At 37.9% G+C, this 576,716-nt stretch overlaps 1 protein-coding gene across 1 annotated transcript; it reads right to left on the reverse strand.

Moving 5' to 3' along the window:
* Positions 1-1,392: 1,392 nt before the first annotated feature.
* DIAPH3 (diaphanous related formin 3) lies at positions 1,393-483,417 on the reverse strand. Its single transcript, XM_028105625.2, has 27 exons — positions 483,144-483,417; positions 438,085-438,252; positions 415,028-415,132; positions 374,764-374,894; positions 351,533-351,607; positions 351,377-351,446; positions 346,941-347,077; positions 344,811-344,916; positions 328,877-328,987; positions 328,474-328,592; positions 327,160-327,276; positions 322,244-322,362; positions 319,290-319,354; positions 313,325-313,429; positions 309,591-309,899; positions 308,748-308,862; positions 272,064-272,159; positions 264,440-264,534; positions 260,334-260,435; positions 225,187-225,426; positions 209,967-210,096; positions 192,078-192,202; positions 184,110-184,274; positions 164,259-164,394; positions 130,086-130,181; positions 129,539-129,598; positions 1,393-1,707 (listed from the first exon to the last, which is right to left on the reverse strand). The coding sequence occupies exons 1-27, from the start codon at positions 483,318-483,320 to the stop codon at positions 1,445-1,447; spliced, it is 3,537 nt and encodes a 1,178-aa protein (XP_027961426.1). The 5' UTR covers positions 483,321-483,417; the 3' UTR covers positions 1,393-1,444.
* Positions 483,418-576,716: the final 93,299 nt, after the last annotated feature.

Here is a 576,716-nt window from a genome sequence, read left to right on the forward strand (position 1 = left end):
TTAGCTTTCCTTCTTGCCGTTAGGGTCCTGTCTTCTAAAATGTGTCAACGTCCTTCACCTTTCTTGATTTTGAAGATTTACTCTCAGGAAAATATGCATCTTGCCCTCCAGTTGCAATCCCTATTTCAGCAATACAAAGGAGAACAATTTCTTCCTACACAGGCTGTGGATAGCATCATTCCCCAATGTCTATAAACAGGGCCTGGTTCATAGTTCTAATTAATTAACTTTATTAACTTGGAGCTGAAAGGAGGTGGCAACTTAAACAAGGAAATAAAAAGCAGTGGACCTCGTCAGACTGGTTCCACATAACTGAAGGTATATGGATAATAACTGCTTTTTAACTGAAGGTAAAAGAGCAGTCATTTACTTATTGCATGTAATAAAGCAAAAAAGCTCAGATGGACGGCACAGCACAGTCTAGTTACAGCTTATCTACAGAATATGCTAACTACAAAAAAAATCCCCAATTTTTTTTTCACTTAGTGCAAGTAGCAAGTTTATTTTCTTTAGTGTAGGATTAAGAGTTAATGTGATGCCCCAAATGAGGTAAAATTGCAACATTTGCATAGGAAAACCTTCCTTGACACACTTTAGATCTTTGTTAAACTTATTGTCAGATCAAAGAAACTGCAATTTCAGGTTTGTTCACAGAAAAAAAAAAACTGTTACTTGGGAAGTTTCAAAATGGCAATTCGATCCCAGAGTCACCATTACCAAGGGAAAAACGCTCTCTCGGTTGAGAGTTTCGGCAGCACTGTAATACCTTATACATCCACTTGATACAAAAACAGGTGCATTTTGCAAAGAGTGCATACATTCCAGTACATCATTTTTGGAAATGTGCTCAACAGCCTTATAGTCTCCTACAGGGTCTAATGAACACGAATTCAACAATGATAACAATGAGCTTACATGCGTTTCCTCACGGCTCTCTTAGATTCAATTTTATGTTCCCGATGCTACATTGATAGCATGAAGATCCCAGTGAAGGAGAAACCTGGGCCAATATAAACAACATGCATGGAATATGTATGTATATAGATCAAGAGTTGACACTGATGATTTGATTTTCATTAATGCTGAAAACAGGACGGTAAGAATTAGTGACTTAGAAAAGTGGTATTTTCTTCAGGACACATTGCTGAACACATGGCCACCTACCTGTTTTCTAAAGCATTATGTATAATTTAACCACCAAATATAGAACACATGAATACCAGGAGACAAGAAAAGCATTACAACCCATTACAATCTTGAATAAGCCAAGACCTCAAGTACATAGAAAAAGCACTGCAATCATGTTATTTAGCTTTATTTTTCTAACATATATCATAATTTAAACTATATAAAGTCACCTATATAAAAAGCAATTTTTTTTTTCAAGTGGTATAGCTTGGAGCATGGCTTTATATTTGGCTTAATCATTTTTTACCAGCTTAATTTATAAAGCTCGTAATCTTGCCAGCAGGGCTTCAACTTCGGGAACAGATTCGTTTTTAGAAACAGAGCCAAGAAGTTCCATTTCCTTTTTTCTGTTGCTTTCTACATTACAGGCTTCCTTCTTCTCAACTGCCTTGATCCTCCCCGTAGACGTATGAGTGTCTAGATTATAATTAAGCTCCTTGGCGACTGGAGTCCTCGTTGAGTTGCAATTGATATTGTAGTGTGAACGTGACCCTTCTGTCAACTGCACTTTCTGATTTTCTACAGTAAGGAAGAGAGAAACAGAAAATTTATCACTGTGATAAGCAAGGACTGTGCACATTATGAAACATTAATTTAAAATAATTATTCTCAAACAACTCCTCTTAGATAAATTAAAATATTCAGAGAAGGGTAAATTGGAAATAAATACACATTGTTTAAGAATAAACTAAAATATAAATAGACAACCCTTTCCTTAGCATGCATGCTGATTTCCTGGTCTCTGCTCAAATGCTCTAAGCAGAGAGGTCTTCTAGGACCATCCAGCAGAAAGGGCACCGCCCCCTTCCATCACACATTTACCCTTCTTCATAGAACTCCTAGCCACCAGTCACGTCATATACCTGTTTACTTGAACACTGTATCTTTACTAGAATGTCAGTTCCATGACAGCAGGGGGTGCTGTTCTAAATACCGCTTTAACGTCAGTGCCTAAAATGGCCCTAGGGCAAAGCGGTGCTCAATATGCACTGGGTAAGGAAATCCTCTGCATACTCTAGGACCCAAGATATGCATTAGTTGGAATAATAATGAGACTTTTTTTTCTAAAATGAAAACAGAACAAAAAGCAAACCTTCTACTAGGTCTTTAAAAACTCAATGATTTCCTTCAAAAGAAATATAGCATTTGGCAAATTAAACCTTCCTAGCAAATCAAAATTATGTCCTACTCTGTCACATATACACACATATATTCAGACATGTATTCATATGCACACATATATTCTTTTATTGGTAAGTGACACTGAGCTGGCATGGAAGGCTAGAAGGCGAGAGTCGCAATAGCTAACGCGACCAATGGCTCTAGCTGATTGACTTTTGCAGGGAACGCTAGATTTTCTTTTAATTAACTGGCCTATCGCACAACCTTATGAGTTATTAGACCTCAAACTGTTAAAAAACAGACACCCTCAATATTCATGTAACCTTGAATGGGGCTTGAAAATGGCTTCAACAAACTTGCCATGACATTTAGTTTTTTGGTTATTCGCTGAGAGATGTTCCATTATCCCAATAGTAATGACTCTTGAGCACAAGCAGTCACTCATGACAGTGTGTTTTATGTGAATGCTGAAAATTCCAACCGAAAACAGCTTGTACATTAAAAGGTGGCTGCTGAAGATATTTACTGCACTGTCATTTCCTGACCAGGGGCTGCCAGTGATGGATGAGTATTTTACACACTTTCTTGGACAATCTCAACAAATTTTAGAAGTATGATCACCTTTTTAGCTGTTAGAAGAAAATAGTTTTCTTATCACCTCCTCTATCAGGTGGGCAATTGTTACTCAGAAATCAAAATCTAACAGCACTGATTTTCTTAGAGCTGTTTATGCTTTATAATTTATAATGTACATATTGTGTTTGCAGTAAAGAGGACAGAGGTCATAGTATTCCTGCAGTTCCCATGACTGCACAAATTTATTATTTTTTTATAGTATCCACCCTCCCACCCCCAGAATGAGAACTGCATTTGTAGCTAAGTGGAAATCTTTGGTCAGCTTACTGCTCTTTTCCCCCAGATGTTCCTATCTTTTCTCGTCTTTTGCTTTCTTGTAAACGACTCCATCATGATGACATCGCCAATGAAGTCACTGGTACTCTGCTGCTGGGCAACTCTAGCTCCAGTTGTGACGGAAAAGAAGACAGTAAGTTGGCTAAAATATGGGCGTATAATAAACACAAAGTATTGCATACCTTCTCTGGCTATAAAATGGATCAAGCCCAATTCCATATGTGGCAAAATGAAAAAAAAAAAAAAGGGTGGGATTTTGAGGATTGAAATCCACACTTCTGCTTGGCTTTAATAAGTTAACCATGTGTGTCACAGGTTCTAATAATCAACGTCAAAGAGTAGTTGTGAGAATTAATGCAAATGATGTGGGTGACACCAGCTTCAAGATACTTGATTTCCCCTTCTAGAAAAGTTTTTTTTTTTTAAAGATTTTATTTATTTGAGAGAGAGATGCAGACTCCCTGCAGAGCAAGGAGCCCAACGCAGGTCTCAATCCCAGGACCCGGAGATCATGACCTGAGCCGACGGGAGACGCTTAACTGACTGAGCCACCCAGGCGCCCCTCTATAAAAGCTTCTTAAGGGATGCATCTACCACCCAAGGCTGACCCTTCTGACTTTCTGGTGGCTGTACCGGTGAGGCCTGAAATATCATTTTATTAACAGCTTGCATTTATATAGCACCTTTATTTATAAAACGTTTGTTGCACTTTAAACATTACCACCCTCATTTTATAGATTGAGAAGTAAAAGCAAAAGGAGGTTAAGTCATTTGGTTAGACTTAGTTACTGAGTAAATCAGTGGCAGAAGCCAAATGCTGTCTCTAGAGATACTAAGGCTGTCTTAAACAAATTCGAAAAGCTTTTTGCCAAGGAAAAGTGCTAAGTAATTCAAAGCTAAGTTTCATAATAATCATATCCTGTACTTATACCTCAAAATGCTTTCTGTCACATTTAATTCGCTCAATAACTTTGTATAGCAGATCGCAGACCCATGTAAACTACCCCGGTACAGTACATCCAAGGTCATACATGTGCTCCTTTTCTTTCTGGGTCTTACTGAAATTGTGACAATGAATTTCAAGTATGACCTTACTACTATTGCAGTTCCCTCATCCATTCATTCTTCCATTCTCCGAGACAAATATTTCACACCACCTCCTTTCTTATCAAATGTCCAACGTGTTCTCCTTCGCTGTCATTTAACTCATTCAGGGAAACAATCAGAACTCCCATAAGCTTCCACCCGCCCCCAATATCTATCTACTTACTGCATATAGACTCCTTCCCTCCTTAGGGTCTTCTGTACTCCCCTCTGAGGAGCCTTCACCGTGAGCACCACATACTACTGTCATTTGTCTATTCAAGGACATCCTTCTGGCAGCTGTGTCCTTTCTCTATAGGAAAGGTTTCCTTCTTCATGTGATTACTTCCCTCAGCATACGAGTAAGTTGTAATAACCCCAGTCTTTAGAGAAAATATGTATTTGACTCCACATCCTCCATTTACTCCCTCAATTGTCAACTGCCTTTACAGCAAAACATCTCAGAAGAATTGCCCATTCTTACTCTCTCGGTTCCTCTCTTCCTATTTTTCTCTTGAACCCACTCCAATCATGCTTTTGACCCTTTACTCTTCTGAAACAGCTCTTGTCAAGGTCACTAATAAACTGTGTGTTGCTAACAGCAAGTACTCTATATCCACTTGGATATTTTAGTCCTCCTTTACTCAACCTATGCCAGATCAAAGGATGAAATGCCTAGCAGAGCCTGGGCTTTTCTTTAACCGTTTGCTCTTTGAACTTCTTTGGAGGCTTAGGTGCATACCACTGGGTGGGTCAAAGCAGGCAAGAGCATTTCTACCCCCCCTCCTTTTTAAGGAAATTCCAAATAATATTTTGTTCCTATAGCACACCCACAGATAAGAGAAAAACCAAGCTAGCATTTAACTCCTCTGTGGTTTCAGGTGGAGGATCTTTTATGAGCAGCGACAGACAAGATGACACAAAATGGAAAGCGGCCATTCCTGAAACCACCTGCACCAGGACTTCTTTAAGACTGAGCTTCAAGCTCTTAGATAACAACTCTTCACTCCATCCCTCACATTTATCTCTTCGCATTTCAATAGTCTCCAGGTGGGAGACTATTGCAGTTTCTTTCTCTTTGCTTTGTTCCCAGTCATGGGAGCCCCAAACTGTGGAACCGAGGATATCTCATCTGAAATTGCAAAGCTGATAAAGTTGAGATGGAGGAGTCTCCTATCCCACTGCCACTAGCCACAATGTTTACAGGTAGAAGGAAGCTCCCAGGTGAACGTTCACTTTTATTATAATGTTGGTTCAAAGCCAGGTGATTTTGCCATTACTATTATTTTAAACGTTGGCTATTGGTGGCTTCATGTGGGCTGAACTATAGATAAAAATTCCACACAAAAATATGCACTTGGTTTCTAAATGGTTCACTTCAAACATCGGGGGATGGCACAATGCTTTAAATTGGAGAGAACCCTCTATAGGTGCTCAGAGGCATAAAATAATGTGAAGCTAGTGGGCTCATTGCCTTTCCCCAAGAAATTAGATGGTTCCAAATACAAGATGACACACTTGGACTCTTTCTATGAAAGATAAGGCTGGGGTATCAAAAAAAAAATTTCTATATCCTGTCAATTCAAATCCCTACCACTATACATTTTTAAATGGAAACTAAAAATATTAAGACAAAGCAGAATGGTTGCTTAACTCTCCAAAGTGAGGAGGCTTGTGCTATTATTTTATGAATCAAATCTAGGGCTTTACAAGATGCTACAATTGATGTCTGTGAAGGGAAGTATGATATATCTAGGACTACGGCCAATACCAGGGGCCACTGTGATATGGTACAGATGGCAAGGACCAGCTGCTATTCTTAGTAGTAGGTCAGTAAGGGAATCTAATCCACACATCTTGTTTCTACGTTTCTGTGGAAATAAACTGTGAGGATACACGCTATTTTCCTTTAAGACAAAAAAAAAACACAAAACACAAAAAACAAAAAACAACCAAAACCCCCCAAAAAACCCTATTTCAATTTAATTCTTCATATGATTCTCATTCTAAGAATTGATTCTGGAGTCCCACCATGGCTTCTTTCCCCGCCCCCCCCCAAAACTGAATGAAAAGTTGAAACCTGTTGAAAAGCTGAATGGCTCTTAAATACAGAGAACCCCCTGGACTTAAACATGAGAATAAAAGCCTTAAACTAGACTTAGGGCTGGATCCCACATGACCTTTGGCAGACTATAGATGTGGATGACAAAGCTAAACAAAACAAACCCAAAACAAAAAACACCCACCATCCTGAGCTGATTTTTTCCCTTGTTTCCCCCTGAGTAACACAAAAGACATGGGAAACTAGGGAGGTTGCTGACAAGAGAGTAAACAAATATACGCGACTGGGCCTCCAAATGAGGAAATCTTTCAGCCAACCGTTGTTATACTTCTTAGGCTGAGGCCCTGGCTGATGGCCCTTGGGGAAAACCCTCTCAGCCGCAGGAAATCTCAGTTACGGTTTAGAAAGAGGTATTATTCCCTTTAAGTCAGTATTGATCTCCCATCACATTGTGGTTCTAATGGGCACTGGCTCCTTAGAAGTGCCAACTCTCAGATGAAATATAAAATTGAGCTCCTGCCTTTTGTGGTCACTGGTGAGCCTGTGGCAGCTTTGACAGGAGGAAGAACACAAAACTCTGGTGTCCTAAATTGACTGCCTCTGTTCGGTCTTCCAGAAGTTTGGTCTCTCTTCCCCATTCTTTACGTTTTGCTCTTAACTATTACTTTGACCTACTAAGTAGCTGTTTGTTTCACCCCAGAAATGGCTTTACTTTGGTGTGAGAAAAAAATAACCCATAAATATAATTTTTAAAGCACTACTGGGTGTACAGGATAGTAAAGTGTGTGACAAATATATGTTTTTAATCTATGCAATAACTGAAGTTAGTGTGGCCGCCAGCAGCCGATCTCCCTGTGGTTTTCCTTACTGTTGATTTACTGATGCTATAAATAATTGTCTTCCCTTAGTTTCATTTTGCTGTTCATTTTACCTTTTGTATTGAAAATGTGTAAAAATGACAAAAAGAGCAAAAGGGCATTTTGTATATAGTCAGAATCTTTTGGGAGTGCCAAGAGACTTCCTGAAACCCATTACATAAATACAAGAAACAACAAAACAATTACTCCAATTCAAAAAAGACAAAGAGAATGATAAAGGATATCTCTGAATAGAGGAGATACCTGACACTTGTTAGAGAAACATGTACAGAATGGGGTCACTTGTGCTGGGCCCCATGTCACCAAGCCAAGACTTTATACCTAACATAACTGCAGTTTCAGCCTCACCCAGGAATGTAACTAAAGGTTACCAATCAATCTGGAATTACCTGGCCAGCATGGTGAGGTAATCTGCCCAATAGAACCTTTCAGTCTCCTTTCAAAGGACGGTGACCTTGCCTGAAATACACCCTTTCCTCACCTCCCCCCCTTTTAGCCTATAAAAGTCTTCCATTTCTTACAGCTCCTTGAAGCTCCTTACTGTGCGCTAGATAGGATGCTGCCTGATTCATAGACTTCTGAATAAAGCCAGCTTGATCTTCACATTTACTCAGTTGAATTTTGTTTTCTAATAGATTTGGCGGCAGCAGTGGGATCTAAAGTGAACTTTTGGGAGCTTTGGAAACAACCAGAAACACAGAAGTGGTACCCATGAATGTTTTTGAGTTTTTCCTTGCCATGTCTGAGGGCTGTGAGTTCCTCTTGGTTCTGACTTCAGCTCTTGCATTGAGCTTCTAATCTAATTGGCTTTCTAGTCAGTTCGACATTGGGAGCAGCTGATAGTTTGGGCCACAATTCTTGTTTAATTGGTGGAAACACCTGGCCGTTGATTCTGTCCCCAAATCCACATGGGAACTGTTAGTGGGAGTTTGCAGTTCCCCAGTTACGTGGAGCCCCCAGTCCCCATTTGTTGAGGTCTGCTGCTTTAGTACTTCCCCCAGTCCAAGGTTCCTTGGTGGGAACTGGTAGTGGGCCACACAGGGCCTTTTCTTGTCTGGGCTGCAGCAACATCTTCTGGTTACTGCTGGTATATTAAGGTACACAGGTTTGTCTGTCTGGTTTTGTGTAGATAAAGGCTATTGCTAAAGGAATCTGTGAAGCAGCTGCAAAGTTGGCAGGCAAAGGTCTAGCATTTAAAAGCTGTTACAGCTCTTGCGACCTAACCCTTGTTAGGATAAGTTGGTCACAGGACAGGTCAGATTGACCCTAGGTCACCGGTCAACCTCAATTTCTGTGCAGTGAGGTATATGGCAAATACCACAGAACCCCCAAACCAAAAGGCACATCCCTTTTAAGTATTAGTTTGACTCCAAGAATCCAAAGGCTTATCTTTAAAAAAAAAAAATTTAAAAATGAGACCCTTAAATTCAAAAAGTTGAGTGTACCACCTTCCAGCATACCTGTTTATTTAATGTCTAAGAACTAAGGTTACAGAACATATAAGTATCTAAAAAATGGCAAAATCTTACTAAAGACAACCAAGATTGTTCATTTAAAAAGTGCACTCAAAAGCAAGAGTTCCTGAATTAAACAGAATGGGGTGCCTTCTGAAAGGCTTCAAGATTCCAAATGGTTCCATTAAAAAATTTGCAGCAAAAGGCTCATGAAAAATTAGACACAAGAGGTACCTAAAACAAAGGATGATAAAACTGATAGGACTCCTACTGTTCTCCTCTACCTTCTGTTACCTGAGTACTCACATTCTAACTGTCTGAACTGCCTTTCAACTCTGAAGAGACTATTAAACAGTTACCTTTACAATAAAACCACCAAAAGTTGTGGGTGATCCTTTTCAGGTATCAATCACTCCTTGATCAAAAATTGAAATAAGTGCCACAATTATGGAAATTCCCTAAAGGGAGGAGCCCCAAGAGTGTTCTGAAGAATTTAGTCATTATTGGGGCCTTATCAGCTTTTACAAATGATGGTGGGACCTGGTGAAGCCCAAGAATGGATGTGGGAAGCAAAATGGCAAAACACCCAGGATGATTTTTGAGATACTTGATTTTCAACATGGTCCCCTCAGGGGCCAATAAAAGCTCACAAAATAGCAACAATAGCAACAATAAACTAATCTTTTACAAGCCATTCCTAGGATTTTTCCCTGCCTGCAGGGATTGGTTTGTTATTCAAACACACAAAAGATAAATCTATCTTCCTACAGCATTCCAGGTTCCATACAATAAACATCACCCAACCTGCTCTTACTGCCCGAGTAGTTAATGCATTATCTCCTGAGTCGACTGAAAAAAGGCAGAACATAGAATGGGAGATCACCAGTGTGTCTGAACTTGCATCCATAGCTGAACACTGTGTAAGGTCTTTGGAACACAACCACAAACAAAAGTCTACCAAGTGAGTGACCTTACAGCTACAACAGATCCAAGGTCACACACCTGAGATAACCCTTAGCTGCCTATATCACACCCTCTAGGCATCCACCATTAGAATGATGGCCCAGGGCGCCTGGGTGGCTCGGTTGGTTAAGTGACTGCCTTCGGCTCAGGTCATGATCCTGGAGTCACGGGATCGAGTCCCACATCGGGCTCCCTGCTCGGCGGGGAGTCTGCTTCTCCCTCTGACCCTCTTCCCTCTCATGCTCTCTATCTCTCATTCTCTCTCTCTCAAATAAATAAATAAATAAATAAATAAATAAATAAATAAATAAATAAAATCTTAAAAAAAAAAAAAAGAATGATGGCCCAAGGGTCAATGTTTCATTTGTAATCAACTGGGCCACTGGAAAAAGAAGGATACTGAAAGGTCCTGTGGAAATTCTTAACATCAACTTGAATGAAGTAGCTCTTTGGTCAGAGGCTGATAATTGGAGTCTGACGGGAATATTTTTAAGGCCTTCTCCCCTTAGCTAAAATAGAACTATGTAACAAGAAGGCAAGAAAAACTTTCTAGCACCTTCATAAAAGGATTTATGAGTGGATCAGCCTACGATGTCATTTAAGTTGCAACCCAACCCCTTGAGGAATTAAAAGCAACTGTCCTTACCTTATGAATCTTTACAAAACCAGAGAAGTAGCTCCAGAAAAAAATTTAAAGCCCACCTATTCTTTCTACCAATCCCCAGACCTCCTCTATTTATCTTGAAACGCTTGTAAATCTTGTAAAAATTTTGGCCCTAGGAAACAAAAGTCAGGCACTTTTGTTTGTCAGGCACAGAGGAACTTGCATTTTTTTCCCTGTGCCTTTGAGATGTAAATGTTCTACTTGATCCCTCCAGGAATTCTTACCTAGGTCATCTCTTTCAAATACCAACTTCAGGAATAAGAATGGCTACAGATGGTGGATGTAGGAAGACCCTGAACTCCCCTCTTCCATGAGCACATCTAATCTACACCTCTTTATAGAACAATTCCTCCTGAAGAACTGAGGGCTGACTGAACAGCTTTCTGCGCAACCAAACTGCCCAGATACAGAATGAGAGAGAGGGATGGACACAAAGAGACCTGTGCAGGTTCATCCGCTCTGGGGCACAGGAAAACCAACCAACCAACCAACCAACCACAGTTTAAAATGGCAACTAGAATATAAAGGACCCAGCCGTAGAGCCCTGCTACATGGCAGCAGAGCTGCTGGAACTCTCTCCAGGTCAGACGGGCTGGCAAGTGCCACTGTTTATGTTCTTCCTCCTCCACCTTGATAGTGTAGAGGACAGCAGGGTTCAGGCTCACTAACCAGACTGCCCACCTTAGGGAGCCCTGGGCACCTAGCCCATACCAGCCCCAGATGGCATGGTTTAAAAGAGCAACTAGAATATAAAGGATCTAACCCTAGAACTTAGCCAAACAGCAGGAGACCTCTCTAGGACAAAAGGGCTGTGAAGCAGCACAATTTTCATTTCCCCTCCACCTTGATAGTGTGGACAGGAGCAGGGTTCAGGCACCCTAGCCGGCCTACCACCTCAGTGAACCCTGGGTCCTACAGCCCACACTAGCCCCAGCCATCCCACCAAGGCAACCCAATATGGCACATACTGGGAAACCCCTAATCAGTGCTCACCACAGCTTCAGCCCTCTCGCCAAGATGACACGGGTACAAAACATCCTGAAACACTCCAGGCCCATTCTCTGATTCCAGACAATTTGCCTCGGCACCTTCAGCATAGAGCACCTTGGGAAGTCCTGGCCTGAGTGATGAGGGAGTAGAAGGCTGGCTGAGGACAAAGCACAAGCCACGACACCCTGCAACCTCCCCCCGACCTCCCACTCCTGGGCAGGACCTGTGTGACATCTTTCCAGGAATCTCCCAACAATCTTAATGCTAATATCTTGCTAGAAGGGTAAACAACCTTAACTTGCCAATGGCAAGACCTCTGGTATCTTGTAAGTCAGTCCTCTTTAGCATATGACAGTTCTTTTGAAACCTCCCTTTTCCTTACTTTCCCCAACTCCAGAGTATATAATCACCACTCCTCAAGACCACAGTGCAGCAGCTCTTTCTGCCTACAGTCCTACAGGAGCATAAAGCCTATGCTTTAATAAACCACCATTTTGCACCAAACACATCTTAAGAATTCTTTCTTGGTTGTCAGCTCTGGACCTCACCCCACCAAACCTCACTTATACTCCAAAACCACATCGTGTGCACTCCTGGGCTCCAGCTGCCACCTGGGAAGAATGCACCCCTTGGCCCTCACATGCCTCAACTTTACCCACCCTACCAGGGTGCACCCTGCAGGGAGGGCCCTGGGACACCCCGGTTTGCACCCACTTCAGCTTCAGCTGTCCTGCCAGGGCACCCTCTGTGGAGAGAGCCCCGAGACTGCACTTCAGTTATGGTTATCCCACCAGGGCAGCCCTAGCACAGAGGGCCCTGGGAACCACAGCCCATGACAGCCCAAGCTCCAGCCAACCAAAGTTACCAGATGACCACACACAAGATCATTTCTTCAAGTTTAGAAGTAGCTGTTCTGCCTAATTCATAGAAATAAACACAGAAAGTCAAGCAAAATGAGGAGACAGGCATACGCTCCAAACAAAGGCCAAGACAAAATGTAAGAAAACGTAAATAAAATGAAAATAAGCAATCTACCTGATAAAAAATTCAAAGAATAATTCATAAAGATTATTTATGATATTTTGATAATCATATTTATGATTATCTCACCAGATTTGAGAAAAAGAGGAATGAATTCAGAGAAAACTTCAACAAAGTGGTGGAATTCATAAAAAAGAACCAATCAGAGATGGAGCATACAATAAATGAAATAAAGAATACAAAGGAAGGAATCAACAATGGATTGGAGGATGTGGAAGAACAGCAATCCTTACAACAGGGTAATGGAAAGCACCCAAGCTGAACAGCAAAAACAAAAAATTTTCAAAAATGATGATTTAAAAAAAGGAAAGGTTAAGAGATCTCTTGGACAAGATCAAGTAAACAAATGCATTATAGAGGGGTCCTAGGAGGTGAAGAGAAAAAGGGGCAGAAAATTATTTGAAGAAATAATAGCTGAAAAGTTCCCTAGCATAGGGAAGGAAACAGACATCCATGTTCAGGAATCAGAGTTCCAAACAAGATGAACCCAAGGGGGTCCACACTACAACACAAAATTAAACTGTCAAAGCTTAAAGATTGAGAATTTTCAAAGAAGCAAGAGAGAAGCAACTAGTTATGTACAAGGAAACCCCATAAAACTATCAGCTGATTTTTCAGCAGAAATTTTGCAGGCCAGAAGAGAGCGGCATAATATATACCAAGTGCTGAAAGGAAAAAAACCTATATCCAAGAATATCTGTGTGGCAAAGTTATCATTCAGAATGAAGAAGAGAGTTTCCCAGAAAAATGTTAAAGGAGGTAATCAACACAAAAGTCGCCTTACAAAAAATGTTAAAAGGACTTCTTTAACTATAAAACCAAAGGTCATAATTAGAAGAAAATTATGAAGGGAAAAAAATTTCATGAGTAAAAGCAAACATACAGAAAAGGTAGTGAAGCAGTTACTTATAAAGCTAGCATAAAGATTCAAAGACAAAGGCAATAAAACCAATTATATGTAAACAACTAGTAAAAGGAACTTGCAGAGTAAAGATGTAAAACATGACAACATACACATAAAACAGGAAGTAAAAATGAAGTTATTATAGAATGTGTTCAAACTTAAGTGACCATCAACTTAATGTAGACTGCTATACACTTAGGATGTTATATATGAACCTTACGGTAACCACAAACCAAAAACCTGTAATAGATACACAAAAAAATGAAAAGGAATCCAAGCATAATATTATAGAAAGTCATCAATCACAAGGAAAGAGAGTAAGAAAAAAAGAGAAGTACAAAACAACCAGAAAATAACAAAATAGCATTAAGTCTATACCTACCAAATTACTTGTATATGGTCTAAGTGTTCCAATAAAAATACATAGCATGGTGGAGTGGAAAATACCAAGACCCATTTATGTACTGTCTACAAGAGACTCACTTCAGGCCTGAAGACATATTTAGACAAAGTGAGGTGATGGAAAAAGATATTTCATGCAAATGGATGCAGTTGGGGAAAAAAAAAAAAGCTAGGGTAGTAATACTTGTATCAGAAAAAATAGACTTTAAAACAAAGACTGCAATGAGACAAAAAAAAAAAGGATTTACATAATGACAAAGAGATCCATCCAACAAGAGGATATAACAATTGCTTAACTATCTATGCATCCAATACTGGAGCATCTAAATATATAAAGCAAATATTAACAGACATAAAGGGAGGGATTGACAGTGGCATAATAATACTAGAAGACTTTAACACCCCACTGCTATCAATGGATAGATCATCCAGGGAGAGACTCAGTGCACATGGAACGTTCTCCAGGACAGATCACATGTTAGGTCACAAAACAAGTCTCAATAAATTCAAGAAGATTGAAATCCTATTAAGCATCTTTTCCAACCACAATGGTATGAAATAGCAATCAATTAGAAGGAAAAAAAAATAACTGGGAAAAAATGACAGGCTAAACAATATACTACTAAACAACCTAAGAGTCAATGAAGAAATCAAAGAGAAAATAAAAATACATGGAGACCAATAAAAATAAAAACACAATGCTTCGAAATCTTTAAGACACAGCAAAAACGGTTCTAGGAGGGAAATATATACAGGCCTACCTCAAGAAATAAGAAAAAGCTCAAATAAACTACCTAACCTTGCACCTAAGAAAAAGAATAAACATTGCAGAAAAAGCCTTTAACAACATTCAACATCTGTTCATGATATAAATTTTCAACAAAGTGGGCTTAGAGTAAACATACCTTAAAATAATAAAGACAATATATGACCAATACACAGCTAACATCATACTCAATGGTGAGAAACAGAGCTTTTCTTCTAAGATCAGGAATAAGATAGGATGTCTTCTCTCACTACTTTTATTGGTGGAAATAAAAGTCCTAGCAATCAGACAAGAAAAAGAAATAAAAGGATCCAAACTGGTAAGGAAAAAGTAAATTTGTTTCTATTTGTAGATGATATGATACTATACATAGAAAACTCCAAAGACTCCAACCAAAAACTATTAGGATAAGTCCACTAAAGTTGCAGAATACAGACTTAATATACCGAAATCTATTGTTTGTATACACTAATAATAAAGTAGCAAAAGATAAATTAAGAAAATTCCACTTACAACTGCACCAAAAATAAAATACATAGGAATAAACTTAACCAAGGAGGTGAAAGACCTATACGCTGAATACTAAAAAACACTGATGAAAGAAACTGAGGATGGAGTGCCTGGGTGGCTCATTCGGTTAAGCGTCTAGCTTCGGTTTCAGCATAGGTCATGATCTCAGGGTCTTGAGATTGAAACCTGCATTGGGCTCCCCGCTCAGCGAGGAGTCTGCTCTTCCCCTACCACACTCTGTCCCTGCTCATGCACACTCACTCTCTCTAAAATAAATAAATATATCTTAAAAAAAGCAAGAAGCAAGCAAGCGAGCAATTGAAGATGACACAAATGGGAAGACATACCATGCTCATGGATTGGAAGAATTATGGTTAAGATGTCCATATTTCCTAAAGCAGCCTATTCAGTGTAATCCCTATCAAAATGCCAATAGCATTTCTCACAGAACTAGAGCAAATCATCATAAAATTTGTATAGTTCCACCAAAGACCCCATATAGTCAAAGCAATCTTAAGAAGAACAAAGTTAGAGGTATCACAATCCTAGATTTCAAGATATACTACAAAGCTATAATAATCAAGATAGTATGACACTGGCACAGAAATAGGCACATAGATCAATGGAACAGAATAGAAAGCCCAGAAATAAACCCATGCATATATGGTAAGTTAATCCATGACAAAAGAGGCAAGAATATATGGTGGGGAAAAGACAGTCTCTTCAGTAAATAGTGTTGAGAAAACTGGACAGCTACGTGCAAAAGAACGAAACTGGACCACTTTCTTACATTATACACAAAAATAAACTAAGAATAAATTAAAGACCAAAAATGTGACCATAACCACTCCCAGAAAAAAACATGGGCAATAATCCCTTGGACATCAGCCTTAGCAACATTTATCTAAGTATGTCTCCTCAGGCAAGGGAAACAAAGCAAACATAAAGTACTGGGACTAAACCAAAATAAAAAGCTTTTGCACAGCAAAGGAAACCATCAACAAAATGGTAAGGCAACCTACTGAATGGGTGAAGATACTTACAAATGATATATCCAATGAGAGGTTAATATCCAAAACATACAGAACTTAACACCAAAAAACCCCAAATAGTCTGATTAAAAAATCGGTAGAGGATCTGAATAGACATTTTTCAAAAGATGGCCAACAGACATATTCAACATCACTAATTATCAAGGACATGCAAATCAAAACCACACTGACATATCACTTCATACCAAAAACAAGAAATAACAAGTACTGGCAAAGATGTGCACTGTTGGTGAGAATATAAATTGGTATAGCCACTGTGGAAAACAATATGGAGTTTCTTCAAAAAATAAAAAATAGAAATACCATACAATCCAGTAATTTCATTAAGGGGGCTTTAGCCAAAGAAAACAAAAATACTAATTCAAAAAGATCTGTGCATCCCTATATGTTTATTGCAGCATTATGTGCAATGGCCAAGATAGGGAAGCAACTTAAGTGTCCACTGACAGAAGAATAAAGACGGTGTGGTTTATATGTGTAACAGAATATCACTCAGCCGTAAAAAAGAAAAGAGATCTTGACATTTGAAACAACACAGATGGACCTGGAGGGTATTATGCTAAGTGAAACGAGTCAGAGAAAGACAAATATAATTTGATTTTACTAATATGTAGAATCTAGACAACAAATGAATGAATACACAACAACAAAAAAGCATTAACAGACCCATAAATACAGAGAACAAACAGTAGCCAGAGGGGATGGGGTAGGGAGATGGGCAAAATGGGTTAAGGGAAGTGGAAGGAACAGGCTTCCAGTTACGGAAGGAAGAGGTCACAGGGATAAAAGGTATAGCATAGGGAATATATAGTTAATGGTATTAGAATAGTGTTGTATAGTGAGAGATGGTAACTTATGATGAGCACAGCATAACCTATAGAGTTGTCAAATCACAGTTGAACAGCTGAAACTAATGTCAGATTGTATGTCAACTATCCTTCAATAAAAATAAAATACCAACTCCAAGGAGGTAATTACCAGGAAAAAAAACAAAAACAAAAGGAGACAGGGTTATTTTAAAACTTAGGCAAATGAAAAACCTTGCACCTTTCCCACTAATATTATTAAAAGGCTTTTGCCATCTAAGCAGGTGACCACAAATTATTCTATCTGCCAGAAACGTAATTTGGATTCAGCATCTTTTGTTAACTAATGATTATAAATGGAAGGTACATGGTCTCTGTGTCTGTCTTTATGTTTCTCTCTCTCTATATATGCTGTAGAGATGTATTTTCTACCTCTGGATAGTGTTACTAAAAGTAATTTGTAAAAAAGCTCTATGTAATTGGCTTGAAGAGAATTAAGCACTCATATGCATTAAGGACTCCTAAAACCCTCAGAAATATAATAGAAACTAACCCAAATGCTTTTTTAAAAATTTAATTTTATTTATTTATTTATTTATTAGAGAGAGAGTGAGCAAGAGAGAGCACAAGCCAGGGGAGGGGCAGAGAGAGAGGGAGAAGCAGACTCCCCGCTGAGCAGGGAGCCCAATGTGGGACTTGATCCCAGGACCCTGGGATCATGACCCGAGCCAAAGGCAGATGCTTAACCAACTGAGCTATCCAGGCACCCTAACCCAAATGCTTTTTAAGTTCATGTGATCTGAGATGGTAATTTCTGGTAAATAGAAGCTAGTTGAAATTTGTTGGATTGATTAAAATAGATATGTCTTCAGAATCATAAGCATTAAAATTAATGTAGACGTGTAACTTTATTCTACTTGAGTTTATTAGTCAAATTGGGTCACGTTATCTCTGTTACAAGATTTGTTAGCAAGAAAGAGCAAGAGATGATAGTTGAGTTTGTCTCATGAAATTTTTGTGGGTAATTTAAACATAATTATTGAGAACAGTGAATTAAATAGATGTAAGGGGGCAAAAAAGGTTTTAAGTCAACTTTTTAAATAGTGTCCCCAAATCTTTTTGGTAGCCTGAAACCTTAAAGTTTTGCTAAGTTAATTTAAATGATGGATAGGCATTAAATATCGACATTATTTCCAAAGATTAAATACTGAAACAATTACTGAATTTTTACCCACTTTTGGCTTCCTTTTACAGAGGAACTAAAGATATTTGGGTATTAGTAAACATGTTTTGTGCCACACTGAAGAAAGCACACTGAAGAAAGCATATGTTTCTACAAATTAAAAAATTATTTATAATTTGTCAAGCCACAGAATGCTCATGTGAAAGACAGTTCACAATTGCTTACTTCTTTATTTTCACTAAAAATTACAGTTTTTAGTGTTAAAAATACCAATATATGTAATTAAAGCTGCTAGAAATAATAAAGGAAGCATCTCCATATGTAAGAAAAGTAGGATGTGTGTTTTCAGTAAAAGAAGGTCTGAAAAATGGAAATGTGTTTTTTCAAATTACAAAAAAGTAATTTTGTCCTAAAGTGAGACTGGTTATTTCAGAATGGGAAAGAGTAAAAAAAATTGGACAAAATTGTAGAAGATTTGAATCTTGGGGAAGGAATTTTATGGTAGTCAAGATGGCTAAGATTTGAATAAGTTAAGTTAAATAAAAAAGATGAGGTTTAATATCAAAAGTACACTGGTACAAAATTACAACTGGCTTTCTCTCTGTTAAAAAGATGAAGTTTTTCTGGACTTTGGGTCTGCTTTTGGTAACAGATTGTGAAAGTTTCTTTACCTTTTAAGTAATCTGCATTGGAAGCAAAGACTTTGTATCTTAAGAAAAAAATTTACTGTGTTTCATGTTAAACTTTATCTTTGGGTCTTTGATTACTTAAGAAAAACTGAGTCTTCTAGGGGCGCCTGGGTGGCTCAGTTGGTTAAGCGACTGCCTTCGGCTCAGGTCATGATCCTGGAGTCCCGGGATTGAGTCCCACATCGGGCTCCCTGCTCAGCAGGGAGTCTGCTTCTCCCTCTGACCCTCTTCCCTCTCGTGCTCTCTATCTCTCATTCTCTCTCTCTCAAATAAATAAATAAAATCTTTAAAAAAAAAAGAAAGAAAAACTAAATCTTCTAAATTCGTTAAGTCTTACTAAGTTCCTATGTCCTGCCACAATACTAGCATAATTCCGCTTATCATTTTAAAATGTGTGTCACAGAAATAACCACATTTCCTTGTCAATTTCATTATAATCAACTCTCATCACATCTTTAACAATGGGAATTTTAAAAGTATTTTGTCATTTGCAGACAGTTATTGTTTTACTTCGATGCTTTTGCAAAAGTGTTCCTGCAAAAGTGCATCATCTTCAAAGAGATTCATATAAAGCATTTTGACAAGTACAGGTTTCTGATACCTTTAAGATCATAAAAATTGAGCTAAGAATTTCCAGAACTAATAGAAAAACCAGATTCAAGTAGAACAAGTAATTAATACACAGGACTGAATGAACTAAGGAAGATGATTATAATTTTTTATGATACTTTGTTTGAAACTGCTGGTTCTTTAATGTTTTGCTTTTTCAAATTTAAGGAAATCTTTTAAGTGACCTATGACTTCCAGCAATTTATTAAAGTATACCTTTTTAAAAAGATTTTATTTATTTATTTATTTATTTGAGAAAGTGTGCGCATGCTTGCGTGAGCGGGCAAGCACATGAACGGGGGTGGGGCAGAGGGGGAGGGAGAGAGAGAATCTCTCAGGCAGACTGTGCTGAGCGCAAGCTGGACTTGAGGCTCAATCTCAGGACCCTGAGATCACGACCTGAGCCAAAATCAAGGGTCAGACACTTAATCGACTGCACCACCTAGGCATGCCTAAAGTATACCTTTCTAAATGAAGATTGAACATTTACTTTTTCTTGGATTCAAACAGAATTTGGAAACTCTTGAATATTTTTTACATGGCAATATAACTGGTTATTTGCATAAATTCAATAAGAATCTGTTCTCCTCATAACAGGACACAACTGGAAACACTGGCTATACCTCCAAGGCTTTGACTGGAACACCATATTTAAGAGAAATGTGTATAGACTGAGATATGACCAGACAGCTTTAGGAAATGCCTGGAAAGATGAACGTGGTAGGTATCTTGCCTTGAGGGTTACCAGCAGCCTTACCAGGTGAATAAGGATGGTCACTGCCTGGCACACCCAGGAACCTTAGGATATTTTCAGGGAACTTGAGAAGAGAGGAATTCAAAGTACAGATTTTATAGGTAAAATCTAATAGCTTTTAAGAGGTCAATCTGAGATTCATTATGAAAAGTTCCATCAAAGCAGTCTTAAAAAAAAAAAAAAGTGTATATGGCTGATGACTATTCTTGCTCCACTTATGTAAATAATCAGGCCAAGTCTAATGCAAACAAGTCAGTTTTACTGTGATTACCTTTGCTTAAAAAAAATGGGGGTAATTGTAGAGAAAAAAATTATGTTTGTACCTTTGTAGATATTCAACTCTAATCCTGTTGTCTTTGAGGTTTTGTTCTATACCTATAAACTAGACAAGATCCTGAATTCTAGTTTCCTCAAATATCTGGCTATGATTAATGTTTCCAATTTTCTCTCACCCTTCTGATGTGGAATAATTAAGAACAAAGACTGTCCTTGAATCTCCTTAGGAAGGATTATACCAGATTTCCCTCACAACCTAGATGGCAGCCGAACTTCAGGGACTTGAACTTCAGATACCCATCTCACAGCTAAGGCAGGCTCCACATGACATGTAGTCCTGTGCAGATGCTGGAGACCTCTAAATCAAATTGATGAGGAAGAGCAGTAGCTCACATGGAGGTTGACTGCTTCCACCACAGATGCCAGATCAATACTTCTTACTTTAACAGAAAACAGTCTTCTTTTCTTTCTTTCCTTTACCCTGGCAATGGCCTTGAAAGATAACTCTATCACCCACATCTCCCTCGCCATTGCTAAGGAGGAGTAACTTTTCAGACTGCTAGATTTGTCCTCAAAAACTCCAATCTGTCTATGATACTAAAATACACTAACAGTGCCACCTTAGCAGAAATGGTTTGTGCCCTAACAGAATTTATATTTGTTGTGGTCCTTATTCTTCTAGGCCTAGGAATGGCTAGGTGGCTGACACATACTCGGCAATGCCTCTGAGGTTATTGAACCATCTCCTAACTGTTTCATAAACAGAGTAAGACACCTCATTGCTCAACTTCCCTGAATTTACAATGTCAAGTTAGAAAAGATCTACCAGGAGGATCTCATGACTCAGAATTTGCTTGCTTGGACAGGTCTCCTACTTCCCTGGTTAGGAGTGTATTCAAATGAGGCTATGATCTGGAACTTCTTAATTTCTTGATAAGTAGTGCAGAATCTGCTGCTAAAGCAATAAAGTCCAAGACTCTCTGGTTAAAGTTGATCTTGATTATGGGATAGCTCTTGATTATCTTCAAAGAACGAGGTATCTGTGCTATGGCCACCACCTGCTGCACCTTGATTAACATTTTCTGGGGAAGTTGACACTCAGTTACATAAGATCACTGAGCAAGCCATGTGGCTTAAAATGGTGACTCCCTCAATGGACTCTTTGACTCATTTGATTTTGACTGGTTTGGGTCTTGGGGACCATGGCTCCCAAGTACACTCCAGACACTGGGAATTATCCTACTTACAGTAATTACTGTAATCTCCCTGGAGTGCTCTATTCTCAAAAGCTTTAAATGTATGTTCCCAGCTCCTAACCACCAAGTGAATGATACACCTAAGACTGGAATGTCAGAAAAGGAACAAAGATGATGACCGACTTAAAAATTGTGAATCTGAAGTTGCGGCCTGTGACTATCACAGAGATTAAGCAAGACCTATCATGGCCTGTGAATACCACACAGAGGATCAACAAAAGCTGTAAGAACTACAGAGAGTTAGCAGAGAGTGGTACTAATGCCTTAAATTCTGGTTGCATTGATGCAGGGCCATCGAGCACAAGGGTCAAGAAAGAATTTTTGAGATGTTTTATGGGGCAAAAGGATACTTGTATTATATCAGGGGGACAGGACCCATGGGCAGAAAGAGTTGCACTTGTGATTGTGGGAAGCAACTCATTATATATTTTTAAATTTGGGGGAGAGATGGAGATAACAGAAGTCTCTAAAGGGATTTCCAGATTTCCGAATGTTAAAGAACACTTATAGAATCCTGAATGTCTGGCTATTGTCAAGATAAAGTTGCTTTTAGTCTTTAGAAAAGCATTAACATTAAGGCTGGTGTGAGTCCCTTGAGAAATGTCACACTTTGCATGTGTCAGGTATTTATCAATGGGCTACAAGTTGTAAGGAAATGTAATTTTATCTACATTTCTCTTGCCTTTGTTCTCCTCATCAACATCTCTCAGTTAAGTTGAAAGTCTAATCAAAAGGGTGGAACTGTTAAAAAAGGAAACAACAGACTCAAAATGGAGTCACTTGTGCTGAGTCCCATGTCAGCAAACCAAAACTTAATCCTAATAACCTAATAGCAGTTTCAGCCTCACCCAGGAATGTAACCTTTAACCACTCAATCTGAAATTACCTGGTCAGTACTAGTGAGGTAGTCTGCCCAATATACCCCTTTCATCCCCTTTCAAAGGAAGATGACTTTGCCTGAAACAATTCACGGCTTCCTTGTCTCTCCACTTTTCTTCCTGTAAGTCTTCCATTTGGTACTGCTCACTGAAGCTCCTTTCTATGTGCTACCATGGGATGCTGCCTGATTCATAAATTGCTGAATAAAGCCAGTTTCATCTTCAAATTTACTTAGTTCAACTGTTTAACATAATTTAACTAGAACTAGAATTTTTTTCTTGCTTTTCAGAAACCCATCATATATATACTTCTGTTGAGTCTTGTTTCATATCATTGCCCTTTAAATAAAAATTCAAGACAGCACTTCCATTGTACAATTTCCTGTCCTGGGCCTTGCTAATTGCTCATAAGGTTGGATGGAACTCAAGATGCCGCAGGATCCTGACTACAGGGCATCCAGGTTAAGTCCAGACTCTTTTTTTTTTTCTATAGTGAATAGTAATGTAAACCCTTCCATTCAATTCCTTACATCTGCCATGTAATCTGTTTGTAATGTATTACTTGAATTGAATGTCCCTCTCTTTAGTTGCTTCCCTTTTCCCCACATCTTTATTCAGTTCTTAGCAAATTTTAATTTGGCTTTTATCTATATCTCTCTATTGAAACCTAAGAGCATCAAAATTCCTAAACTCAATGGATTTTGCGACACTTTAGGATATGTATAATAGAGAATTTGGGGCATCTGAGTGGCTTAGTTGATTAGGCAGCTGACTCTTGATTTTAGCTCAGGTCATGCTATTGGGGTCCTGGGATCAAGCCCTGTGTCGGGCTCTGTGCTCAGTGGGGAGTCTACTTCAGGATTCTCTCTCTCCCTCTGCCCCTCCTCCCACTTGCTCTCTCCCTCTCAAATAAATAAATCTTAAAAAAATTTTTTTTTGGTTTGCCTTTATCCAGGTTCCTGGGAGGTGGCCTCTAAACCCCTGGAATTTCTAGAGGGATAGGAGAGTCTCTGTTATTCATGGTAGGTCCCTAAATAGTGTATGGTAATTGTGATTCAGAATGCAGGGGTGGCTACATCAAAAAGACCAATCATATGATTAGAATGTTGGGGTTTTGAGTCAAGTGATATAAGCCTGATCTTCAAGGAGGGGAGGAGGGTAGAGACTGAGTTCAATCATGTGGCCAATGATTCAGTCAATCATACCTAAGTAATGAAGCCTCAATACAAAGTCTGAGTTTTTCTGGTTGGCAATATGATGTAGATTGTCACACACTGATGTGCTGGGGAGAGATAATATATGCCTGGGGAAAAGAGAAGCTTCATGTTTGGGACTGTCCCAGACCTCACTGTGTGTGTGGTCTTTCTTTGGCTGGTTCCAACTCATGTCCTTGTACTATAATAAAGCTGTAATAGTAAGTTCCTGAATTCTAGGACTCACAGTCGTGAATTATTGAGCCGGGGGTGTAGTGAAAATCCCTGAATTTACAGCCAGCTCGTCAGAAGTGAGGGTGGCCTGGGGACCCCCACACTTGCAGCTGGTGTCTGAAGTGAGGGCTGTTTTTCAGGGGACTGTGCCCTGTAAAGTTTGGTCTAACTCTGGGAAGTTGGTGTCATAAGTCATTACTGAATGTTATTCATAACTTTTAATATTTTACAATTGATAATATCAAATATCATTGTGTTACCTTGATATATGGCTATTCTGTAGTTCTCACACACTTTCCCCATACTGCACTCATTTGAGTCTTGTAACCACCTCTGTGAAAGAGGTGATATATTTATCTTGTTTTACATAAAGTTGAAGAAGCAGACATAATTTTCAGGCAGAGCCAGAGACAAAAATCAAGTCTTCAGACTGCTCGTGAGCATGTGCTCCCACAGTAATGCCCTTTACCATGCTTATTCGCCCACATTTTGGTGATTATTTTTAATCTTCTTTGGTAACTTCTTCCACCTTCCCAGCTCCTCCCAAACACAATGCTACGTCTTCCCCATATGGCCATTTCTCATGGTTAGATGCTCAGCCCACTTTCCTGTCCATTCTACATTGTCTTCACCAAGATCTCACAGCTCCAACCATCTCTGCTAATAAGAAGACTCCCCATCTGCATCTGCAGCCCTAACAGCAGAGCCTCAACCCTGTGTTCATCTTGGGTTCCTGAAGCATTTCTGCTTAAATGCCCCACCATTACTTCAAACAACACATTTTCAAACCAAACTCATGTCCAAAGCAGCTTCCTCTTCATACTAACATATAAAAACCAACCATAGCATCTGTTTGCCAGTCAGGCTATCTGTTCCTGACTGCAGTCCCAAGCTACTGTGCCCTTGTGGCCACAGGGTGAGGCTTAGCAGCTATTAGGTAACTATTTCTCAAGTATGCATTCACCTGTCAGAGAATACTGGACAGTACATAACTTGGTGTCTCATGAGGAAGAGGTGGAGAAATAACACAGGGATAGGGTTTGATATTATAGTCATTGAATACATACTGTATTTCTGATAAACCCCTTTACGTGTTATTTAAAAATTTTTGCAACAACTCTAAAAGATAGGTATTAACAACCTGGTTTTATAAATGAGGAAATGGAGGTTTTGAGAAGTCCATAAACTGTTAAGTCCACAGAGACTTTGCTGTTTACCTCTGGCAAGATCAGTCCCAAGCTTACCCCTACGGCTCTGGGGCACGTGATTAAACCATGGAAAATAGACGGTGAAATAACCTCTTCACCACTTCACTCAGCACTTCACTGAGATGGGGGGTTGAGGAAAGGCTGATTTCCAGTTCTAAGGACTTGGAAGCTATCTTGGAAAATAACCAGCTAAATAAATACTATGGGACCTAAACATTTTCCTGAAGCCATTTCTAAGCAGTATCTTATAGTGTCTTTTCAAGTATGTTCCTTTACTTATTTTTCCTAATTCAACACTTTTAGATATTTCCAATGTGTAGATGTTCCTTCTGAACAAGTAACTTATACTATTTTGACTCCATTTCATTTTGATTCACAGAGTCATATAATCTCAGGATTGGAAAGACCCTGAGTTACTTGGTAGAACCATCTATCCAATGCTTGAATTCAATTTTTTCAGCATCCTGTGGAGCGGTCGTCTTGTCTAAGTTTGAAGACCTCTAGTCAAATCCTCACAAGACAATATATTCTTCCTTTGGACAGGTCTAATAATTAAATGTTTTACCTTACATTTATCTAGTGCTTATTTCCCTGAAATCTTGCAGCTGGTGTCTGAAGAAAAAACCGGCCTACTGGTTTTTTCCACTAGAGATGTAGTAATGGTGTCTGATTCCTCTTCCACCCACTGGCCCTTCTGCTATTTAGAGACAGTAATCCTATTCCCCAACCTCTTTGCCAAGCCTAACAGTCACAATTTCTTCAACTGTTCTTCCAGAGATCATGAGGTGAAGTTATGTCAATTTATTAGTTAATTCAATGGGGGTTTAGCCACCATGCTAGGTGCTGAGTCCCTCAAACATTTAGGATCCTGTCATTGAAATTATGAAAATACAAAATCATATTCATTTAGTAGTTCAAAATTCCGGGGGGGAAACAAAAAACAAACCCAACTCCCATATCCAATACCATAAAATAATAGAATTCTATGCTCCATAGAATCATTTTGAATCCAAACTCTAAAACATTTCAACGTGGACTTAATAATTGAGGTTGGTTTTCCGTATGTGCCTAATAAAAGTCTGTTTAAACAATCTGTTTTTATTCTTTGGAGATTTCCATCCTGAGACACATTTGTGTTGAAGACCATTTTAAACTCAAATAATTTAATCTATGATCATACAGATAGAAATGTTCCCTTACTTCTCTCCAATGTGTTATTAAAATACGTATTAGCCACATCTAAAAGATAATAATATGTTCAAAGAGTAAGAAAAACAAACTCATATCCATGTGAGTCTGACCTAACTTGCTCTGATGTAAGCTCCATGAAGGCAGGGATCTTTGTTCTATTCACTGGTTTATCCCAAGTACTTAGCCCAGTGCCTGCCTTATGAGTGCTTAATACATAATTTCTTGACTGAACCTAAGCATGGCATAATTATCCTGTTTCACTTAATGTTTTATATTAGTCCTTTCCAAAGAAAACACTTTGGAATAACCTTACCTGGGTAACAAACTGAGGACATACCATTTTTGTTTAATACATACTTTTGTGCTTTCTGACCCTTTGAAGACCTCACATTGAGTCTAGAGCAGCACCATCCAATAGAAATATAGTGAGAGTCATCACAAAAGTGGGCTACATATGCCACTTAAAATTTTTTAGAGGTTACATTAAATAGTGGGAAATAATATTTTAATTTTAATAATGTATTTTCTTAACCAAATGTCAAATATTATCATTCCAGCATGTAAGCAAATTTAAAGTACGTTCATGAAATCCACACCTTTTTTGTTGGTTTGTTATAGGTACTAAGTCTTCAAAATCAAATATGTATTTTATATTTACCACAATCTCAATTCAGACTTGCCACATCAGCCTATTGGCTACAGTACTGGACAGTGTTAAGTCTAGAACCTGGGGTTTCTACCAATGTTATTACCTGTAACATTTTTGAGTCAGATCCTTATAGAAAATTTCAGTGACTTTATCTCAAGTTGGATATTCTACTATCAGAAAGCTAATAATTATTAATAAAAACGGTTTAGGAATTGTAACAAAGTTTTTTAAACTTTAGTTAAAACTTAAAGTTCAAATTGGAATAATCCATATCCTAATGGAAATTAACACTGTTCATTTCTCCATATTTACTAAAAATACTTCTACAACTTATGTATAAGTCACTGTATAAGGATGTGCAGTTCATTTGGCTAGAGCAAAAAGTTACAGGATGAAGATCATAAGCTCGTTCCACCTTTGTATAGACTAGCAAACACAGCTTTGTTCTGTGGTCACAGGATGTACAGTAATCGTGGTTAGTTATCAAATAAACAGTGCTGTTTGAATTACATGGGGAAATAAATTTCAGATATAAATATGTTCCTAAGGCTGGCAAAAAAAAAAAATCACAAAATATATAACCTATTGAGATTAGGATGATGAATAAAAGATAACCTATTAATGAAATCTGTTATTAAAGAAACTGCTTTTCCAACATCATTTTGTAGCTACATGAAAAACAAGTGGAAGAAGGCAACATTCCAAAATTTAACACTTCATTGTGATTAAATTTTATATAGATTTTATATAAAGAAGGAACAGTTATGCATTGCTCAGTCATCTGGATTTATGTCGCTGCCGTGAAAGGTAGAAGAGACAATGGCTAAGGACGCAGAATGCAATCGTGAAAGCTGCATGCCGGTAATGGCAGGGCCTTCTGTTACTGCTGGCCGTGTTCTGACAAGTGTCCATCCAGCCACCCAAGCATAGGGAGGCCAGGTTACCACCACTCAAGGGACCATTTTACCTCAGAGTCCTGCACACATTTTAGTAAGTCAGTGAAAATTAGAAGGATCTAACTTATTAAATGTGACTTTCCCTTCCAAAAGGAGACTGCCCTTTATTTCTTGCCATTCTTTTTATTTTTATTCAAATTGGAACAGGGCCGGGAACAGGGACGAGGTGCCCAGAGTTGCCACTCAGAAACTGATAGACTTGCCTTTTTTGATAGTTCTATTCATAGCCCAGCAGCATTATCTTGTACCGGATTGATGGTACGAAGTTTCGTTATGAAATCTGACACTACCTCTAAGATTTTGGTTTCATGTATTTCTAGAAAATGAGTAAAAAAAGAAATCTGGCATGAGTCATAGGCAGTACCTTCAAGAAAGCAGCTCAGGCTGGTTCACTACTGCCTCCTACTGTCAGTTGGAGGAAAATGACGGCCTCCGAGGTCTTCACTCAAACTCTCTCCATTTGCAGATTTACACCTCACTGGCCCCCTTGCTCCAAAGTACAACTTTGCATACTATGCTCTTGGACCAGCAACCTGGGAAGACACGCTCATGTTTTTTTTTTTTTTTTTTAATTTCTCTGAATTCTTTCCCTGCTTAGATACTAGATCTGTAACAAAATCCAGCAAACACTCCTAGTATGGATCTTATCTGCCCCCCCAAAAGGAAAAAACTGGTTTTTCACAAAATAATATTTGTTCTTTAAAAAAATCTGTTTCACATGTTTTCCTTAAGTTTTTAATTTTTCTCTTCCCTTTTTCTTTTACTTTACTTTTCTTTTTTTTTTTTTTAAAGATTTTATTTATTTATTCATGAGAGACAGAGAGAGAGAGGCAGAGGGAGAAACAGGCTCCCTGCTAAGCAGGGAGCCTGATGCGGGACTCGATCCCAAGACCCTGGGATCATGACCTGAGCCAAAGGCAGACGCTTAACCATCTGAGCCACCCAGGCGCCCTTCCCTTTTTCTTTTAAAGGCTTACTGCATACTTATTGGTTTGGAAAAGGGAAGAGAAAAAAAATCTATATTATTTTAAAGTCTTTTAGCAGCTTTGTCTAAATCAAAGATATTAACAGTTATGAGTTAAAATAATATAGTAGGAGGTATAACAATTCATTAAATTGGAAAAAAGCATAAAAGCTTTGTTATGTATCTAAAACATGGAAGGAGTACATGACAATTTAGGATAAATATAAACCACTCATTTCTAGAACTGGCATATCTGGATCAATGATTTGGGTGCTGGTTTTATAGACTCTTGTGCTCAAACTGAAGTTTGACTTCTGATGGTTTCGGCTGAGTCAAAGAATATCGATCTACGTTTTAAAGGTGAGATTTTTGATCGGCAAAGTAAGTCAGGCAAAGACGACCTTTCTTAGAAGCTGCTCCCTTTTAATGAGGAAACAGGAAAAGGAATAGGTCACTGTCACTTCAGTTGTTTTCTTGCAAATAAAACACTAAGTTTGCTTCCTAAGAAACCTCAGGCTGCCCTGAGATCTTTGAAAAACTGGTTTCTGTAAACAACTCATTTTGAATGCAGCATGGCAGGGCTGTGCACTTCCTAAGACCCTATGGACACACAGTCAGATCTGACCACACAATTCCCTCTTGCCATTTACTGCTATAGATTCCTGCCTCAGGCTTCTCTAGCCAGCAGGGACTGTTTCCTCAAAGATCTGCTTCTATTCGTCTTCCCAGGGCTTTGGAGCACCCCTCCTGTCTCTATGGTAACACGAAACACAAAACACTGGAAATGTACCATACAGCAGACGGAAAAGAAAGAAATTAAAGTGCAGTTCTCTTGGTAAGCTCAAGAAGGTGCTGACGGCAGGAAAATGGACAGAGGACAAGATGTAGCAATTGTTAGTAGTTCCATTTCTCAAATATTCTCTTTAAAGAGGTACAAGTGTTAGCACAGAAACCTTAAAACATGGAATTTTACAAACCACATGGTATTTGAAATAAAAAAAAATACTGGAGATTCACATGAGCCATGAATTCATAGCAATTTATGGTTCACTAAACTATTGAGATAAAAGTTCTCTGTTAATTGAGATACAAAGTATAAAAAGAAAACAATTAAATCAAATATTCCAATATGGTGTATGTCGAAGACAAAGGAAAATATATTACTATCACATGGCAGAATGCTCTTTTTTGTTATTCAACCTCAGTATAAATTGTTTTTAGTCTTTTTCAATTTGGGGCATCATATTAAATGCAGAATCTATGTCCATTTAGCTCAGTGGTTCAGAATCATCAGAATTTAATTCCAATCTGTTTCTTGGTCACAAACAGCGTCCTTAACTCTGATGGAGTACATGATGTACAGAAAGGCTGTTCAATTTGAATCTGAAAATATTCATAAAACCCACACATCTACACATTACGAAAGACCTATTACTTATACAGACATCTAATAAAAAATACACATAGCTAGTCTGTCGATATTTTAAAAAGTATTTCAGGCAAGCCAATCAAATAATGCTGAATGTTGACGCTGGAAGCTTGTTATGAACCTCAGAATGTCAACTCAAAATGCCGTAGACATTACCTGGCTATTGAGTCGCAGGGCAGGGGGGCTGCTGATACATTTCAAGCCCCTGAACTCACTGATGAACAACACTGATTCTGAACTCTGTTGAGTCATTACCTCAACAATTAGACTAGTAGAACTTCAGGGAAGATAATAACAGTACACTTGCTTTTTGAACTCAATTCTTAGAATCTGAGATTTTTTTCCATGGCCTGTATTTATTATTTATTTTTAAAGATTTTATGTATTTGAGAGCGAGCGAGTGAGCAAGCACAAATGGGGGGAGGGACAGAGGGAGAAGAAGCAGACTTCCCGCTGAGCAGGGAGCCTGATGTGGAGGTCCACCCTGAGATCACAACCTGAGCTGAAGGTAGACGTCTAACAGACTGAGCCACCCAGGCACCGTTTATTTTTTAAAAACCCTATCAACTGAGATGCATCTACAAGCTACAGCCACTAGAGGTCAGACATTATACCTGCCACCAACCATTACATTTAAGGGGGCATTCATTAGGGGTGCCTGGGTGGCTCAGTTGTTAAGTGTCTGCCTTCGGCTCGGGTCATGGTCCCAGGGTCCTGGGATAGAATCGGGCTCCCTGATCCGCGGGAAGCCTGCTTCTCCCTCTCCCACTCCCCCTGCTTGTGCTCCCTCTCTCGCTGTGTCTCTGTCAAATAAATAAATAAAATCTTTAAAAAGAAAGAGGGGGCATTCATTATAAGGCCTTAACTTTTAGTGACTTAAAAATATGGAACAGAATACATTCTTTTACAACTATTACACTGCAATAACAATCTGTTTGCTAATTCATTCTGTTTCTAAAGGTCCTGGATTTTGCAATACCTTTCCATACAGGTTCTCATTTCATTGGAAAAGGAAAGAAATTGCAATTAATGGAATCAAGAAACCTTTGAACTAATGGAATCCCATGACATGAGAAAGCATCCTCTGGAGTAGAACACAGAAGCAATGTGTTCTGCAGTTTCATCAAGTCCACTCGGTCCCCCTAACATTCATGGGAATTCCAACATGTATCACTTTATTTCTCTAACGTACTACCTTGTGCCTATTTTCTCCAGGAATATACAAGTCCTGTGATCTTACATGTTTATGGCCCTCTTTATCAGAGTAAAGAATTACTTATAAATTCTGTCCAATGAGGTTTACTACGTGACAAACTAAAAATACTTTGTTAAAAAATAACATTTTCAGTATGACCCCCAAAGAAAGAGAACTCACTCAGATTCAGTTCTAACAAAAGTATGTTCACTTTTTCTCCATCTTACTGATAAGATACTTGTTTGCAAGCCCCTTCCCCCATTTTAGGTTATATGCTACAAAAGACTAATAATAAAAACAATGTGAACGTGTTTGAGCATTTACTAAGTGCCCCAGCTGCCAGAGGTGCTTTATCAGCACCTCCAGGCAGCCTAGTGAAGGATGACTTTTCTTCTCTCCATTTCACAGATGAGGAGGAGAAGCTTTGAGGGGCTAAGAGACTGGCTCAGGGGCAGGAGGCAAGTTAGGGCGAGCTTGAATGCAGGCCCCAAACCTCTGATTCAGCTCCAGGCACCAAACTATAGCTACTATATTTAACTTTTTTCTTTTTTAAAGATTTTATTTATTTATTTATTTGTTTGTTTGTTTGTTTGTTTGGCAGGGGAGAGAGCAAAAGAGAGAATGAGCTGGGGAGGAATAGAGGAAGAGGGACAAGCAGGCTCCCCACTGTGGGGAGCCTGATGTGGGGCCTCATCTCAGGACCCTGAGATCACGACCTGAGCAGAAATCAAGAGTTAGACCCTTAACCAGCCAAGCCACACAGACGCCCCCGTACACTTAACTTTTAAAAAATAAACTATAAAGGCTGAAGGAGCAGCAGATAGCATTCCTATATTAGTACAAGGAGCCAAAGGTAACTTATGAGACTTCCTTTTTACCCATATTATTTGTGACAAATGCCTTAAATATCTATTGAGCTCTCTAGTTAGAACTGGGAGTATTTTTTTTTTCCCAAGGCTTTTGCTTGTCTGGTGTAAAGTACTGCCTATACTTAAACTGCAACTAGTTACTCACAGAGGAAGCAAAATGTATGGCCCAGATTGACCAGTACATTAGGAAATACTCAAAGCTAGTTATTTTGACATTATTACACATCAAAGAAAAAACACTTTACATTTTAATACTACCCCACTGGTGCCAAGTAGAGCACCCAGAGTTATAAAATTACCTTCTAAAAACAAATAAATGAACAACCAAAACCTTAATCTATCTAAAATGTTTAAGTTTTAGAATATTTCCCCTCCCTGTTAATCCGCTCTTGAGGAACCTACTATTCCTTTAGGAAACGGCGCGATTCCTTAAACTAAGACATGTGTTTTAACTTCTTTTAGCAGTGAGCTTTCTATGTAATACTAGCCCCCCTGCTATTCCTCAGTCCTAACCATTGTCTGTAATAACCAGTGATCCCTCAGATCTCATCAAATGTTCCCTCCACATTCCCCTAAAAAGGTGCTGATGTCACTTTCCAATGAACATTCAGTGTCCCTCTCTCATGTATTGTGTACAATGGTCTGCTTGGTGGTAAGAGTTTTTTGTGTCCTTGCCTCACATGAGAGTTGAGTGATAAGATCACAAACTACTCCGAGGAGGGTCTGTGTTCTTGTCCTTCCTTGTGGTGTTAAAAGCAGTAGTTCGCATGCAGGTGTAGGGCATTTTGTCTTAAGACTCTACATTCAAGAGGGCAGAGGCCATGTCTCGTAATTCTTTGGCATACTGCAGGATGCAAGATGAACAATATGCTTTCCATTCACTTAGGGGTAAATACGGAGAGCCATGCTGTGTGAGTGTCAGGAGTGCAGCAAAGAATGGTCAGACATGGTTCCTGCCTACAGGAAACCTAAAATCTAATCACACTGATATATTGATATTTACAGAGATCTTTGCTTATTATCTTTCCTATATAACAAGGAGAAATGGCAAAAATCAAAGTATTTTGTGTAGTCCCTTATGGCTTTTTAAAAAAATGCATTATTAAGGGGAGGGACGCCTGGGTGGCTCAGTCAGTTAAGCATCTGCCTTCGGCTCAGGTCATGATCCCAAGGTCCTGGGATCAAACCCCACATCGGGCTCCTTGCTCAGCAGGGAGCCTACTTCTCCCTCTGCCTGCCGCTCCCCTGCTTGTGCTCTCTCTCTCTGACAAATAAAATCTTAAAAAAAAAATAAAAATTCATTATTGAACCTGTTATGGCTTCTAGCAAAATTAGGATGCATGCCTCATAAACACAAAACACCAGTGTGTAGTAAGTCCTGTGGGTGTGCTAGATTTCCAAAGCCAACGTTTAGGGATTGGTGGGAGTGTCATGTGCAGCAGTGGACTACGCCTGAAGGGAACACAAGCAATGTGAGGGCAACAGGGCCCAAACAGTGGAAATCCAAGGAGACCTAGTGAACTAGGCAATTTGGGGACGGAAAAGACAAGAGACAGGGAGAGGGCAAAGGCGGCTATGTAGAAGTACAGGTATGGAGATGATCAAACAGGGCCTAGTTTATGAAGGGAAAATGGACAGGATTTTCAGAACACATGAAGAAGGAAATGAACTTGTAAAAAAAAAAAATTCTGAGTTTGAAATACTTTTGCTCCAGACGTGGTTGACATAATGGCTCCCTTGGCATCGTTCTTTCAATGCAGTTGACCTATTATTAGTATTTCCCTTGTTGCCAATGCCTTATTTTCTTTTCCTTGTTGCCAATGCCATAATAAATGCAGAAGAATGATCTGAATTCATCATTCCACCTGAGTCTCTCAAGAGACTAGTGTTCCAGTTTCTCCTTTTCTCCACAGTCAGTCTGAACCAAGGTCAGAGTGCTTCGGTGCAGGAAGTCACTTCTGGGGAACCTCTGGCCCACACCCACCATTGTCCATCTCTTAGCACCCTGTTCTTTGCCTTCACTGCACTGTCCGTTGGTGCCCTTTACTACATTTGACACAGGAAACCTTTCACAGGGTCTTATCTGAATGGTGGGGACAATACTACAATTTAGTGTGCCTCTCTGCATGCAGATGGGACAAACAGCTTTAATAGCATTTCCTCAGTTAATGCCCACATACTCTATGAATTCGTTGTAAATATCCCAATTATACAGGGAAAAAGTCAAGGGGGAGAGGTCAGCAACTCTGTGGGACACCATGACAATGTTTCTGGTTTTATTGCTGAGACTCTCTTCTGGGTCTCCTGGAGAGGGCTCAGGTGATCTCCTCAAGCACGTTAAAGGCCCTTTGGCGGGAGGCAAGTGTAGCTTTACTCCCTTCCCTGCTGTCTCTACAGATGTGATTTTAATTGAGCTGACTGCCACGGAACAATCTTTCTATTTACCAGGGTGCACGCTCATTGATTTGTTATTTGGATTTACATGAAAGGGAAACAAAACAATTTTCCCTGGTTCATCTGGTTGGTTGCAAACTCTACATCTGTAGATCAGAGGGTGCTCTATTAGGGGGTTAATCTATATTTAAAAGGAAAAATTGTAAGAGTTTCTTCTTAGCTCTATCATTCACTTTTTATACCCAGGAATGATTCACTTAATCTCTAGACTTCAGCACCTTTCTTTGTTTACTGGAGATTAAATAAACCAACTCTACAAAGGATCTTTATGACAAAAACAAGATATGCAAGAACTCTGTGATAAATACAGATCATCATACAACTCTAAGGCATTGTAAGGTGTCCTCTAAGCACAAATCTTGAAAGTGGCTGTGTTTGAGCCTCTTTTCTGATGGTTACAGCAGATGGATTAGTAACAGACACTCCTGAAGTCCTAGAACTCAGGGGTGAAACAGAGCCATGGATGCTTTTGGAATAACTGATTAAGACATGTTTTTTAATGTTAAAAAAAAAAAAGAAAGAAAAGGAAAAGAAGAAAAAAAATCATTGCTAATACTTTCATTGTAATCTATCTCATCAGCAAACTGGATTATGCTTACATGTAGTATCATTAAATTCACGGTAGAAGTGATAAATGCAGTGATGTGTATTTATGTGTTAATTTGCTGGGGATAAAGTGGGTGGATATCCAAATTCTGAATATATCCGAAGAGAATGGCAGCTGTAATACTTATGCATTAAAGCCCTTTGTCGTTTAAAATAATCTGACAGCTTCCCCTTAAAGAATGATGACAACAATACATTTAAAAAACCAAGTTTGATGATTTCAGGGCATCTAGAGTTATTAAAAAAGAAATTATGAAAAGCTTTATTTGGGGGGAGGGAGGGAGGGAGGGGTTAAGGAGATTCTTTCTTCTGAGCATCAGAGAAACATTTCCCATTTTCCTAAAATGTTGGTGCTTTTAAAGTGACTTCCACGGTCACCTTAAAATATCATTGAAGGAGACACATCTGTGACTTTTTTGTTTGTTTGTTTTGAGTGGTAACTAACACATTATGTTCAGGAATAAACTGAAAATAAGGAAACAGATTAAAAGAACCATTGAGGGCGCCTGAGTGGCTCAGTTGGTTAAGCGACTGCCTTCGGCTCAGGTCATGATCCTGGACTCCCGGGATCGAGTCCTGTGTCGGGCTCCCTGCTCAGCAGGGAGTCTGCTTCTCCTCTGACCCTCCCCCCTCTCATGTGCTCTCTCTCTCAAATAAATAAAAAATCTTAAGAAAAATAAAAGAACCATTGAAATCTCTTGTTTAAATTAAATATAAGCCTTCTTGTTCTTGTAGCCTTGCCTTTTCCAAGCGTCTTCCTGGTTCTCTTTGGCTGTCAGAGGCAGGTCACAAAGAAGCAGGTATATGGACACGTTAGCACACATTTAATCCTCCTATGAGGTGGTTATTGTTTATCTCCATTTATCGACAAGGAAATTGAGACCAGAAGTTAAGTGGATTATTTTAGTGATAGAGCCAGGGAAAAGGAGATGCAGAATGAAGATTTAACAGTCTTTGTTTTACCTGGCACAATGCCATTGCCTTCCAGGTCACAGATTGGCTGTTTTGCCGAAGGGAGTGCTCTCTATTGTAGAAGTGGTTGGCTAATATGAAGAGATGATGAACAGAGATGGCAAACTGGTATAGTGGTTGTGGGAAAAAGTGGGTGAGTGGTGGTTGTGTGGGACACACACACACACACACACACACACACCCGTACATATATACATATACATATTGGACCTGCAGGAAATCTAAGCAACTATAAGCTTAAAGCGTTTGTAGTAACAGAGTCTGAGTAAGAAAAAGTTAATGTTGACCACAACTTGCTTTTATGTGGGATCTGTATGGGGAGTGTGGACGGCACTTAATAGGCAACAGGCTTGAACGATGGAAATACCAGAGCAAGGCAAAAGGGCCCAGAGTGGCCCCTGACCTGAAATGCACACAGGCTCATTAGGGGACCCACCCTGAAATAGCCATGGATCCTAACCAACCAATGCGCTACTTACAACCAGGCACTGTTACCAAAAAAGGGAAAATTCCAGACTCCCTTATTTCCTCACTCTGTCCTATAACTATAGCCTCTCACCACCACCTTGTGGCAGACAGGGTCTCCTTTGCTGTCCTGACTGCTGCAGTATATTCAGTAAACTTCTATCCCTCTCCTTTGTTCTGCCTTGGATGAATTCTTTTACCATCCCTGCAGCCAGCCCCCAGCTGACTGTAAATACCCCACATGGAGTGATATATTTATTTCAGAATTCTTGTTTCCCTTTTATGTGGTTTTAATCTGAGATAAACTAAAATTTACATTCAAAGTTAACATTTTAGTAAAGGTTGGAAACTCACCAAACCAAATATGCCATGATTTGTGGTTTTTCCTCATTTAGGCTTAGCTTCATCAGTCATGAAATGACCACTTTTCTAAAATCTTTTCCCATTCTAAAGTTCTTTGATTCTAGGAATAAAATAATACTATAAGTAACATGATAAATATTTGCTAGTAGAATTTCCTACAGGAGAAAGAAGGAGGTAACCCACAGAAAATGTGAAAGCTCAGCAATTTGTCTTTTCTTCTGAAACAAAGGAAAGAGATGGGATCCTAATTTCAAAAAATATGATTCCAGAGCAGTTCTAAGCTATAAATTTGCCAGTTACTGCTGGCCTGATTTAGTATCTTAGGAGACATTGTGTCTTTTTTTTTTTTAATCTTAAACTATAAGAATCAAATCACAAAGGGTATCTATTCACATCAATGTTGCACTTGAAAAAGAAAAAAAAAATCAACTCACAGGTGGTTACCAGGCAGGAGTACTCATAGGTTCTAAAAGGATAAATAGGAAAATGATGAAGCATTTTGGGCTTTTCAGGAAAAAGGTACTGCTATTGACCAAATTCAAAGATCTCTTCCCATTGGGAAAATGTACAAAAAATGTTTTCACTGACAAATAGGGCATTTATTTTTAACATATTTATGTGGGGGGGTTTTTTGTGTTTTTTTTTATACATTGACTTTGTTGTGGCTAGTGTAGTGTCTGATTCGCTTTGGGCTCCAGGTACAGAAAGTTCAGCCGAAGAAAAGGTAGCCCTGTGTCTGGTTTGTGTCCGAGGTTTATGACAGTTTACACACACCAGGGGTAAGCACATTCTGAAGCAGATCCTATCATCCCACATCCTCAGGCAAAACCATGTGCACCAAAGCATTGCAGAAACAGCCTTCAGAAGTAGAACAGAGCCGTGGCACAACAATGGAAAACATTGCAAAGACCAGAACCTTTCATGATCTTTGACAAGCGTGGGTGTGTAAAATAGTAACAACTTCAGAGCCGTGCAGGTGCGGGGGGGGGGGGGGGGAGGGGTTCATGTAAGAGCACCATCCATTTCTCTTTGTCTGCTCTTAGCTGAGCTTCCCCATCAAGAGTGAGTCTAGACCAAGAGGCAATATTAAAAACAAAAGGTTAGAGATCATCATGGGACATTAATTATGCAAAAGAAGGCAAACTGAATTTAATCAGAAGCAGCAGACTCGATGCAGGAAGAATTTTCTCTTTTTGACAGAAGCAGTTAGGAAAACATTTATGGTAATACCACAGCATCTGCTGATTATAGTCGAAGCTGCAGGACACCAACACTAAATCACTGAGCCATCCTGACAGCTCCTGGGTACTCGAGTCACATCGACCAGCAATTTACAGTGAAATTCATCCAAGTCTAAAAATCAGCCAAGATGTTTAAACCAGAGAGAAATAACTTAATATGGACTTTTTAAAAACAATCATCAAAGGGATTGTAGCTGATAAAACTTTTGATCTAATACAAGTATTTACCCTCAACAAATTCATTTTTTTTTTTTAAAGAACACATGAATTTTCAGATCTATTAACGGACTTTGTGATCAATAAGATCTGGAAATTTACAGGCAGAAAGGATTTTATAAGGTCAAAAATACAGGAAGTAGAGTTTTAACTCTTGACACAAAATCAGGGCAAAATCTGACATTTTTTAGTGCCTTGAAATGAGAGATCTAAAGGATTCACAGAGTAATTAGAATATAATTTTTAATCAGTTAACTTGGTTGCCAAGCAAATATGGGTAAAATAAAAAGCTCAGAGAAATAATAAACTACAACGTGGTATACCATGAGGGCGCTTATTCTATGAACTGCCTATAGAGGACGGGCAGGACAACCAAATGCATTATTACCCATCTGAGAATTGCTGAAATGGTAATTAAAAGAATGATGAAATTCTGTAGATATTAATAACTAAAAATTTCATGCTTAGGTGTTTTGGTGGGCTTTCTTGTGGTCAAAAACACACTGGTGTTTAAATTTAAATCTTTGAATGACACAAGAGCCCAGAGAACAAAAGACTGTGTTAAAGTCTTCTGAGATTAAAATTCACAAAAGTAAATGTCTCATATTTTATCCAAAATCAACACCAAAGATTTTCTTTCCCCCGTTGCTTTGGGAGTTCAACTAAATATTATTCATAACATGAGAGATTAAAGGAAGAAGGAAACAAAAACTTTAAAAAATGACTATTTTTGAAGGAAGCCACTGAAAATGGTCACAAGGGATGGCTCTATTGTTGTCTTTTTCTCAAACTGTTTCAAAATATGTTTGCTACAGTTAATCATTAACACAATATTCATCTGCAATTTTAAAATCTGAACTTCTTTATTCAATTTATTCTCCCAAACATTAAAAATGTCTCTGGACTTCTATTCATAGACATAACCTATTGATGGTAAAAATGCAACTGGGTAATCAAAACACTGCCAAAAAACTAATAACTGAAAGGGTCAAAAATGGATCAGCTGAAAACTTCAACTTAACAAATAAGTCAATAGGTAATTGAATAATGAATCAATAAATGTTTATTGAGCACCTATATGTATAAGCTACAAGAGTTAGATACTACCAAGAAGTTAAAGGCACTCTTGCTGACTTGAAAAGCACCATGGACAAAAGAAGCGCTTATGTTGGCTCATCCCTAGTGTTATGGAAATGCCACATGAGATGTGCACACAGTAAATACAGTAGGATTTTAGAGGGGTGAGGTCTAACCAGGATAGCGAAGTGAAGGCAGGCTTCACAATGGCAAGGACTCAGTCGAGCTTTGCAGTAACAATAAGACTTAAGAGACACCTGAAAAAATGTGCAGGAGATCCTACCTAAGGGGAAATCTACTAAAAATGCTACAAATGTCCTATCTTGTAGATGTTAGGATTTAGAGTAAGTGACATCTTTGCTGACAAACAGATGAAGGCAATGAAGAGAACACATTACTTGGGTCATCTAATGCTAATATTTTTAGTATCAAATTGCATTGGAAATTTCACACAAAACATGTTTTTGTAATGGAGTCAGACCCAGTAACAATTGTTTATATAGAAGGGGTTACATCTTTATTATGTACTAGTCAGTCCTCGGGCACAGAAGGAAAGCAATGATTGAGGAAGAGACTAATGTGAATCTCTTGTTCCAAAAAGTTAAATATTCTAAGAACTCACTAACTTCTTTCTTTTGTTCCCAAAAAGTCTCCTCAATGGTCATAAGATTTCTGGGGAAGCTTAAATACAGGGCAGAATATAAAGAGGGTTTGACAGTTGAGAAAGGAGGCATTCCAATCAGAGAGAAAGGGTTGAACCGCAAGCATTTTTTTGGAGGACAGCAGACCCCCCTGCTGGCCACCTTCTGGCCCCTCCCTCACCCACATGAAAGGAAGAAGGGCTAGGAAAGTGGGAAGTGCATGTGGTACGGTAAAAACAGACTAAAACGGATTGCACAAAAATAAAATGCACTAGTCATCGGCAAACAGATGGCTCCTAATAGAGAATAAAGTTTGATTAGACAGTTAGCTGGAACATAGATAGATCTACTGCACTGGAATCAACTCTCAGAGAATCTCTCAGACAAATCATGAAGGGAAACTTGACTCTTTGTAGGAGAAACCAGAATTCTGAGTAAAGAATAAGAAGATTGCTCTTCTGCAAGTTTGGATGGAGACACTACATGACAGAAGTTAGTTTCTATGTAGATTTTGATGGCAGATGTTGGGGAACAAATTGGCTTTAAGGTGGACATATGTGCAGACGAAGGAAGAAACTGTATCAAAGCAGTAAAGAGATAATGTACCCAAGTGGTACTTGAAGCAAACTCTTCACGGAAGAGAAAATGAAGAAATTCAGACTGTATTTATGACCCCTTGAGGACATTTTTGATTCCACTAAAGTTACCACTCTGTCCAAATAATGTTAAATACAATGAGATTAAAAGAACTGGACAGTCATCTAATCCAAATGTTGTTTTGTCCAAGAGGAAACTATTTTCCAGAGAGATTAACTCATGTGTCTCAGGGCTGGTCATGGTGGAAGAAAGATAAGGTGGTGGTTATCCAGTTCCCAGGCTTTGGGGGTCAGGCCAACGGAAGTTTAAACTCCAGGAATTACTTTCTTTTTCACTCCATCCAATGTTCATAATTTAGTTTAATTTCATTTGTGAGTACTGTATACCATGATACACACTGCATTTGCATAGTGCTTTAAATGTTTCAATGTGTACTTAAACACATTATCTTGCTTTTTCTTCAGGGGGAACAGGCCACAAATACCAAGTTGGGGGGAGAGATGTAGAAACTCAGGCATAGTAAAGTTAAATGATCTACAAGGCAAGTTAGTGAAACAGCTTGGCTTATATTCAGCGATCATGCTCTTGTTGCTAGGTCATGTTATGCTTGCCCATTGGTATAATTTGCCCTGGATTGCAGTTTCTACACAGAAGAGGAATTGTATTTACTTAATGTAATGAAAACACTGCACATTTGTAACAGTGCTGTTTTCTGTTATTTTTCATTACAACTGCATTGTGTTTCAGCCACATTATGGGTTAAATAGACTCTTGAGGGCTAGCCTGGGAACCTAACCACCATTTATAACATTTATAACATTGTTTCTGTGGGAAATTGCTTTGTGAGTTCCAAAACAACTGATTTAAAAATTAACTTTGGGAATACAACTGGTTTCAAAGTAGAAGATTGTCTGTCAGACATTTCATGTAATTGGTTACTTAATTCATGCATTGAAGCAACAATAATGGACTGCCTACTATGTACTTACCAGCCATTGTGCTGGGGATGCAAAGAGGAAGGAGGGCTTAGATCCTGAAGCACTCATATGTAGCAGAGAAAAAGCATCTTATTAAAAGAAATAAATTATAAATAAGTGCTAAAAGAGTCATGAAAGAAAAAAAAAACATACTGTAGGAATACAGAGGACAGAGGAACTAAGCCTCCAAAGAACTGACTGTGGAAATAACATTTGTATTGAGTCTTGACAAGTAAGTCCAAGCCTATCAACTGAAGAAGGGTAAGAAGGGCATCTCAGGTAGAAGTAGGAGCAGATACAAAATACAGAGGGTCTCTTCCAATGGTCGGACTTACGATTTTTCAATTTTATGATGGTGCAAAAGTGATACCCATTCAATAGTAACCGGACTTCAGATTTTGAATTATTATCTTTTCCTGGGATAGCACAATGCAGGACGACACTCTGTCATGATGCTGGGCAGCCACAGGGAGTGGCAGTTCCCAGTCAGCCACCCCATCATAAGGGTCAACAACTGATACACTTACAACCCTTCTGTACCCACACAGCCAATGTTTTTCATTTTGGGGAAAGCATTCAATAAATTACATGAGAGAGTCAACAATTTAGTATAAAATAGGCTTTGTGTTCAATGACTTGGCCTGACTGTAGGCTAATGTAAGTGTTATGAGCAGGTGTAAGGTAGGTGAGGCTAAGCTATGATGTCTGGTAGGTTAGGTGTATTAAATGCATAAGGTGTATAAAATGTATTCAATCAGGATGTAACTCCATTGTTAAGATGAGGAAGATCTGTACTCAGATGTGAAAGGGTCTGGTGGGTATGGAGGAAAAATGACAGGAGTACTGGGGGAGGGAGCTGGGCTGTGAACTGACAGATTTTTTTAGTCATAAAAAATTAACTGTTGGAGAAAGGACTGATAAAGAAAGGATCAAAATTAGTGAATAAGCAAAATCGGTCCATATGGGGGCATCTTAAATTAGCTAATCTTCTTGTATTTTCCAAAGGAAAGAGGATGACTAGATTGAGAAAATTATATAGACCTGTGCCCTCCATGAAAGACTGCAATTTCTGCTTTTCATGTCATTAGTATTGCTCTTGTCTCCTCGTGTTGTATAATCAACCTTCACCAATCTTTTGCTGAACTATATCAAATCAAAGATTATAAAGCTTGCCTAATATTTAGTGTTTTAGAAAATATAGTAAAGGATCAGAACTTAAAATCTGGCATATTTTAACCATTTCCTTATGCTTATTTCTGTGAACCTATATGCTTTATATTAGCACAAGTATAATCTTTCTGACTCTTAGAAACTGTCTCACTGTAAATACGTGTTTCAGAAAAATTCAGAATAAGAGTTCATCTGACAAGTCAGTCTGTATGTAGATCCATTTTAGTTATTAATACATGTAGAACTAATAAAGTAAGTGAAGGAAACAAAGAGGAAAGAATGTTTCAGCTCAAATACATTTTAAATTTACCAGTAACTTTTTTATATTCAAGTACATAATCCATTTGCAGATGGCTGACTGAGGGTGTTTAGGACTAAGTAAACTGTATTCCTTTCATGTTTAACACAAACAAAAGGATACAGTCCATTGATCCTCTGTAAACATTAGTTAAAAATAATCCTGACCCTTTGGTATAAAGCTTATGCAATGTACACGTTAGGACTAAAATACCTCATTCAGCCTAAGATGAGTTAAAAAGGGTTCTAAAAAGCCAAGAATAGAATTTAGTATGTAGAATATCACAGCTGTAGTTGATGGTATTCTTTGTTCTATGCTTTTGATAACTAAAAATAAAACTTTTCTCCCCTCAATCTTACTTGGTACAGATTCCTCATAGCTTTGAGAAATTACCAGTGGTTCTTTTACTTTTTTAAAAGAAAATAGTAGCTTTCATAGTTGAATTCTTAGCTCTTTTTCTGAATCCTGCTAATTTATCTATGAAATTTGGTGGGAGAAAGGATTGAGGTTTAAGACTAGGGGGCTGAGAAAGAGTGTGAATTTGGAGCCAAAGAGGTCACAATTAACTCCTAATTGTACCCTTCCCTCTGGCCCTTCTACATCCTTCCAGTCCCCCTGGAAGCTCTATGTTCTTGCCTGTGTCTGGAATCCTTGGTATGATTTACAACTGTAACCTGTCTTCTGGAAGAATACTTGGAGCCCAAGCCTCAGCCTGTTCTGTTTGTGGCTGACAATATTATAGTCCTAGAACTTTAGGTTTCCTTTTACTGGTAAAGACACTGAGGCCCAGAGAGGCCAAAAGACAAGCCCAAATGACTAGTAAGAGCAGACTCTTTCTATGTAAAACCAACTCTCCCCCGCCCCCATCACCAGCCTCCTATTCTTTGAGGCCTCCTAAGATGAACCTGTGTACCTCCTGTTTTATACCACACAGCCTCACCTCGATTTCATGGTTATCAGGCTGTGTGTTGCTCCCTGGGAGTTATTTTGGTCTAATTTACCTGTCAAAGTGTGAAATACTGATTATAATAAAGTCTTTCCTCTGACTCCAACTCTTTCTTTAATCATACAGCTTACACTCTCTTGGGAGAGGCAGGCGTTAAACAAATAATCAAACAAATATGTAATTATAACTTGTAAGTGCAACGAAGGAAAAGTAAAGGATGCAATTATGAAGTGTAACGGGGGACCTGATTTAAGTTTTAGAGGCAAGGCAGCGAGAGGAAAACTCCTATGAGAAAATAATATTTGAGACCAGAAAGATACCCCGAGAGTTAGTGAGACAGGTTTAGGGGGAGAACAGTATTCCAGGCAGAAGGAACAGCATGAAGCCCAGGGGTGGAAAGCTCTTTTGGTTGGGATGGAGTGACCAAAGGTAGGAGTGACTTGATGGAGACTGGAGGGGCGTGAAATTTTATTCCAAGAACCATGGAGAACCACTAAAAAGATGTTAGGCAGGAGTGTGACCTGGTCAGATATGCATCTCTCTGATGGTCTTTGTCACAGAACTCAGTTTTCAAAGGATGGGGCGCCTGGGTAGCTCAGTCAGCTCTTGGTTTCCATCAAGTCACGGTCTCAGGTAGTGAGATCGAGCCCCAGGATGGGCTCTGTGGTCAGTCTGCTTGAAATTCTCTCTCTCCCTCTCTGCCCCTCCCCCTGCTCTCATGCACGCGTGCTTTAATAAAATAAAATCTTAAAAAGATGAAAAGGATATGTCATTAGTCTAAACAATGAAGACAATTATCAGTGCAAGTCCTTCTCTCTTACCTGTAAGAACAATATGAAGCAAAAGCTCTTATGACAGTTTTTAGGTAGTATCATAGTATCATGTAATATATGGTATACTAGTATTATAATCCAACATGAGAACAAATTGCAGTGCTAAAGTCAGAAAAAAGTAAAAAAGTTTCTGCAAAATTCATGAAGCACTGTTATCTTCAAAATAGTGAAAACAAAAAAAAAACAAAATAGTGAAAACAATATAGTATTTTTATAAAAAGAGAAAGGAAATTGTTACAAAATTCTATAACAAATTTGAGTTTATTTGTAAAATCAAATTAAAATCATAATTTATATTGGAAATGATATTTTCTAATCTGAATTTCAAATGATCTTTATAATCCTCATTCTAAAGGCCCAAAGTGAATTCTCAAGGAAATAGTTTCTGAAATAAACGATGAAATGACTTAGTATATAATATTCTAAAGTCATCATAAACAAAAACCCTTAGTAATATCCTGAAACATGATTTTTCAAGTAAGTGACTTTATTTTTCTGATTTTGAACTACTCTTGTGGTGCAATTTATAAACCAAAGCCTCTAACTATGCCACCTTTGATTTGCCTACGGTTATAGAGAAAGCACAGACATGAGATCCTACTAAATATCTTTGGCTTTGAAATTAATATTAATAAACAATAATCAACCTCAGTAATACTAAGAAAAATAATTCTTGGAATGGATCTAATCAAGATGAAGATAGGAGACTCGAAAAAAATCAGACAATTTTTTATGAACCCCGACCGCCACAGAACACTCAAGATTTACTGGCTACAGAAATCAAGAATCTCTTCTCAGGTCAGGGTTTATGCTAAGAATAAGTATATCTATATATGAGGCTGATAAACTTTGATTTTGGTCTAGCTTAGTAGAAAGGAAGTCATGCCATTCTTCACTGCCTAATTCTTAAAAGAAAACTGTAAAGCTCTGCCAAAAAGATAGTAATTGCAGGAAAGCATATTTTCGGTTTTTAAAAAGTTAAATTTGTTTCTTAGTTGGGTACTTTAACAATCTCAGGAGAAAAGTAACTGAAAACATTATAAAATAGCTAAATTTAAAACTTCTAAATACTTAACTGTTAAATAATGCTTTTGGTTTGTCTACATTTCTGCTTAATAAAGTAAATTAACCTTAATGTAGCTTCTTAGTGAACCTAAGACTTTAGGAAATACTGGCTTTGTTTCTGATTCTTGGGAAAGTGTTATTAAAAACAAAAACAGAGTAAAAAAAATGTTACAGTTCTAGAATGAAACAAAGTTGTTTAGTCATTTGAAACATCTGGTACTGAATGTGGATTTCTTAATTATTGAGAGGGCCCTGAAATATAAATATTCACAGGTTCAAAAGAGTGCTGCCAAATAGGTTATCAAGCAAAAAATACGTAACCACCTGGAGAACAAAATCCATCTGTCTGACTGAATTTAGTTGAAAATAATTTTTTAGACTTGTTAGTAAAACCCTCATGTAAAATTTATTTGATTGAATAATTTACTAAGAATATTTCCATAAGCATCATAAAGTGTTACAGTTGATAAAAATGAATATACTAATCATCTTTCTAACTTGGAACCACTGCCACAGCTTCTAGTGAATATATTTTGTAGGTTGCTAGTTAGGTTTCATCGTGTTTGTGGTTTCAACGGGAAAAACAGAATTCCCATATAGATACTGCGGCCAGTCCCATAAATGCTCTCTTTATAGGAAAAGGGGTGAGAGCAAATATTCGTGGGCACAGCTGTTATTTACTTGAAGGCAAACAATACCCGTCTTTCCCTCAGAGATGGGCACCATGGTACGTTCCTCCTCTGCTCCTGGAACCAGACCTTGAGTGATGGCTACAGTCAGAACCAGAAAAGCCAAGGGAACAACACCAATCCTATATTCTCTCTCCTGGAATTTACTTTTGAAAGTAAACTGTGTATTTGTAAAGAACCACTATTGCAATACCATCCAGATGATTTCCCCCTTCAAATATTTACCAGTTAAAAGGAAACTGTATTAAATGAGATGATACAATGTTTGTAAGGCACAAAGCACAGTACTTAACAAGTAAGTCACTAAACAAATGTTTGTTCCATCAGGTGATTACTTGCTCCCCCTTCTATGCATCAGAAAACTGTACCTGCAAAGTTCTTAACAAAGAAGAGAGGTGGACAACCAGGCCAATCACCTAATAAGTGAACTGTTACAATCCAAGTGGATTCACAGTTTTGATACTAAAATGTGCACTTACTCTTTCTGAAGACTAAAAGATGTACTTAAGAAGTTAGTATGAAACTTTTCCAGAATAAGAGTATTCCAACAAAAAAGACATTAAGCAGAAGAATAAAATGACCCTTATCTAAAAAAGAATGACAATTCAGGCTGAATCAAGCAATTAAAAAGATATGCACTGGTACCCTTTCTTCTAATCTAATAACATGAAAAGAAGTCTCCTAAAAACATTCTTTGTTCCACCACCAAAACCTCTCTATGTGGTTATCTTTAAAAACACAACAAAAATCAGAACATCTTCCAAATAGAAGAAAACAAAGCTTACTTTGTTCTTACTTCTTACTTCTTCCTTACTGAAGAAGCCCGAAAGGTAAGGATGCAGTTCTTGTCTCTCATGTAAAAGAATTTCCATTTTAACTGTACCCAATCCCATTCACTAGTTTCTATTCAGATGAGATGGTTATTTGATCTTACGCTTTTAGGCAGAGATCAATCAAGATAATCCACTAAAAATCAAAAATACCATTTAAATTAATAACCACTTTTTAGCAATAGCTCAATGGATTTCACATCGTCTGGATTGACTTTTGAACATTAAACAGCAGATGGTTATTAATGGTACAATATCAGAATATGAAATTTAGGGCAATCTGAAAACATGTCAGTTGATTCGATAACCATTTGAGAACACGTGGAGTTATTTCTTAGAGACAATGCCATATTCCCTTATATCACAAACCTGTTACCATGACAGGGAGGACAGACTCCTGCCATATAGTGCTATGCATCTCATTATGGCAGGTTCATTCATATTTATAATACAATCTGTGATGTCAATGCAATCACTTCAGATCTCACTGTTATTTCAAACAAATCCGTAACTGAGCAAAAGGCAGGATGTTGACAGGAGTTAATGTGGGTTTTACGCTGTTTACAATTGCTTTCTAATCTACTAAATGGCTGTGAAAATTGATGCACTGTTAGGAGTGCTTTTATATACTAGTACAGATAAAGAGTTGCTGTGTTGCAGTAATCTCTGTAGCACTAAACTGAATTTTTTACAGTGCTTTATATTTTCTCTATTTGTATATGAGGAGGCTCCTGATCATGTGTAAACCATTAATAAAGAAATCCAAAACCAGACTCTCATTGTATTGAGATGTATTTGCTTTTACTTCCTGAAAGTCAAAGTAAACTTGCAATTCTATTCTAGTTACTTGTAAAATGAACTTTTAATTATATTTCAAATGAATTAAGGAATCTGCACATTCCCAAGAAATTAGGATGATTTCATTCCAAGCCACTGAATCATTGACTTGACTAAAAACTTGACTGGCATGTGGTACATCAACGGCTGTGCAACCTAATGATGGTTGAAAAAATTCACTCATATCAAAATGAAATAATGCCTCCTCAAAGTACCCACATGCTGCCCATAAGGTAGATAAGAGGGCAGGACGGTTTTCCAAAGAAGGAATTGAGGCTTGTGTGTGTGTGTGTGTGTGTGTGTGTGTGTGTGTGTGTGTGTGTGTGTGAGAGAGAGAGAGAGAGAGAGAGAGTGTGTGTGTGTGAGAGAATGTGTGTGTGTGTGTGTGTGTGAGAGAGAGACAGAGAGAGAGAGAGAGAGAGAGAGAGAGAGAGAGAGAGAGAGTGTGTGTGTGTGTGTGTGTGTGTGTGTGTGTGTGTGTGTGTGTGTGAAGGCCCAGTCATTATAGCTACCAGGAGACTGTATTGCTTCTCTGGCTGTGACAGACGTAGGACTTTAAACATGTGACAGATCTAAGAATCATCTCTCCCTTTAGTGAACGTGACTCCTGTTTGATAATTGGAACAACCTTGAATCTGAGGACCAAAAGCTGGGTTTTCATGTCTACACAAGCTGTGAATAAAGACTACCTATCGACAAAAGCAAAGAACAAGTGTTCATGATGTTTAGAAACAACTTTAAATCATCCAACTGATTAACAGCTACCTGTTTATTGTGCTAATGGTTTTATATTTCCATGAAAGGGGTTAGAAATAGTGGATAATTATGCTTTCATTCTAGGATGTTAATTGTGCTTGTAAACAATGGTTGCTTCTACATAAAATTTGGTTTAGAAGTATATAATGCTTCTGGCCTTTTTGTTTTTGTTTTTTTAAACTAGTATCTTAAATTACAGTAGTCAAAGGAAGGAGAACTCTATTATGTATTGACAAGAATTAAACACTCAGGAAAGTCCAATAAAATACATATGCCCAAATGTGCATAAGCCATTAATGCCTCTTTTATGGCTATTGAAATAGGAGCAGCATCTTTTCAAAGATCTGTCTTCCTGCTTTTTACATTTATCAATACATTTCACACTCTTATTTCTCTCCCTATGACAAGTTATTGCATTGACATTTATAAAGTGCATCGTTAAGAAAATTAAATAATTGGTTGTCTGATTACAGTTTCGTTCTGTTGCTTAATGTGGGGTTTTAAAGTCTTTTCCTGTCTGCTATCTCTGATTCCCTGTGGTAAACGGTCTTCTCAGAGACTTAAAATAACTTAAAATGTCTTTCTAATGAAGAAACACAAGACTACTCCACTGCCTCAAAACAACCAATAAAAGGAGGAGAAAATAAAAGTAGTGACAAGAAACCTATGACAACCTGCTCCCGCTGCAAAGTCAGAACTTGGGAACATAGCAATGCTGAAGTAACTTGAATAGGAACATAATATTTGATGCAACGAAAGAGAACAAAGCACCAGCAAATATCCCTCTTATCTATCTTTTTAAAAATCTCCATCATATGAACATTACGGCGCAAACGGGCAAAAAACAAGTGTCGCTAGATTCCCGCATGAAAAAGTGTTGTTGTAGATCGTGACAAAAAGAATAGCACAATAAGCCATATTCCTACTTTCCAAAAAAAACCCGAAAGTGAGCAATATTCTTATTTCCTTAAATCAGCTTGAAGTAATTTATTTCCTAAGAACAACACAAACAGTACATGGCAAGGATTAATCGGCTCAGGAGAACGGGGAAGGCGGCATGCAGTGGCCGCCATCAGCGGCTGGCAAGTGTTCACGGAGGGAAAATGAAACAAAATAATGATTCCTAAAGTTAAATTTATACAAATCTAAATTAACATTATGTTCTCTTTTTGGGGATTGTTAAAAATATTCTTATTAAAAGTGAAAACATAGGGCACCAGGGTGGCTCAGTTAAGCACCTTGCCTTTAGCTCAGGTCATGATCCCAGGGTCCTGGGATTGAGTCCCAAGTCAGGGTCCCTGTTCCACGGGGACCCTCCTTCTCCCTCTCCCTCTGCCTGCCGCTCCCCCTGCTTGTCTTTCTTCCTGTCAAATAAGCAAATAAAATCTTAAAAAAAAAAAAAAAAGTGTAACACAGAGGCTCCTGGCTGGCTCAGTCAGTATAGAGTGTGTGACTCTTGATCTCAGCTTTGTGAGCTCAAGCCCCACATCGGGGGTAGAGATTACTTAAAAGTAAAATCTTAACAACAACAACAAAAAACCCCACAGTGAAATATAGGTATAGATACATATTTTTCTAGTAAAAAAAAAAAAAGAAAGAAATATCGGTGACTGCAAAGCATCTTTTATATCCATCCCTTTATCCAGCAATGAGTTACTGAGCTCCTATCACAGGCCAAGCTCCATTCTAGGAAGAGCAGAGAGCAAAACTGAGAGAGGACGCCTGCCCTCCTGGAGCCTGTGTTCTAGGGAGGCAGGAGGAGCCTCCCAGAGACAGACAAATACAAACCCATGTCCAAAGGCGGTCAGCATAAATCGAGAAACAGGCAGGGCAGACATGCTGAGGATCGGGCTCGCTCTTTTACAAAGGATGGTCAGAAGAAAGTTCTCGGGTAACATGAAAATGGAGTGGAGATCTGCAGGGACTCACAGGGTGAGCGTGCATACATTGTAAAAGGAAAAATGCTCCAGGCAGCAGGAACTGCGAGCACAGACCCAGGTGTTCTGGGGGCAGCAAGGCGGCCAGACACTGAAAAGGAGGAAGCAGGCGCAGCAGCAGCTGAAGTGCAGCCGGAGACTGAGGGGGACAGGTGGTTTGGCCTTTGCCCACCAGAGGGTTCTGAGGAGAGCTACCTGGTCTGACCTGCACTCGGCCAAGCTCACCCTGGCTGCTGTGTTCAGAACAGAGCGGAGGAGGACAGGAGAGAAGCAAGGAGGCCAGGGAAGAGACAACTCCAATAATCGGCATGACAGATGATGTGACTAGACTTGTTCTCCTTCCTAAGAGATCCACAGAGATCGTGAGATGTTAATTCCACTGCCATCATTTGAATACCAACTTCTTAATCTATTTCCCTGCATCCCAGTCTCTCCAGAAACACTTTTAGGCAGAGACGGGTCTTAATTCCAGGTTTTTATTAGAAAGTGCTTTCTGTCATTCACTCCGTCTTACTTGGTAGCTGGACTTTCTCCAGGACTTCCTCATGGCTCGTGGATTGTGTACAGTTTGGGGTTTGGAAGCAGAGCCCACTGGGGAAGGGCTGGCTGTTCGTGACCTTGCATGGGCCGTTGGAGTAGAATCAGAGTGACGGCCTCCATTTGGATTTTCTAATCTCTAAACTGGGTGGAAAGAGCTACTCTTTTTCTTCCGTCTCCTTCCAAACTTCCTAGCAGATCCTTTGCTGGCCCGGAAGTCATACTGCTTATTCACTTCTCTTTGCCCCCACCCCTGTGATCCTCTTACCCTCCACCCTCTCCAACTGTCACCCCTAAATGTGGGTCTTTCCCCTAGAGAGTGCATGGGGCTCCCTGGCTTCAACCGGAGGCTTTTGGCTCCAAACTTTACACCTCTAGGCTAAACACTTTTTGAGTTGCAGGTCTCAGTTTCTGTCCATGTACCGAATGTTGCCTCCTCCACCTCCCTCTTCCTCTTCCAATTCCTGATGGCTAAATGCAGACTTATTTTCCCTCAGGGGAGAAAACCCAGCTCTTCTTCCTTACATTCCCTATTTTGTTTAGTGGTGCCACCGTTTCTTGCTTAGCCCATTATTTCTACCCTGAGGAAGGATAAAGGGGGAGGAAATAGCAATTCTCATAACAGCGTATCTCTCTACAGTGGAACAGCGAAGTGCCCCCTTCCCTCTAATCTGCAATCGCTTGGCCACAAAGCTTTGTATTAGTAGTCAAGTATTTCTCTGGTGGATACTTGCTGTTTTGGAGAACAGAAGGATGCATATGTACATGCAGGAGTGCGTAACACAGGCACATACCCATGCATTCTTTTGTCAGGCCACAATATTTTTACTGACAAGTGTCCCCAAAGAATGTAATGACAAAGGGTGTGGCAGACACAGGGCTCACCAAATATTTCACGGGCCTTCCTCCATTTCCTGGACTACTCTACAATTACGTTAGGCCGTGTGGCTACCTCAGATCTCTTAGGAGTTGAAGTGACATGTGTCACATTTGGGATCAGGCAATTAAGAGCCAGGGTCTCCTCCATCTTTCTTTCCCTTCAGAAGAAACCGTGGTCCTTCTGAGGATTTAGTTACATGGTAGAGGTAGGCTGCCTGGCCCATACTGGATTTCGTGGGGAAGAGAAATCAACCTTTACTGTGCTATGTCAGTCAGGTTCCAGGGCTTGTCTGCTATGACAGAAGTCTTTGTTACACTGACTAATAAAGATTGTTTGGTTATCCTTGTGAAATCAACCTTAAATGTGAAATACATTATTTTAGTATTCCCGTCTTTCTAAAATTTATCAGAAATCTTCAATTCCACTAATAATCCCTTCTAGTACAATCTTTAGGATAATGACTCCAAAAATATTTACTTTGTAAAGGAAGTTACCCAGATCAATCTTCAAGGATACATATCTTTTATTCTAGTATTAACACAGTATCAGCTCTTTCTCCATCCTTGTTAAAAATAAGTAAATTAATTTACTTATTCCATATGTGTGTACACATATATATGTCTATTTTATTCTGCTCTCTCAGCATCTGTCTTCGAGTCCAAAAAATACCATACATCTAAAAACTTCTTTTATCCTTCTGTTCATTTTATTCTTTATTCATTCCATTTACCCACCTCGAGGTATATCAGACCTACAGACACTATATCTTTGAAATATAGATATAATAACATTCTGTGTCTGTGTATTTTTAAAAATTTGACTGGACATAACCACTGGATGTCAATTAGGTGCTCCTCACAGCTGTCTCTGAACTCCCTTTGTCCACCCTACAGTCTGAATTCAGTGCCTCTCCAGAGTCTTCCAAAGCATTTTGGCAAGGGTGTGGGAGCAGTTATCACTACATTATGACATAAATGCTTTCTTATCTATCTCCTTCCCCAAATTGTAACCTATGTGAGGTCAGCTGCCAAATTTGTCTTGGTCTCTATGTATTTCCAGTACTTAATTTAGGACCAAGTTTATAACTGAAGCTCAATGAATATTTGAAAAGCTCTATAAATGAATAATTTATTCATTCACTTCCTGAATGAATGGATTGAGGAAAATCACTTAGTAACTTTTTAGCTAATTCAAGACCACCACCTTTAAACCTGACTTCTTATTGTGGGGATTATGAGCTTTTTCCTAGGGAAATGGTTCATAATTTTAATTGGACTTTCAAAGGAATTGGGGTACCCTTCAAAAAGGAAAAAAGCCACCACTTCAAAGTCATATACACAGATATATGTACACTGGATTTTCAATGACCAGCTATAAAGCATTGCATTTGCTGGTTTCAACACTCAAATGCCCACCTGCACAGAGCCGCATGGTCTTTCCTGAGGACTCTTACCAATTTATTGACTTTCTACTAGAAAATTCTGTGTTCTCTAAAATCTCTGGTATTTGACTGAGTCCTACTTTTCTCCAAATTATGTGTAGAAGCGTTAAGTAAGCTAATATCAATCCTTGAAGAAACTCAGTCCTCACACTCAACCTCTTCTTCTCATCGCTTTTCTTTTTCTAAGACAGATCCTTCACCATGATTAATTGTCTCATTCAATCTCAGAAAATGAAGATTCATATTTATTTTCCCAGACTGGCTATAGGAATTACATTTTTACATACCTCTCAGCAAGAAGACCATATATAACACCAAGGCATTCTCAGTTTTACAACCTTCATTTGTCAGATAAGGAAATGTCTCACCTTTCTAACTAGATCTCTTCCTGATCCTAACATAAAATACACTGTAGACTGAGCCACTTATAATTAAAATATATATATATATACATATATATATATATATATCCGCTTAACTAACTGAATGTGGTTGTTTTCAATCTTAAAAAACCCAACATGTAAAAAATTTGGAAATGTATTGATTTTCTTGCTAGATATATTCACAGTGTGAAAAAGGTGTTATTTAAAAAATTTATGCTAACAGAGTTTAATCATATTCTAGGGACTAGGGGAAAAGGATTTCTGAAAACCAACCTCAAAACGAACCACACCTTCCCTGACTCTTCACACTGCATATTTAGTGGTGCACTTATGAAGGCATTAGGGACTTAAGTAGTCATTTTCAGGACACTTTTTTTTTTAATTAACAGCAGAAAACCAAAGCTTATATATGTGTCCTGCCATGATATGTCTACTGGACAGTGCTGTTAAGCCTTTTTGTGTGTTTCATGTCTATTACACTTTTTTCTACTTTTTCCTTTCTGTGCTTCTGATTGGATATTTTCCAGCTGTCTTCTAGCTCACCAATTTTGTTTTCTGTTTGTCTAAACTGACATTTATTCATCATTTTACCCATCCACTTAATTTTAGATTTTGTATCTTTCAATTCTAGAATTTCCATTTGATTCTTTTTTGAGATTCTAATTCTTTGGTAAAACACTCCATCTTCTCATCTATTTTATTTTCTTGAATATTTTAATCTCATTTAAAGTCCTTGTCTAATAACTCGAATGTCTGGATCATCTGCGTATCACTAATTTGTGTGTGTGTGTGTGTGTGTGTGTGTGTGTGTGTGTGTGTATGTTCATATGTCCTGTGTCTTGACATGCCTAGGAATGTTTTATTGAAATCTGGACATTATCTACATATTAAAAAACAAAGATCAAAACAACAAGACACAGGATGCCTCAAATGACACTGTCTCCTACCCGAGGGTTCACACTTTCCTCTTCTAGGAAGAGTGGATGATTACCTTAATCCAATTAGGGACTGAGCTGACTCTAGGCTAAGTAGCAGATTTAGTAAGACTTAGTCTATTCTGATTTACCCCAGTTCCTAGTTCCTAGGATTGGATAAAGCCCTCTAGAGTTTTCAAGTGGTTTCCTGGCAGGAACATCAGGAAACGTCAACAAGACATTTTCCGCTTATTTTTAATCTTGTGCAACTCCTCACTGTCCACAACTTCAGAATATAGTAAACAGCATGAGGGGGAACTGACTCTTTGCTGAGGTCCTTCCATTCTGGGTTTCTGCCAGTTCAGCTGCATACCACTGCCAAAACTTGGCTGGTTTCACTGCTCTGAAGTTGACAGCCCACTTCTGGGGTCAAGGCCCAATGATTCCCAGTCTCTAGCCTTAGCAGCTACACATAGCATCTCACAGGAGCAGGTATACATGCCTCGGCTGCAGGTATAAGAGAGAGGCAGACTCCAAAATGTTAGTTGCTCTGGTCCTCAGTGCTTCTAATATCCAGCAGAACTAATGATCAGCCACCAGCTCCACCACCACCCCAAAGCAGATGATTGCTTTTTTTCCCCCCATAGCCTACTTCACCATCTAACATAATATGTATTTTATTTATTTAGTTTATTATGTTCTTTCTTTAGAATTTATCCTCCAGGAGGGCTGGGGGTTTTGTCTCTTTTTCACATCTGTATCCTCAGTTCTCAAAAAATGTGGAATGAATTTATGACCACTGCATTGCTAAAATTAAGAAAAACCTAAATAAAAGTAATTCTTAAGATGAACTGATTTGTCTCCCCAAGAAATAGATATTTATTCTGCCATCATTTACTGGGCTCTTGCTATGTGCCAAACAGTGTGCTAAAGGTTGGGCATTCAGAAGTGAATACAGCATATTCCCTCCCCAAAGAAATCAGCAAAAAAAAGAGATAAAAAAAAAAAAAAAGAAAGAAAAATCCCCAAACCCAAAATGCACTTTCTTGACTCATGACAAGAGAGCAACAATGGATTTTTAAACATTTGAGGACCCTAATTAACAAGAAACCCCTTCAAAAGCTTCTCGGGGAAGTCACACTCTTACTTCCCTTGAAGCCCCTCTCTCACTCTGCTCAGAACAATCTGCCAATTTTTCTGTAATTGCCCTCAGGGCCCAGAGCATCTTTGTTTTCAAAGGTGGCAGAAAATTTTCCCCTTGAGGGTAGATTTGACCTTAGAAAAAAATTAGCAGCCCTTTGGAGGTTTGATTAAAACAAAACAGAACAAAACAAAACCTCATAAAGTCATTTCTGATCAATGACGGAAGACTATGAAGTAAACAGGTCTTTTCTTGTGTGGCTCGTAAACTGGCTCTGAAGGTAATTTCAAGAAACTGGAACACTTGTGAGAGTGAAAATATTGTTGAAATAAGTATTTTACTATTTTGTTTCATTATCATAGTCTATCGTTAAACAGTTTAGAGGATGCAATGCTAGTGAAACATGAGAAATAAAGAATACATGAAAGAACACCTCGTATATTAAGAATACAGAAGTATATTAAGAATGGTAAAAGAAATTTCTTGATGGTAAAAGAAGTTTCTAGATTTCACAAAGCCTGTATTTCACAGATGAGGCGGCAACGCTTTCTCGTGCTAATCTTAGTAAGAAGGTCTTTAACAATTCTATTTTGTGTTTCCTCATACTGAGCTGTGCCCATAATGCTTCAGTTTTCCTATGTTTTTGTTACTTAAGACACATGCGTACGTGTATTTTTTTACATCTTCCAATTCTGAATCACCTGCAAACTTAATAATGTGTCTAAATAAGAGACAGCAAAGAAGAAAGTCAACTTTTCTTATTTTCAGGTCAGAAGTTACGAGGTCAAACAGGGAAGAAGAAAGAAAAGAGAAATATTAAGAACCTGAATAAAATACAATCTACAAAACTGAATGTTAGCTGTAAATACTGGTGATTAAGTTACTTCATTATATTTTCTTAATACACTTTGCAAAATGCTGTGACATTTTTTGTCATCAACTATTTAAAAAGACCAAAAATGAAGAGATGCTCAAACGTGTCCATTAAGTACTAAGCCACCACTTTAAGAGACTATTTCTTTTGTTATCTAGATTCCTGAACAAAATAAGCCTCAACTATGACAGATCTGCTACTAACAACAGGAAATAAAGTAGCCCGGAGAGGTTACCTTTTTTCCTTTTCTTTTTTCTCTCCTGTTAGTCATTCTTAGATTACTATTGATAATTTAGTTTCATTATATTAGCATTTTTGGACAATAGAGTTAAATTGATTTCCTCACATTGAAACAGCCAACAAAAATATGTTAATATTTTATATTAGTAACATATTTTCCATGGGACTATTTTGATTGAGAAGAATTGACACATACATATAAATGCGAGGAAGTAATTATGATTATATTATTAGCAGTTATTGTGGCAATAATTTCAGAAAATGGTTATATCCATCTGCCTGAGAAAACAGACTTTAACACAAAATGAAGTCATATTCATTACATGAAAGAAGTGATTAGAACCTAGTAGTAAAGCCAGCTAAATGTGTTTCTAGCAAGCTCCAAGTTTAAGTTTTAATGCATTTTTAAAATGTTTCTGGTCTCAAAACATTGAACAGCTGACAATTTCCCCCAAGAGAACAATACCTTGAGGGGAAAAGCAATTAGAATATGGATTGACCAGCAATCAGTAATCATTACTTGGTACATTAAATGCACTACGCTGACACCTGGTTAAGTAATTTAGAAACTGGTTAAATATCTGGAAAACAGGGCTTTAAGTTAAATGTGAAAGCTCAGAGAAATAAAATGGACTTTCTCACAGTTACAACGTATCAGGAAGAAAACTGCCGAATAAGGTTTTAGGAAGTTAAAAATTGGGTGAACATGTTAAAGGCAATTGGAATCAAAGGGACTGAAGTAGAAAATCTGGTATTTCTGGAAAGTTTAAATTCCCCCAAGTTTCTAACTCAGAAGAGCGGATGATACATCTCACAGAAAGGTTTAATATTTCTGTGAAGATGGCTTAAATAAACTGTACCATTTGGAAAAAGGTCTTTAGAAAATTCTTCACCTACAGGAGAAGAAATGAAAATTAGTTACTCCACCAGGGAGACAAGACCTTCCACAAACCCTCTTCCCTGGTGACATTTTTCCACCTGCCTCACTGTGGCCCACATACTCTACCTTCCCTCCCATTCCTACCCACAGACTGTGCAGACTCTAGCAGGGTCAACCGCTCCACTTGCATCCAGACCTCAGCCTCTCATCCATGGACAAAGCTCCCGCAATCCACTCCTCTTTTTCTAACACCAATTTCTCCTCATGTCACTGTTCTCTTTAGCAACCGACATGCTATTTCCTCATCTGGACCCTGACTCCTTCTAACTAATCCATTTCTCTCTCTCGTTTTATAGCAAATGGCCTTGCAAGAAAAACCTAGAACCTCAATTTCTAATTTCTCTTGTGCCCTCTAGAACGCATTTCAGTCAGTATTTGTTCAACCCATGGCACCCAAACCAACCTCCTCAGTCACCTGTCTCCTCATTCATAAATCCAATGGTTGTTTCTCAGTTCTCAGCTCCCTTGATGACTCAGCAGTACTGGGCACAGCTGTCACTCTCTCCTTCCTGAAATGTCCTTCCCTTTAGCTTTCAGGATATCAGCCTTGGTTGCTTTTCTCAGTGCTCTCATGTATCCTCCTCACCAACCTGAGCCCTGAATGTTAGCTAGTCTCAGGGCTCTGTCCTTGGAAATTATCTCCCTTCTATCCACACTTACTTCCAAAGTCATCTACTATACTCATGTTGTTTGACTACCATTTGTCTACTGAGAATCCCAAAATTTATATCTCCATAGCTCTGACCTGCTACTGGAATGCATTTTCTGAATATTTTAAGTAAGATATGTTGTTTTTATAATTATCTCATCCCCTCAAAAAACCAAAACAAAATGCTGCTTTTTCTTCTGGATTAAAAAAAATAATAATAAAACACAACTCTATTTGTTGTGGACAATCAAAACGAATTTAAAAGTGAATTTATTAAAAAAACCATTACTGACAAGATTTTTCTTAATTGCTATGTATGAGAGATATAAAAATGAATAAGGAAACTTAAAAATCATCTGTCATCCCATAACCTAGAGATAACTATATTCAGACACATAGAAACTTATTAGAATCTATGAAAAAATGCAGATCTATAGCCATTTGAAATGAAATAGTACCTAATTAAAATTTTTAAATGGGCACATACCTTGTACTCTTTCATTTTCTTAATGAGTAACTTTTATTTCTGAATGAGCCTGTAAATTTATAGAATTATTAATTAAACATGATTTACTTTTAATTAAGTTGGTCTTTTTGGATAACAGAATGAGGACACCTAACGTAGAAAATTGTGCTTAAAAAAAAAAACATGCAAACATCTTATTATTACAGACTACTATTACAGACTTACTATAACAGACTTCAAGGAAAAGAACAAACTTCATTATTGTTATTTTAAATGTATTCTGTGCCTTTAATCTTAGTTAAAATGACACAACAAATGATAACCCAAACTGTAATTTGAAAAAGGCATGCAATTAAAAATATGGGAGTAGATTAGGGGCATATTAATAGATTGGTGATTCAACTCTCAAAGTGTAGGGTCCAACTTCCATTGAATTTGAATTCAATCCTTACTAATCCAATTATGGCTAAACAATCAAGGAAGAGGGAATAATAAAGAACTTGCTCAATCAACAGTGTGGCTGGTGTGAATGCTGTCTCTGTCTCTCCTAAAGCATGTGAGCCTGGGGAAGTCTAAGTTTTAGTTTCTTTATCTGTAAAATGAAGATAATACTAGCTTCCATCTCATGACTGTTATGGTTACTGAGATAATATATGTAAATAGCGTAGTGACTGGTCTATAAACTAAGGGCTTAACAAGTATTAGCATTAACATCCTTATATTTACTTTCTGGAAACATGTTTACTGCATGTTGTTTATTCCTAAGTTTTTTTCACTAACGCTGTTCAAATGAACAAGTATCAAAAATATTTAAAACAAATAATATTCACACTGTGCTCTGAATTCTGCCTGCAAGTTTTTATACAAAACAGTTTATTGCAGAGAACAAAGCTATGCTTTGAAATCAGTTTGTTCTGTCAAAAAGAAAAAAAAGCTCAAAGGACGTAACTGAATGACTATAATGCACCCTGGCCAAGAAGCGAGGCTTTAACTTGCTCTTTAAAGTACATGCAAGTGAGCATTGTTCTTTCCATTTTAATACAGACTTTCCACCCCTAAATTGACTTTCTGAAATAGTTAGATAATTGTTGTACACTTTTAAGTCACTTTGTCAGTGTTCTTGAACTGTGAAAGTAATTCAGCGTTGAACTCATAAAATATACTCTCCAAGGTCCAAGTTTAAGTGAGCATAGTGATTTGTTTCCTAACAATAGAGCCCAACTAAATTTAAAAACTCCTTTGTACTGGACAGTCCTTGAAGCTTTGAGTGCCTTTCTTATCCACAGCCCTTCTGAGCCAAGGGCAGTTTTTCTGCACGTATAATCTACTGTCACCACCCCCACAAGAGCCATGATCAACAACTCCCACTACCTCCATGCCTACCACACTATTGCGGTTGCGCCCGTGATTCCCTCCAATGCTATCACGACCACCGCCGTCACTCCTGCCACCACCACCGCTAATGCCAGATACGCATACACTAACCCCATTACTTATATTACTCCCTCTCATCCTCAGAACAAGTCCAGATATGTTTTATCTCTTTTATGGATAAGGGACTCGAGGCACAGAGAACTTAATAATTCTTAGCCCATATTCATATATTTGATGAACGGAAAAGCCAGAAGTTAGATCAAAGTTTTAATAACTACAAGGCATGTGCTCTTTCCATGGCCCAGTGTATCACTTGGACAGAGTTAATGCTAAAAACAATTTATAGCAGGAATGGCTAAAAAAGAGGGTTGCCATGCTTTGGGTTCTGCAGCAGTGGTGGCAGCTCCCTGGGCAGGGGGAAGGAGATGCTGCCCTACACAACCTTCTGTATTTGATATTCTCTAGCTCACCCTGTCAACTCCCCTTGTGGGACAATGAAACACAGAGAGGGGCACAAATAGTATAGGAACATTAAAATCAAGAAACAGAGAAAAGGCACTGGGTTAGAGCCATAAAGTCAAGAAAACCAGCGTCAACATACACCAGACAGGTATAAACATTACATCTGCTGCCAATGACAACAGAAACAGAGGCAGAGATGGGAAGGGGGTGCATCAGGATGCCACAGCACCCTCGTGGCAACGGCAATATCCTGAACAGCACTCTAGTTCTCCAAGTGGTTGACTGGGTAGCTGCCGACATGCTCTTTTCAAATGTTTTCGGGCTCCTCTTTCTCTAACCAAGCAGTGATCCTTTCCTTAGGAAACAATAGTCTTTATCCATCTGCTCAAGTCAATAACTCAGGAGTCTCGTGTTTATTCTGCACATACAACCCCTTACCATGTTCAATATTTTCTCTCTATCCTCACCGCTTCAATTCTAGTCCAAGGGGTACCTGAGTGGCTCAGTTGGTTGAGCGTCTGACTCTGATTTTGGCTCTACTCTTGTCTCTCCCAATTCCTAATGCCACACACCCACCTTCTGCACGCGGACACATTTTGTTCTTACTTAACACATCATTTCTTTGGGGAAGCTCAAAGTCTTCCTGGTGTTGGGTCTTTTGTCACCCTCTTCTTTCTTCACACTTATCACCCTTGAAATTACTTATTCATTTTAATAAGTCTTCCTTTCTAGACTACAGGCTCCTTGAAGTCAATGCTGCATTTGTTTTAATCCTGGACTCCAAGTACAGTACATGGACCAAAGAAGTATATGATAAATATTTGCTCAATAAATTCTGTTTCTTTGAATAATACCATCTGTAATAACTTGCAGGTCTATTTCTTTTAAATAAAAAAAGAACTTCAATATCTGATCTAAAATGTGCTTATGAATCTTTCACAGTTAATAGAACTAGAATCCAACCCACCTCCATTGAGGACTGCCATTATGTGTGCACCGTGCAGTGATCTGGGATGGGGAAAGGGTGGGGGACACTGTATGCAAAGGGAAGTCCCCAACAATTTTTAAACAATGGAATGACATGATTGGATCTGTGTCTTGGGTAGAAAACTATGGCAGCACTGGACAAACTCAAGTGTGTTCAGACGTGAGGAAGGAAGAGTAGTTGCGGGGGGGGGGGCTGCTGGTTAGAATGCTCTAGGTAAGAGGCTTTTTTGATGGAGGAGCCAGTGCCCACATGGCCATGTGACATAGTTCTGGCCACTAAGACTTACAAAGTCTGTTAAAGGACTTCTGAGAAAGATTTGCCTTCCTAAAAACACAAACTCAAGAGAAGAGAGCCTTTTCCCAGACCCAGATGTCTTTGGACATGGCTGAGTGTGGATGATGCCAATTATCTTGCAAGCATGAGTCTGTGCACCCAAGCCCTGGGGAGCAAAGAGGAAGGTTAAAGAGAGTCCAAAACTTTGATAATGCTGTCACACCCTCAATGAAAACTAAAAACAAATTTTAAATTTCAAGACCTCAAACTTCTGTTTATGTGTTTACTTTTTTCCTTCTCTCTCTTCCTCTAACAAGATGCCACATCCTCAACCTTACCTTCAGAATGCTCCCTCCACTCCCGCCTCCATCAGTGAGGATGCTCCAACTTTAAGTGACAGATTGTGATTTAAGTGCCTTAAGTAAGAAATGTATTTATTAACTCTTTCATTAAGAAATCTAAGCTTTTTTGTCTTTTAAGGGGCTGACTGGGATGCTCAGGGAGCTGGCTGGGGGTATGGAAAGTACGCAATTCCATTTGCCAGCAAGTAACATACAGCTCAATTTTATAAGAAAAATGTTTTTGGTGAGCAGACATTTGTTACCATTTATTACAGAGCCATCTATTATCTAGACGTTAATGAGGGCACATCATTTTCTCTGCCCTCAAAGGATTATTCAAAACTCACCTCAAGAAGAAGTTACAAATTACCTGCTTATTAACCAAGTTCCCAGCACATGGTAGGTAATCAAATATTTGTTTAATGCATCTGTTCTATAGCATTATGTTTTTGAGGGTTCTAAAGAAACCTCGTGAAGGTAAAATCTTCTGGACATGGCACCTGATTAGAGGAGGGTGTAAGAAAACAAATCTGTTCCCCAGTTCACAGAGGAGAAGAAATTCCCACAGTTTGTCCCAATTATAGCACTTTCAGAAAGTAGAGGCGATTTAATAAAATTAATAGTGACCCAGTGACACAAGACGAGGTGTAGCTTTGAACAAGCCCCAGAAGCTCTCTGAGATCTGTATTTTCTTTCTCGAAGATGACGATGATAATCCTCACCTACTGCATTTATTGTGAGAAGTAAATAAGATATGTAAGTGGAAGTACACAGCACCTGCTCGCATGTAAACATTTTTCACAGTGTTCAAGAATGTAATGATATCACCAAGCACTTGGTAAAGACTACTCTTTGCAATAGGATAAGAGTAAGTTTAAAAAAAATTTTTAAAGTGGACCAGCCATATGAATGCCAATTATAATTAAAATCTAAATGCACAAACGTCATTTAACAGATATCCTCAGTTATGTATTACAAGAAATTGGTTATGGACATATTAATATTTTGATGACAATTTTTATATTAAAATGAACATTCATGATTCCATCTTTCTTATAGTCACAAGAATAATGCTGGGCTTGGGCATATAAGAAATGTTACTTCGAAAGAAATGATAATGAAGATGATGTAGACAACAAAAATACAGGTGCCCCTCTGGGGGATGTACCCGGTGCCAGGCGACATCCTAATCCCTTCACATCCAAATAGCTTCGAGTGCTCATAAAAGCCATTTGAAGTAGATATTATAGTTATTATCTCCATCTTACAAATATGAAACTGAACTTAACCTAGCTTAAATACTCAAAAAAGGTCACACTCTGACTGAGGCTGGATTTGAAACCTGCTCTTTGGTTTTATACTCCCACTATTAGGTTCCTTAATACATAAAATGAGGAGGTCTGACAATTATTATAAAATATATTCACCCCATGAATTCTGTTTTAAATGAGATGAACTGTCTACCAACCAGGGAATACTTGATCTCTTTGCAATGCCCATTACTACGCCAGCATTCCTTCATGTGACCTGACTACAGTGACAGGCGTTTCTACTAAAAAATAAAAGGTAATGATAATAAAAAAAAATTGTCATTTAATTTTTATCCTTAAAATTTTCTACACTGTGGGAACGATCACAAGGTGCTGCAGAAACAGAGAACAGTGTATATCAAGCACGCACATACTACCTTCAAAACACATCAAAAGATCTGTAATGGAACACTCCAGGAGAGCTGATATTGGAAATAGGAATCAAAATAGAGGACTGACGAGGGCTAGTATAATTTTAGGAGAAAAACAACAACAACAGTAAGTTTACAATGATCTCATAACTACTCTAAGTTTATGAAATAGTTAAAAAATCTTATCATTAAAATGTTAAGAATTTTTAACGTATTAGTACAACTTTTATATTTTCAGTTTTTAATCTAGATGCATTGATTTAAGCTGTAAACACTTTAAGTGTTTTTAAGTATTTTCTCAGGGGCCTAGTTAACAGTCTGCACAAAGGATAGCCATCTGTCAGCCAGTCGCCTTCAGTGCCAACCAGTGATCCACAGTGGCAGGAACTTGTGGTCTCTATTGTTTTGTCTAGTTCCAAGTCCTGCATTAATTTGTCACCCAATGGTCCCCTCATTCTGGTCCAACCAAGGCCACGTGTCCTACAGTCTGACCAGTCACTCAGACTCTTGGGGAGAAATCTTACTTTCTAGCCACGTACCAATCATTAGGTTTTAAATGGATATTATACAGTAAGAATATATTTGCAGAACTAAAAAAAAAAAAAATCCATCATGATATTGTTTTTAGTTACCTATGCAAGAAAAACACTGGTGACTTTCCCACATAACCACCAACCTACCCCACACTGCCACCATTGATACGGTAGCAACCAAGAGAATTATAGATATAGGAGGATAAATCTTCCAAAGCACTAGCTTTGGAGTTCCAAATCAAAAGGAGAGAGTTATTAAAATGGACAATCTTATATGTCCCTACGAACTTTCTATCTCTAATCATCTCTACAGAGATCACTAAACACACAACATGAAATTTTAACACTAGAAAGAGAGAAAAATCAATGGTTACTGAACTAGTATATACTAGGCAATAGCCAGGTCCTTTCAGATATCAATTCATTTTCAAACTCATAACAACCATTCAGGGTTGGAACTATTATTACAGTTTTACAGTGAGGAATATGGGCTTAAAGGCCAAGGTCATGCTGTTGGCCACCTTCCTGATACCATGCTGCACGTGGTGAGGAAAAACCCTACTTTACTTTCCTCTGTTTAAAAAGAATATCACAGAACATAAACAACCCTAATAATATCCTAAACCTTTAGAGAAGGTACTATGATATGTCCTTGTAATTAATAAAGCTAAATTCCTCTTGTTCTGAAATCTATTTGAATAACTAAAAAAAAAAAAAAATCAAATCCGTTTAGCACTTGACAACCCATTCGAATTTTCAGAAATAGTGACAGTGCTTTTATTCAAGGAAAAGCATTATAAACACCAAAGTGGCCTAAATAAAACAGACTACCTAATCCTATTCATAGCTACTGAATGTTAAGTGCTTAATAAATTAGCTTAATGTGATATCCCTGTTAGGATTATACTAGGCAGAAAGGAGACCATCATAAGCAAGTTTCCAAAGTCAAATGGTAATGTCTTCTAATAATATATCTTAAAATGAACACATATTAATGCCATACAGTATGTATAATTGAGACATTTTGGATAGGGAAATGTTGAGAAAGGCAGAAACAAGTAATACTATTTTTATAAAGTAATTGTTATTTGTTAAATCCTTTTGGTAGGCTGTATTCCAAAAGAGTAACACTTTGAGCTGGTTTTCAATTATCAAAAAGATTAGAGAGGAAGTGAAACCATTATCTTGAAAAAATATCTACACTCCCATGTTCACTGCAGCATTATTAGCAATAGACAAGGAATGGAAACAATGTATGTGTCCATCAATGAATGATGAATGGATCAATAAGTGTGATATATATATATCTACACACACATACACACTGTGTATATATGAATAACAGTCCTTTTTACATGCGGGTATGTATATACATACACATATTCCATTTTATAATGTATACACACACACACACACACACACACACACACACACACACACACACTCTCACACAAAATGGACTATTAGTCAGCCTTAAAAAAACTAAGGAAATCCTGTCATTTGCAACAACATGAGTGAACAACCTGGAGGGCATTATGCTAAATGAAATAAGCCAGACAGAGAAAGACAAATACTGAATGATCTCACTTCTGTGTGGAATTGAAAAAGCCATCAAACTCCTAGAAACAAAGAGCAGAAAAGGGGTTGCCAGGCACTGGAGACTGGGGGAAACAGGGAGCAGCTGATAAAAGGTACAAACTTTGTAATAGAAGGAATAAGGCCTGAGAATCTAATGTATAACATGGTGATTAAAGTTGATACCACTATACTGTAGAATTGAAATTTGCTAAGAGAGTAAATCTTAAAATTATTTAACAAAAAGGTTGGGGGGGAGTAAATATGTGAGCTGATGGATGTTTTAATTAACTCAGTGGGGGAATTGTGTCATAATGCACAGATATCAAATCACCACATTGTATACTTTAAGTACCTTACAATTTTATTTATTATCCCTTAATAAAGCTGAAAAAAGAAAACAGATTAAAGAACAGATTTCCATGTTTTATGAAGGTTTCTGTGAAAATAGATATTTCACATTCATATATTTTAGTGACACTGCCATCTCAAAAAAAGCTTTTTCTCCCAACTCTACTGATAATTTATATAAAGAAAATATATTCAGAACCCAGGCCTGAAATAAGTATACTATAATGACCACTGCTTGTCCATTCCTTTTCCTGAGGGTTAGCTCATGGAGCCTCTGGGAAGGAAATGCATGTCTCTAAAAAGCCCTTATAGTTTTTAGCACAAATACACAGCAGACTGCTTTTTTTTTTTTGTCATACCTATTATTCCTTCTTTCCAGAATATTTTTTTTCCCCTTGAAATTAAGCCATACAATAAAATGTCTTGCTTGAAAAAGTGTATTAGTGAAGTGGGACACAGGTACGTGTGTAATTGGAGCTGGACCGAAGTATATATAAAAAGCTACATTTTAACTTAGGGAAGACAGCTATCAGATACAATACTTGACGTTAATTCTGTTTATTTTTAGGTAAAGTTTTACTTAATAAGATACCCTGCTTTGATGAAGAATGGATTAAATGGCAAGCTATGATACATGGAAGTTACGAAAAAAAAGCTGAGCCTAGGCAAACTGGTTAAATTAATGAAACCCGTTGTCGGCCACTATTGTCTCCGGTGACATTCCAATGCAGGTATGTCTGTTCCGCTGCTCGTGGCCCTCCTACTATAGGCAATCCTTTTTTTTTTTTTTTTTTTAAGATTTTATTTATTTGACAGAGAGACAGTGGGAGAGGGAACACAAGCAGGGGGAGCAGCAGAGGGAGAAGCAGGCTTCCCGCTGAGCAGGGAGCCCGATGTGGGGCTCCATCCCAGGACCCTGGGATCATGACCTGAGCCCAAAGCAGACGCTTAACGACTGAGCCACCCAAGTGCCCCTACAGGCAACCCTTTCATATAAGGTCCCCTGGGATTGGAACATCTCCCTACATCTCCTCTTCTGGGTGTTGGAAAAAGCTCTTTACTGAGCCATGCCATTTGGCTCTTGTTGGCTTCTTTCCCCTCCCTGGAATACAGAAATGACAGATGGCATTCCAGTAGCCAAAATGGACCAAGAGGCAGCCTTGAGATTAGAAGCTAAAGGAGAGAGAGGAAGACAGAAAGGGACAATCCCTCATTTTTGTCCTTTCTAACCTAGGCCTGATAGAATGGCTCCCACGAAGAGAGATGGTGAGGAGGGTTGTGCCTGTCATCAATGAGGTGGTGACCGGTGAACACAACATCGACGTTCGCAAGCCTGCCCCTTGGCCGTTCAAAGAGTTTGGAAATTTGCCGTGAAGAGGATGGAAAATCCAGCTGTGCACACGGAGACCAGGCTCAACAAAGCTGCCTGGGCTAAAGGAACAGGAAGCTCCTATACGGTTATCCATGTGACTGTCCAGAAGATAGGGAGGATGAAGAGTCACCAAACAAGCTCTGTATGTTGGCTACCTATTTTCCCTGTCTTTGCCTTCAAAAATAAACAGTCACTGTGGATGAGAACTAACCACTGATTGCCCAATAAGGTTATAAAGTTGCATACAAAAATGACAGAAGAAATCCAAATCCCTGATGACATTGTAGAACTACTCTGTTTTAAGTATTTAAGTCAATGATATGTGAGTTTTCTTTTACATGCACTTGAACTTAACCCAAGCCAACATTCGTTTTTGCTGGGGAAGGGAAACTGGCTGGTTGGAGGACAGGGGAAAGAGAGGGATTTTTCACTGTATTTTCTTTTAAAAATCTCAATTTGAACCATGTGAACTGCTTGGTTGACATTAAATTATACTTAATTAGAAAAAATCCTGAAAAATTAAGAAAACTTTGAATTATTAGAAATTGTTATTGTTTAATGAAAATATTTAAGTTTATTCTATGAAAAGAGTTCATAAAAATCTGGATATATTTTAATAAATATGGGCAATGTGATATAAACCTCAAGGATTCTTCTCAAAACTTCTAAGTATATTAAGACAGGAGCCATTATATTCACCTTCATAATAAGAGCAACTAATCAGGGGTTCTGCATGTGGTTGGTGTTCAAAAATGCTGGCTGAATGAATAAGATGCCAGAAAATACATTACAGTTTCAAGTGTTCTCCTCTGTATGTAACTGACAGTAATCTATAAAACTGAATGTGTGAGGAAGACAGGAGGCAGACACAGGGAAAAAAGATTAAAATTTCTGAGTAGAAGCTTAGCAGAACAGTTACTGGTAGTTACTTAAGCCAGTAAGCAAACATTATAAGCCAAATGATTTATCTGCTCCAATAACTCATTTTCCTCTGCAAGTATTCACTGACTGACTAGTATTAGTCCTAAGTGAAAGTTTAAAAAAACATGTGGGGTCGGGCATAGAGTTACTATTAAGGAAGAATGGTAGGAACTTAGCTCCAATTCTCATTTTTATTTTTCTAATATTTTTATTCTATTATAGCAATCCAGAAGAATAGAACTTACTAAAGATACACTTGACAAAATTTTCATACTAAAAAATTCCATAAATAACTCTTAACATTACATAAATCAAGAATTTTGATTTACATTTTACATTTACACTATAATACCTTTTTGTTGTTCTATATATACATAAAAAAATCACCTATCTCCCCAAAACGTACTGTTAACAATTAAAACCAGCTTATACGAAAATTTGATTAGAATAGCTCAAATGGAATTTGCAAGTAAGGCCTTTTTAATGAGGAAATTCATGAAAATTTCAAAAGATTGATAGGAATGTGTAACTTACTTTGTCAGTTTCATTTTTCATGTCTTGGTAATAAATGTTATTTTGATAAATAAAGATGATTTTTATGGCATTTATTGCACTGTGATTTTTATACAATGGTTCCTCAAGTAATATAAAAGGAGGAACCATACTTCAATATTCAAGCTGTTAACTCATGTTTCTTTTGAAGTTATTTGTCAACATTTCCATGTCTGTATAAAAACTAGGTGAGCTGATGACGTGGGTTTCTCCTACAGAATGAAAATCCCAAGGTAAAAAAGAGGTGTAAAATAACAAATATTTCTGGACGATCACTAATTCTAACCTATTTGCCTCTCACCATTGCCTGAAGAACCTTTTCACTTTGCAGCCATTTGACAAAATTAATGGTAATGACAGTGAGAAAGATGGCTCTAACATAAACAAAACAAAATAGAGTGGATCTGAGTATGTCCCACTTGGCATCAACCCAGCCATCAAACTAGGTGAAAAAGGGAAGGGAGGAAATTCAGTCCCATCAAGTTACTTGCTTTTGTCTGGGAGGAACCAAAGTAGAACCCATCAAGCTAGATTAATTCTGAAATCAGTTTCTGAGCCCCATTCAAAGTAATGGCCACAATGGTACTGCCTGCTTGTGTCCTTTCAGGAGTCAGGTTCCATTTGACAGCAAAAGCTTCTGAATAAAGATACAACCATATATAGAAGCTTTACCTTGTATATAAAACGGTTGTGAAACACTGCCAGTAAGACATGGAATTATCTCTGTCAAAGGTTCTGCATTCCAAGTACTTAGGAATTTAAGGCCAGAAAAAAGCTAGCCATTGTTCATGAATTGGTAGATGACCCTATAGATGGAAATAATAATAATCTTACAGAAGGACCTCAGAAGCATTTTCCAAAAGGCATCTGACATCCTTATGACATGGCCTTTATTGATTTTTCCCTTCTGTAGGGTGCAGATGAATTAATACGATATAACTATCACTTGTAAACAAGGTTACACATCCTGGTTATGATGCACTGACATTCAACGGTCCATTTTAACCACCCACTGGAGTGTCTTGTACTGTTTTGGCTGGAAAGCAAAAAACCACATCAAGGATCCTCTCACCATTTGAATGTGATTTGGCTTAGCCAGTCTCCATACTGCTCAAAGTTAGTAAGTTGGAAGTCAAGTAGAGGCCATGTTTTTGCTGGTTTTCCTTGCAAGTGTGACTGGAAGCATTTGGAGGTCTCTTATAGCATTAGCAGGGCTCCCAATATCTGCTTACTAGCTTTGTGGGTGCTGCAAAGCAGAAAGATGGCTATGTGTTCTGCTGGCGTAGACAGTAACATGTGCTGGCCACTTCTGCAGTTTGCAGGAATGACCGCTGCTCCCTGATCACACACAGGGACTTCCTGTCAGGGAGTGGCAGCAAGGTTCTGGAGCCAACAGCTGAAGCAGCGGCTTCCAAAATTCAGCAGGCAGTTCTGCATAACAGAACTTATATTGCATGCTTATATTATGGCTTTGGAGGTTACCTATCAAAGCTCAATCCAGATTGTTTCTTCATTTATCCCAGTGAGACTGTATTCTGTTTAATATGCCATTATAAATACTCTTCCGCTAAAACTGGATTCTGGTCTTTGGAGCTGAACCCTGATGTCTACATACACCAGTGCATACATAACCTTTCCAAGAAATGGGTTTCCAATTTGTAGTAGAGAGGAAGGGCAACGTAGGGTTTAAAAGTCTATAGGGAATGGCACACTCTGAAATAATATTTAGGGACTCATGGGTGCTAACTCAAAATGAAGATGTGCTCTGGGTGACACTGAGCCACACCCAAAGACCAGAGGAAGCCAATGTTTAAAATATTCCCTTGACTCTAAGTGTTCAGGTTGTTAGTATAAGTAATATCCAAGATTTAAAACCCCAAGGATAAAAGAACAGTAAGTGCAGTAAGAACCAAGCTTCTCAGAGTCACTACTTCTGGGGCAGTGTCCTGGAAGCTACAGGCCCCCATTAATTCCTAGAGGCAATGCAGTTCTGAGATATGTGACATTCACTCCTGCCACGCAGCTGGCTAACTTCTCTCTCTGGCTCTTTAAACTGGAACCTTAACGTGTGTGCGCGCATGCATGTACTCCCCTAACCAAACCAGAGCTCACTCGAAATACTCAAGTCTCTTGATAAAAGTTTACTCTTTGGTTTGATTATTATGTACTGTTTAAGATTCTTTAAGTCTCTCTTTGCCAGAAAATAACGATCTTTCTATCTAGCCCTTTTTAACAAAGGTTAAAACAAAGGTTAAAAAGCTTTAACAAGGGATAAAAGAGAAAAAAAAACTTGACTATGACGGACAGTCACTGTGGGCTCCCGGTTTTTGTGATAAAGGGACAGTCGCCTATTACAATTTGTGAGGTTTACCTGCCCGCTGTAGGTAAGGTTGTGTGATTTAGCAAAACAAAAATGAAAACAGCTAAATTTGAATTTCAGATTGACAACTGTTTCAGAAAAACAATGAATACTTTTTTAGTATCAGTATATCCCATGTAATATTTGGGATATAGTTATATTTAAAAAATATTTATGGGACATACTGTGATTAAAAGAAGTATTCACTGTTTATCTGGAATTCAAATTTAACTGCCCATCTTGTGTTTTAACTAACGATCTTAATTATGAAAAACCCCTTGTAAGCACTACATCTGCAGAGTGATCTTCTTACACTGAGCTTAGGTGCTGGAGAGTTTCCCAAGGATTTAAGACACCCAACTTCAGGCTGAAGCAAAGAGCTCAGTGTGCATAATTTATGGCATTTTATATAACAGGGGATAAGGAATAAATTAAACTCTTAATTGGCCTCAGACTCTTGCTATTTCCTAGGTTTTGCTTTCTTAAAGCTAGATCCAAATATGCTCTTGCCCAGGGGATGCAGCCCACATTCTGGCATTCTATAACCACGCTGCTTCCTTTCTTCCCCCTGGCTGCCAGGAAGCTCAAAAATAAGTCACCGTATTGCTTCTCAGTTTCTTCTCCATCCTTTAAATAGACAAGCCACTTCAGATTCTTTTAAAACAAGAGATGGATCGTACAATATTGACTGAGTCAAATGAGCTGGCTTTCCTCTATGGTGGCCATGGATAACCAGTGAAAGAAACAGTTCTAAAAATGACACACAACAAATCACCTAATTTTTCCACCTGTGGGGAATAAAACATAATGATCGTGCTACTTGAATAGTTACAGAATTTAGAAATTCGGCTTTCCAAGTTTAGAAGCAGTGTAGTATCCTACACTACTGTTGTCTGTGATGAATGTATGCCCCAGAGCAGAAAGGCTATTCCAGAGTTTCAACTTTTATTTACCAAGGCACGTACTCTATAACACAGAGAACAGTATCAAGCAATTCCTTGTTTTTATTTGTTAAAAGTGCTCTTCTGTTAAAGTATGAGAAGTGAAAATGTGGCTTAACTTTGAAATGTAATATATATATGGAAAATAACATAATTTGCGGCATAGTTAAGTTTTGCTCAAGTCTGGAGAGATCACACGAAAAATTCTCACACTAGCAATTTGCTGACTAGAAAATCACTGTATTTTCAATCAGCCTAATATGGCAGTTGTTTTTCATAGGCAAAGAAAAGCTAAGGAAGACTTACAGCCTGTACATATTTGGCATAGGTTGGCAAAATTTAGCTGCTAGTTTTCTAGTGCTTGTTATCCATTTTCCATATGGGACTTATTATTATCAACAAGGAGAAATAATAGAGGCAAACAGAAGAGGAAAGGTCCGGACTAGCATGCATTAACTGCTTGTCAACCATGGTTTTCCTAATGAATTGCACTGTTGCTCTGTATCTCACTGATTACAGTACAACAGCTTTCATTAGTCACTGCAAATAAGACTTAGTGCCACCTTATTTACATTCTATTGCAAATAATTAGCATCTCATATTAGAATCATCCAAGGCACTTCTGAACTTACAGCAGGACTATTTGACATCATCCAATACTTGATTCCATCCTGAACAAGCTTGGAAACAGATTCTGGGCTTTTCAGTTATAATGGTGTCACCAATGAATTCTACCATAGCTTAAATTCCTGCCAATATTGTAGCTGGGGATATCAAAATGCTGCAGTAATTAGACCTTGCAAGCCTGACTTCCCTAGTGGTAGAACAGTCACAGAAGGGGAAGAATTGATATTCAAAGTTTATAATAACTCAAACCTTTACAATTATTGCTAGAACACGAATGCTACCATTTTGAGAAGCAGAAAGCAATTTAAGAAAAAGCCTTATTACAAAGGTAAAAGACAGAAAAAAATGGCATCATATGCTTTGCTGACTGATGCCTTTTCTCTGCTAAAAGTTTATAATTACTTATTAAAATTCAAATCTGATTATTATTAACTTGGTGAGAAACTATTTCTTTTGAAAACATAGCTGCCACATTTAATAGACTGTAAAGTCCATTCTATTACACAAATTAGAACTTTACGAGTATTCTAGAATGAAATACATAGATTTGCATATATTATTTACATAACCAAATTTATAGAATTTTGTACAAAGCCAGTTATTTCCATCCCTATATAAATAATGTGTGTGTGGGGGGTGTATGGACCTACATATGTACATGTAATTCTTCGTATGAAACTAATGTTTTCTCCAGCATGCACGTATAATAAGATAGGAATCAATGCATCAGATAATTCTGAATTTGTGTGACTATGCTGTTCACAGATAAAACGAGTTAATCTGAACATAACACTTCAGGATAGGGTAACTATCAGCAGCCCCGCAGGCAATGGCTGGGTCCATCCATACACCTGCTCTTACTTCCCTGACCTTTCCATCACTGGGCTCTGTACCATGTGTATAGATCCCGATACATCCTTCAGGACCTCATGAGATAGTTGAGAGTTCTGGTCCAGCTAACCAACTCAGCCACCCCTAACCCTTTAGCTACTACTTCTGTTTCCACTTAGTCACTGATCTAACATCTATCTCCAAATGGCTGATCTGGTGGCCCTTTCCCTCACAAGAGCAGTGATCGGCTGACTCTTCCTGCTTCCGTATTTCAGTTTTCAACTAATAGTTAACTATTTTCATTAGACATTTCAGAAAAACAGGCAAAGAGATGTTAAAATGAAATATAATAATAATAATAATTAGCCCTAGGTACAAAGAAGTAAATACAAACATATTAAAAATAATAGCATGTAGGATGTTGGCTAAGGGCTCTCAGAAAATGCAGGAGATTAGAGGTTAGAAATCAATGATGATGATAAAATCTACTCTGTTGATAAAGGCCTTTCATACAAATTATCTTTCATATGAAAAGATCAAGGCCTTCTTCTTTCACATTATGTTTTATTCCTTACCACATCTCTCAATGGAGGCAGTGAATTAGTTCTATCTGAAGAAAGCTCTTCAAAAACAAAGCCAACCCCTGTGGGTTTCTTACAAGGTCACTATGACCTGCAGGAACAAAGGGGTGTTTATTCTCCCCTGCCAACAGCTAGGTGGTCAAATCCAGGCTATAGTTCTTCAGGGGGATAGGCTGTTGTTTAGGAAACTGGGATGATAATTAGGTCCTCTATCCATGAGGTCACATAGAACATAGTAAACAGTTATTTGATATCCAAGGAAGAGGACCATTAGAACTTGTCTGGGGCTGATACACAGTCCGCCTCCTTTCCAAATGTCTGCCTGAAATGAACCAGGGGATTTGGAAACTCTTCTAGGAGTCCTTACCCTCATCCATCCATCTTAAGAATATGGACAAATGCATGGGTTTGAATCCCACTCTGCCATTTTTATTAGCTTTTTAACCTCTCTCTGCCTAAAGCTTCTCATTTATATATAAATATATAGAAAATACCTACCTATATATAAAATAGATATGCCTTATGGGATTTTTGTGATGATGGAACAAGTTACTACACATAAGGGCAAAACGTTGCCTACATGCAGTAGGAGCTACGTACATGTTGGCTGTTTTTTCTACTGTTAGGAAGATGTGATGTAGAGAAAAATAAATCAATGTAAACTTAAGAACTTATAAAAGGAATTTCTTATCCAGTTGTTATTAAAGGGGCCTGGCTGTGGCCTTACACAGCCAGCCTACCATCTCATACACAATTTGACATGGAGCCTTAAAGGCTCACATTTTGGTCTCTAAGCGTCTTCTCCATTAAAGAAAGTGTCTGTGGAGGGTAATTGATTCCCAGTTCTGCAGCAGGGGAAAAAGACAGTCAAAAGACAGTCAAAAGGAGTTTGAGACATCTTGTTGCCCAAATGTATGGACATATTAAAAAATAACTGGGATGGTGTCACAAGGACACAGAGATTTGAAGAGGGTTCTTACTGGATAAGCCAGATAACTGGGACATCAAAAAGAAGAGACATTTGTCCTTTGTGAGTTGAAATATACCATCCTACTTTCTTGTTTGTTGCTTTATGTTGTAATATCTGCTAAGCCCAGACCCCCACCGGTCACTCTTTTTTTTTCTTTTCTTTTTACTTTTTAAAGTTTTTGCTTCTTTGTTTTTCCATTTGAATTTTAGAATTAGCCCTCTTTTTAGGTAAACATCTGTAGCTACTTTTAATGGTTTAATGTTGGCTGATAACTTATGAACTAGAATTCCTGGAATTAAGAAAAAGCCCAAATAACACAAAGATAGAAAAAGAATCTAAAGAGACATAAGATATATATAAAAAGAAGAGATAGAAAAGATACTGGTAACATTAGTTGACTCTAAAAAGAAACTGTATAAAGGATAGAGTGGTATCAAATTTTTATAAATTTTAGTTTGAACCATAAAAATGTATTATCTATTAAAAATAAATTATAAAATGAATATAATCATGGTTTACTGTAACCAGGTAAATATGTGTAAAACTAGTTAATTACAGCATACATGCCATTTTTTTAAAAAATGTTAATATTAGGACATGAATATAAAAACAGGTAATTATAATAGGATGTTCAATTTTTTACTAATTTACTATGTAGGGGTGTATCGATGCTTAATGGAGAAAAGCCAATACACTTATGTAGATGATTTTTCTCTATCTGTATAAGCAGAAAAGCATATACAGAGGGACCTATAAATAAGGAACATAGTTTCACAAAAGTAGGACATATTGTAAGAAGTAGGAAGAGTTCCAGAGAAGGGATGTAAGAGGTCAAATAAACAACACCTTGAGAGGAGAGCTGACTATGCTTCCTGAACCCCTCCTAGCTCCCAAGGGAGTTGAAATCTCTGCACTTATTACAAGATACTCAGAAGGCACAATATATACACACAGGTAAACAGCCTGTGGCTGAAATGTTCATGTGGGGAGGAAAAGCAGCATCTGATCAGGTTTCCTGACAAGGTGTAGACTTTAGAAGTTCCACCAATGCAGAATGGGAAGCTTAACTGTAGCCACCGTACAAGCTCAATAAACATGGCTCAGGATAGGCTTACCTTCGAAGGAATAAGAGCCTATGTAAAAATCAGCCAGACAGTTACTTAGAATGGCTGGTCTGAGATCATATTGTCTTTCTGGTCTGGTAAGATTATAGTAACCCTGAGCAGATAGAGAGATAAGAGTTGGAACTCCAACATAAATCAGAAAAAAAAACTCTAATATAGAAGCAATCAATAGCGAGGGGCGCCTGGGTGGCTCAGTTGGTTAAGCGTCTGCCTTCAGCTCAGGTCATGATCTCGGGGTCCTGTGATCAAGCCCCATGTCAGGCTCTCTGCTTAGCAGTGAGTCTGCTTCTCCCTCTCCCTCTGTGCACTCTCGCTCTCTCGCTCTTTCTAATAAATAAATGAAATCTTAAAGAAGCCATCAATAGTTAGAGATTAGAAAGGAATTATTGAGTAATACATGCTGTGGTGGTTTAGGGCAGTTTTGTGTGCGTGTGTGTGTGTGTGTTGGGGGGAGCGCACAAAAATCAATGGACCATAAAGGGGTAGCATGAGATCTTTGTAGTAATGGAATCCTATGCTGATTGTGAGAGTAGTTACACAAATTTACACGTGATAAAATTGCACAGACATACACACATACTAACACACATACACAAATGAATGTATGGAAACTGATAAAATCTGAATAAGGTCTGTGGAATGTACCCATGTCACCTTGCCAATTTCTCAGCTCTGTACTAAAGTTACACAAGACATTTCCATTGAGGGAAACTGGGTGAAGAGTCCATGGATTCTCTTTATACTATCAAAACAACTTCTTGTGAATATGATTTCAAAAGAGCTTAAAAATTTTCAAGTTACAGCAAACACTATGAATCAAAATAAAATTCAGATGGATCACAGAATTAAATACACTTCTTAAAAATGAGAGTAAAATTTAATTGGGCTCTTGAGCCGCAGTTGAAAGGGACCAGCCCAAGGGGCCCACACAACTGCAGACAAATTTTATGTGGCCAGAGTTGCTTTAAAAAAAAGAGCTAACATTTTAAATTGAGGGATTTCACATAAAAATAGAGATTTCTGGTTTTTCATGGGAACCAGAAGAAATGGCATCCCAGGTACCATGTGGATGAAATGAGTGGCAGCTCCCTACAGATGGAGGACAGTCTCCAATTCCCCTCAGCCTCCGCTTGGGTGTCCATTTCCAGCTGGTGTCCGGTCTCTAGTGCTATATTACGTTTTGTCCCTACTCTAGCAGGACGACAATCTTATATCCTCATGTTTCATAAATCTGGAAGTGCTTCAAAAAATTATAAATGGAAAACACTGCATTTGACTACATAAGGGGCACAATTTAAAAATACGATAAACTGGGAAGAAATAAATACCTCTTAAATTATTTTTATTATAAAAGGAAAAATTGGGGGCAGAAATTCATCAAGATAGAGTCTGCTATTTGTTCTGCTGCTCATACATTTAGCAATCCCAGTAAAGTATTCAAAGATATCAACAGGAAGGTAAATATAGTCTTAGTGAAAGGTCAAATGAAGTTGGAGTAAAAAGTTTACTGTGGTAGTTGAGAGCCTGAGCTCTAGAACCTGACTTACTGGGATTCCTCCTTATGCTAGAGGTTTTAGCAGCCAGTTCCTTGTCTCGTTGAGCTTCACTTCTGCCATCTATAAGGCAGAGATATGACCACTTGCTTCACAGGGATGTGGTGATCATTAAATGGGATACATGAGTAAAACACTTAGTACAGTTCCTGGCACCTGGTAAGTACCCAGGAGAAATCAGATAGTGTTATTGCTGTCAGCATAAAACTAAGCTAAGCTCCTTATCCTCCCTACAAAGACCCCTGTCCTAAGTCCCAGGCTACCCTTCTGACTCCTCCATTCATTCATCCTCACTGCTCAATTATCACCTTTTCATCAACATCACTCTTCTGTTGATTCCTCTAACAAGCCCAGATCTCCCCTGCCTCTGTTCCTTCAGTATTGCTCCTTCCCAGCTCTTTGATTAGCTGTCACCTTCTGGGGCCTCCCTTCATGCTGTAGCTCAAATGTCACCAGGAAAGGCTCCAGATGATTATCACGTCTCATTTATTTTCTTCACAGCACTTATAATAAGCTGGTATTTCTTTTCTCTATCTACTTGCGGTTGCAGGAGAAGGTGGAGCTTGTAAGATCCATAAGGACAGGAATAGTAGAGTCCTAGCATCTACAAGAGACAACCCTGGGAGCTACCCACTGAACATCTACTGAGTGAATGTCTCAGAATTAAACTACAATACGCTGATGAAGAAACTGGAGATTTTATGTCCAACTGAAAATCATATTTTGAGCTTAAACGTTTAACTCTGATTAATGTCTCATAAAGTGAAAAAGAAAATCCAATCATGTAATTATATTAAGAAAGAATATTCGGAACACTGAGACAAGCAAAGCACAACAACAAAAAAGAATGCCATTTTGATAAATATTAAGCAATCTAATTAGACAGCTACCATACCTACTTCTGTATAACATTTTTGACCTGCAAATTGTGCCTTCACACAGTAGCGGCAGCTCTGTAATTACACCGATCACTGTAGTTAAAAAGCTTAGAAAGAGAATGAGCCAGTAAATCAACGTAGAAGACATAATTGCCATAATTGCCATATTCGAAGACCGTGCAAGGCTGCTTGTTATCTATAGTCCAATAGAGCTATAGTTATATGTATAAGTACGTAAAAAGGAAATCAGCAAGAAGAAGCAAAAGGAAATCAGCAAGAAGAACCAAAAAGTCAGGTTGTTCAGCTTTTCACAGCTGAATTTTTTGTACCTCAATTTAGAAAGATTTCTAGCTTAGTTTCTGCTGGTTTCACTTGAATTTAAAGATTTTTTAACATCTCGATGGTCTTTACTGATCATCTGTCAGAATCCTGGTGGAAATATTTAAAAGCCTGTTGTTTTGAAAACTTATCTACTATGCTAAACTACATTGAATCTTTGTGGGATATTAGATTAATTTAGAACAACAGCATAAAGTTCTTGATATGCCAGAGTGCGTTGATCTCCAACTTTGACCTTCATTGTTCTGTAAAACCCGATTTGTAATGTTTTCATAGCTGCACAGAATACTATTAAAACACCTTCCTAAAAAGATCCTTTTCTGAAAAATATAGTCTATGCTTTTCCATTTCTTCAAAATTCAGTTCAAATATTTTGTTTATAGTCTTTTTAGTCTATATTCTTCTCATTAGTATAATCTAAGAATTTATTTGCAATTCTATTTGCTATCAGCTGGCATTAAGGGGAGTGATTTTTTTAAAAATTTTATTTTATTGTGTTATGTTAATCACCATACATCATTAGTTTTTGATGTAGTGTTCCATGATTCATTGTTTGCGTATAACACCCAGTGCTCCATGCAATACGTACCCTCTTTAACACCCATCACCAGGCTAACACATCCCCCACCCCCTCCCCTCTAGAACCCTCAGTTTGTTTCTCAGGGACCACAGTCTCTCATGGCTCATCTCCCCCTCCGATTCCCCCCACCTTCATTTTTCCCTTCCTATTTTTTTTTTAAACATATAATGTATTATTTGTTTCAGAGGTACAGGTCTGTGATTCAGCAGTCTTACACAATTCACAGTGCTCACCATAGTACATACCCTCCCCAATGTCTATCACCTGGCCACCCTCCCACCCCCCCACCGCCCCAGCAACCCTCAGTTTGTTTCCTGAGATTAAGAATTCCTCATATCAGTGAGATCATATGATACATGCCTTTCTCTGACTGACTTATTTCACTTAGCATAATACCCTCCAGTTCCATCCACATCATTGCAAATGGCAAGATTTCATTTTTTTTATGGCTGCGTAATATTCCATTGTATATATATACCACAGCTTTATCCATTCATCTGTTGTTGGACATCTTGGCTCTTTCGCTTAATCGCTTAAGACGCTTAATCGACTGAGCAACCCCGGCGTCCTGACATTCTGTGATTTCTAGGGCATTCACCTAGGTGTTAACCTTTCTTCTTATATCATTGCTCATTAAAGACTACTATGGAGTCACATACATTTTTACCCAAAGGAGACTATTAAAAATTCTAATACATAAGCACATTCATGTTAAGAAAATGTTCATTACGGAATAAAACCTGAAAGAAGTTTGGCTATTGTGGACATTGCTGCTATAAACATTGGGGTGCACGTACCCCTTCGGATCACTACATTTGTATCTTTGGGGTAAATACCCAGTAGTGCAATTGCTGGGTCGTATGATAGCTCTATTTTCAACTTTGAGGAACCTCCATACTGTTTTCCAGAGTGGCTGCACCAGCCTGCCTTCCCACCAACAGTGTAGGAGGGTTTAAGGGAATGACTGTTAATGATGTAATATATTTAATTGTTTGTCCTATTTACATTTTAGTCTGTAAATTCCTCGAGGGTCTGGAACTTAATTTCTGTCTGAATAGGAGACTGTGGCATTTGCATTTTCTTCTTCTCTTTTTGTAACAAAACAAATCTCTTAGTTTTGGCTTCAGTTTCTTAATTAGTAAAATGAAAGAATTAGAGTAGAATGATATTTTCTACATCTCAGGTCCCTATCCACCAAAGCTGGCATTATATATTCTTTTGTAAATGGAATACAGTAGATTAGAGTAGATTAGATTAGAAAATCAATATATTACATAAAGTAAAGGTAAAATTTCTGCAATTTTTGTCTTCGGATTTTTTGGGTAGGTGTGTGTACAGATACATGTACTGGGTCTTGATGTATTATTTTATTTAAAATATGGGCTGAAATCAAAAAAGCTTGAAAGCTTGAAAGACTGGGGATAGAAATCTTTAGGTTCCTTCAATATCTATATTCTATGATTTCTTTTTTTTTTTTTAAAGATTTTATTTGTTTATTTGCTAGAGAGAGTGACAGTACAGGCAGGGGAAGTGGCAGGCAGAGGGAGGAGGAGGGTTCCCGCTGAGCAAGGAGCTCGATGTGGGACTCGATCCCAGGACCCTGGGATCATGACCTGAGCCGAAGGCAGACACTTAATCGACTGAGCAACCCAGGCGTCCTGACATTCTGTGATTTCTAGGGCATTCACCTAGGTGTTAACCTTTCTTCTTGTATCATTGATCATTAAAGACTACTATGGAGTCACATACATTTTTACCCAAAGGAGACTATTAAAAATTCTAATACATAAGCACATTCATGTTAAGAAAATGTTCATTATGGAATAAAACCTGAAAGAAGTAGATTTCTAGCAATTTCTTTTTCTCAAAATAAACAGAGTCAGAGCTTAATGTTCATTAAGAAGTTTTCATTTGAAACACCCTAATCTAACCACTGAGAAGACAAAAATAAAATCTCCTATTGGAAAGGTAGTGTAACTAGTGTGTCATGTTGTCTTATTCTAAAATTTGAAATAAAAACATCCTGGAAGGTTTCTGGGGAAGTCTTTATAAAAGAAAAATACATAAACTTTGATGAATTCATTACAGATAACATTTGAAGAAGGTTGTTCAAGATAGGAGGGTTTAATTATACCTAAATCTTCTATACCTTCAGTATCACAGTCCTTAGGTTTCGCACATATGTTTGCTTAGGAGAAGAAAACCCCAAGCACATATTCATCCCAATCTCTTTTCACCATCAACCATAACAGGTTAAAGTGCTGTTCAGAGGGGAAAAATGTGTGGGATAGAGCATGTCACTTCCCTATCAAGCACCATCACACACATCACTAAATGAGCACAGTGCTCTTTCCACTTGAGCCTTTCCTAAGCCAGTGCTCCAGGAAGCCAATGCATGTCATTGAGACATTAAGTTGTTGAGAGGAAGCCTTCTCCTTTTCTGGCCCAGATAAGAATCCATTTATGTTAGAGAACTTTGACATGGAGACCAAGTTACCATTATATACACACCCCTGACCCTTGTATGTTCACTTGACTGAAACATACATGCATTCAGAAATCTGGTTTGATTTAGGTAACAGTGAGTCGTGATACAGTCTATTAAGTCTAACCTTTTATTGTATTCATTCCTGAAGTTGTTTGATTTAATAAAAACCCAACTTAACTCAAGAATCAAGGTCATTTATGAAAGTAGATATCTGGTTCTTATGTTCTCTGTTTTGTTGTTCCCCTTTAAAAGTCACACTCCCATCAAAGAGCTTAGTAATGGAAATGACACATAATACGTGCTGTTCTACGTGAAAATAAATATAATAAGTATTATTTATGGACAACAGTCTTGGGGGTAAAAAAATAAAACACACAAGGCTAGTCTAATTCAACAAAAAGCATCTTAAAGCCTAACTGTTAAAAACAAATACCGAGGGGCACCTGGGTGGCTCAGTTGGTTAAACAGCTGCCTTCGGCTCAAGTCGTGATCCCAGGGTCCTGGGATCGAGCCCCGCATCGGGCTCCCCGCTCAGCGGGAAGCCTGCTTCTCCCTCTCCCACTCCCCCTGCTTGTGTTCCCTCTCTCGCTGTGTCTCTCTCTGTCAAATAAATAAATAAAATCTTAAAAAAAAAAAAATACCGAATTTTCTTTTTGGCTAATCAACATCATCTTATATCAAAAGTTAAAGGTTATGAATTATTGAATTGGTGAGTAAATTTGCCCCTTCAAACCATCCGACTTTGGCTCCAAGGAGTCGTGTCACTTCCTCTTCATGTCAATGTCTTACATGGCTGAGTTGCCACAATCCGCTTTGGCCACTAAAGCTCAAGTCATTCGAAGCCACCAAATCAATTATAACAGCCCCTGCTGTCTTACACCGACAACCAGTGATTGATAATAAACCTATCTGCTTTCAGTTCTCATCTGACAGCAACAAGCCAGTCTGTGCCTGCTCTTACTGGTATTGTCATAAATCAATAGCCATTGCGTGCTGCAGAGAGGGGCGGGCCACTCCTAGCCCATGTAGTCTCACTTTATTTTCAGATTTTGAAAATGTAATTATTAAGCAACATCAATGCCAAAAGTTTATTTCTTGAAGTATCGGATGTCACATTTAAGTAATCACATAACTTAATACCACATAATGTTCCTATTCTTTAATTCGATTTCCAAATGCCTAAAATGTCACTAAAACTTTGAAAGAGAAAACTGTACACTCTGGAATCCTGTGATCTTACATTTAGTAGAGAAAAATGACATTTCCTTTCAGATTATTTCAGATCTGCTCTCATCTTTTTAACTGACTGTTTACAAATATCTCGAAAAAAGAGGATTTTATTTTACCATTTGGGAAAGTCATTGCAAAAATGAAGTAAAAACTTCAACGCAATATTGTAAGTATTAGTCAATAAGCATTCAATATTAACTGCATGTAGAAGAATGTACTTTGCAGATAGGAAAATAGACAATTTTCTGAAAATGATATGTATGGACTGAGACCAGTACACTTTATCTTATGGAGATGAAAATAACACCTTAGTCATTTGCAGGGAAAGAAAATAACACTGATCTAATTTGCAGAATTTGGAAAACACTTTGAGAGTCTGTAACACCTTACTTTGCAATTTTCAACATCAAAGAATACTTAGGGACGCCTGGGTGGCTCAGTCGTTACGCGTCTGCCTTTGGCTCAGGTCATGATCCCAGGGTCCTGGGATCGAGCCCCGCATCAGGCTCCCTGCTCAGCGGGAAGCCTGCTTCTCCCTCTCCCACTCCCCCTGCTTGTATTCCCTCTCTCACTATCAAATAAATAAATAAAAATCTTAAAAAAAAAAAGAATACTTAATAAAAATTCTGGATACATTTGACATTATATTAGGTAGGATGCTAACTTAGGCAGGAATGAATGAGTCTTGCAGGGATCTTGTGCAATAAGAGTAAAACAAAGATAAGTCATAATAACATAAAGCACTTATACAGGGGGAGAGGAGATGGAAAGGGAAGAGACATATATTAAGCATCTACTTTGTAGAAGGCACTCGTATGGCCTTGTATACCTGATTTCATTGGCTCCTTAAAACTCTAAGGTGGCATTTTTAAGAGTAGAAACAGACACAGGGTCACATCCAACTGAATTGGAAGTCAGTTCTGCTTGATTTTAAAGCCTATATTCTTTGTGTGTTCATTTATCATTTACTCACCTATTATTATTGAAAACCTAACATATGGCTTATGCTAAGGTGAGGATTACACATAGAAAAATCAATGAAGCTCACACCCTGGGACTACAGGTAAACAATGCAGACACAAAACCCAGGAGGTCATGTCAGCCATGGCATATAAAAAGAGAACGTCACAGTAACTAAGGCAGTAACAGTGCTACCAGCTCCAAACCCTAATAGGTGTGTGGTTAAAAGTCTGATTTAAATCTCAATTCAGCTAACAAGTTGTATGACCTTGGGTAAGTTGCTCTCTTAACCTCACCTCTTTCTCATCTGAATAAATGGATTTACCCCAAAAGGTGGACTGGAGTTCAAAATGAATTAACCTGTATAAGAAAACACTGGGCATACGGTAGTTGATCTTTAAATATTAGTCTCACTTCCCCTGTATACACAAATCTTCACCTTCAAAACATCTTCCTAGTTGCCATAGTCAGAAATATACAAGATCTATCTTCTTCATTTAACATGTAAAATTAAAAAAAATAATAAAATGTAAAATTACCTGGTTTACAGAATTCCCTGACCAAACTGGAAGCCCGATATTAATGGTCTGGGGTCATTTGCATAAACATTCTGGTCAGGAAGGCGGTCTGCCAAAGTGAGGGCACCACAGTGTAAGAAGGTGCAGGTGAATGGGGTGGGGGAACCTGGGGCAGAACAGCCTCCACAGAGACCGGGTTCTATGCATTGCCCAGATCTAGAGCATGCCACAGGGTAGCCAAAGTAGTACCTAAATTGCTTAAGAATGGTCAGACTCCCTTTAGCTTGCTTCTTCCCTTCCGTGTGCTGGGGGAGTAAGGGACTGTTGTACGAGGCAGGCTCCAGCCAGGATAGATTTGACCTACTGTCAAATACTAAAACTACCAAGAAGAAAATATGCCCATTAATCCATGAAGATATTTTTAAAGTGGCACCACTTTAAAAATCTAGTCCTTCATATAATAGCTTGCAACACCCATAAGGGAATTCTGTAGATCAAGTCAGTTCTTCCTCTCTTCCAAGAGCAGTACAGATTGACTTGAAACCTAGCTTCCTAAAGTTTAAATACTTGGCTCGACCACTGTACATATTATCTATATGCCTCTCTGTATAAGGAGATATTTTCACCGACATAGTATCTGTCCACCTGACTGTGTTTACATGTTTACAACCAATGACTTTCCCACCTCTCAGATGCCTTATTTTATTTTTTTTTTTAACAGCAGTGAAGTAATGTAATTTCATGTATTAACAACGTTTCAGAGGTGAAGTTGAGACTCTCCTTATTGACCTCCTGCCTCTCCCGACCATGCTGTAAAGATCTATCCCTCATGCTCAGGTCCAAGTATCAAAATTAACAACAGTTAGTAGAGGGATTAGTACAGGGATTTGAAGTTTCAAATTTGCATTTCGTTAAGAATGTGATCCTGTAGAATAACGTGCTATATAAAATAAACTAGCCACATTTCACCTACTGAATTGTAATTTGCATGTTGAATGTATTTCGCATTCTAATACTGAACTGTCGGAGGCTGCATGCTATAGCAGAAAAAAGCACATCAGATGGAAGAATCAAATTCTCTGTTTTGTATGTGGCAACATGAGCTGGTCAGTTAACGACTGCTGAGTTAATTGGGAATACTAATATCAACATGTGTGCCTCATGGTGTTGTTCAGAGCATCAGTGGCAATACCACCAGTACTAGTGACATCAGAAGTACAATAGCCCCCATGCTCAGTCACGTCTGTTAACTATTACTCCGGGTCAGGCATTCTCTAAAAAGCTTGTAAACATAGAAGTTAGTACCTACAGAGTACATTTATTTATGGATTTTAAAGAAAAGAAAAGGAAACAAGACATAGCAAGATTAAAGTCAATACCAAACCTGGAATTTGAACCCAGGTCTGCTTATCCCAATGCATATCGTCTTACCACAGGGCTACAGTGACTCCGGTTAAGCACTGCAAAATGCAACACTGATCTTTAAATACAGAAAATACACAAGGGTTTACTTACATTCCTTCAGCAGACATGCACAATCCACATTTTTGATACCACGTATACGCCCATCTTACCTACTTACTCAAGGGTAGGTTGCAGAATTATTTCAGAATATTCTTTCCTTAATTCCATGGAAAATATATTCTTATCTAGGAATAACTCAGGAATATTTTAAACACAGAACTTAAGAAATACCAGTTTTGGAGCCATATAGTTCTGAGTGCCAATTCACCTCCACTGTACTTTACATATCAGACCAAATACAAACGGTTTCACCTCTTTACCCTGGAAACAGGAATAGTTTATCTTGCTTTATTGGACTATTGCAAGAGTCAAGTACACCGTGCTTGCCACATAGAGAGTGCTCTGTGAATATCTTTTAACACTAATTGTAATGATTGTCCCAATGACATTTAATTAGCCCATGTGCTGGGATTTCTCACATGCTAAGTGTAACATCATGCACCAAGGCTTTCCACAGCCTGTGAAATTAGCAAACAGTGGACATGTTCGTAAAGCAGTGAAAAAAAAAAAAATGCCACAGAGGAGAATCGAATCCAGTTACATTCTAGCTTAGGTATCTTGAAAAAAAACTTCAACAAGTTCTACGTGAAGGATCAAGAAACTTATAACAAGCTAGAATGAAATATCTTATCTACTTTCTTTTACATGTTAAAATCATTTGACCTCAATCAGAGAAACAACAGTTACTCCTCTCCCACTCTTCACACTATAGTGAGCGATGAGGAACAGGGGATGGGGGAGTGAGAAGAAAGACAGAAAAAGTGTAGCCTGAAAGCATGTCCTCAAATGGAGTTCGAGAAAAGCTCAAGGAATCCACACCCAAGGCTGGGAAGGGAAAATAAGCCATGGGGATGAGGAGCAAGTTGGGGTGAGGTCAAGGGCTGATCTGGAATTGCAGGAAAGCCAGGTGGCTCATTATTTCCCGTGTCCCACTCCAGCCAATAACAGGTCATTTTTACAGTTTAACAAGCTGCCACCCCTGATAAGACAAACATGACCAACTTAAAGAAACTTTAAAATGAAGCAGGTGCTGTTTAAAAGAAAGAGAACGGGTACAAGGGATGGGGTAGTTAAGAAAGAAGAAATATATATGGAGGGTTTTTTCTTGAATTTTTTCACATTATAGGGATATGTGGGTAGGTGTATGTGGGGGAGACAAATATACAAAGAGAAAAATGTGAGTAAATATGTACAAAGGGGAAAGAAAAAATATATCCTAATAGCACTCATGCTATTATACTTGAGTTTCTCATAACTACATAATAAAAATATTACAGATTTAACTGTACTTCAGAGAGAATACCAATGGAAGGCAAAGTTGTACGTATTGCTGGTAGCAAGTGAAAGAGATGCAAAATGCTACTTTTTCAGCCAAACATTCCACTCTATAATGCTAAATTATTTATATAATTTTAAATAAATTAAAAATGATTAGGTAGAAAGATAATAAAGACCTTATGCAAGAATAAAATCTATGGCCCAATTCAGGTATAACTAAAATATTTATAGTAAATATTTATAAAGTCTCTTAAATTCCAAAATTTAACCTATTTGAATATTATTCAACATAAAACAATTTTAAAACAGAAAAACATCCGTGGAAATTACTTGTATCCCATTCACATTCACAGTTTCTTAAAGATTTTTTCATCATGGGTAGTGCCTCAAATTGACATAAGAATATTTTTCTGCCTCCTCTGTGTAGTTTCAACATAACAGTGCTAAATCAAAATTATGTGAAGTAACTTAAAAATACATAAAACAAAGAGTAAAACATTTTCAAACATTTAAGCTATATTTTTTTCTGACAGCTTGTACTTCACACTTGGAAATTGTAAAAAAAAAAATAATAATAATAATAATTAAGATTTTAAAATATGTTTTTGTATCCAGATCTGGAATTGTTAACTTTGTCGTAAGAAAAGTGGAAAGCATTAAAAATATTTAAGTAAGACAGGGAGTTAGTGTTGAATGAGTACAGAGTTTTAATTGTGGAAGATGAAAAAGTTCTGGAGGTGGACAGTGGTGATGGTCACACAACAATGTGAATGTAATGCCACAGAACGGTACACTTAAAAATAGTGAAAATGATAAATTTTATATTATGTATACTTCACCAAAATAAAAAATATTTACAAAAAAGATGAAAAATACAGGACGAAGATGTAAAGAAACAGGAAAAGATTAAAAACCCTATATTCTTTTAAGATTATTTACTTTAGAGAAAAAAAGAGCATGTGAGAGCATGCAAGAGGGGGGTAGAAGGAGAGGGAAAGGGAGGTAGAGAGAGTTAAGTAGCTGTCACACAGAGTGCGGAGCCCAATGTGGGCTTGATCTCATGACCTGAGCTGAAACCAAGAATGGGATGCTTAACTGACTATACCACCCAGGCACACCAAAAACACTGTATTCTTGATAATAGTACCGAATATGGAAGATTTAAAAAAAAAAAAAAACCGTTAGAAGAAAACAGAATACAGTCATGACCTTGAGATAGGCAAAGATTTCTTAAATAGAACACTACAAGTGCTAACCATAAAAAGAAGGGTTAATTGAGCTACATTTAAATTAAGGTGTTCATAAAATCACCAAGAAAAGTGAAAAGGAAAGCTACAGAGAGGAAGTTATTTGCAGCATTAATGAATATCCACCAAAGAACTTGGATCCAGAATACATCGAGAACTCCTTAAATGAATAAGAAAAAGAACTCATTAGAAAACTGGAGAAAAACTTAATCATGACACTTCATAAAAGAGGTTACAAATTAAAGGAAATACAACTTAAAGCCTCAGTGTAATACCAATATACACCAGCAAAATGACTAAAAAAAGAACTTTAAAAGACTGGTAATACCAAGTGTTACTGCGAATATGAAACAACTGTAATCTCCTTTACTGCTGATGGAAGCAAAAATGGGTAAGATTTCCTTGGAACATCTGCTGGTAGTATTCACATAAGTGAAACATAAGCACACACTATGATCCAGCAATTCCACTCCTAGGTGAACACTCAACAGAAATGCATAATTATGTTCACTGAAAGGCATGTTTGAAAATGATCACAGTAGCACTGTTCAGAACAGCTCTAAATGGGAAACAAACGAGATGCACTTCAACAGCAGGTTGGGTAAATCATACACGATTCAAATAATGGAATATTAGACAGCAGAAAGAATCAGCAATTATCCTGTGCAAGATTATGATTGAATCTAACAGGTAGGTTGAGTGAAAGAAGGCAAATTCCAAAGAGAACAGATCATGATACTCCATTTATATGAAGTTCCCAAACAAACTAAAGGCGTGATGGTCCTAAAATGCATAGAATGGTTATCATTGGAAGGTGAGGTGGGGAAGTAGAGGGGTGAGTGCCTGGGAGGAGACAGAAAATGGTGCCTCTGGGGCTGCTGGTGATCTGTTATTCCTTGGTATGGGTGGGGTTACATGCTGTGTGGATTTTGAGAAGATACACTGAACTATATACTTTTACAATTTCTGCATTTATCTGTATGCATGCTATATATCAGTAAAAAGCTCAACAATGAAACAACAAATCCGTAACTATTAAAACTAAAATCGGAACAAGGGTTAAGTGAAAATGTAAAAAACTCTCATATTTCAATGAAAAATGGAAAGGATCATAATGTACTGAGAGGCGTATCTGCAAAACACCCAAGTGGGGGATGCTAATTGCTGACACATACCTCTGTTGATTTTGAGCAGAATACAGATTTCTAAAGGTTTCAGAGTCTGGAAGGCATTTGATTTGATGGCCAAGTGAGGGAAGGGCTGGAGAAGGGAGAGCACAGTCACAGTGCAGTCTGGTACAGCGTACGGGGTTGAAGGAGAAATAACAGGGGCATACACCCTCCCAGACAAGGGAGAAAGCTACAGGTAAAGAAGTGAGACCACTAGGCTCCATCACAAATAGTCTGTGACTTAAGGGGCGCTACTAAGTGCCACAACTACTTGGACAGTGAAAAGTATGAGAAGACCCAGGGCAACAAAAAGAAAATATTTGAGGAAATCTGAATCTCAGTTTGAGATTATTATACAAACTTGCTCTCACTACCCACCCATCTCAATTCCTCCCCATACTATTTTCAGCAAACCACGGATGAGTAGTAATCTCAAAAGAGCAGCATGTGATCTAATCATAGATGCTGCTAAAAGGAGGGGAAAAAAAGAAAATGTATAAAAAGAACAGATCAAGACATATTCTACACAGTAGGTCATGTTTCTACCTTCGTATATCATATTTTGTTTATATTTAAGCCGCTTTGACAATTCACCCTTCATGAATTATAACAAGATTCATTAAAATTGAAGAAATGACAGATTTTGGGGGTGGGTGTTCTCAAAGAGAGCATTAATAACTCTTAATGCAAGCAGTTATAATGTTAAGATTAACATTCTTTTTTTTTAAGATTTTATTTATTTGAGAGTGAGAGAGAGTATAGGAGCATGAGGCGGGGAGGGGCAGACAGGGAGGGAGAGGGACAAGCAGACTCTGTGCTGCGCATGGAGCCCCATGTGGGGCTCAGTCCCATGACCCTGAGATCATGACCTGAGCTGAAATTAAGTCAGCCGCTCAAGAGACTGAGCCACCCAGGGCCCCAAGATTAACATTCTTAATCTTAATGAGATGTTGGAATGTGACATAGAAGGAAAACATTCCTAAAAGATGAAAGAATTGTACACACTGAAAAGTGTGAGTTCCACAGGGAGCTACAAATGGCCAAGTACAGTGGAATCTGGCCGTGGTGTACACAAAGACAAGGCTGGGGAGAAACACAAGGGGTCATGCGGGGAATTTACATTGGAAACTATTGGAATTTACACAGAGCATAAACACATTTGTATTTTTGGATGAACTCTCTAGTAGTAGCAGTATGAAGGAATGAGTTGGATGGGAGGAAGACGGGAGGAAGGGAGTGGGAGCAGGATTACTATTGCAGTAGAAGTATCTCGAAAGTACTATGGACTGAAAGAAGGCAGCAGCCCTCAGAGGGAAGGCCAGATTTAACCAAGCTTATGGAGATGGGAAAACTGTACTGCTGACCAATGGGGTGTGTATGTGGTGGTGGTGGTGGTGGTGATGAGTCAGGGAGGAGGTTTCCAGGGTGGGGAATAAATAAAGAGCAGGATGGGCTGGAGTTAGGTGGTGAGATAAGAGGAACCAGAAGCATCCTGTCGGGGGTACCGGAGGGATGATCACCCAGTGAGAGAACATGCTCACCCTTGCCTTACCCCTTATGAGGGCTGCGTGACAGCCCAATCTGAGGACTGTAAAAAAAAAAAAAAAAAAAAAAAAAAATTATATATTTATATATATATATATATATATATGAAGTATTCTTTTCTGAACACTTTAGAAAAAGTGGCCAATTATCTTTGTGTAATGGCTATTCACAGATCTACTGAAGGGTCCCTTCCAGCCTTTTGATTCTATGACAACTGCCTTTTTCACAGTCATATAAGGATGCTTGGGGAATTAATGGGATATTTATAAAGCATTTTCATTTCCTTTAAAGTTTTTATTTACAATCCATTTACATACATTTAAATGCAGCTAGAAAAGCATATTTAAATTCAATTTCCTTTGAAATTGCCAAGGGACTGCAATAGGGAGAATAAAAAAGCATTTCAATAGAGGAAAAAGGTCTGCATACCACAGGCATCACTGTCACTTCCTTGTCTCAAAATATACACGGACGTGCACATAGACAATTAAGGAAAATGGTGGCAGACCATATTATTCCTACACTGAATCTATAAGAGGATCAATTTCTTTATTTTCTCTGGTAAATTCTATATTGCAAAAACACCATATGGGTGCTGGTTTCATGGTGAGTTCATTTTGTGAAAATACACTGAACTACATCTACTGAACTCAATTAGTGTATTTTCTGGATGTATGTAATAATTCAATTAAAAATAAAAGTAAAAACTTTTAAAAATGATTATGAGTAACTCTGATACCAGATGAAGATGTAACATCCAATATTCAGACTGACGATATCAATCAATTATCTGAAAAAAAATGTGATTTCGGTGTTAGGTAGAAGCTAGACAGGAGCAGTGGAAGGAACGCCCTGAGGCCAAGTCCTAAGTCCTAGAAGAGGAATGAGAGAGAAGCAAGCTAGAGGCAGGGACAATGAGAATTACCCCTCCCCCCACCCCCAGAAAGGCTGCCATGAAGGTTCCTGTATAAATCTTGTAGGGTCAAACACTCCCTTTGGAGTTTCCCCCAAAGACTGGAAGAAGCTTCCATTAGAGTTCACCCCACTGTATGTCATAGATCCTCCCAACCCAGAGAAACCCAGTAATATCCAATTCCAAACATAGGGGCCAGTTCCACGTCTCAGAGCCTGCCCGCTCTCCCAGCTTGAGAATGTACTTTCACTTTAATAAATTGCTTTGTGTAGACATGTATCATATGACCTCACTGATATGAGGAATTCTTAATCTCAGGAAACAAACTGAGGGTTGCTGGAGTGGTGGGGAGTCGGAGGGATGGGGTGGCTGGGTGATAGACATTGGGGAGGGTATGTGCTATGGTGAGCACTGTGAATTGTGTAAGACTGATGAATTACAGACCTGCACCTCTGAAATAATACATTATATGTTTAAAAAAAAAAAAAAGGAAGAAGATAGCAGGAAGGGAAGAATGAAGGGCGGGAAATCGGAGGAGGAGACGAACCAGGAGAGACTATGGACTCTGAGAAACAAACTGAGGGTTCTAGAGGGGAGGGGGGTGGGGGGATGGGTTAGCTTGGTGATGGGTATTAAAGAGGGCACGTTCTGCGTGGAGCATTGGGTGTTATACGCAAACAATGAATCATGGAACACTACATCAAAAACTAATGAAGTAATGTATGGTGATTAACATAACATAATAAAATAAAAAAAATAAATAAACTGCTTTGTGCTTGCTACTTTCCTTCTGGCCGTCTTTGATCTGAGTATGGATTCCCATGTAAACCTTCCTGTGGGGAATCCAAGGATGGAGACCTCCATTCACACAACGCAGATAGATACTCTCTCATTCCCGACATTTGGAGACAGATGACATTGTGGGCAGAAATAATAATCAACAGACTCATTTAACACATATTACCTGCCGGGCACTCTGCTAGGCATCAAAGAACCAAAGATAAAGATGGTTGCTGCCTTCAGCTCATATTCCAGTAAGAGAGACAACTACATCAACAACTCACCAAGTGAGAATGGGGACCGAACACAGGGTTGCCGCACAGAGCAGCAAGGATTATCAGGAGTAGGGGAGGAGTGGGGCTGGAAGGTGAATCTAAAAAGTAAACTGTGAAACTAAGTGTGCCTCCAACAAGGAAGGAAAAGAATCTAAATCAGAGAGAATGACCCAAGATGTGGAACGACCAAAGCATTTTAGTTAGGAATGACTAGCGTGGAGTTTATGGACAACTTGTAAAATTCAAAGCCTTTTTGTTCTAGAAAGGTTTCTTGTAGTAGTTGCTGTCATAAGAGCTGACAACCTTAGCCTGCCAGGAAGGAAGTATTTTAAAACGTAGTTACTTTTTTGTCTTTCTTTTTCCTCCAGCTTTAACACACAGCCTGAGGTTTGTCAGCTCGTTTAACAGGAACAAAGCGACAAAAGTGAAAGAGAAGGCAAGATGGAAGGGGGAACCCAAACCCAGCATGGCAGAAACCAATACTACTTCAAGTGTGAATATTGTTTACCCTGGAGGTTAGCTATCTTTTAAAAACCGAATGCCAAAGGTTTAGCAATTTCTTCGGGTGTATCTGGAGAGGGTACTTCCAATAGTGGGGGAGCAAAATCTCTTAGAAGTACTGCAAACAAGTGAGTCAAGGGGGCTGGGTTCTCTCATGATTTCAGTGGATAGAAAGAAGAAATACTAATGGCCGGTGTGTGCCATAGAGCTATTCCTTGCTCAAATGAGAATTACCTGCAAGCCAATGGTTACTAGTTCTCAAAGGTATGTAACAGCTGCACATATAAATACAGGTTAAATTAAACTGGCATTAATTATAATCCCACTAACCAGCAGCCCAGCCTTTACTGAAACAATGAGTTGCTGTTGGGGCGGGGCGGGGGGGTGCGGCGCTGGAAAAGCAGGCTGGACCTAGAGTTGTCAGGTCCAGGGGACCTGTCACTAGCAAACTGATCAAAAATGAATGCATACAATCGATGCACACTTCCTAAAAACTATTTTTCAAACAAATTTTCTAATTAAATTTCAGCCAATTATGTCTGCTCTGCTTGATAGTTTTCATTAATGTTGAAACTATGTTTCAAGCTCTAAGTAAATTGTTTGGAAGGATATGGATTGAAAACAAATCTTTCCAAGCACTAGCTCATGCAATAGCTTTTTTTTTTGGACTCCAGGGTTAAAAAAATTAGCAATTTTTTACATCTTAAAAGCAGCAGTTCTGTCCGTGTTTTATATTACTTATACTCTAAATTCATTTTTAGTCACTAACACATTATCAATTTAACATGTTTTACTGCAGATATCTTTTATATTCAAATATATGCAATTATTGTTTCCAAAATGCTCCTTTTCCAACTAGGAACATCTCAGGTATACACAATAATCTTTTGAGAAATTTGTTTAAAAACTTCCTAGCCCCAGGAGTTCTGATTCAGTAGGTCTCAGATGAAGCACATAAAACTATTTTTTAAAGAAGCTGCCCACTGGATTATGATACACATCAAGGTTTGGAACCACTGACAGAGTTTTTCTCATTATGTATAATTTAAATAGTGCTAGTTTCTGGTTTCACTAGTTTGTTTGTTTGTTTGTTTATTTACTCAGGGCTTGAACTCATGACCCTGAGATCAAGACCTGAGCTGATATCAAGAGTCGGATCTTAACTGACTGAGACATCCATGTGCCCCTAACTAGTCATTTCAAGCAATGACTGACAAAGGAAAAAAAAATGAATCTAAGTTTTAAAAATTAACAACTTGAACTACCATCACCCAAAGTTATAAAATCAAACTGAAGTGCAAAAAAAACCCACCAAAAACCCAAACGAACAACATATACTTAGTAGTTGGAAAAACTTTGAACTAGTTTTCCTAGGAGCAAATTGTTTAATGCTGGGTACAATTAAAAATAAATCAGATAAGATTGCTAAACTGCGAATAAGACACATTTGGCTGAAAATAATTATAAAAGTGAACAAAACTATAAAACACAAAACTAATAAAAAAAAAAAACCTAACAGGTTGTCAAGTTGACCCATATCACCAATTACCAATATGTGGGGGAAAAAATCACCAACATTATTCTGTCAGGACTGTCTTTGAGGAAAGGGATTTCCAGATAATGTCCTGGGAAAGCTTGACTGTGGCAAAGATCAAGGGAGACTGAGTCTTCTAATAAACATTCACATAAGATAGAGATTTTGCAGCAAGATTTTAAAATCAGCCTGCTTCCATCAACTCATTGTCAGAATGATTCATCGACCTAATGGAACATACATAGGTCCTTCAAGCTTCCTTTCTTTAAGAGGAAGGAGAAGGAATGAGTGGTTTGAGCAAGCGTTAAAATAGAATTTTTTAAAATAGAACTTTAAATTTCAGGTCACTCATTCTCTCACCTTCCCAGGGGAGTGATTCTTTTAAGCCACATCAGGTCCTGTCTGGGGACTGTCTCAGAACGAGTCTCAAGCTGAAAGAGATGGCCAACTAACTTCATAAGCACACAGACAGCATCTCCTCTTGGCTCTCGAGTTACATCCTACAGCGGATGCACATTTGAATGAAAGGTGACTGTATTATTCTCATTTCAGGAACTGATTATCCTGCCATTCACACCAGACTGAGGACAGGAGAACCAGTTTGGCCCCTGGATTCCTTTTCCTCATAGTCAACTCTTCCTCCCCAGGTGACAGTCGTTGGGTAAGTCCCACTCCAATCGACTGACCTGATTCTAAAAGACTATAGACTGTCACCTACCACTAGAGATTGTTTGGGGAGGCTTTGGTTTGTCTTGGCCCGGATGAGCTTACCTAGCCAGATGGTGGGCATGTTACATCACTAAAAGCAAAGGTCTACAAACTATCCAAGTAAGACAAACTGGGCAGCACCTTTTTACACTGATACAGGAAGGCTATGGAACATAGTCAGCCATGGTTAGGATTCTGCCCCTGGGAGAAAGTGTGGTGGTGGTGTGGGGGGATCTCTAGGTACCACAAAGAGCTGGCTTTCCTGATGAGGTTTAATATTAATATTATGTGCTTTCAGAACACTCCTTGACATTAGAGCATTCCTCATCCCATATTCAGGTTTCAGCCCTTTCATCTCTCTGGCCATTAAGGAAAAAGAACTTTGGCAGAGTGAAGATGGACTGTCTACTCTTATTTCTCCAGAGGGCTACTGTGCCCTGATCATGATGGAAATTTATCCTGCCAGTTATCATCCAGTCTACTGCTAAGTTTTGTGTTAACATAAATTCTCCCTGCCAAGGAAAAATGAATGTGCAGCCTCATTGTAAGGGTATTTTAGCTTTATTTGTTCTCAGAATCCTATGAGAGACCCAATCATTTGAGAAGGCTGGAAGCCATGATTGGTGATAAATTTGATAGTAATTTGATCTCTCTTGACTGAGGAATTAGGAGTATTTCTTACCTTTTGAAGCTTTTCTCTTATTTATTTTGCTGGGAATATACTGTTGTAGGAGTAGAACCAAATATTTGATAAAAATAACCTATGAAAAATATATTCCTTGGGACTTATTAGGGAATATCTGAGATGTCTTTCATATAAAATTCACAAATAAGATATATATATTTAAAAAATAGTATTTGTTACATAGTGTATGGATATTTCATCTTAATTAAAAACTAGGAAAAAAAGAAAACAAACAGATCTTACAAAATTTCAACAATTTCAGGACTTTTCTCCTTGGAATTTATGGGTTGAGTATGTTAATCAATGAGATGGGACTAATTTGTTTAGTGTTTGAAGCACACAAATGACTCATGATCACTATCATCAGAAACTAATTTCTTCAGGGCACTGAATGATACTCTGCTGGCTATCTTCTCGGAAAAGAGCAGGACAAGGGATAAAAACAGTAAATATACATGGAGTTGTTTCAAAGAAAAAAAAATCATACTGAATTGAAAGGGCTTTTTTTCCCTGTTCTCCAATAAAAAAAAGAATCTGCAGTTATGATTGGGCCACTTTTAGACCAATTTTGACTGACTGAACATAAACAAATCTACAACAAGGAATAGCTCAACCTAACAAGTGTGTGGTTTTCGATCCTCTGAATTTTAAGAACATTTCAGCCAGGATGCGCCTTCTTCAGTCTACTTGATTAGGAGACATGTACATTAAATTTATACTTTAAAAAACTACCTTGATATTTATTAGTATTTACACAGTAGCTGGTTTTAAAAATCTCATGAACTTGACCATTTTTATGAGTCAATATACTTTTAAAGGAAGATATGATAAATAATATAATAATATAATAGTACTTCACATGTTCCCTCTTACCATTATAATAATTTTCCCAAGTACCTACAGCAATTAGGTTTTACAATGAATTACCTCATGCCGGGAAGAACATTTTCTCAGATTAAACTAGCATGAAAGACCATACAACTGGTAGATGTCACTTTGTCTTTCGTTTTGCAAAGGGTGCCTGTTCTCATTTACACCGAGCTGATTTTCAGTTTCAACTCATTCCTGGCATTTGAGGAGGTAGTTACCAATACAGACTGAATCTAATACCTATGTGAATTACAACTGGTTCCTTTCAACCAAAGGAGTATTTTTACCTGAGGCCACGGGAACGCTGTTTCAGATGGAAATAAAGGAAGAACCAGAGACCTGTCTCCTACAGCCTCTGGGCATTCCAGGATTGAGTTGAGCCTGGATAAACAGTTGTTATGCTAGGCCTAGCACCTACCTCGGAGGGACTGGTGTCAAATTAATCTCCATGTCATCAGTACCTTCTCAACAGGTTTTGAACAGTCTTCTCCTTCCCTCCGAGTCCCAGATCAACAGTTGTCAGGGTCTGAGTCAGGTTGTGCTTCTGCCCACATAGTGGCACTGTCAGCACTGTTGGCTGCTCAAATGATTTTTTAAGCAGAGCAGCCGGTTGCCTTCAGCAGTGATGCTTTTGGGGGCACTCTGTGCTGTTCACCCAGAGTCTGGCTGCTCTACAACTGTGCTAGTTAAGGGATCGACAGAAGGAACAACAAATGGCTACAATTAGCATCCGCCCTGCTCCAGCAAAAGAATTTCATTGCTATGGCAACGGGAGTTGCCCAGACAACAGGGGCTTTGGCTGAGAACAGTGTACTGCATTATACCAAGAACTGAACAAAATAGCCAGAGATGAGGCTCTCGCTTCACGGCACAAAGATCTCTGCTATCATATTTAAGTTTAATGAACAAGAACTGATTTCTCAATTTTGGGAGCCAAGTTCTGGCTGTTAATAGCCTGAAACAAAATACCATTATTGATCCATTCTTTTAAAATCCAATAAAATAATCAGAGTGATTAAATTAGATTGCTCTTAACTTGATTTTCTTATTACCGACCTTAAAGAGGCAGCCCGTGCTTTTATTTCTACAACAGTGTTATTTACAAACCCATTTTTTTTGCCTCCATCAGTTGCTATGATACAAATGTATACAACCTATGAAAAATTAACGTGCGCTTCCTTGCGCTTGGATATTCAACCAAACTCTAGATGTCTGTAATCGTATGAAAGGAGGAGCAACGATATCTAAGCAATTTACATCAGGAACTACGATCTTGTAGGTCTTCTCTATTGTTTAAAATCAAATCGGAGAATATCAGAGTGTTTGTGAAATAAACTTTCAAAGCAGAAAACTGAAAATATCTTGAAATTTGATTGGTAGTAGTGGAAAAAATCTAAATGACAAAAATAAGCCACCTTGGCTACCATTAAATACCTCTGCAATCAAGCTACATAACTGGATCATTGCCACTCTTAGTCATGTAAACCTGACTGGGAGCATTTCTTAATGAGCCAAGAAGGGGGATATGTTCAGGCAACAACAGGACAATGCGGCTACCTGGAATAATTTGGCAGATGATGATCTCCTTTTCCTTCTTTTCTAAAATTACCCAAACTCAAACATTTCCAGAGTATCGTCTCTTTCCCAGCCAACATCTTTGTCAGTGCGGAGACAAATGTTATCATCGGTAACAACAGTTCACACTTAGTGAATGCATACTGCTTTGCATGGCTTGTTTCATTTCGTTTTCACTATAAAGTGGGTATAATTTCTGCCCAATGACAGATGATGAAACCAAAGTGCAGAGAGATTCAGTAACTGCCAGCATCTAAGCCCCACAGCTGGAATTTGAAACCAAGTCTACCCTCAAGTATTTTCTTCAGGGATATTGTAAGCGTTACACCACAAGTAGTAATAATATAGTAATTTTAAAGCTGTAGTCCTTTCAGAATAATAGGAAGTACAGATTCTATAATGGGAAAAGCCTAAGTGACAAAAATAATGGTAGTATATATGAGCATAATGATACTCAATTTGATCAAATTTCTTAAATAATTATCTAGGGATGTGGGTCAGTGAAAAGAGAGAACTGAATTCTTCACTGACCACTTTGCTAGCACAAGTTTCAGAACAAAATGCTTGAAAAGATCCATGTAAATAGTCTGAACAGAAATTTGTATCCCTTAATAACTTATGCAGATATTTATTTTCACTTCATAAATGATTACTTTAAAAAGTAAACACTTTCTTAGTAAGTAGCCATTAATGAAAGGTAAGAATTTTACTGCCTGGCAGAAATAATCACACTTTACAGCTCTTTAAATGCTATCTGGATAGTTAAGAGCATACCGTATTACTTCGCTCCTGGGTTAATGTTAATCAAACTAGGTGAAAAAACAAAACAACAAAAATAAAGGATTTTAGAGTCAATGAAAACAAAAACCCATCTTCTTTGTAAACAGACAAACCCAAGTCTAATTTTAGTCTAATCTAATGACAAAGGGTGAAGATTGGAAGGCTTACCAGGAAATTCATTATCAGAGGTTTCTACTCTTTCATTAATCAGTAGGTATTTATATATGCAATTCTAATTTATGAAAAGACTTTTTGTAAATAATCAAACTTCAGATAAAATGCAGTACAGTACAAAGTTTTTTTTTTTATGACTCCAAATGCCACAGTAATATAAGCCTGAAAAATAGTTTTTTTTTTTTTTATCAAACTGATATTTTGGGATTCAAAACTGTATTATACAGGGAAAATTACTTCATTTTGAACATGTTTGAGCAGTGGCTGTATTGAGATTTTTGAGATCGAAAAGGAAGGTGTAAAATGAGAGGGAAGAATAGTAAAGATCTTCCATGACACTGCCTGATGGCCACTGTTTCCCAAATAATAGCTAAATTTAAATTTTGATCATAACTAAACTTGTCATTTATAATGAGATAAATGCATTAAAAAGATATGGGTGGAGAAACTCCAGTACAGTTGTGGCTTCTATCCAATTTGGTAGACATGTTTTTTATACTCATGGATATTTTAGGATAATAGAAGCAAAATTGTTAAAGTGCTCACCAATATGTTAAGATCAAAGAAAATAATGCATGTGAGAGCACTCTGAAAACTGTAAAGTGCTATAAAAATGTGTGTTTCACCAAAAAAGTGTTAGCTTTTATGGGCTCAAGGAGATCACCCTTGATGTTTAGTTATTTTAACTAAATCAATGAAGAAAGGAAGTATATAAATTGCCTACCTTTCTAACTCCACCCCCAACCCCCCCTTCTAATCTATAAACCCTCATCTGGTCCATTTTCAGCCTCCTTCTTCTGGGACACCTTTACATTTTAGTCATTTAACTCATTTAAATACATGCTAAACTCCGGAGAAAAACCCCTTAGCTGATTTCCCCCATTTACTCTGTCACAATATAGGAAGTTAAATACAACTCCTGTCTCCACCTTATCTTTCTGTAGTCTAATTCTGATCTTCTTGAGTGTATCTTCTCCAGGAAAAAGTAAGTTCCTGATTCCATCCAAAGATAGGCAATTTATTGAAGTGATTCAGAGGTGGAATTTGCTGTCACAGATCTGGGTCTAATTAATGGCTCTGACATTTATCAGCTGTATGATTTGGGGTAAGTTCCTAAGGCTTTCCAGGTCTCCGTTTGAAACAATGTAAATAATGAGGGTCAACAAAGGTTGACCCACAGTAAGTGGTCAAATAGTGGCTACTTTATTCTTTTGGGAACCTTATTTTTCTAAACTAGATTCCCACTCCCCTCACTCCGTCAGCCAGGGGCTACCTCTTTCCTTTGTTTCTACCAGTTAGCAATTATCAGCTTGTAGACAGAAGTCCTGAGTTTGAATCCGAGCTCTGCCACTTGGTAGCTATAATTATCTACAAAAGCATACTTTCCAATAACAAACATAGCACACGGAGAATGAAAATCTCAATTATGTCTGCTTCTAGGAAAACATGCTTAAGCTTGTAAAAAACCAAAGGTTCCAGGATCTGTCTCATTCGTCAACGAAGAAGGCAGATCCCAGACCAGTCATCCTTGTGTCACTTGATTATCAGTCTTGTCCAAACAAACCTAAAAGGCCTTCTACTATCAATTCTTCAACTAACTGACTCTTAATCATCACCATTTATTTGAACTGTTGCTATGTGGTAGGCTCTGCTGAGATTTTTCCATGCATTATCTGATTTAAATCCTCACAACAGACCAAGGCAGGAATTAGTAAGATCCCACCTGATGGACAACAAAACCTAGGCACAAGGAGCAAGTAACTTAATCTAGGTTACACAGCTAATAAGCAGCAGCTGGTACTTTAACTTCTATATAGCCATATTTAGGTTCATTACATCCATCTGACCTATGAACTATATTATCAATGTTCAATTTTTGTAGATATATGCTTCTATATTCTGTTGTTCATGCAGCTCATGTGATATACATATTCTCCTTAGAGTTAAGACTTAACGAAATCAGACTCAGCATTCATTTTCAACTATTTCGAAGTCATAGAACTTGACTCAATAACACACAACTTCTAAGCACTAAATAAATGTTCACTGATAATGAAGAAAATGTGCATGACCAGGGCAAAGTCAAGGTAGCATCACCCACATGGTAGAAATAATTTGCAATAAAACTATAAAATATTAAAAACTTAATGAGCAGTCTCAATTAGGAAACTGAAAATCTCATTAAACTTGCAGATGATACTTAGTTGGGCAGGGGTTAAATACTCTAGAAGAAAGAAATAGAATTTAAAATGACCTTGATAGATTAGAGGAATGGTTCACCAAAAACTGAAGTTCAATTAAGAGAAGAACAAAACCGTGTGCTGAAGAACCAAAAACATATTACACAGGTCAAAAAATGGGAATGAGTGGCTAGGCACACTGATGGGAAAAAAAAAAAAAAAACAACAAAAACCCAAGCCACAAAGGAATAAGGTGACTCTCTTTTGGCAATATGGGCTGTTTTTCTCTCCATTGGTGGCTTACAGTTGTGGCTGCACCCTGGAATCACAAGGGGAGTTTAAAAAAATATATACTGCTTAGGCTCTGTCCTTGATGATTAAATCAGAATATGTGGAGATAAGGTTCCATGTTGGTGTTATTGAAAAACTCTCTAGATGTTTCTAGTGTGGCCATTTTTCAGAACCACCATAACATATAACCAATCACAGCTTTTATATCCATATGAAGAGCCTTATAAAACTAATAACATAGCTATCATACGTATGATCAGATACATGGTTTGTAAACTATTTAATTAAAAAAAAAACACTAATATCAATAATGATTCCAGGCACTCCAAACAGAAATATGATGATCTAGATCTGTGGTTCTCAAAGTGCAGTTCCCGAATGAGCAGCATCTGGAAATTGATGAGATATGCAAACTCTCGTGACCACCACAAACCTACTGAATCACTAACTCTGGGTTAAGCCCACCAACCTGTGCTAGGATAAGCCCCCTGTGTGATTCTAATACATGCCAAAGATAAGAACCAGGGCTCTAAGCTAAAGGAGCCAACTTTCTTCTGTTACCTTATAATATCTTTTTTCTCTTACTATTATAGAATGTTAGATGTCTTCTTTTGTAAGTCATCTCAAATTCTTCCTAGAAGCACATATATCAATTATAAGTTTAAAGAATCACATTAACAATGATCATAATACACAAATATCTTTATTTTTGAAATATCTTTTATTAAATGGATGCACGTGGTAAATTCAGTGAAGAAAAAAAAAAAGTCTGTTAAAATTGTGTTAAAAAAGTCCAAAGGGGCAGAGCAAGATGGCAGAGGAGTAGGAGACCTGGATTTCATCTGGTCTCAGGAATTCAGCTGGATAGGGATCAAACCATTCTCAACACCTACGAACTCAACAGGAGATCAAAGAAAAGAATAGCAACAACTCTCTGAACAGAGAAGTGAACACTTTCTGGAAGGTTGGACATGCAGAGAAGTGAATCGGAGGTGATATTCGGGAGGTTAGACAGTGGGGGAGGAGGCCTCCATCGGCCGCTTCCGGCAAGTGATAGAGCAGCGGAGCACAAAACTGGAACCTTTTAGAAGTCTACTTCGCTGAGGGACGTGGCTCCAGTGGCTAAGCAGGGGGTGGAATCCTCGCGGGACACTGTGGTCTTAGGACCCTCGAGGTCACAGAAAGACTGGGGTGCCTGAGTGCGGCAGAGCTCCCAGGAATTGGAGCGGGGAAGCCGGCTGCAGAGATGGAGCCGAGGCACGGGCTCTCAGCTCGGGGTTGCCATAAATCATGATCCGTGGCCCAGTTGTGCCACTGCTCCTCCAGCAAGGACCCAACAAGCGGCAGATCCGGGGAGACTCCCCTTCCTCCCCCCGGGAGGAGCAGAGCGGGAGCGCACCACAGGGATCTGCCGGGTTTGGAGACTCCACACCGAGTCCGGTGCCAGAGATAGACATGCTCGGTCACAGGCCGGGTGAGCACGGAGTGCGGCTGGAGACGGGGGAGACGGGAGTGACTGACTGCTTTTCTCTGGGGGCGCACTGAGGAGCGGGGCCCTGAATTCTCGGCTCATCTGGGGTGGAGACTGGGAGGCCGCCATTTTCACTCTCGTCCTCCAAAGCTGAACGGAAAGCTTGCAGGGAACAAAAGCTCCCGAGAGCAAACCCGAGCAGATTGCTTAGCCGGGACCCAGCAAGGGCAGGGCAATTCTACCTCCGGCAAAGACATGTGGGAACAATGGCAACAGGCCCCTCCCCGAGAAGATCAGCAAGAACAGCCAGCCAAGACCAAGTTTACCGATCAATGAGAACAGCAGAACTCCAGCGCTAGGGGAATACTGCACATAGAATCCATGGCTTTTTTACCATGATTCTTTAGTCTTTCAAAGTTCATTTTTTTTATAACTGTCTTTTTTTTTTTTCTTGAATTTTTCTTTTTTCCTTTTGCAACCAACATCTTATCAATCCCTTTTTTTAAAAAAAAAATATTTTTCATTTTTAGAGTCATATTCTATCCCTTTATAGTAGTTACCCTTAAGTTCTCTTTAAAATTTTGAGATACAGTTTCTTCTAGCAAATCAAAATATACCCTAAATCTCTAGTGTATAGCTTTGTTCTAGTCTCCTGCCTGACCACATTCTCTTTCTTTTTTCAAACAACTTATCAATTCCTTTTATAAAATTTTTTACAATTTTCATCTTTACAGTCATATTCCATCCCTTCATAGTATCAACCCTTATTTTTGTACATATATAAGTCTTTCTTTCTTTAAAATTTTGGGAGGCACTTTCTTCTAAGACACCAAAACACCCAAAATCTAGTGTGTGGCACTGATCTATCCACCAGCCTGATCATATTTGATCATACTGTTTTTTTTTTTATTTTGTTCTGTTTCTGATCGTTTTTATCTTTTTCTTTTTTCTTTCTTTCCCTTTCTTTTCCCCCAGTTTCAGGTCTCTTCTGATTTGTTTAGAGTATATTTTCTGGGGACGTTGTTACCCTGGTAGCATTTTGTTCTCTCATTCAGCTATTCTCCTCTGGACAAAAATGACAAGACGCAAAAAATCACCTCAACAAAAAGAACGAGAGGCAGTACTGACTGCCAGGGACCTACTCAATACAGAAATTAGTACAATGTTGGACCTACAGTTCAGAATGATGATTTTAAAGATACTAGCTGGGCTTGAAAAAAGCATGGAAGTTATTAGAGAAACCCTTTCTGGAGAAGTAAAGAACTAAAATCTAACCAAGTCGAAATCAAAAAGGCTATTAATGAGGTGCAAGTGCAATCAAAAATGGGGGCGCTAACTGCTAGGATAAATGAGGCAGAAGAGAGAATTAGTGATAGAGAAGACCAAATGATGGAAAATAAAGAAGCTGAGAAAGAGAGAGATAAACAACTACTGGGTCATGAGGGCCGAATTCGAGAGATAAGTGATACCATAAGACGAAACAACATTAGAATAATTGGGATCCCAGAACAAGAAGAAAGAGAGAGGCGGGCAGAAGGTATATTGGAGCAAATTATAGCAGAGAATTTCCCTAATGTGGGGAAGGAAACAGGCATCAAAATCCAGGAGGCACAGAGAACCCCTCTCAAAATCAATAAAAATAGGTCAACACCCTGACATCTAATAGTAAAACTTATGAGTCTCAGAGAAAAAGGGAAAATCCTGAAAGCAGCTCGGGAGAAGAGATATGTAACCTACAATGGTAGAAACATTAGACTGGCAACAGACCTATTATCCACAGAGACCTGGCAGGCCAGAAAGGACGGGCATGATATATTTACAGCACTAAACAAGAAAAATATGCAGCTAAGAATACTATATCCAGCTAGGCTGTCATTGAAAACAGAAGGAGAGATAAAAAGTTTCCAGGACAAACAAAAACTAAAGGAATTTGCAAACACAAAACCAGCCCTCCAAGAAATACTGAAAGGGGTCCTCTAAGCAAAGAGAGAACCCAAAAGCAACAAAGACCAGAAAGGAACACAGACAATATACAGTAACAGTCACCTTACAGGCAATACAATGGCACTAAATTCATATCTTTCAATAGTTACCCTGAATGTAAATGGGCTAAATGCCCCAATCAAAAGACACAGGCTATCAGATTGGATTAAAAAACAAGACCCATCGATATGCTGTCTGCAAGAGACTCATTTTAGACCCAAAAAAAAGGTACCCCCAGATTCAAAGTGAGGGGGTGGAAAACCATTTACCATGCTAATGGACACCAAAAGAAAGCTGGGGTGGCAATCCTTATATCAGACAAATTAGATTTTAAAACAAAGACTGTAATAAGAGATGAGGAAGGACACTAGATCCTACTTAATGGGTCTATCCAACAAGAAGATCTAACAATTGTAAATATCTATGCCCCTAACATGGGAGCAGCCAATTATATAAGCCAATTAATAACAAAAGCAAAGAAACACATTGACAACAATCCAATAATAGTGGGGGACTTTAACACCCCCCTGACTGAAATGGACAGATCATCTAAGCAAAAGATCAACAAGGAAATAAAGACTTTAAATGACACACTGGACCAAATGGACTTCACAGATATATTCAGAACATTCCATCCCAAAGCAACGGAATACACATTCTTCTTCAGTGCCCATGGAACATTCTCCAGAATAGATCACATCCTAGGTCACAAATCAGGTCTCAACCGGTACCAAAAGAATGGGATCATTCCCTGCATATTTTCAGACCACAATGCTTTGAAACTAGAACTCAATCACAAGAGGAAAGTCGGAAAGAACTCAAATACATGGAGGCTAAAGAGCATCCTACTAAAGAATGAATGGGTCAACCAGGAAATTAAAGAAGAATTAAAAAAATTCATGGAAACCAATGAAAATGAAAACACAACTGTTCAAAATCTTTGGGATGCAGCAAAGGCAGTCCTGAGAGGAAAGTATATAGCAATACAAACCTTTCTCAAGAAACAAGAAAGGTCTCAAATACACAACCTAACGCTACACCTAAAGGAGCTGGAGAAAAACTGGCAAATAAAGCCTTAACCCAGCAGGAGAAGAGAAATAATAAAGATCAGAGCAGAAATCAATGAACTAGAAACCAAAAGAACAGTAGAACAGATCAACGAAACTAGGAGCTGGTTCTTTGAAAGAATTAACAAGATTGATAAACCCTGGGCCAGACTGATCAAAAAGAAAAATGACCCAAATCAACAAAATCATGAATGAAAGAGGAGAGATCACAACCAACACCAAAGAAATACAAACAATTATAAGAACATATTATGAGCAACCCTATGCCAGCAAATTAGATAACCTGGAAGAAATGGGTGCATTCCTAGAGATGTATCAACTACCAAAACTGAACCAGGAAGAAGTAGAAAACCTGAACAGACCTATAACCACTAAGAAAATTGAAGCAGTCATCAAAAGTCTCCCAACAAACAAAAGCCCAGGGCCAGATGGCTTCCCAGGGGAATTTTACCAAACATTTCAAGAAGAATTAATACCTATTCTCCTGAAACTGTTCCAAAAAATAGAAATGGAAGGAAAACTTCCAAACTTGTTTTATGAGGCCACCATTACCTTGATCCGAAAACCAGACAAAGACCCCATCAAAAAGGAGAATTACAGACCAATATCCTTGATGAACATGGATGCAAAAATTCTCACCAAAATACTAGCCAATAGGATCCAACAGTACATTAAAAGGATTATTCATCACGACTAAGTGGGATTTATCCCTGGGCTGCAAGGTTGGTTCAACATCCGCAAATCAATCAATGTGATACAATACATTAACAAAAGAAAGAACAAGAATCATATGATCCTCTCAACAGATGCAGAAAAAGCATTTGACAAAGTACAGCATCCTTTCTTGATCAAAACTCTTCAGAGTATTGGGATAGAGGGTACATACCTCAATATCATAAAAGCCTTCTATGAAAAACCCACAGTGAATATCATTCTCAATGGGGAAAAACAGAGCTTTCCCCCTAAGGTCAGGAATGCGGCAGGGATGTCCACTATCACCACTGCTATTCAACATAGTATTAGAAGTCCTAGCCACAGCAATCAGACAACAAAAAGAAATCAAAGGCATCCAAATCGGCAAAGAGGAAGTCAAACTCTCACTGTTTGCAGATGATAGGATACTTCATGTGGAAAACCCAAAAGACTCCACCCCAAAACTGCTAGAACTCATACAGCAATTCAGTAAAGTGGCAGGATATAAAATCAATGCACAGAAATCAGTGGCCTTCCTATACACCAACAACAAGAGAGAAGAAAGAGAAATTAAGGAGTCGATCCCATTTACAATTGCACCCAAAACCATATGATACCTAGGAATAAATCTAACCAAAGAGGCAAAGGATCTGTACTCAGAAAACTATAAAATACTCATGAAAGAAATTGAGGAAGACACAAAGAAATGGAAAAATGTTCCATGCTCATGGATTGGAAGAACAAATATTGTGAAGATGTCAATGCTACCTAGAGCAATCTACACATTCAATGCAATCCCCATCAAAATACCATCCACTTTTTTCAAAGAAATGGAACAAATAATCCTAAAATTTGTATGGAACCAGAAAAGACCCTGAATAGCCAGAGGAATGCTGAAAAAGAAAAGCAAAGCTGGCAGCATCACAATTCCGGACTTCCAGCTCTATTACAAAGCTGTCATCAACAAGACAGTATGGTACTGGCACAAAAACAGACACATAGATCAATGGAACAGAATCGAGAGCCCAGAAATGGACCCTCAACTCTATGGTCAACTAATCTTTGACAAAGCGGGAAAGAATGTCCAATGGAAAAAAAGACAGTCTCTTCAACAAATGGTGTTGGGAAAATCGGACAGCCACATGCAGAAGAATGAAACTGGACCATTTCCTTATACCACACACAAAAATAGACTCAAAACAGTAGAAAGACCTCAATGTGAGACAGGAGTCCATCAAAATCCTAAAGGAGAACACAGGCAGCAACCTCTTCGACCTCAGCCGCAGCAACTTCTTCCTAGAAACATCGCCAAAGGCAAGGGAAGCAAGGGCAAAAATGAACTTTTGGGACTTCATCAAGATAAAAAGCTTTTTCACAGCAAAAGAAACAGTCAACAAAACCAAAAGACAACCAATAGAATGGGAGAAGATATTTGCAAATGACATATCAGATAAAGGGCTAGTATCCAAAATCTATAATGAACTTAAGCTCAACACCCAAAGAACAAATGATCCAATCATGAAATGGGCAGAAGACATGAACAGATATTTTTCCAAAGAAGACATCCAAATGGCCAACAGAGACATGAAAAACTGCTCAACATCGCTCGGCATCAGGGAAATCCAAATCAAAACCTCAATGAGATATCACCTCACACCAGTCAGAATGGCTAAAATTAACAACTCAAGAAACGACAGATGTTGGCAGGGATGTGGAGAAAGGGGAACCCTCCTACACTGCTGGTGGGAATGCAAGCTGGTGCAATCACTCTGGAAAACAGTATGGAGGTTTCTCAAAAAGTTGAAAATAGAGCTTCCATACGATCCAGCAGTTGCACTACTGGGTATTTACCCCAAAGATACAAATGCAGGGATCTGAAGGGGTACGGGTACCCCAATGTTTATAGCAGCAATGTCCACAATAGCCAAACTGTGGAAAGAGCCAAGATGTCCATCAACAGATGAATGGATAAAGAAGATGTGGTGTATGTACACACACACACACACAGGAATATTACGCAGCCATCAAAAGGAATGAGATCTTGCCATTTGCAACGATGTGGATGGAAATGGAGGGTGTTATGCTGAACGAGATAAGTCAATCAGAGAAAGACATGTATCGTATGACCTCAGTGATATGAGGAATTCTTAATCTCAGGAAAGTGAGGGTTGCTGGAGTTGGGGGGTGGGAGGGATGGGGTGGCTGGGTGATAGACACTAGAGAGGGTATGTGCTATGGTGAGTGCTGTGAATTGTGCAAGACTGTTGAATCACAGATCTGTACCTCTGAAACAAATAATACAATATATGTTAAAAAAAAAAAAAGATAGCAGGAGGGGAAGAATGAAGGAGGAGAAATCGGAGGGGGAGACAAACCATGAGAGACGATGGACTCTGAAAAACAAACTGAGGGTTCTAGAGGGGAGGGGGGTGGGAGGATGGGTTAGCCTGGTGATGGGTATTAAAGAGGGCATGCTCTGCATGGAGCACTGGGTGTTATACACAAAGAACGAATCATGGAACACTACATCAAAAACTAATGATGTAATGTATGGTGATTAACATAATAACAACAACAGAAGTCCAGAAGTAAGTTAATTAGTTGGTTGGGTCAGTTTCTTTTCAATTGGCTCTGCTGGCATCAAGTAGACAAAGTTTAATTATGAGCATCCTTATAGATCTATTAAGCTGCTAATGCAATGACCCAAAACCCCTGGGAAGGAAGCACCAGTCCAGGTGATAGTCCAGCTACCCCTTCCTTAACCAGTTAGGTACTGCTGGGATTAGGTCGATCTCTGATTTCCATCCCGTATGTCCACCCCATTACTCCAATAAATCAAGTGTTAGTTGTATTAGTATTAATGGTCAAAATGTATAAATAAAACCCACGCCTGGGCCGGCAGCATTGAAAAATTATCACAGATAAACAGTAATAATAATTGCTCCTAGTGGAGAAATAAGACAGGAGATAACAATATTAAAGTTTATGATTTTTCCTTAATTGGTGATAGTTTGATAAAAAATACCCAGAAAGTTTCTCTCCCACTGCACTCTGTTTCTGGTCTCCCTGTTTTTCACATTTTGTCAGTTTTATTAAAAGATAGAAAAATATACAATTTCACTGCTCATTAAAAATGAAAAAAAAAAGACACCATTTTGTGTAATTGTAAAAAATCTTTAAACACATCTAGTGCTGTTGAGGGTTTGAGGAATGGACATGGTCATAGGTTGCTGAGAGGAGTATAATTCAATACAATTCCTTTGCTCTACCCAGGTCAGTGTGGCAATATGTATAAAAAGCCTTAAAATTGTTCCTATCTGTTAAGTTATCCTAAAGAAATAGTGCTATTTATTATAATGATGAAAATTTAAAAGCCATGAAAAGGTCAAACCCTAGGGAAGCTGGTTAAATAATGCATGGCCCAGCCTTACTATGGGGATATTACACAGCCATTAAAAATTATTCAAAGAGGAATTTATATTATTTGGAAAAAACTCCTAAACAACTTACTATGTACAACATGTCTGAATTAAAAAAAAAACATGTATGTTAAAAATTAGAAAAAGTGATGTCAAAATGTTAATAATGTTTATATGTGAGTAGTCAGGTTATGGGTAGATTTTATTTTCCCCTTTATAATCTTCTCTGTTTTTTAAATATTCTACTACTGATAGATAATTCCATGAGAAAACTCAAATATATTAATTTTTTTTTAAATATTTTATTTATTTGTCAGAAAGAGAGAGAGAGAGTGCACAAGCAGGGGGAGCGGCAGGCAGAGGGAGAAGCAGGCTCCCCACTGAGCAGGGAGCCTGATGCTATGTGATGTGATGCAGACTAGATCCCAGGACCCTGGGACAATGACCTGAGCCAAAGGCAGATGCTTAACTGACTGAGCCACCCAGGCGTCCCTCAAATATAGTGCCTACTTTCAGTGAATATATTTGATCCCAGGTGGCAGCTTAATTGGTTCAAATGTAGCAATCAACATAGACTAGATACCAAGCCATAGATTGTGATATAACTATTAATCAAATAGTCTAAATAAAAAGAGTGGGAGGTAAAAATTGTAAAGGAATAACAACTAGTCCAGTATCGAATTTTACTGAGGAAGAAACCTGGTAAGTGACGGACTTTAGAACACATACTTAGCAAGGAACCTATCTTTTCCCCCTTCCATAGAATAGAGTCAACATTTAAAAAGTAAGAACAGCTTCCATTTCATACTAACTCTTTCTCAATGTAAAACTATCTCAATATGTTGCAAATTTGGCCTTGGAAGACAGCACATATTTTTTTGAGAAAAATAAATGAGTAGTCTTCTAGGGAAACTTACACATTTAGTCACTTAATTCTAAACCCAACTCATCAACAGGAGAATCATGTGTTTGGGGTAACTATGAAGGATTTTTTCTGTGGTAATAGACTATGTATTTAAAAGTAGTCTATAGAGAAGTCACTCAATTTTATCATAAATTAAATCTAAACGTGTTTTAAGTTTGTGACTTGGAGAGTTCAACCCCCATTCATGTTTGTGAGCTATAAGTTGAGGACAAGATTCTATGGCAACAGTTCACCACAGTCCAGCAGTATTTCCTGATTAGTAGTAAATACCGCGGCACGATGGAGTGTACATCAGACCTAACAGTTGAGAGGCCCAGTCAGCTTTTCTAGCAGAATGCTCTTGTTGTGTCAGTTCAGAGAAGCTAGAAAGGCACTGGACTGACATCACATGACAACAAGGACAGACCGACCAAAGGCAGTTTAAGCAGGCGGCCGTCCACAACCCACTTGCTCTTTGATGTAGAATCCTGAGCAGACCTGTCATTCTAGCGCTTCTTACTGGAAGATCTAAGGGACCAATAAACTTTATAAAACTATAAAATGACACAATCTTTCATCTGACCTAAATTTTAGGATAGAATTCTAAGTTGTATCAAAATCTATTCTCAATATGAAAAATATCTGTGAACCAATAGAAAAATAGGCAACCCCACGCCCCCCCCAAAAAAACAAAAAACCAACAACAACAGTGAAGAGGCACTTCACACAGCAGGATATCCAAAAAGCCAACAAGCGTATGAAAAGGTGCTCAAGTTACCCAGGAGAAAAATGCAAATCAAAACCACAGTAAAATACCCTACCAGAGTTGTTGAAATGAAACTCTCAGCCACTGCTGATGGAAGTATAAATTGCTAGAATCATTTTGGAAGGGTGTTGTACAGTGTCTCCTAGAGCTGAATATATGTATACCCAAGGAAAGGGCAATTGCACTCCCAGGTATACACCTGACAGAGCCCAAAGACAGGCATGAGAATGTTCTTAGCAGGGCTATTTGTATCAGCGAAAATTAAGAAATAACATATCTAAATACAAAGGGGCAAAAATACCGTATACTCAGAGCGGAGTACAAAATAACAAGAATGAACAAATTACAAATTCACATAATGTGGATACAAAGCATATGATCCCGTTTGTAAAAAGAACAAAGACGAGTTGGTTGCTGTCACAGTGAGGGTGTGTGGGATACGAGGTTATGAACAGGAGCAAGAGGGGCTCCTGTGTTTCTAACAATATCATCTGTTGATCTGTGTGTTGGTTACACAGGTAAGTTCACTTTATGAACATTCATCAAGCCACACACTTGGGAATTGTGTACTTCCCTTATATTTATGTGACTCTCCAATATAAAGTCTAAAATGAGGGAAGAAGCAAAAGAGTATAAAGAAAGTTTAAACAAAATAAAACAAAACCTCCCAGTTCAGTGCTATCTATACATCACACCAAATACTTAAGTAAAACAGAGAGCGCTTTGCTGAGGCATGCATTTGTATATTTATAGTCTTTTGTTCCTGATTTTCAAACTGGAAATAGTGTTTGGTATTTGTAGAAAGAGGATAGTAACAGGGCTAAAGAAGATCTTACAGCAAAATGACAAAGATTCTAGATAGGGCTGGAGATCTGTTTAGAAGAGGAACATGTGATGAGCCATATGGGCCTAAAATGAGAAAAAAATCATTTACACCTTTCAGCACAGACAGGCACGGGGGCAGGGGCACAGACAACACTAGAAGGACAGCATACCAGCAGGATATAATCACTCATCACCAAAGAACAATTTTAAAAAATTATTCTCAAAAGCCTCCCTTTTATTGACTTTAAAACAAATACAGAGGAGACATGGAGTTCATTTTTAGGAAATATTAAATATTTCGACAACACAGTACCCAGAGTTACTAACTTTCCTTACCTCATTCCATGAATGAATATATTTATATCTTACTCTGGGCAGATCGTGTCTTTTTATGTTTAGAGGACAGAAGCGAATGGGGATCAGTGACTGAAGAGGTTAACAGGACAGAGAGTAACAGGCCATGTCCAGTTTCCAGCAAGTGAGGAGCAAACAGTGTCTAAGAAGTGATGAAAACCCGAGCCTTAGTAGAGGCAAAGCTACTGCCATGGGCGGCCACGGCGGCACAGGACCCATGAGCTCCCAGCAACGCCTTCCTCCGCCCTGCAAGACTGTCTCGGAGATCTCTGCACACACCCTGTCCTTCCTTTACTGGTATCTGCACATTCAAACATGGCGCGTCATCATCATTATTTAAGCAGCTGCCTGATGGCAGATCACAATGAATTTTAAAAGATCCTTTTCTCTTTTTTCTTCTCCTTTGGGACGGGGGGAATACTAAGGGAAAGATAGGAAAGTATGGTTTTTGGTTGTTTTTTTTTAACCCAGTGATAAAATACACTTTGAATTAAATAAAACCTAGTGCATGGTTTATCAAACATCAGCTTAAGAACTCCTCGGGCTAACTGTATTAATGAGAAATAATAAGAGGACTGATGATAAAAAGTTTCTTAGTTGTGTCTTATTTTATAGCCTTGAAGTTCTTGAGATTGAGTTATTGGCTTGTCAGGACTAAAATACAAGATGCTATTAACATTTTTAATGCTAAATCTAAACAGTATTTATTGGTTCATCTTTCAATATGGATATGTTGGTAAATGAGGATTTTGTTTTTATTTGCATATCATATTAGCACTTTTCTGCTGCATAAGTGTTTTAATGGGAAAAGTATGTACATATAATTTAACAAGCCTAATCATCATATTTCAAATAAAAAAAACCAGAATCTTTTAACCTTGAGGCTGTTAAAATGGACTAGGTGAAAGTAAATAAAATTGATATATGATGTAAATGGTGATGCACTTTTTTTCCCCCACTGTTTTCAATATTCCCTTATTTCATTATTCCTCTAGAAATCGGGCTTAGACAGCTCTTCTGACTAATTAACCAAAGGAGGTTTGACTAATAGAAGGAGACTGCAAGCATGATTAGTTAAATGATGATGTACATAGCACTTAATGATCATTATCATTTATTCTAATATCAGTGGTAATAAATGGTGAAACTGTTTAAGCCAAATGCTGTCACATCACAATAATGTACATCACAGCTAATGCTAATAATTTCTAATTTACTCGGGAATCGATGGGACATGTAGCTTTCTTAATCCACGTCAATGCTTTCTTCAATAAATTTATAGACCCTTTTAAAGTAAAAAATATTTAATATTTATCTTTTTACCTAGACTACATAACAGGTAGTCATACCACCATTTCCCTCCCCGAGGCACAAACAGTTCCAGTGTAATGTATGAAGACACTTATTTACAAAGATCCAATGACTATAATCAATGCTACTGTTTCAAAATACTGATCTCATTTCAGTCTCTTGCTTTCTACAGATTCACTGGGTCCAGGTTAGCCCTCAAGTTCTTACACAGCCCTGGAAGGCTACCTTTGTTCTAAGAAACAAACTAGAGTGGTACTTGATTTTCTGTTACTCATTTCCATCACTGTTTTCTCTCACGTTAAGAATTACAAGGGAAAGAAGATTCAGATATGCCCTACAAAATGGCTGGCCAATGTTATCTCCAGAACACACACAAAAAGGTGGGGAGAGTGTCCATTTTATGTGGAGAGACACATTCATTATCTTGAGCTAGAGGCACTAGACTACTGACTCTTCATCATACCCTATTACTCTTTAGGAATGTACTTTCAATTCTGGATCACATAAAAATGAAAAGCTGAGAGCTAGGACAGACAGAAGTTCCCTTTAGGTTCAGACACAATATTGGAAGAAGGAAAAGGAAAAAGGAAAAATACAATTGCAGTCAGCATCTTTTAGGAGAAAAGGATATTAGGTAACTAATGAATGAAAAGAAGAGATTTGGCTTCTGTTTGTATTTTAATGGGGACAAACTAAGTTACTCTTGGAGATGTCTTCCTATCTCGATTGCCTGCCTGATGCCCATTAAGACCTTTAATATTCCTAATTTTAAGGTTAACGGTTATTTTACAAAGAAATGCAAAAGGCCTCCAATGAAACAGCAATTCCTTGTCTCTGACTCTGCCTTATTCATGTTTCTCTTGCTATCTCCTGATTAATCAGTTTTAGACATTATTTACTGATTTCCTAGTATGATAGACCAAAGCTTAACTTCCTTACAGCTTGGTTGTCTCAAAAGAGCTGCTTACAACAAGGCTTCTCCTAGAACCAAGAGAGAGGTAGGGAGACAGAGCAACCAAGATGGAAGCCACCGTATCTTTCATAAACTAATCTCAGATGTGACGTACCATCAGTTCTGCTGTATTCAATTGGTTACAGACTAACTCTGGAAAATGTTTGTGGAGGTGGTACAGATTATATAAGGATACAAACACCAGGAGGCAGTAATCACTGGGGCCACCTTGGAGTCTGGCTACGACAGAGTTTATATTATTATGACTGTAAAATTACACACAAGGCTATGTCAAATTCAAGTAGTATACTACGATTATATATCCCTGTTTTCCCCCGGAGTTAAAATTGCCTCTTCTTTCTTCTTAGCACCAACCACTCTTCCCATACTTGTCCCAAAGTTTTATAATACAATTGTACACAAATATACAATTATACAACTGTAATTGTATACACTAATACAATTGTACACATGGCCAAACAGATCAGATTATCTTTAAGTTCTACATTTTTCTCCTGATCTTCCCCTAGAACTTTCTATGTTTTTGCTTCTCCAGATATGTACTATTTTCTTTCTGCTACTATAGTTTTCATATCTGAAAGATCTTTTGGTTTTTAAATTTTTTATACATACATCTTTAATATTTCAATGATCAAAAGAGGATGATATATACATTATGATTTAATATAGATTACTTATGATGCTATTACCTACATTTTCTCTGTCTACTAAGAGTTTGTGTTTTTTTTTTTTTCCTTCTTTTTTCATGTTGAATGCTTTCCTCAAATGTCAGCTGATGAATCCCTGGCTCAAATTAATATTTAAGAACAAACACTTTGAACGAGTGAATAGGTTTGTTAACTAGTGAATTTTTCCATGGGATGTTCTTATAGTAAGCTTGCGCTTTTTTGAGGGTAGGGAGCTGAAATGCTAGTATCTGAAGGCCTTTTCTCTGGACTGCTCATTATCTAGAGAGGAATATTCAGACATCTAGTTAGAATATAAGCTTCTCTCCTATGGTAGTAAAGACTAGGTGGTGGGATGGGGTCAGAAGAGGATTTTGCCAATCATTTCTCCTCTTTTCTCCCAAAGACCTTCCTCTATGTTCATGTAATCCCTGGTTTTGGTGGCGTACCTCAGCTCTGGCTTGTATTCTAATTCTAGAGCTTCCAGCACAATTTTTCCAAATAGCATACTTTTCATCTCCTGGAGGTGTGTAGGAAAGGCTGGGGTTGGGGGTGGTGGGGTAAGCGCAGCATAGTGGTTACAAGTCTGGATTTGGAGCCACCATGCCTAGCTGGAGGCTGAACCGCTCCCTTAAGATGCTTGCATTTTCAGCTCTATGCCCCCTTCCTCCCTGTCTGTGGTTCCCAAAACCTCATGTGGAGCTGTGAGGAGTAGATCAGTCTGTTCCTCACTGGGGCCCCCTACTGTTGGGGGTTAAATTGTGTCACCCCGAATTTATGTTGAAGTCCTAACACCTGGTATCTGTGAATGTCATCTTTGCAGATGTAAACAAGTTAAGATGAACTCAAACTTAATTAGTGTGGCTTTAACCAAATAATTAATGTCCTTCTAAGAAGGCCATGTGAAGAGACACACAGGGAGAAAGCCAGGTGAACACGGAGGCAGAGGTTCGAGTGACCCAGCTGCAAGCCAAGGAACATCAAGGGCTGTTGGCTACCACCTGAAGCATGGAGGAGAAAAAGGACAGATTCTCCCCCGGAGCCTCCAGAAAGAACCAACCTTGCCAACACCTTCAGATTTCTAGCTTCCAGACTGGTGACCGAGTAATTTTCTGTCGCTTTAAGTGCCCCTCGCCCTTTCATGGTAATGTGTCATGGTGGCCTTGGAAATGAATACACCTGGATTCCAGCTTTCTCTCCCTGCACCATTTTCTTCTCTATTGTCATTATATGTTGTTCCAGGTGAAAGATGTCTTGGTTTCAGAGGACTGGAGATTGGTATTTATTACTCTTTCTCTCAGTAGCTCTGTGGTGATTCCCAAGGCAAAAAGGGGGTTAAAACGTCTTTACTATCCTATTTTAAAACTAAAAACCTCTATAATCTTTTAATTTTTCCTTCTAAACTAGTTCATACCAATTAATGCACTTTAAGTGCAATATAGGGACTATTCATAGAAAGAAAATTAATTTCAATCTCTAATTAGTACACCCATTCTGCACACTACTGTCACTTTGCTCACGAATTTCTAATAACTTTCTAGTGACAAATGCATCACAGAAGGTAGGTGGACAAGGGGAAAGAATGAGGAGGAACTGACATTGAAGTTACTGAACATCTATCCCATTTGAAGTACTGTAGTAGAGTACTTTCCCATACTTTTACTAAATTTTCCTAACAGTTTATGAAACATGTAATTGCTCTATTTTACAATGGAGGAAGAGGACATTCAAAGGTTAAATAATCTGCTATCATCACCCTTTTAACAAGTCAAGAAGTCAAACCAACACCTGTCTGTCTCTAAATCCCAAGCCTGACTCCACGCTGTCTTTCAAGGTCCGACTGCTTGGCTAGATCATTTAAGCCTTCTATAAACAAAATTAAAAAATCTGGCTAGTTTTATGCTTTCACAAACAGTCAGTGAATAAGAACAACTACTGCTCTTTTTTAAGGTAACTGCTATGCGCCTGGCGGGCACTTTGCAAAAAGATTCATTTTTAATACAACTGTCTTGAAAACCGGTTTCTGTACCTGCCTATTCCACACTGACATTTAATGAGGACAAAGAAAATATAAAAATAAATCTCATGGTACCTTAGCAATACCTAGATGAGCACCAAGGGTTGTTTTCATAGGCAAGGATCTCAGACATGTAATACAGTGGACACGCGCCAGGAAGGAGACCAGCTACGTGAGGGTCGCCGCTCTCCACGCCTGTTAGAATGCCTGCCTCATACATAACACAGCACCCCAACAACGCTGAAACACACATCATGTAAGATATCCCAACACAGTTTCCGTTACCTTCCTAAGTAACCACCACACTCTTTTAAAGTATGAAATATCTTCTCTTAAAAAATGGGAGGACTCCGCTTGACTGGTGCTCGAAGCACGCTCAGACTGCCTTCCGCCACACTGAGCACTATGCTTACATCTGGAGAGGAACTTTCACAACTTTTAGGTTATTGGGAAACTAACCGCCCTTTGTCACAGGGCCTGGGAAGCACCCTGGCCCTTTTTCTTCTCTGTAGACTTTACAGACTGCTATCATTACATAAGTCATAGTCTCCCTGTTCAGCTGGACCATCGACGCAAACATGGTTTTGTCTCCCTGAGCAGTTACCTCTCACAGTTCATGTAGGACACGCACGTATCACACTCGCCTCTCTTTCCACTCAGAGACTTTCAGGAGGACACCTTTTATCTTAGTTCTCAGGAAAACATGTTATCAGGTGAGACCTCCAGATTCCCCCTTACTCAGTATTTGTATCCACTTCTCTCTGTACATCCTTCCTTTTCAATGACCAGGTTCTCCACACCTGTGCTCCCCCCATGCCATCCCCCAAGAACTCTATTCACCCCTGCCCTCCAGAGCTCCTCCCCTTCAGAATACAAAGACAGTAAAGCCAATGCCACACAAAAGGCAAAGAAACACAACCTACTCGTTACACCATGACTCGCTCTAGTTCCAGCTATTTCTAGCTATTTCTCCTCTCTTTCTCCTTTCACATTCAAGGCATTTAGAAAGAGGAGCCTAAACTCCTCCAACCAATGTTGTCTGGCTTCAGTTTCTACTATTCCATCAAAACTGCTCTTCCTGAGGTGAATAATGGCACCCGCGTTCTCAAGCCAATCTGTGTACAGGCGCTCCCCTATCCTTTCTTGCCTGCCCTTCCTAAAGCCTATGGTTTGCTGACTGCTTTTTCCCAGGCTCCTGTTTCCCTTGCCTGCTTCTTCCGAGTTGCAGAGCCCAGATGAGCCCGGCACACCACCCTGCCCAGAAGACCCAGTAAGACTAATGACCGGATCCGAGGCACAAATGATGCCTTCTCCTTCTTTTATCCTGGGGGAAGCTTCCCAGTAGCACCATTTCATTGAATCATAACTGTTTATCTTAAACAATTTATTTGTCATCATGACTGCAGATCTGCCAACCATTTGACATGTTTTCCACATTTGTGATTATGTCAATGCAACTTTAGTTCTCAAGTGACAAAGTGACAGTACAAGTGGCTTCCTTTTAAATACGTGTAAAAATATAACATGTGGAAAAAGAGAAAAGTAAAGTAATCAAACAACACAATCAGTAATTCTTCTTTAATCTTTCTGGGGGTTTGTGGGGTAAAATTTGATTAAATGAAGAGATCCTGTCGCCAGTAAAGAAAATATGCCCAAACACAACATCTAAAACTACAGGACAGAGTTCAAGGAGCTTCTAAAGTCTATCCACTGACTCCTTCTAAGCCTGTACTACGAGGAAAGGGAGAAATTTAGAGTGGGCCAGAAATTTTGAAAGATCATGTAATTATAGTCCACTACAGCACACAAACAGAACAAAAGACATATTAATCACAACAACTATTTCAGGGAGGTCAAGGACATTACTTTCCTTATGCAGTAGTCCTTTATCCCTTTTCACTCAATTTAGTTCCAGCCTTCAGCACACATTTGTGGATGCTCATTAAATGAAAGGCATTTGCTATTTCTTGCATAAATGTCCTTTTGAAACAACTTGAATTCCTCAGTGCTTGAGGATTTTTTTAACCTGTTCGTGCTTAAGAGCATATATGATAATGACTAAGCCAGAAGGTTGTCCCTGCCTTGACTATCAATTAGAAAGGCCTTTCCCTTCTGCCCACCGGGCATCCTTGCCTAGACAGGAGCCCTGCTGAGTCCATTCTTCCTTTTGCTTGACTACAGAGTAAATAGGAGAGACTGAGATTTGAATAAAATGTAAAATCACCCAAATTGTTTTACACTCCTGGCCTAGAAAAATCTCAATTTAAGTCTTTTTTGATAGCTACAGGTAGCATTTGATTCTGCTTGAAAGCTCCAGTGTAAGGTGTCAAAAACAATTGGTATTTTAATAGCTCTCTTTCTTTCTTAGGTATTTAGCAGCAGCAGTTCATCGGAAAGAGAACAAAAAATATTCCTAAGAACGTGAGCCAATGACATTTGGCAAAATCATATAATTTTACTTTATTATTCCCTAGGCTCTTTTCTACTTTAAATTAGGATACAAAGAAATAAAAATGGTAGTTGTCAACATTCACTTTGATAGATAAGGTTTTCTAAACAAGGAGTGGTTTCGTGTTGTCCTCATTGTTTTCAAACAAGCCTTAAGGCAGCTAGTGTTCAGTAGACACTATTGAAAACCTTACTAATTTCATAATTCTGCCTCAAGACAAATTCTTGTTGTTTGGGGGAAGGTAGCTTAAGAAATAAAGAGGACCCAAGACTGAGTGGATTAGGGAGGGCGGGGTGGTTATGTGTGAAGTTTTGATAGATCCACAACAGAAGCCTGTCTTGTGTTGCCTCCCTTATTTTGTGAGAAATATGCCAATTCAAAGATATCTAACTAGCTTCACATTTAATTCTGACTTCAAATCTTAGAGTAGCAGAGCAGCTGTGCCTGGCGGCAATACAATCTTATTTCTATAAAAATCTCTCAAAGCTCCATATATAAGTGGAAGAGTAAAAATAGATAATCAAATCCAAATTAAGGCTATTAAGAATTGATTTAGTGTAAAGATAATATAGCAAGATTTTGTTTAGGTTATGGATGTTCACTAAAAATGTGTAATACTTGTTTGCCTAAAATTTTGATGATGTTTTATCTTATTTTGTCACAGTTAAATAGTTTTATCATTAGGGGTTTTAATTGCATATAGTTTATAGAATTCTTTCTGATTACTCTATATCCATTTAACTGGAAAAAAAACCCCACTGTAGTACTTAATGAAAAGAGAACCTTCTAATGAAGATGTAATCAAATTGCAGGCAGATGTACCACAAGGTGTGGCTACACCGTTCATATTTGTGAAACCTTTGTTGGGAACACATAAGCGTCTACAGTGTGCAGAGGAAGAGATGTCGTGGAAGAGCGTAGGAAGTAAGGTATTCTGAAAAGCACTAGTCACTCAGTGGTATACCACCGAGTTGTAGAAACAAAGAAGCAAACAAAAGAGAGAAAATGAGGAAACTAAGTCCTTGAGAGTCTCCTTTCCACCTTCTTAATGTTGGCTCGACTATCATGGATTCTCCCCGATTTCTTCATCTTTCTTCTGCCTCTTGTTCGTTCACTTCGTTACCCACCTTTGTCCGTTCCTGAGGTGTAGCCCTTGATTTGCCATCCTCTAGATTTAAAGATTTTCCTTTAGAGAACTCATTAGCTTAAGTAGCATTCGCAATTCTCTAGGGCGGGGGGGGGGGGGTCTCTTAACCCACAGCTCTAGACCTGGCTTCTTCCCTCAAACTTTAAAAAGCTCTTTTATTCAAACTCCCAATCCCTTGCGGCCAATCCATGTCCGACATCTAGGGTGGCTATGAAGTCCTTTTGATTCTTTCCACTCTCCTACTTTGTCACTTCAGTACCAGAAAACCTGCTCAGACCTGTCATTTTCCTGCTTAAAAACCTCAACAGTCCAATTTCTGGGTCTGGCATCAGACTCTCCACATATTTCTTTCCTATTTGGTCCTTTATTTTTAACCAGACCATATGATTCACTAACACCTAAATATGGTACGATCTTTATAAAAACACGTTAATAAATATTTTGATTACCTTGACTTAAAAGGAAATCTTACTATTTTCCACAGACTATAGAAAATCTTCATATTTGGAAGGCACTGTGTTGAGTAAAGACACAAGATAATGCCCTGTACTCATTAGCAGAAGCTTTCCTTTGTTTTATTTACTGTTGTTAAACTCTGCTTGATTAAGCAAGGGAAAGAAATCTAATTAATAAGCAACCCTCCACTTCTAAAGAGTGAATAATCCAATCAAGATTGAACCGCATCCTCCCTAGTTGATATAACACCTTTTGAAGCACAGACCACTGATGATCAAATAGCTCCTTCCGTTGACAGATAACATTTTAGGGAGGAGATGAGAGGGGGTTAACAGTGTTCACAGCTGGAGCTTTAGCAATTAGCATATTAAATCCCACTTTATTTGGGTGACATCCAGCGACCTGATTTTGCTCAGGATAGTACATTAATTGTTCCATTTCAAACCTAAACATAAACATGTCTGTTCATTCAACACGTTCTTACTAAACATCCATGTGTCAGGCACCAATGCAACTAAGTGCTGAGGTTACAGCAGCATATAAATCAAATATCTTTTATCCCTTTGTCCCCACCTGATGGGGCCCATGACTAGTGGGGCAGACACTGAATACTGTATAGGAAATGACTGCTGCAAAATGGTAAAGCCATTGGGGTTACTAGAACATACAGTTTTACAGACTGGGGTCCACTGGAGATGCTCTGAGAAAGCGCACACATGCTGTTGCTCTTCCTTGGCTCACCCTTGCCCTTGGCCTTTTGGCCTCACTTCTACTCATCCCTCAAAATTCAGCCTGGATTTCAGGGTCCTTCTAGAAGTCAAGTCTGGATTGTCCTCACAAGGTCTGGATTGGTCTTCCACACCTGCAGGTATTCCCAAAACTTTGTGTGTTGCCTCTATGCTGGCATTAACCAAATGTATGGGAATTGTACTCATCTGTCCCAACTAGATGATGAACGCTTAGGGAGTATCTCTATATTTTCAATGCCTAGTAAGTGCTTAATCAATTTTGCTAAATTAATGAATGAATAAAGGTTTAGGGAGGAAAAATACTGGGCATTTAGTTTCTGCTGAGGCTGTAAAAGGCAAAGCAAAAGATAAAACAACCAATGGTTTTTTGCTTTTTTTTTTTTTAAAGATTTTTTATTTATTCATTTGTCAGAGAGAGAGAGAGAGCACAAGCAGAGGGAGAAGCAGGCTCCCTGCTGAGCAAGGAGCCAGATGCAGGACTCGATCCCAGGACCCCGGGATCATGACCTGAGCCAAAGGCAGATGCTTAACCGACTGAGCCACCCAGGCGTCCCAAAACGACCAATGGTTTTAACCAAAGTATTTTTGGCAGAGGTTTGGAGCACAGCATAAGGGCTGGATTACGGAGCATGTATAATTTCTGTGCTTCTGAAGCCCATAGCAGTTAGAACGCTTGAGGTCATCTTTTGCCAAAATATATACTGGGACATTTTAGCTCCAAGGTCTGAAGATACTCTACCAGGAGCTTCTAATTCTGAAATAAAAGATGATCTATGTTTGCAACTACATTTGTATCTGTGGGTATAATCTAAATCTGTACTTATAATCTATACAATCTATATGTTCCATGGTTGGCTAAAATTAATATAGATGTTTTAATACAGAGTTTATTTTTAATTTTTATTTTTTTTAAAGATTTTATTTATTTGTCAGAGAGAGCGAGTGAGTGAGCACAAGGAGGGGGAGGGGCAGGCTGAGGGAGAAGCAGGCTCCCCGCTAAGCAAAGAGCCTGACACGGGACTCAACCCAGGACCCTGGGATCATGACCTGAGCCAAAGGCAGATACTTAACTAACTGAGCCACCAAGGCATCCCTAATACAGAGTATATTAAAAGAAATAAAAAGTGGTCATAATTCCAGAAGATGACATATTCTTGGAAAAGAGTGCTACCTAGTGGTTAAATCTGGGAACAAGAGATAAGATACACCACAGGCTAGAAAACCTCTGAAAGGATGTATCTCAGTAGGTCACCCTTATGTCAAGAAGAGAAAAAAAAAAAGGGTACATAGATTGCTTATAGCACAAGGATGTTGAAAGGAACAGATGCTGATTCAAGCTGTGTATTCAGAGTACAACATGGCGGAGAGATTAAGAACTTGGAATCAGAAGTCAGCTCAAGTTCAAAACTTGGCACAGGACCATAAGCAAACTACCAGACCTGTTTAATCTTTAGTTATTTTCAACAATGAAATGGAGATAAAAATACTATCTGACAGGATTATTGTGAAGATGAAATAGGATGATATGTATAAAAATTCTGCATGGTGCTTGGTATTTAGTAAGCCAAATAACTCAGTAGATATTAGATTATTATTAATACTTAAATTATTTTACTTAGTTTAAAATAATTGTAGAAAATCTTGTAAGTCTTCAAAAAAAAAAAAAAAGGTTACGAGATAATATGAACCACTATAAGCATATAGAAAATGTCAGACATTAGTTTAAGTACATCAAAGCCAGATTAAAAAGTAAAATAGGTTCAAGTTACATTTTTTTTTAAAGATTTTATTTATTTATTTAACTGACAGAGAGAGAGAGAGAGAGAGAGAGAGACAGCGAGAGAGGGAACACAAGCAGGGGGAGTGGGAGAGGGAGAAGCAGGCTTCCTGCGGAGCAGAGAGCTCAATGCGGGGCTCGATCCCAGGACCCTGGGACCATGACCTGAGCCGAAGGCAGACGCTTAACCAACTGAGCCACCCAGGTGCCCCTCAAGTTACAGTTCATTCACATAGTTCACTTGAGTTGGAGGGTTAGCATTTTCAAAACAAAAAGCAATTTTTAGAAATAGCAAGATTACAAAATACTCTGAAATATCATCTTTTCCTAATAATAATCATGATCCTTGTTTCAATGACAATATTTTCCTTAAACAAATTCTGTACTTTTCAACATCTAATCTAATAAATCTATCTTTATATACAGAGTTCTTAAAGATTAACTGGTCATTTGAATTTTTCCCCACTTGGTTAGAAATATAAAAGGAAAACACAACAGATATATTGATAGAAAATAAGTGTCAAAAACACTGTAATCCACTACATTTATATTAGAAAAGAATTTGACCTTGATATCTCTTTTGGCTTGCTGTACAACCTATTAGTTTAATTATCACAATAGCCTTACAACTTCAGATAGTATATATCAACCTGAGTCAAGACAGAAATGCAAGGTTCATCTGCAGTGGACCAAAATAACCACAGTTTATAAGTAATCATACATGAGCTTTTGTAGACTGGACACTTTACTGACATTACAGGCAGAACAGGACTGGGTTCCCTAATGCCAGTACAGAAAATTATCTTAAATAATCTTCCTCTACATAATACCTAAATTAAGCATAGCATGGACATATGTATGCCACTATAATCGTTTCATGATCACTGTGTTGGCTGTGGGTCTTAAATGACACACAATGGGGGCTGCATTATTTTATATACTTTGTTACTAATAAAAAATAATTCAAAGTACCCATGTGTAATCAAAAAAAGAAATGTGATGGGAATCAGAACTGCATTATGGTTATATTTGTGTCACTAACTAGCTCTGTACTTTTGGGAGGGTTTGCAGCTTCTCTGAATTTCCATTTATTCATCTACAAAACAAAATAATCTCTAGGTCCAGGATAGCTCTATTCTCTAACCTTTTGCCATTATTTACTATGTCACAGGATCTCCAAATCATAAACCCAAAGTTAGGAAGTACTTAATTATCCACAATGAGTATCTGTGACATACTACCGTTCCTCTTTTCTGCTGTTAAAGTAGGGAAAGGCCAAACAATAACAAAAACATACTGTTGAAAAGACTACAAAGATCTATTTAAACATTTTTACCTTGAGCAATAAACATCTACCCATCTATTAAGATTAAGTACCCACATTCACTTCTTTTTCTTATTCACCTCATAGTTTTTTTTTTTTTTTTTGGCTACCCTAGAAATTTGACACAAATGTCTGTACTTAGCCACACATTAACACTTCCAGAACTTAACTCCTCCATATCCAAAACAACCCTTGAATGAAAATCTGTCAAGTATTTTTCCATTTATAAATCTGGCAAACTTTGATGACACTCTCACTCTGAATAAATGACAATGGCAATTGATAAATTTGCTTATGACTATGGAAGGTAAGCAGAACCCCATAATTCGTAACAGTGAGAGAAAGGGAACCAACGTAAATAAAACTCAGTCAGCATGAATCGGCACCTTGAAGAGAGGAGGGTGCCATGCAGGTGGCTGTGCAGGCGCTGGTTAGGGATTTTTGAAAGCAGTCAATCTCAGATAAATATCAGAAACTCAGTTAACCCACCTTTTTAGTGATCCTACTACATCCTTCCACGATAAGAGCACATGAAACTCATCTGTATTAATGATTTTGCCAAAATGCTGGTCACAGTATTTCAAACTGTACTGGCAAATATGGTAGAGTAAAATAGTTTAACAGCTTCACTACTTCAAGTCGTATCTTGATGTAAAGCAAGTCCACTATGTAAAATACTACTTTGAGAGCAAACTGTTTTTGAAAGGATACATTGGGCAACACTGATCAAAAATGTCTGAGATAATTTCGAATAATAATTTTAAAAATTCATCTGAGACCTGAAAGAAGAACCTTAGATACTACCTCAAGGCAATAATATAAGCATGGAATATTATGAATATACAATCTCAGGGCAATAGGTACATCCACACATTTCTACTCCTATAGTTATAACTAAACTTGAGAACCTTCACAGCAGCCTATTAAAATAATAGATCAACAGGATAAAAGTAGATAAGAAGAATGTGCAATTTATGAATATGGTTTATTACCATGGTTACAAACTTTCAGAACAGGCCTCTGAGCCATGGGACTGAGACTCTGCCGAATATCTGTTAAAAAAAAGAGAGAGAGAAAATTAATACAGAGGTCTGTTCACCTCAAGAAGTGTTAACAGTATTAGACTGTTTTCAAAGGTTAAATATGTCTGGACCCAAGCAATGCTTCAACACCCTGAAATACTTGAAGCAATGATGTTATGACTTTTACTTCCCATTTAGTTATGCTATTGTAAACTCCACTGGGATAAGGTGCATATGGTTCTTTAGATGAGACTTGTCACACTAATCAGGATTTTCTAGGTTCAGTGCTTTGGTCTGTTAATGTGCTACTGACATCGGCCAACTGGAATGCTTCTCTCTCTGACATCTGTCACGGCAAGGGAAGGATTAAGCAAACTCAGGAAACTTCTGAAGAGTTGTTGCCCAGAGCACTACATTCTTGACACATGACTTGAAAAGAATTAAAAGGAAAAAAGAAAAACGGTTGTTCTTTGTGATAGTTCCCTAGAAAGTAACATGAAACAACTATAATGTTCACCTTTTGGTTTTGGTGTCCTTTTTCTGCGGTCGCGGAAGGCAGCCCCCGACTGCAAAGCCTCCAGCAGACTATCCATCACTCCTGTCTCATCACCCTCTGTGAAAAGAGATGCAGGGAATTCCATCAGCCCTCAGGGTTACCATAGCAATGTCAAAGCATACACAGAAACTGGCGATGGTGATGGTGATGGTAGGGGAAGAAAGATCAGACGCCAGGACTAAACCAGCAATTTCAAAATAAGATAGGACTTTAACTCTCATAAATCAAATATCTTTTAATGAAATCGGGCTCATTAGTGTTTGTGTTACTGTCCACTAAAGAGGACCAGGTTCCAGTGATTCACTTCACAGAACTGCTTTTTATAGTATGGTGGCACAATAACTTTAAATAGAATGTGGTTCTAGTCATATCTGTGTCTCAGGTTATCATAAATCACATTTCCCTTGTAGAAATGGGTTATTTTCAAAGCATCAGCTTCTATTCTAAAATCGACCAGGTGTGGGAGAATGTTTTTGTTGCTGTTACCGAGACTCTGCTGCCTAAACTTTTTGCACAAAATTGTATTTCCAGGTTAACTATTGTGAACATGCTCCCAACAACTGATTTTTCATATCAGAAGATAATCGTCCCGACTTTAAGTGACACAGAACAATCACTACAAACTTTCACAGAATGTTCGAAAAGTTTGTCTTCTGTAATGAAAAAATAAACCAAAAGACGCTCTCAAGTACCTAAAGTATTTTTCATCCCATTATGATTAGTTTAAATTGATATTCTGTGTATATATATATTTAATGGAGGATGTGGTTATAGAACCAATCCTTTCTCCAAAGAACAGATTATCTTGTAATATTCATAGTTATTTATAGCTGTCAATGTTAAATATTATTCAAAGGAAGGGGGAAGCTTCAAACTACTGGCCCAAGCCCAAATTCAAGGAAATACACTTTTTGTCCCTCAGAAAGAGGTTATTTGTAGGATTCTCTATGAAATTGTATGGCTGTCATAATTACATCTAAAGTGATAGAAAACTACTTCCTCTGGATTTTTTATTTCTTTTTATTGAGACGCAATCCCCTTGATTGGGAACAGATGACAAATGAATGCAGTAGAGTACAGACGGCAAACTCATTTACAGTTTATAAACAGATATATAAATATAAATATGTATCGGCCTCTTTCCATCTGGTTCTATCTCATATTTGTAGAAAAGTACTAAACTTTGTAGGTGTAATTAAAAAAAAAGGTGGATGACAGGTAGAGTATCTGAAGGTTAATTTACAGATAAATTTAATTCTAAAGTGGCTTGACGGCTATTTTAATTAAAATACATTAAAAATTTCAGACACCTTAATGAGTAACTAAATATCTTTGAAAATTTACACTCAAGCTTAACTTAAAAAAAAAAAAAAAAAAGGACTGTGAGTAATGCCAGATATTCAAGGTTGAGGATATATTTCATTAGTAAAAGGCAACATTTAAAAAATCTACAACTTTAAGAAAGCAAGCACGAGATTAATGGCATACACTTCAAGGGAATAAAAACAAAAACAAAACCAAAGAACTACAAAGAAAATTTGGACTTTCATTATTAAGTTTACTGTTGATAGTGGTATTGACATAGTGAATCTGAAACCATTATGTGTGTATTATAAGGTTGAGCAGACGGGTAAACTTGCTACTGGAAAGGAAATACAAATATGGAATAGGCGGAGAAAAGAACCATAAAGTGTGGGATTTCATTTACAAGGGTTAAAAAAAAAAACAAAAAACAAAACCCAAAACACTTTTCCTAGCTTTCCAAAATAACCCAGAAGTAATAACTGTGGCAGCAATGGGCACGCCGGTCTCCAGATCTTGGTTTCTAAATACCATTACTAATGTGAACCAGAGTACTTAGAGAAATATCTGATTATGGGGCTGAGACCAAGACGTGTGAAAAAAGCCAGGAATGTACTGATGTACCAGAAGATCAGAAAGTACTCGATGGATTATTACACATTGGGGGTAAAAAACACTTATGCATCCATACTGATACTAAAAAATTAAAAATATAAATATGGGGTAAGGGAAAGCTCTTCTTTATAAAGAATGCCAACCAATAGGTGTCAAAGATATGGGGGAGATATACAATTTACTATATTACAATTCACATAGTAAGAACGGATTGAGGCAGGAATCATCAATGAGTGCAGAAACTATTGGGTATTAGGCTGTCAGGGAACAGCATTTGGAGAAACCTGGCAGATGTCACCTTACCTAAAGAAGCAAATCTGACATCCTATGTGACAGTAATGGTACACACTGACGAGCGCCTTCTGAAAGGGTGCACTGAGACAGGACCAACCTGTGTAGTACTTTGCACAAAAATATTTATCCTGAATCTAAATGTGAGGAAACTATAATAGAAATCCAAAGTGAGGAACATTCTGTAAAGTGACTGGCTTGGGTTCTTAAAGACCATCAATTATGAAAAACAAGAGAGAGAGGGAGGAATGAAGGGAAAGAAAGAAAAGATTAGGGAGATTCAAGAGACAGGACAACTAACTGTAATACGCAAGCTTTGATTAGCTCTTGGACTATATCATATAAATGCTATTGTTGGGATAATTGGGGAAATTTTAAAATGGACTAGATATTACATAATTATATTATGCCACTGTTAAGTTATCTGAATATGATAATTAGGGTATCATTTGGTAGGTTCATTCCATTGTTCTCAGGAGATAGATGCTGACACACTTAGGCTCACTAAACAACTTATGCCCCTATCTCATGTTCTCCGTTTCATGCCCTTGAACATGCTGCTTTCTTTACACAGAACATCCTTCCCTTTTCTTCGCCAAGCTAACTCCTTCTCCAAGACAGAAAGGAGAATCCTTCCCTGAACTATGTGAGCTGAACCGGGTACCCCTCTGTGTCCTAATGGCTTGGGGTAGCCACAGCAATAAATCCTTTACAATATAATTTACTTGACAGTTTCTGCCACTAGACTGAGTTCACTGAGGACAGAGATCATGCCTTTCGTTTATCCTTAATACCTAGCAAAATGCCAGTATCACACAGAAAGTGTTCATTAATAACTGTTGACTAACTAACCAGTGAGGCACTCACATGGCCAATAGGAAGGAGTAATCAATCGTGCAGGAGAATGAAGACCACAGGCGGGATGGGGGCCAGGGAAGCGGTGGGAGCGCTTTCCCACCGCCGTAAACAGTGCAGCACTGTTTTCTCTCTCTTCCCTTGTCTCACACAACCATTTGGTTGCCAAACCCTGTTCATGCACACTCCCCAGTATCTCAAGAATGGATCGATTGTTTCCCTTTCTGATTGAACCTGAAGTTCACGGTCGAGAATTGAATTACTTTTCACCTGAAATATCGCATTAGTTGCCAGGAGTCACACTGCGTCGAGTTAATCCCAAGTTCGAATTCATCCCATACAGCACTGGTCCGCTCAAAAGCAGAGCCATGATCTTCAGTCTCCCAGTCACAAATTTCCATTATCTCTCGCTTCCCATAATATAAAGTCCCAACTCTCACTTGCCCCGACACTTGATTCCAATTGTGTTTCCAATCTTATCTCTTTCAATTTCAAAACCTGTTCTTCAGCTAAAGGCAACTTTCTTCACACGTCTTTTCTCTTCCATCCTTCCCTCTCCAGCTGGAACCTCTGTGCTCTTGTCCCCCAGAGCTGATGGCTTTTCTTGGCCTTCATTCCCACGTGCATAATGGGAAGAACACATTATGGAAGTAAGAAGACCCGCGTTCTAGTCTGAGCTCTCAACTAACAACCTATGTGACACCGGACTCGTTACAAAATCGCTCCTGACAAGTGTAATAGAAAAAAATACCTGTTTAGGGTTAATGAGAGGATCAAATGAGAAAATACAAGTGAGCGCACTTGGTAAATTGCTAAGTGATATCAAAATGTAGGGAGATAAATTCATAAATGAACTCCATAGCACACCACAGGCAGTTTATGAAATATTTGATTATTATGTTTCAAGTATTGTTTCAGATACAGTATAAATTAAATGACTTTTATAGTGTATTTTATTATGTCTTTGATTATCATCATTTCTAAGGGAAACTGATGAAGTACCTATCAGAAGCAGACCCTCTAAATAGTCTCTAAATAATCCAGTGTGTAAGGTAAGACATATAATGGAGATGTTATTCCAAATGTTAAAAGTGCGCTTAGAATATATTCATTCACCATATGTTTACTGAGGGCCTACTATGTGCCAGGACACTATTAGACACTAAAAATACCCAGGGCCCAAGAATTAATAAGACATGTTTTCTGATCTTAAGAAGCAGAACAGTGTGACAGGTATGGGAGGGATCCGTATGAAGTACTGGAGATGAAAGGTTTCCTGGTGAATTACGACCTGACAAATAAGCAGGATTTAGCCATGGCAAAGACTAAAGAGAGAACAGCATCCCTGGCAGAAGGAATAGCAGGTACAAAAGCAAAAGATATGAATAAAAACAAAAGTGAGCTAGAGTCGAGTATTGAAATGATTTATATTTACATGATTCTAATACAAACTTAATAATTCATATTTACATTACTTTAACACATTATTCCTCTACAAAGAGAAATAAAAATTAGCTATTTTTAAATTGTAGACTAGAATTCAATATCTCTAACTACAAGTCAGTTCATATTTAAAATATTTATAGTCTCTCTCCTGCTATGAACTCTTTTAAATCAATAGACTAACTGTAATATTCAAAGCTTTGCTATATCTGAATAAGACATCACCTTGTTTAATTAGTAAATGGTATTTACAAAAATCGTACAGTGTCAAGGGAAATGGAGGAGAGCACGCTAAGGAAGAGATACCCTTAAAGCAGAATCAATAGGACATGCAGACAAGCAGAGGATGGCCTACTGAGGAGTTAGACAAGCCTGAGGTCTCAGGGGCCTATGACTAAAGGAGTAGAAAATATGAAAATGTTTTAAAATAATATTCAATTTGTTGGGGAACAAATGTTGAAGATAATGAGCATTCTTTTGGACATATGAGTACAAGGTGCTAGCAGGGACCTCCTGATAACTTCTGAAAGTAAGCTGGAAATTCTGGCCTCAAGTTCAGACAACAATTTTGGTATTATTTTCAGAAGTCATTTCTATATTACAAAAGATACTCATTCAGCACTATGGGCCAGACCCTGAGAAAGGTCCTGGAAATACGAGGGTTGACTTTGTCCTTGCCTTACATGGTCCTCTGGAAGCACAAATGACTGATTCAGGAGAGGTGCCATCTTGACGAACCAGTAGGAGAAAAAAGATAAGGCAGTGACATGGTAAGGTATATTCTTTCCTTTGTTCTACTTTCCCAAGTCAAGGCACAACATGGAATGTAGACATAACTACAGATACAGAGAAGATCCTAAAAGGCTCGAGAACATTAAAAACAAACCAAATAGGTTGCATACAAAGTGGAGAATCAGAATGGAAATGGATTTCTCAAAAGCAACACTGAGCTCCAGAAGACAAGATATGGATTTCAAATTCTGAAGAGAAATGATTTCCGATGAAGAAATGGTTACACTCCCTCTAAGAGGAGGACAGAAAATGAACATGAAAGCTTATGAGCGCTCATTCTGACAAAGCTACTGGAAGGTGTGCCTTGGCAAAAAAGGTAAGAAGAAAAAGAAACAAACATGGGATCTAGGAGAGGGGAGGGGACAAAATAGCAAAGTGGCAAAAATATTGCCCAGGATGACACTTGTGTCCCAGGCCCAGAGCAGCCAGTTCAGGTCACATGAGAGAAAGCTAGAGTGAAGGAGAGAACCGTGGCCAAGGAACTAAAAGCCAACCTGCTGTGTTGAGCCATTTGCACAAATGACTGCTGCTTATTTCACAGACCCGTCTGAGAGTCTGGATAAAATTGTGACAGGTGTACACAAATACTGAGCAAATTAAAAAAAAAAAAATTGTCCGTATAAACCTAGAAATGACATTGTTGCCCAACAGGAAAGAACCATGGAATACTAACTGGAGGGGTAAGGAATATTTCCACAGTTGTGATATTATAAACACTATTTTTTTGACTATCAATTGCGATACAATTTTAATGTGAGGACAGCAGGGGTGGAGAAGGGGTGAAGGAGGGGAGTCCAAGGTGGGGAACAAGCAAAAGGGAACTAAATCTTCACTTCTCAGGAACTCGCTAATGCCTAAAATAAATTAACAATAGTCTAAGCATATTATTTAGAAATAGAGAAGAGGTAAATAAATACCAGAAAAAAAATCCTAAGAATTTAAAGTGGCTGCCTCTGGGAAGTAGAAGGAAGTGGAAGGAAGTTGAGAGGAGTGAGGGGAAAATACATTTTATCATGCTAGGAGCTTAACATATTTCATTTAGGAATTTGCAGACATTATGTTGATAAGGTAACGACAACGAAAGATCTCATGACAGAAAAAGACGACCAGGTAGGTAGAGACAAAGGAAGAAGTTGATTTTTGACCTACTCGTGCTTTCCTCTGATAAGGGAAAGAGGAAAGGTAATAAATGGTACAACACAACAAGATGAGTAGTGTGATGGAGAGCTCCAGGGCAGGAAGGGCAGCTGGTATGGGGCACAAGGAAAGGGACAGCAGTCCCAGAAGGCCTCCTGGATACCTAAGACTTAACAAAGAGCTTTCTACGTGTCACGGCTTCCTGAAGGGGGAGGCCCTGCTCACGCTCACAGAACAGGTTGGGGTTCCAGAGGGTCATGAAACACATGGGAGACCCAGATGTGCATGGGAGTGGAGCAGAGTGCCGGTGGGGCAGCGCTGGGAGGGGCTGAGGGCACAGGGAGGGGCCAGCACCCCAAGCACTGAATAAGCCAGAGGAATTTGGGGTTTAGCTTTAAGGGAGTCATCAAATTATTTTAAGATAGGACATAACATGGTTAAATTCCCGCTTTAGAAAGAACACTCTGAGGAGAGACAAGATGGAGGGCAAGGAAAAGGTGAGAGCGGGTCTGAGGATTTAGATCCAGGCAAAACGTGATGGCAGGGCCCAAGTAAGGAATGGAAGGTGGTGAAAATGCAAGAGAGAATGCACAGAAAAATCTTGGTGAGCATGGATGGGAGTATTAAAAAAATAAAGTCGAGGTTAATTTCTAGGTATCCAGCTTGGCTAACTAGGTATGTACTAATATTATTCACAAGTACTGAATTGTTCTTGTTTGGTGGTGGAAGGGGGCTGCGCCTAGAGAGGAACACATGTCTGGATGTGTTGAGATGTTCAGGAGACATCCAACTGCAGGTGATGAAAGGTGTTCAGAAGGCTGATGGTTTCACAGGTTTAACAAGAGGGAGGAGAACTGGTTACACTAATAGGTTTAACTGAGAAGCATAGTGGTAGTACTTGAAGCTGTAGAAAAGAGCGTAAGCTTAGCGCAAACGTAGGGGAAAACACTTTTTGAATTCAAACGACTTGGATTGAAATACGGGCTTTCCAATTAGCCACCAGTGTGACTCTGGGCAAATTATTTAATCTTGCTAACCCTCATTTTCTTTCCCCTCAACTTTAATGTGGAAATAAGAATAGTACCTGCCTCACATTATTGGAGGATTAAAAGGCATACGTGGTGTGCCGTGCCCAGTAGGGTGCCTGGCACATAGTAAGAGCTTCACCTCAGTTGATCGCCCTTGCTGGCAGACTGATCTTGAGCTGGCAGAGCATGAGCTCTCTTAAGAAGATGTGTGCAGTGACAAGAGTGCTGCGGGTAAGCCACAAGGCAAACTAGCGTGTAAAGGGAAATTTAGGAAGTAATGAGTGTTTTCAGTCTCTGACCGTTTTTCCAACGGGTTTACCGTGCACACACTTTGAGAGCTCCCCTTTCTCATTGTCTCCTACATAACTTCATTAACTCTCACCACATTTTATAGGGTTTCAGTAGCAGTAAAAGATGGAAAGATAACCACCTGCAACTGGGAGTGGGGCTACAGAAGAAAAGCTCAGCTTCTCCAAAGATGTGTTGCAAGTGTGCAGCTGATGCACAAATTTCACAGGCTCACAGTTTAACCCAACTCCTCTAAAAGAAACAGTGACAGTTGCCCTTACAAAATTACATGAATTATTTTTCTATGCTGCTGGTTATAGACCTTCTGGGAACCAGATTGTATGTGCTTTACTTGGTAACCCAGTTCAGTCTTTAACCTAGAACAAAGCTCAAAATACGACTTAAACCAGACAGCAAAAAGACAGGAATAACTTAAAGTCTTTGAACTTGTCTTAATCTAGATGTGAAACTGAAAATTTGAGTCAAGGGAGTTAGAAAGCCAGTTTTCACTGGGATTTAACTGATAAAATGATAATCAGAACAGTTCTCTTTTATACCGTAGTTAAGTGCCTCCACCAAAGTAGAATTTTATATTTAAGAAAACACAATATTTTAACCTATTTTTTCCCACTATTCTTCATTATTTGCACAACTCTAACTCAACATATTTCCTCTTGTAAGTTAGAAGGAAGAAAAATAGAATCTTCTACAAAGGAACAAGTTTTTACTGTTTTTGTTTTTATTTTTTTTTTAAATAGAACAGTTGATAACCTCTCTACTTCTGACAATCCCGAGTATCTACTGGAGCTGTGACAGCTCCATCTGCAATCACATGCTACTACCTATTTCTTGCTATCCTGAATATGCTTGGACCTGGGCGATCATCTCATAACTCTGAGCACAGACCATGGGGCCATTCATATATTTGCTCTGGATAAAATATAGGCTATATTTTCAAAGCTTGAGTAAAAACATATTTCACAGGTACATTTGAATTATAAACCGTGATTATTCTACTATTTATTACATTGTATGCAAATGAGAATCTAAATAATTTCATGTCTTATAATAAATAAGGTTATAGTAAATAAAGTTAAAAATGTATTTGTAAAATAAAGTATTTTTCTCATATGAACTCTCCAGTCTCCAAAAAAAAAAAAAAAAAAAAAAAATCCATACTGGATGTCATGCATAAAGTATGATTCTATTTTAATTATATAAACAACCAGGCAAAAAAGGTAGTATAAATATATTGTGACAAATCATATTGCATTGTTATTAATTTTTAATTTCCCAATTCCTACGATTTAGATTCTGATGTAAGGAAATGATTCTGGCATCATAGTCATTTAGTTCAACTCATGAAGATATCCAATCTATCTTCTTCTGAAATCTTTTATTAGAGTTCATTTTTAAAACTAATGTAAATATGGCAAAATTACAGGAAAATTAGTTGTGTGCTCATTTAATTCTCCATTCAAATAAAAATGGCACACCATTTTTGGAATGTCAACATACTTAAGGCACAAGATTTACAAGTGACCATATAATCAATGAATGAGTGTGCTATTTCAAAATAATACAGCAAAAACTTATCTGTATTAAATAGACATCCCATATTAAAAAGCCAAAATTTCGATAAGAGTTTCCCAAAGTGTATACCACAGAATGCTAGTCCCATGAGGAGCAGTGTGTGTGTGTGTGTGTGTGTGTGTGTTGTGGGGGAAGAGAGGGTGGTTCTGTGGTCAAATAAGCTTGGAAAAGAATGTGTAACATATACTGCCCTTGGGGATTCATATCAAATACACACAAAAATTTAATTCATGATTTATGATAAATGTGGCATTTCAAATCAGTAGAGGATAAGAAAAAGTTCAATAACCACTATGGTGACAATGTTTTATCTGTCTCCCACTCCTCTACTTACAGCAACATAAATTCTAAGTAGATAAAACATTTCAACATTAAAAAATTAAATTGCCAAAGTACAGCAGACAGTATGTAGAAGTATATTTTTCATTACTTCTGGAATGGAAAGATCTTCTTGTGAAAAATCTAACTACGCAAATGTCATACAGATTTTACTACACTAAATGTCTGCAAACTGAACGAATAAAAAGAACAAAGTTTACACAAACAATAAAAGGAGAAACTAGAAAAAAAATTTAGAACACAGGTATTCCTTAAGACTGGTTCTCTTGAAATACAGAAATTATGACTCAGAAAAAAAATCAATTAAAAAACAACAACAACAACAAAATAGGCAAATGGTATGCTCAGTCAGGAAACCCATCATTAAAATAAATAAGCAAGGCTTTTATACAGAGAACATCATACTCAATCTCATTCATAATTAAGGCTATTCCAAATACATCAGTGAGAGATCATCTTTCACTTATCAGTATGGCAATAAAAAAATGAGGATAATTGGTATAGGCTAGAAAACAGGTCACCACACATTGTTGGTAGAAATATAAAACTAATACAACCTCTTTAGAATGCAATTTAGTAATCTATCAGAAATAAAACTGCACATACCACTTGATGAAATAACTTTTTCTAAAAAAATTATCCTACTCATAACTCACATGTGTGCAAGGTAATATGTATAAGGATGTTCATTATAACACTTTATAATATCAGGAGATTGGAAACAACCTAAATGCCCATCAGCAAGAGACAGACTAAATAAACTATGATAGTCACATATTAAAATATATTGAGGTGAAAATATAATGAAGCATATTTATTCATTTTAAAGATTTTGTTTCTTTGAGAGAGCGAGAGAGAGAGAGAGAGAGCACAAGCGGGGGGTAGGGGGGCAGAGGGAGAGGGAGAAGCAGGCTCCCCATCGAGCAGGGAGCCTGACACAGGCCTCGATCCCAGGACCCCAGGATCACGACCTGAGCCGAAGGCAGACGCTTAACTGACTGAACCACCCAGGTGCCCTGAAGCATATTTAAATTGTTCATACGGACTACCTCCAAAATATACCAAGTGAAGAAAGTCAATCACTTATTTGGTCAATAAGGACACTGGATATAGACCTTTCAATGACCACTCACGGATATTAGCTATAAAGTGGAGGATACTTTTGGACTTCTTGCTTAGCAATTACTCTACCACATGGTGCTGAGAAAGGCATTACTTAATCATTCTTCCAGTGCTAAATGTTTGTTAAAATGTCTCCCATGTAAGTACTCAAGTGCCCAACTCTGATTAGCTTGTTCACAGCGACCTATTCTAGCAATTACTGAAGAAAGCAAAATTTAAAGACCAGTATTGACTCTGGTTTAAAAAAATAATGTTGCCAAAGTTGTCCTTGTGTATTACATAGGGACTTGGATGCTGAACAGATGCCTTCGGTTGCAAAAAACACAGACTGTCAAGGGAAAGATAATGTATCTATTAAAATATATATGTAGATGCAAAATGATAATGGCATTTAACAAGATGTGACATACACAGTGAACACCCATGACCCTTTAATCACACAGGAACCCAGGTAGGAAAAGTTTAATTACATGGCATAACATCACTACTTCTGAATAGAAGCTTCACTTGTTACCCCCAAGAGCTTCACTTTACTCTGAGAAATAAGCCTGACAGTGTTTAAGCTTGGCAATTGCTTACTTTCTGATGAAAATATGCTACGATACGTTTTAGACTCATTTAAATATTTTCTAGGCGATTTTAATATTTACTTAATATTTTCTTAATATTTTCTCACTGTATGAGGAATTTGAAAAATATTTTCCATGGTTTTGTTTCTCAAAGTTTTGAACAAAGAATGGAATGATTTCAGATGCAGAAAATGAAAGTTTAATTCGATACCCTGAATCCAAAAAAAAAAAAGGGAAAGTAAACCAGGGGACAACAGGAATTTCACAGGAATTTCTTTCCAGAGAAGCTGGGATAAATGGACCCGAGGCCATGAGGGGCCGCTCTCAGTGAGTGTACCTGGACAACAAGCGGGGCCCAGCGGGGCCCCAGCGGTCAAGTGCTGACAGCAACATATGGCGCACACAGGAAGAGGGGAAAGAGAAGGTCAGAAAGAGAGGCCCAGGGAGCTGGGATGCAAGGCTGAAGAACTGCCAGAGAATGGTTGTGAAAGGTGTGAAACAATCAAAATTGTACTTCACCATGATTAAAGCCGGCATAGTGTGAAGGTGTCAAGCCTGGGTGACTGGGAAATTGGTGGTATCATTAACCCAAAATGAGAACGTGAAAATCAGGTTTTATGTGGAACATGATGAGTTAGGTTTTAGATGAATTGATTTGGAGGGGCTGGCAGAATAGTCAAACTGCTTTGTCCAAGAAGTCGTTGGAAATATACAACTACAGTTTCAAGTCAATCCCACACGGAAGCACTAAGGAATACGTGGCAGCCACTGAAACCAGCTCCGGCCCTTGTTCTCATGGGACTTTCAGTCCAAGGGCAATTTCAGCACAAAATTTGTGACTACCTGTATGATAAATGTCCCAAGACAGAAAGCAGAGTGCTATGAGACTGCTTACTGTAGAGACAGTGGATGAGAGGTATAACTATGACTGCCCAGTAATGACTGCAGGGGTTATTCTTTGATGCTCATATTTGCACTTAGATTTCTGAAGATAGGTTTTAATTGCACTTTAAAAGACTCTATGGAGGGGCGCCTGGGTGGCTCAGTCGGTTAAGCATCTGCCTTCAGCTCACGTCATGATCCCAGGGTCCTGGGATGGAGCCCCACATCTGGCTCCCAGCTCCACAGGGAGCCTGTTTCTCCTTGGTCCGCCTGCCGCCACCCCTGCTTGTGTGCTCTCTGTCAAATAAATAAATACCTTAAAAAATTAAAAAAAAAAAAAAGACCCTGGATAACCCAGTAAACAGTGGAAATTTGTATATTAGCATTTTGAGTGCTGGGAATGTTCTTAAATGCCGCCTCACTGCAGCCAACTTTGCCCAAAGTAAGTTTATTAGATTCGAGTTCTCGGTTCATTTCTAATACGAATTTGTGGCTCAAAGTATTACTTTTTTCAGTTCATTTTGAAGAAGAAATACAGATTTATTCTGCATAAATACGGTATTCCTCCCCATTCTTTCCCCAATCAGATGCAAAAGTGTAGCATTAATATTACACACTGAAGAAATGTAAAAATCCTAATCAGAGTAACAGCAACATACTTTTCAAAGAAAGGAAGTCAGCAAAGACAATAGGCAACTCTGAATGAGAGGAAAGTGGGGAGGAAAGAATTGATATATGCTTCCAGAGAAAGCAAATAACACAGAAAAGAAAAGAAAGTGGGAGACAACTGAACTTTCCATGAACTCATTAACAATTGCAAAGAAACTGGAGACAAAAACCGTGCTAAACTCTTTCAAGTGAACAATGGAAGATTTTCCTCTCAACTACAAAAAAACTGACAAAATGAATACGGAAGCCCCCAAATAAAACCTGATATTAGGTATGTTTGAGCACAATTTTATTTAGAAAATGCATGAGAAAAAGAAAAAAAAATCTAAATATGAATTAAGATATACCAGGAACCATCACTTTGAATGAAGGCCTGTGTAGAGTATTTTACCTAAATTTTCTGATTTCATTCTCACTCCAACCCTGCAAAGTGACTATTATCACATCCATTTTAAAGCCAGGGAAACTGAAGCTCAAGGAAGTGAAGTAATGTTTCCAAAGCCCTACCATGGCTAAGTATCAGAGGGGAGGTCTGAACCAGTATCTTTCTGATTCTTTCCATTATATACTTTTCTCAGTATAGAGGTGTTGCAGGCTGAGAAGTACTCAGATCTTTAGCTTAGCTGAGTTGTACTTAGAGGTGTTTCAGGAAATGCCTCAAGGTACAGACAGACAGTGGCTTTCGTAGCTGGTAACTCAACCAACAAGCACCGATTAGGTTTCCCCCAATTCACTAGAAGCCTGCTCCCTTTCTCTGGAAGCTGGCATAAACGAATGCAGTCACAGAAGGCTCCCTGGCCACAGAGAAAGGCCAGAGACATCTTCCAATTCTCCTAGGAACAGGAGTATCTGGAAATACTAAAATCAGTCTAGTCAGCCTGTGGCTTCATGATCCCTCCCTACAACCCATTCACTGGGTAACTGTTATAGTTGGGTTAAAACCTTGAGGCCAGCTAAACCACTACCACTATCATTCTTGGTCACCACTGGCCAAAATTTAAGTTCTTCCTGGCCTTTACTTCCTCAATATTTATTGGCATAAACAACTTTTCTACTGCCTCAGTGTCTTCAGTGAACATTCCTTTCACCTCTACCTGGAAACTGGACAGATGATCTCCACTGCCCCTTCCTAGTTGATGTCCCTCATCCTCTCATACACTATGTGCGTGTAGGAGTGTAGGTAGAAGAGAGGGGAGTAGTCTTCTCCCTCAACTTTACTACTATATCAGAGTATCACTTCTTTTTCCGGATGTAAAAAGAATGCTTTGAGAAACATGCCATTTGGTTATATCACTGCCCTCCTTCTGAGTCAATGCCACCTAATTATGCACTAGTCTCCCCTCTATTCAAGATAGACTTGGTCATCTGATTCAATCTTCCTTCTCCGGCCAAGTCCTGCCATTATCCTGCATGAATTCAACCCCATATGAACAACTAAACTAACAGCAAATGAATTCTTTGACTCCCTCATCTCCAGGGACCAATCCTTTCTCTTTAACGGTCCATTACCCATTCTCACATCCATAACTGAACTTTGCCACCAACCACAACTATCTTATTAATAATAACTTAAATTCATATAAACTCTACTGACTCCTGCCCTTCTTATATCCTCTCTCACAAGTTCTGTCACGTGTCCCTGGAAATCTCCAAAGCCCTGGACCCACGGTCTTCATTCCTTGCTTGTCTGCTAATACTCTATAGTTCATTGCTTTGACCGTGATTCACCTGCCAATATCTTACTTCTTCCATTGATGTCCTTTTTCAGACTCCTGGTAAAACATAAATGGACCCCAAATTCTATCTTCTTGAAACTATATATCAGCTGCTGAGTAATCCTGATGAAAAATAATACTGCAGAATCAGGACCAGTACATAATCACAGTTGCCAACCTCAACTGAATTCTTAATGCTATCCAACACACCTCCTATGTTTCACCAGGAGGCTCTCACTCCCACTCCCTGACAGGGGTTGTTTCAATGCTTCCATACTTTTTTCACGCCTCTCAACCAACCACTGTCCTTCCTCGGTAGAGGACTTCCTCTATTTCAGATATAAAATAGAAACCCCTTGACGAAAATACCCTTAACTTCCTAACATCAAATCTACCATCGTATCTACACCTGGACCCAGCCTTTCCTCCTTCCCACCCATCACAATAGCACAGCCTGTTGCTTTCCAACACAATTTCCTCCACCTGAACTGTTACCTTACCCTCTGCACTGTTCCTGCTGCCCTCAGGACCTTGCTCAATTGAGTACCCTTCCCAATCTCCCTCCCTTTCTCATCTCCCCAACTATACTCAAACAAATGTAAACACATGCTTGGCCCTCTCTTGACCCCAAATGTCCTCTGGTTACTACCCTTCTTACATCTCAGTCTCACTTCCCAAATTCATTTATCAACCCTCTAAATCTCTCCTCTGAGTTGAAGTCAATGGGACAACTGTCATTCTCTTTATTATATGATCTCTTGGTAGCATTTGACAACGTAGACTAACTCTTCTCCTTTGAAATGATCTCTTCCCTGGGCTCCATGATGTCAGAATTTCTGTTCCCTACAATTCTCATGGTGATTCCTTCTCAAGCTTTTCTTGGCTCCTCTTCCTTGGCCCACACATATACCATTCCTCACACTCTCCATCAGCAGTTTATTAAATCCCACAGCTTTGTATATTAAGAACTTCAAGTTTTTATCAATAGCACAAGCTCTACTCCTGAGTCCCAACTACTGGGACCAACAATCCACATTTGCCAAAGATTAAGGGGTTTCCTAGAACAAAGGACTTGCAGTGCTAACACTGGGAAAGTCTCAGGCAAACTAGCTTGAGTTACCCTCACCCCTACCCAATCACTGAGACAAGGTTACTTGGGTGTCCTATAGATATCTCAAAGGTAACATCTACAAAATGAAATTCATCACCACTTTCTCCCAAATTCCACTTCCTCCTGTATTTTTCATCTCAGTGAATGGTATCACCTATTCAAGCAGAGGAAACTGTCAAAGGCAAACATGTATAAAAGGATCTCACTATCTCAAAGCACTCAGTTCCCAGTCACTTTTCTTTCCAGGGAAATAGCCAATATGATTCCTATATAACTTGTTAGTATTTATAAATCCTGCTGAATGAAAAACAGTAAAAACTAGTGTATCACTTTTCTGAAAAGTTACATGTCTATGGGCGAGCTCCAATAGTGCAAGATTTCTTTCTTCAGTGTTGCATTCTTCCATCATTCAAGTTCTTTGACACTAATTTTGGTTACCATTTAATGTATTATACAATTTCTGCTTTAAACACCTTAAAATATTCCCAATATGCAGTAATGGAATGATTAATTTTCCTTTCCAATAAGTTGAAATAAATATTCCTCCAGTAAGGAAACTCTGGAAAACAACTGTATTAACTTATGAATGCCTGAGCCAGAAGACAGTATACATTCTGTAGTTCGCCAGGAAACAAAATGGTTGCCCTTCACAGCACATTCTGTAGACTCAGTTATCTTCACACAGCTCCTGTCTCTGGGTGAGCTCTATCAAATATTGCCTTTAAACTTGCTTGGACAAGTGAAATACACCCAGTACACAAAGAATAAATGAAAGTTTTAGATTAAGAACGTACAAAAGAAGTGCAAGACCCAAGACTTCTTAGGCTGAAGGAAATAAGGCAAAGAAATAACTTCACAATGTTTGGGTTATTATGTTTATATCTCTTCATCTTCATTCAGCATGTATGTAGATAGGCTGATATTTTAATGAAAAATTGAGACTAAATTATGGGAAGAATTATCTGGAAAAAAATGATTGTTAACACAGGATGCAAAGTGCCAAGGGAAATGGTGTTTTTTTGTTTATCTCAAATTTAGGGAGATACTCTCTTCTGTTCCAAGGAGTTCAGGTAGTGTCCAGACATACGGCCAAGAGCACACAGGAACAATTCTCCATTGCTTAATACATTTATCTAAGCTTGTGGGTCCTATTTTCATCTTCTTGCCAGCCATCTTGTGACCACGTATGTACGTATTAGTGCTTCCACCATAGGGTATGTGCATCAATAGGAGAAATTGAAATTACATTAGTTAATTTGCCACTTCATTAACAGCTGTGGTTAAAAAGTCCAAGGAGAAAGGAGATTGAAACTAGCTAAAATGAGTGGTTTGTATTGTAAGTGAATCTAAATTATCTATGTCCCCTATTCCTGCGGATAACTGAGAGTCAGCTGTGCACACATCTGTGGGTGTTTATAAACATTTACCATCTGTGAGAAGCTTATGGGTTGTAAATGGTGGGCTAATTAGTTGGAATGCTAGTCATTCCTAATGACAGTTGTTAGGGATAAAGGTTTTACCCAGGTTAAATTGATCTCGGAAGCCTCTTAATCACTGGAGGCCACTCTACCTTTTATTACAAGACTAAGGAGCTACACTATGCCGTGTAAGTCACACATTAAAGATGCATTATAACTAGATGAGGCTGCTAGTTTATGCATGTTAATGAGCTCTGCTCTTAATAGACTGAAGTGCTGACTGAGTATTTGTCAGGGAAAATGGGAAGTTGTCAGTCTGTAAAAAGGTCAGCCAATTCTGTAACATATAAGATTTTCATTTCTGTCCTACATATATACTAAACACATTCCATTCAGAAAATTAGGAAAGCATGGATAGCAAACTAGTAACTGACATAAGAGATAATTCATTTATGAAAAGATTTGTCCTTATACATACTGGCATACGTATACATTTCCCTAAATTCCCCAAATTAGTAACTTTTTCTAAGCCCGTGTCTCCCTTTTACTGATCAAAAGTATGGGGAAAACATTCTAAACAGGTTAACTTTCAAATAAAATTGTCCTACAACCAAATGGAAAGCAAAACCAAGCAAAAAACATACTGCATGGGGAGAGAGACTTTTAATTTCCTGCCAAATGAAAAGTGTCTTATAATAGAGCTCGTATTTTAATAGAGGATAGTGTTATAAAATTAGTGGAGGGCCTGGACAAATTTTGACTGCTCAGGCATGTTTTTATTTAAAAACTGACTTATGGAATATAGATGGACTTTGCAGGGTTAGAAGGAACCTTCTCTGATGGATAAGGGGACTTATAATCTGGGAAGCTAATTGGCCTGCATACTGTCACTTAGCTGTCGGTGAAGCCGGGCTGGAATACTGGTCACCCCAACCCTAAGCTGGAGCACTCAACACTACAGGATACCGCTTGCATTCTAAGAGAGTAACAACACTGTCCACAGGATCAAGAACTTTGGCAAGGGATAAAACTGCCCTATCTAAAATGTTACTCCTTTGCACACTTCCTATCTCTCATCCCTGCTTTATCTTCTCCTCCTAAAAACTTACTGACTTCTAACACTATATATCTTAAATGTCGTCTGTCTTCTCCGTCAGGACCCACAAGGGCAGGGATATTTGCTTGTTTTGTTTCCTGCTATATCCCCAGGGCCTTGGAAAGTATCCATAACATGATACATGTTCAATAAATATTTGTTGGAGAAAACCTTTTGATAGGAAGAACTTCTTTTCACCATTACAGTACCAGTTCTGTTAATAAAGGAGGTATTCCAAGGCCAGTTTTTATAATTTGTTGTCAGAAATGTAAAATCACAAGAGCAAATCACACAGGAGGCTTGGGAGTGTCTTTTGGAATGCTAGGTAAGGTGTGATCGATGCTTTTTAAAAATTCACAAAATATGCACTAAAACTATCACATAGGACAGAAAAATAAATGTGAACGCAAACTTCAATAATGAGAATTCCAGAGTCTTGGAACTGAATGCCTGAGCGGATTTCCACTGAAAAGGAAGGAGTGGGATTGCCCCTCTTTCCTCCGAGGGGAGAATGGGATACGTTGTCTGTTTTACCTGACACGCATCCCAACCCTCAGCCGCTCCCTGAGAAGCCCACCCCCAGTTTACCCTCATGCGCTAACATGATTTGTTCCCAAATGTTCTTGGTTGGCGTAGCTACAAAAAGATGCTCAAACTGTCTTTGTTAATGGAGAAGACTGTTCTCTTCCTCTAGGAAAGAAGTTAACATTGATGTGCAGTTGTGTTTCATACCCTCTGCCAGACCCTTTCAGGTGAAATTATGCCCCAGATAAAAGGGCTTTAAATTAGAGATGTAAAATCAACATGTCCTAAAGCTCAGACAGGTACCATCTACCCTGTCATGAAAGCTTTTCCGTGTCCCCATATTTCATCAGCAACAAAGCCCTACTGGTACCATTTTAAACTGTCTTTCAAATCTGCCCTGTCTTCTTTTTCTCAGTACATCTGAGTTCAGGTTGTTGGCATTTAGCTCCTACAAAATTGCAACAATCTCCTAACTGGTCTCACTCTTTCTACTTGCGCCACATCCTCGAAGCCTTCAGCATGCATTCTTGTCATCAGAGCCATCTCTCTAAAATAAGACCCTATCACTGCTCTGCTCAATGCCTTTGGGAAGTACCTACAGGATAAAGCAAAACTCTAAAGCATAACACACTCTCCCGATTTCCAATTTAGCCTTGCTGTTTCCTACAGCTCTACCCAAAGAGCATTTCCGGCCTGCTACATTATTTGTTGCTGTCCAAATATGAACTTCATGCCTCCGTGTCTTAATTTACACAGCCCAGTGGATTTCCAGACTTGGAAGCCCTGGCTCATTTTACTGTATTCTTTTGGTATCCACCTAATTCAAGTTTCTGCATTTCAACGGACCAATAGAAGTCTGGCCACTACTGCTCAGATGCCAACCCACCTTCCCTGGCTCTGCCCTAAGGTGGAGGCCAAAAAGACTATTCACAGTATTGGAACTATCCACATAGGAGAGAATGTACATCACATTCATGGGTTGTGCATAAACCGAAAAGATGCCCCCATCTGCTGGGAGAAACTGGAAAGGTAGGACGCTACCTGCAGGGTAGGAACCCTGCACACACCGTTCCTCATTCCGGGAGGAAATGGGACTCACAGGGTAGGATTTCACATGGAGTCACAGGGAGTGGCATCCAAGAGTGGAAGCGTCTTATGTCCAACGTGCAGCCCTGGGAGAGCGGCGGGTCCACTGCCGCAGCATGCGCTCTGGAGAAGCAGCCAGGGGACAAACCTAAGCGAAAGGCTGCAGTCCCCACGGATGAGTGCTTCGGGAGGAGCACAGTGACTCCTAGGGGCCCTGGCTGGGGAGAAAAAGAAGCGAGCAGAGAGAAAGTGCAAATCCAAGTGCAGAACGCGGAGACATCTTTGAGAATCGCCAACATCCGGGAGCAGAGGAGGTGTCTAAGAGAACCCAAGCAGATCTCCTAGATTCCCACTCAAGAGCGAAAGAGACCTCACCCTTACCAAAGGAAGATACAAGAAATTATGTCACGGTAGGGAGGCTGGTTTCGGCCCAGTCAGAGTTGAATCAAGAAGAGTGCACGCTGCTACAAGCACCTGCAAGCTGGCTTTCAAGCTCGGCATCCATTGTAGAGAGAAGGACAATAAGAAGAGAGCACCGACAGGGATTTCAAACAAGAATAACTGAATCCGACGCTGGCATTACTGAGCTGAAACACGTACACAGAGAGAAATGACTACGTGGTTTCCCATTAGGCAGGCAGGTGTTTCAGAGTCAGAAATGAAACTTCATTCATAACAACTTACATCTTTGCACACCTGAGTTTGTTCTCCTGACTGTGAAATACCTATTTGTTACCCATACTACAAAAGAACGTAAAACAAACTGGATAGATGCCATATCTCATCCTAGGATTGGGCCAAATATACCTCTAAGTGGTTGGCTCAGATAGAATATGTACAACTGAGGAATTTCTACCCCAGAGATGTGAATTCCATTAATGTTTTAAAAGTGCTTATTAAACACCTGCTATGGAAAGATAAACAGCGGCTCACTTTAAAAGGTTCTTTTTAAAAAACGTGGTTAATTTTAAATACAAGCGTTTTATTTTTGTAAGACTGAGAAATAATATTATGTTTGACTTTCCTGTTTAAAGAAGCAAATCTTTTAGAGCCAAATTAGAACATTAGCTGAAGTATCATGTAAAGTAACTATAGTAAAAGCTTCAAGTCACTTTCCTCTTTTCTTGTATTTTATAAAATATAAATATTTAATTAATGAATGAAGCTAAACTTTCATTCCACAGAGGCCCCTGATAAGTTTCAGGAGGAATACATCAAATTCTTAAGACGTTTTATTTCTGTTTTCAATATTAACTGCACTTAAATGGGAGCAGGCTGAAAGCGTGCATGCACACACAAGCCTCCCTAGCTAAGCTGTAATACTCGGGAGGAAATTTTCATATCTCTTAGAGTTCCTAAGATTCTAACATTTCTAAACATTGCTGGAGATATTTCTCCTTTCTTACCTTTCCCTGTTTATAGAGTTGATGAATGGCGACTCAGTTATTATTCCATTTCTATTATATCCAAGTGCGATGCTTTAGAAGTAAAAAAAAAAAAAAAAAAAAAAAAAAAAAATGGCGCCAAACATAAAAAGGGAATTTTCTCATGGGGGCGCTGAAATATTTGAAAAACAGTACTCCTTCCCCAGCTTTCCTACACCACAAGTAAAGCAGTTCTGAACAAAGCTCAGCATCATTTGGGCTCTCCTAATTTTCCAAGTAGAGAAGGAACAGTTTTTAAACTCTCCACTACGCCTCCAAATATAACATTAAGACATTTTACGTTCAGTCTCAGCAGACACCATGATTTAGGAAACAGTGTTTCCTCAGATTGCAATGCTGTGTGTCTTAAAAGTGTCAAAATGCAAGAATCAATCAGAACACAGTATAACCCAAATGCCCCATTTCCTCAGGCCAAGTTCTTTTAGAATCCCATAGATAAGGTCCCTAGATAAGCTGCAGTCTATGGGGAAGGCGAGCAGCATTAGGGTCTTGTTGCAAGAATGAAAGGTACTTCTAATTACCACAAATGATATTGTCCTCTACCAAAGCTGAAATCAGAGTATAATCAACAGAGGCACAGCAAAATCATAGGATAATCTATTAAAATATTTAGATTTACTTATTTATTGACTAATTTAATATTTATTTAATGAAAACGCTCCATGCATTCAAAAGGCACTACATTTTTTTGACTCTACCAAAAGGCACTCCTTTTTTTTCCCTGAAAGGTCAACATTGTTCCATAATAAACATTAAAATAAATGAAGGCAAAGTAAAACAAAAACAAAACAAAAAACCTTTTATTCACATATGAATCCAAGGGAAAATACAACCTAATTAGCATCAAGACTATCCACTGGAAACAAGAGATGATAATTGCAATTCAGCACTAGCAGAATCCATACTTATAAAACATACCTGAAGTACAATAAAAAGACTGCCTTTCTCTTAATTCTTGGCTTTTTTGAATTAAGATAGGCCCTTTTGTTCACCAGCCTTCTTGACTTTATGACGTTTGAGGGCAACTTTGCAGTGAAACAGAAGAACTGTCACACGTTTAGAATCTTAGGACTAATGGCAAGTCAGAGAATCAGTCAGGATGACTTTGGAGGGAAACTATCCAGCTTCTAAGGGCACTGAACCTTCACACAACACTTGTAAGTTCCTGATGGAGCCTCTAACTCAACACTAATTTGACAAAAAAACGTTTCGACTTTGCAGGAGTTACTGCATGGATAGCACTAAAAGTTTAAAAATAAACCTTCAAAGGATTGTGCTGGACTAAAATTACTGTCACTTTTAACCATTAATGATAATTATTGGTGGAAGTTCTATAGTGACAGTTCATTCTACCCAGGCAATGGTCTCCCAAGAATTGCTTATTCCAAAAACAGTCAGTCGTCTATTTTCTGTTATTACACTAGTCTGTCAAATTCTTCCTGCCTTGGGGCATCCAAGCTTGTGTTAAGGCTGCCCTCAACGTTAACGCCGTTAATATTATGCTGCTTCTAATTTTCTTGAAGAACACTGGATATCTGAGGAAGGAAGCTATCCAGGAAACAATATTTCAAAATCCTATCACAAAATAATGTCTAATTTCATCTAAACACTAATGCCTGTTTATACCATTTTCAAGTAACACATAAATATTCAATTTCTCTGCTTAACTTTCCCCATCTGTCCTAGGGTTTATTTATTCATCATCAAAAGCCAAATACTACTGAGTTCCTTTTTTTTAAAATGGCAAGATAATCACTTTAGACTTAGCAACCTTCACGACCAAGTTCAGCACCACTGAATGGATTTCCTTCGACCTTAAGAATTTAATGTCAAAATGACCAAAAATAGGAAGAGAAAAGAGACAGCCTATTAATAAAGAAATAAAAACCTGGCTTCCCCTATGACCTTTTGACACATTGATATTTTCATCTCAAAAGATCTGCGAACAACAGTACAGCCATGCCAGGGGCTCTACGCTGGGATGAAAGGACAGAGCACAATAGTTGTGCTGACTGGTGACTGCAACAATTGCCGGCGCAGGTGCTTGCTGGCAGTGCAAAAGTTCAACCGCACAACTTTTCATTTCAAATTAATAGAACCTAAAAATCGCATGATTCTCTCTCTGTGCTGAAAGATTTAGCTTTCCCTAACAATTACCATTATTTTTTATCAGTGCTTTGTGTTTAACTACAAGATACTAATTTTCTTTTTCCTTTTCTTTTTTTTTTTTTAAGATTTTATTTATTTGAGAGTGCGTGAGCAAGCGCGAGTGGGGTGAGGAACAAAGGGAGAAGCAGACTCCCCGCTGAGCAGGGAGCCTGATGTGGGGTGCAATCCTGGGCCTCTGGGATCATAACCAGAGTTGAAGGCAGACGCTTCACCGACTGGGTCACCCTGGCGCCCCAAGATCCTCATTTTCTAACACGCATTGGCCATTTTGCAAATGCATTCTTTTGGTTACAGGGAGACAGCAGAAAAGTTGACAGGATAGTTTTCGTGTTTTGTCTTTTTTTTTTTTTTTTTTTTTAAGACCGTGCCATAAAAATCAAAGACGAGTCTCTATAGATTATTGATCACTATCGGGAGTTGGTAAACTTTTTCTGTAAAGCAGAAGACAGCAAGTATTTTGGGCTTTGTGGGACATATAGTCTGTGTCCCAATAGCTCAACTCTGCACCTGCAGCGCCAAGGTTGTCACAGACAATATGTGAAGAAATGAGTGTGGCTATCTGCCAATAAAACTTTATTGATAAAAACAGGTGCCGGCTAATTTGGCTCAAGGTTCTGTAGTTTGATCTGTATTTTTACTTTACATATAAATAACAATATGCTAAACTAAACACAAAATGGAAGAGATGTCATTTGACCAGTTAATTTTTATCGACTGTTTGACAAATCTTATGCGTGTCTTCTGTGGTATTTGCTATGTGCACACTGCATGCTAAGTCCTATGGGATAAAGATTGCTGAAGGCCAAGTTCTTGAAAAATATACAATCGATTAGTAGCATAACACTAAAGCAAATGAAATGAGGGCAACCAAATATTCCATACATTAAGTCATGTAGCAAGACTATAATGGTTTACCAAAAAGAGACTGTCTATTATCAAGGACAAATATTCAGAGAACACATTTTAGAGAGCGCTAGAATTAAAACAAACACGATTTTGTTAGATTCAGTTAAGAATTAGAGGAAAGGTATTTATGGCAAAGAGGACACCAGAAATAAGCACAGAGAAGCAGGGACAAATGTGCCGGAGGTAAAGAGCGGATGGTATAACCAGTTCAACAGAGTCAGAGAGTAGTCACTGTAGTCACTGAGAAGTACATACTCGTAGCCTCTTAACCACAAATTCTACAGTCAGGTGTTTTACAATCTGTTTTGCAGACTGTATGAAGGTCAAAACGGTGTATACGCTGTGAAACACTACCACATCCAGAATAACCTAGGGCAGCATCTTCTAATTAAACTCATTATTATTTCTGCTTCGATGGGGCCTCCTGTCAGTTCAGGCCATGTCTGGCATCAAATGAGCTTGGACACTGAAATTACTTAAAAACTTCTAGCTTTCAGGGGCAAATTTGTATTTTTGGATTGGAAAGGGGTTGTAGACACAGAGTGGATTTAGCTGCCCCAAACCCTAAGCAATCCAGTTTTTTACAGTTTTGTCCGATTGATTGTTGTTAGCTTTTTGACTGGTGCCAATTAAGTAACAGCCTTCAAGCATGGCATACATTTCACCTCGTTTTCAACTGTGATATAATTTTTTTTTCTTTTTTTTAAAAGTGTTGGACTGGACTCTATACAGGCACCAATCAAGTTCAAAAGCCTCTCTCTCTGGAGGGCTGTGTTTCTCAGGGTAAATGCTAAAAACAGACATTTACGTGATGTGTAAAGAGTATGCAGTAAGTAACAGATGTGGGATAAGTTTCTTAAAGAATGGAGAGATCTATGGTTGTGCCTGAAAGTAAGACAGTACTCACAGTCTCTCTCTGAAATTAAAAATAACTTCAAATACAAATACTAATTCTACTCAGAACTAGCAATGTGACATGGGAGGGCTCATCGTGATAATAGTCCACTGGTTTGGAAAGTATACACCATGTAAATAAGGGTTGGGAGGGACAGTTACCTAAGGAGGAGTCAATGTCACACACACAAAAGATGCACTGTGATTGTAGCCTATGTTGTCAAAGTTATAATGTTCTCCCTATGGTACTAAGATTAAAATAATGGATTGGTAGGATTTCTGCCCTCGGAGGGTAGAAAGCAGGGTGAATCTGTGCTCGGTAATAGAAGAGTCATAAGTTAAGAGATAGTCCTAAAAAGTTTTCTTTGGTAAAATTCTTAGAAGTAACCCATACAACACCACAAAGATTGAAATTATTTTGCCCCCCAAAAAGTCTACGATTAATTGGCGTTTAATCTTGCATTATAAAACAAATTTAAACAACAACAAATTGGAGTCGTTTTCTAGTCGGCATATAGCTAATATTACAGAATACTCAGAAGGGCAATGAAAACCATTTTCAGAATGGTTCTTAAATATTGGATGAACAGCCAATTAGTATGAGGATGTACCATAAAGATATTTAACAAAGAGTGACACAACTCCAAGAAAGTTACAAAAAAAAAAAAAAAATCACAGTTTCAAGGTATGTTGTGCGAGAGAACTCTGAGAGCCTCCTCTCTTTGTTTTTCTTTTCAGAGGCTTTTTTGTAAAGAGACAGAGGATGGTGTGTGGGCCTTGCACAGCCATACAGAGAAGACGTGTATTAGTGCACAGAAAAGGAGGACTCTGAGATTTCCCCACTGAAACGGTGTTATTCCAGTGAAAGAGATTCCTGCACACAAATGAAAACCTGTGTAACTATTGGCGACACTCTTGGAAAAACTCCCCACTGGACACTCCTTGATACTATTCATGGAGTCTCCTAATACCATCAGAAAAGAATTTGTTAAATGGTAGAGCTGGTGGCGGGGGTGAAGGTGTCTAAGGGCATTTGTTCTCGAATAAAGCACACCAAAGTGTCTGTGCCCCTTCCATAAACTACTATCCTACAAAATTTCCTGGTTCTTTCACTTCTAATTTGGGTCAAGTAATGAAAATACTACAGATGTTTCCAACCCCTTCCAAACTGTTGAGCTCTAGCTACTGAGTTGGGCCCCAAACTATCTGGGCCATTGAAAAACCCTTTCCTAGAGGGGAAGAGTGCTGCTGATGGTATCCTCAGGGTTCTGCGCATTGGGGTAAACTAATGCTTGAATAATCAGAAGAATTAAAATGGAATCTGAACCAGAGTAGAAAAGCCTTCCTAATGTGACAATCCTCCTCAAACTCCCCAACACAAAGGAAGAGGGTATCTATAGTTTAAAACCACTGACTACGATACCAGAGACAGAGCTGTCCCTCTCACCCAAGGTTTCCAGAGAAGATAATTCTCAACCTCCATACATAGGTATAGAGTCTAGTGCTAGGTATCAACTACTAAAATTCATTTTGGTCCCTTTTTTCTGCACTATGGTCAGACCATCAGTGGTAAAGGCATAACAACACAATAGTTTAAAAATACATCCTCTGGTCAGAAAACCTGGCTTCAGTGCCTGCTCAATCTGTGACCACGTACAAAGACATTAAGCAACTCTGATAAAAATAGCTGCATAAATTTGCTGTAAGCATTACACGCAATAATGGACACATACAGAACCTGGCAAATAATACGTGATCAATAAATGGTGGCAGAAGTGGGTGTTGCTATTGCGAATGTCCCATAAAAGATGAGGGTAAGAAAAGAGAAATATATCAAAGCCAGTGCAATCTTATTTGTTCTATTCTTCTAAATAGAGAAATGATTAAAACCACTGGCCCATTTCTATGCATCAATCTCCAAAAATGCTAGAAAGCTGAAAGCACCACTGAACAAAACTAGAATATACACCATTATGGAAAATAATCTAACTTTTATGATATCTGAAGAGGACAGGGTAATTGTCAAAGCCTTTATGAGAGCAAGTACACACATTAATTGCCTATCTGTTGAGATTGGCAGAGACATTCCCAAGTAGTATTTATGTAATATGCATTTCCTCTAAAATGGAGGCCTAATTGCTTAGTTATTCTAAATTGCAGAATGGAAAACAAAGGAGCCGTTTTGGCCATGTGGGTAAACAACAGATTTCTAAAAGCTAATTATCTCTTTATTTAATAGACTGAAGTTGTACCAAATGAGACATTTAAGTCTAATAAATAATAAACAAATTATAACCTAAAGACTGAAATATAGGAGCTGCTCATATAGTTTTTATTGCTCCATTAAATAAGCTCTTATTTACTTCCCCCACAAAACATAACTATGCAACACTGGGTCCATTTCAAGGCCATTCTGATGTGCTATTTAAAAATTATGTGAATCAACTTACATACTCAGGAAGTCTTAAAGCATAGTATTTGAATTATATTATCAAATGCCCTATTTGTTTCCATGATTAAGAAACAGAAATGCAGTCTCGAAAAACTTGCACATAATCACATAAAATTGCTATTACTATTTGTCTTACTAGAAATGATTACACATAAGGATAGCTGTGCACTTCAAACAAATAAATACGAGTGTCTATACTTACTGGTTTCTACATCAGATGTTTAATACTTTGGGTATATTCTCAATTAAAATAACTCAAAATGTAAACACCAACCTCAGAAAATATATTCGAAATTCACATACCAATGAAAAAAAAAGACATCACGAAAATGTAGTGAATTTCTTTGCTTGTTTAATGTAATAACAAACCATTCAACGGAAATAACCAAAACTGTATGTGTGAATATTTAAGAGACCTCCAGGCTCATCATTTTTAAAGAAAACAAAAATGAGAAAAATGACCTCTTAAAGCTATAACATGACAATACGAGATTCTGTGCTTTCTTAGTTTCACTGCACAAAAGGATTTTCAATGCTTCGTTTTTCTTCTTAGGGAAATTTAGCCCACTATTCTATTTTTATTTTCATTCTATTAACAAAAATCACATCCTGAAATGATAGTGATAATAAATAGTAGACTTGAAAATCGTTACCTGCTCTTTCGCCAAGGGCAAGTAATGATTTATAGTGGATAAGAAAGAGCAGGGATTTAATTTACTCTACTACCTCAGGTGGTGAAACAAGAATTTGTACATCTGTGAAAAAACACAGTTCTTATTTGCATGGTGAAAATACTAAAGTCATGAAAATATATGGAAGGAAGCTCCCTGTGGGTTTATGACGGGGTTATGTGAACATTTTTCTCTCTCTCTATCATTCAGGGCTGCGTGCCCTACATACGAAAATAAGATAAAACAAAAAGTCCCTGGTCTAGAAAGATGACAAAGCACTAATGTAAAATCAACAGTTCACCCTTCTACTTTTTTTTTTTTTTTTAAAGATTAGGAAAGCTAGGCTGACAACTTCCACAAAGACTGGAGCAGTATTACGTTCTTCTGTACTAAAAGAGAACACCCACAAGGAAAAATTATATAGAGTTTTAGCTCACAATAAGATTTAAAAAGTAAACCATCCTGGAATATACTGTAAAGGACATGCTATATCACCTAGCCGAGGACATGAACATGAACCTGATTTCTCCTATCAATTTCTTTGTTTTTTAAAGATTTTATTTATTTATTTGAGAGAGAGAGAATGAGAGACAGAGAGCATGAGAGGGGGAGGGTCAGAGGGAGACGCAGACTCCCCGCCGAGCAGGGCGCCCGACGCGGGACTCGATCCCGGGACTCCAGGATCATGACCTGAGCCGAAGGCAGTTGCCCAACCAACTGAGCCACCCAGGCGCCCTCTCCTATCAATTTCTAAGGAGTTTTAGAACCAATATTTTAAATTAGTATATCCCATATACATCGTATTCTTAGTTCTCTAAGACCAAATTTTGTCACTACCACCCACCATCTCTACCTTGTTGTCTTGCCTTCAGTTAACTGTTTATAATCTGAAATTATCTTTTACATGTGGTTGTCTGGTTAACTTGTTAGAATTAAAACATCATTCCATCAGGGACTTTATTTATTCTTATCAGTGTAATGCCAGCATATAAATACAAAAACTATTTCTTGTTAAATAAAACAAAAGTGACCTATTAAATGCCTTTTCTATACCAATGAAGTGGAAAACTGTAGCACTTATGTTTTTCATGGTGATACATTTTAATTAAAGATAGTATTTGTTAAGTATAGGAAATGTATAAAATCCAGTGAGTGTATTTGTTAAGAGTGTCAAAAACTGATATTTTGCATAAGAATATTTTCTGTAATTGTTAATTAGACATACTACTTTACTGACTTCTACTTCATAAAGCCTCCAAATGTTAGGAAAAATCATGATTTGACAAAAAGCATATTCTACATCTAATATGGAAAGGAAAGGTGACTGCATATCTGTACTATTTTTAAATGTAAGAAAGATATCAACAAATAATATATTTGATACTTATATGACTAACTTAGCTATAGCAACTATAGTAAGAGACTGACTACTTTGTTCTTCTATATTAGCAATCTTACGTTTAAAGGAAAACTAAAGACCACTTGAAACAATCATCATTTACTAGGGTTTTAGAAGAGGTATTTCACTTTGGTGAGGATATTATATGTTTAGGTGCTCTGAAATTTGGGATATATCCCTAGATTTGTTAAAATTCCCGAGGCTACAGGAAAAAAGGAAATTCAAAGTTGATTTCCAAAATTTTCAAATGTTTTCAAAAGTAGCGTCCTACCTGGTAACTTTCTTTCCTATCAAATCACTTTCTGACTAAATATATTAAAATATTCACAAATATAGAGTATGTAAAGATACAGTCTTAAAGTATTTATTTAATATTATCTATATAAATTAATGTTACCCTGACTATCCTTTGAAGAGCACTCTCCTGGGAAATGTCAAAATCTCTGGCACATAAGGACCTTAGCATTTTTGGGGGAGCTTCTCTCAGGTGAGAACCCTACACCTATTTGAGACCCTACACTTATTGAGACCCATGTTTGGGCAGATATAGTTTTATAAGGTAATTCAATAGGTCAAATAAGATAAGCTCTATGATTCCCAAAAAATGCAAGAGAAACCTTTATTTAAAAAAATTCATATCTACCTTATTTCCCTCTGTAGGAAACAGGATGAAGTTTCCTCAAAAAGTTAAAAATAGAACTACCCTATGATCTGATCCGGTAATGGCACTACTGGGTAATTATCCAAAAAATACAAAAACACTAATTCAAAGAGATACATACACACCTATGTTTATTGCAGCATAGTTACAATAGCCAAACTATGGAAGCAGCCCAAGGGTCCATCAATTGATGAATGGATAAAGAAGAGGTGGTATGTATGTATATATAGATACACATATATATATACACACATATACACACACACACACACACACAATGGAATATTATTCAGCCATAAAAACGTGCCATACGCAATGACATGGATGGAGCTACAGAGTATAACGTTAAGCAAAATTAGGGAAAGACAAATATCATATGATTTCAATCATATGTGGAATTTAAGAAACAACAACAACAACAAAACGAGCAAAGGAAAGAGGGGGGGGGAGGCAAACCAAGCAACAAACTCTTAACTATAGAAAACAAACTGATGGTTACCAGAGGGGAGGTGGGTGAGGGGATGGATGATGGGCATTAAGGAGGGCACTTGTCATGATGAGCACCGGGTGTTGCATGGAAGTGCTGAATCACTATATTTTACACCTGAAACTAATATTACACTGTATGTTAACTATACTGGAATGAAAAGAGAACTAACCTTCTCAATGCAAAATTACCTACATGAAACCAATATAACCATAACTGATGGGTAAGTATTAGAACAGTTTTGGTAAATTTCAGAAATAGACCCTAGTATATGAATGATTAAGTAAGAATTACAATTAAGTGGAGCAGAATAGTATTATGAATAACTGAAGCTAGAAAAATAATTGAAATGGATATAAAACTGTTGTAAAGATGACTCTCTAAATTTAAAGATAAGAAAAATCACAAAAGTAAAAATTATAAAACATTTTTTTATGTCCAGATATAAAAAGTCAAAGTGAGAAAATATGCTTAAAAGGTAAATACTGATGCTCAATGAGCTAACATGTGTAAACCAACAAGAAAAAGACTAAGACAACACAATTCACAAAGAAGGAAATACAAATGGACTATTAAATACTTGAAAAAATGTCTAACTTCATTAGTACTCAAAGAAAGGCAAATTAAGATAAAACAGAACTTTCTACTTTATTAGCAAAGATCTTTAAAAATGACAATATTCAACCAAAGTATGTTCATAAACTAATACTAAAAGCTGGTGAAATTAGAATAATACTTTTGAAAATCAATTTGGCAACATGCATCAAAAAGTCTTAAAACTTTATCCTAATAATTACAAATATCTGTCAGCCATTTATGCATAAACATATCACATTGAAAAGATGGAAATAACTATTGTTCTATGACTCATTATGACTAATGCAAATTAAATAAGATATGACATATACAGTGAATGCAATGACACGGGTATTGCAAATTACAAATTAAGAATCACAAGAATAACAGGAAACATTCAGAAAGTACAGCAAGATGCCAAACAGCATACTCAGTACTATCATATGGCTACTATTAAAGGTAGAAAATTTTAAAACTCAAAGAAAGATGTGCCAAAATATTAAGAGGGATGTTTTGTTTGTTTGTTTGTTTGTTTTGGATGGGAGGATATGGGCAATGGTCTTTTGATCGACTACTTTTTAGGTGTTTTCTGTAACACCGTATTATTTTTAAATTGGAAAAATAAAATGAACTTCGTTATTCTTAAAAATAAAATGCCTTCCCACCAACAGTGTAGGAGGTGGGTATTAAAGAGGGCACGTATTGAATGGAGCACTGGGTATTATACACAAACAATGAATCGTGGAACACTACATCAAAACTAATGATGCAATGTATGATGATTAACATAACATAATAAAATTAAATTAAAAAAAATAAAATGCCTTCAGGAGAAAGGAAAATTTAAATGAAAACATTATTGAGATTATGTTAGATTGGATCTAACATTTCGTTAAAATTTTTGTTTCCTACCAGGTTTTAACTTTCCAGGTTGATAGAAGAGAATTGCTGAGAGGCCCTGTATGGACAGACCAGAGGGTCTGGGCAAACCCCACAAATACAGCCCATGTGCTTGCTATCAAGTAACTCATCCAGATGACACTTTGGCCAATACTAAATGAACTAATGTTCTAATATAAGAATGTCTGGTAAATTAGGCGTAGTCAATTATTTTAAAATGATTTCCAGAAACATTAAAATCAATGTTAAACCTTTCTGATCTCCATTTTAGTTAACACTTTTAAGATATTTTTGAGAACACTGCCTGAATTTCAAGTGTACTCTTCTAAACAAGAAGCTGTGCTTAGATGATTATCTTTTTCTCCTGGAAGAAACATGTGTGATACATTAAGGTACTCAGTTTGCTTTATTAAAGATAAAATATGTCTGTAAAAGTGAAAGTAAAAGAGGCAAAGAAGGCATCTCTGTCTACCCCTGGGGAAACTTTAGGTGAATTTGCAGCCCTGAGTTGTAAACTATGGTAATTTAGCAGTGAAGTTGATGGATTTTAATTAAAGCTTTCTGTAATCCTTAGTGGCTTAGAGGTGGAAGAACCAGAATTTTGAGGGAGTGAAATGTAACTACAATTTACTTAATTCTTCCGCTTCTAAGTTAGTGGTATCTTCTAGCTTTAGAATATATACATAGATATCTTTGTAAAACTGTAATTTTTCCATTTTTAAGAGCTTTTTATTAAAGAAAATTTCAAAATATACAGAAGTAGAGCCAATGCTATAGTGAACACACCGTTCCTTCTGAGCACCCATCACCCAAGTTTAGCAATTATTATTTATAGCCAATCTTGTTTCATCTACACACCCACCTATTTTCCTGGTCATGCTAGACTATTTTGATTGAAATCTCAGACATACTTTTGTCTGTAAAATTTCAGGATAAGTCTCTAAAAGATACTTTATAATATATTCGCAACAACACTGTCATGTCTACAGGGAAAAAAAAGTATTCAAGTATTTCAGACTGCCTTTGTCTTGGCATTAGATTAGAATTGTTTGGATTAGAATATACGTAAGTTCCATTTGTTGCAATTGGTTGATAAGTCTCTTAAGACTCTTTTAATCAATACATTTCCCTCCACTTTTTCCCTCCCTTAGAATATTTTGTTGAAAAAAACAAGTTACTTGTCCAATAGAATTTCCCAGTTTTCTATAGTTGTTAATTTATTGATTGACATAAACTATTACAGATTGGTTACTGAAGTAGCAGTCAAAACAGTGCGAATATACTGGGACTACAAGAATAGACCAGGGGACCAGTATTACCTACAACAAATGACCAGTTAGGATAAAAGCACTACTTGTGAGTAAACTAAGGGGGGAAAGCCATTAAAAAAAAAAAAATGCTCGGGAAGGGCGCCTGGGTGGCTCAGATGGTTAAGCGTCTGCCTTCGGCTCAGGTCATGATCCCAGAGTCCTGGGATTGAGTCCCGCATCAGGCTCCCTGCTCTGCGGGGAGCCTGCTTCTCCCTCTGCCTCTCTCTCTCTCTCTCTCTCTCTGACTCTCATGAATAAATAAATAAAACATTTAAAAAAAAATGCTCTACAGCTTAACTATATAAATAGGTGATCATATCTTCTTTTTTCACAGAAGTTTATTAAACTGCTAATAACCAGTACAAATAGCAAAGCTGACAGTACTCACCAGTCTTCATTTCTAATAAGCGCTTTTTCTTTTGTTGGCGTTCAAGCCTTTCCTTCTCTGCCAATTCTTTGGCTATTTGGGCACGTTTTTCCCTTTCCTCTGCTTCTCTTTTTTTGACGTTCTCCTTTCTTGCTTGCTGTTACAAACAAATTTTGGAAAATGATCAATTTTAACCACAGCGACTCCACAAAAATTATTAATCTGTAGAACTGTGATTAAGTATCTTTTAGATAATGGCTACTTCTAATATTAGTAACACAGTCTTTTAAAAGATTAGCACAGGAACCCTTGTTAAACATGGATCTATAAATACAACTTATGCTTGAAGCACCTGCATCTTGGTGGAATCAACTAAGAGAAGGGAGACAGAAACTAAAAATAAAAAAGCATTTAATTTACAAATCAAAACTGTTTCCCTATATGTATTTCCAAAAGAGGGTCTAGCAAATGTATTAGAGCCTCTCATACATCCTCTGCTAGGTAACTACGGAGTACCAGAGAAGTAGTCGAAGGAATGATAGAAAAGAGCTGAAATCATTTAACAATTTCTTTCACATGAACACAAGTGTCATAGGATGACTAGAGGAATATTTGGCATTTCAAAGCTAGACCTCTGACTTCTCCTCAAAACCAGTAACATGTGAACTATAGGATCCTGAACAGATATGTGATTTAATTCTTTATTTTCTAAGTTTTGTACAAATCAAGTAACACCTCTCACATGGCATTAGTGTGAATTAACAGGTAAACAAGGATTTTTCTATGTGCCAACAAACAGCATAGCATATATTACAATCTCCTATTGTGATTCTCAGTACCAAGGGATGAAAACAGACTATCTAATTGCTTGTTTATCACTAATAGTATTAAACAGAAACATGCATAACTAAACTTTAACAAGTAGGTGGCTTATGTTATTTTTGGGGGAAACTTTCATTTCTCTACTGTCATAGTCTTTGGTTTTGTTAACCCTAGAGAGAGTACATGGTCTTCATTAGAAATCAAAAGGCAAAATTTAATATTATTAACCAAAATGATGAAAAGTACATGGGAAAAAAAAGGAGGAAGAAAAAGCCTAGGTTGGAAGCAATATTAATTCATCCATCCACCCCTTCATGCAATAAATACTGAGACACCGAATAATAAGTGGTGTTATGCTAATACCGCTTGGCATATATATATGTGAGTATATGACTTATATATGCATAGATGTATATATAGTTCTAAAACAAGTTTATATTCTGTGTGATAGGGTGGGCCAGCAGGCAAAGACAGACAATAAATAAAAAGAGTTTGATAAATATTGTACCATGAAAAAAACAAGTGATGTGATAGAATGCTTGGGGAGGTACTTTACATTGAGGCGGTCAGATAAGGCCTCACTCACTGATTGATTCACACTGAATCTTCAATGTCAAACAGCTAACTAGGTGATAACCTGGGGGAAGAACAAATGCAAAGGCTGTTGGTGCATTTGAGAGAGAGAGAGAGGCCAGTGTGATGGTAGAAGAGGAGGTGAGGAGATACGCTGAAGCCTGATCACTTAGGGTCTTCTAGCCAAGATAAGGAGGTGGGATTTTCTTTCAAGGGAACTGGAAAACTGGAGATTTTCAAGCAAGAGAGTGCAAGACCAAGCACTCTAAGGTACAAGTGCTAATCAAGCACCTTCGTTCCCAACAATCTTTTCACAGATATTTATATTATGAATAGTCTTGGAAGACAGAGGTAGGATCTCCCTCTTAAGTAAATGGATTTGTTCACCAGCCAGTATGTAAACTGGGGCAAAGGTCGGGCTGTCTTATTACCTCTTAAAAAAGACTGAGTTCCCTAAGTTCACAATTTCACTCCAGTAATACAAACCACTGTGCATGTAGGTATTAAATCTGGCCTTCTTCACATTGCCCTGTGGGAGTAGAGACTCAGGAATCTACACAACTGTTGACTCTGGCTAGTGCTATTGCTGTAATAAATTCTTTGCCTCCAGTCTTGTGTCTTCTGCCAACATTCATGAAGTGATGGCAGGCTAACAAGGTAAATTCTCCTACTCCTCACAGTTCATGACATATATTAACACTATTACTGCTAAGCTTCGAAATGCCGGCTGCAGTAATAGATGCTTTCCCATGCAATCCCTCCAATCTTCAAAATGGATTCTGCATTCTCCATTTGACACAGAATGGTCAATAGTTGCTCATTGTAATGAATGTAGGAAGAGGCAGAGGCAGGACGGAAAGGCTGCCCGTAGTGTATGTTCTCTCTACCATGCTGCTTCAGACTTATGGCAGCAGCATACGTTAAGCACCAACTCTAAGACAATGGCTGCTATAAAAATCAAGATAAGGAAGGTAGGAAAAGGCAGCATAAAAGTAGAAAACAAATGTGGTTTCAAAGACAAGCATGTATACGTGTGCGCACGTACACACATGGGTACCAATGTGTGTATAGGTAAGGAAGACAGTGAAGATTGGATTGTGGTAAAGAAAAAGATGGGCAAATATTCAGAAATCAAAACTATATTTCTTGCTGGAGGGAAATGAGTAAGAGGAACCTACAAAAAATAAAATATATATGTATCATGTAGCTTATTTATTAAACTCATTAAAGTACAAAATTTTCTGATGTAAATTTTCTACTTTAATGACTGGATGCATTTCACTGAGAACATTTAATAGACAACCTATAACCAGACATAATTGCCACACCCTTTTAGTATTCCACTGGGCAATAAGAAGTCAAAATTACTTCCTGGGACCTATAAAAATAATGTTTACATTTAAGGAATAAGCTCTGAATAGTTCTTAAAGCTGTTTTGTTTTATGGAAAATGCACTATTGATTTTCATTTAAAAGCCAATCTCATTTAAAACATATCTTATTCTGACATTATAACTACTAGAAGACTTTTAGGTGGAAAAATACCAACAGACAGCATAGCAATAGGTATTTAGTCTGAAACTAATATCGCAGTTCAAACAGTAATTGGGAATTTTCTTTTATTCTAAATGTTGAGAAGCAAAAGTAGCCGAAAACAGAAAAGATGAACAGTTAGAAAGCCGCATTATTCTAGATACAACTGCCTCTCAGTTACTTCAATTCTAAATTCAAAGCTAGAAAAAGTTAAAGATGAGCTGTACATAAAGATAGCTATAAGACATTGATTTTTTAATCCTCTCATTTTAACTTTTTATTTTTAGTATAGTTCACACATAATGTTATGTTAGTTTCAGGTGTACAACTTAGTGATTTGACAAGTTTATATACATTATGCTATGTTTCCCTTATTCTTGGGGGCCTGGTTTTCTATTTAGTCAATGGCAAATAAATTGCAAGGCCACCAACCACTTTCAGCTCTGCGATGCCAAAAAAATTTCTCTGGGGGCTTGTAGAATGTTCCCACGATAGCCTGTCTGAAAGATCTGTTGGCAATGACCACAGACGGTTTTAAAACTTCGGTCACACTTTGACTGTTCGTTTCAAAGTTGTAATCAATAATTTACCTGAGCTCCTAAAGCTCACATGCATTTTATGGTAACAGCAGACTCTAAAATAGCTCTATAAAAATACATAGGTAGGCTAAAAAATAAGTGTATACAAGAATATAGATATGCCAAATATATGTACATATGTGTGTGTACTCTAAAAGAAAATGAGCTCACAATTATTTCCCACCTATAATTTGTTTTCTGCATAACAAGAACTTTGCCATGAGTTTAAATATACATTATAGCATCATACATTTTGTCCCAGAGAAACCAAAATGACCCAAAGCCAGTGAATTTCAAAAAGCACACACAAGTGTGTGTGTGTGTGTGTGTGTGTGTGTGTTTAGAATTTAGAACAGTCTGGCAGAATATGCTGTGACTATTCTAAACATTATCTTTGAGGTTTTTTTTTTTAATTCATCTTTATTACAAACTTCTATGACTTGCTTTTTCCATTCAACATAATTCTAAAACTCATTCACATTTTTATATAAAAATAGCACCTCATTTTCACTGCTTATATATAAGTCATTTTATTATTTACTCATCTATGGGTGGGATTTGAACTGCTTTGGATTTTTGGCTATGATGAACAATGCAGATACCAATATTTTTGCACATGTCTCCCTGTACCTACGTGTAAGAGTTTTTTAATGGTACATCCCATTAGTTGGTTCTTAAATCTGTTTAGAAACTGTTGACAGTTTCTTTATGTGAAAGAGAACAGAACATTTTATTTTTTTTTAATTTTTATTTATTTATTGAGAGAGAGAATGGTAGAGAGAGAGCATGAGATGGAGGAAGGTCAGAGGGAGAAGCAGACTCCCTGCCGAGCAGGGAGCCCGATGCGGGACTCGATCCCGGGACCCCAGGATCATGACCTGAGCCGAAGGCAGTCGCTTAACCAACTGAGCCACCCAGGCACCCGAGAACAGAACATTTTAGAATGTAACACAAGCAGTAAGGATAAGTATTCTTTGTTGATGCTTTTTGTTTTTGTTCTAAGGAGTGCTGGGTCCCCTTGTAAAATATTATTTGACAGTGTGGGTTATGACCAAAATAGTCTGAAAGACGCTGCTCTCTCGGGTCGGAGTGGAGCTGGGTGATGAATAAAAGGAGAGGTTCCTCCTCAATCTTACTAGATGGTGTCAAAGCATTTCCTAAGTGGTTGTGCCAAAAGATACAGCTACCATCAGTACATAATCATAGCCTACATACTAACCAGATTGTTATCATCAGTCTTCTATTTGGCAAGCTTATAATGGTATCACATGGTGCTTTTAACTTGTATTTCTATGGTTACTAATTAGTTCAAGTTGGTTGCTTCTCACATGTTTATAAAACATTTGTATTTCTTACTCTGTGAAATGCCCATTGTATCTTTTACCCACTTTTCCATTAGGTTATCATTTTCTTAATTTGCAGTTCTTTAAATATCCTAAATAGTAAATAGTAATAGTAATTAAATAGTAATCTTTTGTCAGTTTATTTTATAAATAGATTTTGGATTTTAACCGTCATACTTCATTTGCTTAGTCTTCCAGTAAACAGAAGTTCTTTTTTTTCTCATTTTTTATTATGTTAATCACCATACATTACATCATTAGTTTTTGATGTAGTGTTCCATGATTCACTGTTTGTGCATAACACCCAGTGCTCCACACATGCCCTCTTTAATACCCATCACCAGGCTAACACATCCCCCCACCCCCTCCCCTCTAGAACCCTCAGTTTGTTTTTCAGAGTCCATCCTCTCTCATGGTTCGTCTCCCCCTCTGACTTACTCCCCTTCATTCTTCCCCTCCTGCTATCTTTTTTAACATATATTGCATTATTTGTTTCAGAAGTACAGATCTGTGATTCAACAGTATTGCACAATTCACAGTGCTCACCATAGCACATACCCTCCCCAGTGTCTATCACCCAGCCACCCCATCCCTCCAACCCCCCACCACTCCAGCACCCTCAATTTGTTTCCTGCGATTAAGAATTCCTATCAGTGAGGTCATATGATACATGTCTTTCTCTGATTGAGGTATTTCACTCAGCATAACACCCTCCAGATCCATCCATGTCGTTGCAAATGGCAAGATCTCAGTCCTTTTGATGGCTGCATAATATTCCATTGTGTATATATACCACCTCTTCTTTATCCATTCATCTGTCGATGGACATCTTGGCTCTTTCCACAGTTTGGCTATTGTGGACATTGCTGCTATAAACATTGGGGTGCACGTACCCCTTCGGATCCCTACATTTGTATCTTTGGGGTAAATACCCAGTAGTGCAATTGCTACATCGTATGGTAGCTCTATTTTCAACTGTTTGAGGAACCTCCATACTGTTTTCCAGAGTGGTTGCACCAGCTTGCATTCCCACCAACAGTGTAGGAGGGTTCCCCTTTCTCCGCATCCCCGCCAACATCTGTCGTTTCCTGACTTAAACAGAAGTTCTTAAACATAGTCAAAAATATCTTTTCTATACTGCTAGCACCTTTTATAACTTATTTAAGAAATCCTTCCCGACTTCAAAGACAAAGAGATTCTTCTACACTTTCTTCTTAAAGTTTCAATGATGCTATTCATATTTTAGTACCTACGTTATCTGAAATCAATGTTTTTGAATGGTGTGAGGTGGAGACCCTATTTACTTTTTTCTATGAAGAGTTGACCATAACTTTTCACAACTAACCCAGCCTTTGCCCACTGATTGGCAAAGGCCATCTCTTTTGGCTTTGAAGTGGCCATATATGTGCTGTTGTTGGGGGCTATTTCAGTCCATCTGGTCAATATATCCCTGTTTACATCAATAACACTGTCCTAAGTATTAATAGCTTATGCCTGATTTTTCTTCTTTAGAATTGTCTTCACTCAGTCACCTATTTTTCAGAGCAAACTTACTGAAGTTTTTGAAAAGGCCTATTAGGATTTTGAACAGAATTGCTCTGATTCTGCAGATTTAGATAAGATTGGTATCTTTATAATAATGAGTCTATTTATAAAGATAATGTGGCTCTCCATTAACTTGGGCCTTTTTAAAGTCTTGGAAAAAAATACACTTTTTCCATCGACGTCTTAGTTTATGTTAGATTTATTCTTTGTATTTTCTATTGTTCTTGTAAATGGTGCCTTTAAAAAAATTATGATTTCTAATGTTTTGGAACTAATACACCTTTTTATATATTCCATTGATAAAATTTATTTCCAATAATCTTCTTGTGGCTTCCTTTTCATATTATTCATAGACAACCATAATGGATGGTTACTTATCAAATTTTCTACTTTGTATTTCTTTCTTGTTTTATCATACTGCAGGAGTTAAATTCCCATTATTAGATTAAGAGGGTTCTCTTTGTCGCTAGTTTTCTACTTAGGCGTAGAGGGTTTGACTGGTTTATTGTTGTTTTTAAAATCTGAACACACGTTGAATTTCATCAAATGTCTTCCTCAATCTATTTAAAGTCTTAATGCAGTGAATTATATTAATGGATATTCTAATATTAAACCACACTTTTATTTCTGGGATAAACTCAACTTGGACAGGAAGCATTTATTTTTTTGAACATTTGGTCATTATGCCTATGTATTTATATTCTATCAGTTTAGAATAATCGTTTCATTAAATTTGGTAAAACTCATCTGTAAAACTTTTTGGGCCAACTATTTAATTTGTTCAAAGATTCTAAATAAGTCATTAAAAAATTAGTTACAGGCTTATTCAAGCTTTTTCTTTTAAAGTAGCTTTAATATGTAGTAATTTTTCTAGGAACTTACCTATTTCATCAACCTAATTCTGGCCTACAAATTTTATAGTATGCTTGTCTCTTTTTACCATCTTCTGCATCTGTAATTATAATCCTTGTTATATCAATATTTCCTTTTCCTTGATTAATCTTTTCAGAAATTTATCTAATTTTTTTTTAAGATTTTATTTATTTATTTGACAGAGAGAGTACAAGCAGGGGGAACAGCAGAGGGAGAGGGAGAAGCAGACTCCCTGCTGAGCAGGGAGCCCGACGTGGGGCTCCATCCCAGGACCCTGAGATCCTGACCAGAGCTGAAGGCAGACGTTTAACTGACTGAGCCACCCAGGCGCCCCCTAATTGTCTTTTCAGAATAATGACAATTCGGCTTTTCAAAAATTCTCTTAAGTCCTTTTTCCTTCATTCCTTTATTTTCTTATTTTTTCTAAAATTATACAATTCCTTTTTAACCTCTGAGGTCAGATGCTTACTTTAATATTCAGTCATTCCAATTTTTTAACATAAACACGGTATAAATTTCTTTATACCACTATCACTGCATTCCATAAATTCTGGAGTATTTTCAATAAGGTCTAATTTTTCTCTATGATTTCTTCCTTAACATGAGTTATTTCATGTAATTTTAGAATTTTCAAAATAGAGGTTTTAAAATTTCATCCCTTTTTCAAAGTTTATTGCTAACTGCATATTACAGTAGTTAATGAAGAAAGATGCAGCTTAGAAACTTATCAAGATTTCATTCATGGTCTCTAGTATGTGATTACTTTGATAACAGTGCCACTTATGACTGAGAAGTGTACTCTAATTGTTGAGTTGGGTTCTTTCTATATTAATCAAATCAACTCTATTAATTGAATTGTTTAAAGCTCCCATATCTTTAATGATATATCAATTAGAGAACTTTGTTGAAGTTTCCCAATATAATGCTAAATCTGTCAAGTTATTTCTAGAAATTATAAATTTTTACATGTCTGTTTTGGTGCTATGTTATTACGCTCATGCCAGTTTTTGAATTGTATCTTTCTGATGAATTATGCTTTCTATCATGAAGTAACATTCCCTTGTCATAAGTCTATTTTGTCTGTTATCGACACAGTTTCCCATTTTCTTTTGATTAATATTGTATCCATTAACTGTTCTGTTATTTCAAACTTTTCCACATACTTGGGTTATAGGTAGGTATCAAACAGCATAAGGCTATGTTCTGTTTATCCAATCTTAGTCTTCTAAAACTTTTATTATGATTTATAAAATATTTCTTTCTACAACCTTATATTAATCCTTTTATTGGTCCTCCTTTATGTGCCTTATTTATTTTCTTTGTATGTCTTTCTTGGTCCATTTCTCCCTCTGTGGTTTGAAATGTATACTGGATACATCTATCCTTTTACTGGTTATCCTTGTAATTTTATCACACAAATTAATTTCTTTTAAAGATTTTATCCATCTATTCAACAGAGAGAAAGAGAGAGAGAGACAGCAAGAGAGGGAACACAAGCAGGGGGAGCGGGAGAGGGAGAAGCAGGCCTCCCGCCAAGCAGAGAACCCAATGCGGGGCTCGATCCCAGGACCCCGGGATCATGACCTAAGCCAAAGGCAGCCAATTAACGACTGAGCCACCCAGGCACCCCTCACACAAATTAATTTAACAAGACCTGCAAGGTCACTGATAGCTTTATCTTCCTTCTTCTCCTTTGAACAATACAGAAAGGATAAAACACCTGAACTCCAAGCACCTTGTTCAATTCATTTCACAATTCTGTCCAGGAGTTAAGCTCTGTAACTCCTTTTCTATAAAACAAGTTAGACATTTTATTGTATACTTTCTTTATATTTGGTTTCATAGTAGGTATACCTTCTTGTCTCTCAATTCTTTCTTTCTGAAGAAAACAACGTTGCTTCTTCAAATACATCCTTTAGAGGAGGGGTCAGCAAGCTACATTCGTGGCTTGGCCAGCAGTTTTTGCAAATAGTTGTATTGGACATAGCCACACCCCCTCATTTACATACCATCTATGATGGCTTTTACACTGCTACTGCAGAGCTGAGCAGTGTTAACATCTGGCCCATTAAACGGTTAGGTAATCCCTGCTTTGGGAGATCCTTTAACAGAGAAATGTTCAGAAAAACAACCCTTTGCCCTTGAAGATTTCCCCAACTTTCTCACAAGACAGCCATGTTTTAAAATATCTCTTGTAGGGCGCCTGAGTGGCTCAGTTGGTTAAGCGACTGCCTTCGGCTCAGGTCATGATCCTGGAGTCCCGGGATCACATCCCACATCGGGCTCCTTGCTCAGCAGGGAGTCTGCTTCTCCCTCTGACCCTCTTGCCTCTGGTGCTCTCTCTCAAATAAATAAAATCTTTAAAAAAAAAAAATATCTGTTGTACTGTGGTAGAACTGATCTTTGAATCTCTATTATATTGTGAGAAAATTCTCACAAGTAGCTTCTTATAGAAGGCTGACCAACACATAGATCTTTATTTCTTAAACACTTTTGTATAATGTGGCAATTCTTATACACTATAGATATTTCTGGGTAACTTATACATGTGTGTTTTAGGATCCAAAGGTAAACAATTTAACACTGAACAGCCATATAAGGTCCTGGGCACTCACTCAAGTAAGTGAGTTGACTGGACAATCAAGAATGTCATAAAAAATACAGTTAAGTATGACATTTCATTACTTTCAGAAATGATTTTTTAAAAAATCTGTTTATTATTGCTTCTTAGAAAGGCGGTAACATCATTAGGAGGAAGAGATCTAAAGTCTTGTGTTTCAGTTTCCTCTTCTGTAAAATGGGCAAAATAACACCTACTTTATGGTAATATTTTAAGAATTAAGTGCCTGGCACACAGTAAAACCTAAATAAATGCAGCAATTATTAATAACAGTAATATTACTAATTTATATTATTTCCATTACTATATCATTGGTGAAATGCCCCACACAATTATTTATCCAGCAACAATTCATGCAAGAGCCACTTTCTAGCCTGCATTGATTATATATGCTTCTATCAAGCGTATGGGGGAGTGTCAATTTTCATAGTCCCTTTATATATAGGAATATAAATGTTTTCCATTCAGAGATGGTGGAATATGACCATACACTGACTCGATAGGAAGTTCCTCCAAAGCATACATCTAATACAGCTGGATTACTTGGTAGGGAAGGTACAGAGGTGAATTAAATATGGGAGGCAAGATATACTCTTGTTCTCAAGTCTAGCTATTTACCACTAAAAATTTATATGTTTATATTTTCATACATAGATACACTGTTTTTAATACTTCTAAATCTAATATACTTTGAGATTTTATTCTGAAAGAGTTTAGTTTCCTAAAGTAGTTCTCCTCCAAAGTACTGCTTGCTTTTGAAATTAGACATTTTTGATAGATTAACTTAAAAATGTGCCCAATGACACAATTCATTTTTTTCCTCAAAAGCAAAATTTAAAAAAATCAATGTGCATATTGCCTCCTTCCAAAAAAGCTTAATAGTTTATATTCCAAATATACCTTTTCTTGTCAAATGTATTAGTCTTATTTTATAAGAGAAAAACTGAAACACAAAAGAATAATTTTTCTTATAATTAATACCAGTCACAAAAGTCTTTACAAATATAAAACATTTGTGACCTATTTGTCCATTTTCCATCAAGATTTTCTTTTGTAACTAAATACAAAATTTCCCCCACATGCAAAAAAAAAAAAAAAAAAAGAAAAAGAAAACCAAAACAAAACCAAACAATGGAATATAACTACTGTGTGGAAAATGAGTTATTCCTAGAAATCCCTATTTGCAGTAGTTATAAGTAGATGCTTTAGAGAGGAATCTAGAATGATAGTAAAAATTAATTTCTCTGCTATTACCAAATTCAATGATGAAATGCTATCAATGAGAATAGGAGAGTATTTCATAGTATAAACTGGCACAAACAATTCATCATCTTAACATTCAATATAAGGTGTTATTAGTTGAACTTTTCATGACCATGAAACTTATGAAAATGGGAAACTATCCTTTGAGAATGTCCCCAAGAATGTGCAGGTGCTGATGATTAAACTATTTCAGCTTCAAGTTGCTCTTTTTGGTAAAATCAGTTTCAGATGAAACAGCAAATTACCTATAAGCCTATCAGGGACTTAACAATATTGAGCCTATATAACTCCTATAGAACGCCAATTAGTTTGTTGGCGAGTCTCTTACACATTTTGCAAAATTCTCAAATAAATGAGATAGTTCAACCTATTCTACAACTTCTTTAACAGAAAAAGTACGGAAGAGTCACAATTATGATTTCCCAAAGTACAACCTGATTTTCCATTAAGTGTGTTTTCTCCCTTTGTGCTCTGAAGTGATATAGTGGTATAAAAATACTCTTTTTATCCCACAATTGTGAGGCTTAGATAAAGGCACAGCTAGGCCCAAGACGGTAGTCATGGAGTATAGTGCTTAAAGATAGGCTTGGTGATAGGATAGTGTTGTTTGTTTGTTTTTGAGCTACGACTAATCACCTCTTCAAGGAAAACATCCAACTAAAGGCCTACAACATTCCATGTAAACCTGGTAATGTTTAAAACATAACATTAAAAGTAGCCTTAAGTCAACAGTGTGTGCACTCTCTCTCGTTCAGAACGTAGAGGACCAGTATATCTGATGTATAAAGAGCATGCCATTTTATTCATTTTTGTTTGTGGTCTCCTAGTTTAATGTTGTCTTTTCAATTACATGGGTTAATATATTTATTATTATGTATTATTTTATTTATTTTCCCTCCACTAACAGTTGACCTTATCTTTTTATTAGAATAATCCAGTCTTTACCTTTTGCTAATATTATTTCAGTGAACAAAATATTTAAAAAGTAAAAGGGAAGTACAAATTACCAGTCATTTAATCATATAGAACCTGTCGTCAGATGGACTTGTAACCCCACTGAGTAAGGCACAGTAAGAATAAACCCTATCAGTAAAGAGAAAATTTAAGTCAATTAGTCTAGCTGTGTTCTGACTGTGAAAAGGCTAAAAAAGTAAAGACTAGAACATATCAGAATTATTTTCAAGGTTGTACACCCAAAATATTCAGCACCTGGTATAGCTCTAATTCCTTAAAAAATCAGATGCTACAGGATATAAAGAAAACGTCCTATAGTTAAAATGTTTGTTTTGTTCTAGGTTTGGAGCTTTATACCTCCCAGTATGATCTCAGAATAGCAATACTGCCAACTAAAAACATTTTTTAAGCTGTAAACTCACCAGAACAAGCAAGGAGAGAAGATATTCCCTACAATAATTACACAAGTGGGCTCAACATCAAACCATGGGACTTTTACATGCTTTTCATTGCTCTGATAATATCATGAGTCAATCTACAAGATTTAAGGAGCACACAGGAAAGGCTTAGTGCTTCAGAGTTCCTGTTGGTCAGCTACTCAGTCCATACAATGGTCATCAGAAATGACATTTAATGTTGACAAGCATCAAATTTAAATAATTTTATTTAAAATATTTAATTAAAAATTATTTAAAATAGTAAATTTAAATAATCAGTTCTGTTCTGGTTGTCCTCTTTACCAAGAAAATTTTATACTAAAAATATCCCCTCATTGGATGATTTCATTTTTGTTTGGCAAATCACTACTTTAATCTCAGTATTCAGTAGAAGAATAAATTGTATTTGATCAACTCATGCAGCAAGAGTAAATGAGTTATAACTGATTTCATATTTGTTCACTACACAGTGTATTTCAACTGTATGAACCAAAAATTAACTTAAAGTCTTCAAGTAGCATGAATGATGGATCTTCAACAGGATGAAACATAACTTTAACAAAATTATAGAAGTAATCTAAACACAGAGCTATTGATGAAAAATGTTATTTATTTAGTTCAAAATATCTATGTGGAAGCATAAAATAAAAAAGGGACACAATACTTAAAATACCGATCCTGTTGTAATAAAATGGCAAAGGTGAAAATTACTTCTATTCTTTGTAGACAGTTAACTTGTTTTGAGGGTGCATGTTCATCATGTCATTTGATCTTCAATACAGAACACCCCTAAGGAACACATGGTATTTTTAGCAGAAAACAGGCTCAGTAAGGTTAAGTAACTTGCCCATAGTTCTAACAGCCTGGGTGCTCTGATGCCAGAGCACACACTCTCAGCCACGGCCGTCTTCCCCAAAATAAGGCAGATGGCAAAATACCACTCTGAAAAACAAGCAGCAAGGGTGAGGCTTCCCATAGGCCAAGTTCATAAATCACTTAAGATTTGAAGACATGAGAGTGAATTCTTCCTCTGTGACTGTCATTACACAATTCAGATGGGAGGTATGTATGCGGGGAAGGAAGTTTAGGGAGGAACTGATTGGACTTTAGGGACAAGAAAAACTGCAAAGTTCAGCACATACACCCAAACCCAGTGCCCGAAAAAGAAAGAAAAAGCCTAAGAGAGGCTACCCCACCTCTTGTGTATGCATAAGAAATCCCTTTTAAGGCAGGGATTGTTTTTCTCACCCTCAAAATCCTAACCTGAAAGTGGGGTGCCCAGATATGCAGGTCTGAGAAATGACAAAGAAGGATGTCCAGTGATCTTTTTCTGTACTTTACAATCCCTACAGAAAATGTTCATGTGCTCAGAAAAGGAACTACACGAACCAAAAAAGTCTGACTTCTTTAAGTGTAATCATGCCAATTCTGTATGGGAATATATGAAATAGTAAACTCAGACGGTCATCACGGGGGTTACATATGTCTTATCAAACAGAAAATTGACAGAAAGAGATCTGTAAATAAAGAGAACACACTGGTGGCTGTCAGAGGGGAGGGGGCTGGGAGGATGGGCAAAATAGGTGAAGGGAAGTGGGAGATACAGGCTTCCAGTTATGGAATGAAGAGGTCACGGGGACAAAAGATACAGCATGGGGTATATAGTCAATGACATTCTGTTAGTCATTGTTACATGGTAGCTAACTTGTGAGCACAGCATAATGTAGAGAGGTGCTGGATGTCTTACACCTGAAACTAATGTAACATGGTGTATCAATTATACTTCAAATACACAGAAAAATGCCATATTCTTAATAAGTATAATTTGGTAGGAAAATTGTTTTCAAACATGCTACCTATAAGGAAACAAATAACAAAGGAGACCCAGGAGGGGAAGCCTTCAGAAGTATTTCTCTAAGATGAAGTTGTTAAATAAAATAAACAAGGTGTCAGAGGAAATTTGCTTAAGGAGTTAAGAGTGTTGTTGCACTGTGCTAATAATTCTGGTTAAAGAAAGAGAATAGCAAAACAACTTTCAATGACGAAAAAGGAAAGCATCACCAAGATAAGAAATGAAAATGTTAAAGAAGAGACCGCATACTTCAGGTGTGAGTGAAGGCACTTTGAGCAAAATTCTCTAATACAAGTGAGAAGTGGGGCCAGGACAAACATCATGCTTCAAGGCCACAGGGCCCAATGAGACACATGAAAATTAGGTTTAAACTCAAAGGACCAACATGAACATGCTATAGCTGTTAGGTAGGATAAAGGCAGGGGGTGGAGGGTCCTAGTAAAAGCCAACAAGAGTTCCATAATGGGCTCAATTCATCCTGTAGAAGCATCACCTCTGTGAGTAATGGGTACATTGGTAATTGCATGTAACAATGTGCCTAAAGCCAATCATGAGTGGAAAACGATGATTATTGTTCTACAACACTATACAACTGAAGGCATGAACCTCACTTGATGAAGCCTGATGCCTGGGAGGACACTGATGTACTGAGCCTACAGTGTGGGGTCAAATATTCCCACCTAGTATCTCCAATGTGAACTCCATGGTTCCCATGAGTCCTACAGGAAACAAAAATCTATTACAGAAAGGTGCTGACTCTTTACCCATCCTCACCCCAGCCTTGGTGTATGTTAATAATCCTCTCATTTTAAAAGAGAACATCTTATGTTTTGAAATAGAACCAGACCAGCACACATTCTTCTACCATGAACACATCAATGTAGACAGAAAGCTATTCTATCAAGGAATGAAGAAATAAAGTAGGTCTTGTGCTGATTCCTTCTAGTAAGTTATCAAAAATGCCCTTAAAAATCACATTTTAACAATTCTCCCAAACTCTGAGCACCAGTCTACTTGGAAATATTTTCAAAAGTACAGGCTTTGGAGTCAGGCAGGCTTCCATTCAAATACTAGCCCCTACCAATTCTGAAGCCTTCTGCAAAGGCACTGAGATTCTCTACCCCACAGTTACCACACAGGTGACATTCTGTCCCTCAGGAGAACACTGGGAAGACAAAGTTGGAGGACACGCGTAAAGCATCTAGTGTGGAGTCTAGCAAGAAGAAGGCACTCGATTGGTGGCAGCTGTTTCTGGATTCATCTTGTTGAAGATGGTAATAAAAATAAAGCTAAATAAGATGACAATGGAAACTTACTCCCTATCTCTTGGAAACTGATCAGTAGTTCTAAATAGAAACCATCTACCTAGAGTAGATCATTAAAACAACAACAAATTAATTGCCACTTGAGAATCTCCAAGGCGAAAAGAGGTGAGGTAAGCTGCACAATGAGCAGGTGCTCCTCAGAGTAAGTTATGTGATTATGGCACTTTTCTCCGTTGGTCTACACGGCTTGAGGCAGCAGTCTAGAACAGATATTCCTTTAGCTATTGGGTAGGGGCTCTCAGAAAGGAAAGGAGAAGAAAAAAAAAAAAAAAAAAACCTGGACAGCTACATCTAAACAAAGTAGTTAAAAAATCTTAGTAACTCTGGTACCCATTATAGGGGTTGGTAAAAGGTATAGTAAAGGGCTTTAAATAGAAATGAGCCAGACTTTAATTGCTTAAGAATAAATTCTGGGGCAATTCTAAAATATAAATATTTTTGGGTAAATTATTCACAAACCGATCACTATTAAAAATAAAAGGGGCCACATTTTTATTTTGGGGAGGTATTAAGTTTCAGATTAGCTCTGTTAGCCATTTAAATGTAATTGCTATATTTAATAGGAATTAATAGAGTTCAGCCATATATGGCATAGACTGGTACAAGACCCTCTGGGTTAGCCCCTCAGCTCCGTCAATTGCTGGCAAGTCACAATCTCTCTAAGCCTCAGTTTTCTCATCTGTAAAATCAGAACAACAACAGTATGGATACCACATCTGGTTACTGTTAGGGTTAAATGAATGAATGGGGTACCTGGCACTTGCTAGCACTATATGTATTAGCTATTAAATCCTGGCCCCCATTGTAGATGAGATTATCTATTACTCAACAAACTTATCTGTTTGTTGGGTAATAGATAAATGCCATGAATTACACTAGAGAAACAAAGGTAAGTAAGATAGTCACAGGTCTAAACAGATGAAGTGAAGTCTCAGCAGAGAGCAGAAGGATGAGTATAGTAATTTTGCTGGGCAAAATATGGACAGAATGCTCCAGGTATAGGGAACCATGAGCAGAATGATCTGAACTTGGGAGAAAACATTCCATGGAAAACTGCCATAGTTTTTTTTTTTTGGGGGGGAGGGGAGGTATGGAATGAGGACAGTGGTTCCAACTCCATGTATGTAATACAAAATGGACCTCCACTTTAATGGTAAAATTTGCTCATTCATGACCAGGAGTATTCCTAAATACCAGTGGATGAAGTAACAATATAAACATATCTTACCAGTATTTTCTCAAAAAGAGATTGTATTGATATGCTTTTCCAGAACAGACTTTCAACACATTAAAGTTCTACATCTGTTGCTAAAATTTTCAAACTGATTCAGTGAGGTTAACTAGATTTTCAAAGTTGAATAGTGTGGAATTAAATAGCAACATAAGAGATCAGGAGAATTTGAGAAAACAAAACATTTGTCAAAAATTTTTGCCAATATTGACACTGTCATCTTTTTTAAACATACACTGTCTAAAATTCAAGCAGCATAACCATATTTACCAGAAAGGAAGAAAGAATAAAATTTGTGTGCCAAATTTCACTACCTTGATATAACCACTTCCCTTACAGTCATCTTTGTGTCTATTTTTACCCAAAAGAAAATTTCCTCTCCAAATTATTTAAATAATTTTTTATATTTAGCTCTAATAAGGTTAATTCAGTACAATGTGCATATGCGTGTGTGACAGCTTCTACTTCTAGGACCCATGTGAACTCTGAAATAGACAAAGTGTAACTGTCACTCTATTACCCCCCTCTTTTGAATGCTTCTCCATTCAAACACTTTCTCCCTCTGCCCACCACTTAGTAACACAATGACCAAGTTACCCCCAGAATGCCCAAAGCCCTCCAATCCTACCAGATCTTAGGAAAATTGGGAATTAGACTTGATTCAAATGTCAATCTAAATGCTTAAAAAAAAGTACAGCCTTGGTTTCATTAGAAAACCCTTCCTATGCCAGTGTTCTTATTTGTAAAATAGAACACAAGTTATAAAACGTGAGAAGGAGCACTACATAGCATTTAATTGTACAGGCTCTTGGAGGAAGACTGTATGGGTTCAAATCCTAGTTCTACCATTTTATAGCTAAATGACATTAAGCCAGATACATTCTTAAGCCAGATACGTTCCATCTTTGTGCCACAGAGGGATGGTAACAGTGCTAGTTGGAAAACTATTATGAAGATTGACTGAAATAACATACATAAAGCATTTGGAAGAATATCTGGTTCACGGAACACTCACTATGATAGGTGTTATTAGTTCATATATCTATTTTATACTTTTATGCATAATTGTGTCGGGGGTCCCCAAGACCACCCACTGGTTTGATAATTTGATGGAAGGACTCAGAACCCAGAAAAGCTCTTGTACTCATGGTTACAGTTTATTACTGTGAAAGGGCACAGATTAAAATCACCATGAACTTTTCCCAGAGGAATTCCATTATTCTAGCAATGATGCGTGACAACACATATGAAGTACTGCCAACCAAGGGAACTCTCCCATGCCTTGGTGTCAAGAGTTTTTATTGGGAAGGTCAGTCACATAGGCATGGACCTTCCACATGGACAACCTTAGCTACTCAGCCCCTAGCCTCCTATAGAGAAGAAACTGAACAGTGCACTCCAGGGCTTCAGGTGAACAAGAACAGGTACTCACCATAAATCACATTTCAAGCAACACCTATCTATAGTTTGGTCCAAGGCCCCAGGCATACAAAAACATCCTTATGAGACAGGGTATTCCACGGGCTTACAGGTAATCTCCCAGGAGCCAGTGGAGGGCTAGTATTTTCTTTGAAATATGCAGGGTTGAAATACCTCAAGACTACTAAGTTAATCCTTCACTGCACACTAATTTATTAAAAAACTACCATGTGCAAGGAGCTGTGATAATATTATATATATATAACTTAATATATATTAGCTGGTTTAATAAACACTCTTATGAGAAAGGAATTAATACTTCTATTTATATATATGGAAACTGAGGCTCAGGAAGGTTACATCAGTTCACAGTCACATAACTAGTGTGGAGTCTAAACCTAGCTCTCCCAGACTCAAAAACCTATGCTACTTCCACTAAGCCATGTTGCCTCGTAAGATACAAAAGTTAAATATACTGTATAATATATCACACATATAGGCATGTATTTATCAATCAAATCCACTTCTTCCACTTCTGGTAGTGAACAACTAAAGAATCATTTTGAACCTGTGAAGGGAAAAAACTAAAGCTATGAGCAAATGTGTGTATTTATTGTAGAATAGTTTAAAGTACTGAGTTTTTATTAAAGGACTATCTCATAACCAAGTGATTATAACCAAGTCCAATAAATTCAGCAATAAATTTTTCCTGAGAGTAAAAAGAACCACTTCTTTAAAATTCAAGCTTTTTTCTTTACCCTTCAAAACTTTTTAATCCCCACAAACATTTGCTGAAATAGAGAAATGACTTACCCATCTATTAAGAATAACATAATTTTTTGTTGCAGAAATGTATCACCAGTTTCCCCAGGGAGGCAACAATGCTTTCTCACTTTAATATGTGTGTGGTTTTTTTTCTCATCTAATCAGCTAATACTTTTCAAAAGATCTTTTTAATGCCTAAATGAAAGGATTCCACATCAAAGACCTGACCTCCCTATTAAAGTATCTAAAGGAAACCCTAGGAATGTAAAATCCATTCAAAGGCAAATCACAGGTAGCTTATTGTACAATGCATGAAGAAAAGAAAAGGGGGGGAAGGCTTCATAAAAGCTTCATGGAATTTGGTAAAATTATACCACAAAAATACAAACTGAGCTTAAGTATAAAGAAACAAATTCATAGCCAAAAACATATTACAAAAGTGTTCCATAATTGGCCAGGAGGGGAGTCTTTATGAAAAACTTCAGAATTTGTCACATTTTCAATCAAAATTTCCGATTACAGCTTAATGTTGGGAAGGCCAAAAAGAGAACAAACCGCATATTTCTCAATAGTGTTAAAATCTAAAATTTTTAAAGCTAACTTTCAACATCAGGGAAGGTAGATTTTATTTTACTACAGACAACAGGAGTGTAATAAAGTAATGAGACTAAAGTAATAATCGACGCGATAGTACTGACACAGACACCTTTTCAAAAAACAAATTAAAATTTTTAACATACCATGAATGTGGTTCTGAAGTTATTCAAGTCATTTAAAAAGTCTTCCACAGACATCTTCTTCACATCAATGGCGTAGTATCCCAACATACTCTGGTATGACTTCTCCATATTTTCATGTAACTTAAAAAGTTTCTCATATTGTTCTTTTGCACTGATAACAAAGCTGTATGTTATAGTTAAGGGATCCAGAAACTTACAATGTTTTAGAAAAAATAAACAAACCCGTGAGTCCAAAATGCCAAAACTACCTCTAACAGCTCACTGTTCTTGTAACTCAATCTATCCTGTACAGTGGTGAAATCTTAAATTCAATCTCTTAACTGTGTCACAGTTACCAGAAAAGAAATATTTATTTAATATTTTTCTTTTACAATTGAGTTTAAGGAAATTCTACTTCCAATTTGTGTATCTATGTTATTCAGATCATGCATATGATTTAAATTATAGCTCAGTAGCTGAAACTGAGTAATTTCGATGATACTGAAATCAACTACATGGGCACTGAACATACAGGTTAAGTTGGACAACTGGGGTCAATATCAGGCTCTTACACCTGGAGGTAGATGGCTATGGGCAAGTGCCTTATTCTCTCTGTGCTACAATTTCCTCAACTGTAAACTGGGGAATGAGAATACCACCCATTTTACAGGGCTGTTGTGAGGGCTAAATGAGTTAATAATGCAAAGTTCTTAGAGAAATGAATAGCACTTAGTAGTAAATGTAATCACTTAGTATTTTTATTGACCACTTACTCATTTTAAGCTTTAAGTTTCTAAGATCAATCCAAAAATATTTTAAGAGTTACATCAGAAACTTCAAATATTATGTAACTTCATGTTTTAACTCTCCTTTGGAAAATTGGTACATATATTCTATGCATTGCATGTTTTCAATTATGATCTGGCACATACACCTGCACATACAGAAATGTTCTTTTCCCATTTATTATGACAACACAATTCAAAGCACACTGATTTTCAGAAGACTAACAGTGAGAATGTAGTGATGGCATTAGAAAACATTTTTTAAACAAACCATAGCATTTCCTTTGTAGTGTGACAAATCACTAACGCGGTTACATATACCATACGTCATTCTAAAAAGATGACTGCTAAGAGTATCATTCACAATCCTCTATGGCTCCTTTAAACTGGGACTTTTAAAGAAACGGAACACATAGAATTAAGGTTATCAAAGCCATCTTACTGCCTCTAATGTAAGAAAATAAAGATATTAGCATAATTTTTTAAAAAGCCAGTAATAAGAATAACTAGATTCAGACCAAGAAAAGAAAACCAAACATGGAATGTTTATAACCTAAAGGAAAGATTTTCCACAATTTCAAAAGATATGATTCCTCTGATCAGAGTATCCTCCAGTGGAAGATAAAATAAGGAAACTGATCTGGGCCCTTTATTTTGAGAGAGAAAGAGGCAGCCCTGCTGCCAGATGGGCGGTGAAATCCAAGGGGCATGGAAAATTTCTACCAATTGGAACCCAAGCTCCCCAAAAGGAAAGGCATCCCAGTCAATCAAGCTCACTTGTACCCATGTCTAGGGTGAGACCACAGATCACCTACTACCCTTCTATGCTAGTTCCTTTTTCTGCCTTTCCCTGCCATACAATGCTCTTCTTACTTTTATATATAGTATTTTAGGAAAGAAAGAACAAACTAGAACATAGGAAGTCTGGATTCTAATGCAAGAGTTGGTATTTTTTAACAACCTTAAGAAAATCTATAGATCTTTCTGTGGCTATTATATTCATCTGAAGAGCAAAATGCTCCCTTATATTTTCTATATCTAGATCAGAATAGTAGCAGTGGTTGATGAGTGGTTGATGAATTTGTGTGTGGTATCATTTCTTAATGCTTAAATAACAAAAGATTTTGTATAATTACTCAAATCACAAAATCACAAGAAATTGTAACAATACAGTCACACGGGACAGATTTCCAATCACTTTGTCTAAGGAAATATCCATATTCATGAAATAGTATAAAGTGAATTTATGTAAATTAAAAAACCACATTTGAAACACATTCAGGAACTAACATTAAATGGACCATATGGTGATTCATTTGTAATGTGAAATAATCATTCCTTCATTTATATAGTAAGGTCAGAAATCAACACTGGCTTATTTATTCAATCTATAACTCTCACCTAAAATTATGTCCCAGATACAGACTATATCCATATGGATTATTTATATATCCTCAACTCTTGTCTAAAAGAGAAACTATTTTCTGCCTTTGCTTGTCCAAACCTATCATTCAAAGTTTCCTTCAATTCTTCCTCTTCCACAAAGCCTTCTTCTCTCATCTCTACGGCTATAAGTTCGTTCCACTGAACACACAGCATTTGTAATCCATTGTATTCTGCTGGAACAGAGTTTTTCCTTCTAGTCCAATTCCCTACTCGTGCTTTGCTCCTGCCACATTTCTAGAGGATGGTCACCTCTGATGGTCAGCCCCTTCTGTAGATGCCCTGTTCCATCTGCTTGGCTGCATTAAGTCTACTTGCCTGCCGCTGCATTGGCACCAATTATTCATTTTCCCCTAGTGTGCCATCATTCTTAAACTTTGGTGGCAAGGGTAACAGGCCTCCTCAAAAGTGCGATGAAAGCCATGGAACTTCCATTCAAAAAATTGCACATCTATGCATTCACACACATACAATTTGGATGTAACATTAAGGGCTAATAGAGTCCCTGAAAAGTAGTTGTGCTGGACAACACACTAAGTATACTACTTTAGGGGGTGTTTCTAATTGTACGGTCCTAAAGCTACTCCTTTTCTTCCCCCTCACTGCATGGTAAGGCTTTGCATTTTAATAATAGGCACTTCACAAATATTAGCAATTTTATCCTAATACCTGGGAATATGCCCATTCTCAAGAATCAGTTTGGTTGGGGCTCCTGAGTGGCTCAGTTAGTTAAGCAAATTTGCCTTCAGCTCAGATCATGATCCCAGGGTCCTGGCATCGAGCCCCACATCAGGCTCCCTGCTCAGCGGGTTGCTTGCTTCTCCCTCTCCCATTGCTGCTTCTCCCCCCACTACCACCCCCGGCTTGTGCACGCTCTTTCTCAAATAAAATACTAAAAAAAAAAAAATCAATTTGGTCAACAGGTTAAAATAAAACTGTAAGTATTATCCAATAACACTTCTTAAGATTTTCAGGTAGTAATCACAAGTTAATAAAATATTAGAAATATACCTGAGCACTTTTTTTTTTTTTTGGAGACAGCAAGAGAGGAAAGTGCATGGGCAGGGGGGGACGAGGGAGGGAGGGAGGTTTTTTTTTTTTTTTTTTTGAAGATTTACTTATTTATTTGAGGAGGGGGCGTGCAGGGGCAGAGGGAGAGGGACAGGGAAACTCAAGCAGACTCCCCACTGGGTGCGGTGTCTGACGTGTGGCTCCATCTCATGACCCTGAGATCAGACCTGAGCTGAAAGCAAGAATTAGGTGCTTAACTGACTACTCCACCCAGGTGCCCCAAGAAAGAGAATCTTAAGCAGGCTCCACACCAAGCACAGAGCCCAACACAGGACTCAGTCTCACAAGAGATCAGATCATGACCTGAGCCAAAATCAAGAGTCAGTTGCTTAACTGACTGAGCCACCCAGGCGCCCACCTGAACATTCTTAATAAAAACACTACAATTCTATATAAACTAAAAAGATGTGATAGGAAAGAAATCCAAGAGCCAAAACCATGGAAATGACATGGTCTTGTTTTAATAGCTAGAAAGCTTTCTAAGTTCATTTTCTTATCATTGTTATCTATGAAACAATTTGTTCCCAAAGGAATGAGTGGAGCTTTGAATAACTGGAATTACCCGCAAGAATGGTAAAATTGTGATTGAACAGAAACAATTTTGGAAATAGTCAAATTAATTTTCAGTTTAAAATGATTGTCTGATAGGACAGAATAAATGGTCACATTAATGAAGCACTCTACATCATTACTGATGGGCTATTCTCTCATTAAGAGATGGTGAAACCACCCAGCACAAATACATTTCACATTCAGTCTCATGTCCTGCCCTGATTATTGTGCTTCCCCCAACAAGGATATCTAGTACTTCCATTAACACAGCTTATAAGGACCAGCTTCAATCCGTCCTCTATGTCTAATACATTTTATAGATCTTCTTAAGTACTCAGGATCCAGCTAGCCAGGCAGCCAGCCAGCCATTCGGTAAGTATTCACTAAGCTCCACTGCATTCCACTCTTCTGGGCAATAGAGAAAACACTAGTTAACGAGGTAGGCAGAATCCCTGCTTTTATGAAACATACATTCTGTAGAGTGGCACAGAGAAAAGAAGTAAATGCATGAGAGAGAGTGATAAGTATGATGCTGAAAATAAAAGTGTGTGATATTATACAGACTCAGAGAGGCTAGTTTACGTTGGGTTGTTGGGGAAGTTGTGGCTAAGGTGAGTGACATTGCCTGGAAAAACTAGACTGTAACTATAAAAGAGCCGTGAGCACCCCAAGTGCTGTAGCTGTAGCACAGTGAGACCTCAGGGAAGGAAAAGTTCATTACCAATTTGGATGAGGAGAAGGATATTTTAATCCAAGTTTTAAAACTTTGTTAAGAATGTAAATGGAAGACGAGGAAGGAAGGAAGGAAGGAAGGAAAAGAGGGAGGGAGGGAGGGAGGGGGAAATTCGAGAGAAAAATCTGCTACTACAAATCACCCAATTACCCAAACTCCCACTCTTGCAAATGGACACATATTATACATATTACATTTCACAGGTCCAGTTCCTCGATTTTACTTTCTAACCACTGTTTAATTAAATAGAAATGTACTGAATTCCTTTATCCAAAAGATGCTGTGTTTTACACAGTGTGGAATACAGATATAAGACCTAAGTCTTTCAAGGAATTTATTGGAATAGTTTTAGCATCTACATAATAATTTAAAAAGTGCCTAACACGTTGCTACATACGAGAGCAAGAAAAAAAAAGTATGTAAAATAAAGTAGGACTGCAGTGAAGAAATTTAAAGACTATAACATGGGAAAAAGCCAAGTGATTATAACATAAGTTGTGACGAATATGAAAATATATAAATGTCTGGCAAAATGATTTTTTTCTAAGAAACTCAGGAGATGGCGTAGGAAGAGAAGAAAAGGTAAATCCTGGGCAAGAAGAACTTTAAGGGCAATGCTCTAGAATCTGTTATTTTCCTTAAAATTCTAGTATTCTAGAATCTAAAGTTCAAAAGAAATGAACAGGCACTACATGACACAAATCCTGGCATTTTCCTAATTTTCTCACATATAAGAGCTAAATGTGGATACTTCACATGCAATAGTTTGCATGCAACTATGTTGATGGACCTGCCTCAAATTCGTGTCCCACATTTTTCAAGCAAATATTTACAGTGGAAATAGTCAACTCCAATTATATTTCTGACCCAGGCGTAGCAATTGGAAAGTAACATAATTACTACTAAAAAGTCAATGTGAATATATGAAATAATTGTACATGCATTTTAAAGGATGTACTAAACTCATATTTTTATACTCAGTAGTCTATGTGAATAAAAAGCACGCACTGGAAGAATTACAATATACTATAATTGAATGCTAATAGTGAAAGTTCATATAACAAAATTCTATCATTATAATTTAAAACAATTCAATTAACGGATTATTTAAGTTACTAAGTCATGATTGTTTAAATATCTACTTGTAAAAATATATCCCTAAAGTTAGATAATACACACATGTTCTTTCAGAATTGGTTGATGAACCAAACAATTTGACATGTGTTTCAACTAATAAGCACTAAAACTTAAAACATAAAGTTTGAGCGTTAATAACCCAAACTTTAGTTAAATACATTTTTATTCATTGTGCATTTTAGTTTCCGAATTCTTTCACTTTCTAAGATCTGATAAGAAGCTCACAATTTACCATTTTAATAAGATCTATATAAATCCATTTATTATTCAAAATGTGACTTGTTGTCAGTCCTAATTAAAGTAAACAAAGCTCTGCAAAGAATGAATTTAATTACTTTGAAAGTAGTATGTCTAACCGAGATGAAAAGCAAACGAGTGCAATCTAATCTCAGCAAAGAATATTTATGATTATAAGCTGTGTCAATAGCAAAGTGCACCAACTGTTCATATATCTGACTTCCAAGAGATACATGAATGCTAATCAGTTCATTAGAGGCTTCTAGGTTGTGATATTTAGCGACAGGATGTAGTAGCTTTCTTGTCCATGGAGTATAATTGTACTCAGAATGAAAAATTGTTTCCAACAAAGCATCATCCTTCCTGTTTCTGATTTCCTGCTGGTTGCTTTTTATGAGCTGCATACCTTTCAAGAAGCCGACATCATTCAGCTTCTCGTGTCATATGAATACAAGTATGGATACGTCCTGGAATTGTCTGCTGAGCAGGATTCTACCACCTTCATGCCAAGCTCAGGAATTTATCTTGGGTTATAGGTTCCAGAAACCTGAGCCTCCTAATTAGTAAGCTCACAGTGTATTACCAGAAACTGTATGCAAGCGAACCCTTTTCTAAAATGCGTTCTCTCTATAGGGAACAATGGAAGTACTTCAATTAACAGTGCTTAATGATTAAAATAAACTGTCACATATGAATATTTTAACATGATAAAATGATTGAGGGGGGAAAAAGCTAAGGATGATGAAGCTAACGTAACTCTGCAATAACAAATTTAGTTTTAAAAAGCATACTTTGCCAAATGAGAAGGTGCTGCGAAAGTATTCTTTTGATGGGTAAATACAGATTTCACATAAAAAAAAAAAAAAACCTTCTCAAATGTAGTGATAATGGTGCCCTACCTAATAAAAGAAACTGAATGGGTAGGGAAGATATGAAAGGAAACAAACACATTAGCCTGAATTGATTGTTGCTGGAGTGCATTTTTATGATATATCCCAAAAGAGACAATGAAGAAAGTTAAAAATTGAACTAATTCACAATTAAGCTGAAAGCATATACAATAAACTCTATGACAAACCAAATAATAATTTTGTGATTTGCTAAATCTCAGGGGAGCAGATATGGAAAGAGGAAAAGTAGTTATTTTATTTCAAGTATCTCAGTTTAAAATATTAGGAGTGTCTATTTATAAGAGCTCATTGGAAATGGGTTATCCTTTCATATAAAATTGAGGTCCATATGGGATTTTAATAATGCATAGTAGTAATACTTTATTATAACACAAAAGATATCAGTCTCTAATCTCACACAATGGTTTGCAAAGCAACTCAACATTCATTTCAGGAAATTAAAAAAAAGTTTATTACTTCAATTACTCATTAGAGACTAAACCACAAAGTCAGTGAAACAAAAGATAATCGAATTCAAAAGAAACCTTAAATTAAGCAGGACACAAGTCTCATTTACACACACAGATACACACACACACACAGATCTTATTTTGGGTTTGGAGAAGACCTATACAAGTAGTGATCATGACAAATTCCATTTTGATTTTGGAATCAGGCAGTATTTCTAAAGGAAATATTAAAGTTTCTGGAACACAATTTTTTATACCAACCCTTGAAATTAAGCTGACTAGTCACACCAGTCTATAAAATCTTTGTTTCCCTCCTGAAACATTTCAAAAGTATCTAAATCACATCATGATTCAAACTTCCTCAAACTGAGTTTTCACATCCTTTCAATTTACCATGAACATCAGAAGGAAACAGGACAAATGGAAGGGAAAAGATGAGAGAAAATATCCAAATTGATATTTAAAAAAAAAAAGAATTGAAAGCAGAATACATTTCTGTATTATTCATGATAGGTAAACACACTGATAAACTTCCCCACAAGAAGGCGAAAGTTAAACTGCTATTTGGCACTATAGAATAACCACTGGTTATGCAAATAAACCTACAACATTAAATAAATTCTAACTCTAGTTGACTAGTGACTTAAGTTATTTAGATATCAGAAGGATATGGACATCTTTGTCACAAACTTATCATGCAAGTCCTCAGGAGGGGGAAAGGTTTCCAAATCTTTCTCAAGCTGTTGAAGCTGCCTTCCCATCTGCTTCAAATTCTTTTCCAGCGTTTCTACAGAGACTGAAAGAAAGTATATTAAATGCCTTGAAAGGACAAAATTATAATATATAAAAGGTAAAACATTCTAGGAACAAAACATTTGTGCAAAACCTTACAATAATAAAGTAAAATTCTACTAAAGATAAATTTCACTTCTTTTAAAGCTTTAGATTTTCAAATGCAAAACTAAAGGAAATTTCATATTTAAAAAAATGAAATCATGAGGAAATGCTCACATGAACAAACCACTTTTAATAGAGTTTTGTATAAAATTAGAGCCCTTGACCTCTACACTACAAAATAATCAGTCTATTCAGAAAAAGAGGAGCAAATAGAGACTCTTAAACATTAAACCCATTTTAACACAATTTTAACATTTTTCAAAATCATGATCTCTCGAGAGGAAACAATGAATATGTGGAAAAGACAAGGAAAAGTGTGTTCTATTGTCCAAGCTAATCTATAACAGGAATGAAAAGGTATCAGAAGCTACTTGAGCAATACATGGAACAAATGTCACATTTTTTTTTTACTGGTACCCTGAGCACAATCTGTGTTTATTATTTAATAACAATTTCCCTTCCTTCACGGGGAGTTTCTCTCACAATGCACATGAAGGAACAAATGGTAGAGAGGGCACTAAGGCTCTATCAGAATGTACTCGTCACCCAGCAGGACGTTGAAGAATCACTTCCTAAAATCTATGCATAATTTTAGATGACATCAAGGAAAAAAATTAACAATATATAAAGATATAGTGACCCAAACCAAATTTGGGGTTCAGATGAATTTTGGCTAAAACTTTTTTTCTTTTACTTCCCATTACTGAGAACTATATGAAATAATGTGTAAAAATGCGTATACTAATTCTAAGTACACTATCATGTTTAGGCTTCCAATTAATCCTGAGGAATGGATACAGGTCAGGTTTCACCTGTAAGAATGGGAATCCCTTTGAAAGCAACCTAAGTGCCCAATAAAATGGGACTGAGTTAAAAATATATACATATTTTTAGTCTTGGTTCAATAAAATGGAATAGAAGGGAAGCATGATAAACAATGCTGTGTAAGGGGAGTCTGGGTGGCTCAGTTGGTTAAGCGACTGCCTTTGGCTCAGGTCATGATCCCGGAGTCCTGGGATCAAGTCCCACATTGGGCTCCCGGCTCAGCGGGGAGCCTGCTTCTCCCTCTGACCTTCTCCCCTCTCATGCTGTTTCTCTCTCTCTCTCTCTCAAATAAATAAATAAAATCTTAAAAAAAAAAAAAACAATGCTGTGTAAGAACATGGAGTTTTGTTTTTTAAACTAGCTGTATACAAAATAACATTTGCTATTCTAACATATTAATAGCTTTTAATAAAACTTTAACATATTTTGTTGTAAAATCAATTAGCTGGCTAATTTTCAGATACATTTTTTTTTAATTCGTTTGAGAGAGAGAGAGAGAGAGAGCACACATGCACACATGCCTGAGTAGAGGGCAGGGGGAAGGGCAGAGAAGCAGACTCCCTGCTGAGCAGGGAACCTAATCTCAGGACTCCGAGACCATGACCTGAGACGAAATCAAGAGTCAGATGCTTAACCGACTGAACCACCCAGGCGCCAATGTTCAACGAGGCCAACAAATGAACTTTTCAGACAGCCACATATAGTAGTTTGCGCCCAGAGTGATGACATTTTAACCTCTGGCTCCCACTGTAGTGAAGCCATTTTGAAGTTATATTAGGTGTATATTTTATCATTAGTTTTGTGCTACTCATGTTTTCCCTGTCAGTGTTACATTTAGGCAATAACAAAAAAAAGAGTACATAAAATATTTCTATCAGCATTTAGTGCATTAATTATTTCAATTTATTTAACTCAAGTGCCCAAATCTCACTGTGCATTGCTCATGATGGTAACCCATGGCTCCTATGCTATGCTGTTTCAATTTTATGTCTGTTTGTCAATTATTCACAACAAAGACATCTATTTAATCAGGCCTGGGGTGTTTCATTTACTCTTCTCATTTCCCATTTTTTGTTTGTTTCTTTCAAAGTTCTCTATCTGCACTACAAGAAGAGATTCCCTTTGCTCTCCTAGTCTATTTGACCTCTTGTCTAATATTTCATTAGCATTTCCTCTATCATTTCTTAAGAAATCTTACAGGTGGTTCACTTTTATACTTCCTGAAACTGTGAAACTTCTCATTAATACAAGTTCAAAAACACATAAAATCATTTTGAGTAAATATGTGCTCAGAAGAGTTTATAAGCTGTACAGCCACTTTATGCTGTAAATCAGGTTCAAAACAAGCCTATTAGTATAATATTAGCGAAAGTCGTAATGGTAGTAGTAGGGATAACAGTAGTAGTGGCTCAAATGTACCGAGTATCCTGAGGTCCTGTCTTAAGCAGCTTCCATTAATATTTTCAAAGATTTATTTATTTATGAGAGAGAGAGAGAGAGAAACACAGAGGGAGAGGGAGAAGTAGACTCCCCTGCTGAGCAGGGAGCCCGATGTACGGCTCGATCCTAGGACCCTGGGATCATGACCTGAACCGAAGGCAGACGCTTAACCAACTGAGCCACCCAGGTGCCCTGAATCTTCCATTAATTTTTAAAATCCTCACAAGATAATCATGAAATAGATATTGCTATTATCCCATTTTACAGATAACAAAACTAGAGTGAGTAAAAGTCAAACAACTAAAAGTAGTGAGGTCAGAATTCGACCTCAGGCAATTAAATTCCAGACTTCATTTTTTTATATTTTTTTATTGTTATGTTAATCACCATACATTACGTCATTAGTTTTTGATGTAGTGTTCCATGATTCATTGTTTGTGCATAACACCCAGTGCTCCACGCAGAATGTGCCCTCTTTAATACCCATCACCAGGCTAACCCATCCCCCCCCACCCTCTAGAACCCTCAGTTTGTTTTTCAGAGTTTTAACTGTTTTGCTCTACAGAGTAGGTTTTATTTTTACAACTGCTACCTATCTATAACAGTGTTTAAGTACATAGATGTGGCTTTCACACAATGACTGTCTTTTTGTATAATCTTGCCTCATGCTATCGTAAGTAATCCACATATGGCCAAACTCAGGGGACTAGATGTAAGCATTCTGGACGGATGGCTGGATGACAGACAGACATGCTACCTTATTTTTTAAATGAAACTTCATGTGTTAATACACCGTGGAACAAAATCACATGCTTAAAATACTGTTAGTCCACTAATCCAATTTATTATACATACACATATTTGGGAAATACCTACAGAAAGGACAAATAAAAGTTTAAGGGACTCCAATGTAACAAAAAGCACAAGGCAAACACTGGGAAGGAACACAGTTGGATTTTTTTTTTTTTCTGACACCTAATACAACATTCCAATACCTGTCAATCCTCCAATTCGTGGACACAAATTGGGTAGTCTTCCACTTCAATTCTGACACTAAGTACCTGGAGTTAATGCAGACCCCATGGAGTTTAAGGCCTCAGCCCCACAAGACTCACTTCAGAAGACAATCACAAGACCCAGGGACCACCCATAACCCACACTTCTGACTAACTGGCTACAGAGTCAGGGGTTTCCATGCCCCTCCCCCCACTTATTTTCCATCATTTAATGTTTTCCAGAACTCAGGAAAGCACTATGCCTGCTATTACAGTTTTATCATAAAGGATGCAATTCAGGAACAGCCAAAGGGAAGCTATGCATGCAACAAAGAATGGGGGTGGGGAGATGGTACAGAGTGTCCATAGCTTCTATGAATATACCCCAGCCTCCTCAGCCTCATTGTTTCAGAGTTCTTACTGAAGCTTCATGACACAGGCATGACTGATCAAATGAGCCATCATTGGTGACTCAGCTCTATCTCCAGCCCCTTTTCCCTTTTCCTGGAGGTCAGAGGGTAGGCTGATAATTCTAACCCTCTAATCACATGCTTGTTGGCCTCTGGTGACCAGACTCCCATCTGGGAGCTATCTAGGTTCCTCCCCCCCACCCCCCACCTGCCTGAGTCATCTCATTAGCACACAAAAAAACACTTTTATCACTTAAGAAATTCTAGAGGTTTTAGGAGCTCTATACCAGGAAACTGGAAAATGACCAAATACATATTTCTAATATACCACATGGATATACAGAAGTACATGTCTGGAGAGAAGGCAGAACTCCAGTACCTGTGAGGAGGTGTAAAAACAAATAAATAAATTTTTGATTCATGAGTTGTGTTGCTCAGAAGGGTTTAACAACCTGGGCCGTCCTCAGAAGAGCCAGCTGCTCGTCACTGAACACAGAGCCATTCCCGTGAGTTATGAGCACTTCCCAGGGCGATAAGAGAAAGGCTTAAGAAAGAAGCCTGTATGAAGTGATCCTGTGAACCTTTTCCAATTCTTTGTTACCCAGTGGGTCAGAAACGATATTCTACTATCATTGTGATTTGAAGTAATTTCTCACTGGCTTAATTTCCACATCAGTGAAATGGGAAGAATCCTACGTCATATTTTTACCTCAGAGGCATTTCATAAAAGATCAAATGCTGTAACATAGGAGAAGGAATTTTTTTAAAGACAGTGCATGATGCACTGTTATTCTTAGTTCTCTATAAGAAATGAAGAGCTTAAAAGCTGAAAGAAGTAATAGTGGACTCAAAGAAAAAGTAAAAAGAACCATCATCATCATCAGGCCAGGAACAGTGTTGTAGAAGTCAGTCTAAAAAGAAAAGTTGCTGATTTCAAGAACAAAATATTAGGACTGTTTGCAGCATATTCAAACATTTAACGTTGATGTGATAAAAAGCAAGTGGTCTTTAAAAATGCTTCTTGAAGCTACTCTACAGATGGAAACCCCACTAAGCCATTACTTATGCTTCATCAGCAGTCTCTGGCTACATTATTTGTACATTTAAGTGTAAGTGACCAACTTTCACTGGTTTTTAACTAAGGACCAAAGCACACTTGGAAGAGAGAAGGATGTGAGCAAATTGTAGGCTAATAATGCCTGGGCCATCCAATGGGTAAAACTAAAGAATATATAAGAATTTCTTTGGCGTCTTTCTTTTTCAGCAATTCTATTTCCACAGATAATTCCTTTAGACATCTTCAAATGTAATCTTAACCACACTGTTTGTGTCAAGTTCTTCGAGGTCAGTGATTATATATACATATTTTTTTGTATTAGAAATCCCAACTACAGCAGAGTTTTAAATTGTACATCCTCAAAGGAGTGTTAATTTACTGGTGTCCCTGTATGTGACCAGTGTATGAATTTTATCTTTCAACACTGTCACAGTCCTCGACTAAGAAATTAATCTTATTTTTGTATTCCTTTCCATTATTTGGAAGTAACAAAACACAGCCATCATCAGAGTTGACTAGATTATTTTAAGGGCAATTTCCACTTTTGCATTTTACTCGGTTAATATTCATTCAAATGGGATGTCTCTCAGTCTCCTCAAATGTCACATGTGTCTGCCCCCAGGCAACTGCCCATCTGCAATCTCCACACCCAGGCAGAACCAGGAATTGTGTTTCCTGTGGCAGAAACCTGCTAGTACCCTTTCCTCTCCTGCAACCCTCAGATCCAATCATGACATCACTGGTATTTCCTTTGGCAAACAGTTAAATTCTTGCTCATGGGAGTACCATTCAAGTGATCGGGATCCTTATCTCTTCTCTGATCTCTGCTCTTTTTTTCTTCAGTGCCTTCTCCACACTGCACTTAGGAGTTTCCAGACAAACACTAATTTAAAGGTGGCTTCAAGCTAGCCAGTAAACTGCTTTCATGACAACATCTGAGCTCCACCCACAAGCGGGCTTGACTATTTCATGTTCTGCTATGCTTTACTCTTAGAGCAACATCCTGCTTGTAGTTTCCCTCCCCCCCACCCCCTCTTCAGGTACTGACCCTGGAAAAAATATGTCTGTTTGCCTTGTCCACTGTTCCTTGATCATTCCCACTCATACATAAAATAACAAGAGTCAAAAACTCTAGCTAGCCCCCCTAGTGAGGTGCCCTCCCCACCCATCATACCAGGTAATTATCTCTATCTTTGCAATTACTACACTCCATTACTTTTATCTTTGTGTGTGCCTTCCTCTCCCAAATGACTACGAATTCCTTGAGGGAAGATACCATATTTGTTTTTGTATCTTCAGTTACATAACACACTGCAGACACTCAAATATTTGCTGAAGGAATGGATTTTGGATTTAGCTTTAATCTCGTGAGGTTAACAGAGTAAATAGCTCAAACCTTAAAATCCAACACACAGATTTGTCTTCAAGTGCCTTGTCATTATAATTATGCACTAGAGGTGTTAAGTATAAAAGTTAAAAGTCACAACCATAAATATTTAAGTTTAAAGTAATGATGAATACAGGCTTTCTGTAATGTGATGGCCTTCACCATTCACTAAGATTTCAAGACAGGAGAATAGAAATTACATACATGTAAGATTTTTACAATTAAATAACAATCCTCTATGAATATCTCCTGGAGATGCTGCTTATTATTTTATAACAAGCGTCCTAAGAAGTGTCACATTCATTCTTACCTATCATGATATATTTCAGGGAAATTGATTTCTTTAAAGAAGGCTTACACAACAACTTATTACCATAAAAACAATCAAACATTCAACCTAAATGAACCTTCCCGTGCTCACAAACACAGTCGTTTTCTGAGGGCAACAAACTAGGCTAGAGCATTTCAGGCTCCCAAGCAAATGAAAGTATTTTATAAAATTCTAAGAATATTTTATAAATGCGAGTTAAAAAAAAATAAATTGGATGGACAAGATGGACAAAAACTCAGAATTTTAAAAACCTCCACATTAAGTAGGCCTCTAACAAAATCTAAGTTCTGGAATAGCATTATGAAACCCATGATTATTTTGAAAAGGTTTAAAACTTAAGCAAGAGGACAGAAAAGCACAAACTCAAAATAAATCGCAGCTCGGTATGCAACAGGCAAAGGTAAATCGAAAGAAGCAGTGGGAAACTAGTGGCCAGTTACCCTCACCAAGCACTGGCCCTCCTCTGCTCAGCTTTCCTTCCATCCCACTGTTCTGATTCTTAATGGGACCCGTTATAATAAACTGTCCTAACTTGCATTCCCTAATTTACTGTACTATGTACAATGAGATTTTTGTAGTTATTTTATTTTTTTAACATCATGCTGCAAGAGAATGGTCTATGTCTGCTCTGGGAGTTGGAAGGAGGTAAGGTGGAAGGCAAGCAGAAGTGAGGCTGAATGCAGCCCAGTGAAAGGGCTCCCTCGCGTCAGTTCCGCTGAACCCTCGGCCTCCTCCCCCACTCTCCGCTCCGGGGGAGAGAAGCAGCCTTGTCCTCCACAACCATGAAGAGAATGTTAAAGGTCAGTCAGCTTTTTAGATACCAGTAGTAGTGGTACAAACAAACCGCTTTCATAAACCATGTTTACCTGTAAGAATTTGAAAATTCCTTCTTGCAAATAAGATGTTCAAGAACACGGTAAATATGACACAAAAGAGGTCCGTCACAGAGACGTCTGTCACAGTATTCAAAACGTTCCCTCAGGATAATGGTTTTGTGTGCATGTGTATGGGAGGGAGATGGTACCACTTCTACTGTGTACTATGGTAAATATGAAGTATAGATTGGATGCTGTGCAAATTATAAGACAAACTTTCACAGAGGACTACGAGAGACCACGCAGTCTATGTCCTAGACTGCATATCTCTAGACCTGAAAAATTATAAATTTTTTCTCCGGCCTGTATCCTTCCCCTAAACACCAACTGCCTATTGAACATCTTTCCTTAATATTTCATAGGCATCTTAAACTCACATTTCCAAATTGGAATTCATCTTCCTCCTTGAACCTGTTTCTCCATCTCAGTGAATGATTGGTGTGGTGACTCCTTTTTCTCTCATGCCCAACACACCCACTCATAAAGTCCTGTTGGTTCTACCTTCAAAATCGGAATACTTCCCACCACTGTTGCTACCTCCTTCTCATCCCAGCCAACATGCTTTCCTCCCTGGATGATTATTACAGCCTCTGAGTGGCTTCGCTGCTTCTGCTATTGTTCTGGATTTTTCCCCAGGACAGCAGCCGAAGCAACCTTTTGAAAATACAAGTCAGATGCCAGTCTTCTGGCTTGAAAACTTTCTAATGGCTCCCCATTTCAGAGTAAAGTCAAAATCTCTCTAATGATGAATCGTGTCCTATAGAATCTGTGACCTTTCTGACCTCATCTCCTCTCATATCCTCCCTGTGTTCCAGTTTCACTTGCTTATCTTGGGACTTCTACATGGCTCTGCTCTCTGCCTAAAGGGCTTCTCTCAGACACCCAAATTGCTTTGCCTCCTCCTCCCACCTCCTTCACATCTTTTCACAAAGGCCACCTTCTATGGGGCCTTCTCTGATCACTCAACTTTAACTGTGGGAAAAACAAAACAAAACTCTGCCCCGGAAGGCCAGAACTAACCATCTGACATACTCTACGTCGACTTCTTCCTTTGGCAGATGTTCCGTAAAACGTGAACTTCAAGAGAGCAGATACTTTTCTTTTGTGCTCATGGCTCTCTCCAGGCTTCCAAATTTTGCCTGGACAGGAGGCGGCACTCGTGAGATGGCTCGTAAAATAATGAATGAGTCCATCTAATTTAGGCCACTGTTTCATTTTTTCACTGTCAAAGTCAGGTCTGATCCTTACTGATGCAAGTGCCTAGCACCTTGTTTGCTACACAGTGAGAATTCAACAAACTTTTTGGAAAGAGTTCTTTCCTTATGGGGTCAAAACATACCCAAACTATTAATGAGCACTAGTACTTTTTTCCTTAAAATTCAGTTTGACAGACAGCTGCTGAGAAACTGTCCTAACAGTGACAGCGGTCTCACTGCTGATCAATTTTAAATCTATACTTGAAGATGATCTCTTCTGAGGGGAGGGGGGAAGATTATCCAGAACATATTTTCTTTAGGTTTTTCTATGCAGACAAATATCTTTTTCAACTTTCCTATCACTTGTATCATTTATCTTAAGTGTTCATTCGTATTTCATATTTTCATATGGAAATGGAAAACATTTCCAAGTAACTAATTCCTTAATAATTCCGGGCTGCTAAATTTGTTTTTAAATAACATGCAAACACTTCCAGAAAAAAATAAGCTCTAAGTTGTTGAAGAGTGGTTGGACCCTAGCTACTTTTTACAGCTTTTTAATAGAAGACCTCTTTCAAAAGAAATCTTTTTTATCAAAGTTCAAAACAGGAAATAAAAACAGTGACTCAGGCTGAAGCAGAGGAAGGAAAATAGAACTCATTTTCCAAATTCCATTTCCCTATGCTAGTATGCTCAACCAGTGAAAATGCATTGTGTTGTGCATTTAAGACTGTGCAATTTCCTATCTATCTATCTATCTTTAATTTTTAGAAAAGTAAGTAAATTTTTCAGCAACATAGATCTATGAAATTCTAAAGTCTGAGTAAGTTTCAGGCAAGACACAGTTGGGACCTGTTCAAATAACTATTGAGAATAGATGTTAAAATTACATAATCATATTATTCACAGAGACTCATGTTTTTCTGCATCATTAATGACAGAATAGGCAGATGTGTGTAAATAAGAAATAATCACTGAAAAACAGCTAAATTACAGAAAATATAGAGAATATTTACATAGTCCTTATGGTTTGCTATTCAATTTTATAGCTATTTGCACATATTAACCTATAACTTCACAACAAACCTCTGAATTAAGTACAACTATTATCCCCATTTTACAGGTAAGAACACTGAGTCCCAGTGGGGCTAAGGAACTCATCCAAGGTTATACCTCTAGCAATGGACAGAGCTGGGGTTTGAACCCCAGTTGTCCAACTTCAGAGTATGTGACTGTAACAATAGCTTCCTCCATAATGCAATGTCTCTATAATCTAAATGGGGATCCCATTTTTTTTTATTTTGCCCATTGAAATTATTTATTGGAGTTATTGTAATTGTCACTACTTATTAAAAATTCCTTACATTCAGAGGCATATGATGGATTTCAGTTTTAATTGCTGTAGCATTTGCATGTGATGATGAAAGAAAAGGGTATTTCATAAGCTCATCAACAATAACCCTTAAACACCAAAACATTTCACAACATAATGCTAACTGCCGTCCATATCCATGTCTGTGTAACTGCGCTTCACCATTTCAGCACTCAGAGAGGATGGTGCTACTTCCATGCAGTTACGGGAGTGAGGACAAGGATGAGTACAGGGAGTTGAAGAGTATCCCTCCCAACCCCCAAATCCATGGCCACAAATCACGTCAGCATGTGGCTTATTTGGCAATAGGATCTTCGCACAGGGAATCAGTTAAGGATCTTGAGATGAAATTGCCCTGGATTTAGGGTGGCCTTAAATCAAATGACTTGTGTCTTTACAAAGAGAGGCAAGAGCGAGAGACACGGAGGAGAAGAGGGCACCAAGGGTTGCTGGCAGCCACCAGAAGCTAAGAGAGAGGCTCGGGACGGCTCCTCCCTGACAGGCTTCAGAAGGAACCCATCCTACCAACACCTGGATTTCAGACGTCTGTATTCCTGAATGATTCGAGCATAAATTCATATGCCTCTGCTGTTTAAAGGAGCCTAGCGCGTGCTCATCGGTACGGCAGCCCCACGAAGCCCATGCGACTATTATTTCAGGACTCTGCCAGCCGCACAGAGCCTGGTTTCCGGACAGCAGCTGACAGTTTTACCTGCGGCATCGGAGCCACCCCACAGCTCTGCACCCAACTGGCCACACGGCAACCTTGTGAGCAGTGACATTGAGCAGACTGCCATGACGGAGCACGTTCCATCCACTGCCAAGGCGTCCTCAGACTGCACAGATTTGTTACGATAAGCTATCCTTCAGAATGCTCTCATTCCGAAATTTCCTTTCATCCACCTTGTTTGTAATTTCCCACTTCCTGTTGCAGCACTGAGCGGCCGTAAATACTGCTTTGTGGCCAGCCATCCAGGAGAGTTCGGAGACCTTGCTTGTCACTGTTGCTCCTGTCCTGTGACTTGATGTGAGCTATGGCTCACAGGTGACATTGAGAGAACTGTTCCAGTAGCTATTTCAAATGCGTAGCTGGCCCCAAATCTGCAAACACTGTAAACTGTTAGTTTCTTGAAAAGATTAATGCTTTATTGATGCCACTTTCAGTCTCCTAACCTCCAAAAAGATATAGAGGTCTTCCTGATGTGTTTTTCTTCTTCATCATCATCTATCAGCCCCAGCAGCAGCCGATTCAGGAAATGTTCTCAGCTCAGTATCTCAAAAAGCAATCTTTAGCTGGATGTGTAGTTCCTCCATGCCTAGTATTCTTCCACATCAGTCTAGAGAATCCTCAGTCCTTCGAGGGACTTTGGCCCTGGTCTTTCTACATTCTATTATGTTGCTTTTCAAAATGGTTTATATTTGCACAGAGCAACAGTGCAATACAAACTTACAAGCAAGTCTCCGATATAAACTTTTGATGCCAACTCTATGTAGATAATCCCTGGAAATTAACTGGGAGAATTTAAATAAAATGCCAATCAGACAACTTGCATCTTGTGGCCCCTTACCAGCACACTGAACTCACAGTACACTATGTGTATTTTTCATATATCTTGTAATTACCTTGTGAATGACCCAGTTATATTTCATCCTACCTTTTTATGTTAAAAGTGTTCACTTGAACAGAAAATTTTTATAAATACTGCCCTTTTAATACATATATGCCTATATGTATTTTTATATACATATAATACATATATGCCTATATGTATTAATACATATATGCCTTTACTACCTATACATGAATTATATTTTAAAAATAAATTTATCTTTTATTATATTGGGCTGGTGGTGACATTAAAATTATTCTACAATTCTTAAGAACACTTATTAGATCAGTACAGATTATCCAGTTAGATCACTGAGACCTAACTACACAGAAGTCATAAAGTAGCTTCCCAGACAAAACTTGTTACTCTACCATCTAGCTGCAGAATCATGTTACACAGGTAAGAGATAGCAAATGTTTTCACTATTTCTATAGGATAATGCAAAAAGAAGTACAACCATCCATCCACACGTCCCTTTCAGAAAAGAGTCAACAGATAATTCAGAGTGTTACTAGCCTTTATTGGCTACTTGCTTATAATAAAATTACAACTATTAAAGGAGCAAAACAGAGGCAGGTGGCAAAGAAATATACAGAGGGATGCAGTGAGTAAAAGACAAAACAGAACAAAAACAATACACCAGTGTAAACAAACGCATTCTAGAATAAAATCTAGGAGATACCATAGATTGAACCCTGAAATGAAATGTGAATATTCATGAATATATTTATTTAGATTGCCTCAATTTTTTCCTTATATGTATGCATTTATGTCGTGTCTATTCAAAAAAGGAATTGAGGCATACTTGTAATTACATAAAATCATGTGATAGTTCACGGTTTGTACGAGAACCTCTGATATCCCGAAATTGCTTACTAGTGAACACCTAACACAGCAGGTCTATGACTGCTTCTTTAAGTGATCTGATCAAGTAAAAACATCATTCCGCATATGCTACTCTATTCTACAGCCGAAAAACTCTAAGCAAGAAAAGTGCCTTAAGTTATTCTATTAGTGTGCTAGGGCCGCATCACAAATGCCATGGGCTGGGTGGCTTAAACAACAGAAACTTCATTCCTCACAGTTCTGGAGTCTAAGATCAAGGTGTCAGTAGATTTGGTTTCTTTTGAAGCAAGAATATGGCCTTGGCTTGCAGATGGCCACCCTCTCGCTGTGCCCTCACATTGTTGGTCTGTGTGCATGCAAACCCCTGGTGTTTATCTGTCCAAATTTCCTCCTCTTATGAGGAGACAATTCACACTGGATTAGGGCCTACCCTAAGAGCCTCGTTTTACATAATCACCTCTTTAAACACCTATCTGCACATTCAATCACGATCTGGGATACTAAGGATTAATGCTTCCACATAGGAAGGGCTTGGACACAAGGGGACGGAATTCAGCTCCTACCAGAATATAGTTTTGTACCCTGTATTGACAATTCAATTAAAACAATACCCTACATGGTTGTCGTCTCTAAATTTTATTATAAATGCCCCCCCACCATGTTCTTTCAAATGATTTCACTATATTGGCAGAAATGCACACACAAGTGAGTATTTTCATGAAACTCTAATATCTTAGTTGATTTGAAATACCAGATGAATTATTTATCTCAAAATCGTGAGGCCCCAACCTATGACCTCCCTAACATAATGTTATTTAAGTCTGTTGCACAATGAGTATTTTTTATGTACTTACAGTACACACTTAATGTCTAAAATGCAACTGAATAACTAATCCTGAACATTCAAAATATATACATCAAACTCATAAATGTTAATTGGCATTTTTAGAAGTGTATAGTATAAGAAGGTTAATGGGAGCCTTTGAAAATGCTTTCTGCTTATTAGAGCACATGAATTTGAAATTTCAAACACTACACATTTCCAGGTGGCAGCCACCTGGAAATGAAGTGTTCTAAGTGCTCACAGTAGGTGAATAAAAGATAAACATTTGGTATTTAGTAAGCCATTTATCATAAAATGTTGGAAAGTCATGAGGCACTGGAATTGGAGATGTATCTGAGTAGACAAATATTTGGGTCAGGCCAAGGAGTTACTAGCTAAAAGCAAACAAACAGTCTTAAAAGCAGAGATGTCAATAAAATGGAGAGGACAAATATCAAATGTAAGATATCAAAGAAAATGCTCCCAAAAGCTAAACATGTGGAAATGGGGACACCTGGGTGGCTCAGTCGGTTAAGCGTCTGCCTTCGGCTCAGGTCATGATCCCGGGCTCCTGGGATCGAGTCCTGCATCAGGCTCCCTGCTCAGCGGGGAGTCGGCTTCTCCCTCTCCCCCTCACTCTCTCATGTGTGCACTCTCTCTCCCTCAAATAAATAAAATTTTTTAAAAATTAAAATAAAAAAAATAAACATGTGGAAATGGAAAAAAGTGAAAAACATTAGAAATGTGGAATCATTAAATCCACTCTGACAATACCCTGAAGGCAGCCCATTCTCTAGAAGTGAATTCCATCTCCAGGAGTTCCAGGAATAGTCTCTACTCTAGACTCTGAGTTCTTAGACAGTGGTCGAAGATTTTCTGGAAAACATACGAATTTATACTTAAGGAAAGAGTAGGGCACACTGAAACTCCTCGGAACAACCAGGAGAAAAGCACTAGAGGGAAGGTGACATTTACTGTAAGTGGCTCGATCAAGGAGGGAACGAGGCAACATTCTAGGCCACTTCCCACAGACGAAACTTAGAATCTACCACGCAGCTCGCAGTTGACGTGCTGGAGGCTGTAAAGAGACAAGGCGAATGAGAAGAGGGAAATCAAAAGGAAGGGTGTTAGGAAGGATTTTCTCAAGTAAACAAAACTTGGGAAGGAGCGGTTATGGGTGTAGGAATTAAGAGCCGCATTTTATGGCATACCGTGATCTATGCATGTGGTGTGGCCAAAGATGGCAAGTTCGCTGGTGGATACGCAAGTGTGGAGCTTAGAAGGGAAGATTGGGGTGCAAATTTGTAAGTCATTAACCGAATGATGGTATGTAAGCCCTTGGAAACTGAACAGATCACCTAAGGAATTATGGGGAGAAAGGAAAAGAAGGGCTCTGTATTAGGCTAATAACACTCGCTGCATCGAAGCCGCATCGAAGGAGAGGAGGAAGTCAAGGATCCTGAGAGTGTAAGAGGAGCCAGTTAGGACAGGAGCCAGGTGCCAGTGCAGTCACCTGGGTCACCACTGAGACACAGAAACTAAACCTTGGACCAGCAGCAAGACAAGGGCACAGTTTCTGACACTGAGTAATCACACAACACCTGCTTATCAAATGAAGAAGTTAGTTACTGACTGGACTTGCACGGCATTCCTAGAATTTAGACTACCTAGGGAAGAAGAGAAATATATGGCAGAGATCCACGAACCCTAAAAGAGACAGGGCTGAACAAGGTGACATTATAAACTTACCTTGGTTTTACTTTAATACACGCTCCAAACCCCCAGAGTTTTGTCATATTTTCTACTCATTAATAAAAAAACATTCCAAGTTAATAATGAAGCTGGTTATTGTGAAATAATCAATAAAACTTTCACAGACTAGAGTCCATTAACTTCAACTGTGTAGACAAGAGAACAATGTATTCAACCCTTCAAAGACCAGGAAAAAAAAAAAGAAAGAAATATTGCAATGGTATATAGAAATACAATAATGACCCAAAGTATTTTCACTGAAATACAACAGAAAAGCCGTAAGCCACTATCTCTTAGAAAAGCAGCAGCCCTAATGAAGTAGATTTTTGGAAAATTGTCATACGGGTAAGCTCATTAGTTGCAATGAAAGATCCCCCTGCTGATCCACGAGGACTTAATGGCCAGGATTTTGTTATGTCTCAAAAACAAAGGTACTTTTTAATTCATGTGATAGCTCACTGAGGAGACTGCAAATATGGAAACTTTTAAATGATGATATATAATATAAAAGCACTGAAATTTTCCAAAGCAAACACAGACTTACTTCATCCAAAACTATTACATTCATTCCGCTAAAATCTCGTTCATTAACAGGGTAATATAATCACACAAAGAAATTATGCTCGACAATCACCTACACTATATAAAAAAAATCTATATCCATCTCTATCCATGTGTATCTATCTATCTATATCTCGATGATGGCTTTTCTGTTTCAAATATTTAGTGGGCTGCTTCCAGTGAAACACATTCATGCTATGTGCTGACCTATACACATATGCATGCCTCCGCTCTAACAGATGGAAATGAAAAACCTCCAAGGCCCTAGAATGCCCCGGTAGCAACATTGAAAAAGAAAATAAACAGAAGTATCTAATTACCAAGCTACAACTCTTCAAGCCCTTATCAAAGTTAGTTTTCCAAAAGCAAAATAATAAAATACAGAATTTTAAGTACAACCAAGTGAGTCAAAATAGATAAATGGTATTTTAAAAACTTCATTTAGAGCACCACTGCTGGAAAATAAATACTATACTAAAATGTACATCTGAAAGAGAAGTATGTTCCAGCTCACTGTTCAGTTTTAGAACCAGGAGGAAAGGATGGTGAAGTGGTCAGGAATGCAAATTGTTATTATCATAAAATGCTTGCACGGATTTAATTCTTCCCAAAGACCTAATGTTGGTATAAGCTATAGCTCTATGCAGCTATCTTTTCTCCAGAAAAAGAACTCTCTCTATATTTCAAGGCATTATGCACAACTTTTTCATCTACTATTCTTTTACTTATCATGCTTACCATTCATCACTTTCAATTCTCCAACTTTCAATTCTCTTTTGGCCCGTTTACTTTTTATTTCAAAATTTCCAAAATCTCATTTTAGAGAAGTTACCTTCCCTGAATGAATCAATCACTTAAAAGCATTTTGAGTATCACTGAGTTATTTTTAATGTGTTTTCTTCCTCCGTGTACTTTTGCCCTATTTCATTGTTTAATATAAGAAAATAATTGTTTTCCCTTCTTAAATTCCATTAAAACACTTACACCCATATATATATGTGTGTGTGTGTGTGTGTGTGTGTATACACATACGGTCATTATCTTCTTATACCAAGGACATTCTTAGGAAGCACAAGGACAAAGTAAGTAATTCCAACATCATTACATTAGCATGCAGGAGCAAAAAGTAAAGTAAAAAGCTTATTTTCGGTCTTAAAAATCCAGACTACTTATTTCTAACTCTCCTCTACCCCCCACCACCTCAACAGGCTGTATGAGATATGCACTTCGAAGAAACATACATCTCAGGAAAAACTGTCAAAAGAACATCTCATCCAATCACATTACCACTCTGCAGATAGAGTGTTACTAGAAGAAGTTTTACAGAAGAAACAAAGGGAGTAGAAAATGACAAAGGTGACTTTTTTTTAAGAAGGAATATTCACTAAAACTGGGCGGTGGTGAAGTTATTCTTAAGTTGACAAATTCCAACTTTAGGAAGACAATAAACAACAAACAACACAAAAATAGTCTGACATTTCTAATGGCCAGTTTTCAACACAATGACAATACAGATATACCACCATTTCAAATGAGTTGTCTTCCAAGAAGTATGTATGCATATATTCATAGAAATGTGTATTCAAAAATTGGTGGTTGGAGCAAGTAAAATTTTTTCACAGAATAGGTTATATAAATAAAAACTGGATTCTTCAAGTGGTCAAAACTTGCATTTAAATCGTATTATAACCAACTATTAATAACAGGTCCTATCCTATCCTGACCCTTTGCAACCTGATCTAAACCCAGTGGGGACAGAAGTAGGTGAGACATCCAGGCATTAGAAAGGACTGAAGGGAATTTCTGGCAGATTGGTCTCTACTAGGACAAAGAGGGCAGTCTCTACCTTCAGTGTGCGTGGAGACAGATTTAGAACTTAGGCTAACTGGGGACACTGGTTACTGGGGCTTGGCCCAGGCACAATGATTGTCCCCAAGTGAAGGACACTGACTCAAGTGAGGGTTACCATGGCTACAGTGGAGGCAGCTGAGCAGCAGAGGGTGGGGCTGGGCAGGTATTCATAAAGCTTAACTACACAACTACATATATTTTATATTTTTATAAATATATTTAAAACACTGTGGCAAAGTAGCAAGTTTGTTCAAATAAAAGGCATTATTTTCTGTCTTGACATACTAACTGAAGACTCAGAGCAGTGAAATGTTTTCTATAAAAGCACAAACCTTTACTGGCTTTGTCTAAATGTTCCAAATCATCCACAAAATTCAGGATATCAGGGTACTTTTCTTCACATACTTCCACCAGAAAATGAAGTAGTGTTGTTTTCTGATCTGTTGATTTTGTGTCCTTTAGCTAGACAGGATGAGAGGGAGAAAAAAACAGTCAAAAATATTTTGGTAATCTGCCTACGTACCTAATGTTAATACTGTATTTTGTAGGTAAGAAGTAAATGAATTATAAAATTAGTTAATTCTATTTTTGAATTGCAAATGTTTAAGTACTTGAAAAGCTACTCTTTAAGTATTGTTGAAGTCATTAACACTTGTTGAAAAGTATAAGCTTAATCCAATCTATTATGCAACATTTTATGGCAAAAAATACATGATAAACACTTAAGAGAATAACCTGAAAGTCTATATGATAATAGTACTTAAAACAATCCCAGGCATCTGTTCCTTTTTTAAAAAAATTTTTTAAATTTGGCCCATATTTATGGAATGCCTACTAGATGATGTAGGAGTCAGAGATGCAATAATAAGACACAGAGTTGTTCCTCAAGAAGCTGTTTAGTGGCGGAAAAATACACACACGTACATTTACCATGGTGTGACAAACAGTAGAATAAAAATAACAAAGTAAGCCTCAGAGGACAGGACATCTGGAACACTGGTAGACAGGAAGTTGTATGGATTAGGGAAGGGAAGGAGAAAATTCAAAAGTGCCATACCATGAGCAGATGGAGCAATATTTGAAAAAGGCCACACTTGAGGAAGAAAACAACACATTTGAGGAGTCTGAGTGACTCAGAAAAAGAAGTGTGTGTTGAGGAGGACAATAGAGAGAGTAGACAGATATAAAGCTGGGAGACAGAAAAAGACCAGAAAACAGGAGGAAAGGTATGCCTTGGATCCCTCAGAATTGGGAGTTTTTAAACTGGGTAAGAGATGATGAGACTGACAGTTTAGAAAGCTCCCTCGAGCACTGTGTGGATAAAAGACAAAAAGCAAGGGAAAGAACAGAAGCAGGGAAAGAACTTAAAAACCTGAAACAACAATACAGGCAGGGAAAGACAAAGGCCTGACAGAGGGGCCATGGAGACCCAGGTGGTACCATTAATTGAAGTAAACGGAAAGAGAGAGAAACAGATTTGGGTGGGGTGCGGGGCGCAAAGAGACTGGTTTCACTTTTGAATGAGTTTGAAGCTTTTAAGTAACATCCAAGTAAAAATGCCCACAAAGGATGTAGATTGATACAGGCATAGAAAAATGTTTCTCGATCTTTCTCTTTCATTATTGCTGGCCAAAGAGCATTTTCAGGTAGGTTTTTTTCCTAATCATGTGCACCCATGAAATTTTAAAATCATAGGTATCCTGTATATCTGTTCACGTACTGTATGTGTATCTATGCTTTGCACATAAAAACAGCAAGATAGGGCGCCTGGGTGGCACAGTCGTTAAGCATCTGCCTTCGGCTCAGGTCATGATCCCACTCGAGGGCTCCTTGCTCAGTGAGGAGCCTGCTTCTCCCTCTGCCTCTGCTGCTCCCCCTCCTTGTGCTCTCTCTCTCTGACAAATAAATAAAAATCTTAAAAAAAAAAAAAAAAAACAAACAGCAAGATACTTTTGCTTCCCAAGAACCAATTTTCTATCCCCTGGGGGTGGATAAACTGTTGAGCATACCTGGCTAGAACTCAGAGAGGAGTATAATGGTCTAGGCCCACCAGATTGTGAGCCTTTAACCCCCAAAGCTCAACAGCTGATCAAACGAACCCAAACAAGTACATAGAATGTATATTTTATATACAAATATATGACCTAGTTGTAATCCCAGTTCACAAGTTATTTTTTGCATGCTAAAAGCAGTTAGAATCTCTCAGCCTGTTTTCACATATATTGAGAATGTTCATCTCATTTATTAAGCTACCTTTCGATCCATAATTTCCTTCACACTATCATCTTTAATGGATAAGGCCAGAGTAAAAGTTGCAAACTTTCATAAATGTAATAATTTTCTCTTGTATAACCAAGACATAGCATAAAAGCTGTCTTTTGGTTTTGTTTGTATTTTTTAAAGCAGCCTGATAGTGAACTCTTCTATCCCCCCTACCCCCATGACAGCAATGACTGCCTGGGGAATAGCATCCCTTCTGTGGGCTCTCAGCTCCCGACTGCCACTAATTATATCTTCACCATGCTCCTTTCTTGTGAAACGAGATATGCAGCCTGTATGAAATGTTGATTAGCACAAGCACCATTGACCTCTAGAATTTGTAAAGCCTGGAAGGAGCTTTCCAGTACTATATATGATGCAACTAAATAGTCAGCAACTGCTAGGATTAATAGATCAAGAAATCTCTGTGATCTAACAACAACCAACTGGATCAATCCTGGTCTTTATTCATGAGCAATAAAAATTCAGAATTAGAATTCTGGAATATAATATAGTTTATAGCATCTATCAGCTTAGTCAGTGTTAAGGATACAAGTCAAACAAAGATTCAAGTTATTCAGAGACCATTACAAAGCTAGACAGTAATTCGTGGAGGAGGGTGTTGGGCTGGCTGTATTACTGAAAACATTGCCTGGTTAGCAAGTAGAGTACTGGCAACAATCTAATATTAAAAAGTAGATCTACTGAATAGTAAATGGAAGCAAAATTCTCCCAACCTTTCAGAATCTGTATTTAACAGCTGTAAGACAAAAAGAAAAATCAAATTTCCAAATAAATATTTCAAAGTAAACCTAATAAATGAGAAGAAGTTCAGATAAGAAACAAAGATAGCAACCAATTGTTGCTAACACAGGTGCCTCATTCACACACTGGTACGTGCTTTAAAATCCGGGTGAGGAATCCTCATTCAGGTCCTAACATTCTCAGGAGTAAGTACACAAAGGTATTCTTCCTGCCCCAATTACTCTATTCCCTCCCTTCTTCCCCCCAAATTGCTTTCCAAGAAAATGAAAAAAAGGTCACCTTCTAAAAGCATGAGTGCACAACAAAATATTTATCAACGTCTTTATCTATTTGTTCAATTTTTTTTACCTTTTTGAGAAACATGAACAAAAAGGGCACGTTCGATTTCCACTAATTACTCGTATCATATATAATCAGCGACTGAGCTAGAAGAATAAGGAAAGCTTGAGGGATGGTGCTAATTTTGTTGAAGAGAAAGAACAGTTCACTTGAGCACACTTCTTAACGCTAACTCTTGGAAAGAAAATGAAGCTAAAATATTTGCTTTAAAAATTTGTTTAAGGGGGCGCCTGGGTGGCTCAGTCATTAAGCGTCTGCCTTCAGCTCAGGTCATGATCCCAGGGTCCTGGGATCGAGCCCCCACATCGGGCTCCCTGCTCAGCGGGAAGCCTGCTCCTCCCTCTCCCACTCCCCCTGCTTGTGTTCCCTCTCTGTCTCTGTCTAAATAAATAAAATCTTTAAAAATAAAATAAAATAAAATAAAAATTTGTTTAGGTTTAAAAAATATGCTTTATTTAAATTTTAACAGACACTGTTTGACAGGCTTCCTTTTGTTTTATTGCCAAGAGATGTGTCTTGCTGATGAGTAATCACGGCTGTTAAGGAGAATTTCTTATTTGTATATTGTTTCTTTGAGGTACATTTAATGCAGCATGGATGTCAAATAAACAAAAAGATAGATGGAGTTTCTTCAACTGCTCTGTTCATTCCAGACAAAATAATGTTACAAGATCCTGTAATAAATCATGGCCTAGTTGTCACTCTGGAGTAGAATTCCCTTGTAGCTACAATGCAAAGTTTTGAAATATTTTTAAGCTATTCAGCACAAATTTGGATGACATTTAAAGAACATTCATTGTTTTAATCACAAGGAAAATTCCTAAAATATGAGTAAATTTTTGGTGATCCTCAGAATTCAAAGGCCTTTGACCAATGACACTTAAAATCATAAGAATATTGCCAAATTAGTAACTCTGCTTCCATTATTGTGTTTCCATTATCTAAGTATGTATCAAAACAGCATGGACACTCTAGCTGTTACAGACATTGCTGATCATAAAAAGACAAAATTATGAGAATCTGTAATTGCTCCATGAACATTCTAGGAGACCCTAACTTGTGAATGGCATGAATACCATTAATATTGATAATGATTAGTATTAATAATCAAATCCATTTTTAATTATGAGTATTAGTAATAGTCAATATTAACACCATTAACACTAATACCACTGACATTATTATAGCCATAGGTCTTATGTGGCACTTATCCTGAGACCAGGAGTAGCCAAAAAAAGATATATTTAGTGCTTAAAACACACAATATCTTTATGAGGAACTGGTATTATATGCATAATTAAGGAGAAGAAAGATTTGAGAGATCATGCAGCATACTCCAGATCATATAGCAACTAACTGGTAAAGTCAAGGTTTAAACCCATGTCTGTGTGAATCCAAAGTTCATAACCCCACTACAAAATACAGTTCCTCTACAAAAATCTTGAGATTATTATGTGTCAAAAGAAACAGATTTCTCAAAACCACAGTGGATAAAAATAGTAGTAAGACAACAAAAGAACATCGATGCAATTTAAAATACTGAAGCCCTATAACCTGTTAATTCTAGCCTGGAAAGCCTCTAAAAACAGACACCTTCTCCCCCGAGGTCATCTCTAGTTCTGAGAGCATGACATTCTTTCTAGTGTTGTATCCATAAATTTAATAAAATGCCACCTGAATCTTATCACTCAAACAGAAAGCCTTTCAACATTGCTAGATTAGTGCTGACAAAATATTATATGAATATGGGTAGATGAAAAGACAGCTGTTAAGTTTAACCTTTAAAAGACTTGAACAAGTATATAGTATAACATCCTATTCCATCTAAAATCCTATGCAAAGTGATTTGTGTACATATGAAATAGTATCTCTAAATTTAAGTTAAAGGTATTCACATAAAAATAGATGTGTTAACACATACTGTCAAAGAATATATATTTTCTCAGACAGAAGGTCAACATGCCAGTAAAAACTCACTAGTGAAAACCAGTTATACAATGAATTGTTTTGATATGTGTAAACACATTAAGAAAATAATTGGCATGATTAAATTTTTTCAAAAAGATTGGTTATCTCTCTACAATGGAAATAAAAATCCTAATTCAAATAAGATGCTTCACATCATCTATGTCACCACCATAACTATTAATACCAATAATAAAACTTTCCATAATGATTTTCAAGATAGGTGAAGATCAATTGTATTAGGTAAAAAAAGATATTAGACAATTTGTGTTCATATATAAAAATAATTTATATTGTATAATTTTCATTCTAAAGTGAGAGTTGAAACATTATTAAATAAGAAAAGGCTTTATATAATATGGATTCCTATAATTATAAGCTGATTTCTTCCATATCCCCCCTCAACTTTCCCTGAATTATGTTTTAAATTTATTTCTCTTGGATTTTAGCAAACACAGAAACTACAGTGCTGAAAGCATTTTTGCTCTGTAGTAAAAATTTTAGCTTATTACATTATCTACTGTATCATTTGATGTTATTTATACAGCCTTATTCCACAAGACATTTAAAACAGCTCACTGTCCTTTAGTTAATATAAATGGATCAAATACATTAATTTTAAAATAAATGTTTTACCTTTTATTTTTTAACCACCACATTTTATTTTTTTTAAAGCAGTTTCAGCTTTACGTGAGCAGAAAATAACAGGGTTCTCATACACCTTCTCCTCCACACCGATTCCCCTACTAGTAACATTTTCCATTAGGTGTGGTACACACCACAATTGATGTGCTGATATTGATGCATCATCATTAACTTAAGATCCACTGTTTACATTAGGGTTCACTCTTCATTTACAGTTTTATGGGTTTGAAGAAGGAATAATACCATGTAACTACCATTACCCTGTCATACAGAATAGTTTCACCCCAAATTCACTGTGCTCTACCTATTCATCTCTTCCTGCTTACCTTCCCAACACAACACCTCGCAACCATGGAACTTTTTACTGTCTCTTTAATTTTCTTTCTTCCATAAAGCCAATGGTTATAATCATCCAGTATGTAGTCTTTTCAAACTGGCTTCTTTCACTTAATAGGCATTTAAGGTTCCTCCAAGTCTTTTCTTGGCTTAGGAGATCGTTTATTTTTATTACTGAATAATATTCTATTGTATGGAGGCATCACATTTTATTCATTCACCTACTGAAAGACATCTTGGTTGTTTGCAAAGTTTGACAATTAAAAATAAAGCTGCTATAAACATTTTTGTGCAGGCTTTCAACTCCTTTGAGTAAGAGTGTGATCTCTAAATCCTATGTTGAATATATGTTTAACATGGAGTGCCTGGGTGGCGAAGTCAGTTAAGTATCTGACTCTTGGTTTCAGCTCAGGTTGTGATCACATGGTCATGAGACTGAGCCCTGCATCAGGCTCTGTGCACAGCGTAGAGTGTGTTTGAAATTCTCTCTCCCTCTCCTTCTGCCCCTCCTACTCATGCTCTCTCACTAAAATAAATAAGCCTTAAAAAAAAAAAATTATGTTTAACTTGGTACCATTTTGCATTCCCTTCAGTAACGTATGAGAGTTCCTACTGTACTACGTCTTTGTCAGGATTTGGTCTCGGCCAGTGTTTCAGATTTTAGCCATTCTAATAGGTGTGTAGTGTTATCTCATTGTTTTAGCTTATAATTCTCTATTGACATATGATGTTGATTATCTCTTCATATATTTACTTGCCATTTGTAAATCTTCTTTGGTGATGTGTCTGGTCAGGTCTTTTGACCATTTCTTGTTTTCTTGCTGCTGAGTTTCAAGAGTTATCTGTATATTTTTGGATACAAGTCCTTTATCAGGTATTTTGCAAAGATTTTCTCCCAGTCTGTGGTTTGTCTTCTATCTTAACAGTGTTTTTATTGCAGAGCAGAAGTTTTTAATTTTAATGAAATCCTACTTAGCAACAGTTTCCATTCAAGGATCATGCTTTTGGTATCCTATCTAAAAAGTCACTGCCAAACCTGAGGTCACTTAAGATTTTCTCTTCTCTTCTAAAAATTGTATAGTTTGCATTTTACATTTAGGCCTATGTCCATTTCGAGTTAATATTTATGAAAGACCTGAGGTCTGTATGTAGATACATTTTATTTTGCATGTTTATGTGCACTGGTTCCAACATCACTTCTTCAAAAGATTATTTCTCAATTGAATTGCTTCTTTGTTAAAGATTTGATTGTATTTATGTGGAGTTATTTCTGAGCTCTCTATTCTATTGATCTACTTTTTTAACCAATACAACGTTTTGATTACTGCAGCTTTAGAAGTCTTCAAGTCCAGTAGTATCAGTCCATCAACTCTGTTCTTCAGTGATGTGCTGGCTATTCTGGGTCTTTTACGTATCCATATAACCTTTAGAACCAGCTTGCAATATTCACAAAGTAATTCACTGGGCTTTTGATTAGGACTGCATTGAATTTATAGATCAAGTAGGGAAGAAGAAACATCTTAAAATATTAAATATTCTTTTCCATTAACCTGGAATATCTATTTATTAGATCTTTTTCAGTTTCTTTCATGAAAGTTCTATAATTTTTCTAATAATCTTGTTCATATATTAGTATTACTCTTGTGTACTAACATAAATGATACTGGTTTCACTTTCAAGTTCCAATTGTTCACTGCTGGTATTTGGAAAGCAATTAACTTTTTTTTTTTTATGTCAATCTTATACCCTGAAACTTTGCTATGATCTTTTATTAGTTTCAGGAGATATTTTTTTTCCCTTTTTGGTTAATTCAGGGGGAATTTCTATGTAGGTAATCATTTCACCTATGAACAAAGACACTTTTATTTATTCCTTCTCAATCTAAATATCTTTTATTTCATTTTCTTGTCTTACTGCATTAGCTAGGACTTCCAATGCAATACTGAATAAGAATGATGAGCAGGGACAGCCTTTCCTTTTTCCCAATTGAAGAGGGAAAACATTCAGTTTCTTACCATTAAGAATGATGCTAGCTGTAGTGTTTGTAGATATTCCTCATCAACTTGAGGAAGTCCCCCTCTGTATTTCTAGTTTTGCATGAATGGATGTTGGATATTATCAAATGCCTTTTTACATCTGTTAACATAATCAAATGATTTTTCTTATTTAGCCTGTGGATGTAATGGATTCTGTTAAGTGATTTTCAAATGTTTAACCAGCCTTCCATACCTGTAATAAATCACACTTGGTTGTGCTATGTAAATTTTTTTATACATCATTGGTTTTGGCTTATAAAATTTTGCTGAGAATTTCTGCATCTATGTTTATGAGAGATATTGGCTAATAATTTTCCTTTCTTGTAATGTCATTGCCTTTGGTGTGCTCCCATTTTATCATCACGCTCCCCCACCTCTGCCACCTAAGAACAAATGTTCATAAATGCCACGAACTATAACTATAGAGATAATAATGCTGCACGTTTTGCCTCTATCCCAAAAACACAAGAGCAATGCAGACCCTTGACAAAGAAGAGGTAAACAGTAAGTTCCTCCAGGAATGGAGCATCTTACTCAGTTTCTGATTTTTCATTTTTAAAATGTATAAAAACAGGAGACTAGACTAAAACAGGGATGGTTGGTAAGATTCATCTTGGGTGCTACCTCTAATGGATAGCAGCTGTCTCTGAGTATGGTGTTAAGGACAATGCTGAGGCTGTGTGCTGGGGGTAAAGGAAGTTTGATAGATTAGCTAGGCTTTCCATGAGAATGGTGAGATGACAGCTCACAGTGTATTTGCTGTTCACAAGCGAAAACACTCTAATTCTAGGGAAAGAATAATTTCAAGTTACAATGCTTAACAGCAATTAAAAAAAAAGGTAATGTGAATAAAATTTATCAAAAACATTGCTTAGCAAAACCAATCAAATATTTCTTGGAAAACGCTACAGATTAATTGTGTTAATAAATGAATCAAAGGGGTTAAGAATCCTAAGTAGTTTCACATTACTTTGGAAGTCAGTATTTCAGTGACTTAATTGGCTGGATGTAAAATAAGAATGGCATTTATTATCTGCAAGTCTTTGGCCAAAAATTGCTTTACTTTCAAAGGGTGCCAAAATTCACTGGTATGATTTTGCCAATCCAATAAAGAATAAAAACCTCTCTAAAATCCTTCTAAAACACAATGCAGATGGAACAATGGATTTGTTTGGCAGAGGTCTTTCTTCAAAATAACTTCATAGAGTGAAGGAAAAGCAATATATGAGAAGCAAAATTTCACAAAAGAAGCTTCACAGTATTACTCTATATGGCTATAACAAGTGACAGGCAGAGGTATTTGTCTCCTGCTTTTTATAATGACTGAAACTCTACCTGTACAAGATAGAGCCCTGCAAAATAACTCAGGACACCGGCCATCAACTTATTTCAGTTCCACTTGTGTCTGAGATTCACACTCCACTCACTACTTTACTTCACTTTCAGAGTAGTGCTCAGCTTGGCATGAAAAAAAGCATCAGTTTTTGGAAATATTTTCACCATTCATCCTTAAGTGAAGACGAGGAATTGTTTCTTTTTTGTTTTTTATTCTTGTGTTGGTTGGGTTTTGCTTCTGTATGTTTGTTTGTTGTCTGGTTTTACACCACCAATCAGGGGTTTTCCATTCTGGGATAAAGAAGTAGGGCAGAACACAAAGTGATTCTCAGTTTAGTTTGTGCATTAAAATTACCCGGGGGACCTTTAAAAAGCCACTAATCAAGATCCACATCCATACATGCTCAAGTAATGGATCCAATGTGGAGGTGACACATCAGTATTTCTTCAAGGGTATTACAGGTTGATAATCAAGGTACTACAAGAAGAGCTGTTCATAACTTCAAGAAATCACTCACTGGAGTTGGTGGGGGGCATTAAACAAAAAGGAAATTAAACAGTTTTGTTTTTTGGTTTTTTTCCTTTAAAAACTTTCTCCACGGGTGCCTGGGTGGCTCAGTTGGGAAAGCAGCCAGCTCTGGATTTCAGCTCAAGTCTTGATCTCAGGGTCCTGGGATTAGAACCCCAGTTGGGCTCTCTGTTCAGCAGGGAGACTGCTTCAGGATTCTCTCTCCCCCTCTGCTTCTCCCCCCAACTCGCTCGAGTTCTCTCTCTAAAATAAATAAATGAATCTTTAAAAAAGAAAGAATATAAAAATCTTCTCCATCACAGCTTTGGGCAGCTTTATTCTACTTTTGGTTAGTCTGCACTTGTAAAAAGAATATATAGGGGATCAGATAAAAATTTCATGCACTTCAATGAACAAAAAAAAAAAAAATCTTTTAAATGGACAAAAAATCAAAATCAAGAGAGGACACAAAAACAAATCTTGCCTCCCACTGCCTACCCTTTTAATACCTAACTTCCAACCCCTCCACACTCCCATTACTACATATCCTTTGATGACTTCATCTTTGAGATGAACTCACTGCATGGTCTACTGCCACAGAGAATAGAAAAGTTTCCTACAAAGTGATTAATACTGATACATTTATAATGGAATCAATAATTACTTGTTTCTGCAATTTCCCCCAAAATAGCATAAACACTGGCAAAAGTAAATTATTACAATTCGTAAACTCTTCTAAAATTTATATCTACTGTCCCGATACAGCTTACTTAATTACTCAAAGAGCTACATTTTATAGCTACATCATCCAGCTGTGTTGATCAGGATAATTTGTTACTCCAAAATTACCTATCATTAGACATTAGGAAATATTAAACACATGTTATAGCCATGGTGTATGAATTGGTAACATTCACTTTTTAAATTTACAAGTTAAAACCCTCTCATATACTTTAATACGGTGTTAAACTTTGATGATTGGGTCAACTCACTCTTTTGCTAGAATACTGATCTACTTGGGGGGGGGGGGAGAAAGGTCTTTGCCCTACCAACAGGTCTAAGAAAATTAACTTCAACACTAAGCACATACGCATTTTTTCTAGGTGGGCATTTTGGTCAGGCCCTACCACTTACTGACTGAATTTCTAAGGATATGGATTTGCATTTAATCAATAGCAGGTCCTGAAAAACAGAATATAATCTCCAATTGCATATTATCCAATTCTTATATAAAGTCTAGCAGTATCTTTGGAGGACTTTATGAATGACAAGTCCATCCATTGTTTTATATATTCTAAGGTTTATCCTTTTAAATGGTCAAGCCATCAGAAAGCAAGGTACTTACGCCATTTTACTTAAACTAGGAATAGCATTATGTAACTGCAAAGTACATTTGTATCTTACCATGAGGGTTCTCCTGGAGTGTCAGACCCTAAGAGGCTCTGGTCCACACTTGTAGGGAAAGGAAAGGGGGAGGGGAGGGAGAGAGAGTTCTAAAAGAAAGATCCTAATGTAACTGATTCATTTACTGTTTTAAAGACCATGGCTCAACATATTTTTCTTTTATAACAATGCACATGCAAATTTTCTTGTGAAGTTCAGCTTTGGCTAATGAGAGAAACCTCATCTTTAGCTCATGTAAAGTTTCATTACCATTTTTGCACTTCACTGAGTCTCAAACCTAAACACCTATATCTTAATAGCTTCTCACTTATGTTTTCTTTCTCATATTTTACTTTTATACTTATTTATCATAGGCCACATCAAATCTTTAGGATAAAAAAGAGCTCACAAACCTTTCCCTCTGAACTCAGGGTTATTGTATTTAGCTATCTCAATTATAAATGTATACAAAGATGTAACACAGCCCCCCAAATTAAACTATAATGTATACAGATTTCACGATTCATGTAATTATTTCTAAATGAGGCAAAGTTAACAATTTAATATGAATTTTCATACACTTTTCATACTAGAGCTAAATTTATAAAGGGTATTTAAAAGTAAAGATTTTGAATATAGAATATTAGATGTCATATAATTACCCAGCATGTTTTAACAGATTAAAATATTACCCTGTCTTTCTACTGTCAAATAAATATGGAATTCCTTTTATGGGGGCTTATCATCAAACCAAATGCTTTATACTCAGTGTGAAAATTCAATCACAATTGTCAAAGATCAAGCTGCTACTTTTTTTTTTTTTTTTTTAAAGATTTTATTTATTTATTTGACAGAGAGAGACAGCGAGAGCAGGAATACAAGCAGGGGGAGTGGGAGAGGGAGAAGCAGGCTTCCCGCTGAGCAGGGAGCCCGATGTGGGACTCGATCCCAGGACCCTGGGATCATGACCTGAGCCGAAGGCAGACGCTTAACGACTGAGCCACCCAGGCCCCCCAAGCTGCTACTTCTGATAACATGATGAGATATCTTGTTCAATATATGCTTTCAACTTGACATGTAGGCTAATAAAAAATATAAAGTTGTAGTATTTATTTTGTTTCTTGAACAACAGAAGGCTTCTAACAGGGATGATCAAAATATCTAGTATCATTGCCTGAAAATACAGTCGACTCTTATCTGGACACAGATTAACTGGTTTACAGATAAACTATAGTAAAATAATAGCAACATGCATTGTCCTTGTAAATTACTATGCATCAGCCACTATGTATCAGTGTAAGAGGATGTCTACTTTCAACTGCATAACTAAGAGGCACAACTTTGTGTCCATTTTGTCTATTGCATTGTCATTCACTCAACAGCTATTTATTATTTACTATGCACCAGGCACTGTATCAGACCACTTGACCTCATCAATCAGACCTAATGTCTTGTCAACAGCTCCTCTTGCAAGGAAAGCATGAGGGAGGGCATATGGTCAACTCTCTGTGAGTCGACTGGAGTTCTGAGATACAAGCTCTCCAGAGGAACAGACACTTAACACTAAGAAACAAACTCCAGTTGATTTACAGGTGTAAATTCCTCCCTGACCTTGCTCTTCAGCTTGTCTGTCTTCCTTTGCTTCCCTGTTCAGGGAAAGCCTGAATCTGGCAGGTCTGCTTGCCTCCTTGCCCTTCCCCTTCCAAGTTAATTATCACCACATTCTCACAGTTTCCTAGATGCTCCTTAAATGTGTCACTTCTCTTCACCCCTCCCCCATCCTACCCTAAACCCTTCTGCCACTACCGAAGCTTGTACTTCCATTGTCTCAACATAGAGTCAGTTGCATAATAGACACACACAGTTTCAGAACATTTGCTAAATAACCACAGCAGATTCCATCACCCTCGCCATCTATCTTTTCAGCTTGAGTTCCTCAGTCACTTGCTACACATCAGCCAGTCACTGAGTCTCTCCCAACTATAGCCCTCTAGGCCATTGCTGTCCAGGAGAATACTCTACGGTGATGGAAATATGCTATATTTATGCTGCCAACACATATGGACACTTATTCACCTGAAACGTGGCGAGGGTGACTGAGGTATTTCCTAATTTTATTTAAATTTTAATTAATTTACATGTAAACAGCCCCACATGGCTCATGGTACCAGGACTGGACAGTGCAGCTCACCTTTCTTCCATACCGCTATTAGAATTACATTGCTATGGACATCTCTGAGAATATGACTTGAATTAAAGAACTAACATGTCTCTGTTAATCTTCACCATCAGGTGTGCCACTGGAGGTGCTTTTCAGTCTACACCAATTTACTATTTCATTTCCATTTTCTCCACGCCTCTCCCGCCGAAGCTTCCGATCATTTGGTGGACTCACATAGGCCACGATATGACCCTTCATGCCAACTGAGGGCTATTGTCTAGAATGCCTTTCCTTCTCAGGAATATCCACTCATACTTCCAGATCCAGTTCAAATTCCTATTCCTCTCTGAATGCTTAGCTGTCCTCCCTTAACCGAGCTAGCCTCTCTCTCTCAACTCTGTTGCCATAACTTTTTGTTTAGAGCTCTATTAAACATTTTAATCATAATGGTTTACATGTGAAAAACAGGGGTTCTGTGTATGCCACATAAATAATTACATCCTTTCAATGAGATGATCAGGTCAAGCATTGAGCACAAGAATAAGTAAGCACCCCTTAAATGTGCAAAGTTTTCAATACATGTATTATGAATTGCAGCCCCCATGCTAGGGATCTTAACTGAATATATCAGGCTCAGAAAATGAGAGGAAAAAAGATGGAGATGGAGTTAAGCAAGCTCACAAGCTGTTGATACCAAGGGGAGGCTTAGGTCAGGAAAACTGTGTAAGGAAAGTCATGAAAGCACTGAGAGATCAACTATTCAAGCAAACCCAAAGCTAAAACTGGACTTGTTTCTCACCTTCCCTAAGTGGCAATAGCAACACAGGTCTCCCCAGCTCCCCAAAAGTAGAGCGTTCCCATGAAACCTTTCATAAACCAAATGGCGTAAAGCAGAGAAGCAATCACCATTGCGTAAAAGCGGAAATCCTGTTTGGATTTCATTTTGGAAACAGGTGTATGCTAATGTAGGTCTTTTATACAAGTGAAGTTGCGTGAAGTGAACTTCTGGACAGTGGGGAAAACCAGTTATCAAATTCCTTAATCAGGTAGCACAGATGTTAGAGCAGGTGAAGAACAAAAGAAAGCTTTTCTTATGATGTGTAACGGAGAAGGATTTGTTGTAAGCAGATCAATAAAGCACTATTACTATGGCCCGCTTCTGAGGAAAGAGCTCTGTTACATAAAACAGTGAATATATTTGCCGTAAGGACATTTAACCTGTGGAAGAACCCAGGAGAAAAAAAGAAACAAATCTCTAAACTTACTTAATTCTCACATCCTTTAAAATTGTATTTAGATAGAAACATTTCAAAATCATCAATGACATCTGAGGCATGTTTATTCCTAATAAAATGATTTTCCCTTTATATAAAGCAGTCTCATTCTTTTCTCCCTTTAGTCAGTTTGCAAAAAAAAAAAAAGCAAAGAAATATTTAAATACTAAAGGTAAAAAATGTAGTGGCAAGCCTAAGCAATTCTCAATATATCTATACCATCATTTGAGCTACCTGAAATGAATATTAGATTTAAATAATATTTTGATGTCCCATTTCATTAGTTCGGGAAAGCATAGGTTTACAACATAATTCTGTTATTAAACAAAATCCTTCCATTGAATTTGCAGATCAGAGAAAATTAATATTTGGATTTAGCTCTGAGGTTGAGTAAATTAGCTCAGTTCTCTCTGGGTTTGGGTTCATGGGTTCCTTCAAATTCTTGATAAAAGCACATCAAAATAAAAATATTTAAATAATGTAATCAGGGCTGACATTTCCAAGTAGGTGTTCAGGCAAATATGTGTTTTTAAAAAACGAACTCACTTTACAGAGAGAGCTAAGGTTAAATCCGAAGGTTTGAGCATTCCGGGAGCCAGCATTCATGTAGTTTCCCATTAGCAACACAAGTTCCAGCAACTTGCGGAAGCTTTTGCTCTGCTTTATCTCCTCGCAGGCAGTACTGACAGCCATGGTGTCAGGTTTGATGTTGTTCACCTGCTCTTCAAACTGCAGCTTAAAGAGAATAGCACTGAGCCGTGGCCGTAGTCTCTTCACATTGCTCATCTGATTGAAAAGAAAATAGCAGATTCCCTTTAAAATGCATGGTATACTTTAGTACTGTATGATTGCGAGTAATCTGGGACAATTTATTGCTATGACAGTGCCGAGGAAGCAATATGTCCCTTCAAACTGATAGCAGGGAGAGAGAAGAGCCCTGCTTGTTTTTGTGTGCAATCAAGAGTCATTCCTCAAAGAAGAAAAATTAACAGTTTAGATGCCCAATAGAAAGAAAGCTTTAATTCAATGACAATGGTCAGGTAATCAAGTATATATAATTTAACAGAAACCAAATTTAAAAAGGTAACAGGGTACAGAGGCAACAAAGTACAAAGCATTCCTACCATTAATTTTTGTTCAATATTGAAAATGTGGGGTCATGTTTAAAACATTCAGAAAGGTCTAAAGAGGGTTTGTTTTCTTCAAATAGTAACCGCTGTCCTCAGAAGCCCTGCTGACTAACAGTATGTGTTAGATGGAGGGAAAGTAAATAGGTCCCAATTTGTACTAAATTGACTTTCTTGAGAAACAGTCAAGTAGAAGGACTCCTGATGCACACTAAATTAGCAGGGTTGGTGTTGGGGAACATGGGCATAGCCAGAGACAGAAGCCACACAGAGGCACAGGTCCATCCCATGCCACGTGAACCCTGTTCGGGACTCTGGGTTCCCTTGTTGCAAATGTTGGGGGTTGAAGACTTTAGAAAGAACAAAAAGGCTAGAGAGTCAGAGAGTTCTTGCCTTGAGCTGACTCCCGTGTGTTCTAACACAAGGGAGGAGAACAGCCATTTAACTGGAGGCTGGAGACAAAGGGCATTTAAGCTATGAATTCCTTGGCCAAATATACTAAGAATTTGAGACTTAAAACACCTTGATGAGGCAATAACAGTGAAACTATTAAATTTCAACAACTATTATAATATCAAAAGCAGTGAGAAGCAAGGTCAGGAAAAAAAAAATAGTGACAGAACACCTGAGGGTTAAAATAGGGAATACTTGCGTCAGTCACAGACCCTAAAGGAAAAAAGTAAAGGACGTCACAGAAAGCTTATAGGATTTCTGTTCAGGAGGCACAAGACTATCTGCTCATAATATAATGACTGTTATTAAAAATTAAATAGACCAGACAAAAGCCTGAACTGACTAGATTCAAAAAGCTATAAGAGACACTGCTTGGCTGCAACCGACGGTATAGCCCGGCACCCCCATGTAACCGCAGCTGAGCAATAAGGGGTTAGCTCTCCATAGATACCACTGAGGGAAGTGTCCGTGGGACCGAATCCATACAGTGACTGAAAAGTTTCATAGTCAATAATATAAAGAGATAAATCACATTTAGTGTTCTCCCCAGCCACCTGGCAGATTAAACGTTTAAGTGTATACAGCCAAGATGCTAAGAGTTCAACTAATGTAGTTAATGACTCCCCTCTACAAAGAGCTTTGAGAAATATCTTAAAATTCCCAGAGCTCAAGGAATGTCTTCAAATTTGCCTGTCTAGAGGAAATTTTTCTTTTCTTCCTACAAGAAAGTAGAAAGACTGTAAGCTCAAATAAGACTAAAAAAACAAAGCAAAAACTAATAATGGTTCCATAGAATAAATATAAAATGCTAGAAAGATAAAATGAAGCTCTATTAGAATACCAATTCCGAGTGGGCATGAATACTTCAGTTTGGACCTCTATGTCCAGCACACAAATTAGAGTTAAACAGTGATTACTTCTCATAAAGTCATTTCATATGTCTTAAATGTTCCCAAATGGGCTAAATTCCCTACGTTTTTATCCTTAAACGTTGCAAATGGCATTCATATGATATTGGGCCAATTCTGTATAATGCTCTATTACATTTAATAGATCCCTCAGAAGAGTAAAACAAAGGAGTAATCACCTGAGTACACACAGTTACGGTCATTCAAAAGGTGTATGATGCACCCATGGCATGTTTTTGACCTGTGCCCTCATTCATGATACTTTGTTACTTTGCAGTAAACATGAGAAGTATCCCAGGAAAATATTAGTACTACAAAATATATTACTTTTAACCTATATTAATGTACTTTATGCACAGAGAGAAAAAACTCTGCCTAAATGCTTATATTATACTGCCCCCAAATATGTTAAAGATTTTCTGCTGACAAGCAAACCATATGTAGCCAGTATAAAGTAATTAATTTTCCTAGAAAAATATAACTTAGATTTGTATGAATAATGAGTCTAGCTGGTACTGGGGACAGGCACCTTGAAAAGACAGAGTAAGTGTATGATGTAATGCAGAACCAAATGCTATGAGTTCATGAAAAAGCCTGACAAAGCAAAGTCAGGAAAGAAAATCTAAAAAACACATCTTGGAGCAACAACTTTTAAAATTAGACATCCTTTGCATACTGTTTTTCCTTCCAAATTTTAAAAAATATTTTGACAAATATGAAATAAATTTATTTCAGTGAACAAAATCACTGAGCTGGAAAAGAACCTGAGGGATCACCTGGAGCTCGTTAAGGTCTTGAGTCCACTACTGAAGAGCCTACTCTGATCCTCCAGGACACATGACTGTCCCTGTTACTTAAAAACAAAACCAAACCCGTAAAGAACGCTAATGTTCTAAGATTTAAGATCTAGATCTATGATAATCACAGGGTTCTTTTTGTCATTAATCAAATCAAGGTCTTTTGTCACATAGGATCAGAAAAGGTTTAAAAATTAGTTTTGTTTTTTTTTTAATTCCTGAAGACGATGTTTCTTTGTCACTTCACATGATCCATCAACCACAGGACTTGCATTGTTTGCTTGCTAAGGAACCTCTCATTTGTCTGAGGCTGGATGCAAAAACGGAGCATTATAGTGCTCAAATAATCTTCTCTATGGTAACAAAGTCGCTACAGAGGAGGAGAAGAGTTAAAAAAGTTTAACTTTAAGATAGTTAATAATTACAATGCTAAAAGAAATTAGAATTCCTCTTTCACAGAGGTATCCTTTCAATTTATCGTTACGGAGTCTTAGTAATATAAACTCATATCACAAAACTCTGACAATAATGAACTGTGACCTGAAGATCAATCTAAAGCATAAAAAAGAGAGTGAAAATAATTTGATTTCACTATTGTCTGAAAGCAGGGGGCAGAGTTCCTGCAATCTCCCCACCCCATGACCAGAGATGGCCCATGCCCCAATGAGAATACCTTTCCAACAGTGACTGGTGAAAATCAAACCACAAGCGAATGCCAAGGGTGATCTTTATAGACATACTTGGGTTTGTTGGCAATGGGAGTGTTGTCAGAGAAGAGATGAAATGAAAGACCTTTAGAGAATAATGAACCAACAGGTACTGACTGAATGCCCACTCAGCGCTGTGTGAGTCACCTAAGTCATGAATTCCACCCTTAGATCATCCAAGTCTTTCCATCTGTCTTAAAGGGTAAAAAAAAGTAGTAGTAGTCCCCAGGAAGATGTCATCTTCCATCATCTCATTGTGATTATGTTTTTCACATGTAATTTTAATGTCATCCATTGTCTTATTGGGGAAAAAATAGAAGTAGACATTTTTATACCAACTATGTCTAATATCATATCTGGTTCTCTTTATTTCTTTTATAGATAAGAGATATTCAGAAACTGGCTTAGTCAACTTGCTGGGACACCTGGGTGGCTCAGTCGGTTAAGTGTCTGCCTTTGGTTCAGGTCATGATCTCAGGGTCCTGGGATCGAGTCCAGCATCAGGCTCCCCGCTCCATGGGAAGCCTGCTTCTCCCTCTGCCTGCCGCTCCCCCTGCTTATGCTGTCAAATAAATAAAATCTTAAAAAAAAACTTGTTGGGTCCCCCCCACCCTCTTGCCCTCAGACTTGCATAGGCTTCCCTCAAAAGAAATTTCAGTACATTCTCCGTATCTTCGTTATTCTTCCCTAAAGTTGTTTTAAAACTATTTTAACCGTTCATTTAGCTAACACTACAATTAGCCAACTGATTGAAAAGCCACTCACTTCAGTCTTGACTGGCCACTCTAAACCTTTACTTCATAGACTTTGTACATATGTCAGGAATAACAGAATATGATTTCACAAAGTTTTAAGGACTCCTTCGAGGTCACATGCAGGTAGGACACGGCCCTCGGGCTAACTTGTTGCCAATCACATGTGCGTGCCACTCAGAGCATCACAGTGTGGAAATTAATAACCACAACTTAAAAACTATCTGACAAACTACTCCTTTGCTTTTCCAGGAGTATGAATGGACTTTAACTGCGCCACAGTAGTTATTAGACAAAACACTAGAGTTGACCCTGCTGTGAGCACTGCCTGCTACGACTTCGGACTCCTTTCCTTTCCCAACTACCTCCTGTTGTGCTGATTTTTTAGTATTTTCCAGATTCGTGTTTGTTGTCCCCTTACACTGCATTCTCCACTCATACTTTATTAGCTAATTCTTCTGTTCCCTGTGGGAGAGGTGCAAGACGCAAGGAGAATGTGAAAGAACAAATGCTTCGTTGTCCGAGACAAGACCAGAGAAAATGACAAAGGGTTGAGGAAGGAAAGCGACATCCAAGAAAGCAATGTGAATCTATTAACACAATTAACACACTTAGAAAAAGGTTTTTAACTTGATTTCTTAAGCTAAACTACATAAAAAATATCTACCCTTTACTATTGGTTGGCCACTATTTTCAAGACTTCCAGAATGCTCAGGAAAAAAGAACAGTTTGTTTCATGTCAAGAAATGCATCTGAAGGGGCACATAGGTGGCTCAGTTGGCTGAGCATCCCTCTTGCTAAGGGTTTAGGTCATGACCTCAGGGTCTTGAGATAGAGCCCCACATTGGGCTCCACACTCAGCAGTGAATCTGGCTGAGGTTCTCTCCCTTTGCCCCTTGCCCCGCTCACTCACTTGTGCTAAGATAAACAAAATCTTAAAAAAAAAAAAAAAAAGAAATGCATCAAAAACTTAGCTATTTAAGCACCTTATGCCTGGGTAGTGCTAAGAATATAAAAAAAATTTTTTTTAATAAATGTGCCCTTATGATATTAAAGCTCTGAAGCTAAAATTATTTTTTAAAAACTACAAAACAGCAACCTACTTTTTTTTTTATTTTTTTCATAGGAGCAAAGCCAAGAATTATTCAAAAATTATTAAAAGGATAAAATGTATACTCCTCTAGCTGGTCAAGAAATAGAAAATTGGTTATAGCCATCAGATATCGCTTATCTTTGCTTATAAGTACTTATCAATTCTAGACCATTAAGGATTTCATAAGAGGTCCAGAGGAGTTCTGTCAATGCTCAGGATCTGTAAGTTGGAAAGCTAGAGAGTGAGAGACTTATTTAATTTGGCAGTCTTAGCAAATACTCTTAACACAGAAGCTTCATCGCTGATGAATTAAAAAGCTGGCATTAAACCCAGAACCATTCTGGTGTCTTAAATTCATTCATGTCTGCTTCCAGACAATCCCCACCCTGCCATAGGAAACCAAAGTTTTGATTTCTACCACAATAGTTTAGTTTTGCCTGTTCTTGAAATATGTATTAATAAAACTTTCAGTAAACACTTTTCATGTCTGGCTTCTCTCACTGAATAAAATGACTTTGAGATTCATATACATGTAGTGTGATTCAGTTCTTTACTCGTTTTATTAATGAGTAAGATTTCATTGTAAAAACATACCAAAAATATACCATGTTAAGGGACTCTCTTTTTCTAGTCTGGGGCAATGTAGGGGTTGAGTTACACAGGGAACTGAAAAAATGGTATGTCAGGTTCTAACCCCAGGTCCTGTGAAGTGACTTTATTTGGAAAGAAGATCTTTGCTGATGTAATTAAGGATCTGCACAAGATCATGCTGGATTTAGGGTGAGCTCTAAATTAAGTGACTGATGTCATTTTAATTAAAAAAAAAAAAAAAAAAAAAAAGGAGGGCGAGAGAAACACGCAGGAGAAGGCAATGTAAGGGAGGAGAGACTGGAGTCCTCCTACCGGCTAGGAAACACAGAGCTGTGACTGGGAGCGGCTACAAGTGACAAGACAGGCAGGGAACAGATTCTTCCTCGAAGCCTCCAGAAGGAACCAACCTGGCAACACCTCGATTTAGGATTTTGGGTCTCCGGAAATGTGAGAGAATAAATGTGTTGCTTTTAGCCGCCACAGTTGTGGGCATTTGTTAGGAGGCCCATGGAAACTAACACAGGACATTGCGAATATTCTTGTATGAATCTTGTCATTTCTATTAAGTATCTAAAAATTGAGTAAAAATGTATGCTTTATAAGAAATTGTTAAACTGTTTTGCTAAGTGGTTTCTACCGCTTGAAGCCTGTTTTATATTTTATCTTTACATGTTAGGTCTATATTCCATTCCTTATTATCCTGTGTAATATGATGCAAGACTCGGGATTCATTTCAGTTCATAAGATATCCAAGCATTGCAGTACAGTTAGATACAAAAAAGTTCCTTAACCCATTCACTAGCCTTGAAGTCTCTGTTGAAAATCAGTTGATGGTATTTTTGTGAGTTTATTTCTAAACTTTCTAGAAGAAGTTTGTGTATTTTTAAGCCAAAATGTTACTGCCTTGATAGCATATCAGTAGTCTATGTCTTCCAAGTGTGTTCTTTTTTCAAAACTTACTTTAACTCTTCTAGGTCCTTTGCATGCCATATGAATTTTTTGTAACTTCCTGTCAATTACTATAATAAAACCTACTGGGATTTTGATTGGGAATGTGTATCATATATTAGAAATCTAAGATCATTTGAGGGAAAAATGAAATCTTAATACTGAGCCTTCCACTCTATGAGCCTGGTAAATATCTCATTTACAATTTCTTTAATTTCTCTCAGCAATATCTTATGGCTTTCGGTGTAGAAAATTAGGTTTTAGTGAATTTTCTTCATAAGTATTTTAAGTTTTGGAGCTGAAGTAAATAGTACTATTTTGCTTTCTAGTATATCATGGCTTATAGAGAAAAATACAACTTATTCGAGTATATGGATTATTCTGTGATTTTATTAAATGCACTGGTTACTTCAACCAAGTTTGCTTATGTGAATTCCTAAGGGATTTACAATAATCAGGTCACTTAAGATAAAGGTGGCTTATTTCCTCATTTCCAACGCACAGGCCCTAAATTTCTTTTCCTTTTCTTACTATACAGATTAAAACATGCATTATAATGCTGAATAGAAGTGTAAGAATAGATAGCCTTGCCTGGATTCCAATCATAAATGACAAAGCATTTATTCTTTCACCATCAGTTATGAGGAGAGTTACAGGTTTTCCGTGGATATCTTTTATCAGGTTGAAGAAGTTCCTTCTACTTCTAGTTGCTAAGAATTTTTATTTATCATAAATTCAAATTCTGAACACTTCTCATTTTGCATCTCCTTAGATAATGTGATTTTTCTCCCCTTTTCCTGGTAATACAGCTAACTACATTCATTTTTAAATGTTAAGCCAACCTGTATCACTTGGTCATGACATATTCTTCACGCACTGAAATATTTGATGTAAAAATATTTTATTTTTGCATATATGTTCAAGTCTAATTCTCTGTACTGAAATTCTTTTGACTGTTATCTGTAATTTAAGAATTTGGTGTTATTTTTCAGTGTTTGCATTCAGTTCAAAATAGCTTTTTCTTTGACACACAATTAAAAACCACATTATGCAATTTTCAAAGAGATGTTCCATTATTACAGTCCAGTTTAGTTTTAACAGAAAACCTACTCAGCAAGATTTTAATCTTCTGAAAATTACCAAGATACATTTTACATTCCCATATGGCCTACTCTGGTGAACATTCCATGTCTATTTGAGAAGAATGCATATTCTGCAGTTGTTCTGAGGAAGCCCCACAGATACTAGAACAAGACAGTTGACAGAACTGTCTTCTTGATTTTCTATGTATTTACTTTTTGGGGGGAGGAAGGGGGAGTCTTTTTTCTAGAATTTACTGAAAAAGGGACATTAAAGGCTAGGGTTAAGGAGTTATCTATTTCTCCATTTAATTCAGCCAGTTTGTTCCTGATGAATTTTGATACTGTTATTAGGAGCTTATATATTTAAGATGATTATTCCTGGTAAATTACTCCTATCATTTGTAATATCACTATTTTTTGTAATAGGCTTTGCCTTGAAGTATACCTTCTCTGAAATATACATAGCTAGGCTACTTTTCTTATTGTTGCCGTTCTACATGTGTCCCCCCTGCTTCTCAACTACAAAAGCCAGAAAAGATGAGAGAGATGTAATCAAGCAATTTTTAGTATTCCATTTTATTTCTTCTACTGGCTTCTGAGGTTCTGTCTTTCATTATATTTTTTTCTGGTTGCGCTAAGACTAGCAAAATGCATCCTTACATTACTGATATACATCCTTATGTATCCGTCTACTTAGCGTTACTCTGAAGTCAATACTGCACCTATACATGTTTTCCTTTTCCTGCCTCAGCCTTCCTCCATTTCATACCACCTGATCCATTTCAGCTGTGTAATGTTTTAACAGCACAATTCCATTTGTTGTGCCCCCATCATTTGTGCAATCACCATCGTTATCTTTTACTTCTATGTACATTATAAGCCCCATCCTGCCGTGTTTTTTTAATTATCAGTTTTAAGTAATTTATGAAAAGAAAACAGTTTACTATTTCAGGCACTCTTCATTCCTTTTTGTGGATCTAGAGTTTCCATCTGGTATCATTTCCCTTTGGCTCAAAGGACAACCTTTAGCATTTCTTGTAGGACAGGTCTGATAGCCACAAACTCTCTCAGTTCACTAAAAATGTCTATTTTACCCTATTTTGGGAAGGGTATCTAATAAAGAAAAAATTTTGAATTTAAAAGGTTTCTTTTTTATTATTATTTCAACACCTTACATCCTTCTGTTAACTTGGCTTTCCATTATTTCTGCAAAGTCAGCAGAATCTCTCGTTATCCCATAGTGTCTCTCCCCCACCCCAACCAGTCCTCACCCCAACCCCCTGCACCAAATTACTTTCACGATTTTTTATCTCTGGCCTTCAGCACTTTGACTAGGATGTGCCAAGGTGCCTTTTTCTTTACATTATCCTGGTTGGAACATGCTGAGCTTCTTGAACCTGAAATTTCTATTTCTCACTCAATTTGGAATTTCTTGGCCATTATTCTTCAAATATTTTGGCAGCCACAATCTCACTCTCTTCTCCTTCGGGGACTCCAATTACAGGTGTTTTGGATGACTGGTATTTACCCAACAACATCTAAGGTTCTGTTCATTTTTTACACAATTTTTTTTTTTTTGCCTACACTCTTAAGATAAAATAACCTCTATAGAGCTCCCTTCAAACTCACTGACTCTTCTGCTCTCTCCAATATACCATTAAACCTACACACTAAATATTTCAATTCAGTTATTAAACTCTTCAGTTTGAGAATTTCCGTATGGTCAATTTTTATAGTTTTCATTTCCCTGCAGAGATTTCTCAATTAAGACCATGTTTTTTAATTCCTTGAAGATAATTTCCTTTAGTTCTTTGAACATATAATATCCACAGTAAAGTCTTTGTATGTGAAATTTGAAATCTGGGCCATCGTAGATCTGGTTTGATTTTTTTCTTTGATGATGGATCACATTTTTTACTATTTAATATTATAATATTACAACTGTTGAGTTATAATATTCTTTTGAAGAATGTTCATTTTAAAAAAAAATTATTTAAATTCAGTTAACATATAGTATATTATTAGTTTCAGAGGTAGAATTTAGTGATTCATCAGTTGCATATAATACCCAGGGCTCATTATATCAAGTGCCCTCCTTAATGCCCATCACCCAGTTACCCCATCCCTCCTACCCACCTCCCCTCCAGCAACCCTTGGTTTTATAGTTAAGAGTCTCTTATGATTTGTCTCCCTGTTTTTGTCTTTATTTTTCCTTCCCTTCCCCTATGTTCATCTGTTTTGTTCATATGGTATTTATCTTTCTCTGACTTAAATTATGCTAAGCAAAATAAGTCAAAGAATGTTCATTCTTGTTTTAGCAGGCAAATCACTGCGTGATCACCGTAAGTTGTACAGGCCTGAGTTACACACTGTTAGTATAGCTGGTCGAAGTCAAAGGAGTTGCCTTAGCCCCTCTAACTTGGTAGGATTATCTCCCAACTTTCTTCCCAGAGGAGTCCACAAGACTTGATTATAGGTTTCCTTAAGGTGGGTCTAGAGTAGGTACTTCTTTAGGGTGTGGTCCTCAATCCCAAAGTATAACCTTTCCAGTTGTTTGAGTAAATGCCAAGTGAGTAAATGAGGTGCTAAGACGACTTCTCTATTTTGGCAGAGCCAGAAATCCAATGCCTCCCAGCAATGCTGGACCTCTAGGATCTCTGCTCCACTCGCAACCTGCAGCAAGTGCGGTGTGACAAATCTTGTTCAACATAGGAACAGTCCGGCCTCCAGGCACAGACGCCTGGAGATCTGCACAAAGACTACCAGAGGCCCTTTCTGCACAATCCCCGCCCCCCCTTTCACTGCCCAGCAGATTTCAGCTGTTTCTCTTGCTAGATATTCTGATCTCCGCCTCTTCTGCTTAGAGAAAAACATAGCTTCTGTTTAATCCCCAGCTCTCTGTGCTGTTAACTGTAAACCTTTCACTAGGCCAAAAGCTGGGCATTCATGAAGTCAGGATTAGTTTACTTTCTCAAGGCTTGCAAATTTTCCATTACTGGTTGTCTACTGCCTTACAATAGACAACTTTCATATTTTGCCTAGTTTTATCTTTGTTAATAGTTTACACAGCTTTTGTTAATTTATTCCTAAGTATTTTGTTTTCATGTTACTGTAAATGGAATTTTAAAAACTTCTAATTTCAGTTTTAAGAATACCAAAAAAGAGACTTTATCCAAATTAACCGGCTAGTTCTATTTTGTCCTATTTGCTTTATCTTACTCTCTCTCTCCCCTGCCATCTTATACACACACACGGTTACAGTGATGCTCACCAGTTCTTCCTATATAAAGTTACTACACTTTTCCTTTATAACTAAATAAGCAATTTGTAGGGAGATACTTTAAGTCTATGTGAATAGTATGTATGTAATACATTTTCATAAAATTTTCACCTTTGTGTTAGTGGGGACAGTCCATTGAGTAGAATATTATTTACACAATTTTATTAAAAATGCACTTTAAGACCCTTTCAGCAGGCCTCGCAAATGAGACACAAAGCAGCCAACAGCCAAAATTACACCTTAGGCCACAAGTGTGATGCAACTGCCTGGCCCTACAGTAACTCAGTTCCTTGAGTCCAGCTTCCCCCTTTCCATTATGTTTCCAAAGCAGTCTCAGAAGAGAATGTGGAAACCTATATAATGAGATTTGCAGAATACAGAAAACACTTCCCAGGCACTAGATGATACTTGGATCTAAAAAAGCAACCTTAAAACAATGCTGTTTGCAAAGTGATGAATCGTAAGAGACCTTTTTGCTTATAACTACAAAATGCTTTAGGCTTTATTTCAAATGAATGATGTATGGCTAGTAATTAGTATGTGACTGTAATGATGTTCTGTTTTGTTTTTGCAAATGGAACAAATCAAGCAGATTGTGCCATAAAATTTCAATACCACATAGAGGGTCTAACTAGAAAGCATCATGTTTCCATACCAAAAAAACTACATTTCCTATTATGGGCTTAAATGCCCCACTTTTCAGTTGTCTATTTAGAAGATTTAAAATCCCAAAGAAAATCCCCAATTTCTAAAAACTTAATTTCAAGTTCAACAATTTCAGCTCCCACTTGAATGTTCTAAGTAATTTGTATCTATTATTAACCTGAAGTTAATCTTTAAGTACTAAAAATAAATTTCGAGTAATGAAGCATACAGAAACCACCACTAAAAACAACTTCAGGTACAGTGGGCACTTACAGCAAACAGAAACACAAGAGCAGTGGCCACCCCAAGAAATGGGAATATTACCTTTTAGTGGCATAAAAGTATGAGTTCATAGCAGGGCAGTAATAGTTACTCGTTGAGCGAACAAGTTGCCTCATTTATGAAATGGTAATCCCTACTTTTGGAGTTATATGAGAGTCAGATAAAATTACTCGTTGGTTTATATATCAAATATTTATTGAACATTTACTATGTTCACTGTTCTTGGCCTTAGAGATTCACATTAAAAACAAGATGAGAAGGACCTCGTCCAAATGGAGTGTACTATAAGTAATCAGGCAGAGAAAGGAAGAGAAAAAGAGAAGAAGACAAGATCCTTTTAGATAAGGACAAGTACTATGACGAAGTAGGGTACAGGAGATAGATAATGATGGGGAGATCATTATGATGTGCTCTCATTACAAAGTGGAATTTGGGCTGAAGCAGAGCGAGCTGCAAGAGTAAAGGCAAATCTAAGGCAGGGACAGCAAGTGAATAGGACAGCAACACAGTAAATAAGGGAGCAGTAAACTATGAGTTTCAAGAAATAGATACTCCATCATCTTACAAAGTATAATAAAATTAGAAACCATTCGAAATTGCAAAGGAAAATTCCTCTTCTGGCCAAAGATGGAAAAACAGGGACTAGACATATGCCTGAAGCAATCGTTTTCAGACAATGGACACCAGGCAGTGTGGGACAGTGGCACCTGAGAAAGGAGAAACAAGGTGAACACTAGGACTGTGCCAACTCACTTTTTAGAGTTTCCGAAGTGCAGCACAGGGAGAAGAAAGCCAGGTGGAGTCAGGGGGTCCCCATGAATTGAGGAGAGGCAGGTAGGAGTCTGACAAGGCCAAAGAAGCTGGAGTTCTTGGGACAGAGTACCAGAAAGGAAAGATAGCACAGAGAGAAACCTCCCAAGAGGTTCCCCCTATGGTTTTAGCTCCAGGACAGATCAGCACATGCATGTGAGAAAACCACTGGAGGCTGGGGAAAGTATCCGCGAAAACCACCAGAGGTAACAATGCCCGATTCTCACATAGGGTTAGGAAGAGTACTTGTTCTCATCAGCCAGAGTGGGGAGACTTCAAAATCCACGGGACATTGAGTAGAACACTCAGAAGAGTATTGCCTCACTCTTGGGGTTAAAGAAGCTCTAGATTAAAGGCTACTCTGATTCCATGCAACAAAGCTTAAATACAAGTACATTAGGTATCAAGCCATTGGCAAGTGATTTAACTGCCTCCCAAAACAAAGCTCAAGGATATTTATAAGAGTACAAAAGTATCTAGAGTACAACATGTTAAAAAGAAAAAATTTTGGCACCCAAACAAAAAATCATTAGCCACCCAAAGTAGCAGGAAAATATAACTATTGAGGAGAAAAGTTAATGAATACAGATACAGAATTGCACAAGGGACACCTGGGTGGCTCAGTTGGTTAAGCGACTGCCTTCGGCTCGGGTCATGATCCTGGAGTCCCTGGATCGAGTCCCACATCGGGCTCCCTGCTTGGCAGAGAGTCTGCTTCTCCCTCTGACCCTCCCCCCTCTCTTGTGCTCTCTCTCTCATTCTGTCTCAAATAAATAAATAAAATCTTAAAAAAACTCGTAAAAAAAAAAGAATTGCACAAATGACAGAAGTACTAAACAGGGAAAAGTTATTATTAAACTATTTCATATGTTTGAGAAGGTTGTGGGAAAATTGAGAATTTTAAGGAGGTGAAAGATATTTTAAAAAATACCCAAGCCTGAATTTCTAGAGAAAGAAATTATGATGTATGAGATGACTGAATGGGAAAAACAGCAGGTTAGACATCACACAAGAAAAAACTAAGTGGTATACATAGATGGAAAAAAACTGAAAAAGAACACAAAAAAAGCATCAGTGAGTAAGGAACACCTTCAAAAGGACTAGTATATATGCAATGATAAAATATATGCAACCTAAGGCCCTGAAACAGAGGAGGGAGAGAAAAATTGAAAAAAAGTAATGGCAAAAATTTTCAAATTCAGTTAAGAATTATAAGCCCATAGATCCACAAACTCAGTGAACTCCATGGACAAGAAATATGAAGAAAACTACACCCAAGGTACATAATCAAATTGTTCAAAACTAGTGATGAAGAGAAAATCTATGAAAACAGAAAATAAAGAAAAAGACATGTACAAAGGAATAAAGATAAGAATGATGGCAGATTGTTTGCCTGAAATAATTCAAACAAGAACACCATGCAGAAACACGTGTAGGAACACATTTGGAGGACTAAAGAAAAAGCTATCAGCCTGGAATTCTATACCCATGAAAACGCTTTTTAAAGTGAAAGTTTTTTGAAAAGGAGACTTGTTCAGACACACAGAAACTGAAAGAATTCACTAGCAATGAAAGAAATGTTATAGGCATTTCTTCAGGGAAAAGGAAGAGGATTCTAGATGGAAGTCAAGATTTGCACGGACAAGTGAAGAACACTGGAAATGGTATTTATGTAAGTACATGTAAAGACAACTGCTTGTTGGAAGTAAAAACAATAACCACGTGTTACGAGCTTTAAACCCATGCTGAGGTAAACTGTAGCGTCACAATAGCACAAAGCCCCCTGGTATTGGAAAACAGGAATACATTGTCTTGAGGCTTTATATCACCAAGTGGTATAATATCGCTTGAAGTTAAAAAAAATAGATACTATAAACACTAATGCAACCATCAATAAAACAAAGAGTAATAACTAATAAGTCAACAAAAAGATAAAAGTCCCCAAAATACTCAATCCAAGAGAAAGAGTACCAAAGAATAGATGAGAGAGAAAATAGCAAGATAGTAGATTCAAGACCCCACCACATCAGTTACCACATTAGAAGAAAATGGTCAACACTATACTGAAAAAGTAGAAATCATTAGATTGGATTAAAAAACTTACATGTTGCCTGTAACAACAGTAGCTTAAAAGGAAAAGAACGAGAAGGACAGACCATGTTATCACTAATCACAATAAAGCTGGAGTGGTTAATACAGCACAGAGTAAATTTTAAAACGTTTAGAGTATTTTAAGCTTAGAGGTGAAATAATGTCATTTAGTTGTATCCCCCCCCCACTTAGTTTTATAAGAGATCGCTAGCAGCTCTGTACATTTAAAACATGAGGCATAGGGCCGGAAACACACCAGGTAATCAACAAATAGTAAAAACAAAAGTATACGCAGTTATGATGGACTGGCCCAGTATCACCACCCTTGAGGGTTTAGGTTTTCTCAATAATCTCATTCTAAAATTAATACCCACACTTTATTCTACTTTAAATTTGGCTTCCCCATTACCATTCATTAACACATATGAAACAAAAGCATTCTAGACATGGCAATCCCTGCCTGACTTGCAGGGCTTCATTTAATAAAAGAGGGATTATGAGAAATCATCAAAATGCCATAAACATGATACTTACATTTAAGAGTCACTTTGGCTAAATCCTCTACACTTGCAAGTGGTTAATTAATTACATGCTCAAGACTGATCAGTGGACCAGATAAAAATAGTCACAAAGTAAAAGAGAAAGTTGGAACTGAAAGATCCCCCAAAATATATATATTTTGTGTTATATATGTACATACATAACACAGATCCTTAGATGTAATTCTAGCCAGCTGACTCTTTTATCTCTATCTCTAGAAGCTGATCTCACTAGCAGACATTCAAGTCTTAGGTGGTACTATGGGGAAGCAGGGTCAGGGGTAGTGAGGTAAGAGAGACACAGGAAAAACTTGTAGATTATTCCAAAGTAATGAAGAATAAGAGGGCCTTTTCTTGTAACACTTGCTAACTACCTCATATTTTAAGGTAACAACTGTCCCCAAATACCCTTAAATGACCAATTCCTTGCCTTCACTTTGACTTCTCCCATGCCATTTTACAAATTCTTGCTCTTTCTCTGATGCCAGAATATTAATGGCAAAGTTGTTTCTGTATTTATTCCAAATATAAACCCATTAAGAATGACACTTTTGTGTTTCTTAGGATTGATTGCTTGTAGTTCTTATTCTGTTTCTACATGAGAAAAATAAAATTCATTCAGGGGCTTCTAAAAATAAAATCAATGGCCTTTCAGAAATTCATTCGGCTTTTGGATTTAGGTTTCAGTTCCAGTCATTGATTTGGTGGGTGCGTTTGGGAGCATTCAAACCAAAATCACTGTGATAGTTTTCCGGCAACTTCTCTGCCCTTCAGTCATTAAGTATGTCTGTTACTTTGAAGATGCCAGAGGGGCCAGGCATGTCTGCATTTGGGGCAAAATGGGGGAACTATGGAGATACTGATTAAGGTGTCGTGAGACACAGGGCATCTGACAGCAGGATTCAGGCTATGGTGCAGAGCCATGATTAGGAAAAAGTAAGTGGAAACCTGGATTTTGGGGGAGGATAAAATAAGGGAAAAGGTAGTCTTTAACTGGCAAGAGAGGTAACTACTAAAACCAGCAGTCAGAACTATAGATAGTTCCAAAGGCGATTGTAAGAATCTAGTGAGAAATAAGGGGCTAAGAACATAGCAGATACAGCCACTCCTAAGAGAAAAACTTAGAAAAGTAAACAAGGCAAAGAAGTGCATCAAGCAGTAGAATGAGAGATAACAGAATGGTAGACAGAAAATTAATCAAGGGAAGGACTGTCATGAAGCTAAGTGAACTGGTTTTCTCTTAATTACATTCAAACTATAGAATGCCTTAAAAAAATTCTGAGTCAGAACTTAGGCAAAGCATAAAAATCGTGTCAAGAAAACCTAGCCAAATTGCATCAACATGGATGGAACTAGAAGGTTTTTACTAAGTGAAAAAAGTCAAGCAGAGAAAGACAATTATCATATGGTTTCACTCACATGTGGCACATAAGGAATAGCACAGAGGACCACAGGGGAAGGGAGGGAAAACTGAAGGGAAGAAATCAGAGAGAGAGAGATGAACCATGAGAGACTCTGGACTCCGGGAAACAAACTGAGGGTTGCAGAAGGAAAGGGTATGCGGGATGGGGTAGCCAGGTGATGGGTACTGAGGGCACGTGTGGTGATGAGCACTGGGTGTTATATGCAACTAATGAACCGCTGAACACTACATCAAAAATAATGATGTACCATATGCTGGCCAGTTGAACACAATAAAAAAAGAAAGACAATAAATAAATTTGAATGGGGGAAAAAAGGATAATAGCAAAAAAATTTTAAAAAAAAGAAAGAAAACTTAGCCCACAAAGCTGCTGGAAACTTAAATCCTTTCAGAACATACCAGCATTGATTTGATCAGAATGATTTAGGTGCTTTACTGTGGCTAGGGGTTCCAAGGGCACCTACCTTCAAAGGAAACACTGATAAAATAGAATAGACAAACTCTACTTGCCCAGAGCATAAAACTCCAGTAATGCCACACGGCTTACTGGAAAAGACACATAATGTGACATAAGCGATTAAAAAAAAAAAATCAAAGCGACAGAACACTGGGTCCAATCACAATTTCAGCATAAAGCCACCAACTATGAGAATTCCTAAACATATTAAAATTTATGCTAAATCGTGACTATTTAATGTATCAATACAAGTTAATGTACTGTAAGTGCTGTAGTGCGCACGTGCACACACACACACACAATTAGATTTTCCTAGCAGATGGGAACTTGGACAAATATAATATGTCACATAATTTGGTTAGTGATGAGGCCAGTGGTATAAAAGTTAACATTAGCTTTTCAATAAAGGGAGCTGGGGAATCCCTTTGTTCCCTATCCCATCCCTTAAATAAATATAATACATGGACTTTGATACAAAATTGCCACCCTTGGTAAAGAAAGAAAAATAACATTAATAATGGATAATAGTGGAGTTGCTGGACAGAAAACTTGACCCAATGTCAGAGGAAAGAAAACGAACACATTTATCCTCTCAAAAGGGCCACGTCTGGTATGGAAGATAAGAATGTTTAATGAAACATACGATTCAATACAAAATGAAAATATAAGCAAAGATGGAAAAGGAAAAGACAAACAAAACTCAGACAAGTACCATAATGAACCAAAAAAAAAAAAAAAAAATTACAGGATCATCACAACACCATCACCTTCTGTCTCAGGACCCACCATGCAAATGAAGTTAAACAAAACTATACAGTTGATTCTGGGTAATCCCAGGGACGTTTTCAAGGGCTCTCACCCCTGGCATCGCAGTCCCTGTTTTCTGTCAACCAGAGGACAGAAAATGAGGGAAAGGCTTCTCAATGAAGTCAGTGGTCAGGCGACAAGAGTAATGAGCCTGCTAAGGCAGTTTACACTCCAGAAACATCTACACTCATCCGGCTCTTCAAGGAAAGACACAGGATTTCCCTCCAATTTGGGCCCCGAGTTTCTGAAGATAAAAAATGGTATTTGGTTTCTGCAAAGAAAAGGAGGGATAGGACTGGTCCTAAGCAAAATGCAATGTAGGCTAAAGCCTTTTTAAAAACCTTTCCCTTCATTTGCCTTTTGTCCACCTCCTGTATACAACTACTTCTTTGCTAACATATCAAGAACCTTGTACCTAGAAACAACACGGTATGGTAGAAACAAAATACAATACAGAAATCCTGAAGGTGAATCCTTCTCTATAGGGGTTAAGGCACCTACTCTATACAAGTTTCAGTTCTTGCAATCCTAAAGGGCAGCCGTGAGGGATATATCAGGCAAATGTATTATCACTGTACAAAAGTCAAATGTCAAGCAGTTACTCGGCTGCTCTGTGGTTGCTCATTTGATGCAATACTTCTATCATTGAACTGAAACTCCAAAATTATTCTCCTTGCTATCGTTCAAACCCTCCTCTAAGCGTAACAGGTCTCAGATGTTATACTAAAAAACTAATCACACTAAACGAATGTGGAGTCAGATTCTAATCTCTAGCCACCCCACTGCATGAGATGACTTACGAGCAGAGGTCTAACTTGCTGTGTTAGAATATCTCAGAGTTAAATTCAATTTCTAGGTCTTCAAGCACACTTTCTATAATAACCATCAAGCTTTTACTGTATGCAACTGGATGATTTTAATTTCAGGGGATTTCTAAGGCTAAGGTCTTCAGTTGAATAGACCTAGTCAGGTCTACTTAGCTCCTATCTCTGGCTCTAACATGTGCAACTAATATCAGAAGGGAAACTTATCCTAATCAGGTTTTCAGTAATTTGAATGGTACTCTCGAAGGTTGCTCCCATTAACACAAAACAACTATTCTGGCACCTCATCTCAACACGAGATCTGGGGTCAGGATAACGATGGTAACCGAAATGTTCATCAGTCGGTACTTACTTTTGTCTCACACCCTTACTCATCGCCTCGGCTGCTTTGTGCAACACTGAATTCCATATGTTTAAAAAAATATACAAAGTACAAAAAGTCTAGAATATCAAACATTGTTCAAAAGGAGTTAATAAATAACTGTGGGGTGGATAAAATCATTGAGAAACAGGAGGGTATGAAAAGAGAGAAGAGAGAATCTGAGTAAGACACTGATTTAAGTAATAGAAGAAATGGGAAAAGAGTCAGGGAAGGAGTCAGACAAGCAGCACACGGGAGCCAGAGGAGAGAAGCAGCAGCAAGTCGATAAAGCCAGCGGGGTGAAATGCTGACCACAGGTGGAGAGCCTACAGACATGAAAGGACTTATGCTGGATTTGGAATTACGAGGTTGTGCATAACCTGAAAATAATTCTCAACACATAATGGAAGGAAGAACACACACATAAAACATGTGAGAGGATGGGAGAAGAGAGAGAGAGAACTTTCCAACCGTACATTAGGAAATGACTCAAAGCAAGAACGTGGGTCCTCAACTGGATCTCAGCACCTGGAAAAAAATAACATTTAAAACACAAGTCTGAGGAGGAGGAGGAGGATAGCAGCTCACATAACTGGGTACTGACTCACTACTGACCACCCACGAATGCTCTCCTTTAAATCTTACCACAACCTAAGGAGAGAAGTTCTAAATTCACATACATTTCATAAATACAGAAAATGAAATTGAGGGGTGTTAAGAGACTTGTTCAAAGTTTCATAGCTAGTACCTGGTAAATTAAGTATTCACACCCAGACCTGTCGGATCGGGCTAGAAATGCAATGAAGGATATTTGAAGGAATTTGGAATACCAAGACCAAGTTGTTTTAACCCAGATTCATGTGTCAATACTAGGAATATGTTGCATAGCAAGCCTCAGTAAGCCCAGAGCTAGATAGTTTTAGTATCTCAGTATTTACAATAAATCATATAGTACCTTAAGGAAAATTTATTCATTCATTCATCAGATATTTGTGGAGTGCTTATCACATGCCAAATGGTTTTCAAGACGTTAGGAATTCACCAAGAGATACCTGAGAAAATGATTCCTGAGATGACATTCTTATGATAGATTTAATAGATAGCTTAATGGACAAAACGTAATATAATGAGAAAACAATGAATACTTGAGAGAAAAATAAAGCAGGGATGAGGAAAGAAGTGCTTTGGGCAAGTGGGCATGTAATTTCAGAGTACTCAGAAAAGACCTCTAGAAGTAGAAATACGAACGAAGACCATAAGGACATTAAGAAGCACGCCATTTTGGAAATCTGGTGGAAGCAAGGTCCAAGGAGAGTAAACAGCAAATCTAAAATCCTCAAGAATGTGACTGGCATTGCAAGGAATATTACAGAGGCCATGTGGTTAAAGCAGAGTTAGCGAGGGGAACACAGTAGAAGATGAGCCAAGAACACCGAGGCAAAGGCAGATTCCATAGAACTTCTTTGACCATTGCAAGGATTTGGGATTTTTCTGAGGTGGGAAGCCATTCCAGGGTTATAGGTAGAGAGAGATTAACTGACTTAGATCACTGGCTGTTGTGTTAAAAATAAACTGGTTGAAAATAAATTGAGGTAGGCACTATTATCAAATCTTTCACACATTTTACATATATATTGCATAAAACACAAGCAAACATTGAACCTTTTTGTCATCAAGTGAATAAAGAGAGACGATCAAGACAAACACAGCTGAAAATTCAAACTTTGTGAGAAACTCAACAGAGTTAGGAACTCTGAAATAGCTTATTATTCTGATCATGCTGTGTTTTCATTAGTTCTAATAAATTAAGGAATTGCAAAGTTATTTAATATAGCTGACATTCTATTAATTTCAAGGGAACGAGGGTAACAAAAGCTCGTAAGAGAATTCGTTTTGAGCTCAATTCAACTTACCCTCCCACTCTACAGAGAATACAATTGGTAGTGTGCGAGTGATTTTTCCCCCTTACTGGCAGAATTTGATACTACTATTTTTATGTCGATTTGAACTTAATGAACTCAATCCCTCGATTAAATGAGAGGGTTATTTTATCATGGAATATGTCTACATACTTTTGGCATTTTAACTTTATCTTAGTTTAAGATATAGGCACTATACCTTTAGTAAGATGATGTGCTAGAGATTATTCCATTTTCTTTCATATGAGAGCAAGATTTAGAGGCAAAAGAAGTTTTTTCTTTCTTTCCACAGACACATATTCTCATGAACACGAGCTTCTCTCCAATGGTCCCTGATGAATTATATTCTACAAATGCCAAATAGCCCTCTCACCCCGGCTCACACTTAGTTTTTGGAAACAAACTGCAATAGTGTCATACTATAAACTCACCTGGTACAATTCCCTAGACCGGGGATTACAATTTTCCTCAGAGAGGTGATAGCTGTAAAAACAAACACAACCTTGCTGATGGTGAGTCCCTCTCTTGGGAGAAGATTGAAACAAAACAAAACAAAACAAAACAAAACAAACAAAACCCAGTAGGGTTTGCATATTTTGCCTTGACCTTCACTGCCTCCTGCGTTGCATTTCTAATTCACTCCCTAGGTGATCTCATCCAGAGATCACAGCTTTAAATACCATGGTCCCAAATTTATGCCTCCAGCCCTGAACTGCCAGCTTACATCCCAACTACATACATCATGTGTCCATTTGGAGGTCTACAGACATGTTAAGTGATGCCCCTTCCCAGTCTGTTCCTCTTGCAAGCCCTTTCCTCATCTCTGTGACTGGAAATGCTTACCTTTCTACTTACACAGGCCAAGAACTTTGGAGTCAGCCTGATTCCTCTCATATCTGGAATCCCATCTATCCAAATACATCCAGAATCTGACCATTGGTCCCCAGGGACAGTGCCATCCAGCCTGTCAAGCCAGCACTATTCCTCACCTTCATCATTAGACCATTAGAATGGCATGTTAATTGGCCACTGACTTGAATTTATGCCCCCTCCCCACAATCTGTTCCCCCACACAGCTGCTAGAATACTCATAAAGCATCTAATTATTTCACTTATTTCAAACTCTGATGGCTTTCTCAGAATAAAGTCCATGGGCCTCATGCCATGGCTCCAAGGCCCAGGTGATCTAACTTCATCCCCTACATCCCCCTTCATCCCCTCCTTACTCTGCCACAGCCACGGCCTTTGGCTGGGCCAAACTCACTTATCCCTCAAAGCCTTGGTGCTTGTGGTTTTCTCTGTCTATAATGTGCTTTTCCCAAGACAGCCACACAGCTAACTACAGTCACTTGAGCTTTGGCTAAATATTATCTCTTCTAGTCTTATTAATTTCACATACACACATACACGTACCCTCACCCCACCACTTCCTGAGGAGTACTTTTTCTTGATATTACATTATGTTTTTGTTTATGTGTTTATTGTTATCATCTTCAGAAATGTAAGACCAACAAGGAATAAGAGACACATCCAATGCACTTCACCCAGAGCCTAGAGCAATGCCTAGGGCACAGTAGGTAGTCGATATTTATCAAATAAATGCACAAATGAATGAATCATTTCTGAACCCCAGGAGACAAGATATTAAAATAAAAAGATCAGCTAGATGGTGGTGCAGTTACCAATACAATTTCAAGGTCACAATTCTTCCATAAAATATCTCGCGATCTAAGCCTCCTGTAACATCAGAAGGTCAGGGCCTACACTAATGGAAAAACTGCTACCTGGAGCCATTTTGTAAGAATCTAATGCGAGCTCAAATCAATATTCAAATGGTTCTTAAACATAATCTATTAGCAGTGAAGCCATGTTAAGTTCAACCATAAGAAGACCTCTAATTTTCTGTATATTTCAGTATATCTGGTTGAATCGATACATCCGTTAAACTTGTAAAGAGAAGATGTAAGTGGACTTTGAAAAGTTTTGTCAATGTCTAACTCCATTGTGTCATGTGTAGGAAGAACTACAAAAAAATCTGTGAACAAGATCTTCCAAGAAAATATTAGAGTGGGCAAGGTGAAAATACCTTCCAACTGACAACTGATTTTAACTACTCACACCAACAAAACTTCTATAAGTTTAATTAAAACTTCAAATGGAATTGTGACTATTTTGGCTTAAACTACTGAAGGTGATGAAAGACAAAAATCAGCGCATGAGAAAAATGAGAGTACTAAATGTCTGCAGAATTTTAGCTGCAAATCAATGAGAACTGAAAGCAAGCTAAATTAATAAGCCTTGAACTAGGTGAAAGAAAAACCATCTGTGCTAGCGAGCCTATATTAAGTCCTGGATCCTGGTAGAAGCATGTCAAGAAGGTTGCAAAGCAGAGTGACGAGAATAACTGAACAACAGCTGAATGCTTAGGATCTTAAGAGAAGCAGACCTCTAAGATTTAAATAGCTATGAATCTAGTTATAATCATTTATTATTCTAAACAAATGTCCTCCCTGGGTAGTGAAAGATTTGCAGATGCATTTGCCAAAGTGCTGTCTAAAGCATCATGAAATCTGAGAGAACTTGGACTCCAGGACAGGCACCAAAAAGCAGAAGACAAAACAGAACTCTAGCTTCCAGGAGGAGAGACTGGCAAGATTTCTCTCATTGACAGACAAGATGGAAGATGAAAGATCAAAGAGAAAAGGAAGAAATAATTGCAGGAAACCAAAATGGAAAAGAAATTCTATCATACTAATCTCATGTCTTTCATTAAGTTTTCAAGTGAGAACTCTGTGAAACATGACTGATCTTGTAGCAGGCCATTTGCAAAGCTCTTGAAATAACCAACACCCAAAGCATGAAAGACAAATTTGGAGATATTTAGTCTGGAAAAGCAACAGCTCAATGGAGATACTCTTTCATATTCCTTACCACTTAGTCTTTCCTAAAGGTGCTTCAATAAACCATGATTCTTACACCAAATCACAATTTCCTCAACACCTATTATAAAAGAAAACCACTAAGTACCATAAGAAATACTCTACAGGGTACCCTGAATATTCAATGGACTTTAAAAAGAATGGCCTTCTGAGTTAAAAGAGCATCAAGGTAAAGGTCCAAGGTAGGTGTGATACCAAAAGAACATAGCGTACAGTGCCCGGCGAACAAGTGGCGGCATTTCACAGGGTGGTTAAGTTCTACTTCTTAAAAGAAGAGCGAATTCAGACTTTTATGCTCCTAAGTTACTTGGTCTGCTTTTGAGTTCACCCATTCTTGCCAAAGAGAAATCATTATCTAGAGATTCATTTTAACAAAAATTAAAATAATTATCTTAAAAATACTTAACATTTTCATTTTAAAAAGTGAGTTTATGTCTCCTGAGGCAAGAGAAACAAAAGCAAAAATAAACTAAGGGGACATCAAAATGAAAAGCTTCTGCACAGCAAAGGAAACAACAAAACTGGAAGGCAAACCTATGGAGCAGGAGAAAATATTTGCAAATGGCATATCTGATAAAGGGCTAGTATCCAAAATAAAGAACTTTATCAAATTCAACACCCAAAAAATGAATAATCCAATTAAAAAATGGGCAGAAGACATGAACAGACATTTTGCCAAAGTAGAAATAGAGATGGCCAACAGGCATATGAAGAGATGCTAGACATCACTCATCATCAGGGAAATGCAAATCAAAACTACAATGAGATATCACCTCATATCTGTCAGAATGACTAAAATCAACAACATAAGTTAAACAAGAGGTGTTGATGAGGACGTAGAGAAATGGGAACCCTCTTGCAGTGTTGGTAGGAATGCAAACTGGTGTGGCCACTCTGAAAAATAGTATGGAGTTTCCTCAAAAAGTTAAAAATAAAACTGCTCTGTGATCCAGCAATTGCACCAGTAGGTATTTATCCAAAAAATACAAAAATACTGATTCAAAGGGATACATGCCCCCCAATGTTTACAGCAGCTTCACCTACAATTGCCAAATTATGAAAACAACCCAAGTGTTCATCAACTGATGAATGGATAAAGAAGAGGTGGTGTGTTTCACACACACACACACACACACACACACACACACACACACCAGAATATTACTCAGCCATAAAAAAGAATGAAATCTTGCCATTTGCAATGAAATGGATGGAACTAGAGAGTATCGTGTTAAGTAAAATAAGTCAGAGAAAAACAAATACTGTATGATTTTACTCCTATGTGGAATTTAAGAAACAGAACAAATGAGCAAAGGGAAAAATGGCGGGGGGAGGGGCAAGAAACATTTGTAACTATAGAGAACAAACTGATGGTTACCACAGGGAGGTAGGTGGTGAGATGGGTTAAATAGGTGATGCGTATTAAGGAGTGCACTTGTTGTGATGAGCACTGGGTGTTGTGTGTAAGTGCTGAATCACTATATCATACACCTGAAATTAATATTACACTGTATGTTAACCAACTGGAATTTAAATAAAAACTTTTTTAAAAAGTGATTTTAAAAGACATTTGTTTTAGGGCAATAACAATATCCATATCATACCATAATGACGGATACACATCACTATACATTTGTCCAAACCCAGAAAATGTACACCACCAAGAGTGAACTGTAATGTAAACTATGGAATTTGGGAGATAATAATGTCAGTGCAGGTTCATCAACTGTAATAAATGTACCACTCTGGGGTGGGGGTGGGGGGAATGTGGATAATGGGGGAGGTCATGGATGTGGTAGGGGGAGGGTATATGGGAAATCTCTGTAACTTCCCCCCAGTATTGCTGTGAACCAAAAACTGCTCTAAAACAACATCTTCTGTAAAAAAATTCACACTATTATTTTATTGTTCTTACCATATATATTCCCTCCTTTCTGTTCATCTCTTATTTCACATATTCATTTAGCTAATATCATGTGGTCACCATGTACTGGAAGATACACTATGTGTTAGAAGTAAGATCAACATGAGCTATTTCAGCCTACAGAAAATTCTAAGCATAAATGAAGACTGTCTGGTGTAAAAGAACACTTACATTCTAAGGGAATAACAGCCATTTGGAGATGTGCACAGGACAGTACAGTACAAAGAGGAGGGATAATGAATCTTGTAGGGAAAGTATTCCAGAGAAGTCTTCCTCAAAGGGGAAAGGAAGCATACCAACTGGCCTAAGTATGGTGCCTTCAGAGTTCAGCAAGTTGTTAAGGAAAGACGAGGGATAGGGGAAAAGTAAGACTACAGGAGGGAGGGGAGGCAGGAATGCTTCATTAAAGACTGAGTTCTTGGTGGATGGGAAGGAGGGGCTTCTAGAAAGACCTGAGGAAATATTTGGGGCTGATGGGTACGCTCGTTATCTTGATTATGGTGATGGATTCAAGAGTATATTCATATATGTCAAAATTAATCAAATTCTACAACTTTTAAATATGTGCATTTTGTTTTATGTCAATTATACTTCAGTGATTTTTTTTTTTTTTAAGGCCTAATGCTATTCAAGAGAACTGTAGACATCCATGTTAAGAGCTATGGGAAGCAACTGAAGGATTTTAGGGAGGCAGTGAAGGATAGTCTGTGGTATTTCACACTCATTTTATATCTTTACAGATCTTCCCTGCAATCAAACTAAAGACTGAATCAACTGGTCCTATTATAAACAAGGAACCATGCTCCTGTTATATACAAAGGACCACGCTTGTCCGTATACCCAGAATACATTCCTATCATTAAGTGAGTAACATAGGTCTTTATCTCAACTCACTTTTAAAACCAAACTTCAAAAATGCTAAAAAAAAAAAAAAAAAGGACATAAATAAAAGCAGAGACAAATGAGAAGCATTAAGAAAAACTGTAAATATTTACAAAGGAGTAACAAGATTATGTAAGATCCTACAAGCTAGAAGAAAAAAAGAAAAAAGATATTATAGGCAGTTCTAAGAAGAAAAATAAATAATAACTGCTTTAATATCATCTCATAACCAAGAAACAAAGTAAAATACATAAAAACAAGGGAAAAGAGATAATATTAAGCATCGATGACTATACCAGAAAAAAAAATGCACACATATATTGTTTCTAAAAGTATACATTGACACGTGTATCTTGGAAAAGTATTTTAGCACTAACTATCAAGATAAAAAATACCTTTAACCTAGCGATTGAAATTCTGGGACTCTTTCCTAAAAAAATAATATTAATAAGAAAGCTAACCTTTGCACTACTGGGTATTTACCCCAAAGATACAAATGTAGGGATCCGAAGGGGTACATGCACCCCAATGTTTATAGCAGCAATGTCCACAATAGCCAAACTGTGGAAAGAGCCAAGATGTCCATCAACAGATGAATGGATAAAGAAGAGGTGGTATATATACACAATGGAATATTAGGCAGCCATCAAAAGGAATGAGATCTTGCCATTTGCAACGACGTGGATGGAACTGGAGGGTGTTATGCTGAGTGAAATAAGTCAATCAGAGAAAGACATGTATCATATGACCTCACTGATATGAGGAATTCTTAATCTCAGGAAACAAACTGAAGGTTGCTGGAGTGGTGGGGGGTTGGAGGGATGGGGTGGCTGGGTGATAGACACTGGGGAGAGTATGTGTTATGGTGAGCGCTGTGAATTGTGCAAGACTGTTGAATCACAGATCTGTACTTCTGAAACAAATAATGCAACATATGTTAAGAAAAAAGAAAAAGAAGATGATAGCAGGAGGGGAAGAATGAAGGGGAGTAAGTCAGAGGGGGAGATGAACCATGAGAGACGATGGACTCTGAAAAACAAACTGAGGGTTCTAGAGGGGAGGAGGGTAGGGGGATGGGTTAGCCTGGTGATGGGTATTAAAGAGGGCACATTCTGCATGGAGCACTGGGTGTTACGCACAAACAATGAATCATGGAACACTACATCAAAAACTAATGATGTCATATATGGTGATTAACATAATAAAAAATTTAAAAAAAAGAAAGCTAACCTTTATAAAGAGTTTATCATTATAAGAGGATTTACACATATTCACTATATCGATTTTTTAATACTCAGAAGAACATAATGGAGGTAGGCACTATTATTGCCCCCGCGATTGGTAGAATAATGATCCCTTAAATATAACCACTAATCCCTAACACTTTTGAATACATTATTTTACATGTCAAAGGGACTTTGCAGATGTGATTAAATTAGGGATGTTTAGAGGGGTAGATTATCATGAGTTATCCAAGTAGGCCCAATATAATCACAGACTCTTATAAAAGGAGAGGAGAGGTTCATAGATGTGATGACAAAAGCCACAATGACGCTGGACCATGAGCCAACAAATGTGAGCAGCCTCCAGAAGTTGGAAAAAGGAAACAAATATTCTTCTATAACCTTCAGAAGGAATGCAGCCCTGAAGACCCATTTTGGACTTCTGACCTCCAGAATTATTAGATAATAAACTTCCGTTGTTTGAAGTCACTAAGTTTGTAGGTAAGTTGTTATGGCAGCACAAAGAAATAATATAGTCCCATTTCATAAATAAGAAAATTGAGGTAGAGATACATAACTACCCAAGAGCACACAGCTGATACGGCTGGTCTAGGATTGAAATCCAGAGTCCATACTCACAACATCTAAGATACACTGCCTTCAAATGCATATATAAAGATGAATGCAGAATTACTCTTTTAAAAAATCCTGGGGACATACAATTTAATGGGTACTGACATAATATTTCTGAAGAGTGCATCCAAGTACATACATGAAGATGTATACAAAATTATTTTAAAACCCTCCAACTAACCATCCTTTAGAGGAAGAGTTAAAAGAAAAAGTCACATTAAAGACCATAAATACCATTAAAGAATTTAAAACCAGGGACACTCAGGTGGCTCTGTCAGGTGTAAGCGTCTGCCTTCGGCTCAGGTCATGATCCCAGGGTCCTGGACCGGTCCCACATCGGGCTCCCTGCTCAGCAGGGAACCTGCTTCTCCCTCTGCCTGCCATTCTCCCTGCTTGTGCTCTCTCTAATAAATAAAACCTTAAAAAAAAGTTTAAAACCAGTACATCATGAAAATAACTATCTTCAACATATATTTTTTTTACAATGAAAAAGTTTCCGAACAATATATTTTTCTAAATATTCATATGAACATGCATATATTTGTGAATACAAAGAAACAGGATTGGAAGTCCAACAAAATGTTAAAAATAATTTGTATGGGATGCAGTGAGCTAGTGAGATATCAGGAACTTCCACAATGTATTCAATATTTTTATACATTATTTGAATGCTTTACAACAAGAATATTAGGGTTTATTCTAAAACAGGCATTTTTAATGCAAGGAAATATGCATAAACTTCCTACAACAGTTTGATTTAAAAACAAAACAAAACAAAAAAACAATGGAGCCTTCTCACGCACAAAGTTTAAAAGCCCTGCCCTATAGTGACACCAAATGGTGGCAGCTCAAAATACAGAACACAAACAGGACATTTGTTCAATTCAGTCTTCCTATAAATGTTTTAATCCCTTTGAAGAACAGGCAGCTTAACAGAATTAAATAATGTGGAGACAAATACTCAAAAACTCAGAATTTTTAATCAAAGAAAGTCTACTGCACCAAGTTTCAAATGCAAATTTTTAGGCATTTTTCCAAACTTCAGCTCATCTTCTGATCCCACTGTATATTCACATATCTCATTTCTCCCACAGTTAAACCATGATACTGTGAGAACAGTGATTTTACCTAACGGTTTACTGATCACAGAAACTGCAAATATAAAAAAATAGTCATAAAACTAAAATCAGGTTTGATAAGTAGGCAGTATTTTGGGAGGATAAGTGAGGAGGTGTTAGAGCTGAAGAGGGAAGGAAGGAATCCAAGAAAAGAGGCAGGTATATTTTTACTTCTTCACTTATTGATAGAAAATTAAGTTGAATAAAGCATGAGAGGGCCTACCAAATATAAACTGATTTCTCAACAATAAAAAGAGTCCTGAACTGTCCAGGGAAAAGAATATTTCAAATTAGGCACAGTTAGTATTCAATGTCCTCTGCCCAGAACCCAAACCAACAAATAAAATCAGCATGCAAATGGTCTCATTCAAGTCACACAAAAAGATACAGAGATAGACCACCTCCCAGAGCACTCCTTTAAAATACCGTTTGACTAGAACCTCTAGTCTCTCAGTAACTGTTTCAGATTTTTGAAGGGATATTATTTTTCATATGTCAAAATCTCCCAGAAAACATAGGACATATAACTATACTCTACTCAGCTACAGAAACAACTTAATAGTATCAAACTATTAGACCCTGAATTCATAGCGCCAGAGGATCAATTCCAAAAGGTACCAGACCACCAACCACAGCCAATGTCACCATCACAACTAGACTACAGAGCAGACAGGACCAGCTCCAGAACACCTAACAACTGTCCTGCTCAGCTGGCCGAGATCCAAGTCATAAAGACTGCAAGGAGAATTAGTTCAGGAAGGTACCTCAAGACTCTGAATTACTAAAAGTAACAGATGAATGACTAAACCCTTCAAGGCACAAAAGTACCTGTATCTAGTATTCATGCATTAAAAACTTGTTTTTTTGAATAGTGATAGTATCTGCATTAAAAAATTTTGCTTCCACTTTCAAGGAAGAAATAACGTGCATATGAAATACTATATTATAGAAAACCTGGAAAGAATACACACATATGAAAGTCAATCAGAGAAAAACAATTATATGATCTCACTCAAGTGGAATTTAAGAAAGAAAACAGAGAACCATAGGGGAAACATAAAACAAGACAAAATCAGAGAGAGACAAACCATAAGCAACTCTTAATCATAGGAAAGAGTGTTGCTTGGGCGGGGGGTTGGGAGATGGGCTAACTAACTGGGTGATGGACATTAAGGAGGTCATGTGATATAATGAGCACTGGCTATAAGACTGATGAATCACTGACCTCTACCTCTGAAACCAATAATACACATTAATGTTAACTGATCGAATTTAAATTAAAAAAATAAAATATTAAAAAAAAGCAAGCTTCAGGGACATACAATCCAATGAATATTTATTCATAGTATTTCTCAATAGTCTATTTGTATTTCTCAATAGTCTATTTGTATACCACACTCTATACAGGACACAGTGTTCTAAAACGTTGTATCTAAGTAATACATGACAAAAGTAAAACATATTTCTAATTTACGTGTTATGTCTTATATATTCAAATTGGTCTTCAATGGACATTGGTTACTAGCATTTTGAATGTATCACTTTTGCACACTGCCTTTCCATCAAAGGGAAAATGATGTAAACAAATGCCAGTGTCCTGGTGGAGTTGCTTTGTTTATTGTTTTACATAATTCTTTAGTGGGATTAAGGTTTATATAATGCAAACAACTATAGTGACTTTATCATATCAAATTTTGATGTTTGTTGAAATGGAACATACCTTTTGTGAGAATTCTGTAATCCACATGAATCAAATTAGTAAATTTATATAACTGGATGAAAGAAAAAGTTAAACTGGCAAATAATGTAACTGTAGAGTTTTCACTGTTTTTTTTTTTTTTTTTTTGTGGAGCGAGAGAGCAAGAAGAAGGGGTGATGGAGAAAGAGAATCTTAAACAGGCTCCACACCCAATGAGAAGCCTGATGTGGCGCTTGATCTCACGACCCCGAGACCATAACCAAGAGTTGGACGCCTAACAGGCTGAGCTACCCTTAAGTGATTTTTGTTAAAATGAAAACAATACAGAAATCACTATCAGGTCACAGAACCGGAAGACGATACAGAGCTAAAAGTCCCTCTTGGGTGAAAATGAAAAGGCAAATGTTGGCCTCATTTGGGGGTGCAAAGTCTACCCTAACCCTTGCCTATTCCTTGTCTGTGATACATTGATGGTTTTTAGGTAGAAATGATTAGTACTTTAAATCTAAGTTTAGTCAATAAGTAAATGTTTTTCTAAAAGCTAAAAGTCATGTAGGAATCTGCAGTTTAGCTTACCTCAAGGTAATAGCCCATCTGATACAAACATAATTAAGTTTATTACTTTAAAAATGAAACAGTATAGGGGCGCCTGGGTGGCTCAGTTGGTTAAGCAACTGCCTTCGGCTCAGGTCATGATCCTGGAGTCCCGGGATCGAGTCCCACATCGGACTCCCTGCTCGGCAGGGAGTCTGCTTCTCCCTCTGACCCTCTTCCCTCTCATGCTCTCTATCTCTCATTCTCTCTCTCTCTCAAATAAATAAATAAAATCTTTAAAAAAAATAAAAAATAAAAAAATAAAAAAAAAAAATAAAAATGAAACAGTATAATGGGAATCACAGAAATACACGATAATTATAGTCAGTTTCCTAAAACCACCAAATCATCTTACTTATATAATCTTGATAAATTGAAAACATACCACTCTTTAAAGAAACTTAATATTGAGCGTTTATTCCAGAAAGAACAAAAAACTTCAGGTATTCCACACTGCTCTAGAATTTTGTCCATCATATTTTTTGGTAATTCTCAAGTATTGTTTAGAACTTTAAGTAGGTTTCCCCCTCTCTTTTTTGGTGGAGGTAGGTGTCTGAGAAGTAGAAGGAGACAGATTGGGAATGGTGAAAGGTTGCAAGGGAAGAAGGTAAAGTTGAAGAATATTACTATTTGACAAAAAAAAATACACACACACACACTCACTCACACACACACTGTATTTTCCTCAACTTACTTTCTCCTTTCTTCACAAAAGCAATTATGTCTTAAAATGTTGGTACCACACAAACTAGAACTTACAAAAATGTGTTCAAGAATATTCACAATCAACATTTGATAAAGCACTGTTCATATTGTCTTTAGCAGATGTTTTTCAATAGCATTACTCTTTCTAGATTAAATTCCACTTGCAGTCAGGTATGACCTGGCATGGAATGTGAAGATTCAAGGTCAAGTTTGAGTTGACATGTCCTGAAATGGAAGTGGTCCATCTTTGTCTTAAAATCAAAACTATAATCTCTAGCACTAGTATGTGGAAATATAATTGTTTTAACTTTCTGACCCCTACAATACCACCGCTTATAAATCACGGCTCTTTGATGTGAACTCCAGATTTTCAAAGGAGGACATAACCTGGCTATTTTAAATATACCTAAAATAACTGCAAGTTTGAGCTCATTCTTCTGTGAAAATCACTAAAACATGGCAAGAGTTTTACATTTTTTCTGTGATGATGTGCAGTGTAATAAGTTACTTCCTAAGAGGCATTTTCACATAAGCTTGTATGTGTTTCAGATTTAATGTGAATGGGAAGTATTTTAAAACTGTAATTTTACATTTTGTAATCTTCATTCAAGAGTCAAAAAAGATGGGCAAAAAAGTCTGTGGTTAAAAATTTAATGCAAATCCTCCCTTACTCACTTATTCCCAATGGAAGACAGTGCAGGTAGAGCATCAAATAGGGAGCAAAAGAAAGACAACGTGATCAGGTAAAAGAATATAAAGCAAACAAGGAAATACAGAAGAAAGTGAAAAAGAGAAGAGAAAATAGTACCCTAGAGAACTGGGTAAAAAAAAAAAAAAAAATTTTTTTTGTAAAGAAAATAAGTTAAAAGGTTTTATAATCAAACTTGTAAGACTATAAATAGGAAAAACCCTGCTCCCCCCCACCCCACTTCTGTGTTCTAATCAGCATTTTGTGAACTCAGGGAGGGGGCAGGTGCTGTGGAGAGGGGTGAGGAGAATGGGTTTATGAAGAAACAGGAAGTAGTTTAAGAGCAAATGCCTACAACATGCAAAATATGGTATGCAGACAGTCCTTTAGTTAGCCAACCCAAATTTTCAAAATTATTTCAAATACAATTCCATCATATCCCTGGAGATTGGTAATAGAACTGAAGATAAAAGGGAAAAAAATCATCTTACATATAAAAAAATGGGGGCGCCTGGGTGGCTCAGTCAGTTAAGCGTCTGCCTTCAGCAGATTATGATCCCAGGGTCCTGGGATCGAGCCCCATGTCAGACTCCCCAGTCAGCGGAGAGTCTCTTTCTCTCTCTCTCTGCCTCTGCCCCTCCCCGTTTCTCTCTCTCTCATAAATAAATCTTTAAAAAAAAATAAAAAGAAATGAAACACTAAAGTATTCTCATAATGACTGAATGTAACCACCCTCAAAATGATAATTTAATGATAGGAAAAAAGAAGAGAAGAAAGAAACGTTAATAAAATTATAATTTGAAGTTGCAACTCAGCTAATATATAACATTGGCACGTATTTTCACCTCTTCGGACCCCAACGTCTATAAATAGGAGGCTGGAACAAGATGATTATCAAGGGGTCCCAAAGTTTTTTTTTTAAAAGGTATTCATTTTTCATCCTCATTGCCAGGAAGGAGACTGTATTTCTAATTCCACAGTCTAAAACAGGAGATGAACAGAGGTGAGTGATAGAACAAGAAACTGAAGCTACTCTTGCAGGATGTTAGAATATGTAGCTCCAGAATAAATCATAAATATACTCGTCTGCCATAGGAGTGCAGTTTTCATCTTACATTTTGACATGAAATAGAGAACACATGCAAAATAATCAAGTTATACTTTAAAAAACTCCTTGGACTTCCTTTAAGGCTATAGTTTCAATATATATATTTGAAATCAAGATAATTTTCCATAAATATCCTTAGGTTAAAAAAAAGAAAAGGCAAGATGGACATTAAAGGTTTATAAAACAATCTTGATGTGAAAAGGCCTGACAGTTCCTTTCCTGTGTGGCACAGTATAAAAATCCCCACCCAGGAGAGCTAATGCTGAGAGATGGATGGTACTTACCACAACAGCAAACTGCTCAGGTTCACATAGGTTGTTATAGTCACTCTTGAACTGAGACAATGAACTTAATTGTTCTTGATCAGGAAGATGCTTTATTAGGTTCTAAAAATTAAAACCACAAGAAAATATCTTCACTAAATGTGCTTCTTGAATTCTAGAAAGATTCATCAACTATTGCAAAGAAACCACTGAAAAAGTCAATCTTTACTTTTATTAGGTAACCTCAGCCTTGTACTCAGCCTTACACTGCATTCTCTGCATCTTGAAAGCAGGCAATTTTCCTCTTTTCTCTCTAGAGTTATATATTCAAATCTAGCGCCACTGAATGTTTATTTGATTAACTACAAAACTGAGAAAGAAAAACTCAACCTACACCAAAGGAACAGCTTTCTCACCTGGGTAAATGTGATCGAGAAATTTCAGTCAAAGCCAAACATTTTAACACTTCATTCGAGGGGATAAAAGAAATTATCATATTGCTACTAAAAGGCAAGAGAAAGAAATGAAATTTGGGGAATTTTAATGTAAGTGCTTCCAAGATTTAATGAACATGATTAACAGTTTTAATAATAAAAATTAAAGTATCTCTAAAACAAAGACTAACTTTTCTGATGGGGAAGAAAACTTGAAAAGGCACTGAAGACACAGAATGATGTATTTTGCAGATAAAAAGCTCATAGAGATAACCTTTAGGAACTTAAGTGCCCATGGCCTTTGGCCTGTATCACCTGCAGACCAGAAACCACAGGTTCTCGGTTATTCTGGCTCCTCCTTTTATCCATGGCCTTTCCCATGCCACACATTTAGACAAGAGAAACACTCCCAATGGATAAAGACCAAATAAACACACAAATTATCTTCCCTGTTAGAATTTTAATGATTACACAATCCTGCGGAAAAAGTCTACACAGCTCTTCTGTATCAAAATATAATTGACTGTAATAGTGTTATAAACAAGTTAGTGTCCTGATATTAAAATTAAAGAAACAGACTGGTTGGTGCTCAAAACTCCAGATAATAGCATCAGTATACTCTGTTCAAGCCCAAAGTCAAGTACAAGTTATAATTAAGCCTGCATCATGCTATATATATTTATGGGGAAAAACTCCCCCAAAAGTGTCATTAGTTAAAAATAATGTTAGAGAATGTTATATATCAAAGTAGTTAGATCAAAGAACAAGTTTTGGACTCACTGTGTACCTTTGGACAAAAACCTGGTTGACTGGCCAAAAACAAAAAAAGTGGCAATTTAAGATAATCCCTAAAAAAGTATTTGCTCTTAATACTACCAACTGAATAAAAGCAATAGAGGATTTTTCCATATAAATAGAAATTTCTCTTATTAAAATTGCCTGAGGCCCAAAGACCTGGTTATTTATGTTTCTTTCAACCATTCTAGCTGACAGCTGGATTATGTGCGTTATTTACTAATCCGGCCTTGAATTTCTTCAGTATCCTTTTAGATGACCATCAAATCCCCTTAAATATCTGTAGTTAACATATAATTAATCTTTTATCATGAATTTATTAATTTTTCACTTGATTAGTTTTACTCTGTAAAGTAATGAAACTATTATGATTTGTACGAATATAAGCCCAAATGTCCCTTGTCTCTCCCTTTACCAAATTCACCATCCTTTCACAAATCCTAAGGTCCTATCAAACTAAACTCTTCACAGTTGCCCCCTGCCCCCCAGCTTTTCCCTCATGGCACAGGGAATTATTAGGGCCAGAATAACTGACCCCTGCTCCATTACTCACACAGCCATACTGCCTTTTCTACATCCATACTGTATCCAACCCTGCAGAATGCTCACCTCCACACATATAAATACCCTCACCTCCACACACAGCACAGCGCTCCCCTAACACAACCTCTAATTCTAAATAAATAAACTCTTGATCCAGTCATGTTTATCTTGTAATTATATAGGTAAATGTCATTTCCCTTGCCAAACCATAAATTCCAAAAAGGCAAAATCCATGCCTAATAGAGACTGACATTATGCGCTGCACATGGTGGGTATAATATATACTAAATGAATTAATTACTAGAAGACAAATAAAGGTAAAGAATGAGGCAGAGAGCTGATATCAAAAACAGCATACTACTGATATCTGGTTATATACGAATATGTAATAAGACATGCCAAAATAAAGTTATGACTGTGAACAGAGCTTACCAAAATGGTGATTATTATGTTTTTTCCAAAAATGCCCTATTCAAAGTCGGCAGTGCTTCACTTTACAATTAGGAACATATTTTTAACATTAAAATAAGACTTCAAAGAGCATGAAATTCTTATTTTTTAATCAATCTATAAAAGTTCAAACTAAGTCTTTAGATTTTAAACTCCTAAAACTTGTTTTATATTTAGTAGGTGTGGTAGGCAAAAGATGACCTAAACCACATGCCCCAAGATGTCCACACCTAATCCCAAGAACTTGTGGAAATATTAGATTACATGGCAAAGGGAAATCAGGGTTGTTATCAGCTGACCTTAAAATAGGAAAAATTTTCTGGATTATCTGAACTGCCAAACATAACCACAAAAGTTCTTAAAAGTGGAAGAGAGAGAGAGAACAATGGAGCGAGAGGGAGATGTAATTATGAAAGAAAGAAGAGAGGCAACATTGCTTCAAAGTTGAAGAAATGTGTCCCAAGCCAAGGAATGTGGGCAGCCATGAGGAGCCAGGAAAAGACAAAAGATTCTTTTCTAAATCCTATAGAAAAGGATGCAAGCCTGCCAACACCTTGACTTTAGCATGGTAAGACACACGCCAGATTTCTGTTCAATAGAAATGTAGGCTGATACATTTGTGTTATTTTCAGCAACTAAAGTTGCGGTAAACTGTTACAGCAGCAATAGAAAACTAATATATTAAGAAATTTTACGGAACTGGATGATCTTTGGACATGAATTTAAAAAATCCAAATTCTTCCCCCATCTCTGTCCAAGAGCCACCTGAACATCCAACATATTCATGTAATCAAGTTAAAAGCTACTCTGTAAATATCAAATGCATTAGGAAAAATACAGACATATATTAAGTAGAAAAATTTTCTTTAAGGAACTTTAAGTCTACTCCCAACAAGGCACATTTACAATCAACAGTCACAAAGACAAAAATCTAGTAAAAAGAAAGTGCTAGAGAATGAAGGCTTCAAGAGTTACTGGATCACATTGTTTGAGTGTCTCAGCGATTCACAATGCAAACTCCTACTAGGATTATATCACAACCACATTGGGAAGACAAGGTAGGAGAGGCAAAACCAAAGGCTGCTAAAGATACCATCAACTGATGGATTAAATGTCTAAAATAATTTTAAACATGTGTTGACACTAACAATCTCTGGTTTCTTTTTATTGCTAAAAACATCCTTCTTCTAAGTACATCCATTATAAGAATGAAAGATAGTAAACAGAAGATATTATTCTCTCACTATATAATTTGTGGTTTGATTCGCCGACTTTACGTTTTATCAAGATATGCATTATTGATGCCTTATGTAGAATTCAGCGAACAACTCTAGTACCGTACTAGCATTCCTTAAATACTACTGTGGGTAAAAACCATTTAAAAAACCTCGCAGCCACCTGAATGAATTCAGAATGCTATGCCCACAATTTCTAGTACTCGTAGGAACACAAAATGACTCAAGGAAGGGTTGTTAATAAAAGGTAACTTTAAATAAAGTTACCCTCTATCTTCTGTATCAAATCATAATATGACCCTATAAGACAAAAGTCTAAGAAAAACATATTCTAAAAGGATTATACAAATAAATTTTAACTTATTACTAATCTTAACTGTAACCAAAACAAAAACATATATATAAAATTAAACAATTTGCCTTTCAGAAACAGTCATTTAAAACAATTGAAATGTAATCATTTTGATAGCATTACATTTGGTTTGCAGTTAAGAGAAGATGCAGAGTTTTATCTCCTGGCAAAGCAGAAGTTATGCTAAAACTAATTATGCAGCAATGATTTTCCAGTTGAATGATTTGGTTTAAGAATTTTGCTTCACTTACAGATTTCTATTTAATGAGAAGCTTGCAATGAAATATTGGAATTTAAGCTCTCTGCCAGTTTATTTACCTGAATCATAGACTCTGCCAACTGTGTTTCATCCACTTCCAGTATCATCATTTTGATTTCCTCATATGGCACCCGAAAAGAGCTCAGGAAGATTGCTAAAAGGAGGAGGGAGAGGTTCATAATGAGTGAGGGAAGAAAAGAATTTGAGATGTAGTTCTCTCTAAAAAATCAAAAATGATCCATAAAATGAGAGACTTTAAACACTGAATGTAATTACAATAGGGGAAAGGCTCATTAGCACATTTTCTATTCTAGCTTTAAAACTACTATTTAAGCAACAGTCCTTTATTATTATGCTGGTTACAAGGTTGATTTTTAATGCTTAATTATTAGCCTATCACAGAATGGTGCCAATTTTCATGTGATAAAAAAAAAAAACCCTGAAATATATTTGGTATGCCATAAAAACATCACATTGTAATAAAAAGAACCATGAAACTCCAAGATGCACATGTAATATTTGTCTAAATGTGTTTCTAGCTTGTATATCTTCCAGTCCTACTAAGTAGTTCACAAAAAATATTTTAAGAAACCTGCTTAGTGCATTAACACTATTTTAAGTTATAATAGCACTTCCCTGTTTCAAAATATTATAGACAATATCCCAGAAAAATAGCCTCTGCATGTAACTAAAGCTCGAAAATCCAATATTAGAAAACAAATTTTCCTGAAAAACTATCCAAATGGATTAGATTGGATAATATATCCAATATAGATTGGATAAAATTACTAAGAATTTCAACATTTATTTTTTCTAATGCCTCATATATCTAATATTAAAACACAACGATCTTCTCAAAAGCTATTGAGGTAAGTAAGGATATTTTCACAGTATTAGATTCAAGGCTTTTGCTGTTTCCTCCCTTATTCTACTATTAATGTCTCTTCTTCAGTGACAGATGTCACTTCTTGAACATACTCAGAATTTGCTACCACTAGCCCACTAATTTAGATGCTAAACTTATGTCATGCTGTCTGTAGGCATTTTCATAGAAAGACAGCATTTTTTACAAGATTGAGAAAACATGATCGACTTCTTTCCTGAAAGCTGTATTCCATATACCTGAGGATACCGCAGATCAACTACAAATAAGCAACAAGGGCACCGTCTGTGTTCTCATCACCAGCTTCACTGACACATTTCTGAACTCAAATAGTCATAAATATGGGATAACAATGCTAGAAATTATGGATGGGTATAATCCTTAATATCCCAACAAGATGGAATAAACGATATAAATGTTACTGCAACAGAGATTAATGAAATTTTAACAGGATAACCCCATAGTGGACACTAAAAAGCACAAAAATAGATTAACTATATGATCTCAAAGAAATCATAAGTAATTAATGGGAAGAGAAGATCAAAATCCATAGATCATGTACAAGTTGTATATGATTGTAGAATTAAATGTAAATATTAACAAAAACAAATACTAAAAGAAATTTCACATGTCCATTTAGCTCCTTTATGGTAAAAGAATATCTTAATCATAAAAGCTGACACCATAAAAGGGAAACACCATCAAAGCACCAAAACAATTAAAAAACAAGGAAACTGAGGGGATAAATCTGCTTCAAGATTGAAAGCATTTGTTTTTTCTTCATTTAGAATATCCTGAGATCTAAGAAAGAAAATGAGCAAAATGTAGGTAGCCTTACATAAAAGTAAGAAAAAAAGGCAAAAAAGATTATGTAATATGTTAAACCTTAGGAGCAAGCAAACTGAAAAAGCAAATTGTTAAAACATACCTGAATTGTAAATTTAGTAAGATTAAGCAATCTTTGAAATTATTAATTTCCTTTGAGAAGCAATAAATTTCACTCAAGAAACCTAGTCTATGGATACAACATGGAAATATAGGAAAGATTATAACATTAAATACAAAGATCAAAGAATACTCTGAAGAATATAGTCGTTGAGAGAAAAAAATATATACTTTTATATACTTTAGTCATTATGGCAAAGTGGAGAAATGCCCTTGAAATATCTACCTCCTTCATCCTGAAAAGGATATTTTTTTAGCTTAATCAAAAAATACCCTTTGCATAGCATAAGGTATAGACCTCTCCAATCACTACATTGTACAACTGAAACTAATCAAACACTGTGCAACAGACTTCAAGAATAGAAAATAAAACCTTGAAATATCTAAAATACATATGTGCGTGCACATGTGTGTGTGTGAGAGTGTGTGTGTGTAAATCCTAAATTCATTTCTAAGCTGTCCTGAAAGGAAGGAAAATAGAAATCCTGGGAGAAAAAATATTTTAAAAAATGGAAGTTTGAAATAATGGCCAGGAAAAAAAAGAAAAAGATTATTAAGAAGAAACAAGATTTGGGGGAGAAAAAACTTGGAAATTAGAAAAAAATTTCATAAAAAATATATATATAGGGGCGCCTGGGTGGCTCAGTTGGTTAAGTGACTGCCTTCGGCTCAGGTCATGATCCTGGAGTCCCGGGATCGAGTCCCACATCGGGCTTCCTGCTCAGCAGGGAGTCTGCTTCTCCCTCTGACCCTCTTCCCTCTCGTGCTTTCTATATCTCATTGCCTCTCTCTCTCAAATAAATAAATAAAATCTTTAAAAAATAAAAAAATAAAAAAATAAAAAATATATATATAAATATATTAAGCTACTATATATAATATATATTAAACTACTGACATTAAAAACTCAACCTATGGATCAGACATCAGATAAAGAGAAAACTGAGGACATCAAAGACATAGGCAAAGAAGTGATCCAAAACAAATTTAAAGAGATGGAAAAACACTAAGTTAAGAGACACAGAAGAGGAATAAAGTACCTTAAAATGTCTGCTTGGAGTTGCAAAAGGCAATCACACAAAGAACACAGTTGAAGAAAATCTTATCTGAAGAGAAAACGTCAGAATTTTCCAGAATTATAGAGAGATACAAATCATCACAATAAGAAGGCCCAACAAATCCCAAATAGAGCCCCACTAGATCCTTATAAAACACATGGCGCTGGTAAGGTTGGGAAGGGCGAACATTCAAGCACTGATGGTGGCAGAATACATTTGGTACAGACACAGAACAGTATGTACCTCAAGCAGGCAGTCACCTGTTTCTGCTGAGAGAAACAATACTAACTATTTTAGGTTTTTTAAGCCCGACAGAGTCTCTCTCACAACTGGTCAACTCTGCTAGTGTAGCACAGAAGCAGCCGTGGACAGTATAAAGTCAGATGTCCTGGCTAAGTTCCAACAGACTGTGTTTCAACAAACAGGGAAAAGCAAGATTTAGCCTGAGGGCCATAATTTGCCACACCCTGCCTCAGTACAACCAAAAATGGGAAACCACCCAAGAGTCAACCAAGGGTTAAATGAATAAAGTAGAGCATTCAAAGAATGTGTTGTTAAAACTGCAATAAAAATGAATATACTGCAGCTAGATGCATTAATAAGGTATGATTTTATTTATGTACAATTCAAAGTCAGTCAAAACCAAACAACTTATTTAGGAATATGTACATGGTTGGTAAAACTATAAAGAAAAAGAAGGAAAGATTTAAACCACGATTTAAGATAACGATACCTCGCATGGGAAGGGAGGTAAAATGGGAAAAGGTAATACTGAAGTCTCTTAGTCATCTTCTCTTTCTTTAGCTGTGGGTGCTTGATTTATATCATGAAACTGTAACATGCATTTACATATTCACTCCGGTATAAAGTCACAACTATTCAATTAAAATAATTTTAAAAGAATAATATGAAAACAAAGACGCATGGGGGAAAAAGGTGGCATAGACTGTGGGTAAAGCATTAAGCTTACTCAAGCAAGGTCTGGCTCCTGTGAGCCTCTCTCAAAAGCCCTGAGAGTGTCCTGCGTGATAAGAGTGTCTTTGTTTACCGGGGGCACTGGGCCACACTAGACAGTCCATGCTAATAATGTGATTTATGGTGGGGGCTTTGGGTCACAGTATTAGTCTGACCTCTCGAAGGTCTGAAAACTAAGGTCAGTCGTACAGGGATTCACCCATTACCAAGACCTAGTAAAAAAGCTGGACACCAAGGCTTCAGTGAGCCTCCCCGGTTGGCAGTAATCTACGCGTATGAGTATTCATCATTGCCAGGAGAAACTAGGACTGTCCATGGCTGAAAACTTCACCCTCAGAACTCTCCTGGACTCTGCCCCATTGTAAGTCTTTCCTTGGCTGATTTTAATCTGTATCATTTAAGCATGAGTCAAATAGCTTTCAGTCAGTTCTGTGAGTCCTTCTAACAAATCATCATACTTAAGAGTGGTCTTGGGGACCCCCAAACTTGCCGCTAGTGTCCAAAGTGAAGATGGTCTTGGAGATGAAAAAATTTTGCACATAAAAACCTTCTATGATCTCACACACTTTTAAAGTATATAAATATGAATAAATATAACACAACATGCATAATGAATACAGTAACATATATAGAAAAGATAAAAGGTTAACAGAAGAGTTTATTTTGTGAATGGAATAATTTATTCCTTGACTTTCTGCTATATATGTAATTCACCCACTGCTTTCTGATATTAATTATTATATAGTTAAAATAACATGCACATCCAATACCTATATTTATAAAGACTGAACTGTGTTTTTATAGCTTATGAATAAGGTTTTAGGAAAACATTTGGTCAAAGGGTAAAAAAAAAAAAAAAAAAAAAAGAGTTGAAAATGGCCTAGTGCATAAAACACAATTCAGAAGACAAGCCTAGACCTTTAAAAAACAAATTAAAAGTTACTGAGAATATGAGATACTCATTTAAAGCCTCCAAAAGACCCATTAAAGTGACTATTTTTACTAACATGCATCTTATTCTTCAAAATGTGATTATATAGGTCCCAGTGGGCAGCTCTGAGTTCAGTGAAGTGTAACGTGTGATTTTGGAATCAGTCACACATGTTTTCTTCAAGGGAACTTATAAATATTTAAACCTTTACATTAATTCATAGATTACAGGGTTCCTCCCCTTATAGCTCTAATACTCCAAAAATCTGGTAAAGCATATGATCCTTGTCAAACTCCTAAGGCATCTCTTGAGCTGGAGTGGCTGGAATTCTACCTTTTAGGCTGAGCCCAGGGTCTCTGCCAAACCCTTTATGACCTCAAATACAGGGAAAACCTAACACACCCTTGAATCAATAGGTAAATAAAGGAGATTTTAGATCCTTTGCTCAAAATTCTATCAAGTAGTTAAGAGAAATCTAAGAGAAAATATCTCTGATTTCCAAGTGACAACACAGAGTGTCTTGTCACCATCACAAGACTCTTTTCAGAATTCAGTATCTCAAAAGACTGAATTTCACAGACAAAAACCAGCTGTGAATCAGACTATAATTACGGTCAAGATTATAGGTTGCTAAAGCTTCTTAAAGCTTAAATCATAACACTTGCTACAATCAAAGAGGGCAAGAAGAATCCAGAAATGGATTACATCATAATACGACATGGTTTAAATTCTGGACTTTTCGATCTTATACTTTAAAACGTGTTTACAATTAATTGGATGGATATATATCCTCTAGCTGAAACAACAAAAAACTACTATCCTCTGTATAATATGATTTTGTTATCTCTAAATAGTATAACCTATACCTGCTGACCATTTTCAAAATAAGCAATCTTATTCAAGTCACTGAACTGCTATACCCACCTGTAACGTCATGCTACTTACTACCTATGTGATAGGGTTGTAGTAAAGATTAAAGGTCCAAATACAGAACTAGATTATAAAGGTAGCCAGTAATTATTAGCCATTATTTCATTTGAAATCTCATTTAGCACATGTTCTATTACATATAAATACCAAAGTCAACTACTCAACTTTGAGATGAATATTTATACTAACTTATCATGGCTGACCCATCTGAAAAGAATTCTATTAAAAATGCTACTTCTTGGGGTGCCTGGGTGGCTCAGTTGGTTAAGCATTTGACTTTGGCTCAGGTCATGATCTGAGGGTCCCAGGGCTCTCTGCTCCACGGGAGTCTGCTTGTCCCTCTCCCTCTGCCCCTCCCCCTGCTCATGTGCACACACTTGCTCTCGCTCTCTCAAATGAATGAATAAAAACTTTAGGTAAATAAATAAATAAAATGGTATTTCTTCAGGACCCCTAATGGGGCTGTTTAGAGTTAAGCCTAGGAATCAGTAATGCCAAGTCATGGACATTTTCCAAGAAAAACTCTCTTTCAGATCACAGAGAATAGAACTGTTTGACATTATCTAAGTTAATAATGCTTTGAAGTCAATGTTCCTTTAAAGGCAAAAATTCCCTGAAATACCTGTATCATGTAACAGTCCCCAAAATCTCAGTAGTCTAAGCACACACACACATATCCACATCCACAAATCATTTATAATTCAGACTACATGTCCATTACACATCAGAAAGAGCCCTGACACCATCTTCACATCAGGGTGATGGACACCACTTTGACGGCCATCCTGGGTGCAGGGGAAAGAGCACTGGAGTTTCTCACACCAGGAATAAATGCTTCCACGTGAAAGCTACCTCGTCTCCCCTTACACTGTCATTGGCCCAAGAAGTCACATGGTGACATCTACCTTCAAGGGCATAGGGATGTGCAATCAGCTTGTGCCCAGAAATAGATAGTATCTTGGCCAATCATGTTACTATCTACACACTATCCATGAGGATCGTGGCGCAACCACAATGCAGACAAGGCGCAGCCCTCTGTCATAGCAAGCAGGAAAGGATGGAGGTCTCAACCTGCACAGAAGGAATATCAACTCTGTCCTTTACACTTACTGCCTCCAACAGAATTCCTTCTCTAATCCATAGCATGGATCTTTAGCCTCTTACCAAAGAATTTTTGTTCCCAATCCTGGCTAAAAGCTCTCTTGAGGCATGTAGCAGTGGAAAGGCAGACTAGAAGCCATGTTAACTTCCCATGCCTCTCAATTCTCCACATCAGATTCCTCTAACATTAGAAAGTGATCTATACACATGGTATTATCTCGGTTCCAAGCAAACTATCTTTGATGCATTCAAGTTGCAGTTAGAAAGGAGTTAGAAGCAAAACTCTTTGCTCTCTTCTCCTCCTAGTAATTCAATCAGGGAGACAATTCAATACTAAGTATTTAGCTCCTGTAACAGTAATTAAATCTAAAATATTTCCAGTCATTACTTTTGAGGAAAGGCTTTCAACTGCTCAGATGGGATAATGGAATTCATTTTACTCATCATCCTAATTTCCATTAATATTCCAACCTCTTTTGTGTGTGATCAAGTATCAAAAATAATAGAGATTCAGAGGTATAAAAGAAATAATCTGTTATCACTTTTTAAAATATGATGTCATCACCTAAATTTCTTAACTCGTTATTTATATACTTAGACAAAGGGTAGCTTTTTTTTTCCCCCAGTTATAGGAGATATATTTTCATTCTAAATACTTTCCTTAGCTTTATTTTCTAATAAGCATTTTTTGAAGAATTTAACCCATAAATTGCCTAAAGGGAAGGAATTATCTTTGAAGTTATTCTGCAAATAATATTAAAATAAAAAAATGAAAAACAAGTCATAAAGAAAATGAAATAATTTACAGGAACCACCTCCAGTGTTTTACTAATGTAATAGTATTGAAGTTTCATACGTACAAAGGTTCTGGGCAATTTTAGAATCTAAAAATTTAAGCTCTTTAATTTTTTTCTTAATAGCTTTCTTCTCTTCAAAATCTTCCTCTTCTCTTCTCTCTGTAAAACCAAGGAGAGATCCACGTCAGTCAGGCATTCAGCAGCAAAAGGACAGGTTGTGAACTATTATCAAAGCATCTAAAAAAGATAAAATTCTCTTAAATAACATGGTTATAAAAGTAATAGATATCCCAAGACCTCGACTGTTTTAGATAGGCACTAATGGTTCTTACGCTAGAAAAACTGAGTAGATACTTAAAGGTCTGATAGCAAAAACAAAACTGATGTGCATTATGGAAACCATGGGTACAAGAATGAGAACACTTAGCTCATTTGAACAGTATACAGGACACGATTACAGAAATGAATATACTTACACTTAAAGTAGGTTAAGAAGTTAGCTCTAAGAGTGCTAAGCAATCACACACATACAGCTATTTTATGTCTGAGAGACCACCCTTATATAAAAATATAGCTCCTACTAAACTGGAAGAGTGGGTGGTTTATAATTTGGTGTCCAAATCTTTGAAAACAGTCAAAATTTGATATTTAGCTTATTTTATCTGAGGGCTTCAGAAGCAACAAATGCATCTAACCTCCCTATCCTTAGTAAAAAATAAGAGAATAAATGTATCATGCTAAATATCAATCTATGACCTGTCCTTACAGCAAGGTATAGGACAGTCAAGGTTAAAAGCTGGAACCAATAGTGATCCTATCATTTTCCCTCTCCTTTGTGTCCACGGATAGCACTTCTGGTCAAAGCCAGTCATCTTACAAAATCAAGATCTTGATAACAAAAAAATAATGGAGCAAAGTGTTTTAGATATGTACAAATATATCACTAATATTGGGGAAAATAGCTGCCAAAAGCATTATATAAGATGGCACATTATATCAAAAAAGACTATTATAATTACATGTTTTGGTACATAATGTGAGACAGGGATCAAGTTTTATATTTTTCAAAATATTTATTAAGTAATTACCTCTATCATTGTATTAATAATCATCTTTCTCAACTGATTTTATATTACACTTTTTATCCTATAGTTGTCATTCTGGGCTTCTAATTCTGTTCCACTGTTCTAAGTACTACATCCTAATTGAATGTCCAAATTATTTTTCTTCCCCTTCTCAATTTTCTTCCCTTTTCTCATTTATTTCTCCACATGAACTTTAGAGTAATTCAAAATTCCAGAAATAAAATTCATTTGAACTGTATTTGATTCATGAGACATCTGTAAATAAATTCAAGGAGATTTGGTATGTTGACAATTTTCAGAATTCCCAGTCATCAACATGACATGCGTTTATAATTATTCAACTTAGCACAGTGTCTTCGTAGGCAGACTGTACATTCATTGTTAGTGTTAGGTGTTCTACGTATATCTTAGTTATACCCTAAAGTATGGGGGTGGGAGGCGGAGAGGTCCCTTAATTCTACCCTTTCCACTGTACTTTTTAACTAGTTACTACTGGAATATAGAAACTTTGTTGAATTTTGCATACATGTTTTATCATCAGCAACTCTACTTATTCTTTCATTCAAGTGAATATTAAGCACCCATTAAAAGGGACTGTGCTAGGCAATATAGATACAACGTTAGACAAAATAGAGACATCCTGGCCTCACAGAATTTAAAGACCAAGAGTGGTGAATGTGAAGCAAATGTCAACTACAATACGTAGATTAGTCTGCAATGTTTTGATAAGAACCCCATAACCCATTCTTAACAGTGACGGTCTTCATATAATAAATGATACCTAATCAAAAGCTTGAAAGAGAAAAGGAGTTAGGTATGAGAGAAGGTTTTGGGCTGGTAGGAGGAAGGATCAGACAACAGAAGGATAGTATTTGAAGGTCCCACGGTGCAAGAACTTGAAGGGCACAGAAAGAAGTGAGAATAATAAGAGCAGAGAATATTGTGTGGAAGTAAAGGACACCAGAAACTAAGCAGGTACCACATCATGCAAGACCTTTTAAGCCAGGTTAAGAAGTCTGGAAGCAATGAGGAGCCACCAAGGTTTAAGTACGAGACAGACATCAAAAGAATTGCATTTTAGATAAAACTCAGGCTCTTCAAAGTGAAGTCAAAGAGTGGCAAAAGTAAAATGGGAGAAGGTCAAGACAGAGGGCGTTACAGAAATCCAAAGGACAATATATGGTGCCCTCATCTATAGCGGCAGCCACTGGGATGAAAAGAAGGGATGATTTCCAAAAGTAGAATCCAGCCCACATCTGCCTCCTAAATTCCAGATTGAATACCCAAGGGCCTCCTCGCAACATCTCTACTTGGATGTCTAATGGGCACCTTCAACTTAACGTGCCCAAAGCCAAACACACACACCCCTCCACACCTGCTCTTCCAGTTTTCTTCATCTCAAAAACAAAAATAAAAACAAAACCAAAAATGGGAATGCTCTCGTTGCAAATGCTGAGCTCAAAGAGCTTGACGTCATCCTATTTCCTACTATTTCCCTCAAAATCATAGCCAATCCACCCAGCAATCCAGGCAGCTCTAACTCCAACATGTTCCCTGAGCTAAGCACTCCTCCCCATCCCCCTGGCTCCTACTTTTCCTCTGCTCAAGCCCACCATCCTTTCTCACCTGCGTCACAACTGCTTTCTAACCCATCTCCCACTTCCTGGCTTGACCAACTGCTGTCTCCGTACCACAGGGCAGCCAAGACTCCTGAGCAACGTTAGTGGAAGAGCTTTCCCTTACTGCCTTACGGGCAACAATCGCCCCTCAGTATTCCCTAACACCGTCATTCTGCCCCTTTATGCGCCTCCAAAGCACCTACTCCTCACCTACTATAAATCATCTTTCTCCCCACATTACAAAACAAGTCTCTTAAATGTAGAAACTTTGTTCATCATTATATCCTTAGCACCCCAAAGTAAGGCCTGGAACACACGTCGCAGGTATTCAATAAATACCGGTGGGGTGTATGTTTGTATGTATGAAGCTGCAGACCAAAGGAGAAAGAAAGGGCACTCGGGGCAACCCAAACCCAGCAGATGGTGATGGTGCTTATCTAATTCAGCAACAAATGAGAAACAGGTTTGAACAGTCCAGTTTTAAACATGTTCTGTTTGAGCAGCTCTGGCACATCCACACAGTCACGTGTACAGAGGTGGAAAAGAGTAATCTGGAACGGAGGTACAAGTATCTATCCTTCCTCCAGTTATTCTGCTCACTGTCCTAGATTTTCCAGGAACCGGCAAAAAGTGACACGTTTGTCACCTTATTCCTAGTATTCAAACCTCCTATCAGTTAAAGCTTTCAGATGAAGGCTAATAAAAATTATGGTAGTGGACTTCCTTTCCTTAACCTGACCAAGTGGCAAACCTCTACTTTTTAGAAAATGTACATTTTTCTTATCTTTATCCGCAAAAAAAAAAAAAGCCAGATTCTTTTCTTAATCAGTTCATTTCTCAACACCAATATCCTTTGACATTCTGAAATATGTGCTAGCCTATCTAAAGAAAAAAGTCAAAGAAACTAGTAACCTTTAATTTTAAGCAATATGCTCTGCCCATCTCCAAGGCATTCCACTGAACACATTCTGTTTCACTTGCTCACATAATTCTCATCATCACTCATACTACTGCTATCCTCATAATCACAATGAGAAAAAGAATGCTTACGGCAAGTAACTTCAGGCAACGGATATGATAAAAGAGTGATCACAAGACTTTCTCTCCAATATTCTTTCCACTAGTTTTGGAATGTATTAGGTGTCACGTTAAAAAAAAAAAAAAAGAGCGGGGTAACCAAGTAATCTTGACCAGTTCTACCTCCAAATCGAGGCCGACATGATTTTAAATAATTCTGCCTTTTCATAAAAGTGACAAATTAGAGTCTGAGTTTAATGTATCAGCATACCCATAACACAATGAAATTACAGTTTTTCTCCTCTCTTCTGTTACCAGATAGTCGAAGGGTGGTTGGAAAAAGATGGAACTGAAATAGTGAGCAGAATATGGATAAAAGGATAAGCAGCAGCAAAGTTTTCTGAGATAACAGGATTAAAACACACACACACACACACACACACAGTAGAAATCAGATAATCACTCTATTAGCCAAATAAGACTGAGTTGGATAAAATCTTCAACATGGAAAAATAATAAAAAGTGAAAATGAAAAAAAAAATGAAGCTAGATATCAGACTGCCTCAAATCAGTGTAATACCAGTGAAAATGTTTATGCAAAGGTCCTGATAAAACAGGACCCAAATGTTGGCAGCAACAACAAACATGCATTCAAGAGGAATACGAACAAATGAGGATATTTAATAAGTTCATACAAAAAATCCTATTCATTTACCCGTGGTGATGTCATTTCTGTGAGCTACTACCCAGGACAGCGTGTAGGGCCCTGCAGGCAGCTCAGGCTGGGCATCTCCAACCAGGTCCTGCATGCCCAGCCCCACCACATACCCACCACTGAAGCCCACTGCGGCTTACATCCCTCATCTAGGACCTGGGGACACTGGCCCTCTAAGAGGAGTTGTGAAAACGAAATAGGACAATAATTACCTTCCCGTAACCTTCCCTCAGGCTCCACGGTAACAGGGAAATGAGAGACAAGAATCAGAAGGCCTAACTGCAGTTTGTGAGTCAAGAGAGGACATTTTGGACTCATCCCATCCACTGGTAGAGCTCTTTTTCTAAGGCTATTATAAAATACACTTTCACTAAAAGACTAAATTTTCTCAAGATGAAACTCTTGAATCATAAAGTCAGACTATTAGTGCCATCTATACTTGGGATCTAGTTTTGCCATTAGAGGTCTGTGTTTAATCTTATTTCCTAGAGACGTTGTGTAAGACGGCATTTTTCCAACCGAAGATTAATACTGTTCAAAAACAGTTCTGATCACTAACACAGCATATGCCGCATTTTATGAGGGTTTTATGTCAGAATGAAGTCAAAGATGACAAAACTTTCTATGTTGCCAAGAGCCATGAACCGAAAAAGTCTTTTTTCTCTTTATTCTTTTTCTATTTTCCAAAGTTTTAAATATAGCAGCAAAATTATATAAAGAATCTCCTTTCAAAATCTTTGCTTTCATACTAAATTTCCATTAAAAATCATAATTCCATGGTACATGGTTATACAGTTTATTCCAGTTCATTTTCCATTATGCTCTAATCAGATTGATTAAAAATGTGACTTTTTTCAGGAGTAAGAGTCCACATATTCTATCATACATTATTTCACCATGGCAAAAAATTCTAGAATACGCAGTCCTAAATGTGTAAGTAGCTAGTGGCAGCACAAAAGGCAATAACACAGTTTTCTCTTTCCATAATGGGATATTCTAAATCAATGAATGCTAATAATTATTTATTTTTATTGGTGCTTCCTGGTTAAACATATCTCACGTCAGTATGTTTTTAAAATACTACACATTTCAATTTTTTTCTGGTATTCATTTGGCACAAATGCTATTAAATTTTACATGTTAGATGTTCACAATAAACTGCCTTTGTTCATTAGATTACACTAGCCTTGAGAGGATAAAAGGAAGTGTACCAGATTAAATAAGCATTCTCTATGACACTGAGAGAAGCCAATAAAATCATCTCAACTACAGAAATAAAGCAAGCATATATCATGTACTTAGGAAATGACAACTGAGGCCTAGCACAATCTCCACATAAGGCAAAAGGCAGGGGCAGGAAGACACCCATAAACTAGAGATTCTTTATGTTAATTGTACTTGTTTTTCTTCTAGCTTTCTAACTGTTGAGGTTCTAAAAGGCTAACAAAGAGTATCAAGATTTTATAGTGTCCAGATTCTAGAAGAACCATCTGTGAAGTTTAACCACTTCATTCTACTAATGAGGAAGACTAAGCAGAGGTTTATGAGTTACTTGCCCACAGCCACACAAAAGGCGAGGTGGTGACCGGCCCCCCACCCCCGGAAAAGGACACTGATCACCACACCACAGGCCAAGAGCAGTCTCTGGGGCAGGGAGTCCATGTGAGGAAAGTGGTATGCAACCCAGCACGTAAGAGAAAAGTAACTCCTCGAGCTTTGCGTTGACACTTGATAGAATTTTCCCTCGTGGTACATGTTCATTGAGAGAGAAAGTGGGGAGGTGAATGGATCCAGGGGAAGAAAGAGAGAGATGCTTGGTTTCTTGAGCACAGTGAGCAGGATTTAACGCTATGGGAAATGTATAGCTCCAAAGGGAATTCTTAATTTCACCCATCACTACCTCTCTTCAAATGGTGGTTAACTGAATGTGGTTCAGTTATCCAGCAATACACTGTGAAAGGAATATACCTGGAAATCTCAAGGGTCAGAATTTGAGAGTAATCTAATGGCTGGGAAAGGAAAATAGATTTCTGAGAGTTACCACTACTGGTAACTGTGATAGGAGAATATTTTTCAAAGATTTAGGCAGCTTAAAGGCAGAAGATACGGAATATATAGAAGAAAGTGGAAACTTGGAATGAATTATTTTTTAAGTTGACAATATCCTCTTGGCAAAATGTCAAAGTAAATGCTTTGGTACTGAAAACCATAATTGTATAAATAGCTTTAGTCATATCTGATCTGTCAAACCCAGTTTTAGTATTTCTAGGCACATAAATAAATGACAATGTACCTAACTACACAGAAAATAAACAGAAGAAACAGATAGGCTATCTTTCTCTTCAAATATTAATATATGACTGCCATAACTAATCAGAACATTTTACTAGCAAAGAGATGCCCGCCTGCCAATTCCAGGCTAAGAATGATATAATAAGAAGAGTGGCTACCATGCTAAAATTTCGTGGAATAGATTATTTCAACTAGAACAATCATCAAAAGTATAGCAAACAAATGCATATTTCTCTTTATAAGGCATTCTATTTCAGTAACCAATGTCACAAAACAAATAGTCTTCAAGGACTTTTCTCTACAATTCAAGCCTTCCATGGACAGGGAGAATTTCATTATTTCATAAATCTTTAATTAGAGTTGTATCCTTTTTTCAAAAAAAATTTTTTTAACCATTACTACATGTACAAGAGGATCACTAAGGCATGGGGAATATAGTCTATAAAAAAAAAAACTTGAAAAATACACTTCAAAACTATAAGGATCTCTACATAGTCGACCTAAAAGTATTCGGCCCCCCCTTTATTCCCATATACAATAATAAACCGATCAAGGAATGTTACAAAAACTGCTCCATTTCTAAGGACATTTGCAATCACAGATATTAGTAATTCTGCTCATCTCAAAGTTATTTGCACCACAAACTAAAAGAACCACATTCTTGAGGTCCCTATGTAAACACCCCTTCTTAACCAAGATTGAGATAACAGAAATATGGGAACTCAAACCAAAGAAAATATCAATATCGTTCAAGTTCGCGTATTAAACAAAATGTTTAACTTAACAAGCCATGCACTGGCGAGAAAAATAAGAGAGTCAGTTAGGTCTACTGACTGTCATGTATACGTTGGTGTTAAATGTTATAATTAAGTCACAAATCCAGATGAGCTTTGAGTAAATGGACCAAAGGTATCAGGGAAGAAACGAAAAGATTCAAGAAAGAGTTACATATTCAGTCCAAAAAAAACACTGAGGCCTATTGTCATATGATCTTTCTTGGTTCATCACAATTCATAAAAACATCTCTCAGTTTTTTTATTACATATCCTCAAAATCTCTCCACTGTAAGTAACTGCCCCCTAGGAATTATGCTTGATGTTGCTGTTTTCCAGTCACGGAATAATACATATACTCATAATAACAATTTTTCTACTATTGTTTTTGCCAGTCCAACCTATTCCCATATATTCTCAGCTGATATTAGAAAGTAAAAATATATCTCTGCTAAAAGAAATTACTGAGCAAAGACTCAAAGTTAATGCATGGCATACTAATGCATACACAAGAGAATATGCTAAAGGGGGGAAAACCTATTATACAAAGAATGAAAACTCAGTGTACCTGCCTAATTTAAAAGGAGGATTAAATCCAAATGAGAACACAGGTAATTCAGGATACTAGCATGCTGTAGAATGGAAAGACTTAATAAATCAACTTATTAGTATTTGTACACACAGTGCTAAGCAACTTGGGAATAGAAAAAGTAACAATAAATTGTCTTAACTAACAGATAACCAATGTTGTCCTAAACCGGGAGCAGACCAGCAGACCATCCCTGGTGTGTCAAAGGATGGGGAAAACAAAGACAGAATTTTATCAAAATAGCCAGAGTGATTATCTAAACCTTGAAAGAAGAAATGTGATCAGACATAAAAATGACCATTTCAAAATAAGAATTTCAGGTGTAAGCAGAATTTTACAATGATCTTAATTAGACTCAATGACAGCATGCCTGTAGTCTTCAGGATCTTGTATTTTTTGCAAAAAACTAATCAGAATATGGAATGTCACTGCATATTTCACATTAACGTTTGTTTTAGTGTTAGAAAAATAAAGTTGTTACCCCATCCCTAACCATAAGAACAAAGACTTGTCTCCAACTATGGGCTTAACACTGCCCTAGGAAAGGAGTATACACATCATCTCTGATCAAGAAATACTTCAGAGTGTTTGTGTGTGTGTGTGTGTGTGTGTGTGTGCACGTGTAAAAGAGAAGGAGGTAGAAACAATACCTAGGTATTTGTTCAACTCAACATTTATTATACAGCCCTTTCTGGTAAGTAGTTAACCTGTCCCTCTGGTATCATGTTCCCATCTCTGATAGCTTAGATGAAAATTCATTTCCCCAATGTCTCAGTTATTAAATCTTTATTCCTCTGTGATCAAGGGTGCTCCCAGCTAGTATTCCAGATCATTCTGGTCTCCAACCGGTCTACCTGGCTAGAGTTCCATTATCTGACTAGTCTGTTTTCTAGAAGCAACTAGCCTGCGCTCTTTTCTATCCCACAACCACTTGAATTTACAATGATTTTTTTTTTAATCTGGGCTTTTGATACTTCTGTACCTACATTACCATCCGTTCAAGCTAGATCTCATGTTGTGTAGATCCTATATAGTCATACAAAACTCTCAGCTCTTGTTCAGACCTCTTTTCCAGTGTACCACCTTTCCTATATGCAACCCAAATGTCCCTCATGTACCTTCCAACTACAGGGAAGTGGTTAAGGGAGGACTAGTGGGGTTCGTATAGACTATGATTAGGGAAATGTTTAAAAAAATGATCTTTGGGGGCGCCTGGGTGGCTCAGATGGTTAAGCAACTGCCTTCGGCTGTCATGATCCCGGAGTCCTGGGATCGAGTCCCACACATTGGGCTCCCTGCTCAGCAGGGAGTCTGCTTCTCTCTCTGACCCTCTTCCCTCTCATGCTATCTCTCATTCTCTCTCTCAAATAAAATCTTAAAAAAAAAAAAAGATCTGTTTAAAAAAAATGATCTTTGTATGAGCGAGAAGGGAATGGGGAGCTGATGTCTGGTGGGTACAGAGTGTCAGCAGGGGAAGATGAAAAAGCTCGGGAGAGGGAGCGTGGTGATGGTTTATGTAGCAATATGAATGTACATAATGCCAAAGAACTGCAGACTTAAATGTGCTTTAAGTGATAAAATTTTATGTTAGCCATGAAAAAAATAGAAAAGTCTGGATTTCAAACCACTTTCTTTTTTAATAATGTGAGTTTGACCTCTTTTTGATTTAAAAATGTATGTAGGGATTAGGTGATTTTTTTTTTTTAATGAAAAGACAATAAATCTTAAGTGACCCTCAAATTCTCAAACCAGATCAAACTGGGATCATTTAAAATGCGTGTGGTCTTTCCCAAGAGCTGCTCAAAGACAGGGATGGTGCTTCTTCATGGCACAGTGCACCTCGAACACGGACACTGGTTTGACTGCTCACGTGATGGCACAGAAAATGCAGCTCCAGAAGAATCCTTCCTCTCCTACCTCACTCTGGACTACCTCTCCAAATCGTGCAAGGACTTTGCTTCTTGGGCAACCCAGGGTCTCAAGAACCTAATCACATTTCCAGTTTCTCCAATGTCACAGCCTGGCTCTCAGATTTCTAAGACTATGACATCCCAGGTCAACCATTATCACTAGGGAGGATAAGCGAGGAAGCAAGGGTAGTCTTTGACAAGGAAGGCAGATCTTAGCTCCTCTCTCCCCCCTCTTCCTACACCTCCAGTTTAAAAGGTTCAGCATGGAGTGTGGCCCTCTCATCTTTTATTTCCTTCCCTTCTCAAGGGCTGGCACAGGCAGATCTTTTCCAGCACTGAAACCAACCCTCTCATCTCCTTGGTCTTTGCCCCACATAAGCAGCGGGCACATGGAGAAACTATCATACTGAGTTCTAGAGAAGGAACCAGCCTTAGGCCTTTAGTACCTACAGACAACCATGTTAACAATAAATGGTGCTTTATCTTCTTTGTTCTGGATCCCTATACAGATACCTCACCAAAGAAAAAGGAGGGCTGAGCCAAGACAGGATTCGGAAATGCCCTGATGTTTTATAATCCCCAAAACTCCCATAAAAACTACTAAGAATTTAAGATAAGCAACATTTCCACCTCCTTCCTAATGTCCATATTTAAAGTTACAGGTTTTTTATAAAGCCATCATTTTCCAGTATCTTCCAGGATGCCTCGCGAAAACATTGTATCCTGAGCACACTAACCAAATATGCTATGAAAAAGAAGAAAGTACTTAACAGAACCATTCCGTGAAAGGAGAAGGGAAGAAACTCTTCATTAATGGGAGTGCAGTAGCTTAAATCTTATTAGAAAATCTCACTTTAAACTCAATTACTTCACATTATGTTGGGCCACCTGACACTTGAGCAGAGAAGCATTAACATCTTAGTAGAGAACAATCTTTACAGGAAACGAAATATCTCTTACTGTAAACTACCCAATCTTAGTAATTAAAAACGATCTCTGGCTTAAATGCTTCATGAAAATGTCAGACAATAAAAATTATTGTTCAAAAGACATATAAACCAACAAGCAAATGCAGAACATGGAATGAAATACTAAGAACATTTTAGATATCTAGGAACACCCATTAATTGGGGACTCTGGTGCATGTCAAAACTCTGAAACTTTAAAATGTTTTAATAAATCATATCACTATTCTTATTATTTTACTTTTTTGTTTACCCAAGAAACATGGAATCCATATTTCAAATTACTTGAATTTCTCAAAGTTTCAAATCCTTTCTCCCCCATTAAAATGAATAGTAAAATATCACCTAATAAAGATCTTATTTTACAGTAAGAACACTGAAGCAGAGAGTAGCGAAGAGTCTGGCAAATGGACATCAGGACTCTAGACTCCCGTTTTTGTGCTTTTTCTGCTCTGGAAATTTGATCATCCTGGCCATTCAGAGCCTATCTGGCCCATCAGCAGAAACTACAAATGTGAGGACATGTGAGCTGAATGGAATTAAAGGCAGAATTACTAAGATTCATTCCACCCTGCAGAGAAAGTAGAGCCAGATAATAATTGGAGATGATAACCGAAGATGATTTTTTTTTGTTGTTTCCTATCTAGGGATTTTCCCCATAGCCTTGCCATTTCAGGATCAATGGCCATTATTTCCTCTGGGGGAAAGATGATGCTTAGAATAAGAGATCATTCCTCAACACCAAGTGTAAAATTAGGTTTCTGTTAATATCTGCACTGAGACAATGGTCTGGAAAGCTATGTGGTTCAATTCAAGAGCTGGGTACTGACAGGGAGAATATGTTTTAAGGAGCTCACAATGTTTTCTTTTAAAACAGGATGGGATCCCACTGTCCTCATGACAAAGGAAAGATGCAGAGAGGAGGTAAAGACAGAGTCTCAGGCACAAGGGAGACCCAGAGAAAACTTGAAGACCAGAGGCAAAAGGATCAGAATTTAGACCCAGCCACACAGGCTGTGCTCCCTTCCTTCTCCCACAGATAGGAATGGGCTGTGGGAGAAAAGTATCTGAGGTAAAAGATGACGGAACAGGGTTTGGAAACCTAAGAGCAGAGGGTGTTCGTACCCCACTTCTTGTCTGGGTGTCCATAGGAAGAATGGCCTTCAGCCAAGGTGCCACAAGTTCTGGAAAGCCAGCGTGGTGCACGGGAGGCACGCTGAGGCAGCGAGTGCACCTGCCTACAAGGCTATCTTGCTCCGTAAGTGGTGAATGGGAGATGTGAGGATGCTAACGGGTCAGCGGACATGCTATTTTCAGAAATATAGGCTATAGTACATTAGACTTTTCAAATAATAGAGAAATACACATTGGATAAATTCTCCTGCAATTCTAGGAGGAAAAAAATATCTACACTAGCAGCAAATATCCTATTCCAAATTTCACAAAGTCAGTGAGGACTGCAAGAACTCTTCTCAACATGTATACATAAATAATGCCCAGAAGGAACATAACCCATAACACACACATTTCTATTGACTTATAGAATACGTGACATCAAATGACTGAAAACTGAAAATCTTATTCCTACACTTAGCTCTCTTTAGTTACTTGAATACTCACAATGCTTTCTCAGCTTTTCATAAGCTGCTCCTCCTAAAGCCTGAGGAAGATATATGCAACTTGCACTTCATCAATTACTTCTATCCTCACACTTGAGCAAACATTCTTCAGGATAACCATTACACAGATTCCCTTCATTACAAATGGGTGTCCCTTCTGATCACTGGCACCATTTGGAATAATTAACTATCGAATATACTGCTTTCTGAATGCAGTTTACTGAATTAATGGAACCCTGTGTATGTAATATACTTGACAAAAACTTCTCACTTTGGAAAGCTAAGGTCATTTCTAAGCGGTGACTGTTTAAAAATCAAACAAATGACTCATGTATCTTGTTACAATTTTTGAGATTCATTTACATCAACTAAGGCAAAGTCACCTTTTACTTTCCAGTTAAACATATAAAACAGAGTTTAAAAAAAAAAGCATAATAGTCCAGCTAATTGTCCTATTATGCTGAAAATATTTTCTAGGAAAAAGAATTTTAAACATCACTGTAAAATGATTCAAACAATAAAGCAAAGTTTCCTTTACCTTACTACATGTTACTGTAACTATTCCTCCAAAAAAAAAAAAAACTGGTAACAACAGCTACTAATAACAAAAGCTACTGCTGGTAGTCTTCTAAAAGGCTACACTTGAAGTATAAATACACATATAGAAGTGCCTATGTAAACACCAACAGATGTATATACATGTACATAAATATAGGGTTTTGGGGGTTTTTCTTTATAATCAAATAAGCTTATACCATATATATTGTTTTACATTTTATTATTTGATAAAGCAATAAACACTGGATATTTTTCCATGTTCTTATGTATGGATCGACCTCATTCTTTGAAAGAGCTTCACAGTAGGTCACCCACCTACCCTCTTTTACCATAATTAACTATTTTCCTTAATGATTATTTAAGGTGTTTCTAAATTTTTGCCATCAATTTATTACAGTAAACATCCTTGCAATGTGTTTTTCCATATATATATAAGCATTTGTTGCATCTGCACTGTAGCATGCCTAAGTGATAATCTCATTCCCTTTTAAGAAATGTGATCAAGCTTACCACCATTATTATAGTTCTTCCTCTACTGAGCCGGGATACATGGATTTTAAAGTGGTTTTCCCAAAGTTTATTTTGGTAGCTTAGTTCTTCATTTTAATGAAGATAAGTAGTTTCAAAAAATCCCAAATATTAAACTAAACTGAACACTCATTTTATATATATGTAACTGCAGCCTGGAAAACTGCCCTCTCCAAGGCCAAAGACTACCTAGTAGTAGATTCAAGACTAAAAACGAGATTCTCGATTCTGGGCTATTCTCACTGTACCAAACCCCATTTTTGGAAGGACGACACCTGGGGCAATGAAAGCCCTGTTAGAGCAATGGAAAGAACTAGAATTGCAATAGTTGTCAATACAGAGCCCCTCCAAGTAAAAGCTCCTTTGTCACCGCAAAGACCATTTTAGCAGTTTCACTCACTCACTCGTTCACAAGGCACTGAGACATCCAAGGAAGGACAGAGAAAAGGAAAACATAATCCTGTCCTTAAAGAATTTCAATTAAAACCGGAGCAGTAATAAGTGCAAAGATGAAAATGATACAGTAATAGAATCATTTATATAAAGCAAAACATTTTAAAGGGGTCTTTTGAAAGATAACCCATCAGAAGCCCACTAGAAAGTTTACTAAAAAATTAGTAAATTTTTGAATGACTGAAACAAATGAGACCAATAAAGGGAGAAGACACATGGAGGAGGTTCAAAGAAGCAAAATATAGATCTGGCTAGACTAGTCAGAAAAATCTTCATGAAATAAGTGGTTTGAGGTGTGGGCCTTGAAAGCTGAATAGGAGATAGGATTAGGATGCATCTCTTTCCTTTCTCTCTGAAGAGTCCCTTTCTATATGGAAATATGTGAATTTTAAAAAATTTTTTTAAAGATTTTATTTATTCATTTGAGACAGAGAGATACAGAGAGAGCACGTGTGCGCGCATAAGCAGGGGAGAGGCAGAGGGAGAGGGAGAAGCAGGCTCCCAGCCGAGCCAGGAGCCAGACATGGGGCTCAATCCCAGGACCCTGGGATCATGACCTGAGCCAAAGGCAGACGCTTAACCATCTGAGCCACCCAGGCGTCCCTAAATATGTGAATTTATATACATATACAAAAGAAGTAAAATACAATTCTAAGTTTTTTGAGAATGTTTAAAAAAATCTTAGTAAAAACATAAACCAAAAGGGAAGAGCTTCGGTCTTTTCCAGTCTCATTCCACACAAGGCAGTTGAAGAACAGAAGGGTTTATTTCAAGAATTACCATCACACATGAACTCTTAGTGCATCTCTGAGATACGAGGCAAACCAACTGTCACAGGGAAGCAGAATTCCAATGACAGAATTTGGAGAGGGGAGCTGATTTCTACTCTCATCCATGCCTTATATGCAATGGGATTTTGAAAGTTTATTGAAATACATCTTTATTATTTGTTAATGCATAGTTGAGTCAAAAACCACCATGTTTAACACTAACTTGTTTCAAATAACTTTCTTGTGCGTTAGAAAAAAAGAGGGCTTCAGCCATCAAAAAAATGAGATCTTGCCATTTGCAATGACGTGGATGGAACCTAAAAGGTATTACGCTAAGCAAAGTAAGTCAATCAGAGAAAGACAATTATATGATCTCACTCATGTGGAATTTAAGAAACAAAACAGAAGATCATAGGGGAAGAGAGGAAAAAATAAAACAAGACGAAATCAGAGAGGGAGAGAAACCATAAGAGACTCTTAATCATAGAAGACAAACTGAGGGTTGCCGGAGGCGGGGAACTGGGGTAACTGGGTGATGGACATTGAGAAGGGCACGTGATGTAATGAGCACTGCGTGTTACAGAAGACTGATGAATCACTGACCTCTACCTCTGAAACCAATAATATGTTAATTAACAGAATTTAAATAAAATTTTTAGAAAGAAAAAAGGAGGCTATCGTCCTTTACACCACCTTTTAGAAAACAGGCAAAGCATCTTGAAAGAATCTGTCCTTAGAATCAGTCATTCTAGGCTCATAGCAGGCCACTTCATTGCCTCGAAACATCACCCATCACCACACCCAGCAGGCCAGCAATGCCGTCTATGGTCCTATGCCCTGGGCCAGCAGACACTGCAACAGTGTGCCAAATCTTCCTCTGACGTCCCCATGCCTTCTGTAGGATTAGCCTTCTCCTTTCCTTCCTGCTTTCATAAACCACATGCACCCTCCCAAACAACTCAAATGTTTGCCTGAAGCTTTTCCACACAATCCAGACCTCAAACCCCACCTCCTGCCATTTTGCTTTGCACATAATATGCTCCAGCCACAATGAGCTTCTGAAGGATTCTAGATTACACATTCTTTCCAACCTAAGGGACTTTGAACATGCTATTTCCTACATCTGTAGAGCTCGTCCCTCAATTCCTTGCTTGCCTGGTGAATTCTTAATTCCCCTTCAGGTCTCCAATTAAATGTCGGGACCTCAGAGGCCTTCAGTGACCAGCCTCTTCCATCTAGCACCTATCACTGTAACTTGCTCATTATTTTCACAGGACGTTCAAAAAAACTGTGGTTATTTTTTTCTACCTATTTATTTTCTATCCTCTCCATTTGAAAATACACTACAAGAAGGCAAAAATTTTATTTGTCTTGCTCAGCATGGCATCCCAGGAGCTAGGACAGTACCTTTCATAGGAGGGGCATCCGATGTGTGTCATTTGGCTGACTGGCTGGTTGGCTGGGCTGATTTGCCATGACTGATTCAATAACCAAAACCAGAGCCTCTGCTTGCTGACTGACGGTGGATAACTGCAATCCTAGGCATAGTATTAAGAAGTAGCTAGCCTTGAGGGAGTATGATTTGTATATCCAATTTCACTTGCTGACAGAAAAAAAAGCCACATGAGCACTAAGTCTTAAGCACTTAATACAATAGGGATTACGGAGCTCCGAGGAGAAAAAGTCCGTAAGCACAAAGCTGCTGGGCTAGGAGATAAGAAGGCCCTCTTCTGCAGAGGAATATCGATCTACAGAATAGATGTGGGAATCAGTGCGAAGAGGTACAGGTGGGTATTCCTGTCCTGCTTCCTTCAGACTTCAGAGTTAATGCAGCAGTATTTTCTATAATAATTATGATTCATTTTATCAGGAAAAACCCTATAAATTAAATTTTACATAGCAAGCTTCACCTGTTAAAAATACACTCACATAAAAAAACAGAGAACACTCTGGTACATTGTTAAAATCTCCTAAATAGGCACTGAATTACAGGGTGCTGTCTCCATGGGACACATACAGAAAATATTTGAGTGATACATCACCCAAACATGACCAATGACGGTTTTACTAGCAAAGGTTTTAATCCTGTGTTCAGCCATCACAATTTTCATCTATTAAATGATAAAATGATTACTATAGATCATACTAACTTTACAATTCTGTTTAACATTCCTATTTTTCCTACTTCCATTACAAGATGCAAAGCACTGTGATCCCTCTGTGTTGTCCTTTCAGCTAAAATTGGTTAAAAACAAACATTTGTGTAACATCTTACACTTTATAAAGCACAACTTCCAGCTGGAACAAGTTCTGGATTATTAATAATGGATACAATGATGAGAAAAAAAGCCTCATCAAGACTACTTAATACTGTTCCTTGCATGGTCATTTCTTTAAAAAAAAACATAACTATTTGAAGTTTGATATATAGCATGGGAAATGCAGTGTTCGCAAAAATCAACTCCAAAAATTTTTAAAGAATATATATGCAGCCAATTTTAATTAGCATACAAATAACAAATGCTGGAAAAGCACTTGGGTCATCATTTGTTTTTTAAAGATTTTATTTATTTATCTGAGAGAGAGAATGGGAGAGATAGCATGAGAAGGGGGAGGGTCAGAAGGAGAAGCAGACTCCCTGCTGAGCGGGGAGCCCAATGTGGGACTCGATCCCGGGACTCCAGAATCACGACCTGAGCCGAAGGCAGTTGCTTAACCAACTGAGCCACCCAGGTGCCCTGGGTCATCATTTAAAAATACATGCAAACAGACCCAAGAGAAAAAGAATATATTGCTGATGAGTACTGGACCATGCTGATAAGCATGGTAAGCTTGATATGATAAGCTTGATATGATAAGCTTGAATAGCTATTGTAGATGCTATTTTAATTTGGTCATACTTAAAATTGAAAAGTTATTATTCTGAAAACCTAAGTACATAATGGACATGTTAGTGTTTCTTTTTAAACTACACCACCATCACCAGGCACAACTTTAAAATGTGTAATACAAAATGAGAGAATTTGAAAATCTGGTACAACAGAAAGAAAGAAAATTGTAAAATAAAACTGATGATGAAGTGTAAGAGCTGCGCCAGGGGTCAACACTGTCTATTATTCAGCGGAAACACAGAATTTGCCTTTAGATACCATTTTAATGTTAAATCAAGAACTGTCAATCAGCACCATTTGTTTGTAATCCCTCATCAGAACCCATTGCCTCCATCTGAACATTCACAGGGAAGAACGCAGAGAGCATATCTGCAAGCACTTAACCTTCATCAACCAACATTCATGCATGCTCATTAACATTTTTTTTATCCCACTTTCGAGCATGACACAGCTCATACTGGAATAATAACTTGCTGATAATTGTTCAAGACAACAGCTGGACAGGCAGAGTGCAGAGGTGAACATTCTCATAGATTATGGGGTACAGTAATGCATTACAATTAGTATAAAGAGTCATATGCTCATGTTCAATCGTTTAAAAAAAAAAAGTTAAGAAAATTCAGTAAAAACAGCAATCCCCTCTAACTTTAACTCTGCATGGCTCACTGCCTGATTCTCTTAATTCTTCACTATTTTGATATAAATCAATGACAAGCACTGACCCCAATTACTGTACCATTTCATGAATGGAAGCAGTCATTTTGATGTAGTATAGTCAGACATGATCTAAACTTACGATCTAATTTAAAGACCACCACAAGGGAAGGGAATGTTTTACCCTTTCTAACAGTTGTTTTGTATTAAATCTTTTAAGCTCATTACTATTCCAAAAAGTGATACTGATTACTAGGTCTTAAAGATGAATTCAAATTAATATCACTGAAGAAGCTTTAAATATCATTAAAAAAAAAGGAGTCCTAGCTATGGAAGGGAACTTAAGAGAATATCCAGTCCAAATGCCTGATTCATAACAGCTACTCTTCTTCTTTGCCATAAAGCAATACAAATGAAATTAGTATAATTGATGGAAAAGGTAATCAAGAGGACATGATCACCAGTTGATCCTTGAGCTTGACCCAGGCAACTGGAGACTCCTCACCTGCTGTCCTTGGAATGTATGCTCTGACTACTGTTCCCACAGTGGGAGCTGTTCCAAGAACATAGCCTTGAGAGAGCAGGGTTTTGTGGAGACCATCCAGATGTATACATGACTGAACCCAGTTAAAGCCTCTATATAAACTTTTTAAGATTTGATGGATAGGTGCAGACATGTACTCATCTTGCAGCGGCCCAAAACATGTCTTGTAAGTTAAGTTTCCTTCTTTTTTAAATCTGCCACCTACCAATCTGGAATGGTTTGCCTCCTTCTGTGGTCTCTCCTTGCCCTCTGTGAACAGGGGGCCGGTTTGTGAACCAATAATAAGAGTTGCCATTTATGAAGTAATGTGAATCAGGTATGACGCTAGGCATTCAATAGAATGGTCTCTTAATAATCTTGTGAGTAGCTATTAACTTCTTTTCAGATGAGAAAATTAACCTGAAAAAGACTGTAAATTCATCGAAATTAAAAAAAAAAAATCAGACAGGATTCCAACCAGGCATTCTGATTCCAAAAATGAAGCTTTTCATTGTTATTTTTTTATATCAGAATCTTGCTTCTATTTCCCTTATTTTATTCCAACATTCTGGCTATACAACTATTTGACTCTCTAGAATTAGACCAATTCCTGAAAGGTCTTTATTCTAAGATACAGCACTTAAAACTCCGTATTTTCCCACTATTTTCATGTCCAAGAAGCCTGCTCTTAAAATTCATATAATCTCTAGTCTTTGTACTTTAACTAGTTTCCCTTTGACATCGCCCCATCTTTATTTCTCCCACCACCCAACTTAGACTTTCCAAACTTCTTCAGGTAGTTGCTACTATACCCTTTCTCCATCTTACTTCCATGACATTTAGTCACAAATGTCTGAGGTGGATTGCCAAACCTAAACCTAAGTAAATACAACAGTCATTTCTCCAGTCCTACTTCCAGTTAGTGATAATTGCCAAAGGAAATCACATAATCCACATTGGGATCCACTGTAATTTAATACTATAATCTGAAATAAAACCTCAATAATATAACCCAGTGCTCACTAAACTCTAGCCCCATGAGCCCCAACTATAGCCAAACCACCTGTTTTTGTAAATGAACGATTACTGGAACACAGCTATGGCCATTGGCTTACACAGAGTATGTGGCTGCTTCTGCACTGTAGCGGTGCAATCACTGAGTAGCTGTAACGAAGACCATATGGCCCACAGGGACCGAAATATTTACTATGTGGACTTAAACAGAAAAGTTTGCCAACCTATGATATAACCTATAATGAGGATCCATACAATATCTCAAGTCAACTGGGTTAAAAATAAAAGCTGTTTATCTTCAGCCTAAAATCTATAGACACCAGCTTAATTCATGCTATTAACCCTAAATCAGCCTATGCTCTGCAATTCTTTCCAAAGTCCACCAGCTAATGATCATCTAAACCTGGTTGATTATACTTCCACAACTAACTCTCATACCTATTGTACTCCCATGGAAGGAACCCAGATTCAGGACTTTATCACCAATTCCCTGGGTAATTAGAGTGGTCTCTTAATGGTACCCCAGCCTATGGATTTTACCTACTACAACAAAGAGCTGTCCAATACTGAGTTATCATACTAACGCGGAGATTGAACCACACTACGTCTCTATTCAATACATTTTAATGTTTGTGACAGAATTTAATATATTTATTTTAAACTAATATTTGTGGTAGGTCTAAATTTAAATGCCTGAATTTTCCATACAAAGACCTCCATAACATGGACACAACTGTGTCCCAGTTCATCTTCCAGTGACATTGCCCCATCTCTCTCCCCCAATACCCACAGAAACTGAAGTACACACCATTACTGCTCCTTAGCTCCCAAGCCTACATATTTCCCCAAATACATCCAGCACACATGCCCATGCCTTTATTTACACTTTTTCTCTTTCTCCCTGTGTGTTCATTCACTAACCCATCCAACAAACTTATGAAGCAACAGTAAGCATCAGATACTGGCCTCAGTGAAAAGAATATAGTGGGGAGAAAGCAGACCTGGTTCTACCCATGGAAAGATTACAGTCCATTAGAAGAGAACATTAAGTAAACACACAAAGAAGAATTTTATGAGGATCACAAACCAGTGCTATGAATGAAAAGTAGCTATGTGGGATTGAATTACAAAGGGATCTATCCTAATCTGGAAAGTCTGAGAAGGCATTCTCAAAGGAAGGGACACTAGAGCAAAGGAAGTTTGCATGGGGTCAACAAGGTGAAGCTACCTCCCCTCATGGGATCTTTGCTAATTAATCCAGTTTCAATCAATCAATAGATTTATAAATATGTATAACAGCTGTGATATAATGACTAGATGTAATACTATATGGTCAGTCAAGATATTATAAAAACTGTTTAATAGCATAGAATGCATATGTACAAATAAAAATACATCACATATACACACTTTGAAAAGATAAAAGGGAATACAGGCAAACCCTACCCTGATTTCAGGTAGGGTAGTAGAGTTTAGGGCGTATTTTTCCTTCATCCATTTCTAAACTTTCTGTAACATAATTATTTTAGTGAATAAATTACAGCAGTTTAAATAGTTAACTACCTTCACAAAATTTTAAACAGCATAAGAAGTATTTCATGATTACTTCACTCACATGTAATATTTCATAGTTATAATATAGAATAACCCATAACACATGTATCTGCATCGCAAGCTTCCCAGTCATAAAATCTTTGAATCCTACCACTGTTCAAATTTGCAATAATATTATTTGTATCTTAATGTTTCTCTACTTGATTAAAGCTTGTATTAGCCTCTATAAGAAGAGTTAATATACTTGAGTTTGTTATGTCCAATCAAATCTTTATATGGTGATGGGTATTAAAGAGGGCACGTTCTGCATGGAGCACTGGGTGTTATATGCAAACACTGAATCATGGAACACTACACCACAAACTAGTGATGGAATGTATGGTGATTAACATAATAAAAAAAAAAGAAATATGCCCTCAAAAAAAAGGAATAGTTTCAGTAAATTTTCAATTTTTTAAAAGCTTAAAGTCAACACCTGTCAAAGAAAGAAAGGAAAAGAAACTGAAAAGAAAGAGAAAAGAAAAAAAAAGAATAGAAAGAAAGGAAAGAAAGGAAAAAAGAACGAGTGTTTGCAAGTAGAACCCTTATGCACTGCTGGAGGGATTCCAAAAAGACTCATCCACTGTGAAAAAGAGTTTGGCAGTTCCTCAAAAAGCTAAATACACAATTACCACGTGATACAGCAATTCCACCCCTAGATCTGTTACCCAAAGAATGGAAAACAGGTATTTAAACAAATACATGTTCACACATGTTCATAGCAGCACTATTCCCAATAGCCCCCAAAAAGGGTAGGACAATTTCAATGTGCAAAGAATAAAAACTTCATATATACACAGGATGGTATATACATACAATAGTATATACATAAAAGGAATGTCGTACTGATACAAGCTACAATGTGTATGATCTTAAAAACTATCATGCTAAGTGAGAGAAGCCAGATACAAAAGCATCACATATTGCAGGTCTCCCATTTATTCGGAACACCCAGTATAAATTCACACAGACAGAAAACAGATCAGTGGTTGCCATGGCTGGACAGAAAGAACGAAGGGGGAGAAACTGCTTCATGAGTACAGGGTTTCACTTTGGACTGATGGAAATGTTTTAAAACTAGATAAATGGTGGTTGCACTCCACTGTGAATGTCCTCAATGCCATGGAACTATTCACTCAAAAAAAAATGGTTTTTATGTGATATGAATTTCATCTCATACCAAAAAAAAAAAAAATCAATACCTAACAAAGGTGCAATTTTCAGGGAAAGAAAAAAAAACTGTAAAATGTGTTACAATCTATTTGTTAACAGTTATTCTTGGTTTGCACACATGGAATCAAGGTCCAGCCAAAAATAAAACAGAATTTACCTCAACTCTTTCCTCCTTCTTATACAGATTCCTGCTGCTAAACCAAGCAAGAAAGGTCAGTTATCGCAGCATCTAGATCCTAAACCTGTCCCACTCTCAATCACCTTCATTGTTCCAATTTTTTTTTTTACCTAATTTACAGAAGAGCTTGTTATTCACTCAGAGCTAACATCATCAGTGGCAGAGTTAATTGGAGTCTTGATCACTTAAATATTTCTACTCTCCATCCAAAATTCCTATTTGCTTAAAATGAAAAAAAAAAAAAAAAAAAGCTTGTTGGAGGAGGACATTATCCTACCTCTCTTTTAAAGGAATGAGAAACCATTCATTCATTCAGCAAGCATTAATTCACGGCCCACTCATGTGTCTCGCATTCTGCTAGGTGACGACAATACAGCAGTAAAGGAAAACAAAGATCTCTCCCCTAAAGGATGAGGGCAGAGAAAGAACAAGATAAACATATGCTTAGTAAATAAGAATATGCTAGAAGTCGATAAACAATTTTTAAGAAGAAAACAACAAACCAGGTAGAAAGAACTGGCACGGGGACACAGGGGCAGAGCACATGGAAAACCGTGGCAGCACTAAGTTGGAAAGCAAGTGCAGGAGCCTCATTGCGAAGGGGACATTGGAGTGAAGACTCAAGCTGGTAAGAGACTTAATTTTTCCTCTGCCATGTCCAAGGAAGGGAACCTCTGGGGACGTATCAGGGGGCTCTCCAGTGCGGCTGAAGTAAAAGAACAAAGGAGAAGGTAGCAGCAATGAAGTGCGAGCAGAGCAGCAGGAGAGGGAAGGGTTTCCAGAGGCTTTGGCACTCTTCCAGGAGAGGAGAAAGGGTTCTACCATGTGAAAGCAAAAAACTGCATGCAAGGCTGCAGCCAGGGGCAGAACGCAAGCAAGTTCTCAAATGCCTAACCTGGCGGAAGACGTTCTGCCAATAAAGCTGCGACGGCAGCAGCTCCCGCGGGGAATTTTCCTAGGAGATGAAGAATGGGTAGAGACTGCAAATTAAAACATTCAGGGTAAATGATGAAGACCCAGGCAGAGGCAATGAAATGCACAGCCAAACCTGGTGAAAAAATAGACAAAAGGTACTGAGGTCTAGTGTATAAAGCAGAAAAATAACAAGAATACGGCTAGAAGTACAAGTTGGACCAGACCCCAAAAAGCTACCAATAACAGAGTTGTTTTTTTCTTTTTAATCCTTTAGAACGCGTGCACACGTGGGATTTGATAAACGTGCTATTTGTAGGGGTGGAAAATCTGAAGACATCTGGCATGACTGTCTCAGGAAGAGGAAGAATAGGAGAAAACAACACAAAAGGTATTTAAGGGAAAAAGAGGTTGGAAGTACGTACGTAATGGATAAAATGGCTATTAGAGGTTCCAAAGGTTAAAGGAACAAAAGAAAAGAGGTCACTGTGCCACACAGGTAGTCAGGGGAGCTGGTACCAAGGTCACTTCCATACCAGCGCATGTGGACTTCCATGGACACTCCCTCCCTCCTCCCCTTTCAGTCTCACCAGGAGAGAGGGGAAAGAACACAAGGTGTGAAGTCAGGAAGAAGTGAATTCTTGACTTCCAGCTCCTTGATAGTGATTCGACCTAGAGGGCCAGATTTTTAACTTCTCTGAGCCTCAGCCTCTACACAGGGGGAAAGTGGGAAGAAGACCTAAAGCTCACAACGTAAGGACTGCGCACAGTTACTGGGGGCGAGCACACACTCCTTTTCTCCTTTACTGTTTAAGTCAGCTCCTTTCTCTCATTGCTTTTTGCTTCCAACAGCTGCTCTGGACTTCTTACAACCCTAACATGATCAAGAATAATGAGAAATTTTGATTTATTGAGGTTGTAAGTTATGCTTATTCATCAAGAACACATTCACGAAAATAGCTTTTTTGACAAAGCACACCTCAGAGATACAAAAACGGGCATGGGATGATCCATCAGTTGCCTTCTCTGTATTCAACAATCTCGCAGAGGTAAAAAATGAAGCCGCACCCCAGTGATGATCAATTTGGATTACCTGGTTTATGGAAGATATTCTTTCATAAATACATTAAGTTTACAAAACACACACACACACACACACACACGAGGAAATTCCAGGACACAAGCATTGCTACCACACTCAAGCTGGAAGAGACTGCTGCCTTCCTCCTATCAGTACTGAAAACAACACGCAATTTACTAAAGTGGGTAATGGAAATACAAACAATTGGTCAGTGGGAAAAGCTCATATTCACTTTTCTATAGATAGGCAAGATTTGAAATGAAGCACAAAACTTGAGAAAGGTATTATTCAGAAAAAGTAAAATTTTAAAACACACATTCAATCTCCAAATGCTAGTATCCCTCATTTAAAAACAAACACGATTATTCCACTGGTTATTTCAACTCTTCTGGGTTGAATCCTACGCTACGGGAGCAGAGCGCCAAACTGTCCCACTGTGACCTGTGAAACCCTGAAAAATAATTGGCTGTCTAATTGAAAAAGAAGAGAAGATGAAAGGAGGAAGGGGAGCTCGGCTTCGGGAACAACGAGGCTAAGGCAGTATCATGATGGAAGAGTAGAGCAGCAAATGACTAAGAGCCAACAATTAAATTAAAATAAATTGCTTATTTTGTGTGAAATGTGGTTGCATTAGATCTTTCTGATAAATGGGATTTCCTCAGTGATGAATTTTTTCTAATTAAACTTTTTATAGATTGTATTTGAAATTGCCCAGTGAAATATGCAATTATATATTTTCCAGGTTGTAACGAAATTGTATGTTCACATCCATTTATAGATGTTTATGAGGTCTGAGTAATATCTGGACCAGGAAAACATCCCTCTTCCCAGGGTCTCTAACACAAAATATTATTCAGATAAAACTATATTGTGAAACATCATAGAACAAGAGTAACAATCTGTATTTTAAAATATTTAACTAAACTTCAAAGTGAGGAAATTGTCTTTCAACAGGCAGTGTAGAAAGTTAATGTGATAAGTTATCTCCCAAAAGTTAATAATGTATAAAATAGTACATTTTTCTAAATTAGAACCAGTCTTTCTTTCTTTAAATACAGAGTAACAAGAGTAAAGAACCAATTTTTTTTTAAGATTTTTTATTTATTCATTTGAGAGAGAGACTGAGTGAGAGCATGAGGGGAGGGGAGGGGCAGGTCAGAGGGAGAGGGAGAAGCAGATAACCCAACGCAGGGCTCGATCCCAGGACCCTGGGACCATGACCTGAGCTGAAGGCAGACAGTAATCAACTGAGCCACCCAGACCCCCCCCCCCAATTTGTTTTTAAATGCCAATGGTTCTTTAGGTTTTGGGAGGGTGTTTCTGGGTTGAAAAAGAATTATATATATCTATACCCACACAACTTAATTTCTGAGAAAAAAAATTTATAGTGTGCATTACAAACTAGGAAACACATAGTAAACTGTGATACCTGTTGCCCATTAAATATAGTGTATTTGACTAAAAAGGGAAAAAATTTTTTTTCCTGGCACTTAGACATATGTAAGGATTTTTCCTGAAACTCCAGAAAGGCACTTAGCTGTGGCAACGAAAACATGTTAATGTGATTAGTAAAGATCCAAAGCTCAATAACATTTAGTGAACAGAATAACTTATAAAGTTAAAATGCCTCCGGACCCTAAGACGGCACTCCTGTAAAAGAAATGCAGAGCTAAAGGAGACAGACATAATTTTAAGGAGTGGAATTAACAGGGCCAAGTACCTTGTGAAATGTTGCAGTTTTATGACAACCACTCATCCTAGCACCCCATCCTCCTCTATGGAAGATGACCATGTTCTAATCCCTAGAACCACAAATATGTTACCTTACATGGAAAAAGGAACTTTGCAGATGTGATTACAATTACAGACCCAAAGATTGGGACATGAGCATGGATTAGCCAGGTGCACCCAATTTGATCACATGGTTCTTCAAAAGAAACTTTCCTGGCGAACGTCATAGTCTGAGAAGGATGTAATTAAGGAAGCGAGGTATGTGAGCTGCTCTAGAAGCTGGACAAGGCAAAGAAGGGACAGATTGTCCCCTAGAGCCCCCAGAATGTAGCTCTGCTGACACCTTGATTTTAGCCCAGCGGGCCCATGATGCACTTCCAACAGAACAGTAAAACAGTAAATTTGCCTTAAGTTGTCAAATTCACAGTAATTTTTTAGAGCAGCAATAGAAAATTAATACAAAGCCCCATTTGTGAGCATAAGGATTCCTCCTACCCTATACTGGAAATGGACAGAAAGCTAAGAAAGTGGAGAAGCTAATCCTGGGTCCTCATATCATTAGGATGATGAATTTACCAAATCCGAGACAACCAACCCCCAGACTTCTTGTCTAAATCACTTTTAGCTGGGTACTGCTTCCTGCAGGTGAAGTTCCTCACAGAGTCACCGGAAAACACTGATTTATATACACTAATACAGCATATAAAATTCCAAGGTTGTCTTCCAATCTTAGATCTGGGGGCTGTTAAGACATTCCAAAATAAATACTTCTCACTTCGGGAGTTTTGCCCCTCTTATCGATTATTTGACATGCTATGAGAAAAGTAGAAATACTAATATTCATTAAGTTATAAAGACAGCTCTATGTATTTCCTTAATTTATGACTTTAGGAAACAAGAACTGGGTGGAATCACACGAAGTTCTTAATATGTCAAAACAGTAGAACTTCAACAATTGTATATGGTTCACCTAAATAATTTCTTTAGCTTATACTACAAAGCGGGAGGAGGGAAAAAAAATCTATTCCTGAAAAATTATCACTCCTCTGAACCTTCTGCTAGCACTCTATGAAAATAAGAAAATTAACAGTTATCACCCTTCCTGCAAACTCTGGGGAGAATTTTGGCCGTAAGCTTTCCTTGGCTCTTGTATTTGCCTATCAACTACAGGTTCCCTACGCCTTAATGCATCCCAGTTCTGTAATTACATTAAGCCATATATAGCATCCTCACTAATCTTTGAAACCGTAAATAACTGTCAAAAATAATCACGAATAATTAACAAGAACCAGTCAGATTTTATAAAGTACAGGCTGAGTTTTTCAAGTTCACACTGAAACCATTAGCTCAACACTCGAAATGTGAATCACGCCAAGTTAAAAGTTAAAATTCTGCTTTTAAATTTCATAAAATCACAAAAACTATTGGCTCAGCTCCATTAATGACTTGTAAACCGAATGAAAAAAAAATCATGGAAAAACTCAGAAAAAAAATTAAGAAAAAAAATGGTCTTTATTACTGATTCAACAGATCCCTCCTTCTCCCGGAACTTAATAAAGCATTTGACAGTGAAGACATACACAAAAATGAAAGAAACAGGATGTACAGAATCTATTATAATAATTTTCTAAAACTGATGGTACAGATCCGTGTTAGAGGAATCTTCAGAAGTGGCCACTAATACAGGTCAGTTGCCTCAGCAGTCCTACGGTTCTGAGGCTTCATTTGGAAGTGGGGCTAGAGCTGGCCAGGTTCCATAGAAGAGTCAGAGGCGGCACACAAAATTTTACAAGTGGAAATGAACCTGCATTCCCAAAATTTAAGTTCGGCTAATAATTCCTGAGCAACTGACAATGAGCTGGGCATTGCAAAAGATGCTTTAAAATCTTCATGATATAATCCTCATATCGCCTTGTGAGATGGGTATCATCTCCCCCATTTTATAAAGAACTAACAGCTGCCAAAGCCGGGGTCACACGCGGGTGTGGGGGTGACCCTACTGCCCCTCTCTCCTCCTGTACACTCCAGAGCATGGTGTTAGTATTTACAGCTCAAATACTTACAGAGGTGAATAGAGGGACCAAATGATGAAAGATGGTCTTAATAAAAAATGGCAAATTTTTAAAACCTTTAATATAAATTGTGGGATGAGGGTGAACTGCTGTGAGGCAGCGGTAAGGTGGCGGGAGATGAGAGGGAAATTATTTTAAATCAAAGAAGAGCACTTTAAATAAAACATAATAGGATTTCTTTTAATCAGAGAAGCAGCATGGCACAGCAGAGAGGCAATGGCTTTAGACTCAGATCTGTATTCCATTCAGAGTGGCAGCCCCTTTTAGCTCAACTTCGCTTGAAGAGAGTAACTTTTTCTTACATACAAGATCTAGGCAATATTTGCCTTGATTCTTCCGCAGGATTGTTTTTGCGGAACCAGTAAAATGATAGAAGGTAAACACAACTGCTAAAAAAAAAAAAAGTTAATACTGTTGTATTATTGTCTAATTAAGGAGTTTTGTATTTGTGCCAGATTTGACATATGCTTTTATTAACAAATGCATTACAGTAGTCTGTTAAAGTAGACCCAAAAATGGACCACCTGATGTTAAAGTCACCATAAAAAGGTATTCCTAGTTGGGTGAAGTATCTTATTCGCGTTACAAATAAGGTACTGGTCCCTTGAATTAAAAAAAAAAGGGGGGGTGGTGCCTGAGTGCCTCAGTTGGTTAAGCTTTAAGCTTCCGACTCTTGGTTTTGGCTCAGTAGTGATCTCAGGGTCCTGAGACTGAGCACAGAGTTGGCTTAAGATACTTTCTCCCTCCGCCTGCCTGTGCTCACACACTCTCTCTTTCTCTCTCTCAAATAAATAAAATCTCAAAACAAAACAGAACGACTGCATATATGTGAATAGGCAGCAGTCAAGTCCAGGCCAAGGCCCCTGACGTCCGCCTCACGGCCAGCACTGTACAAGGCAGAAAGGCTACAGAAGGCTCCCTAACCTTGTTGGCATGGGCCCCCATTGGCAGTCAGAGCAGTGGACTGCTTCTCAGAATAATTCTTAAATGCAGAAATAAAATACACAGATCTCCCTTTAGGAAGGAGCACACTTAGCTGGCAAGGTCCAAGCTGTTGCCACCTTCAGGATGCTCCTTAGCTTCTGAGTCCTGGCGATTCCTGAGCAGCCTGGGCCAATGGCTGAGCATGGCAGGAGCACCAGCCCGGGCTACCAGGGCCCATTCCGGGACTCCCCTAACAGGCATTCTGAGCTAGAGCTCCCTCCCAACTACGGTGGCTGAGAATTTGTTCTATTACACCACAGCTTAAGGTTCTTCCTACGAAGTCCTGCTTTCCCCACCTTCTACCCTTCAGATGCATTACCCACGGCATACCCCCTAAAAAAAAACGCCTGTACTCCAACCTCTTGGCATCTGCTCTTGGAGGGACCCAACTGACAAAATAGGCTTCTGTATTAATGTACTGAACAAGATCTAGCTGCAGGTCTCACAACTACCCTAATTTTGAAGTAGTGAGGAGTTTCAATAATATTTTAATATATCAGAAATAATTCTAACGGAATATAAATAAAAGTATATATAAACTTTACAGGTAGAAATGGCATAGGTGCCAGTGCGTTTGTTGCCTATATTTACAACTGAAGGAAAAGCTAAATTTCAATTAGAGGTTAGTGAAAGTAATGATTTTTTTTTTCTTTATCCAAGTTCAAAGACCCCAAGTTAACAATGCCTGAATTAGAGTATGTCTGACTTGGAAATAACCACTTTTTTAAGACACAAACACCTAGACAAGTGAGAGCTGTGATAACCAAAGATTTCTAACCTGGTGTTTCTCCTCTGATGCCAGGAAATCCATGAATGCTTATGTTAAATGCACAGAATGTGTTACAAACTACAAACTGTGACTAAATGATTTAACTTTGAGGGACAAAACACACCCAGCTCACCTAAACACAAATATATAATTACCTCAAAATCTAACTTAGGAAATTTAAGGTTAAAAAAGTTATTTTCATAAAGGGTTTTTTTTTTTTTTTCCTGTTACAAAAGAATTTACTACATTGTTGATTTAGTATCCAATTCCAACAGCATACAACCCAGCAGGAAGTCTCTTACATCTCCTCAGGACTCTCCTACCCCCACTCTCTTCTTGTGCTCCAGTGGTGGCATCCAGTTGCAATACTAAGACCATGCGATCCTGTTTCTTCCAAGCCTGGCAAGTGTGTGTGGAGGTAGGCACAGGGGACAGGGAAGAATGCAGAACGGGAGAGGAAGGGGGCAGTGAACAGTCACATTTACAAATATTATTTTAGGATTAAAATCCTGCATTCAGAAGGATGACTCTCCTTTATATTTTCAGGTGAATAATACTGTACACTAATTATGAGTAGGAGTCTTGAGTGCTAGAACATAATGTAGACAAGGCAAAGAAGAACCGCCGGAAATAGGGAAGTATACTTTGAGCAACCAGAGGGCAACAGGAAATGCCCTGGGTCAATGGGGAGAAGACAGAAGATATGGGAAATGGAAGCGAAATCCTGAGGGGAAAAAAATATGTGAGGACAGTAAAATGTAACAACCTTACAATGTTGTCAAGGGAGGACAGCTACACGTTCAAACTACAAGAATGAAAACACCAAGGTGACTTTGTAATCTAGAAGGAACACAGCTTACCCCGATCTACTACTAGTCAAGTGACTCCCGTGAATCCAGCGCTCCCCAGTACCATTCCTCTCTCCAATGTTAAAAGGAAAAGAGAATAGGAAAAAAGCAGGGGGTGGGGTGGGGGGAGCTATGTTTATGAGCACCCCCCCATGCACGCAGGTCTAAGCCTCCTCCCCTTTCTGTTTGTAGCATTTGTACAATATACAAGTAATATGCCCAGTTACAGGGGCCCTTAAAATTCCCGTTACACCATGTCAAAAATATGCTGTATAACTAAACATGTAACTGAAGCATTCTGGGACTTTAAAGTCGCCTGTGGCTCCGGGCTAAACAAACCCAGGCTCTTTAGCCTTTTTCTCTATTTCTTTAAAGCTTTCGGAATACATTTCTGTTTCTTTAGCAACCCAGCACAAAAAACAAATAATTGGTAACAACAAGATACTTTCTAATGGTGAAGCAAGACATTCCTGACCTATCCTATCATTTCCTTAAGTCTTTAGTTCTTTTCACAGACACAGACAAGAACCAAAGGGAAGGTATTTCCCTAGGGAAATATTTAATTCTTCATGGGACTTCCTCCTCAATCTTTCCAAATTAGTGTTTGTCAAAACACTTTTTGTCAAAAAACTTCAAGATATGTTGCATTCATCTTGGCATCACCTCTCTATTAACATGCATTCCCAAAAACACTGTGTTATAAATTATATCATTCATCTTAATGTAGTCCTGTGAGGTAGTTTAGGATTCTTTTTGTTTTTATATATACACTTTTGTTCATACAGAGGAATAAATCGTGTTTCAAATACAAAGCGACATCCTGAACACAGCCAAGTCCCTGGGATAACCCATGATTTATCATTCCCTACTCCAATACTTTGTCCACTGAACTATGATGTCAGAAATCTAAGCTTGATTTGTTTTTAAGTGCATAATCCATTAACTGTTTCCATATGCCATAACTGTTCAGTTGAGAAATTATTTATAAACCAGTTTATTGGCCCTATCTGGCAAATAGGATGCACCTGTAATAAAATGTGATTACTTCAGAAAGCTAACAATTGTGGAATCACATTTTTATAATAAATCAGTCTAAGTGAATTAGACTATTCACGTACTTTCAGAAAGCCCTTTAATCCCTATTAATAGTTTGTGAATAATGAAAGTAATTAATATTAATTTTAGTTGATAAATCCAACACCAATAACCTGTTAGTATACTAATCCATTTTCCAACAGCCTGTAAAAATTAGCCAACAGATGCTTCCAATCTGGTAAAAAAAAATATGCAGGTCATTAGCATTATTTTGATGATACCGAATGTTCAATACATGAATATTGTAATTAGATTTCAAAGAGATATATACATAATTTTCTTTTATAATCTTGTTAAATTTTAACAGGACCCCAAGAGGGTAAAACATGACAGCCCTTTCTATATCAAAATCAACATTTGTCGTTCCATTCCTCATTCTTATGCTTCAACGTGATGGAGAACTTGAAACTCCGTGGAGTTTCACGGAGACTGTGAAAGCAACACGGGAATGGGCACATGTCTGTCTGCCTTTCTAACAGTGTCCCAGGTGCTAATCACAAGGCCTAGCATACAACATATACCAAATAAATATTTGCTGACTTGAACAACAGTAGCCAAATATAGGAAAGAGAAAAGGTGGGAGCAATGAATGAGGAAGAAAGCGAGAAAGAAAAATATGACCAGAAAAATGCCTACGTGTTATTTTCAGAAGAATTTAAAATATGGAAAGCTAAGATAGAACTCGAAAATTTAGGATTAAGACAAGGAAACCAAAGTGATACCTGATTGCAAAATAAGCTATAAAAGAGAAAGTGATACAACTGAATCAGGGAAACATGTTGATTTCACAAGAAAAGGCTGAGACAGTTTCCTTATATTCCTCAAGATAGGGCTCAGGCACTTCCCTATTAAAGCAATGTTAAAAACATCACAGGGAGCTTAGTTTAAAAGACAACATTATTAAAATCTAACGAGGGGTATGTCTACCAGAGGATGGGCCAAGGTGGTATTCTAAGGAGATAGCATTGTTGTGCAGAAGAAAAATCTCAGTAGAGATGTGGTCCTGATTAGACAAGGTAACGTGAAGATGGCCCAGCTCAGGGAGTGGTATCCCACAGGTGCTCTACAGGTACTCTTAGGCCACAATTAGGCCCTCTTCCTTTTCCAACTTTCAGGGTATAAGACCACTAAAACCCAGTCATCTTAACCTGAAAGTCTGTAAAACCCAAAGCAGTGTCCTCCATAAGAATAAAATAATAAAAAGGAGTAACAAACAAACAAAAAAATAGAGCGCATGTGATTAGAACAGAGAGTAAATGGTTGAATTCAGTTTCCTTTTATCTTTCTACCAGTTTCAAATGTTTAGGGAGCACAACTGATTGGCATTTACCATTTTAAAGTCCTGGGATGGAACTTCCACCTTTGTAATCCGAGAAATAGCTTTGGGTTTTTTGTTTCACAAATTTATAGCCCCCTTCGCCCATTTCCTGGACCCACACCTCTGGCAACCACCAATCTGATCTACAAGCTTAGTTTGCTTTTACTGTTTGTTGCTTTGAGGTTCTACATATAAAAGAAATCATACAGTATTTGTCTTTCTCTGGCTGACTTATTTTCAGTTAGCATAATGCCCTCCAGGTCCATCCATGTTGTCACAAAATGCTCTGGTTCTTCGACAAAAGAATTACCGCAATGAGAAACAGATACACTAGTTCTCTAAAAACCCCGTAGAGTCTCCAATGATGGGAATCCCGGGTCCTTCCCTGTTCAACTGTGACGCAAACCAATGATGAAAATCAACCAGGAGGCAATGCCTCTCCCTTCCCCCTGCCAGCTAGGGAGCAGACAGCAACTGTAGGGCCACCTTGGACTGAATAATAAGCGACTGGGTTTAATTCTGATTTCTGCGGAAATCACAAAATTGCTTCAAAGTAACCTCCGGAGTCACGGGAGATGGGCAAAAAGTTAGGATTTGGACCTAAAGCCTCAGAGGCCAGGCCGTGAATAAAGAGACAAGGAGAAACATGTCCACTCCACCAGCCCACAGTCTTCTCTAAGCTTTCCAGGTACTCGCCTCTGGCCTTCCTTTCTGGTCTTTACTACATAATAGGTATAGGAAGTCCTACTTTTCTGAAAGCAGCAATTCTGTTTTCCAATAAAATACTTAAGCACTAGTAATGCTAAAAAGCACTCTTAATTCCCCTTGAATAATGTTCTCTAGGAATTATTCTTTAAAATCCAGACCAAAAAGTTGTCACCTTCTCAGCTTGTTTCTTGTTGCCACTATGAAACGTTGGCATCACCCAGGGTAACAACCCTGGGCTTCCCCAACTTTCCTGGTCACCATGAAAGTATCCTCCACTTCACTGAAGAAAGAAGGTAGCATCTGAGCTGAGACAATAGAAGTCATGGGTCTCTGCCAGCCTCTAAGTCAAATGAGAGACTCTGGGCCGAGGGGACAGCATGTCCAAAGGCAGAAAGGGATGGAAGTACAGAACACTCACAAAAAGATCATCCTTCCCTCACCTTACCCTTTATAACTAATATTAGATTCAGCAAATGCATTTTTTTTTCAACCTTGAATCTCAAGGCTAAAGTTAGATGACTTAAGAATTTTTTAAAGGTCCAATTATTTCATTTAGGGCTAGCACTAAAGCTAAATTAAAGACATGCTAACAAGTTTCCCTTTTGAGCCTCATTAATTAAGAAAGTAATCAGAGTAAAGAAAAAAAAAAGACAGTAGCTGGATGGCAGTATTACTTAAATAGCTTTAAGGTACCACCATTTGTACCTACTAGGAAAGCAAAGGGAAAACTAATCAATTCCAGATTATGAAATCTGAAATTCTGAAGTGTTTTACATGTAAATACACATTTTAACTGCCATATATTTTCCTTGATTGCCTGAAGAGCGCACTAATCTTATTCAAAGAAAATGTTCATTCTCCATAATCAAAAGGTAAAATTAAGATCTGCTTACTTCACAAGTTTTCCTAGGATAAGCTTGCTGAGAAAATTCCCACTGTTTTCAAAGATCAAACTACATCAGTTTTACTATTCTGGTCAAGAACAGTGCCCAAAAATATCTCCTGAAGGCTCTGGGTTTATCCCAAATTCTGGAAAACCACCTTAATTTACAAATACCTTTTAGAGTTTCTAACTTACATTATTTTTTAGAAAGAGATTCTAATTTACAATTATATTTTATAAGCATTTCAAAGGAATGCAAATGATATTTTTTAGTATCTGCCAATATCCTTTCATTGCCGTGATTGTCAAGTTAAATCAGATACACAGCACAGGGCCTAACACATAGTATCTTTTAAGATTTGAGAGAGAGAGAGCACGCACAAATGGGGTGGGAGAGTGGCAGAGAGAGGGAGAAGTAAGCTTCCCACTGAGCAGGGAGCTCGACGACATGGGGCTCGATCTCAGGACCCCAAGATTATGACCTGTGCCAAAAGCAGACGCTTAACCAACTGAGCCACCCAGGTGCCCCCATAATAGGTTATTTTAAGAAGTTAATTCTTCCCTCTCTATAGCAAGCCTTCCCATCTCCAGCTGGAGTACAATCTCGCTTCTCCAGCAATCTGTGCTCAATGAGCCCAGGGTCATAAGTGGCATAATTTGTGGTGAAAAAGTTTCCTTTTTGAAAATTAAAAGGTAATCACTGATATAAGTACCTTGTAATATAGGCCTAAAATGTAAGCATTACATAACTTAAAAATTAACTTAATAGTTTAAGTGGATATCAACTCTGAAACATATGTGGTGGAAACCCAATTTTCAGACCAGAATAATGTTTGAGTTATTTAAAAACGGAAAATATCACACCAAACAAGTAAAAGCTATCACAAAAAATTTTGGAAATGAATGCTATTACTTTTAATGAAAAGATCATATAATCTATTCATATATTTCTATTTTAAGCTAGCTTTCAAGGTATTCTATAATTTTGGTATTTCTATCTCATGTGACTCAGGCTAATTATTGCTACAGTCACTCTAATATTAAAGGGTGGTAAAATTATGACTAGAAAAAAGGCTCACATTTTGTTTTTCTATGTCCCATTGACTAAAATGAATTCTCATGCCAAAATCCTCTGTGAAAACATCCTCCTTTTCAAAAGTCTAATTTAGAACACCTTCAAAAGATATTATACTGAAAATTTGACAAAGTTCTATATTAAACATTTGCATTTTAAAGATTGTTCATGTGATAATCCAAATAACAAAATTTGTATTTTAAACATTTCCTTTCATTAGATAATTTAACCATTAGTGAAATAAAAATATCATGTCTAGGACTCTTAAAATAATGCTCTCTAGAAGTTAATGTATAAGAATCGGCAGTGTTAACGTACTAAAATTAACAAATAAGCACGATGTTCAACATACCTTTTTGTTGGCAACAAAATGTATTCTCAAGTTTACAAAGCAAATCCACATTTTCATACTTATTTTCATTTGCTTTTATCCAGAAACAGTTTTCAGTCATTTCATGAGGTCTGATCTGCAATCAGAGAGATGGATTCATAAACAGTTGGGTGTTTCACCTGTCCCAGTGCGATCACTATGCTCAGACCCAGGGTCCCATCACTGCCAGCAGATGTTTATGAAGCAATCCCTGTAATATTTTTCCCCAAAGTGTGTTCAATAGAATCCAAGTTCCCCAGGAAACTAAGATTTTATTTGGGGGGGGGGGGGGAGTTCCACTATCACATAGTTGAGGGTTTGAAGCAGAGTGAAATAAAATTTGTTGCTTAATTATACCTCTCAGAGTCTTTAATAACGCTCACGTGCACTGCAACAATTCAAGTGCAGGATACATTACACAGCCCCTCCCAAAGTTGTGTGACCATGAAACCATCTTTCTACAGGATTCAGAATTTCTATGTCCTGACTAGATATCAACTTCCGACAACTAGTACTGGTTTTTCCAATGGCTACCAACATAGAAAAGTTCCAAAGATCACTAACATTGTCCTTCTGAGAAACATTTCATAAAGGGTTCAATGATGATAATGTTGAATTATCAATCTGATGATGAATCAAATCCCATTTAACAATTATTACCTCTCACCAAATTTCTAAACCAGAAAGCCTTAGTTGAGAGAAAAGGGCTTTGTCTCAACACTTTTATTTAATTCAAATAATGCCTATTTAATGTCACTGTGTAAATATAAAATTAAATTTTAATCTAGGTGGTAGTATGTTTTCTTCCATTTAGTTCTGTTTTACCTTTAACCAATTCAATCTCCTCATGCTGGTTTCAGGTTTAAATTCTTTCTTTGGTTTTAACCCAAATGGTAGGGTTGGTGGAGGAAGAGAGTTTCGCCCGTTGAGAAATCCCAGGGGAGGTGGTGGGGGCACAGGACCACCAAAGGGCATTGGCATTCCTGGAAGTGGAGGAGGGGGTGGGGGAGGGGGTGGAGGCGGCCCGCCTCCACAGGAGGGCAGTGGCGGAGGAGGAGCCAGTGCTGGGGGGCCAGTTCCATTTTCTTTGGACAGCGGCAAAGCGTTATTCGTACCAGCGGGCAAGCCACCAAACTAGAGAAGAGGAAAAAAGAAATATGACTAAAAACATCTACGACACATGTAAAAGTACACTTTCTTCAAAAGTTTATTATTTTTTTTAAAGATTTTATTTATTCATTTGAGACACAGAGATACAGAGAGAGAGAGAGAGAGAGAGAGAGAGAGAAAGCATGAGCAGGGAGAGAGGCAGAGGGAGAGGGAGAAGCAGGCTCCTTGCTGAGCCAGGAGCCTGATGTGGGGCTTGATCCCAGCACCCTGGGATCATGACCTGAGCCGAAGGCAGACGCTTAACAATCTGAGCCACCCAGGCGCCCCAAAAGTTTATTATTTTAAATCAAAGATAATTCACTATCAGTAATTTCACATGGGTTAACCATAAAAAAACAAAATTCCAACCAAGTTGGGTTTTTTCCCAATTAAAGAATTTCGTTTTTGTTTTCATAAAAGTGTAATAGCCAGAAATATTATTTACTATTTTGGTAGTTATGGCCATCCAGGTGGAGATATCCAGGAAGGATATGAGTATATGGGTTTAGAAGATTTGAAAATCAGCAGTTTCTAGGTGATAGTTCAAGTCATGAGAGTAGCTAAGTTCACTCAGTATGGACAGAGCATCTAGCATAAAGAAAAGTCTATGTACAGAATTCTATGGAATACTAGCATTTAAATGAGAAGTTAAACAATAAGAAGATCAAGACAAAGTTAAATAGTACTGTCACATCATGTGACATGTGCCAATGACCTTGAGAGAAAAAAAAAAAAACAAACCTGAAATTCGTAAGTAGGACCTGCAGGGGCACATCATGATCCTTGTGAACTAAATGGCCTTTCAAGTGGCTTTCATATATAATTCCATGTAGATGCCAACCTCACAGTGATTTCAGGGCCTTGGCACATGCTATTCCTTCTGCCTGGAACTCGAGTCTCGGTACACGGACCACTTCTTGCTGGTCCTTTCAGTCTTAGCACCTCCTTTCCTCAGGAAAGCCTCATTGTGACCACTGCTTCTACACTGATAGCACCGCTTCTCTTTGATTGTACTTATCAAAGTGTTAAATGCTTAAGGAATCGTTAGCATTTATCTCTTTGAGAGTTACAAGCTCATGAGGGAAGTGACTAAGACTGTAGAATTTACTATTCTTTTCCAAAACCCGAAGTTGCGACTGGCAAATGACAGCCACTGAAGAAATACGTGTAGGATGAATGGATGAAAGAGGAGAGAAAAAGCAGACAGGTACAGGTTCATGAATCACAAGTGAAGGAGGGGGATGCTGATACTCAACAGTGTCCAAAGTAACAGAGAAGCAATGCAAAATCAGGAGTGAAAAAGAGCCAAGTATGTCCACTGGTCACTTCTGTCCTTTTGTTTCTATGGCATGGTAAGAACAAATGCATTTTAATTATCATAAAGAAGAGGAGAGTTGATAATTTTTTGTAGTATGATTATTTTCCTGTAATTACTTCAATTCAGAGACACACACACACACGACACCTTGCAAATGGTGGCATTTAATAAATGTTAATAAATCATTTTAAAACTTCCATGGCACAATTATGGAAAACAGATCATGTATAAAAGCCTGAAATTGACATCTGAGATCAGCACAAAGAAAAAGTGTTATAAAAGAAATTGACACCACAAATCAAAGAACATATCTTAACAAAAAATTAACTATAAAGTAGAATCAATTCAGCATTATGCTGCATTGCTGTTAGAATGGATAGTACTGCCCTCTGAATGTTAAAGATGTATGTTATATTCACACTCAATGTCTTAAAGATATAGTTAGATTTCTGCTCTATACTAGCTCATTTGATAGAGGATGGCTGACTTAAATATATCATTCATGAGGCCAGATTATCCTGTGATTAACTTGCTCACCATTATAGCCCCAGCACCTGACAACACTTAGTTGTTAAGTGAATAAAGGAATAAAATCACAGATAACAGAATATATTTTATTCATACCCTTCATGATCATTATGGCTTTGATCAAAGAGAAAAGACAAATGAATAGATTTCATGAGAAACACACCAATCCATTAAAAAAAATTTTTCCTGTTGTTCTTCAAAAATTAACAGGGTGAACTTTACTAGTCTCTAATTCCAGGCTTGCTTCTGATATACAAAACTAGTCATCCTTTTCCACATTCTTAAATAACATAGGAGATTCCTGGATTTAATCTCAGTTTTAAAACAAATTCATTCCCATATTTATATAAAACACATGCAGTGATAATATATCCAAAGCTAGTGATTATTTTCTTTTTTTAATCAACAGGAATTCTTTAGATTGGATTTACAAGTAATCCTTCAACTATAAGAAATTAAAAATAAAGTTTTTAAAATTTATATTAGCCCAGACCAAGAGAAACTGGACATAAATATCTCAGCCACTGTCTATAACTCAATCTGAAATAATAAAACACAATCAAATATTTCTTTTAGTGAGACAAGGAGCCACACGGGAAAGATGAAAAGTTTCAATAAATTGTACTTCCTTCTTGCACACTAAAGATAGATCAGTGAGAGTCATTTTCTTACAGAAAAGAGCCTTTTTTTTTCCCCTATAATTGAACACTTAACAGCTCTCTCTTCAGGTATCTTCTTACAGGCTCTGTAACAAAACTATCCACTAAGTATTTAAGAGAAAACAAAATAGCCAATAATATGGGAAATAGTACACCAATATAGGAAATGGTACATCTGAGACTATTTCGACATAACCATAAATTAGGATGAAAGAAAATGAGCAAAAACTATACTTATTGCTCATCATCCTATATGTAAATCTGCATGAAGAAATTTAGCTATGAATATTCTACCTCTTTACTGTCATCCGTTTACAATATGCAGATGATGTATTTCTTGCTATCTAAATGTTTTATATGTAGAGGGTGTATGTGAGCTATCTGCTTCATAATCCAGATTTGCTCTCTTTTTTGTCATGTTTTAAATCTGTTTACTTTTGGAAATTGAAAAATTATCAGAAAATGTTCTCATTCAGCTAGAGGTTATCTTTCACTGCAAGGTACCCATAGGCTGAAGGTTTTGAAAAATAAATAGCTCGAGCAATAATTTCCTGTAGTGGGATAAAGATCAGTGATGAATGACAAATCTAAGAGTAAAAGACTTTCTTACCCTTTATGATTACACATAAAACATATGACATTAAAAACAAAACCCAAATGAAACATAAGGAAGCAGATTAATTAGTAAAAGTTTAGACATTCTTAAAAATGCCAAGTAGAAAAAAAAGTGGCAAAGTCATTTTTTAAAAAAAATTTACAGAATAGAAATACATATAAACAATACTATTAAAACATACTAGTGAAATTAAAGCTTAAACATTTTGAGCTCTGAAGATATGACATGACCTTTGCTTCCCTGGTAAGCTTTCAATACCCAAATTCAATCCAGAAAGATGGTATTTTACCTGTGACTTAAAAGCTTGTAACTCTGCTTGAAGTTCATTAATTTTTGCTTCCTTTTTCTGCAGTTGGGCCTGAGTTTCTTGGTGGTTGGTAAACTCTTTTTCAAACTGCAAAGGAAAAACAAACCAACCAACCATGAGACAGAAAGATGGCATTGAAAAGGACTATTCTTCATAGAGAAATAGGACTCTAATGATCTGTCAGTAGAACACAAACCTTTTATGAAAGGAAAGGCAGATTTTGCTAAGTCACCCAAAGCCTTTTTCTAGGTCCCTCCAGGTCCCACCAAAAATCATTCAGTTTGCAAGGAAGCAGACAAAGCCAGAGATGGAGTGTGTGACCTTCTCCTCTCGACAGAGCAAAGTGGCCCAGAGGTATCTTCAACACTTTTTTCTTAAAAGTCCTTAAATATCACTGCAACTCTGTGTACAATAATAGCAAAGCATTGCACTGAGTTCCATGACCCCCACTTGCAAAAACTTCTACTTAAAATTTATGGGAAGTTTATCAATAGGAATTAAAAGACTTCCATTTTAGTATTTTTTATTATTAAATGACTCCATTTTGTAAATGCATCACTTTTTCTTACATCATTATGCAAGTTAAGGACCCTGACGTAGGCTCTAACCTTCAACAATAATTTAAGAGAATAAAATCTGTGTTATTTATCATGACTCTTTGGGAGATTCATGAAAATAATTAATCTTTCAAAGCCCCTGGTGCAATACCTTGTGGGAGGAAGGCAAACAGTAAAATTTGGTGAATCCAATGAGTTTTCTAATTTATATAGTCCCTCATCACAAATTCCCAGCTTGCACTCAAATAGCTTCACCCTGCCATCATCGTGACTGAAAACCTCTCCTAGCAGAGGTGAATTTCAATAGTAATCTCTTTCAAAAAGAAAAAAAAAAAAAAATCAAAAAAAAATACACAACTACTTCCCAAATGTAGCCTTTAGACTTTAAAATACAGTCAAACCTCAATTAAGAAAAAAACAGTAATATAAAACTTGTTTACAAAAGGTACTTATTTACAAATCTTATTTTGTCCCTAATTCAAAGAGGTGGTTAACTAGTTCCTTATCATACAGCCAATAAGTGAAGATGTGAGATTAGAAGCCAGATTTTGTCTTCCAACCCTGAGTTTAGATGAAAACACACCACCTTCCTACAACTTACATTTAGGTAATGTTTTATAGTTTGTTTTTTAAGATAGGTTTTATTTTTTAGAACCGTTTTAAGTTTACAGCAAAATTAGGCAAAAGTTTCCGAAGATTTTTCATATACCCACCCCCCGCATAGGTCTTGCCTCCCCCATGATTTAGTGTAAGCAAATTTGCCCCCATATTCATCTCTGTGCACCAGTGTGTTCCATTACAACACACAGTTTTGGTTCTCCTACTAACTCCTTGACTGTTCCTACCAATTCTTTTATAGTTCCTATTCCTCAGTCCCACCTACTAACATTTCCATGTTATAGGACTCTTTCTTCACCCCTCTGTTGGTCTCATTTCTCATGTCTGGTGGAATGGTATCTTCCACACCCACATGCTTCAATCCCCATTCATACACTGATGGCGTCCAAATCCCTATTACCAGCTCAGCTTCTCATCTAAATTCCACACAGCTAATGAGTCCATAAATGTATTTCAAATGCTTAATGAACATTTCTCAAGGCAAAAAAAAAAAAAACCGAATATTTTTTAAAACCAGTATTATCTTCCCCCCTACAAACTTTTTTGAATACTGCTATTCTTTCTAAAGAACTGGCTCAAAAAACAGGACTCCTTTTGCTCTTAAACTTTCAGTGGCTACATTTAAAGGCTACACTCATTAACCTAATATCTAGGAACCTCCTAGGACTCACCCCAGACTACCTAATTCCCATTATAAAGTAAAAGAATGTGTCTGATGTGTTCCTCAAAGTGGTAGGTGCTAGACATAAAGTTGAATAGAATACAGTCATTGCTTTTAGTAAGTGTAGTGTCTGGTGGCAAAGTAAAACTAATAATCCAAAATCTAATAATCCAAAGTAAGACTAATAATCCAAAATCTATGAAAATTACCACAATAGAAAAAGAGACTGCAGAGAGTGATTCCTAGAGGAATGATGCTTGATCCCAGGTTTAAAGAACTTGAGTAGTTAGCTGGGAAGGGGAGCTGACACTTCAAAGACAGGGTCTAGCATGTAAATGACAAGCAACCACGTATCAGGGACATAAAAGGAGGGAGGAAAAGAAATTGCAAGGGATGAAGTCATTTTTTTAATAAAGATTTTGATTTATTTGAGAGCGAGAATGAGAGAGAGAGCATGAGAGGAGGGAGGGTGAGAGGGAGAAGCAGATTTCTGGCCGAGCAGGGAGCCCGATGCGGGACTCAATCTTGGGACTCCAGGATCATGACCTGAGCCAAAGGTAGTCGCTTAACCAACTAAGCCACCCAGGCGCCCCAGGGATGAAGTCACTGATGTAGACAGGAATGAAATTGTTCAAAGGAATTTTACAATAAGCCAAAAAGGTTTCCCTTTTGCCTGAAAACCAAGGAGAGTTATTAAGAGTACTTACAAGAAATTAACACGATCAAATCTGCACTTTGGAAAACCCAACCTGCAGCAGGGTGGAAGGTCAAATGAAAGAGAAACACCAGAGGCATGAAAACAAGTTTAGAGGCTCCTGCAGTTATCCAAGCAAGAACTGAAGGCCTGCCTGAACAAAGGGAGAAGACAGAGGAATTGGGGGGGGGGGGGGGGGAGAAGAAACGAGGTTTTTTTGTTTTTGTTTTTTTTAAAACAGAATCCAAAAATTAGTTTATGACTGAACATAGGAAATGAATGAGGGAAGCATATCTAAGATGACTATGGTATTCTATTGCTTTGCAAGCTGGAAACTAAATATTAGAATTTTAGGGGGGAATAGGGATATAAAATACATGGGGGAAAGGCATTTTTTTCAAGTATTATTTTAGAAAGCGAGAAAGCGGGGTTGGAGGGGGCAGAGGGAGAGAATCTCAAGCAAACTCCCCGCTGAGAGTAAAGCTCAAGAAAGCAGGGTTAGCTCTCCCAACCCACGAGATCATGACCCGAGCGGAAATCACGGAGTCGGAGGCTTAAGTAACAAAGCCACCCAGGTACTCTTGAAAGGGCATTTTTAGGGAAAAGAAAAATGAATTCGGTTTCAGAAATATTAACCTTGAAATGCCTATAAGAATTTCACAAAAAATTTCCATATACCTCCTTCTTGGCTATCTCAGCTTGTTGCCTCACATTAGCCATTACTTCCTTCGGTAAGCCTCCCTTGACCACCCAAGACTAGATGAGAAATCCTTTCTATAGGCTTACACACAGCATTGGGTTTAACTACCGTTAACAGTTATTAACTACCGTAACAGTTATTAACAGTTATTACACTGTCATATAAAAATATCAAAATGCACTATCACACACCTCAGTAACATTCACCAATCTGAAAGCTTATTAATAGTGAGCTGAATATTTTATTCATCACCTTTCCAAAGCCTTACATTTATAACTAAACTCAAATAATATTTCTTGAATGAACAGATGGGGCCAATTCCTGTCAAATCTCCTTTTATATGTTGTGAATAAATATGTCAATATCATATATTAAAGTTCCTCAATCTCCCAGCATGAAAAATCTTTGAGAGGTCATGTTCTCTATTCTCCCTTTTATGACTGCTCAATGTTTACAGCTGCTTAGCAAGAAATAAAAAATTAAATTCTTATGAGAGTAAAAATGAAGTCTTTTTCACAATATCAATATGTACACTATCTTATCTCATATGGCTTAGAATAAGATTTGGAAGGAAAAAGGATTATTTATTGGAACAAAGATAAAACTACCAAAACTACCAGAGTCATAATGAGTATACTCTAAAAGAATTTATTAAATTAACTTGGCCTTAAAGTATCTCTATTACTTAACAAAGAGAGGAATTTCTACATCCTACCCTATTAAAAGAATCAGACAAAATATAAACTTTGCTTTAGCATTTTTATAATATCTATAGTCAAATCACAGTAGCCTTGGGGATAAAATGAATCTCCATTAAAGACATACTTTATAAAAACAGACATGATAGCCTTCTTCTCTAAGAAGAGTTACTGGAGCAATATTACGCTTACAAAATTACACGCAAAAATGTCAAGAAACACAGTTAAGGCTGAGGCTCTGCTTAATTTCATTCCCTAGGGTAAATATATCAGTGCATCTGTACAAGAAGGTTGATAATTCAATATTCTCTATGTACTTTCTGACATTTCTGGTCTTCATTTTTCAAATTCATGCACCAAAATAAAGAATGTGTCTAGCAACTATGATAGCTTCCTGCCTAAAGCAAAGTATTTACATGTGTCCTTATAAAGCCATCAGAAAGAAGTTCTTGCTGATATATACAAAATGGTATGGCAATAGAAATCCTTTATGGAGCAAACAGCATTTTCTGAATATACTGAAGACATATAACTTCTGACTAAAAGGAGACAAGTAACCTTGAACAAGGTCCTTCTTCTACTTACACTTAAACTTTACAATTTTAAGACAGTATGTTGAGAAGGGTATCACGTTTAACAACATTCATGTATACCTTATACCTAAAAATGATTATAAAAGCAAACTTATACTATCTGGGATGCATCCAAATCAAGTACTTGAAAGTTTGCTGCTACTTTCTCATGAAGAGTTAAAACAGTAGAGAAGTAGAGAGCTTGGAATACAAGGTCAGGGAGAGGGGTCACCCTTCAACACGATCACCTATCAACTATAACACATATGACACTTAACTTAAATGATCCATTAATTTGTCTCCTACATTAGTGCAGGGCAATATCATATTCATAGCTGTAATCCTAGTCTGCAGCCAGAGGTCCAGGAGTTAATCATCTCTCACTAAATGGTGAACCTCAGGACTTCTTATACAGGACATTTACAAAGTTTTTCATAAATTCCCAGTAACTTATGAAAGACTGTCTACCATTTGCAAGTTATATTATCCTAAAAGGTTATAAAAATGTACAATTCTTTCAAGATTAATCTGGGTCCAGATAGATCAAAAATGTAGCCTCTCAGGCATGGTACCAAACACATAGTAAATGTTCATTCAGTGTACGTTCATTCAGGTGGTGGTAGTAATTATCATTTATTCCTCCGATGTGAGAAACCAGCCACAAGAATTTAAATCAGAGTGACTACTTAAAATGTGAAGAAATGTAAATTTTTCAAAACAGAGAAAAATTCTAACAGGTACATGCTGAACAGAGATGAAACCGCAGAACCCCACCTTAAAGAAAAGTAGGGAACGGCTGGATGGTCAGCACTACCACTGGGAGGAAACAAACAGAACTGGTAATATCGGATACTTTTCACCTATAAAAATGACAGTGTTATATGTTCAATTAGATCTAAGGAAGCAACTTTACTCAAAACAAAAATTAACCTTTCTTTTAAAACTTTTACACATAATTTCGATCTCAAGGGCCTAAGTTACAGGAGTTCTTGAGAAATACTCCAATCCTAAAACTTTGACTCTAAACATTTCGTTCATTCATTCATACATTTTTTTTTTTTAAGTTCTGAGGGCCAGGAATTGTTCTAGGTACAGGGACAGTGAATAAACAAAATCCTTCAAACAAATAAACAAACAAAACAAAAATCTTTCCTAAAGTTTACTCTAGAGGAAGAAAGAGATAATACATCCACGGACACACAAGTAAATACATACACCATGGGGCATGTCAGATAATGAATAAAACAGAAGAAAACAGAGAGGGTCAGGGTTGGGAGTAGAGAGTTAAAATTTTTAAATATCATAGTCTAGAAATCCTCCTCTGGGATGGCATTTGTGCTGCCTAAAGGAGGTAAGAGAGTGGGAACACCAAGCAAAGTCCCTGACGCAGAAGCATGCCTGAGGCGGCTCCTCACGGAGTCTCGCAAAGTTAGTTAAAATTACTTACTTTCTTGTAAAGTTCCGATGCTTTCTCTTCAAACTCTTCTAGTTTAGCTTGATCTATGCAAGTATCTGAAATTGCAATGATAACTTTTTTTATTCCAGTACTTCTTAAAATCATTAGGACTTTAAAAGTTCAGAAGGAAAATCACAGAAAAGAATTAGAAATAATGCCAGTAATAAAATATGCAAAACACAAACCTAACACTGGGATGGAGAAGGATTTTCCAAGTGTGACACCAAGGCCATAAAACAGAAAGGTAAAGACAAATCCAACTATAATTTCAAACTATTAGACAAGAGGAGGAGAAAGTTCAAATGTAAGAAAGAATACTCAAAGGTTTCTATCATCAATCCATAAATATTTTGAAGACAAGATGATATCCAACACAAGCTAGGAAAACGGGCAACAGTAATGAACAGAAAATTAGGAACAACAAAATTAACAACTGCTAACCCATATGAACAAGTATTTCACTTTACCTAACACAAAAATATAAATTTCATTTAATGAGACACAGCAAGGATTAAATGATCCATAATGCCAAGCGTTGTAGATGGCACAGAGAAACTGACTTGCCTACACTAGTGTAATGGAAGCACAATTAATGAACTTTGCTAATGAGTAACTAGGTAATATGAGGTAGTATGTACTAAAATTTAAAATATGCATTTTCTTTCATCCAACAATTCTACTGTTAGGACTGTGCCTTTAAGGATGTTCTATTGTTAGCCAACATCTGGAAATAAATGTCCATCTATAATAGATTAAATAAGCTACAATATATATGCACACAATGGGATACAATGCAGAAGTGATTCATAAAGATTCCCCATGATGTAGCTGATCCCTTTTTTAAATAAAAGTAATCAACACAGTTTTAAAAACACATTACAGAAGGCTTATGATGAAAAGTAACAACAAATCACTATATTAAAAACTCAATTCCACTTCCAAACTACTACCTCTTAGAGTTCTTCTTTTATCTTCTGGCAGTTACCTTCCTATCTCTAAATAAAATGTATATACCATAATTTCTTGATTTATCTATTTAATACATTATAGATAGCTTCCTATTATAGAAGATGAAAATGGTGTTCCTTGTCTAATCCTATTTATTTTAATAATTTTGCTTTCTAAATTGGCTAGCTCTGGAGCACTAAATATTTAAAACTCTGATCTCTGTTACGAAACAACATCTCCTCATTTCCACTCTAATATATGAAGTTATCTGTGCCCCATACTTTCCAACGTCTCTCTACCCTAATATCCGACCCCAGGTCTTCACGCTCACCTATTCACGTGAACACAGTGACATTCTCTTCTGTAAGTCCTCTGCACTGTGTAAGTCTTGTGTAAACATTTAAGATCAACACATACGAGGTACTTGTTATAACTATGTAAATATGGTTCACTCACAGAGCCAAGCAGTAGTCATGGCGTCTATTTCCTTCTCAAGGGTTCAATGTCTAAACCTCTCACCTACTCAAGAAAAAGCATTCCTAATGGCCAGGTGGAAGCAACCGGACTTTCAGATACTATTCAAAATTGTTCCACATTTTATTTTATTTTATTTTTTTTTTAAGATTTTATTTATTCATTCATGAGAGACAGAGGGATAGAGAGAGAGAGAAGCAGAGGGAGAAGCAGGCTCCCAAGGAGCAGGGAGCCCGATGCGGGACTCGATCCCAGGACCCTGGGATCATGACCTGAGCCGAAGGCAGACGCTTAACCATCTGAGCCACCCAGGCGCCCTCAAAATTGTTCCACATTTTAGCTTGCTTTGTATTTACAGGATGTTTTTCCTCATTTCTCTGTCCCTCCCACTACCAGGAACTTCTAATTGCTTCTCTCCTGTGGAGAGAAATAAGCACTTTCTTTATCAGTGCCACTAATATTATCTAGTTTCTTTCTCATTCTATGCATTCCATACCTCTTCCTGGGCTCAAATATCCTATGAAGAAAAAACACCTCACTCAAATATGGATATTCTTTTCTCATGTTACACCAAAATTTGACATACACATACTCCTTACACATTAGTTGCTATGTGGGATCACATATCAATGACCATTTTGTTTTCTGTTATTTTAAAATCAATAAATTCTTGACCCACGCAGAATTTCTATCAGGCACTGGAATGTGGAAAAGAGTGGTTTGCAGTCATGCAGAGTCTCCAAATGCTGACACATCCCATCATATAGGATCAAAATAATCACCACTGATCTCAACAGAAACAAATTTGAGTACTGGGAAGCCGTCAAGCTAACAGTAGCAGATGCAAGTTTTCCAAAACTCAAATTTTTACTTGAAAGCTTGAATTTGATCATTGGTAACAAATTCTGTCAGTTGTTTTCCCTGACCTGGTTCATTTCATTTTTAAGAAACATGTGTGCCAAAACAGTCATGCCTGAGTAGCCCTAGCTTTTCATGACAATCATTCCTTCAAAGCAAAAATCAGCCAATTCAGCTCGCAATTTAAGCAAATACACAGCTATGTGCTCACTGTACTTTGGAATGCGGAAGTGCTAAATGTGTAAAGACAGTTCGTTTTGTCTTACGGGATATTAAAGTAATGTGTACTTGAGGGTTAGATTTTTAATAAAAGAGTGTTTTCCAGTTATCAAGGACACTCAACTAAAACAGCAGTTTTTATTGTTTTGCTTTACTCAGAGTGAGGAATACGATGGCTACTAACACGGTTTGGTGTCACTTACTGCCTTGATTCCTAACCAAGTTCCAGCAGTTTGACCCACCATTATTTTCATCACCAGCACAAGTACCAAAACAACGGAAAAAGGCAAATAAGATCTTAGGATTGTTAGGATCCCCTGAAAAGAAGGGTATTGAGGGCCCTCAGGACTCTACGGGATCACACCATTAGAAGCAATGCTGCAAAGATGACCAGCAGGGTAAGGGATAAAAAAAAATTTCCGTTTAAATATTAAAGAAATACTCACCAACAAAGTGACTTAAATCTAAATCTAGTCTTTTTCGATATGTGAAGTCTGGATCCATCCCATCTCTATGCAATACAATCTGAGATACACACTCATCAATTAATTTGAAGTACTGTTGCCTAAAACCGAGAAAAAGAATAAATGCACACCCAATTTATTAGTGTAACTTTACGTCAAAACAAAGCATTTTGGTAAGCTCAATTTCAAGTTTGGTAATTTACCTTTGTACAGTTTCAACAAGTCATGTCAGATTTAACACAGGAGAGTAAATACAATGGTCATCACTTTCCTTCTAATGATCTTAAGATATTAAATTTTTATTCTCTTAGCAAATATAGTGCTTTAATGATGATTTGCTTACAAAAGTCAGAACCTTGAATTAATTAGTAAACAATAAAAAAGAAAAGATGAATATGTGCTTAAAAGCAATCCTCAAAAGAGATCAACCTACCACTATACCATATTGAAATATCACCACTATTCATTTTATTAACACAAGCCAAAACCCTTTTTTTTCCAAAAAAAATTCTCTGAAAGGCTCTTAAAACTATACAGTATACTATTTTTAGAATGTGTGTGGAGTCCAATTAAAAACTGATACTATAAGTTATATACAACACCAAATGAATATTTCTTACTCAAAAGACAACTGAAAAAATTTAGTATAACATTTTTTGTCCAAAAATTAAAGTTTAACTAAAATTCCCCAATAGGGATATTTTCACTACAGTCCACCTATGTTTGCTATAAGCAAAAGAACGTCCCTTAAAACTTAAGCCAACAAATTTAAAAGAAATACCCAGATTATACTAACAAAACCAAACTGAAGGGACAGAAAGGGTGGGTGCTATCTCAATGAGTCAGTCCTTCATCCCTAGCCACCCCTAAGACTTATTTCTTCCCTCAGTGACTTTTAGCACACATTTCCTACCCCAGTCCCTCTCATCGCGTACATGATGGTGCCTCTAGTCATTTGAGCTCCTCCTCCCTAGAAACCATGACCTACTTGTCCTTCATCCACTTACCTCACACCTAATGACCCAGTATACTGAAAAAAATTCACAGCAACATTAGCAAAGATGTCAAGTGGTCACTATCATACACTAAACATGTTTTAAGACACTGTTCTTGGGTACATATCAAAGCAAGATAGTATTACCAAGGCTTTCCTCAATGTTCTAAACTTTTTTCAAAAACTTAGTCTCCAATTCCCTAATGCTTTGCCATAATAACCAACCACATTTACAGTTAAGGTACATGAACTGCACACATTCTTATCTATCACATTTGAAAACCGAGATGATAGATTCCATTCCTTTTTGCTCTTATTCAATATTATCCTAGTGTTGGTTTTTTAAGATTAATTTGAGAGAGAGAGAGAGAGAGAGAGAGAGGGAGAGAAAGAGAGAGAGAGAGGGAGAGAAAGAGTGCACGAGCAGGGGGAAGGGCAGAAGGAGAAGCAGAGTCCCCACTGAACAGGGAGCCCGACTTGGGGCTCCATCCCAGACCCTGAGATCATGTCCTGAGCTGAAGTCAGACGCTCAAATGACTGAGCCACCCAGGCACCCCATCCTAGTATGTTTTTAACACGAACGAATTTAAATTAACAACATACGCTATTTTGTGGCTTTTTAAAATCATAATTTCAGTATGTTTTCTCACCTCCACAGCTCCCAATGATAAGCTCATTTACAAAGTAGCTGAAATTTCATGCAAAACCTTTCAAGGCAACACTAGCAATAAAATAATGTACTTCTGGATTCCAGAAATATAAATATAGAAAATCTCCATGAGCTATGTTGGTGAGTTAGTGAATATGTCAGAAGAAAATGTGAATAACCTAATTAAGGGATGAATATAAATTGTCATTACTTCACTGATACATCATTTTTGTTGGAGGAATTTTAAAATCTTCACTTGCTCTTTTTTTTTAAGATTTTATTTATTTGAGAGAGCAAGAATGAGAGAGAGAGAGAGCACATGAGAGGGGGAGGGTCAGAGGGAGAAGCAGACTCCCCGCTGAGCAGGGAGCCCGATGAGGGTCTCGATCCCGGGACTCCAGGATCATGACCTGAGCCGAAGGCAGTCGCTTAACCAGCTGAGGCACCCAGGCACCCTTCACTTGCTCTTTAGTACTTTTACAAAATATCAAATTATCTCCTATACACATTCAACTAGCCTAATATTTTGCACATGTAAGCCATTGAATATTTGTTACAGAATTGAATTTGACTTTCTACTCCACCTGTCAATTTTCTTTCTGCATTTCATTTCTCTTGGGGGCAGGAGCTACCTTTTTTTTTCTTTTTTAAAGATTTCATTTATTTATTTGACAGAGACACAGCGACAGAGGGAACACAAGTAGGGGGAGTGGGAGAGGGAGAAGAAGGCTTCCCACTGAGCAGGAAGCCTGATGCGGGGCTCGATCCCAGGACCTTGGGACCATGACCTGAGCCGAAGGCAGATGCTTAACAACTAAGCCACCCAGGCGCCCCAGGAGCTACCTTTCATGCACATTCTCCAATCAAGTTCCACTTCAGTAAAATTTCCTCTTGTTCCAAATGGGAAGCTGAGCAAACTTTTTTAATTTCCCTATCCACTAATTCTTTTTAAATGAGAATATCTTGCATTCTAAAATAAGGCCATTATAAAAATCTTTTAAAAATTTTTATCAGTATGTGTTTAGAATGTTTATTAAACAAAAAAAGTTCAGATAATCAAAAGATTTCTAAAAGGTAAAATCCAGGTCCACCTATGATAGTGAAAACCGAAACAAATGAAGCTAAAACCAAAAGAACAAGACTCATAGAACTACACACCACTAAGTGAAAATTTTACTGTATGTAAATAAAAAGCTGAATTTTTAAATGTATGAAAACTTATGTAAATGACCCTAATGTGACTCAATCTTATAATAAAGATATGAAGAATAAATAACAGTAATAAATATCTATGAGAATTTAGGAACATGAGGAAAAAATGGATGGAACAGTCTTGATTACAGCAGTCATAGGAAGAAGGATGCCTTCACAGGGACCATGTCTGGAACAAAGACCAAGATCCTTGGGCTTAAAGAGTCAAGGAAGAATGCAGCATGGTTACGTATCAAATTAAAAATGTGACACTTGAAAAATGACCAAAATAATTAACCTTCTATACCTCACTAATGTCACTCTGGTGATACTACGGTTTAATATTTTTCTGAGACTCTTAATTCCACTGAAGTGATAGGATTGCCTGAGCAGGTCCTAGGAGAGTTGAGCTTTTCAATCTGTTTTAAAGGTAGACACAACTGCATATGCTCTTGGAGCACCAATTAAGGGATTAGGGTAAAATTAAGGGATCAAAAGTAAGATATAATTCCCCTGGCAGCACTAAGACACATTGAAAACTTTGAAAGCAAACAATATTCTTGAATTCTTGAAAAATCAAGCAGCAAACAATCAGAGGTTGACAGAACCAACCATACAGGGATCAAGAAAAGAATGGAGTTACTTTAGAGCAAATGGAAATTTCAATTTTATTTTCAAGAACATTTGGAGAAAATGTTCGTGTAATTAGCAGAAAGATACCTCTGATATTTAACAATATTAATCAATGTATTGTTTTATTTTAATCAATGTATTAGTATTTTTATTAATAGTTTTGCCCATGTATTAGTATTTTTTTTTTTTTAAGATTTTTTATTCATTTGAGACACAGAGATAGAGAGAGAGAGAGCATAAGCAGGGAGAGAGGCAGAGGGAGAGGGAGAAGTAGGCTCCCTACCAAGCCAGGAGCCCGATGTGGGGCTCGATCCCGGGACCCCGGGATCACGACCTGAGCCGAAGGCAGACGCCCAACTATCTGAGCCACCCAGGCGCCCCCGCCCATGTATTAGTATTTTATATTAGTATTTACAAAAGGAGATAAGATGAATTATCTATACTCATCCCAAAGAATCTAGTTTTACCTTTTTTTTTGACTCCTATTCTATTCACTTGTCAGTTGTATCAAAAGCCTGAATTAACACCCTCTGACATCACCCAGAGGACACAGCCTGAATGAGACATGTCTAGCAAATTCTCCTACATGAAATTAGAGTAAGAAAAGACATAGTACCTGAAGTATTTGAAAATGAAATTTCAGCAAAGCTAAATTAAAGGCAACAAAAAATGGTTTTATATTCAAGGAACTCAGCTTCCCTCATAAAACAGTAACAAAGTGGAAAGAGGATGTAGAGAGCATTTATTGAGAATACACCATGTGCCAGATATTTGGCTCGATTTACCCGCACTATTATATTCCATCTTCACAAAAACCGAGCAACTTAGGGGCTAATATCTTTACAAAGCTAAAGATAGACAACACACAGATGGGATAAACAATCTGTTAAGCTTCAAGATGGCTAAGATATAATCAAACTTGAAATGTCATTTGTCTAGCTTTTCTGATACATTAGCAACATTAAACGCAACTGTATTATCAAGGCACTTGCTAGCTACTTAAAATGTATTATCAAGGCACTTGCTAGCTGCTTAAACACTAATAAAAGCAATGTTTAGTACCCTTCATGTAACTTATAAGAAACTTATCAACATCATTCCTACTACCTAAACACTAACCAGAATGTATTATCCATCACATGATAAATTGGTAATTTGTTGCAAGTTCGCATTTTTATTCAGGTGAAAACTTGTTACCAAGAATCTGCTGGAGCTTAAAACATAACAGTAATATCATTTTACCATCACCTGTCTAAATATATGCCAAGAAACACCACATTCCATGAGTAAATATTAAGACAGAAATAAAAATCTGAAAATTATTTGCTTGCCCAAATAAAACATCAGGTGATTTTCACAATTAATAAAATTTTATTAGTGAAAGAAAACATTAGAACATAGCTTCTTACCTTATAAAATAATTCCTCTTACCTTATAAAATAATCATTTCGAATCAGCAAAAGATGCTGAAGAATAGAAATGAAATATCCCTCCGCTCTAGTTTCCTTAACTGAGTTCCACACCATGTTGTAAATATCATATGCTTCAGTGAACTGATTAAGGAATACATGATTTATTTATCATCGACACCAAACAACTGTAATAACATGGCATGGAATCTACTCTGTAAGGCTTCAAAAGATTATTATGTGCCTTAGCCTAAAATAGGCATCATGTATATTTAACAACAAATAAAACACAGGTATCCAGGATTCAGAGTAGAGGGAAACATTTTGCAAATGACAACTTGACCTGACACTCCCTGGCTTCTCCTCCATGATCAACTCCAACTATGTGCCTCTCTCAAGCTAAGATTTTGCTGGCGGCAAGGGCAATGGGCAGCTGGTTACGAATACCATACTATGTTTTCAGAGGGCATTTACCAAGAGAGCTGGTGCCAGGCATTATCCACCATGGAGAAGCCCCAGTGGAGGACAGAAACCTGGTGGATTTCTGGAAAAGCACAGAGATCTGCAGACCCACAGAGTTAACAAAGGCCCACGAGAGTGTGCCCCCAAGGTGTAGGGCAGGAGCCAGCCAGCAAGCTAAGGATACCCTACTCCCAATGCTGGAAAGCACTAGGGGAAGGGAGGCACCAAACATGAAAAGAAAAAACAGATAGTGTACGTACACACACACACACACACACACACACACGAGGCCTAATAGAATCCATCTGTAGGTTGTAACGTTGATTTACATATGCATGTACTCAAACACACACATTACGCTAATAAGTTTATATAAAAATCAGTCTGATTCATGTGTCTGATGAATCAGACCTGTACCTCTAAAACAAATTAACACATTATATGTTTAAAAAGGGGGGGGGGAGAGAGAGAGAGAGAGAGAGAGAGAGAAGATAGTAGGAAGGGAAAAATGAAGGGGGACATCAGAGGGGGAGATGAACCATGAGAGACGATGGACTCTGAGAAACAAACTGAGGGTTCTAGAGGGGAGGGGGGTGGGGGGATGGGTTAGCCTGGTGATGGGTATTAAAGAGGGCACGTTCTGCGTGGAGCACTGGTTGTTATACGCAAACAATGAATCATGGAACACTACATCAAAAACTAATGATGTAATGTATGGTGATTAACATAACAATAAAATAAAATTTTAAAAAATCAGTCTGATTCATAAAGGTTTGACTTTATATTGTTTATATAGAAATAGCTTCAGAAGTTTGGTTGTTTGGGGTTTAGCAACAGTTTTTCCTATTTCACTAATTTCAGACCAAAAGGATATTCAAGTTCAGCTCTAATATCTTCAAGGCGATGGGAGAACTCAAGCAAATCTTCTTCCTTATGCTCATCAAACACTTTAAGCTGGATATCCAGGCCATCGTTCTTCAAACATTTTAAGTTCTAGAGATATTAAATGGAAATGTCAATCAACGGTTTTCTTTTTAATAATGCAAAAGTTAATGAAAAACATATAAACAGTAAAACAACCATTTGACTGGATTTATAGCATTCAAACACTTAAAGTGTTAAATAATACTCACATCTTATCTGTATTTCACAAATTTTTATACTCAAGCCTTTTTTCCCCACAGATAAATTATTCTTGAAGGTAATTTATCTAAATTTCCCCCTATTCAAGTACTCCTCTAATTTAAATATTAATAAGGAGACTGCAGGGCACTTACTGGCAAGATCTCTTTCAATCCACAACGCATAAATTCATTTCTGATGTGAAGCCTGAAGTCCAAATCATCAGGAGATGTAACAAGGGCATTGATGAGCTGCATACACGCTACCTACAATAGATTGCGCAGTGAGACTTAGGCTCAGATTCCAACATTAAAGAAAGAGTCATAGAACTGAAATATCAAGGTTTTGTTCTAAGAATCAAATACCTTCCTTCAGAGGAGAACCTATTAAAATAATAATCTGTATGTAAATTTTTTTAGTCAATTACAAATTATACAAGAAATATTTCAGTGGAGGTTTTTTGTTTTTTTTTTATTTTAATTTTTCACTTGTTTGGGAGTTCTTATGGAGTAAGAGAGAAACATTAGGCACTGGCACTATTCCATAAAAAATTCACTCTAGCCCGAAGTTAAGTTCTTGTCCAAAAATATCACTCCACGCACATACAACACAAAACTGAAGATCCTAGTTGAAAAATTATAGATCTCTATTGGATATATAATGCTTACCTAAAATAAAATAGTAACTTGCCATTCATCAAGAGAAACCGAAAGTCCCAAACACTTAAAGGTCAGCAAATGTCCTGAATCTGGTTAACGGGGTTGTTATAACCAAAAACTATCTTAGGAACACTGAACAATTAATTAGAATTACCCAAGCAATGGTTCTTACACTTTGGCAAGCATTCAAAAATAAAATATGTCATGTTTATTCTGAAGGCATAAATAAATTACAGAGCTAATTAAATCCTTTAGTATGTACCTTAAATGATAAAAGTGTAAAAATCATGTATTTTCCAGGTATTTAACACTCCAAATTTCAAAGTAGATCTCCTTTTTTTTTTTTTTTAACCCCTGGCTGAAATCTATCTTTCATTATCTGAAATCCATATAATCAAAGCAATAAAGATTGGAAGCAAAAGAGATGGTCTCTACAGAAGCAAAATATTCTTTGTTGTTGATGATTCTAAGTCTACATTCTACCAGAATCTAACAAGAATGACTGGCTTACTGATCAATATGTTTAACCTCATGCTGTTCCCTAAATTGTCCTTTCTCCATCCCTTAAGGCAAGGTTTATATGAATTTAAAAATGCTTTTTTTTGGATTAAGACACCGACAGGGGTCTCAGGTCCTGCTGGTTGAAATATATCGTAATTATTGTATTTGATGTCTAAATACTAAAATCTGACCAGCATGCCTCTATTGTCAAAACTTAAGACTATTTAAACTGGAGGAAGGAAATGTGTCAGAAGATAAATAGGGAAAAGGGAAACATTTAAAATAAAAAAAAGAATAAACTTAAAACAGAGGCTACCTTACCAGTACACATTCATTCAGCTGTAACTGGTTCACATCACAAAGTTTAAAATGCTTTCTTTCCACCTCCCTGCCAGTCATTACCCGGAAGCCACAAAAATAGTTTTTCAGCAATAGTGTGCTGTTTTAAAAGATCTCAAAGAACATTTAAATAATGTTCCTCTACATTCAGAGCAATTAAGATAGTGTTAGTGGCTAGGTTTCTGGAAAAGACATGAATTATAGACAACTCAAAGCAGCAAAAAAAAGCAGCATAAAAATTAGCAGGAAACAGGACTTAAATGTAAAGTAAATATATGCAGAACAGCAGCAGCATGAAATTGAAGAAAAAGGAGGCAAAGAATAATCCAAATTATTTTCAGGAAACATCCTGATAGGCAATTTCCTAAAAAAGGAAAAACAGAAAATTGACTTAAGCTGAAATAATGAATTTAAGTTAATTATCTAAAATCCCTTCCCAGTTCTAATGGTAATTGGCCATTATCATGACCTATAAACACTCTAATGGATGTCATGTAAACATTATGTCTATGAACATATGCAAGCATACAGCAAAATGTAGTGTTTCCTTACAGAAAAATAATTCTATTATCAAGGTAAAGATCAAAGAGTTCCTTCTAGGTTTTTAACATGTATATTGAGACACACAGACTCACTTGCTCACACAATCTCACACGAATAGAGCACACCAGCAGAAGAAGGGGCCAATACAGCATCTATGTCACTGAACTCAATTCCTACAGACGGTGGGAAAGACTCAGGAACTACGAAGGCAAACAACACATACTGCCTACCCTCGTGAAGACAGGTACACTGACAGACATATACTACGGAGAAGAGAACATAGGTCCCACACACAACGGTAACATGGAGCGAGAAACGAAAGACAAGGACAGCTGGCTAACAGCACAGGCTCTTAAAGCAGCCTGACGAAGTGAAGGACTGAGATGAGATGTTCGAAGCATCCTGAGAATTAACCGGTTAGAGGACATGGGACCTTCCAGTGAATTACAAGGAATTCCGATATCCTGAGCAGTTTGCAAGGGTAAGAAGGGAGAGAGCAGCACCAGGAGTCATGAGAAATGAGGCTGGACAGGAAGACAGGCCAGGTGACGCACAGACTCATGTGCCAAGTCAGCAAATTCAGGTTCAACTGGAAATAGGGATTCTATGTAAAAGAGAGGGAACAGTAGAGGTAACTGTAAGTTAAGAAGCTATTGCAGAAGCAACTTTAGTAAGCAATGATGAGAGCTTGGACATTCAAAATGTAGGAGGAACTGACAGAATTTACAGCTGGGTGGACATGGGGTTGACTCAGAAGAATTCACGAGAGCCGCCTCACCTTTGTTCTTCAACTAGATAGGAGCTGATACCATTAAGAGAGTTATAAAATGCAAGGAGAGAAACAGGTTTTAGAGAACTGGATAAATCCCGCTTTTAAAATTTTGAGATTGAAATGTACATTAGGAAGGGCACCTGGGTGGTTCAGTTGGTTAAGCATCTGACTCTTGATTTTGGCTCAGGTCATGATCTTATGGGCATGAGATAGAGCCCTGCAGCTAGCTCCTTGCTGAGTGTGGAGCCTGCTTAAGATTCTCTCTCCCTCTACCTCTGCCCCTCCCCAACACTTTCTCTCAAAAAAATAAATAAAATAAAAATAAAAAAATAAAAGAAATGTACATTAGGAATCATTCATTCTTTAAAAAAACAAAACACTAGTTATTGGGTACCTAGCCTTTGTCAGCTGGGGATATTAACAGAAGCTCAAGGAAATAATGGCATTGTAATATTCATCATAAACAATCACCATGCTGTTTGATGTTCCAAAAATATAGCCTATATAATCTCCATTAATTTGCATTTAACATATTGTTTCAAGAGCATCACAAAACGTACTTCTCTGTGGAATAGATGAGAGTAAGAAAACAAAGAGCTTCTGTCCTCCTAGAAGCATCCTAATTTAAAGCTTCTATCTTTGGACATCAAAATACAGAATTCACTCTCTGTGTACCTGTTCAACCATTTCATTCCCTCCAAGCCTATTTATTGGTGCCCACTAAGCACTTCTCAGTGCTAGGGATACAGCTGTGGAAAAGAAAGAAATCACTCTCAGAGATGAAGGGTCAAGACTGACTCCAAGGTTTTTGGCCTGGGCAATTCGAAGGATAGGATTATCACTGATTAGGGTGGAAAATAAATCATTCATTTAAGATGGCAGAAAGAGGCTTGGGAAGACAGACCAAAGGAGTTGGGTTTTAGAGATAATGAGTTAGAAATATCTATTAGTGACCAGCATTGGAAAAAAAGTGGAGAAGGAAACTGGATATAAGAGACCCAGGGTCAAGGAAAACATGACCACAGCAACTACACATAAAACTCAGGGTCTTACATGGAACTACCCAGAAGTAGCCAGAGAAAAAAGACATACAGGAACTGAGGGGGCATTTCGATTACAGGTTTTACTTTAAAGGCTGGGGAAATAAAGTAAAAAGGCATCAGTGAGGTAGAAGAAAAAGGACACTTGGGTACCCAGGAATTATGGGAGGAAAGTGTCTCAACAGAGAGAGTGATCAACTGAGTCAGAGGCTCTAAGCAGTCAACTAAGATGACTAATAAATTACCACTGCATTTAGCCAATTGGTGAATTGACAAGAACAGTCCCTATAAAGAAACAGAGTTGTTGTCCCAAGTAGGAAAACACCTGCCTTCTCATGTGTACCATATGCAACCAAGACGATTAAAATCGGCACTAAAATATTCTCCTTCCTCCAAATGCATCTTTATACTTTAGAAATACTGCTTATTAACCTTTGGTCTCAGCGAGCAAGACACTTCTCTTTAGGTGTTAAATCATGGACTCAGTTCTAATGATTTGGAAAGCGGATAGGGCAAGCTCATTTTGTTAACTCCTGTCTCAATTATCAAGAAGGAGCCTTGCATGAGAAAAGTATATTTAGCATAACTTGTAGCTGGAGGGGCGTGTGTGTGTGCATGTGCACATCCATCCAGGGCTCAGGAGAGCTGAAGGATTCCTGGAAAGCAGCAGCAAACCAAAAGTGCACTGCAAGAACTGGGGCCCACCAAGCCCATAGAGCAAGCCGAGGAAAATGAGCAGTCAGAAGTGTAATTACAAATCGTGGCAGAAATGCCAGTAATGTGGTAAACTAGAAGGCACAGACACAAAATGGGGCAAAGTAAATAAACCGTAAACAGAAATCTCAAAGATAGTCAATATGAGGGATAGATCTGGTCAAAGGCAATCTCAGGAACAAGGCAAATGATCAAAGAAAAATCATTAGACCTAGAAAGAGGTTAATGAGCAAGACAAATGAAGGAACATGCCACCATCTACAACACTTCATCAGCAAAGTAGCTTTCTGCCCTTGAAAACGGTCAGGGTCCTTCATCTGTGAATACCCATCACCTAACTTTCCTCTAGTACACAATTTAACGTACTCCTATCACCATGCTCAATGCAAAGATGAGAAAAAAATAAACTTTATGCATTTTTAAACTTTGACCCAAAACCTCTGACTCTTTCGGATGAAAGTCAAGCACAAAATTCAAGGTCCTCTAACATGTGTGATGCCTGAGGGTCAAACATAAAGCTCATCCAATTTTTTCAAAGGCCACCACAGCAAATGCTTTCTCCGTGACTGTGCTGAAGGAACGGAGAAGGTATCTTTAAGCCCACGCAAGGATATTCTTTAGAAAGCTCACCCTTGGGTCAACATGTTCGTCCTGAATACAAGTAGATGTTTTTACAAGTAAAATGATGGCTATACGATGCTGAAAATATATCAGATTTTTTTTAAAGATTTTATTTATTTGAGAGAGAGAGAATGAGAGATAGCACAAGAGGGAAGAGGGTCAGAGGGAGAAGCAGACTCCCTGCTGAGCAGGGAGCCCGATGCGGGACTCGATCCCAGGACTTCAGGATCATGACCTGAGCTGAAGGCAGCCGCTTAACCAACTGAGCCACCCAGGCGCCCAATGTATCAGCTTTATAAGCTAAATTCACATTATAAACAAGTACCAGTCAAGTACTTACATAAAAATTCTATCAGAATCTGTGAATAATTATTATCTGGGCCTGGAAGATCCAGCTTACATTGCTATTCATCTTCCTTACCCCAGAGCAGAAATCATCTGTTTCTCTTTGCACAATCAAATTTCTTATCAAGCTAAAATGAGTAAATGATGCTTACAGAGAAATAGTTTGCCACTAGTGCAGAGAAACTCCAAAGAATTTAAAAAGCACAGGCGTTAATTCAGAATAAAAACTAACCAGGCTACATTATGCAGACAAACACAGAAACAGTAGGTCAACAGATGTAAAGTTCTTTCTAATTTCATTTAGACTTCCAATTGAGTATTCTGTAAATGATAGACACAGTAAGAGAACAAATCAGAACGGGGGGTAACTGCATAGGTCCCATACAAACATGGAGAAACAAAGTGCAGGATTCAAGCAGCTACAATCTATATAAACGGGAATACTGGAAAAACAAATGGATTTTTAAGTATTTATTCAGACACTCCCCATTGAGACAGCATTCACTTCTTCTGTGTCCTCCCATGCATTTTGCTGGAACTCTTCCTACTGCATTTTACTTATGAAACATTAGCTAGCTTTAGATTCCCAAGTGTAAGCTTCTTAAGGGCAGGAATGTACTTTAAGATTTTATGTATTCATTTGACAGAGAGAGCGAGAGAGAGCACAAGCAGGGGGAGGGGAAGAGCAAGGGGGGAGGGGAAGAGGAAGGGGGAGAGGGAGAAGCAGGCTCCCCGCTGAGCAGGGAGCCTGACGCTGGATTCCATCCCAGGACCCTGGGATCATGCCCTGAGCTGAAGGCAGACACCTAACCGACTGAGCCACCAGGTGCCCTGGGCAGGAGTGTACTTCTGTATTGATCTTGTATAACTCAGTGCACAGCAGTCACTGAATAATTAACGAATTGAATACTTAATTATGAAACTCTGTGCAGTTACCTTTAAAGCATGAGGTAAGTTTATCTTTCAGGTGATCTACCGTAGCATAAGTGAAGAAATTTATATTCTAGACAAAAACTTTCACCGCTGTTTTACACTTAGATGTGTGCTCCCTGTAACAGCATGAGTTCACATTAGACTATTATTCCACTGTGTTTCCTTAACGTCTTAGCTTAATGGCATATTATTTACCAGTCCATTTCAATACACTTAACATTTATATTAATATATTAATCCTACTGATGTAAACCTCAAGAGAAGTAGTCAAAACAGAGAGGAGTTAAATTGATCTCCACATCCTTCTGGGATGCCCCAACACTGGTCCTAAATATAAAAACTTTCTACTATCTCTATTCTTCATTTGGTTCTTCATTAAATATGAGGACAAGTTACTTGAAATTGAAAATAACTTCGGTTAATCTGGCAGGGAGGGGGCAGTGGAGATATCGCAAACAAAAAGAAATAGTAAATTAAGATAGGACTATGCATTATAGTAACATCTTTATTGGTCTCAAGCAAAATTAAACCTGGGAATATTTTGAGCATTTAAAGGGGTATAGAAAACAAAGAGAAGCAAATAAACTTGACTATATCTAAAAAGTCATTTAAACCTATGATTTGTTTCAATGTCATATTTCTCAATTATTGCCCAGTAACAAATTTCAAAGTACAGTGACTATAACCCCATTAAAGGTAATTTTTCCTACTTACTGAGACATTAGAAAATATGACCCAATCAATTTTGCAAAATATATATTGTTATTGAACTCAATGAGACCCAGAAATTGGAGAGGTGTGGGGTTTTTTTTTGTTCTGTTTTAAGAAAAACTGTCTTTGTAGCAGCCACAGGAATGCAATTCTCAATCTCTGACTGCAGGGAGTAAAAACAACCAACAGCCCAGCCCCAGCTGCTACCCTGGAAAATCCATCACAACAGGTGAGCTGAGGCCACACTCCCCACAGGCTTCTCCCAGCCAATGTCTGAACACAGCAAGAATACTAAAATGGGGCACAAGGGGCTTTGGCTTAAGGATTCCCCAACAACCCTGCCAAGTCATCCTGGAAGTGTAGAGCAGCCCAAGGCACTTCCCTCCCTCCACCATCCTTTCTTCTCTCCTCCACCTGGCATCAGGTCTGCCGTGAGATGGACATCTCCCCACCTCCCCCCAGCCCTCTCTAAGCCCTCTCCCTAGTGCCATGCATACTAAATCTCTTGCTTCTCAAAAGACCCAGATTAACACAGCCTTGGTGGACCAAACAAGTTTCAGCAAGAATATCATTTCCAAGTTGTCTGATTCATAACTATTATAAATGAATCTTCACGTTCAGCAGGACACTTTCACTTTTTCTTCCTGTTCTCTAAATGTGAGCACCTTATGCACTTCAATATGTAACCATGAGGTATTTGTCAAGACCACGTGCATGCCAGGTGTCTGAATGTGTTTGAAATTTGATTTTCCTCTAATAACAGTTCTAGAGATACTAAAGACTTGGATTATATTTCTGCCTTTTGCCTCTTTGAAAAATACCTTCTAGGGTAGAGCAGTATCTCCTGTGAGAATCCTAGAAAGACTGTCCACTGACTCTTGTAAGGATACCACCTACCACCCTTGTCCCATGTCCCTTTAGTCAGTAATTAAGGTAGGGAAAATACTCTGTAGTATCACATGAACCAAAATGAATGAAGATTTTATTCTATTCAGTGTACATCAAGGTACAATGAATGTATAGGAAAAACACCAAGAGGATCAGACTGAAGGCAAGAGGCTGACAGGAGAAGGCTTGGTGGTCTGTTCCCCACCACTTGATGATTCACCCTGAGCCTCTTACATTTCTGTGTGCATTGCAAGTAGAGGCCCTGGTGGGCCATCTTCTGGATGTTCTTTTCAAGGATGTACGAATAGCAAATAGGTAGGCATGCTTCATGTCCAGTATAATAAGGATAATATCTCTTTGGAGCAAAAGGCAGACACAATTACAACCCACTATAAAGATTAAGGTTTTCTAAACTCAGAGTTTCTCTCCTATAGCACAAGCTGGCCTCGCAAACAAATCTTCAGACGCTCCAAAAGCAAGGACTGGCCTCAATGTTATCCTGAACTGAGAATCCTAAGTTTATCAGCCAGCTGGGAAGCCAAACTGAAAACACTATTACCAAGTAGCCACCTGTTTGATAAAGGTCCCAACTGGGGGACCCCAATAACTACAAATAATACTTTCCTTCCAGAAGCACCATGTAGACCTTCAAGACTATATATGTTATGAAGCCAGGTGTTAACTTGCTTGTCTCTCCAAAAACACTGCCTTTCACCTCAGAGCTGATCCTAAGAGATGTTCAAGCGTCTAAGCAAACACTAGTCCTCAGCCAGCCATGAAGGACTCTCCAAACTGAGGCTACCATTAGTCCTGCAGAAAAAAGTAACTATTTATGTGTGCCCCGCAGGCATTTATCCCTATGATGGGAGTCACCCAATTAGAAAAGGAGCTAACATATCTGTCCCTGATTTTAGCTGAAGTTATCAATGATACCGCATTGGCCCTGGAAAGCATTTGGCTTCAACCCACTAGCCAGGGTTGTTGTGGATAAAAAAACAAACTGCCCTAGATTTCCTTCTTGCTGAGCCAGGGGAAGTCTGTGCAATCACTAATACATCATTCTGTACCTGACTACCCCAGGCAAAGTGGAAAGATCAATAGAAAAACTTAAGAATAAAGCCTTCTGGTGTTCTAAGTTAGACCCTGATGGTCTGTGGGATTTGTTCAGCTGACTCCATCCGGGACCTGGAAGGCCTGGCTGGGGTCCATACTGCATGTTGGCCTCAACCTGCTGTTTGGTGTCTGGTGAACCAACAGCCTTAATTAAATACACTGAGACAAACTGAACTGATTTCATCATCGCCTGCATCGATCAGAATTAAGTGCTGCCCGTGAAGTAAGAGTTGATTACCCTATATTCAGGGTTTCTCTCCTAAAACACAACCCACTGCAACTGGAAATTGGGGCTGATACAAAGCTGTCCTCAAACCACTACTGTTGCTGTGGATAATGAAGTCCTTTGCTGTTGACCCAGGGATTCACGTCTTCCCACAGCACCCAGAAACCTACGGCAGACTAACATGCTAATACACAAGTAATGTAAAAATCACAGATGCTTCATGTTTTTGACACCACCCCCTTGAGTCCAAGAGGACTGAGAGGGAGACACCATTGGAAAAATGTAGCGTGCTGTCCCACGCCTGAGTACAAATGCACAGAAAAGCAAACATCCACCCAAAAAACTCTAGGATTCCCACACTCTGATTCCTTTCCTGACAAAAAATCTACCACAATTCAAATAGTCCCATGACCAACAGCAAGGGTTTGGACAAACTCTTTAGAATCTAGCTCATGTTTGATGCTCTAGCAAAGGCTCTAAAAAGAGAAGGGACAAGACATACATAGAAAAGAAAAATAAAAGGAAAGAAACAAAAATAACAGAGAAATTCAACATGTGGTTGAAACGAGAGATCGGCTCACTCACACTTCTTCCGACCCTCTTCTAGTAAGGAAGACTGAGGCAACATGAGGGGACAATCACACATCTCCAGACTGGGCCACGTGAGGCAAGGTTTGCTGCTGCACTGCCCCGTGTCCTAGAGTGTCAGGCGCTGACCAGCATAGAATGTTGGGAGTGGCATGTCCTTAACACGTTCCCACTAGTGGTCTGGCACTTCTACACTGGCCAACATCATCCACACAGGGTTCCTTGGGCCTGCCAAAAATTCTGTTAAGGACTCAGTACCACTTCCTGCCTCAATTATCCACAGTGAATTATGCTGCTTGAATCTGAAAACCCCTCTCTGATACACTTGAGAAAAGTAAAGTCTGATATTTATATGAGTACTTTCTTTCCTGATAGGTAAGACTCTCTAAGGCCTGAAAATAATTTTAAGTTATTTGTGGCATTCATTTTTTCAATGTCTTACTATACCATGAGTGGGAGGAATGAAAGGATGTTCAATTTTATCAGAAAATGGGCAGTCACATTATCTTATTATCAGACAAAAAAAAAGTCTAACAATCCTCCTTTAAAAACCACTTTGTTATAGTTTTCAATAAAAGAATGAGAATTTTACTATCTCTCATTTTCTCTAATTTAAAAGCAAACAATCGGTTTCTATTTTATTCAACAATAAACAAGTTATATTTTTAATTTGGTGATTTGCTAATATAAACCAGACTAGTACATTTCAATAAATGCAAATTATACAGGTAATGGTATAAAATGGGCACTTAGAGCAATAGCTTTATGGGAAAATTGATAACCAGCTAGCTCTAAAATATACTTTACTTATAGAAAATTCAGAAACACCCAAAGAGGAAAGTATTTTTAGATATTACTAAAAGGTTGCCTGAACTTTTTAAAGGACATAGAGAACAACCAGCAGTCCCAGAAAAGACAATCTACTTACTGCCCCACACCCACTAACTCCCTACGTTAGCTATCTGGAAAACAGTACCTTCAACTCCTAACTTAAGCTTTCCACCTGCTAGCTTAGGCTTAGTAATAATGAGAACCTTCAAGAGTAAAAACACAGAACAAAAAGGTTGAGTAGGAAAATAAATTAAAAAAAAAATTTCCCATCATTTATTCATAATCGAGAGTATAGAAATTTAATCTGAACTTACTAAAAAAATGAAAAAAAAACTGCTAAAATGAACTTTCAGTTCATTTGAGCTGCCCAGTCTGTGGTACTTTGTTATAGCAGCCCTAGCAAACCAACACAGAGAGGAAGTATCTGTGAAGGGTTCCCTAATGGTATGAGATTATCGAGGCAGGCACATTAGGGGGGAAAAAGGTGTTCTTAGTAGAGAGAATACTACACGTAAAAATCAGCGTAAGAGAGAGGGCATGAAACATTAAAAAATCTCTGTGTCTGACTGGGGGGACAGAATAGGGGGCAGGAGTATCAGGACGAATCTGGAGCTCTAAGCAAGAATCCAGTATTAAAGGGCAACAAGTGACTGGTTAAGAGGAACTGCTTTCTAGCAAGAGAAGAAAGAGCCCTACACTGTTGAAAATGACACAGTGGCAAAGCTGAATTTCATCATTCTCTGCTCTCAATGAAAACTAAACTTTAAATACTGTATCAAGAAATTTTAGTGTTTCAAAAAAGAACCGTGAAAGAAAATATAATTACTCACAACTAAGGCAATTAGTTTCATAAGAGCAAATGTAATCAGCCACCTATGTCAATTTTTCAAGAATTGAGTCAAATGGTTGACTTCAACAACTATCCAACGGAGATGTTGCTGGCTAGCCGTGCCCCTACCCTTGTTCCTTAAGACTAAACATGGCAAACAAGCAGTCATTAAGAAAAGAAATCATCTCCACCAATATTCACAGGTAGCATTATCCATAAAAGTCAAAAATTAGACACCCACATTTCCACAACAGACAACTGATAAACAATGTGGAATATCCATAGAATAGCCTAATATTTGGAGGGGGAAAAAAATGAAGTTGTGATACGTATTTCAACATGAATGAACACTGAAAATATTGAGAGTACAGTCAGAAAATACCACATATACTGTATGATTTTTATCAAAAATCCAGAATATGAAAATCTATAGAGACAGTAGATCATGTCTAGAGCTAGAGGGAATGAGGGTAATACAAGGTGATGGTGAAGGGGTTGGGAGAGGGGGTAAGGAGATTCTCTTATGGGTAATGAGAACATTCTTGATTATGGAGAAGATTGCACAACTCTGATTATACAAAAATACTGAACTGTCCACTTTCCATGGGTAACTTTTATGATATGTGAATTTTATCTCAATAAAACTGAAAAAAAGGAATCCTTTCAAAGTTACATCAAATCTTTATATTTTAATTTCTTCAAGTCTTAGTGTCTTCTATAAACTGATAATCCATTCTCAATTTTTAACTGGCCATTCTCTTTCAGAGAATTTTATAGATATCTATTTTCCATATGGTAGCACCTTCAATAAACTGAGAGTAACTGCCCACAATAGAAATGACTAAACATATCCAGGAATATTTTTGATACGTGTAGTTGCCTTCAGGTTCATATGGTAATCAATTATAATTCTACAAGATTAGACAGGTTTACCTCAATGTTTGATAGCCAAAAAAAAATTTAATATGCAAGTTACCAAGAATTTTAAGGTTGTAATCGTCACCTTTCAATTAATGAGTCAATCGTATTATTTACCTAGATGAAACATGGCTTTGTTCTTAACAAGACATTCTTAACCTTTTCCTAACAGCTTTAAAATGTTAAGTGACCATAATACTGCTGTAAACAAATTGGGACCCCACTTTTACCAGGATTTTTTTTTTTAACGCTTTATTCTTAGATAATTGTAGATATACAGAAAGTTGCAAAAAGGAAAAACGTACAGGTAGGTCCCAAGTACTCTTGGCACAATTCTGCCCCATGGTAACATCTTGCACAATTATAACGTAACACTAAAACCAGGAAATTGAAATTGGTACAATCCACAGAGCTTATTCAGATTTCAGCAGCCTTACACTCATTTTTGTGTCCAAGTAGGGTCCTATGCAATTTCATTGTATGTATGGATTCGCCACCATCACCACAATCAAGACACAGAACGGTTTCACCACACACAACCCTCTGCTGCCATTTACTTATGGCCACACCTAACACTTTCCCAGACGCTATCCTAAATCTTTGGCAACCACTCCACAAGTTCTCCATCTCTAAAATTTGGTTCTTTCAAGGCTACTAAATAAATGGAATCATCCAGTTTGTAATCCTTTAGGACTGGCATTTTTCAATCAAGGTAATTCCCTGGAGATTCATGTAAGTTGTTGTTATGTATCAATAGTTCATTCTTTTTCAATACTAAGTACTCCGTGGTATGGGTGTCCACAGTTTAACCATTCATCTATTGAAGAGCATCTGGATTGTTCCCAATTTGAGCCTATGACAAATAAAGCTGCTATAACAACACGTGTATGGGTTCGTGTATGAACCTGTGTTTCTCTCATCTGGGTTATGTTCACGAGTATAACTGCTGAGTTGTAGTTATATAACAATTTTAATATCAACACAGCTAAGGTTTTTGAAAAAGGAAGATCCCCTTCAATCCCCATTCTCCACTGACTTTGGTTTTAGTTCAACAAAATTACTTTCTAAGGCTAGCATTTACTCAACGTTTATGGCAAATAAGCTAAGCATTTTAAATACATTCACCTATGTAACCCCACATCAACAATGAGGTAGCGATAAATATTATCCTTCTCCTACAAGTGAGGGAACTGAAGCATAGAAGTGGTCTGGGGCATGATCCAGAGTCACAGAGCCAGGATGCCAAGGGCTGGGGCTTAAATTCAAGCTGCTTGACTCACAAGTCTACTCCTTCTATCACAAGACACCACCCCTCCCACTCTAGGGACATGTGTGTTATTAGATCAAAAAGTACACATTAGTAGGGGCGCCTGGGTGGCTCAGTGTCTGCCTTCGGCTCAGGTCATGATCCCAGGGTTCTGGGATCGAGCCCCACATCAGGCTCCCTGCTCCGCGGGAAGCCTGCTTCTCCCTCTCCCTCTGCCCCTCAGCCCCTCCACCCCTTCATTTCCCATCCCCCGTTCATACTTGCTTTCTCTCACTCTCAGATATATAAAAGCTTTTTTAAAAAGTATACATTAGCATAAGAAGTATTTAGGGGATGAAGTTTACATGTGACTATATTTCCTAAGTGAAATTTTAAGAATCGGACATGAACTCTAATACGCTACACAAATGACCAAAATTAATCTGATAACCTAGGCTATTTGCACAAATACTATATGAGTAAAAGGTAACCTGGGTAGCAAAGGAAAATTCAGATAAAGTAAGTGTTCAGTTTTTCTCTACAAAGTTTCTTCTCAGTTTACTGTTCATTTTTAGGCTTGTGGTAAATAGGAGCTCTGGAGCCAGATGAGGAAGGAGAAGGGAAATGAGAGCAATGGTGTATGATAAAAAGAATCCAGAGCACACATCAAAAAACTGAAGGAGCAGGGTCCACATCAGAGGTGGACAACACATCCCAGGCCCCCATTCCCAGCCTCCCTGACAAGCCCCGATGAGTCAGGAGGAGCTTTTTTCCAGAAGCTCTGATAATGGGACCTATGCAACAGGGACCATACACTCCAATCTCCAGGCCTGCCTCCTGCCCAGAGAAACAAATCATAAACAGGGTTCCTCACTAGCCATTCACAAACACTGTCATCAGGAAGGACACCATCTCAAATACCATCATCAGAAATGCCACACTAAATTTATTCATTTGACCAACCCTAAGATTTTCTGACTGTTCATCAAATACCATCTTTTCTTTTCTTTTTAATTTAACATGGAGATTTGGTTTTTCTATTCCTACCACGATGAGAAACAATACAAAGGCCAAGCTACAGAGCTTTTTTTAATTTTTTTTTAAGATTTTATTTATTTATTTGACAGAGAGACACAGCGAGAGAGGGAACAGAAGCAGGGGGAGTGGGAGAGGGAGAAGCAGGCTTCCCACAGAGCAGGGAGCCCAATGCGGGTCTCGATCCCAGGACCCTGGGATGATGACCTGAGCCGAAGGCAGACGCTTAACGACTGAGCCACCCAGGCTCCCCCCAAGCTACAGAGCTTTAAAATAAAATTTAAAACTGTAAGTTTTTACTAATTAAGTGTGAATTTTACTTTATAGCTATTAGTACATCTTGGTTTTCAAATATTGCTGCACATTAGAATCATCCCAGAATCTTTAAAAATCCCAACAGCCAGGTCACACCAATTAAATTTTAAAAGTACTGGGAGGTGGGGGTCAGTTATCAATTATTTCCTTAAAGATACTCAGGTTATTAGCAATAATTGTAACAATAATTCTAGCAATAAAAAAAACTTTAAAAAAAGGGAGAAATTAAATGAATATTAGTTATGCAGCTTGGACACTATAATGGTTAAGTCTAAAAGTGACTTTCTAGGAGCACTTAAATATTTAAATATCTTTGAAAATCTTAGTGTACCTTGGTCTCATTAGTATTTATGGAAAGTTTTAACTTTTCCAATATAAAAACTAATAAATCAATGAAAAGCCATAATTCACTTAACTGCCCAAACTTCTTAAAATTTGTAGTAATCAGGGTGCCTGGGTGGCTCAGTCGTTAAGCGTCTGCCTTCGGCTCAGGTTATGGTCCCAGGATCCTGGGATAAAGCCCCACATCAGGCTCCCTGCTCCGCGGGAAGCCTGCTTCTCCCTCTCCCACTCCCCCTGCTTGTGTTCCCTCTCTTACTGTCTCTCTCTGTCAAATAAACAAATAAAATCTTTAAAAAAAAAAAAAATTTGTAGTAATCAACTAATGAGACTAACCAAGAATAAACAATTTATGGGCTATAATTATATATATTTTACAGGGATCTCTAGTAAGTCAGTTTCTAGGAAAGAAACCTAAGGAAATAATAGGTATATGCCAAGTTACATCTGTAAGATACATTATTAGAATTCTCTACATTATTTGAAATATTATAAAATATTAGATAACATGCAGGGTTTCATACTTGAATATAAGCCAGTGAGCAGTTACAAAACAGTATGTAGGGTTATACATGAAACCTACTTGCAATTGAACTGAATCGTGTCGGAGACCTTCCACAATAGGTGAAAATCTGTCAATTTTTCTTTCTTCTCCAGCTGATGTTAAAGCTTCTAAAACCTCTTCAAGGCTATCAGAAATTTTGAAATTAATTAAATTGCAAACAGCAAATAATCCCAATGCCTTAAGACAACTGCTTGATCTACGCAGCTCCAGGATCACTACACTCCTAAGCAAGCAGCAACATTTTAAAAGCTAAGTACATAGCATTTATCAAGTACTAGCTACATGTTTTTATTCATTTATTCCTAATAACTTTATGATGAGGGTTATTTATCGAACACTTATAAAGTGCTTTCTACACATCAGGCACTATTTAAACCAGTTTACAAATATTAACTCTTTTTAATGTATATAGTTCTACGAAGTAGGTTTTATTATCCCTTATTATAGATTAGGAAACAGAGGGGGAAGATAAGTTAAGCAATTTGTCTGAGGCCTCACATCTCCTAAAGGGAACAAGGTTATGAAACCAGTCTGTGTGGTGAGCACCGTCTCACGTTCTTAACCACTACACTCTCCTTCCTTTTGAGTATAATGAAGTCTGGTAGCCAAAGGATTTATAGTCAAACATAAAAAGTAATAGTTACACAAGAACTACACTTGCTACTCCTTTAAAGGACAGTGTGTTCACACGACCTAGCATGTTGTAGAAACTCCCTTCATAGACACAGACATGTAGTCCGTGAACATTATCCACATCATTTTGATAACCTATGATGAAGTCAAGAAATAATAAATAGGGAAGTGGAGGAGGAAGAAGGTGGGGGAAAAAAGAGAAGGAAAAAGAGAGGATAAAGAAGAGGGAAAGGAGAGGGGCAAGAAGAGGGAAAGGAGAGGGTGGTAAGGGAGGAAGAGGGGAAAAAAGAAACAAATGGGAGGGGAAAGAGGGGGGAGGAGAGGGAGAAAGGCGCAGGGGGGGCACAAGGAGCACCCTATGTGTCATCATTAAATGAACTCTGCAATAAAATGAATAGGGTCTTTTGAAAATGGGAGCGCGCGTGCTGAAACCCTGCGCCTGGCTTTGCGCACCGGGGCCACGGGGGGGGGGGGGGGGGGGCGGGGGCGGGCGGCCTCGTCCGAGGATGTGCGTGCGCGCTGCAGCTGTGCAGCCGGAGGGCAAGGCCGGAGGAGCGCCTGCAGACTCTCCAGCGAGTCCACACTGGGCACGACACTCTCAGCGCCCGCGGGGTCACCACAAGGGCAATTTTCAAACGAGTGCGGGAGCTTTCGCTCACAGGCCTCTGCCTAGCCTATAAGAAAGGGCTATTTCTCTTTGTTCTATTAGTTCCGTTTCTTCTATCTTTATCCTTTTGTTTTTTAAGTTTTTATTTAAATTCTATTAGTTAACATATAGCGTAATATCGGTTTCAGGAGAATTTAGTGATTCATCGCTTACATGTAACACCCAGTGCTCATCACAAGTGCCCTTATCGTTAGCCTTTTAAAAAGGCATTTTAATTAATTTTTAAATGCTTCCTGTAATAAGTACCCCAGCCTTTAAAGAAAAAAAAAGGTTTATCTTTATAATTATCTTTTAATATGTATGTAATGGTCTTTTAGTTATAACCCTAACATTTGCGGATAATGTCTTTAAAGTTTAAAACTTCAGGATGTACATTATGGCCAAAGACTATGTACCTTTAACCAGTAAAGTACTACTATTTCATATAACACTTTTCAAATCTGCCTTACAAAGAGATTTCCAAATAGTATGATGTATGATTTTATAAGGGAATATATGGGTTTGAATTAACTATCTGAAAAACAAAAATACATAAGAAACAGAATCCATTTGTATTTTTTTTAAGTCTTCATTGAGAATTTTTATTTAGGGTTTAAATTCAGAACAGTTTAAAATAAATATGACGAAGAAATCAGTTTTTCATAGAAACATATTAGCCTGTAACTATTACATTGACTGAGAAATCATTATTACTCAAAGATTTCTGTTTGGCCAATTATGAATCTAAATCAGCTGCTTAAGTAGTATTTACTTATTAACAGTAAATTCCAGTCTAAAATAGAATGGGAACATTAAGTAAATCAAATTATACTGTTACATAATTAGAGAAATGAGTTGGGAAGACTTACATGCTTTCTTCTCCTACAATGCATACCGCAGACAGGAGTTTCACCACATCTGTCATCATACTTGGGTGCTCGGGATCGATGGCTTTAGCTAATAAAGACAGACTCCTCTCTTCACTCATAATTCTTTCCAAGCCGTACTGTAACATTTTGGAAATAAGAGGTTAAATGATAGCCATTTATTGGAAAAAACAGCACCCTAAAGGAAACATAATTATTTAAAAAGTTGATAATATATTTTTACACTTAGTAAAAGCCAGAAAATATAAGGAATATCTAACATCCTTAAAAAAATTTTTTTAAATAAAAATTATAGCCGTATTCACATCAAGAAGTAGGAGAGTCAACCAAATATAAGAACTTCTCAAAGGTGATTTTACAATGGTAGGACCGATAATTATTAAGGTAGATAAGTAACCACCTGGAGAAAGGGAGAAGCAGTGAGGAAAATTGAGATTTCCCAACAAGAACACACAAAATGAACAGTCCATTTTTCAATCAGATGCTGAGGGTGAGAAGCTTTCCAGGAAAGGAAGGTGGGTAAGGGATACACTATCACAAGCAAACATACAGATCAACTCTATCCCACAGAAACAGAATGAGAACCACAGGTGCAATATCAAGTTCCCAAGCAAAAAGTAAAATTTTAATGAAATTAATCCAATATATCTAAAATACGATCGTTTCAACATAATCAATATAAAACATCTGTTCATGAACTAGTTTACCTTTTTTTTCCTTCCTAAGTATTCAAAATCCAGTGTCTATTTTCTATGTACACCACATCTGCATTCAGACAAGCCACACTTCAGGTGCTTGACAGCCACATAGGGCAACCACATAACACAGTGCAGACCTGGAGACTAACACAGAGTTCCTCTGATGGGCACAAGTTGAAAGATGATTTAGGCACATACCATGTAGAAACTGCCATGAGGAGCCTAGGTATTCTAATCAGAATATTTTATCATCAGAAAGATAATGCAGTTGTAAATACATTATATAAATGGGACGATGCTGGATAAGGATAAAGTTTGTTTGCTACTGCTAGGATGTCACATCCAATTAGAAGATAAGGAGTCATGTTAATGACTTCGTGTTTTGATTTAAGGATTATACATCTCTTAGGGCCCACTTACAATCTATGGAAGATAAGTATCAAATAACAGAGGATAAATAGAAGCAATAAAACGATACGATTTATCTTCCACACATCCCAGAGGATCCCTCTAAGGAGTGAGAAATTGGTTGATTAGAATTACTACTGAGCACAAAAAAGGACCTTAATCCCAATTACAGACCTATGAACTATGGCTTAACTCAAAATTAACACTAGATGTAAGTATCAAAGTTAAATCTATAACAAGCTTAGACCCAAATGCTGTGAGTAGTATGAAATCTTATAATTTTCCTATCTCGCCGATGCCATCTATAGAAAGAAGCCATCACACTGTGCTGAAATACCGCATTTGCTTTAAACCTCTATCTAAGGAACAGAGGTACAAAGGAAGAAGCACAGGCAGGAGGGCCAAGGGCCCCAGGATACGCTTTCTGGAGAGACTTCTCCCTCTTCTTGGTGATAGGGAAAAGTTTACAAATAGCGAAACCAGCCAGGAAATGATCACTTTTGTGATGCCCTGGGCTGTCCCATAACTGGAAACAAAGAAAGAAAAAGCAGGCATGGGGCCAAGGACCACAATATTCTTTAATAATTATTCCAAGGAATTGTCAGAAGCTTATAAAGTACCACTTAGATCCAATTCAAAGAGTCAATCAATCAATGATTATGAAGTACCAAAGGGCGGGCTCTGTCCTAAGAAACCTGAGGACCAAGTAAAGCACTTCCCCCTTCATTTCCCACCCACCCGACATCCTTAACCAATGCTTGCTCCTCCGGCATCAGAATCCTGTGGCTCTTCCAACCACTCAAGGCAAGGCACACCGATTTCCTCCAGGTGATACTACCTACCTTCTCTGGAAGCCCTCCAGCTCTAACCCATTAACATGGGGAGAGCAGAATATGAGCATTCTCAGATTTCATAGTTTTGACTAGCACCCCCTAACCTCCAAAAGCTCCATCATCGGCAGTATTCTGACTTTGCTAACATTAACACATGTAGTGCTCATTTTAAGGCTGGAATGAGGCCAGCTTATCACTACTGAGTACCTAGAACTACAGACAGAATTGCTGCCTGCTTGAATAAAATTACTCTTGCTCAGTTATTTAAAAAAAAGCAAAACCAAAAACTGTTGACTCCGAGAGAAATAATCAACTTACCAGTGCTAGCATCTAAAGTGCATTAAATGAAGCCTATTATAAGGTTAGAGGCAGTGACAAATTTTGGAAGGTCTAAGGATGTCTCTCTACTGAATGTCAAGGACCCACCCTGGTTTATATGAAAACTCACGTGTTCTAAACCGAAGACTAAAGCCAGGTTCCATTTGCGTTCTATTGAGACCTATTATGACCTAACAGACGGAATTTTAAGCCACTGTGAAAGTGTTAGGTGGGAGAAGGGGAAGACCCTAAATCCCCATGTAGGATGCTCAACAAGACATGAATACTGATGCTGAATAACTCCCTATGGTGAGTTAATCCCAGGAGCAAAGAGAACAACCGTTACTGGTAAGGGGACTGGCTTCAGGAGCAGAGCACCTTTGCTGCGGGTGCACACCTTAAAGCAACACAAAAAGTTAACTGACCAAAATGAAGCCCTTGTTTTAAATTATCTTTTAATTCAAATATATTCAACTCCTCATCCTTTTGTTTCCCACTAATATTCAACGTCTTCTTCCATTTAGAAATTCTTTAGTCCATATTATGCAATTCACTTTCACCTACTACCAGATTTGCTCCTTATATAACTACATACTAGTACCTAATAAGGTGCCACTGTTCTCTTAAAACCTGTATTTTTTCATCATTCAATGCACTCCTATAAATACTGCAAAGTGAGATAAATGAAAAATCATCAACCATTGGTGGGGGGAGTCTTTACTGAAAAATTATTTCATATATCATTAATTTTAGAATTCAGACATTATAATACTCATTCCAAGTATCAGCAACTTTTTATTTGTATTAGCAGCGGTGATAGCAATCAACACAAACGACAATATATTCTAGCTCTACAGATACAAACTATAAGCAAAAGCAGTCTAAGAGAACACACTACATCAATTAGAACCTAAATATATAAAGTTTACTTGCTCTCCAATTCAGTTTCAAACCAAGCAGGAATATTATCCTCTATATACCACCTCACCTCACTTAAATTATGGTATTCTCAAATTCAAACAATGATCCACAAGATCATTCGTGATACCTAAAATCTCATTCTTACAGAACGAGTTCAAATCTAGAATATATTTGAATATATAACAACATAGAGTGGATTTCTACATCAGATAGTCTCCTTGAAAATCTTATCTGATTAGAGAAGGCAGGGAGGTAAAACATATTTCATTGGTTAAAAACAAAACTCAGCTCAACAAAATGCTGAAAAATAAGACAAAAATAATCAGAAAATACAAGTTTTTGCTACATTTAGTAAAAAGAAATATGTTAATTTAAGTACCAGTACTTAAGTGTGTAGTCCTCTAAAGGCTTATTTTCAAAATGTAAAAATATTAAAAATTAAAATTCATCAGAAATATACAGCTTTGCTCTAAAACACAAATCACCCTAACATCACAGGTAAATTCCTCTCCTGCTGTCTAATGGCAACTAAAACACCTATCATTACTGCACTGATCATGAGGCAGATATGTTTAGATGTTGAAGCTAAAGACATAGTATGGGATAGAGCTAACTTCTGCAATTAACAGTACAAATTCTGTTTAAGAAGGAAACACTGTCAGATACATCTAACTTCAGTTAGGAGCTTCAAGTATTCCTCTCTTCTAACATATCCTCTTCAAATATGCAAGCTCTGCAGACCCGCCCTATTACCTTTGGTCTCAACATTACTTACATTAAGCATCACCACTCCACTTCTGGGAGCTGTTTCCTATCGGTTCATGTTAATTTCACTGCAGATTTAAGTTCCTCGACTATCAAAACTGTCTTTCCAACGTGATTCTTTGGTAACAAGTATTACTGCAGACCAAATTTAATTATCATGTATGATTTCAAAACTTATTCGTGCCATACTTTGAGAAGGGAAGAGGAGAGAGGGGACCAAAAATAGAGTAGAAAGGGAGGATTAATGTGCACATGACAATTTAAGCATCAGGACAAGGATCCATTCAATTCCCAAGTTTCTCCTGTTGAGAGGTGGTTGATTTGATACGAAATTAGAAATCAATGCAATTCAGTATTTTCTCCTTTATGTACTCAACAGCTTATCAAAGCAGTACATCTCTTTAGTTCAAATTCTGTTATATACAACTATTTCATAAAAATTCTCTAAGAACTGGTGAAGAACAAATATAATTACCTGTGTATTCATCAAAGCCTTTAGACACTGTATGACTTTATGCTGATTCTTCTTTACAATTTTTTCTTGTCTGCATTGGCATAAAACAAATCAGTATTGGAATTATAATTGGACACACAAATGTAGCTTAATTGAAAATAAAATCAATAGACTTACATTTTGCCACTAATCAGTCTTTCCAAAATGTCCAGTAATAATCCAAGCCCCTCGAGTCCAAAGCTCTCCACCCAACTGATAAACAGGGAAAAAAAAAAAAAAAAAGGCAATTATACATGGTCAGTATTCTAGTTTGGAATATCACAATAATGCTATATAATCACAAATATTTTACCCTTGTTTTTCTTTTTGTTTTTATTTATTTAACAGAGAGAGAGCGCACAAGTAGGCAGAGTGGCAGACAGAGGGAGAGGGAGAAGCAGACTCCCCGCGGAGCAGGGAGCCCGATGCAGGGCTCGATCCCAGTACCCCGGGATCATGACCTGAGTCAAAGGCAGACGCTTAACCGACTGCGCCACCCAGGCGCCCCTACCCTTGTTATGTTCTAATCATAAATACAAGAATAACACCAGGTGCAAAATCAATCGATTCATCTTGTGAAAGGAGGAGTAGTGATGAGAGCTGACTGTGCCCATCGCTTCCGTTCTGTGTCCAGCGACATCGTGTGAGTAAAGTCTGCCGTGTTGTAAATACTACACCACAGAAATCACCAAATGCTGCCAATGAGAGCATCCCCCCCCACCCAGAAAGCTGGCTGTTAAACATTTACCAGCACACCACTGGATAAGCCTCACTTGAGAATTTTCCTAAGAGCAGAAATCAGGCAAGATTTAAAGAGGGAAAACTCAGGGACACCTGGGTGGCTCAGTCAGTGAAGCGTCTGCCTTCGGCTCAAGTCTTGATCCCGGAGTCCTGGGATCAAGGCCCACATTGGGCTCCTTGCTCAGTAGGGAGTCAGCTTCTCCCTCTGCCGATCTCTCCCCCTGCTTTTGCACACACGCGCTCTGACAAATAAAAAAAATCTTAAATTTTTTTAAATTAAAAAGAAAAGAGGGAAGACTCAGATCTACAAAAAGGTTGCTGAAAAAAATTCATCAAGTTATCTCAAGAGAGATCTTAGGAAAATTTCTCAAACCACTGTCATGCATTCTACAAATGTTAACTTCCCAAGTTTCAAAGTTCAATTGTTTTTTAAAAAAGAGCTTCATCTTTATTTTTAAATGAATATATTCATCTTGACCAAGCCACCTCTTTCCATAAACCCATTGGTATAATAACAGTACTGTAATATAACTAGAACATCACTGCCAATATTCAATAGCGCACCCTGATTATAGACAACTACCTTAATGGATATTAATACATTTTTTCAGTAGTGATTTAGAAAGCCCTGAACAATAAAGAATATATTCTGTCTCCAAAAAAGAGGGAGGAAGGAAAAGATAGGATATACAACTGTTTATTTCTTTGTGTATGTATCTATATGTATGATTTTGTGTGTAACCTTTGAAAAATGGAACTTTAAGGGCAAAATTTCATCCAATAATTAAAAGCAGTTCTTAAATATGAAGAACATGTTTTAAGTCACATACCAGGATATAATACCATTTTCTTAAGACACGATAGAACATTTCCCATGACAATAAAAACCAAACAATATTTTTAAATGCAAAAAAATATTCTTTAAAAAAATTGATCTTCATTTGTACGCTTGTGGATACAGCTTACTTACCTATATCAACGTTCAGAATCTGAGCCCCCTAACCCCCCCCAAAAAAATGCAATTTGCCGTTTAGATTGGCAGACTCTTGTCAACTATTTTACTCATCTCTTCCCTGTCCTGTGAAAGCCAGGGAGTAACTAATTCAAGAAGTCAAGCAATAAACACACTGATTCTCTCCTATAAAGGAGAAGTCTAAAGATCACTATTATAGTGAAGGTGAGAAAAACAACTTAAATAGAAGTCAGTGTTTCGAAACCAGGATGCTACTTCAAAAGTGATGAGTTTACTTTCCACTATCAGCAACACACAGGTTACCTGAAGGCATTTCAAATCTCACTTTCATGTTTCATGGAAACACCTACAGCATCCACTCAACTGTTTACCTTGTTGACATCCTATTCCATATTTATTCTTATTTCAAATGAAGCAGGGAAGCTTGAAATCAAACACATAAAGAGTAATTTGAGAGTGGTGCCTGGGTGGCTCAGTCAGTTAAGCATCCAAATCTTGATTTCAGCGCAGATCAGCATCTCAGGGTTGTGAGATCGAGCCCTGTGTCAGGCTCTGTGTGGAGTCTGCTTGAGATACTCTCTCCCTCTCCCTCTGCCCCTTCCCCTTCTCTCTCTCCTCCTAAATGGATAAGATCTTAAAAAAAAAAAAAAAGATAATTTTAGAGTGTTACTTGGGCTGACACTGAGATAATGTGGACAGAATCTGTTCATCAGGCCCCCCTGTGTTAGTACACCACAGGTGGACTCCAATATTTTGTTTGAAGTAAATTTTTAACAATCTCTATATACCAAGTATATCCAGAAAGGTATTCTAAAGCTAATATGATTTAGGATTATTCATACTGCTATCTCCTTCAATCACTGTGGAAAATATTCCTAAAACTGCCTTATACCAAAATAATTTTAAATTATGTTACTGTAACAATATTTGTTTCACTTAATATGCTTAAGTTGGAGCTGACTATAAAATTTGGGAAGCCTATCAAACCAAATAAATCAAGTCAAGTCCTGTGGTCTGAGTAATTAATAGAACATATCTGTTTTTTTAACACCCCGAATATTACAATTATAACGAGAATAGTGGGACCCACACTCAAACTATTTCTGGACCTACCAAATAACTCATCTGTACTATAGACTGAGTCATTAAAATAAAACTTACATCCACTCATGCATATTACATATAAACTAATTCTCTATAAAACAAACTTAACAAATGGAATGTAAAGAGGCATACCAAATTATACTACAATCTTTTAACTCATGGTAGGAATTGATTTCTCAATAAAATCAGAGAGAATGGTAACAACCTAATGAAAGTCAGACCATACATTTCATAAAACATCAAAATCAAGCAAAGTAAGACAGGGCACAGCGGAGGAAGCAAAGATGCTTGAGAACACTATAATATTTAAACAGAAAAAGCTGGTAAAAGTACTTATGAAAAGTATTAAAACACAAATTAGATATGCATAAAAAGTCTCCCTGTTCTCTTAGAAATTTGCAAGGCCAGCACAGAGTTGTACTAACAAGTTGTCACTCACAAACCCATTCTCTCAAAACCTTGGCCCCCACCCTATTTTTGGCAATATTGTTTTTAAAACGAGTGACCAATATTACTTATATTTTCTGGAAAAGATGTTCAAGATAAAAAGTGATATTGAGTAGGTAGGTCTGTGGTACTGACAGAGGTTCATTGAAATCCATAGCTTCTTACAAAAGTAAAAAATTTCTCATCATCAACCTAAGCAGCAACCTGGAGAAAAAATTATCAACTGATCTATAAATGATCAATCTTCAGAAAACAAAATCTGTTCTATTTATTCTGTGCCTGTCAGCACAGTACCATCAGGCATTATGTGGTTTAACTACAAACTGCATTCATGGATGAATGAGCACTGTGCAAATGTTTCTTCTTCATGAATAGAAATGACATAGAGATTAGTATGTCATTTGTATCGGGGGAATAAATCGCTTTAAAACAGCAAAAAGTAATGTGCTAAGTACTAATTTAACACAAAATCTACCTCTTAAAATTCTATAACAGGAAATATCAAACTCTTCTCTTTTAATTGCTTAAAAAAAAAAAAAGAAACTAAGTATACTGCCATTTAGCACTTCCTAGCAGGGGGGCTCAATGCAGGAGCAAAGAAGAGGTGAAGAGGTAACAGAAGGGGAGAAAAAAAAGAGGAAGAGAGCAGGCCTCTAGGATTAAATGTTCAAACCATCTTTAAATAAATGTTCAAAGCATCTTAGGCTTTGAAATTCAGTTATTCCTTCCTCAGGATGAAATCAAAGGTATGCAAAGTCGTTTCCTAGGTATTGTTGGCTTTATGAAGCAAATACAGTCACCTCATTGAGCAGAAAGAGGCAATAATCAGGTCTCAGATTTGCTTCCTGGCCAAAGGAACACTATATCTCTGTAGGTTTCTCACAGACTACAGTTAGTTACCCTCTCTCCTCCCAAATATGCTCCAAGGAAGAGAAAGACAAATGCATCAGAGACTGTCAGAGCTGGAACAAACCTACCACATCCTAAGGCAACCTGACCAGTTACATATACCTACAGGACAGGGACCATTTCTAATTTGTCTTTAAATTCCCTAGCACCTGGAACAGACTAAGCACTCAACAATGGTTTGAAAATTGAATCTCCTTCCATTTCTACACATAAGGAAAAGAACACACACAGAGAGGTTAAGGTCACTTAGAAATAGCATCCAGGTCTGCTGGTGCCAGGCTCACAGCCTCACTTTATAGATGTAGAGAAAGGTACAAAGCAGTGACACACCCTCTGCATTATCACTGAGCCTGTCTCAACCTTCATGCCAAAAACATCAGTTCTGATTTCAGAACAGGTACTTATCCAGACTGAACCAAGGATGAGGAATCTAGAGTCCCTGTCCTTATCGCACTTTAGGACTTGATTGACTGCAGCTCAAAGGGTGCTGTTTCATTACTACTATAACAAGTGTTCATTAATGAAGTCACTCAGCCTTTAGGAAGGGCTCACTGTGTGCTCAAGACTGCAGTAGGTATGACAAATACAAAACTGAATAAAACATGTTCTCTGTCCTTGAAAGGATCACAGACTAGTGGCTGAAACAAATGTTGAGCTAAATTATCTCCCTAATGTAATAAGTGTTATAATCGTGGCGCTGAGGAAACAGAAGGATCTACCTCTCCCAGGAACAAAGCCGCCGAGGTCTGACCTGAGTCTTGAAGGAAAAGTCAGAGAAAGAGCAGTTTCTGAGACGGAGGGAATACATGCAAACATATTAAATATGAAAGACGTGCCTGTGCTGACTACCAGAGGTGGCTGTATCAGATAAAACCAAAAAGGAAAGAGCTTCTGAAAAAAATTCTATACGATGTCACGGGCAATGGGAAACCATTAGGCCTATGTGGTAGGCAAAGTAATCCTACCCCTGCCCCCAGAAAGATGGCTATGGCCTAACACAGAAGCTATGGTTATCTGATATAGCAAAAGAGGAAATAAAAAAGGAAACTGAGGTTACTAATCAGAGTATTTTCAAATAGAGATTATCCTAAATTACCCAGGTGAATCCAATCTAATTACCTAATTCATTGAAGTTGAAAGCATTTCCCAAAGAGACAAAATGGAGGAAAGAAGAGAGCTCTAAAAGCATGAAAAGGACTCAACCTGCCTTTACAGGTTTAAAGACTGAGGAAGGTGAATAGGAGCCAAGGAACATGGGCGGGGGGGGGGGGTCAATTAATAGGGTCTACAAATAGGGTCAATTAATATTCCTTCCTTTCTGATTTATAGGTTTTTGTTCATTTTGTTTGCACCTCATTGCTTTGGCTAGAACTTCCAGCACTGTGTTGAACAAGAGTGGCAAGAACAAACATCCTCACCTTGTTCCCAGCCTGAGGGAGGAAACGTTGAGCCTTTCACATTTAATGTTAGCTTTAGAATTTTTGTAGATTCATGTTATCAAGTGGAGAAAGTATTCTTCTGTGTTAGTTTCCTAGAGTAACTATAACAAAGCACCACAAAGTAGAGAACTTAGAAGTTCATTCTCGTAGTTCTGGAGGCTAGAAGCCAAAGTCAGCAGAGCCAGGCCCCCTCTGCGACTATGGGTAGAATCCTTCCTTGCCTCTTCCTAGGTTCTGGGGATAATGGCTAATCCAGGATTTCCATACCTCTCACCACATGGCACTTTGTCTCTCTCTTCGTAGAACATAAATCGGATTAAGAGCCTACTCTATTCCTTTATGACCTCATCTTATTACAACTCTAATGACCCAGTTTTCAAATAAGGTCACATTCTAAGGCAACAGGGCTTAAAAACCTTTTTCTGGGGGACACAACTCAATCCATAACGTTTCTATTTCCCCCCCCCAGAGTTTTTATCAGGAGTAAGTGCTCGGTTTTATCAAAGGTTTGTCTACATCTATTGATATGATTTTTCTTTAGCCTTGTTGATCAAGTGCATTATGATGAAGATTTTCATGCCTACATTCATGATAGACATTAGTCTGTAAATTTGGGGTTTGGGGTTTTGTTATTGTCTTTATTTGGTTTTGTTAGCAGTACCAACTTCATTAAAACAGAGTTATTCCCTGCTCTTGTATCTTCTGGGTGAGATTGTGTAGAACTGATATTAATTTTTCCTCAAATCTTTAGAATTCTCCAGGGAAGTCCTCTGTACTTACTTCCTTAATAGAGGACAATTCAAATTTTCTTTTTCATATTGGGTGTATTGTCGTACTTTGCTTTTTGAAGAACTGGTCTTTCAAATAAGTTGTCCCATTTGTGTTACTTTGTAGTAAGCCTTACTACCCTGGTGACACAGGGTCTGCAGTGATACTCCATTTTATTGCCGATCCTGGCAATCGATTTTTTCACCAATAAAGGTTTAACAGTTTTATTCATCTTCCCAAAGAACTACAACCTTGTTTCATTGATTTCCTCTATTGTTAGTTTCAATTCAATTGATTTCTACTCTTTATTTCCTGTTTTCGATTTTTTTTTTTTGATTAAGGGTTAACTAAAATTATTGACTTGAGCCCTTTTTCTCCTTTTCTACCTAATGTAGGTATTCAGCCCCACAGATTTCCCTCCCAGTACTACTTTAGACGTGTACAAGTTCTGAAAGGTTGCATTTTCATTAACTTCAGTATTTTTTTTATTTCCCTTGAGTCTTTTTCTTTGACCCAAGGATTATATACAAGTGTGTTATATACTTTCCAAATGTTTGGATATCTTCCTGTTATCCTTCTGTTATTGATTTCTAGTTTGAGTCTTTTGGTGGAAGAACAAATTTGGTAGGATTTCAATTATTTTAAATTTGATGAGGTTTGCTTTGTGGCCCAGGATATGGTCTATGTTGGTATATGTTTTAAGAATGTGTACTCTGCTGTTAGATGGAATGTTCTTTTGCTTGATAGTGTCCTTATATCTTCAGTGATTTTCCATCTAGGTGTTCTACTGTGAACTGAGTTGTGAAGTCTCCAAATCTGTGGATTTATCTATTCTAGTATTTTTCCTTCATCTGTGCACATCTGAGGTTTGAGGTGTACACTTAGGATGGGTCTTTGGTGGAATGACTCAAAAATACATCTTTTACTCTGAGGTCTACACTATAGGATATTAAAATAGCCACAAGCACCTTTTGATTGTTTGAATAGGTCTTATCTCTTCACTTTGTCTATATCAATATATTTAAAGTGAATTTCTGATAGAAAGCATATAATCAGGTGGTGTTTTTTCATCTACTCTGCCAATCTCCTTTAATTGGCATAACCATTTACACTTAATTATTATCATGTTAAAATTTCACTCTAATATTTTTTGGATACTGTTCATTCTGTTTGTTCATTTTCTTTCCCCTGTCTTCTTGTGGTTTACTAAAACATGTTTTAGAATGCCATCTTTTTGATTTATCATGTTTTTTATTTATAGCTCATATAGCTTTTCTAGAGGTCGCTCTAGTTACATATTATATCAAAGCTTACTGGCATCATTTTATAAGCTTGAGTGAATTGTACAAACTTTCCCTCCTGTTGTGAATCAAACGGTGTCCCTCAAAATTCACATGTTGAAACCCAAACCCACAATGTGACTATATTTGGAGATAAGGCTTTTTTAAATTTTATTATGTTAATCACCATACATTACATTAGTTTTTGATGTAGTATTCCATGATTCATTGTTTGCGTATAAGATAAGGCCTTTACAGAGATAGTTAAGATTAAATGAGATCATAAGGATAGGGCCCTAATCCAGTAGGACTCCTGTCCTTTTAAAAGGAAGAGACACCAGGATTGCACACCCACAGAGCAAAGGCCATGTGAGGACACTACAAGACAGCAACCATCTGCAAACCAGAGAGAGAGACCACATAAGAAACCAGCCTGCTGGCACCTTACCATGACTTTAAGCCTTCCAGCCTCCAGAACTGAGAAATTACATTTCCATTTAAGCCACCCAATCTGTAGCCTTTTTGTTAGGGCAGCCCAAGCTAACACACTTCCCTTTATGCACCTTTACCCTCCCAACTTAGAGTATAGTTGTTTTAAGTATTTCTTCTACATAGATTTAGAACCGCATCAGACAGAATTTTTGCTTCTACCAAACATAATTTAGAAAATTCAAGACAGGTGTTTATAGTGAAACCTGGAGACAGACTATTATGTTCTGATACTCCAGATTTCATTTCAACTTATTTTTTAGCTTGCATCCTATGATACTGCTCCAGGGGATAAAGACAGGCATCACCTCAAAGCTGCCAGGTGAAAAGAGAGATCCATGTTCTCCAACTGGTCTCTGCTGACATCTTAGGAAGAGGTTTCTTCTTTTTTTTTTTTTTTTTTTTTAAGACTTTGAGAGCGCCCACGCACGGGGAGCGGCAGAGGGAGAGGGAGCTCGGTCCCAGGACCCTGGGATCATGATCTGAGCCTAAGGCAAAAAGAAACCTGCCTCATTATGCTCAAATAACCTCCACTAGAACCAATGGGAGGTGAGGTTTGTTTCCAATATTTTTTGCCAGTTGTACTAATTACCCTTTTTTTAAAAATTGCATAAACAGACAAGTCACTGTTAAAAAAAAAAAAGCTATTTCTAGAAAACTAAACCGAAGGCTTTGAAAAAGTTTTTTCAGTGACATTTTGAAAAGTGCCATAGAAGTAGATGTGGACACTAGTGTATATTATTGAGAGACATCAGAATGACTTTTTAAGAAGAATTCTATACTCTCTACTTTTTAAGAACCTCTACATTTCTGTTCCGTCTTAAAATACCAATATGAGGAAGATAATGCATCACGGATGTGGTTTAATCAACCTGTGTCTACTCTAAGTAGGCACAGGCTGGCCTCCACATCAAAAGTCTAGAAAAAAAAAATGGACTTTTAATCTTTTGAATCCAAGGGATATTTAGGCTATATGTGAATCATTTATCATTCCCTGCTTTTGCCAATTTTTCTAAAAACCAATAGCATTAGCAAGGACTTCCTCAGTAGACACACACTTCCACCCAAGAACTTTCTAAGTAGGTGAAATCATACGTTTTTTTCATTTTGCTTTTTTGTATTATTTTCCTATAATGAACTCTTTTCGTAATAAGAAAAAAAATTTTAATTACCCAAAAGAATCATCTTACATAAACGCCTAGGGAAACACAAAGTTATTTTGCTAAAAATCAATATAAGAAACATCCTGAAAGGGGAAAAAAAATATCACTGGTCACATGTGACAAAGTAACAAATTTTATACCTTAACCTTAGAAGGTCAGCTTTAATACTGTGTAATATCCAAATCCAATTTACATTCCTCTGTCAGAGTAATATATCACCAAAGCTGAATATAATTATAGCTTATTTTAGCTTTCATTTTCACCTACTCTTAGCAAGGTGACTAAATACTTAAAATGAACGGGGTGGGGGGGGGACAAAGCAATTAACATGCCCCGTAGGGCAAAACAAACATACACCCACATCCCAACTGATGGCCCATCCATGAAAATTACACTAAATTATACAGCCAGACAGGGAATTCAGAAATTCAGGAACTAAATAATGTTCTCATTTAAAAATCTACCAAACTTCAAAATGTAATCATTAATATGTGTATTTTCTAGGAATTGACTTTTAAAGGAATCATGTATTTAAAACCAATCACTTATTCTCACTTCTAATATTAAATGAAACAGTAGAATAACAAACTAAGAAGTTTATTCTCCTGGTTACTTTTTAACTCTAATATATTGAAAGGTATAAAATGTCTGGAGAAAAGTGTTCAAAATAAAAAGAAAAGAAAACCAGATGAACTGCTGTGATGAAAAACAAATCACCAATATAAGAAACATGAGCTGTTGATCTTTAGATGAAAAAAGAGAACTATAGAGGTAAAATAACATATCCTAGCATGTGCTCTGATCAAAACTTTATTCCACTATTAAAAGAAACATTGTAAAAAAAAAAAGAAATCTCACTGGGAATGTATTAAATATGAGTAAGGAAGTTTCTTAATATCAAATCAAAACATCATTACTTCAGGAAAGCATTAATGAATTATTCATCTTAAATTGACTAATTTGACAACTAATGTATGAGGGGAAAAGAAATCATTACATTGCAGGTCTTCCATCATCTGTTTTCACCCTAAGTACTTGCTGCCCAACACTTGTCCCATAAACTTCATTAAGTCTATCATCTGCTCCTGATTCTATCAAGTTCATTGCTATGTTCACTCAGCTGCAAATGAAACTATTTCATCTTTCAAGAGCCAATTCAAGTGTCCTTTGAACTCCCATTAAAGTTTCTCCATTCGCTTACTGGGTTTTACCCACCTGGCCCCAGATATCCCTCTAGTTACTGCCCATTTGTCTTTCTTTTAGAGGAAAATGTCTCAATTTCATCACAAGAATGGTCAGTAGTCCTTCACCGTCATTTATCCCATCTCACTTAATCTGGCTTCTGCCACCCAGACTCCACAAAATTGCTTTTCTCAATGGCCAACAACCTTCCTCTTGCCAATTCTGACAGTAGTATCTTATGACTGGTCTGAGCATTCTGTGTGGTTTGTCACTTTCCCTATTGAAACACACTCCCTCTCTCAGGCTCAGGAAATCAGTCTTTTTGGGTTCTCCTCCTCCCACATGACCACTCCTCCATCTGTTTTCCTGGTTGCTCTTGCCTTTCTGGACCATGGATAATTGCTGGAGATTCCCAGGTCTTGTGCTGGGCCTTCTTCTCTATCTTCACATACACACACATACACACACACACGCCCCTCCCTGTCCTACCTGAATTCTCAACTATTTTCAGGGCTTAATGTGCAATCCACATATAAACAGTAAGTATCTCTACATTCTCCACTGAGCTCCAGACTGCATTATCTTGCTGCTTGACATCTCAAACTGTGAAACTCAAACATATCAAACTTAACATGGTTAAAACAGACATTTTGATTTTCTCCAAAATTCATGAAACCAGTAACAAAACCATCTTCCCCTATCCAAGTTAATGGCACTACCATCCACCTATTTGCTCAGGTCACACAACCTAGGTGTCATTCTTGATTTTGTCCTTTTCATCCACACCCCACATCCAGTCTATCAACAGGCCCTACAGTTTCTCTCCAATCTGTTCGTATCTTTCTGATCTCCCTGTCCACTCTTTCCTCCCTTCAATCCATTCTCCCCATAGCAGTTCCTTTTAACAGCTAAATTTAGAAATAGATCATTTCCTGTGTAAAACTCATTAACAGCCTCACATTTATCTAGACTAAAAATCTTACCTCTCTTCCACATCACCCTAAGGCCTCTCATGACCTGGGCACTGCTCAAATCTCTGACGGCCCCATGGCCTCTGGGACTCCACCTCCCTCTCTCCACCCCCTTGCCTCACTGTTTCCGCACCTTAGGGTCTCTGCTGCCTAGGAGGTGCTCCAGGCCCTGCACCAAAGCCTGAGCCTCTCTTAACTAATTCCTCGTGTTCTTAAGCTCTTAAACTTGACCACCTCAAAGACATTCTCTGACCAGCTTGCACCTAAAAGCCCTCTATCCATCACTCTCAGTCCTTTTTAACTGAAGTTTTATCTTCTATTTATTACATATTTTCTAGATCTCTCCCCCATATGCCTCATTACTGTGATACCTAGCAGAGTACCTGAGAATTCTTGTTGCATGAGTAGATTGACAGATACATCCTGTTACTGTTGCATTTTATCCAGACCACACACTTAAAGATTTAATTAGGTAAGAGCTGGTGGTATCACTTACTCTACTATGTGTTAGACATTTCTCTCCAAATGGAAACTCAGTAATTTGAAGACAGGGAGAAGCCCTTGTACCTTTACTAGTTTTCCAATAGAGACGTATGTAAAGACACTCAAAATACTTGACTCCCCTATCCTGAAAAATGAGCAGTATACGGTCTCATGCATCTTTATTTCATGCTTTAATTTCCGTTCTTTTTGCTATTCAACTCCATTTTACACCCTGATCTCCTGAGTCCCATATTACAGTTCCATAACAACACAATATTCTGTGCACCTCCTCAGAAATCCCTAGCATGGTAGGGAGAGCAGCCATACCTACAGAGACTCAAGAATGCAAAGGCTCAAAATAAGGGCACCAAGAATATCACATAACTTTATCATCTGTAAAACTATTATCCAAAAGGGAAGCCTCTAGTGACATGTGGATTTAAGTTTAAATTCCATTCCTTAGTCACATTAAGCACCATTCAAGTGCTGAATGGTCACGTTTTGAGTACTCAAGAGCACAGACCAAGAACATTTCCTGTACAAAGTTCTACTAGAATTCTGCTCCAATGAGCCTACTGTCTCTTTAGCTCCACAGAGGCACTCCAAGTGACCTCAGTGGATCCAACCCTCATGTGTTTATCTTTTATGAATTTCAACATATGAAAGATGTTTAATATATGAAAACTATACCTATTTCCTTCTCATATATACTGATTACCCCATAACAAAAGACCTAGAAATCCATGGCCAATATGGGTGATAAAGTTGAGTTTTATTTCACAAGGTTTTCTGAATCATAAAAATTAAAACTTCCTTCTATTGCCAATATTATTTCACCTACCTTTGTATTAAGGCCTTCTATATACAGTTGATCCTTGAACAACGTGGGTGTGTTAGGGGTGCTAATTCCCACGGCACAGTGGAAAATCCACGTATAAACTTTTGACTCCCCAAAAACTTAGCTAATAGCCTAATGTTGACCAGAAGTCTTACCGATAATATAGCCAGTCGATTAACACATACGTTGTATATGTGTTTTATACTATACTCTTACAATAAAGAAAGCTATAGAAAATGTTGAGAAATTCTAATAGAAAACAGCTGTGGATAAGCGGACACACACAATTCAAACCTGTGTTGCTCAAAGGCCAACTGTAGTTATGTACTTTTTTTATGTATAGATACAACAGGACAAAATTTGTATTTTTAATTCTTTACTTAACTCACCACGCAATGTTTTTGGTTTTGGTTTTAAAAAAAGAAGGCTCCACACCCAGCTTGGGGCCCAACACAGGGCTTGAACTCACGACCCTGAGATCAAGACCAGGACTGAGATCGAGAGTCAGACGCTTAACCGAATGAGCCACTCAGGCGCCCCACCAAGCAATACTTTCAAAACATCATAACAAGGCCAAAAAATTAGTATAAAGAAGAAACTACATAGACTCTTTGTATGTAGGATACTAAATAACTAGGGAGTGTTATGGCCTACAGTTCAGTAATTTTTCCACTGAATATATACGTATCTTTGAGAAAGAAACAGAAGTATTCAGTAAATAACATCATACTGAAAACGGTTATAGATTTGAACATAGAAGGCTTACGTTCTCTAAGGACACAGACAATTATCATTGAAAAGCGAAGTTTCTTGTATTTCACCTCTACGGTCGGGAGCAACTGTACAAGTTTAAGAGCAGTACTTCCTCCAAATTGTTATAACGCTACCTTTTGTCGTCTGTTAAACAGTAATCTAGTCTTTTTGAATAGTTTTCAGTCACATATTCTTTTATGCTGAAATATCAAACTACTGTATTTTAAAAAGGTTTGAGACCCTATGTTAATTGTGACTGACTTTACATATGAATAGAATATTTTTTGAAAAAATTAATCTTGGCTATTCAAATGGCAATTTATATTTTATTTTACATAGACTAGGAGATATATATATTATAAAGTAGATTGAAAGGATTTTACAATTCTAGGACCTTTCAGGTCAAGTATAAATTGAGCTACACAGCTCTTATTCACCGTGTACAGAAAATATGTATTTCTCAGTTAAAAGCAATTACTATATTTTCAATGTACTGTACTTTTATTGTTAACCTTGCATTCAAAGTCAAAGCTTTTCAGACACAGAGTTAACTTCGAAACCAAATAATTATAACACATTTTAATACATCTACAACCCAAAACCAAGCCGTAGTATGAATGACAATACACAAAAGAGAAAGTCTCCTACCAGGGGGGACCATTCAGTCTTCTGGAAGGTCTCTCAAAGAAATTACACCAGCTTTGGAAGGACTGTGAAAGCAATGGAATGTACTGGCATGCCCTTTAAAATATCAGGTTAGTACTCATTTATGAATGTTAATATTTTCTTTCAGGGCATTTTTCATTAATATTTCATTCTTTTAAAAACACTTTGGAAAGGACTGCAAAATGACCTAAAATTAAGGTGCATTTTCAACAAATATTTCTTTAATAAGTAGTATTAAGGGTCATAAAAGTTATGAATCCTGAATGTTAATTTAGACAAATACAAAGCATATCCTAAGATACGTGGTATTGTCTAAAGAAATAAAGAATATTAACATCCTACCTATACTTTGACTTTTTATTGGAAACATAGAAAAACTACTTTGAAGAAGTCAAAGTGTATCTCCCTGAGAAAAGTTCTGTAAAATATGTATCCAACTAATACTTTTAACCTACCACAATGTTTCTATGATTTCTATGGTGCACCATATTGTCGATTCCCTCATCCCAGCTACAGCCAACCACAATGAAGTCTGCCATGGACTGTAGCTTTTGTACTGTCGGACACATCTCTCCTCCTCTCCATTTCTATTCCTCAATAGCTGTTATGAAACCCATTTCCTTTGCCTTATCCTTCCAAGGCAGCACTCCCTGCTGAAGGCAGCCTCCCAGGGATCACTCATTTCTTCTCTCAGGACTCTTGATATAAATGCTCATTCATCCTTCGAGGTTTTAAAAATCCTTTAATCTTTCAGACTTCAGTTCTTTTATTTATTCCCATAGTCCTGAACCTAACTTTGAGGATATAATCATCATGCAGTATTTATGTCAAAGAAGCAAGCAGCTACACAGAGGAACCAAGGTGTTTAAGCAGCAATGTCTAATAGATTTTTTTTTTACAGTGACATAAATGGTTTATATGTGCTGTTCAATTTGCTAGCCACTAGCCACATGTGCCTCTTGAGCACTTGAAATGTTTTGGATGTTCCCCCCGACCCCCCACTTATTTAAATACCACAACTAACTAGCAGCTACCTTATTAAAACAGCACAGGAAGGAAGACATAGAACCACCTGAATAACTTGCCTCTCTGGTATCATTAATTAAAGAACAAAAAGGGAGGGGAGGGAGGGAGGAATTTAAGAATGTAGATCACGAAGGAAAATCTTTACTCCTCTTGTCCACTTCAGGAATTATCACTATTAATAACACCATACATCCGTACATATTGTTAATTCTCAAACTTTTTTCTAAGACTTTTTTAAAAGAAAATTTTATAGCTGTCTTACTTTAAAACTCTAAAGCATGTCAGTGGAATAAAAATAAACTAGAGCATATTATTAGAACATTTACTATTCTCCTCCTTTCATTTCTACAAAGGGAGAAGCCTTCTACTATGTTCCCCAGAAGAGAACATTAGGGATTACTCACTCCATCTCATTATGTGAAGATTTCCCCACACCTCCACTACCCAGAAGGACTGAAGTATCCAACTGGTGAAAGTGGGGAAGGGATCCTGACCCTGACCTACAGTCGTCTGTTCTTCCTACTCATGACAACGTGACAAGTTTGATTCAGTGGCAATAACTACACTTCACCTTTGGAAGTCCCAGTTGTGCTCTGCAACTTAGCCTTTCTAGCAGTTCAGAGGTTAATCCTAACCTCACCTCGGTATCTACTTTAACATATTCAGAACTCAAGGTTAACAAAAGGGGTCTATCAGGATCTCCACAGAACCAGTAGTTTGCACGTATAGTGTAAAACAGGACAGCTGTTAGAGAAAATGAAACAAATGATAAAAGGTTTTTGTTTTTTTTTTTTTTAATGGCATCGAGGACTAAGTCATAAATAGAAAATGAAGCTCTTTGGGAGGCAAAACAAAAGTGAGATACTGAAAAAGTACCAAAGTCAATGTAGGGGCTGAGCACGAGACCATTTATTTAGCAGGACTCAACTGACAATCTTCAAATCGAGATAGTTTCAGGAAATTCAGAGCAGGATCGTCTTTTGTATTCTTAGAAAGTTTATGACCAGACCCTACTCCTGTAGTCTGGTCCTAGTAGCAAGATAAAGAACCTACATATCCAATGAAACTAAAAGCTGGAAGGAATGAGGATTCACCCTTTACTGATCTATACTGGGTCCCACTAAATAACGTACAGATGCTTGACCCCTGTCCTCGCTTCCCGTCTTCCCCTTCTGCTGCTCTGTTCTAGTTTCAAAGGGGCTGACTCTGGAGGCTTCAGCTCCCAGGGTTTGTAATCAGCTGTTCCCTGCTAGGTTTGAGCAGTGGGAAGAAGGAAGAAACAAGGGTAATGCTCTCCCCCACCACCCCCCACCTCTGCCTCAGAGGTTTCTCTGGCCACAGCTGCATCTTCCCCATGGATCCAGTTTCTGCCATTCAACACCAGACTGTTAGATTCCCGAAGAGAGTTCTCTTTCTCTCCCTCCAGCACAGGGGTGGAGCAGCTTCATGCTGCCACTAATCAAGTGTCTCACTGTTTCCTATTTGGTTTCTCAGTCTTCCCATCAGTTATTTAACCAATTGTTGGTTTTAACTTAAAAAAAAAAAAAAAAGAAAAAGCCTTACAGTGCCCTCTCTAGCATCTGTCTTCCTGTTAGGACTCTGACAACATATACGTTGCACAAAGATACATACATGCATATGTACAGTCTCATTCTGTTCCATTCCATCTCCTTCCTAGGAAAGCATCTTTGGTAAGACAAAAGCAACAGAGACTCCTCTAGAATCATAATGCAGTATAATTAAGCTTTAAGAAGAGGTCGTTCTTGGTAAGAGAAAGGTTTGACTTGTCCATGTTGTGGTTTAAGTGCTCTGAAGAACCTGTAACCCCCCCACCCCCACCCCACATAACGTCATTTAGATCCACTAGAGTAGGGGCTCTGCAGACAGGGGAGAAGAATGAAGGATGAAGGCCTGAGGGACCGGCAGTGACAATCAAGGAGGGACACTAAGTCTTCTTCACTCAGGGAACACCCTACCCCTCATCATATGCATTGTCCCTTCCCCCAACCCTGGGACGGGCAGAGGATGCAGGAAACCCAGACTTTCTACCCATTCACTCCCTCCATGAATTTCTAGGACAGCTTTGAGGACTACTACTATATTCTACAAACCTCTAATGTCAATCCCTGATTTTCAAAAAAATTAAAAACACCGCTTCACCCAGATAAAATGAGCCATCTCAAATACTTATTTACCACATTAATGAGGGAACCAGCAAGATGACGACCCTGGTTCAAAAAGAATTAGAAAAGTCAAAGAATTTAAAGTGACTTAAAAGATAGACAAATGCTAATTTAAATACAAGACTGATATCCTGCAGAGCAATAAAACAGCAACTTCTAAGGTTCATCTTTAAAAAAAAAAAATAAAAGTGTTCGGGTGCCTGGGTGGCTCAGTTGGTTAAGCGACTGCCTTCGGCTCAGGTCATGATCCTGGAGTCCCGGGATCGAGTCCCACATCGGGCTCCCTGCTCAGCACGGAGTCTGCTTCTCCCTCTGACCCTCTTCCCTCTCGTGCTCTCTCTCAAATAAATAAAATCTTTAAAAAAATAAAAAAATAAAAGTGTGCAACAGTAAGGTAAAGTAAAATAAGAATATTAACATACTAACATATGCACTTAAAAAAATCTGGGGCAAAAACACTCAAGAAACTATTACAAGAAGTTCACCACTGACCAGCAGGTCTGACAATCAAATTGACAGAAAGGAGGAAGGCTTTTACTTTTCCGTTTATATCCTTCTGAGAAATTTGGATTTGGGGCAAATTTAATACTTTTTTTCTTAAACTAGAGATCTAACAAATATAGTGATCCAAAGGGTCACCTATACCCCAATGTTTATAGCAGCAATGTCCACAATAGCCAAACTATGGAAAGAGCCCCGATGTCCATTGACAGATGAGTGGATAAAGGAGATGTGGTGTACACACACACACACACACACACACACACACACACACACTGGAATACTACCTCAGCCATCGAAAAATGAAATTTTGCCATTTGCAATGACATGGATGGAACTAGAAGGTATTAGGCTAAGCGAAATAAGTCAATCAGAGGAAGACAATTATCATATGATCTCACTGATATGTGTAATTTAAGAAACCAAACAGAGGATCATAGGGGAGAGAGAAAAATGAAATAAGATGAAATCAGAGAGGGAGGCAAACCATAAGAGACTTTTAACTAAGGAAACAAATGGAGGGTTGCTGGAGGGGAGGGGTGTAGGGGGATGGGGTAACTGGGTGATGGGCATTAAGGAGGGCATGTGATGTAATGAGCACTGGGTGCTATATGCAACTGACGAATCACTGAACTCTACCTCTGAAACTAATGATACGCTATATGTTAATTGAATTTAAATAAAAAATATATAATTTAAAAAAAAAGTAGAGGCAAATCAAGTCACTTTCTGACAAGAGTTTTACCCTCAAAAGAATTTTGTCAAGGGAACCTAATGATATACTTGAAGCAAGAGTAAAATCATCAGAGACAAATGAAAAAGACCTAAGAAGGAATGATTATATGCGTGTGCAAACATGTATATATATACACTTATTTGTAGTTTAACTCAATAGTAACAGCTAATCTGTGATACTGAAAAAATTAAAATATCACACAAAACTAACATGCAAATTAACTGAGGGTGACTGTTATTCTTAGGTTCAAAATAAGGGATATTGCTTATTTTTGTCCCTTTTATGTACATACGTGCATATTAAATTTCCTTTTTGAGTGTGTACAAGTTAACTTTCTTCTCTAAGATCAGAAAGGGAGTAGGTCTTCCAGATTAGCAAGGAAAAAAGTGACATGAAAGATTTAAAAACCTAGGCAAGAGAATTTAAGGAAGAGGAGAAAGAATACAGAAAAGGAACAAAGAGCAGAAGAGAGTATGGAAAGGGAGATGAACACGGTCAAAGAAGCATAAACTATTTTACAGAGGCTATGAAGACAAAGATTATCAGAATTGTTTTAAAAAGCATTTGCATGCTACTTACAATAGCTTTGCATAAAACATAAGGAAATAAAAAGGCACAAAACAGTATGAATTGTGAGGATATGTGAGTAGTTGCACACATCAACATATATAAATCTATGAAACAGAGAGGAAAAAAGCCCCAGAAGAATGCATGAAAGATGCCGCCATTGCCACCAAGTTCAAAACGACATAAAACCAAATAATACATGAATTAAGAAGACCTATATGGTGAAACTACAATGAAAAGAAAAAAAAGTCCGAAATTCAAGACAGTGCTAATCACAGCAGTGGGTGAAGAGGACATAAAACTTAGCAAGGATGCATGGGAGCTTTAAAGTTACAAGCAGTATTTCTAGCTTAGCCTCATTAGTAGGCAAGTGGGTACTTGTTTTACTCCTATGACAAAGCCTTTTTTATATATTTAACATTTTATAAAAATAAGATTTTGAACAAGTATTGATAACTTCAAAATATTGGTCTTGACTTTTTTCTCCAGATCACATTGATACCAATGAATACGTTGATCTCGTTGCTTGCCACAGCCTTTTCTATTTGTCTCTTTACACGTGTGGTCCATGGCACAAAGTATGTCAATTCCAAAATTAGACTCTTCCACCAGCTTTGTGTTTAAGCCCAGAAATGGAGAAAAATTAGATTCCAAACACGACACTGATCAAATGGAATAACGACCCGCAAAGGCTGTTCACTTGCCTTGCAGTAAACGTACATTTTGCACATTTTTCTAAAGTGATTTTTTGAAGTTATTAACTTTCAGACCTAGTTCCAAAACCTTAGAAATTTAACAAAAAGATGTTAGCAAGAAAATAGGTCTTGTAAACTGCAAAATGTACATGTTAACTGTAAGTAAAGGAAAATAATGCCTAAGATCACAACACACGGGACCGGATAGACTGGATTTTCTGAGACAGAAATCGTGCCTTTGACAGCTGCATCAAATTGAGAAAATGAAGATATATTCTGTAACTAATATGCTATATGCATAGATGAGTATGGACTAAAATGCTAGATATATCTATCATAATAATGTTAGTGTCTACTCTTTTACGTTTCCACCTCAAAGTGTTCAATAGCTCAAACATAATTGTTGCCCATGTCAAGATCCATTAAAAGTTGTAAGTGGCAATTTGAAGAAGTTGGTCTTTTCTTGTGTTCCAAAAGTAAAGCAACTGTGTCTTTTAGCTTAAAACGGTCACCAAGAATATTGAATAATCAATAAAACTTCAAAACAGAAGAATTCTGTGTTCTTCAAATCAACTCATCATAAAAGGTGGCAAATAACATGGTATTTAAAGCACCGGTTTTCATATAATTCACTGCTGTCTGGATGGTAAAATGTTGACGTGGCTCATAATTGGTAGGCAGAGTTTCAGAAGTAGATAAATGGCTCTAAAAGTATTGCATATCTGGGAGGGCGTGGGGTGGAGGGAGGTTTCCTTCTTGTTCCTTGATTTTTTTTTTTAAATAAAACCCAGTCCCAAACCAGCGTGGGAGAATCATCATTAATCAGTTCACATGTTTCACTCTCACCTCTATTCACAGACATTGAAGAATATTTTAACGCTGATTTACTACAGGTCTAACAAGGATCTCAAAAGCTGACAAAGTCTAATTCTTTTTCTCTTGAAACTGAGTCACACACTACACATTAAAAAATACATGTATATGAAAAACTGACTTTAACAATAGTAGACACAAAACTAATAGCCAAGTCCAAAGATTTGAACATAGGCAGAATTTCAACTTTTACACATCCAGGAAAGTCATTCCCCAAATTGAAGCACTGCACACAGAGAGATTCTTGAGTCTCCTCTCGTCTCTCTACACCATGTGCCACAATTTCAGAAAAACCTCTCCAATGGTAAGATTTCTATCATTTTCGATTAAAAAGACTTTTATAGGAAACATCCACAGCTTGTAGATACCTAATATATTCTAGAATTGGCCTTTCTTGGAAAAATAATTCCAATTTCTAAAATAAGTTTCAAGTGAAAGAGACAAAGGATTATTTCCCAGTAGTTTAAAGCAAAATCACATAAAATTGTATCCACTGGAATATACATGAATTCGTACATAAAACCCTTTCACAGTTTTTCTTTTGCTACCATTTTCATCTAATCAAATTATGAAGATAAAGGGAAGGGTCTACTTCTAATTAAAAAGCCATGAATAAATCCATTGCTCAGTGGCTGCCAGATAAACTAAGACATGAGTGCATCTTCCCAGTCAACTCCGAACACCCTCTTCCTACTTTTAAACTCCTTAAGGGCATGGGTCCGCTTTGCTATTTACCCAAGCACCGCATCTAAGACAGTGCCTGGTAAATATCAGGTGCTCAGCAATTATTTTTTAAATATATTAAAGAGGTACAGATTATACTGGAAACCAGAGCTCTTCACGTATGATGATACCTTTCAAATTCCCAGTTCAACTTAGTCTCTAACAACAGCCAAGGTAAAACTGAAGGAAACTAAAATTAAACTTCATGTTTCAATCAACAGATCTTCACTGAGGACTTATGTGCTGTGCACTGTGCCTGGTTAAGAGAAGTACATAAGACATATGAAGTCCCTGGCCTCCTGCCCATCACACTTCCATCTAAAGAACAGTCTGGAAGTAGGGTAAAATGGAAAAACAAAGATAAAGTTGAAATATACCGAAATATACTTTGTTCACTTTTCATACTCCTCAGTTAAACCTCACTCGCTTTCATGTCTCAGCAGGTAGGGTCTTTTTGTTTTAAACAGTTGTTACTGCCAAGGATTTTTTCATACTGTAGCCAAACTTCAGAAATGTCCAGAAAAGTACTAATCAGAGAGGATATCAAAGAGATTCTATTATATATTATTAACTTCCATAGTCATTTTAGCCCTAATATGTATTTATATACAAATAAACATACATCTAATATAGATATATTCTCACACAAAAACAAGCATTCATTTATTATACAAAAGAAGCCAAAACTGATCTACCTTAGAGCCTTGCTGCTCTGAAATCCTGATTTTATCACTGCTTTTTTTTTTTTTTTTTTTTAACAATTTCTGCTTGAAGTTTTTCAAGAATATCCTGAGTTTAAAAGTCTAAAACCTGATTTACAGAGACATCTGTATTAGTGTTGCCAGATCCAGGACACCTAGTTAAATTTGGATTTCAGATGAACAACAAAAATTTTTAGTGTTAGTATGTCTGAAATCCAGATTTTATTGGGCATCTATTTTTACTTGCTAAATCTGGCAATATCAACCTATGTGCTCCTATTTATTTCCAATAAAGAAAAAGTTAACTAATGGTATTTCTATGTCAAACAAAATTTCAGCCAATATGTATACAATACCAAAATTCAGAGTGAAACTCATTTTTATTATGTTATGTTAATCACCATACATCATTAGTTTTTGATGTAGTGTTCCATGATTCATTGTTTGCGTATAACCCCCAGTGCTCCATGCAGTATGTGCCCTCTTTAATACCCATCACCAGGCTAACCCATCCCCCCACCCCCCTCCCCTCTAGAACCCTCAGTTTATTTCTCAGAGTCCATAGTCTCTCATGGTTCGTCTCCCCCTCCGATTTCCCCCCCCTTCATTCTACCCTTCCTGCTATCTTTTTTTTTAACTCAGTTTCTAATCATGATTGTTCTCTTTTAAAAAAAACATCATAAATTTAAAAGAAAAATTTTTTAAGATGGGGGGTAGAGCATGCACGTGAGTGGGCGGAGCAACAGAAAGAGAAGGAGAGAGAAAATCTCAAGCTAACTCCCGGCTGAGCACAGCCCAAAGTGGGGCTCTGTCTCACAACCCATGAGCTCTTGACCTAAGCCGAAATCACAAGTCAGACGCTTAACCAACTGAGCCACCCAGGAACCCCAGTTTTTTTAAATTTTAAGAAAAAAATAAAAATTTTTGTTTTTAAGTCCATAGGGTATGTATCACTTGGTAATAAATACAAAAAGTACTGACACTATATTTCATCATGCATATAAATATTACATGTTCACTTTTTATCTTGAGACAATCATTGATGTATATACCACCTATTTGCAGGTACATGAAGAAAGTATTAAATAAAAGTAACAGATTAATGACATCTGTTTAATTTACTAACATGCCCCAATGATGTTTGGACAGATGAATTACCTCACAGGATTACTAGTCAAAGACACGCGGAGGGACTCCAGACATGTGACAAGTCTCTCATCTGCACACCCCATTTTCAGTTCATGGATGAATTCCTGAGGTGAGATCTGTCGCCTACTCTTAAGACTTCCCTGTAAATTAAAGAAAATAAATTGATCTTCATTAAAGTAATATCAATTACATTAATCCCCCCTTTCATATTAGCAGCTACACATGACTACACTGAGTATTATTTTGAGGGAATGATTTCCTTCTGCCCACAAATACAAAGCATAATCCAGGATATTCACAAAAAATAAAAACATCAAAAAGGTTTGCAAATTAAAAGGACTTTTTCAAATCCCAAATATCATGGAAAACAATCAAGTATTTACTACAGAAATATCTGAAAATATAGTCCTCTATTTTAGGCCCATGCAAAATAAAAAGCAAACCTCAATACAGGAACAACCCTCTCAAAATTAGTATTCCAAGCACCACAAAAAAGGGCCCTAAGTCATTAATTGACTCAACTACCATCAAGTGCCCAGTTCTAAGCACAGGATACACAGAGATTATCAAAACCTAGGTCTGGCAAGAGAAATGCAAGCAAGGAAATAACACTTCTCAGCGCAGTCTAATTCCTATAACGGGGTACCAAGGCACTCAGAGGAGGAAGCCCTAGCTTGGTGAAGCAGATGAGGGAAGCCTGAGGAACAGGGAGAAGGGAAGTCAGTTCAGGACACTAAGAATTGGGAACTCCTTCCAGACTACCACATGGCATACATGTACAACCACAAAGAAAACCAGAAGCACTTAAAACAGAATGAGGATAGCAGCCAGATCATGAAGGGACAGAGCACCACTCTCCAATTAGATTTTCCAGGGCAGTTTTGGAAGGCTCACTGTGGCAGATTGTAAGAGTTGGAGTTCGCTCATTATGCAATATTTAGTACCTACTAAGTGCCAGACACTGTTCTAAGTGTTACACATAGAACAGTACACAAGGGACAAAAATCCCTAGATGCATGGAGCTTTCTTCTCCATGGAGAAAAAGCTAGGCAGACAATAAATGAAATAAGCAGGTAAAACAGTTGCTTTGTGGCTAGTAAAAAGTGCTCCAGAGAAACAAAAGCAGAGAAGAGGATTAAGGAGCCCAGGAGGTGGTTGGCAATTTCAAACAGGGTGCTCACAGAAAAGACTCACAGAAGAATCTGAAGGCCTCAGACTTGAGTATTACAATAAAGGTCTGAAGGAGATAGAAGTAAGCATACTGGTAACTGAAAAGTTGTGATGGAAGGGACTGTACCCTCACAGGCCACCAAAGGAACTTTGACTTTTACTCTCATACCAGAAACATCAGAAGACCTATTAAGAAGACACATAGTCCAGATAGAAAATGATGAGCATGATGAACAATAAAGTCCAGAACCGTATCTATGTCAGTTACAGATTATACATCCAAGGGGAAGGAATTAATACATGTTCAAAAGCAGGTTAGTAGGGATGGCAGGAAATGAGATGCATTTTTTTTCATTTCTTTCTTATTATTAATTTGACATAATATTGTCCAAGGAAACATTCCCAATAATGCAAAATAAATTAGCACTGGAAAGACTGATGGTTTTCATCAACTGCAAAGTGGTAATTTACTAAAGAATACTCTGAGATTTTGCTCATAAAATTAAGAAAAAGTGGAAAGGGAAAATGAAATGGTGAAAAGAACAGTGAAAATAAGCACTTTTTAAAAAAAATCAGTGACTATCATTAAAGAGAATACATTTAACTTGTACTGACAGCATTTCTCAGTAAATTTTTCTGCTTTAAATTACTAAAGTATTGCCTGTTCAACACAGAAAATTTGGAAAACAGAAAATAGGGGAGAAAAAGTGCCTCAAAATGAGTATTAATCTGATATTTCTCCTTGAAGTGTTTTTTTCATCATGTAATATGTACATAATATCCCACATATATTCATAAACACCTGTACTTTACTTTCAAAAATATTAGAGCATATTGTTTGGTAAGCTTTTTAGTCATGTTTCATAAACATATCCCAGTATCTTAAGTGAATTTTTTTTCCCTGCCTACAGGCTATTAACATACCTAATTACTTACCTAATTTAGACCCGTATCACTGGGCATGTAGGTTGCCTAGCATAATTTCTTGGTATCTTAATTTTTCAAGTTTCCTCTCAGGCCATATTGTCAGGCCAATATTTTTATCCAAATATATACCAACAGAAGTTAAACCAGATGATCTTTTTGTAGTACTTGATATTTATAGTACTTGATTCAGTACTCTGAATTTATCACTGAAATAATTATGATGGGGGAGAAGGGTTCAAAATAAACCAAAACTGAACAGATCAATTGATTCCCTTCAACAATAAATGGGTAAGACCATATAGTCAATACTTTTAAAATATAAGAATAAAAAGCAGTAAATGCATTAAAAAAAAAAAAAAAAGCCGTTACCTCCCCCACCACTTAACCGTATCTTTCAGAGGCAATCATTTTCATTCCCTTAACTGTTTCTTTTAATGGCTACTTAATATGTCTAAATAGCAGATTACTCTGATCTCTCTAAACTACTAAGTTTTCAGTATTACCTTTGACTTCTATTATGAAAGCTAATGATTTAGTTATCTTAAAACATTGGAATTTGTACTCTTCCACCATCTGACTATAGTGAAAGGTAAACTCAATTGAGACAAAAGAGGTCAATTCCATGAAATGGAAGTTCTAGGAGATCCAGAGATTTCTGGATAACTGAACTTAGTAGTTCTTTAGTTTGTTTCATGACACGAAATAGAACATCATATACCCCCATTCATAAAGTCTTCCAGCTACTCTAATTCCCATGTTTGTCACACCAACATGTTGGTCCCCCTAAAAGTGAGAACACAAGCAGCACGTTGGCTCTACCATTCCTATTCAGTATTGTACTGGAGATACTAGTGTGGTAAGGCAACAATAGATTAGGAAAGTAGTAGTAAAACTGTATTTGCAAATGAAATTATCTACATGAATTTAGCAAGATCACAGGAATAAAAGCTCAACCTTTTTTATTTCTAAATACTACTCACAGTGGGGAAATAAAATTTTACTACTTATCATTTTTAATAGCATCAAAAAGCCCTCACAAAATAATCAGGCAAATTTTTAACAGAAGAAGAGAAATACTTCTATTCTGAGAAGTACAAAACATTGTGAAGAGGTATTGAAGGTCGTGACCTAAATAAATGATGTTATGCCAGGCTCATGGATCAGAAAACTCGGTACTAAGACATTGTTAAGAAATACATTTTCTGAAGAACAGTCTATATATTCAATATAATCACCATCAAAATCCCAGCAAGTTTTGCAGAAATTGAGAAGCAGCTTCTAAAATTTATATGGAAATGCAGGAACCCTAATAGAATAACTTAAAATAATAAAGTTGGGGGGATTTCATCTGATTTCAAAATTTACTATAAAGCTACTGTAATCAAGTTAGAATAGTATCAGTAGAACAGAGTCCAGAAATACACTTGCACCTACGTGGTCAATGATTTTCAACAACGGTGTTAATGGAATTCAATGGGGCAAGAAGAACCTCCTCAACAAACAGTGTCGGAAGAACTAGACATCCAAATGAGAGAAAGTGAATCTAGACCTTAGACCTAAATGTACAAGCTAAAATTTAACGTCTACAAGAAAACACAGACGAAAATCTTCACTACCATCAGGGAGGCAAAGATTTCTTAGGACAAAAGGCACTAACTATAAAATTGATAAATTAGACTTCATCAAAATTTAAACCTTCCATTTTGCAAACAACTCTTAAGATAGTTTCATTAACACCATGAAAAGCAAGCCACAGACTAGGAGAAAAATATCTGCAATATGAGCTAAGATGTGTACAGTCTGAGACTTTATCCTACATAACAAGCTACATGAGTCTGTTACTGGTTTGTAAGTGCTGGTAGAAAACATATGAGTCCTTAGTTAGGGACAAAGGACTTGATTATACCTCTACTGGTTCCCCAAACCACCAAGTCCCGTATGGGCTCCCTGACGGATGCCTGCGCATGCAGTGGATTGCATTATAGGACACTAAGCTTGGGGGACTCACCAATTTTATAATGAATAATAACAAGCCTGCTCACTGTCTACAGGGAGACCTAACCACCTCTCAAGGCAGCTCACTGCAAACACAAGACTAAGAAATGGTTTGGGTAAGGAGAACTCAGGCCTTCCATTCTTGAGGTAACCAGAATAAATATACAGGGATACTCAGGGCCCATGGCGGACTGCCTCTCCCAACAACAAATGTATCTCATAAAGATCTGTATTCAGAACATTTAATGAAGGCCTACAACTCAGTAGAAATAAAACAGCCCAATTAAAAAATGATCTAAAGAGTTTACCAAAGAAGATATATGAATGGTCAATAATAAGAAATGACATTCAAAATCATTTGTCACCAGGGAAATGCAGTTTAAAACCGGGGGGGGGGGGGAGAACACAAATGGAATATTACTACACACCCCCTAGAATAGGGAGGATGTGAAGCACCTAAAACTCACTCACAATACTGGTAGAATGTAAAATGGTATCACCACTTTGACAAAAAGTTTGGTAGTTTCCTTTAATTAGACACAGAACAGGGGCGCCTGGGTGGCTCATTCGTTGGGGGTCTGCCTTCAGCTCAGGTCATGATCCCAGGGTCCTGGGATCGAGTCCCACATCAGGCTCCCTGCTCAGCAGGAAGCCTGCTTCTCCCTTTCCCACTCCCCGCTGCTTGTGTTCCCTCTCTTGCTGTGTCTCTGTCAAATAAATAAAATCTTTTAAAAAAATAAAAAAATAGAACAGCAGACTCAACAATTGCACAGCTAGGTGTTAAGCAGGAGGAAAAACCAACAACAACAAAATTATTCATACAATGTTCACAGCAGCTTTATTCGTAAGAATCAAAGACTGGGAATAACACAAGCATTCATCAAGTTGTGGTATATCTTTACAATAGAATACTATGCAACAATAAACAAATTTACTGATAATGCAACCAGACATTAAAAAAAAAAAAAAAGAGTGCTGAGTTAAATCAAGAAAAAGTACATAATGTATGGCTGCATTTATATGAAAGACCAAGACCAACCTGTCAATCTTTTGTCCAGCGACACTCTCAGGTTCAAGGCAGTGAAGCATATCTGTAAACAGTTTTAATTGTGTTTGGGTGGAAGGTAGGGGTAAAGACAGACAATATTTTAAATGCGGGCAGTAAGCAGATTTTTACCAATCAAAACTGGGAAGGACAGAATAATCTTACTGGCTAAAAATAATTCTTTATTACAGCCATAGTTAAGTGTTTCCAGTTTGAGCTATTATCTAAAAACTTCTGCATTTTCACCTGAGATTCCTTCCTCTTAATACCCTCCGCTCTCACCCAAACCCTCACCATCACCACTGCATCCTGGCACAGGCCTACTCCTACACATCAGATCTGGTTTGAGACTAACTTCCCGGGACAGGCCTTTAGTGAGCCACAAAAGGTGAGTCCCCCATCTATGGATTCTATGTTCTTAATGCTCACCACTGTATTAAAATAATTTTAACTACCATTTATTATGTGAAGGATATTTTGAGCACCTACTCTTTCCAGACCTTGTTTACATTGTGTAGATAGATGATGTAGATACAATGCAGATACACTGTTTACATGAAGTCCAAGTCAAAGACAACTCCTATCTAGGTTTTTGGCCCAAGCAAAAATGTGATGCTGTGTGCTTAAATGGGGAAGATGAAAGAAGCAAAGTAAGTGGTAGGGGAAGTAGCTATTTGAGAGTCCCAAGTCTGAGCAAATGATATTTTCCTAAGAAAATAACATTTGAGGGGCACCTTGGCTCAGGTCATGATCTCAGGGTCATGAGATCAAGCCCCATGTCAGGCTCTGCACTAAGCAGAGTGTCTGCTTGAAATTCTCTCTCTCCCTCTTCCCCTCTCCCCATTCATGTACTCTCTCGCTCTTAAATAATCAAGGAAGGAAGGGAAGGAGGGAAAGAAAGAGAAAGGGAGGGAGGGAGGAAGAGAGGAAGGATGGATGGGTGGATTTGAGCAGAGACCAGAATGAAGTTGGGGGGTGGGGGGGGCGGGAAATGTGGAAAATCTGCAAGAAAGGTGTTTTGAGCCAAAGGAAAAGGCAGAAAAGAACTGAGTAGATTCAAAGGACAACAAAAAGACATCTCAAAATGCCAGGGAACATGACAAAGAGTTGTAGAGAACAAGGAGACACACAATAAGCTGGTGGCTGGTCCTGGAGGCAGGGGAAAAACTGCAGTCTGAGTGCCAGATGTTTTTATAGGACTCTTGAGCTAAGAGTGTTTCTTACATTTTTAAAAGCTTGTATAAAGGAAGAGGAGGAAGAGGAAACACGGGCACCAGCACAAGTAACTGAAACCCTGGGTGACTTACAAAGCCTGAAATGTTTACTGTCTAGTCATTTCATACAAAAGTTTGCTAGTCCCTGAGGGGGTCTTACAAACCATGGTGAGGGCTTTGGGTTTTATTCTGAGGGAATGGAAAACTACTGGAAGTACCCAGCAGATAAATTTTAAGATCTATTAAAAATCGAACACTTTTAAAAGATTATTCTAGCTACTGTGTGGGAACAGACTCTAAGCAGCAAAACCTGAAACAAGACAACCAATTAGAAGGCTGGCATTCTGTCTGGTCAAGAGTTGACAAGTAGCCTGGTACAAGAAGCCAGTGACGGAAGGCATGAGATCGGCTCAATATGAAGTTAGACCAGACAACACTAGCTGAGAGTTTGGAGGTGAGGTGTGAAAGAAATTCAAAGATGATGCCAAAATTTTTGGTTTTTAATAACTAAGTGAGCAGCGCTGCCATCTACCGCTCAACAGCAGCATGAATGGTAGATTGGGGATGAGCCTGGTCAGAAGGTCAAGGGGAAAGCAAGAATGGACAACTCCTTTGAGCAGATTTCCATAAAGGAGAGCAAAGAACTGGGGCAGCAGCTGGAGGGGAACCTATAGTGGGATTTAGGGGGGTGGGGTAGGGAGCAGTTGGAACCCCACCATGTTTGCATGCTGATGGGAATAACCAAGCAGGGGGAAAGTAGGTACAGATGCAGGAAAACAAACAAGGAAAGAAAAAACTCTTAAGCAGATGACAAGGGTGTGGCCTATGATAAAAGAGGAAGGGCTGATGATACACAGTCACCGGTCAAGTGTATCACTGTAAGAAGAACCCAAGCACAGATGAAGGGAAAAGACTCAAGTAGACTGTTAGACCTGGTGATCAGGAAGTGAGGTGTGAAAGTTCTATTCTGATTGCATCGACCTTCTTGGGGATAGAAATAGCAATATAATTGGCTAAGAGTGAGGACACAGAGTTAGAGATAGAAGAAACGTATGAAATCTTTTTCAGAAAGTCACGAAGTGCACTGGCAAGGGCCATGTGGTAGGGTTACAGGCTAACATGTCGACTGTAGTCATTCAGAAAACACTAGCCAGTGTGGCTGCATGCTTCCTCCCAGCTGCGTGCCGTGTGAATGTGCAAAGGCAGAGAAGGTAGGAAGTTGAGTTTGACCAAGGGCAGAGTTTATATGGACCAAGAGGCGAACAGATTGTTACTCAAGGTAACAATGGAGTACGTGTCTAAAGTCAATAAGGAAAGAAGGGCGTGGTGGTTAGAAGGCAACGGACATAAACAAATGGTAGAGTCAATGAATCAGCAGTTCTAAAATGGTTATGGAATTCTTACAGTGGGAATAGTAAGTAAGCACAAAGATCAACAATACTCAGTCTGTAAACGATATTTATAGGTGGTATTTTAACCCGAGGCAATAAGTGGTTGAGATTGGGTAGAAAAACAAAGATTGTTGGAACTGAGAAATTCAAGGAAATGAGAGGATGGAATGTTGGATGGATCCTCTAGGTGAGCAATGATGTCAATAAGGATGAGGGCAGCGGCAGTAGCAGGAAGAAAAGCAAAGGTTAGGGAGCCATATGAATAAGAAGGGAGCTATGACTAAGATGGAGTCTGTCAGTACATGCTAGCACCTCTTTGTGTGAAGCCTTCTCCACTAAGGACAGTGTCTGCTGCTGCCTAATTCATAGCTCCGCCATTAGTCCCTCGTAACATGCCTAGCATTCAGTGAATGAATGAGGTTGTAATAAAACCGAAGGTATGCATAGACTAAGGATTAAAACAACAAAGGAGAGGAAGATAAGTCACCAGGAAAAATTTCTGGAAGAAAGAATACTTACTCAGAAAGGAAGATCTCAAATTAAAGACATAGGAAATAGACCAGATAATTGGGTGATCGGCTTTCGCAGGATTTCCCCTTTTATTAGAGTACTGTCAACATACAGGTACATAAGAAATGAAATTGTGGGGAGAAATAGGACACATGAATAATCAGAAATATTCCTTTTAAGCACAGCTCTTGTGTTTCTTTCATTTCACAGAACTTCAAAGGAAGCAGGAAGTAGGGGGAGAGAGGAAGGACACCCACATCTGCCTATCTGATTCCATTAGCCATGAAGATGAAAATACTTAGAAAGCTTTATCCCCCATGGTATCAGAACACATTAGTGAGATAAGGATGTCTGCCTGACATCACAAAAATTAGAAGGATGTTTATCCAACATAATTTTTAAATCTTTTTTAATCCCTTAGTAAATTTTATTCTGAAATACCAAATGCAGGATAGAAAGAAAAGTACATAACATTCCCCTTGTCAGATTCCTTATTAAATGTGTTCGAAGGTACAAAAAGCAATAAAGCATATAAAAAATAATATGTACTTTCACCACTTACTTCCTTCACCATTTCTGTATTTCTGAAACCAAATATCCTTTCTTTTGCTACGTACTATTCAAGGTGATGGTAGTCATTTCTGTACCCGAGTCCATGCCTGCATTTCATCTCAGTTCAGGTATCAGACCTGCTCAGTAAGTTTCTCCATTATTCTATTTCATTTACTTGTTTGCAGAATTTGAAATACCTTTTCTATGATAAATTAAAAATACACCCAATTTCCAGTTACCAATAGACAGCATTAAAGAACTTACATTTTTTTCAAATAATTGAATGATTCCTACACAGGTATGGAGAATCCACCCTTCAACGGTGGCCTAATTTTAAAAACAGTCAAACGGGCTATCTACAGAAAGTCTGCATGCTCTGCAAGAGGAGGACACCCCCTAATGTATATGTGGGTGAGGACAAATGACCTTTTAGTTCCTAGTAGAATGTCTAACACATGACAGTTGCTTTAAGCAAGTCTGCCTACATTATCAGAGACATCACAGAAGTTCGAAATTATTCTTACACACAACTCCAATCATTCTAAACTATTACTAAACTCATTAAATCATACCGTATTCCTCTTGGAATGTAGTCTGCACCCAAATTCCCTGTACTACCTCCTCAATGACAGGTAACGGTCGCTTACACCTAAACCCATAAAGAAAAATCAGCATGTTTTAACATGACCCAAAATATATAACCTCTAGCAGTTAAAAACTTAAAATTTGGGGGGACTGTAAGAAAGCACTGAAACCTTAACTGATTTTTATATGCAGGTACTAGACTCAAGATCCCTCTCCATGACATTCACTTTGTAATTTTTAGCAGGTAAACTGCAAAGAACAAAAAAATTCCATCAACATAATGCCAAAGGAGTCAAAAAGCCTAAGTTCTCATAGTGATGATAGTGTGTGCGTGTGTGTGTGTATGTGCGTGCACACACGGTCTTACACGGGTGTGTGTGTGCCTGTTTCTCTGTCAGTAACTCTAAGTTAACTGCCTCAGTTTCTCTTTAGCATTGTAACTCCTGTATTCTTGGAACCTAATTCAAGTGATGAGACTAGTGAAGACAAATAAGATAACATGAAATGTGGAGACTATTTAAAGAAATAGTTTGCACTGATAAGGACAGTATTTTAAGAAAACCGCAGAATCAGCACTGTGCAAAACAAGGTAAGCACAGTTGCTGCCAAGGGGGTAATTATAATCTAAATTACTATCATGTATATTGCTATTAAAATGCATTGCAACAATTTCCTTGCACTTTTCAAATGATTTCTAGCATCTCTAATGTCACTGATCAACAGAAACACTAAGCTGTCATTGCTGTATGAATTACTTGTTTTCAGAACATTTACAAGCCCCAAAGATCTCCAGTACCAATAAAATGTTATTCAGAGATGATATTATGCAAACTCATAGTAGAAACTATGAGCAATGAAAAGTCATGCAGAAAGGGGTGTTCACCAACAAAAAGTTTAGCAAAGAGTTCCTTTTAGGAGTTATATTTTTTCCATAAACATTCAATGAGCACCATTATGTACCAAGAACTCTGCCTATAATTTTGGACTCTGCTTTTAACATACATTAAAAATAGCATACATTAAAAGTTTAGAATTATCAAGTACATTTTACAAAGGAACATGATAAAATACAGAAAAATCTGTGGCTCCCCCCTCTCAGTTTCTAAAATAGCTCTACAGGAAAAAAAAAAAAAAAAAAAAGATTGATCCAACACTAATTTTAGCCACTCAGAAATTAACCTGAAGTAATAAAAGAAAGTCAACACATTACATTATTATCCATCAATACCTAACTAGCATCGACATCCCTTCTATTCACAGGAAAGCTTTCTCACATCGGCCCATTGCCTTCAATATGACACTTGAATTTTAAGACTATTTTGTGTATTCAAGAAGTGTTCCTTCAAGTGCTAAATACACTATCCTGCTATTATAGCACTTCCGCCTGGTTACCATGACCAGAACTGAGACGTTTAGTTTGTTTTTGTTGTTGGGGTTTTTTTTTTTTTTTTTTAGAGAGAGAGTGCACGAGCAGGGTAGGGATGGCTAGAAGAGAGAGAATCTTAATCAGGCTCCACGCCAAGTGCGGGGCTCAATCTCACAACCCTGAGACCATGACCTGAGCCGAAATCAAGAGTCTGACACTTAGCCAAGTGAGCCACCACGGCGCCCCTGTTCTTTTAGCTTTTAAACCTCAAAAGGATGGACTGTTAACTGTCAACTGCTTCTACCCATAGCCAGAGAACAAAAGCCAGATAAACTATGGTGACCCACACACCATGAACACGTGGCGTGAACCATAACATACAGTTATTAAAAAGAACAAGATCTCTCTGAACCTTACGGCATTATTTTCATGATATAGTTTGAAATGGAAAAATTAGCAAAGAATTTAATACCTGTGTTTATGAAAAGAGATGGAAGAAATAATCGGGAACATTCATGAAATTGTACCCCTTTGGGGAATAGAGGGGAATATGGGAGGTAAGACGGGGAGAACACTTATGAGACAAGAGGTTAAGTGACAGTGCTTTGAGTCTACCTCTGTGTATGTTCTCACTTTTGCTTTTTCATATACTCAAAAAGGAAAAATTATGATCAAAGAAGATGGGAAGAAAATCCTAGTAAATGAATCCAAGTAAGTGAACCTAATTGTATTTCAAATAGATAATGATTTCAGAGAAATCAGCTAGAATATAAAAATCAAAGGTAACAGTATAAACTTGTGGTTTGAGTGAAAGGGAGAGGTATTTGGATACAGCTAGCTAAAAATAAGAAAAAATAGATATAAGATGGGTGTATGTACACACATATACTATAGGTTTTCTAAATATGGATTTACTTATATTTAATATTCACATACATATATGCAATTTCCAAATATGTACACATCCATATACATGTCTTAGAAACATATAAACGTCTACATACACATATACATACACACACACACACACATATATATATGCTCTAGCTCTGTCTGAAAGGGCCTAGAGATAGAGATAGCCCATCAGGAGACCTGATCTCTAAAGAGCATTCTCTACTAAAAGAAATTATTCCCTGGATAAAAGACTGATTCCAGGGCTGGGGCTTGGATACTACAAGAGGATCTTGGAACAGTTTCACAAGATGGTGAGAAGTGCTCAAAGAACGGTGGGGATACGCCATAGGACAAAGGAACCCGCCTTAAGGGGTTTCTATTGGTTTCTACAGTCTAGAGGGTGGGCTATGAAGGGACTTGCTTCAAGGGCAAGGGGTTTCCTTTGGGGCTGATGGAAAGGTGCTGGAACCAGACCATGGTGACGCACAACACTGTGAATGTCAATACACTGTACACTTTAAAATGGTTAAGATGGGGTGCCTGGGTGGCTCAGTTGGTTAAGCGACTGCCTTCGGCTCAGGTCATGATCCTGGAGTCCTGGGATCGAGTCCCACATTGGGCTCCCTGCTCAGCGGGGAGTCTGCTTCTCCCTCTGACCCTCTTCCCTCTCGTGCTCTCTCATTCTCTCTCAAATAAAATCTTTAAAAAAAATAAAATGGTTAAGATGGTAAATTTTGTATTATGTGGATTTTTCCACACACACACAGTTTTACAAAACATTTATAAAACAGAAAATTTGTCATCTTAGAAGTCGACAGTTGTCTTGAAGAGAAGGAAGAGAAGGACCAGGAGCTACGTACTGGCCAATAATGTCCTATTGCTCCAGCTGGGTCCTGGTTACACCCGTGTGTTTATTCTGTGTTGGTTTATCCAGCAGTATACTAAAGATTTGTCAACTTTGTTATATACATTTAAAATGTATATACATTATAAGATGTATATACATTATCTAAAAACCATATTCCAATGGACTGATTTTTATGCTTTATTCTATTTCTAAGGTTACACAGTTACATTCAAATTGACTCCTTTCAAATCGTTGGGTTTCAAAGCATGCCATTTAAAAGGTTTTACACTAAATGTCATTTTCTTGCTGAAAAATAAAATTAAATGAAACAAGTTACAGCATCAAATGAGGCCCCACTTGTTTATATTTAGCATCTTTGGTATACCTTTTAGAACTAAAGAATGTTTAGTTCCATCTGAACAAATTGCACTTTAAAACCTAAAAAAAAAGGGGGGGGCAAAAAAGTTGGGGGGGAGCTGATTAAATAAACATGGATGTTCTAATTTGCCAGCCTCTATTTGATGGTTCAGTGAAGGATAAAGATCTATTTGGCACATCTGAACAGAGGAAAAAAAAAATGTGCTGATGCTCTTAGTCATTGGTTCATTATCTTCTTTATTGTGTTGATTATGTTTATGTAAAAAGAAAAACAAAACTTCATTGAGCCTTTATGGAAAAAGAAGGGGAGATGGGGAGGGAGGTAAGAAAACACCAGCTGTTCCAGTCTTTAAAATCAGGCCATTTGTTTTTTGGTCCCTTCAGGTAATTGCCATTTTTTGCCTCCACAATTCTGAGTACTTTCAAGTGTCATTGTTACATTTACAGTATAAGCCTGTTTTTCTTGATTTATAGATGAAAACCAACTTCTTCATATACATACTATCCTACCAATCTAACCTAAAAATATATATATATACACAACAGCACAAAATGTAACATTTTTTAGATTGTTCTTAATAGAATTAACATTAGGGGCACCTGGGTGGCTCAGTCGTTAAGTATCTGCCTTTGGCTCAGGTCATGATCCCAGGGTCCTGGGATGGAGCCCCACATCAGGCTCCTTGCTCAGCCTGCTTCTCCCTCTGCCCCACCCCCACTCGTGGGCTCTCCCACACTTTCTCTTGCTCTCAAAAAATATTTTTATATATAAAATTCACATTAACAGCTAAATATGGGACAAAAAAATAGGAAAAAAACAAGATCTTGGGATCAGAATCACATCCCCCTATGATCAGCTGTGACACTTTGGCTTCTGGTTCCCTCAGTGTCAAACGTTCCCAGTTCTTATGGAGTGGAGGAAGCTGTGAAATTGAAATACACTTGGAATATACCTGTATTACGTGATTTTTGTCACAAAAAGCATATATTCCTCTTGGCAATTTTTAAAGCTGTGCAAGTTTATAGAGCTAAGCAAAGCAAAGGAGGGACCCACAGTCTGCAGGGTTGTTTACAGAGGAAGCTACAAGAACCAACAAATTGATTAAAATGAGAAGCAACTGAAGTCCAACAAAAAGGAGTTAATTGTTCATTTGTGTTCTTCCTTGTAACAAAGTACATATACAGAAAACCTAAAACTGTCTCATATTTCTATTTCCCAGAATCCCTGGCATTATGTTCTAAGCAGATACTACATAAACACTTACTAAATAAAATGAAAGGACAAAAAAGCTAATGGCCCTAAATTTACTCAACTACTATGCTCCTGCCAAGAACATTCAAAAATGCTAAGTTTAAAAACTTTGATAGTCCCATGGTAACAATTTTGTGAGTTCATAATTTCTAAGGTGTTTTGTAAAACCTACCTATCCATCTAACAAGTCATTCAATAAACGTGGCTAGAAGGATCTAGTGTGTACTAACCATTATGGGACTCAGAAATGAGTAAGCAAAAATTCTGTCCCCGAGGTAGTCCTCATCAGGTGAGAAAGAGCACCTGAACAGTTACAAGGTTGGGGAGCCTGGATAGGAATCCACCCTTGGTGAACATAAGGGGGGATTGTCCCAACTGTCACCCAGGAAATCAGAGAAGGCCTCCTGGCAAAGGTAATCAAGAACCGGGTGTTAAAAGACAGGGAGTGGAAAGTAGAATTACAGAGACAACATGGGCAAAATAAGGTGAAAGAGAGGGGGCATTTTAGGAATCAAATGGCTATATTACAGATGGTGCAGGGAGTGAAGACAATGAAGGCACGAAATACGCAGGCACCAGAATGTGGAAGGTGCCTACCGCATCCCGAGGGAAGTCAACTTTAGCCCACAGCTAACAGGAAGCCATTGCATAATTGGAAATCAAGTACAAAAAAGCTGTGTGTCAGAAAGATACTAGGGCAACAGTGTGGAAGACAGAGACACAAGCCTCTGAGGTTAGACACACAAGGCGGGTTCAGGTGAACCTGTAAGATTTCATCTTCTCAGTTTTATTATAACCTTTAAAAAACAAACAGAACAAAAAAACCACAAAAAAAAACAAGAAACAGCTGGATAGTGTTACTAGAGTTGGGCACAAAAGTGTGTTCGCCTCACACAAGGAAACCTAACATGTTGTATCTCCAAGGCGCTTAAAGGACAAAAGAGGGAGAATGGTTTCTCCTGTTAACAGCCACAAAGGAGCCTCTCTCTAACCATCCCACTCTTCGCAAAAATATTCAGTGCTCCAGTAGGGGAGGAAAAAAAAAGTATTTCCAACCTGCTTTTTCAGCCTCATATCCAACTGTTCTCTTTCAAAGGAACTTCACTCTGGACAAAATAAACAACTTCCATGTACAGATGCACATCATGGTTTCCCACACATAAAATACATCTTTGCTGATAGGATTCCTACAGCCTTCCACATCCCTACCTCCGAACGGTTCCAATCCTACCCACCCAATCCCACTGAATGCCGCTCCCCATGGAAACTTTTTCTCTACCCTCAGCAAGAGAAGATTTTTAACCTCCCAATTCCCACTTTCACGTTTATATCTCCTATTGTGCATTAGTTACTTCTAGATTCTTTTAGCAGCCTATTTCTATATTTTATGACTCCTAGCAGATTTAAAACCTCCTTGGGAATAAGACAAATTTGGGGCTCATCTTTGTATGCACTGCAGAAAATAAGAGCTCAAAGACCAGTGTAAAAAAAATTTTTTTAAATCCCACCTTGATCAAAACCATGTTAGGGCAGTTGGTTAAAGCAACATAGTTACACCCGTTCCTTCAACAATATTTGCTGAGCATCTCTTAAATGCCTGCAGTGATTCACACATTACAAATAATGAACAAAACCAGCAAAAATCCCTATTAAGCTTTGGAAATGGACTCTTGGGATTTTTACCAATTTGGGGGGTAATTCTTTCCCTTCAGGGTAGTTTCAGTATCATCACTACTCAGACCAGTTATTCAATATATTTTTCTTCAAACACTTTCTAAACCTTTACATTCCTATATCCACCAAGCACTGCCCCCTCTGAATCACATGGATAAATAAGAATACCCATCCTAGTAGAAAAGATCAAAGGGTCAAATCTCAAGCTCTGTAGTGCTGCGGAAGAATCTGAACAAAAGTCTTAACAGTAAAAAATACAAATTCTTTGTGTTCCCAGACCTGGTCTTACATTACATTTTTTATTATCCATCTGTTTCCTCCACTAAAAAGTAGGCTACATTAGAGCAAGGGTACTTGCTTTCAGCTCTGTTTATCACAATATCCCTACTGCCTTGAACAAGACCTGGCACAATATACTTGTTTACAGAAAAAAAAATTATGAATGAGATTAAACAATTCCACTCATCTATTTCTACTAATCTGATACCGGAAGGACTACAATGTAAAGATCATGACTCAGAGACCTGCCCTGTGTCAAGCTGTCAACATGTTTTTCATCTTTGGATTTGATCTTAAATTCCCAGAATAGTTTATAAATAGGCTGTCATTAACTACCAAAGTCACTGCTAACTCAAGAGGGAAATGTCCATTCATCACAGCTTTAAGCAACAAAAAAAGATGCTCCATAAAGAACTGCACAAATTCAAGTATAAGGCGGCGGGGGGGGGGGGGCTGTGTATCTTTCCAAAAACCAAGGAGGAAATACATGATCCTGGAGGCACGGTTTCAAATAATGTATTTCAGAATGATAACTCTGATGATGGTCTGCAGAAATTTACATATTCCCTACTACTTACTAAATATCAAAATAACATTGAACACTTTTAAAAAGCAAATACCCTATTTTGTGAATGTCCTACTTACTAATTCCTGATAAAAATAAATCACAAACTCTGAAATATAGAATTTGTTTTCCAATTTTTAGTCACCATGACACAGGTCTTGATTCATAATTAAATAACATGGTATTGCTGGAAAGTGTTTCACAGCCGCTTCTCAGGAAAAACAGCTTTTTGGTAACGTTTGCCAATCCATGTAAATACTCCGATGGCCACCTTCAAGCACGAACCGTGAACAAACCAGCTCTAGAACACCAATGCAAAGTACGTCGTGCTAGACTCATCTAGGTATGACACATGCTGTAGCCAGAAACCAACCCTTCAATAACATCGTGTACATACACTACGTTCCAGGTTGGGATGGAGGCATGATGACAATTATACCACCCCTGTGTTCAGGTGTGTTACAGTTTTTGTGTAAATTAGAATGGCACAATGCCATATGTACTACAAATCACTGAAAAATCCAAGACAAATCTTTCATCTTCAGTTGGCAACGGCTTATACTCATTTTCAGTTGCTCAACCACCAATCCCATTTTACCCCCATCTCCATATGAAGTACCAAATTAACCTAAATGTATCAAATGGCAATGAATTTAAGCTCCTTCCTCAAGGATTATATGTTTATTACATGTATGTTATGGTATTCTAGATGACATTTAAAAACTTTTTCTTCCTGAAGCTCCATTTCTTTTTTTTTTTTTAAAGATTTATTTATTTGACAGAGAGAGACAGGGAGAGAGGGAACACAAGCGGGGGAGTGGGAGAGGGAGAAGCAGGCTTCCCACCGAGCAGGGAGCCCGATGCCAGGCTCGATCCCAGGACCCTGAGATCATGACCTGAGCTGAAGGCAGATGCTTAACCGACTGAACCACCCAGGTGCCCCTCCATTTCGCTTTCAATTTACATCTTCCAATACATTTACTCAACCGGTATTTATTAAATGCAACATATACGGCCTGATTTTATAAACACATACACTGTTTAATAAGCATTTTACATCTCTCTATTCAACCAAGATTTATTACATGCCAGATGTATGGATAGCAGATCTCTTGTTAGGAGAAGGAAATACCAAAGTGATTAAGGAATTACCTCAAGTTTATTTCCTTCCCAGTAATCTTTGCCATCTTCAATATATGCCCAAAGTTTAGGGTTTTCCATGTTTCTCAATTACTTTAGTGTGAGAATTAAAATATGGCATTCTATAATCCCTTAATAGTTTAAGTGTACCCAAAACTTTATTGCCCTTTCAATATGGTTTCCTTAATTTTCTAAACTCTTTATTCATTTCTATGTACATTTTTCAAATAATTTAAATGTGACATATAGTTTATCTACATAAGTATAATTTTTCATAGATCTGTAAAAGTGAATTTTTTTCTTTGACCCAGCTACTATACCCCCCTTCCCATTGTAAGGCAATTCATGCAAAAAGCCTATGTACCTTTTCCTATTTTAACCCAGGCACACATAATCCTCTATTTACACACATAACAATTATACCGTTAGAGAGTTTGTTTTTTAATGGCATCATTTTATATAATTCTCTGCATCTTTTCTGGTTTATACCACATGGAACTTCCTCAAATTATCTAGTATTCTAATCCATTCTCTTTAATATTGGCAGAATACTCAATGGTATGGGTAATTTACCCATTTCCAGGTTTTTAACATAGTAACTACTACTGAAGAAAACACATCTTTGTGCATGTCCTCTCTATTGGTGCTTTTATTTCTATTTCACAGAATCCCAGAAGTGGAACCCCTGAGCTAAAAAGCACGTGTATTTCTTCTCATAGACCTTTCAGATAGCTTTCCAAAAATACCGTATCATAGTACAGTTCCACCACCCATGTATGAAGGTACTTTTTCCCCACATTCCCACTAGAATACTAAAATATGCAATTGGGGAGGGGGGATGCCCGGGTGGCTCAGCCTGTTAAGTGTCTGTCTTTGGCTCAGGTCATGATCCCAAGGTCCTGGGATTTAGCCCACGTCCAGCACGTGCTCTCTTTCACTCTTTCAATTTTAAAAAAGTTTTAAAAATATGCAATGGGTATAAAGTCATTTTAGTTTGAATATCCACAACTACAGATATTTGTATTTAGATTTCTTCTTCTTTTCAGACCCTTAGTCCATTTTTCTATTGATTTTTTTTCCTTTTTTCTAGACAATTCATAAAAGCTCATTCTAGGATAGAGGTATTAATCTCTTGTCAAAACCATTAGAACTCTTTTTTTTTTTTTACCAGATTATTTGTCTTTTGCCTGCGATGTTTGTTAAACAAGTGGTTTTAGCTTTAACAATTAATTATGCCTTTGTTTTCTCTTACAGCTGCAAGGTTCCGATTTCTTGGAGAAAGCTGTGTAGTTGGGGCAGAAGACACTAACATCCAGAGGCGGAGGGAAAAAGAGACAAAGTCCTGGCATCGGACCCTCATTCTGCTCATCCGTTCTCTTCCAGGTAGAAGTCAATAAATGGCCTGTTTTGCTCAAGTTAGTTCAAACTGGGCTTCTATCACCGAGCCAGCACGGGTTTGACTAACATGGTGATATACTCTCCCCAATGAATTGTTCCATTTGATACACTGTGGGTTTTATGCACGTAGCAGAAAAAAAATCTGTACTATATAAATTATTTCCCATTCTCACCGCCCATGTCAGTGTTCCTAAATCTCCACATGTTTATACGAAGAAAATACTACATGGTTTAAGGAAAATGAAATCTAATTATTTCTTAATGCACAATAGCTAAAGCTTTTGAGATTTATGTATAATTGACAGTATTATTTAAATTACTCCTAAGGACTATGGTAATAATACACTTAGAGTTTCCATTTGACAAATGTGTCGTTTTCTTAACACACAATTTCACAGTTTTTATCCTTTAAAATGTTCTATATTTTTATACCAGAAGTGAGAGAAGCTTTACTTCCAGGTACCAGGTTCAAAAGCTATGAATACAATGGCTAATACTTAATTCTAGAAAGTACTTATAATTTTACATATTTGTTCTCATTTTAAAACCCAGATTCCTAATAGCTTTATTCCTACATAATTCTACCTTTTTTTCCTTAAGACTTTGTATTTATTTTCAGATAAAGAGAGCACACGGGGATGGTGGGGTTGGCGCAGAGGGAGAGGAAGAGAATCCCGAGTAGACTCCCTGCTGAGCTCTTACCACACTATCACTCCACACTCTGTTATCCATCCCAATGGCCCAACAGATGTATGAAAATAGAATGAAGAAAATCAACCAGGCATTATTAACCTCCTATGCTATAACACCTGTTGTTCCCCAGACTTGTGGAACCATTTCCTTACTGCAAACTGTTCGGATCCACATGTTGCTTCTTCCTTTGGTGATTTGCTAGGCATGTGTTCCAGCTGCTGACTTGATCTTCTGGTATCTGCTCCTCAGCCTAACCTGGACCTCAAGGTCATGTGAATTGGGGCTATTTGCCCAATCGGGATTGTGTTCTGGCCTATTCATAGTCAAAAGGAAGGGGATTATCAAGGTTCTAATTTATCTAGATCATTCCCTTTTCAGTGTATTCTACTTGTCTCCTCTCCGGACAGTGTCCCTTGGAGCTCTAGGCTTCAGGAGCCGAGCCTCAGAGATGCCCATACGAGGGTTAACCACGGCCTCTAGGACACACTAGTGCTTCTGCCGTTTGACGGGGGTGCCATGGAAGACTACATTTTTATAAAAAGGGTTCTTGCACCAAACAGAATTTAAGAAGCCATTATTCAACAGTATTTGTATTTCCCAACCTCAAATGGCCCTCAAGATAGCTTTCAGGTTTTTCTCATTTTCCATCCCTTTAATACCTGTTCAAAACCCCTTAGCTCTTTTTGAAACTCTATCCCTCTCTGCCCTACTCTTGACACATGACTTTGCCCCTCACCTCCCTGAAAATAGCAAAACTAGGCAGTATTGACTCCATTTTCCTCTTCCACCAAGAAAATCAGGATTCTTCTAGCTTTACTCAATCTCCCACAGAGCAAAACTGTGTGCTTCCTTATTTTTAAGACTGAACACTAACCATCAGTCTAGTCCAAGCACCTCTTTTCCACAAACCCTTCAACCATACCTGCCCTCACCTCCCTCAATTCTGCTTCCTGTCAGGCTACTATTTTTCTTTTGTAGCACTACCAACAAAACTAACAAGCATGTCAGTTCCTTCCTCACTACATCCACTTCTCCTAAGCCCTCCCAGATTTGGTTCCCTGCCCCATCAATCCTTCCTACAGTTTCTCTTACCAGTGACCATCAAGGAACTCCTCATCTCTAGGCCGCATCTCAGGGCCCGGTCAACAATCTCCCCTGAAGCACAGCGCTGTTCTATTTTCCCACCTGAGCTCTCCTCTCCCTAGACTATCCCGTCTAATCCTTCTCGACTGCCCTACATCCTATCTCAAGAGGCAAATCTAGCTGTAGCAGCTTCGCAAAACCCTCTCCTTTGTTTCTCCTCTTTTCCCCACTTAACAGAGGCTTTCACCGTGTCTCTACTACTCTCCTCTTCTTGCTAACTTTACCGGTATGTTTTCAACCATGTCTTTATACCAATTAATGTGAGAACTAATCTTTGGCATGCCATGACCAATTTCATGAATTTCAGAGAAAAATCTATACACCTTGGTGTTCTCTACAGCTAAGTGTTCTGTCAGACATCACTTTTATATATATCAACACTAAAATTCTCCTTGAAACAGAATACCAGAAAACACTAGAAGATAAATGCGTTTTTCTCAAAGAGTGCCTTACACTACCTCCTGCAAGTCACAGTTATTAAGGGTCTCTCATAAGTCTCAGAATAAAAGCAGTTGGAACATTTTCAGGACAGTATTAGAGTAAGAAATATCAGACATAAGACCAACACTTTAAAAATCTCTAGAAAACACACCTATCATAAGTACTGCTAAATGCTTAATATATATGCCACATACCACACATGCAGTAACAACATGCAGAATTTCATTTACTCTCCACAACCACCTTAAGGTTGATATTCTCAACTTCTTGTTGCAGGATTCAAAGAAAAGTAACCGAAAACGCTAACCACCATTATATCCGGCAAAGAAATTACGGTTTTTATTTTCTTCTTTTTGGTTTGTACATTTTTTCTACAAGGATTATATATTACTTAATGAAAACATTACTGAGTGAACACACTAAGATAAAGACATCAAGTTTTCAACTAAATGGCTTTGAAAGCAGGGTTTGTACTGGAGGGACATTTCCTGGTAAAAGCAGGAATCAAAGAATTGTTGGAAATGGAAAGTAACTTGGAGGTTATCAGATCTACTCCCCTAATTTTTTAAGATTGGGGGGAAAAAACAGTTTAGGTAATAATTTCTAAGGCTCAGAAAAATCACATGAAATACTTCAAATATAAATAACTTTTCATATATTTCAATGTAATAATATACCTCTTTCATGAATCGAGTCTCCAGGTTCTCTCTCCTTTTCACTTAGTGTGGTATTTACAGCCCCAGCGTTGTCTCACATAGGTAAAGGCTTAATAAACGCTATTTAGCAATGATCACAAACTGAACATTTAATTTATTTAGAGATTTATCCAGATGTTTCCAAAACTTAAGGTCTGCAAATAAAAGTGATTATGAAATGAGTGCCAATTTACTCCAAGAATATAAAATGAATCTGTGTGCTATTCCAAGTTACATTTAAAAGCTTTGCAAACAGCACACTATTAGCTCTGCTGATTTGTTTTTATTTTTGTAATTGAAATGTGGTCCATGTTATCAGGCCATCTGCACCATGGCAAAATGACTTCGTAAACAAGACAAAAATGGTGTTCTGTTAGGAACAACATCAGATTTTGTTTCCACTAAGAAAATATTCCTCTAAAAAGACAATTTCTGGGATCAAGGCTGAAGACTTGGCGGAAGGAAGCCACAGCAGGAACAGTCTGTTACACTGCTTAGGGTACCAGCTAGGAGACTGACCAGAGTCCAGTGTGTCCCCCACCACCTCCCCAAGGCAGAGTAGAATGCACTCTCCGCACGGTGCTGTGGGCAAGAATCCAGCACCTGACCATACACGTACGGCCCACATATCCCATTGTGTTCTGTTCACGGTTACACATTTGGTCTCTCAGCTGTGAGCTCCCCAAAGTGCCAAAGACTTTGTCTTATTCACATTAGCTTCCCCAAATTTCTTATGCACAGAATGGACTGCTGTAGCCTAAAAAAAAAAAAAAAAAGCCCAAGGGGCAGGCAGTGAAGTTCACTGTTCACGTCTCTCCACATCCAGAAGTAGGATATAATCTGGTCAATGGTTGCCCTCCCTCTTCCCCTAGCTCTTCATCCCATATCATCCTGTTCATTTTTGGTCCCCCCCCCCCAAAAAAACCTGTGTATCCTAAGAAATACACAAGCACATCAAAACCTAAAAGTCACCCACAATCCCACTGGTCCTTTTTAAGTATACAAGGAAATGGAAGTCTTTGCCTCAGTTTCTCCAAACATAGCCTAAGAGGACACTGCAAATGCTTTTGCAAGTTTGGGGAGAAGCCATCAAGAGTTTTCTTTTCAATGGGTAGAGAACACACAGACCACCGACTCACTCACATATACACGTATGTACCCACACACCAACTGTCTTTAAACACGAACTTGTTGTACCATTCACCTGCTTCTATTTTTTTTCTAATTGGCTAACTTTCCAAATCATATCTAACGCACTCATTTTAATGGCTGTATTAGCCACCAATGCATGAATATGCCACAAATTCATCACTTTGCCAGTGATGAGTATTTTGGTTAAGTTTCTTGGCATTCTACACAGTGCTGCAAGGACCTACTTCGTACATACATCTTTATACTTTCAAAATAGTGGGGTTAGATCACTAGGGTATACCAGTTTTTTTTTTTTAAATATTGCCAAATTACACTCCAATAAGGCTGCATTGCTATATAGTTCTACTCCCTCACCGTCAGCAGTACTGTTTAGCTTTTCTTTTTTGACAGATGAAAAATGCTTTCCCTATCTATTTTAATTTACGTATTGAGATTGAATGTCTCTTCAAATAGCCATTCACCATCTAGGTTTCTTCTTGGGTAAATTGCCTATTGATATTAAGTGAAATTTTCCCTATTGGGTTATTCATCTTTTTCCTAATGATTTGTAGGTATTCTTTACCCAGTAGTGATACATAGCAAATACTTTACTCCATTTCTCTTCTAAATTTTTATATTTACTCCCTTTCTCTCCCCATCACCACCCATATAGAAGTTTTTAGTTGTTTTATTAACAAACATACCCAATCTTCTCCCTCACAATTACTGGAATTTAACCCGCTTAAAAATATTCACCTCAAGATTATTTTACCTCAGAATATTCTACATTTCACACCACTTACCCAACATAGTAAGGAAGAGTGAGTTCTTTTAAAAGACTAGTATCACAAATTTCAATCTTAAAGTTCCTCCCCCTCCTCAGTGTGACCCTCACTCAGACTAGGAAATAGTATTGAACAGAGCAGTGGGTCTTCACTGTTTTCCCAATTAGTTCTTCAACTCCATTATCCCTCCTCATCAGGTTTTCTCCAACACCCTCAGGGCTGAGGGGAGTGGGGACGAAAGAGGTAAGATGGAGAAAACTGTTGTCATCCGGTATCACAGTTATACTCCAGTGTCACTGTCCTCTGGTTGTGGCTGATAAGCATCCCAGGAGACAGCATTTGCATATGTGGGTTACTCAGACTCAGTTTGCTGAGTCTGCCCTACAGAGACTCTGTTGGGGTCACTGCAGGTGGTCCCCTTAGATAAAACTCTTAAGATATTGCAAACCCAGCTACCTTCTGAGAGGTCCATATCCAGTCGATGTTTTGGTGCAAGTCTAACTTGTTCCAACAGCAGGTGTACCTTTTTCTTATTGCTTTGCCACCACAGCAGCTCACACAGCATCATGCCTTTAGAGTCCCCCATTTGCAAATAGAGTCAGTTTCCAATCCACATGTCCCCATATTGAAAGGGATACAGTCAACCTCTGAGAGGTTTTCTCAAAAGGCCACTCATTTTGCTTTATTCCCTCACAAAGAGTTGGAGATAATGCCATAGTACCCTGACACCACTCTCTCCAAAGAAAGCCTCTCTTGATAGATCTCCCATTTTTTAAAGTATTTGTGAACCTATTCTCATATAGCCTAGAATTAAGTGACAAGTTAACAGTAGCATGATTACTCTCACAATCTCTTCTCGTGGCCACAGTGATGTGGAAAGTCAGTCTGTGGACTTCCACCAAAACTCTGACATAACAGAAAAAGTCACACTTAACATTTCTGCTATAGAAACTTTAGTTTTACTGTTTTAATGCCTTTTTAGGCACTTTTGAAGTCAAAACCGCCTTAATACTTTAGCTGGTTCCTTGGGTTGGTAGTTTTTTTCTTCCTTCTTTACCTTAAGTTTTCTACAATAAGGCATCCTTTTTGAAATAAGAAAAAATAACTTAAAATTGCTGTTTTAAATATCTTGCTCTAGTGCATTCCCGTTAGTCACATTCTTAACTTAGATTTTGTTAATTTTAGATAAGCATTAAACAAAAGTAATTACTTAAAGCCATTCATTTATTATGCATTAAAATGGCATTTGAATTCTGATCATATCTTACAAGAAAAGCATTCCTTCTCCAGAACGTTTAATGTAAAAAGTACTTAGAAATCATCTATCTTTTTTCATCAGAGAACAAAGCAATAAAATAGTAAGAAATTCTTCCATATTGGTCGTAGACCATCTCATTAAGTGATACTTTATCTTTTTAAATTGTACCTTTGATTTTAATAATTTTAAATTTGAACATCTGAATAAATGAATGACACTTGCAATGTTACTTGATTACTAAAGTTCATCTTAGAATTTCTAATCACTTTAGTCATTGAAACACTCTAGGTCCCAAGAAAACTCTCAAAAATACAGGGGGGAAAAATATAAAAATCATGAGCTATGAAACAAATATGTATTGACAAAAATAAAATGAAAACACCAACTCTGGTCACATTCTATTCTAACAGAAATGAACCTCAGGGGAGATATATTTTGCCAACTCTAAGACACCCATCAAACTTAAGTTACAATTAACTTCAGATAATGAAATTCAGAAAAATTAAATTTATCAAATATGAGCCTATTAAAATGTCAAGAGATTACACATGTGCACCAAGACCAAGCATGACCTCAAGATAAAATGCATTCTTTTACCATAAAAAAAAACATGACCTTAGCAATTTCAGGGTCCTCTAACATAGGAGAAAGCAGTCTGCTTGGCTACCTGGAGACATGCCCAGAATTCTGCAGAGTTCCACTGAGACTTTCCAGGAATGGGAGTACCAGGCACACTAAGACAAATACCTACTTTGCACTCCATTGGGTATTCTCTGCCTTCATGGAGCTTCTAGTCTATTCAGCGGCTAACTATATGAAGTAGGAGGGCAGTTAAGGTAGGAAAAGCATACAGTGCTATGGGTATATACCCCATTATCTTCAGAGCATATCATCCAACAAACCAAATAAGTAATTCTCTATCATTTGGCTTTCTTATATAGACTACCCTACAAAGAGATAAGGAAATAATTTCCTCCTTAATGATATTTCTAAGTCATTAAAGTGGCATTTGCATTCTTATAGTCTCTATTAGCTTAGATCATATACCTGTTCACAAAATGCATACTAAGTCTTACAATGCTGACCAAGTTTGTAAGCCTTCAAGATCCGTCACACGTGGCCAATTACAAATTCACAAAGATTGTCCGAAAGGGATCTATTTCGTCCAGGTGACACCTGACCTCGATGTCATTTTTCTCCAGGTAATAACATATAAAGGCTAAGTGAGGGCACACCATATCTTATCCCTGAAGCACTGACCCAGTAGGCATAAAAGGTGGCAAAGTGGAGGGCACAAAAGCAAATTCAAACGAGTCTTCAAATGCGGCTAAATGGAGGATGAGAGCTGGTTCGTGGTACCACAGAGAAACCGGTAGAGGCAACAAGAAAGGGTTGATGTGGGCAAGAAGGAAGTCAATGTGAACTTCAGAGAAATGCAATAGCTACTGCAGGTGTGTGCATGCTCCCAGAACATTCCTGAACGGACAGGATTGATTCAGTCAGAAAAAATAAGATGGGTAATTTAAAATTAAGGCCTTTAAATTTGGGGGGCAGGAGTATAATATTGAGAGAGAAAAAATTTAACACTTCTTTCATCTTAAAAAGGGCACCAAGCCCAGAAAATCTTAGAGTTCTTAAAAACAGCAAGTCGCCAAGTAATTTATAGATTTTGTAAAAATATTTAAGATAAAGAGCATATTTATCATCAATCCGGCATAGCTAAAATGTGTTCATAACAAAAAAGAAACCAAACATTTGTGGAGGAAAAATTCTCAAATGAAATCATTTCCATCTTATTATCTTCATGTCACACACTTAAGATAAAATATTAATACTTTAGTTTATACATAAAATGAATAGAACAAATACAAAGTACTAATACAGTAGACATTTATAATAAGCCAATATTTATTGGCACATATAATCAACTTTTTTTAATTGATGTGGTAAGTGATGAAGAAGTTTTAGAGACTGTTAACCTATAATAGAGGAGTTAAGCCAGAAGCTTCTGCTATCCATCTAGATATACCATGAAAAAAAACCTGCATGAATGAAGCCAAAACTTAGTAAAACAGAGCTAACAGACATAGGAAGACTGAATCCCTAGGTCATTTGAGAATCTTGATCTAGGCCTGTCTGAAGCCAATACACTGAACCTGTATTAGGCCCATATGAAGCCAATAACTTCTCAGATGCATGAGCCGATTTGTTTTTGTTTTTCTTTGAGTCCATTTGAGCTGAGACCATTATTTCTAAACAGAGGGCAGAACAATTAAGTAGGGGAAAAGTAAAATTATGGAATATATTTTTATGACCCCGTTGGAGACAGAAAGGGAAGAAAAAAAAAATCCACTGAAGTGTGACTTTAAGGTACTGAATATAGATGTCCAGTATCAGGTATTATTCTGTAACTTACAGTGACAGGTGCCCAAAGCATGCTGTAACCACACAAAGTAACTACACACAGTAACTCCTATGAATTGAATTCTGTGACTACCCAGAGTTGATCTTTTGTACCCCAAATTGTTAATGAGCTGTGATACCTATTAATATAATAGAATGAAAGATAAGTTGTTTCTGTGATAAATTACTTTAATGCTTAGAAAAGACAAGATTAGGATGAGTGCTTTAAAAAAAAACTTATTTTCAAATTAGGTAGGGGCAAGATAACTGACAAGATCATACTGTAAAAAATCAATTTGAACTTAGACTATTAATGATGTACTATATGTTGGCTAATTGAAATTAAAAAAAAACAAGTATACATCCTTGGTCAAATTAAAACACACAGGGGCGGTCACAGATGATGCTTCATGGGTATGCCTTACACGGGGGAAAAACCAAAGTAGGTGCAACTCCTACTCAAAGAAAAGGACTTGGCCCTATATCCAAAGACCGACATGTGAATATGTACGTTCATTTTTTTAAGTAGAAACAAAGTAATTTTCATGATGCCTGGTTTTAATAATTTATGCAACTTTATTCTATTGTGAAGCAATGTAAGAACACTTCAGCTGTAGCATATATTTACCCAGCGCCATTTGACACTTAAAACTTTGATGACTTGAACTTATGTAATCATCGCCCTACTTCCCATCCTACATGTTCCAACACAAATGCTCCTAAACTTTTATTATTTAATAAGTCATGTCTTAAAGAGGGATAATGAATTTTCTCAAATCACAAAGCTAAAAGTAACAAAGCGGGATTCTGAACTCCAAAAGACATAGTCTGCCATGATGAGTAAAATAAGCTTTTATGAAACATTGTAGAACACAAATTTAATAATTCATATCTTCTGGAAAAGATAGAAGTAGTCTTTGTTCCTATTTCCAGTCATTATTACTATACTTCAAATATTTCAGCAATTTTCTTAGTATTTAAAAACAGTATCTACATACAGTTACCATTTTGTAATTTATTTTACTACTGTATATATAATAAAGTCCTAATGTCCATAACATTTTACAATATGTTACAGAAATTGATGAGTTTAATTACTTAATGTGCACGGATCAATTTGAAATAAATTGAAAATGAACACACCATACACTCTATTTAATCTTGTTAGTCTTGTTTCAGAAATCACTTTCTAATTTGCAACCCAGTAGGCTATGTTTTAAAATAGATTTCTTTTACGTCTCAGCAGTTTAAAGCCAAAGCAACTACAGGGAGGTAGAGTTCTAGCAGTCAGAAAGTGTGACCTCAAGGGGAAGAAAGGTCCCAGGCTTTCATTCTCTAAGCCAATTCCCTTGGATTGTTATACTTTTTTTTTTTTTTTTTTTTTTTTGCTTAAAAATGGGGAGGAGAGATTCTACTTCTCTATAATTTTAAAATGAATTACAGGCACAAAGAGTAGACAGAAATTGGTAGACAAATGAAATAACAAAGGAAATAATCATTCAAAGTCACTTCTGGTTGGTTAAGGGTGGCACGGAACTATATAGTTAAGAGGAGTGATACATTTTCATTAGTAATACATTTTCGAAGTAATACAGGTATCTGCAAAAGGGGTCACACAGTACTTTTCACATCACCGAACCATTTTAAAATCCAAGGTGAAATAAACTCTCAGATGCCTATGAACTCCATTTACATGGAGTACATCACTGTAATTTTTAAAAATGCATTCATATTCAAATCTGAGAAACAGGATTCTGAGCTCATCAGGCCTGCTTAATTGCACCAACATCTGCAATCAATTTAAATTCTTTAAGATGGTCTTTCACAGTGCTTGAAGTGATTTCATGCTGTGATAGATTTAACACAGTCACTAATTTATAGACACACACAAGCAGATGAGACCTATTTTTCCAGGGGTGGGGTAAAGTATTGAAGGGCAGTCTGAATTTTCCCAGTATCAATGGGATATAAAAAAGGACGAATTCTGCATAACTTACTGAAATTATATGAGAAGATGATAGCACTGCATAAACATAATATAGAAATTGAAACTAAAACTAGTGTTTTATTTCAATCTATTTGTAGGTCATCGACCATTACGAGATTTGATGAAAGTTTACGGGTGGAATAAACAGCAGAACCCAGAGCTATCAGGTAAGGTTACACAGAGAAATGTCATTCCATAGTTGATCATATTCCACCCTGAGTCAAGGAGGGTGGGGGCAAGCAAGAAGAAACGCTGATAATCCAGAATTGTTTTTTAACCGAAGACATACATTGGCATCAAATCAAGAATATGAAACTCACAATCAGAAAACTAGAGGACTTGGGTAGATGGCAGCAACAGGACAGTTTCTGAAACTCACTGGATTCCCACAGAAAACAACAGCTATAAGGGCAAAACCACAAACCTAACAATATCGAGCAACAACTTACCTCTGTGATCCTCAAAATACAAGCAGTAGGAGACAAACCACTCATGACCACAAAATCTACACAATATCAACGTCTGTGTGGGAAGAAACAGAGGAGGCAAGAAGATGCCAGATGAACATGGAAACACCCAAGGCCCAAAAGAACCCAGGGGTCGTCATTAGAAGCCTCAGTAGGTTAATTTGAGGACAGCAGCTCCAACAAGATGGAGTTTGGCCCATTCCAACTTTGGGTGAGCACAAGTGACAAAAAGCATCTAAGGAGACCCAAGTGGCCTGTGTCCCGGGAACTCCCAGCCCTGAGCTGCCCGGGCTCCCCTGCAGGGGAGCCCCCCGGCAAAGACAAAGTGCTGACAATGAAATCAAAGTTGAGCAGAACATTCCTGCAGAAGACGAACAGTCGCCCCGGAAACGAAACCATAAAACATGGCAAAGTAACTTATAATTTCAAACTGTGCGAAGAGACATTGAGACAATATACAAGCCATAGGGGAAAAAAATTAAAACAGAATTCAAAAGCCACAGAAATGAGGTGAGAGAACCTGAAGTGGGGGATGGGGGAAATAAGAAAATCACTGAAGTAAAAACTATACTAGAAGGAATAAGAAAATATAGAAAATAAAGATTTGGGACAAAGCGCATATTGAGGATACACAAAAATCTAACATACAGATAAAAGGATCTCTGAAGAAGAGCCCAACGCAGGACAACGGAACACTTTCATGAAAATTAAGAAAAAAAAATTAAAAAGACTTAAAAAGTACATAATGAAAGTATGCTGTTTATCAGATAATCCCAACTCAAATATCTAGATAAAAAGAGCCAGTAACCCTTAAGGGATAAAAAATTCGTTACCAGCAGGGGCACCTGGGTGGTTCTGTCAGTTAAGCCTCTGCCTTCGGCTCAGGTCATGATCCCAGGGTCCTGAGATCGAGCCATGACTCGTGCTCCCTGCTCCTTGGGCAGCCTACTTCTCCGTCCCCCTCTGCAGCTCTCCCTGATTCTGCTCCCTTGCAATCTGTCAAATAAATAAAATCTTAAAAAAAAAAAAATTAGTTACCAGCAGAACTTTTGACCAGAATAGTGTCATGCTTTATGCCAGAGGATAGATTTAAGATCCTTTAAAAAAAAAAAAAAAACCTCTACATGAACCAAAGATTTTATATCCACTAAACCTGACTAAACAATAGAAGGCATATACCGTTATCAGTATGCAATACTCCGGAAATGCCCTTCTTGGGAGCCCTGCAGAGGAATCCACTACAGAACAAACTTGAGACAGACAAACGTCTGGAGAAATATCAGCTTAAGGACTGGTGGAGCGCCTTAAAATACAGTTACTCAGAAATATGGGGGGGGGTGCCTAAATTCAGTTACTCATAGAGGAAGGGAAGGCTACAGGAGGACTACAAAGAACTAGAAAGTGTAATGGCTCTAAGCTCAATGTAGACAGAGTCCAACAACAGCACATGGAGACCGCATACACCAAAGAATACTTTTTTGAACATATCCACACCATGTTCCTCATTTGCTAGCTCTCCACTGAAGAGGCCCGGAATCAGTGATTAATCCACCAGCAATAAGCATCCTTACACCCAGACTGTTCTTGAAATACCATTTCCCACTGAAGGAAAGGATGGATTCCAGGCATAAGTGTGAGAGAAGAACCTTGATCATCTTATCTTACCAGACAGGAATGAAACACTCTGAAACTCCTAGGGTCACGTCAAAATGCCTAGGAGCCAACTGGTCAAAAATGAGACAATTTGAGCTTCACTAAGAATAGTAATTATAATGCATAAATTATCATAATGATCTTATTGGTTACCTTCAGAGGTTGAGAGGAAACCAATTCAGTATAGTGAAAACTGGAAAAGAATCAAGCATTTATCCTAAATCGCCTATATCATCAACTAGTCAGTATTTGAGAGGTAATGTCTCTTTGTAAGTGTGTTCCAAATAAGAATATGCAGTGGGAAGAAGTCTCTTCAATAAATGGTGTTGAGAAAACTTGCTTACACCATATCCAAAGATAAATTCAAAATGGATTAAGGACCTAAATGTGAGGCCTGAAACTATAAAAATCCTAGAACAGAGCACAGAGAGTAATTTCCCTGACATCAGACACAGCAACTTTTTTCTAGATAGGTCTCCTGGAACAAGGTAAACAAAAGCAAAAAAAAAAAAAAAAAACTATTGGGAGATCAAAATAAAAAGCTTCTGCACAGCAAAGGAAACAATCAACACAACTAAAAGACAAACCCTATCTGATAAAGGGTTGGTATCCAAAAGGGAACTTACGTAATACCCCAAACACAAATGATCCCAAAAAATGGGCAGAAGACATGAATAAACATTTCTCCAAAGACGACATATACACGGCCGACACGAGAAGATGCTCAACATTACTCAGCATCAGGGAAATATGAATCAAAACTACAATGAGATATCAACTCACATCTGCCAGAATGACTAAAATCAACACAAGAAACAAGTGTTGGCAAGGATGTAGAGAAACAGGAACCCTCATTGGTAGGAAAGCAAACTGGTGCAGCCACTGTGCAAAACAGTATGAAGGTTCCTCAAAAAGTTAAAAATGGAACGAACCACCCTACCATCTAGTAATTGCACTACTAGGTATTTACCCCAAAAATAACACAAACACCAATTCAAAAGGATACATGCACCTCTAGGTTTATAGCAGCATTATTTACAACAGCCAAATTATGGAAGCAGCCCAAGTGTCCATCAATAGATGAATGGATAAAGAGCTGGTATATAAATACAATGCAATATTAATCAGCCATAAAAAAGAATTACATCTTGCCATTTGCAACAATATGGATGGAGCTAGAGAATACTAAGTGAAACAAGTCAGAAAAAAAAAATAGCATATCATTTCACTCATATGTAGAATTTAAAAAACACAACAAATGAGCAAAGAAAAAAAAAAAGACAAACCAAGAAACAGACTCTTAACTACAGAGAACTGATGCTTACCAGAGGAGAGATTGGTGGGGGGATGGGTGAAATAGGTGATGGGGATTAAGGAGTGCACTTGTGACAGGCACCAGGTGTTGTACAGAAGTGCTGAATCACTGTACTTTACACGTGAAATTAATACAACACTGTATTTTAACTATACTGGAATTAAACCTAAGACTGAAAAAAAAGTATTCCAACTAATGGAAATGAAATTATAGAATTTTCTCTATAAACCAGACATGAAGAACCTCCTGACAACAAAACATAATACTTCCTATGGTCTTGCCAAAGGGATCAAATCGGAGTCTGATCAAGCTTCTGGATCTAGCTGCCATTTTGCAGGAAATGAAACATAAAAAAACAGGATTATGCAATCAGCAAAATCCAGACTGTCCTGGATAAAATAAAGAAATAGATGGGGCTCCTGAAGATTAGAGGAAAACAAAAAAAATATTTTAAAGACATTCCAAATTTTTAAACAGAACATGAATAAATTATGGTGTCTGGTGATGTACTTTTGGGTAATTAAACTATAAAGAAACTCAAGGAAGTGACTCCTATAAAAGTCAAGGTAGTGATTAGGAGTAATTCAAAAAAAAAAGGGGGGGAGGGGGTTGTTTGAGATAGGGTAGATGAAGCAGTTTCTAGGGTGGCTGGCAAGGTTCCATTTATTGACCTGGGTGGTGTTTCCCTTATGATAATTCATTAAGCTACATACTTGTTTTTGGTGTTTTCTAGAAAAAATTTATAATAAAAAGGTCTTTAAAAAAATAAAAATTAAAAAAAAGAGCCTGGTTTCTAGTTCTAGCTGCAGAACATGGGGATGTCACTCCCTAGGCCTTTTTACCCATTCTCAAAATGCAGAGGTGCCCTTAGATATACTTCAGACCTACTGTAAATAAACTACACAAAGGTCTACTAAATGAGTATAATGAAGCCATTCTTTACAAAAAGCCATACCAGAAAATGACTTAACTCAGAGTAATAGAACCGTTTTCCCCGAGAAAAAAAAAAAAACAACCTCCCCCCCCCGCCCCAAAAAATCTAGCCTAACAATGATATACAAGAAACAGTCAACAATCTAGTCATCTTAATTTACTTTTGGACTATTTCTTCCAAATGAATCCCAAGGACAAGGTTCCCAGTTTACCTGGTTTATCCCTGGACGGCTTTCTGATATTGAAAGGATTTGAAATAGTTCTGTATTTTACTGAAGAAGATAATATCAGCCCTATTTTCTTCAAAGTCGGGAGAAATCATTATACTGCACCAGTTAGGAAATGGTAATAAGTCAGGGAAGCATGAAATTAGGAATTAATTAGGAACTTTTGTACATCAAGATGATTAACCTATGAAGGATTTAAGTATGTATAGAATGTATTCTACCTAAGCCCAAACTAAATTGAGGGTTTTAAGTTTACAGCCGCCAACTAGGAAGACAAATCAGTCCACTGAAGCTTTTAAACCAGGCTTACTCTTTTCCTCCTTACTATCAGGCAACTTTTCCCAAAACAGGCCAGGTTCTTCCATCTGTTATAGTAGATAGAAGAGGGGAAGGTTAAGTGGCCAAACATCAGGATTTCTTAGTAGCTACAGTACGCCACTGGAACACCCATTCTGACCTGATGCACACGCAAACTAGCCTTAAACTCTTAGTGGCTTAATTTGTAAATACGCTCTATGCTTTGCTTTTAAATTCTATCAACTCCTAGTCTTTGTTGAACTCATGCTACACTACAAGACATCTAGTGATGAGGCTCATCTTGTACAGCCCAGGAGAGTTTTCATCCTTGATTATACATTAGAATCACCAAGAGAGCTTCACAAAGTACAGGTGCCCGGGTCCTACCTGCAGGAATTCTGACTTGTTAAATGGTAGGGCTCAGACAGGGAGATTTTTTTAAGTTTTTTGTTTTTTTTTTTTTTTTAGGTAGAATCTAGAAGATTCTAATGGGTATCAAGGTTGAGAGCCATTGTTCCTGTCCACTCTCTTTTCCCCTTCACTCACTGAAAGGCAACCATAGATACATAGCATTTTTTTTCGTTTTCACATACTCCTTCAGAACGATTTCTTCTTTCAATCGGTTCATTCCATAGGGCTATTTGCTCATCACTTTCATCTCCATCAAGTCACATGCCTCTTCTTTCTGGCACTTTCAAAGTTTTTACCACTTTTGCCGTTATCAGTCATGGTAAGTTTAATTATATTTGCAAAATCTAAAAAGCATGAGCAGAGCAAATTATCTCAGACCAACAACTCAGTGAAAAAGATAAAAACACCTCAGATCATCTCCAATGCCACAATTGGTATAAGCATCAAGGACCACATCAGGTTCTAAAATTCTAGGTTTTACCAGTAAATAACATTATTTCTTTATCTGGTGAGTCCTTTAAAAAATTGCTTTAAGAAAAGTTATCTTTAAAGTGTTTTGTTTTGTTTTTTTTTTTTTTAAGATTTCATTTGTGAGTAAGAGTGTGTGCATGCCAGCAGAGAGGGGGTGGGTGTGCGCAAGAGGGAAGAGCAGACTACCCCGCGCTGAGCAAGGAGCCCTATGCAGGGCTTGATCCCAGGACCCTGAGATCACGACCTGAGCCGAAGGCAGACGCTTAAACGACTGAGCCACCCAGGCGCCCCTAAGGTTTCTAAAAGACCAAAAACATACAATTCTAATTTGAACCTATTATAGGAAAAAAGACGACTGGTTTCTTCATTTTCATCTCCTAAGTCAGAACACAGCACAGTAATAGCAGGAGCACGTTACCCACCACTGATACCACCCTGAAACAACTCACAATGAAGCTGGATGAATCTGAGCTGTTGGAAGATCATTTTAATTGCAAATAAAACCTGTCCTATATAGGCAGAAACGGAAATTAAAGTGCCAGTTAGATTATTAAGAAATACTCCTAACCAGAAATTGGTTCATTGCCCTGGGGCTCTGATATTTCCTCCTAGTCAGCAAGCAAGACCTGGAGACAGACTGACAAAATACCGTAAGCAAGGGCATTGTTGAGCGTCTAATACCCAGTACCAGCCACAAATTTTTACTAAGGTTTTATGTTACAAGTGTGCTTGGATCAAATCCCTAACCTGAAATAGAAGCCAAAAAATAATCCATGTTAACTTTAGCAAGAACGTATAAAGCTGTCTGGTTCAGCTAAGTTTCTAGTCGTTAAAATATAAACCTTTTAAGTAATAACAATGACAAAAAGTGAGAGACAACAAGAACTTGATTTATATGTATCTGACAATGTTTTCCAAAATTAACAGATGAAAATGAACACCCTCCAAAAAAAAGGACTCTGAAAGGTATGAAAATGCCCCCACTAATAATACAATTTTAACGAATCAGGGCTAAAAGAAATGAGCTCTAGGTTTTCTACCTAGGGAAAAATATACAAATCTGAACATCATTAGTATTTTCCCAAAACAATTCTTTCCTGATCAGGATATGCCTAGATGGACGACACTGGACAAAATCACGTCCTCCATACTTGATCATCATGCCCTACTGGGCTAGGACAAGAGGTACCTGGTAACACCTTTCAAAATACACTATATATACACGTGTACACATACACACGAGAACCTACAATCCTACAAACTCCATGTAGACTCATTTTATCACATTGTTTAAAAAACTTGTTAAACTTTCTATGTGCCTTTTAAAGTTCCAATATTTGGTATTTATTTCTTACTAAAGAAGTCAAAGAAAGAACTACCGAAATACTTAAGGGTTGAAGGAGTATAGTCCAACACTAACCAAACTCTTCCAATAATGCCTCAGAGAAGCCTTGCAGTCAGTTGTCTGTGGTCTCGAATGACTAGGATAAACAAAAGCTGAAAACAAAGTCCAAGGAACCTAGCAGACCTCCAGGAGTATTTGAGGTAACGAATGGCCACTTGGCCTTGCAGTACCCACTCTCACGTACGCGGAGTATACTTGATGAGGGGAGTAATTTTCAGAGTGAATTAGAAATAGAGACCCTGCATAGGCGGGAGGCTATCAGGAGGGTCCAGCCAGATGTGCACAACAGTAAAGCAAAATCCAACTTCAAGTAGTTTAAATAAGAACATGCATCACCTCATATGATGGAAGAATCTGGAGGCAGGACTGTACAAGGCCAGAGCAGCAGCTCCAAGATGTCATGTGCCAAGCATCCCACACCCTCTCACAACCATGTCAAACAACAGGGGAAAAAAGTGGTCTTCTGCTCTGGATCTTTTTATGAGGGAGGGAAACCTTCCTCGGAAGCCCCTAGCAGACAGTACTGGCTAAACCTGGATCACATACCCATGCCGTAGGAAGTTGGGAAAATGGGACTCTGGCATTTTTCAGCCTCTAGATTAGGCTCTTCGCTTAAAAAAATGTTAATCTTTTCTACCTGAAAAAAAAAAAATCAGCATTGTTATTGGACTACCTAAACAAACTTAAGATCTTAGAAATAACCTAGCTTGATTGATGATTTGTTATTTTTCCTCCCTATTCCAAAAAACCAGCTTAGCTGCTTTATGGCTTGGTTTGAGGGTTAATATTTCTAAAGCATTTTCAAATTATCAACTGCAGTCATCAGTGCTAATTTCAAAAAATATTAATGCTTCCCCACAAAAGAGAATCTCAAAGCAAAGTCTAAGGCTAAATTTATAACAAAAGTTTATCTGACACAGACACCCCCATGCTCTCTAGAACAACCCATCTATGAGTTTTGATGCTTTTTCCTTAGAGAAGCTTTTTTTTGTACTCATTAACCTCAGTACACTGGTATGACAAAGTCTATATCTAAGACTTAACGGTGTTTCTACTTCCAGAGCAAAAATAGATGACTGGTCAGCTTGAACTTTCTGCAATGTTAACCATCTGCCAAATTATTCAGCACCCTCCTAGGAAAAGCCATGATCCTCCACACACTAATTAAATGAGTAAAGGCTTTAATCATACTTTAGATAACTAATCTATTTCAATCCTGATAATCTAATTATCTAATTCTAGTAAATAAATTCCAACCTCAGTCCAAAACGATTAGAGGATTAAAGCTTAAATTCAGTGAATGCAAACTGAAATAGATCCACTCTAATGAAGTTCAAAGCAGTTTGTTCTATTAAAAAGTCTGTTTATTATCTGAAATTCAAGAATTAAAATACACTATTATGCCAACGTTTTCTAAACCAGTTCTAACTAACGTAGTATCTCTTGTAATTTTATTAAGTGAATTCATCTCGTTGGATTTAAAATTCTCTAACAGGGGAGTCATCCCTGATTACTCCTTGCAACGGTTACATCACAGGGAGGGGGTAGGAACACAGGTAAAATAAAGGGGATTAGGAGTACACTGGGTAATGTTGAGAACTAGTGAATCCTATCATACATCTGAAACTAATGTAACACTGCATGTTAACAATACTTCACTAAAAAAGGAAAACAATTATACCGTCTCCACGCCCCCTATGTTTCTTCCACATCACATTTCACCTATCACATATGTTTGTGTGTTTCTGTTACATGTGTCCCATGTTGCTCCATAAGCCACAATGATTGACCGTCTTGGTGCTCCAACTCCGTTGCCTATAACATTGCCCGATATACAGACACTGAATAAATGTGATAGAGACTAAGGGTCAATTCATATCTTCAAAAATATAAGTCAATGTTCATCAGTAATTACGGTGTAAAGATTTCAACAGCAAGAACAAATCACAAAGAAAAAATAAACAATTGCTAACAACCACCACTGCTACCACAAGAGGCAACCACCAGTTAGAAAACCTGTTATGCCCCTCATGAAATAAATTATTTTAGTATTTTATTTACTTGAGAGAGAGCGCATAAGCCAGGAGCAGGGGGGTGGGAAGGGGTGGGCAGAGAGGGACAAGCAGCTCAGCAGGGAGCCCATGGGACTCGATCCCAGGACCCCAGATCATGACCTGAGCCAAAGGCAGACACTTAACCATCTGAGCCAGCCAGGTGCTCCATAAACAATTAAATTCTAACAACAAGCCTATGATATAAATATTAGTCCCATCTTATGGACAAGGACATTGAGAATCAGAAAGGTAAAATAAGATGCTCAATATCAAAGGGGTAAGTTGATCCACAACACAACACTCTGACTCTTAAGTCCCTAATGCTCATTTGTGATATCCAAGGAGCATTAAGGGTCGAAAAGCAATAGCAGAAAAGCCCATCTACATAAGGAGCCAGAAAAAGTACAGTACTCAGTGACTTCTAAAACTCAACATCAAACTGCCTAACATGAGGCATGTTTAAAAATTAAACATCACTTGAGTCTGTCTTCCACAAGAAAAGCCTCCAAGTCACTGACTGTTCTAGTAGATAACTGGAGCTTAAGTATAAGTAACTTACATTTTCGTACATCTCAGTCTTTAAAGTTTCCAGTGAAAACCGCAGTGTATTAGTTGTTTTTCTCCAACCCAATTCTATTTTAAGTTCATTTTCTACTGTCTTTCTGATTGCTTCTTCATTAGCTCCCATTTTGTAGATTTCACCCAATCCATCAGTTCAAATTCTATAGGACTGGTCAAGCGCATCTGTTGTCCCATAAAATAAATGTAATTGATTGTGTGTGCCAGTCATGGTTTCTTAGACGTCTACTCATTACTTCCACCCACATATTTCATGTTTCTTTGGAAAACTGGCAGCCACGTGGAGGCCTACTGCTCCTTTCAACATCTACATTTATAATTTGTTACTAGATAATTTTATCCATAGGGAAACTCACAGTAAAGATATGCCTCTCAGCCCCTATTATGTGAACTGATTAGAGTAAAATCAGTTTTACTTTTCTGTAATACCAATATTATCCCAATTTATAAGTGACATCAGAGATCAATAGCCATCTTAATTCACTAACAAGGAAAGAAGTCTTGGAGGAAACCAACCCAGTCCGTGTTCCTCATCAATGTCAGGGGCTAAAAAGCAAAAGCAGTTTTAGAAGGTATGAGAAATATTTTTAAATTAAGTAAACATCCTACTTGTGGACTTTATACATTCAAAAGCCCTGTGATTCCAGTTGCCCCAAAACAAGCACTTCCATAGACAAATGCGTTGTTTTCCACACTATCACACACAGTTCAGCAGTATTTTTCAACTTGACAGTTTTACTTACTGTCTTGGAAGCAGTATTAATGTACTGCATCACCATTTCTTTTTTGATGCTGAAGTCCTTTTCCCGCAATGGTGCCTTCTTATCTTCATTTAAATTCATATCTTCCTGGAAAACACAATTAAAAAGCCTCATTTTAGAATCTAAGTAGAGCAGCAATTCCACATACCCTAGGAACAGAAAAATCAATAATTTGACTAAAGCAGAATTGTTTCGGAATGATTTACGTGTAGTTCTGCCTGGAGAAAAGAAAGAGCAGGAGATATAGACAAAAACATGTTCTAGATCATTTTAACAGGTAAAACATTTACCAGAAAATCTTTTTAAAATCACAGCGGGCTAGTAAAATTACATTCTCATCACTACAGATAGTTAGACACTTAAGATTTCTACCTTTCATAAGGTCATCCAGATTCACAATACACACACACCCCGCTCAAGTTTTTTTTAACCAACAGCTGTACCTGAAGCTATCTTGCGCTATTTCTGAAAGAGCTGCTCCATGTATCGTAAAAATTAAAAGGTAAGCAAGCCAACCACTTTCCAGATGGTGTAGCTACAAGCTCATATGATCAAATACCTGACACAGATCCTAGCAAAAGGCAAAGCATTCTATAGTTGTCTCTTCTCTACCCTTATCAAAAATATCCTTTAGCTACTTATTCTGTGTTCTATATCACCTAAAAGTTGCACTCATAAAAAGAGGTACCACCCAAAAATCTAACATTGCTCAACAGCACCAATCAAAATAAAGGTTTAAGTAACCTAGATCTTGCTACAGGTCTCATTCTCACTAAAGATACAAGTCATGTGGAAATTAAATGTGGAAATTGCTACCAGTTAAGTTGCTTTGTTTAGAGGCTGCTCTGGCAAAGGAAAAGGAGCCTACAGGGGAGACAAAAATGACTGAAGGGCAGCTCAAATGGATTTCCTCAAATATTAGCCCTCGGTCATTTGTGAGATGCAATATAACACACTTCAATGTATACCAACTCCATAGCTACTCAGAAACAGGTGTATAAAAATCAGAATTTTGGATCACCTGTGGAGCCCAGCAGGTTACATTTATTCTAAGTTTTATAAGAGTGCTACAATTCATCAGACACTGTAGTTTATGTCTTTAGCTGACTCAGTTTTTGACTACTAATCCCTTCAAGCACTTAAAAGTCAAAATTTCCTTCATTTTACCTTGATATAAATATTTAAGATTTTAGAAGTTGTTCCACTTGATACTAATAAAAGGTAGTAATTAGTAATGTCACTCTTGGCTGTTCAGGTTAGAAATATCCTATTCTGTGAATAATGGTTTGTTTTGTTCCCGCCCCCCTCTTTTTTTTAAGCCAGGAACTCTCAATAGGCCTTAATACCACTTAGGATTTTAAAATTGTCTTGGGATATTTTGGTTGTCAATGACTGAGATGATGCTCCCAGCATTTATTAAGGTGTGCTAGGCATTCTTAATCCTACCCAATAAGAAACTGTCCTTGGGCGCCTGGGTGGCTCAGATGGTTAAGCCTCTGCCTTCGGCTCAGGTCATGATCCCAGGGTCCTGGGATCGAGTCCCGCATCGAGCTCCTCGCTCAGCGGGGAGTTTGCTTCTCCCTCTCCCCCTGCTTGTTCTGTCTCTCTCGCAAATGAATAAATAAACTCTTTAAAAAAAAAAAAAAGAAAAGAAAAGAAAGAAATCAGATGACTTTTCAGGGATGGCTGGCTATTCGAAACTCAAAAAACTGGAGCCCAGATTCCCAGTCTAGTGCAGTTTCCAGGTAATTAGATATGTCCCTTGAAAGCAAGTCATCAATTTTTATGTTACTCAGTTTACACATGCTCAAAATGATCATATAGTATCTCTACTGTCTTAGGTTCCCTAGAGGTAGAGTATGGGACAGAGATTCTAGTGCAGAAGACTAAGGGAGGGGATACACTCAGGAAAGGGAATGAAAGAAAAAAAAAACACACACACACACAAGACAGAGCAGGGGGGAGAGACACTGGAGAACGTTGCCTCAGCCAGAGTACTAATTCAGCCTGAATTGCACTGCTAGCAGTACACCTAGAGGGAGAGGGCACTTGGACACCTCCAAATCAGTCAGCCAATTAGCTACAGGATCCTAGCTCCCAGAGGCCTAATCTCCGGATAGGGCAGCTGTGAGCTGCCAGGAACCAATACCTATCACCTGGGGTTTGCACGCAGCAGCCTGGTAAAGGCAGTCTTGTAGGGGCACCAACAGGACCCACTATACCTTTTGAAAATAACTTACTGTAGAATAAGGTTTATTTCTAAGCAGAACTCATATATAATACAGAAACTCATATATATGGCCTCAACAGGCAATAGAAACCACTGTATTAACCAATTCTTCCATTCAAACAGAGGTTGGGACGTCTACTACACTGCATAGGTACAAAATGTTACTGCAGGTACAGATTTTAAGAAAACCCTGAAATGGGGTTTACTTCAATGTATCAATGTGCTGAGATATTTGTATGTAATTCATTAAAAATTGTAAATCAAAGACTGAACAGGAAATACATAAACATGTAATTGCAAAAGACGAGTAATTTGAATGAGGCTAATATTTAGTGGATAGGAGATAGTTTTCCCACTTATAGATATTTATTAGTTGGCTATTTAGCTGAATAGATCTCAAAAATACTTAAGCAGTCATCACATCAAAACTTAGAACATTAATCACAATACTCTTCTATTAATATCTTAATATACATTATAAATTAACTCATTTATAGTGCTACCGTCATATACATGTTGAAACAGTTTTGCCTGGGGAAACTGGGAGTTGCAACATCAAGAACTAATTTTCCTTTAGTTAATTACTTTCTAATTAAAAACTATAACTGAACCACTGTGCTATTTTACTGCATAAATCTGACTGGAACTAAGGATAGATTTTAGAAGCAGAAAATACTGCAGGAAAGAAACCTTAATTGAGGGGCACTCTACAACATAAGGATTCTTCTCGAGTATCAAGGTCATGAAAGATAAGGTAATGTCACTGATTGGAGGAGACTAAGGATACATGTTAATCTGAACTCAAGGTGTGATCCTGGATTGGATCCTAGAAGAGAAAAAGCATGAGTAGAAAAACTGGCAAAACCTCAGTAATGTAATTTAGTATTGTACCACTGTTAATGTCTCAGTTTTAATAAATGCATTCAAGTTACAGAAAATGTTGACATTTGAGGAAGTTGGGTGAAGGGTATCAAAGAATTGTCAGTGCTCTTTTTGCAACCCTTCTATAAATCTGTTTCAAAAATCAAATTTTTGTAAGGCTAAATTGAAATATTCATAAAATTTCTGCCATAAAAATAAGTTAATGGAAAAAAGGGAACATCCTTCATTCTTAGAATTTTAATTTGTTCACTTAATTTTGTGCATTTGTTGTGTATTTGGCTACATAAATACAGACTTGACAGAGGGGAAGGAAATAAAGAAACCACTACCAAAACAAATCCGAGGCTACTAAGAGGTAGAGTTAAGACCCAAGTGTCAGAATTCCATTCCAAATCTAAAGGTCAGGCAACCTTTGGAATTTTCCCCAAACCAAATCCAAGTTGCTCACATTTCTTCCCATTTTCATCCCAAACCTGCTCTAAAAACCATCCTCATTCTTCCCACAATTCTTCCTACATATTTTCACAAAGATTTAGTATTCCTGTCATCTTAACAGTTAAGTTCTTGGGCCAGGCATGGTGCTAAACATTTATAAGCACTTTCATTAATCATCACTAATAACCCACTAGAGGTATGTACTAGCCTCTTTTTATTGAGGAGAGAACAGAGGCTTAGGGAAATTCTTTCAGTTGACCATAGTTCTATGGCTGAAATTTGAACTCTGTTCTATCTTAACTCTTCATTTTTATTCCCATAGTACTTATCTCCATCATCATCTAAAATCCCATTATCCTTTGAGGCTAATACTATCAAACTTCTCACTTACGTCACCAGCACCTTGTGTTGACTCCTCTCCCATCCCATGCCTTGCCATCCAGTCTTTAGCCTCCCCACCACCACCACCAGCTTTTACTTCCCCTTTTCTCAACCACAGCCTTCATGACCATACCTAGATCTTATCATCTAAAAACTGTTCCACCTCAAGTATCATCATAATCCCCACGACCCTATTCTGACCTCCATTATCTGTTTTCACTTGTCCTATTCCCAGACCACCATGGTCTTGACCTCAATAAAACTTTCAGTTTCTTGATCCCCACCATATTCTCCCAAAGCAGGTTAATTCCATGATCCATCACTTCCTACATTTATGGAAAAGCCAACTAGTTTTTCCTTCATACATTCCCTAAGGTACTTATTTCAAACTTGCCCTTCCCCAAGAACCATGAAAATACCACTTCTACCTATCATTTTCAGTAAGCAAATTACAAGTTCCTCTGTGAAAAGAAAGCTTTCAATTTCCCATTTCCTGTATTACCAATTTATTTGCACACTAATCTTTCTGTATCAATTCTTGGATTCATCCAGAGATAATTCCACTCATTTATGCTCTGGATCCTCGTTCCTCTCACCTCCCGAAAGGGCACTGCATATCAATTATCCTTTTTCAATCTGTCTCACTAAATTGTTCTCGGTTGGGTCTCAATATATGAACATGTTAATCCTTAATGGATTAAAATTAAAAGGAAAAAGAACCTCCCTCAACCCTAGCTCTCCTTTATATATGGCTTCCTTCATTTTTCTTCACAGGTAACTTTTAAAAGACCTTTTTTTGTATACTCACTGCCATTTTCACAGTGCAGAGACCACAGTGGATTTCCTTTCAGGTGTTTGTGAAATAAGACATAAAAAAAGTTCCCAAGCAGAATTTGCTGACTCTATTTTGGGACAAACCATGAGATGAAGGTAACTTTCTGAAGGATCAAGTTGGAGCTAGAGATAATACTCACATCCCTAGTTGAGAACAGTCAAGGAAACAAGGTCCAGCCCCAGAGATAGATTCTTCGGGCAGTGGTACCGACGCAGGTCAATACGACTAAGCTGAAATCCAGGACACTTTCAGGAAGCATGAGCAGAACCACACACAAGGTCCATGACCTGGAACAAGGGTGGCATCTGGGGGGAGGAGTGAACAGAGCAGAGATCCTCCAGACCTCCCTCAAACTGCATCCCTTTCTGTGATGCACTGTGTCCACCCAGAGGAATGAGGGATACAACTTTTTCTAAATTGCACACGGACACCCTAGGTGTCAACAGCAGCCCTGATCTGGAAACCAGGTCCAAGGAACATAGTAAGTCAGCAGCTTTTAACCTACTGCAAAGCATTCTGCCTATGTGCTGGATGGGGTCATTAGTTCCCACCAACAAGCAAGTCACACACCTTGACTCCATCCCAGACTGATAAAATACTGGTAAAAATAAATATTTTCCACATTCTCTTGGCAAAACTGAAGGGGGGGGCAGATACAATCTTAACACTCCTGCACATACATGCCACTAGTTAGAGCACTAAGGAGCAATCAAGCAAAGAATGGCAAACAGAATGGACATGTTTTCCACCAAGTTACAAACATTAGTCTCACTATTTTCATTCACGGATGTGGATTTTAAAGACAGCATGCTCATTAAATTTACATACATCAAGTTGAGTGGGATAGTTAACACCATGGAGAGTCAGATTAAATTTAAAATGATTGACTATTTGGAGATTTAAGCGAATCTGTACAGGCAGCAAGCTGAAGATGGTCAGGTGTGAGGTAATTCACCCAGAGAGGAAAAACTCTCCAGACAGGCAGAGGCATACCGGTTAGAAAATGTATGTGGAAGGACAGGATGGTCCTAGATCCAAACATCCATGTGGATCAAGCAGCATAATATTGGAAGGGAAAAACTGGAAGCATAGCAATATCAAAACCAAACATTAAGTCCTACGTCAAAAGTAATCCTCTCATTTCAATAGTGTATTAAGACTTCTGTTTCACGGGTTAAAAACCAAGAGAATTGTTCTTGGAAACAAGTCTCTGTTGTGCTCACATTTTTATCACTACAGCAGCAAATTGGTTAAGCATCTTAAGAGGTCCACAAGATCCCCTAATTAGTTCTCCTGAGACTTCAGAGCCCACCAACCTATAAACACAATTTTACCCATATTTCCTCTGTTCTTAACCACATTGGAATTCATCTTCCATACCACATGTCAAAAGGTCTTGCTAATGTTTATCCCTACACTAAGGGAGTGTTTACCACCATGAATGGTTTAGTGCCAAATAAAGTGAAAGATTTCGTGATCTCATTCCAGATCATATACGCTCAAAGAGTGCCCATTAACTGAATCTATCTAGTTCTGCAATTTGTTTCATTCTTAAGTCAGGTTTACATAAAATTAGAAAAAATTAGAAAATTAGAAAACCTTTAAGAGATAAATATGCCTCGGAAAAAACTCAATTGACTTTATTACTGTATATTTAACATGTCCATAAATATGCTAATGCTACAGAATAGCTGATCTTTATCTTAATCATTTACTATGTTTTTATATATACACCTTCATAGTAACTTTTTTATTTATCAGTGTGATTACAGAGAAGTTTTATATATATATATATATATATGGTTCTGCCAAGAGTGAGGTTGGATTTTCACTGTTCTTTCCATAGTATCTTTACTCAATCCCCATTAAAATAGGGATCCAGACAGCTAGCTCATTAACAGGACAGGAGCCAAAAAACAGCATTTATCCAGAGACTGACAAGAACTCACATAAAATGTTCAACCAAATACTCTAACTGGAGCTTACAGAAAGTGTAAAGTATCTCAATATGAAACCAAATTTCAGTTTGTCCCAGAGCCAGTATCAAAGAACAGAGGAAAAAAGAAACTCAAGCATCACTTTTCTTCCATATAAGTTTTAGCTGAATAGACAAGAAATGAAGTTAATATGCAGGGAGCTGCACAATTTTGAAATATCATCTTACTGGAACTTTTCAAGCATATACTTAAGCACCTATAATCAAAATCATTAAGTGATGTTTTAGGTAAAAACATAGCTAGTGATAAAAGTTTTTATTTGCTTTTCAACTTTTCTAAACAAATAGCCATTTCTTCACCAATCACATGAAGGATAGTCGTTGGACTGAACATACAAAAGCCAACTTTTCTAGAGATGAAAGAAGACTGAGAAAAAGCCCTCACAGCTGGGAAAGAACAGACTTGCACACTTCCTAATTGGTGAAAGAGTATGCCTAAACTTTATCATAACAATTCTTCTTAAAATTCCTCTAACCATTTTATTGGTTCAACGAACTCCCACCAGGCAAAGTCCAATGCTCCTAAATCATTTATTTTCTCATTTATCTGGATCTAAAGAGAAACAACTAGGCATTGACATTATTCCCCCCTGACAAACACAACCCATGCATCAACTTGACAACTGCCTTACACTTCTATACTGTTTTCCTCCGCCTCCTCCTCCTCCTATTTGGATTATTTGAATTGCTTTTAAACCACCTTTCCCTAAATTTTTCAATTTCTACCTAAAGGAAAAGGTGACAATTAATACATCAAAACAGACCATTCCCACACAATCACTCTCATTTTATCTGACCAACCCTAAATATACTTAAGTTTTTAACAAAAAAACACTCATGATATAGAAAAGCAGATTTGTAAAGAATGCTAATACTTGAAATAAACTAACTGCTAGATTATAGCAGTCAATAAGCAGAATTAACACAAACGAGTCTTTGGTTTCTCTCTTCATTCCCACTCCTATATAAAGACATCACCTACACATTCAAAACAACAGGCATTCATTTAGCCGACTAAAGAAATAGCCATGCATAAATCCTTAAAACCAAGGATTGAGGAGGGAAAAAAAAAAAAAAAGATAGGGAAAGAAAAAGGGAAAACTGTCCTTCACAGGTACCCAAAGCGTGGGAACATGGAATAAAGTTAGCAAGATGAGGCACCTGATGGCTCAGTTGGTTAAAAGACTGACTCTTGGTTTTGGTTCGGGTCATGATCTCAAGGTCCTGAGATCCAGCCCCACGTGGAGCTCCCTGCTCACCAGAGTCGGCCTGAGATTGTCTTCCATCTGCCCCTCCCCGCCACCCCCACACATGTGTGCTCTCTTTCTCTCACTGCCACCGCCCTCCCCCTGGGCGTGTGCGTGCTCTCAAGTCTTTAAAAATGTAAAAAGTTAGCAAGATGAACCCTCCTCCCACCAATTACAGTATGTATCAAAACATGTACACGGGCATACTCAATTTTCTAAGTTCACCTGAGCTCTTTTTTCTTCCTCTGGACCTTATGCTTCAAATACATCTGAATTGATTATAAAAAGACATCTCAATATTTAACTCTATGTGTACTAATTTTTATCATTTGATTGCTTAAACATAGTGTTTACCACAGCAGAAAAAAAACAGATCAGCTCACTTGATAATACATGCAATATGTACTATAAAGGCACTATGGAGACAAAGATGAGTAAAGTTGAATATCCACAGTCCGCTAAAATACACTTCTCAGAAAAAATTCTTAAAGTTCTCATTAAAGAAGTTCTTATAGTTCTAATGAATCAACAAGTAAAACAAATATCAGAGTCACTCATTTAATCAGTAATGGAGGATATATGCAGTTAAAAAAAAAAATTAGCAGGATCAAGAATCTACCCTATTGGAAGGCCAGTCTAGTGAGGAACTAGCCAAAACTCAAGTAACTAAAATGTAAAATGAAAAAGACCTTCACTAAATAGTTTAGGGAGAGAAAAATAGAACATATTAACTCTTATCTAGGGTTTTTAGAAAAAGTTTTATGGAACAGACTGTGTTTCATCTTCATTTTGGAGGCAGAAGAGGACTTTTTTTTTTTTTTTAAGAGGGTGGAGCACTTCTTTGGGGGCAGAAGAGGACTTCTTAAGTTGGAGTACAGAGAACTAAGAGCAGCTTCTCAGTTCCCCTAAGTCAGAGTTTATTATGTTTGGAGTGAAATCTCAGATTTGAAAAATATTCACCACTTTCAAAAAGACAGTTTTAACTTTTATTGTACAATTCCACTCTGCACAATGAGAGAAAAGAAGAAACATAAGTTTTTCACAGATATTCTGATAGGACCATCCCCCCCAAAAAATGAAGGAATCTACATATAAAAGTGAGAATCCAGTAACATTACCAAATAGCAAAATTCATAAACAAAAATTGACAATATTCTTAGTAAAAAACAAAAACAAAAAATTTAAAAATGGTTACATATTAGAAATAAATAAACCTAATAGATGTGCAACGCCCCTAGGGAGAAAAACCATAAATTTCTACTGTTTTAGGAACCAAAAAATCTAGAGATAACATACACAATAGTCACAGATGGGAAAACTTAGTATCACAAAATGGAACTTAATTGATTCTAAAATTAATACAAAAACACAAAGCCTCAAGAATAGTCAAGATGATTTTGAATAGAGGTCTTAGATAATAAGGCTTATTATACAGCTATAGTAATTAAGACAATGGATGTAAATGAGAGCTAGATAAATAGACTAATGGACAGAATCAAACCTCCAAAATAAACCCACATATGTGCAGGAACTTGATGTTTACCAGTGGAGGTATGATGAATGAAGGGTAACAATGATTACCAAATCAATGCTGCCAGAAAAAAAAAAGTTAATCCATGGAGGAAAAAAACTGCATCCATATCTTACAGAAATAAAGATATAGAATCCTGAAATACAGATTTATGATGTCAGGATTGAGAAGAATTTCTTAAATATACAAAAAGCCAAGACCATAAAGAGATGGATAAATCAGACCACATGGAATTTTTTAGTTCTGTACTTTAATCCATCTACCCCTAAAGAAAGTAAAAAGAGACAAGACCCAGACTGGGACAAGATGCTTTACAGCTAACTAACAGACATGAGCATTAATCCAAATAGAATCCAAATTCTACAAATCAACATGAAAAAAAAACTCCCAGTAACAAAACAGGCAAAAGATATGAACAAGAAATTTATGAAGGAATAAACCAAAGGGCCAATAAGTGTGAGATGTTCAAACTTATTATGATCATTAAAAAATGAATTAAAGTAGGAGGTAACCTGTTTACAATTAACAGACTTAAAATTAAACTCAGGGACACGGTACAAATTAACCAAGTGGAATCTTCAAAAGTGTCCAATTTACAGAATACAAGGAGAGACTGAAGACTGTTCCTAAAAGAAGATTTTAAAAACCTGACAGCTGAATGAAACACATGATTCTAAACTATACCCTTTTCCTACAAAGACCATTTTTGATACTACAGATAAAACCTGAACAGGGTCTGAGGATTAGTTGATAGAAACTGATCCCTGTTAACTTTCTGATTTGGGTGGTTGTATTGTGGTTATGTAGGAGGATGTCCTTATTTGAAGGGACTAATACTAAAGAATTAGGAGATTAGGGAACATGAAGTCAGCGACCTACCATCAAACAGTTAAGAGAAAAATTTCTGTACATTGGTCATATTACACAGAAAGTTTAACATAGGAATGAAACCATCAGATTCAGGGTATTGTTCACCTTTGGGAATTAAGGAAGAAGAACGGAATTATAAGCATACAAGACACTTCAATGATATCTATGGTGGTGTTATGTTCTATTTTTTGTATACTTGAAATATCCTATTTAAAAAAGCATCTTTCAACAAGTAGATTCAACATTACACAATGAAAATAGTTTCAAAAGTCAAATTGTAAATGCCTTCACTATTATCTAAGTTTCCCCACACTAAAAGCTGATAGATGTATTAAACAGGTCATCTAAGCTCTTAATACCAGTAGACACCTAAAACACATACTTAAGAGATAATGATGGCATTTTATAAATTGCTCTTTCCCGTATTAGATAAAGGCTGACAAACATCTTCCCAAGAGAAGATTAGGGCATCACTATCCATACTTATGTACTCTGTGCAATTTAGGAACCATTTTTCTTCCATACTTACAAATGATGACAGGAAGTCCAGAATTTAAAAACTTTGTCAGAATTCTATCATTGGCACTCATTTAACGCCTGTTAATGATCACATCTAAATAGGTGACCTTCCTTGCATAGCTTTTATTCTTTCAGAGAAGTGGGAAATCAAACAGGAAGGGATGAATGCATGAAATCAATCCTCCTATTATTTTAATGTTTTTGTGTAACTGGGAAAACTGGCAATTAAAGCTAATTTCCATCCAAACAGAATTGCAGGTAAAAAGAATTGTGGCATCTTAGAAATCTTAAAGTTTAGGACCGTGCATTTAACAGGCAATTGTTTAAAATAAACCAGTTGGATGATGCTGCATGAATTTAATCTAGTGGGGAAGACCTATGGAAATAACAAAGGATAAGTTCTACAAGGGATTTACCTACAAGCAGCTGTGAGAAGCAAGTTTAAATGAGTGCTAGGTCTGACAGAACATGGGAAAGTGTCAAAGAAAAGTCATGTTTGGGCCAGGATTTAAAGTGTGAATAGGAGTTCTCCAGCAGAGGCATGGAAGGGTGGATGGAAGGCCAGTGCAATAGCCCAGGTAATAGGGAATGAAAGCTTCAACAGAGAAGAAATAAAATCAGGACCTATTACCAACAGAAATGAATGGATGTGACCAATGCCTGAGGGGGATCAAGAAGGATTCCCTGATCTCAGTGTGGGCCTCAGAGAGAATTAAGAGAGCAGCAGTTTTGTGGGGAATTTTTTGTTTCGTTTAAAAGAATATGACAGAAAGGTGAGGTCAACAAGATGGCAACATAGGTCATTTCCAAAGTCAATACCCTCCACAAAGGCTATTAACTATCCATAGGCAAGACAGCACTGTGAAAATCCTAGAAACCAGGAATAAAGTTGAAGCATGCCCCTGACTGAAGAGATGGTAAGGCCAGTATTAAAAATCAAGTAAACAGGACACATAAAGGGAACAAGTTCCAGTAACTGATCCTAAAAAAAAAATAAAAATAAAAATAAAAAATAGAGGTCTATCAGCTGACAAAAAGTTCCAAATATTCTTTGAAGAGTTCTAAAATACAGATAACTAAATGAAATTAGAAGATAGTATGAGCAAAATGAGTTCAAAGAAACAAACCATCAAAAAAAAAAAGTCAAGGTATTCAAAGATAAGTCATGTGAAATCATCTAGTCAAAGGAGCAAAACGAAAATTAAAAAAATGTCTATGGGACACCAACAAGAGAAAGTAAATATCCACTGTAGAAATCTCCAGAGGGGGGGAAAAATGTACAGAAAGTCTAAAGTGATAAAGGCTGAAAACTCCCTAACTTGGGGTGAGAAATAGACATCCCGATTCAAAAGGTCCAAGGGCTTCCAAATAGGTTGAACCCAAAAAGGGATACACTGAGACACATTACAATTAAATGCCGAAAGTCACACACAAAGAGAATTTTGAAAGCATAAAAAGGGACTAGTCACAAATGAGAGCTCCCTAAGACTATTAGCAGATTACCCACAGACACTTTTCAGGACAAATGAAACATTCAAAGTGCTGAAAGAAAAAAGTCAACAAAGAATACTATATCCAACAAAGGTATCCTGCAGAAATAAAGGAGAGATACGACTTTCCCAAAACAAAAGCTGACAGAGTTCATCACCAGTAACCTGCCTTACAAGAAATGCTAAAAGACATTCTCAAGCTGAAATAAAAGGACACTGATCATCACAAAAAAAGAGGAAAATATAAAACAATTTAAAAAAGTTATATTCTAATTTTCTAAGTCACTTATAATGCTAGTTTTAAAAAGCTAATAAACCTACGAATTATAACTACAATTTGTTATTGAAACACAATACTAAAAGAAATGTCAACTGTGACACTCACAACCTAAAAGAAATAGTATAAAGTCTTCCTGTGCTATTGAAGTTGTCAGCATAAAGCAGGGTATTTTTTAAGATTTTTATTTATTTAACAGAGATAGAGAGCACAGGTAGGCAGAGCAGCAGGCAGAGGGAGAGGGAGAGGGAGAAGCAGGCTCTCCACTGAGCAGGGAGCCCGATGTGGGATTCAATCCCAGGACCCAGGGATCATGACCTGAGCCTGAGGCAGCCACTTAACTGACTGAGCCACCCAGTCCTGCCCCTAAAGCAGGATATTTTAACACTAAGATATTTAATATAAGCCTTGTGGTAACCATAAGGGAAATTTTTTTTATATTACTACAAGGTTATAAGGTATTCATAACATACTGCCGCAAAAAGTCAATCACAGAAGACCACCACAATGAAGAACAAAAGGATCTAAAAGAAAACTATCACAATGGCAATAGTAAGTCCCTCTCAATAAACATAAATGGATAAAATTCTCCCAAAAGACACAAAATGGCTGAATGAATCTTAAAAAGATCCAATGATATACTGCCTACAAGAGAATGACTTTAGCTATAAGGGTATACATAGACTGAGAGTAAAGGAATGGAAAAATATATTCCACAAATGGTAATCAAAAGAAATCACTTTTGGGGCACCTGTGTGGCTCAGTCACTTAAGCATCTGCCTTCAGCTCAGGTCATAGATCCCAGGGTCCTGGGATCAAGCCCCACATCAAAGCTCCCTATTCAGTGGGGAGTCTGCTTATCCCTCTCCCAACTCATGCATGTACAGGATCTCTTGCTCTCAAAATCTTTAAAAAAAAAAAAAAAATCAGTTTGATCAGAAAATAGACTTTAGCTAAAAATGCTCACAAAGATGAAGATTATGTAATGACAAAGGAGTCAATTCATCAAGAAGCTAAAAACAATTCTAAATATTTATGTACCCAACATCTGAGAACCTAATTATATCCAGTAGATATTACAGAACTAAGGAGAAATTAACCACAATACAATAGTTGTACAATATAATACCCCACACTATCATCCAGATAGAACTTGTCAGGAAAGAGCAAATTTGAACAATACTATAGAATGGATATATACAAAGTCTACCATCCATGAGTAGCAAAATACTAATTCTTCTCAAGTACACATGGAACATTTTCAGGATTTAGCATGTTAGGCCACAAAACAAGCCTCAAAATTCAACAAGATAAAATCTTATCAAGTATCCTTTCTGATCATGATGGTGAGACACTAGAAAACAGTAACAAGAGGAAAGCTGGCAAATTCGAATATGTGGAAATTTAACAATACCATCTTGCACAATCAATGGGACAAAGAAATGAAAAAGGAAAAAATACCTGAAGACAAATGAAAACAAAACCACAACATACCAATACCAGTAGGATACAGTAAAAGCAGCACTATGAGGCAAGTTTACAGCAATAAATGCCTACATTAAACAAGAAATATCCCAGATTAGGGCACCTGGGTGGCTCAAACTCTTGATTGGGCTCAGGTCATGATCTCAGAGCACCCAGCTCTGTGCTCAGCAGGGAGTCAGCTTGAGGATTCTCTCTTCCCCTCTGTCCCTCTCACCACTCACACATGTGTGTGAATGTGTGCACTCTCTCTCTCTCCCCCACCCCAAATAAATAAATCAATCCTTACAAGAAATATCCCAAATTAACAAGCTGGCTTTATAGCTCAAGGAACTGGAGAAAGAATAAACTAAGCCCTAAGTTAAAGAAATAATAAAGATTAGAACAGAAATATAATAGAAAATATTTTTTAAAATGGGGGGAATCATGAAACTAAGGCAGATTTGAAAAGAAAAAGAAAAAAGATCAACTCTTAGGTAAAGAGAGAACACTCAGAATCTGAAATCAAAGAGGACACATTACAAATGCTACCACTGATCACAGAGGGTCATAAGAGACTACTCTGTATAAATTATACACACACACACACACACAAATTGGACAACCTAGAAGAAATGGGTAAATTCCTAGAAACACACAACTTACAGAGACCGCCGAATCATGAACAAAAAATCAACACACCAATAGAGCACTGAAGTTTAATCAGTAATCAAAAATTGCCCAAAGCCAAGACCAGATGGTTTCACTGGGTAACCATTTAAAGAATTAACACCGATTTTCCTCAAACTCTTACAAAAGACTGAAGAGGAGGGAACACGACCCAACTCTTTACCAAGCCATCATTACCCTGATGCCAAAGCCAGACAAGACACTACAAGAATACCATAGGCCATTATCACCAATGAATTTAGATGCAAAAACTCTCAACAAAATACTAGCAAACCAAATTAAACAGTACATTAAAAGGATCATGTGCCACGAGTAAGTGGGATTCGTTTGACAAAATTCAACATCCATTCGTGATAAAAACTCAGTGAACTGGGAATAAAATGAGCATACCTCAACATAATAAAGGCCATATGACAAGCCCACAGTTCACCTGTACTGAACTGGTTATAGATTGAAAGTTTTTCCTCCAAGATCATGAATAAGACAAGGGTGCCTACTCTCACCACTCCCATGCAACTTAGTATTTAAGTCGTAGCCAGAGCAAAAGCAATAAAAAGCATCTAGATTGAAAAGGAAGAAGTAATACTGTCAACTATTTATAGAGGATATTATATATAGAAAACCCTGAAGGCTCCACCAAAAAACTGTGAGAATAAATTCAGTAAAGTGGCAGGATATAAAATCAACACATAAAAATCAGTTGCATTTCTATATACTAACAATGAACTGTCTAAAAAGAAATTAAACAATCTCATTTACAATAGGATGAAAGTCAATAAAACAGGAATAAATTTAGTCAGGGAGGTAAAAGACCTGTACACTGAAAAACAAAGCAATGATGAAAAATATGAGGACACAAATAAATGGAAAAATATTCTATGCTCATAGGTAACAATTACTATTGTTAAAATAACCCTCTACCTAAAGCCATCTATAAAGTCAATGCAGTCCCTATCAAGAGTCTAACCACGTTTTTATAGAAATAGAAAAAGTCCTACACTGTATGGAACCACAGAATACCATGAATAACCAAAGCAATCTTGAAAAATAAAGCTGGAGGCATCATGCTCCCTGATTTTGAACTATATTACAAAGTTACAGTAATCAAAATATTATACTGGCATAAAACATATAAATCAATGGAAAAGAATCAAGAGCCCAGAAAGAAACCCATACATATATGGTCAAAATTTAACAAGAAAACCAAGAATATTCAATGGGAAAGATGTTTTCTTCAATAAATAGTGTTGGGAAAACTGGATAATCACAGGCAAAAAAGAAACCTGCAACTGGACTCCTACCTTATACCACTCAAAAATTAACTCAAATTGGATTAAAGACTTAAATTTAAGACCTAAAACTATAGAACTCCAAGGAGAAAATACAGGGGAAATGCTCATGGACATCGTTTTGGGCAATGCTTTTTGGATAGGACAAAAAAAGCACAAGCAATAAAAACAAACAAGTAGGCTTTTATCAAATTTGCACAGCAAACAAACAAACAAAAAAAAACCACCAAAATGAAAAGGCAACCTACAGACCGGGATGAAATATTTACAAACCACACATCTGACAAAAGGTTAATATACAAAATATGTAAGGAACTCCTACAACTCAAAGCAGAGAAATACTAAAAAGTAAGAACAGAATAAACCTCTATTCCAAAGAGGATAAAGTAGTGGCCAAGTTTCATGAAAAGGCACTCAACATCACTAATCAGCAGGGAAATCCAAATCAAAAACCACAAGGGCTATCACTTCATACCTGTTAAAATGACAGTTATCAAAAGGATATCGGGTGCCTGGGTGGCTCAGTCATTAAGCATCTGCCTTCAGCTCAGGTCATGATCCCAGGGTCCTGGGATCGAGCCCCACATCAGGCTCCCTGCTCAGCAGGAGACCTGCTTCTCCCTCTCCCACTCCCCCTGCTTGTGGTCCTGCTCTCGCTGTGTCTCTCTCTGTCAAATAAATAAATAAAATCTTTAAAAAAAAAAAAAAAGGATATCAAGTGTTAGCAAGAAAGGAAAAGAGGGAACCCTTGTGCACTGTTAGTGGGAATGTAAATTGTTACAGTCACTGTGGAAAATAGTATGGAAATTCCTCAAAAAAAAAAATTAAAACCAGATCTCAGCAATCCCACTTCTGGGTATATATCCAAAGGAAATGAAAACCACTCTCTGGAAGAGATACCTGTAGCCCCCACGTTCACAGTATTATTTATGATACTAAGAAATGGCAAAACCTAAACATCTGTTCAGATAAATGAATAAACTAGTGTATATATATTCATAATATTACTCAGCCAAGAAAGGAAATCTGCCATTTGCAACAGCATGAATGAACCCTGAGGGCATTATGTTAGGTGAAATAAGTCAAAGAAATACTACATAGAATTACTTATATGTGCAATCTAAAAATAAAAAACTCATAGAAAAAGAGTAATGGTGCCAGGAGCTGGGAAATGGAGGAAATGGATGAAGGTGGTCAAGGAGTACAAATTTACAGTTCTAAGACAAGTAAATTCTCAGGATCTAATGCACAGCTTGGTCAATCTCATTCTGTATTATATACTTGAAAATTGCTAAGAGTAAATCTTGTTTTTTTTTTTTTAACTTATTAAAGGGGTTGGGGGAGGGGCAGAAGGCAAAAAATCCTCAAGCCAACTCCCCACTGACCGCAGAGCCCAATGGGGCTCGACCCCAAGACCTTGAGATCATGACCTGAGCCAAAAATCAAGAGTCAGACACTCAACCGACTGAACCACCCAGGCTCCCCTAAATCTTAAAAGCTCTGACCGTGGGATTGAGGGTGAGGAATGGTAACTATGTAAGGTGACAGATGCGTTAACTACACTTACTGTGGTAAGCATTTAAGAAATAGATATGCTCCAGTCACCATGTAGTACACCTGAAACTAATGTTGTGTGTCAACCATACTTCAATAAAGTATCTGTGCCATTATAAAACATTAAAAATATATATATCCATTTATCAAATCACATTGTATACCTTAAGCTTACACTATGTTATAGGTCAGTTTTATCTCAATAAAAAGTTGGAAAAATATCAAAAGAAGAGATCAGTTTCTGGTTTGTTGAGGTTTAGCATCTTTTACAGAGCTTGATTATAGCTGCTCTTTTGAAGACAGCTAAGCATCAGAATATTGGGGATATTCTAGCATGAAAGGGCTCCCATCCCCCAAAAGAAATGTGTAAGGAACCAAAGTGGATAAAGGTAAGAGGACCGGAGGCAACACTCTGAGGAAATGAAAATCAGAACAGGAAACCTGGAAAGGAAACTGGTAAAACTGGCCAGAGAAGAGGAAAATCAGAAAGCAAGGAGTGTCACGGTAACTAAAGGAAAGAGAAATGCAGACAAGAGGGGGTGGTCAGCAGTGTTACATATAAGATCTAATGATTAGAAAGCCACTCACAGTTAGGAGGGTAAATATCTGGAATAGTAAGAACGAACCAGTAGTTTATACCCCAAAGAGGACAGATGCTGAAGGGAATGAGATAAAGGACAGGAGCAAGGGGCAAAGGATACATTACCTTCCCGTGGACAGGCTGTACATCCTAGGGAAGCAGCAGCCCTGGGCCATCTAAGAGGTCCTGCATCCAAAAGGCGACTCCAGCAAAGGAATGGGCTCATGGAAGACCAGGGCAGAAGACCAAAGGAGACATCACCAGTGACAAGGGAATTGTAGGGGAGACTGGGCAGCAGGGGGGCACAAAAACGCCATAGGAGAAAAGAATCAGCATTTATTATCTCCTATACCTGTAAGAGGCAAAATGGTCCCCCAAAGCATCCATGCCCTAATCTCTGGTCCTATAAAGGATATTACATGTTAAAAGGGGACTTTGCGACATTATGTTGGGTTATCTGGGTGAGCATAATCTCATACATGAGCCCTTAAAAGCAGAGAACTTTCTATAGATCAGACAAGAGATGCCAGAGGAGGAGAAGGCTGAGAGATTCGAAACAAGAGGTGGATTTCATGTAACTGAGAGGTAGCGGCCCGTACAAACGATAGGAAAGAAGCCTCTGGAGCTAAGGCAGCCCCCAGATCACAGCCTGGACCTCATTCCTACAAAAGCGAGGAACTAGATTCTGTCATCATGAACTTGGAAGAGGTTCTTCGCAAGAGCATCCGGTAAGAGCCCAATCATCAGACACTGATTTTAGCCTTGTGAAATGTGAGAAAACAGGTGAGTCAACCTGGACTTTGACTTGCAAAAGTAGGAGACAGTACGCAGGCATTTAAAGCCACCAAATTCGTGGTAATCTGTTACAGTACCCCAAAAAACTAACACCGCCCCAGGACGCCAATGCCAGGTTATAAGCACCATAGGCCAGAAGCGTACTCTTATTCCTCCTCTCACCTCCCATCTAGTCCTGGAGGAGACAGACGCAATCTGAAGAGTAGAGCACAACCACGTGAGGTGAAGAAACAGAAGAGGCCAAACTCACTCCCCAACTACTGCCCCAACTGGAGCCTTCAAGGGGAGACAGCCTGTAAGGGGGAAAGGGAGAGCTTTTTTTTTTTTGGTTCGAAATTGTTTTTATTATTTTTGCTGTTTAATCTCAAAGCCAAGAGAAAGCTCTGAGACCTGCCTGGGATTTCACCTAGGAGCAAGAAAAGAATAAGTCAAGGGGGCTGATATAAAGAGGCAACAGCTACAATGATCAAGTCATTTTCAGCTTGTATCTACCACGCTCAACTCATTCAAAACCAGTTAACATAGACCTACAGGGAGTCCAATAGTAGTAAATACTGAAACTTGACTTCCAGAAATCAAAGTTGAATATACAAGATGTTCTCTCAGCTATTTCACAAAGCTAGATCCACAGAGAAACCAATAGAGGCTTTCAGATAACAATTCCACTTTTACCAAAAGACAAATGGAAGAAATACTTTAGTCTAAGTATTCATCATTGCTTTAAAAACAAAACTCAACCCAACCTCGACCCAAAAACCCACTGAAACTATTACCCAGAGACCAAGTAAATCCATCTCCAAAATAAAAGTGAAAGGATTACAAATATTCAAGTATTATACTCTATCTCTCATTAAGTAATCAAGTCTGCACACTGAAGACTTAAAAAAGGTTCTGTAAAAAGTTTTTACTTTATGTAGAAATTTCTTCAATACCTTTGATAAAGTTAAATAAGGTTTTAAAAATTGCAAAGTCAAAACTAAGAATTTAGATGCAAATTTTAAATGGTAGGAAACCCCTGTAGGTGCAAACGCCAAGACATTAAGATTGCAGATTCAGTGTGGCTTCTTCAAAAGAAGAGAAGTATGAGGAACAGGGGTGCCTAGGTGGCACAATCGGTTAAGCGACCAACTCTTGATTTCCCCTGAGGTCATGATCTCAGGGTCGCAGGATGGAGCCCCACATTGTGAGGCTCCGCACTCAGCAGGAGTCTGCTCAAGATTCTCTCTCCCTCGATCCTCTGCCCCTCCCTTGCTCTCTCACTCACTAAATGTTAATTTTAAAAAGTAATAGATAGGTAGGTACAAATAAAAAAAATAAACTCAACACTTCATCTAGCATTCTCCACAGACATAGGAACAACTTTAAATTTGTCAAAAATGCAGTACCGTGTAAAGCCTGACAAATATCAATCATCTACATTTAGTGAACAGAAAAGACCCTTCTCAGCTCCAGAACCATCAGTGGATTTTCCCCTAGAATTGTCATACAGTCAAGCAATCAGAAAGGGAAAAACCACCTAGTTTTTTTTTGTTTTTGTTTTTTTTTTAAACAAGACCTTAGTTCTCATAAACTCACTTATCAGCAAACTGGGCAGCCCTGACCCATCAACAATTTCATTTTACTGCTGCTGAGTAAAATGAGTTTGATTGCAAACGATTTTCTGCCAACAGGGATACCTGTTTAAGATTTAACAAGGTATCAGGCCCAGTTATTAAATATGTATTGTGTAAACACTTCAAGGACATCAATATCCTTCTGCCCTATACATAACTACAAACATTGATAGTCTTACCCTTCTCTGGGTAACTTCCCCTTTTCAGAATAACTGAAAAATACCTCAAGTAATCACGGTCAGTACAGAATACCGTGAACTATATTCAGTACTCTACATAGTTGCACTTTTAATGGCTTGTGGTGCTAAGATGTGGCCTTGTAAACACCTATCAACAGCCTATTCACTTTTACTCAGATAGCACCAGCAATTATGATCAGAAAGAAAAACTTAACGAAGTAGTCACCAAGGAATGAAAAGTACCATTCTAGAATCTCCTAGGTAATTTATGTGAGTGGTTCCACATATGGTACACGGACTGAGGAGGTAGCTAAGGGCACTTTATCTTGAGTCCTCCAAGATGGTATTGAAGAGAACTACCATTATACAAGCCTCATTAACAGAGGCAAAGAGGCCAGCAAAATATAAAACAAAAACAAAAGTGCTCACTTTGGCGGCACTTATACTAAAACTGGGGAAAAAACACTTTTCTGTTCAAGGCTGAAATGATATCAACTCATGGAGACGAAAGAGTTAAGAGTTATACATGTGTAGTTAATTAAAACCAAAATGAGCACTTCATCAAGAGCTGACATAATAGGTAACAATGTCTCAAGCCGAGGGTTCATGCAAAACAATACTAATGAAATATATGCTCAGTGATGAAAAGTTAGGAATCACTAACACTAATTAATCCTATGGAGACACAAACTAGGCATTGTCTCTTTCTGGGGCCTTCTAAAGCTCCATGTGTAACACTGGACACAAATATTTGATGAACAGAAAATAAGGCAGTGTAACGGTAAATACTTTGTTGATTCCAGCTGAATAATGAAGAGACCAGTTATTAACTTTCTCAAATTTCAAACACATTTTACACTCTAAGTGAATTTCCTAAAAACTAAAGGCTGTCAGAACCAACAGATGAAATAAAATAAAGTCCTGAGTTGAAATATTATACAACTCTTCAGAATGGCATACAAAATCCTCTCATAACCGGCCCCAAATTACCATTCTAGTCTAATTTTTCAAACCTCTCACATGTTCCCCCCTGAGCTATTTGTACCTAGCTCTGTCTGGGCTCACTGTCATTTCCCCATCTTAAGAGAATGCCCTTTCCCTCTTCTTATTCCAACCCTGTAAGACCACACCTGCCTCTAAGTCCATCTGCTCTATGAAATTTCCCTAAGCTACTATAATAACCTTTCAATTTTGGCTTCCCCTGAAGCTAACGAGGTATCTCAAAAATTATTTTCTTCCTACTCTGAACTTATAAAGAACTTAACCATTAATTACCACCTTCTGGCATTTCTTATTTATTTTTTCAAATGTTTGTTTTGACTCCTAGGAGATAAGCAACTTGAGGGTAAGAACTATACATGAAACTAGACGCAATTAGCATTCATTTTGTGATAAATGATTTTGGACATACTTAACATACGGGGCTGTTGGTGAAATTAGGTTAGCCATGAGCAGAGTCAGGATCACCATTCTTGAGAACCAATAGAATGTGGCTTTTAATACTGTGTCTCCACCAGAAAAGGCACACCCCAAAATGAGTAAGTTCTAGTCTCCTCAGATATAAAAGTTCTAGGACTATATGAACCTGGTAATCCTGAGAAGAAATCAAACAAGAAAAAAAGATGAAAAAAAATCAGCACACGTAACATACACAGCACCGTGACCATCATTCTACAATGCAAACGAACCCCAACAGACAGACCACTTAGATAATCTTTAAGATTCAAAATGTATCATTTGAGGGGCGCCTGGCTGGCTCAGTTGTTAAGCATCTGCTTTCCGCTCAGGTCATGATCCCAGGGTCCAGGGATCAAGTCCTGCGTCAGGCTTCCTGCTCAGCGGGGAGCCTGCTTCTCCCTCTCCCACTCCCCCTGCTTGTGTTCCCGCTCTCACTCTGTCAAATAAATAAAATCTTTTAATAAAAATTTAAAAATGTATCATTTGATACTTGAGAGGGTTTTTGTGTATTCTGTATATTAAACACACACACGAAAAAAACCAGTGTGCCTATTTTCCTCTGGTTCTTATTTTTGTAATCCTAAAACTCTGCACACCTGAAGTGCTATACTCAATGACATCAGAAATAACCCTATGAAACATGAGTCTTAAATGTTTATTGTTCCACTAACATGATTAGAAGCTAAGGTTTTTACATAAACTATTTTATGAAAAAAATAATTCTTACCATCATCTTTTCGAAAAGTTCTAAGACTTCATTCTGTGACAGTGGCTTTGGAATGTTTTCCATCACCTCTGAAGAGCAATCATTGCTTGCAAACACAGTCTTCAGGTTGGAAAGTGGAGGTCTCTCTTTCTTGCTCCCTGGAATTCTTATGCTTGCAAATTTGTCCAGCTACAAAGGTAAAACAGCACATACATTAATATTTCCTCCAACATTTATCTGATTGCCAAAATAAAAAAAACCCACAGGATCGATCACATTATCACTGTGATTTCATCAGAAGGCATTCAGCACTAGAATCTAAGATTTTTTTTTAAAAAAACAGAAGTTTTCCATAACCATCCTGTCTAAAGACAGAAGAGAAATCGAACAACCTCCAAAGATTCTTTCTAATCTTATAGAATTAAGATTCTAATGGCAGGTGACCTTTGCTTTACAGATTAGCCAACTAAGCAGTTTTACAAAGGTAAGTGGGCTAATTCAGCGGTTGGCAATCAAACTAATATTTAGTGTCCTGGCTCCCAGCCCCCTTGTCCAGTGCCCTTTTCATAGAATTCCTAAATCACATTTCATGGTATGCATGCACTAAGAGTTGAATTCTACTTATTTCTCCAGAGCTTGTTGGTCTGATAAATACCACATTTCTCTTCATTCAGGCTGGTCTGTATTTGAATTTCATGAGCAGCTATAGAGTAAGATGGCTAAAGCCTCAGGAAATAAAGCTGGGGTTTTTGCTGTAATGGGATTTCTTCTATTAAGTCAAATAGTTCACTGATATTTGAAAGTATATAAATATTAGTTTATAAACTGATTGTTTATTCATTGAAAATTGCTTGATTTCACAAATTCTATTCCTCACATAAAACCCAGACTCAAAGTTTCAAGTGTTAACAATCAAAAAGGCAAATAATGTCAGAGTAGTTAAGAGAAACGTACTCAAAAACCACAATGGTTCTGTGAATTGTTCAGCATAACTACTATACCTTACACTGTTTTTGCCATGATGTATACATTGACTTGTGCTATTCATGGCAACCACTAGCCATGTGGGGTTGTTTAAATTAAGAGTTCAGTTTCTTAGTTGCAGTAGCCACATGCTAAGTCCTCAAGAGCCACATGTGGCTAGTGGCTCCCATACTGATGAAAGCACACATAGAAAGTTTCTATCATCACAGCAAATTCTATTGGATAGCGCTAGTACAGTCCAGTGGAGAAATGGGATACAAAATACTGAATTTTAAAAGGACAAGAAGTCACAGTATTATTTCACTAAAGAAATAGAATGTGTCCTTAAGATACAAAAATAATGTCTTTAAATTCACTGTGAATATAGAGCCTAGGAAAAATGCCATGTCCTACCTTCACCTGTGGTCCATCTAACAGGCCCTAATCATGAAAGTACTAAGAACAGGACAGCTTCCAGTAGGGTTGAGAGTCACAAAGTACCACCACCGCTCTCCTAACAAAAATGAGCCAGAAAACCTCCCCAGTTACAGCTGTTTTCAACCCATCAGGGGGATGAGGGCACAAGGAAACCTGGAAGGACCACTGGGAAGTGACAAGTTGCTTCGATCCCTGACAAACAGCTACAGACTAAGAAGTTAAACAAGGATAAAAATATAAATAACCAGCAAAATTTTTTAACTACTGCCAGCATGGGTTCTGGCAGGAGACACTCAAATTCCAAGGAGCCCCAGTCCTGAAGCAAGTCTACACCCACCTACTGACACTTTCCCTCAGGCCTTCACCAACTGCATGGGTTAATCCCCCAAAGGCTGGAGGGAGGCAAGATGTCCAGAGGCATGAAGCGTCCCAGGTGGCCTCTCCCCAGGCAAAGAGACTGCCCTCCCAAAGACTCTGAATTAGGCAAAAAGACGGGAGAGAAGCCCCAAAGACATTCTGGCCCGTCAGAGAATCAGTGATGGCTGCCACTGAAGGCCGGGGTCAGATACCAGGTTGGTGAGATCTCCCGAAGAAACCGAGCCAGAAATGCAACTGAAAACACAAAGAACTCTATATTAACCGTGAAAAGGGCATCAGAACTTTAAAGCAGAGTTATCCCAGTCTTGAATATGAACAGTTCAGTCGTAAAGCCAAAAGCAGAATGCCAGAATCTCATTCATGCTAAGCGATCTTGAAGGCCCAGAGGACACTAATCAAACTAAAGCAGCACCTTTGCCAAGCCCAGCTCAACGAGACATCACACGGACTCAGTCCCCCATTCTAGCAGCCTGAAGAAAGGCACCTTCTTTGAAGTATTATTTCATTTCCACAGTATTCAAATAAAATGTCTACCATATAATCAAATACTGCTAGATTCACGAAGGACCTAGGAAGTGTCAGCCAGAGTCAAAGAGAAGCAGACCTAGAGATGGCCTGGATGATGGACTTACCGGTCAGATCATCTCAAAGGATATTTAGAAAAATGCTTAAGAATATAATGAAGAGCAGACACAAAGTAGGACATGGGCAATTTTAGCAACTAAGTCACGGAAATTATTCTTAAAAACACATTAGAAATTTAAATTGTATCAACAAAGAATTCATAGATGAGCTTCAGAGTAAAATGAACACTGCTAAGAACTGGTGAACTTAAACCCAGACCAACAAAAAGCATGCAAACTGAAACACCATGGAAAAGGGGAAAGAAAAAAAGAACAGAGAAACCAAGAGCTGAGATACAATATGAAGCGCTGTGACACAAGTGTAATGGAGGGCCAGAAAAATAAAATGGTACTGAAGACCTATTTCAGGAGATAATGACTGAAATAACTGATTTTTTAGGAATCAATTCATGGCTACCAGAAGCAGAGCCATGAAGGAAGCATACCAAGACAAACAAGCCCACAGCTAGGCACCTCAGTCAAGCTGCTAAAAATCCAAAGTAAATGGCAAACCATAAAAGCACACCCAGACATATGAAGACACGTTATATACAAGATAAAAATGACACAAATAACTCATTTCTCCCCAGAAACTACAGCAAAAGGCAATGGAAGGGCATCTTTAAAGGACAAGAAAACGACTGTCATCGTGGGATTCTATATCCAGTAAAAGTATCTTTGGAAAATAGAAGCAGAATGAAACACTTTTAGACAGCCAAAACTTGAGACCTGTACTACAAAACATGCCAAAAGGAGTTTTTCAGGCTGAAAAAAAAAAAAAGATACCAGATAAAATCCCAGATCTATAAAACAAAGAACAGAGATGTTATTCTATCAGATGTTTATAATTTTTAAAAAAGACTATATTCAACTCAAGTTGAATTACAATCAAGTGGGAGAGACAAGCATATAAAGAGGCTTACATATGGTATAAAAAATGTAGCAAGAGGTATGGACAATGAATTACAGCAGCAGAGAAAAGAACATCCAACTCATCAACATAAATACTCCTTTACTTTGGAAATAACCCAGAAACATACAATTGTCTCCACATGATTAGAGGTCCCAAAGTGAGCAACCCTATGTACCTCAGCACCCCAATTCTTGATACTTGTTTTAAAAAATGAGACCAAAAATTCAGAAATGGGACTGGTTCCTCCACCTGTCTTCTGAATCACTACTTCATTGCTGTAACTTCTCTACAGTGATCAATTCCTGAGTGTTAAACCTATGCTGACTCCACACACCACACACACACACACAAATAACTTAATATGTTAAACTCATAATGAAGTGAAATTAAGCAAATCATTAATGCATCAGTATTATAAATGTAAACACGTCAATGAATGGGAATAGTAAGCGTAGCAATTCACAAGCTAGTTTGTGAATCTATAACCTAATGGTTCCATCAGTGATAGTTATCAAAAAAACTTAATTTTCGCCACAAACCAAAACTTTCTAAAGATTCTTTCAAAAATCACTGAGCCCCTTCTGTATTCTATACACTGTGTTAAAAGCTTGAAAGGTAGCATCAGGCTGAATGCATTTGTTTAATTTTTACAATAAGGAAACTGCCTGGCTAAATAATAAAGGACGAGCTCCAAAACACTTTTATATTTAACAATTTCATAGTATTTAACTTATACAACCGCATAAATGAAAAAAAATCCATTATGTTTTTAGAAGTAGAACTGCATTTATATCAATAAACAGCATAACTGTACAACAATAAAAGAGAATGAGCACACCTCCCCCATACGCTTAGCACCTAAACTCTGGGGGAAAGTTGGATTTTATTCAAGTGGAAAACAATTTCACACATTACCACTAGGATAGCTAAAGGCAAGGTAGGAAAAATTGGCCCAAGGAGCCATAGGAGAAAAATACATACGATCTTCCTATGCTAGAACAGTAAATTCAATTTGTTGAATACCTCGGGCTTAGAGTAAAAGCATCCCCAAGTACATGATGCTTTACTGAGCACTACAGGTAGATTCCTATAATCTGGGCACTACTGACAAAGCTAGGTGCAAAATGAACTTTACTATCAAATCACTTTAAACGTTCTAAGGGTTTTTTTTGGGGGGGGGACATTTGGGAAGGGGTTTTTGTTTCAAGGGAGGATGCTGTGACTGCATGCAGAAATGGCGGGGGGCGGGGCGGCAGGGTGAGAAACACTCCTAATGTATCTTTCATGGAATTATTCATACAATTTGCTTGAAGCAAGGTACAATGGAACCCAAGAGCAAAAGTTTTAAATGCTTCTGTCCATACATACACAATATAAATCCCCATTACGCGGACTAGAAGTTGGTTATTTTTGCATTTGGCAATTTGGGAGGTTTCCCAATTTATGCATTGCATAGCTACTTTTCATTTTACGCGAATTCTCTTAAAGTTGAGCTAGAAACACAACCCAAGAAGGTGAACCACACCAACGACTTGCCTTTGTTAAAGATTTGGTTAAACACACAGAAGACTGAGAGAATTCTATTTTAAAGCTATTTGGAGGTGGCACACCACACTGAATTAATATGGCTTCAGCTGTGTCTGGGGTGTACGGAGTTTTATAAATTAATATCACTTATCTTCACGGGAAGTTAAATGAGCACCCTACTGAGTATTATCTCACACTGATAATCAGTAATTACAGTTTAAATAAAAATTAATTAAACCAAAAACAGGCTCTAAAAAACTATCTGGATTTTAAGCTGTAGTGTAACACTGTAATAGTGACAAAGTTCTATTACAGTGTTTTAAATACTAACAGCAGTGATTTTTTTTAATTTAAAAAAGATACCCTAATTATTAGCCATTTTAAATTTGAAAAGTCTGAGAAAGTATCCTAAATGTACTTCCTTAGAACCTCTAAGAGTACCTATTTTCATGCAATCCAAGAGAATTAAGCAAATAAAAGTTCATTGTAATTTTAAGTCAATTCCATGTGAATGCATACCTGAAATCCAGAAAAAAACTTAAAATTATCCACCAATTTTCATGCAATCCTGTACTATATTTAAGAAGAACATGGGGTACCTGGGGTGCCTCATTCAATTGAGTGTATGACTCAAGTCATGATGGGGGGGGGTGGGAAAAGGGGGCAGTAGTGGTGAGACGGAGCCCTGCATCCAGGCTCTGCGTTCAGCAGGGAGTCTGCTTACTTCTCTCTTTCCCCTTTCCCTCTGCCCCTCCCCCTGCTTGCGCTCTCTAAAATTAAACCTTTAAAAAAATAAGGAAAAAAAAACCTAACCGCTAAAAATCGCTTGGCTTTTTAATTAACTTCATTACTAAACAAGCAACTTGCTGATTAAAAAACTGGCTCCAGCGTCTCACTCCTGAATCCTGCCCAGCCACCTGCTTGCTGCGCCACCCTAACCAACCTATTTAAATCTTCCACGATAATACCTACTGGAAACAAAACTGCTTCTCACCTTTCAGCTTTGGGTTGAAAGGCCTGAAATGCCTTTGGTGACCACTATCACGTGGGTCCTCATACTCCCCATTATCATTGCACACAGGTTATTCCCTTTTTATGTCCTTTCATAAGACTTATAAAAACATGTCATTTCTCCATTTATTTTGAGAAGGCTGACAGTCTCTTTCCCACTAAAATATAAGGGCCATGATAGACTAACCATCAATGGTCTTAATCACTGTGGTAGCCAGTCTCTAAGACAGTCCCAAATAATCCTGCCTTGGATAACCAGTAGGATACTATGGAAATTATGGAGTATCCAAGACTAGATCATAAAGACCTCACAGCTTTTGTCTTGCTCCCTCTTGGGTCACTCAGTCTGGGGTATGCCGGCTGCCACCCAAGAAGACACTCAAGACCTAAGGGTAGGTCCACATGGCATGGAGCTGAGCTAAAGAAACTAAAGAGGCAGAGAAGCCTCTTGCCAACAGCCATGCCAGTGTGCCATCTTGGAAGCCTGGCTGAGCCTTCAGATGACTTATTATATAGCCAACAGAGGACTAATAGCTCCTCAGAGATTAAGACTTTTATATACTGTAGCCAACATCTTCATTACAATCTCATGGGACTGTAAGCCAAAAACCACATACCTAAGCAACTACCAAATTCCTGCCCCCAGAAAAAGTGCAAGGAACTGAACGTTTTCTGTTTTAAGTCACTAGTTTTGGGGTAATTGTTAACATAGCAACAGGTAACTGTTACAGTCACTGCTGTTATGTTCAGCCTAGAGCACAGAATCCAGCAAATAGCTAGCAATCCATTAACATGTGAAGGTATAAGTGAATGAGCAATTACTGGATAAAATACATTAGACACAGTACTGTCCCTGAAGAGGCTCACCACTTGATGGAAAAACAGAAGCTACTAAAGGTAAAATACACAGATGCCCCCAAGAAAAATCATAAGCCAAGTAAATTAGCAACAGATAGTTATAAGTGATTCTAGGGTGAGGGAAACTCAAAAGAGGCTTGGAAAGAGGATACATCAGGGAACCCTGTGAGGCTGATGGGAGAATTATGGGAGAGGACACATGTTGACAGCCCAAAGACATGCTTGCCTGTTTCCATGGTCCTTACTAAAACGGTGGTGATATCAGTATTACTAAGATCGAACACCGTCAGTGAGAAACTGGCTGCTCATCATTGCAGGTGTAAAGAGCTAACCATCCCAGCCTGAGGCCACAATCCTAGCACTCAGTAACAATTCCCACCAAGCCACCCACTATTGCACTCGAACTTCAATAGCTCTCAGTGTTAGAAATGGCCCTTCCTGGCCTTAAATTTAGATTTTAGGGAAGTTATAAGACGTTCTTTAGCAAGAGGTTTTGACAAGAAAGTTTACCATCACCCCCCAGAAATGTACCTACCTACAGTAATTCAATTTAAATTTCATAGGGTAGCTTATTAAATAGGAAGCATACTCATTAGATTATTAAAATTCCTTGAAAATAAATTACAATACGCAGTCTGTCTTCTACAGCCAACTGTCACAGGGCAGCCAGTGAAGACGCCCACATAGGAAAGACCAGAGGCCCCCAACAACTATCAGCACCAACTTCCCAGTCAGGCGTGAACACCCTATAAATGGATTCTCCAGCCCCATGAAGGCCTCACAGGACTGCAGCCTGAGTCAACGTCGTGCTTAGAATCTCATGAAAGATGTCAAACCAGCACTATCCCACTATGCTGCTTCCAAATTTTAGACCCAAACAACTGAAATGTTATTGTTTTAACCCACTCAGCTTTAGGATAATTATATAAACAACAGAAGACTAATACAGAGCTCCTCATAGAATACTTTTAAATGCCTAAAATAGAATTACAACAAAAACAGTGTTATGAAATTTTAAAACTTTATGGTAATAGGTCTTCATGAACTCATTATATAACATGCAGTAATAGGAAATCTAATTTCAACATAGTGTTGAACACAAACCACCTTTTGAAGTATCTCCAATAACTAACATGCTTTGAAGATACCCGTTTTCTGTGGTAATCAAGTCACAGGTCAAATCCTACTGTGTGTGTGTGTTTGGAATTTTTTGTTTTCACCTATATTCATAATTTTAAAAAAGCTAAGTTTTACTTAAAGATTAATGAAAATAAAGATTTAATCTTTTTTCCGTCCAAGTTCAAGGACACCATGAATTATACCACCAAACCTCTGGTGGTCCATGGCTTGCAGTTTAAGAACCCCTGGTAGGTCTAGAATAACAAAGAGGGGTGGAAAGGTAAACAACTCAAGTTCTAATGCCTTTCACGCGTTAGTGGCAGAAACTACATAGAAGGCCTCAAGTTGAGACCAACCAGGAGAACTGCACCAGAAATGCTCAAAAAGAGCTGGAAGTTTTTGAAGGAAGAAGCCAACAGGAATGTAAAACCTTCAAAGAACATCTAGGTTTCAACTGGAGCAAGAAGGAAAACAAACATTCAAAGACAGGCTTTGACTGCCAATGGGCAAAGTAGGAGGGCTGGAGAAGACTGGAGGAGTTGGGAGAGGAAGGTCAGAGAAAAAGAATAGATGGACCTGGATAGGGAGAGAAGCTTCTAGGTGCAGATACGGACGGACGAGGACTTCTGATGTTGACTTAGATCAACAGAAAGGTCGTTTGAATTGTAGCGACTAATGAAAACTAATGAGGAAACAAATCATGAAACCATATAGACCGACTCTTCTTAAATCATCTTCTCTCTGTCCCGACTGCCACTGTCCTACCTCGGGACACTTGGACAACAGCCACGGCTTCCTCGCTTGCCTCTAGGTCTGCTCTGTCCCTCTACCCCCAATCACTCTCGGAGCTACTCTCTATACGGATATTTTGATCTTCCTGAAATGCAAATCCAATCCTGTCCCTCACTCCTATGCTTAAAACCTTTCAATCTTTGCATCCCCATTACTCAGAGAAGGACATTCCAATCTTACCATGGCTCAACAAGGTCCAGCTTAATCTGAACTGCACTTTCTCTCCAATCTCTTCACCACTCCACCCTTACACTGTAGGATCCAGATGTAATGAAAATGCCAGAGTCTCTTAAATGTGCATGTTGTTCCTTATGCCTAAAACCTATCCACAACCACAACTCCTATCCCATCCCCTTAATCTGGCTCATTTCAACTCCATCTTCAGCTCTTAGTTAACTACATCTTAGGTAGGAGCCTTCCTGACACAAGACTAAGCAAGATGCCCACAAGTCTGATGTCTGCCATTACATAGTACAAACACTATTCTGAAACTACCTCTACCATATGTTTACTCAACCACGGTATTAAGTCCTTAAGAGGAATTATTTTATTCACTACTGGACCTACTCCTGGAACTTAGCATTGTCCAAAGCATATAGTGGGTGTTCTATTGATTTTTGGTAAGTGAATAATAAATAGTTCCCTATCTTCCATGTCTGGGATACAAGCCATTGCTTCTTGCTTTGCTAATTCCTTCCCAAAAATATCAGGAAGAACTCCAAGTGTCATGCCTTTTATATATCAAGAATAACTTAGACTCTTACCAACACTGATCCATTGAGCATTAGTCCCCTAGACTGAGAACCTTGAGTTCTATAACGTAACATCAGGTGGGAAGAAAAATATCCACTCAAAGACAATCACTTAAAAAGAATATTCAAAACACCAAAGTTATACCTACTCACATCTTTAATTCTAATTTCTTGTGTAAAAATATTATTATATACAAAGGAAATAAGTTAGCTCTGTAATACTTTTTAGAAGACATAAACGAGTAATACCCATAAACAAAAGTCCCCCGAAAACATCAACAATTGCTTTCTACTTGCCAACCCAACATTTCCATTAGGAATCCATTCAGTTAGTACCAAGTAAAATTATCAGAGTAAAAAATTACAACAACTCCTGCCAGCTTAGATTCCAACTTGTCCTTCAGAAGTAGCTGAAAGGTCACCTTCTCTACCAAGTCTTCTCCCAACATCAAAGCTGACCTTACCACTTCCAATGAACCCTATATACAGAGCAATGGGCCTGGGACAGTATTAGTATATACCTATACAAGTGTAAACTGTATACATCTGCTTCCCCACTGTTCCCAGATGCAGAGGCGGTCATATCTCTCTTTGTATTCCTATAAGAGTATTAACTATTCAAATGCTTAATGAAGGGATGAAAGGATGAACAAATCTGCACACCCCACTACATCTTCGTATATTCAACTCTGAGAGCTCTTGATCTTATTCCCAAGTTTCCACTGATTTGAGTAGGAGCTCTCTAAACTATCCCATAAATATTTAAAGATTCTAAGACAGTACTTAAGTGTTACTACTGAAAACCTAAGTACAGGAAGCTCTAATTAACTCATATTAATGGGCTCAGAAAGGCTCACCTGACTTAGTGAATAATTTAAGCTTACAGAACTTATTTGATGTATTTTACCACATACATTCAGGTGTCCCAGTCCATGCTGGTTTATCTACTTTACACAGAAGAGTTTCTTTTGAATATCATTTCAAAGAAAAAACTGGAAAATATCACTCTTTGTATTATTCGTGGTTTTTAAACGTACCAAGGCAATAGAAGTTCATAAAAGGTTTTATGTCCTATTAGGCCAATAAGAAAAAAATTTAAGTCATTCTTTTAAATTAAGTTTTTTTTTTTTAAAGCTGATGATGTTCTATTAACTGACTTGCGAGACACATAATCAGATAAAATTATTTACTTTCATAAGTACAAGGTCCAATTTAGCATATATCCCACAAGGGATGTCACATCTAGGTAGGTCCAAGAATAGCCTGCGGGTAGACAAAATGCAGTCCTGTCAAGCGTATTCATCTGGGCAACTCATCCTCGAGCAGACCAGTCTCACAAAACACACTCAGGAACATGCTGGAGTCGTCTGGTAGCATTTACGTCAGGTCAGTCACAAGGCCCACTGAGAACAGTGAAAACTTCTGAAAGCACTCATCAGAACCTGCACCCACGTGATACCTTCAATGGTTCTAAGACCACATTCCTGGTGGGGAAATTTGAGGGGAACCAGGAAAGCCCACAGTTCTATCTGGGAGCAGACTGCCATTGCTAGATCTGTCAAGTGGCTTCCATACAGTTTTTCCATGTCCTTCACAATTAAAGGAAAAAAAAAAAAAACTCCTATTCTTTACCTGTTGACACCTCTCAGTCACACACATCACTATTCCTTCGGGATAAAGGTTTCTCAGTTTTATTTACTGGAAATACTAAAAATAACTCATTTCTAATCATAAAAAACTTCTTAGAATATGTTTTTACAATTTTAATTCTCAGAATTAAGATCAATGAGTAGGATACAATTTTTCCTTATCAATTTAAAAGTCAGAAGTCTCATAGAAATGGCTTCGGGGGAAAAGCAGTCTGGAATCAGTCTGCCATAGTTTTTTCTCACAGCCCCCATGACATTGAACAAATTATTAAATCTCTCTTGCCTCAGTTTCTCCATCTTTCAATATGGGAATGGTAATTTTCACAACAAGCTTCTAAGTGGGCATTAAGTATTTATAAAGCTAACATTTAGAACACTACTCAGCACACAGCTAACAATTACAGGGTCTTTATGTTGACTAAGAAATGCCTATCAAGTTAGAGAGGCAGGGTCCTACTATAAAGGCCTTAAAGACCATATTAAAGAGCTCAGGCTTGACTTATACATAACCGGCACACCTAAGCAGTTTCAAATGAGGTAAAATATGGTCAGATATATAACTTAGGTGGGTCAGCCTGCTGTGCACTAAGCTGGCTTTTTAGGGAGCAACAGAAAGTTGTTTGAGAATCCAGACAAGAGATAGGGAGCCTTGTGCTCTGATAGAAGGAACTGAGAAAAGGAAAAAGATGCAAGAAATCATCAAGAAGCTACCTTCTATGAGAATATAGGAATGCAAAGAAACTTCAGAGGAAAGAAAGTCAAAGGTTTCATTTGGGGCATGTAGAGTTTCAAGTATGGATGAGACATCCATATGAAGGTATTCAGTAGGACAATGCAGTAATAGGTCTCAACTTAAAAGTCATAGACAAAGACATGGACTCAGGTGATAACCCCAGTCCAGTACTATCTACAGAGGAGAGCAGTGACTGCAGGAAAGAAACCTGATAAATAATAGTTTAAGATCGGCAAGGAGAACCACCTGGGTGGCTCAGTCGGTTAAGCATCTGCCTTCGGCTCAGGTCAGGATCTCAGGGTCCTAGGATCAAGTCCCGCATCGGGACTTGCTGCTCAGCAGGGGAGTCTACTCCTCCCTCTCCCCACCCCCCACTCATGCTCGTTCTCTAATAAATAAAATCTTTAAAAGAAAAAGATAGGCAAAGGAAAACCACACAAAATAGAAAAGGTCATAGGGATACCAAAAAAAAAAAAAAATCAAAGTTTGTGTCCTGCAAGCCAAGAAGTATTTGTTCAAAGAGGAAGGCAATAACTATCAAGTATAGCCAATAAAATCTAGTAAATTTCCAAAGACTACAACTTAATGACTATTACTGGGGATAAAAGTACTCATTTCATAATGAAAGATTTACTGCAATCCCAAGTATATATGCACTTAATTGCAGAGCTTTAAAATATATGAAGCAAAACTGATAGAACTGAAGAGAAAAATCCAGAATTATAGTTGGAAACTTCCCACTTCTCTCTCAATTGTTAGAGCAAGCGAACAGAAAAATCCAGAATATATGAATAACACTGTCAACCAACAGGACTTATTTATAGACCAATTCTAAAACAAGCAGAATGCACATGTAACATTCACAAAGATAGACCACATTCTGGGACAGAGAGCAAGACTCAGAAAATTGAAAATGATTGAAGTCACACAAACTATGGTCCCTGGCCACAAGAGAATTAAGTTTTAGGTAACAGAAAGATCAGGAAAAGCCCCAAATATTTAAAAGTTAAACACAGACCTAAATAACCAATGAGTTAAAGAAGAAATCAACAGGAAATTAGAAGATATTTTGAATATCTAGAAAATGATACAGCTAAACTAGCTCTCAGAGGAAAATTTATAGTGTAATTTTTTTTTTTTGTTAGGAAGCAAAAGCCTCAAATCAATTATGCACATTTCTATCTTAAGAAATCATAAAAAGATTAAGGCAAAAGGAAAGATAAAAACAAAATCATCATCCAGAAATTAATGAAACCTAAAGCTGGTTCTCTGAAAAAGATCAATGAATTTGACAAATCTCTACCCAGACTAATCGGGGGGGGGGGGGAGACAAGTTATTTATCAGGATGAGAAAGGGAGAAATCATTACAGATTCTACATTTAAAAGGATAAGGAAATATCACAAACTAATTCAAAAATATGTATATGAAAAAATTCCTTGAAAGCCCAAGGCCCACTCAAGAATAATTTGAATGGGGCGCCTGGGTGGCTCAGTTGGTTAAGCGACTGCCTTCGGCTCAGGTCATGATCCTGGAGTCCCGGGATCGAGTCCCGCATCGGGCTCCCTGCTCAGCGGGTAGTCTGCTTCTCCCTCTGACCCTCTTCCTTCTCGTGCTTTCTATCTCTCATTCTCTCTCTCTCTCAAATAAATAAAATCTTTAGAAAAAAAAATAATTTGAATGGCCCTATATCTTGTGATAGACATTACAGGAGAGGAATGGCAAATAAGCACAATAAAAGATACTCACCATCATTAGTCTTTAGGAGAAACAGTTTGTCAGTTTCTTATAAAGTTAGTCATAGTTACCACTTGATTCCCCTTCCAAAATGAAAACATGTCCACAAGAACTGTACTCAAATGTTTGCAGCTTTATCAGCCCCAAAAACTGGAAACCCAAACTAGTTTATAAACTAGTATTACCAATTGAATACTACTCAGTAATAAAAAGAACAAATTTCTGATACACCCAAAGCATTAGAGGGGTCTCAAAAGCATTATGCTAAGTAAAAGAAGCTAGACACAAAGGCAACACACTAAGGGATTCCGTTTATAGGAAATCCTAGAAACTGAACTGTATAGTTCAGAAAGCAGATTCATGATTCCCAAGAGCCAAGATGGGGACGGCCGGTGGGGGGGGGGGGGATATTGACTGCAAAGGGCACAGAGGAAATCTTTTGGGGTGATGGAAAGCTTTTACAGCATAATCCTCATGTATGCATGATTGTATACATTTGTCAAAATTCATCAGATTATACCCATAAAATTGGCACATGTTGTAAGTAAATGTTTCCTCAAAAACAAAACAACGCATGTTCCTACCTATACCACGAGTACGGTAAATGCATAGTTCTCCAAGCATTTCGGCAGTATTTCTCCCTTAAAAACCTCCATCACGAGGGATACCAAGTCTCCAGAGCGAAAGGAGTCCTGCGCAGTCACACTGCTAGTAAGCGGCAGAGCCAGCACCCGAACCCAGATTTCCCCTTTCAGCTACACGTCATAAAGTGAAGAGCAGACACTTGGAGAGACCAGAGGACGTCCTCTGGTTGCCCTCTGGGCCAAGGTCTGTTTTCAAGCTCTACTTGTGAGCCACGTGTGGAACAAGAAATCAATGTAGTGGATTCGATCTGCACCCACAACTTTTTTAATGGAAGGGAAAAGCGTGGAAAAGATCAGAGTTCACTATGCTCAGAAACGTGAAATAATCATACATAAAACTGTTTCAACTGCGGGAGAATTTATACGTGTCTGTGTACTGGGCTACAAAAATGAAGGGTACTTCTTACTGTAGGTCTCAGCCAAGAAAATTTGAAAATCATTGCTGCAAGCCACACCAGAGATTACGACAGTAATACTGGCTGCAGGAGGGATAAAAGAAGAGTCAGTAGGAGCCCCACACTTGAGACAAATGGTTGGGAGGGACAGTAAGCAAGTCAAAACGACTTCTAGTCAAAACGCAAGAACACTCTGGACACAATGATGGAGGATTCAGCATTGTGTCATCCACGTTCAATTTCTTCCTGTTTACCTTTCCAATCCCGGCTCCCTTCACTGCCCCAGTCTCAATCTTTTTGTCTCTACAATGACAGCACTCTTTTTAACCCAGGCAAAGACAATGGATGGTTGTAAACTAAATGACTTTTTCACCTTGGATTGCACTTCATACATCGTGACTGCTCAGGTATTTGTAGAACGAACACGGTTTCACGTATATGAACTCTGCCCAGGGATCTCAACACTACAGCAATACTTCCTTCCTGCAACCGGACAGTGTCGATGAAATTTTAACTCAAGAAATCACCTTGAAATGTGAAGTTTTTTTGTAGGCCTTCAACAAAGCGACTTAAAGAAATGGGTTAACATTAATGCTTCCCAGAATGTTTCAAAACAATGTTTCTAAAATACTTATTCAAAGATGTGACCACAGCTGACACCATTTTATGCACCTTCTCTCAAGTTCTACCCAAAACATGCTATTCTCACATTAAAAAGTTCTAAATTGGGGCGCCTGGCTCAGTCGGTTAAGCATCTGCCTTCGGCTCAAGTCATGATCCCACCTCTGCCTGCTGCTCCCCCTGCTTGTGCTCTCCCTGTCAAATAGATAAAATCTTTAAAAAAAAAAGTTCTAAATAAAAAATACACATGCAACATATATGTTGTGGGGTCGCCACCTTTAATTAGAAAACACATTGCCAGCACACATCAAAGCATCCATGGCAAATGCTCCCCTGAGCTCTAACTCACCAGAAACAGTTAACAGAGGCCCCAAGATAACCAGCTACCCTTTCCTTCCTCCCTCCCTCCCTCCAAGTTCTGCACTGGTCTGTGAGCATATAAGGCTTAACTGCAAATGCATCACATCACCCTACTGTCTATACGTTGGGAAATATTTTTAAAAGGGGTCAAAAAAGGGACAGAAATGAATACAGCAGTTCAACATACTTCAGCCTAAGTGAAACTCAAAACTTTATGAGGCAAGTAGAGGAGGTATTAGTCCCGCTCTACAAGTGATCAAATTAATTGATTTGCCAAGGTCAAAGAGCTGAGAGGTGAAGTTGTTTTTCAACAAGAGTTTTCTGATTCCTAATCCAATGCTCTTTCGACACTGCATCAATGAGTAAGGTTTGCTTTTCAGTGTGTCTTCAAGATAGCCAGGCTTCTTCTCTAAGCTCCACAACTATGTATCCAGCCGCCTGAACTAGATGCCTGCTTGATCCTTCTCTGGACTTAAGCGCTGACCTGCTCAAGAGCCAGGCTAAAGCACAAGAGCAGAAGCGAACAGCGAGAGCTGGGGAGACAGCAGTTCAGTCAGCTGGTCAAGGGGAAAAAGGCCAAGGAGGAATCTCGAAGAGTCACGTGTACATCGAAGATAGAGGCAAGGCAACCATCAGTGATCCAGGCAGGTGGTCAGAAAGTCCGACAGCAAGCTCTTGTCATTTGTTTTTTGTTTTGTTGTTAAAGCTTCTTTACCCTAGGCAAAGACAGGAGTCCATCTCTGGAAAGCCTAAACAGGACCAAGCCATCCCCCGGGCCAAGGAAACCACAATAGTAGGCAAGTAATCAAAAACAGGGATTCATTCTTTTATTCCTTCAATGAAAAACTAGTGAAAATGCTTGGGGCACCTGGGTGGCTCAGTTGTTAAGCGTCTGCCTTCGGCTCAGGTCATGATCCCAGGGTCCTGGGATCAAGCCCCACATCAGGCTCCCTGCTTGGCGGGAAGCCTGCTTCTCCCTCTCCCATTCCCCCTGCTTGTGTTCCCTCTCTCGCTGTGTCTCTGTCAAATAAAATCTTAAAAAAAAAAAAAAAAAACTAGTGAAAATGCTTACCATGTACCAAACATACCTGGAAGTAATTAACACATTGTCTCTTCCTTGATGTTTAAACTGGTGAGAAGGTCATAGAGTGATACACTGCTTTGATAAAAGTACCACACAAGGCACTATGGTAACTTCCCAAAAGTTCTGACCTTCCCAAGCCCGATTACAAGGATGAGGGGAGAGCAGGAATGGAGGCAGAATGGAGAGAGAAGACTATAGTCTTCACTGAGGAGGAGCCCATTTATTAATGTAAGATCAGAGGAAGATGGCTTCCAGAATGACCTGCTAAAGCCACTCTAGGAAAGAATCAGGACTATTTCTAGAACTTAGGGTAGAGGCTGTGGGTTGACAATGTGCAAGGTCAATCATAACGAGGGTAAGAGCGGCAGTTCAATGAAAAAAGGAAAAAAATGTATAGTGCCCATAAAATATGAACAAACCTCACATGTCCTAGAATAGCATTCAGCAATAGAAAGGAACAAAGTAGTGATCAAGGTACAACACGGATAAACCTTGAAAACATTATGCAAAGTGGTCTTTTGTGACTGAATTCTTTATCATGACTCCATTCATAGGAAATGTCCACAAGTGGCAATCTGTAGACCAAGTAGCTTGGCCATTGCTGAGGGCTGCCGGAGTTGGGGGTGAGTGGGGAGTGACTGCTTATAAGTAGGAGGTTTCTCTTCGGGTGACGGAAATGTTCTAAAACTGATTGTGGTGATGGCTGTAGAGCTCTGAATACCCTAAAAACCATTCAGTTGTACACTTTACATGGATGAACTATATGCTATATGAACTATATTTTAATAAGACTATTACAGATCTACCATTGTATATTCTCATGGATGTTCAAACAAAAAAAAAAAGCAGAGGGTTTTATTGCAGTCATAAGCAGCCATTTGAAGGCTAAGTCAGCACAGTAAGCATATGGGTTCGGAACTTTGTGGAACAAGACTGAAGCCACAGCTGCACCACTGGTCAGCTGCGCATACTTGGGCAAACTGCTTACTGAACCTAGCTGACCCTCGGAGCAACTGAGCGCTAACATGAGGACAACATCTACCTTGCAGGGTAAGAAATGACATGTCCTCTGTGTAAGCACTCCATATCGCTACAACTTCCTAAATACTGTTATATGAAGAACGTTATCCAGAAAAGCTTACATCAACCTTCTTTTTCTATTATCCAGAGGAACAAAACAGAACATTCTAATTGAATTTCTTCAATCCTGCATGTCAAGACCTACATCTCATTCAGCTTCACATGTCCACCTTATCCTTTATCATTAGCCAAAAGTTACACTCAAAAATCTATTTTACAAAAATATGTATTTGAATATACAAGAATCTGTAATGGTACTATAAAGTGTTAATTACCTATAAGCAATCCTATTATCAACAGACAGAATAGGAAGGAATGGTTGGTTCTGTTTTTTGAGTTTTTTTTTTTTTAAATACATGCATGAGATTTTAGTCTGGTTTACTTTAATTAGCAACTACATATTTCAAAAAAGCTGAATGTCTTTAGCTACTTTTTTACCTCTTTCTGAAGTGTGCAATTCATCCCCAAAGAATGAGCTGATTTGAATGATTCAAAGTTGACTAACAATTTGTAATTAAACAATTTTTAAATTAACATATCAACTAGTTCCTTTTACTATTTAAAAGCAAAAAAATTTTTTTTTTTTTTTACCAGTTCTGCCTCTATTTTAGCACTATAAAAAAAAACAGCACATTTCCAAAACATGCAGGTTTTTAAGCAGTTTCAAAGGTGTTAGCAGAGCACGCCATCCACATGACATGGTTAAGATTCACAACAAAAGAAATGTTGAGCATAACCTTACCATATCATCCGTCAGGGTCCTAATATTTAAATGCTGCAAATGAAAGAAACCAATCATATCAGTAATTTATAACAGTTTTTTAGTTAATAGAACACATTTAAAAATTCTACAGTGCTAAGTTGAACGTAATTAAATTCCTGACAGTCTAATAAAAAATGAATTATACATTGTTTTAATCACCTTCTCAAGATGGACAAAAGGTACTCTGAATGTGTAGTTTCAAACATTTCCCCAAGATTTCTTGGGCTTGCAAACCTGATAAACTAGAAACCTGTGCTACAATAAATATATGTTCCCAATTAACAATATTAGTTACCATTGAGTATATGGACTTAGGACACAATGGATATGGAGATTTAAAACGTGGAAAAAAATCTGAACCATAAGACAGTGAAACTTTAAATCTACCATTAGCATGCAGTATAGTAGATAATGAAGTACTCTGCTGGCTTAATTAACTTAAACAATTCTAGTAACGAAGAGAGTACTGGAATGACTATTTGCATCTTTAACATCAGTTTGATTTATCACCAGTGGTGACAGTAGACACTTTTCAATTTCATTGCTAGCTTCTTTGAGAACCCTTTTGCTGATTTCCCTGCTAGACAAACATAAGGCCACTTTAGAAAGTGAATAAATTAGTTTCTTACAAAGTGGTGTTCAAAAGAAAAAGCATTTAAGGGGAAAAAGAAGGCCAGAAATCTAAGTTTTATAAATTCTGGAGTCAGGCAAGATTTTGTATTTAAGGAGCTGGAATCAATTTCCAATGCTCCCTCGTCTTAGTCAGTAGCGTTAGACCATTTAAAGGGGCAGAAAAAGGGTCAAGTGCATTCCTAAATAGATCTGATTTTAGAAGTATAAAAGAACATGTGTCAGCATTCATCATGTAACAGCCAGAGTGGCACTAACTTCAACATGGACGGAATGACATTTTTCATGTTTGTATACTGGAATACACCTTTATGCTCATCAATCTATCTCAGTGATGACCCAGATTAAAAAATTGTACAAAGGAAATCACTATCCCAGAGTCTCTTTGACCAAGACATTCCTTCCTCTAGGGCAAGGAATACAGTAACTAGAGGGGCCCAGAATGAGCTTTGTGTATAACCAAAGCTGAATAACTGACCACACTTAACAAGCCACACCACTAGGTTCTAGCCTAAACGCTGTTAAATGGGGGAACAAAGAAGGGACAGTACTGAATTAACAGAACTAGTATTTAATTCTGGGCTAGAAGTGGTCTTCAAATTACCTTCAGCCCTTGAAAATAACAAGCACAGAAGTCCTTACGGGTGGGTATACTCCTGGGCAGAATGGTTAAGATTTCTGAATACTTAGGGCCACAGTCTCTTCCCAGAGGCCATTACTAGAATTAAACGCCAGTCGACAGGGCTCTCAAGTTCGCAGAAAAAGTAGAAAGACTGGGTAGAAAGCAGTAGAAAGACCCCTCCTTCTAACTGCCAGCTGTTATGTACCAATTTCCTGCCAACAGATCTCCAGCCCATTCCACGTGGTGAACTCATCTCTATTCTTCGGCCAGAGATACCGCCCCAATCACAATAGGCATCACACCTGAAAGGGGTCGTTCTGCATTCCTCTCACAAGACAAGAGGAATAGAACCAACTACCAAAACAAGGGCATTCTAGATGGCCTGATGCTTGAAAAGTAAGGCCAAAGACAAAGGATCTGGCTGGAATCCCATTTAGAAAAGTACGCCACGGTAAAAAGAAAACATCTTCTTCAATTAAATAGTCCCAAATACCAGTTTGAGTTGCCTGAGGAAAATGCCATAAAAGCAATGTCGAGAGAATGGAAAAACAATTTTAAAAGCAGCTAGAGCAGAGCCCAAGCAAGATTCATGATTTAAAGACTGCATAAGAGATACAGAAAATACAGTACCAGACAGGAAAAGTTGAGGGGGGGGTGGTTACAGCATGCAAAATACAAAAGATGTAAATAGCCAGAAACATTTTTTATAACTTTGAAGGCCTAAAGCCGCACAGCCCTTTCAAGTTAGAGTTGGACTCATAACTCAAAATACAACAGTCACCCTTACGTAGAAACAAGACGTAAGTTTTGTTTTTTGTTATTGTTTTGGTCATAACTTCTTTGGATCCTTAAACCAGCTGAGAATTTAGCTTTAGTGGCGCCGGGTGGCTCAGTCAGTTAAGCGTCTGCCTTCAGCTGGGGTCATGACCCCGGGGTCCTGGGATCAAGCCCGGCGTTGGGCTCCCTGCTCCTGTGCTTGTGATTTCTCTTTCAAATAAAATCTTAAAAAAAAATCTAGCTTTTAAAAGGACTCCATTTGTTCAATGCTTTGTTTTTTAAAAACTATGTAGGCACATGCATACGCCCAGTTCCTAGCTATATTATAATCTACAAAAAAAGGACATGTGATGAATTATGACAGAATTATAATACAGGGGTAAAAAACTTCCTTCACTTGGATCCTTTTGAGTTTTAACAGTCTGAGAGAAAAGCAAGAAGCCAGTTCCTACTCCTTCTCTGGAAAGCACTTGCCTATCAATTCTCCCCACTACCCACACCACAATCCAGAGAAGCCAGTAGGGCAGGAAATGATGGTAAATTCAAGGACCCACAACAGGACCACAGGTAGTGACCAACAGAGCAAACAGCTGGAAAACCAATCTAAAAATTCTGGTTCCTATATCAAAACAGTGAAGCCAGAATGAGTTTCACTTCAAGATTTAGCTTTCAAAAAAAAGAAAAATTACATAGCTATTTGTTTACACGCAGGCAGTCTGAGACTACTAAAGGCCCATCAGCATTTAAAAATTTAAGTAGGGGCAATTATTCATGCTTTGACCTAAAAACTGAAATGTCCAATCCCAGTCTACTTCAAACATGACCCAAAGAAAAAATAGACACTTTTTTAAATGTACAGTTTTATCAAGTGGTACCCTTCTGTAGGATGTTTGCAAGCTAATATTAATTCAAGTTTTCTGTGAAGTGGACATTACATCAACATTTAGATCACAGACTTCTGAAAAGTCGAAGGGGTAGGGGGAGAGGAAATGATGGACATAAAACCCTGAGATAATTCTGTGGGGTTTCGGCCTTCTTGTAGTAAATATAAAACTACAAGGGTGACATCCTTAATTAAAAAAAGAACTTTATTATAAAAAGTTACTGCCTTTATACTGCTACTCGAGTTACTGTCTATATGTCTGGTTGGCCAAGACACTTAAAAAATGTAGTTGTTTTATAGCTACCAGCAATGCGCTTTACTCTGGCTTCTGCTTGGGGGAAATAGGAACTGCACCCATCAATCCAGCTCATGAGTAGCATTTGCTGAGACCCACACCAAGGAGGAAATGGAAACGTTCGATGGAAGCAGATACGACCACTTTAAAAATAACCTAATAGCAACTTTTAGGATTATATTTGTATCTCCACACACACGCACAGAAATTGAAAGCATACAGTTTTAGACCTATGAAAACACTCATACCTAAATGTGATTTTGTGACCTTTAGTTACATTATCTGGTCTGTGATTGTATGGGTGTTATTAACGCTTTATGGCAATGGGATAAATCAAACTGGCAGTAATTTCAAAAACAGTTCTGTACACAGAACAATTGGTAAATGGTTAAGGTGTGGTATTAAAGCACATTAGGGCTCCTTTCCCGAGCCAAAAAACACCTTTCTTCCTGTGTTCCTACGTTGCTCAATTTGCTAATTCTACTTTCTCCCTAAAAAGGAAGGAGCACCTCATATAGATAAGGAACAGTGTTTTCTGCTCATGACAGTTCCTAGGGTGGATGGTCAAGAGGATCATTCCGGAACTGAAAGACAAAAAGTCTTTATAGTTTGTTTTCCTTTTGGATCCTATGTTCTTTTGAAGAATAAAAAGGTAGAAATACAGAACATAGGTCTCTATATTCGCATTTAAGCAAGGCATCAAAACCTTTATTGAAGACTGTACATGCTGTCAAAAAACAGATCTAGAGCTTCAGAGCACTGTAGGAAATGCTGTAAATATCAAGAGGTCCTTCCCCAACCAACTTAGTTTACAAGGAAATAAACAAGACCAGATAAACTATATAATACAAAGCAACATACAAACCGAAGGTCCACATACGCTTTTAAAAAAGATTCTAAGCTATAACCCAAGACTTTTAGACAATTTTCTTTCATTGGTTAGCACACTGGAACCAGCAGGGAGCAAAGGATCTGTCCATGTCAGTTACATGGCAGTCACCACCAGGTGTCAAGCTAGCAGGTCTAATCACTGTCAAAGCCAAATAACATTTAAAAAATTTTTAGCTGTTGCAATTTAATTTCATCAATTTACATCCTTGAAGGTCATTATGAGCCACTAACGAGGAAAACCTGTAAGATTAAGGTCTCTGAAGGCACCTGACTCAGACCCAAATTTCATCTCAGCCACCTGGTTTCTTTCACCTTGTTTGTGTGCACTAGAACACACCAAGATTTTCTGAGAAAGGACAAGGTCTCAGCTTCTCGAGATTGATTCAGTAGGTCTCAAGTGGGGCTTAGGCACCCACAGTTTCCAGGGGCCCTGAAGGCAATGTAGCCACCAGCCCAGGACCCCACGAGAAACCCTGCTCTGCACTCCACCGCCACCAGCCGTGAAACATCCCCTCAGCCTGCACACATACGAATCTCTTGTTAGGTGGCTCCCTTGAAAACCGGTGTCCCTGAAACAAGCTAAAACGAAGGGTACGGGTAGGAAGTACAAGCCGTTTTCAAAGAAGTGAGAAAGACTGAGCTGGTACAATTGGGACACCAATTAGTATTAAGAGAATTCAACACTCTCGGCAGGGGCGGGGGGGGGGTGAATTATTGCATCATTTATTCAAATGCTTAGTCTATCTCTAAAGGTACAATTCCAGCTCATAAGCCTAGGTTTAGTACTGAAGGATCAAAGCTTGCTCATTAGATCAAACTGGGCCATGACACTATTTGCTTGTCAAAAAAGTCCATAAAAGGACTGACACAACAAAGTTACACCCAAAAGGAAGAACGGATCAATCTTTTAATCATAAGATGTGGGTGAGGGTTATGTTAAAGCACTGCTCAGACTTGTTTCCAATTCCAGATTATTCCTTTCCACCAAATACTAACATGTACTTTATCCTAACATTTTTGGTCCACACACCTGTTTTAATGTCAATGCCAATTGTAAGGATTGCAGGAATGTTAAGGAATATTACTAATCATGACAATAACCACAGCTACAGAGCTAAGGTTCGTTTCCCAGGCAATGACACAGCATACCTAGAAGTGAAACTATTCAAGGGCTCCATATTTAACAGCTCAGAAGTGTCCAAAAATACTGAAGCTTTCATAGCACCAAGCCTAAGAGTAGAGCTGGCTCTTTGATAACGTAAAAAAAAAGCTTTTTAAGTTGACTGGCTCTTCATGTGGTCATATTTTTAGCCCCAGGTGGAAACAAGTAAGGGAAGTTAGGGACAGGTGAGAAGGCGTAAAAGCTCTCCACCACGTTCTTTTAATCTGTTCATTTATTCAAAACCAAACCTTGCCTGCCTCAGAAAGATAAACACCTGGCCATTACCCCAGGCTTCTCTACTCTCACCCACCCCAGAATCCAACCTCCCTTCTCCATAATTCCTTCTTTGGGAAAGGAGAGTCATCGAGAAATATTAGCTTTCAGGAAGAGACATCATTCAAGTATTGATAGAAGTGAAAAAATTTCTAAGAGAACTCAAGGTTTTCAAAAGGATCAAAAGGCAGCAACAGAACTGCTAGAAAACCACCTCTCTAGAAAAACCAATTATCAAATTGTTAACTTGGACCTCTCTCCTAGATGACATCACAGGAGCTGGGCCCCTAACAAGTCTTTTTTTATTCTAATAGAACACGTTTTTTTCCTTCAATAAACCTCAACGGTGAAGTAAAATTAAAGGGAAAACAGAATGGCTAATTCTAGTAACAGCTTGAATACCTATTTTAATATGTCGTCCTCAGCTGTTCCAGTTCTTTCCACCTCTACCACCAGATCAAAAACTCCTCTGCAATGGGTCCAAGGAAAAGCACTTCAAATCTCTAAGCGGCTCTACAAGTAGATTTGGTTCTAGGTCACCAGAATCCAGGACCTTTATAGTCATCTGGAGAAGGCTGAAAAGTATTTAAAGTATTCACGGTAGGAAATGGTCCTAGAGCTTCCAGAATTACCTTGAAGCTTATCTAAACTACTGGGTTATTTCGGAGCATGATTCAGTCTCCTAGAGGTCTTGTCCATGACACAAACGTAGACCGAATATTCCCAAAGTTAACACAGCACCATGCATCATGCATCATTCTTTATCTGTTCAAGGACTTTTTTTTTTTTACATTCTAACGTCAACATAAGGAAATTAAGTTTTGTTGAACCCTTCTAGAGAATGATTTGGTGAAATAATTTCTACGTTCACATTCTTTAACCTAGTAATTCTTCTAGAATTAGAAAATAAAACCAGAGGTTTACACACAAATATTTACTAGAGTTTCTTAAATAGCTAGAGTTGTAATCAACCTAAAACTTCCCAGAATACGGGAATGATTAAATAACCAATGTCCTGCCATATGGACTATAATGACATAGGAAAATGCTTAAAATTGTTACATGAAAAAGTTGCATTTAAAATTGCATGAGATATAATTCCAATTCCATTAATACACACTCTTATGGGGAAAAAAAAAGACAGGAACTATTTTTAATTTTACATATCCAGATTGTGGGATTTGGAGCAATTTTTCCCCCCCATTTTCCTGTATTTTCCCAGTTGTCTAGGCTTATTTTTATGATGAGAAAAGCTTTTTTACATTACTATGGATAATACTTTCCACACCAAGCAGAAAATATAGATAAGTTCCTTTTCAAATAATGTATGTGGTTAAAATCTAAAAAAACTAATAGTGTAAACAGACTAATAGGCTAGGTTTTTTTAATGCATATTTTCAAATGTCAGAATACATTAAGCACATTATTCACTGGTTTTGTAATTCACATATATAAATTAACCAATTTCAAAAAGCTCCTTGGTTTTGTGCATTGATGTCACCTGCTAGAGACTTAATTCCAAGGAAAATATACAAATCACTATATCACAAGCACAAATCCTTTTGACACAAATTCAATTTCTGTGGCAATAACATATTGACTTAGCTTTATTTTTCTATTTTATGACACTTATTAATGGCAGAGATAAAAGAAATCTATCATTTTTCTTTATTGTAAATGTAAACGATCTCATGCTATGTTGAGAATGTTAAGGTAAATACCACTCACCTGAGAACTTTTTCATGCAAAGGAGGACACGGTACCAAAATAAAATAGGACTTAGGATTTTAAGCAAAAACCTAATCTCCTAATCTTGCTACTGCACAATCAGGTTGCCAACATGGGCAAAACAGTACATCAAGAACAAAGAGGACTCAGTCCCTGCCCTTAGGAGCCAAAAGCCTCAAGAGCAGCAAGACAATAACCACAATGAGAATCCGTGAAACCAGCACACATCAGAGGTGTTCAATGGTGACCAGAAGGCAAAGCAAGCTCTCCTCGCTAATTACATCTGCTTAAATACATGCTATTAACAGGCAAACATTATAGCCATGATCGAACACAAAAGTCAAACTAATCTTCAGCCATGATTCGGATAAAACTTGTAACAGAAAATTTCCTCTTCTGACAGCATAACAGAATCAGAAGGCAGGCACACAGCAAATGTTTATTAAACATTACTAGGTTCTTGACAAGGAGTATACTGGTAAATAAAACAAGGACTCTGTCCTAAAGGAACCTTCCTTCTCTTGGGGAAGTGACGGTAAACACCATAAAGTTGTTACAGAGGATGTTGGAAGGTGACTCTTGTTCTGCTGAAATGAAAAGCAGCGGCAAGGGGAGGGGAGGCTAGAAGGCCAGGCAGGAGCCTCTGCCCCTTGCAATTTGGAGCTGGGGCCAGCAGAGGCCTGAGAGGCGTTGGAGCAGGGCTGAAAGCGGACTAAGGGGGAAGCTGTGTGGACGTGGAGGAAAGAAGCTCGGAGGAAAAACAGCCCCTGGAAAGGAGCGGGTCTAGGGCGCCCAAGGACAAGGGAACCCGTGCAGCTACAGCCAACACACCAAAGTCAGAAGAAAGGGAGAGGGCCGCAGCAGGTGGGCGCCAGGCCGTGTTAAGGCCAGGGGCTTTTTTTACTCCTCTAACGGAACAGTCACAAATACAAAAAGTACTAAAACACGCTATGAATAATCAACTCAACCAGTAAAACAAGAGTTGAATCCGCACAGGATACCAGACGCCCCGGAGGGCACAAAAGCAATGGGGCGGTTCTCAACCATTTCCTTCAGGGCTCTTTAAAGGGCTTGTTGGCCCACACTGCCGGGTGTTATTTACTAAGTATTAGAAATACTCTCAAAACACTGTAAAGCCCACAAAGGCAGTTTTTGGACCAACTCAGCTAGTTCTATTACATTTTTTTTTTTAATATAGAATTAGGGGATGCAGGGGGTAGTCGAAGGAATAGCCAAGCATGTTTGGAGAAAGGAAAGTTAGAAAGAATTTAATTCCAGCAGTTTAATTACAACCTAATCCCTCAGATCCTACCAGAGTCTGAGCCCCAGCCCTAGGGGGTCCTCCCACAGGGGGTCTACGAACGGCCGAGTTCCCGCAGATATCTGAGGCCCGCCACAGGGTCTGTCTCAGGCAGCATCCCCTCTTTGCCCTTTCCCCTCCGACATTTTTGTAAGCAATTCCCCTGTTAAACTGACCGACCAATGTTTCAATTTCTCGTCTGGGCTCCGGCTGAGACGCTGTCCTGGTGCCTTCCTTCTCCATACCCGCGCTCCGGCTGTTTCTGTTACCCTGTACGTTCACCTACTCACCTTCAAACACCGCCTGCTTCAGGAAGGTTCTCTAACTTTCCCACAAGCACGCCTCTCCTATGACTCTTATATACTGCCCTGCATTACCCAGCAGGAGGCTAACAGCCTGGGTTCCAGAAGCCAACTCACCTAGATTGGAATCCAGCTCAGATACGGATCAGCTGTGTGACCCCGGGCACTTAAACTCTCTGAGCTTCAGTTTCTCCCGGTAGCAGGAGAGTAGGAAGCGTCTGTCCTCATAGGCTTGTCTGGAGCCTTAGTTGAAAAAGCCACATCAAGTCCCCTTCCTTCTAATATCCCCACCAGTATCACGTCGGTTCAGGTGACCATCATTCTCCTCAAGGCCACATCCAACAGTCTCCTCCCCCTGGGCACTGAAATCATCCTCTAATCCACTTAAATCCATTTGTTATTGATGTAAATGTGTGCAGGTCCTTTCCCCAAAGTGGGTGTGGGCTCCTGAGAGCAGGATTTTTGTCATGGTCATTTTGCCAGCAGCTCTAGTTGCTGGGCTTCAGTTATACTGGACCATTCTCTTCACAGCTGCTGAGGCCTCTCACGTGTTGCCATTTTTCTTTGGGCCTGAGAACTCAAGCAGTGGCAGTTTCCCAAGGCCTTGCCCAGAGCCTGGACCTCAGGACAGGGACAGCTAGATGGATGAACGAGATGGGAGGTAAGCAGACATACTGAGTGGGTATTGCACGTATAAACCTGGGGTAAGTGTGGGTCACTCTTCAACATCATCAAGAAATGATGAGCCCACCTCTCTCATCCAAAGCTCTTTGTTTACAATTCCCTTGGTGATCACTGCTTGCAGTTTGTGTTTGTTTTTTGTTGTTGTTTTGTTTTTAATGTGCCAGGGACCTTGTTTCCCTCATCTTTGAATGTCTAGACCTAGTACGGGGAACATTTTAGGTCAGTGGTTTTCAACCTGACCACACATGAGAATCAGCTGAAGAGTTTTTGTTTTCTTTTCTTAACACTCCAAATCAACTGAATCAGAATCCCCAAAGGTAGAGCCTGTCACACATACTTGTGAAGCTCCCGCAGGTGACTCTAATGAACAACCTGGGTTAAAAACCACTAACTTGGACAAACTCTTCTGAACTCAGTCTTCCATTGCCAACACTATCAATAAGGAATCTCCGAAGACCCACATGTGTCGATATGGTAGATACCTGTTGGCTTCTCGACCTCACGCACAGAACTCTTCTCTATGTCACTGGGGTGGACCCAGAAGGCTTCGTTGTTCTCTGTGAGCCAGGCCTAACCAGACCACAGATGTGAGCAGAGCTCAACCCCTACACCCAAGCAGAGCCAATCAAATCCTCACTCTACCAAAAATCTGGATTTGGAATTCAGAGATGAGAATAAGAATCTGTTCTCGCATGGGTCAAGAGCATGTATGTCTGGAACTGTGAGGCTCTGAGCTTGGCTGTGTGAAGATCAAAGAAACAGAAGCTGTGCTTTGCAGAGATACAAATGCCTAGTGAGAAGCAAAACAAGGCTGGCTGTATGACCCTCCAAAAGAGAGAATGACAGAAGCTGCCAGATCTCAGTTCTTGGTTCCAAATCCTTGGGAGGACCAGCTACATTTACTGTGCTTGACCCAGGAATATACCCCTCTGTATCTTTACAACTGCCCTTTCCAATTTCAAACTAGATATTGTATGGGAGTCTGTTTCTTTAAGCCAAAATAGACTCTGAGACAAAACCCAAGACTCCCCCAGTACCCAGATGAAATAACCTGCCTCATCATGATCACCACCACTTCCTGAGCACCCTTCATAATCACCAATACACCCAACAATCCTATTAATTAGCCATTATCCCTGTCTTAGACATCGGAAAATGAAGTGTCACAGAAGGGATTTGCCACAGTGAAAAGTGGCCAGGCTGGAAATGGGCCCTTGGTCACTGTGACTCCAAAACCCAGACTCATTCCCCTTCCCTTCCCTCAGTCCCTGCTAAAACAATGGGACAGCTGCTGTTATCAAATCTAGGGAGGCCTCACAATGGAAACAAGGCAATTTCTGAGGCAAAGAAATTTCAAAATGAAATCTTAACAAGAAAAATGGGCATAATTACAACCGGATGATTATTAAGTGTTATAACACTGACCACAAAGTTACATCTTAAAAATTCAGGTGAGTGACTATAAGAAGCTGGGGGGTGGGGGGGATTGTGATTTCTATAAACTAACAAGAATATGTTTTTTTAAAAAGATTTTATTTATTTGAGAGAGAGAGAGCATGAGCAGAGGAAGGGGAAGAGGGAGAGAGGGAGAAGCAGACTCCCCTCTGAGCAGGGAGCCCGATGTGGGGCTCCATCCCAGGACCCCAGGATCATGACCTGAGCTGAAGGCAGATGCTTAACCCACTGAGCCACCCAGGTGCCCCAAGAATATGTTTTGCCAGGGAGTTTCCCCATCTATGTCTTAAAGTTGCTCTCTCACGTGTATAATAGAGATGGAGGGAATAGGTTTTTTTTTTATTTCTAATTCGTAGAATTTAAACTGCAGTATATACCACAAGCCTTAGAAAACCATGCCCCCCCAATTCAGACTAAAATATAAGCCACAAAAATATCCACATTCAAGAAAATGCACGTGCATGCACACACACACACCCACACACATCCAAATCAAAAATTACAGGGCAATAGCAATCAAAGACAATTAAGTATTTTTAATTATTGATGACGTTTGAACTCTATAATAACTAAATCACCAAAAAGTTTTCTTGCATCATTTGATTACTACTTTTTGTTACTAGTGTCTACATTGGTTTGTCACTGCAAATGAGCCCAAAGGATGATTGCATACTACAAAGTTAACAGGTGAAAAACAGAGAAAAAGAGCACAATCCCAACTCTTACATTCAGTCCTAGTATTATGCATAAAATGTAGTTCATTTTACATTTCTTCTAGAAATATTAACCAGGCTGGATATAATTAGCATCTAAGCTAAGCCAACAACACACTAGGCCTGGCCCAAAAAGACCTATGAAACACTGCAGCTGCCCTGAGGGAGTTAACACTCCAACAGGCTCTAGAGAAAAAAATAGCCTGGGTCACTTATTTTCTCTTTCTGGTGATTCAAAAAATAATATCCCAAAAGTAACTGTCCTGCGAGGGCTACCCATACTGAAATACACAGGTTCCTCATCTTAATGCTTTTCTTTGCACTTGTCATCCAGAGGAATCTGGAAAGATAAAGCCTTGAATGGGATCAGATAGAGAGCAGCCCAATACTGCACCAAATCTGCACCGTGACATATCACGACACAGTGAAATTCCAACATGTAGCATTCTGTGTCACACATTAGGTGTTGAACACACCAAGTTCTGTAGTCAAGCTGCAAGCTCAAGCAACTACAGCCTAAACTGCCCTTGGCAATCTTCCAGCGATGCCAAAATTCAGCTCTAACAACAATAACCCAAGTATATTTGCAAAGTACTTTTTTTTTTTTTTAAGATTTTATTTATTTATTTGACAGAGAGAGACACAGCGAGAGAGGAAACAAGCAGGGGGAGCAGGAGAGGGAGAAGCAGGCTTCCCGCGGAGCAGGAAGCCCGACATGGGGCTCGATCCCAGGACCCTAGGATCGCGACCCGAGCCGAAGGCAGACGCTTAACGACTGAGCCACCCAGGCACCCCTGCAAAGTACTTCTAAAAGTCCATAGTTTCATGTTGATAATCGCACCGTTCAAGGACACCAATAAAACAGGTCAACAAGGATTATGGGGAAGTCTTCAACTGACAGCCGCAGTCATGAGAAGGCACCCAATAATCCTAATAGCCTAGTGCAAATTATTCAGGACTGCAGACCTTGCAATGGTCTGAAGATAATCCTCCCCTATTTCTTTTCAAGATCTCACTGACCTTTAACACTGTGTAAGTTTAAGGTGCACAAAGTGTTGATTTCATACATTTATATATTGCAATGATTACCACCATCGCGTTAGTTATACCTCTATCATATCACATAATTATCATTTATTTTCTGTAGTGAGAACCTTTGAGATCTGGTCTCTTGGCGATTTTGGAGTAGATGATACAGTATTGTTGACTCTAATCACTATGCTGTGCATTAGAGATCTCGAGCTTATGTTTTAGTTGGAAGTTTGTAACCTTTAACATCTCCCCAGTTCCCCCATCCCTCCCACCTCCCTGGTCCCTGTTAACCACCATTCTTCTCTGTTTGTACAAGTTTGGCTTTTTTAGATTCCACATGATAAGTGATATCATACAATATCTGTCTTTCTCTGTCTGGCTTATCTCACTAAGCACAATGTACTCCAGGTCCATCCGTGTTCTCGCAAAGGGCAGGATTTCCTTCTTTCTCATGGCTGAAAAATATTCCATTGTGTGTGTATAGATACTACATCTTTTTTTTGTCCATTTGTCTGTTGACAGACATTTAGATTGTTTCCATATCTAGGCTATTGTAAATAATGCTGCAATAGACATGGGAGTGCCATGTCTCTTTGAGATCTTGATTTCATCTCCTTTGGATATATATCCTGTGGGACTGCTGAATTATATGGTAGTCTTATTTACAATTTTTTGAGGAACCGCCACACTGTTTTCCACAGTGGCTGCACCAATTCACATTCCCACCAACCGTGCACGAGGGTTCCCTTTACATCGTCACCATCACTTGTTATCTCTTGTCTTCTTGAGGACAGCCCTTTTAACAGGTGTGACTGGTTCTGTCATTGCTGATGTTGTTTGGCTCATAAAACTATCATCGATGGTGGCATCAGAGGCTATGAAAGTGCATCATCTTGGCCAGAATAAGACGTGCATGTTCTCCAGCAGAAATGAATCATGGCATCACCAGTAGGCAGCCTGACTCACAGGAGAAGACGCTGAGGGCCACAGGCAGTCCCTTTAAAAATGAATGTAGGTCAAAGTTTGTCATTGGCCATTAGCTACATAGGGCTATTTAAATTAATTCAAATTAAGCCAAATTAAAAATTCAGCAATTTGGGAACATTCCCCTCAGGGAGCTAGTGACTATCAAACTAGACACAGCAGGACAGAATATCTCAACACAGAAAGTCCTCCTGGAAAACGCTGCTCTAGGTAGTAGTAAGAGCTACAGAAATGGACAAGCTCAGGCTGAAAGGAGGTATCAACTGGAAGAAGATGGTCGGAGACAGTACTTGGGAACACCAAGCTAAAAGGGTGAGAGGGGAGATGAGCAAAGATCAGAAGAGAAGAACACGTCATGGCAAAGGTTTCAAGAAGTGAGAGATCAGTGCTAATCCTGTGAAGTTAAGGAAGATGAAGTTTTGCAAAACAGCCACCAGGTTGGCAATTGTTGATCTGCCAAAGCAATTTCAGTGGAAAGAACAGAAGCAAAGGCAAGGTTGAGGAACTAATGGAAGGTGGCTGAATCCCTCCTCGACGAGAACATTTTACCCTTTGCCAGTGCCATCCTAAGAGCAGCAACAAGCTAAGAGCTGTTTAATACTTACGAGTCAACCCCATTCTAACACACTGAATCATCATATCCAATGGATACTACTGTTCCCATCTCACAGATGAAGAAACGCACAAACAAAAAACAGTCATTTTCCAAGGTCACACAGCTATCAAATACAGGGCCAGTATTTAAATCCAGGTTAATTTCAGAGCCTGAGTCCTTCAAGATGACACAAAATGGACTCCTTGGTAACACTTCCCACTTGTTGGTTCACACCTCTCTTCATACCAGACTGAATGGGAGCCCCTTGAAGACAAGGACCAAATTGTGTCTACCTGTGCTATACTCGGTATAAAGAGCATGCAAATATTTACTGAATGAATGAAAAGAACTGACTATAAGGGAAGGAAGCAGAGCATAGTATTCAGAGGGGGAGAAGGGTCAAGAGAAAGTAGGAGAGGGAGGCTGTTTGGTTTCGCTTCTGCTTTTTCTTTTATAATGGGAGGCACTGGAGCATTCTTGAAGAATGCAACCTATAAAGAGTGAAACATACCTAATGGAATGGGACTGGGTCAAGAACAGAAGTAAAGGGATTAACCTTGAACAGGAAAACAGACATTTCTTCTGTGGATATTGGAGGGGAAAGGAGGAAGAGTTGCAAATAGAGTAGATTACAGGTGCAGACAGCAGGAAATTGAGCAAGTTCAAGCAAAACGGCCTTTATTTTCTCTCTGAAGAAGGTGTCAAGGGGAGCGCGAAGAATCAGAATAACCATCTCTAAGATCTTTTAAGCAAAAGCGGTGGAATGTTCCCGTGTGGGGACAATATCTGGTATTTCACACATACACACAGAATACCATTAAAGGACACAAAAGAAACTAATAGAAGTCACCGCGGCCGCTGAATGGGAGGTCTGGGGCGCAGGGAAGTCTCGGAAAGCTCGCTCTGTACTCTTACACTGCTGGCCTTTTTAAGAGGTGCATACATTACTTTTTCAATTTAAAAAACTATTTACGACAAAAAGGAATCAGGCCCATAGGGAAGGTAAAGAAAGTGATGATAACGGTTTAGCATAAACGTTAAGAGAAATGAAAAAGAAGGTAACCAGAGAGCTAGTTCAAAGCCAGGGCTCTGGAGTTAGACCCAGCTGTGCTGGTTTCCTCGCCCCCTATCCCCAGCTGCTGCAGCTCAGGAAAGGCCCCAAACCCCTCTCCCCGCCTCGGTTCCATCACGTCCAACACAAGGGTGGTGAGAGTGCCTACTTCAAAGCAGTGAATTAGGATTAAGTGATTAAAATAGCGCCCAGCCCACTGGGAAAGCTGAATAATTGTGATGATGATTATTTAGCAGCTTTGAGGACCCAGCTAGTCAGGGGGCCCATAGATCCCCGAATATAAGGGAATCAGTTCACATAGCTGAGAGGGTTTCCACCACGAGGCAGCTGTTCAAGACCCAGAGGGCCTGTTGGGTTGCTCCAGGCTTGGAGATCTGAGGCAAATGGACAAGAAAACCAGAGATTCTATTTATTTACAGTCTACCTTGTGTCAGGCTTGAGGAGGTGAGGAATGGGTGGCATTCTAGTTCAAAAGTGCCAGGGTTACTTTAGTGGAGTGTGGGTATAGTGTGGAGCAAAAGTTGGCAGGAAACTGACAGGGAAAGAGAGGTAAGGTCAAGGGGCTGGAGATCTAGATAAAACAGAGAGGAGGGGAGTATGTCCAGGAACCAAACCTCTTGGTGTGTTCCCCACTTGAATTAAGGTCGGGTTCCTGGACACAATGCAGATTGTCTAGCAGGAACGCAAGGAGAAAGGAAGGTGGGAAGCTGAAAAGAATGGTCAAAATGCTGCCAATAACTGAGATCCTGTCACATCTCCTTCAAAATGACCAGCCCTAGAGAATTCAACACTACAGATGAGATTCCCCCCTACTCTGGTATCTGAGAATCAAAAGAGTAAAACTCATAATAGCTGTCACATATTAACTGCTAGGCATTGTGCCCAAGCTACTGAAACATCCATTACCTCAACTCATCCTCCCAACAAGCTGTAAGTGGACATGCGGTGGTTATCTATTCCATTTTACAGATAGGAAAACTGAGGTACTGAAGTTCATAAATTTGTCCAAGGATACACAGCCATATTTGAATCCACTGAATCCATCCTAAGCCCTCTTCACCTCTCAAGCCACATTGCTGGCCCCTGGAGGAGCCTGAATGGGCAGGCTCAGTTCTCCAATGACCCAGATATGTTTCTGGTGGCCTTTACATGTCCTTCCCCACCATCACTGAAATCTTTTATAAAAGTAAATATTTAGGGTATATCAATAACATTTAAATTTAAATTAATTATGAATAGATTAATGAACCAGGTGGTGTAAGGTTACAAGAGTAATTTTGCATAGATTTTCAATTAGCCAGGCATTCACAGACCTATAGCAGTAAGCTCAAGCCTATGCCAAGCAGTGCAGAGAAAGTGACTTCCAAAAGCTCACAAACACATACATAAAGTGAAAACAGGTTCAAAATACAAAATAACATATCAATAACAGCAAAATAATAACTTCAGAAGAGAGGCTGAATGAAGTTTGAGCATGGTTTTAATTGGAGACCATCACCTTTTATAAAGAAATGAAACTGTCACATTGAATTTCTGATTGCAGATTATGTGCATTCTGGTTTTCATGTTCATTTCTCAGACTGTCAGATTTTTCATTAGGAATGAATTGTAATTGTCCTTATGAATTGCATTCTACCCAAGGATTTGATCAACACAACAGTTTATCACTATAGTATACTCCATAATTAATGTCACCAATTTGTAAATCCTAGTTAAAAACTGAATGTTACAAAGTTTCATTTTCTGATGCCCAAATAACCCACCTCAGGAAAATGCAGCAATTACAGGATAAACTCCCCACATCCTGGGAAGATACTTTATAATAAAATAAGCCAAATAAATGCACTATTATGGATCTTACAATTAGACTAATCCATGTATCTCACTGAGAGTTTCAAGAAATTCTACCTCATAACTCCAAAAGAAGCATGTGCTTTTCTTTTTTAACTTCCAGAATAACCTAGAATTAATGATAATTTCCTTGGAGAGCTGAACAGGTATTTTAGCCATCTTTAACCCATGAAGGTCCCTTATAAAATAAATAAAAAGCCCTGTAAGCCCCTACCTCAAGGAAATGAAGAGCAAAGATTATAAGGAAATACTGATAGGAAAGGAGAACAGACATTTCAATAGGATTTATAGTTTCATTTCTGACACTAGTGAGTACATGGTGTTCTATACTTCTTTGGTATGACAAAATATATATGTATTTTTTTAAATTGCAAAGGAAATGTCTACCCTTAATAGACTATTAAGAAGTAAACTGTTTTTCCAGTTTGGCTATTGTGGACATTGCTGCTATAAACATCGGGGTGCACGTACCCCTTCAGATCCCTACATTTGTATCTTTGGGGTAAATACCCAGTAGTGCAATTGCTGGATTGTATGGTAGCTCTATTTTCAACTTTTTGAGGAACCTCCATACTGTTTGCCAGAGTGGTTGCACCAGCTTGCAGTTCCATCGACAGATGAATGGATAAAGAAGATGTGGTGTATATATATATATATATATATATATATATATACACACACACATACATACACAATGGAATATTATGCAGCCATCAAAAGGAATAAGATTTTGCCATTTGCAACGACATGGATGGAACTGGAGGGTATTATGTTGAGCGAAATAAGTCAATCAGAGAAAAACATGTATCATATGACCTCACTGATATGAGGAATTCTTAACCTCAGGAAACAAACTGAGGGTTGCTGGAGTGGGGCGGGGGGGAGGGATGGGGTGGCTGCGTGATAGACATTGGGGAGGGTATGTGCTATGGTGAGTGCTGTGAATTGTGCAAGACTGTTGAATCACAGATCTGTACCCCTGAAACAAATAATGCAATATCTGTTAAGAAAAAAAAAAAAGAAGAAGAAGATAGAAGGAGGGGAAGAATGAAGGGGGGGAAATCGGAGGGGGAGACAAACCATGAGAGACTATGGACTCTGAGAAACAAACTGAGGGTTCTAGAGGGGAGGGGGGTGGGGGAATGGGTTAGCCTGGTGATGGGTATTGGGGAGGGCACGTTCTTTAATACCCTGGGTGTTATGCACAAACAATGCACAACCTTTGCCAGGTTCCAGTACTCGACTAACTTCTCAAGTCATCCCTTGGATTCCTCAAACCGAGTCTGCCAATCCCCTCACGGACTCTGCAGGTCCGTAAGTCTTTTTAAATTTTGTATTTTTCCAAGATTATCTTAAACATTTGAAGTAAAATAAGCATCATCTGGACAATCTGAATGACCACTCTAAACCATGGTCCTTCTGTCAGAAGTGTGGCTTCTGGTGGCCACACTTGCATGCCTGTGTGTGTGTGTGTGTGTGTGTGTGTGTGTGTGCGCGCGTACACATCAAACAGGGCACTCGAAGAAGGTCAAACAACATCAATCACGATACACAGGTTTTCACAATCTCCTCTACTTAGGAAGAATTCCATTCCAAACAGTTGTCCCTAATTCCAAAATGACACTATTCAAGGAACCATGTACTCAAAGCTATGGCAAGGTAAATTTCAAGAAAAAAAAATGAATATAGATGCTGGTGATCTTGGCTCTGATTCTTTCTGCTCCTTTTCAACAACTTCATACAACTGAGTAGAAAGTATCTACATATGGCTAAATTATTATTTTATCATAACCAGGTTTATAAGAGTTCACTACTTCACCCAGAGCCTCAAGTTAAGATCTTGTGAAAAAGACAGTAATGGTAGATGTCAGGTCTCTACCAATAGTGTGGGGCTGAGTCTTTGGCTTTGTCACTGGCCTTTGCTTCCTCAGCCTCTGAGATTCCATTTCCATCCAAGAGTCAAGCTGACAGAAAGGAAAACAGCAAACCATACACATATCTCCCCACTATTAAATCCAACAACGATGGCTTAATTTGGCAAAACATCATCATCAATCACATTAAATTAATGTTGTTCATTTGAATTTTATTGGTTTTATAGTTTTGTTTTGGGTTTTATGTGAAAATCTGTTTGAGTTTTATAGTTGTAAAAGAGCCATAAGCATAAGGAGTTACAGTTTTAGTTTATATCTATACATATATAAGTAACATTATTTTTACCATCATTCAAGTCCGCATTGGAGCATCACAAGAATTTTTTCCCTAAGTTTGAGGTTGTTGCCTTCGTAGGTTTCTCTTCTAAGTTTCATCTGTACGCAAGTGTCATAGTTTCATGATCCCCATTTTATGTAGGAAAACATAACCCCTAGAAAGCTTGAGAACCTTGCTCTGACCATGCAGCCATCACAACCAGAAGCCTGCATCAACCCAAATGTTACCCGGCACCCCAGGGGGAGAACTGAGCACAGCAGGACTCTGCCCTGCCACACACCATGAGGAAAAAGCCTGACCCTGTGAAGAGTTTCCAGCATAGGGAAGTAATTCAACTACCAATGTAATATCCCCAATGCCCTAAAATCTGGAAAACATTGTACTACTACTACTAATGATGATGACAGCAACGACAATCCTATGAACGGCAAACATTTACATCGTGGTTACAACGAGCCAGGTGCTATTCCAGGCCCATCATACAGTAACTTCTAATCTTCCCAACCATCCCATTTTACACATGAGGAAACAGAGGCACCGAGAGAAGGAAGTTGCCCAAGCGAATGCGTAACACGGGTAGGATTCGAGCCCTGTGGTCCACATCACTGCCCATACATGCTCCTCACAGCGCCTCTTCTATATAAACTGTAAGAAAGGATGGCAGTGGGTCTTTTTGAAGAATATAGTCTATGGCAAGCATTTCCAAACAGTTTTCATTAATTAGCTAGTAACTGAAACATTCCAGCACCAAAACTTAACTTACTGAAACTCTTAAATCCTCCCCTAAGTTAATAATGATTATTTGATTTGCTATTTGAGAAAATTACTCCCAACGGTAAGGTATTTCAATGCCACCCTACTGCTATGGAAAGAAAAGTTACCTTTGCAGACCCTGTTCAAAGAAAGCTCATGCTTTGATCCTTAATATCCCATGAAGTAAAAGGTTATGCTTCATCTATATTTTATAGATCTAAAAGTCAAATTAGTTTCTGGGAGAAACAAGCAGAGTGTGATGGTAAGCATATTCTGTAGCATTCATTTCATTCCTGGTTTGGAGGATACTATGTGCTGAGTTAAAGACAATTACATTAGTATAATACGTAGCAGTTTTTTCTTGTATTATTCTGCAAGCATAAACAAGTTATACACATGTTAATTTACATTCCATATAAAAAGCCAATTTTAAATCCAATTTATAAGGCAATAAATATATAAAGATTCTAGGACACAGCAATAAAGTTATGCCATAAAGTAGAGTTAATTCACGACAACAATAATAAAAGCATGACAAATTTTAGAATTCTACCAAATGCACAAAGGTGTTTCAGGTAACATCTGTTCAGAAGCAATTGCTACAAGACAGACTAGATGAGATGCAAGGTTTCAGTGTAATAAATGTATGTCAGTTTGCTTGCTTCATAATTAAAGACGTGAGTCTTTGAGAAAAGCAATTAAGCCTTGCTCTAAATCTGAGACAATTATCCCTACTCCCACCCCTTTTTACCCCCCACCAAACACACACAAAAAAGATCCAGAGTAATCCAGAAGTAATAAATGCCATATATCATCTGTTTTCAGCAGCTAAACATACTCCCAAAAGCCACTTGATATATTTTGTTTCTTTTGATAAATCATGTATTAACAAACAAACAAAAAAAAACTTCTCGTTAGGAAGGATAAACGTGGGAAAAATATCTGGGGCAATTCAGTCAATTTACTTAGAAGACTAGCCTGAGTAAAATAAATGATCTTACTTTATCTAAGTTTCAATGTTGGATGGATTAGGTAGATTTTGACATGAATGACACTCAAGTCCCTAAAGCCTTCAAATAAGAACACTGTCTACAATTCTTGACAATTTAACTCTAGGACAACTGGAAGCATCACTTTAGCTGAGGACTCAATGAATAAACTCAAAAAGAGCACATAGAAATCACCTCCACCTTTTCTCAGCTTTCTAGCAACTACAAAAATGATGCAGCAGAACACGATGAAATCAACTTCTAGTTGCTATTCCAGAGGACCAAACTGTTATCTTATATCCACCCCCCAATCAAACAGTCCAAAATAAAATGATACCACAAGGAAGAGATTTAGATGAATCTGATGGTTCGCCTAAAACACGCATATATAAACTGTTAAACAACACCTTTCAGTGTGGTCACCCTCAGAACCATACCTGCTGTGTTCATTTCCTATGGCTGCTGAAACAAATTACCGAATTTGATGGCTTAGAACAAAAATGTATTCTCTCAGTTCTGGAGGCCTGAAGTCGGAAATGAGTTTCACTGGGCTCAAATCAAGGTGTTAGCAGTAGCACTCTCCCTCTGGAAGCTCTAGAAGACCAGTTCCTTCCCTCTTCCAGTTTCTGATGACTGCCACCATTCTTTGGCTTGGGGCTACATCACCAATCTCTGCCTTAGAGTCACATCACCTTCTCCTTTTCTGTAGTCAAATCTCCCTCAGCCTCCCTCTTACAAGGACACCTAGTGTTCATTGAGGGCTCAGCCTGGTAATACAGGATAATCTCCCCATTTTAAAAGACTTAAAGTCCTTTTTAGCAATAGAGGGTAACACTCACAGGTGTCAGGGATTAAGACATGAATACCTTTGTAGGGGAGGGAGTCATTATTCCGCCTGCCACACCTGCCTCCAAATATACAGGGGGGGCAGGCACTGATCTTCTCATCAAGCCTACTCTGATTTCAACTCCCCCCAAGTTCCCAGTACATCAGACAAGATTCTCCAACCTCATACCTCTTCCCACCTCACAAGCTGCCTATGATCAGGAAATCACTAATTCTATATTCATTAAAGGTGTTAGTATTTTTAATGGCCCTTGAATGAGAAAAGTAGTAAAGATTAAAACTCCCAATAATATGGGAGAGTAATATAGGACAGTGACTAAAAATGTGGGAAATAGCTTGTCTGGGTTCAAATCCCATCCTCACCAACACGCAGCTGTGTGAACTAAGGCAGTTCAGCCTCTGCACTTTGCTTTTCCCATCCAGCAAACAAGACTAATAATACCACACACCTCCTTGGGTTGTTGTAAAGGTTAAAGGAGAGGGAGGGGGAGAGGGAGGGAGAGGGAGGGAGGGAGGGAGAGGGAGGGAGGGAGGGAGGGAGGGAGGGAGGGAGAGGGAGGGAGGGAGGGAGGGAGGGAGGGAGAGGGAGGGAGGGAGGGAGGGAGGGAGAGAGAGAGAGAGAGAGAGAGAGAGAGAGTATGTGTGTACAGAACTTGGTTCATTCTTTAAGGTTAACTAGTATTATTAATGATGCCCAAAATGGTAGACACACAGATATTACTGGACAGGGTGAAAAATCACAACCAAAATTGAAGGTACTATAATGATATAATTAAACAATAATTAACAATCCGTTCGATGGAAACCATAAGATTAGATGCAAGATTTTTACACTAAATTCCGTGAGAAGTTTTAAAGGATATTCTTAATTAAAAAGAAAAGCTGCTCTGCCAACTAGGATCACCAAATGCACAGGCCTCCTATCAAAAAAACTGGCCCACAGCCTAGAGATGGGAACTTCTCCAGAAGCCACACATCCTGCTCTCAATCTGGACGTGGGGGCCACCACTGCTTGTACTGTGTGTTTCTAAGAGCAGTAAAAGGTAGGAACGAAGTGCCCAGCATCACTAAAAGGCATTTCATGACAAACAGGGCAACTTTGTTTTGTTCTAGAAGGGAAATCGGACTCAGGCTCAGGTACTAAGAGTGTGACCTGGGGCAGGACAAAGTTTAATGATCCTCCTGAACTCTATCTACCTTCGCAAAGCCTTCGTTGTCCCCCCTCCCCAGCCTCCAATGGTTGCATCGTGTCCCCCCGTATCTATCCCCAGCACCTCAATACTCACTGCTTACCGTATTTTCTACTGAAGTCAAGTCGGTTAGGCCACAAACAGCCCAAAAGTCAGTGATTTCCTGTGCAGCCAAATTAGCATACATTTACAATAGACTAATTTCTACTATTTACACAGATCTATGGGGAGAAATTCTGTACTACAAACTTTTATATACAAGCCAAAGTAACTTGAGACTCAGGACTATACAGTAGAAAACAAGGATGTGTCTGCTTTATCAAGGCTCAAAGTTAACCAGGATTTCAGCGGGCACCAGAGCCCATGCCTTCCTAATCTACGACTGGAGCAAGGGGCCAATTTCCCACCCAGTTCTACCCCAGCTTGCAGCTTTGTGGAGGGTGCAAAACACCAAACACCTAAATCATCCCCATTCCTGTGACATCACCAACCTACCTTACTCGTTCCAGTCAAAAGCAGCTGCCCCTGGCAAGTACGTGACCTAATGACTAGATGACCCGAAGAGATGCAGGCTCACAGGGCTCCATTCGAAATCAAGAGAAAGCCAAGAACCGACTTGACATCTGGCAGTAGAGCAAACCCAACTACAGAACAATCATGTGTAGAGGCATTGCTGAGATCTCATGAGGAAGGGACAGTCTCCATCCTCAAAACAAGAGTTACTAGGGTGATACCGAGAGCAGTGTGGAACTAGACTGTCTGGGAAGAGCTGCTTAGAAGGCAGCCTTAAGATCGGCACACCAAGCCTCAGGCCAGGGACAGAGTTAGGGCTAAGCATGGAACCCTGGGCTCGCTAAGAGTCCTACTTCAGTTAGAGGTGGTGCCAAATCAGTGGAATTCCCAGAAAAGCACTCCGGAAAAAAGCATCACCACTAAGGCCTCCTGGAAGATAAGATAAAGCAATGAGCTCACAGAGATCTACAAGCACAGGAGGAGAGAGTAAGCCACCATGAGTGCAAGTCAATGTAGACAACCAAAAATTGCACACACCAGAACTACCAAATAAAGAATAAAAAGAGTCACATAGGAAATGCCTAAAAAAATAAAAGAGTAAGAAACAAAGAACTATCAGGAATGACCAGGCAGATCTGAAGAAGAAACAAATGGAACCTACAGAAATAAAAAATACAGTTGACCCTTGAACAACACAAGGGTTAGGGGCACCAATTGATCCCCATGCAGTCAAAATTCATGTCTAACTTTTGACTCCCCAAAAACTTACTACCAATAGCCTACTGTTGACTGGAAGCCTTACGGATAACATAACCAATTAACATATATTTTGCATGTTATATGTATTATATACTGTTTTCTTATAACAAAGCTAGAGAAAAGAAAATGTTAAGAAAATCATAAGAAAAAATAAATTTACAGTACTGTACTGTAAGAAATCCATGCGTAAGCAGACCTGCGTAGTTCAAACCCATGTTGTTCAAGAGTCAACTGTAATTGCTAAACTTAAATATTCCAAACAAGTTAAATAGCAGATTAAAATCGCTGATAAGAGAATTAGTGAAATGGAAAATATAGCTAAAGAAACTACCATGTAAGCAAGAATCTAAATTAGTTTCAGGGATTATCAATAGTCCAAATTACCTCTAAATTAATTATGAAGCCATGATTCAAATCAGATTCCTATCTAAAAACAAACACTGTGGGGGCTCCTGGGGGGCACAGTCAATTAAGGGACCTTCTGCTCAGGTCATGATCTCAGGGTGGTGAGATCAAGCACCGTGGCAAGCTCTGCAATCAGCACAGAGTCTGGTTGGGACCCTCTCCCTCTCAGTTGGCCTGTCCCCACCCACACGCAAGCTCTCAAATAAGTAAATAAATCTTAAAATAAATAAAAAATAAAAGCAAACACTGTTTTAGATATGTTTATAACTTTAAAGCTTCACAGTATTGCTTTTAGAGTCATTTCATCTTTACAATAACTCTTTTAACGTACTTAAGAAATGAAAAACTGACTAGAATCCTAATCACCTGATACACCCTTCAACGAAACTAAACCTAAATACTAGCTTAGGTTCTGTTTTCATGACCTCTTTGCTGGAAGTCACAGAAATCACATCCCATGCATTCTGGAGCATAGGAGTGAGAAACAAAATGGAATAACATTACTAAGAGAGAGTAGACTCTAAAAGAAAAGTCATTGCCTCGGGATTCTTTTCCTTGGCTAGAATTCTGCATTGCCAGTTTAACTCAATCCTATTTATTCCTCAGCTCTGTTAAAATAACAATAACAACATAGTTGATCTCCTCCTGCAAAACTTCACCTGGCCTATGGCCATCTTGATACTTAATTTAGCAAAATTATCCATATTGTCCCTCATTTTCAGTATTCTGATACATATCATAGCTCTGCTCCCAGTTTTATTCAACCACCATTTTTAACTGTTATACTTAGCAACTCACTCCTCCTCTACAAATCTCTATTCCCTTAATATGTGTATCGTAACTTAAATTCCTAATGAGTGTTTATTTGTTCACAGAAGGCACATGCAGTACTGTATAATTTTACCTATAACTTAAAAAGTTTTCCTTACTCCTAAATAAAATGGACGGATCCAATATGAAATTTTCAATTGTTAGATTCACCCGAGAGCTATCAACCTTCAGTAATTTGTTAACACACACATACGTAAAACAATCAACATTGCATTACATCAATAGGCATTCTTTCACTAGTTGACACCAACAAAAAGATTCACAAGCCGCTGATCATGACATCTCCCTTGGGTGCCAAAGTGAATAAGAGAAGCAACCAGAATAGCGAGTTTCAAATACTTAGACTTCTTTCCAATCTAAGCAAAACATTCCTTAGCAGTGACTACATAGCCCGCCAAATTTTAAAACGAGTTGTTTCTACTTGGAAAATTACATCTACCTTAAAAAGTTCTTCGTGGCTTAAAATACTAAGCAGAAAAAGAAATCTTATCACCTATAAGTTCACTTTGCCATGTCTCATACCCTTAAGACGCTAGAAGGGTGGGGAGAAGTTCGACTTAAAAAATGCAATGTGCACCTAGGTGACGTCAATACAGACACATTTGAACCGCTTTTCACGTCAGCCAGAACAAATGTGGGGCAACACAGTGATCAGTTTGTTTGTCCGAGGATCCAAACAGAATTGGGCCCTGTCGTCGTCTATTAGAAGACTGGCAGCCCTAGAAACCTAGAACAAAATTTACCGCCCCCCCAACCCATCCTCACCCAGACCCCTTGGATCCACCGGTGGCTGTCAGCCAAGCCAAAGTTTAATGAAATTGAAGGATCCCGGGACCTGAGCCGCAACCCTTCCGCAAGGCAGGAGCCGCCCACCACAGCTCCAGGAGAAACTTACAAACTTGGGGCGTTTCTCTCCAGGCTCCTCCGCGGCGCTGGGCGGAGGGTGCTGGGGGCCCTTCCTGCGCAGCATCTTGCTTTCCCCGCAGCTGCGAAGCGAGGCGGAGGCGGGGTAGGGGGCCCCGGCGGCGGAGCCCTGCTTCGGGTGGTGCAGCCGCGGCCGGTGCCGATCCATCTTTCCCCGCAGCTCTGGGGGGCGGAAAGAAGGCGGCCGCAATACGAGCCACAAGACGCGAGTTCGGAAATCCGTGGCGGACTGGCCTTCCTGGTTCCGCCGCCCGCCCCGCCGGCCCAACTTAGCCCAACCGCTGCTGCCAGGGTCACAGCCAACACATCCGAAAACTCCCGCCACTGCGGACCGCTCCGGACCCGCCAATCCCGCGCGGCTTTGTCAATGACACTCCCGGGACCCGCCTTTTCCGGGCAGATCGAAACATGATTGGCTCTGCGACCCGTCCATTTCGCCATTCAACCCTTCTGGCGGTCCCGGCCGCTCACCTTCAGGGCACTGGTGGGATCAGATCGGAAAAGCGTGAGAACCTACTAGAAGTCACTTGTGCGGGTTTATTTGGAATTTGGAGAACCGGTTCCTGCCAGCAGGCGAGACCCTCTGCACCACCACTTGAGCAGCACTGGAATGTGAAATCATGTGCTAACCCAGTCTTGCCCCACTCGGAGGCCCTGGTGCGATGGCCACTGGGAAGAGTAGTTCTAGGATCTGTACTTGAAAATGTGCTAGGCATGTGAGAATAACAGCAACTATGACGTTCCAAAAGGATGCTTTTTGGACATACTGAACGCCTGCTGAGCGCCTAAGTGCTGAGAGCCCGCTCTGGGGTGGCAGAGGGGTACACCAAAAATCAGAAGGGGCTTGGCCACGTCCTTAAGGAGTTCACAGTCTGTGGTTCACAAACCTTTACACAAATAACAAAATAATATAAATGTATAGCCGTTATTTTTAAGGTTCATTGAGAACAAAGAGGGGGGTATTAAATCTGAAGGAGCAGATCTGGAAAGGCGAAAGCAAGAGTCCATGGATTTTTCACTAGGTAGGAAAGAGTGGCAGGACATTAGACACAGGGCATTGGGGGCGGGAAGCAAGGCCAAGAGCACTTAAGACCAAAAGGTGAAAAAACTTCAAGAGCTTCCAATGAAGGGCCTTGAGCTGAAACTGTGCAAGAGTTCCTTGTGTAAACCCAAGGTCAAGTCTCAAGGCTAAAGCAGTTTTCCCACACAGCAGTGTGCTTTTTCCCCCCTCTTAAAGTCATCTTTTCCTTTGAACTATTTCCTTAAGTTATCCATCTTCTGACTACATGGACGAATTCCAAGACTCTGGTAAACATGCAGTACAGATCTGGGTGCAAGAAACAACTCTAGCAACTCTGGGGAAATTCGCACAGAGGTTCAGAAAAGGGGCCTTGGTTCCAAGTATGTCTTTAGGCTACAGTCATTGGGTTGCTTTTTTCTTGGGTTTTTGGAGTTTTTTTTAATGTTTATTTGTTTATACTGTACTAGACTTTCTTTGCCAGTCTCTATCTTTAAAGAGCAAGTCATCTTCAGGAGAAAGTCCAGGAGAACTAGGGCCGTTAAGGGCCAGAGAACTGAAGTAGTTCAGTAGGTCTTAATAACCATTAGACCCAAGTACAAATTTTATTCCTGTCATTTACTAGCTATGAGATGTTGGAGATGATGTTAAACTTCCTTTCTCTGCCTTTCCATCTGCAAAAGGGGATAATAATAATTAATAATAATAATAATACCTAATAAACGGGTATTGTCAGGCTTAAATGAGATAGCATCTGTAAAGTTCTTAGCAATGTCTGTGAAAGCCCTTCCCACCAAAGACCACCAGGAGGAAGACCTGTAGTTGAACAGGGGGAGCGTATTACTCACTGGGGAGAAGACCAGGCTCTTTGGGAAACTGTGGGGTTTCTCAGCATGAAAGTGTTAGAAAAGACTCAAAAGGATTGGGACTTTGGAGGGCTCCTTAGAAACTGAGTGGGGAGGGCTACTCTGGATTTCAGTGCTGTCAGGAATTGGGGACAGTTTAATGACTGGGTATCTTAATAAAATTTTATCTAGAAGAATGGCAGGTAAAGAATGAGGCTAGAGTTGTAACTGACAACAAAGCAGCAATCATCCATAGTATCAGGAAGGAGGGGCTGGTATTTTGTGATTTGCACTTGACCTTGCTGTTGTTTGTGTGTAGAGAAAATTAGAAGTGGCCTTGTTCTGTCTCTTCAACACAGTCAGAGTGACCTTATCTGATATTGGTGCTCTCAGAGATTGTTTATGTCCATGAAGAGAACAACATGGCTTAGCTGTGAGTGTCAGGCTAGCTTTTAAAAACATTGAGCCCTTGCTGTCAAGTGTCAAACTAGTTACCTGACGTGAAGGGCTGCTCTTTTCTTTCTCATGTCCTTCGCATGTAGAAGGTACTAAATATAAATAAACAGAAGTTATTATAATTAATTTTCAAGCTTCACATAGATCCCTCTGAAATTTTTCTTACAGAAATTCTTTGGGCACCTGGGGGGCTCGGCCGGTTAAGCATCTGACTTCAGCTCAGGTCATGATCTCAGGGTCCTGGGATTGAGTCCTGCATAGGGCTCTGTGCAGTGGGGAGTCTGTTTGTCCCTCTCACTCTGCCCCTCTGCCTGCTCGTGCTCTCTCTCAAATAAATAACATCTTTAAAAAAAAAAGAAAGAAAGAAATTCCTTGCAACTGCAATGCATCTGTGAAAATAATACTCTTGCCTAAGTTTTACATTTTTAAAAGTACATTTTTCTTTATTTATTGTTTAAACTTCACATCAGCATGCACTGCTTCTCATTCTGACACCCGCATGAGAAGATGATATACCCCACTGAGTCAACAGTTTTGGAAATGCCAAGCTCAGTGCACAGGGCTAGGACAAAATTTAATGAGACAAAAGGCAGGCTTGGAGAAGCTTGGAATCCAAAAATATGTTTCCTTTCTTTATCGTTTCTGTTCAGTTTCAACATCCAGACAATTACAAATGCAATTTTTGTGAGGTTCACTCTTAATGACTATATAAGAGAGAAAGGTGTGAAAAGTTGAGGGAAGGGATGGATCATTCCCAATCTATTTTTTGTAATGACAGTTTTATAAGATACCATCTCACCCTTTTGAGATTGGCAAATATTACACAGTCTCATGTCACCAAGTTTAGGACCTGCGAGAGGGGAAGGTACGTGCACCTGTGGCCCAGCTCTTCTGTGGCTACATGTCTCCCTGGGGTCGCCCAAAGATACCCATACAAAGATACTCCTTGAACACTTCATAATAGCAAAAAAGAGTAAACTCTTTCACCAGCCTGCAGTCACAGAAAGAATAAAACACACAGAGGTTTCTTATATGGTAATATATATCAATCTTCTACCATATAAGATTTAAAATATAGGATTTAAATGCAATCCTATATTGCATTTAAAATGGATAACTAGGTCTACATGTGGATATATCTCAAGAATAAAGAGAAAAATCAATTGGCACTATATATGGGTATATATAGTATGTGTGTAAAAACACAAGAGAGGGGCGCTTGGGTGGCTCAGTCAGTTAAGCGTCTGCCTTCGGCTCAGGTCGTGATCCCAGGGTCCTGGGATGGAGCCCTGTACGGGGCTCCCTGCTCAGTGGGAAGCCTGCTTCTCCCTCTGCCTCTGCTCCCCCTGCTTGTGCTCTCTTTCTCTCTCTCAGACAAATAAATAAATAAAATCTTAAAAAAAAAATCGAGGAAAATATACCCCAAAACTTCACCTACTTTCAGAGAGTACAGGAAGAAGCGGCAAGGAATCAAAGCTGCAACTTTATAGCTAAAGTATCTGTAATGTTTTATTGATTAAAAGGGAGAGATCTGAAGTAAATCTGGCAAAATATGAAGAAGTTTTCAATCTCAGCAGTGGATGTATTTGTGTCTATTTTACTATTTTCTATAATTTCCTGTTTATCAAAAATGTTTCATATTCAGTTTTTAACAAAATACACAAATTAACAGGAACTTCAGAGGTAGCTCCCTTCACTCCTTCCATTCCTCCAAAAAATCTTAATATATTGTCATTGAGACTACAATGAGCTATTAAGTGCACATAAGGAGAAGTGAAATAATTTTTTAGGATGACTTTAATATTTTTTAATTTTGAGTAATAAAATCTATTCCCTTCCCTCTACTTGTCTTCCACTCTCTTTTATTCTCTCTTATCACATGCATTTTCCTTCTCTCCAGAGAATCAGGAAGCAACAACAAACACTGCATTTCCCGCTTTCTAGGAATTTTTTTCTACAAACTTGAGTTCTACAAAAGAAGTTTTGTAGTTCTACAAAAGCGCTACCAAAAAAATTACAAATTCAGGGCTTTGCTGTGCATGCTTTCCAAGGAGTCAGTGGATTAGAACAAGAAACATAATTGCAAGCCTAATTCAAAGCCTAATTTATGTAACTTCACCACTTTCTCCATCGCTTTACCACCGGACGGCAGCGGAAGTGTACCTCATTTTACAAAAGTTCTATAGCACTTCATACTTAATCACAAGGTATTAGAATAATTAGCTGGCCATTAGCACTGACTTGGCACCTTCATTTCAAACCTTCAGTAGCAAGGTACGCTACTGTTGCTTACCCTTGTGGATTTGAGGCCTGGCTCCTTCTACATTCTCCACCTGCTTGTCTGTCTTGGTTTAAATTGCTGCTGTGTGGGGCGCCTGGGGGGCTCAGTCGTTAAGCGTCTGCCTTCAGCTCAGGTCATGATCCCAGGGTCCTGGGATAGAGTCCCGCATCAGGGCTCCCTGCTCCGTGGGAAGCCTGCTTCTCCCTCTGCCTGCTACTTCCCCTACTTGTGTTCCCTCTCTCGCTCTGTCTCTCTCTGTCAAATAAATAAATAAAATCTTTAAAAAAATAATAAAAATAAAAAAATCAATTGCTGCAGCTTTACAACATAATGTAAGGTGGGGAGAGGGCAAATTATATGCACAGAATGCTCACTGATACAGTCATATAATGTAAACCAGGCTTTCTCAATCCCAGCCCTATTGACATTTGAAGCGGATAATTCTTTGTAATGGGAGTGGGTGGGGGTGGGAGAGGCTGTCCTGCGCCTTGTAGGATGTTCAGCGGCATTTCTAACCTCGGCCACTAGATGTCACCAAAAATTTCACAAGACTGCTATACATCCCTAAGGGCTGAGTAATATCCCATTGTATGGATATACCACCTTTTTGTTTAGCCGTTCATCAGTTGATGGACATTTGGGTTGCTTCTTTTGGCTATTGTAAATCATAGCACTATAAACATTCATGTACTTGGTGTTCTGTGGGCCCGAGTATTCATTTCCTTTGGATCTATGCGGAGGAGAGGAATCGCAGGGTCATATGGCCAACTCTCTGTCTGAAGAACCGCCAGACTCTACCAAAGTGGCTGCACCATTTTCCATTCCCACCGGTAGGGCGTGAGGGTTCCAATTTCACCATATCGTTACTAACATTGTTTTTACCTGACTTTTTGTATCTAGCCATGTGAGTGGGTGTGAAGTGATATGTCATTGTGGTTTTGATAGGCCATCTACTTTTTGTGACTAAAATGCTATTGGAATACAGCTCTGCCCATTCTTTTACATATTGTCCAGAGCTCCTTTTTCTGGACACTGTAGACCAGAGTAGTTGTGACAGAGACCACCTGGCCTGCAAAACTTAAACTGTTTACTATCTGGCCCTTTATGGAAAATGTTTTTCTGACCCCTGCTAAATGATACACACACACACACACACACACACACACACACACACACACCCCTTGGTATATCACAATTAATTCTGTTCTGTTATTTCTTTTTCTTCAATGAGAGTAGTATCCTAGTAAAAAGCAAATATTAATTTTGGACGCATGTTCACAATAGAGCTAAATACTTCCCTTTGCCCTGTTACACGCTTACATAGGCCTTAACACCTTTAAAAAAAAAAATCTGTTTAACAAGGTCAACAAGATCTTGTCACCATAATGAATCACTATGGAGGACAGAGTTGATTTAAGGTAGGGATGAAAAGCAAAATTATTATATGGATATGTGATTCTTCTTAAAACACATTTAAGCAATTTGTGCTCTGATAAGTTTTCTCCAGGGTCTTATGCTGGAAGTTCAGACAGAAATTTTTCATAGGGAATATAATTAGGAGAACACAGTTTAATGTCATGCTTAATAGTTTCCCAGAATGTTTTGATTAGGAAATTAATCTGCCCATGTTTGTAGATGATAGAACTGTGTAAAGGAGGACAGGAATATTCCTATTAGTGTGAGACACTTCACTAAGGTTCAGTTGAAAGTGTTAGATGTCACTATCAGATCGCACTCCCAGTATTTGAAATAAATAGCAAGAAAGAATTCAGTAAGTATTAAGACTCTTGTAAGATTACAGTTTAATTCCGTTATACTAAAGCACAATTACTAAAGCCCAAACATAATTTGTTGAGTCACTTGGATAATAATTTGTCTGACAATAGCAAATAGTAATGATGTCATTCAAAGCTAAAAATGCATGTAAAATAAGTTGAAAGAATTCTGTGGTGCTCAAGGGAGATTTTCAAATTTTTTTTCTTTAATCTATGTCTCTATCTCATCATCATATATGTTTTTCCCTTTTTAGACTCGGGTGAACTGCTGTCTTCCAGACACTTTATAAAATCAAATGTACTTAAGGCCTGTCTTTATTGAGGTCTGTCTTGAAGGCATTCGTTTTGCATTGTTTGTTTTGTGTTCTAATTCTTTAGCTGAACCCATCTTAATACAATAGACTAAAAATTGTTTTCTCAATTTGCTGTGATTAACATATTGATGTTTCTATTCGATCGTAGAAGGGTAATTAGTTGCATTAGTTAGCAAAGTTAACATCCTTACCTATTTGCTGACAGTTTCTGAAATAGACAGAAACCAAGCTCTGCCCGCACAGCGTCCTGAAACTACGGCCTCTCCATTTGCTGTTGCTAAGTACAGTATCCATTTTCAAATTAATTTATCTTTTGAGGTATCATTGACATACAGCATTGTATTAGTCTCAGATAGACAACATAATGATTAGATATTTGTATATATTGTGAAATGTTCACCACACTTAGTCACCATACACAGTTCCCCCCGATTTTTTTTTCTTTTGATGAGTGTCCTTCTTGAATATCTCTTATCACTTATTTCTCACATCATCTCTCTAAACATTCTTTATCTGCCCTCTGCTTGGGCTTTTCTTTCTCTTCCCATCTCCTTGGCGGTCTCACCTCCGTAGTATGCCTCGAGACAGAAAGCCTGATTCAGTTCCACTTTGTGTGAATAATAAAATTACCATAGGCGTTCAGGCTTACACATTACTAGCTCGCCTCAGTTTACTCATCTGTATAATAAAGAGGTTAAATTGTGTCCCCCAGATATTCCAACTAAGTTGCTCAGAGTTCTAAGCTTCGTATCAATACCTCACGGGCTGCCATAGAAGGTGAGGGAAAAGCATCAGAAATGGTATGTTTCCGGGCCCTCTTCCCAGTGACATTTAAACCAACACTGTTTTTACCTGTTGTATGTATTATTGTCTAATGTGAGATTTCACATGAAACAAAAAAAGAATTCTGCAAAAAAGGAAAAAAGAGTAAACCCTTTTTTAAGTGAAATGGGTCTCTATCAGTGTTTTTCAACCTTTTATTTATCATCATCCCCCTTAAAGAGTTATTACAGACATATTTCCTTATACACCCCCATGAAATTTTAATACCTTAAATATACTATATATTTGTTTATGTGTTGTATATATATATGTATCTACATAAAACACTGATATATATATATATTATATATGTATATATATATAATATATATATATATTAAAAGAGACCATGTTTTTGCCCTCCAAAAACCAATTTTCATACCTTTGGTATAGGGCACCAAGGGTGGCATCAACCTTCCTCTTATGTTCAAAATGCTCTAATAACCCACTGAATAACTAAGTGACTTGGAGCTACTTACTTGTTCTCTGAGAATCTTTATTTCCATTTACAAAACAGGAGAAATAATTTGCAAGCATGTTATCAGGGTTAATTGAGGTAACATATATGAAAAAGTTCTGGCAAAGTGCCTGGCACATATTATATGATCAATAAGCGTTAATTTTGGAGCGCCTGGGTGGCTCAGTCATTAAGCATCTGCCTTCAGCTCAGGTCTTGGTCCCAGGGTCCTGGGATGGAGCCCCGCATTCAGCTCCCTGCTTCGCGGGAAGCCCGCTTCTCCCTCTCCCACTCCCCCTGCTTGTGTTCCCTCTCTCGCTGTGTCTCTCTCTGTCAAATAAATAAATAAAATCTTTAAAAAATAATAATAATAAGCGTTAATTTTCCTTCCCCTTGAAAGTCCTATCCAGTCTGACACCCTATGAAATCCCAATTCTAACAAAACTGAACCTCTCACAATTCCATTTCCAATTGCCAATGTTCACCAACACCACCACCCTTCTTCAGGATTCCAGGCAGAATTCCTGAAAGTTCTCTTTGACTTTTCCTTCTCTCTGATGAACTACACCCAAGTCAAGGGGATGTAGGGTGAACAGTGAGCGACACCCCAAAATCTGGGAAGGAGAAACAAAATAAGTTTACCTCTCTGAGAATCGAACTAATTAAATTAACAGATAATGGGAAGTTGTTGTTGTTGTTGTTGTCTCTGGGTTAGAAGACTGACAACTTCGATGTCAAAAGTATATTAATTAATCCATGTAAAGAAAAATATCCATCAAGAGTTTGGTGGTCAGGACTGGGAAGGAGAAAGAAATGACACTATCCCACAGACACCTAAAATGCACAAACAAAAGTGAACTCAGCATCTTTCTCTACCTGCCTCTCACACCGTGAGCTTACCTCAGTCAATCGCAACGCAGCTGACCCGGTTATCCAAGCAGAGACCTGCCCCATTTCACATCCAGTCTTTAAATCCTGTCGATTCCTCCTCCTTAATCCCACTCAAATCCATTCTCTCCACACTATTGCCCCTGCCTCAGATCGGGCTCTGCTGCCTGCCCACCCTCCCGTCTGAGCCAGCCTTCAGTCTGCTTTCTCAGACTCCACTCTGAGCCCTCCATGCACTCTGCAGGCCGAGGCCACCACACTCTGCAAAGGTTATCCGATCTGCACTCTGAGAAGATGTTGACTTTTCTTCCTGGACAGGAAGAACGGATTTGCATTGTAATAAGCACAGAATTCACTCATTTATTGTCAATGTCAAAATGTTTCTGACTTGCCTTTTACAAATAATTTCTTTGCGAACTCTGTTCCATTTCTCAGTACTATTCTACTATTCCTGTAATAAGGAAGCCTGATTGATAGTTCTGTATTGTTTAAATTACTATGTATTTCCTGTGTTCATGTCCCTAGTTTTAATTTTACTGTAAAATCTCTCCCAAACTCTGCAACTTAGACCTAGATTGCCATCTCTCTTTCTTTCCTTTTCCAATAAATCTTTTCCTTTACCTTAGGTTGTATCTTCATAAATAAGTTTCCAAGGTTTTCCTTTTCTTAAAGGCAAACACTGGAGCCTAATTATCATCTCACCATATGGTTTCTCTTCTCTTCTTTATTCCTCAAAACTATCACGCAGTTCTTCTGCAATTGCTATCGAAATTCATCTGACCTCCTCCCATTATATTTGTACACCTCTAAACTTACCATCTGCTGTTGTCCTTCAGCTGGTTACTAAATCCTGAATTCATTTTAAGGTCTTGCCATTTCTATAACTCTATTCCTCACCTCTCTCAGTTATATGAGTCCCTCAACCTAATTTTCACTTCTTACTAACAGGAAGGAGTGAACCGTTGTAAACAAAATAAAACATCCTCTCTTCATTTACACTGTGACAAGGAAGAGCTGTACCTTACTAATTTCCTGAATAGTGGTCTTGAGCAAGGACGGACTGCTCAGGCAAAAGAAGAAACAAGAAGAGCTATGGACAATGCTGGGAAGACAGTTCGGGGCCCTGCTGAAGTCCTCTGGCCAGATGAACCTTCAGAGCAGTCTAGACCAGAAATTTCTTGGCAGGTAAAACCACAAAACTGTGGCAACCTGTGTCAGCCCTCCATCAAATCTCCGTTAAACCTTAATGTTCAGGCCTGTTCTATTTACTTTGATAACCATGTATTTCTGCCCACATGCTTTTTGAAATTAAGTAGTACTTTTAGTTCTACCAGCCTTACTACAGTGAGGTTTCAGAGGACAGGACCTCATTCGAATATTTCAGAATGTGAAGCACATGGGCTTTTCCATCTAATGAACGCATGAGATTTCTCGCATCCTGACCATGTCCTCCAAAAGCATCCGTGTCTTTGAGTTCTGTTTCGATAAAGCAGCACCTGATCCCTTCTGTTGTTTTGGTTGATCATAGATGGAATTTTCTCTGCCTCTCTAGATCTGCACTAACTTATGATGACCAGTACCACAAACCGAATTCCAGATGTAGATAAACCCTGCTTTTATATGGCAGTAAGATACCATTTTCATTTGTTTTCAAAATATTAAAATGTGAAAATGTACCCATTACTAGGGAGATGGTTTACCCATCAATGGCCCAGTGGTTCTATTCTATTCAAAATAGAGAACTTCTTATAGTAATATATTGTGTGTAAAAGCATTTTATAAACTGGAAAATACTCTAAAAATGTTATAATTTTCCCTGGCATGTATTTGTTACATGCTATATGGGTGTCATATATATTTCTACTTTCAAAAACATATTTTAAGTATTTATATTACATATTAAAATATTACATATAAATGAAATACATATATATTTTTTAAGGAATAGTTAACATTAGTTTTCATTCCATGGACTATCTAATTGATGCTATGAAGTCAGCTAAAGACATGACAGATGGCAGGAAAACAAGATTTAGTGTTAAACTGTGTCATAAATCATTCATAAGTGAATAATTTATTCTTCAGAGATAATCAGGGTTTGGTATCACAACCTGAGGACTGATAGAAAGCGCAGATTTGAAGACATGTTTGTCGCAACTCTTTCCATTGCAAGTTATGAGTTCTCAACTCCAACTAGCATAAGCACGGAAGGACTTTTTTATTTTCCTACAAAACAGAGGAAAATACTAAGGAAGTTCACATTATAGAAGGAACTAGATCTCAGAAACTGGATCTGGAGATCAGAATTGGCTACACAATTTACAAAATGAAAAAACAAGATGGCTTTGTTTAAAAATCGTTAAGAATTTCAAAATGGCGATAGCAAAGCATGAGACATGCATTAACCCTTCCAAGTTCAGAATCCTGTATGACTGTGCAGGTTGTGTGCCCATAAAGCTAGTTCTGTTAGAGATTCCAGCCAACCAGGACCTCCCTTCTCTCTTTCTCCCTGACATCTCTCACATCTACTGTTCTCTTTCTTTTTTTATGATTTCCTCATTCTGTCCTACTTGCGGTGGCTTAGCCAATCATTCTTCTTTGCTAATTCAAACAAATTAAGTTGAGAGAGAGCTCTGATGGATCACACTGGAGTGAAATGCCTTACTTTGTTGAGGGCAGTCAGCAGGGTGAGGTGGAGTGCTAAAGTGGGATCCTGGGATGCACAGATACGTTCAAGCAACAAGGAATTGTGGAGTTCCTCATAGGAAACAATAAAAGTGAGATAGAACAGTATCTTGAGCAGGCAATTTCAAGTAACTGAAATTACCACAAAAACCCACTGGGTTTGGGGCACCTGGGTGGCTCAGTTGGTTAAGCAACCAACTCTTGATTTCAGTTCAGGTCATGATCTCAGGGTTGTGAGATTGAAACCTGTATTGAGCCCCACATCGGGGCTGCTTAAGATTCTTTCTCCCCCTCTCCCTCTGCTCCTCCTCTGCTCTCTAAACAAAAAACAAAAAACCCCCAAACATTGGGTTTGACTTGTCACGCTAACTGGCTGTAGTTTTTTAATCTTTCTGGTCCACAGTTATAAAGATGAAATGAGATGATAATACTACCTTATGGACATTCAATAATTATTAGTCTCTTTTACATTTTCTGATGTTACTGTGGATCCCAGGCATAAAAAATATATTATCATTAATTTGGGATAGCGTTACAACTTTCAAATCTCACACACACACACACACACACACACACACACACACACACACATATAAGACAAACTGCACAGTGATTCTGGCTGGTTCTAAACCTTTTCTGTAAAACCCACATATAGAATGATTGAGAGAAAGCCAAAGAACAAATGGCAGGGCAGATATTAAGAATTCTGTGTGATAATACAAAGACTATGACTCTTTTTTCCAGAGCAGATTTTCATAACTACAGCCAGTGCCCAGTTTCGTAAAGATTTGATCTGTCCTTCAGCCCCCCCTCAGTAAAGATGAACGTCCGTAATGACAAACAAACTCTTCCGAAGATTTGGACATATAACAAGAGGAAATTTTACAAATTTACCAGATACAACTTTCCTAAGAATCCTAAGAAGCCCTTTTATGGACATTCCCCAGCTGCCATCACCTAATCAGGTATCCAGACTGTTTTATTTCTGGGTCTTTCTCGTTCAACTTTTGAGCTATATTCCAAAATTTCCCTTATTTTTACATCTGAGTATACCTTAACCCATGCATTATTGACAATTTATTGAAGATTAGAAAGAGCTCTCTACACCTTCAGAGAGAAAGGAATTAACTTTAATTTCTAGGAAGAGCTGAACAGGGAATTATAGGCAAGAGAATTGGTAAAAGAAGAACATAAAGGTAGAATCAATGTTTTGCTTTCATTACACAGAGTAACATGGAGAATTGCCCAATCACCAGTATAAACAGCCAGATTTCTAAAAAGCTTACACATTCTGAAAATTATTGAACTACCTTAATCCTCGACTCTGCTTTACTTTTGTTACTATGGACTATACCTTCAGAACTAAGTTGGGGAATAAAAAACATTTTAGTCATGGTAGATGATTAGCAGGTTTTTGTGTGTGCATATTTGCAAAATAGAAAATATAATTGAAAATATACTCTAAGGTTTTTTATGTGTACTGATTCATGGAAAATTCTCTGTATATATTTAATCCTTATTTTCTCATGGAGAAAGCATACTAACTGTTTAATATACAACCAGTGTTTCTCTCTCTTTCTCCCTCTCTCTCTCTCTCAACTCTGAGGAGTCAAAGTCTTTGTAATGGTCCTGGAAAAGCAATAGCTTCAGGCTGGATTTTCACATGCATTCAGAGAAAGCTGGGACCAAACAAATAGTCTATCTGCCTTAATTACCATGTAAGATCGGACAACAGATGTTCTCCTACATGTGGTTTGCTAATTTATTTCATTTTTTTTTTTGTCCATTTACATGATTCATTCTGAAAATTAGTATTGAGAAAGTGTAATCGAATCTTCTGCTCCTCTTGGTAAACAAAATCTAATTTCAGATGACATTAATATGTCATCTTTCAATACCAAAACTTGCAGAAAAAAATGTGTATTACCAACCACCACCTTACACCATGCACAGATTAAAAACCCACACCCTTCTTTAGGTCCATACAAAAATGCCCAAGTGCACTCTTTTAATGACAGTAGCAGGGAAGCAAACAAACCCAGCTGCTACCACACTATCATGTTAGATTTCACATCTCTAAAAGGTGATTTGATTTTTATCCACAAATTCTGGCAAAATTCAATCACTACCCCCCTCCCATATTCTCATACTCTGGAAGTCTGGAAAATTGCCCACAATTATATTTAAAGCCATAATTTAAATGTGACTAGTTTTGAAAGAAATGAATGACTTCTACTAAAATTACTCAACATCAAGCATGTTCTAGAAAATCTTTTAGATCAGGATCCATTTTTCTATTATGTCTGACTAATACTAGTAGTGCTAAAGTGCCTTATCCACTTAAGGAGGAAACTGACGTGGTTTTCCATTATATCGTATAGCTGACCATAGGATATTTAAATTGGTTTCAAATTTTAGGTTAATGTTCTTACTGCTGTCCTGTTATTCATCTTAATTCATCTTAGTATTTTATGGTGTTAGACATTACTGTCTGCATAATGATCATAGAAGTTTTAAATGTAGTGCCTCGTTTTTCCTTATTAATGCTGCTACTAAACTTCACTTCCTAAGGAAAAATGATGATATTATATACATATTTAGAAACAGATAATTATATTGTTGAGTGAAACTGCCTTATGTGGTACTTTAATTCTTATGTGGTGTGTAGCTTGATTGTAAGCACCCAGAGACTATGTACTAAGTTTACCATATTTTTAAATTATAAAAATAAAATAAATATGGTAATAAAAAAATCCAACATTATAGAAGATTATAAAACACCAAGCAAAAATCTCCCATTCTTTACTCCTAGTTTTATTTAGCAGAGATAAACCACATTTAGTCGTTTTAATTTCAAGTTCTTCTGGTCATTACCTCTATATTACTGAATATTATACTTATGCCTTGTTTTCTAAATTTATCAGTACTCAACAGTATCAACCAACTCTATTATGAAAGAAAATTAGCTTAGTTCTACTCCCTCTGCTATCTCCTATGCTCAATTTTTGCTAATCTAACTTTTATTTCTGTGTGATTAGCTACCTTTAATATTATTTACATATAGTCACACAAATATTTTTGCATTTCTAAGCACATAAATGTGCTAATATGGTATATGCTTTAGCTTAATACAGTTTTTCCTGGGTTTTGTTTTCATTTTTGTTTTGCCTAATTCTCCCTCCCTCAATTCAGAAACACAGCCTTTCCCCATTAACAAATGTTTACAATCTATTAAGAATCCTTTGATATTTCTTCATGATTGTATAAACATACACAATATTCATTTTGCTTAACAGGTATAGAGTTTTAGCTCTGCAAGATGAAAAAGTTTTGGAGATCTGTTATATAACAACATGAATATGCTTAACACAAATGAACTGGGTGCTTAAAAATGATTAAAACGGGGAAATTTTGTGTTATGTGTTTTTGCCACAATTAAACTTTTTTTTTAAATACATGATTATAGGAGAGTCCAAAGACGGCAGAAGAGTAGGAGACCTTAATTTCATCTGGTCCCAGGAATTCAGCTAGATAGCTATCTGAATACCTGCAAACTCAACCAGAGATCCAAGAAAAGAATAGGCACAGAGAACCCCCCTCAAAATGAATAAAAATAGTTCAACACTCCAACATATAATAGTGAAACTTAAAAATCTCAGAGACAAAGAGAAAAATCTTGAAAGCAACTAAGGACAAGAGGTCTGTAACCTACAAGGGTAGAAACATTAAATTGGCAGCACACCTATCCACAGAGACCTGGCAGGCCAGAAAGGACCCTGCATATTTTCAGACCACAATGCTTTGAAACAGGAACTCTCATATACAGGGTGCTAAATGAGAAAAATATGCAGCCAAGAATAATTTATCCAGCTAGGATGTCGTTCAAAATAGAAGGAGGGATAAAATGCTTCCAGGACAAACAGTAACTTAAAGAATTTGTGATCACCAAACCGGCCCTACAAGAAATATTGAAGATGACCCCCTAAGCAAAGAGAGAGCCCAAAAGTAACATAGACCAGAAAGGAATAGAGACAACATACAGTAACAGTCACTTTACAGGTAATACAATGGCATTAAATTCATATCTTTCAATAGTTACTCTGAATGTAAATGGGATAAATGCCCCAATCAAAAGACACAGGGTATCAAATTGGATAAAAAAACAAGACCCATTGATATGCTGTCTGCAAGAAACTCATTGTAGACCCAGAGACACCTCCAGATTGAAAGTAAGGGGGTGGAAAACCATTTATCATGCTATTGGACATAAAAAAATAAATAAAGCCGGAGTGGCAATCCTTATATCAGACAAATTAGATTTTAAACCAAAGACTGTAATAAGAAATGAGGAAGGACACTATATCATACTTAAAGGGTTTATCCAACAAGAAGATGTAACAATTTTAAGTACTTATGCCCCTAACATGAGATCAGCCAGTTATATAAACCAATTAATAATAATCAAAAAAACACATTGATAAGAATACAATAATAGTAGGGAACTTTAACACCCCCTTCACTGCAATGGACAGATCATCTAAGCAGATCAACAAGGAAATAAGGGCATTGAATGACACATTGAACCAGATGGACTTCACAGATATAATCAGAACATTCCATCCTAAAGCAACAGAATGCACATTCTTCTTGAGTGCACATGGAACACTCTACAGAGTAGATCACATACTGGGTCACAAATCAGGTCTCAACCGGTACCAAAAGATTGGGATCATTCCCTGCATATTTTCAGACCACAATGCTTAGAAACTGGAACTCAATCACAAGAGGAAATTTGGAAAGAACCCAAATATTTGGAGGCTAAAGAGCATCTTACTAAAGAATAAATGGGTCAACTAGGAAATTAAAGAAGAATTTTAAAAATTCATGGAAACAAATGAAAATGAAAGCACAACTATTCAAAATCTTTGGGATGCAGCAAAGGCGGTCCTAAGAGGGAAGTATATAGCAACGCAAGCCTTTCTCAAGAAACAAGAAAAGTCTCAAATACACAACCTAACCTTATACCTAAAGGAGCTGGAGAAAGAACAGCAAATAAAGCCTAAACCCAGCAGGAGAAGAGAAATAATAAAGATTAGAACAGAAATCAATGAAATAGAAACCAAAAGAACAGTAGAACAGAACAACAAAACTAGGAGCTGGTTCTTTGAAAGAATTAATATGATCGATAAATCCCTGGCCAGACTTATCAAAAAGAAAAAAGAAAGGACCCAAATAAATAAAATCATGAATGAAAGAGGAGAGATCCCAACCAACAGCAAGGAAATACAAACAATTATAAGAACATATTATGAGCAACTATATGCCAACAAATTAGGCAATCTAGAAGAAATGGATGCATTCCTAGAGATGTATCAACTACCAAAACTGAACCAGGAAGAAATAGAAAACCTGAACAGACCCATAACCAGCAAGGAAATTGAAGTAGTAATCAAAAATCTCCCAACAAACAAGAGCCCAGGGCCAGATGGCTTCCCAGGGGAATTCTACCAAACATTTAAAGAAGAATTAATACTTATTCTTCTGAAGCTGTTTCAAAAAATAGAAATGGGAGGGCCTGGGTGGCTCAGTTGGTTAAGCGACTGCCTTCGGCTCAGGTCATGATCCTTGAGCCCTGGGATCGAGTCCCACATCGGGCTCCCTGCTCAGCAGGGAGTCTGCTTCTCCCTCTGACCTTCTTCCCTCTCGTGCTATCTCTCATTCTCTCTCTCAAATAAATAAATAAAATCTTAAAAAAAAATAGAAATGGAAGGAAAACTTCCAAACTCTATCTATGAGGCCAGCATTACCTTGATCCCCAAATCAGAAAAAGACTCCACCGAAAAGGAGAATTACAGACCAATATCCCTCATGAACATGGACACAAAAATTCTCACCAAGTTACTAGCCAAGAGGATCCAACAGTACATTAAAAGGATTATTCACCATGACCAAGCGGGATTTCTTCCTGGGCTACAAGGGTGGTTCAACATTTGCAAATCAATCAATGTAATACATCACATTAATAAAAGAAAGGACAAGAACCATATGATCTTCTCAATAGTTGCAGAAAAAGTATTTGACAAAGTACAGCATCCTTTCTTGATTAAAACTCTTCACAGTGTCGGGATAGAGGGAACATACCTCAATGCCATAAAAGCCATCTATGAAAAACCCACAGTGAATATCATTCTCAATGGGGAAAAACTGAGAGCTTTGCCACTAAGGCCAGGAACACGGCAGGGATGTCCACTATCACCACTGCTGTTCAACAGAGTACTAGAAGTCCTAGCCTCAGCAATCAGACAACAAAAAGAAATAAAAGGCATCTGGATCAGCAAAGAGGAAGTCAAATTCTCACTCTTTGCAGATGATATGATACTCTATGTGGAAAACCCAAAAACTCCACTCCAAAATTGCTAGAACTCATACAGGAATTCAGCAAAGTGGCAGGATATAAAACCAATACACGGAAATCAGTTGCATTCCTATATACTAACAATGAGACAGCAGAAAGAGAAAATAAGGAGTTGAGCCCAATTACAATTGCACCCAAAACCATAAGATACCTAGGAATAAACCTAACCAAAGATGCAAAGGATCTGTACTCAGAAAACTATAGAACACTCATGAAAGGAATTGGGGAAGGCACAAGGAAACTGAAAAATATTCCATGCTCATGGATTAGAGCAAATATTGTTAAAATGTCTATGCTACCTAGAGCAATCTACACATTCAATGCAATCTCTATCAAAATACCATCAACATTTTTCACTAGAACAAATAATCCTAAAATTTGTATGGAACCAGAAAAGACCTGGAATAGCCAAAGGAATGTTGAAAAAGAAAACCAAAACTGGTGACATCACAATGCCAGACTTCAACCTCTATTACAAAGCTGTCATCATCAAGACAGTATGGTACTGGCACAAGAACAGACACTTAGATCAATGGAACAGAGTAGAGAGCCCAGATATGGACCCTCAACTCTATGGTCAACTAATCTTCAACAAAGCAGGAAAGAATATCCAATGGAAAAAAGTCTCTTCAACAAATGGTGTTGGGAAAACTGGACAGCCACATGCAGAAGAATGAAACTGGCATTTCCTTATACCATACACAAAAAATAGACTCAAAACGGATGAAAGACCTAAATGTGAGCAGGAATCCATCAAAATCTAGAGGAGAACATGGGCAGCAACCTCTTTGACCTCAGCCGCAGCAACTTCTTCCTAGACATGTCTCCAAAGGCAAGGGAAACAAAAGCAAAAATTAAGTATTGGGACTTCATCAAGATAAAAAACTTTGCACGGCCAAGGAAACAGTCGATAAAACCAAAAGACAACCAACAGAATGGGAGAAGATACTTGCACATGACATATCAGATAAAGGGCTAGTATCCAAAATCTATAAAGACTTAGCAAACTCAAATAATCCAATCAAGAAATGGGCAGAAGAAATGGGCAGAAGACATGAACGAACATTTCTGCAAAGAAGACATCCAAATGGCCCACAGACACATGAAAAAATGCTCCACATCACTCAGCATCAGGGAAATACAAATCAAAACCTCAATGAGATATCACCTCACACCAGTCAGAATGACTAAAATTGAGTCAGGAAACGACAGATGTTGGCGGGGATGCGGAGAAAGGGGAACCCTCCTACACTGTTGGCGGGAATGCAAGCAGGTGCAGCCACTCTGGAAAACTGTATGGAGGTTCCTCAAAAAGTTGAAAATAGAGCCACCCTACAACCCAACAATTGCACTACTGGGTATTTACCCCAAAGATACAAATGTAGTGATCTGAAGGGGCACGTGTGCCCCAATGTTTATAGCAGCAATGTCCACAATAGCCAAACTGTGGAAAGAGCCCAGATGTCCACTGACAGATGAATGGATAAAGAAGATGTGGTGTGTATATATATATATATATATATATATATATATATATATATACATATATATATATACACATATATATAAAATATTACACAGCCATAAAAAATGAAATCTTGCCATTTGCAAGGACATGGATGGAAGTAGAAGGTATTATGCTAAGCAAAATAAGTCAATCAAAGAAAGACAATTACCATATGGTCTCACTGATATGTGGAATTTAAGAAACAAAACAGGATCATAGGGGAAGAGAAGAAAAAATAAAACAAGATGAAACCAGAGAGGGAGACAAACCATAAGAGACTCTTAATCATAGGAAACAAACCGAGGGTTGCTGGAGGGGTGATGGATATTAAGGAGGGCATGTGATGTAATGAGCACTGGGTATTATATAAGACTGATGAATCACAGGCCTGTACCTCTGAAACCAATAATACATTATAGGTTAATTAATTGAATTTAAGTTTTAAAATGTTTAAAAATTAATAAATAAATACATGATTATATAATCACACACATATGTTCATATACAGGAAGTCTTCACTTTGCGTTGTTCCTACATAAAGGAATTTCACTTAACACAGTTCAGTTAAATAATACCAGTGCCCCAAAGACATGATTCAAATTTTAGTTACCACAATGTATTAGCTGTGAATAATTGCACAAAGCCCACACTTCATGGCTCGCTTGTCAGTCTACAAATCACCATGTAAATAACAAATGTACATTATGATCAGTGACCAATCACATCCCTTCTTTCAAAATCTGTTGCTGATTGGTCACTGCACATTTTTAATTCAAGTCCCCCACAGACTGGGATCCCTGTAGTTGTGTGGCCTCTTTCTCTGCCATAAAACCATATGATATTTCACAAAAGTTAAATAATCAAGAGAGGGAAATGGCACAAAGACGAAATAGCAGCAAAGATATAAAAAGTAATAATGCTGAAAGTGAGATTCAAATCAAATATAAATGGAGTTTAAGAGAAATAGCTGGCCATGGGAATGTTGACACAGCAGCCATTCAGGAGACCCCTAGCTATGCACCCAGAGGAACTTAGGAACGTGGACTTAACAAAAGAAATGAGGAATGTGATTATGATTAATAGAATCATGCCCCAGAAAGAGTGATGCCATCGAAAAACTTCACATTAAAGATATTCCTGGAGATATTTCACAATATTGAAAGTGCAAAGGATGAAGTGTCAGAAACTGATCCAAAGTCGTAAAGAAGTATGACAACTCCCCGGGGGCATGGAAAAGATACTTGCTCTGTTTTGTATGTTATCCATTGAAAAGAAGAAAGCACTTTTCCAATTATTCTTTTTTTATCATGATAAGTGTACTCTTTAATCCTCATCACCTATTTCAGCCATCCCCCCACTAACCTCCCTTCTAGTAACCATCTGTTTGTTCTCTACAATTAAGAATCTGTTTCTTGGTTTGTCTCTCTCTTTTCTTTTTCCTTTGATCCTTTGTTTTGTTCCTTAAGTTCTATATATGAGTGAAATCACATATGGCATTTGTCTTTCTGCGACTGACTTATTTTGCCTAGCATCATACTCTCTAGCTCTATCCATGTTGTTGCAAATGGCAAGATTTCAAAATGCAAATGGCAAGATTTCATTCCTTTTTACGGCTGAGTAATATTCCATTTTATAAATATATATCCCACCTCCTCTTTATCCATTCATCTATTGATGGACTCTTGGGCTACTTCCATAATTTGGCTGTTGTAAATAATGCTGCTATAAACATAGGGGTGCATGTATCCCTTTGAATTCATGTTTGTGTGTTTTTTGAGCAAATATCCAGTAGTGAGATTACTAGATCTTAGGATGTTTCCATTTTTAACTTTTTTGAAGAATTTCCATTGTGTTTTCCAGAGTGGCAGCACCAGCTTGCATTCCCACCAACAATGCATGAGGGTTCCTTTTTCTCCACACCCTTGCTAACACTAGTTATTTCTTGTGGTTTTTATTTTAGCCATTCTAACAGGTGTGAGGTGATAACTTTTTGATTTGCATTTCCCTGATGATGGGTGATGTTGAGCATCTTTTCATGTGTCTGTTGGCCACTTGGATGTCTTCTTTGGAGAAATGTCTATTCATGTCTTCTGCCCATTTTTTAATTGTTTATTTTGGGGGTGTTGAGTTGTAAAAGTTATTTATATATTTTGTATACTAACCCTTTGTTGGATATGTCACTTGCAAATATCTTCTCCCATTCCATAGGTTGCCTATTAGTTTTGTTGGTTGTTCCTCTGCTGTGAAGAAACTTTATTTTGATGTAGTCCCAATAGTTTATTTTTGCTTTTATTTGTCTTGCCTGAGGAGACATATCTAGAAAAATTTTGCTATAACCAATGTCAGAGAAATTACTGCGTGTGCTCTCTTTAATCATTTTTATGGTTTCAGGTCTCACACATAGGTCTTTAAACCATTTGAGTTTATTTTTGTGTATGATATAAGGAAGTGGTCCAGTTTCATTCTTTTGCATGTAGCTGTCCAGTTTTCCCAACACCATGTATTGAAATCAATGTCTTTTTCTCATTGCATATTCTTTCCTCCTTTGTCAAAGATTATTTGAGCATAAAATTGGGGGTTTATTTCTGGGTTTCTATTCTGTTCCATTGATCTATATGTCTATCTTTATGTCGGCACCCTACTGTTTTAATTACTACCATTTTGTAATATAACTTGAAATCTGGAATTATGATACCTCCAGTTTGCTTTTCTTTTGCAAGATTGCTTTGGCTATTTGGGGTCTTTTGTGGTTCCGTACAAGTTTTGGGATTGCTTGTTCTAGTTCCCATTATTCTTGATGAGTTTGTTTTAATAACTTTTTTACAAAGAAATAAAATGCCTTAACTCTTAATGCTCTTCATGTTTTAATTTACAGTGTACTCAATAAACATTAGTTTTACAATTTGTGAATTTCTCCATACATTTATGACCAATTGACCCAGAGGTTTTAATTCTGACTAAATTTTTAAAGGCTTTAGAACAATCATAGTTTTCTCCATTGATTATTAAGATCAATTTGCATGGTTTTAGCTTGCATGTTTGTTTGGGGGATCCTACTCTACTTGCAAAAAAAGATAATGCCTGTATAGGGTTTTTTCATCACTATTTATTACACAAAATTGAGATCATGTGACTGAACTTTTCTGCATTTTCTCTTCTCAGTCAAGATTTTTTGTGGAAATCTCTCTAAAGCAACTGTAATAATTTTAAAAAATTCTTTTTAAATTATTGAAAATTTCATGATATACAGGTACCATAATTTGTTGAACCATTCTTTTACTAATGGGTATGAAAAATGCTTTTAGTTTTGTGCCACAATGATCATTGCTTCAGTAAACATTCTGTGCAAATATTCTCAACTACTAGTTGATTTATTTCTATGAAATAGATTCCCAGGAGTGGAATTTCTAGGTTAAAGTTATACTGTTCTTACTAGATATCACCAAAAGGCTGTAACAATTCCCAAAAGACTGTAACACTGCATATTCAGTTTCCTGTCAGTACAATAAGGTAAGTAAAGTAAGGTAAAGTGTTCCTTTTCTTTTGCAGCCTCAACAGAAATAGATATTTGAGCACTTAAATTGTTGCCAGTCAGATAGGGTAAGGTTATGTCTCATGGTTAATTTAATCAGGTTTATGTGTGTTGGTCATTTGGAATTGCTCTTTTGTAAATAACCTTTTTTGTGATTTTTGCTGATTTTTTTAAATCGAACTGTCTTTTTCTTGTCTATCTGAGCTTTTTGTACGTTATAGATTGAATAGCCCATAAATGTAGAAAAGAGAAGCAATTTGGATGAGGTCAGAACTTGCTTTACTAATTAACTAGAGCATGCATTCATCACATCAGTAAGATATTGGTACAGGAAGAGACAAATGGATCTATAGAACAGAACAGTGTTCAAAAACAAATCTGAGTGTACATGATAACTCATTAAATTTATTATATTTATTTACTTAAGTGGGAAAATGATGGATTATTTAATAAGTTTTGCAGACAAAACTGACTAGGCATATGTGAAAAGTCAAATTGGACTCTAAACAAAAAATACATGTCATATGGATTAAAGTTAAAATGTAAAATTTTAAAAACATTCCTACACAAACATGTAGTATACTATAGGTACAATCTATGGATAGAGAAGCTAAAATTTCTGAAACAAATGATGAAAAGGGGGCACCTGGGTGGCTCAATCAGTTAAGTGACTGACTCTTGATTTGGGCCCAGGTCATGATCTCAGGGTCCTGTGATTGAGCCCCACATCAGGATCCACACTTAGTGGGGAGTCTGCCTGAGATTCTCTCCCTCTCCCTCTGCCCCTGCCCCTGCTCGCTTTCACTCTCTCTCTAAAATAAATAAATAAATCTTTTAAGAAAAAGAAATGATGAGACATATTTGACTACATAAAAATTAAAACTTTTATACTGCAAAATTTATTTACAAAGTCAATAGAAAATTATGTATGTGTGTATATATGTAAATATGTATATAAATATGTATATTCACATATTAAATTACCTACATAATGATAAAAAAATTAATGTAACAACAGGATTTACTATTGCAAGGTTTCTTTTGGGTCAGGAATCTGGGTGTGGTGAAGCTGAGTATCTCTGACTCAAGATTTCTCATGAGATTGCAGTCAATTTACCAGCCAGGACTTCAGTCCGTGTCTGAAGGCTCAGCTATAGGAGAAGGATCATTGCGGGTCTTTCCAGATGCCTGTCTCACAACCTGGCAGCTGAGCAACACAACAAATTGCTCAGGGTGGAAGTCACAGTCCTTTTTTATGATCTAATCGCAAGTGACATTCCATCATTTCTGCTGTATTCTATTCCTTAGAAGTCAGTCAATAAATCTAGCCCACACTCAAAGTGAGGAGATTACACAAAGATGTGAATACCAGGAGGCAAGGATCACTGGGGCCCATCTTGGAGGCTGCTTAGCACAATATGTTACATTCATAATTTTAAATAATATGCCTACTTAAATCTTGTTTCTCATTTCAACATCTTTAGATGAAATCTCTCAACTACCATAAAATGAGGAAATTAGTTCCTTCTACCTCTCTCTTGGCAGCTCCCACTTGCTTTTTCTATCAGTTAGATTACAGTGTTTACATTGACAGTGTTTATAACATTTACCTGACAAATATAATTAAATCTACTGACTATCTTCACTTTAAGTGAAGGAATAGGCAGGTTTCTTTTCTCCCATCTTTCAGTTTGAGGGAGGCTTATTCTGGTGGACAACCACCACACTAGACATCTTAGCGCTTCTCTGCCAGATTATCTCATTTATTTTTAGCCTGGGGATGCAGATGAAGAAACTTGCATAGCTGATCTATAGAGTTTCCTTCACACAATCACCTCAATTTCTGTTTCACTTTTCACTCTCCGTTCCTAAACTTTCCAATATGGAATCTGAAATCGCCTGGGACTTGGCAGGAAATAGCGATGCTCACTTCCATTACACATTTTACTGCCTAGGTTTTGGTCTGTAGATTCTTCTACTCAAGGTTACTCATTAATAGGCTCCCATCTACTTTCTCTCTTCTACAAATTTATGAAAATCTCTTATCTGATGATGTTCCCACTTTTTTATTCTTTAATGAATGTATTTTCCTATTTACTTCTTGACTAATATTTCAATAGAATTCTGGAAGGAATAGGAGCTAAATCCTTTCACCTAGTTTGCTATAGTGAAGCAAACCAAACTTATCTACCTATCAGACAGTTAATGGATGCTCATAGGATAGCTAAATTAATAAATTAGTGCTTTGAGGTGAATATGATCATCTTAGTTTTCTACTGCTGTCACATAAAATACCACAAACTAGGTTTAAGACAACAGAAATTCATTATCTTACAGTTCTGGAGGTCAGAAGTTCAAAATGGGTCTCACCAGGCTAAAATTAAAGTATTAGAAGAGCCACATTCCTTCCTAGAGACTCTAAGGGAGAACTTAGTCTATGCTCAAGCAAGTTGTTGGCAAAATCCATGCCTTTGCTGTTGTAGACAGATTCCCATTTCTTCTTCCTGTCAGCTGAAGGCTGTTTCCAGCTTCTAGAAACCAATTTCATGCCCAGGCTCACAGCCCTGTTCCTCCATTTTCAAAACCAGCAAGAGCAGATCGAGACTCTCTCATGCTTCAAATCTTACCTACCTCTTTGTGTAACATCACATCTTTCACTGACTCTTCAGTCTTCCCTTTCTGCTTTTAAGCATCCATCTCAATAATTAAGTATAATCTCCCTATTTTAAGGTCAGCAGATTAGTAACTTTAATTCCACCTGCATCCTTAGTTTTCTTTTGCTATGTAAGGTAACCTATTCACATATTCCAGGGATTAAGACATGGACATCTTTGGTGGGCCATTATTCTGCCTTCCACAGTGGTCAATATCTGTTGCCATTTACCGGGAAAAGTGACTGTACAATTCCACAGTGGTCAATATCTGTTGCCATTTACCAGGAAAAGGTTTATAAAAGAATGATAGAACTTCAGGAAGACTATGAAGAAGGTGAGGAAATATACTTGACGAGAAGAGGAAGGTATTATGTGGGTAGTGGTGAAAAAGAAAATATGGAATATTAATTCTTAATCATAGAAGTAGAATAAATAACTGAAGTCAGAATGTCCCATGTCTCAGAACGTTCTACTTCAAAGCACCTAAAATATTCTTATGGCAGAACTTATGCATTTGCCTTACTTACAAATTAAGGGAGACCGTGACCTCAAAGAAATGTATACTATTGGAGCCAAAAATAGCGGAAAAAAGAAACGTGGTATGATTTGCAAAGATATTCTGGTTAAACTGAAGATATATGCAGTAGAACTATAATGAACCTTAAGACTTTAAAATGGGTTTCCTTAGAGAGTCAACATATGTATGAAGACAGTGAGAATAAGCGTTTCCTGGAGTGTATTGCAAATGGTAACTTTGTTATACAAAATTTAACTATCCCCTAAAATCTGAAAACAAAACCATTCATAAAATCCTTGTTTCCACATTCACAGTATGGTAATGCCAAATGTCATGCTCTGTAAACTAGTAAATATTATTTTCTCTGTCATGAAGAAAAAAGATGTATTTCCACAGAATGATTATCTCTGTTAATGCATTTTGGAGAATTTTATTGCTAATGCATATAGCTTACAATGGAAAGAAACTTGGCAAATGAAAAAAGTTGATTTTTCACAATGGTCTGTAGATGATTTTTTTCTATTTTACATGACATAGGGAAAAACATAGTTTTAAAATGCCCATTTAGGGGCACCTGGGTGGCTCAGTCATTAAGCGTCTGCCTTCGGCTTGGGTCATGATCCCAGGGTCCTGGGATCGAGCCCCACATCGGGCTCCCTGCTCTGCGGGAACCCTGCTTCTCCCTCTCCCACTCCCCCTGCTTGTATTCCCTCCCTCACTGTGTCTTTCTCTGTCAAATAAATAAAATCTTTAAAAAATAAAATAAAATGCCCATTTATTTTTATGCTGCCAATTTGTGTGATTAAACACATTAGTATTAGTAAATAAGTTTGCAGTTAAATTGCACATTTCCAACTCTGTGTAAACTTCGTCACTAGTTGATTCTTGCTTCTAATGCCAGACAGTGAAGCTAAGGAATAGGTTCAGACGTTCATTTAAAGGTTGACTACCTGCCAATATTGTTGTACTGTGTAGACAAAAATAAGTAAATAAGCATGTTCTGTATTTTACTGATGAACATATAAATGAATACAATTCAACCACAGTGCTAAGTTGGGTATATATAGTGCCTATTCAAGTGTCATATCGCTAAGAAATGTACCTTTAACGTTTAAATATGCACATAAACATTGAAAGCTGTTCTGAATATAAATTTGCTACTATTTCCTACAAATTGCAGAACTCAATATGTGATTAAAATAAAAAGTCAATGTAACTCACCTAGTTTAAATATGTACTTAATGTTCATATTTACAGTTCACAATCACAAAAGTTACTCAGAGTGGATTTCAAACATCATGCAAATGCTAATTTTATTTAATAAAGTTCTTCTGTCTGATGCCTTTGTTCAGAATGGAATGTCTAGGTAATATTATTTTTTAATGACTACAATATCATCTTGACATCAAATAATGGTTGTGGGTTTATGAGCATTTTTATAATGTCAGAATTTTAATATTTTAATTGCAAATTCTTAATAACAGGAATTCATTCTTCTGTGCTAACTCTGACATCTTTTCTTTTACAAGAGAATATGTAATTTTAAGTGGAACAGTCAGTATTCTCTTAAAATTACCATTTGTTTCATTTTTGTGCCTCTTATAAAGGGTGTTAGATAAATTAAGAAAACTCAGCTTGTTCTAGGACTTTATAAGGGAGAAAAATAATGACTCAGTCTCTCTTCTTTTTGCTTTCTAATTGTGCACTTTTAAAGACTTCTCTTATGTGCTATCTAAAACAGTAACAAAACTAAAATCCTTGAGAAAATTTTTCTTTTATGTTTTTATAGCCTTAGATTTTCACCTAGAGTACACCCTCACCATATCTTTGCAAATCCCTCCATTTGTAAATACCACCATAAGGCATAATTGTTGCCATAAAATGACAATATGAATCACTACACACAAAGGTTTTGTGTTTATGTTTCACTTTGTGTATGGCTATGAAAGTCGTTAAACATGAAGCTGATTTGAATGTGAATGCAGGACAGTAAGCTAGCCTTACTCACTAGCTAAAGGACAGCTGCCTTGTAACACAAAGAACTAAAACTAGTACTCCTAGCAAAATTACAAATTACTGTATGACATGAAAACTTGGGGTCATTCATAATTAGTAGCAAGTGGAAAAGTCAAATTTGTGAAAGCTTGAGAATAATTTATTACATGTGATTTCCCAATGTAAATGTTTACAGCTTATTAATACAGTTGATCCTTGAACAACATGGGTCTGAACTATGTGGGTCCACTTACACGCGGATTTTTTTGATAGATACACTACAGTGCTGTAAGTGTATTTTCTCTTCCTTATGACTTTCTTAATAACATTTTCTTTTCTTTAGGATATCGTATGTAATACATATAACATATAAAATATGTGTTCATGGTGTGGATAAGGCTTCCAGTCAACAGTAGGTTATTGGTTAGTTAAGTATTTGGGGAGTCAAAAGTTATGCATAGATTTTTTTACTATGCCAGGGTCAGTGCCCCTAACCTCTGCATTGTTCAAGGGTCAACTCTACTACTTGTAAAATCTAAAGAGAAGGCAAGTGAAATGGGAAAGAATGAAGTAGAAGCCTTCAGGGAAGAGCTGGAAAATTTGGGCCAGCAAGAGTTATATAGTGGTATAATGTGGTGGGCCAGGAAAGCCCCGCAGTCTATTAGAGATTTAGACACAAGTTCTCATTCCTGCACATCACTTGTTCTCCTGAGCCTCTTTCATCTTTCTATCAAATGAAATGTAATCAATTCTCTTGGACCACATCCCTACCAGAACCTTCACGAACTAAGAACTCATTGAAATACCAGGAGTCAGGTCCAGCATGAGACTTGAGGACTCCTGCATTTAAGATTTGGGAAGAAGAGCTAGTTCTTGAATCAGTCTAGCCACTGTTATTTGTTTGTTTTCTGTGTTAAGCTCTCCCTCTCTCTCACTCTCTCTTTTTCTTAAAGATTTTATTTATTCATTTGACAGAGAGACAGAGCATAAGTGGGGTGGGGGGGTGGGCATCAGGCAGAGGGAAAGGGAAAAGCAGGCTTCCCACCGAGCAGGGAGCCCAATCTGGGGCTCGATCCCAAGACCCCGGGATCATGACCCAAGCTGAAGGCAGACGCTTAACTGATTGAGCCACCCAGGCACCCCTTAAGCTCTCTTTAGTACCCTGATTTCCCATCTGCTCTGTCTCTGCTAGATATATTGGCTCTTCTGACTTTTGACTTTACCTGTTCTCAAAACCACCACACGTAGAAAATGTATTTCATGGCTATTGGCTTCTTGTCTGTGTTAATATCTTCAATTCACCCATCCAGATCCACTCTTTGTCCTTCTTCATCCAGCTCTGTGTCCTAGGAGGTTGACCTGAATAGACTTTCTGTGAACACCTTTGCCTCCGGGCTTTCAGTTGTTTTCAGCGAAGGGGAGCCTTATTATGACATTGGACAGGAGAAAGATGCTGAACTTGAAGTACTAATTCTCCCACCTGTCCCCATCACACATATTCTCCATGGGGACAATAATAACCCTCTAGAGGGTGAAAATTGATACTTAGGGGCAAAAAAATTATAGCCAGTTGCAATGGTTTGTGGCTTTCCAAAGGGCCAGAATACAGAAGCATATATACACTTAATCTGTAGTATTAAATATTTATGGGGGAGAGGTTATTAGGTATAAAATGTCTATGAAGGCTCCTTGGGATAGTGATAATGATACATTGTCTTACATTGTAGATATGACCTGGTTGCATTGTCTAGCTCAAGGTCAAAGCTATTCTGAGCTGACGGAATATGTAGAAAGGTAGAAAACAAAGATGGTGGGAGAGATTACAGGGGCCCTTTTAATTAACTTTAACCACTCAGAAGTGAAAAAAAGAGAATTAAAGTTTCCAAGAGGAGAATGGGAAGCCCTCTCTTTTCCCTCATGTCTCCCACCTCAATTTCTGTGCCTAATCTTATTTTAATGTATACACTTTCTCTAGGTCAAACTTTTACCAATAAATCAATTAACACCACATATTCTGATCCCTTACATAAACAAAGAGGGAGTTTTAATAAAAATTAATTTATGCAGAATGTATTACAATTTACATAATTCCTTCAATAATACGCACTTATTTTATTCTCAAAATTACTTCTTGTAATCAATATGATAGACCACATTAATAAAACAAAGGATAATGATCTAGATGCAGAAAAACATAAGACATTGATGAAAGGAATTGAAGAAAACACAAACAAATGGAAAGACATTTTGTGCTCATGGATTGGAAGACTTAATATTGTTAAAATGTCCAGACTACCCAAAGTAATCTACCAATTTAATGCAACCTCTAACAAAATATCAATGGCATTTTTCACAGAACTAGAACAAATAATTCTAAAATCTGTATGGAACCACAAAAGGCCCCAAATAGCCAAAGGAATCTTGAGAAAGAAGAACAAAGAGAGAGGTCTCACAATCCCAAATTTTAACATAGTAATCAAAACAGAATGGTACTGGCACAAAAATAGACACATAGATCAGTGGCACAGAATACAGAGCCCAGAAATAAAGCCATGATTATACAGTAAATTAATCTATGACAAATGAGGTAAGAATATACAATGGGGGAAAAGACAACCTCTTCAATAAACGGTGTTGGAAAAACCGGACAGCAACATGCAAAAGAATGAAGATAGACCATTTTCTTATGCCATACACAAAGATATATAAAAATAAACTTAAAATAGCCTAAAGACTTAAGTATATGACCTGAAGCCATAAAACTCCTAGGAGTCAACATAGGCAATGTTTGCTCTTTGATATTTATCTTAGTGATAGGTATATATTTTTAATCTGTCTCCTCAGGCAAAGGCAACAAAAGCAAAAATAAACAAATGAGACCACATCAAACTAAAAAGCTTTTTCACAGCAAAGGAAACTATCAAGAAAATGAAAAAGCAACCTACTGAAAGGAGAAGATATTTGCAAATGCTATATCTAATAAGAGGTTAACATCCAACATATAAGAACTCATAAAAGTCAATAAAAAAAAACCATCCAATTAAAAAATGGGTACAGGATCCAAATAGAAATTTTTCCAAAGAAGATATACCAATGGCCAACAGGCACTTGAAAAGATGCTCAGCATCACTAATCATCAGGAAAATGTAAATCAAAACTACAACGAGATACTACCTCATACCTCTCTGAATGGCTAAAATCAAAAAGACAAGAAATAACATTGTTGGTGAGGATGTGGAAAAAAGGGAACCTTCATGCACTGTTGGTGGAAATGCAAACTGGTGCAGACACTCTGGAGAACAGTATGGAGGTTCTTCAAAAAGTTAAAAATAGAACCACCCTATGATCCAGCAATTGCACTACTACGTATTTACTCAAAGAACACAAAAATACTGATTCAAAGGGATACATGGACCCCAATGTTGGTAATAACATAATCTACGATAGCTAAATTATGAAAAGAGCCCAGGTGTCCATTGACTGATGAATGGATAAAGAAGAGGTGGTGTATGTAAACAATGAAATATTACCTAGCCAAAAAAAAAAGACTGAAATATTGCCATTTACAACAACATGGATAGAGCTACAAGAATATAATGCGAAGCAAAATAAATCAGAGAAAGACAAATACCATATGATTTCACTCATATGTGGAATTTAAGAAACAAAACAAATGAACAAAGTCTAAAAAAAAGAGGAGAAGCAAACCAAGAAACACACTCTTAACTCTAGATAGCAAACAGATGGTTACCAGAAGGAAGGTGGGTGGGGGAATAAGTTAAATAGGCGATGGGGATTAAGAAGGGCACTTGTTGTGATGAGCACCTGGTGATGTATGGAAGTGTTGAATCACTATATTGTACAACTGAAACTAATATTACAATGTATGCTAACTGGAATTTAAATAAAAACTTAAAAAAATAAAAGATTTTGCTGATGAAATATAAATCGGTGTTTTATAGAACATTATGGATATAAAAACAGATACGGTGCAGAAAATCATTGATTCCAGTATAATAGTAGAAACTTGAGTATATGATAATTCACACAAAAAATCCTAAATAATCCAAGTACTCAGGAAATAAATGTATTAAAATCAAGAGTTGTGGAGGAACTATTCAGTTTAAGGGATTTTAATGAAAACCCAGCCTATCTTTTAACTCCTTCAGGAAAAGAACTTTATAGAACAAGTGGTATGAGTACATACCACTAAAAGATTTTGACAAACAAAATCTGTTTGAGAAATAAGATGAGAAGGAAGCCAAGTGAACACATCAGATAAGGAGACAACTTTCATTGAAAAGATATGTGTTTGCAAGTAAGCAAAATATTCTAATAATATAAAGGATTAACACTACTCAGTGGGGTGTTAACAAATATATCAGGGGAAGGAGACACAAAAAAAAGGAAGCAAGCTTGCTGATAAATGAGGACAAGCATGAAATTAATTATGTCCCTTAAATGTCTACAATATTGAAATTGGTGGGTTTTTTTTAAATCTTTCTTTAACAAGAGAAGTGAAAAGGAATTTGTGCAATTTGGAAATAGAAAAGATCTTGCCAAAGTAACAATTCATAACAACATAAGGAATTTAGGTATTCTGGACACTCAAAACTCAGCAACCAAAAATGACAAGCTGGTCAGAGATGAAAAACAATTAGTCAGAGGATTTATTGGGTTGCTTGGAAATCTCATTGTTAAAAGTTAGTGGATATCTTTAGAAAGAATCTCTTGAAAAGAATTTTTCACTGTTGAAGAAAAAGGTCAAGGAACCAAAGCAGAGGGAATGACCATGTGGAAGATACATTGTTAACTATTAGCAAAATAGTGGTTTTACCACCACAGGACAAAAACTGTACATATCAGGAAAAAATAGTTCCAAGAGAAACGAATAACAGCACATTATCAAGATGAAAGAACATCCTATTCAGAATTATCTTTTCTATAGAATTATCTAGAAAATGTCTGGTAATTCAACATTAATAATATTTCTGTGCAGTCTTCCTGAACTTTTTGTTGGACAAAATGAATTTGATTTAGATAAAATGTGGTCAAGAGGAACCAAAGTTTTCTGAATGTCTATAGAAAAGATTATAAGATGAAAACATATCAGATATTTTTCATACAAGCTACTTGAATTTATCAGGGAAAAAACATAGTACCTATGGACTCAATTTTTAATCAAGCTGTTCTAGCAAAGTCAAATTAAAGATTTCTAGCATTCCAGTTATCTGACATTTAAAAATATTCAATATAGTATTTTTGAGCCAGAAGTTATTATTTTTTAAAAAAAATAATGCATTGGTTTTGCTTTCATTCATAGTTTAACAAGTCTTAAATGTTTATCAGTTGGATTTAGTAGGTTTCACTTGGTAGAAGTACATTAGGAGAAAAAACTCAACAAACATGAGTTTTAAATTTATGTTTATTCTTTTTAAATGCTGTGTAATATTCCACAGCATCTTTTACTGATTTTAAGTAGGGATATTTCAGTTATCTGGAACATAATAACACTAGTATTTATTTAGATAATTGTTTATTAATATCAGTTAATCAAGAATGTCTTTGAAGGAGTTACTGGTATTTGACAAAAATCCCATGCTAAAACACTTTTACCTATAAAACAATTACATGCATGGATTTCTCTCTTTACCACCTGCCTCTCCTCCCTAACACACACACACACACACACACACACACACACACACACACACACACTCCAAAGTACCAACGCAACAGTGTATTGAAATAAAATATGAAGGCCATGACAGTGATTTCAATTTTTCGAAATCCAAAATAGAGTCTGTACTCACAAAATACCAAATCACTGGTTGTTTCTGTTAATCCACACTAACACCTGCTTCGGTAACTGCCAGGTAAATCCCCTCACTGAATTAACCATTCATTTTAGTCCAAATGTTTAATCTGGTAATCTGGTGTAAACACCCTCACAGGGCTTCCCCTTGGTCCCTGTAGAGGACACATTTCCCTCAAAGACGTGAGATACACCATCTACCTAACAAAATGGTCTAACCTCTCAGGGGACACAAAAGTAGCTCTGGTAGGCTCAACAGTGATTCGAGTCCTGTCACCTAAGTATGAATAGCAAGAGGCTGCTACATTGGGAGAAACTGTCTAGAGACTAAGTGTTCCAAATTATTTTGAAAATCCAAACAATTCTGCAAAGAACAGGCATGGCAGGAAGAGAATTATCAGGTGAATGGGTTTTAGAAAGTCTATTAGTTTGTAGAAGGAAAAGATGCCGAACGTGAAACATAACTCATCAGTTGAATCACATTAATGACTGTCCTTTCTTGGGGACAAGCTGGTATAAAAATAACTATATAACTTCAGAAAGTCATTCAATTATGCCTGACAGCTTTTAAAGACCCTGAATCTTCAATTAAATCAAAGTACATTTATTTATTTATTATAAAATAAAGACTGTTGACATGTTTCACCAAAAAGTTTTTCTTTTTAAACGTGCCTCCTTGATCCAAGCATTCAGATACCACATTCTGCAAATCACAAACAGCACTAAAATTAAAAGCTGGAGTACTACCTAAATCAGAACATTTAAGGAATGATTGACATACTTGACAATCTCATGGGGCAGAGAAACCATAAAAGTAAAATTTTAAATACGTAGAATCTAAAAAACAAAACAAACAAAACAGAAACAGACCCATAAATACAAAGAACAAACTGATGGTTGCCAGAGGGAAGGAGGTTGGGGGATGGGCAAAATGGGTGAAGGGGAGAGGGAGACACGGGCTGCCAGTTCTGGAATGAATAAGTCACAGGAATAAAGGCACAGCATAGGGAATGGTATAGCACTAGCTTTGTGTGGTGACAGATGGGAGCTGCACTTGTGGTGAACACAGCCAACGTAACATACAGAGGTGTTGTATCACTATGTTGTACTCCTGCAGCTAATGTAACATTGTGTGTCAACTATGCTTCAATAAGAAAAACAACAAAAAAGAGTAAAATAAAAAAGGAAAAATAAATAAAAAGTAGAAAGGTAAGTGACAAGCATGGGGGAAGTTCGGATGGTGTACAAAGGCTAATCTGAAGAAGACGCAGAAAAATAGGAGGAGGGGCCCCTGGGTGGCTCAGTCGTTATGCGTCTGCCTTCAGCTCAGGTCATGATCCCAGGGTCCTGGGACCGAGCCATAGATCGGGCTCCCTGCTCTGCGGGAAGCCTGCTTCTCCCTCTCCCACTCCCCCTGCTTGTATTTCCTCTCTCGCGGTGTGTCTCTCTCTGTCAAATAGATAAATAAAATCTTTAAAAAAAAAAAGGAAAGAAAAATGGGCTGAGAATATGATTAATCAATCTAGAGAAGGAATAAAAATGGCAAACAAACATAAAAAAAATTATTAACCTGACTAATAAAGATAGACAAGTAAAAAATACCAATCTGATCTTATTTTTGGTCCATTGAGGATAAAGAAGAAATGAATAACACCTGTAATTAGACAGAGTATGGACAAACTGGGACCTCACACACTGGAGTACAGACGAAAGCAAAAATTGGTACAACCAAAAGATGATTCCTCTTTTATTTCCACCATAAAAGAAAAGCAAGTGGGCAATAAGTTTCTAAATGTAAAATGTGCATAAATTTTGACATAGAAAATCTGTTTCTAGGGCTTTTCCTTAAAGTGATGATTTTATAACTCATCAAAAATGTATATACAAGAATATTCATGTCTGCATTTTTTTATACTAGTAAAAATTTGACAGCAATCAAAATATTCATCAAAAGGGAATTGAGTAAATAAGTTCTGGAGTAACCACATAATGAAATATTCTGCAAATATTAAAAATGTTGATGGAGGTCTACGTGAACAAGGTTCAATTACAATGATATTTGCCCAGCTTCTCTCTCCACAAATCACTGAAGCAATGCATTCATTGGCTCAAGAGAAGGACAAATATAACAGAACACATATGTTTGTGAATGAAAATTTAAACTCAAATCGAAAAGCTTTAGGTTTGCAAGAGTGGGCTTTGTGAGAGAAAGGTTTAGTTTGAAAATTTGGCTTTGAGTATTAGAAGCCAAAGTCCTGAAGTGTTAAAGCAAATGACAGATTTGGAGGAATGATTGGCCAGTTTTTTCCTGTGTCAAGGAGGGAAACAGGTACATTCTTCACAGAGAGTAGGATAATAGACTTGGCTTTTGGTGGTGCTCTCTGAGAGGGAATGTCGTTCTCTCTATCTCTCTAGGCCAAGCTTTGAAGGAGGGATGAGTGGGGACAATAGAAGTCCTGTTGAGTTTGGCAGCAGGCTGGGGTGGGGACCAATGGAGAAGATACCTATGTTTTATTTCCCTAGATAAAGCCCAGGGACACCGGGACTTTTAAAGAAACTCTATGTTTCACATGTGTATTAATTTCCTCTTGCTGTTACAAGAAATTACCACAAGCTTAGTGGCTTAAAACAATACATATTTATTATCTCCTAAGTCTGGTGATCAGGGTTTAAAATTAGTCTCAATGGCCTAAAATCAAGGTGGTTGAGAGGCTGGCTGCCTTCCTTCTGAAGGCTAGAGGGAGGAATCTGTTCTTGTCTCTTCTGACTTCCAGAAGTTGCCCACATTCCTTGACTCATGACTTCTTCCTCCATCTCTAAAGCCAGCAGCGTAACATCTTCCAGTCTCTCTCTCTTTCTCTCTGCTTCCATCGTTTCTCCATTTCTGCTTCTGACCCTTCTGCTTTCTTCTTAGAAAGTCCTCGTGATTTACTGGGCCCACCAAGAGAATCCACTATAATCTCTCCTTACCAAGATCTTTAATCACATCTGCAAAGTCCCTTTTACCATGTCAGGTAACATATTCACAAGTTCTGGGGAGAAGAATGTGAATATTTGGGGGGTTATTATTCAGCCTACCACAACATGGTACCCTAGTAGTAGAATAGCAATGACTGTCAGCAGGTGGCCTCATGGGCAACGTCCTTTGGCATGCAGAGAGCAGTTGAGAGGACATAGATGGGGTTATAGACCAAATGTTTATGTCCCCCAAAGTTCATATGTGAGATCCTAACCCCCAAATGTGATGGTATCAGGAGGTGGGGACTTTGAGAGGTGATTAGGTCATGACGGGGGAGCCCTCGTGAATGGTATTAGTGCCCATATAAAGGAGGCCCCAGAGAACTCTCCTGTCCATTCCACCATGTGAGGACAGAGCGAGAAGACAGCTATTTATGAGCCCGGAAGTGGGATCTCCTCAGGCACTGACACATCTGCTAGTGTCTGATCTTAGACTTCCCAGCCTCTAGAACCTCGAGAAATGGACGTCTATCGTTTCAGCTATGCAGTTTATGTTATTTTGGTTAGGGCAGACTGAACAGACTAAGACAGACTGGATGGTGGGCAAACTTGAAGACACCTTGTGTTTGGAATAAGGTGAATGGAGAAGGTACGCTCTGACAGCCAGATGTCAAAAAATGATCACAACCCTCTTAGCAAATGTGGCAAGAGGAAAACTGTTGGCCAAAAGGCAGGTAAAAGGTAGCATAGAAGAGAAGAGCATCATTGAGGAGCCAACCTTGTCTTTGTTGCCTTCAGTGATTCCTTGCTCTTGCCCATTAAGTGAAAAATTGCCCCACGTGAAGGGAAGGAAAAAGAGAGAACAAAAGTCCTAAAGTGATGTAACTATGTAAAACCAAGAAAACGCAGGAGTGACTGATTCTGCCATGAATTGGACAGATTAACCTGTAGATCTTAAGAATAATTTAAGTAGTGTTTCAGAAAGGTAAAGGCTTTTTTCACCATACTATTACAATATTATTCACTATATTCCCTATGCTTTACGTTTCATTCCCATGACTTATTTCTTTTATAACTGGAAGTTTGTACCTCTTAATCCCCTTCACCTATTTCGTCTACCCCTCAGGACCCCTCCATTTTGGCAAATACCAGTTTCTTCTCTGTATTTATGATTCTGTTTCTGTGTTGTTTGTTTAAAAAGGTACAGTTTTGTACATCTTAGCAAACACTTTGAAATTCATAACTAAAACATTTATTTATTGGAAACATGTCTTAAATATATTTTATATGAAAAAAACCACGCTACAAACATGATATATATTATCCTATTTCAATTGATACATGTACTTACATGTGTTTATGCATGAAAACATGTCTTAAAGGTTATACTCCCAATTAGACATGGTTCTCTCTGGGTGATTCAATGATGAGTGATTTTTATTGTACTTTTTCTTTATATCTATCCAATTTTAGAACCGTGCAACTGTTTATATAATGAACATGTATTATTTGAATAATCCACAAAAATAACAAAACCATTTCCATTTTCAAACTGGTGAAAGTTATCATTATTTATTTTAGATAGTGAGAGGGTATGGAAAGAACATTGAACTTATCACCAGCAGAATGAGATCAAGTGTCAGTTTTCCAGTTTACTAGTCACATGACCTTGGGCAAGCCACCTACAATTTCTGGTCCTCATCTGTAAACTGGGGATAATAATGCTAACTATATTACCTCACAGTGGTATCCTGTGGCATGTGTTGGGCTTGACATTGAATGTGTTATCCAATCTGCAAAACAACTCTTGATGTGACTATTATTATCCCCATTATGCAAAATGAAATATAGAGAATATATATTGCAGCTCTTTGAAAAACATAATGTAAACCTTAGCTGCTCCTGCAATATAATCAAGAAGAAATGCTTGCAGTGCTCGGCGTAGATATAGATGCCACATATAAGCTCTTTAAACAATATATAGATAAATGAGATTCCATGAATATCAGGCTCCTCCAAGATATTTAGCAATCTGAAGAGAAATCTATGAGTTCTCTGCCTGAAGATACCCTCTCTAAAGCCAAACATTTCAGTGGTATTCCTTCCTACCTGCTGCCAGGGCTCTTGATTAAAGCTTTGCCTCTGAGAATAGATTGCTGAATGAAAATATCAGTTATATCCTTTGTGTTTGCTAAATTCAAGGTGTTTGCCATAGCCGTTCTGTGTGTATTTGTATACACATAAACATATATATGTTTTCTATATACGTATGCACACATATTATCCTTTTAAGTGCTTAGTTATCATTAATTACCCAATACTCTCATTTAGATATGTTATAATCTATGGATACAGATGAGGAAACAAGGATCAGGAACATGGGCCAAGGACAATGCCTTATAAAGAAAAAAAGTCTAGAATAATTCTATATAACCTATGTGGAAAAATCAGCACTAATTCACACTTCTTTATCTAAAACCTTTGAAGCTAGAAGAGTTTTAAAGTTCAGAAGCTTTTGAGTTTCAGGAAGGTAATTACAAGCATATACCTGATGTGGTATGTGGAGATAGAACATCCCCAATGGGTATGTGTCCTGTAATCAAGCACATTGTTATTTAAGCCCAGAAAGAAATGAATATTCATACTAAGTAGGATAAATAGTCTTTAAACAGCCTTATATCAGTTCGAGTTTTGCTGCCAAATGAGTTTGCACCAAACTTTGGGAAAACTTTTCAGTTCAATTAAACTCTGTAATAAGACAGGAGGAGCTTCGGTTTTCTTCAAGTTGTTTTCAGGTTTTCATTTGCTCTTCATTTTTCTGCTCTTGCTGATGTGCTGGGAAGGTTCTCACAGTTATAGAAAGAAATAATGTGAAGGCGCAGTGTTGACTCTTATCAGGAAGCATCATCACCAATGGCAATAAAGAAGTTGTCTTTAGTGAGAGAAGTTTTTCTTTTGCTGCGTTGATACGGACTTCCCCGGAAGAATAAAACATATCCGTGTGACTGGATGTAAAGAGTTGATAAACAGTTTCCTATGTAAAAGCTTTCAGAAGCCTTTAGTTTGCATGAAAACCTAACTCCTGACCTCTGCTCCCTGGGCTCTTGCTAATGGTAATGCTTATTACTATTTGAAATTGTGATGACCTAGCTGGAATTATTTGTAATGTTGATACACTTAGTCAGGACTATAGAGACTTTCATAATTTGACGATTATATGAGTAAGGTGAGTAAAGGGGACATTTGTCCTGGACTTTGGGCAGAATATTTCCATTAGTAATAGGTCAAAATAAATGGTGACTTAAGGTTGGAGAAAAGTTTCCAAGCAGTGACTCACAGACGTTTTTGCTTCAAAAGGAAGCAGATGCCTAAGGGCTGATGTCAACACGTAGGATATAATAATGGATATGATATCCATGAAGGATATAATAAGGAGACAGGGTATAAAAACAGGGTTTAAGACCCTCCTCCCCAAATGTTCCAGCTAGTCTCTCAAGCTAGATCCAACTATGATTGAAGAGAATATTGAGGATTGAGGCATTTATCAAACTATAAGGAAGGAGCCTCACAACTGCAGGTCAATGAAGAAGAGTCAATCTGGCCGATTCATGGTGAACTCAGGCACTCCTGTGTTTCCTTGGCTTACTTGTGGTTTTACATAGTCACATTATTTCAGGATTTTTTTTCTCTCTATTTTCTCCTTCCCTTCACTTGGAGTCATTTTTCAACTAATGCGCAAGGCTTATAAATAATCTGAGCAGCAGAGTAGACAGGGTTGGGTCTTTGATGATACTCCTCCGTCCTATGTTGCCTTTTTTCTGTCCTTTGGCTAATGGCCTCTATTTTTGCCATGTGCCAAGAGGGCTAGAGCAAATGTGTGGTGGACCCTCACAACAATCTTGAAAGGAAAGAATTATTCTCTTTAAGAAAGAGGAAACTGAGACCCAGAGAGGTTAGGTTCCTTGTACAAGGATCATGTAGACTTAAATGATAGAGCCTGCAGCCTTGTCTAGTTTGAAACATGGAATGAGAGTAACTTAGGGAAAAAAGAATTTTGTCAAATATAGCGTCTAGCAAGCTTCTAGCAATAGTCATACTTGATTAAATTGCACATATAGAGATGTATTCTGTGGAGATACTTAAAGGAATAAAATTTATAGGAATAGTAATATTTATGATCAAGAGAAATGGACCAAAGCAGAAGGATTAATACAAAATTTTATCCCCACCCTCCATATAGTCAGCATGAACATTATTTTGTGTAGATGTGGGATGAAAAGGCATATAACTATGTACATACCCATATAATATGACAAGAGAGTCAGAGATAAAAATTTCCTAACATGCAGTGCCTGGGTGGCTCAGTCGGGTTAAGCATCTGCCTTTAGCTCAGGTCAGGATCCTAGGGCCCTGGGTTCAAGTCCTACATGGGGCTCCCTGCTCAGCAGGGTGTCTGCTTCTCCCTCTCCCTCTGCCTGCCACTCCCCCTGCTTGTGCTCTCTCTCTCTTTCTCAAATAAATAAATTTTTTAAAATCTTTTCAAAAATTAATAAATGCATTAGGGAAGAACATTTACCAAAAAATTTTCTAACACAAATGGCAGTTTTGTTTTTGGTGACAATGCAAAGAGTCAAAAAGCAAAAAACCAAAAAACGTCTACACTAGCTAGTTTAAATACTTTCTTAAAGCAGACTCTAAGAGTGATTTGGTTCATAATCTGTGCACCCTCTGCCTCTGAGTGTTTTATTTACTTTTCCTACATTTAAATTCACACACCCCCATCCCCCCCTCTCTCTCTCACATACACACACACACAGACACACACACCCCACACGCAAAGTATATGTGGAATAAGACTCTTCCAGACCTAATCATTAAAAATACATTTCCAATGGGAGATGTCCTAGGCACTGTGATAGACCTGTGGGGAATGCTATAATAGCTTAAAATCCTCTAATTAGACTTTATGCCAACTGGTTTTCTTAATCAAATGTTTGACAGACACCTTAGAAAGATTCATCAAGTCCTCTTCATTAGCATGGAAAACAAAATTAATTCTTTAATGTACATATTCGTTAAATTGTTTATCTCCCATTTTGACATCTTCCTCGGATGAAAAAGTCAGAGGAAGTTGAATTTGATGTTGTACTGAGTGTGTAAGCATGTACTCAATAAGTCAAACCCACACATGGAACTATCAGCAAGAACTCAGAGGAAGGATAAAACTTTATAGATCTGATATGTCTGATATATAGGCCTAGCTTGGTGTAGTAAAAACAAATAAATATTCAAGAAAATAAATTTTTTAAAATTGGCCTGGGCATCAAGGAATATAAAAATGTTAATTAGATTTGTGACCTCCTGTTTCCTCCCTTAAATATGAAATAATTTTGTATGTCAACAGGATGAATTGTGAGAAAATTACTGTAAACAGAAGTTTTTAAAACCTGACTTATCCTCCTTATGGCTAAAACACATTAATATTTCCGGATAATGAAAAATTACTAGATTAAAATATAATGGTCGGAGAGTCACTATTATAAAAACTCATTAAAGTTGGTATGAAAAACACTGAGACCCCAATATGAAAATGAGCAAAGGACATGAACAAACAATATATGCCAACAGAGATAATTAGCAAGCACACATGTGGGAAAATGTTTAACCTTACTAGTTATCAAAAAAATACAAGCTAAAATAACACTGTATTAATACCATACTATTTAGATGTGTAAAGGAAATTATATTCTGGTGAATTCTACCAAATGTTTAAAAAAGAATTAACATTAATCTTTCACAAACTCTTCTAAAAAATAGAAGAGGAGGGAATGCTTCCCATTTCCTTCTATGTGCTTCCATTATCCTGATACTAACTAAAACCACATAAAAACATCACAGTAAAACTACAGACCAATATCACTTATGAATATAAATGCAAAAATCCTCAACAAATTCTAGCAAACCAAATCTTGCAACATGTAAAAAAGATTATATGCCATGATCAAATAGGTTTTATCCCAGGAATGCATGAGTAGTTCAACATATAAAAATCAATCTATGTAACATACTACACTAATAGAATGAAAGGGAAACAAGCACATAATAATCTCAATAGACACAGAAAAAGCATTTGACAAAATCCAATATGCTTTCATGAGAAAAACACTCAATAACCGAAAAATAGAAAGGAACTCCCTCAACTTAATAAAGACCATCTATAAAAACCTATAGCTAACATAATACTCCATGGTGAAAGACTAGATGCTTTCCCCTAAGATCAGGAACAAGACAAGAATGTTTGCTCTCACCACCTCCATTTGATATTGTACTAGATGTTCGAAAAAGCAGGTAAGAAAATGAAAAAAAAAATGAAGTGGAAAGGAAGAAGTAAAATTATATGTATTGCACAGGACATAATCTTATATATCTTATATATAGAAAATCTAAAGGAATTCACAAAAAATAATCAGAACTTATAAAGAAGTTTAGCAAGGTTGTAGGATATAAGATCAATAACCCAAAATCAATTGCATTTCTATAGACTATCAATGAACAATCTTTAAATGAAATTAACAAAGCAATCATATTTGTGATAGCATCAAAAGGAACAAATACTTAGGAATAAATTTAACAAAATATGTGTAAGACTTGTACACTGAAATCCAGAAAAGATTGTTGAAAAAAATAAAGATGACCTACATAAATGGAAAGATACTTTATGTTCATGGACTGGAAGACTTAATATGGTCAACATGGCAACACACCCCAAATTAATCTGCAGATTCAACATAATACCTATCAAAACCTCAGCTGCCTTTTTTTGGGTAGAAATTTATAAGCTTATTATAAAATTCATATGGAAATCTAGGAAATCTAGAATAGCCAAAACGATCTTGATAAAGAATAAGGTTGCAGGGCATACTCTTCTTGATTTCAAAATTTACTACAAAGATTCAGTAATCAAGACAGTGTGTAACTGGCATAGAATAGAAAAATATATCAATGGAATTGAATTAAGAATCCAGAAATAAACCCTTACACTTAGGGCCAACTGATTTTAAATAAGAATGCTAGAACAACTGAATATCCACATAAAAAGAATAAGGTTGGACACTACTTCCCACAAAAATTAAGTCAAAATAGTCCATAGACTTAAATGTAAGAGCTAAGACTATAAAACTCTTAGAAGAAAACATAGGCATAAATCTTTATGACCTGGAATCAGGGAATGGTTTCTTAGATTATATAGCAAGAGCGCAAGTGACATAAACATAAAATAAATAAATTGGACTCCATCCAAATTAAAAACATGTGTGCTTCAAAGGACACTATTAAGAAAGTGGAAAAATAACTCAAGGAATGGAAGAAAACAGTTACAAATCATATGTGAATTCTTACAAATCAAAAACAAAAAATACAAATAACCCAATCAAAACTGACAAGGATTTGAATAGATATTTCTCCATGGAAAATTTATAAGTGGCCAAGAAACACATGAAAAAATACTCAATATCTTTAGTCATTCGGCAAGTTCAAATTGAACCACAATAAGATACCACTTCACATGCACTAGGGTGGCTACAATAAAAAAAGATTGGTAATAATGACCATTGGCCAGGATGTGGAGAAATTGTAATTCTGAGACATTGCCTGTGGGAATGTAAAATGGTACAGATGTTTTCCAAAACAGTTTACCAATTCCTCATCAAGTTACACACAGAGTTACTACAACCCAGCAATTCCATTCCTAGTTATGTATCCAAGAGAATTTGAAATATATCCACACAAAAGCTTGTACACAGATCCTCATAGCTCCATTATTTATTTATTTATTTATTTTTAAAAGATTTTATTTATTTATTTGACAGAGAGAGACACACGAGAGAGGGAACACAAGCAGAGGGAGTGGGAGAGGGAGAAGCAGACTTCCCACTGAGTAGGGAGCTCGATGCCTATTCTGGACATTTCCTATAACTGGAATCATACAGCATGTGACCTTTTATGTCTGGCTTCTTTCACTGAGCCTGTTTTTTAGGTTCATCCATGTTGTAGCATTAACCAGTATTTCATTCCTTTTAATGGCTACATGATATTCCATTGTATGGATATAATACACATTTTTATTAATTCATTAGTTGATGGAAAACTGAGTTGTTACCACTTTGGGGCAATAATAAATAATGGAGCTGGGGCGCCTGGGTGGCTCAGTCGTTAAGCGTCTGCCTTCGGCTCAGGTCCTGATCCCAGGGTCCTGGGATCGAGTCCCGCATCGGGCTCCCTGCTCGGTGGGAAGCCTGCTTCTCCCTCTTCCGCTCCCTCTGCTTGTGTTCCCTCTCTCGCTCCTGCTGTCTCTCTTTCAAATAAATAAATAAAATATTAAAAAAAAAAGACTGGTGAAACTGGTCGTATACAATATGTACAATATATAATATATATCATACATTGCTAGCACCTGAGAAATTAGTACAATCCTTTCTAAAACAAATTTGCCTATATGTTCCAAGAGCCATACAGATCTTCCCATACAATAATCCTGTACCTGGGAAATTAGGCCATGCTCACTGTCAAAACAATGAAAAAGTTACATGCTCAAAGATACTCTTTCCAAAAAAACCGAAAACACATCAAACATTTTACAAAATGAGATTAGGTTGTTAAATAACAGCATATCAATTTAATGAAATATTTTTTCAAAATTCTATGATGAATTGTTAAGGAAAAACGTGATAGATATGAATGATTAGACATTTTAAATTATTTATACATACAGGAAAACCTGGACGAAGAAAAGAGACACAGGAAAAGAAGTGATTTGTTAGTATGCTGTAATCCCTGGGATCCCATTCCTGTATTTCTCACATTAGTTTTGTGAGCGATCTGAATCCACCGCAATGTTCTTTGCTACTATGATGCTGTTACATTTAAAATAATTTTTAGGGGTGCGTGGGTGGCTTGGTTGGTTAAGCGACTCTTGATTTTGGCCCAGGTCATGATCTAAAGGTTGTGAGATCCGGCTCCGCACTGGGCGTGGAGCCTGCTTAAAATTCTCTCTCTCTCTCTCTCTCTCCCTCTCTAAAAACAATAAAATGAAGTAAAATATGTTTTAAATATTTGAAGGAGGATTTAAGGAGGATTTCTGAGTGTTCTTTTGGCTATGTTTGGCATATCCAGAAAGATGTCGCAGGTAATCCGATGTCTAGGTGATTCTGACCAGGAGAAAACGGGAGGTGACCATAGTGACACTGGAAGACCAAACCAAGTGCGGCGAGGAGGTGGGGAACCTACCTTCTCCGCATAGCAGCCTGGCTGGGATCGCCCCAGAGGAGCAGTCATGCTGGGAGGGAGCCCTGAACCTCCCCACTGACAAAGGCTGGAACTACAAACTGTGCAACCTGAAAAGGAAATTTGCAATTACAGCAATGACGAGCCTAAAGAATGCACCTTATATGAATCGGAGACTGAAGCACGTCACTAGTTCTTTAAAAAACTTTTCCAAAAAATAGAAGTATACTTTTACAGTTTTAAAAAGTAAAGCACACTATATATACATTTATACATAGTAAATGTATACTTATATATAGTATAGACAACTGAGTGTAGTCCACATTATAAATATTCGTGTGTGTTCATATATCAATATATACATTCATATATAGTAAAGTACACAAATCCTAAGTCTGTAAATGGGTGAATATTTATATAAGTATACATTAATTTGTCACCACCCAGATCAAGACAGAACTGTCCTGGCAGGAGCAGTGTTCCTTGCAGCTGACAGCCCTGCCCATAGCAACCGCCATCTGACCTGTCTCCCCATAGATTAGGCTTGTTGCTTTTGTACTTGATAGACATGGAATTATTCAGCATGTATGCTTGGGTCCCCCTTCTCTTGCTCTCCATTGTATCTGGGAGATTCATCCATGTTGTGCATGTCCGTCTTTTTTCATTGCTTTGTAGAACTGTCACTGGATTTACAAGTTCTGTCATCTGCCTCCGGCAGAACATAGAAAGGCTAGTGAATTTCCTTTCATTTAAATTTCACTCTGATGTTAAACAAATGCATGATTAAATAAACTATCTTAAGAGGAGAAGGTTTAAAATAATAATAATAAAAAATTCCCTTAAATGCATTTGGTCCCCATAGGAGGTCAGACTCGTCAGCTGGAGACCTGGTCCTTCTGAATAAATAAAATGGACTGATAATTTGGGGAAATCTGTAGCAGTGTATGGTGATCCTGTGCAGAGAGTAGGCAGAGCCGGAGAGGAGAGGGATTGACTCTCTGGCCAAAATGGTGCACAAGGGAACTCTGCAAGCCTGGAAGTATTTGCAGGAAACACACGGTGATCACACCGCCCTTTGGACTCCTGGGTGTGAGGCACGTGCAGCATGATTCCAGTGGTCTTGTCCTGTCCGACCATAATGCCATCTCCTTGTTTCAGGCACAAGATCAGATTAGGTTTCAGTGGGAGTGACCTCAGGCTTCTGTAAACCTCAGGCTTCCAGACAACAGCAGATACCCTTTGGTCAGGAAAGGAGAAGAAATTTCTAGGAGCTGCAAACATTCAGAGCGTTCACAGCTTTGTTCTGGGACAACACCCAAAGTTAGATTATGTTAAATAATAACAGTCTTGGAGGCAATAATATTAGTAGTGTAAGTCTGTTCTTATTGAATGGGGAGACTGGGGCAGGTGTTTCCTACATCGACAGCTGGTGACCTTCTCAGTGGTTTCTCTCCCCCTCAGCATTGCCTTTTCCCTCTCAGAGCCTGGTGTACTGAATCCTTATTTCCTTACCTAGAAAGGTAAGGTAATTACTAACTTGTGAATCTATAGAAAACGGCAGGTAAGCTGGCTAGCTGCATGCCGGTCCAGCTTTCTATTGACGGGGGGGCGGAAATTCTTTGTTTTTCATAACTAAACATATTAAAATGTATAGAACATATTTTGAACAGTTAAATAGTTTCACTTTCTCCATAATTAAGGTAAAAGAAAATTATGTTCTAGTGTAAGTTAGCGCTGTTACTAAGATCTGTGTGACCTTAGGGAAATTACTTCTTGGAATCTGAGTTTCCTCAGCTGTAAAACTATAAGCTTAAATTAAGACATCTCTAAAGTGCATTTTTAAATGCTAATATAATTTATTTCAAATTCAAGTCATGAAAGAATCTTAAAAAAAAAAAAGTTCCCCTTTGACGTTAGGCTTAGCCTGACGTTAGTATTGACCCCGAGAACCAAACATTTGATTCAGAATGCCTTAGAATTATATTCTGCTTGAGTTTGGGTGCTACAGTTGCAGATCACAAAGTACTGGATCGGAGCAACAGGTGAGCACCGGGAGGCAAAATTACAATGGCTTCTTGAAAAAGAGTGATGAGACCTTGATCAAAGAGCGGTCTTTTTGTTTAGAGAAAGTACCAAACGTCAGATAACATTAGATTAATTTGAGATCCTGAGAACATTTAGGTCAGGCTAACAAATTTATCTTTATTTGAGCTCTTAGCAACCTGTGTGCCAGGTGTTTATTACTCTTGAACAAGCACTTTCTGTTTATCTGGAAAGAGTAAATTGAGACATGAGTCTCCATTATATAGATGTGACACTAAGTGATAGGACATTGGCATGCCAAACCCATGTTGTAAGGAACCATGCTTTATGAGGGAGAAATGTTCATGATTAGGAATTTCTTAGACAACACATAGGTTAGATTCATGCTTCAATTATCCCCAGTTATAAGACGATCACCAAAGGAAATGTGTGGTCATCCTCCATGGAATTATGCTTATTCTGGCAAAATTATTCCTGGTGACCATCCTTCCTTTTTGGTGCCCAGTCTACAATAACTCCAGTTGTCAAGTGCTGATGCAAGACATGGAAATTCCATTTTTCTTTTCTTTTACAGAAACCACAAAGCTCCTCCCATGCAATCTTCCAGGCTATTGTCATACAGCATGATTTATGTATTTCTTGCATGTTTCTTTCTTTTTAAATCTGGAAGTATATTCTTTTGTTTTATTGGGCTATTTATTCTCTTGACATCCTTGGATGTGAGTTAATGGAACCATGATAAAAGGATAGAGAAGTAGAACAAACAAGTCTGATGGTATAGATTCAGGACGGCCTGACAGATTAGTGATGGCAAGGATAGGAACAAAAGATAAAATCATTTGATTCATGTGCCCTGGGATGGCCCAAATAAGCCAGTGCTTGAAGGTTTTGCTATGCTGTGACTCTGAAAAATAAATGCAAGAAAAACTAGGTTATGATTATAAAGACTAAGAAAAGATGTTTGTTTTCCTTGAAAAAGTTAATATTGAGACAACATGTAAGTGCTTAGTCAAAGAGCGTAGCACAGTGCTTTACGCTAAATGAGCATTTAATAGATATCTGTTAAATAAAGCCAAGGAAAGAAGTTGATGGATGTGAGGAAGAGGGGATAGAGTGAGCAGACATCTGTGATTTTGGCTACCCAGAAGAGCACCCACTCCCTTTCTGGCCATGTCCCATCCATGGGCCTGAGATTGGAAACTCCCACTGTCCTACAGATCCTACTGGTCAGGATCCAACCTGAAATAATCCCAGTGCTTTCCCTCAACTAAAACTGGCCCAGAGAAGTATATTTAACACAAGCTGAACCACCTGGGGGTGAGGGGGGCACCCCCAGGATTTTCCCGCCTGAAGTTGAACCATGGAGAATCATGATGAAGCTAGAACAACAGAAGTGTGAAAACTGCTGGTGGTAACTATTACATACCCAGAAGGAAAGAAGTCTAATCCATAGATAAAGAGAAGAAAGGGAGAAGAGTTCTGAGCACATTTGCCCCTGGTTCCAGCTATCTCCAAGGTCCAGTTTTTTTCCCCTCTCCCTTGTGAGATTTGGTCACTTGAGCCAACACTGCCCCCTTTACTGAAGCTCAAAGATTCCAAACTAGTACAGAGACGATTAGAATAGCAGTAGAACAGGGCTGATTCGGGAATAATTTAGACTCTAAACCATGGAAGATCTAGGATCACGTCTTTGATCTTGATAATCGAAGTACCCAAAGTAGTGCTTGATACCCAGTTGGCTGTCAATCAGATACATTTACTCAGTGTCCAGGAAATATGCTAAGTGCTGAGAATAAAATAGTGAGCAAGACAAATGCTGTCCTTGCCCTTAGGAAGCTTTCAGTCAAGTGGAAAGCACAGACAAGATAACTGGTGATGAAAATAAAAAGTAATGCGGGGAGGAGGGTGGGGGGATGGGTTAGCCTGGTGATGGGTATTGAGGAGGGCACATTCTGCATGGAGCACTGGGTGTTATGCACAAACAATGAATCGTGGAACACTACACCAAAACAAATTATGTAATATATGGTGATTAACATAACAATAAAAAATTAAAAAAAAATAAAAAGTAATGCTTTTTGATAGGGAAAGAATTCAGTTAAGGTTATTGGATGGCAAATAAATAGCCTAGCTAACCTAAGTTAAAAAGGGAATTATTAGGTAATGGGCTATTTCACAGAGCACAAGGGGCAGAATGCAGCCCCACCTTAGGGAGAACAGAAACCAGGAACCGGAGGGCCATTGTCTCCCCAAGAAGCATTCTCTTTCTCTGCTCTCTACTTCTCTTGATTTTTTTCCTAAAGATTGACTTCTTTGTTCACCAATCAGTGCTATTATAAAAGTGGTCACAGCTTCCAAGGACAAACCTATCTGAAGAAGATCATTATATTGACCAGAGTTCCCCTGAGGGGGAATGTAATACTTTGATAAGTTGATTGGCTTAGGGGGTCAGCCCTCAGGGCACGCTCAAATTGCAAAAGATGATTACTTTAAACTACTCGGCAGACACGAGAAGCATGAGTGTGACCCAGGAAAGACAGTGAAGAAGGAGAGGGAGGGCAGAGTCTGAATGACCCCTCTCCCCTTCACCAAACTTACTGTAGAAACTACAAAAATTATAAGATACTCCAGATGACCAGAAATTTTCTTTTTTTAAGATTTTATTTATTTATTTATTTATTTATTTATTTATTTATTTATTTAATAGACAGAGAGGGGGGAGCAGCAGAGGGAGAGGGAGAAGCAGACTCCCTGCTCAGCAGGGAGCCCAACGCAGGGCTCAATCCCAGGACCCCGGGATCATGACCTGAGCTGAAGGCAGATGCTTAACCCACTGAGCCACCCAGGTGCCTCACAGATGACCAGAAATTTTCATGAAAACTAGTGAGAGAGAGCTGAATTCTGTCTGTGTTGGAGCAAAATATGACAGTCTATGACAAGGCCAGGAGCAAGGACTTGGCTGTCCTTGGGGCGGCGGGGTCAGACTGCACAAAACAACTGTTGAGTCTCCAATTATGGGGGTGGAAGGGACCGTTAAGGGGATTCTTGTGAGCTGGTCAAATGTTCTAAAAAGTATTCACCACAGGGAAGAAATGAGAGTTAAGGGAATATAGAAGGGCGATGACTGATCCAAGCTGAATATTCTTTGAATGAAAGAATGAATAAATTAGACTTCTTTTTAGCATAAGCTGTGATATACAGCCACGAGGCTGAAGCATTTGTACAATTAAGAGTTAACTTGCTCTCTCCAATCGCTGTTCCTCTCATTTCTGTTTTCCTTCCCATTCCCTGTGAGTCTCCAAATAAAAAAAAAAAAAAAAACTATCCTCCCCATCTTTCTCCTTTCCCTTTCTACGTAGTTATAGCATAATGATGTACAGATGTTCATTGGGTGATTCAGCACTTGACTTAGGCAAACTTGACCTTATACAAATGATTACATGAGGTACCTAATGCAATTTTAGAGATGTAGAGAATTTCACATTATGTAGGGAGACAAAAAGAAGTCTAGTGCATAGATGAATGCTCAGAAGCAAGGCCCCAAATTGCCCGCCCTGGGAGAAGAGCAATTGCTCTCCATTTTCTCTCAGTCCCTGCGTGGGTCTCAGGCCGGGATACTTGCCCACCATTTCTTCTGACTCTACTCCTGTATAGTATGCAGTTCAGTGCTCAGACCCTGGGGTCCCACAGCATGGATTTGTAGCCTTTTTCTACTGTTTCTAGCTGAGTGACTTTGAGTAAGTCTTGATTTCCTAGTCTGCAAAGTAGGGGTAATAAGGTTTCCTTTCTCGGTGTTGTTAGAAGAAAGAAATCAGATGATCTTTGCACAGCGCCCGGCCTGGAGTGAATACTCCTGCCAGTAAATGGAAAGCCTGATGTTGCTTACCCCAAAGACAGGCTTCTTTTTCTCCTGACCTCCATGCTAAGTGTTTTCCAAATTTCGAGTTACGAAAAAACAGATGAAAACAACCGTACAAAAGGGGAAGCATCAGTAGCCAAAAACGTGGTGCTGTGGGGCTTCAGATCTAAAGCGACTCTTTTTTTGTTATTTTTTTCTGAGTGAATTGGACTGATCTGAGTTGATACAGTGATGATGTTCCAGATGTTTTTCCAGATGTTTGGCAGAGCTTTCATCTTTCCTGATGGCAGTCTTTCATTTCTAGGTTCTTCTGGATTACTAAATGTGGGAGGAGGGGGCATCTCTCAAACCCCATTTGGAGAAAGAGAGGAGAGGAGAGTAATATGCAAACTCTGTAACCTCAATATTCTCCCTATAAAAAACAACTTTCTGCAGAAACTCAGGTCAGATGTCTTTAAGCTGCAGTGCAGTGGAAGAAAACATTCTCCAGCTCTCTTGAATGGAGAATTTATCAGGCTGCATTTTTAAAAAAATCTCCTTTTGTGGAAGTAGTGAGAGTCTCGGGAACCATGTTCATATCCATAATAATGAAGCCAGATAAGGGTGCCTGACTCAGATTCTGCCCATCAAAACAAACCATCCAAGCACCATGTGAAAAGCCTTGATAAGGCCCCGGTGAAGACAGTTTATGCAGTCCCTTTGTCATTGAATATGGTTTCATCCTCAGCACAACATTTTTTAAACAGCTTGATTTAAAAAAAAAAATCAATAGTCCTTGAGTACAAATGGTATCAGAACAAGAATCTTCAATTTAATATTAAGGGCTTTATTCACGTCTCTTTTAGCTTTAAACCAACTGGCTTGTATCATAGTCTAAATTCCAACAGTGATTTTCCAACGCTTCCAGATTAATTCTTTCTTACTTTTGTCATGTGGCACAGATAGAGCCTCTTTTTTCTCTTACTGGTGGTTTTCAAACTTGACTTCTGAGCACTGAAAACTCTTTTATCAAATAGACTCTTACTCAGAACTCAACAGCAGAGTGGAACTGCTCAGCAAGTGTCTCCTATGAGGAAGATCTTTGGAAAACCACTGCCCTATACTAAAAGTGCCTTGTTTGACTGGCAGAGTTCACAGCCGGAATAGAGAAGCCATCAAAATGTAATTTGCTCAAAGAATGGAAATCCATTAAGTAGCACATAAATAGAACCTAATCATGTATAGTAACTACATTCATGAAGAAGTTGCATGACAGTATTATGCTTCATCACTAGAAATAGAAGTGGCGACAGGTTCAAGACTACATTTTCAAGTCTGCATTTCCTACTTTCCTCCAGGCGTGATGAGCTAGAGCTCTGGAGCAACACAGAATCAGTTGGCCTCTCTCCTGAATGACTCTCCTCCCAATAAATAGAATTTGCTCGTGCCCATGTTAGAATATGGCCCATCTGGAAGAACCTATAGCAGAGATAGTAAAAACGACCATCTCCTAAGTTGCTCTGACTTGTACATAAGACTGGGGAGGATGGAACTCTTCTTCCTATCCAAGCATGCCCAGTCTTATTTTGTTAAGAAAAAAAGAAAAGAAAAGAAAAGCCTTGATCCTCGAAGCATTCCTCTACAAATAATAACCCCCTATATTATTTTTAAGAAGACTCACCATCTTTATGATAAGCCTTCATTTTCCAACTCCAGAATGAGATCCTTGGTTTTTACAAACCTAGAGAAGAAAAACATTCCAGTTCCTAAAGAAAGCTACCCAGCAGAGAAGTGGAATGAGGCAGATCCAATAGCATTGTCCCTACTGGTGTAGCTCAAAACTAGATGTGTCAAAGCATCATGAATTTCTCAGAGGACAAGACAGTCACAATAATATACTTTACTCTTGTACCCCTTGCATCGAAAGTTTCTTTTCCCAAGTCTTCCAGTTTCTCTATTCTTGTTTCTTCAATGCAGGCAGCCACCATCTCTCAGAGCTGCTGCTAGTCCTTTAAATAGGGAATTTTAAGCTTCACTCCTTTTCACTCAAGTCAGTAAGGGGCAGTGACGTCATGTCTCAGAGCTGGAAAGCACAGGCTCATTAGAGCTGAGTGTTAAATTTTCAGGACTTTTGCAAGCCACTATTAAAAATTAAATTGGGTAAACTTAGAACTAAGTAAAATTGGTTCTAGAAAAGAGTAGCAAATGCTCAAAACTCATCATTTCTTAGTTATTTTACAACTACCTCTACCCTTAACTGTCCCTTGTATCTATCTGTATGGTGGAAATATCATACAAAAGTGTGCAAGGAGATTTCATATCCTGCCCTCTCAGGTTGACAGCTTGAAATCAGTCATAGATTTATAACATCAAACTTGGTAAACACAAAAAATTGGAGCTTTTTTATTTTCTGGAGAGCTAGTTTTTAAATGTTTACGATCACACCATTGGCAAGAAGCATATGAATAGATATCTACTCCTTTGACAAAACAATTACTTAAGTTTACGTGACTGGCTAGTGGGACATTTTGCCGTCAACTAGCTATTTTTATAATGCTGTGAACTCTGATACTCACAAGTGGATTCCCTCGTTCTCTCTTTATCACCAGTGAAAATTTTAAGTCAGTAGCAATAAAGAATTAGGTTAGGTTTCAACAAGAAATAAAAACTATGCCAATCAACCGTGTGGGTAGCACTTTATACAGTTAGAGAAGGAGTAAAGATATGAAACTCATAAATCTATTGCACGAATATATCAGACAGAGATGGAGAAAAAGCCATCACAAGAGGAAGGACATAAATTGTGCTATGTGGAAGGAAAGGAATGTACTGGAATAAGGAAAAGTACTGCATGGGTTCATAATTTTGTAATAATGTAAGCTCATTATCAAGAGTCTGGGATATTTTTGCTGGGCAGTAAACAGAATGAAGACTTTACTGAAGACACAGGGGTTAGATCATAGAAGAATGACTGAGGGAGCACTTAATGACTATTACATGCGCTCACATTCAAAGCCAGGTCCATCTGTCAGAGTGGGAGGTGGGGATCCCTTGTGGGTGCCTTTCTGTATAGTGTCCTTCCACGGAAGTCACTGACCATTTCTCCCTTCCTGGAATCTAGGCCTCACACCCCTAAGCCTCAGTGTCCCTCTCTGTCTAAGTCCTGTAACTACAGTCCCCAATGCTTGTTCTAGAATAACCTCTTTTCTGGATGAGGAATCCTAATGTTAGGATTGGTGGCTAAGGTGTATGTCTGTATAATACAGGGTTGGGAACTAGGATGAGGTAAGTGGGGCACTTGCTTCTGGTGCAAAGTTTAAGGGGCACCAAAAACCTTTTTAATCAAGATAAATAATATTTTTAAATTAAATTAAAAATTTTAATGTTTAAACAATCAAAATTCATGCAAAGGACCCACAATTTTTGAAATATCAAATTTTAAAATACTGACAGGATCATAATTTAGTAGAAAGGGTGGGTGTTCCCACTTGTAAACCAGTCTTCCGAGTGGAATGCTCTTGGTCACATTCTTTCTTGGCTCCTGTGAGAGTTTGCTCAGTTAGCCATTTCCTCTCTCTCCTAGATTTTCAGCTTCCTCTGAAAGAAGGCTTCTTCTCCAAAGCTGACAAACTGTTCAAGTTGCCTTGATTCCCTCCTAGCTAGCAACTCCCTCATGTTTTCCTTTTACACTAGAGCTTCTTGAAAAAATAACCCATGCTCAATGTCATTATGTTCTCCCCACCTCTTTGGCATTTCTTCACGAGACAATGCTGATTATTCCTGTCTTCCTGAGAAATCTCTTCTCCTTTGACTTCTTTGAGACCACACTTCTATCATTTCTCCTCCTGCTTTTTAGCATACCTTCTCAGTCTTGTTTGCAGGTTCAACATTCTTCAAATGTTGGTAATCCTCAGGCGCTGACCTCAGTCGTCTTCCCCCTCTCCCCCTCCCCCCACCGCACCTCCCTGGTGACCACCTCAACTCCCATGATATTATTGTCATACACAAGTACATGACTCTTTTTTTCAGCTCCACAGTCTCTCCAAGCTACAGTTTCTTACAAAAACCGCTCAGGTTAAACGTCTCCTCTTGGCCGTCCCCTAGACACCTCAAACTCAATATATCCAAATTGAAATCATTTGCCACCTCCCCAGTTTGTTTTCCCTCTATTAAATATTTGGCACAAGGAATCAAACAAGCAAGCCTGGGGTCACTTTTTTTAAAAAAAATTGAGAAATAATGGACATCATATTAGTTTTTAGGTATATAACATAACAATTTGATATACGTATCAAAATGATCACCACAATAAGCTTAATTAACAACCATCACCATACATGGTTATAAATATGTGTTTTCTCATGATGAAAACTTTCAAGAACTCTTCCCTTAGTAACTTTCAAATATACAACACAATATTAACTATAGTCACCATGTTGTATATTACATTCACAAAACTTATTTATAACTGAAAGTTTGTACCTTTTGAACATAGTTACCCATTTCACCCTCACTCTACCACCACCTCTGGCAATCACCAATCTGTTCTCTGTATCTATGAGATCACCTTTTTTTAGATTCTACATATAAGTGAAATCATAAGGTATTTGTCTTTCTCTGTCTGACTTACTTCACCTACAATGGACCCTTAAGGTCCATCCATGTTGTTGCAAATGGCAGGATTTCCTTTGTTTACAGCTGAATAATATTCCAGTGTGTGTGTGTGTTTGTGTGTGTGTGTGTGTGTGGATACTTTTATCTATTTATCAGTGGATACCTACTGGAGTCACTCTTCGGTTTTCCCTTTCCTCAATGGTCTGGGGCTCTCTAGCCCCATATGCTCCCAGGGATTCCTCTGCCACAAAGTGGAACTGTCAGTGGAGGCCCCAGAACTCCCTTCAATATCTGCTCACAGAACCTTTAGGACACCTGCACTCTTGAAAAGATCTCCCCACAAGGTTTCTGCCCAAGATCCTCCCATCATAATATTCCCCTCGGGCCTCGTCTGCTGCCTCTCTCCCCTGCACTCCCTCTGTGCCACAAACACTAGCCTTCCTGTTTCTCTCTGGAACTTTCTCCTCTCAGATACTCACATGGCTCGCCACCTTCCCTCATTCAGCTGTCTGCTGATCTAAAACTATCAGAGAGGCCCTCCCTGACCACCTGACCCAAGAATAGCAACCACTGCCCTCCTATTCACCAGCTTCCTTTGCTTCCTTTGTCTTCATCGCACTTATACATGCCTGACTTGTCCGTATTTATCTGTTTCTTCTCCCTTCCCCATTAGAATGTAAATTTCTTCACAGTAGAGTCTGTTTTATTAACTGTCTTCATCACCTAGAACAGTGTTTGGCATTTAGTAGATGCACAATAAATACTTGTTAGGTAAATAAATGATGAATTCCTGTCACATCTACTTTAACATTTATTGTCTTTCTTAGTTCTCTCTCTTGCGCATATTCAGTAAATATTTACTCAGCCCCTCCCGTGAGCCCTGCATAGTGCCGCTGCTCTCCAGATCTCATGGTCTCCAGCCTGGGCTCTTGCAATTGTCCCCTAACTGGTCTCCTTGCTTGCAGTCAAGTCTCTCTTTATTTGTTCTTCATGCTGCTGCTCGATGACCTTTCCAACTTGGCTCAAATTGATAGGTTCTCAGTGAAGCCTTTCTCAATAATTTTGGTGGAATTATCTGACCTTCCTTGTGCCTTAGTGTATCTAGTACAGATGGTTATCATGGTACATACAGGATGACACGTCACTGCACACATTTACACATCTGTCCTGCTCTATTTGATTGCAAACCCAGTGAGGGCAGATACTATCATTTATCTGCCTCTGAGTCTTATTCTTATCCTGTGTAACACAGTGCCAGGGCTATCATGAATGCTTGGTAAATATTTGTTGAATAAACGAAGTAATAGCATATTCATTGAATTATCTGTCTTTATGCCAAACAGTCCAAAGCACTTATACATACATCATAGTATGTTTTTCTAACTTAAAAAGTGATGTGACCACACATCTCTATATAATAGGTAAAAAAACAGGTAGTACTATCTCTCTGTAACAGAAGAAGAATTGGATTTATATCTGTTTCTTACAGAAGAATTGGCTTTATATCTGTTTCCTAAGATTAGTTTGCACCCAAAGCTGGATTGATAGCATCAAGTCCAGTGTGCAGATTATTACATTAGATGCTAAAGGATTAGCAAAGCAAAGTAGAAACACTCTCTGCCTTTAAGGATCATACTAACTCTGAAGGAGAAGACAATACACATAGAAAATACAGGTTCATCAAACACTTTAACAACCCTAAAAAGGGACCACCCAAATATTAAGTCAGAAAAGAGAAAAATGCTTAAGGGTCTGGCTGAACTTCTTCCATGGGAGGTCAGCATCTTTATGCAGATGACCCCTGCACTACCCAGAGGGCTGTACTCCAAGGAGGAGACGAGTCACCTCTTCCAAGCCTGCAGTGCTCCCTCATGGCCAGCTGTCCAGGGCATGCACAGAATCACAGAGTGCCCTCCACCATTTACCTGGAGGTGAGATGAACCAGGTGGCAGAATACATAGGGAAATGACGATGGATTCCTAGTGGCTAGTCTAGGTTAACTATCACCAACAAGACAATAGGGAGAAGGTGCCATTTTGAAGGAGGCTCCTAAAAAGGACTAAGACAATGTTTCTAAAACCAGATCAAAACTCTACCAGCTATTTAACTTCAAAACTGTGAACTCTGGTTTTCTGGGAAAAGATTGTGTTAAAAAAAAATGGGGTGGGAAAAGAAGTTAACATTTACAGACACGTTCCACGTGCTTTGAACTGTTGTTTTGAATCCTCTGTCTCAATGCCTCCTCACAACAATATTGCAAGATAAATACTATTGGCTCTATCTTTATAGATGAAGATATTGTGGGAAAGAAAGGCTCACATAAAAATATTGATTATTTATTTCTATCAGCATGGACTCATGGAATTTCATTTTATTCTATAGGTTATAATCTATTAATGTCATTAGATATTTTGTGGCTTTTCCCAGCTTTGACCATGGGAGTTCCCTCAAATGAACTCTTGTGTTCTTTTCCCAGGCACCCATCAGGTTTTGAGGATTCCCTTACTTTCTGCCACCACAAGATACTTCAGACACACTTTGTTTTTCTTGCCTCAGCCTTGGCTCCTTTCATTGAAGAATCAAGTGCCAGTTGGGCTCACTGAGGTGTCACTGTTCCTGCGCTCTTGTAGAGAAAAGAGGAGAGAACTTTGTGTGTGTATATATGTATATACATTCCATACACACTCATCTCTAACTTTTTCTCTATCTCTAAATATATTAAAGACCATGAGTTCATACTGAGACCTCTGATTCCAAACCATCACCTCGTGGTTCATTCTTCCCTGCCTCATTCCTTTCTCCAACAGTGAAAAACTAGTCTTTGATTAACCACAGTACATTTATTTATTTGCTAGATTCTAGAATACACATAGTTATTGAATTGCTAAACCACACCCCAGTGAAAAACAAATTTAATAACTAACAACCTAGTGTTTTTTTTCTTTAGTATTACAATATAGAGTGCAAAGACTCTATATTTTTTCAATATATTTTTCAAATTTGTTGTTGTGTGTATTTTGAGTTTCTTCTGCTTCCTGATTTAACTATTTATTGAGTATGACTAACATTACTCATGGAACTACCATGATTCCCAGAGTTAGAGCCATATATGTTATATATATATATATATATATATATATATATATATATACATGGTATGCTCATAGAGGCGTCCCTTCCCTCAGCCCTCATATCTGTTGGCATTCTGTCTACCCGGTCCCTTCCCATTTCCTTTAGGTGACCAATCTTCTTAGTTCTGGTTTATCCTTCCTGTGTTTCTGTTTGTATGAGAACATATACGTATATTTTCCCATGCTGTATTATATATATTATGATACTCTCTTGTACTTAGATGTTTCACTTAAAAGTAAATCCTGGAAATTAATCCATATGAGTTAATAAAGATCTTCCTCACTATTTTTGTTTGTTTGTTTGTTTGTTTTTTAATAGGCTCATGGTAATTGACTGTCTGGATATACCATCCTCATCCAGCCACTCTTTGATTCATGGGCACTTAGACGTTTCAAATATATTGCAGTTATAAATAATGCTGAAATGAATAACTGGGTGCACGTACTTCTTCATATTGTTAAAGATAAAAGGTAAATTCCTAGAAGTGGGATGTAATTTGGTTAGATATTGCCAAATTATCCCCCCAGTGGTGCGCTAGCTTACATTCTCCCAGCGGCATATGAGAGTGCCGGTTGCGGCACAGCGTGGCCAGCGGGATATAGTGTCATACTTTTTAACACCACCGATTACATAGGTCAGAACTTGTGTCTCAACATTGTCTTAATTTGAGTTTCTCTAATTAGGAGGAACATATTAATGAACATATTTTCATATACCAGGGACCATTTTTATATCTTTTGGGGGAATTACTATTTGTATCTTTTCCCATTTTTCTATTAAGCTCTTTGTTCTTTGTCCCTCAACTTGCAAAGGGGCTATTTAGACCACTTTTTATAGATGGGTCATTTGAAATTCTATACACATTTTACTGCTTATGTGATAAATTCCCACTTATATAGTTTCGTTTAGTGTATATATCCCATGGTTTTTTTTTTTATTAGAAGAAATTTAGGGCACTTCACATATTTTATTGTATTATACTATTTGCATTGTACAAGCACACATTTTTATCACAATGTGGCTAAATGACACAGCAGAACCAAAGAAACAAATTCATGCAAGAACTCCATGCAATTCCTTCAAGAAATATTTACTTAGAACAAACAAACTTTTTTAAAAAGAAGGTATATCAACTTGGCCATTCTGTGACTCTGACACTCATTCTTCTAAAAAACAGGAGGGGGTCTCATAAGTCATTGCACTCAAGGTAATAAACAAGTGGAAAGAGTGAAACAATGGAGAAAAGTACCAAAATGGAGATTTAATCCAGATTAAACAGCTTCACTAAGATCACATACCTAGTCAAAGGCTAAGCTGTGCAACTTCTGATTTCTATTTAAAAGGTTTCATTTAATATTCTTGTGAGTTCTATGAAAGAACAAATTAAAAATTTATTAAACTTTGCAGATGGTACTAAATGAGGTGTTTTCAGCAGAGGGAAGAATAGAAACATAGCACATATGGAACTAACAAGGTTCCAAATGTGTGGGTAGAGGATCATGACATATGATTCATCTTGAGAAAATACCTACTGATATTCATTGTGGGGGCCTGGGGGGGAACATTGGTATTGCAAGTCAAAAGAAATCCAAGAGGATACAATTCCACAGGGTTTGGGGGTGATAAATAGACCTGTTAATAACTAATACTATAAAATCACAGATATTTGATCTGAAGAAGCTTGAGAAACAGATGAATAATAGTGATCAACTGCATTAAGGAGCATTCCTCTGCCACACAGGAGCTCACAAGTCAGGTTTGCCTGGTCGAACTCAGCTAGTCAATGTGTTTTGTTGGAGCCATGATATATTTTTAAATCTGCATTTGAATGCACTTAGGTCCTACTACTCATTTCCTCTTGTTTTATATGCGACAGAATTTTACCCATTTGTTTTCCTCCTTGTCCCCTTGTATGCATTTGTGTTTGTTAAGTCTCTTGTGTACTATCATATCCTTCCCTTCTTTTTAATGCAATTGATTTGTTGAAGAAACTGGGATAGAATGTGCCACATTCTGGATTTGGCTGATTGCATCATTGTTGCATCATTTAACTTGATCTTATAACCACTATATTTCCTGAAAATTGTAAGACTGATCTGGAACAGAAGTTGGCAAGCTTTTTCTGGAAAAAAGGAGGGATAGCAAATATCTGAGGTTTTATGGGCTGTAAGTTCTCTGTTACAACTACTCAGCTGTGCCATTGTAGCAAAAAACCAGCCATAGGAAATATTTAAATGCAGAGGCATGACTGTGTTTCAATAAAACAGTTTACAGAAACATGATAAAGTGTCAGCTGGGACAGGTGGAATGGTATGTGTGATGACCTGGAGACAGTGAGAACATGCCACATTCAAGGGATGGAAAGATATTCAATGTGGTGGAGGGTAGAGTGGAGAAAAGGTTGAATGAGGACCACCTGCCTTCAGCAACATTACCAGAGGGTTTTGGTTCCATCCTTGATGCTTGCACATACCAAATTCTACCCTCCTCCCTGCAAGTCATCTATAGCATTCTCATAGGTCAAACACCTACCATCTGTTCTACAGTTATGATCACATAGATAATTATGGGTCAATCTCCCAAAAGAGGGCAGCCAACTCGTCATTTAGTCATCAAATATTTATTGAGCACCTACTATGTCCCCGGCTCTGTGCCAGGCACTTGAGGGCATGGTAATGAACAAAAATAGTTTTCTTTCATGGAGCTTGTAGTCTAATGGGACCAAAGAAATACATTAAGGAGATAATCCTAAAAATGAAACTGAATTATCTAAACTGAGGCAAGTGCTAAGGTAGAAGAGGAGCAGTTGTTGGAAAGAATATAACAAAGAATCTTGATCCATTATGGGATAAGGGAAGGCCTCCCTGAGAAATCTTTCTTCCACTCAAATTTCAATCTGCCCCTAATCTTGTTGAAGATTTCCAGCTGGATTGGAAATTCCATCTCCTCAGTCACTACTCCCAAATCAGTAATAATTCTGGCTGGGTGTCCCTGGTCATTCAGGTAACAGGCTTCTGCTTTCCTTTTTAATTTTACTGCTGTCAAAGCCTCAGTTCTACCAAAGAGTTGACCCCCTTGAGATCCCCAATTCTATGGAGGCAGTGTTTGTTCCTCTTCTAGTTTTGTTCTTCTGAGAAGAACCCTAGCCTATCTCTCTCTCCTGGGATTTAGACAACACTTTCCCTGGGACTTTGTAAAGCCTGGAAACATCTTTGAATCCAACCCTCAAGGGATCAGTGCTGCTCCAAAGACCAGATTGCTAGGGTAATGTGTGCAAAAAGGAAACAGAATCCACCAGATAAGTGTATGGGCAGAGGAACAGCGGGGGGAAGAAAGGGCACTGGTCTGCAGCAGGCTTTACCCTCCCCTCCACTCCCCCGGCTCCACTCCCCACCCCACCCCCACCCCCCACCCCCTGGTGGTCCTGCTTCTGCTGCCTGGTGCCTCTGAGCCATCTCTAACCTCTTCTTTCGGAAAGCATCTCTGATGTTCATTTCATCTGCTCTCCTCTATCTGCTGGTATGACAGGTGGGGATTAATTTTTTTTCTCCAAATTTCCTCCTATCGGAAGAGGTCACTTATGATAGGAAACTTTCCAAACCATCTGCTTCCCATACACCTTTTCAACCACTCAACCCACCCTGGCTTTTGCAGTTCTTTCTGTAACGGCTTTCTGTGCCCTCTCTACTTGGAGAACTCCAGCTCCGCTGAAAATACATCCGTTCCTCTGCCATATGGTCCCAGGCTCCTGTTTCCTCAAAACCCAGCAGAATGAGTTCATCCCCCTCTCTGCTCCTGCAGCCTGGGCAGGCCCTACTCTAGCAGTAACCACACTTTGTCATTAGACCGCAATCGGCTCTTTGCAGTTCTGTCTTCCCGGCCGAGACCTTGACTGCTCGAGGCCTGGCATAATTCTGTCTTACTCCTCTTCATATCTCCAGTGCCCTGTGGTATCTGCCACATAGTGGGTGCTGAGGAATGTTTCAATGATTTCATTAACGATACTGCTTTGTCTCACATGCACACTTAGCACAGATACTAAAGAGGTACAACTCTAAAGCGATTTCACACATTCTGCTAATGCAAAAGAAGGAACTAGAGCCCAATGGGTAAGTGAGAAGTTTCTGTGTTTCAGCTGTGGAGTGTGAAGACTTGCCTCCCTAAAACCTGAGAGGGGCCCTGAAAAAAAATGGTCAGATTTTCCACAAGCTGAACCTGTGCCAGGTGAGGAAATTTCACCCTTTATCAGTCTACCTCTTGCCTGGACCCTAAGACTTCAGGATTGTAGTGAAGGGTTGGCTTATGGAAGGTCTCTTCCCCTTCTAGGGAGAAACTGGATTGCATCTCAACCATGCAACTGGTCTCCTTTCAATTACCAACGACCTACTGACTGATGATTCCCTAGGATCCTCAGATCAAGGGAATAGCATCCCCACCCCCCCACTCCCCCCCAACAGGAGAGAGAATAAAAACAAAATAAAATAAAACAAAAGGAAGTCTGATACCCAGCTATGTTGGTATCTTTCTAAAGTACTAACACCATAATAAAGGCTTTCCGCTTCTGTTTCATTATGTGACAGCCAGAGACTATAAACACTGTCGGTGGCAGAGAAAACAGTGTCTAGAAACCAATAAGAAAAACTAAAGATGAAACTGGGAATATGTGCACAGCTTATGCTTTGGTATTCTGTGGTCATGACGGCTTTTGCTCTTATGAAAGTACTGTGTGTGCTGTTCTTTTTCTCCGTAATGATTTCTGAAACTGTGTGACTTGTAGAATTTGCCTTTTTAAAAAAAATGCAGTGAGTGTTTAATCGTTCAGGGTGTGAGTAACCACATTCTGTTCGAGCACGCTTCCAGCCTTCACTTTCCTCCTTATCAGCGACAGTACTCCAAACACTTGTCTCAATTTTCAGATCAAAGCTGATGAAAAACAGACCTCTAAAGGGTTGAATTGCTCTCTGCATTTTTGTGCCGCAGAAGAAAATACCTTTAGCACTTGAAAGGGCTGAACGTTTCTTGGTGCTTTATCCTTAGATGGTGAATTCTACTTTACCTTTCTGCTTTGCTTACTTTTTACTCTGCCAATGTCATCCGCTTCCCGAAATGTATCTTTTAATTAATTATTCTTGTCTCAAATTGTCTGCCATGGCTCACGGTCAGGGCAAGAATTTATATTAGCAAAATAGGATCTGTCACTAAGAGGGAAACATCTTGACTTCTTTCAACACGGAATTAACCTCATTTAACCAGTAATCACCTTAATTGATTTTCCAGATAATCTTTTTGTTGTTTATATTTTCTTTGAAGTTGCATGCAGCATGGCTTTTCTACAAAGAGCAGGAATTCAGAAGGATGAAAACACGACATTGTAGAAGAGCTGCAAAGTCTGTTTGAGAAAGCATTTGGAGAGAATTCTAAAGCTAGAAGCCAAATCAAAACACAACAATAACAACCCATTCACATTCGGCTCGATGGAGGATCTTCAAAAAACATCTCTCAAAAATACATTATGGAATATGGGTAGTTTATACAGATTACACATTTTCTGCCTGGGTTTTTATTAGAACAATGGAAATTACTGTAAATAATACAGTAAATATGTATAAGGTAAGTGTAGGTAAATAAGGTTCTAACAAATAGGAGCAAGATGAGTGGTTACTTAAGTCGATATGATTTTCCAAAGGCAACCTTAAAAACAATGGTAGATTGTCAAAGTTAAGGTGTTTACCAAAGCAAATGGAAGCAACATTTCCTATGCTTTGGAGAAAAATAATTTAGTCCTTTGGGGATGAAATTGAGGTCTGAGGATTTACATTTATTTCTACACTCTCTTCAATATAATCCTTCAGGGCTGAATGTGTATTCCTTTCTTAAGAATGGGGAATGAAGTTCACCCCTCCCCTACTAAGAACACTACAATAATGTGATGCTTAGTCACTAGACCCACTGCATGGTACAGAATGATCACTGGACTAGAAATGAAGAAATCCAGGTTCTCATCCCAGATACACCATTAACTAGTTTTGTGACCTGGGGGAAATCAATGAATTTGATAAATATTCCTTAAGCATGTTAAGTACTATGCAAGATGTTCGGAGATGCATTGGCAATAGAAAAGTCTCCTTGACTTTCAAGTTCTTTCCCCTTAGTAGAGACTCACAGAAAAAAAAAAAAAAAAAAAATCACAATAAAGAACTACAGGCGTGGCAATAAGACATGGACGGGATGCGGACGGGAGCATTTCAAAAACTTCAAGCCCTTTGGCCTTGCTTGCTTGGAGGGTGTTTGACAAGGTGGGCCAAAAGATAAAGCTGGAGTTAGAGGAGGAAAACAAATCGTGGAGTGTGTTTTCCATTATACTGAGGAGTTGAGACTTTATCATATATTCAGTGATTCTCAATTTTTGATAGGCAACAGAATTATTTGGGAAGCTTGTTAAAACATGTATGTCTGCCTTAGTGATGGCATCAGAATCTCCAGTGGCAGGACCAAGACACTAATGTTTTTGACAAACCCCTCAGGTTCTTCTGATCTACACAAAAGTTTGAAAACAACTGGTATAGTCAGTGGGGAGCCACTGAAGGCCCTGAGGTAAGGGAATAACACCATATTTGTATTCTAGAAAGAGCACTCTACCAAGTGTGTAGAGAATGGACTAGAGAGGCAGGAGCCTGGAGACAGGGAGGCCAATTAAAAGTCTATTTTCCCTGTGACCCATAACCTGGCATCCCCTCTTGGGGATATGTCTGAGAAAAAGTCTAATATATGGACCTCAGGAGATAAACAAGAATGTTGACAGCGGTGGTGTGTATAGCTGCAAAAAACAGGGACACCCCAAATACCTACTAATAGAAGAATGGATACATTTTGGTATCTTCCCACAACAGAACATTCTGCAACAGTGAAAATGAGTGAGTCAAGTCTGTATGCAATAAGCAAATCTTAAAAATAGTTTTGAGAGTAAAAGTGCAAGTAATAGAAGACTACATACTGTATGAAATTATTCAAACAGAGTTTTAAAATGAGCAAAACTAAATAGTCTGTATACACACACAGTTTTTCAACCACATGAGGGTATAAAAACACACAATTCAGGATAGCATTGACCACTTTGAGAGCACAAGGGGATTGGTCAGATGGAAACATTGGTTGATGGCCGCTGTTGTTTTGATTATACATTACAGCTTATATTTGGTAACTGGTCTGCAAAGATGGCCCTCCAGTGCACCATGCTTCCCAATTTTTATGCTCTGTGTGGTCCCCTCCCACATTAAACCCAGGGGCATAATCAAGAAGATGCAGCAGAAGTGACACTGTGCAACTTACAAGCTTAAGTCATAAGAAGACTTGGGTCTGCCTTCATGGCCTCCTAGAACACACACTCTGGGGAAGCAAGCCACTGTGTAGGAAGTCCAACTACCCCAAAAACCACCATATTGTGAAGAAACCCAAGTTAGCCACATGGAGAGACTGCATGGAGACAGGAAGGTGTCTGACCAGCTGTCCCATTGGAGGTACGAGATAGAAGAGTAAAGAAGCCATTATGCGTGTCCAGCACAGTTGAGCTTACAGATGACCCTAGCCCCAGACACCACTGGACTGCAATGACATGAGAAACCCAAGTGGGATGTGCCCTGCTGAGCTGAATCAATCCTTAGAACTGTGAGATAGTAACTAATTGCTGTTTTAAGTCACATGGTCTGGTCTATTTTGTAATAGATAACCAGAATATTACATGTTACATATATTCTTTTGTACATATCAAAAAATGCGATTATTTTTCGAAAATGAGGTTACTAAAATAATTGGTCAGAATTAGACAGTTCTGGCTTCAAATCCAGGCTCTGCCACTAATAAGCTGTGTGGCCCTGGGTAAGTGACTCAAGTCTCTAAGAATCCATTTTCTCCTCTGAGAAATGGAGAAACTAATAGTTCCTAACTCATAAGGAGGTCGAATGGCTTCAGAAATAGAGTTTATTCATCCTTATCCAGGTAGAGAACAAGGACTTAAATTATAGGGACTGGATCATACTACACACATTTGCTTCCTCTGCATTTAAGGAAAAAAGAAAAAAGCTTTTGTAAATGAAAAGTATGGATTATAGATCAAGAACTTCTGTGAATATCCATGGTGAACGGGATTCAGCTGAAACAAATGACTACACAGTCTTTTCCCACTCTGTGGTTTTATGAAGATTCATTGATTTCCTGGGGTTTATTTCAGGTATAAAACACTTGAATTCAGGTTTCCCAGGGACAGAGTTCCCTGCTAATTTCTCTATTTTTAGCAATATCTCTGTCTTTTGCTTCCCTCTCCTGTGGCTTTTTCCACAGCGTGTCCTCTTCTCATAATAGGTGACAGCAAAATTCGAAAGGATAATTCAGGCAATCCACTTGATGGCTGGTTAATACCTCTTACGGGAGGGTGGGGTGAAGAAGGAGGAGCATGAGACTGAATGTATGTTCTTTCTGCAGGGTAGGTGAAATCTGGGAAGAGAAGCTGAAACATGACTTTCAGAAGCCATCCTGTTTGAAAGATGATTGTACTCCGGGAAGCATTGAACTATGACCATTGTGTGTCCCCTTGATATCCTCAGAGTATAATGAAAGGCAGTTTCCACCCTTTTGCATTTAGCTTGGTCCACAAATGACACAATTCAGGAGGATTAACACCACCAGCTGGGAGGTAAGCATTGCTGTCCTGAAGAACTTGTTGCCCGTGGAGCTTGTGAACCACGAAATATCAACATCCACGCGGGCTGGAGGAGATCTGCAGGGAGTCAGGCATGGCATGGCTGCACCCTGCACGGGGGTCAGGCTCTCAATCTGCAGACCCTGGAGCTCATGGGATCAGAGGATGACTTCCATCTGTTCTCTATACCCACCAGGGCAGAACAAAAGGGATGGGGCTCTAATCCAGCAGGAGGTATTTGGGTTAGATGAGCTCCAGAGGTCTCTTTAAGGTCTGATACAATGAACAGTATGTTTTTCTTATCACTGAGAAGAGGTAGCATTTATAAAAAAAAATAAATAAAAACTTAGTGTACTTCTGGAAAAAAAATGTGAAATATTTGTTGAAATGCCTGTACTTAAAAAAAAATTTTTTAACTGCAGTTAAGTGTCGATATTTGTTAGAGAGTTGCTGCGGAAACTTTGGGCTTTGCTTATTGACATATCTTTCTCTTCAATCCTTCAGAAGGATGCTTTCCTTCTTCAACTGAATTCTGAGAAAGAAATACTCCTTATGAGAGCTCCCTCTACTCCCAGAGGTCCTAAATGCTAGAAGCAAAGTAAGACCAGTGATTGGAAACTCAAGGTTAGATTTTTTATACTTACCTAGCAAATTCTCATGTAGTTTAGCATATCTAGTATCTAGAGGGTTGTTATTTTCCTGCTTTCCTTGGGGAAAAGTATGTAAATGCAACTCTCTACCTCATTGAGCTTTCCTAATAAATTCCAGTGCACTGAAATTTTTTGAAACAATTTCAAACTTACAGAAAAACTGCAAATACAATAAAAGATTTTTTTTTCTGAGCCATTGAGGAGTAAGTTGCTGACTTGATGTTCCATAATCCCCAAGTATTTAGTTCAAAGGCATATTTCTATATAGCAACAAATACCCAAATCAGGAGATCAAAGGTGACATTTTACTACCATCTAATCCTCAGCCCCCATTCAGGGTTTTCCAACTTTCCCAAAGATGTCCTTTATAGAAAAGGGATCTAGTTTGGAATCAAGTTTACATTTAGTTGTGATGTATCTTTAGTGTCCTTCAGTTTAGAATAGTTCCTCCGTCTTTCCTTGATTTTTAGGATCTCAACAGTTGTGAAGATTACAGAACAATTTTTTTGAAAAATGGAGTCCCCTTCATTTTGTTTCCTCGTGATTAGATTCATGTTATGCGTCTTTGGCAGGAGTATCACAGAAGAGATGCTGTTCTCACTGCATCCTATCAGATGGAATGTGACTTTGATTCATCTCCTTACTGATGATGTTAACTTTGATCACCTGAGTCAACTGGTGTATGTCTGCCTTGTTTATAAAGTTACATGTTTCCTATTTTAATTAATAACTATTCTGCAGGGAGATGCTTCAAAACTATGTAAATATCCTGTTCCTCATTTAACTTTTGTTTTTAATATTTATATCAGTAAGGGTTCATGGATTCCTATTTTATTAAATAGATTATAAGTTACTGTATTTATTTTGGTACTCAAATTGTCCCAGATTTAGACAGTAGGATTCTCTTGAACCTGGTTCCTGTGTCCTTTTGATGTGTCATCATCATTCTTTCAGCATTTCCTTACTTTCTGGCACAACGTTGGCCCAGGTTTATCTTGTTCTTTGCTGTTCTGGCAGCGGACTCACCCATTTCTCAATGGAGCTTTGTTCCTTTCATGGAGGTTGGTATTTAGAAACCAACACTTGCTTGCTTGGTGTGCTCATCGATATTAGGGTATGGCTGCTCCCAGCCCTCTCAGCCCTTTTAAGACCTTTATATTTTAACAAAATGACAAATTTGTCAAAATGTGGCAAATAGCTTTTCTCAGTTTGAGGGTTTTCTTTTGACTCCATGGTGATTTGGGCTATGCTAAAATAATTGACCCTATTATAGCCTATTTATCAGTTGTTTTCATTTTGGCTTCTGGAATTTGTCTAACCTGGGCATTTCACACCTCAGGGTTACAAACATTTCTCCCCATGTGTCCTTCCAGCAGTATCACAGAAAAAGGTTTTGAAAAATCTTGAAGTGCACCTACGGGCATGTTGGTGAGAAATTTGTGTTTCAGTCAAAGAGCAAGCTTAACGACACAAGACTGACACACTGTCTGCAGAAAACCAAGGCCAGATCCATTTTTTTAGATATGTAGGTATTTTGTGACTTCCTTATCCAAACTCTTGGCTTTCTATCCTGGTTGACCATTATGGTTACATTTGCAGCTTTTATAAAACACACTGGTACTCAGTATCCACCACACAAAGCAATTGAATCAGACCTCTGGAGATTGCTGAGTAAGGATTTTTTTTTTTTTAAAGCCCTACAGGTGATTCCAAAGTGCTACCAAAACCACTGATCTAATTATATATCCTCACAGCTGCCTAAAATTCTATCACTAATAAATGCTTCCTTTGGATTAAGCAATTGTTTTTTGATTATCTTCTTTTAAAACACAAATATTTTTCAAAGGTTTAATCCTCAAGTTTCTAGTAATTTAGCACTAGTAAGTTGAGCAGGCTTTTAAATCACGACACACGCATTACAGTTATCTACGCGAGGGAACTGTACATGCAGCACCCCATTCCCGTCTACTGATTATGTGCAGAAGTCAGCAGCTGCCTAGATAAAGTGATATGCTGTGAAAACAGGAAGAAACTTTGCCATCAGAATGATCTCAAGAGGCACTTCAGACATAGATCTGGACTTCTGAAAACATGAGCAACCTGGGAGGCATGTAAGAGAAAATATGAGCCATAGCTCATTATCTATGTGATTATGGGCAAGGTACTTCTCAGAATCTCCATTTCCTTATTTGCAAACACTAATGCCTCATACTAATACTAATGCCCATTTCATGGGAATATTGTAGGATTTAATCACATTATAAAGCTAAAGTTCTTTATAGGAACCTGATACATAGCCAAAAGTCAGTAAATGTTTGCCTTTAAATAAGGAAGAGCTACTCTTATCCCTTCTAATCAGTATTACTTTTTTTTTTAGTATTACTTCTAACAGATAACTATTTCTGAGTCAAGTTATGCATTGGCTTAAATGTGCTTCTTGAGGGCGCCTGGGTGGCTAGATGGTTAAGCGTCTGCCTTCGGCTCAGGTTGTGATCCTAGGGTCCTGGGATTGAGACCCGCATCGGGCTCCCTGCTCAGCGGGGAGCCTGCTTCTCCTTCTGCCTCTCTCTCTGTCTCTCTTATGAATGAATAAATAAAATCTTTTAAAAAATTTGCTTCTTGAGTGGCTTATATATAATATTCAGTAATATCATTATTTAACACTAAGCATAAGAGTTTTGAGCTGAGACAGGATTTTTTTTTTAATAAATGAACATGCATTCCTTGATTTCTAAGGAAAAGCCAGTAAAACTACACTTAAGCATAATTAATTTTTAAATAAATTGCTCATTATAATTGTTGGAATTTCACCGAGGTGATGGATGAATTCAAAGTGATAAATAGGCTATAACTGTTCATTGCACTAAAACTCCGATGCTGTAACATTTGCAGAATCATGTCTAAGTAGCATGCATTCTGGAAAAAAAAGAAAAGGTGACGTTAGAACATGAGGTGGTCGTGGATGATACTGAATATGGGAATTTATTATGGTATTTAAATTTGTATGTATATACATATTTCTTATTTTACCTGATGCATGTGAAGAGTCAACTGACCTTGTGACAATTTGAAATAATAGACAAAGCATCTCAGAAATAAGCTCAGAATTATGAAGCCTGAGTCATGCACAATTTCCTGTAGTGTCAAGTAAAATGAATATGAAGTACATCCTTAATAAGCAGAAACAAAAACTGATAGCCCTTACAAAGGGGGAATTTTCTTAAGGAGATATATATATATAGATATAGATATATATATCTATATGAAAATCTATCAATATAGTTCAATTTAAAGGAAATTGATTGTTTAAGTAAACTATATTTATATATCCATCAATTCTCTTTATAAAGATCTTCAGCAGGGAAACCTTTGCACTTGTTAATCAGTTCCAAGTCATGGTCAGTTGAGGCAGTTCATATTGATGCCTAAACCATGCCACAGGTTGGATGGGTGGGGAGAACAGCAAATCTGTTTGTTTTTAGCTAGTAAATTTTTATGAAGCCTACAAAATGAGCTAGCTCTGTGTTGGGGGTTGATATAACTCAGGGTTTGTATAATTGAATACAGGATACATGAAATATTACAGAGAAAAATGAAAAATGTATTATTCAACTGAAGAGAGATATTTATATGGGTTACAGTCAAAGAAGCCTTTGTGAGACAGCACTTGACTTGAGTCTTAAAAGTGAACAGATGCAAGTGGAGGAAAGAGAGGGAGGCATTCTATGAAGAACAACATACATACATAGAGCTGGGAATATACATCAGATGTATGGGGGCTACATTCCTTAGTTACTGCTCTGTAACAAATCACCTCCCAACTTAAAACAAAGGCCATTTGCCTATTATTTTTAGGTTGGGTGGTTCTGCTGATGTGGGCTAGGCTCGGTGTATCTTAATTGGGCTTGCTGTCAGTTGGACTGTAGTCAACTAGGTCAGCTGGGTGCTGGCTGTTCTAGAATAACTCACTTACATGTTAGGTTTGCTGGTTGGTTTGTCGGCTGGCTGTTGGCTGAAGTGCCAAGCCTGTCTCCACAGTCTTTCATGCTCTAGCTGACTACTGTGTGGTTTTTTTCTCACTTGGCAGGGGGCAGAGGTACAAGACAGCAAGAGCAGAAGCATGTCAAGGCCCCTTGAGGCCTAGACGCGAACCTGGCACTCTATCATTTTTGCCACATTATTCTGGTCAATGCATATCACAAAGCCGGGTTAAAGTGGTAAGGAATTGGACTCTACCTCTCAATGGAAGGAGCGGCAAAGTCACATTGCAAAGGTGTAGACCACAGGAAGCAGCCATTTTTACAAATAATCTTCCACATGGGCCAACCTCACTGAAGTACGGAAGTTGTGGGGAAAAAAAAAAAAGGAAATCATGAGAATATCTTTTTAGGAAATTAGCTTGGCAAGAGCTCACACTCAAATGTGAGAAGTCATGGAAGAAACTGAAGGAGATTGGGGGGCTGAGTCAGTAATCTTAATAAGAGGTATAAGGGCCATGTCTCAGTCCATTTGGGCTGCTATAACAAAATACCACAGACTGGGTGGCTTATAAACAATAGAAATGTATTTCTCACAGTTCTGGAGGCTGGGAAGCCTTAAGGCACTGGCATGGTTGTATTCTGGTGAAGGGACTCTTCCTGGTTTATAGCTGGCACCTTCTCCCTGTGTACTCATATAGCAAAGGAACTAGAAAGTTCTGAGGTGTCTCTTTTATAAGGGCATGAATCCTATTCATAAGGGTTCTACCCTCATGACCTGAATATCTCCCAAAGGCCGCACCACCTAATACCATCTTTTGGAGGTTAAGATTTCAATACATGAGTTTGGGGGCAACACAGACATTTGGCTCAAAGCAGGTCAAGTCAAGGATAGAGGCAGTATCATAAGGATTTTTGTTTTGTTGAAAGTAGCTGCCAAATACATGGTTCTGTCCCTTTGAAAATATTTTGGGACATTTTTGAGTTGGTCGTGACTCACAGCTGTGTTTCTGAACTGTGTCTTCTGCTGCTCATGTCTTTGGGCTGTGGCCTGTCCTTGGACTCTGGCAGGTCATGAGTATACAACATGTGCTGACTCCCCAAAATAGTACTAGATCCAGCAAATCTGCTGGCGTGAGCACTTCGGGTGCACGTTCATCAGCATTCAGCTGTTCGACAACTGAAAGATTTTTTTTATGGTGTTTGCACTCTCTTGAGCTGAAGGAGTTTCCCAGAAGATCTGAAACAAATTCCAATCTTGGTTTCCCAGATCCTGTTTGCAACCTCAAATATGCTTACTTTAAATCTGGATCTGTTCAGCACCTTGCTTCATTCTTTTCTTGATGGGACCGTCCCAACATGAGATCATCAACTAGGACCTGCCAAACATCATCATGATTCACCTGAACTCTACTTAGAGCGGGGATAATGGTATTGCTTCTAGCAACTGCAGACATCACATCAGGTTTAAAAGAAGTGTGTTTATAAGTATTCTACATTTGCTTGACAGCTAACTACCCCCATAAAAATTATACAAAATAAGACAAATACCATCCTGATTTTTAAAAATACTTCACTGCTTTAGAAAGTCTGAGAGAAAAATACAATAATTGAGTTAGGTCTTGAAGAAACCTGAAGAGGTCAGTCTGAAAATTCTTGTCTTAGGAGAGAAAAATCATTTAATACTGAGTAAAGATTACAGATACTCATCATATTTCCCAAATTGAGTAAAAAATGTATTGCTTTAATAACTCAAAAGTCCAATTGTTATTACCTACCCTGATACAAATATCCCCTGCTTTTCAAAAGTTCACATTATGTCACTTTGTTTTTATATATGCATGTGTTTTTGCTAATGGAAAGAAATCTGAAAAGGATCTTTGCTTTTACAAAAAAAGGTGAAAAGTGAAAATAGCATTCAGCATTTGTTTTGGAGTGAGCCTTTATAGAGGCAGCATTCACTCTTTCCAGCGAGAGGGGCACCGCCAAACTCCTTCCCTGGGAACTGCACTCAGCATCCAGCTGCCATAGCTTTGAACTGTGTGAGCATCTGTGCTTCATCTCAATTTATTTTGCGCATCCATTAGCAAGATGTGTTGTAAGGTATCAGAAAAGCCTAAGAGAGGTTATTTTTTGAGTCTCAGAATGCTCAAAATTTTTCCATATAAATTAATGGTAATTGCTTCCTTCCTTGACGCCATTTTCGATTAGGAAACGTTTCATAGGAAGGCTCTGTTTTGGATAGTGGGCCAAACCTGTACTTTGTTCAAATGGCCACCGGTTTTGTTCTAACGATTTTGCTTTTCCAAAGACTTGTAAATCCTCTGTGCAAAGATTTCCTTCCTATGAAGGAAGGAGGAGAGGATGAAAGTGCCTGGTGTGGAGTTCCAGAAAAACAAAGCATTTATCTCTATTTCTGTCTGTTGAGATGTTTTAAGGTTAATAATTAGGAATTGCTCATTTTAAAGCCACATTGCGTTTTAAAAAGACACACATGCTTCCTGCTGATAGGATTTTTCAGACTGACTAGAATTTATTATAATTTTATGAGAGAAAAATCTTAATAGCTCAGCGATCAAATACATTATAAAATAATTTTAGAAAACCTAAGTATTTATAATTTTTCTAATTGTTCCTTGTAAATTTCACTTTCCCCTCTTGTACAGTTATGTTATCAGGATTTGGAATTTTAAATTGCAGCTTTCATTCATTTTACAACAGTATGATGAACGTTTTATCTTCCCTGGGAATTATTATTTCCAGAGGTAATAAGAACAGTCATCTGTTATATGGTCTGCATTTCTTGAGTTGTTTTCTATGCTTTTTGTTGTCAGCCTAGCAAAATTAATTAGATTAATTCCCTAAATTCTAGAGAATATTATTAGATATCAATTAAGTATTCAGAAATGGGTATTTTGCATACTAGTTTATAGACTAATTTTAAAAGAGAGTAAACCCATCTAGATTCATATATTTTAATGCTTAGTCTTCATAATACACCCTAAAATCTATTAATGTTGTCATTACTTTTGTAGGAATCTAGTAGAAAGTCATTTATGTGCATTTGGAATAAAATATTAGCAGACCTTAAGCATTATTTTCCTGTTTCCGTATCTACACTTTCAAGTAGGTCTAAGTACATGTATACCCTCAAAAAAATAATAATAGAACCTTAAAAAAAAAAAATCATGTACTCAAAACAGATTGGTTGCCAGTTCTAAATGCCTGTTTGGATGCCCATTTATTTTATCATCATTATTTATTTTTTGAAATAATTTTCAAAAAGCCCACATGCACACAGTGTAACCATAAAGACATAAAATAGTTCCCTCACCTACTACTTCTCAGCCTCCAGTCCTACTTGATAGAGATACTGACTTCAAACTCAGCTCTTTTGAAACTGTTGGCAGATGACATTTCCCAGCCTCTCTTGCAGTGAGTTGCAGTCAAGTTTTGAGTTCAGGCCAACAGATATGAGCAAAAGTGATGTAAGCCACTTCCGGGCCTATCAAAAACCTCCTGTGTACTATTCTCAACTTCTCACTGAATGGAGATGACTTTGGGACCTGGGGGGTTCTTGAGTCACTGGTATTTGATGTGGCTGGCTGCCATATTGTTTTCTTGTAGTCTTTCAGCCATTTCTTACTCCATTAGAAAGACTCCATTAGAAAGTCATCCCCTAACACCTGACTTTTTGCCTCTGCTATTATGTAAAAAAAATGCAAACCTGGTTTTTAAAAATGTATCATCAGATTTAATTGAGTACTGGGTGTCTTAAATGCTGAAAAATAGTAGAGGTTTGCTTTATGGAGTTGTTTTAAAAACAACTAATTGTGATGGTTTCACTGATATCCCAAGGAACACTACACACCCATGGTTGAATTAGTTGCTATTGCTAGATGTAAATCCATACTGCAAATAGTCTTACTCATCATTTTGATTTATTTTTAACCAACTTGGAGTCAGATCTTGGAATCGTTATTTTGACATCATGCTGTGACTATCAAGAGTGCACTCTGGGGCGCCTGGGTGGCTCAGTTGGTTGGGTGACTGCCTTCGGCTCAGGTCATGATCCTGGAGTCCGGGGATCGAGTCCCGCATGGGGCTCCCTGCTCGGCAGGGAGTCTGCTTCTCCCTCTGACCCTCTTCTCTCTCGTGCTATCTCTCATTCTCTCTCTCTCAAATAAATAAATAAAAAATCTTAAAAAAAAAAAAAAGAGCGCACTCTGGGAGTAGAAGCATTCTCACGACCACTGAACTGTTCACTTGCATTTATATTCCTCATATGATTTCTAGTCAGTAGTTTGTGCATAGGAGTCCTTTTAAGCTGCTTGTTCATTTTATGAAGATTAGTTGACATTAGGTTATATAATCCAGATATCCACTGAACAATATATTATAACTGCAGTATGTGGCCATAAGTTGAAATATGACATAGAATAAAAGGTGTTACTGTCAATGCCTCCAAGTTATAGAATGCCTACCTTTCCTTCAGGATACCTTAGATATTACACATGTCAACTGTCTAGCAGACAGAGTGAGTGACGGGGCCAGAGTTGATCTGTATATTACTGTAGCAAAGTTTAATTTCCTACTTTTTTGATAAAGACTATAAATGTTAAGTTCTCACATTTTCTTCCCTCATTCCAAAGGAACTTTTCCACATCCACTCTAAAGACTAGTGGACTCTAAACCCTCGCTGTTCACAGTGTGGTCCATGGATCAACAGAGTCAGCATCATCCGGGGCCCTGTTAGAAAGGTAGCATCTCAGGCCCTTCTCTAGACCTAACATATCAAAATGTGCATTTTAGCAACATCCCAGGAGAATCATACATACGTTAAATTTGAGAACCACTGGTTCTAAATCTCCACCTCGAGGGGTAAAACCAGGAAGCTGGCATTCTGAACCTAGAGTACAACCTGAAGATATACCGTCCTTTGTGCAGCCTTAATGCCCTTGCTTTCAGTTCTCTGCCTCCCCTAATCAGTGGCTCTATCTAGTGTCCCCCAAGGGCCCAGCTTCACCTGGTCAATTTCTTCCAGAATGCAATTTTTCTAGAGGCACCATGGTTTTTTCCAATCCTCAGTATCTCTTTCAGATTCTTCTCCCTCTGCCTGAAATTTCTTTCCCAATCCTTCTCTCCTTGAAAGTTTTTGTCCTTTCAAGACCCAGTTCAAGTGGCACGATCTTGGGAACATTTTCTCTGGCCTGCCTCCCTCTCTGTCTCTCTATTGCCACAAACCCACAGAACAACACAAATGCCTCGTTGGGGGCACACAGCTCACCCATGCTTGCCTCCAGCTCTTCACAGGCCTTGGTCATTGCTACCATGTCCCTCTCTTCAACTGAGCTGTAAGCACTTAATGTCTTTTGCTCCAATACTTAGCATAAAGCCCAAGAGAGACAGGAGGTCCTTAGTAAATATCTGTCAAATAAATATGTCTGAACTGACCTGGAATTTTAGCAGGTCCGTTAATCTCTTACCTATAGTGGAAACACAAGTATCCTATAGAAGTATCTTTAGTGATGCCTCAATAGTGTGGATAATTACCTCAGGCTTTGTCTACTCTGGGTGGAATATCTGTTCCTCCTGGTTTCTGACCTGTGGCCTCAAGTCTGGACTTCACCTCTTATCTTGGACTCCTTGGAATGCAGTTAGTTGGATTGTCTGCCTTTCTCTTTCATATTGACTCCTGAGGGCTGATTCTTGACACAAGTGCAGCACTAGGTAGCACATTGTGAGCTCATCCTCTCTTAGTCCATATCCGGCCAAACTCTGGCGTGTTCAAAAGTTCAGTCAGAATGAATGGATTAGTTACATTCAGAAAAAGCTATACCGTGCAAATAGATTGTTGGGTTTTTTTCATTCTGTATTATTTTGATGTGTGCAGTTTCTTTTTCTCTTTGTTTTTGCCAGAAAGAGCATAGTATTTATGTAACCTTGTGTTCTTTAGAATAGCATGTTTATAGTGCATGGGAAATTGCCATTCATTCCTTCCTAGTAGTCCTACCAGGCCACATGTGTGTGATAGAATTTTTTTCCACAGGCTTTTTATAGGATTGTATGAAATTAACCTGAGATTTTTACTTTATTCCATATAGAATATCACAAGTTGACCCTAAAGTTGCTATTCTCAACCTGAGATGATTATGTAAGGAGAATTTACCATTTTGAATATGGTCTACTAATTTCCAACTCAGTGACCTATTTCTCCTGTAGTCATAAATACTAAAATTTATTAGCTTAAATTAGCCTTTGTGTCTTAAGTTTACACTTTTTTTGTATTTACAATAGTTCGACACAAATAATGATTGAATGAGTTAGTGAACTGAAAAGTGATATAAGAGACTACCCAGGCTGATGATACCCTCTTTTTTTTTTTTTTTGAGACAATAGTAAATCCACACACAGTTGTTAAAAAAAAAAAAAAAAATGCAGAGAGGTCCTGTGTATCCTTTATCCATTTTCCCCCGAAGGTAACATCTTACAGAACTAAAATGCAATGTCAGGATCAGAATATTAACATTGATACAGTCAAGTTAATGAACACTTCCATCATGGTAAGTATATTTCATGTTGCCTTAAAAGCCACACCACTTCCCTCCCACCATCACCCACTCCTTAACTGCTAGTGGCAACTAATCTGTTCATTTCTATAATGTTGTCATTTCAACAATGCTGCAGAAATCTAACTTTTTGAGATTGGCTTTTTTTTCCACTTAGCATAATTCTCTGGAGAGTCATCCAGTTGTTAGATAGATCAATAGCTTGTTCCTTTGTATTGCTGAGGAGTATTCTGTGCTATGGATGGTCCACAGTTTGTTTACTCCCTCACTCACTGAAGGACTTCTGGATTGTTTCCAGCTTCTGTGTATCATGAGGAAAACTACAATCTACTCTTGTGTGTTACAGGTTTTTTTGTGTAACCATAAGTTTTCATTGCCCTGGGATAAATGCCCGGGAGTGTAATTGTTGGGTCATATGGTAACTGCATGTTTATTTTATTCTTTTAAAAAACTGCCAAGCTGTTTTCCAGAGTGAATGTACCATTTTACATTCCCACCAGTAACACATGGGTGATTCAGTTTCTCCACACCCTCACCAACGTTTGGCGTTGTCACTATTTATCTCAGCCATTCTGATAGACATAGAGTGATACCTAATTGCAGTTTTAATTTGCATTTCTCTAATGGTTAATATTGTTGGACATTTTTTCACGTCCTTATTTGCCACTTTATATCCTCTTTCGTGAAATGTCACTTTGTGTCTTTTGTCAATTTTCTAATAGGATTGTTTTGATCAGCTTTGAGATTTCTTTTTATGTTCTAAATACTAGCCCCCTGTCAGGTGATTTACAAATATTTTCTGCCAGCCTGTAATTAGTCCTTTCATTTTCTTAACAGGGTCCTTCACAAAGCAAACATTTAAAAGTTTTTGATAAAGTCCAATTTATCAATTTTTCCTTTTAAGGATATTTTTGGTATCCAGTCAAAGAAGTCTTTGCTTAGCTCTTATTATTGTAGATTTTCTTAAAAATTATAGTTTTTACATTTATGTCTGTTTTCCATTTTGTGCTTTTTTTTTTAATAAGGTGTGAGACTTAGGTCAAGGGTTTGCTTTTTGGTTGTTGTTTTTTTTTTTTTAAGATTTTATTTATTTATTTGAGAGAGAATGAGAGATAGAGAGCACGAGAGGGAAGAGGGTCAGAGGGAGAGAAGCTGACTCCCTGCTGAGCAGGGAGCCCGATGTGGGACTCGATCCTGGGACTCCAGGATCATGACCTGAGCCGAAGGCAGTCGCTTAACCAACTGAGCCACCCAGGCGCCCTGGTTGTTGTTTTTTTAAACCCTAAGATTTCCAATTCCCACAGCACTATTGAACGTTGAATGGGCTTTCTCTCACCTTTGCACCTTTGTCAAAAATCTTTTGGGTATGGGGCGCCTGGGTGGCTCAGTCGTTAAGTGTCTGCCTTCAGCTCAGGTCATGATCCCAGGGTCCTGGGATTGAGCCCCGCATTGAGCCCCGCATCGGGCTCCCTGCTCGGCGGGAAGCCTGCTTCTCCCTCTCCCACTCCCCCTGCTTGTGTTCCCTCTCTCGCTGTCTCTCTCTCTGTCAAATAAATAAATAAAATCTTAAAAAAAAATCTATTAGGTATGTTTGTGTGGATGTCTTTCTAGGTTCTCTATTCTGTTCCACTGATCTGTGGGTCTATCCCTCTATCAATACCACAGGCTTGATTAATATACCTATATCAAACATCTGTAAACAAGGTAGACTGATTCCTCCCACTTTATTCTACTTTCAAAATTGTTTTAGCTATTCTAGTTCCTTTGGCTTTTCGTATAAAATTTAGAATAATCTTATATATATCTGTAAAAAAACTTGTTGGAATTTTTGTAGAAATTGTGTCAAACTTGTATGTCAGTTTTGAGAGAATTGATACCTTTATTATGCTGACTCTTCTAACTCATGAACGCTGTATTTCTATCCATTTATTTAGATCTTATATCGGCATTGTGTAGTTTTTGCATACAATCCTGTACATGTCTTGTTAGATTTACACACACCCACACACACACACAGCTATTGTACAGGTGTTGTGTTTTGAATTTTAGTGTCCATATGTTCATCGCTAGTATATGGAAATGCAATCAAATTTTGTATGTAAATCTTGCATCCTGCCACACTGCTGAATTCACTTAGTTCTAGGAGATTTTTTGGTAGATTTTGAAATTTTCTACATAGGCAATTATGTCCTCTGTAATAGCTGTAATAGAATACCTAGTTCTATTTCTTCTTTTATGATTTATATGCCTTTTATTTCCGTTTTTTGTCTTATTGCACTGGCTACAAATTCTAGCACTATGTTGAATAACATTGGTAAAGGCAGACATCCTTATAATGTGCCATTTAGTATGTTAGTTGTAGGGTTTTTTTGTAGATATTCTTTATCAAGTTGTGTAAATTCCCCTTTACTCCTATTTTTCATGAATGGGTATTGAATTTTGTCAAATGATTGCTCTGTATTGATTGATTTGTTATTTTTTTCTTCTTTAATATAGTAGATGATATCAAATTGATTACATTGAATAATTTTCAAATAGTGAGCTGGTCTTGCATCTCTGGAATGAATCTCACTTGCTCATGGTATAATAATTCTGTTTTATATATTGCTGATTTCTATTTGCTAATATTTTGTTAAAGATTTTGCATTCATATTCATGAAGGATACTGCTGTGTAGTTTTCTTGTTTTTTTGCTGTCTTCACCTGGTTTTGATATCTGAAAAATATTAGCTTCATAAAATGAATTAGGAAGTGTTCTTTGCTCTTTTATTTTCCAGAAGAGATCGTGTGTAGAATTGGTGTTAATTCTTTAAACATTTGGTAGAATTCTCCATAGAACCACTTAGGAGTGGAGAATTATTTTGGGGTAGTGTTTAAAATTATGAATTCAATTTTTAAATAGTTATAGAACTATTCAAATGATCTATTTCATATTAGGTGAACTGTAGTAACTTGTGTTTTTTGAGGAATTGGTCCATTTCTCTAAGTTGCCAAATCTGTGTGTATACCTGTTTTTAGTATTCCCTTAATATCATTTGATGTCTGCAGTGTTTTTAGTGATAGCCTCTGTTTTCATTTCTGATAGTGATAATTTGTCTTCTCTTTTCTTTGCCATACAGGAAATTTGTCAAAGTTATTAATCTTTTCAAAGAACCAGATCTTTGAGATTGAGAAAACAATCCCATTCACAAACTGCACCAAAATAAAATACCTATGAACAAACTTTTCCAGGAGGTGAAAGATCTGTACTCTAAAAACTATAAAACATTGATGAAAGAAATTGAAGAATGCCATAAACAAATGGAAAGATGTTCCATGCTCATGGATTGGAAGAACCAATAATGCCAAATGCCTATACTACCCAAAGCAATCTACAGATTTAATGCAATCCCTATCAAAACACCAACAATATTTTTCACAGAACCAGAACAAATTATACTAAAATTTATATGGAACCACAAAAGACCCCAAATAGCCAAAGCAATCTTGAGAAAGAACAAAGCTGGAGGTATCACAATCTCAGATTTCAAGATACACAACAAAACTGTAGCAATCAAAACTGTAAGGTACTGGCACAAAAATAGGTGCATAGGGGCGCCTGGGTGGCTCAGTCGTTAAGTGTCTGCCTTCGGCTCAGGTCATGATCCCAGGGTCCTGGGATCAAGACCCGCATCGGGCTCCCTGCTTGGCAGGAAGCCTGCTTCTCCCTCTCCCACTCCCCCTGCTTCTGTTCCCTCTCTCACTGTGTCTCTCTCTGTCAAATAAATAAATAAAATCATTAAAAAAATAGATGCATAGAACAATAAAACAGGATAGAGAGCCCAGAAATAAACCCACACTTATATGGTCAATTCATCTATGAAAAGAAGGCAGAAATATACAACAGGGAAAAGACAGCCTTTTTAACAAATTGTGCTAGGAAAACTGGACCGCTACATGCAAAAGAATGAAACTGCACTCTTTCTTACACCATACACAAAAATAAACTCAAAATGAACCTAAGTGTGAGACTTGAAACCATAAAGCTCCTAAAAGAAAATATACTCTGTAATCTCTTGGACATCACCATTAGCAACATATCTATGGATATATCTCCTCAGGCTAGAAAAATAAAAGCAAAAACAAACTATTGGGACGACACCAAACTAAAAAGCTTTTTCCCAGCAAAGAAAACCATCAACAAAACAAAAAGGCAACCTACTGAATGAGAGAAGATATTTGCAAATGATATATCCAATAAGGGGTTAACATCCAAACTATATAAAGAACTTACATACAACTCACCACAACTCACACACCACAACTCAATTTGGCCAAAAAATGGGCAGGGGACACGAATAGACATTTTTCCAAAGAAGACACACACATGGCCAATAGACCCATGAAAAGATGCTCAACAACACTCATCATCAGGAGAATGCAAATCAAACCACAATGAGATATCACCTTACATCTGTCAGATGGCTAAAAGACAAGAAATAACAAGTGTTGGTGGGGATGTGGAGAAAAAGAATCCCTCCTGCACTATTGGTTAGAATGCAAACTGGTACAGCCATTACGGAAAACAGTATAGAGATTCCTCAAAAGATTAAAAATAGAAATACCATACGACCCAGTAATTCCATTGCTGGGTATTTACCCAAAGAAAATGAAAACACAATTTGAAAAGACATATGCACCCTTGTTTGTGGCAGTATTACTTACAATAGCCTAGATACGGAAGCAACCTAGGTGTTCATCGATAGATGACTAGATAAGAAAGATGTGGTGTACACACACACACACACACACACACACACACAGGAATATACTCAGCGATAAAAATGAATGAAATCTTGCCATTTGCAACAACATGGATGGACCTAGAGGGTATATTGCTAAGTGAAATAAGTCAGCCAAAAAAAGACAAATATGATTCCATTCGTGTGTGGAAACAAAACAAATGAACAAAGAAACAAAAAGAACTACTCTCAAATGTAGGTGGGTGCATGGGGAACAGATAAAGAGGATTAAGAATACACTTATCTTGATGAGCATTGAGAAGTGTATAGAATTACTGAATCATTATACTGTACACCTGAGACTAATATAGCACTATAGCATGTTAATTATACTTGAATTTTTTAAAAAAAGAACCAACTATTTGTTCAATTCATTTTTTTCCTCATAGTTTTTCTGTTTTAATTTCATTACCTTCTGCTCTTTATTATTTCCTTCCTGCTTTCTTTGGGTTTATTTTGCTCTTTTTTCCAAGTTCTTGAGGTGGGATGTTATATTATTGATTTGAGACTGTTTTTTTTTTTTAAAGATTTTATTTATTTATTTGAGAGAGAGAGAATGAGAGATAGCACGAGAGGGAAGAGAGTCAGAGGGAGAAGCAGACTCCCCGCTGAGCAGGGAGCCCGATGTGGGACTCGATCCCGGGACTCCAGGATCATGACCTGAGCCGAAGGCAGTCGCTTAACCAACTGAGCCACCCAGGTGCCCGAGACTGTTTCTTTTTATTAACATACTAATGGTGTTATAAATTTCCCTCTTAGCACTGCTTTAGCTGTGTCACACAGATTTCGGTATGTTCTATTTTCATTCGATATATGTTTTTATTTTCACTTTCTTCTGACCTTCATGTTTTGTTTTGGTTTTTTTTGAGAGAGAGAGAGTGAGTGAGTATAGGGGGCAGGAGCAGAGGGAGAGGGGGAGAGAGAATCTTAGTAGGCTCCATGTCCAGCACAGAGCCCAATTCGGGGCTTGATCTCATGACCATGAGTTCATGACATGAGATGAAACCAAGAATCAGACACTTAACCGACTGAGTCACCCAGGCGCCCACAAGTCTTTTTAAATTTAATTTTAGATTTTCCTTGTTATTGGTATGAGTAATTTTCAATGGAAATCTGGACATTTTTGTATTTTGTAATGAGACACTAGATGTTATTTAAGCCTTCCATTTTAACTCTTTCTTGAACACTGTTCTTTCAAGGACAGGGGAGGGTACCTCCTTATGACTGCCAGGTAGAGGTAGCCTCTGTAGTCATTCAGCCTCGGCTGACACCTGGTAGGGGATCCTCAGTACTGCTTGAGGGTGTGGGACTTTCAGCTCCCCTTGTGGTCTTTACTGACATCATGGGAGATGGCCTTGTTACTGCTGGTTGATGGTAAAAGTCCTGATTCCCCTTTAGGCCTCCTCTGACATCACCCCAGGAAGGAGGGGGTAGGAACGCCTTATCACTGCTGGATGGGGTTGGAGCTACAGACTTGTGTGGTCTCCAGTGATATGAGAGGGAGAGGGCTCATTACTGGTTGGCAGGGATGAATGTCCTGGCTTCCCATTTGGCCTTCTCACACACCAACCTACTGGGGTGTTGTGGCACTTCTTACAGCAATGTGTGAGTGGAAGTCTCAGCTCCTTGTTCTACTCAGCCTTTGCTAGTGGGGATGGGGATGGAGCCAAAGTCTTTTCTGTGATGCTTTGCTTTTATTGTCTAAAAGTTTCCTGTCTTGCCAGGCTGCCTTTTTCTGATCCTTTGGCTAGACTGAGAACAGGACTTTGTTGTGGCTTTTTTCCCCTGCCCCCACTGGCATTCCTGTATTGTTGGCTTTTTCAACTCCAAGTCTGAGATATATGAGGCTAAAAGAAAACGTAGAGAACTCACCACCATGTCTTAAGTCCCAAAGTCTCTTGCTGGTCTGTCTTCTTCTCTCCACCTTTCAGTGTCTTAGGTTTGTTTTATATACAATGTCTAGGGTTTTTTACATTGTATTTAACAGAATATATAAGGAAAACGATGCCTATTTTATTTTTCCAGAAGGAGAACTACAATACATTCAATTTTAGGATAAAGATCCACAGCTAATAGTGGCATGACCAAATTAGATCCCTGCTCTCTCAACTCTGGTCAGTGGTCTTACCATTGTAATAGTGAAATGCAGGCATCTACCTTAAACTGTGAGGGTACAGAGACAATGTTATGAAAATATTGTACTCCCACTGCCTCCCAGCCATTTATTTTACTTTGTACTCCTTTAGAATCTTATATAATTTTAGCTACCTCACCATATTGCAGTCACCAGTGGTGGGTCCAGAATTCCCACATATGAGCAGCTTAGAGGCAGCAATGTGAATTCAAGGGAGGCCAGAGGACTTATAGCTATAGTCTAGCAAATACTGTTTTTACTTAATTATCTATTATTGGAGGTAGACTGAGGGATGGTGAGTGGAAATAGGCACTAAATCACCTCAAGCCATCCAAACACCACCTGCCTTGTATTAAACTACAATGGTAGCAATATGTTGATCTGGTAGCCTCTGTTGGTTTTAATTAGCTACTTTAGGATGGAGATGGGATATTTTATTGAATATAAATCTGAGGTTATCTTTGGTATTGGAAGAGTAAAGAAGACCTTAATAAAATTTGCTTGTTTCCCCTGTGCTGTTGGCATCAGGTACACATTCATATCCACATAAAAGCAGAGTCTGTCATCTCAGAGTTCCACTTATCCTTGCATCAGTCTCAAGTATCAAAATTGGTTTTTTTAAATGTTCATTTGAAAAACAGCAGAGATAAGATTCAAGGATGCTTGCTCTTAGAGAAGGATTATTTATTAAGGGAAAGACTTGTCCTTTGAAAATTATTATCATAATTATCACTAAGAACCCAATTCTATATTTCTTATTAAGGCAAAATCCCTATTGAGGCAGACACAAGAAGGATGTTGATTGCAGTGGGATATCTGTCTGAATAGGGCTAAGTAATCAGCTTTGAAATGTCACTCAAAGGAATCAGCAGGGCAGAGGCTATTCCCTAGCAGGTCACAACGCTTTTGGTTTTGGGGTTTTATTTTTGTTTTTGCTTTTGGAAATGCCTAGGGTTTGATATCATCCTTGCATAGATAATTATTCTGGATAACTCCAGAAGCAATATTTAGGACTTGAGGAAAAATTATATTAGAACAAAGAAAATAGCATAGCAATGCAAGGAACCATATCAACTCATTGAATGTTGAGAGTCATTGAATCCTATATTGTCAGAGCTAAAGTTGTTTGGTCCCAATCCACCCTGGTATGTAATTCTACTCTAGAGTCACTTTGCCATGATTTTTTCTGTCTCATGCTAGGAAAATTGGAGATGTGCACAGACAGCCCACTTCAGTCTCCGAAATTGGAGATGTGCACAGACAGCCCACTTCAGTCTCCGTGTGCTGACTTCCCTGTCTTCATTTGTAGGGCTTGACTCTATTCCTTGGGGCCATGCAAGCATTTTGTGAGTAAATAATGAGAATGCAATTTAGCTTAAATCATTTGAAAACATTAAAAACCTCAATACAATAGGCACTTGACATTTTGAAAGGCTACCTTCCAAAACCTTTAATATTCTCCAGTCATGGAAATACTGCTATAGGTCATAATTTCTTCCCTAAACTGTATTAAGTCTTCAAGTAGCAAACTATGGGCACTCACCACTGAATTTTCAGATACTAAGCAGTTGACTAGTTTCACTCACTCACCAAGAATTTTGTAGAAAACTTTACTTCTATAATGGCCCTCATTCATTTATTTATTTCTTCATTCATCCTACAAGTATTGGAAGTCTAGTAGGTGACAGGTATTATACTAAGCTCTTTAGATAATAAAACAAATATAATCCCTGTTCTTAGGGTATTAGCAGTCTAGCAGAAGGGGCGGTCAATAGACAAGTAAATAAAAATATATTAAATACAAATTATGATGAGTGCTTTGAAGGAAACAGACAAGGTGGAGTGATACATGGTAAATCATAGGGGAAAGCTTACTCAGAACTGGTAAGCAGGGAGGGCCTCACTGAGAGAGTTGCATATGTGCTGAGAATTCAAAGAGTTGGTTACATAAAAGCAGGGGAAAGGGTATTTCCAGTATAGGAAAAGCATATTTAACATCTCGGACACTGGAGGGACGCCTGGGTGGTTCAGTCAGTTAAGCATCTGCCTTCATCTCAGGTCATGATCCCAGGGTCCTGGGATCGAGTCCTACATCGGGCTCCTTGCTTGGCAGGGAGCCTGCTTCTCCCTCTGCCTGCCACTCCCCCTGCTTGTACTCTCACTCTCTCTAGCGAATAAATTTTAAAAATCTTTAAAAAAAACATCTCGGACACTGGAAAAACATGGGACATTTGGGGGGTTGAAAGAAGGTCAGTGTGGCCAGAGGGAAGTCAGAAACGCAGAAGGGGCAGGAGTTGGTTAAATTTTGTCAGGCAAGGGCCACATCACATGGGGTCCTTATGGACCATTTGCCTTAGTACATCTGGGTTGCTATGGTAGAATACAATAGACTGGTGGTTTAAACAGCAAACATTCATTTCTCACAGTTATAGAGGGTGGGAAGTCCAGTATCAAGGTGCCAGAAGATTCAGTGTTTAGTGAGGATCATGGATGGCTGTCTTTTTGTTCATGTCTTCACATGGCAAAAGGGAGTATGCAAGCTTTTATAAAAGCACTGATCACATTCACAAGGGCTCCACCCTCATGACCTAATTACCTCCCAAAGACCCCACCTAATATCACCACATTGGGGGTTAGGATTTCATCATATGAATTTGGAGGGGGGTGGCACCAACATTCAGTCTATAACACCATTGTAAGGAGTTTAGATTTTATTCTTATGCAAAAGGAAACCACTGAAAGGGTTTTAATAGGAAAGTGGCGTGTTCATAGGGCAGGTCAACCTTGCAGCAACACAGAGTGGCCATTTTGCAATAGAGTATAGAATCTGCCTGTTAGGTCTAAGGAGAAGAAGCTGGTAACAATTTAGGATATAAGGATTACGCTGTTGTTGTTGCTGTTGTTGGAGAGACTGGTTACCGGACTGTCAGTAGCTATCGGGGAAGCCAACAAAATCGTCTATGTGAGATGGTGGCTTACCCTAGAGTGCCAGTGGGGGAAATGAACAGTGGAAGAATCTGACAGGTTTTTCCACACAGAAGTGACAGTGAGGGGCACCTGGGTGGCTCAGTCAGTTAAGCGGCCGACTCTTGGTTTCAGCTCAAGTCATGATCTCATGGGTTGTGGGATCGAGCCCCATGTGGGGCTCTGTGCACAGCAGGGAGTCTGTTTGAGATTCTCTCTCTCTCTCCCCCACTGCCCCTCCCCACACTCTTGCACACACTCTAAAATAAATAAAAACTTTTAAAAAAAAAGTGATAGAGGTGTTGTGATGCTATTGAGCAGCTAGAACGGGTGGATGTGATACTAGCCACTGAAGTGGAGAAGTCTGGGGAGCTATGGGTGGTGGACCACGTCAAGGGTGTAGTTTTGAACAGGCCTGCTGCACGCAACAGGCTGGCAGACACCTGAGAGGAGGTGATGGGCCAACGTCTGCAAACCGCAACTCAGAGGGCAGGTGCTAGGGGGTCAATTTGGTATTTGGGGCCCAGAGATAGAATTTAAAGCCATGGAAACTGAAGAGATCATCCAGAAGTGAGTGACAGGAGAAAAAGAAAAGAAAGCTCAGGACTGAATTAGGCTAGTCAACGGTTAAAGGTCAAAGAGAGAAAGAGCGGCCTGCAAAAGAGAATGAAGAGGAATTGGCAAAGAGATGGCAAGTGAATTGAGAATATAGAGTCCATTAAGCAAGGAGCTGAGCGGCAGAGGGGAAAGAGAAGGATGGAGTGGCTACCATAGTACATGCTGACGAGAGACTCGTTCCAGTCTTCAAAACGACATACATACATCTCATTTCGATTTGATGTTTATCACCTTAGTTATTTCATGGGTTCGCCCTACTCACATGTTTTTCCTGCTCACCTGCAGAAATGACAACTGATATCCAAGTCAGGGACACTGTCAAATCCCCATCCTTTCAAGAAGTCTTTCATCTTTCTTTCTTTATGAATTTTGATTCTCCCTGAATTCTCTGGATCACTTCTACAATTCTTTCCATTTTGCTAGCATATGCAGACTCTATAATCTTCAAAAGTCTCCACTTTCCAAATGTAAAACTATTTTAGATGCAGTTTATCATCTTCTGAAAATTATCCATGTTCATTTAAAAACTTATTAGCTCTTCACCTTCAATGTATTTGAATCGCCATGTTGTAGGAGCCCTGGATTATTAAGCTTATCGGAAAGTTAGGACAAGTTTTCCCTAGAGGATGGAGAAGTAGTTTTAAATTCAAAGTAAAAAAAAAAAAATCCATATCTTAAAATAGAAGCAAATTTTTTTCTCTGTTTCACATTCTCTCAAGATATCCGCAATCCTTTTTAAACTCTCTATTTATTATTAAATACAAGCAATTTAGCTCCTTTGTGAGGTTATGCAAATAACTCATCCAGAATTAGCATTTAACATGCAGTTCTTATATCCACACAAATGTTTTGTATAAAGTTGTTTTAAAAAGATTCAAATCTTTATAATTAAGAAGGGAAAATATATTAATAGGAATAAAGGGATACCCTGCTAATCTCCCATATGTAAATTAGCTTATAATTTCCATCACTTACTTTAGAGGCAACAGAACAATGGAACTTTTATTCTTCAATACTGCCGTCTTTCTCCTTCTCCTGCTAGCAAGTATGTGCTTATACATGTATATCTAAGGGAAAATGACAAGGAATGTTAAATGCTTTAGTTTTACGGGAAGGAGACGGCTGGTAAGTTGTGAGTGGGGTTGAAGTTGATATTCTGTGCTTTGACAGCCTAAGGGATAAACTGCAATGCAGACCCTCTCGGGTTCTCATTTCAACTGGTTGTTTCTCCTTGTCCCCTTTGCTTTTGGGGCTGGAGCCACCCTTGCCCACGTGCCCCTTCCTCCGGTCTCTCCACCCCCTCCCCAATCTTTACATAAAGGACATTGTAGAACGTATGGGGAAGTTGTTCACTCCTCTGAGGAACTTTCTTTTTGCTTTAGTCTCCAGCTTGGCCTTTGGAGGAAGGGATCATGCAGATAGGAGTGGACATTGGCCAACAGTATAGTGCTGGTTAGATTCTTCGGTCTCACTCACCTTCTGGCGCTTGGCTTTTCTCTCTCAAGATTCTAGAAGAGTGATGCATAGTCCTAGGAGTTTACTGTCACCAGATGAACTAGGATGGTGAAGGATTCAAAACCAAGTCCGATATACAACCGTGGAAAAGATTAGGTTGTTGAACCTGGAAGCAGATAGGGGAGCTCTGGAGAGATTTCAAATAGAAAACAGACTTAAATATGTTCCCTACAGCCACCAAGTAGTACAACTAGAAAAATGGGTGAAATGCCTAAGGGATACCTATTTCTCCCTCAGCAAACATCTAGGGAACTACCATATGCCGGGTAAAGCTGGTAGACTGGACACAAGATGAAAATAAGCCTTTATTCCTGGCAGGAATGTCACGGTCCAGTGCAGAAATACACGTGCAAGCCAACATTATAATAGGTCACCAGACACGCGACCACAGAGGTATGTCTAGTTCTCAAAGAGAGAATCGAGGCAGGCTGCCTGCCCCTGCCTGGGATGTCAAGGAAAGTTTGGGAGCTGCCCACCTGTCCCCATCTCCGTGGCCACCGCCTCCTCCCGGAGGCCGTTAGCTCTCCTCCGCCTTCTGCAGCGGCCTCAGGGCCAGCCTCCCGCCTCCAGGCCTCGCTCCCACTCTTTCACCCTCATGGCAGCCAGAGTCCAAAAAGGAAACCCGATCCCGTCATTTCTTCCCTGAAAAGCCTTCACTAACTGTCCGTGACCACAGACTAAAACCGAAACCCGCCATCCGGCTGATTAGGCATAACCGGCTCCTGCTTCCACCTCTAACCTGTTCTCTCCTTGTTTCCCACCTTAGGCTCCAGGTACAGTCACTAACACGTTGTTTGGAGTCATCATTTGTTTCTAAGCCCCGAGCCTCTACACGTGCGTGCTCTTAGCCTGAAACTGACCGATCTGCCCTCAAACTTCACACATACAAATATGCAAGAGACGTGTGTGCGAGCACACGTATATACACACACTGCCCTTCGGCCTAGTCACACATATTCTTTCCTCCGGTCCACAGCGCCCCAAGACTCAGGGCTGGCCTCCTGTGGGTACACTCCTGTGTACGCCTTCTGTGTGCACCTCACTGACGAGCTCACCACACTGTATCGTGCTTGGCTGTTTTATTTGAGAGAGAGAGCACTCTTCAGCAGGGGGAGAAGCAAGGGGCAGGGAGAGGGAGAGAATCTCAAGCAGACTCCCCATTGAGCCCGGAGCCGGATGCGGGGCTCCATCTCACGACCCCTGAGACCATGACTCGAGCCGAAACCAAGAGCTGGACGCTCAACCGACTCACCCAGGCACCCCTATATTTTTTTAATAAATGAGTAAGGAAACTTTTGAACAATGCTATCCAAAAAATGCAAGGAAGTAAGATCCCTGTCCCTGTCAGCATACAAATATATGTCTCTCATCTCAGTAGAGGGACCATTTCAAAAATTCTGCAAGTTTCTAAAAGACTATGATGCTATGAATCTACCTTAGATCCTTTCTAGAAAGAGGCAATGTCTAAGTAAATAAAGTACAGATTATTCTTTACCTGTGGGCAGCAATGATCAGGCTCCATGATTCTTTCCCTGAATTGGGCAACATTCTGATTTCGGGGTAAAACACTGAAGGTATGGTCACAAAGCAAAACACTTCTCCCTAGCCAGAGTAGCCGAGTATAGCAAGCTTCGTCAAGCCGGCTGTAGGACTGCCAATACACAGGGCCACTTAGCTGAGCGTAGGAGAATCAGGCTTTCGGTTTTCCCTTTCACATCTCATTAAAGTGTGAACATTTTAGCATCCTCGTAACAGACCCACTCATCCCCCAATCCTATCTCCTCCTCCTTACTGCTTCC

Source organism: Eumetopias jubatus, unplaced genomic scaffold, assembly GCF_037043125.1.
Source record: "Eumetopias jubatus isolate StellerSeaLion01/CBP00866 unplaced genomic scaffold, mEumJub1_p1.0 scaffold_3, whole genome shotgun sequence".
NCBI lineage: Eukaryota > Metazoa > Chordata > Mammalia > Carnivora > Otariidae > Eumetopias > Eumetopias jubatus.

What these genes read in the sequence shown, in the direction of transcription:
- DIAPH3 (XM_028105625.2), bottom strand. Translation starts at nt 483,320, where the DNA reads ATGGATCGGCACCGGCCGCGGCTGCACCACCCGAAGCAGGGCTCCGCC. An exon ending in ATTTTGTTGCCAACAAAAAG is followed by an intron (nt 272,160 to 308,747) that starts GTATGTTGAACA and finishes TTGGTTTTACAG; the next exon opens with AGAGAAGAGAAGAGGAAGAT. An exon ending in TCTGAAAGTTTGTAACCATG is followed by an intron (nt 1,708 to 129,538) that starts GTAATAAACCAT and finishes TCCTTACTGTAG; the next exon opens with AAAATCAGAAAGTGCAGTTG.